Below are 517,090 nucleotides of genomic sequence, written 5' to 3'. Positions count from 1 at the left end.
CTCAACCTTTTTGACCCTAAGGTCTGTCTATCCTTATCAATAATCAAAGGCCCCTTGACTTTCCCAGTTGTTTTAACTGAATCAGGATTAAGGACATGGATTTTTTAAAATGTAATCTCTACCTGATAAAATATTTATATATCAAAACTAGAACAGATACATTCACTATAAAAAAAATTCCCATGGAGTTTAACAATTTCAATGCATTTATATGACTCTTCTAGGTTAAATACGCATAGAGTATATGCTTGTTTTTCAAAACAATGGGAACCCTGGTCCTTCAAAGAGAAAAAATGATGTTCAAACCTACTTTAATGTTTGTTTTATTATATTTTAAATAATCTCAAGTCATCTTGAAGTCCCCTGGTTGAGAATCACTGTGGTGGAGCCTGTAAATCCATTGCCTTTTCAGTGGGGTTAAATTAATGTATATTTGAAGGAAACTGACGATCTTTAGAAAGGTTTCGATGGCATTTTCTTAATCCTACCTCTGTTAAAGGAATAGTTCACACAAAAATGAGTTAATTACTCACCCGCCTGTCGTTCCAAACCTGTAAAACCTTTGTTCATCTTCGGAACACAAATTAAGATATATAAATTAAGATATAATCCGAGAGCTTTCTGACCCTCCACAGACATTAAGGGTCCTACCACGATCAAGGAACAGAAAGATACCAAGAATAGTTCATGAGACATCAGTGGTTCAATCGTAATTTTATGAAGCTACGAGGATATTTTGTGTGCAAAAAACTAAAATAACAACTGTATTCAACAATTCTTAGGTCTTACGGGTTTGGAACAACACAAGGGTGAGTAATTAATGACAGAAGTCTCATTTTTTGGTGAACTATCCCTTTAATAAAGCACTGTAACCTCTGTATTTGTTCATATTAATTACTTGTTTTTGTTCAGACTAATTATAACATCCTTAACATCCTATAACATTCTTGTAACATCCTGAACTGTAAAATGACCGTAAAAAAACTGAAAATACAGTTCACATAATAAAAGTTTTGACAACAATGAAAAACTTTACCTTTCAGATTAATAAATGATTATGTGTGACATACATAACCATTTATTCATCTCAAATGTGAGTTTTTTTCATTTAATACACTTTTTTGTTGTTGTCAAAACTTTTATTTTGTGAACCTTATTTTAATTTTTTACGGTCATTTTACAGTTCAGGGTGTTACAAGAAACATTGGTGTTGTTTCAAAAGAATGTTGCTACCCAAACAAAATTTACTTCTATTCTAATGTCAAAATTTTCAGAAACAAGTTTTTGAACTGAATAGTTTTTTTTGTTTTTTTTCCACAAGAATGAGTACAAGGCTTCGAGGGATAGTGTGTTCAGACTTACTGATGTTTAACAACATAGCAGTCTGCTCAGCTAACAAAACATTTTTCCAAAAGACTTTTAATGAAACAGTTTTGAAAGTTACGTGTAAGCTATGACCTTTATACAGCAAAACGCCATTGATAAGACTGTAAATCTATCCCTCACAGTATCATTTTCATCCATGTAAAAATCACTATGGTCCCACTGAAGATACTGATGTCAGTCAGATCTCTCGTATACACCTAATTACTCTGGTATCATAAATTTGCAGTAGCAGTAGACCTTCAGTCGAGTGATGGATGCAGTTACCAGAAACCACCAGCAGATGACAAGAGCGTGAGCAGGAGCGTTGCAGGAAGCCTTTAAGACAAGACAAGGTCACCTTAACATACAGTACATACGCCCTGCTAGTGAGGTCACTCAGCTAGAAAATATATAAATTCTCAACCCATACCTGCTCAATTGAGGCCTGGAGGAGAACCAAACGAAAGTGTTGCAGTAGTCATTTACTATGATGAGACATAAATTCATCATACGACTGACAACTCAGCAGTTTTGTGAGAAAGATATATAGCACATTGTTGTTTTGATTGCAGATGAACAAAATGGTTGTAGAAGTGTTTACTGTGATGCTGTATGCAAATCAGAACTGTCAATTACCAACTGACCTTTTGGAAAATGTATATAATACCTGCTGTCACATTCTGTCTTGTTAGTATTTAAACCCTATTTTCCCACAAACTTTCCAAGGAATTGCAGACAGATATTCCCAGAAGAGAAGTGCTTCAGTCAATAATTAGGCTTAGCTGAAAATTGGCAGGCTGCAACAGTAAATACTGCAACAACGCTACCTGGTAGGGGACTGATGTGTAGCGGTGTCCTTGACGGCAACGGATGTTCTATTATCTCTAAAATCATGCAGGAAATGTTGCTTAAACACATGCTAATACTGCTTGACTCAGCTTTACGGTATATACAAACCGCTTCTGTACACCACAAACCTCTCTATCTAAGAATCTGTCATGAAAACAGCTCTTGTGGGTGGACTGTACAAAGGTCATATATGAACGTCTGCTTTAAACTTAAACGCTTTTTTCTTTAGTACAGCTTTTTTTATATAATCTAAATAACATACAGTATTTCTATCATATAGACCATTTTGAGGGATGTAAATAATGACGATCAAATATGCAACGGTCCTGACTTTCCAGTTTTACAATTTATACCACTTCAGAGAATCCACATTTTAATAAAAAACAAGTTATGACAGCATGTTAACTTTAGTCACGACTGAATTGCCTCCTGTTACCGTTTTGACAACAAGCAGGAAATGTTCATGGGTCAATAACATCACTGACATCACATTGAAATGGTCTGTTGGTCATATCTACCGTTTTGTTTCAATCTGGAGGTCAAGGAAAAATTTGGCATTGAAAAAACAGCTTAAAGGAATAGTTCACCCAAAAAAAAGAAAATTTCCTGAAAATTTATTCACTCTCAGGCCATCCAAGATATAGGTGAGTTTGTTTCTTCATCAGAACAGATTTGGAGAAATTTAGCATTGCATCACTTGCTCACCAATGGATCCACTGCAGTGAATGGGTGCCGTCAGAATGAGAGTCCAAACAGCTGATAAATACATTACACTAATCCACAAATAACTGTCATGACCCAAGTCCATCGATTAATGTCTTATGAAGTGAAAAACTGCTTGTTTGTAATAAATCAATCATTATTTTTATCTTCAAGTCTTTTCTTCTGGCTAAAATACCAGTCCTCTATCAATAATATTGCTTTCTCCAGTGAAAAGTTGTCTTGTCTGAATTAGGAGAGAAAAATGCACAGATCAAGCAGTCCTAAACAGTTATAAACAAATATGTTGGTAGAATTTGATCAGCTCTTTGATCTCTCATTCTGACGGCACCCATTGACTGCAGAGGACAAATTGATGACGTAATGCTAAATTTCTCCAAATCAAACTCATCTACATCTTGGATGGCCTGAAGGTGGGTAAAGTTCCACAAATGTAACATTTTGGCTGAATTATTCCTTTAAAAAGGCCTTGCACATTCTGAAAAACTAAGAAATACAAAATAAGTATCCATTAGTGTGTCCTGTAAACCCAGATGGAGTTTAACAACCAAAAGACACCTTATTGTGCATGCATATCGTGCATTAGCAAAAATGCTATCTCCATATTGATCCACTAAGTATAACTCATTTCTATATTAAACTTTTAGCAACGACCACTGCTGCATTTAGACACAGCTTGAAACAATGAGGTCATGGAGTGGAATCCTGTTATATTTTGCCTATGGTGACTGACTGGATGGGAAAAGCGGCAAAAAGCATCTGTCTGAAGTGTTGCGATGAGTCTCTTGCACCTCTCTTGGTGCTCCTGTAAATTCCAAGCCCATCGTACATAGATACCGTTGAGCTAGTTGCCATGGCAACAGAGGCAGTGACTCAGCGAGTGTCTTCTGTGGTGACAGACGAGACTTATTATTTGATGGAGAGACAAACTTACTTCATGCTCTTAAAAAAGATGTTTATTCATGTTGAGGGTCCTTGAAGATGCTTCAAGGTGTTTGGAAGACAAAAACACCTTCAAGCACCTCCAGGACATGGCATTAGTGTGAAATAATGGAATAGAAGTGCACTCATCATGCTTTCAAATTCGGCGCAAGCACTAAAGGCCTTCCTTGTCAAGGCAAATATGCAAGAAAGGATGTGGTTGATTCCCCAGAGATATTATATAACAAAGATAATCTATGTAAGGGATCATTTACAGTCAAGTCGGTCATTATGGCAAAAAACAAAAAAAACAAAAACCCAGACAGGATGATCAGTAAATTATCTGAGATTGTATTCCAATAATGACCAGCTGACTGTACATTATCCCACTTATTATATGGAAACTTACAAATTAAATAAATAGATGGACATGACATATTTACTTTAGTAGAAATTATATTAAGTGAGAAGAAAGAGACCATAACATAAAATGATAGACACGAAACCGTTATTTATTTATTTATTGTATTTTATTATTATTTTGACCACATAATTCTGTACTTGACCAATCAGAATCAAGTATTCTGGAGTTTAATGGAATAGTTCATGCAAAAAAAAAAAGAAAAAGAAAATTTCTTGAAAATTTACTTATCCACAGGACATTCGATATGTAGATGAGTTTATTTCTTCAGTGGAACAGATTTGGAGAAATGTAACATTACATCACTTGCTCACCAATGTCTATCTATAATATTTCTTTCTCTGGTGAAAACGTTGTCTGGCCTGAATCAGGAGAGAAATATGCACAGATTAAGCACTGCTTATCAGTTTGGACTACAAGTGAACTCCAAAATAGTTCTAAACAAATATTTCTATGGATTTTTGATATGAGAGGACATCAGGGGAGGAAGCATATTTTTCATTGAAGGAACATTATAATGGTTATAATGGTTTAAATTTAAACTGCCCTTGATTTGTTTCGTGCTGCTTTTCACTTTACAAGACATTAATAGTTGGACTGGATTCGTGAGGATTACTTATGGATTATTGTGATTTTTATATCAACTGTTTGAAATCTCATTCTGACGACACCCATTCACTGCAGAGGATTCATTGGTGAGCAAGTGATGTACAGTAACGCTACATTTCTCCAAATCTGTTCCAGTGAAGAAACAAACTCATATACATCCTGAATTACAAATTTGAGCAAATTTTTATTTTTTGGTGAGCTGTTCCAAAGAAAAAAAAAGTGTCCCTAAAAATTTACCAACTGAATCCCTGTGCATCGTTTTTACTACATCTGAATAAGCTTGTGTCTTCCTCATTCATTTAAACATTACAGTGCTTAGGCTACTAATGAATCTGTACCATCCATATTAAATTTCACATTCCTCCAACATCTTTGCTGAGTAATCTAAAATAGTTATATCACCTGGAACATCAGCAGAGGAAGTCAGTGTTTGGTGTGACGATGTCTTATCTTCTGATCTACAACTCTTTGTTGGGACACCAGCCAGAAAAGACTTTCTGTCCTTTTTCTCTTTTTTTCATATACAACTCTTACAGTATTTCTATTTTTAATGAGATTATTTCAGGATATGAGTAAAGTAGATCAATGTCAGGCCTACATTGATGATCCATACTAGATGAAGGACAGAGAAAGTATGTGAGGTTAAAATGTAGGCCTATATATATGCCTACTAAACAAAAGCATATCTTATATTAATCATTATAATATTAATTCCTTTTCTTTATATATGACTCAGATTTAGAATGAGGACTTTTGGTGTCAACTGTAAATTGTAAAACTGTGTCTTAGGTGTTACACATTAGAGAGAACAAAGCCTGCATCTCTGTGTGTGTGTGGTCAGGAATATCAGCCATAAATTCTCATAATGTGGACTGTCAGAGAATGATTTAGTGCTTAGTGTCTCATTATGAACTCACCTTGAGTTTGACAAATGTGATCTTGAAAATTCCGTATTTGACATTTTTGACATTGACGGCTCTGCCTCTTTTGTATTTGTGATTCAGTCTACGCTCTGTATACATGTAAACACTGTTCCAAGGTGGCTCAGTGCTTGGTCAAGGGTGCATGTGTGGGTGGGTGGGTGTGTGTTCATGCACCTCTGTGCACTCGTACGGGTGTAGCAATCAATATCACTTCCCTTCTAGAAACTTCTATGCCCTTTCTTCCTATTTTCTTATCTTTTCAAATCATCCTTCATTTCACATTCCTACACTTCTGTATGCACGTGTGTTTTTATGGAGTTGTTGCAGTGCTCTAACCATACAGCAGAGTTATAGTCATAGTTAAAAACTAAAAATTAATGTGATCTGTGATGCCTGAAACTGTGCCTCTTTAAGATGAATCGATTGATGTATTCCACAATTGTAAGTCGCTTTGGATAAAAGTGTCTGCTAGACTAAATGAATAAATGTAAATCTCCAGAATTCCTTTGACATGTCTGTCTTTTGAATATTAGCTTGTGTAAAACTTTATTTGATTTTGTTTTCCAGCATGATTTGAGAATGATACAAAGATCAACTTGTGTTTCAGTGAAACTAAAAACATCTGACCTTTCTTACAAAGGAATTCATTGTGATGGTCAACGACATTCAAATGTTCTCATACTAGCTCAAATATAGTGCCTATTCATAAGTGAAGTGAAGTGACCCATACTCAGAATTTGTGCTCTGTATTTCACCCATCCAAGTGCACGCACACCCAGAATAGCTCAGGGTTTGGTGCCTTGCTCAAGGGTCTCACCTCAGTCGTGGTATTAAAGGTGGAGAGAGCACTGGTTATTCACTCCCCCCACAATCCCTGACAGACCTGAGACTCAAACCCACGACCTTTGGGTTACAAGTCCAACTCTCTATCCATTAGGCTATGACTGCCCCCATCTTATATCATTTTCCACTCCACTTTTTTCCTCAAACTTTTGGTCCACGTAGTTTACCTTTGTCTGCATACTTATTATTTTTTATTGTTCATTCCAGATACTTTACAAGTAGAATCAAAGAGGTGTTTAAGTAAAAGCACTTTGCAAATTGCACTTTTTGTACCATTTTGAAATGAATGAGCATAGAAGAAAACCGTGCTGCAACTTAAAACGCAAGTAGAAATGACAGAAACTGGTATTATGGCAAGTTTAATAGACAGAAGGAAACAGACTGTTATGACATAATAATGAAAACATTTTCCAGTGTAAAGAGGCATATGTTCATCCATCTGCATGCACTGTCTAAATATAACTGACTGAAAAGCCTAAAAACAGCGCCGTCGGGCATCCTAGCTCCGTTCCCCCACTTCTTGCGTCATGCGTTTTTACATCACTCCCTTCAACCTGTCCCGTTCTTACAGCGGCTTCTACGTCTTTCTACGCAACGCTATTGTAAAGTGATTCCCACCCCAATTTCGTGAGCTGCACGACCGTGTTACGTGATTGGAGGCTCGGGCTCTGATTTGCTCTGGGTGGCGGTGGGCGGGACTTAGGCGCTCCGCTGGATATATTACGCGGGGCACCTTGGAGAGAGCCGGGTACGGCTCCATGTCACGGTGGGCATAGTGCTCCAGGAAGGGGTGTAGTGTTCTAAAGGAGGCAAGAAAGGAGACACGAGGGGAATTCGCTGCCCAAGGGGATAAACAAAACCTTACAGTACACCATGCCTGCTCAAAATAAAGATGATGGAGGATGGAAGAAGTTTATATGGGATTCGGAGAAGAAGGAATTTCTGGGACGCACCGGTGGTAGTTGGTGTAAGTATAACCTATAGATGTCATACTGACAGTATAGCTCGATTTCAGCACGTTGGACAGCGCTGTGATACCTGTCATCGCCGTTTCTATAGCAGCAGGTACAGATAGACTGACTGCCAGTCTGGTCACGATGCAACCTGTGTGATTTGACTTTGCAGCAAATGTCTCGCGGACTTTCATACATCCATATACATGCCCAACTCACGATTTGCCGTGTTAATGGATGCATTTTGGCAGTTCAAAGCATTTTTAAACAAGTAGGCTTATTTGTCGCTGTTCTCCGTATCCCACCTGTTTCGTTGAGACCACTCGGTCTTTAGGCACGCTGTATGTGTTTTCGATTTTCTTCCTAAATATAAATATATATGAATGTATAACGAACGCTGTGCGTGAAAGCGATGCTAATAGAGGAGCAAAGGTCAACAAAGGACAGCTTCAGATTATTGATCAGTTCGATTTTTTGCTGCTCGCTGCTAAAATGAAATTTAATAAAATGATTTTCCTCAGAAATAATTAAATAAATAAACAAATAACGAGAAGGTAAAAGGTTAGGTGTTTGTTAAAAAGCTGCTTGTTTCATGTCTGTGCTTGCCATGAAATCAATCAGCATGTCATTTAATTAGCATACTTGTCATTATTAACGTGATACACGTGGAAAGGGTTAAAAATGCATCATTGTTCAAGGTGACTCAAGGTGAAAGGCCTAGTCTTTTGGGTCTGACTGATTCATCTAAGGTTGCACTGAATCTTGACGTCATGTTTTTGAGGTAGCAACAGTTTCTAATTGATGCCTTCGATTTTACAAAAGTAGCCTGCCTAATGTCAAAAGTTAACTGTGTTGTCTTGCTAAAGAACAGAATCTGCTTTCCAGTTCATATAATTTCATCTCAGAGTATCTATTGAATGTGTCTAGCCAGTCGAGTGTGGACATAAAATCCATGCAAGAGCTATTAAGTGTAAAGTTCCTGACGATGGGTGTCCAAAATGAGTCGTCGTGCGCTTGCAAAGCAATGCATAATTAGCTTCTACATGAGCAAGGACACATATAAACCCAGAAGTCAGTCCATCTCCTGAGATTTCTGATGGCCATTGCATCATCTAATACGTTGACATTCGCTCCGGTGACCCTCTGACATTGCTTTATGCACCACTGGAAACAACACAGACCTTGTGCCCTTGCCTAACTGCGCATGGGTAACTGAAATATAGTTTAGCACTGTAATGATTTCATTGGAACTAATTTGAACGTGCATCATCTCAACAGGGTGTCTGTGAATTATTATGGGATAAAGTGAACAGACTGGTTTGACTGGTTGGGAAAGAACGTAAGATATGACCTTACTGGTTCCATTGCACTGCGATGCCCATACACATTGTTTATGTTTGAGACATTGAGATTACTCATCATGTCCTGTCATGCTGGCACCTCTATATTTTCTGGGGACAGACTGTGAGGACATTTGTATTGCTGGTATGGTGTCAGCAGATTCACATGTTTGATGTAGCATCAGTGGGCTTCCTGGGATCAGATTGCTCCATTTCCAATAAAACTCTTTCTTTTATGCATCTATTCTAGAAATATAGGTTGTATACGTATAAATAAGACTATAGTTCCAATAAACATTTTGTGTTTATTTGAATTGTCTTTTCTCCAAGGAAAGAACACACTTGCTATACAGCATAAAACTTTCAACCATCAGTTCAAATATGAAATGATCAAAAACAAAAAGAATGAATCATTAAATGCAATTACAGCATCACAAAATGTCTCCACATACTGAAATATATCCTGTCTCTCTCTTTCTCTCTCTCTCCACAGCAAAAATCTTCCTCTTCTATCTCATCTTTTATGGCTGCCTGGCTGGGATCTTTATCGGCACCATCCAGATTCTCCTCCTCACCCTGAGCGATTACAAACCCACCTGGCAGGACAGAGTAGCCCCTCCAGGTAACAGCTCTATTGCAGCGGCTGTCCTGTCTTTTATATCTTTCGTATAATTCATTGCGAGTGTAAGCTGAAGTAATATCGTAGGGTTTGTGAAGTCTTAGGGATTTATGATAGAACTGCAGGGGTGAAATTATATACAAAGTCTATCATTTCAAAAATAATTAATAATTTATCAAATAAAAAATATTATGACTAAAATTTAAATTTAAAAAACATCAAAATATGGCACTTTTCTAATTTTGTATTATAAAAAAAATAGGTTGTCTTTTTAGTTTCAATTTATTACACCTTTTAAAAACTTCATGAAATAATTTGAAGGGCTTTATTTCTTTCCTACAGTGTAAAAATACATTTTTGAAATTGTTACTAAAACAAAGATTATTGGAATATGTAAAGTCTATCATTTAAAAAATAATAATAAAATAAATAAATAATAAAGGACTAAAATTACAACCAGAAATGTTGTAATAGAGAATTGGTCTTTATACTTTTTTTGAAGACTTCATGAAATAATTTGACGGACTTTATTTAAAAATAATTTGTGGAGTATGTTTTACAAGGAAATACTATTTTAGTATTTCTACTTCAAAATGTCATGTTTAATTCAACACATTACTTGCTGTTTCTTAGTAAGTAATTGAAATTTACTAGCAAATTCAGAGTGAAAATTGTATCTACACCTTTTTTTTTCTAAAGTGTTTTCTGTTGAATCAGAGAGTTTTGAGTCATTTTAAACGGATTTAAAAGGTCAGTTTTTTTTTTTTTAGTTAAAGCCTAGCAAAACTCTAACATGCTACTTGCTATTGCTAGTCAATGGCAGTGGTATTTGGCAAAATGGACATTTTTATGCAAGAGAACATTTTATTGAACAAAAATATGTATATGTGTACACATGAGTCAATATGTTGATTCATTTTCCTGGTAGAGAATTTTTTTAAAAGCCACAAAAAAAACTAGTTTTGTTTTCAAAATATGTATATGCACACATGAGTCAATATTTTGATTAATTTTCCTGGTAGAGAATTTGTTAAAAGCCACAAAAAATAATTTAGTTTTCACGGGGTTTGAAAGGTTAGCACATCATCCTACTTAAGGTCATCGATTTCGGTAACCAATCTGGTACCATGATGAGGGCTTGGACTCGCTGTTCCTGTCAGAGTCGCTGTTCCTCTTGCAGTTTAAAATGAGGCTTGAAGGATTGGATCAATCTGACAAACATTTGGTGGGTTCAGAGACCAGATCAAGGGCTAAGAGAGTGCTGGGCTCGTGGGAATTGATAATCTGGCCATTTTACGTCACAGCTGATATATTTCACATGTTTTCTTGGTAGAACAGAAGGCATGTGAGGTTAGGGGAAACAGACTGACTGTGTCAGACACCTTTCAGACACATACAAAACTGACACCTCTTTTCTTAGCAAGGCTTATTTAGGGAAATTGATCATGAATGATCCAAAACATGCATTGCAAAGATTTGAGCATTTATTCTCTTTCTTGCTCTATGAATCACAGCATGTTCCTTTATGATTTATTTACATCTCTGAGTCATTGCGAGACCAGGAGCGTTCAAGCTTTGTGGACTAAAAACTGTTTTCAGGATGCTTTCTTTCACATGTGATTCTGCTACAAAAGATGCAATTTGATTTTGTTTGCAATGCAGAACCACTTCAGTAATCAAACAGATTCTTCAGATAAGCATTGTCCTTTTGTCAGGTGCATTTGAATCTCACCAGCTTTTAACTGCTAATATTTTGTGCAGTTATTTTGAGAAGATTCATGCAATTCTAAAGTGAAATAATGGTTGCACTATTTTGCTTATTCCTTCAAATAAAGTAAAAAAAAAAATGTATTTGTACATTTTTATCTCTAAATATGATCATTAAAAGCTTATTAGATGTAGAGTCAAGCATGAAATTGGTTTTAGACTTGAAGGAATAATGTAAAGGTGTTTGCCAAACAAATTCTTGTAAGAATCATCCAACGTTTTGGAGAGTCTAAACAGCTGAGGTTAAGCAATATTAGATGTGAAATTATGAAAACTTTATCAAAACTTGACAAAATTCCCCTGAATTGCACAGTGATTGCTGATATTCCAAAGAACAATTAGGGACAGACTGAGACATTTAAAGACTTAATACATATGAGTCAAATGAAAGTCCAAAGATTTACTGTCTGACAAATGTGTCTTTCCAAAAATGCAAAGAAATGAATTCCTTGTATTTGTGTTTTTTTTTTTGTTTTGTTTTTTAAATCTGTGCACAGGGCTCACTCACTACCCACGTTCAGACAAGGGTGAGCTGATCGTCAGTCCGGATGATGATGATACCTTCAGGACATACACCAAAGCCATGAAAGAATTCCTAGACTCCTATGACACAGAAAAACAGGCGGACATGATGACGTTTGAGGACTGTGGAGGTACCAGATTACACATTTGTTTTCTGTTACTTGAGTCCCAAATGAATATGGATGTGCTCTCATGTGATCTTTTTCACATCCCTTTGAGAACATATTTCTTTAAATATGTAGAATTTCACACACACACACACACACACACACACACACACACACACACAAATATTTATATATATATATATATATATATATATAATTTGTTTTTGACAGATCAACCCGGGGAATACAAGAATAGAGGTGATCTAGAGAGTGACATGGGTGTCAGAAAGGCATGCCAGTTTTCGAGGTCGTGGCTAGGACCCTGTTCTGGCATTGAGGATCGTAATTTTGGATTCTCAGATGGAAAACCCTGCTTGATTATCAAGCTCAACAGGATTGTGAACTTTAGACCCAAGGTTTGTTAAATCCATACAACAATATTCACAAAATGATATTTTGCCTCATACATTTCTGTAGACAATGAATTAACTGACTAAAGGTTAATTTTTATAATGCATAATTTCACAATAATTTCTTGTATTACAGTATTTACAGTATTATGTACATATACACATACTATTTTGCTATTCCATATCAACTGACTTGTTTTATTTTTTGTGGTTACTTCAAGAATTACATTAATTATTTAATTCATTCATTCAATTTATTATTTTTCTTACGAAATATTTTATTATTGAGTATTGATATTTGTATTTAATAATAATAATAATAATAATAATTAAATATTCTGCGATAACAAAACAATGATACAAATTATTATTATTATTATTGTTCATTATTTACAAAATTTGACCAATTATTTTATTATTATTGATTTATTGATCATTCTATTTAATAATAATAATAAATTAATAATAATAACATTTTATGCAATAACAGCAAAAATAATAATACAAATTATTATTATTGTATTTGTTTATTGTTCATTATTTACATTTACATGTAGTCAATTAGCAGATGCTTTTATCCAAAGCGACTTACAAATGAGGACAATGGAAGCAATCAAAATCAACAAAAGAGCAATGATATGCAAGTGCTATAACAAGTCTCAGTTAGCTTAACGTAGAACACGTAGCAAGGCTTTTGTTTTTATTATATAATAAATAAAAAGAAAACAGACAGAATAGAAAAAGAATAGAGCAGGCTAGTGTTAGAGGCCTTTTTTGCTTTTGCTAATTGTATAATAAATAAAAAGAAAACAGATAGAATACAAAACGATTCTTACAGAGAAGCTAGTGTTAGTTAGTTTTTGTTTTGTTTTTTAAAGAAAACAAGCAGTTAGTAAATGAATAGAGTGCAAGTCTAAAAGGGATAAGATTTTTTATTTTATTAATAATTTTTTTTTAAAGAATAGAATTAGAATAGAGAGTGCTAGAGTTAGAGGGTCAAATAAAGATGGAAGAGATGTGTTTTTAGCCGATTCTTGAAGATGGCTAAGGACTCAGCTGCTCGGATTGAGTTGGGCAGGTCATTCCACCAGGAGGGAACATTTAATTTAAAAGTCCGTGAAAGTGATTTTGTGGCTCTTTGGGATGAACAATGAGGCGATGTTCACTTGCGTAACGCAAGCTTCTAGAGGGAACATAAGTCTGAAGTAATGAATTTAGGGAAAGCGGTACAGAGCCAGAGGTGGTTTTGTGGGAAAACAACAATGCCTTGAATTTTATGTAAGCGGATATTGGTAGCCAGTGCAAATTGCTAAATGTTTATTATTTACAATATATTACAAATTATTTTATTATTAATCATTTATTGATCATTTTATTTAACAATAGCAATGATGATGATAATAATAGTAGTAGTAGTATTAGTTGTTGTTGTTGTTTATTATTTTAACATTTTTCTAACAAAGTATATATATATATATATATTAGTGTTGTCAAATGATTAATCATGATTAATTGCATCCAAAATAAAAGTTTTTGTTTACATAATATATGTGTGTGTACTGTGTATATTATATATATATATATATATATATATATAAATACACACACATGCATGTATATATAGGTAAGAAAAATATATTACGTTTATATATTAAATATATTTATATATGATATAATTTATATGAATATAAATATATACATGTAAATATTTTCAAAATATATGCTGTATGTCTGTGTCTTTATATATGCATAATAAATATACACAGAACGCACACATATATTATGCAAACAAAAACTTTTATTTTGGATGTGATTAATCGCAATTAATTGTTTGACAGCACTAATATATATATATATATATATATATATGGGTAGTTGACAAATAAAAATTGGACTGTGTCCTATGGTGTGACATAGCAAAAATGTAGAAAAAAATCCTTATCATACAAATAACATGAGAAAAATGTATCTTCATTCTTAGAGTTACAAATAGCATGAGAGTGGTTTATCTTCAATGTTAGAGGTCACACCATAGGACACATCGATACGTCAACTACCCATATCATGTTGCATGCAAGTCTAATTTGTTTTTATTAAATTATTTATTATTTTTCTTTTAGCCACCATCGTCAAATGAAAGCATTCCAGAGGAGGCAAAGCACAAAGTCCAGCCCAACGTGATTCCTCTCCACTGCACAAACAAGGTGAGCGATCAGTTCGCTGCTTCACTGAATACTCTTATTTGCTCTGTAAGATGTTGCTAACTGGCAGTGCATATTCTCTGGTCTCCTCTGAAACACCTGCAGAAAGAAGAGGATGCAGGTAAGCTCGGCGAAGTGAAGTACTACGGTATCGGCGAAGGCTTTCCCCTTCAGTATTACCCCTACTACGGGAAGCGCCTGCACTCTCACTACCTGCAGCCCCTGGTGGCCATCCAGTTCGTCAACATCACCCTGAACACGGAGATCCGCGTGGAGTGCAAAGTGTTTGGGGAAAACATTTATTACAGCGACAAGGATCGCTACCAGGGACGATTCGATGTTAAAATTGGTGTCATGACCAAATCATCATGACCTCTGAACAGAGTACCTCCACTCTCTCCCTATTTAAAGGCTAACTAAGGCCCCTCTTCTGACCTGAGATACAAAGGCACCACAGAGAAGTTTCTCACCGGTCTTCCACAGTGTTTAACCGAGGGGATGTTTTTTGAATGTACAAGTGTCTCATGTCAGAAAGAGGCCAGTTTAGTTTAGGAGAGATTCATTTAAAACAAAAAAAAGAAAAGCAAAGCGAAGAAAAGATTATTTAAAAACACTAGTCTAAAACAACATACCATCTTACACATGTGGGACCTAACATTGTCTGTACTCTTTACTTCAAGCTTTCTGCTTTCAGTCTAGGGTTAGAATGTAAACGCCTGGAGGATTAGCCATAGCATAAAATATTTATTCTATTACCGAATGAGAAGTGTCCACGATCAAAGGGGCATGTTGTTTTACTGTAAATTACATTTCCTCTACCGATGTAGCCAGCACTGTTTTGTCCCTCTTGTATTGTATTGCTGCCTCGTGTGATTTCCCTATATTTAGAAAGTGCACAGTAGTTGCATATGTAGGTTGTTTCGAGCCACGCCATGTGTGTGATTCAGCTTCATTTGTCAAACGTGCCTACATATATGTATAGTTACTTAATGGAAATACACTGGCCTCTTAACATTGCCTTTCGGGGGTATTGATGTTCTATCTTTGCATCTTTTAGGTGTATTAGGTGGGTGATGAACTTTTTTTTCCCTAAAATCACTACAATGTAGGGAGAAGATTGTACTTCTCTTTTAATGATTCGTTTTCACAGAATGTAGATGTTGCCTTTGGTTTTATGGTGTCATTCACGTGTGGAGGGAACCGCTAGCTTTGACGTTTTTTTTTCACATCTTTGTTTTCTTCCTTGCCTTGTCGTTCTTCTTCTTCTTGAAGACGTCACACGGCATGGTCGAATGTTCCAAATTCCCATATTTATTAAGTGGTGATCTTAAATATTCTGTTCTTGCACATGCTCATGTTCTGCAGAAACTCGTCATGAATGTTAATAATGCCAAAGCCATTAAGATTATTCTAGATTTGATCAGAAGTAATACCCTGTCCATCGGGATGTTTTGTAGGTGTGCGCAATCAGTGTCAAACATCAGAAATGTCAAATTTCACGAGTCCCACAAGCTCTCATGTTGAAACTGAACTGGAAAAGACTTACCAAAATAAAGCTGAGACTCTAAAGTTGTGCTGTTTTTATTCCATACAAGTATTTTTTGAGATGTTAAAATATCTAATTGAACTGGCAAACTAGATGATCTTTTACGATCTCTTTCACTCTGTTTAATCAACACTTATTAGTTAATTAAACATTCTGCATGTACATTACCATTCGAAAGTGAATGCTCATTAAGATTATTATTATTAGTAGTAGTACATTATATTATAAGCATGTATCTGGTGCTAGTAGTATCTAGTATATATTAGTATATATGATTATTATTACTACTACTATTACTGTAATATTACTGCTATTTATTTATTTATTCATTTCTATTTGAAAGAAATTAATACTTTTAATCAGCAATGACGGCAAGGATAAATGGATCAAATTGAAGTAAAGACATTTACAAAAGAAATGTTACAAAAGTAAATAATTATTTAGAAATTTCTGTTCATCAAAGAATCTGAAAATGTATCACAGCTTCTGAAAAGAATCTGAAATAAATGCATCAGTTTCCACAAAAAAAAAAAGATTTTTGAAGGATCAAATTTAGTTTTGCCATCACAGGAGTAAATTACATTTGAATATATATTTTTAAAAATCTGTTTTTACTGTATTTTTTGCAGCCTTGGTGAGCATAAAACACTTCTTTCTATACATATACACATATAACTCACAGGATATACAATAAAAAAACACAATATTGTTAATTGTTTATTGATTACAAAAATGTCTTTGCATATTTGCAATAAGATTTGCACAGGAGGATTGTAAGTCTATTTATCCACACTGTGGATAATCATTTTAATCACGATATGTATTTGGCAGACACTCCAGCTGATGACATTAAAAGTTAAAGTGCAGACAGAAAAGAGCAAAAGAGAGAATCCAAATGAGACTGAAGACGGCTCTCATCAGGCGCCTTCTGGGATGAGATACTGAACAGACTCCTGGCAAGATATTCTCAAACTTTCTTTTTTATTAGAATTTTAGGTGTTAGAACACCTAGGAATTGGAAGCGATTCTACCTGCTCTGTCATCGTATCACTGGCTGATCTTTGATGGTGATTAACTAATGAGGTCCTTGATGAATTAAAAATGTGCTTTTGCACCCAAGAGGATCTGTGTGCGCCAAGCAGAGCCACCTGATCTCCTCAGACGTGTGATGTCAACGTGAGTCTCACAGTGAGAAAATACTTCAGAATAGGATGCATTTGTGTGTGAGAGAGGAATATGAATGGTAATTACACAGATTTGAAGTGATGCAAAGTGCTTTTCATTACTTAAATGGCCCTTAAGGACCACATATCAATCATCATCACAAAGATATGTCACAGTCGATTCACATGCATGAATGAAGCACTTCTTTGAGTGGCAATCCAGCATGCCAGAAATAATGCTTCAATCATTTATTTTGCATTAATAAAACACTTTCTAAAAGCTGCATTGTATTGACAGGAACTATGTACTGTAATTTCTCAAAATAATGCATAAATAATATAAGGATGGAATTTTAAACATTTCGCAAGATATCACAACAATCTACTTGAGATATCTCACAGATTTGATCTTTGTTCTTCGTGAACTGTGTGTTCTGATTTTAGTTGGACCATCACTGCTAGAGGAAATAACAGTAGTGTTGCATTTCCTCCCATTGTACGGATGTGCTTGACAGCACAACGCTTTTTGTGTCCTTCTCCAGCCTCAGTACTGGGACTTTACTCTACAAATAGAGTATGGTATACTTTGGTGTCATCTTTTCTTTCTTTCTTTTTATTAATTTAATTTAATAAATTATTAATTTAATACATTTGTAATTAGTTTTTGTTTTTTTAAAATAAACTCTTCAAAAAATAATACTAAATAAAAAAGCTCATTTAATTTTAGTTTGAAGTTGCCAGTCCTTTTACTGATTAAAAAATACAGTACATACAAAAACAATGCATAGTTTGTAGTCAAATATAATCATACATTTGGGAAGCAGATCTGAAGGCACCTGTAAGGCCTGCCTGCGTTACCACAACATGCCCATAAAGAAACATCTCTGTGTGGGAGAGATGCAATTGTTGATTTATGATGGCAGTTATAAGGCTGAATAAGCACCAGGTGCACCTCTTTACTGTTATTTTTGCACACTTCTTCACCCTTTGAAATAATACACACACACACACACACACACACACACACACACACACATGCTATTAATTCTAAAGTATAGCCTATAGATACTATGCATTTCAAACAGTTTACTATGCAAACAGTCAGGAATAAACAGTTTACTTTACATAGATAATTTAATAATGGATAACACACACACACACACACACACACACACACACACACACACACACACATGTCTGGTTTGCTATCCTTGTGGGGACTCTCCATAGGCATAATGCTTTTTCTACTGTACAGACCGTATATTCTATTGCCCTACACCTAAACCTACCCCTTACAGGAAACTTTCTGCATTTTTTCAAAAAAACTTCATTCTGTGTGATTTATTAGCTTGTTTACCCGTGGGGACCTCAATTTAGGTGACACGAGTCCCCATGAGTCTGTGTATATTCAGGTTTAAGTCCCCACCTGAATAGAAAAACAGGCACAAACACACACACACACACACAAATCTAAATAAAACATAATTATCTTTGTGCAATATGGTTGCATTCATATCCATTCTAGATATAGTTAATTCCTTGCAAAAATAATTTACTGGATATAACTCTAAACCAAAGTTTGCCCACTAATAACTGTGAATCAAGCCTTTTGATGGGTGAAAAATCAACAACAGTGCTTATCTGAGGGCAGGTAGCAACATTGATTTTTAAATGACTGCCAGCACATAATGTAGTGACTAAAAGAAGCTTTTTACTTGTTTATACAAAGTCATTCTTTCATTATTAACTCACTTTATGTGCATCATGTGCGTGCATGAAATTGGTTTGTTACTCAGAGGAAACATTGTGAAATAGAGGGCTAAACAGTCATGATGACCAGATCACATTACAGAAACATAAGATCATTATCTCCCTGGTTAGAAACCATTCCAATTGATTTGGACATTATTACAATAAAATTCTGGGCGGATAGAATCATTTTGGGATTTGCTTTTCTCCAAAGTCAACACTGGTGAAGTGATACTGTCATTGTACTGACACAGCTTTTGTTGCATTAAGTCTATATTAGATTATTCAGATATTATCAGTTCTAACGACAAAGAATAAACAGACAATGGAGTGGCAATATTGAATCTTTCTGTGGGTGGAATATGATATTAAGCTCGAGTAAGCAGTAATGTTCACTTCCTGTGTGTGTGGATGGTTTAGCAGCGATGGGGGAGAACAGACTCAGCAAACAATACATGCTGCACTGTCCAATGAATAAAAGAATAAACGCAAATCCTCTTGTATCTTCTTCTTCTGCTTCGATAAAGATGTTGTTTTTTTATTTCTATTGATGTGTTTTCTAGGACATTCCCCCTGGTAAAACAAATCAATGGCACTCATGATTGACCCTGATCTTTAACAGCCCAATAAAATTTGCCTGGGCAGAGTGTTGTTCCCTCTCACGTGCATCAGCTCTGAACAAGAGCATTAATAGAATATGAAATATACAGGCGGCTATATAAACCATGCTGAGCATGCACCTGAGCTATTTATAAAACCTTGTCTTTTCTGGGAAGGTCTAGTGCTTACATCATGAATATAATCCATCTTGGGTTACAACTTAACTGGAACTGTTACCTTCAAATGCCCTCTAGTTCCTTCACACTCAGGCATGCTACGTCGCCTGTCTTTTGTCCCTTTACACACACACACACACACACACACACACACACACACACACACAGTTTGTTTTTGTGAAAAGTGGGGGCATCCCATAGGTGTAATGGTTTTTATACTGTACAAACTGTATGTGCTATTGCCCTACACCAACCTACACCTAACCTAACCCTTACAGGAGACTTTGTGCTATTTCAGATTTTCAAAACACTCCATTCTGTGTGATTTATAAGCGTTTTGAAAAGTAATGTCCTGAAATGGGGTAATGTCCTGAAAAGTCACCTTCTCCTTTGTAATACCTGTCATACCCTTGTCATTATACAAATTTATGTCCTCATTTGTCACAAAAACGTGCGTGCACACACACACACACACACACACAAATTTACTTTGCTATCTAAATAAGGGCATAGTTTAGTGTTTTGTTTTATATACAGTGGTGGCCAAAATGATCAGAACACTATTTTCACCAGCTAAAGTCAGTTATTTCTATCTTTTGCTGAAGTTTGTCAGTAGGAAATATCATTTACATTTCCAAACGTTCATTTTTGTCATTAATTGTAATAATCCAGTGAGATTTTTGTTTGTACAAGGAGTCTGACAACAGCCAGTGCTCCACACAGAGATCTGATCTGATCATCATCAGTCTGTCCAGAATCACATGAAGAAACAGAACAAACTGAGACAGACTAAATCCAGAAGAACTGTGGCAACAGTGGCACCACTGTACAGCTAACTGGATCAAATTTTTAAAACACACACATCTTATTTATTTAAGGACATCCGCTTTTGGATTAAAAAAAGAAAAAGTTGTCACTGTATATCTCCCGCTAATATGTCTAGTAAGATGATATTACAATGTGAATGTAGATGGATGTCCTTGGGGAAAAAAATAAAAATAAATTATAAATAAATTTTAAATTGAAATAATTTGGTTTGAATCCAAGTGAGGGAGGATGTCCTTGAATGACCCAGTGGGAAGTTTTGTTAGATTTTTATTGACTTTCACTGTTTTAGAATAAAACCATTCCCAAAGTGAGGTTTTATCTACACACTCTCAAAAATAAGACAAAACAAAAGCTGTCACTGGGGCGGTACCTTTTCAAAAGGCACACTTTTGTACCCATTAGGTTCAAATATGTACACTTTAAGTACTAATATGTACCTTTAAGGTACCAAAACGGACCCTTTAGGTACAAACATGTACCTTTTGAAAAGGTACTGCCCCAGTGACAGCTTTTGTACCTTTATTTCTGAGAGTGTATAAATCCACACACATAACTGTACTGCTTAATATAATACAAACTGTAGTCTACAACTAGGTTGCTTTGTTGTTCAGTTATTGTTACCTTTCATTTTGGTCCTGTGGATTTACTTAGTTAAACAAGAGCTGTTTATCTTCCTGGCATTACTGAAGAAGTCAGTCGCCCCTCTCCTCCCCGTCTCGTGCTGTAATTTGATGACATGATGACATTTGTTGTAAAGCTAAACATATGCTGATCGTGGCAGAACTTTATCAGTAGCTTCCACAGAGGGATGAATATCACTGACTGAACCGCAGTCTGGAACTGAAAAAAGGAACAAACTGTTCCAGTCTAAGGCTGCAATTTCCCCCTAACTTGCAAGCTGACCAGGCCAAAGGATCGATGAAGCATGAAAGTTTTAATCTCTTACACAGACATAAACACACATCTGCGAAAGCTACTCTCTGCTGAAGAAACTCTTACATTACACTACACTTTCAGAAAGGTACCTTTGAATTTGTGTACCACTCCAGTGACAGCTTTGTACTTTTGTTGTTGTTGTTTCGTTTTGTTGGAACAGTTTATTGAAACTTTAGCCAAAATGTAAAAATACACATCAGGCTTTTATGACTCATATAGTATATACTGCAGTAAGAATATGAAGGAGAGAAAAAAAACAAATAAAAAAAACACCTACATTTTATTTAGATGCAAATAAATAAATAAATAAATACAATTCTTGCCTTTGCTGATATTTATATCCCCAAACAGAAAGATGACATTTTAATAGCTTGTAAATCAATGGGAACTCAAAAGTCTGATTTATTATATTTAATATGATAATTTTCGCATTATTTTTTTTTTTTATTAAAAAGGATGTATGAATAAGGTATAATGTGGTTCAGTCCAGTAAGTGTTTGTCTTGTAATATAACTAACAGTATAAAAGGTATTTATATGTTTACTTCATAAAAATCAATAACAATGATAAAAACATCTGTTATATAGTACATGCCTTCTGTCGTTTGATTAATAATTCCGCAAATTCAATAACACTGACTGTTAACTATTATCCTTTTTACAGAGCTGCTTTACAACAAAATTGAATACATTTTGTATCACTAAAACATTATTTTCCAGTTAACACTGTAAAGCTGCTTTGACACAATCTGTATTGTATAAAGCGCTGTATAAATAAAGGTGATTTGACTTGTATATACAATAATTTTAAACATGTCCTTTCAGGTCATGGTACTGTACATGTGTCTATACTTTTATATTGAAATATTACTTTTATATTGTTACTAATATTTCAGGATGAACACTAACTGGACTGAAGCACGTTATACCTAGATCATTCATACATTTGAAAAATCACATTCAAATCTAAGTATTAAATATATTTGACCCTGGACCACAAAACCAGTCATAAGTGTCAATTTTTGGAAATTGAGATTTATACATAATCTGAAAGTTGAATAAATAAGCTGTCCATTGATGTATGGTTTGTTAGGATCGGACAATATTTGGCCGAGATACAGCTATTTGAAAATCTGGAATCTGAGGGTGCAAAAAAATGACGTTTTGATATATTCACAGTAGGAAATATACAAAATATCTCCATGGAACATAATCTTTACTTAATGTCCTAATGATTTTTGGCATAAAAGAAAAATCAATAATTTTGACCCATACAATGTATTTTTGGCTATTGCTACAAATATACCCCAGCGACTTAAGACTGGTTTTGTGGTCCAGGCTCACATATAAGATTTCCAGGAGTGTTTATTTGTTTATTTGTATCTCTCAATTATCATTGTATTGCACTGCCTTATGTTTTGCTAATAAAAACTACAGAGCTTTAATATGGACGGTATATATCAATCCCACAACCAAGAATGCTGTTCTCCCTAAATTTTAGACACTACTGGCTATTATTATTTGTATTATTATTGGGCTATTTCACGGTTATTTACTCAAGATTTTTGAGGAGGCGCTGTCTGCATTTCCTCCTCAGAGAAAACCACTGGCAACAAAATTGAAAAAGCATGCATACATCATCATGGGAGCATGAATCATCTCTTCCAGTGCACCGAAAGCAGAAATAATATATTCACACATGCTATGAATCCTGATGTTAGTCTTTATCGCATTCATGTACCCAGAGCACTGTGTTTGTTTTTATTTTTATTTTTTGCCATGTAACACCATAAGCTATCGGCACAGACTCATTCTAAAGAGTGGACACATGACCCAGGTTTGGAGCACTAAATGAGACAGTTTTGCTCTCTCACTCTGCTTCATCGGTTCAATAACATGCTGCTGCAAAGTCAGAGCAATGTCAGAGGAACCCTAAAATAGCTGTTCTGCTCGTGCGAGCAGCGTCACAGAGACATTACGGCTGTTTATTAATAACAACAGCAGCAGCAGCAGCAGCAACACACTCAGGAAAATGAGTAATGTCAAAACAGCTTGACATTCACATTAGCATGACTGAGGCCAGGTCTGTTCATTTACTCAGAGGCTGTGATGCTGCACAGGGGTGTTCATGACATGTGTGTGTAATGAGATGTCGTGATGGGCTAGAGGAGAAGACAACAGGGGCTTTTCTCCTCCGTGTGGTCCGGAAGTGAACTGAGGAAAAATGGACAGCTGTGTGAACAGGGTGGATTTATTTTCAGGCAACGCTGAGCAATATTTTTGATCTCCTTAGGAAGATTTTGCTTTATGTTGCAAATTTTAATCAATAATCAGTGTGCATTTCAAAAAATGCCATTCATTTGAGCCTGGCTTCTTTATGGATATGAGCATGGCAAAGAGAAAAAAACGGGTCTTAAAATTAGGACTGCAAAAGTGGATCGTGATGTACAGTAATTGCGGCTGCTTATGCAGGACAATACTTGCACTATGCATATAATTGTGGTGAGTGTAGCCTGTCGACCAGCAGGGGGCCTCCATGCTATCTATTTGTGTGTGTGATGTGAAAATATTTTCATTTAGACTTGGAAAAAAAAGGCTTGAGTACAAGCCAGCTTGATGTATGATATAATGCATATGCTATATATAGGCTACATTATGTTTGTTGGTCAGTGATATATATATTTTTTTGTTAAATACTTAAATATTCAGGAAGGAAACCATTTCTATTTCAAATGAATGCTATTCTTATAAATCTTATGAATTCATCAAATAATACCTTTAAAATGTATATCAGGGTACTCACACAAATATTAAGCAGCACAACTGTTTTTTTTAACATTGATAATAATAACAAATGAGCACCAAATCAGCATATTAGAATGATTTCTGAATGATCATGTGACACTGAACACTAGAGTAATTTCTGCTGAAAATTCAGATTTTCCATCACAGGAGTAAACTACATTTTAAAATATATTCAAATAGAAAACTACTTTAAATTGTAATTTCAAAATATTACTGTTTTACTGTATTTTGATCAAATAAATTAAGTATAAGAGATTTTCAAATGCACCAAAAATCATACTGACCTCAAACTTTCAAACAGTAGCCTATATGGGATGTATCTTTAATTAAAAATACAGAAAAATATAGACTTCAAACCAGGGTTATTATAGTTAACTGAAACTAAAACCATAAAACAAATAAATAAATAAATAAATAAACAAAACATTAACTGAAAACATTTTATTTTAACTTAAAGCTGCAGTCCGTAACTTTTTTTGGTTAAAAATGATCTGAAGTCAGTGAAGCCAGTCAGTGTTCAAAACTATCGCCTTACTTTAGCCCAATTCACAACGGTTAGCTTATAATAATGTTTTATAATTTGAGTGGTACGGGTAGGTTTTCGCGGGAAATTCGAGCATGGCACTGCGTCATTATGTCACGTCTGTAAACATAAAGAAATTGTCCCGGCTACTAGGCTATCGCATGTGAGGATCCTGCAGGTGGCGGATCACCTTTTCTCACAGCAACAATTAAATGTATCATTTTGATGGCGGATTGTGATCCAGAAAGGATTATGTGTTTATGAAATACATGTGAATGAAATTAAATTATATTCCAGTTTTAAATGTGGTTCTGATTACAGATAGCCTGGGATTACACAAGATTTGTATTTTAAAGAAAACCAGTTCGAAGGGAGCATAATTTGCTTTTGGGGTTAAAAGAATTTCTTAATATGAAATTTGAATGGCATGACAATTAGATTAGACTGTACAGAAATTGAAATCTACACACTAATGCACACTATACTCATAGTCACGCAATGCTGATGTTGTTAACATTAATAATTTGAGAATAAAGTATAACAATAATAATAATTTGCACGGTTTGATATGATATGAGCTAAACGATCTTTAGATTAAATCACCATTGGTAGCACGATTTATGGTAATGCTTTTTTCCTCAGTTGGTCAGAACAAATGTGACTTGTTACTTACATGTTCAGATGGCAATATACAGGGAAAATTCTTATTTGGGTCATATATTCCAAGACGTAGGTGTGGTGATTGACTGCCACACATACTCTTCAAAACGTCTCGGGTTACTCGTGTTACCCATGTTCTCTGAATAGGGAACGAGACGCTTCGTAGCTATGACGCATTGGGAACGCTGTCTGGGTGTGCCGATTGTCTGAAGCCTTTATAGAATTACGCCAGTTCATTGGCTGATGGCGCGGATGCCGTCTTCCACGTTCCTACATTGCCTCCTTATACTGGTGAACGCGCCATCTGCTCCTCAGATTTCTCTGCCGAAAAAAACGCTTGTCGGCAGCGTGAGGAGCTAGGCAGCAAATGCAGCGTCTCGTTCCCTATTCAGAGAACATGGGTTACACAAGTAACCTGAGACGTTCTCTTTCATAGGTTCACTCAACACTGCGTAGCTATGATGCATTGGGAACAATATACCAAACATGGCAAGCTAAAAACGCTGCCTTATCTGGCCCGATTACGAACCAGATAGCATACACGGCTGGTTCAAGTGGATAAAACCCGGGAACACGGAGCCGTGTCAAGATCCAAGTTATAGAACCTGATAAAAGTGTATGGAGAGGACCATCCTGCCGCTACACAAATATCCTCTAGGGGGACCCATCTAAAAAGAGCTTGAGAGGAAGCCACACTCCTAGTAGAATGCGCCGAACGCTGAGAGGTGAAGAAAGACCACGTACCTCATAAGCCAGCGAAATAGCATCCCTCACCCAGTGACAAATTCTGTGCTTCGATGCGGCAAGCCCATGGCGGCCACCACCAAAGCATACCAACAACTGGGGAGATTTTCTCCAATGGCTGGAGCGGTCCACATAGAGCTTCAAAGCTCGGACAGGGCAGAGCATGTGAAGAATCTCATCCTCACCTGAAGCAAAAGGAGGATGGAAAGAGTGAAGTGTGACCACCTGAGAGCGAAATGATGTGGATAAAACCTTGGGAACATAGCCAGGCCTAGGCTGTAAGGTTACTTTGACCAGACCCGGGGCGAAGTCCATACACATTTTGCTGACAGAGAGAGCTTGCAAATCCCCAACTCTTTTCAAAAGACGTTAGTGCCAACAAAAGAGTAATCTTGAGAGTCAGAATCCGTTCTGGAGCTGACTCCAGGGGCTCAAAAGGGGCTTCCATTAAGCTCTCCAGGACGACTGATAAGTCCCAAGAAGGAACTCCAAGGGGCGTACTGGTCTGAGACGCCGGACTCCACGCATAAACGCAGAGACCAACCGATGTCTCCCCAGGGGAACCTCATCCAGCTCTCTCCGAGCGGTGATGGCTGCAACATAAACCCTTAAGGTGGTAGCGGCTGCCCCAGCTTGACGAGCAGAAACACATACAGCCTCAGGTCCGGCCACAGGTGAGCGAACGCATCTATGCCCAGAGGTGCTGGGGAACTCAGAGAGAACCAAAGTGGACATTGGGAAGACTCCTGTGACGCAAAGAGGTCCAACATGGCCGTGTTGTCCATCCTGACAATCACATGACACCCCTTGAGTGAGGGGAGAGAGTGAATCAGTGCCAGGAAGACGGCTCTCAGCTCCAGGCTGCTTCTAGGATCTGGAGATCTCGTGATGCAGATCACTGAAAAATGGTAGTTTCCTCCATTCGGGCCTTGAATTTGGACCACTAAGGAACCGCTCGAGTTTAGACGACCGAAATTCGCGGGGCTCGTCGGGCCAATCAACAGAGAGCTTCTCAGTGGTGTGCGAAAGCACGTCCATGAGCTCCTAGTAGGCCGCAGAAGGCCATGCTTCAGAGTTGGAAAAAAATCCTCAAACTCTCTCTCCATCGTCTCGAGCTTCACATCTGAGCCCCAGGTCACGGATTCGTGGAGGGCCTCAGCGGCCTCTGGGGCGCAATGGGGAAAAACAGATAACTCCCTCTCAAATACCACGAGCCTAGGGTTTTGAGACGGAAGTTTTCACAGACTTTACATTTCGAAAAGCCATAAACTGCCGTTCGCGTGTGCAAAAAACCAATACACTTAACACACTTGTGAGGGTCGTCGCTCGCGATGAAGCGAGGACACGACGGTTGACAGCGACAATACTCCATGGCACTTCACCACAAAGAGAACAGAGTTCCACTACTGCAATCGCTGAAGTGCAAATGAAGAATCCCAAGAAAAATGATCCGAAATCAGGCCAGAAAAATCGCAACAGAAGGGCTAATATGGCCGCTTCGTGAAGGCAGAGAAATCTGAGGAGCAGATGGCATATTCGCAAGTATAAGGAGGCGATGTAAGAACGTCGAAGACGGCATCCGCGCCATCAGCCAATGAATTGGTGTGATTCTATAAGGGCTTCAGACAATCGGCACACCCAGAGGACGTTCCCAATGCGTCATAACTATGTAGCGTTGAGTGAACCTATGGAAGAGAACATTAGATTCATCCCCTGGAGCCGTTCTGACTCACAACCCACACCAGGAAGATAATTCCGCAAAAAAAATGCAATTCCAGGTTTTCAAACAGAGATGGCAACAAAGAGACAAAACTTACGGACTGCAGCTTAATATACTAAAATAAGTAATTAAAATAAAAATTAAAATGAATAAAAACTAGACAGACACATTAAAAACAACATGATTAAAACTTTAAATAATATTAAAATGAAAACAGAAAATCTAAACTTAAATAAAACAACTACAATTAAAAATAAAAAATGTAGAAAATGACAAAAACACAACATTACTAAAACTTGATCTAAAGTTAAAATGAAAATAAAAAATGTAAATGTAAATAAAAACTAATGCAAAATATTTAAAATAAAATGGTATAGTATCTCAGTGATTGTAAAATAACCATGCCTTTCTGAACAGATTTATAAGTATATATTTTTATACCCATTTAGATGTATTATACATTTTAATGACAATAAATTCTAATTATTTTTTTAAAAGTTATTATTTTTTAGTTTTTAGGAGGCATTCAGTAATTATAAAGGTGTGAACTTACGTAAGGAGTCATGGGACTTAAACAATTATAACCACACAGCAGTACAGCAATTAGACCAGGACTATCAACAGCACCTGTAAACAAGAGCCATCTCTGGAGATGTTTGATGTTAACATGCTCAACGGCTTTGCGTTATAGCAGTCATTAGAAAACCAAGAACCTTAACTGGACTTAAACAACACCTTAGTATAGTTCTAATACAGTATTTACAAGACATGTAAATTGAATATGTACTTGTTATTTTTTTCACATCTGTTGTTTTTATGAGGACACTTGTGTTGCAAAAGCTAAATAAACTTCAGGTAAGTCTACACACCTGGAGTTTTTTTGGGCAGATTTTAATTTCAGTGGATGTAAAACTAGAGAAAAATATGTGTAATTATTCCCAATACAACTAACATAATTTATTGTACTACAGTGACAGTATGAACTAGTCTGATTAGCTGAACAAAGTAGTTGGGATGGAATATACCTGACTGAAACATCAAAGTGATGCTTTGAACATCATTATAAGCTAATTATTTAAAAATGAAACTAAAACAATGAGCAGAGAATGGCAATCAACATTTAACTCAAATAAGAAAAATGTCTCTATAATTGTACAAATGTTGGACTAGTTCTCTTCTCATTTTGAATTCTCCAATGGAATTGCTTCATTATCATTTCAGAGTGATTAGAGACTAGCGTTTGCTCTGCCGCTCTTGTTTGAAGTCTGACATCAAAAGATTAAACATAATCTCATTGATGATGGTTTATCCTCTCTCAAAGACGGCTGTGCTGTCTGAGAATGACTGCTTGTAATCAGCAGCAAAAATCACACTGGGGGTCACAACAAATGAGACATTTTCATGAGCAAAGATCTGAAATATTGATATTCACGACATTCAACAAGACAGATAGTAGCTATAACAGATTTACTTGGAGGCATTAGCTGCAATAGACTGAAACATTGTTGATTAATTCAGTTTTTATGGGACAGTTCAATTCTGAGTGATAATGGGCATCACAAAACTGCATATAAAATTCAAATGAAACTAAAACTTGCATAATTTACAAAATTATCTGGTTGAGTTAATTAACAAATGAATAGCTTTGCAAAACAAACTGATAACCATAGTGCTGACTGTTTATTATATAGATTTATAATTTGACCGTAATGTGATTTGATATTTATGTTTTCACAGTAATATGATGAACAATTTATCACAGAGAAACATTTTCGTTCTCTGTCTATGCGTTTACTGTCTTTGTTGAAGGAAATGCGATGAGTTAGACAGAAAGATTTATAGACTGAAATACTGATAGATAGATACACCTGACAGATTCTTAAGACTCAGTCCAAGAAAGCGCATTAGTGGGTAAACCCAGATTACGACTTCTGTTCAAAAGGCTTCCTAAACCCAGCAGATTCAGAGGATTGGTCAGGACTTGATCTTTCTGTGGCAAAGCAGCAGTGTGCAAGGTTCCTAGAGGAATGCTTACAGGTGTATTGCACAAGCCATAAAGACTCAGTTTGAGGCTGGAGGACAGTGTAGAATGCGTTAACAAAGGTTAAAGGAGCACAAACTGTAGAGCATAAACTTGGTAGTAATATTAGTTGCCATAGTACGATGAAAAAAGATAACAGTTTATTAAATGCACAAACAGAAAATTTCATTTATTAAAGTGCCCCTATAATGGATTTTTGAAAATGACCTTTCATGCAGTGTGTAACACAGCTCTAAGTAAATGAAAACATCCTGCAAAGTTATAAATCTGAAAGTGCACCGTGTATAAAGTTATTGTCTCTCAAAAGAAAGAGTCGTGTCTGAATCATTGAAACGAGTCGTTTTTAAAACGAATCTCAAGCCGTTTCACGTTGACGTCGACATGAATCATTAGCATATTGCCCGCCCACTTGTTGGTCTTTTCGCATTGGTCTGAATGAAAATGCTAATTCATTCTTTGCCACTAGTGCCGCTTTTGGAGCGGTAAAATAGCGGTTTCCATGGTAACGCTGTAGGCAAAGCAGCATTGCACACAAACGCTGCTTTATCAGGCATTACAGGCATGTAATCACCTTCACCGCGTCACGCAAAGGAGGGGTTTGGAAAAAACGAATTGTTAAACGAATCATTTGGGAGTCGTTGAGCAAGTAAGGTAAAAAATAAATGCATATTATATGACAATGAAAGTGTTTTTTGACCTTGCATGCATGTCAACCTGTTGTTGGGGACTCCCAAAACCAAAATATGAACCTTTCATTATCCATAATACTTTAACTTAAATCATAAGTGAGACAACATGGAAAACTTGCTACAACTTCTATGAGAAATGAAGCCATACATTTTCATGGGCTGCTGACCCTACAGCACCAAATCCATTAACTGAAGCTGAGTTAGCATAATAAACTCTACTCAAACTATTTAACACATGCAACTAACTGGTTTACGTTTACTGGGCCCAACACAGGTTACCTAAGAAGACAAGTATGTAGATTCATAATGACTAGCATTAAGGCCAAGGATGATATAGACTACTATAATGAAAGATATAGTTTTAAAAATCGTTCTAAATGTAAAATGACACAGCGGAATTATATTGTTGGAATCACCTTTAGAATGATCCCCCAGCTAATGGAAGATAAAAACATTCACAGCCAATCAGAATCCATCCTGCTTCAACGCATTTAAGCGATAGATGTCACACAACAGAACGTTATCATCCGTTGGTGTGGACGCTATCGTTCATGGTGTGAACGGTAACCTGAGAAAAAAAAGAAAAAAAAAGTAGAATTGAAACAATTTAGATACATAGGCTACACATACAAATTTAGGAATTAATACACTTATATATATATATATATATATATATATATATATATATATATATATATATATATATATATATTAGTGGTGGGCATAGATTAATTTTTAATCTAGATTAATCTAGATTAATCTTGGAATTAATCTAGATTAATCTAGATTAAAATGGCTCATTTGAATTCTGCCAAGTAGATCAGAATAAGTTCACTACTAGTAGTAAACAACTAGCAGTCATCAAGAATTTAATATTGATAATAACATTGAAGACATTGTATGATTATTCCTTAAAGATAAGGTTATAATAGTTTTAATAGTAGTAGCCTATTATGTTCTGCCCAATGTCTTCAAGTGAAACCGAACTTTTTTTTCTGACGGGTTGCCGTGAATACCTTTACGTTTCTGTGTATATGATATGAGGATAGTTTTTCTCAAATGAAACGCTCGAGTGCTCGTGAAGTGACTCTCAGAGCAGTTCTGGAGATGTTGTTCATGTATTTATGTCCTCATTTTGTGAGACGGCAGACGTTAATATCACCGCAAGCCTCCCGCGCTTCTGTATGAGTGAACAAACCCGCGCGTCTTGCGCCATACATTAACACAGAGACACGCAGAAGTCATATTTAAATAGACGTTTTGCGGCTTAATATTTACAAATAGGAGTGGGAGTGTGCTTACTTGTGTGTGCGCTTACGTGTGTGTGTGTGTGTGTGCGAACCGGGGCGGAACTCCGCTGTGCGCGCGATACAGAGAGCGTGACCATGTAACGTAGAGACAGAAATGACTTGCCGATCTTCATTGGGAAGCTTCTTAAAAATACATTTTCCCTGAAGCAAACCCGGCTGCTTCATAGCTGCATCCATGTTAGCACGCATACACACAGGTTCGAAGACTCGTTCTCGCCCCTACAGTGCAATTCTGCTAGGTATACATCCGCGCTAAAATATCAGGTGAAAGTCATCATAGCTTGCGTAGTATAGACCCAGCTCCCAACCCAACTTTGAGAATAGATTAACGGCGATATTTTTTTTATCGCCCGATAAGAGTCTCGCGTTAACGCAGCACGTTAACGCCGATAACGGCCCACCACTAATATATATATATATTGATCGTGCATGGTATGTAAGAGTAGCTATATAACCTGAACTCATAAACTAACAGATCTAGGCTTAACTAGGCTAATAGCTTCATTATAGAAGTCAGAGTAATCATAATCATCTAGCAAAAAATCCTAAAAGATTCCTGTTGGAATTAACTGGAACAAATCCTAATTGATCCTGATGGGATTTTTCTTCTTATAGGATTTCAGCACTGCACAAAAACAAATGTAAATCTTTTAGAAGTTCCAAAACAGCATGGTTATATGGTCATAATAATAATAATAATAATAATAATAATGAATATGACTCTTAAGTATCAAAGAGTATTCAGTTTATCCAGTAGGATCTCATCTGACTCAGAGGGGATTCTATTATGATCACAGCATCCTGTAAACACAGCATTTTATTTATTTTATGTGCTGTGTTGTAAGACTCAAATGTTTCGGACTCTAAAGTCTTTTAAATTGAGCATACTCTCAGTGCCAGAGTGTTATTAGTGGACAGGTGGGGTGTGGGGAGGAGTAGCTGGATGTTCTCCGCCAGCGCAGCCTAACACTGTCACCTTTCTTGGCAGGTGCGCGTGGGGACAGGGAAAGAGACGTGCCATCAGCTACTCGACAACTACTAACACTTCGTTTGGGTTCCACAGCATACAGTTTTGTTTGTTTGTTTGTTTCTGCAACAATGCTCAAATCATGTGAATACTTCTGAACCTGAACAGTTTTGTGGAATATGATTTCTCTGATGTGAAGAACAAAGTCCTGTGGAATAATTTGCCGGAGTTTATGCAGATCCTCACTAAACGCTACAGGTAAATCAGCTCAGGCAAAGTGAGTGTGATCTATCAAAGTATTTTCTCATTTCTTTTTTGTGGCAGTTATTTAATTGTTTGTTGAATTCCCAGACATATTGTTTTAACTCTTATTTATTTGTTGTTTGTCTGTTGTAGTATTAGTTTTGGTCCTCAATTTTGATTTGGTCAAGCGGAGCTCCACGAGCCCAGATGTAATATAATAGTAGCCTGTAACAGGACGGTTCACTTTCTGAATCACTTCGCTTGTCTGTTTTCAGAGTAAAGCTAGATGGGGAGCAGAGTTTGTCGGGGGTAAAGAGCGGGTTTTATAAAAGTCAAAGTGTCAGTGTTTTCTCTCGCGGAGATGTCGGATTTTGCCTGCAGTTCGATGCCTTTTTGAAAATCTGAGCGTCGACGTTTTCTTTGGTGTTTAGCGGTAGGCTAGTATTAGTAGTAGTAGTGGTAGTAGTAGTAGTAGTAGTAGTAGTAGTAATAACTTTATTCATCCCCATGGGGAAATTTTGTTTCAGTGTCTTGTTTCCATATGCGGTTTCTCACAAAAGACAAATACAATATAAATTACACAGTAGGACAATACAAGTCCGCAACACTTTGTAAAAAAATAAAAATAAAATACCACCACTGAATGAGACCTGCTCGTTTAAAAAAGGGAAAAAAGGAAATAATTAAAAAAAAAAACAGTAGGCTACTGCTCAAGACGGGGTTTCTCTCTTTAATGCAAGTGCATAGGGGAAATGGAACAACCCGATCTCATGAAAGTGCGTATAAATAGTACGCCAAATAAAAATGAAAACTCGTGGTATTGATATGCAAAAATGGACTTGGCGTGTATATGCTACGCGATGGGTAGGATTAGGGTTGTGGGGTAAATGCATATCATATGTACGCAAAAACTGCGTATCATATGCACGCCAACAAATTTCGTATCATATGCACGCGAAAACTGCGTTTTATATGCAGGCCAAACACGTTCGTATCATATATACGCCAAAGTCCATTTTTGCGTATCAATACCACGAGTTTTCGTTTTTATTACTTTTTTTTCGTACTATTTATACGCATTTTCATGAGACCAGGCTCAATGGAAAATCCGGAGTGGAGCTACAGTTGATTGATCACAGAACGCTTTGAGCAGGGAAGGAAAATCTATGTCGCCCCGTTCCACAAATGTACTTTATCCCAAACCGGCGTTTAGTCTCTCAGACTTACGTAGCGACACAATTTTAACCTCTTTTGGAGCTATTTTCGTTGGCAGATGAGAAATATAGTCTACAAATTAGACAATTTTGGTAGATTCCCCAGTGTTAAATCAACACTGCTTGGTGTACAGATGGGAACCAGTTATATATATATATATATATATATATATATATATATATATACAGTTACATATATATATATATATATATATATATATATATATATATATATATATATATACACTTTCTTGAAAAGTTATGGCTATGGATCCGCACAGAATATAAACTCAAAGGTAAAGGTAAACTGGATTTAACAGTAAGTCTGTCCAGCTTTGATGTCTCAGGCAGATCTGTGATTAAGCTCAATAACCTTTTTCTGTCCAAAACTAAACTGTAGAATGTAAATTGTATTAGACATTATGTGAGATCTAAAGGAATTTTTAATTTTGTTGGTTTGTAAGTTTTCATCTCTAAAAGAGATCTCTCAGGCGGCCTTTTAGCAGGGCTTCAAATTAAGACATGCATGGGACTTTGAAAAAACAGCAACTGTTTGGTTAGAGGCATTGTCAGAATTGCTATATAGTGCGAACAAATATTCAGTGAGATTGAAGCTTTTTATGAGATGCTTCTCAAGTTCAAGCACTTGCAAGATTGCTTAGCATGTTTGGCTAAGGGAATCCCCAGTTATAGCATGCAGGAGGGAGAGAAGAACCATGTTAACCTCCCTGTCTCAATCAGAAATGTCCTGTGCAAAACCACAGGCTCTTTTTGTCTTAAAACAGCTCATCTTCCTGGAAGACACCACTGATTCCACGTGGAATTTAAGCTACAGTGGCTATTTATAGAGCAAACACTTGCATCTATTTGGCATGGGTCCATTATCCTTCTATCCTTTCTTAAAATAGAACAAGGATTTATTTTTAATCTTTGTGAGACAAAAACGGTCAAAGTGCAGCAGTGTGAAAATGCACCACTTTAATACTGTAATACTGTTTATTCACAGATTTGAACATTGTTTGTGTCAGAATGGATAATAACCACTTTGCAAGTGGAAGTACATTTGTCCACTAATGAAAATGCATTTCAGTTTACAGGAGTGATTACACAAAGGCTCCAGATGTGATCTAATTGCAGTGAATGGCCTAACAGGAAATACAATGGCTAAAATCTGCACAGAACAATCATACCCCTCACAAAGATCCGCCTTCACTCCTGAACCAGCTATTGAATGGATCGAGAGAGGGGAAAGGTCAGAGGAGATGCCACAAACATATGCCATCTAGTTTGAACAATTCTCACATTCAATGCATGTCAAATATTTTATTTGGTATATTTGTCTCATTTGCAGTGATCAGCCTCCCTGTGGACTAATGAGCAGGTGATTTGATCTTTTGCTTTTTTGGAAATTTGAGGATTGTTTATGAATTAAAGTGATTTTAATAAATTATTGTACCTTCACTTTCAGGATGTCCCATTTCATCCTGAGGTCTGGAGGAAGATCCACCAAATGTAAAGCTTCAGAATGCAGTGATTCAGTTATGATAACAGAGGAGTCTGAAGACATGGCAGAGCAAATGGATGCATCATGCGACGACACAGGACAGGACCAACTGCGCAAGAGGAAGTGAGTGAAAATGCAAGCATGTACACAGTAACCCCCCCCAAAAAAAACCCCACATGAATGCACAATTTCATTAAACTAAATGTGCAGCTAATTATCAGAAATACTTGGAGAGGAAACGTAATCAGCCCTAATGAAATGCCCCGTGATCTGTTGTGAGATTAAGTGTGTTTCTCAAGACAACAACAGAGGATGTGCTGACAGTGACCTTATAATCCCCAGCTGTCTGCCGCACACTCATTTCTTCGTCCTGTGACTTACCTGCTTGAATTTAACACACAGAAATGCATTATATAAAGTCCCACATTGTGCGGGCCCACAGAATAATAGCTCCACAGAATTTGAAAATACATAATTCACAAGTTCTTCCTTGTTCATTTATTAAAAATTTTGGTTAATTTGATAATGCTTTCAGCTACCAGTAAGAATGTAGTACTGTCAGCTCCATTTGACACTGTTTAACACATTTGAATCCATTTAGCAGATCCATTTAAATCCAATTGATAATCCAATATACATTTCCTCCTAAATTTAGAGCAGAAAATGTGGGGAAAAAATCCCATATTTCATCTGGGCCTGATATTAAACATTTATTTTAGTATTTCATATTTTAACTCTAATCAAATTACAGGAATAAAACAATATCATTGTCTTCACAGTTTCAACAACAATGCAAATCACTGGCCTCTTGCAACACTGAATATGAACAACTGCAACAATACAGATGAGTATGTGAAAAAGTTAAATATTATTACGTTATAAGTACATTCTGCTATTTGCTACCTCCTAAATAACAATTATCATTTTAATGCAGCAAAAAGGATGACAGGGAGATAAAGAAAGATGATAAGAAAGAAGAACCAAAAAAGGATGAGAAGAAAGATGAAAAGAAAGAGGAGAAAAAAGACGAGAAGAAAGACGAAAAAAAGGATGAGAAAAAAGATGAGAAAAAAGACGAGAAAAAGGATGAGAAAAAAGATGATAAAAAGAAGGAAGAGGAGAAACCGTGAGTATTTTTACTCAATTTAAATGCAATTAAATGTAGTTATGTGTTCAGTCCAGAACTTAGTAAATTTGTGTCCTTTTTTATTTTATTTTATTTTAGAAAACACGTTTGGATTATGGATCCAGCGACAGATATGTACTATCACTGGTTGACCATTGTAGCAATACCTGTCTTCTACAACCTAATGATGCTTGTTACCAGGTAAATTTATATATTATATTTTTTACATTTAAATTTAAAATAATATATTATTATATCCATTATATTATATGCATGCTAATTATTACATTATATTAATGCTTTGGAGATATTTTAATTTTAAAATATTAGTATTAAAACTATTATTAATTAATTAGCAATTATATTTAATTATTAATTCTAAATATTACTTACTATTTAAAATAATATGAATATTACAGCTAATTATCAAACAAACAAGAAAACTATATGTAGCAATATGTATCATCATATTTTGTACTTAAAATAAATGATCTGGTGTTATTTTTTGGTGACAGTGCTAATTTTTTTATTTTTAAACTTTTTTTAAAAAAACAGATCCTGTTTTAATGAACTGCAAGACGATTACACCATCTTATGGATAGTTTTGGACTATTCATCCGATGTCATCTACTATATTGACACATTTGTGAGATCAAGAACAGGTGAGATTATTATTAGTCACTGTTTGTGTTCACTTTAGTCATATTTAACTATAACAGTAAATGAACTACATTCCCTCTAAAGCAGAGGTTCTCAACTACGGGGCCTCAGCAAATTTCCATGGGGTGATTTAAAAGAATTTAAATGAATAAGTCATGAATATTATATTAAACAATTTCTAAATTAAACTGTTACAGTTAATGTATAAAATCAAAATGTAAATTATTTTATTCTTTTATTGAAGAACGTGCATTACTAGAACTACTTAACTTCTGAAATCACTGCTATACAGGGGGGAAAAAATGTTGTAAACACTGTACATGACAATGAAATTGTCTTGACAGGTTTCTTGGAGCAAGGCTTGCTAGTGAGAGAATCTAAGAAGCTGTGGGAACACTACAAAAAGTCACCGCAATTCAGATTTGATGTGGTCTCCATGATACCAACAGACATATTGATGCTGAAAGTGGGTTACAACAATCCCGAACTGAGATTCAACCGGCTTTTCAAAATGGCTCGTCTTTTTGAGTTCTTTGACCGCACTGAAACCAGAACCAACTTCCCCAACATCTTCCGAATCAGCAATCTCGTCCTGTACATCCTTATCATCATCCACTGGAATGGCTGCATCTTTTTCGCCATCTCAAAAACAATCGGCTTTGGGACGGACACTTGGGTTTACCCCAACATCAGCGACCCTGAGTTTGGCCGCCTTGCCAGGAAGTACATCTACTGCTTGTACTGGTCCACTCTCACACTCACCACCATCGGAGAAACGCCACCGCCTGTCCGAGACATTGAGTATTTATTTGTCGTTTCTGATTTTCTCATCGGCGTGCTCATTTTTGCCACCATTGTTGGTAACGTCGGTGCCATGATTTCCAACATGAATGCATCCCGCGCAGAGTTCCAGGCCAAGATTGACTCTATCAAGCAGTACATGCAGTTCCGAAAGGTCACCAAAGATCTGGAGGCCCGTGTCGTGAAGTGGTTCGACTACCTTTGGACTGAACAGAAGACCTGCGATGAAAAGGAAGTGCTCAAGAACCTCCCAGACAAGCTCAAGGCGGAGATCGCCATCAACGTGCATCTGGAAACCCTTCGGAAGGTGCGTATCTTCCAGGACTGCGAAGCGGGTCTTCTTGTTGAGCTGGTGCTTAAACTTCAACCACAGGTTTTCAGTCCAGGTGACTACATTTGCAAGAAGGGAGACATTGGGCGGGAAATGTACATTATCAAAGAAGGCAAACTAGCTGTGGTGGCGGATGATGGTGTCACGCAGTTTGTGGTGCTCAGCGATGGTGCTTACTTTGGTGAGATCAGCATCCTTGGCATCAAAGGAAGTAAAGCCGGTAACCGCAGGACTGCTAACATACGTAGCGTGGGATACTCTGATCTGTTTGCGCTCTCGAAAGATGACTTAATGGAGGCGTTAACTGAGTACCCAGAAGCCAAAAAGGCGTTAGAGGAGAAAGGTAGGGCTATTCTGATGAAAGACAATCTCATTGACGAGGCTGCGGCTAATGCTGGTGCAGACCCGAAGGATCTGGAGGAAAAGGTCACTGTCCTGGAGACCAATCTAGATGTGATGCAAACCAAATTCGCTCGTCTTTTGGCAGATTGGACATCCAGCCAGAACAAGATCAAACAGAGGATCACCAACATGGAGGCCAGAGTGAAGACTCTTAGGGAGGAGGATTTGTCCGAGGTCGTGGAGGATAAGAAGGACAAATAGTTCTACGCCAAAATAGACTGACTTTACACTATGTCTCAGGATTACTGATACACATTTACCCATATAGAGGAATCTGGCATCATTTGAGAGGAATTGCTTGATCTCAAAGTAGTACAGCAGCAACGTGTACTATTTATAGATGATTCAGTCAGAGACTTGGCATTTCACAAGACCTAATCTAATTTGTGAAGGCATGTAAACAATGACAGATCAGACAGTTTCAGCCTCACTAATGCAGGGTCGTCTTCAAGTAATTTCGGACAACAATGCGCCAAGAACATGCTTATGTTTTTGGGCATTTTGGGTCCTGATGCTGTTGCTATTAAGTATTGCAGTGTCTGAATTTCAGGTAGTGTGATTCCTAAACTTAATTTTAGGAGGGTTATTGTGCAGCTATACTCTCTGTGAGATGTCATGCTGCAAGTGATTTTGAACCAGCTTTGGTAAATACACACAATATCCTTCAGTTTTGTTGCAATTTTCGAAGAAGTTCTCAGCAATTGCTCTTAAGCTTTGTCTGTAATATCAAAAGTCAATATTATCTGCGATATCAAATCTTTGCTTTCATTGAGCGAGCATGAATACCAAAGCAGAACATCTTGTAAGTTTATTTTTAACTTGAGAATAAAATGGAGGCCCCCATTTTAGTCCATCATGTTCGGTTCTTGTATGTATATTTTATTTTCATTCAGCTAATGAAAAATTGTATATGTGCTGGATTAAATAAAAAAATATTTTAGAAATTTTCCTAACATCGTGTCCACTGTGGACTGATTTGTGGGTAAAAAGATCTACAAATCATCCATACTGTACAGTCGTTGTGGGCAAGATCCTGTTCAGACTTGCCCCTAATGTGACTCTATGACTTCAGTGTGGGTTCTCCACGGGGGCCGGTAGCCCAACAATTAGACCTACCAAGCATTAAATGCTAGTTAAGGAGCTGTGTTGGAAATGCAAACGTTGCAGGGTTGACTCCTGAGAGGAACACAGAGAGACTGACACGTAACAAGAAATTAGATATCAGCATCTAAGTATAGTTTCACATCTATAAGCATTTTTACTTTTATTAAGTTATATTCAGTTTAGTTTTGAACTACTCACTGATTAAGAAAATACTGGTCACATATTGAGTCATTCAATCAGGCTTATTTAAAATATTTTCATGGATTTAATTATAGATTTGTAATGTAATATAATCTAGATGTTTGTTTTTCCAGGTCCAGAGATTTGAGTGTCGATTATGGAAAGCAGCTGAGAATTATCACCGTTATTATTACAAAAACAGCTTGTAATGCAAACGGCATGACAGCTGTCAGGTGTCAACCTACCATGAACTTTGTGCAACACAGGGTGCTAATTGGGCTGCCTTTTCTCCCTCTTTCCCCAGGGACAGGATTCAAGCAGCGGTTTGCTATTGTGAGGTAAATGTGGAGGTGAGAGCAGTGCATCAAAACTGTTGTGGATGAGAAACTGTCAGAAAGAATAGACTTGGGCTGGCATTTGCTTGAGTGCACAGCAGACTGTGTAAAATGAAAGCTTGTATGCTTCCTTTGCCTCTGTTTTTGAAGCCACATCACTGTCTTCCTTATAATCAGCCTCTCACTGAATCTAATGACACAAGGAAATGCTGGATTATGTTGTCATGTTGGTGAAAATATCTGCAAGAAACATACAGTGAGGTCTGTAAGTAAAAGTTTTTTTTTTTTTTTTTTTAGGAGCATAAAATGTATTACAATATACATATATATATATATATATATATATATATATTGAACAAACTTGGAATTCATGCCCAATTGAGGACTGCTGTTATTAAAGCAAAAGTATAATTTTTCCAAATTAATGTTTCACTTGGTATTGTGCTCGTCTAATTTGTAATGAATATATATTGAATTTATATATTGAATGAATTTAAATATATATATAAATTAAATAAACAATATTTTAGGATTTAAAAATAACATTTTGATGTAAATTTGATTAAAAATATTTGCACAAACTTGGAATATAATTGGATTATTATATTACTATTATTAAAGTAAAAAAAAAAAAAAAAAAAATTTCCAAAATGAATGTTTTATCCCCATTAGTATCAAATAATTTGTAATGTATATTTATATATCTATACATTGCATTTTTTAAAAGGGCTGTGTATTAAACCAAGGCAGGTGATTTGACAAAAATATAAATTATATGTTAATTATACACATATAAAAATAATAATAAGGGAAATGTGTTTAGAAACAAAATATTTAATAGAACTCATGAAAAAAAGGAAGATCCCATATAAATATTGACCAGAAGGTACAGTTGCTGAGTTTCATGTGTCAGACATTTAATGCCATCTGGTGGCTTGTCACTGTATTTTGCTAAAGTCTGCAGGTTTACCTGAGCTGGCACTGCATTTCACTGTCCATTGCATTGTTCTAGTTGTGCTTATTAACAGAATATGAATATACAACACTTAGTTATGAAAGAATTACTAAAGCATAAAGGCACACATAAACCTAGCAGATTAAAAGTGCTATTTACTGTCACATGATGAAGCACAGCTGACTCTGCCTGTGGATTTCAATTCTTTTAATCTACCCAGCACTTTTGGTCCCAGTCTGTTGCTCTGTGTTGATGCCAACGGCTGCTCACGTGTGTCTCTGAGATCAAAAGAGAGGAAGAAACTTTATCTCACCTCACAACCTGAACAACAAGGCAAATAATGTGCTGGAGTCAACTTCCCCTACATGCCAAAACTGCAGAACAGACATAAAACTGCCCATTTGCTTTATAGCTTACACTTCAGCAATCGCCTTATCTATATGAGGATTATGTGCTACAACATGTAAAATTCGAAGTGATGGTTCTCACCTCATGGCTGTTTCTGCAGGGGCGACTGTTGCTACTGGAGTTCTGAGGTTTGCAGACAAAAAGATTAAGTTTATGTTTCTATTCATTCATACATGAACCTCAACATGACCATGATAAACGCAAGTCAATTAGCAAGTCTCAATGATTTGATAACCCATTGTACCGACCCGTTGTCTTCATCTCCATCCTCTTTTATAGATGTAGCTGAAGATCTCTCAGACAGGCCGAACTCTGCCTCAACCATCTCAGGAGTGAGACGAAGATCTGAGCTCTCGGACCTGCCAGAGAGATCAAACCATCATGAATCTGTAAATGCTGTGACAAACAATCAAAGGCAAGGGGTTATTGAAGCTGGTGGCTAATCTGTATTTACACTCCAGCTTGAATCTCGTCTCTGATGCTGTCGGGCAGATCCCGAAGAGCTGGAGGAGCCTCCAAAGGCAGCAGGACGATCCCGAAGGGGTCAGACCTAGATAGAAAAGAGTTTTGCAAGACTTGGACTTGTTTGATTGCATGTGTAAATAAACCCTAGTGTGTAATTGAGAGGTAAATGAGAGAGTGTGTGTGTGTGTGTGCAGTACTTACACATGTGGGGCGCAGTCGCTTCTTATAGTCAAGATATTGGATAAAGTGCTCAAGGCCACAGAGGGAAACTTCTTCCATGTCATAATCCCTTTTATTATATCCTGCAATTGATATTTTTAAGTAAATGCGTACAGGGTTTACAAATAATTTTTTCATTATGGAATATTCGGTAACACTTTATTTTAAGGTGTCCTTGTCACATGTACTTACTATTATAATAACAATAAATTATGCATAATTACATGAGAGTAACCCTAAGCCAAACCTTAATCCTAACTCTAACCATATAGTAAGTACATGTAGTTAATAAATATTACTCAGAACTTAAAAATATAATTACACTGTAACAAGGACACCGAATAGTGTAACCGAATATTATAAAACAAATAATTTCAGGCCTGGATGTTAATGGTTTCAGATGGTAATAGTGCCAGCTATAAAACTTCATTTTAAAGACACACTTATAGACACTTTGTTTTTGTGAAAGTGTTTCAAATTGCGATGTGCAAAAATGTCTCTTTCTATAAAAATTCTCAACAAACCTTTCTATCTAGCAATTTCTTCTGTGTTGGAGGGAGATGCACACCCACGGCATCGCCTTTAGGGATGGTGTATCGTGGCAGTGGACACAAATGAAAGTCGAGGTCACACTCCAGGTAAAGCGGAGCTGCTTTGAAGGCATAAACATGTGGTGCAGGATTCTAAATTAAAATAAAAAGATAACATTAATTCATTAAGACTGGGCAATTTTCAAACATGTCTTGAATTAAATAATAATTCAACACTTTTAACATGAAGAAAAAAAATACTACAGAACTGACAGGCTATATATACCTATATATGTTATTTTAGGATCATTAACACATTATTATCATTTTTTATTAAAATTTTTAATAATTTTGTATCTTTCTATTTTTATTTTAACTTTAAAGTTTTAGAAATTTTGTTGTGTTTTTGTTATTTTATTAAGTTTTTTTATTTTTATTTTTATTTAATTTTTTAGTTTTAGTTTAGTTTTAGGTAGTTTAGTTTAGTTATTTTAGTACTTCAAGGTAAACTAAATGAGGATTGAGAAAATGAGAACATTGAGAAATGTTGATATATATATATATATATATATATATAATATAATTTCCATTAATGTTTATTTATTTCAAGTAACATGTTTTTTTTATTGTTTTTTTATATTTAATTTTATTTAACAACAATAACCCTGTTTTATTCATAGTATGGGCACGATCATGATAAGTGACTCAAAAAACATACAAAGATCCGGAGAGGGTGGGCGTTGGGTGGTCTGAGGAGTGCTTCAGGTGCACTGAAACTAAGTGTGGGACCTAAATCTTGATCTGATCCATCATCTTCCTCTTGTTTCTTATCTTCCTCATCTTCACTGAGATCTACAGCTGTACATGTCACCACAGGCAACAACTCATCCTATAAAAATACAATAATTAGATTTGCTCTCAGACTTATTTTTGATACAGACTTTGAATTCCAAAAAAAAAAACTTTAATGGCTGAAAGTAACACATATGCATGTTTACCTGTGCGCCGGTGCGTAATGTCCTACTCGGGTCGGGAGGAATGAATGTTGCTGCTGCATCATATACAGATAATGGCTGATAACCCATCAGTTTGTAACGCTGGGGGACCTTCAGAAAAGATGTGCAATTCTCATTCCAATTAATATTTGTTTCTGTTAAAGGGGCAATTTCATGTTTTTGAATGGATCTCAAAAAAATTTATGAAATGTAGAATTAAAAGTGATAGTTCACCTAAAAAGTAAAAAAATATATATTTTTAAGATTTTTTAAAGATATTAGTTTGTTTGTTTTGCCCATACAATGGAAGTCAATGGCAACCAAAACTGTTTGGTTACCAGCATTCTTCAAAATATCTTCTTTTGTGTTCCACAGAAAAAATAAAGTCACTCACATGAGTGAGTATGTGACAGAATTGTAATTTTTGAGTGAACTATGCTTTTAAATATTATTTAAACAATACTATTATACTATACTCAGCACCATTTTGGATAAATAACTGGATTTCATGTGGCACTTCCTGTTTTTTCTTTGTGGCTTGCCACTCAACCTTACACACACGTAAGAACATCTCTTACGTATATTCCGCAAATTAAGACATTTTACAATACCACATTTGACATTTCAAGCCAAAGGCTGCCTCTTACAGTAATTCAGGAATTTTTGGAAATAAATTATAAGACAAAAAATTCCCTATCAGAAGGTGAAGGAGTGGGAAAAAGCATTTTCTTCCCGTACCTTTAGACTGAATAATGGAATTGTGAGTTTCATATCCGCTTCAGGCATTCTGACAGGAACATGCCCCAATACATTCACAGCCTGAAAACCACAACACAACTTCATCCTCAACGCCACGAAATATGCCGACATTACCCTTCTCAAACGTTGAACTGAAACTTTTTGGCAATGTTTAAACAAAATTAACCTCTTTAAGAGACTTAGATTTTGTTGTAAAACCACAATTATAAAGTGTATCAGAGTTACAGTATACATAAGCAATAACCATAAGCAGTCTCTCACAAGTTCATCGGGTTGGTCATCAGGTGTAAATGTATTGAAGGTGAAGGGCAAAAGTTTTTCTGGTGTCAGCGTAAAAACACATGGCTTCTCATCCCCATCTACAACAAAACAACAGAAGAATATCAATATATATATATATATATATATATATATATTTAGATGATATGGCTAGTTCGACAATGTAATAACAATATAAACTACTTCTGAAAAGTCTGGGGTAAGGCTTTCTATTTTAATATATTTTAAAACGTAATTTATTCCTGTGATGGCAAAGCTAAATTTCATCAGTCGTTACTCCCGTCTTCAGAAATATTTCTAAGGTGCTGATTTGGTGCTAAAGAAAAATTTAATATATTATCAATGTTGAAAATATTTTTTGTGGAAGCCATGATTTTTCAAGACATTTTGTAAGGATTGTTTGATGAATAGAAACTTCAAAAGAACAGCATTTATTTGAAATGGATTGTTTTTGTAAACATGTAAAAGTCAATACTCTCACTTTTGAATCTAATGAGTCCTTACTGAATACAAGTATTAGTTTCTTAAAAGAAAAATCCTGACTCGCCTGATTCTTTGTCTCCCTGCAAACTCCTGGTTTTGCGAACAAGCTCTCTTAGTGACACCAGTCTCTTGTTCATACGACATTGAAGAACAACCTCAATTAAACAAAACACAGTGTAACATTATTATACTTATTAGTACAGTCAAGCATTTTATTTACAAGCGCTGATAATCAGCACAGTGAGTGGTAAACAAGCATCATAGTAATGTGTTAAATAATAGTTTAATGACATTCAAATTAAATTAACAAGGCAAAGGCAGAGGTATGAGTTATGCTACCTTTCGAGCAGCCTGCTGGAAGACTCTGAGCGCTCTCTGTCTGACCTCCAGTCGGCCAGTGCCATAGCTGCTGAAAACAGCAGTGCATTCTGGGAGCTATAACATAGAGCTGTTAAATACGTCTAAAAGATATGAATTTTAAAGATAACGACTGGAGCTAGATGATAATGCTTACATGCAAACAGTACTGTAGTATCAAGTTGCAATTTCATGATATAAGCTTATCATACTTTCTTGCCATCAGTACATACTTGCAATAAGTATGCAAACTGGGACACAAACTACGTCAAAGTTACAGGCTAGAAACATGACTTCAATAAGAAAAATGCTAATTTATTCAAATATTTCAATGTCACACTTTCATGTACCTGTCCAACATGTCGCAAAACTCGCCGTGAGGAAAGTTTAGTTGAAGATCTCGAAAAGGCCACCGACTCACCACAGTATTTTAGCTGAAATTCACGTAAAAAGCATGAGCATTCAGTGGAAAGTGGCACAGAATATTCAATATGAATTAAACCAATACATTGGCTTACTTTGTATGCAGCAAGAGCCTCATCTTGCTCCTTCAAAATTGTAAGTTTCTGGTCTGTTGAACATGGGTCATCACCCAGATCAACTTGCCTAAGGATAAAACACACTAGTCTTAAGGGTTTCTAGTTTACCATATAATATTGTTTGTAAACTCAGAATATCTATGTCATATGTTATATAAATCACATGGAGCAACACACCAGCAGATATGTTTGGCTTTCTGTTCTTTTTGTTGGACCTTCTTTAAAAATGTGGCTTCTTTCATCTCTCTTGTCTGGTCTGCAACCTTGGTATAAGACATGGCTTCAACAAATAAAACACACAGGTATCTTGCATTAAATAACTCTGATTTGTGGTCAAATCGATTTATATTTGAGTACAAATCCAATCCAAATGTGTTCATGTATGGTTTAAAATCTGATTCAATTGTTAAAATTGGATTTCTGTGTTTTTGTTATTCAGGATATATAACATATTTGACATCATACACACCACATTGGGTACGAAATGTTGCTGAGAGTTGGGTAAAAAGGTTATTTTAACTCCACTGCTGTCACTGCTGGTTTTACTAGAATTACATACAGTGTGATGACTCTGGTGAGGGCAGCACAAAATAAAGTGGTACATGTGAGCTAAAGAATGGCCTCGGAAGTCAAGAAAAGCACGACTGCAAAAGGCCATTTTCAGGTTGGGTAACTTGCAAAAGGGGCATGTAATTGGGAGACTATAAAATGGAGCACTATTTATTATTATCTAAGCTCCAATCTTCTGAAAGGACCAGATTAGATAAGCATCAATTTCCATGCTGGTCCGAGCAAGTTTTTGCTTTTAGGTGCAGGTTTGATGCTGGTGGACCACCATAACTCTTTGTCTTTTGTAGGAGCAAAAACATTGTTCGTTGAAGCTGGCTGTCCAATGCCAGTTTAAAAAAACCTGGAGAAGATATCAGCATTCCAACACGCAGACACCGAGCCTTTGCCAAACTTTAATTTCCTGGGTTTTAGCTCTTAACTTGCACCTCAGAGGCCCACTGAATGAGAAATGGTGTTCTTACCCTCCCGGAGGTCCTTGTATCTCATTTTGTCTTGTGGCTGGAGAAGCATTTTAACCAGTCCTGCACGAGTGGTGATATCTGTGATGGAAACCTGCAGCTGAGGATCAGGTTTGGTCTTCTTCTTGCTGCCCTGTAAGAGTAAAAACAGAAAAATGTGACTGTATGCATGATGAATTGCTGCATGATAGTTCAACCAGAACAAATGCTTGAATTTTTCTATGTACAAACATTATTATTATTATTATTGTTATTATTACCAACACTCATCATTTCATTATATATTTTTGGTAACGCTTTATTTTAAGGTGTCAATAATACAGTGTAATTACCTAATTAAGTACTTAGTAGTAGCCGTTGTACTTACATGAAACAAAATGTACTTACCATGTAACTAAGTTATGGAACAGCCTGTACTTACAGTTTGTAATTATGTAGATGTAATAGGCAGCTACTGTTACGCATATGTAACAGACCGAGTCTGTTACACAGCTACTTATGTAACCAAAAGATTGTTACATATGTGTTCTGTTGCAGACTTTATACAATGTAATTATAAATGTAAGTACACATACATTTATAATTACATTGTATAAATTATAAATGTAAGTACACATACATAAGCTACTTAAAATAAAGTGTATCAAGATTGTACTTAAGTGTACTTCATATCCAGCTGCACCTTAGTTTGATTTAACCCACCACTGCACAGCTTAAATACATGTAACACCTTTCTAATTACATTATATTTACAGAATATTACACAGGCATAAGCTACTTAAAATAAAGTGTATCAAGATTGTACTTAAGTGTACAAGTAGCTGTGTAACAGACTCGGTCTGTTACATATGTGTAACAGTAGCTGCCTATTACATCTACATAATTACAAACTGTAAGTACAGGCTGTTCCATAACTTAGTTACATGGTAAGTTCATTTTATTTCATATAAGTACAATGAATACTACTAAGTACTTAATCAGGTAATTACTCTGTATTATGAAACCTTAAAATAAAGTGTTACCATATATTTTAATATGATATATTATAACTGTATTATAGAAATTATAATATAGAAATTACTTTTAAACAATACCACAGCTAAAAGCTTTGCTGGTTTATAAGTGTAATTCTGTGTATGTGTTTTCCACATTTGATGGATGGCAGGGTATCAATTCAAATTCAATTCAGGAAGCTCAGTGTGCAAACAATAAAATTTAATTTGTAATTCAGTCTCACATAAACCTCTCAGCTACTGCTTTTTAACGGGCAAAAATGAAATTGACCTCAGCTAATTCAAATTCCTGTATCTGTACAGCTTAAAACTTTTCAGACCCTGTTGAAAAAAAACAGCACGACTGTGTTTTCTGTTCTGGGTGCAGGTTGTCTTGCTCAGCTAGAAAGACCAATATTTTTGATGGTAAACAGTATGGCTTGGCTTGTCCTCCAGCTAGAGCAGCACCAACCCATCACAAAAATATACTGTGATTGAACCTGATCTTTTCAAAATTGAAGTAATAGAAGCTTCAGATTACCTTCTGCAAGGAGGGAGCCATTTTAAGCTTATGATGGGATGTAACAGCTGGAGATTTTCCATCAGAAGTCTTCCACTCTTCACCAAAATTATCATCATCCTCGACATTTCCATCAGGTTTACTGAGGCACAGAGAGAGCAAATGTCATTATTGTTTGTGCAATAGCATCTAAACTCAGATATTTACATTACATTTTACATTAAGGATGATGCTATGTGGTTGTTAAAGTGCTATGAGTATTTTAGCATATTGTTTTTAGTATATTACATTGCTATTGCACTACAAACTTTGACTTTTTTTTTCTGTGTATTACCTGAGCAGCAGGTATGGAGATGAGGAACCCGTCACTGTGAAGATGACAGGTTTAGAGTTGAACTGAGAGATGACCAGCTGCAGTGTGATATCAGCCGTACCGTATCGCAGAGGTGTAAATGTCACTTTTAACGCAGTCTTTCCATTTGCTGGAATAATACCTGTTTAGCATATGGATAACAGTATGTAAAATCTACTGTTCTAGTATATATTTGCTCACCAACTAGAGTTATATCAATATTTATGCCTTTATACTGGTTCACATTGCTTTCTGACAGCAGATATGTCAAATGTGAAAGAATCTAGTTACCTGACAGTGGTTTTACAGTGAAGGCCTTATGGGGCTGAAGGCAGTGCACTTGGAACTCGAAGTCTATTGGACAACTGCAGCTAAGTGGAATCACATGACTGGCACTATAAAAGCAAAAGAAAATCATATATTTTCACAATTTCATTTACATATCAACAGAGGGAAAAATAACTAAACATGTCTTTCTTTATCATATCATTGCCATCTTATTTATTATATTTACTGCCATTTAAAAATTGAGGTGAGTGATTTTTTGAATGTCCCTTAAGCTCACCAAGGCTGCATTTATTGGATCAAAATACAGTAAAAACAGAAATATAGTGAAATAATATTAGAAATATAAAAATACCTGTTTTCTGTTTTCATATATTTTAAAACATAATTTATTCATGTGATGGCAAAGCTGAATTTTCTGCAGCCATTACCGCAGCCTTAAGTTCAAAAGAAAATCATTGATTTTAAAAATATTTTTTTGTAACATTGTAAGTTTTATTGGTCACTTTTGATCAATGTAAGGCATCCTTGCAAACTAAAAGTATTAATTTCTTTAAAAAACTAATTACTGACCCCAAACTCATGAACAGTAGTGTGTATATACACTCATATATCATAGATAGTTTTATAACAAAAATGTTAACATACAGTTATTTTACACATGTTATTTGTGTAATATGTTAATCATTGCATACCTCTGCCCAAGTGGCACTGGGGGAAGGCTAATGTGAGATGGGATGTGAAGATCATTGATAACAGGATATGCATGAACAGGAACCAGTAAGTTCTCCTCACCCTGAAAACAACACAAACGCACACACACACACACACGTTACAGCTGTTCTAAGTCCTGTCAGAATTTGCATGTGCAAACATCAGACGAAAACATGTTTCTGTACCTTGCAGTGAATCCTGATGTTATCAGAAAAGTAACGCCACTCATCTGGCTGGAAGTACACTGTAACAGTGTAAGCCAGACCCGGAACCAGACGGCACTGCATTTAAAACAAGACTACCATCTTAATAGTCCTAAAATTAGCTTTATTTTCTTTATGATAAATATAATGAATTTATTAAAAAAATAAATAAATAAAATACATTGCCCAAACATTTTTGACAGGTTTTATTCAATTCACCTTTGCTGTTTGAGTTCCGAAACTAAACTAATCAGGAATATTATAAACAATTTTTAAAGCCCATCTGTAAAAGTAATATTTGGTTACCTTTTTGGTGTAATTAATTTGGAAATGCTTTGTCAAAGGGGGTAAAATGTGGACACTGAGCACCTCCGAGGAGACATTGACAAGTTTCTTGGGAAAAAAAAACAAACAACAACAGCTTTTGTCATTACATCATACTTCCTCCCATTTTCTTCCCCTTCTGTAATCTTTCTGTCAGTTACAACCCATGAGATGTTTCCCTCCGACCGCAGAGTACTATCAGCGGAAATTTGGCCAAGTGTTTCAGAAAATGGAGTCTCCAGTGAAATCTTTAGCAATAAAAATGATTTTTTTGTTTTGGGTCACATTGACCGTGACATGAGCCCTGTAAACATTCCACAAAACTTTTCACACCAAATATGAATTCTATTTCTTTTTAGCAAGAAGTGAAAAACCAACCAGATTCTTCCTGTAATCCTTTCCTACTTCAAAACCACTGAAATGCAGTTCCAATGGTTCGGCCTGAACTACACCATTACTCCTCAGTTTGGCAAACACCCCTAAAAGATAAACATGCAAAGACAGTGTGAAATAACAAAAGTCTATCAGTTTCATAAGCCTGATAGAAAGCTACAGGTCTAATGTTTAAGAAACAAACATTAGAAAAAGTGGTCTCACTAGTTTCCAGAAGGTGATGGGGGACATTTCCACTCTCTCTGGTGTCCTCCAGCAGCTGGCTGAGAGGAAGCAGGTTTTTCTTCTTTACGCTCCTGGAGAAGGTCTCGGGGCAGAATGAACCACCTCCATGCCAGCTGGACTTCACAGAGATTCTTGATCATAACAAATAATCCACACCTATGAGCGGATAGTTGACATGCCATTCATATCCTTCAGTGTGGCATTCAATACTTTGTCTTGTACTCTGGTAAACAACATTTTTCAAATTCCTTGTAGAATTATTATAGAATATTGTATTTTTCATCTGGCATTCACATACACTTTAACCTTAAGCCATGTTAGACATAATGTCGGCTCCATGTTATTTTTATTAACTTGCCTCTCAAATGCACTTTTTATCATTTTATAGTTTTGTGGATATGTGTTATATGATTAAAATTCCCATCTCTCCTCCTTAACTTTACAGTTTTAACATATATAACTTAAATGAAATTATTCTTATTAGAGCAAATAACTGGCGAAATTTCCCATGTTTCCCAACAGCTTGTTTTCAAAACGTAAAGGACGTCAAAGGGTGATATTACTGTAAACAGCGCAACGTCGCCATTATACGAAGAGTTGTATTTGAAATCCTTTGGATTAAGTGTCTTTTTATTTGTTTATTAAACTCTACCTGAATCAAACTCACTAGAAACTCAAAGAACGTACCTATTGATTCTCCATTGAGGTCAAGTCAACAATCCCGTCACCATGACAACAAAAGACGCTGAGGTTACAAAGAGCAAAAAGGTCCAACAATTTTTTTTTAACTTCTGTATATGCATTTGAAAATAAAATAAAATAATTAACTTGTGTGTGTGTGTGTGTGTAACCAAAATATTAGCACAAATTTATACTTAATTAATAACTGTATTCAGTTATACACCTCTTTGTTGTTTGAGTTACAAAAACAGAATAATGGGAAATGCTATTTAATATTTTTGAGGTATATCTTTGAAATCTGGTTGAGGTTTTGTACCTTCTTAATATAAAATAAAATAATATAAAATAAAAACATCATACAACACTGTTATAATTAAATTAATTGGACCAACTGAGAAGTGTAATTCAACTCAATCATTCAAATCAGAGAAACTCAACTCAGTTTTATTTATGAAAAATTCACTATTTTACAACAACGATGTAACCATTTATAGACATACAAAGATATAAGTTTCTTAGAAAGTGCATTCAGTTATTAGCATGAGAAAACAATGTGAGAAATTATATACATTCAACAGACAGCCACGCATTGCACCACTGCATAGTCGTATAAAATTATTTTGTATATTTACTGCAGAAAATCATAAGATCATCTCAGCTTGTTGGGGACTTCAGCAAACACAGTCAGTGTGGCTCAGCTCGGAGCTTGCGTCTGCTAGGTTGTAGTAACTAGGCTGAATGCTAGTGAAGCAGGGTTGGTTTAAATGAGCGAATAGAGAGTTTTTAAAGCATAATGGATAGAGATGGTTTGGGTAAAAAGCAGGTGCAGGTGCAGGTTTCAGGTGCATCAGGAGTTTGTAGTCCTCTTCCACCTCTTGAATTGGGGCGAGAACAGACGTCAACCCAGAGTCATTGTCCTCTGAAATCTTGGCTTTCTCGCTGAGCTCTTCATGTAGACTTTCCTCAGATATGGCACTGATTTTATCATGCTGTTCTTTCTGGTGTGCAGAATGTTGGGTCGCCTCAGCATTCCAAAATGTTGGTACAAATAAATTCTAGAAAGAAACATATGATAAATATATGGTTTATAAACAATGAAGTTTTTGCAACTAATACACTGAATTAAACGTGAAATTTTGAAGTAAAAGACATATTCTTGTATCTGAAAGTATTTTCTTATAAAATGTACTCCAATAAACTTTATTTACAGCTTCAAAACTATTTTTACAGTCATTGTTTAAATTGAAGTACTTATATTATTAAAACGGAAATAAAATAAAATTAAAGCTAAACAGAAATATATATATATATATATATATATATATATATATATATATATATATATATATAAAGCACATAAAAATTACTAAAACAAGCCAGAATAAAAACGATGAAAATGAAAATATACAAATAAATGCTAATTCAAAATAAAAATAAATCTCATTTAATACTAAAATAACATTCTATATAAATAGCACATTTTTATGGTCAGATAAAGAAAAGTTGTGTATATTACACATATAAAGCATAGTGGAACCACATGAGACACATACCTTGAGAAGTTCTGGTAGTTTGGTTTTAGGGTACAGGAATCTGTACACTTTATAGATCAGCCAGGCGGCCAGGATTGACAGAGGAAGAAGGATGGCAGCAGCAATCACACAGCTGATGAGCACTAATGCAAACACACACAGAGAGGAAGATTGGCACCTGAAAGTCACCTTGAAGCTTCTTTTAAAAACAGTCCTTTTAAATCACTTTGTTGATAAAAAAAAAAAAAAAACCTTGCTTATCAGTTTAACAAAAGACTCGAATGAGATCTGTATTCTTTAACTCTGCTGTCTTGAATGAATGCATATTTTATAAATTTGACCGAATACATTTGACCGAGGGCATCATTTGTTGACAGAAATCATATTAAATCACAATATTTCCTATACTTTTATATAGTATACTATACTGTTAACTACTTCATTATTCCATTTTTTTTTGTTGTTGTTGTTGTTGAACAGATAATTATGTGATAATTGCTTAGTTGATTAATTGCAGGGCTGTCTGAAATACTCTGAGTCACAGGTAAAGGCACACTTACCAGGTGTGTTGTTCACACACACGGTAGCACTGAACTGTTTGCCGTTTTTGTAGCCTTTGGGAACCACCATTGCCTGAGCACAGTATCTGCTCCAGGATTGCAGTCCTTTAATATTCAGTTGTACAACTGAAGTTTCAGTAACCATCTTCTCTATTGCCTACAGGGACAAAGGTCATCTTATGATTATTTTGAAGATGAGTATGAAATATTTATTTATTTGTTTGTGGTTCACACCAGGAGCCTGTTTCATAAAACAAGTTTACCAAATAAGCCAGGTTTATTTCAGTTAGTCACTTATTGTCAGTTGATTTGGTTCAAAATAAGACAGACTAACTGAAATAAGCCTGGCTTATTTGGTAAACTTGTTTTATTAAACCGGGCCCCAGATCTTTTTGACATTTTGACTTCACAACATGGTATTTATTTTAATTTATTCTCGCGTTTAAAACACTAACTTTGAATTTGTGAATAAAACCTGCAAACATTTTTCCCCCCAGTTATATGTAATGATTATTTTTATTTTCAGTAGGGCAGCTCTTAATAAAATAAAATAAATAATTAAAATGGTCTTTGGTAACACTTTATTTCGATAGTCCACTTTAGACATTTTACTAACAGTAAGTAACTTTGCAACTACATGTCAACTAGCAGTAATTAGAGTATTAGTAATCTGTCTGCTTAATATCTTCTAACACTTTATTTTGATGGGTCCACAACATAAAACATACCAACTATGAGAAACTTTGCAAGTATATGTCAACTTATTCTATTAGCCCTAAACCTACCCTACTGAGAGTTAGTAGACATGTAGTTGCAAATGAATGAAAATTAGTTCACATGTAGTTGACATGTAGTTACAAAGTTAATTATAGTTAGTAGAATGTCTAAAGTGGACTATTAAAATACAGTGTAACCGTGTCTTTTTATCAATCCAGCATAAGCCATTCACTAAATTGTCCAAAAAAAAAAAAAAAAAAAATGATTTATTTTATATTATATAAAAACAAAAATGTTATTGAAAATAGCATTTAAAAATAACATTTCTATATTTAATAATAATAATAATATTTTTATTTCAGTTTTAGTTTTAGTACATCAACTAGCTGAAATAAGTTATTTATATTTCGCTATATTACAGTTAATTTTTCTTTCAAGAAACATTTTTTTTTTTAGTTTTAGTTTATGACTCTGCTGGAATTAAGATATATAAGCATAATCATATATCTTAACTTGCACATGAACAGAAGTGTATAACAGCTGTCTGGGGATTCAAACTTCCTAAAGTTGTGAAGCATTTTATACCTCCTCTTCAAAGCCTTCGGTCCAATATCTGATGACGTAGGACACTTGTGAAAAAAGGTCCGCAAGTTTGCCCACTTTCAGCACTGGAGCTTGGACGTACACATCCAAGGTATTATTTTGGATGGCAAGATGCACAGTAGGGGGTCCTATGATTGCTACATTGGAGCAAAGTAGTTTGTATAATTATTATTTATGAATATTATATTGACTGAAATACACAACAGTGTCTATAGTGTAAACTAAGAGCTGATTCACACTTACTGTGCTTATTTGGTAAAAATTCGCTTGCATTAACCCACTCAGAGAACAGCCCCTGATACTCTGCCCGCACTTGAAAAATGTAGCATCCAAATACAGATGGCAGATTTTCTACATCACATTTCAGCTCTTTGGTGTTCACACAGATGGAAGCGTTTTCTTTTCTCAGGCTACATGGACACGATGACAAACACAACAGGACACACTATTTATGTAAGTACGTAAGGCAAATATTTTGTTCGCACAATAGGCCTATTCTTTTCAACTTCTGCAAAAACTCAGAAGTATCAGATTCTAGCAGAACAATAGTTCAGTGCATTTATTTTTTTTTTCATAGCTGAATAAACACACTGAGATGGGAATATTTCAAAATGCATGCAGTTTCATTTTTTTTTCTTCCGTATTGGATTATTTCAGATGTATTTTGAGTGTACTCACATATATCTTGTTGTGTATGTCACGTTACTCTTAGGATTGTGTGGAGAAATCCATTCGACAACCGTAGCCATATTGATGGCGGTCACCTTCACATTTTGGGGTGCAGCCAGTTTTGTTTCTAAAGTAAAACAACATGACACTGTCAATAATACATTACATAGCTTTTATCATCTGATAAAGTGTCTCCATAAAGTATTGGGATTACGAATGATAAAGTATTATGAGAGTCAAAACAACTGATAAAAAACATCACGGTAATCCATAAGTAATCCACACAACTCCAGTCCATCATCTAACATCTTGTGAAGTGAAAAGCTGCATGTTGAATCAAATCCATCATTAAGATGTTTTAAACTTCAGACTGGTGCTGTAATATTGCTGTTTCCAGAGAAAAAGTCATCTTGTCTGAATCAGGAGAGAAATATGCACAAATGAAGCACCGTTCACCGTGAGAAGAGAACAGAGGATGGACTTTTTCACTAGAGGAAATGTTTTTATGGATTATGGAAATCATGGTTTAAAAGTTAATGATGCATTTGTTTCTAACAAACATGCAGCTCTTCGCTTGCTTGGATTATTGTGATGTTTTTATCAGCTGTTTGGACTCTCATTCTGACGGCACCCATTCACTGCAGGGGAAGCAAGTGAGCAAGTGAAGTAATGCTAAATATCTCCAGAGTTGTTCTGATCAAGAGACAAACTCATCTACATCTTGGATAGCGTGAAGGTGTCAGATATATGCAAATACATAAATCTTTTGAAACATATTTACACTTTGTGCGGCATATACATTTCCTGTCTGCTTCCCACCAGTGGGTCGTGACCCAGTTTGAAAGCCGCTGCACTAAATAACATTTCTGAAGAACTGACATTTGCAAACAAATGATCCTATAAAAAAATTTACTGTAAAATGTACTTTTAATCATTTGAAGTCAGGTCGGTGTTTAATAGATGTGTGAAGACAGTTCTTCTGAATTTCACACAAGTGTCCTATAGCAGAGGAACCACAGGCGCAGTTCATCACATTATATGGTAATGTTCCACAAACCTTTGACAACCAGACAACCACTTAACAGCTTATCTGTGGTTTATCATTTAAAATTTATGAATTGTATGTTTTGCTTGGAAAGTGTAATTTGTCATATATGTAGGTATGTGTGTGTGTGTGTGTGTGTGTGTGTGTATATATATATATATATATATATATATATATATATATATATATATGCACACAAACTTACTTTTAGGGCCCTTTGATACTGCATGATTACGGAGAAATTAATAAAACACACTATAGTATAATAAAATATTTTGTCATTCTTAAGAATACTTTTAAATGAATAGAAGTAATAAAAGCAAACAGCAACAAAAATAATTTAGTCTATTAATATAAAATAAACATACAATAAATATATGCCATATTTCATTTTAAATGGTTACCTAAATCAATAATCATAATCATAAATAAGCAAGCAATACTGACCAGCGTAGGTGGGGTGAACATCCTTGGTCACCAAGAATATGAGAGCCAACACTCTGAGCTTCACAAACATGACTGACAACATCACTGATGGGGCAAGCAGTGGCTGGAAGCTTTTAAGCTTCAGTGTCTGTTTGTCATGTGCTTAAGAGGAACCAGGAGCAATATGACTCAACAGCTTCCTCTTTGAGATGGGGTTATTAAAAAAAACAAAACAAAAAAAACATCAAAATCGTGATACATGGGATGAAAGTCAAAATGATAAAAATGCAGATAATTAATAAAACAATATTTAATTTGGTAATATTTTAGTTTTATTTGTCAAATGTCAATATTGATAGAAATTTTAATTTACATGTAGAACGACAAACACAATTTTTCATTAAAACATTATTTTTCTTTTTTTTTTTACCACTCATTTGCGTGTATATATAGACATTTCTTCTTGGAAAGTAAAATTCGTGACCACCAGGGGAAAAACAGGGAAACTACTGTGGTTGGAAATAAACAGGTCCAGCACTGCCCAAAATGGTTACAGTGTAACTTACCTCACCATTAAATTACAGAAGTGTGAAGCATTCATGTAATCCAAAATGCAGCTCTTAGAGCTCTAAGAAAATCTGATCATCTGTTGTTTTGTTTTCTCCGTTTCATCTCTTACTTTCACTTTTGTAGTGGCATACGTCACCTGGGGTGTATTCCAAAAAGCAGGTTATGTAACATACCTGGATATGTTTGAGGATAAGTGAGGTTCCAAAATCGGAGGTTACTTTCAGGGTATGTAAATAACCATAGTAACTTGCTCTCTGAAGATAACCTGCTCCGGAGCAGGTTATGTTCCAGGGTTAGTTCACTTCAGTGCTATCAGAGCATGTATGATCTACTGACGAGCCTTCAGTGGGTGTGACAGATAGCGCACAATATTATATATTATTACAATACAGTTATGCATATAGCCTACTATATATAGAGAGAGAGAGAGAGAGAGAGAGTTGTATGCTATTTTAATGATAAAGCGCTAATATAAGTTATAAATAAGGTCAGCCTATATATTGCTCTAATATGGTTATTATATTTTATTGGCATATAAAACAGTTCCCTTTCAGTCGGTCACTCCGAGTCACGTCGGATGACCGACGAATTGGGATCTCGCCAGAGAGACCAATCCACTTCGAGTGTAACTAAACGAGCCAATGGACATTGGCATGCGATCATTGCATCCAGCTGCCGCTGATCACAGCGTGAGTATAAGATGCAGCGGGTGCACCGCATTAATTCATCCTTTCGCTTCGGAGCCGAGCGGCGGTGAATTATTGCTGCTCTCCTTTCCTGCGAGTGGGTGTTACAGCGCAGCAGCGGTGGTCGCGGTCTCACGGGAGAAAGAGATCGATTCCCGTGAAGGCAGTCACACTAGGAGTGTGTGGTGGCCAGCTCCCCTGCGTGCTTCAGCACTAATAAAGAGCAAATTTTCTCTAAAAGAGTAACACGGGTGATCGCGTCTTTTTAAAGATGTCTTATCACCCGTGCGTTTCTGGGTGTGGTCGTTTCCTGGCGCCTCAGGACGGTCACGATCGCTGCCTCACGTGTCTGGGCATTCAGCACGCTGAGAAAGCTTTCGTGGATGGTTCATGTTCTTCTTGTGGGGACATGACCATCTCGGAGTTGCACAATAGACTCTGTTATGTCAAACATGGCGGAGTCCCTCTGCCTCTACCGCGATCCAGTGTTCGTTCCCGGGGTGGCGCTGGATCCGGTGGAGTCAGAGGTAATCTGAGGGTTATGGTGAGGGCTTCCCCAAGAGGAGTTCCTCACCCCTCAAGCACTCCGCAGCCGGTGGAGCTGCCGAAGGAGGTTCTAGTGTCCCGCTGGTACGGTCTCTTGGAGCCTGGCTAGCACTCCCCAGTCCGTCTCGGTGGCTCCTGTGGACCATCAGACTCGGCTACGCGATTCAGTTCGCCCGGCGTCCCCCCAAGTTCGGGGGCATCCGGTTCACTTCAGTCAAGGCCGTCGATGCCCCTGTCTTGCGTGCGGAAATTGCAGTCCTGCTGGCGAAGGATGCGATAGAGCCGGTCCCTCCAGCCAATATGAGGTCGGGGTTTTACAGCCCTTACTTCATTGTGCCCAAGAAAGGCGGTGGGTTACGACCGATCTTGGATCTGTGAGTTTTGAACCGTGCACTTCACAAGATGCCGTTCAATTGATGCAGAAACGCATTTTTGGGTGCGTCCGTCCCCTAGATTGGTTTGCAGCGATCGACCTGAAGGATGCGTACTTTCATGTCTCGATTCTCCCGCGACACAGGCCATTCCTGCGATCCGCGTTCGAGGGTCAGGCATATCAGTACAAGGTCCTGCCCTTCGGGCTGTCCCTTTCGCCTTGCGTCTTCACCAAAGTCACAGAGGCGTCCCTTGTTCCCTTGAGAGAACGGGGTGTGCGCATCCTCAACTACCTCGACGACTGGCTCATACTTGCACAGTCTCAACAGCAGTTGTGCGCACACAGGGACCTGGTGCTGAGGCACCTCAGCCAGTTGGGTCTTCGGGTCAACTGGGAAAAGAACAAACTCGTGCCAACGCAGAGGATCTCTTTTCTCGGCATGGAGTTGGATTCGGTCAACCAGACAGCACGCCTCACCCAGGAACGTGCTCAGTCGGTGCTGAACTGCCTCAAGACTTTATCAGGCAGGACGGCGGTCCCATTGAAACTCTTTCAGAGGCTCCTGGGGCATATGGCTGCAGCTGCGGCGATAGTTCCGCTCGGTCTGCTCCATATGAGACCGCTTCAGCATTGGCTCCATGGCCGAGTCCCGAGGTGGGCGTGGAAACGCGGTACTCACCAGGTTCAGATTACACCGGCCTGCCGCAAAACCTTCAGCCCGTGGACAGATCCCTCGTTCCTTTGGGCAGGAGTGCCCTTGGAGCAGGTATCCAGGCATGCTGTGGTATTTACAGATGCCTCGGCCACCGGCTGGGGAGCCACGTACAACGGGCACGCAGTGTCAGGGGTGTGGACGGGTCCCCAACTGCGTTGGCATATCAATTGCCTCGAGTTGCTGGCAGTACGCCTTGCCTTGAACCGCCTCTGAGGGCGCCTTTGGGGCAAGGACGTTCTGGTCCGTACGGACAACACTGCGACCGTTGCATATATCAACCGGCAAGGCGGTTTACGCTCCCGTCGCATGTCGCAACTCGCCCGCCACCTCCTCCTCTGGAGTCAGAAGCATCTGAGGTCCCTTCGTGCCATTCACATCCCAGGAGTGTTCAATCAGGTGGCCGACGAGCTGTCTCGGCGGCACTCCTGGGAGTGGAGACTCCATCCCAGGCGGTCCAGCTGATTTGGAGTCGGTTCAGAGTTGCTCAGGTAGACCTGTTTGCGTCTCTAGAAACCACCCACTGCCAGTGGTTCTATTCCCTGTCCGAGGCAACGCCGCACGGATGCACTGGCACACAGCTGGCCCCTGGGCCTGCGCAAATATCGTTCCCCAGTGAGCCTGCTAGCACAGACACTGTGCAAGATCAGGAGGACGAGGAGCAGGTCTTGTTAGTGGCTCCATGTTGGCCCAACAGGACCTGGTTCCCGGAACTCATGCTCTCGCGACAGCCCCTCCCTGGCCGATTCCTCTGAGGAAGGATCTGCTTTCTCAGAGACGGGCACCCTCTGGCACCCGCGTCCAGACTTGTGGAAACTCCATGTGTGGTCCCTGGACGGGACGCGGAGGTTCTAGGTGATCTGCCCCAGGAGGTAGCTCTCACTATCGCTTCAGCACGAGCACCGTCCACAAGATGGGCCTATGCGCTGAAGTGGAACCTGTTCGTCGAATGGTGTTCCTCTCACCGTGAGGACCCCCGGAGATGTTCAATCAGAGCTGTGCTTTCCTGTCCCCCTCCACCCTTAAGGTTTATGTTGCTGCTATTTCCGCTCACCACGACCCCGTAGAGGGGAGGTCGGTGGGGAAGCACGATCTGGTTGTCAGGTTTCTTAGGGGGGCCAGGAGGTTAAACCCTCCTAGGCCTCCCTCCCTACCCTCTTGGGATTTGGCATTGGTGCTAAGAGTCCTACAAATTGCCCCCTTCGAGCCTTTGCAGTCAGTTGAGTTGAAATTTCTCTCTATGAAAACCCTACTCCTGACTGCGTTGGCCTCGATCAAGAGGGTGGGGGACCTGCAGGCATTTTCGGTTGACGAATCATGCCTTGAGTTTGGGCCGGCTGACTCCAGTGCAACACTGAGGCCCCGGCCCGGCTATGTGCCCAAGGTTTCTACCACTCCCTTCAGGGACCAGGTAGTGAACCTGCAAGCGCTGCCCCTGGAGGAGGCAGACTCAGCCCTAGCTTTGCTCTGTCCTGTACGTGCACTGCGACAGTATGTGGATAGAACTCAGAGCTTCAGGACCTCAGAACAGCTCTTTGTCTGTTACGGAGGACAGCAGAAGGGGAAGGCTGTCTCCAAGCAGAGGATGGCCCACTGGATAGTGGATGCCATCACCTTGGCCTATGAAGCACAAGGTGTGCCCTGCCCGCTCAGGTTGTGTGCTCACTCCACTAGGGGTGTCGCATCGTCCTGGGCGCTGGCTCGTGGTGCCTCGCTAGCAGACATCTGTAGAGCTGTGGGTTGGGCGACTCCTAACAAGTTCGCTAGGTTTTATAGCCTACGTGTCGAACCGGTTTCCTCCTGTGTTCTCACCTCAAACGGGTAGTGGCACTGAGAGGCCCGGCTCAGAGTCGGCTTGCGGCGTTCTTTCGCCTAATTCTCCAGAGAGTTCCTTAACCAGGCAAACCCTGTCGAGTCCTCCAGCACTCCGGCGTCCAGCCAATGAATTCTTGAAATCTGATGTGAGGCTAGTGCCCATATGAGAGACTCTGCTGGGATCCCATATGTGTATTCCACGGTATGCTTATTAGAGCCGTGTTTCCTCTGGCAGACCACTTTCTGCCATCTCTAATGATGCAGCCTAAGCCATCTCAGAGACTTCCATGTGCAATAGGGCCCTACGGGGTCACTTCACATGTCTAAATGCCACTTAACCCCCTCTGGGAGGAGGTGACTCCGCAGTGTGCCTCTTCCAAATGGAAGGGCACGCTTCCCAGTGTTATCCAAGTCCTACTGTCTGGGTTGCCCAAGGAACAACAGTAGTTGATCCTCTCTGTGTAGAGCCCGGTCCTATCGTCTGCCTTATAGGAAGGGTCAGGAGGCCTACACAGGGCACTGGAAGGGGCAGCTCCTGTGGCGCTTTGGTAGGGATCCCAATTCGTCGGTCATCCGACATGACTCGGAGTGACCGACTGAAAGGGAACGTCTCGGTTACGTATGTAACCCTCATTCCCTGAAGAAGGGAATGGAGACGTCACGTCCCGTCGCCACAGTTGCTGTACCACCGCTGGGCGGCCGGGCCACCGGCTCGGCTCCTCAGCGAAAGCATGAATTAATGCGGTGCACCCGCTGCCTCTTATACTCACGCTGTGATCAGCGGCAGCTGGATGCAATGATCACATGCCAATGTCCATTGGCTCGTTTAGTTACACTCGAAGTGGATTGGTCTCTCTGGCGAGATCCCAATTCGTCGGTCATCCGACGTGACGTCTCCGTTCCCTTCTTCAGGGAACGAGGGTTACATACGTAACCGAGACGTTATCTGTATAAATTATAAAACACTATTATGACAAGGTAATGTTTAATTTATTATAGCTTTAGCACCTGCACTTTAGACTTTAGCACCTGCACACAGTGCCAAAACCACTTCCAAGTGGTTTGCTGACCATGCTATTACTGTGCTTGATCAGCCAGCCAACATGCCTGACCTGACCCCCATGTGGAATCTATGGGATATTTTCAAGAGGAAGATGAGAAACAATTGATCCAACAATACAGATAAGCTGAAGCTCAATAGTGCCTCAGCAGAGCCACAGGCTGATCGCCCCGACCAAGTGTTGAGTGAAAAATCCTTTTTTTTTTTTTTGGATTGATCTTAGGAAATATTCAAATATTTTGAGATACTGGATTTTTGACTTTCATGAGCTGTGAGCTCTAATCATCAAAATTTAAACTAGAATATATGAAAATTCCTTTTTGAAAGAAGTTAAAAAAAAAAAAAAAAAAGAGAACTTTTCCCACAATATTCTAATTTTTTGAGATGCACCTGTACAATGCATCTACATTCCTGACAGATGTTAAATCATGGGTGCCCAATCCTCTTCCTGGAGATACACTTACCTGCAGAGTACAGAACCAACCCCGATCAAATCAAGTGCTTTTGAGGATATTAATTAGCTGCTTCAGTTCATTTATTTTATTTTCTATTACCCATTTCACATATTTACACCAAGCCATCAGGTTGGTTTTAAAGCCACATGGTAGCTTGACATTCTTTTTAATATCTAAAATTGAATTCCATCAACATATTTTCAGTTGAAATATTGCTGAGTATGTCAGATGATAATGCCATCGTTTACCTGCACTGTGGCACAGTGAATCCATAATAAAACAAACAAACAAACGGTGGCAAAAATGTATTTCCATTTTTATCAACTAATGCAGCGGCAAGTTAAGAAAACCACAATTACATTTCATTGTCTGGTAAAATAGTCCTTTTGCAATTACAAATAAAATGTATGATTCCAGAACAAGAGTTAGAATCAAATAGCACATCTCAGAAATAAATATGCAGTACTCTGGACATGCTCATCTCCACGGTTGTGCATACATATACATTATGATCATTTATTTCTATATATTTGTTCACACAAAGCATAAAGGTCTAATAAAATGATAAACATCTCAATCACACAGAAACAAACTCGGATGCGTTAAAGAACAATGCAAAGCGGAATTGTCTCGTTTCATCATCTCAGGTGTATTTCTGTAAATTTGCACATTTCCGTAAAAAGTGGATTTTCCGTGCTATTGTTTGCTAGCATGTATAGATGTCAATGACAATAAATAACCCCAGATTAAATTTTCAATTAGACATCTCATTTATGATTATTAGAGCTCAATCATTAAAAATGGCAAATATTCTTACTCCTTAGTTTTAAACTTAACCCCAATTCTGTAACATTTCTGTAAAGTGGATTGGATGTACTTTTCTCTTTTTTATTTGTTACTTGGAAATGGAAATTCAACTAACACCATATGATTTAAACACTAGATCAATTCTCATTCTGTAAGGAACGCAAGCCCATTTCTAACATTTCCATCTCACAATTTAGACTTTTTTCCTCACAATTCTGAGAAAAAAGGTCAGAAATGCGAGATACGAACTCAGTTCAGACTTTTTTCCTCGCAATTCAGTGTTTACATCTCACAATTCAATTTCTTTTTTTTTCCACCATGTAATAAAAACGGGAATTGCGACTTTTTAATCTCACAACTCAATTGCAATTATGAGTTTATGTTACAATTCTGAGAAAAAAAAAGTCAGAATTCAGACAAAAAGTAATTCTTTTTTATTCCGTGGTGGAAACAAGCTTCCAAAAAAAAAATCTCTAACATGAGAGTTGTCAATATTATTTAAATACTATGATCATGATTCTTATTGCTCCATTAATAAGCACAGACAGAGCATGAAGAAAGGGAATATCTGTGAGGTAGACAGTATTTAACCTTAATCATTACGTCTTTAATAACAATAAAAAAAAATCATGACAAATGTCTTTTCTTTGCATGATAGTTGCAGTAGTTGAACGGGATGGGTTACATACAGAAAAACATGTACAGACACACACAGACATGTTTCAAACACACACTCTTTCGCACACGCAAACACACGCACAAGTATAACGGGCTTGCCTTTTAATATGCATTTGTTTTTTTTTGTTACAAACAAAATTAGTCGATAAAGCACCCCTGCGTATACTCAGTCACCCATTTAGATAAAACACTTTTTTTTTTAAAAATGCGCTCCACTCTGTACAAAGACATGGCACGCAATGTTACATGTTATCACATACCTGTCGTTCTATTTTTGTACAATTGCATAGAAGTTTAAAAACCTTTTTTGAATTAATAAACAATTCTAGACTCGCTGTAAGAAACTACTGAAACTACTAAAGATCAAATCTACAATGTGGAACCGCGATCCTTCAGAAAAATAGATTTTTATTTATATTCCCATTGTAAACATATCCTGTCCAGTTGTTGACACTACAAAAGCATGCAACTAGGAGAAGACATCTTCAGTCTAAATCCTGCTCCTCAGTTATTACATTAACCAGCGACTCCATGGCATGTCCAATGTTATCAACCATGTGGAAAAGACTTCCCACATTAGGACCTGCGGGAGATGAAAAACAAAATCTGACATCAGTGTCTGAAAATGCAATCTAACACTAAATGCACTATGCAGCGCTGCTACCAATACATCTCTATAGAGGAACAGAGTATGTTTGTCCTTGTGAGTCTATTTTTTAAATGAGACTGATTAAAAGCGACAGAAGACCATTTATAATGCTACAAAATGAATAAATGCTTTGTATTCATCCAAAAAAAAAAAAAAAAACTGGATAAATTCATCAAAAAAAAAAAAAAACATCAGTTGTTTAAAAAAAAAATCAGCACAACTATTTATCAAAATGTTTCTTGAGCAGCAAGTGCAGAATGATTTCTGAAGGATCATGTGACACTGAAGACTGGAGTGATGCTGCTGAAAATTCAGCTTTGCATCACAGGAATGAATTACATTTTAAAATATATTCAAATAGAAAAAGAAAGTTACTTTAAACAGTAATTTTACAATGTTACTTTTTATTCTGTATTTTTGACTAAATAAACACAGCTTTGGCGAACTTAAGAAACTTCTTTAAACCATAGTGTAAAGTGAATAAGTAAGGCTGGAAAAGAGTGAAAAGAGTAAAGGGTTAGTAAGGATACTAACCTCTCATGGGTTTAGCCGTCCACCTCCTTAGACACAGAGGAAAACAGGAAATAAGAAAAATCAGTAAAGTTGGAATAGGGATAGGCAGTTGGACTGAATCTAAACAGGATTTGTACTGCAAGCACAATGGATGCAACACGATGGTGTTTAATGCTTTAATTTAGTGCTGTCAAATGATTAATCGTGATTAATCGAATCCAAAATAAAAGTTTTTGTTTACATTATATATGTGTGTGTACTGTGTATATTCATTATGTATATATAGATACACTCACATACAGCATATATTTTGGAAATATTTACATGCATATACATTTATATTATATATAAATATATTTAATATATAAACAAAAATAGTTTTCTTAACTATATACATGCATATGTTTGTATTTATATATACATAATAAATCACAGCACACACACACATATGCAAACAAAATTTTTTTATTTTGGATGCGATTAATCGTTTGACAGCTACTACTTTAATTACATAAACGTAAAGTTTTTTTTATTGTTATGCATTTGTAATTCTGTGCTTCTCACAATACATATCCTGTTAAAAAGAGAAACAGCTTAAGAAGAATGTACATCAATGTTAATAATTTCTTTGTTTTAGCATTTGATTAATTACGGTTGAAGACTTATTCTGTAATTTAAAAGTCGTTTTTTAATATTTTACTATACTGAAAAAAGTCCCCCATCATCCATTTATAGCAGGAAGTAGAAACAGTGTTATTTAGCAATTTAATCATGCAAAGAGTAGAAAAGCAGTGGGTCAGAGAAATTTACAGGTGGTGTTCGTCGCAAAATAATATTTTTCTCCATATTGCTTAAAAAGGAATCCAAAATAGTATTAGATCTTAAAATAACTGTTAATTTGCAGTTACTGGCACCTTGCATGCAATGCATTCACAGACTGTGATAACCTGTTTTTGGCACTTTTCTCTGTTCTGACCAACATAAATCAATCAATGGAAAGTCAGAAGCACTATTGTGGATTTTTTTTCTTTTGGTGTTGAAGCAAATAAGAATGCAAAAACAACAAAAAAAACATACTTTTTGGTCCAATTTGAGACTATCTGCATCAGTTTGCTGGATTAACAGAAGTGTTTATAGCAGACAGTGTAGCTGGATTCTCACCTTGGCTGTGCGGGAAGGAATTGTTGAGCTGCTCGATGACGTCCTCTAATCCAGTGCTTGCATCCTGGGAGGGACTGGACAGCTCATCATCACCTGAAACACACAGCAGTGAACCAATTACAACTGAGAACTGACCTTAAAAACCCTGGATGTTGTCCTGCCGCCCATGACATTTCATATTCAAACAGAGACGGTGTTTGCTGCCTGTATTATTGACTCAGAGGATAATACTGAAGGTGATGTTGAGGAATCTCATATACAGTATAATACGGTCCAATGTCTGAGAGCATTATAAAAAATGTTTCCATTTAAAACTTCATTCATTTATCTACAACGTTGTCATTCTAACAACTGAAATTCAGAAACAACCAGTGTACTTCAAATGGAAGTACAGAGTTCAAATAGTCAATGTTACAAATTAAAGATTTAAAAATTATGGATAATCTCATTCAACATCATAACACATGCCAAATGTATGAGAAATGAGAAGAAATAAGCATTGAAGCAGTCAAGTTTGGCTCAATAAAAGTCAATTTTACATTCAAGCAGAACCGACCAAAGTAAAATATCCAAAAGGAAAAACACATACTTGTAAACCATCTTGTTTTGTGATCTTGACAAAAGTTATCTTGAGTTGTTGTCTTTTTGTCAAGAAAACGATGGAAATATAAAAGTAAGATCTCTTTATGTATTATGTCACATAATCATATATATTTCACAACTTACTATAAATCTATAGCCTTTCATTTAACTTTGTAATAAATTAAGCAACAATAAAATCAGCAATAACAAAACAGAGATAGGTCCAACTGAGGTCATTTTGGTAAATATTACAAATTACAAAAAAAGCTATTTTTTTCAGAACTAGCGTGTCACAAGAAAATAACTACCAAAAAAAAAAAAAAAAATTGACTAAAAGTGTTATGTTAGGCTCATGCAATACATCAAAGAAAGCCATTATAAAACAAAAGTCTTCCAAAATGTAAAGAAAACGTAACATTTTTTAAATGTGTATCAGAATCATAGTTGTCACAGCAAGAATGATTCTAAAAATAAATTGACACTGGTTTTAGTTCCACACAAACAAGAACTGTACAAAATAATTAACAGTTACACAGATAAAACAGTAACTAAGAGGTTATAATGTGTAAGAAGAAACATATTAAGCTATTGGGCCATTGACATAACAATAGAAAGGATTTGAAAAAAATGAGGTAAAAAAAAAAAAGAGTATTTTTTAAGGTGCTGAAATTGGCTTTATTTTTAATTTTTTTGCACCTTTTGCTAGCAGTTTGTTTCAAATGGTCTTGTGGTATGATGAATATGTTTTTGAGCAGAAATGACCCATATAGCATAAGAATCATTAAAATGTATACTAATCGAACAAGGATTAGAAAATGTTGTGAGAATTAGTAAACACATCACACTGCACAACACCGATGACACTTTTCATGCCAACTACTCAAGTCCTCTATAATCTCAATATATTAAAAACATAAGTACTGTTTCCCTACTTGTATTCTCCCCAGATACTCTCTCTCTATATCTGGGGTGAAATAAATAAAGGCAGTAAGTACACTATAGGAAGGCATTATAGATGACCTGAATTGCAAATGTCAAACTGCACTTATAAAATGATTGGTGTTTTTTCTTCAAATACTTTTTGTTGGAACCTTGTTGGACCGTGTTTTCTTCAAAAGACAACAAATAAAATGTTGGCTAGCAGTTAAGGGCAAAAACACTTATTTTGTGTCCATACGTGAATAAAAGCTCCCTGTGTTCCTTTTTGTTTGGCACAGATAAGAACATTGCCTCTTTTTATCCGTTCTGAAAATCTTTTGCTGAAACCAGCCTGGGCTTCAAGCCAAGTCATACAATGACAGCTTCACAAGTACAGCTATTAAACATAATAATTACTATGCATGTCAGTAAACTAGTCAAATTAAGAAATGAATTAATACATTTTTAACCGTGGGCAGATAGAAGAGATTGCATTAATGACTAGCATTTACTTGTACACAGAAAAATTCAAGATACACCAAAATGGAAGACAATGCGCTGCCTATTATTTGAATTAATAATAAAAAATATTGTGTTTACACAACATATATTCCATTTCTATGGAAGTTTCTGCCATGGAATAAATATAAAAATAAAATAGAAAAGGTAATTGCAACTTTTTGTCTCACAGTCTGGACTTTTTTGTGTCATAATTGTGAGATATAAAATTCAGACTTTTTTCTCTTGCCGTTTATACTTCGGACTTCTGTTTATGTCTTAGTTCTGACTTGTTTCTCAAAATTCTGAGAAAGAGTTTGCGTCTTGGAACAAACTTGTTACAAACTCGCCACTGAGTTCTTTTTTCTTAACATTGCGAGATATAAACTCAGAATTGCAAGAAAAGTCCGAATTGTGAGATAAAAAGTCGCAATTACTTTATTTTTTATTCTGTGGCTAAAACAGGCTAAGGATCAATATGCAATGTACTAATATACTTCATTGACTATTATTATTTAGCCTGCTTAAAAATTTCAAAACAAGTTAAATCTATTTAATGAGTTAGGTTTAAACTGGTTAAACTGAAGTTGTTAGGGACATTTACCCATCGTCTCTGTGGTTTGGCTTGCGGCCACACGCAGTGAGGCCAGGCTGGTGTCAGATCTCGGAGAGGCAGTGGAGGGGGAGGACAGGGCAGTGCCATTCACCTTGGACTCAGTCTGTGGCTAGGACATAGGTAGAAAGGAACCATATAGATTAGGCAGGGGACTGGACTCAAACATCAGCACTGGGTTGTACTTCTGTATTTCCAGATTCATTTGAAAACATTCAAGACTTCACATTCTTTTACTGCCTAGTTTTTAAAACCTCACAAAACCCTCTCCAAACATTTATTGACGAGTTACTGAATTTTTCCCCAAGGACTTTCTCTAAACATTAACAATTGCAGTATAAAACAAGAGCAAGGGCTCTTAGAGTTGCTGTGTTTTTGCATCATTCAGTTTTTCAGAAACGAGACAGTCAAGACAAAAGAATATCACAAGGATGCACACAAAAGAGTGGATTTGATGCCGCTAAAATATAGAAATAAAATAACCCAGACAGTTAAAGTGTTCAAAAAACACTTTAGCAAACTAACTGTCATTCATATGTACAACAATATTCAGGGCGGAATATTGTGAACATACTATATTATTACAACAATGTTAACACATTATATAATATAACCTTTTAATGTCTGTTTCATATACATCCATTAATATAATAATATTTATTTATTTATTTCAAGTACTACCGTTAATTACTTTACTGTTTAAAAGTTTGGGACTGTAACTCTCTTATGTTCACCAAGGCATTTATTTCATAAAAATATTACAATTTAAAATAACTATTCCTATTTTAATATATTTGACAGGTTTTCTATATTTTTTTCAGGATTCTTTGATGAACATTTGATTAACAGAAAGACCATACTACATTTTTGATCAATTTAATGCATCCTTGATTATTATTTACTCACGTATCTTATAATTGATACACATTTACAATTACAGTACCTAAAAATAATCTGCTTTGATGATAAACTGGTTTGTCACTGCACAACTATTTAAAGTGTGCTTTAATGAGTGTGTTTAAAACTTCCACCATTAAAAATTCATAACACAAGACCAAACAGCCCTCTTGAATAAAGAGTGCGCATATGTTAAACATAAGAACATGTTTATTAGCATATAACAGAGATAAAAAGTGAAGTAACTGATGCTACTAAAACAAGAAAATACACTGGTAGGTAAAGGCTTGATTGTAAATGTAAAGAAAACTGAAGCTGAGGGTCATAAAAAAAAAAAAAAAAAAAAATCATCAATGAAGTGAAGCCAAAATCCATTGGCTCTGGACAAAGTGAGAGCTAATTTATCTCCGTGTTTATTGAGTCTGGTTCTTCTAGCTCCAAGTCGGCCACTGGAAGGAGCTGGAGTCTAGTGAGATTTTAGTTCAAAGGGTCCACAGAGAACACATGAAGCCATTTCTTCAAGAACAAATCTGATATAAATCCATTTGGCAGAGACCCCCAGTCGACTAATGTTTTTTTAGAAGTAAGCATCGAGACATTACGCTTCATTCATCAAGACATGATGCAGACAGAATATCTGATTTCCCCTCTATTCAAGCAGAAGGAGACTGCTGAAGAAGTTGACATCAAACAAACTCCACAAACAAATTACAGAGAGAAATGGGTTGCTGGAGGAAGAATGACAGGTCGCTCAAAATGTTCTTTTGGCCACCTAAAAGATCTGGCATCCCTCCTCAGCTTTAATAAGGACAGGATAAACAATGCATGTTGTGTGGCAAGTATGATTCAACCTTCTTTTAAATATTTGGTATAAAGTATACTGCCAATAAGGACAGAAAAACACTGTCATCTGACGAAAAAAAATAAAAAGTACATTAGCACACTATAGACCTTTTCAAACAAGACTAAATAATTCTTTAAAAAAAAAAGAAAAGAAAAAAAGACAAATTCTAACTATTCCAACCATGTCTGATCAAATACACTGATTGAACAACACAACAAAACCAAACCCTTGAATGATTAGAGTACAACATTTTGGTATGAATGAGTCCATACAGATGCATTTAATTTAAAATCTTGTCCATGTATTTCATGCTAAAAATGATTAGCCGTGAATATGGCTGTATACTTAACACAATCAATATAATTTTGGCTTGCACAGTGCTGTGGACTAAACTGAAATAATTCTAAGTAGTAGTTATTATACAGAACAGTGAATGCCAACAAATGTCCTGCTAGGACAATTAACAGAGATGTCTGCATTCAAACAAAACAACATGAACTAACAATATTCCATACTATAGTTCCAAGTCTTTGGTTTAAACATCTATGAAAAAAACACTGCAATTTTCAAACTCAAAAGAAAGAAAAAATCTTTGATGACCAATTTTAAATTTAAAACAACGTCTTCAAACCACACAGTTGCAGAAAAATAACATCTTTAAACAGATGAAACATTTCAGGAAGATTGTGTCAAAATAAATCTTAGACTCTTTAACAAATTCCTGGAACTTGCAACTGTACAAAATGCATATGCAGATGCAAATCCCAGCTCTTATACAAAACATTTTCTATATTCATCCTGACAGCATCTAAATTTAGCATAAATGTTTCCTTTAACAATTTGTTAAACTGATAAAACCTATTAAAACGCCTCATTTTGACCAAATTTTTAGGAAACATTACATGTGTCCTTCATAGACCATATATAAAGAAGTGCCAGAATGCATTGCAATGAGTCAAGAGAAATATCAACTATAAATATACTTAAGATATATTAATATACTGAAAAATATCGACCTTTCCCAACAAAGTTAATTATTTATAGAACTACAAATATGACAAACATTAAAAGCCAAAAATTGACATTAAAATTTACCAATGCTCTGGCCATTTCATTTCTTCTGTCAACAATCAAAAGGAAGCACATGAACAGTGTTACATTCCACAGCTATGATTTGAAATACGCCTTGTGAATTATCAGTGTGCGATCCGAAGACATTTCCTCGTAGCCAAGTTTAGACTTAAGACAGCAGCTGACACAACTGCTCGGGTTCCTTCAACAACACTTCCAAAAGTTGTTTTTCACTGGCAGAGAGTATAAACATTGATAAAATCTTAAGGATATGCGCCACCCACCTGCTCAAGTAACTGTCTAAGGCGTTTGAGCTGTGATTCCAGCTGTTTGTTGTGATCCTCCAGGATTTGCATTCTTGCTTCCAAACGTCCCTTGTGCTGTCGCAGTAGTTTAGCTTCAGCGATCAGTTCAGCGTCGCGTGGACTCTGGGGTGAGACGGGCAGCATCTGTGGGGGTGAGGGCAACGGCGACAGACCCTTGTGGTCATGCGCCTTCTTCAGACGATCGTACTCTGCCTGCAGCTTCCTGCACAACAGGGAAGACAACTTCAGAAAGAAGCCCAGAAAACAGCGACTTAACAAAAAGGCAGAGTCTGACAAATAAACAAGCATGTGCTGTTAGCATAGACTGCTGGTTTTCTATGGCATGGTTGGCAGACCATGCAGCAAAATACCATACTGTTTAAGTCTTGATGCATTAAATCGAACAAAAATAAGTAGTAAGTAGTCTATTTATCAAATAATCCTAAAAGAAGCATCACCGTTTCCACAAAAATATTAAGCAGCACAACTGCTTTCAACATTGATAACAATAATAAATGCAAGCAAATCAGCATTTTAGAATGATTTCTGAAGGATCATGTGATTCAGATTGCCATCACAGAAATATTTCTGCAAACAGTTATTTTAAATTATAATCATTTGTACACAATATTAGTTTTTATTGAATTTTTAATTGAATAAATGCAGCCTTATGAGCATGAGAGACCTTATAAACCCCAAACTTGTGAAGGGTACTGTATATTTTTTGAAATGCTGCTCATATATTTTAGGGTTCGAAAATACATATTTGAAACAATATTAAATCTGTTTGATTATTTCTGCTTTCTCATCTACTCACAGTATTAATATAGCTCACTGTGTGTAATATTAGACTCGAATGTGTAGCCCACTTGTAGCGTACATGACTCAGCAGCGTGGGAAGGTTTGTGTGTGCTAGGTAGTACTTGATGTTTTTGAGCATATTTGAGAACAACTTATTGAAAGCACAATCAAACACTTAAATCTTAAAGATTAATATTACAAAATACAGATGAGCTAATATAGAAAAAGATATAGGGGCATTTTTATCTGTGAAAGCTGATAAGCCTGTTTATTAACTATGCCCAATTATGGTTAGCTGCATTTTATTATTATCATCATGGTAACACTTTAGAATAGGGACCAATTCTCGCTATTGCTAGTTGCCTATTATTAACATATTAGCTGTTTATTAGTACTTATAAAGCACATATTCTGCATGACCTAATCTTAACAGCTACCAACTATTAATAAGCAGCAAATTATGAGTTTATTGAGGCAAGAGTCGTATTTAATGGTTTGTTAATAGTAAGAATTGGACCTTAAAATTAAGTGTGACCATTTTCATTAAGCATTTTGCTGGAAACATTTACGGTTGGTGACCAACTTTGAGAATCACTAACTTAATGCATGATACTTAAGTGATTTACAAAAATCGCTGTGCAAGTAAATAAGAGGAGAGAGCCGTTTTATTATCAATTTCTGAAAATGTAGTGTGTCATCCCAGACATATGCTGATGAAATACAATCCAGTGTACACCCATCCTATTTAATTTAAAAAACCAATCATTTGAATTGTAAAGGAAATGGAGATGCAATCAAACCTGTTTTCCTGCTCCAGATCGTTGAGCACTCTCTCAAGCTCTCCCTTCTCTTCAGTCTCCATTGAGATGAGGATCTGAGCGGGGCTCTGCGGCTGGCTGAGAGGAGAGCCTTGATTCAGACTCTGGCAGTAGTGCTGGATCAGCAGATGCTCATCATCCCTACAATAACAACAACAACAACAACAACAGCACTCCATTTCCAGTTCACTACATCACATCCATTGCTCAAGATTTCAATTATCATTTGCTGCCTTAAACTCCTAATAACTGAAAAATACAAGAGCTCAATCGGCTTGTGAGCAGTAAGCTGGTCTAAAAACAATCCTATTGTTTTAATACCACAAAAACTGCAGTATAAGAGCATTTACATGTAATCGTTTTATAATAATTCAATCTGAGCGTGCTGGGAAAATGATATGGGTTCATTACCGATCTCCACTGCTTTGTGTACGGGTGGAAAGAGCTTATATGAGAAATGTATTTTATTTATTATAAAACGAAAGTTAATCTGAAATGACATGATTTTTAGAGAAACTCTTCCTATGATATGCACTTTCATAGACACATTTGCACATTTTTAAGTTCAAAAGGAGATGCTTTTAGGCAACTGCAAGCGGTTAAAAGTATGCAAAGTGTAAGATCAGTTTTAGGTTCTACACACACTATTAGATTTATTTATGTACAGTAGAGTGTAAAAGAGTTGCAAGCTCACATGCTTTCATTGGGTGATACATTGTCATTCACATACGAGCCATTTTGGTTCTCCATTTCAGCTAGCCTGTGAAAACACAATATCATTCTGTATTCATTCATGAACAGCTCATGCAGTTGCATTCGTTCACATCAGTAAGGCACCAACTAACATGCTCAACATTAACGCAAATGCATTTTGTGTGTTACTAAACACAGCAAGCAACGGTCATATTCAGAAATGCGTATTCATTCTGTTACCATTCATCAGGTTAAAATATAAAATTTCAAACCTTGAAAATATATCAATCATGGAATAAGTGGTAAATTTCTACTGTGTGACACATTTGTACCATTGTACGGTATACACCATCACATTACCCAGCCCTAATGCGATGCAAGTCTGGTCTCTTAAATATACAGTTACACGGTAACACCAAAATAACCATGCTTAAAAAAGACCGACCTGCTAGCGTAATGCTCGATGCGTGAGTGGGTGTCGTCATGGGAGAGTTGGGGGGAAGATGCCGGCCTACCAGTGACAGAAGAGCAAAGGTCAGAAAACACGGATGAACTAAATATATCAATATTATGTTATGGAGAAAGAACGTTTTATTTAACTCTGAGCATTACTATACAAATTAAACAGGGTTGCTATACATTCAACAGAATCAAATATAAGGACATAAAACAATAACATTAATCAGGAAATACTATCCCACTATTATTTTAGTGACATACTATCATGATTCAGCTCAATTTGGTCAAATGAGCAAACCTTTTCCCCAATATTTGGAGCTAAATGCAAATACTCAATATAATGATTAACCGTTTGGGGTCTTTAATAATTAATATTTCTGAAAGAAGTCTCTAATGCTCACAAGGTGCGCATTTATTTGATGATAAATACAGTACATACAGTACAGACAATTTAATAACTCTATTTGAATAATTCAGTAAAAACAGTAGAATTGTGAATTAAAATAACGATTTTCCTATTTTAACATATTTTAAAATGTAATTTATTCCTGCGATGACAACACTGAATTTTTAGCATCATTACTCCAGTCTTCTGTGTCACATGATCCTTCAGAATCAGAAATCATTCTAATATGCCGATTTGTTGCTCAATTATTAATAATGGCTTCACTAAAAAAAAAAAAAAAGCAGTGATACATTTTTTTCAGAACTCTTTGATTAATAGAAAGTCTTTACTGTTATTAAAATTTTTAATTACCGGTAAATATCTTTTTTTCAATACTTATAAAAATGGTGTATCATGAAATGTTTCTTGAGCATCAAATTTGCAGAATAACTTAATGCTCAGGATATGTTTCTTCTTATCTTCTTTGCTAAATAAAGTATTAGTTTCTTATTTAAAAAAAAAAAAAAAAAAAAAAAAAAAAAAGACGCCAAACTTTTGAACTGTAGTGTATGTTACAGTGTAGCTCACACCCAGTGATTTAACATAATGATAACCCTTTTTAAAAGAGTACCTACACCACAGTAACATGTTAGTCTAGCAGATGAATGGTGGAAGCCATGGGATGGATACATTCCAAAATATCTCAGTTTTGACAATGAGATGAGTGTTTCATGGAGAACAGCAGAAGACTTTTTTTGGAGTGATAAAACAGCTATATCACTATAGGATTTGCTTAAATTTGCTGACCAATAGAACAATGGACGCTGCACTGAACTGAAGAAATTGTAGAAACTCCATTCTGATTTACTCTTTCAAATTTGAGTTTCAATAAAATTTTGACATTCAAATGCACTTAATATCAAATTAGGACTACGGGTCACATTGAGAGTGTGATGTGAAAATCCTGAATGTTCTTCAGTGGCACTGTTTGCATTACGTGATCCAGTAAGCAGCTTGTTGTGGATGTGCGTGAGCGTGTTGGTGTGTGGATGTACTCACGGATGGTCAACAGGCCAGAAGTTGATCAGTGTAACAGGACTGCAAGACAAAAAAAGATGTAATGATGGACAGGACAAGTAGATGCATTGAAAGCATGATAATGACATGATTGTTAAGAAGCACCAAACACACAAACCCACTGATATGACAACACAGTTAAATCCTAACAGCATTTGTAGGGGCCAATAACATACACATATCAATCAATTCTCTTGCAAAATCTGTTTGTTGAGAAATAGTTTGAGCCAAAATTGCTGGTTGTGTGTTAGGATTGAAATGAAAAAAAAAAAAAAAAAAAAAAGTTAATGCTGTAAGAATAATGTGTGTATGCATTTAGCACAGCTTTACAATTACTTTGACAGACTGCACACATTTGCAGCTGCTCCTCTACAGGAGGAAAGATAATTCCACAGCATAAATACTCCTACTGTGAACACGAGTAATGATCAATGCACACGGTAAAGCAGAAAAAACATCCAAGCAAAACTCTTGCAGCTGCAATTTAAGGTTAGCAAGTGTTCAGAATCATCTTTATTTGTCTTGTTTGCTACTGTTTGACCAGGTTAAATTGTTTTATTTAAAGTGTGTCAGATGAAATGTGGCTTTTTCTTCATGTCAGCATTCAAAATTTAAAGAAACAGTTCAAATTTTCCACTAAGAATTTAACATTTTATGGCATTTTTGGCTAAAGAGTTCATTCTTCTCTTTTTTCTTTTAATTTTGAGTGGATTTAAACAGGATAAGACAACCCTTTTCAACTATGAGCCAGCTATGAGCCATGTTTCTTACTATGCGTAAAACGTAGGTCTTTTCTTATAATAGTTCTTGTTGTAAATATAAGTGTGTCAGTGTCATTATTAATGAAAACAAAAACTATTAAAAATATTTTTTAATTGAAAAAGCTAAAATAAAGTTAAATATAAATATTAGATGAATATTTTTACAATTAAAATAAACTGAAAATATAAAAAGAAAAATAAATTATATAAAACAGTATATAAATAATGCTAAAATAGTTGGCCAGTATGATCCTAAATCAGTCTAATCAGTCCATTGATCAAAATATGGTCGACACATTAATTCAGCTCTCTTGATAGCATCTGGAGTTGCAGTGCGATGTGCACTGTGTTTTTAATAATAATAATAATAATAATAATAATAGACAAAAAAAGTAGCCCTATCAGCTGTCTCGTGTCTAATTAATCAGTAGCTGATGGTAACAAACGATGAAGTGAACACAAAAAAGCACGAGTCTCACGTCTCCATATTGTCTCCCTCAAGGATGGTCTGGACGGGAAGGTAACCCATGCGAGGGTGCTTGGCAAAATAGCGCTTTGTCCTGAACTTGTTCTTCAGCACCTTGGCAAAGTCTCTCACGTCCTCTCCTGACGTCGTCTGAAGTAAAAGGAACACAGAGACACAAAGTCATAACTTGCACTTTAATCTTAAAACACATTGACTTTGACATCAGCCAGATACTAAACTTCCGATGCAGTGTGATAAAGGCAAATTGCAAAAAACCTACCGGTGTGCAATATTCAACCATAGGGTACTGCATCTTGTGACCTTTAGCCACTCTGCCAGAAAAGAAGCAGCTTTGGCAGATATCATAGTTAAAGTGCTTTAAACTCCGGTACCTGTAGAGACCAGACACAAACAGTGAGATACGTGTTAAAGTCATTGCCAAAACATTCAAAACATCCTGGATCTGAAGGGACATGCACACCAGATTATTTCCCAGAAAACATTATTAGATCTTGATCCTCCAGGTGGAGCTGTTCCCTGTTCTCACATACTCTCAATAGAGAGCATATTACAGTCATTTTACTGTATTATAATAGTATAATAGTCATTCTAATATGAGGAAAAATTCTGAAGAAAATTCTTTCATGATTTACCTACACAATACATACACTACTGATCAAAAGTTTGGGATCAGTGAGTTTTTTTTAAATTTGTTTCCTTTAAGAAATTATTACTTTTATTCAGCAAGGAGGCATTACGTGCATTAAATGTACGTTACAAAATAGTTTTATACAAAAGATTACTTCAAATAAATGCTGCTCTTTTGAACTTTATATTTATAAAAGAATCTCATTTTCACGGTCTCCAGAAAAATATTAAGCAGCACAACTGTTTTCAAAACGGATAATAAGAAAAACTGCAAATACCAAATCAGCATATAAGAATGATTTCTGAAGGATCATGTTACAAAGAAGACTGGAGAAATTCAGCTTTGATTCACAGTAATACATAACAGATTAAAATAAAATACAATTATTTTAAGTTGTAATAATATATAATACTACTGTTCTACTGTACTTTTGACCAAAGAAATGTAACCCTGGTTAGCTTTGTTAGACTATTTATTTATTTATATTTTTAAATCTTACTGACCCCAAACTTTAGCTTTAGAATAAGCTATTATTGACAGTTTTCTTTTAGTGAGTGAACTGTATTCCTTTGACGACACGGCATTAAAAATGAATGTTATTCCGGAGTGAAAAGTCATAATTTTTAATCGAATAAATCTCTCTTAATCTCCCCTACAACTTTCCTATTCTACTTATATAACCAGAGGCACAGGGGAAAAATATTATGTCACAAACTAAAATCCCTATTTCAATGAAATCCTAATGGATAAAACATACAGTCATGTCCCACATTATTTCTCACTGTAAATCAATAGGTTATGCCAAGTGAAAATATCTTTTAGACATTTTTTGCACATGCACAAGACCCAGATTTTGCCCTTGTTGTTGACCCAACACAGATATGTATAAATACTATCATTAACCTATGTAGAGACTAACATGATAAGTTGATATATTGAACAATTTGTGCATAACAACAGAAGTGCAACTTCTCAGCCTAACATGTAGGGGTGTGAACCTACACTGGTCTCATGGTTCAGTTCGATTACGACTATCATGTCATCAATTCAGTTCAATTCGATATCACGATGCATCATGATGCATTGACGATGCACTGCATCCTCAGTTTTCAGTTTTACTTCACATGTATACAATTTTGTCAATAAATACAATTAGTCAGATATATGAACTGAACCTTTAATTTTACCTGCTCAAACAAAACCCACAGAAGACAACAGGAGCATTTAGAACAAATACCCAAAAGTAAATACTAAAAGTGCATAATGTAAGGAGTGTACTTAAGTACTTAAGTAGTGCAGTGTACTTTCTTGTAAAACATTTAAATATTAAATAGTTTTATTAATTAGTGGTATTACCCCCTGCATATTTTATTTGTGCGTGACACGATTTACACACAGCGTGTCTTGTCCAGGTCGTGCTTACCAGGTTGTTCATAAAAGCGGAAATGTGCCCAGATGTGGGCTTTTAAAGTAGTTGGAGCATTTTTAATTACTCGCACTCGTGGCTCGTCTCCCTCCGCCATTGTATGCTACACAACAAAGCACGTATGCGACAAATGACATCAGAAAAGCGTCAGCACGTTATAATTGGTTATGGTCTATAGAGTGGTGGAACTATGATGTCATTTTGTAGGCAAAAACCCGGAAGCGAGTGCATTTTAGCGCTTCTGGTTCCATCGTCCCAGAGCCAATGGGTTTTTGAATGGGATTTTGGTTAAAACTCTTTAAATAAGGTCCGTGGTTCACACAGGCTCAAGATACTTTCATGTTTTATTCTACGACATAAAACACACCAGTTACACCCCACTCCCGATTTTTTTTAAACTGTTATGTTTCTTAAAAAAGACGGTTGCTAACAAGTTGCTAAATGGGACTACAGGCGCTGTTGAAGACATTTAATGTCATCACGCCAAACAATTTATCAATTTACAGTATTTTCCAATTGTGGTATAATTTGTAATTTAATTAATTATAGAATAACCAATGAATAGTTTCCCGCATTTTATATTGTTGTTCGACAATATTTTTTTGCTTTGCCCTGAAATGTGACATTTCTTTGGATGGAAGATGCTCGTTTTATCGCTTACTGACACGGAGACTCTGGGTTCGGACCATAAGGTAAACTCATATTATGATTATTACATGTAAACACCACATTTTGTTAGTGTACTTTGTTCACTAAAATAAGTTTAATCTCACCATATACAAAAACTCGCTCACTCTGCTGTTTTTTAATAGATTAGATGCAATAGAATTTTACTGAATAGTACGTGGAGACATGTTTTTAATTAAAATATTCATATTAATCAAGGATTTATTGACTTTTAATGCACCTTATTTGTAAATGTACAGCAATACGTGCTTTCATGTCCTTCAGTTATGATTATTTCATTTATTAACTATATTATTTATTACTAATGTCTCATTTCAGTTTTAGTTTGGCTCTAGTTTTGTATTTATATGAAAAGCTTCATGTAGCGTGGATTAAAATTCATATACAGAGTAAATACGTTTCACTAAACATGTTTAAAATAAGTTTGAAACAGTTGTCGGGAGCGCGGTGGTGGTGACGTTGAAGGTGAGCGACCGTGGTGCTGTAGTTCGTTTATAGCCTAAGTTTAGCTTTTAAGTTCTGGCGCTTGTATTTAGGCTTCAAAATTCGTCAAAGTTATATTATTTTGTGAAGATTATCTTGATGGACAAAACGTGTAAGTTTCATGAACTATGATTGAACACAGAGCTTATTTTTGGCGATAATCCAAAAGCCTATGAAAAAATCCTATTGGCTTTTTGTCGAGGAACCAGTTTCATGCTAACAGCTGATCCACCTACAAAGTGTCGTCATAGTTCCCCCACTCTATTACTGAACCAATACCGAATCGTCCTCGTCTGCATCGCGATTCATCGTAGAAACGATTCATTTCGACACCCCTACTAACATGCAACAAACAAGACAAAACAGTGCATTAATGTTAGTTAAAATATCATGCAACATAAATTTGCTGTAGCAAAACTATGGAAGCATTTTGAGCAACCTAATAAACCCATTTGATTTCTATTCTAACAATACAAAACAATGCATAGTTGCATTTAATAATTTTTAGCATTGTTTTTCCATGCTATGCATGATCTTATTCACTGGAAATAAAAAGGATTGAAAAATTAAAGGGTTGGTTCACCCAAAAATGAAAATGATCCTGTTATTTACTCACCCTCAAGCCATCCTAGGTGTATATGACTTTCTTCTTTCGGATGAATACAATCAGAGTTATATTAAAAATGGTCCTGGCTCTTCTAAGCTCTATTATTGCAGTCAGTGGGTGTTTCTGTTCAAACAGTCCAAAACACGTAAAATAAAGTGTGCAAATCCATAAAAAAAAAAAAACGTGCCTCACATGTCTCCGGGGGATGAATAAAGGCCTCCTGTTGCGAATCCATGTGTTTTTGTAAGAAAAATATCCATATTTCAAACGTAATAAACACATCTCTCTCACTTCATCTAACTGTCATAAGCGGAAGCCCTTCCAGCGGATGACGCAGGACGTCGGCGTTGCGTGATTAGTGATGAGCACGGAGAGAGAACAAAACAAAACGCCGGTCACGAATTAGAAGCACAAAAACAAGGATTCGTAAAGAAAAATGTTGGGAGGATTTCGATATAAGCCAAGCGGAGACTGGTTTTCCTTTGGTAAAGTAAGGAAACTTTACTTACTTTGCTCCTATAAACAAACGTTGGTTTTTGCGAGACTCGCAGCATGTGCTGCGCCGGCATCCTACGTCATCTACCGGAAAGGCAGTCTCTCGTGATGGCGTGTACGACAGATAGCAGAAGTTACACAAAACTGTTTATATCGTTTTAAATATGGATATTTTTTTTACAAAAACGCATCAGTTCACTACAGGAGGACTTTATTCACCCCTCCGGAGCCATGTGACGCACGTTTTTTTATGGATTCTCGCACTTTATTTTACGTGTCTTGGACTGTGTAACAGAAACACCCGCTGAATGCAATGATAGATCTTAGAAGAGCCAGGACAGTTTTGAATATTACTCCGATTGGATTCATCTGAAAGAAGAAAGTCATATATACCTAGGATGCCTTGAGGATGGCAAAAATGGATTAATTTTCATTTTTGGGAGAACTAAACCTTTAAGTGTTAAACAGCCAAAAAAATCTCATGAAAAAACAAATGATTCATAAGACAAGGAAGAAAGTAAATAGGGTCACGCTGATACCATGTTGAATTCAAAGTGAAATATACGAAAATACTTTATGCAAAGTACAAGCAGTAATGTGTTCTCCCACCAATAAAAGTAGAAAATATACACTGCAGGTTTCCAAGCCTCAAAACAGACAAAGTTATTCTTTTTCAAAGTCTGCCTTGAAGTTTGGTGCAATGCTTAATAATGCACAAAAAAAAAACTGCTGATACTTTTAAAGCACCTGAGGCCGAATCAGTCATTCTGAATAATAGCACTAAAGAAAAGGTCCATACCTGAAGCCAATAATAGGACATTCCTTACAAATGTTGCATTTAGCCTGGTGCTTTGCTGTCTCAGCGGCCGCCACACGGTGAAGGACAGGAAGCCAAACCATCGACTGAGGTTCTAAACGCATCCAGTCCAGGAAGACTGAAGCCTCTAGCTCTGGTTTGTTATTGGCCTTCATATCAGAGCAAAAGAAAATAAACGCAGGAAACGTAGAAAAAGTGCATATTGGCCGCTTTAACTTAATCTGTTCGTGAATGAAGACGATGGTTACTTACAAACTGAAAGCAACTGCGCACACTGGGCTCGATATTGCTCCCTCCGAAAGACGCCACCTCACCCAGCTGCCTGGGGATCTGAATGGCGTCGTGCAGAAGGAGGCCGAGGCGCCGCTGGTCACAGAAGCCTGTGGCACTGGCCACCTCTCTGAATAAAACTAGAGAGTACAGGAAGAAATTATGAGGGAGACAGGAGAGTCCAAACCATCATATTTTGATTCACAGAAAAAAAAAATCCTTTGATCTATACTCAAGCACCTAATTGAATTTTTCAACGTTCAGTGCCATGCATCAATTAAACGTATTAGCAAAACATAATATGTAGTGTCACACTTATATTAAACATTTACAAAAATGTTATTGATCCATTTATATATGGCTGCTAAAAATCAGTTTTACCTTCACAGCAATAAATTACACTTTTAAATATATTCAAATAGAAAAGTTATTTTAATTTATAATAATATTTGACAATATTACTGTTTTTACTGTATTTTTGATCAAATAAATGCAGCCTTGGTGAGCATAAGAGTATTCTTTCAAAAACATTAAAAACACTTTTAAATGGTTGTGTGTGTGTGTGTTTTCTTTATTATTATTCAGTTTTTCGCCATCATCACTCTGAAGTGTATTAAAACACTTGTAATTAATGTAAATGCCATCAATTGCTGTGCAGTTGCTAGGTGGGTAAACATTTATTTCTGAGCAGCTGTTGCACTATACTGTGTGCTATATACCGTATTGAACCGAATATAAGACGACTCCCCTTTTTCCAGATGTACCTTTTAGAAAAAGGCTTTTTGAAAACCAAATCTTGTTTTTTTTTTTTTTTTCTCTCTCTCTCTATAAAACACTTTTTTTTAAATTAAATTATTTTCATATTGTATATTTTTCCCATTTAAATTTTTGTTTTGAAAGTATGGTAAATACTGGTAAAACGTACCAACGATGACATTGAAAAATATACACTTTTTTATATACCATAAAATAACAGGTAGCCCATCTGAATTATATAACATTTAGGCTATCCATCTCATAGTAGCCTACCAAAATTTAATAACAGTAGAAGTGAAATCTTATTGTAGTCTTCAAATCTGGGTACTTTTAAAATGACTCACAGAGGAAGTTTGGTCCCATCAGGCTAACATGACAGTCACGACTCATGCCGCTGTAAGCTTTTCTTTTTCTTTTGTTTTCACTCGCGATCTTTACAACACACATTACATTACATATTTCATGGCACACTCGTTTTATGCGTTTTTGGCGCCACCTATTGTTGTGGGTATATTATTGACATGTCAAAGTCTAGACCAGGGTTCCTCAAATCTTACCCTGGAGGTCCAATCCACTGCAGAGTTTAGCTCCAACCCTGATCAAACTCACCTGTCTGTGATTTTCTAATGATCCTGAAGACATTGATTAGCATGTTCAGGTGTGTTTGATTAGGGTTACAGCTAAACTCTGTAGGAAAGTGGATCTCGACGTTCAGATTTGAGGAGCCCTGGTCTAGACCCTGAATATAGATGCATTTCCAAGAAAAAAAAAAACATTGTCTTATATTCGGGTCAATACGGTACTCTAAACGAGCAAACTCCAAAGCTTTTACAACTGTGTTTACAGCAGTGCTATTAACAAGCAAACAATGACAACATACTACAAGACACTAAAAACACCGGAGAGAGCTGTAAACTGCTAGCAGTACAGTTCCATAAACTGAGTTAATATCTTGGCTCTTATTATGGCTTAGAGACAGTATAGAAAGGAGGAAGCACATAAGATAAGCAGAAAAACTTACATCTGTACTTATCTTCAAGGTGAGCTTTGCACAAACAGATTATTCCTGTTTTGAAGGATAGGGTACGAATCTTTCCGGCTCGTCCTCTGCAACAAAAAAAATAAATAAATAAATAAGGTGACAAATGACTAAAGCGAGACCGTCAATTGCTATTTTTTTTTTTTGCAGATAGAGTCAAGATCAGAAACAAAATACTCAATGTTTTTGCACCATAAGTTGGTAAAATATACAGTACTGCTGTTGCTTTTAAAAACAAAGACATTCTTTAGAATTTGTTTTGTGCAACCAGGGTATAGAAAGGGTTTTAAAATCAAATTTAAGACATTTTAAGACCTATTTCGCACACAAAAAAATACAATTAATACCGTATGTCCACACACAGAACCCATGATTTCAAAAAAAGTGTCTCTCTTTTATATAATTAATCAGGCTGGGACACTTATTTAATGAGGACTCAACGCTATTTATATAAGCAACAAGTTTAAAATACTCAAAACAAGCTTTATTCAGTCTGTATTGAAAATTGTTTATGTACTAATATATCAATACTTACAAATTAGAGGTTGATTTAAATTGGATTTTGCAGATATGATAAAAATGTGCTTAAAAAAAGGAGATAAATAGATTATTGTTAGACACTAGTAAAATCAATATACTAAATATGTTAAATATTGTTTTAGTCTTTCCTTTCTGTGATGGGGTGGCCCAGAGGGAAGCACTCCTACAACCATCTACAACATCTTTCAATTTCAACACAAAAGAGTAAACAGTCATAATTCATCAACAGTAGCATAAATTCACCATATTTATTGATGGAAAACTACTCTGAAACCATGAGCCTGCAGAATAGCGCCACATTTTGACTCTGAAACATTAAATCATGGCTTTTTGATACTGAACAATCACAGTTTTGTCCCCAAAGTTAAGACCTCTTAAAAATACTATGTTATACCATTTAAGGTGTTTAAGACTTTTTAAGGCTTTAAATTCAATCAAACTGTATTTACGAGTTTTTAACGACCCACAGATACCATGTCAACAGCCCATCTTCTTTAAATAACAGTGCTTTGCAAGACAATCTAGGTAAAAAGCAGAGATAGAATGAAAAGACCTCCAATGTTTTTTCTCTCACTTTAATCTGGGGGACAGACGGGGGTCTTCTGTGGAATCTACCACCTCCATGTACAAACACTGCATGATTTATGGCTCAGTGTGATCCTACTAAGAAACATGCTGAGAGCTGACTTCAACTCCAACTGATACTCTCTGACTCATATGTTCAAAGAATTAATGGATTAGTTCACCCCAAATTTAAAATTCTGTCATCATTTGCTCACCCTCATGTTGTTACAAACCCACATGACCTTCTTTCAATCATGGAACACAAATACGATTTTTCTGAAGCAGTGCAGCAAGGACATTCTTCAGAATTTCTCTGTTTACTTTCCACAGAAGACAGCATGTCATGATTTGGAATTACATGAGTGAGAGTAAATGATGACAAAATTTTAATTTTAACATGTTAAACACACGAACAATAAAAAATGGTTGAACGTACGTATCGTAAACGTTGAGCAGCCAGTTGAGACACATGTCCACACACAGAGGCACGTTAACCAGGCTGCTGTGCTGCTGCTCTAGACGGTCGTAGATGCTGGTCAGACAGTTGATCACTTGCATGATGTCCATAAATTGCTCGTTCTGTTTCAGATTGTGCTGCTCAAAGGCCTCACAGGCTGCAGACATGCCCAGAAGATCCACTGTGCACAGAAAAAAAAGCAAAAGTTGCGAAGGTGTTCTGAGTGGCTACAGTGTTGCAAGGCTAATATTCTAGTAATATGCATACTAATAAGCAACTAGTTAAGAGACCCTCAAATAAAGTGTTACCGAATGTTCAAACTGAAAAAAAAAAAAAAAAAAAAACCTTAACAGTGTTGTGTGATTGCACAGAGGAAATTTTGTGGACTTACAGCAGAGAGCTTTCTGCATTCTTCTGAGCTTCATTGCCGTCCTGTATGCCGAGAACCGTACGTTGTTGAGATCCGCTGTTTAGTGACAAATGTTAATTTTAGCAAACTGATCATGCAACATTTCATTACTGTCACAGTCAAACCTCTCATCTCTGCATTTGACAATTTCTAATTTTGATCTTATTTCTTGGGTTCTGAAATACAGGCAGCAGAAACATCAAGCTAGTTTCATCCAATTAGTTTCTCCATTTTAAATCCACTGATCAAAAATGTTTTGTCTAACAATCTGACATTTTATTCAAGGGCAATTACACTACCACAGATTCAAATACTGCAAATGTGGGTGACTTCATATTAGAGCTGGGAAATATGGTTCAGCCTTTCAATTTTATATTTAAATACCAATATATTTATATATAAACGTGATTTTACATTTACATAATATGATTTACATATTATATCCTTGCTGAGTAATTACTAAAACATTTTAATATACAATAAAATGCCACATGAAGATCTCCATTAACAGTTTTGTGTGACAACAGTAATAAAAAATAATGATGAATTTATATTTAGCCATGTTCAGCCGTACTACATGCATATCAGATCTGAATCAGGCCTACCTAAAGACTGGTACAGTTCTGCCATTTTTGGGTGGTCCCAACATGTTGTTTGGGTTTGGTGACTGAAAGCAAAAACATCATGAAATACAATAAACAGTCCCTCTGCCTGAAAAAAAAAAAAAACTTCATAATAAATACCAAAAGGCTATAAAGGCTACACAACGTCCATAAATGTGTATGACTCATATTTAGTGCTAGAGACAGTGTCATCCATTTAGGGTAATACAGATTAAGACAAGGCCTTGAGTCATTTTACATCAAACAATAAATCTGTGTAGTCTTCAAACTCAAGAATAGCTAAGTTATATTCTTCATCTTCAACTGACACTAGAACACATTTAATAAATCCATTAATGCAGGATTATCATGACATTGGCTAAAAACATACCAACTATAGTTCAGACATGCTGTCTATGATAACATCTCTCCTTTAAAGGAATAGTGCACTTAAAAGTGAACAGTCAGCCATTTACTCATCCTCATGTTGCTACTTGCGTTATTTTGTGGAAGACAGAATGTGAATTTAAAAGAATACCCTTGCCTGGCCATTATTTTCAGTACAATGGAAGTAAATGAGAAATGGGGTCTTTACGCGAAAAAAGGCAGCATAAACGTATCATAAAATTGGTCCATATACACAAAACAACTGTACCACAATTATGCTGTTTAGTGACTTTAGAGCCTCCATTTCTATTTCACTTTCATTATAATTGAATATAACGACCAGAATGTTCTTCTAAAATATCCCTTTTATGTTCCATGGAAAAAAAGTTCCACAGGTTTGGAACAACATGAGGGTGAGAAATGACAGATCTTTCATTTTTGAGTGAATGGTGCCTATAAGAAAAAAAAACAAGGGATGAAAGGGACTTTTACAAGATGTTGTAATGTGCTTTCCCAGTTATGTAATGCATAGGATTTAAAAAAAACAAAAACAAACATTGTCACCATTATGCCAGAAGTTTAAGGTCTCTTGAGTAAAGATGACTGAATAGGCAACGTGCCAAAACTAAACAAGTTACGCAAAGAATTGTGGGCATGTTTATGACTGGAACTCACTAAACTGCAACTTATCCCAATTAATAGCGGTCCTGTTGCATGTGCATTTAGCAGTGACTGAAAACATTTAAAAACTGATGGAACTTAAAGAGTCAAAAGCTCATCTCTGCCAAAAACTTGTCTTGCAACTCATAATCACTTTATCTGATATTTCCCATGAATAAATAGTTTGAAGTTCATTGTTTAGATCCTACTTCTGACCATGGGAGTATTTTTGAGTTATTGTACTGGGTCGTCTTTGTTTGAATCGTAAAAGAAGAGAGTTTAGATTTCTACATTCACAACAATGCCTGTTTTGTTCCAAGGGCTCTAAATGAATCCATTAGTGGAAATGCAATTTACACTACTGAGATGCCTTGTTTTGAAGTGTTGCTATGGGCCGGGATGTTTTTGTGATTTTGGGTTTAAGCCAGCCAAGCAGCTCTGCAGAATTCTAATAAGGTTGAGAAACTTCAAAACTAATAAATTATACCCAGACCCTACAGTGTTTTTAGTAGGAAGAAACACAGGCTGGGGTTCCAACCATAAACAAAAATGAGATGAAAGTGAACTTCCAAGCATTGTTTTTCAGAAGCAATTTTTTTTTTTTTAAAGTCAAAGAGGTCAAAATGAAAGGATTTTTTTTTAAAAAAAGGTTGCAGAAAACATCAGTGTCTCTGAAATGCAAACATTATGGCATGGAATCACTTTCACAATTGGACCACTGAAAAATACCATAGTAATACCAATCTCATGGGACTGTGACAGGATTTTTGTTAGGGATACTGCTGACCTGGAACACCTGTGAAACATTTATCTGAAGCAACAATATAAATGATATTTTTAAAACCTGGTAAACTTGTATTTTTTGAGTAATACACTGTAGATGTTTACTATCCATTATAGACTAATGTAAGCCTTCTAGTCTCTTAAACTCAATCATGGAATCATGTCAGCAGACTTTAAGGAAACGCATGAAATGTGAATGCTGTCAGACTGAACTCATGTGTGAATGGCCTTCTGAAAGCATCACAAATGTCCTGCATTGTTTGATGCCATGCATATCACAATTATTTTGTTCAACGCACAGCCTCAAAACCACTAGAAGCTATTCAGATTTCTTAATTGAAGTATTAATAATAATAAAAACAAAACTTACTGACCCCAAACTTTTAAATGGTAGTGTATATATAATTACAAAACAACAACAACAACAACAACATGTAGTACAATGACTCAACAAAAGGCAATTAATTAATTACAATGCATTTAGGAAACATGTTGTCTTTATCATGCTTAATATTTCTTCCAAAGAAGTACAAGGTTCTGTACACATCACAATATATAGGCCTATCCGTCTTCGTATTTTAAGAAGGGGTAATCTTTGACATCAAAAAGTTTGAAACCCCCTAACATACACAATTTGTGGGCACCACAGGCAGCTTTCTATGCTTTGATACCCAGTGAGTATCTGGCAGCGCCCTCTAGGTTCAGGTAGTCTCGGTAGAGCATGCCAATGGCCTGATGGCAATTTTCCCACTGAGATCTCCATACCTGCACATCTCAAGGCGGTGCATGAGCGGAAGTACAGCAGTAATGTGGGTTTGGACAAGAAGGAGGAATGCCCACCTACATGCATGCATCTAACAGCACAGGGTACCCACACACACGCATCACCCAGACACCTCTAATTGTGGCTCTTGGTTATGGTTGAATGCAAACGCAGCCGTAAGTATGTGGTTAAAACCAAAACAGTGATCTTCTGTGTGGCATAACGTTAACTTATGGGAAGCGCTCGAATATGGAGGAGTCTGTAAGGCCAAGCCTCGTTATCAACATAAGGATTTCCAATCAAATACAGCTCAAAAACATGCATGACAATATGAACGCCGCGTTAGGTTTATCAGCCTGCATGCTGCAAGAAGGGCACAGCAGGAACATCAGGAACTATCGATGTGTTTGGCATTGGAAAAATAAACAAATCAAGCGCTGAACGGGCATGTCGCTAAAAAGACGAGGACATCCCCGGCTGCGCTGGCTCCACGGAAAAACAGAACAAGCACCTGCTTAGCTGTAAAGAAAACTAGAACGGAAAAGAAGCAGCAGCTATACGGCAGATGGACGAATGCAAAACTCCTCGGCGTCCTCTACTCGCACGAGCCGACATTTATTCGGGTTTGCATTGCACTTACTTTCTCAAGTTCTCCCTCATATCGCCTCTCGGTAATCGGCTAATCCAAAGTGTGTATTTTTTAAATCCCGATGGTTCGACGTTGTTTGGGGCGAATCACCTCCGCGGTGTTCCCTCTCTACAGGGGAAAAAGCATCCGACTTCCCTGCGATCTCCCTCAGCCAGAGCAGCTCAGACGAGGCGGAGCTTTTCCTCCAGCTCCCTTCCCCCTCTATAACTCCTCTCGCTTGCTCTCTCTCTCTCGCTCACTTACAGGCTGTGCCTCAAAACCTAGCATGCCGCCTACCTAGACCACATTTTATGGTATCGCTGTGGAAACCGTTTAAATATCGGAATCCGAGGAAATACAGAGTCCTAAAAATGCTGGAATGTAACGCGCCTATAATCGACTCCACGTTCAAACTCGCCTGTTTGATTCGATTAATTGTTCGTGCAATGTTGGAACGCTCTTGTAATGCTCAAAGTGAACGTCTGAACTTTTAAATGGTGCTCAAAAAATGCTCAATTAACTGCTTAAACTCGCGACTGACGCTGAAAATGCTCGAATAAAACATCCGAACGTTCCGATGATTTCCATAAATGCAATCAAACGTTTGAGTGCATATGAAGCCAAAAAATAAATAAATAAAAAATTCGAACCAATAAAACGGAAAAAAGCTCAAATCAAATGGTCGAAAAAAATTAAAACGCTCGCCTATGATAGTCAAAATGCTCGATTAACAGTCTACGATGCAAAATAAATAAATCAATAAAGTGAGTGAATGGAATGTTGGCGCGTTTGTTGCAGGAGTGTTAAACACTGCATTGAATAATCTGGCGAATCACACTGTCGAACGTTCGCAACAAAAATGAATCCTAAAATGCTTTAATGGAATGTTCTAACGCTCCTATAAAACAGTAAATTTCGCGTTCGAACGCAACTGTGATTTGCCAAATTGTTCAATGCAACGTTTGAACACTCCTCCTGCAATAAAATGCCTTCTTCCTAATCAACTGCTTAATCTCGCCATTAATCTTGAAAAATGCTTGAATTAAAGATTTGAACGTTCTGATGATTTCCATAATGCTCAGATCAGAACGTAAAAACGAACGTAAAAAAATCGCTCCAATAATACGAAAAAAAAAAAACAATCAAATGGCAAAAAAACAAACAAACAAACAAAAAAAAAAACAACAACAGTTGGCCTATGGTCAAAATTCTTGAATTAAATGGTCTTTGTGAAATAAATAAACAAAGTCTGGATCCTATAGTCAAACATATCTATGATTTAAAAATTCATTTCTAAGGCAGGCAGCTCACTGGGATTTGAGACACAACCACTCAGAGTGTGGAAATGATCAGTATTTACTTTCTTGTCGGGGAAGCCTAGATGGGTTATTTATTCTCTGACAAAAGCTGGTGCTACAATGCCATAATCTCATTTTATTAGGCTTACATTTTGCATAAATTCTAAATAAATTGTGATCCAGATAATATGCAATACTTTGCTTAGTTTGCTTAATTTATTGGATGGGATGGAGTTCATGAAGTTTATGAGTAAAAAGCCTATAAAAAGTTTATGGGTAAAATATTTCATTGGATAACACTTTTATAATAACTTTCATTACTGGCATTAACGAACATTAGATCACTACTGTACATATATAAATGTCATGAAACTTGGATTCATATGTATATTTCATATAAATGAGTGAATGAACTACTGATCTGTTAAGCATTAATGTTTGTTGATGACTTATTAATGAAAGTTATTATAAAGCGATCCCCTTTATTGTCCTGCAGCTTCTCATATGCAATTGGCTGGAAAGAACAAATTCTAGTGCCATCTGACTGCAAGTACTGCTCCGCTTGACCAGCATTAATAACATTCATAATCTATGACAGCATCATTAAGAGTCAGTTCTCTCCTACTTGAAGTTAGATTCATGCACTGCCATGAGCATAAATGTTGCTATGAATTTATATGAAGGTTGTATACATACATTAAAGATTAAACGAAATACTGTATGCCAAGCAAGTGAGTAATAACATGCATTACATGCTGGGGGGTTTCAGCTTGGTTGTTTCGAATTGATCTGTTATAGAGAAAGCCTGGCATAACTGGCTCAGGAAAATGAAGACACAGTTAACCACATATTCACATGACCATTTCTGAGGATGATATAGATTTTAAGCCACGCAAGTGATGAAATCACTATACTGGAATGACTCTTATTATAAGCCTATGCACACTAATGTTTAGAAGTATGGGGTCAATAATTGTTTTGTTTTTTTTATTAAGAATTTTTTGAAAGAAGTCTCTTATGCTTACCAAGACTGCATTTATATTATCAAAAATACAGTAATATTGTGAAATATTTGTATAATTTAGAATAACTTTTATATTTTGATATATTTTAAAATGAAAATTATCCCTGTAAGACAAAGCTGAAATGTACATTTCTTATTATTATCAATATTCTTACAACATTTCTCATTATTATCAATGTTGAAAACAGTTGTGCTGCCTAATATTTTTGTGAAAACAGTGATAGATTTTTTTTTTCAATATTCTTTTATGAGTGGAAAGTTCAAAAGAACAGCATTTATTTGAATCAGAAATCTTTTGCAACATTATTAATCACTTTATTGTCGCTTTTGATCAATTTAATGCAACTTTGATGAATAAAACTATTAATTTCTTTAAAATATCTTACTGATCCTAAACTTTTGAACATTACTCTATGTATATATGAGGTTATTGCAACTTGTAAGCAAGACAAGTGGGATGAGCTGTGCCGCTTTACGTTTTCCTCTAGGCAAAGAAAAATCAGATAGAAGGGAAAGTAATACTCATAATTATATTGCAGGATGTCTGCTATAGTATCTACTGAAACAAGAAGCGTCTATATCATATAGCTATGGAACATAACTTCTAAAAATGTACTAAGCTCTGCATGTCAGGGGGTATGTAAAATCCAGAATATTTTAACATTCTGTAATATCTCCTGCATTTTGATGTAAAACTTGCTATCACCATTTGTTAGCCACTAGCACAAATTTTCTCACGGGTACTATTTTAGGGAAAAAGTGCTTCATTTAATAACTCACGACTGACCTAGGGTCAAATAATATACATGGTTTTATACATTGGCAATTTAACATGTATGAATAAAGGTACTGTGTATTTTTGACCTTGGATAAGATTGCTTTGACATGAAATTCATTATAGAAACTTTAAAAAGCATTTCTACATTGCAGGAATAAAAAAAAAAGTAATATTAAAATAAAATCCTAATAGCAAAATATTACAGTCACCAGGGTTGACATTTTACTCGTATACTGTTTAGTTTTGTAACGACACATTTATGTATCACTTGTTACAAAGAGCAAAAATATATGATTGGTTATCTGTATGAATGCAACATTTGGTTTAATATGAAGAACAGTATTTGTGAAAGTCGCTCACTCAGTCATCTGTGCGCAGAAGTTCTCAGCTATATGTGATGCATGCTGCTACATGCATTGGCAGAGCCTAATTTATCATCTCAGATTATTCTGCACAAATTTTCCAGGGTGATATCTCTGTTCGGAAAAAAGGTCATGGAAAATCACTTTTCTTTGGTAGTCTGCCGCCAGCTGTGATATATTTCTTAGTCTGGGAGCTTTCATAGTGTTGAAATTCAATTTGTTAATTCAGTGTGGACCTTGAATGTGCCTGACATCAACATGTGGGCTGAGTTTGGGAAGACTTACTTGATATAGTAGGGCACATTGTTGGGCGAAGTAGAGCGTTCAAGAGGGCTTTCAACAGATGCTGTGTGCAGAAAAGAAAACCTATTTGTGTTACCTTAATTTCAAAGCCCTTTCTATGCAAACATTTCTTCATTTGGTACATGACACATTTTATGTACAGTAACTGACTTGACAACTAAGTACACAGGATTAGTATATAAGTACAATGTTATGACATTTCAATAATCATAATATTGCAAAACAGAACAACAAAAACACACTCACCATGTAAGAAATTCTGAGACTGGGGCCCCAAGTCCTTATAGGCTGTGGTCAGCTGGGTCAGATGTTCCTCGATGGAGATCTAAAAACCACAGAACAGACAGAAAAGAGGGACTAGAATTAATAGCTGTAAATAGTCAGTTTTAGTTATGTTTTTAATCACTATTTTAATTTTATTTCAGCATTTCAATTAACAAAAATGATTTTTAAATGTTTTAGTTGACAATAACAACACAAAGGAAACAATGACAGCAATGAACAATAAAACAATTTTAAAAGAAACCTATTATACAAAACATTTTTTCTTTAGAATATTTCATCATGATTGTTTTTATGTTTCTGTCCTACTACCTTTTATTAAATAATGCCTTTCTGTTTCCTTTGTCAAATCTCTGAAGGACATATTATTTTTGTGATCTGCTTGTTGCATCTATTGCTGACATGTACACTTTTCTACAACTTCTCAAAGATTGAACTGCATTTTTTGACACGTTTTGTTTCAGAAACTTAATCTGTGTCCTGACTAGATTTATAAATAGTTGGTCCGTTGGAATGAGTGTTATTTTAAATTTAACATGAAATCAAAACTAATTTGTTTGTATTAATTGGTGCATGTTAATCTAGTTTGTCTTTGTAATCTTTAATCAAAATGTAATGCCTTGCTTTTTGTCTGAAACAACTGTCCTTTTTGCTGATGTCCCGAAGCCCATGTTGGCTACTGGATAATGTTAACCAATAGCCAAATAGCTATTTAGGCATTGTTTTGGTGTAATCGCTCCATTCAGGTATGGGACAGTCAATCAGTTCCCAATGGATCAAATAAAGTCCCTCAGTTCTCGTTAAACATGGTCTTTTGCTTGAAAACACATAAGATTACGTTCCAAAACAGCAATTTATATTGACTTTAAATTAGAAGAACAAGGATGGATACCTGCAGGAGCCTCCATCTCATGTTGAGGTCATCGATTCTGCTCAGGTTGTCTGGAGAAAGTTGAATGTCAGGTGGTCCAAATGTGGAAGCCAGCTGGTTCACCTGATTTACATTATCCTGGATGGGAGCTATCTCCTCCTGGAACACCTGGAAAAATACATAGAATATTGATGCCTTTTGGCAAAAATGCTAAATATATATAATAAATATATATACACCATGGTATAAACATGTTACTACCATGGTATCGCCACGGAACATGTCCAAAACATCTCATCCCTTATAACATGTACCATGAGAGGACACCAACCTTTACTCTATCTATGTGGTTTTGCAAATCATCTATGAGCAGGTCACCAACAGGCTTCCAAGAATTCTTCACGGTCTCAGCCTGCCGTAGCTTGAAGTCCAGCTGATCCTGGGCATCCTGGAGCTCCATCAGCCTTTCCATGGCCAGTTCCAGCTGTTGCTGCCAGTCAACGGCAGCTGTACCCAGATTCTTCCATCGCACCGTTACATCCTCCACTTCTTTACGCAATATGCGGCCCACATTTTGAACCCTCTCTTCAGGACTTACATCTGGGCAGCACATAATGCAGGTTGTAGCATCTGGAATTTCTTGTATTGGGTATATGTGTAAGGAGAAATTTCATACCCTTTTGTCCAGGCCTCTGTTTCAGACCCTCACGAGGCATCTCAGCGAGGAAGGTTTTAGCATTGTCGAGTGTTCCATTAATTACTGGTTCTTTGGCACCCAATTCTCTTCTGAAGCCCTGTTAAAGCATGGAGATTTGCTATCAACAGTGTCTATGTATGTCTAGGTGAATATTTCTGCAACTTTAGCACATATGCATCTTATTCAGATACTGTACACCCCCTACAGTCACACTTAACCAGGTGCTATTTGTGCTGGTATAGTGACGCCTCATGCATATTTAAATTAATCCATTGTCATTCCTTCCTGGGCAAACATGCCTACTTCCTATGCAAATAGGAGCTCATTATAGAATGCACTGGATTCACAAATATCAATTTAGCAGGATGCAATTAACACAGTACTGTTACCAATGTTTGTGTACATTTTCTAGTGATCCTTGTGTGAAAATTTTACTGCTTAGATCTTTCAGCCATTTTTCTGGGCACATTTCCATGCAATACAAACTGTCATCAACTGTTTCTACATCATTACATGATATGCATTCCTTCAAAGAGCCAGGTGCTAAAATAATGCAGACATTGCATGCCAGTGTTGTGACCTAAAACGACAAAAATATTTGTTTTGGTAATTAAAAATAAAATAAAATAAGGATGAAAAAGTTCAAAAAAAAAAAAAAAAAAAATTACAATTAAATGTTTAAATACTAACATTACTAAAACTGAAATCAAAATAAAGCTAAATAGAAATAGCAACAAAATAACATTAAAATGAAACCTGAAAATCTAAAAAAGTAAAATCAAAATGCTTAATGAATACTATAATATTATATAAATAATACTAAAATAACAAAAATCCCATGTGACACTATTAGTGGGCACGTTTCATTCATTATTGTTTTTATGAGCAAACAAACTCTAAAAATTACGTTATCTCAACGTGTCTCAACATCTGTAAGATATAAAAGGAAGTTGATCATTATTTATTTATGAAAATGTTTAGCATTTTTCTAATTGTAATAAAAAAATGTATTCTTAATTATATTATCAGCATAGAAATTTGAGTGAAAGGTTGGATTGATATTGTGTTGCATGAAGTCCACAAGTTTAGGTAATGATGATGATCATAATAATAATAATACATTTGATTTATTATGCGCTTTTCTCATACACAAAGCTCTACAACAGTAAATACAAGTGAAAATACAAAATTGAATACAATATAAAACCTCATAACCAAGTTATCTAGTATGATTTTAGAATGATCCGAAGACCGTCCTGTTTCTCAATGAACGCAAAGTAATCCAACCTTTTGTGAAACTTAGTTCACATGTTCAACACATTATATTTAATACAAAAAATGTATATCATAACTATTGTTTTCAAACTTTATTTCCAAGTTAGAATGGAAAAATACATTCTAGGGTTTCATTGCGGTCTCAGATGTTTGCTCAGACACACAGCACAGCAATGCCAATTTATTTAATAGTCTGCAAAACTTTTGTTCAATTAAATTTCTGCTGAGACTTTCTTTGCAGCTCCTACACACATGCCAGTTTACTTCCCAGTTAACTGCACCTGTAGAGTGTGACAGTGACTCACGCTCACTGAGCTCCCTATACTAACTACTTCACGACCGCATCCTGTTTACAGCGGCCCCTGACAGCTGATGGCCATCAGCAGATGTTAATTGGTCCGCACAACCATGCAAAGAGACAAGGGACTTTGCACCTCTCCTACGCAAGATATCATCTCCATCTGTTTAAATATTTAACAAGAACAGACTCCGATAATGATCACACTTGGGCGCAACAAAAGACAGAAAGCATAAATCACGTCTCGAACGTCATTCCTCATGCTTTCAGTGAGGGGCGAAGAGGATGCGTCCTGGACTCACCTTGTGCGTAAGTAGTTGTTGGTGCACGGTTGGCACATCGCCCCCTACTGGCTTCTGCTTTTCTAGCTCCTCCCTCTTCAGCTGCAGCCAGTTGAGCAGCTCTTGTAAGGACATGTGCAAGTGTTTCCACTGATCCACACCTGCATCCAGATAGGGCCTGAGGAGTCGAATGGATGGTGAGATGCGACGCTGCCAAGTATCGAGTGTTAAATTACAAACACCACTAGAGAGCACCATACTGTCAGACCGCAACTGAATTTTACAAAGAAAGTGCTGGATAAAGGAGGAGATTAGAGAAATCTTTGAATCTTGTATTTGAATATGCATGAACATTAGAAAAGCTTTTACCAGCTCTTTCTTCTACCAAGGCAAATATGGTTCTAGAAGTTGCTTTTTAGCACTAATGGAACTCAAATTTGCATTCAAACATCATGAATTCAGACCTTATGTGAAAGTATTACAGATTCTGCCAGGAGAAAAATTGTAGACTCGAAAGCAAAACTAAAAGATTTTTACATTTGCTGGAAATATGAGTGGTGCAAAACACACCAACGTGATGCTAAGTTGTTGACACAGTGTTATATACAAAATAGCTATTAAATTATTAAATAATTATAAAAACAAGACAGAAATATATTACTGTTGTAAATAATAATTTAATGACACTTTTGAAAGTTTATGGGTCTTTGTGAATGGCTAAAATGAATTAAAACAAATAAATATCAAATAATAAATGATAATTAAGACAAATATAATATAGTTGTAAATTACAATAATTTTACATTTGAAAATATTACAGTAGACAAAAAGTTATTTTAAATTGTAATACTATTTCACAATATTAGTTTTTATTGTATTTTTGAGCGCATAAATACAGCCAAAGAGACTTCATTAAAAATATTTCAAAATCAAACTAATTTCAAACTATATACACACACACACATACACACACAAATATTCATTCATCATTCATTTCTGTAATGCAAATGATCCAGGCAAATAACACATTAAAAGTGTAATATTTAATGTTAGGGAACCCTAAGTGTTAGCAATGCCTTGCAAGCAGGACTAAAAATATGCCGGCTTATACTTTATATTTAAAGTCAAATAAATGCAATGGTTTGCACATATTATTACACAGGCCTAGGGCTTATATATGATCACATTATTTTTCAAAGCCTGTTTCTGCTCAGCGTGAATTCTTCCCAGGTTAAATATAGATGATTAATTTGTCTTACCTTATACTCATAACTTTGTTACACAACTCATGCCACCGATGCCCCATGTCATCAAGCCGTTTTTGTAGCACCACGGCATTGTCTGTTCCCTCCAGAGATGACACGATACGCTGTCCGTTTTCATCTAATGAATGGTACATCTCCCGGTGGGCATCAATCTCTGCCTGGAGATCCTGCGAGGATTAAAAGAGATCACAGACATCCAAGTTACAGTTCACCATGTGATTAGGGATAAAGAAAGTGTTTCTTTTACTTCTCCTGATACTTGTGTACATGCTAACAAGAGGAACATGTTTTGCTCTAATCGAATACAACATGCCACAGTAATAGTAATGTTTATTTTAACCGGGAACACTTGGATTGCATTTTCATTGAATAAAATCAAATAAAATACAATAAAAATGAGTGTTATTTTAGTATCATTGAGGTACTATAGTTTTTTAAATATTTTAATTAGTTTTAATTTTTGTATTTTCCATTGCTTTAATTTTAGTTGAAGTTTTAGTAATTTTGTTGTTTTATCATTTGTATTAGATACCTTTTTTTTTAAACGTCTATATAGCTTTTATGAATTTGTATTCCTGTTTTAGTCATTTAGAACATCAAGTTGAACTAAATGTAAATGAGAAATGTTGCTTTATTTTATTTTTATAAGTAAAAAAAATATTTTTATTGTTTTAGTTTTAGTCAATTACAATAACCCTGAATATAATAATATAATATATACCTTAAAATCTTGATATTGATTTAAAGACAAAATCAAGAGTCAATAATAGTTTCAAATGTTATCACTGCTCTCATTAATTAAAAATTGCATTTTTAGACATTTTAGTATTTCATAAGGTAACGTAAATCAGCAGCATTTCAAAATTCATGTGCTTTAAATGGAAATCTATTTTATCACCATATTTCACAAATCACTATGAATGTATTGATACATTCAAATAAAAAAAGTTTTTTTTTTGCTTTATTTTAGAATAGATTAACCGTTAACAAACCAACCATTTTCATGCATTTTCACTGACAACATTTGAAGTGTTTGTTCTCATAGTTTGAGATTGCACAGACCAATTTCATTCAATGTCATGATGCAAGCCAAACAAATCCAAAGTCACGAAGCAACCGCGAAGCTGACAGTGAAGATCAAACCTTAACATGATACGTCTTCCTGTGCAACATATCCAATGAACGAGTGACATCAAATGAATGGAAAACAGCCCGTCTGACTGTCTGCAGCGACAATCCTTTAATTCCCCACCATGTGGACGTGTCTGACGCGAGGCGAAAACGAGGGAGAAAGGGACACCGTGAGGATGAGAGCGAGGAAATGTATTCTGCGACCATGTGTCTACATGCGATGTGAAACGAGCTGCAGAATGCCAGTCGCGGAGGCACACTGGCCCTGTTGTTTGAGGCGCGAGTGGGCACTGCGAGCGAGGAATGGGTCAGAGCTGGTTTTCTGGGAGAACAGAGGCTTCTCTTTATAGCCCACGTCTTTGTCTGCCTCTTCATATTTAACTGCGTCTCTGCACCGTTGCCAAATGCACATATCTCCCATACCAGTGAGCAGCGGGCGACCTGGACAATGGACCCGTCAGTTTACTCTGCCTTCCTAATAAATAACACTTAAACTCCTGAGAGCTGATAATGGGAATGGAGTTTAACATTATTTACTCTTCAGTAATACTGTTATAGTGTTTATGTCCTAAAACCCCAGAAAACCAGAACCGCATCAAACACTACTCTGTACAACTGTTTAAATCTAAAGAGGAGTGCTGTCCTATCTGTATTTTAATGCAGAAAAGCTGCAGGTGGATAACGGTATAGAATGATCTATAAAAGTGTATATGTATACTTATTATTTTTTTATTTAATTTATATTGTTCACAGATGTTTGTGATATTAAAACCAAAGCGGATAAGCAATTTAGGGCAAATTTTCTATAAGGAGTGAACACTGAGTAGTTTTCCCAAATGGGGGTCATGAGGAAACTGCAGGGTGTTTGTGAGTTGATGAAAAGCTGATTAATTATATTGAATGTAAAATTTAAATATATAAATAAATAAATAAATAAATGGGGCTGCATGATGCAATTATCAAATCACAGGCTTCAATTTAATGAAATAACTGTATAGTCTGATTCACTGCATGTTTTAGAGTGAAGCATGCAGCACATTTCATTATTATAATTATCAAAGTTTTATTTTACAGTACATTTGTGATTTACAATAGTAATACATTTCTGTCTTTATTTTTTATCATTATTTTATCATTTATTTTATAGGTGTTGAAACGGTTACTAATTATACACATTTTAAAAAACTACTAATAACAACAATTAAAATCATTATTAATATTTCTATTATTATCATTATCATCATCATCATCATCAGAGAAACTCCAAATATATTGTGAAATTATTGTAAATTACAACTATAATATATTTGTATTTTTATAATTTTTATAATTATTTTTAGAATAGTTAAAATATTCTACTATTACTAATAACAATCACAATTAAAATTATAATAATTATTATTATTGTTACTAATAATACAGTTAAAATACTACTAATAATAACAACAACAGCTATTATTATTATTATTACACATCAGAGAACTCCTAAATGTATTAAATTACTGTAATTTACAACTATAATATATTTATATTATAATTTGTTTATTATTTTATAATTATTTTTAGAATACATAAAATATTCTACTAATAATAATAATCACAATTAAAACTTATTATTATTATTATTATTATTATTAACATCACAGAACCATGATCATTCAAATGTGTTATTAAATTATTATAATTTACAGCGGTAATATATTTCTGTCTTTATTTTTGGAATTATTTTACAAATAATAGTTAAAACATACTACAACTTTTAATGAAAAAAAAAATTAAAATGATTAAACTTTTTTTATTATTATTATTATTATTATCAACATCAGAGAACCATGAATATTCAAATGTGTTGTTAAATTACTGAAATAATAACTTAAAATCTCAGAGGGTACTTCAACTAAATATTTGATGTCTAAGAGGTTCGACTGACAAAAACAAACAAACAACAACAAACTGAAAACCCTGAAGTAGGGTTTCTCTCATCAATGCGTGTGGGTGCAGGAAATGGAAAACCTGGACTGGAGCTGGAAATGCTCTAAACAAGTGCTTTGGGGGATTTCATGCATTCTGAGTTATCTACACTGGTAAAGAGTTGGATTCTCTTGCTAAAAATACAGTTTCAAAAAATGATTTGAATGTATGACAGAGTAATTCTGTGTCAAATACACTCCTTCCGGGTTCGTATGAGTGTCGAGAAAATATTTTCGAGCACGGCCCTTCATGACGTCATGGAGAGAGGAATTCCTGTGCACACCCTTCAACATCATCGGCAGCGCTGCACAGGACTCTAAAGCAGTGTGTTTTTAGATGTGAGCTAAAGATAACCATGTTCAGCTTCCCAGCATTACGTGAACTGTGGATGCAGTTTGTTTTTCCAGGGCAGCAACGGAGTTTCGCAAGTGTTTGTTCCCGTCATTTCAGTGACAAATGTTTTATAAACAAGGCCCAGTTTGGCGCTGGCTTTGTACATTGTTTGATACTGAAAGATGGAATGGTCCCAGCTATAAAAGATCCCGGTCATGATTCAGAACCGGAGGCGGTAAGTGTTTTGTTGGCAATCGGCGCTCACGTGCACGTGACTCTTTAGCTCTGCCCAAGGCACGCTCTCTCTAGAGAATCCTAAAGCTATATCTTTCTTTTATAAATATGATGAAACTAAATACTCTTTGGAGATATGAAGGATGCAATACTACTCTATAGCTACTCAAGATTAACATGAGATTGGGCAAAACTGTGTGTGTTACATCCCTTTTAACCAAAGAGGGAAAATTGCTGTGACATGCAATTTGGAAATACTGCTTACCTGCCATTGCTCAAGTAAATGCTGCACTGTGGCAGGGTTTTCCAGAAGTCCCTCCTTAAACGTGGCGTCTTGTAAGACATTGGCTGTGGTTTCTGCTTCAGTTAGCCAATTAAGGAATTTCTCCAGGTCCAAGTAGAAATGCTGCAACTGTCGCAGTCCAGCTTCCAGATCTGCCTCCTTGTCCCCTGCACTGAAAGGGAAATGACTTCATTATTATATAGAAACGAGGTTAAATTAAGTAGCACCTTAACATCCTTCTTTAACATTTTATATATGTTATTATTAGATTGTTAAATCTGTTGGTAACACATGCTTTAAACATCAAACCACAGAATCTCGAATGGCACACAATTCTCCTGAAAGCAATTGCACCTTTGAAAGAACCTCTTATGTACCCTCACTGTTGTCAGCAGTGCATTATTTTCAGACTCAACAATACCACAAATACTTCCTTTCAGGTAGAATGTTATTATATGCCACTCCACTGGTTGGTGATACTGACAAATCAAAGATTTGAACAGAAGCTCACCGCTTTTTGATGTTGGCCCAAGCTAGATTCATGCTCTCAGTCATTTGTTTAACTTTGCTTGTGTCATCGTCTGCATAAAGGGTCAGTAGTTTGTTTGCCAGCTCATTGGTGACATTCATCTGAGCTTGCCACTGCTGCATATCCTTAGAAAGTTGCTGCAATAGAATAATACAGCATTTATTTGTAGTAATCAAATCACATGCATTCATCTGCAGTTCATTCAAGGAACACAAGCACACTGACTCGCTTATGTTCTGTCATGAAATAGATATTGTGTTCATTCTACATTACCTTGAGATCTGCATTTTGGCCTTTTAAATCATCAGCACTGTGAGGAACTTTTTTCCAGCTCTCCAGTTTTTCATTGGCTTTCTTAATGAGAGGCTCCACCCGTTTTCTGGCCTCCAGCCAATCGCTGGAGTCCTTATACATGTTCTGCAGCTGAAGGACCCTGCTCGTCAGCTTGATGTGGGAATCTTCCCAGTGTGCTTGTAATTTTTCAACTTGAAATAAAAGACAGAAAGTTTCTAAAGAACAAGTCTGAAAATCATAGTCATAATTCATATAATGGTCTATAAAATGGTCTAATTATTTTTGAATGAATAAATAAATAAATTGATTGATTGATTGATTGGTTGGTTGAAAAACTGATTGTTTCTCACAACCAAATACAATGCCATTGTTTAACAACAATTTTACCTTTTTTTTATTTCAGAAAAAATAATAATAATAATTTTGTATGAGCAACAAGATATTGCACCAGATATTATTATTATTTTTTTTTTTTAAATCCAAACGCTTAAACTCTTTTGTCTTATAGTATATTTTAGTTTGTGTTCAATAGTGTTGTCTTATAACACTATACGACCTTGAGATGCCTGTAAAGACACAATCCTTGCCAACACTCATTGTTTACTTTCTGCATTATTTCTGAGATTTAGTTTTCCATCAAGCCGTTACAATGTTAGAACCTTCATATCACCACAAATACAGTGTATCACTGAGAGAGAATATGGAAATGGATGAGGCAAAGCTGACTTACTGCGGTCTGTAATGGTTGCCCGTGTCTCAGGGTTATTGGTTTTGTTCTTCAGGTTCTGAGCCGCAGTGATTTGTTTGTTCAGCTGTGGGCATCTTTGCTCCATGTCTTGCAATGTTGACTGTTCAATCACAGCAGAAAATTCTTTTACTACAGAGTTGTGTGGGATCTTGTGGTCTCATGAGGCCACTATATGAGGTAAAAGAGTCCTACTGTATATTTTTTGTATTATGTTAGTACACCAAATATATTTTGGTGATATTGATTATATTGGTTTAATAGTTTTATATTATATTGGTGATTATAATAATAATATTACTAGGGCTGTCAATTTAACATGTTAATTTGGTTTGATTAAATAGAGGAAAATGTTTGATTAACATTAACATTTGTAAGTAATCGATCTCACATTGCATGCAGTTGCTGATGATCATGATGCAGATCGACTGACTGTGTGATGTAACCTATTAGAATACAGTTATGTGAGCTTAAAATTCAAGACATGGGGCAAAAAAAAAAATCAATATTAAAAAAATAAATAAATAAATAATAATAATTTCCTTTAAACCCTATAAATCTCATAGCATTATTTATGCAATTCTAAATACTTAACAGTCTGTGTAAATATACCTAAATGATTCTGGCAACATATATATATATATATATATATATATATATATATAAAATACTGTTCAATTAAAAAAATTTAATAAATATTATTGAATAATTTAATTATTTTGGATGCGATTAATCGTTTGACAGAATATTATTGAAATATTATTGAATAATATAATTATTTAAATTAACACACACACAAACACAATATGTACCACAATTACATTTTTAAACACCATTTTCTGACCATTTTCAGTTTAATTAACAGCCTATTTTTTAATTCTGTGCCTTTAAGACTTGAGTATTTAAATGCCATCTTCAAGGTTCTTCATCTTCATGATTTTTGCAGCTCAACTGAACAGTATTTTCCTTGAATGAATACTTTACCTAATAATAATAAGGTTTTGTCTGCTGCTAATTTCAAATGTGAAAAGGCTAGCCAATCAAAACAGAGCTCATTAACAGTTACTGTACAGCCTGCGTAATTCTAAGGGTCAGAGAAAGGGTGGAAATTGGTTACATTTTTGGTTAAACTAAATTCTCTTTGCTGCTTTAGGGAGCATGGAGAAAAGATGAAATGTTGCCCCTGCAGGACAGTAAACAAAGTATTTTACTGTGGAAATGGAATAAGAGCTGCAAGCTGACGTCACAATCTGACCTTGAGTTTCACCGTCATTTCGTTGATCTCGTCAAGATCTCCGACCATTACTCTCTGAGTCTGGACCATGTGATCCAAAAGAGTGAGCCAATCATCAAGCTCCGACCAGGATTTATTGAATTTATCAAGGGCTGCATCTCCTGCTGCACTACCGGTCAAAGTTACGGCTGGAAAGTAACAAATTATCTTTTGTTCAGACTTTCAGACATCTAACATCACATCAGCAACATGAGATGTGCGTGAATTTTAATAGCATATTATTGTAGCTTCAATCATCACACATTATGCGATTTCATACCTGCGAGCTGGCATTTGTCTCGCCAGTCTTTAAGGAGAACTTGAATAGATGTCCAATCTGCACTGAGGCCATCAAACTGCCCCTGGAATACATCAATCCAGGAGAATTACATTAAATTAAGTTTCATGCCATGAAACTGATAGACTGATATAGTCTGATATATTACATTACAGTACAGCAATGGTAGATACTACTGGGAAGTGTGCGGAGTAATCTAATATCATAGTCATAGTGTTTCTGAGATCATATTTAATAATATCATGGTCGATTACACACCTTCGCCGGTTGGCATGGTGGTCTCTCTTTTGCCAAAACGGCTTCCACTGCTGGTTTCTTTTCCTTTACATTCTCCTCAATCTACACAAAGTAAAAATAAAAGATATTAACAACAACCCTCGTTAAACGAGCAAACTAGTCCAGGTCACGTCACTCCAAAATCAAAGGGAAAAAAAATATATATATATATATATTTAATTGATTTTGGGGGTGAAATACCCTTAACTATGAAAAGGAGCTTTGGTTTTTGGTTTTGAAAAAGAAGAAGAAAAAAAAGGTTAAAGAAACAGCATGCAGCAATGTGCAAATCATAATAAACTGAGTACAGCCAAATCAGAGTAAACCAGCCACAAACAATTCAACACCACATAAGTACAGACGTACTGATTTTTTCATAAGTTCAGTAACTGAAAGAACAAATGATTTCCTGAACCCATTAGTTCCATGTCTAGGGAAGCGAAACCCGTGTCTTGATGGGAGCAGCTCTGTATGAAGATGATGCTGGGAGTCTAATTAAATAGACAGTCTATGTCGTCTAAAAACCCTCTTGGTACAAATTTGAGAGATTGTGTAAAATAAGACCAGTGGGTTGGTGACAGTTAAATAATATTATTTTCTTTTCCCTAAAGACTCTGACCGGCAAAGCAATGGGTCATTAAAAACGTTAAATCAGTCTTTTTTAATAGAGTACAACATTAAACTTTCCTTAATCTTTGAAAACACCTTGTCGCTGAATGAAGGGATCAAATAAGCAATGTGATGGTTGCCAGCCATGAGCCTCTACCACTACACCACACCAGGCTAATATTACTGCTTGAAATAAGACAGACAGCAATATTATGAAACAGCAAGACTGTGGGTAGTGTGTTCTACATATGTGCTTGATCACGTCTGTGAGATTACCTTTGGGTCCACTGCAGCAGGGGACTGCTCAAGCTGATTCTTTGTAGTGGAGGCCCAAATTGAGAGCTTGGAGAGCTGTTCCTGGTACAAAGACAAATCCCTCAGGAGATCCTCGATTTGTCGCTGCTTCTCAGGAAGATCAGTGGACACCTTTGGAATAGAGAAAGAAACATTTAAAGTTCTTTGCAGTAAATCACTGCAGGAGGGAATCTTTCTAGAACATGTCCAGGTAATATTTTACACCAAAATCTTGAAATATTAAAAATATCAGTGTTAAAATTAAGAGAATTAAAAATAAATATTATTTTTCATTAAGAACATAAAGCTTATTTTTAGGACCATTATCACTTTTTGCATTATTTTCATGACATTTTCAATTTTTTATAATAAAAAAAAGGGGGGAAACCATTTGAACCCCAACAATATTTGGAAGTCACTAAAGTCACATTTTAAAATATATGAAATTCACTGTCTTAACAACATAACCGCTTGAACAAAACAACAAAAAAAGGGAAACAGTATCATAGTATTACACTGTAAAAACGCTGTAACGGAAGATTTTTGGAGTAAGTTTTTCAGTCTTTCCACTTAAAAATTTCAATGTGTTACTTGCTGTTTTTGTAATTAATTGTGAAATTTACTAGCAATTTCTGAGAGGATAATTTTTTTTTAAGTGTAGTCACACTTTAAAATGTATTAATTTCACTGTATCAACAAAATAGTACATTTACAAAACATAAAAAAACATTTACAAAATAGTACAAAACATTTATGAAGTATTTATATAACATATTTGTAAAAATGCATTTAACTTATGCTAACATAAAAAATATATATACAGTATCAATGCATTACAGTAGCCTGAGGACAATTAAACAAGAATCACCAGTTTTGAGGAATTAATGAGAATTTAGGGGGAAATATGCTTAATTGTCATGAAAATAATGTAAGAATGCAAATAAAATAAAAATGAATTATTATGGGGTAAAATACAAAATGTTTTCTTGAGATGAATCTTAATGTATTAGATGTACGCTATTATGCAACTACAATTACTTGAATCCAACTATTCAATGATAATGCCCTCATTAGACTGTAATCACGCCAAGGTCACAAAATCATTGAATTTAATGGGCCAGAAAGATCAAACAGTAGAGAAGGAAAGAAACGATTTAGATTACCTTGGCCCATCGCATGTTGATAACCTTTAGATGTTTCTCCAGAGGTTTGACTTTATCAGCTGGGAGAGATGAGCCTTTGCTGTTGATCTGATGAAGCGCTTGTTTCCTGCTCGGCAGTTCCACCACCCGGGCCTGAAGATTTCCACACACACACAATGCACACACACACATATTAATTATCTGCTCGTCTTTGTGACTCATTTTTGGTGATTTGCCTCATGGGAGAATTAGAATTTTAATATGGAGCTAAAAGCTATGTTTTTGTTTTCCCCATGTGTGGTATCTTTTTAAGCAAGTGATTTTTACCTTCACTTTTTCTAATGTTGCACTGAGCTGTTCCTTGTGACCTGCTTCCACAGGAAGTGCAACCACAGCTTCTGCATCATCCAGCCAGGACTGAAACTCCCCCATGTCTTCATTTAACTCGGCAAGAACCATTTTTGCCCCTGCAGACCTAAAACACACAGCAGCCATATTTATGCATTCCTTCAAAATAAGGACAAAAGAGGTCAATTACGTAGGTGTTTGCTGCTCAAATTGAATTATGCTAAGATATTCAAACGTGTGCGGCTCTCTCACAAGCTGCCTGCATTAATGCGTCCTGAATTTTTACTAACCGTCTCTTGATCTCAGTGAGCTGGTTGGACACTTTGGCCCAGCGGGAGTTGATAGAGGCGAGCTGCTGTTTAATGTGGTCCCTGTCGTCCTTACTGCACTGTGGAGTCAGATCTGTCCCAAGAGCATTGAGCACCTTCACTGCTGCTTCCTGTTTCTCCAAAGCCCCCTGGAGCTCCTGGGAAAGTAGAATGTCGCATTATGGATGCTCTGAAAACTATTCTAACATGACTTACTGCCTGGTATCACTTTCTATGAAAGCTTTATATAATGCTTTATTACTGATAATAGTTATTAGAAATAATCCACTCAAATATGAAAATTATGTCATTATTGTTCCAAACCGGTATGACTTTCTTTGTTTTGTGGAACATAAAAATGATATTTTGAAGAATGTTGGTAACCAAACTGTTTGATTTCCATTAGATGGATAAAAAATAGGAGTCAATGGGAACCGAGACTCTTTGGTTATCAACATTCTTCAAAATATCTTCTTTTGTTTTCTGCCTAAGAAAGAAATGCATACATGTTTGGTAACACATGAGGGTGCATAAATCATGACAGAATTTTCATTTTTTGTTTAACCATTCCTTTAGTAGTGGTCTTAATATATTATACAGAATACAATTTGTTATATATTATATTTAAATAATAAGATTGTAGCCACAGATTAAATTTATGATTACCTTGAGGTGGTTTCTATTATTCATGGGGTCTTGCTCATACTTCACTATCGTCCTCTCAGCATCTGTGAGCCAATTGTCAAGCGTTTTATGCTCCTCGCTGAATTTCTTGGCTTTTTCAAGGCGCCTGGACAGCAACACAAGTGGACAAAGAGAACATTTTGAGTCAGAGAGTAAAGAGAGAGAATGTAGCGAACATAAAAATCAATATTCTTATTTCAAATGTAAAATTTATTGGAATCAAAAGTTAATGTGAACATTATTTAATTATAAAGCATTAAAAAACATTTTTGTGGCTTACTAACTGACAGCTCATTTAGAATCACTCCTTTACTTATGACTAGAAGATTGTATAGATTTTCTGAGGCATTCTAAATACTTCATCTGTTAGCAAATTCTTTTAATTAAAACTATCAAATTTTGTTTCTGTTAACTGAAATAAAGCTGAAATAAAATATCTATATTAAAAATGTAAAAACTCAAATTCAACATGTTGCCTTTGCAACAGGAGTTAAAGTATATAAATTACTAAAACTGAAATAAAAGCTTAATATAAACATGACAGATTACTAAAACTTAAACTAAAATTTAAAAATAAAAGCACATTTAAAATATTAATAAATACTATAAGAAGATAACGTTCACAAACACCTCGCCTATTTAATAACACATTCTATTGACTCATTTAAGTGACAAGGCAAATTTCAACAGTGTAATGTCATTCATCCTCACGTGAGTCGGTCATGATAGAGCTTTTTAAGGTTTTCCCAGTTGGTTCTGAGCAGCTGGACCAGTAAACTCTCCTCCGGATAAGAGGCACCTCTTCCCAGAGCTTCCGTCACTGGACTCTCCAGTTTATCCAGATTAACTTTAACCTCCTAAATCACATGCAACACAACTGATTAAAGCATTTATATTAGTTTTACTGCTGTTTCAATGGTGGGCTTAAAACAAATTGTGTTAATGTTCAGCTCATGAGCAAATCTATAATAGACTGAATCAGCTCTTGGATACAAAAATGCATTGACTAATAAAATCATTTGTAGAAATGAGACATGGTTTATAATATAACCTTAAGGCACTTCTCTTGTTGGGGAACGTTGATGAATGCTGCAGACCAGCGCTCAGGAGAGTTCAGCAGAGCTTCGTTTTCAGCGATACACTGCAGCAAAAACTGCAGCTCCTGAACATACAAGGATGGAGAACAAATGTGTCTCATTCAATTTTACTTAGATGAAAAAAAAAACAGATCACTGTTCAATGAAGCGCAATAAACAGATGGAAAAATGAATGTTCAGGAAATAAAAACAAAACAAAACAAAAAACATTTCATACAACTCAATTGTTTTTTAATCCCTGATTAAATCAGTAAACCATAAGATGCAGCACATTACAGTGATTTTAACACAGGAAAATTTTCCCAAATACTATAGTATTTAAAAAAAAAAATTTATGTGACCCTGGACCACAAAACCAGCCATAAGGATACATTTTTTGAAATTGCGATTTATACATCATATGAAAACTGAATAAATATGCTTTCCATTGATATATGGTTTGTTAGGATACGACAATATTTAAACACCTGGAATCTGAGGGTGCAAAAAAATCTAAATATTGAGAAAATCACCTGTAAAGTTGTCCAAATGAAGTCCTTAGCCATGCATATTACTTAACAAAAATTAAGTTTTGATCTATTTACGGTAGGAAATTGACAAAATATCTCCATGGAACATGATCTTTCCTTAATATCCTAATGATTTTTGGCATAAAAGAAAAATCAATAATTTTGACCCATACAATGTATTATTGTTGGCTATTGCTACAAATATACCCATGCGACTTAAGACTGGTTTTGTGGTCCAGGGTCACATATAAAATACACATTTTCAATATTTACTTTCTTTTGAAATGTTCAAAATCTTGAAAAATTATAAATATTAGTGCTGTCAAACGATTAATCGCGACCAAAATAAAAGTTTTTGTTTACATAATATATGTATTTGTGCTGTGTATATTTATTATGCATATATAAATACACACACATGCATGTATATATTTCAGAAAAATATGTTTTTATATATTAAATATATTTATTTATAATATAAATTATATGAATATAAATATAGACGTAAATAAATGTAAATATTTTCAAAATATATACATTATAAACATACACAGAACGCACACATATATTATGCAAACAAAAACTTTTATTTTGGATGAGATTAATCGTTTGACAGTACATAATATGAAGGTACTGGATGCATTCAATCCATCTGCCTTTTTACTTCTTACTAATTTCACAATAAATTTGTTAAGCCAACATCTATTGACTTTTTTACCACCAAGAGCACACTTACACTTTTGTGGCGCACTTGAGTGAAATTAACATCCAGCTCTGCCCAGCGTTTATTGACCGGGAGGAGGCGGGGCTCCACCAGCTTGGCAGCTCCACCCTCTGAAAGCATGCGACCCAGTCCGCGCAAGTCCTCCAACTTCGGATGCTGCTGTTCAATCTCAGAACCAACTGCCTGATGGAAAACATACATCAATTAATTTGGTGCAAAGTCTTGAAATACCCTTCAACTTTTTAAGAAGGAAGCAAAGGGACTTAAAAGACACAGTAAGTTCCTTTATACTTTTAAAAAAGAACATCCCTGGTGGGAAGAACTTTGGAAAGGCTACTTTGAAGAAGCTAAAATATAAGAATATAAATAATAATTAAGACTGGTAGTGTACACAGAAACTTTCACTCTCACTTTCACTCGGGGCTCCTCGGGGGGATCTGGAAGCTCTGCTAAGGTCTTCTCAATTTTGTCCAGCCACTCTATCATGTCATCCGTTTTCTTACAGAACTGGTACCACTGCGGGGCAAGAGCAAGGGCCTTCTTCTTTCTCAGGGCTCTCAGATTCTATAAATGCAGAATGAATATATTAAGACTCTTTACATATGGTACATTCATACATAAAAAACAATGAACAGTAAGTCTATGATTATATAACCCAGCAAAACATGATTTACCCAAGTTTAACATACCAACTCGAGCCCAAACCCTACATCTAAAATGACTGGCTGCTGATAGTATGATAGTAACTACTCTAGAAACTAACCCCATCCCTGACCTTTGTTTTGACCATGTTTCTAACCTACCATAACCAAAGTGTGACCTTTCTTATTCCAGTTTTGACCTTGTCTCTGACCTGAATAACAAAACAGGAGTTCAACCTAACACTGACCTCACTGACTGATTGTCCAGAATATAATTCTTAAATATAACAAGCCATTGTCAATTTAAGCATAAACCTCACTAAATTGTTAGATTTATGCATAAAACAAAACAAAAAATAAATAAATACATATATACTGTATATGAAGAGTTCAGATGCAAAAGCCTCTAAGTGCCATTTGAAATGTTCTTCTAAAATGAGCATTTTTCTCAGGCTCCTATGTTTATGTTCAGTTTTTTCACTTTAATGGCAATGCAAAGAACCTATTCTTTGCCATTAAAGTGAAATTACTGAACCTACATACGAGAGCCAGAGAAAAATGCTCATTTTAGAAGAAAATTTCAAATGGCACTTAGAGGCTTTTGCATCTGAACTCTTCATATATATATATATATATATATATATATACAGTCAGGTCCATAAATATTGGGACAACGACACAATTCTAACATTTTTGGCTCTATACACCACCACAATGGATTTCAAATGAAACGAACAAGATGTGCTTTAACTGCAGACTGTCAGCTTTAATTTGAGGGTATTTACATCCCAATCAGGTGAACGGTGTAGGAATTACAACAGTTTGCATATGTGCCTCCCACTTGTTAAGGGACCAAAAGTAATGGGACAATTGGCTTCTCAGCTGTTCCATGGCCAGGTGTGTGTTATTCCCTCATTATCCCAATTACAATGAGCAGATAAAAGGTCCAGACTTCATTTCACGTGTGCTATTTGCATTTGGAATCTGTTGCTGTCAACTGTCAAGATGAGATCCAAAGAGCGGTCACTATCAGTGAAGCAAGCCATCATTAGGCTGAAAAAACAAAACAAACCTATCAGAGAGATAGCAAAAACATTAGGCGTGGCCAAAACAACTGTTTGGAGGTAGTGTCATGGCGTGGGCATGTATGGCTGCCAGTGGAACTGGTTCTCTTGTATTTATTGATGATGTGACTGCTGACAAAAGCAGCAGGATGAATTCTGAAGTGTTTCGGGCAATATTATCTGCTCATATTCAGCCAAATGCTTCAGAACTCATCGGACGGCGCTTCACAGTGCAGATGGACAATGACCCAAAGCATACTGCAGAAGCAACCAAAGAGTTTTTGAAGGGAAAGAAGTGGACTGTTATGCAGTGGCCAAGTCAATCACCTGACCTGAATCCGACTGAGCATGCATTTCACTTGCTGAAGACAAAACTGAACGGAAAATGCCCCAAGAACAAGCAGGAACTGAAGACGGTTGCAGTAGAAGCCTGGCAGAGCATCACCAGGGATGAAACCCAGCGTCTGGTGATGTCAATGCGTTCCAGACTTCAGGCTGTAACTGACTGCAAAGGATTTGCAAGTATTAAAAAGTGAAAGTTTGATTTATGATTTATTATTCTGTCCCATTACTTTTGGTCCCTTAACAAGTGGGAGGCACATATGCAAACTGTTGTAATTCCTACACCGGTCACCTGATTTGGATGTAAATACTCAAATTAAAGCTGACAGTCTGCAGTTAAAGCACATCTTGTTCGTTTCATTTGAAATTCATTGTGGTGGTGTATAGAGACAGAAATTTTAGAATTGTGTCGATGTCCCAATATTTAGGGACCTGACTTTATATATATATATATATATATATATGTATGTATTGGAACAGTAAAGACAAAATTGTTCTGTTGGCTGTGGAGTCAAGACATTTGCAAATATGATTAAAAGATGAATATGAGACAAAACTACAGCATGTCACATTTTGTTATTAGCCGTTTCAACACATAGATGTTTTACCAAATAAAAAGAACAGCACTTTTAGAGCTCATCCCACTCATTGATGTGAGCATAAGTATTGGGACAGTTGAACATAAGGCAGATATAAAAGATTAAAAGCTATTATTTAGTTGCAGATCCCTTGCGCACAATCACAGCAGTGAGTCTGTGACCCATAGACATCACCAGACTCTTGGTCTCATCCTTTGAAATACTTTTCCCAGCCTTTAATGCTGCCAATTCCAATTGCTGCTTGTTTTGGGGAGTTTCTGCCTTTACTCTCCTCTTCAGCTGGTGAAATTCATGTTCAATCGGATTAAAATCTGGAGATTGACTTGGGCAATCTAAGACTTTCCATTTCTTTGCCCTTATAAACTCCTTGACTGAACTGGCAGGGTGTTTTGGGTCATTGTCCTGATGCAATATGAAGCACTTCCCAATGAATCTGGTGGCATTTTCTTGAATATTGGTAGGTAGGATGGTTTTGTACCTTCCAAATTCATTCTGCTACTGTCATCATACATTAAGTCATCAGTAAAGTTGAGAGGGCCTGTTCCAGAGGCAGCCATGCATACCCATGCCATGACACCACCTCCACCATGCTTTACAGATGAGGTTGTATCCTTGGGATCATTGCAGTTCCCTTTTTTTCTCCACATTTTTGCTTTCCCATCACTTCGATAAAGGTTCATATCTTTGTCTCATCCATAAACACAGTTCCAAAACTCTTCTGGCTCACCTTTGTGCTTTTCTGCGAACTCTAATCTTGCCTTTCTATTTTTGGAACTGGTCAGAGGTTTTTATCTTGCTGTGTAGCATCTGTAATTCTGTGTCAAAGTCTCCTGAGGACAGTAGATTGTCAGAGCATCACCCCAGCTTTCTGGAAGTTGTTGGTGATTTTACAGACACGTCTTTTAGGGTTCAATTTCACAGCTTTTATGATTTGTCTGTCATCAACTACTGTTGTTTTCTCAGCCGATCAGGTAGTTGTAGGTTGCTGGTGTCGCTGGTGGTTTCCAAACTCTTGATTTCTCCATGCCCTTTGTTTTTGCTATAGCTATAATTGACTTCCTCTTTTCTTTTAGCATCCAAATTGCTTGCTTTTCTCTCAAAGTCAGCTCCCTCATCTTCATCCTGGTTTGTGTGTGTCGTCATTGAATGCAAGATTAAGAATACAGAAGTAATGGATATAACATACAACACATTCCCTGCTTTTAATATATGAATAATTAATGCGACAGGACACAGCTGATCACTTAGAAAGACCTGTGAGGCAACTGTTCCAATACTTATGCTCACATCAGATAGAGGGATGAAACTCTAAAAGTGCTGATCTTCTTAGCTGGTAAAACATCTGTGTTGAATCACCCAATAATAAAATGTGACATTCTGTAGTTTTGTCTCATATTCATCTTTTAATCATATTTGTAAATGTCTTGACTCCACAGCCAACAGAGCAATTTTGTCTTTACTGTTCCAATACTTTTGGAGGGCACTTTTTTTTTCTTTTTCTTCTTTGCTTTACATGCTTTACAGAAAAAAACAATAAAAATACTGATGAAGAAATTATTTCTGTAATGTTTAATCAAATTAACAACTAACTGCTTTTGCATTACCGCAAAATTACATACTATGGACAGTTAGATGTTTGATGCATTTGTCCTTGGTTTGTATGTAAAGCAAACATTCAAAATCAGTGATGTGTTATGAGCCTAATGTCATGAGCTTGTAAATGCATCAAATATGTACCTGACATGTGGCAGCATGCAAAATAATTACCTTCAGAGTGTCATATTTGTCATGAAGAAGATTGTGTTTTTCACGGACAGCCTCTCTTTTCTCCCCGCTAGGAGTTCTCTTGAGGAGATTTTCTCCTTTTAAGAACAGTTCATTTAGGGCATCCTCATCTATGCCCTGTGAATGAAATAGCAGACAAAATTAGCAAATTATGTCAGAAGTGCTGTCAAATCTATCTATTAGACCATTTTCAGCCGTTAAAACCCATAAGCAATGCAATGACGTACTGTGCCAGCATTTGTTACTCATGAACCAGATCCATTCCCTGAAACTCATTATGTTTCTTGTCATGAGATTTTTACGATAAGCTCGGAGGCTGTTTCAGCCTTTCGCTGCCCGTGCGGTTCCAGTGACTGAAATTAATTTTAGCCAAAGAAACAGCTGAGAGTATTTTCTTACCGCATCCTCCAGGAAATCTTCCTCTTTTAGACTTTCACCTAATTTAATCTCCTCGTCCAGCACCTGGAGCCATATATTAGCCTGTCTGTGGTACTCATCTAACTCTTGAGAGGAGGCCTGGAAGAAAATATGATAAAATATATAAAAAATCCAATTACATGCACACAAAAAATATATAGTTCCTAAGTGGGATAATAAGACAATGTCTCTGATGAATTTAAGGATCAACAAAGGAAGAGAAATCAGATGGCTCACCATGGCTTTACATATGTGCTCTATGTATTTGTATACATATATCAGACATACAGCTTTTCATAACACTACCTGTCCCATTAAAATCCTCTTTGCAACAATGTCAAATCGTTGATTGAGCTGTTCTAGCTTCGGTTTCACTTGAGCTTTACAGTGTTCCCCTCTGTTCTTTATAAGGTCCTCTGCCAGAACCTGCACCGCTTCAACTTTCCCCTTCATCTCCTCCAGCTCCATCCGCAAACCCTAGACATTCAAACAATAACAACACATCAATTTCGTGTGCTACATTTGGGGGGGTATATAGTTATTTATTTACATATTAAAACAAACAAACCTGAAACTTCTGAAACTTCAAAATGACTATATCATATCATTTGTAAATGATAACAGAAATGATGATCAATAAAACAACAAAACTTTTTTTTTTTCTGTCTGTCTGTTTTGTTCTCCCTAATGGCCTAATCTAGAGTTTTATTTGCTGCAAATTGCTTCCAATTAATGAGCCATCAAAACATTATTGTCATAGAAGAGATGGATAACTGTTTATTTAATTTGAAGGGAAAGTATGGCTGCATAAAACAATCTCTAGTCCTCAGTAATGGAGAACAGTTGGTTATCAAGTGGAATAGCTCATTGTGAGTGTGTGCTATGTGCTAGAGATGACCTTTATAACGTGCTCAACACAGCCCTGGCTGTTCATCTGGTCCAGCGTTTCTTCAGCACGATCCATCCAGGTGTTGATCTGAGAAATGTTCTGCTCAAGTGTTTTCATTTGACTCTGATAATCCTGGATGACAGACGAAGAGTTATGTTTACATTTGGCTGGTTAGCACAAAGGAAATTTGTAGCGCAAGTAAATTTCATGTCACATTAAAGAAATAGTTCACCCAGAAAATGAGCATTCTGTCATTATTCACTCACTGTCGTGTTGTTCCAAATCTGTATGACTTTATTTCTGATGCTGAACACAAAAAATACAACATTTGAAAATTGTCTTCCACGCCATTTTCAATAATAACTACAGTGAAATATAGTGGAAGGTCGCATGGGGCACTTTCACGATTCATTAATGAGGCTTTTGCGTCCTTTTTTGACATAAATTTAATTTTATGACTTCAGAAGACAGATCAGTTTTTTATAATACTCTTATGTCCATTATGAAGCATCAAAAAGTCTCTCTTCAACAGCATGGAAAAGAGTGAAAAGTGAAATCCTTTTGCATAACATGATAGAAAGTAAGTCATACAGGTTCAGAATTTTCAAGTTTGGGTGAAATATTTCTTTAATCGTTTCATTATGCCTTAGAGGCCAAGCCTTATCTCTTGACATATTGTCCCTCAGATATTTATAGTTATTTACAAAGTAGAGCAAGGAGAAAATATAGTCAAAGAGATAAAAGATGAGAAAAATGATGGAGGAAACAGCAAGTAGTAGAAAGGTAATAAAGAAGAGCGGGAGATAAATGTGCTTAACAGTTTCATAACATTATTGCCGCCTCCAGAAATCGCTGTCTGGATTTAAAGGAACAATATGGAGATGTGAAATTGAAAGGAAATGAATTTAGCCTTGTAGGGCATATTTAGCATAAGAAATATTTTGCCTAGAATAAAATGATTCAGAAAAGGGTCAGACGGTTGCTATGAATGGTTGCTCACCAGCAGGAGTTTCAGCCACTGCTCGCTCCGTGACGTCACTGCGATCCAGTTGCAGTTGAGCAGACTGACCTTGTCATCAATCAGGTTCTCTTGGCTTCGAAGTAAACCCTTCAGGGTCTCTGCCAACTCCCTCACCAGTTTCAGCTGTGGCTTATGACGCTCAGTGTCCTCCTGCGTCGCCTGAGTGGGAAAGATAATGATTTAATAGGTTGTTTTTGACCTTTTCTTGTCAAAAATGAAGTAACTTTAAGTAAAAAAAAAAAAAACACACACACCCACCTTCTTGGAAGCAAAACAGCATTGCTAATAAATTAACAATTCACCATTTCAAAAAGAATAGTTCACCAAGAAATACAACAAACATGTTTCAAAACACCTAATTTTGTGTTCTACTGGAAGGCATTTTAGGTGTGGAAAAACATGGAGGTGAGTAAATGATAACAGAACTGTAATTTTTTGGAAGAACTATTCCTTTAATGACTAGCAAACTGTTTCAGATATAAACAATGCCGCAGAAATGAAACCAGTTGAGTATTCATTTACCTTTGCCCAAGCCAACTCTGCATCCAAATCACTTGGCATGCCTTCCACTGAAGAGCGGCGCGTCAGTTCCTCATCAGTAGTTGCCAACCATTCTGTCAGACTGTTTACCTCCTTCCTAAACTTCCTTAATAACTTTAAAAGCTTCTCCAGTTCCTGCTTTCCTTCTGTTACCTGCACACAGACAAATGTTTTGTAAATCAGCCAACAAGTGTTCAACATAAATGGAAACTCCTTCAATACTATTTCAAAGATAGTTACTAAAATATATATTGTGTTCAAAAGTTTGGGTACTGTGTATACTGTAAAAACAATGTTATTACAATTTAAAATAACTGCTGATGAATAGAAAGTTTAAAAGAACAGCATTTATTTGAAATATAAATTCTAAATGTTTTTACTGCTACTTTTCATGTTACTGTTACTGGTAATTTAACGTATCCTTGCTGAATAAAAGTATTAATTTCTTCAAAAACAAAACAAAAACAAAAAAACCACTTACTGACCCCAAACTTTTGAATGGTAGTGAGAATAATCTGCCAGTAACAATACACAATGAGTAGCTGTGTCAAACTAGAACTGCACATGTCTTACATATAGCCTTGCATTCCCTTACCTGTGAACCCAAATCATTGTATGTGAGTTTGAGTGCCGTCAGCCTATCGTCCAGCTCTTTGGGTTGCTCTGTCTGCTGCTTCTGCACAATCTGTCTTCCTGTCTTTATCACCGTCTCCACCTCCATTTTCACCTCACTCAGATTCTTATAGAACTTCTACATTGGGGAAATAGAGAATGTGATTAAACTTGCTGCCTGACAAGAACCAAATAGCAACGTATGATTAAACAAAAACTACAATTAAACAGTTAGAAATTAGTAAAATTAGAACTTTAACAAAACACAGAATAAATATCATACCGTATGAAGTAATCGGTTCAATCTCCACAATTATTCATGCATTAACAATTGATACATTTATAAAATAAGGTTAAAGGCTATTAAAACACCAAGCACCCTACATTACCCACCATGCACTGCTCCAACTGTGACTGTACCACCTCCTGCTCCACACTCCGAATACTCAGCACTCCCAGCTTCCCTTTCACCTCCTCTAACACTCGCTCACATTCCTTCAACCGTTGATCAAAGTTAGCCGGCTTTTGGAAAATCCGGAACTTGCCTTTAACTTCCAATAGTTTATCCTAAACAGACACAAAAAACAAGCATTTATTAACAGGTATTTGATTACTTGTTTATTATTTGATGAATGTATTTAAGCAGGAAGTACGGTGGCCCAGTAGTGCACGACACAACGAAATCTCCACAACAAAACAAAATTGCCACAACACAATGCATAGAACTAATTTCGTTGTGTTGTGGCTTGTTTCCGTTGGGTTATGCTAATTTCGTTGTGTTGTGGCTTGTTTCCTTTGTATTGTGCTAATTTCAGTGTGTTGTGGCTTGTTTCCGTTGTGCTAATTTCATTGTGTTGCGGCTTGTGTCCGTTGTCTTGTGCTAATTCTGTTGTGTTGCGTTGGGTTGTGCTAATTCCGTTGTGTTGCGGCTTGTTTCCGTTTTGTTATGCTAATTTCGTTGTGTTGTGGCTTGTTTCCGTTGTGTTATGCTAATTTCGTTGTGTTATGCTAATTTCGCTGTGTTGCAGCTTGTTTCCGTTGGGTTGTGCTAATTCCGTTGTGTTGCGGCTTGTTTCCGTTGTGTTATGCTAATTTCGTTGTGTTGTGGCTTGTTTCCGTTCTGTTATGCTAATTTCGTTGTGTTGTGCTAATTTCGTTGTGTTGTGGCTTGTTTCCGTTGTGTAGTGGCTTGTTTCCTTTGTATTGTGCTAATTTCGTTGTGTTGTGGCTTGTTTCCTTTGTATTGTGCTAATTTCGTTGTGTTGTGGCTTGTTTCCTTTGTATTGTGCTAATTTCAGTTTTGCGTCTTGTTTCCGTTGTGTTGTGCTAATTTCGATGTGTTGTTGCTTGTTTCTGTTGTGTTGTGCTAATTTCAGTGTGTTGTGCTAATTTCAGCGTGTTGCGCTAATGTTGTTGTGTTGTGGCTTGTTTCCGTTGTATTGTGGCATGTTTCTGTTGTGTTAATTTCGTTGTGTTGTGGCATGTTTCCGTTGTATTGTGCTAATTTCAGTGTGTTGTGGCTTGTTTCTGTTGTGTTGTGGCTTGCTTCTGTTGTGCTAATTTCGTTGTGTTGTGGCTTGTTTCTGTTGTGTTGTGCTAATTTCAGTGTGTTGTGGCTTGTTTCCGTTGTGTTGTACCACAAAAAAACTAAAAAAATCAGCTATTCAAAATTATAATGATCTGTGACTCTTACATATGTTGCATCAATCTCTTCAATCACTTTCTCTGATGCGTCAACCTCGACAGCCTTTTTCTTCATGTCATCGAGAGTCACCTCATGACCATTCAACTCAGTCTGAATTTTCTGTTTAATGAGATAATAATAAGGCAATAATAATTATCTTTAAATAAAAATATATACAAAATAAATAAAAATCCCTGAGACCCGGTTTCGAAGAAACCTGCTAAATAAAATAAAATAATAAAAAATAAAAAATAAAATAATGTTTATTTGGCCCATACATATGACATAATATGAATACCTGTGCCTCCTGCGGTATCTGTGCAGCGTCTATGCCATCTGCTATGTAAGCAGTCAAATGTCGGTCAGTGGTGTTCAGAGAGTCCTGAATGAGGCGCAGGGTTTTGTCGTTCTCCTGGGCCCACTGCAAGCTCTTCTCCAGCTGCTGTCGCCTTTGTAGAGCCTGTTTTTGACATCAGAATGCAGAAGAGAATCAAAACATGAGAAAATCCAATGAATATACTTACAGTTTCAGCTGCAGCAATACAACAAGTTCCTACCCTTTGCATTAGTTCATCCCAGCGTGTGTTGTAGTCCTCCACTTTTTTGTGTATGAGCTCATCAAGGACTCTGCCATCCATAAGGGTCTGGGCTAATTCACGGATCTGGTTGCGGTTATATTCAGGATGCTCTCTAATCATGGTGTCTAAGGACTGGAAGGGAATGGGAAACCACTTTAATACCTATGATTTAGATGTCATTTGAAAACATAAAACTTAATAAATGATGCTTTCCATGGTGATGGTGCAAGATTGAATTTTTGGTATTTTATCATCATAAGTGCAAGTATTAGCTTATAGGAAAGAAAAAAACACAAATTAGATCTATTTAATATCTCACATTTTCTCCTAGGCAACAAACTGAGTTTGTTCTGGTAGCATTCCTCATTTTTAAAGAAGTTTTGGATAAAAGGGTCTGCTAAATCCATAAATGTTTTGCTAAAGTCTCCTAATTCTCAATTTGGAAAATGTGTGTAACCTCTAGAGCAGGGGTTCCCAAAGTTTTTTGTCAGTTGAACCACTTAGATGTAAAATATTTACTCGAAATACCCGCAAAGAAGTTAATAGTTCAATAATTTAACAACACATTCACATATTTGTGGTTCTCTGATGTCACATCACATGCAACTAAACAAATAAAATATTTAATAATTTTTAGTAAGTGTTTCATTTTTTAAATTTTTTTATTATTATATACAGGTCTGCACAGCTTGGACAAAAAAAATTGCAATTGAAATTTGAGCTGTGATTTGCAAAATAACTGATTTTGAACAATATTGTGATTCAGTTTTTTTATTTATTTTTTTATTTATTTATTTATTGTAAGTTTCCATTTAAATTATAATTTTCAAACATTTTCTTTTCGACAACTCACAAACCCCTGTTTGGAAAACACTGCTCTACAGTTTCAGAAAAGATCATCAATAATCATCTGAGAAACGTCTGAGACAAAGTGGAAACTCCAATAAGAATGGCATTTATGTCAGTGTCCCGCAATATGAAAGAGTAACCTCTAAACAATAAAATGTTCCTCTGGGACAGAGTCACCTTTACAAGTCAAACTCTTACCTAAAATGAAAACTGTGTCATCATTTACTCACACTCATGTCATTCCAAACCTCTCTGCTCTTATTTTTCCAGTAGAACGCAAAAAGAAATTTATTTATACAGCTCTTTTAACATCAACAGGTCATGGTGACCACAGGCTGTCAAGCTATAAAAAGGAGGAACAGAGCATACGACTTGTACACAATATTTGTTTCTAAAACCACATAATATCCTTATGTGAAAACCAGACCAAAAACTATTCTTTTAAAACAACCTATATTTAACCTTCCTTTAAAACAACCTAAAGTAACCTATTTTTTATACGACTGGCTTTCAAGAGGCTTCCTCTGCTAAACAGTCTCATAATATCTCTGGAGTTCATCTCAAAGATTTTTAGCACTCACAGTCAAAGCTTCTTCTATTTCCTCTACACCTCCCTGAAGGCTTTCGGTTTCATCAAGTTTCTTCTCCAGTAGGTCCATCCAGGCATTCTCCAACTCCAAATAAGACAGCAGCTCACACCAGCATGCCCACACCTCCTACAACAGCCAACAGAAATGGGCATGTGGTTAGTCAAACATATCACATTGGGCCTGGGTCCTGAGAATTTGATCAAAGGTTAGAAGAACCACATTAGTGGTTTGAACTGAAAGAGCCTGGCGCTAGCAACATCAAAGTCGTGGATTTGATTCCCAGGGAACACACACACACACTGATAAAGTGTAAATCTAAAAAGGACTTTAAGTTGCTTTGGATGAAAGCGTCTGCCAAATAAATAAATGTCAATGAACGAGACACTATCTGACTCCTGAGCACAACCCCATCACTGGCACAATATCAAGCTCACCTCTAAAGTCTTGCATTTTCCATCGAGCCGGCTGCACAGTCGCTGGTAGTTAGAAGTCAAACCATCCAGTTCTGCCTTTAGGGCATCATGGGCCGCAGGAGGAGCCTTTGAAATGAAATTGGTGACTTTATCCGTCAGTAGCTTCACCTTTGTTTCCTTTTGATGGACTTCCTCTTGAGCCCGCTGAGTGGGAGAGAGGAGAGGAGATTACGTGAGCATTCAGATGTTTTCACCAAGGTTAGTGAACATCAGGATTCTCTTAAGCCTCTGCTTGCAAAGTTAAGCTAAGTTTGGCACTGGGACAGAGAGAATACAAGATCCCCGCTGTTGACTGTTGAACTTGGGAAGTTAAACAAAAATGTGACCCATTTACTTCATAAAAAGCACAAGGCAACAGGATCACATAGAGGTGAAAAGCTTCTGCGCATCGAGACGGAACCTGTTAGGAAATGAATATATTTCAGTTGTCTAGGTGTCAGTCTTCTGCTATCATGACAACTGTCTGGGGAGCTTCTCAGACACTTTGTTCTCAGCACAACATGTTCGTTTTTCTTTTCTTTAAAGTTTGGTGTCTTGGCATTTTCAATGAATGGGGTACAAATTGGTGTCCCCTGACTGTTGTTAAAAGTAATGAAGACACAAATCCCATGTTCTCAAGTGAGATTAGATGTGTTAGATAAGCTATTATCGAACATAAAACTAACACAGCACGAAAAGTAGTCAAACAATGTCTGTCTCCCTCTTAAAATGTGGATTTTGGCTTGTTCCACCTCCTGTTAGATCCTGTTCTTTTTGAGGTATCCAACATTAGAAATGTCATAATTTTGACACAATTGATATTCAATTCTTTGCAGAAATAAAATATTTTAATACATTTAATTATTGATAGTTAGTCAGTCCAAAAACATTTAGCTGTGTCCTACATTTTGCATGCAACCCTGTAACCACATGATTTATATATATATATGTAATATAATATGCAATATAATTTATTACATTTAGTATTTATTTAATGCTTAGGTAGAAAGAAATAACTAAATTACAAAAACTAGCATTTAAAATTCTAAACATGTCCTACATTTTGGTAGCAGGGTTGCCAAATGTGCAAATTTCCAATACAAAAATAAATAAATACATTTTTTAATTTGACTCTCTTTTTTAGTGACTATTTTTTGCCGAAAAAGAATAAAAATGAATATCTTTATTCAAGTTTTAACCTTTGTTTTTTTAGCGCCTCAAGATACTCCCACAGAAAAGAAACATTATCAGTGTGAACGCTTTCATAAACCACAACATGAATAAATGAAGAACAAATAGAGACATTTGCTTGTTTACCCAACAACAACAACAAAAAAATCACATTAAAGTTATCTACCTATTTAATAATGTCTCAAATTATGTTAGGTTGAATGATTTTTGTATGTTTTAACCAAATTCTTTCAAGACCAAATTATCTAAGTTATGATATACATATTATGTCTTAAAGGGGTCATCGGATGCCCATTTTGCATTCTTTAGGGTCTTAATTAAAAGTCTATAATGTACTTTGGTTAAAATTTCTCAATGGTAGTGTAAAAAACACCTTTTTTACCCTGTCAAAATCAGCTCTGTTTTCATCAAGCTGTTTTTTAGTCTATGTTGCTTTAAATGCTAATGAGCTCTGCTGACCCCACCCCTCTCTTCCGTGGGTTGACGAGCAGACTGTTTACAAATTTATAAAAAAACCCTTATACTCCTTCTGTAGGTGAGGCTGGATTATGAATGATTCGCGCGAACATAGACGCATTTAGGCAGATTGGGGATCGGCGCATTCACTTCAAAGCAAAAGTAACGTTAATCCTCTGCGTCTTCAGCAGCTCAGATGTCGGGAGTAAATGATGACTGCTATATTCATTATTACATCCAACAACAAAGCACCTCAATCGCTTAATCTGAGACATCTTGTCTTCCCCTGCACCGGAGTCTCGGCTCTCGGCTCACTCAGGGCGAGTCTAAGGTAAGACAGCCTTGTCAATCAACTATCGGGGGACCGGCCTGTACAGAACTACATCATTCTGACAGGAATCTCAGAACAGCCTGATTTGAGAAAAGGAATTTTAAAATAAGGATTTTAAAAAACCCACTGGGTGGATTTTTATAATTATAGGATGGATGTGTACATACACTTCCAACACACATTTATGTTCAAACAACTTGAAAAGTGAATTTTGCATCCGATGACCCCTTTAAATGAATAATTTTAACTCTATACTCTTACTATATGTCTACAATTATTTTTAATTTTCCAGAGAAACATCTACGATGCTATAATTAAGAGACGCCAATGACAACTCCATTAAGTTTTCTAAACAATGACATCTTCCTCTGAAGAAACATGTTTAAAAAGAACAAACCTTCAGTTCCTCCACTGCCTTATGAAGCTCCTCAGGTGTCTTGTACTGGAAGTCTCGTTCCAGATACTCTTCCTCTGCCTGAGTGATCCACTCCTGCATTTCTTGCATCTCCTTCCTCAAACTCACCGTCATGTCCAGCCCTCCTTTCAGGGCTGATTTCTTTGCATATGCCTGAGGACCAACAAAAACACATTTTTGTTTTAATGACTACCTGAAAACTGCAGAAAAATGCTGTAATAACATCAAAGTTTGGCTTAGATATCGCCTAGGTGCGAAAATGGTATGCGTGGGCTTTTAAAGATGACTAAATTGTACCTCACCTCGTAATTAATTAGTATAATGCACCGTAAGCCCATGTGGCCCGTTAATTACCTGTTTGCAAATGAGCTCCCACTGAGCATTGAGCTCATCAAGCATCTTCTGTATTTTGATGGCAAACGGTGTCTCAGCTTCCCTCTTCAAGGCCAGTCCCACCTCATTGATGCCATTCAGACTTGGTTGGACGGTGTGGATGTCGTTCACCAGAGCCTGGCAAATCAAAGGAGAATGTTTGAAATAGATGGTCTTGGCCATCCTGAAAACCAGGTCATGCCAATGCATTGACCCAATTCTACTAGATAGAAGCGAAGCTATTGCCATTATTGTAGCTAACTTACCATGGGGCACGAAAATACTGAGATACCATTTGAAAAATGTAATTTCGTGTTAAGCTACAGTTCATGACTAATAATATGAAAAATCATTTCCTGCCATTGCCTGAAAAGAGAAGGCAGGGTCTTTACTGAGTCAGGTCCCAACGGGTTTACGGCTTATTCATCCACCGCTGCGGCTATATTAGCAGGTCTCCCAACATATTTTTGCAGATTTCATCTTAATGAGAAACAGCTCTTCCTCTTCCAGACCAATGCTTTAATTTAGGCTATGCTTCGCCTCTGCATAAAAAGCACTCTCTTCTGAATTTTAATTTTTGGGCCATGTTTGTGAAACACAATGGTGAGTTTCTGGATCACGGTTGTTATTTTAGCACATCTTGCTCTAGGTCAGTATAGCATCAAGAGCTCTATTCGAGTTTGAACCACAAACTTAAGTTTTTATTGCTAAATAAATAAAGACTGTCCTCACCGTGCACTGTTCCAACTGTTTCTCCAAAGCCTCTGCATCTCCCAGAGCTGGCCATTCCTCATTCAGGAAAACATCCACTTCTGCCATCCACTTCTGCAGAGTCTTTGTGTCATTCTACCATGGAATGAAATAATGGGTTATCTGAAGATGCAGTCACACTTTCTGCTGCAGCAACCCATAGAAATTTAACAAAAATATAAATAATATTAACATAAAACTAACAAATCACACATATTCCTTATGTAATATTCCTTATCACTAACAATAGTATATGTGGTGTTTTTGGTAAACATGTTTTATATTAATACTAAGTCTATTAAGTGAGGCAATCGATCCTTTTGCAGTTTTATGCACTTTTGTATTTTTAAAAAATATATGTTTTGGCTACCACCTTTATTTTATCTTATTTTGGAAGTGTATGAGACGAAACAATCAAATACGTTCATACACAAGGCATACACTAAGTACGTGCTAACATGATTTTAGTTAAAAAATTACTTCGTAACCTTTTCTGTGTAAAGTTACAGTGTAACCATGTTTATAAGTTTGTTGCCACATTTTTCAAATGACCTTAAAAGTAATGAGAACAACTTTACAGCTCAAATAATACACGTTTTAACAAAAGAATGAATGTGAAGTGTTTTATAAAATTACAAGCTTCATATTTAAAAGTCTAAATCACTTGCAATGTAAGTGCCTCAGTGTAAACTTGATTTTTGCTCTTTTTAAAGAGAACAAGTTACAAGTTATTACAAGTGACAAATGCTGTTGACTGAGCTTAATTTCTACTGAACCGAGAATCGTCACCTGAGATATAAAACAGCAACCTTTAAGCAATAAATTTCTCTTCTCGGAGTTCAAAACCTTATAGGCTCTCTGGATAGGCAGCTGACTAGGTGTTGAGACACAGCCAACATCTTCAGGTGCCTGCATTCCAGTACATTTTACTTGGAAAGCACCCAGCGTGGTGTAGGTGAAGTGTGTCTGCTTCAGAGAAACTAGAGCCAGTGTAATTTGAGGAAAAGCCTCATCAGCATATTGTTTCAGCACGTGCCTGGAACTGCTGTAATTTGGTCATGTGATCCTGCAGCTTCTGGATGTTGTCCTCCAGCTGCTCAGACACACGCCTCCAGCGCACCATCACATTGTCCAGCTCGGTCCGGTACTTCTGACAGATCTCTGGAGGTGCTTTCTGGAACACCTGCTCAGCCATTTTATTGAGGTCATCCACGTCACCCTGATGCTCCTTCTGTGCTGCTTGAATTGACTGAAAAATAGTTTGGCTCTCATTCAATGTGCATAAAAAAAAAAAAAAAATTTAAAATTAAAAAGTACATTAAGCAAAAATACTAATAATAGATAGATAAATCTATGAATATTGATTGATAAAAAATAAAATAAAAATAAAAATAAAAAATCACAAATTACATGTTCCTCATGATCTACCATAGTAAATGTTGCATTTTGGTAAATATGTTTATAATAATTAATAATCATATTATGTGGTACAATCTACTTCAAATCTCCTAGAAACCAAACCAACCTACTAGAAACCAAAATAACATTGATTTCTGTTGATTTATATTTATTTCATTCATACTAAATATTACCATAAATGTTTAAGTGTGTAATTGTTTGAATTTACTTTCTCATATGCCAGGTTAATGTGCATATCACACTTGGAATCTTGTACAATTTAATAATGCTTTCAGCCCCATTTAACACATTCACTAATAAAATAAACATATTTTAAAATGAATGGAATGGTTTGAATTAATTTGGCATAATTCTGGAGATTTTATTTAAAAATAAGAACACAAACTGCAAATAAGGTCAGTAGATTCTGTCAGTAGTGTCTGGATAGAAGTATACTATTTGTATTTGTAAACACTACTATTCAAATATTTGGGGTCTTTAATATTTGAAAATGCTTTTTTTATTATGTTCACAAAAAAATTCATTTATTTAATCAAAAATACAGTAAAAGTATTACAATTTAAAATAACTGTTTTCTATCAAGTTAAATAGAGTTATTGTCTCCCAAAAGAAAGAACTGACTCTGAACAGCGTAAATGAGTCATTAGAAATTTAAATTTAATTTAAATTAAAAAATTTACAGAAATATGGCAATGGGCGTATCATTTCTGTTTGCGGTAGACCAATCACAACAGACTGGGCCATCTGACCAATCAGAGCAGAGTAGGCTTACAGAAAGAAGGGTTTTAGAGAGACTGAATCTTAGAACTGCTTCAAACAAATCTTTTGAGAATCGTTAGAAAATTAGGTTATATTAAATGCATATTTTGAGAAAAGGAAAGCGTTGTTTGACATTGCATGCATGTAAGCCTATTGTAGGAGACTCCCAAAACAATATTATGCACCTTTAATATAATATTTTAAATAGTGCTGTCAAACGATTAATCACATCCAAAATAAAAGTTTTTGTTTACATAATATATGTATGTGTACTGTGTATATTTATTATGTACATATAAATACACACACATATGGTATATATTTAGAAAATATTTACATGTGTTTATATTATATATTTATATTCATATAATTTAATTTATATGTAAATATATTTAATATATAAACATAACATATTTTTCTTAAATATATACATGCATGTGTGTGTATTTATATATACTGTACGTAATAAATATATACAGTACACACAAATATATTATGTAAACAAAATGTTTTATTTTGGTTGCGATTAATCGCGATTAATCATTTGACAGCACTAATTTTAAACAATTTATTAAATAAATGTATTCCTGTGATAGCAAAGCTGTATTTCAGTAGCCACTATTACTGTCTTCAGTGTCAAATGATCCTTCATAAACGATAATAATTATTCTAAATGTGTAAATATATTCAACAGAGATGTCATATATATAATAATAATCATTGTTTTTAAATGAGTCTTAAGCGCTTCAGTAAAATCTCATACCTTGATGTCTTTGAGCCTCTGCTCCATGACAGGGTACTCAGTCACTGCTGTGGAGGGGATGGCTAGTTTATTCTCACACTGCTGCAGCCAGGCCAGCAGCGCTGCCATCACATCCTTATAACGTGCTGGTGGAAGACTAGACTGGACTAATACAAGAGAAAAAAAAAAAAAACATGTCTCTTACACAACATCTGCCAGCAGTCCTGCAGTTTTACACAGATGCCGAATGTCCATCATTCACAAAATTCAACAAATGCCCCACTTCCTATATGTTTGTTTTTCACAAATGATCAAATCATTATCAAATCATCTGATTATGTTTCAGCAACTATTCAGAGTGAAGTACTGTCAGAGTCATTTTTAATCACATTTTAGCATTCTGCATAATTCTGAAGATTTTCTCACACAATCAGCATTGAAAATAGTTTAAGAATCTTTCTAAATTGTGTAGAAACTTACTAGACATGAATAACCTTTCAGCCAGAGAGTACTTAAAAATTAGAACAATTCCATGAATGTTTCAGACACTTTTGTAGCATAATAGGATAGAGATGCTCGTTGATTTGAAAGATTTATGAAAATGCTGCCAGCTCAGAGGCTAACGTAATCAAACCAGACCACACTGCAGTCTGAATCCTACGTAAGTGCTGCGTTAGTACAGTATGTGAGTGATCCACTTTTAAACTCCCTCAACGTTAACCCAAATAGCATAGCACTAGACACCCCTCACCCAGAACAAGCTGTCTTTCTCTGGCCCTCAGGTCCTCGAGGACATGGTGGTAGTGCTCTTGGAAGGCAGAGATGTCAGCATCAAAGAGAACAGGCGTCTCTTCTTTCTGCTGCAGCTCCTGAAGTTGTTCATGCAGCTTGTCCACTTGTGGTTGTAGAGAAGAGAGGCGAGCGATCTCATCCTGTGAAAGGTAATAAAGCATTAGCTAAGTCATATAATGGCTCAAATACTGGCAGGAAAATGGCCCCATCTTTTTGCAGTCGGCCCTCGTCACCTGAAGTGCGAATAAACATGAATATTTAGCACTTATAACTTGACTCCAAGTTATAACTCCAAAATGTCTATACTGATTAAAATACAAAGAATATTGTTTTGTTGCGAGGCAAATGTTTTTACAGACTTCAAAAATTCAATAAAAACTTCATAAAATCTCATCTTTAGCTTTGAGTTTTCTCTTCACAACTCTTTCATTGCATCTTCCGTCCTTTAGTAAAGCTTATATAGAGATTATTTATGATATGCTGTATATAAATTACAATAGCAATAAAATAGCTATAATAAAACTGTATTTTTATTGATCCAATAAAAATAGTAACGTTGTAACTTAAATTACATTATTGCTGTCTGCTACCATATGAGATTCTCCGTTTCCTTTTTTTTTCAAGATAGGTTGATGTGAAATATCAAAAATTTTACCATTTTTTATAATTGATATATATTATTTTTGTAATTGAGAGAGAGAGATGTAAGATATTATTGTATATCAATATTTGAAGAGAAAAGAGATATATACATATATATCATATATACACATCATACATATATACACAGTATATGGTATATATTGACTATTATATACTGTACTATAATCACTCTTTTGTCTGCAAATATTGATATTCAATAATGTTTTAATTGATAACTATTAATATAACTATATTCATTAATATGCTTATGTGGGTATATGGATGGTTAGAGTCAGTGTTCATATATGTGTATGTGATACATTAAATGAATAAACCTGGGGCTTAGTAAGATAAGGAATGGGTTAATCACATCAAATGATAAAATTATCACAGACACTCAAGGTCTTTAGGGAGACATGTCTCTTCTGGAAGACATATTACAGAAACATGGATCTGGTAAAGAGACAGAAGCGAGAAAGACATTCATATAGGAAGCTGTCAGGTACAGATATACTCAAGGATAAACGAGGTAAGAACAGATGAGCAAAGAAAGACTTTAAACCTGCAGAGCTTTGATCACTCAAAACTTTTTTTAATCACACAACTTGTCTCTGTGCCTGTTATATCATATTCATTAATCTAACAGGCCACATCTACCCCACTGAACATAGTCCACAGCCATCAGACAGTGGAAATGTGTTCCTTTTTCAATTAAATCACCCAAAATAAGTACCATCATCAGAGCTAAATCACATAAAAATCCAACTGCAGTTAAAATTCACCAGCCAGGCCAGCCAGAGTCCCCGTCAAAGGGGTCATTTTAAGAGAAATTGATTTTCCTTGATCTTTTGACATGAAAGATAGAATTATTGCAGACTGTTTTGTGAACCTGTCAAAATGTAATGAAAAAAGAAAAGAGGCAACTATATTGGACCCGTCAGCAGAACCCAGAACCCATAACTAAGCGTTTTAACATCTCATGCACTTTTTTTTTTTTAATAAAAACAATTTATTTAATTACCCCTTTGAATAAAATTCAGAAAAAAACTTTCAGAATAAACTATAAGAATTACTCCTTAAAACAGAAGAATGTAGTCCAATATTTTTCAAAGAAATAGTTCACTCAAAAATGAAAAATCTGCTGAAAGATTACTCACCCTTAGGCCATCCAAGATGTAGATGAGTTTTATTTAGAAGAAATTTACATCACTTGCTCACCAATGGATCCTCTGCAGTGAATGGGTGCCGTCAGAATGAGAAAAAGCTGATAAAAACATCACAATAATCCACAAGTAATCCACACGACTCCAGTCTATCAATTAACATCTTGTGAAGTGAAAAGCTTGTAGAGGACAAATCAATCATTAGGTGTTTTTAACTTCAAACTGTTGCTTCCAGCTAAAATACGAGTCCTCAATCCATAAAATTGTGTTCTCCAAAAAATAGACTTTTGTGATTCAAGAGAGAAATATGCACAGATTAAGCACCGTTTACAAGTGAAATCAGTTCTAAACAAATACAAAGAACAACAGGGGATGGACTTTTTTTTTTAATGGAGGAAGCATTACAATGGATTTTGGACAGAAGCAAAGGTTTTTTCTAACAAACACACAGCTTTTCACTTCACAAAATGTGAACTGATAGACTGATGTGGATTAGATGTACATTATTGTAATGTTTTTTGTTTGTTTCACCTGTTTAAGCTCTTATTCTGACGGTACCCATTCACTGCAGTGGATCCATTGGTGAGCAAGTGATGTAATGCTAAATTTCTCCAAATCTGTTTTGATGAAGAAACAAACTTTTCTACATCTTAGATGGTCTGAGGGTGAGTAGATTTTCACCAAATGTACATTTTTGGGTGAACCATTCTTTAAATGGTGGTCATATACATTATTTATTATTTATAATTTCATTTTTTAATGTTTTCTTTTTTGTGTGCCAAAAACTTCAGGGACCTTGTTAAAAATAAACTCATTTCTAATCTTGGAAACCTTTGGAAAGATATGCATATAGGGTTGTGGATATGGTTCTGAAAGTTATAGCATGTTTTCAAAGTAAATCAAGCTCTTTTATCTCAAAAGATCAAGAAAAAAAATAATCGAAGGTTATTTCTCTTGTCGGGCATGATAAAATATCCTGCATGAATGCATCTTTGCATTTTTTTTTTTTTTCTTGCATGAGATCAGATGAACACATGCAGTGGGGAAAGGGCATTACCTGGCCAGACACAGGAAAAGACAGACTTTGCCCTGTATATGGACACAGAACAGACACACATTGAAACACAAATCCACAAAGGAGCAAGACCCCATGCACGAGGACAGACACTGGTGGTTACCCTGCAACGCTCCAGCTGAATCCTCAGAGGCTCTGGCTCGCACGCGGGCGGCGACTGCACCTTCAGCCAGTTCTCAGCGGTTGCCGCAGCCTGCTCCAGTTGCTGGAAGAGATTGTAGAAGGCCAGGACTTTGGTCTGGTAGGCCAACCATGCCAGCCTTTCAGCCAGGAGAGCGCAGAAGTCGACCCATCGAGCACGTAACTGCTGAGCCGCCTGCTGGATGTCCTCGGAATTCTGACCATCTTTAGAGAAAGATCCATTAGGACAAATGAGACTCATGCATATTGAAACAGCATTTGAGGCAATTAAGCTGGCAAAGGCTTTAGACTTTCAAAATAGCTGGGAAACGTCCCATCGATGTACATGTCTATCTATTATTAATAGAGCTGATATTATGCAGGATTTTATTACTTTAATTACCAGCAAAATGCAGATTATTACTTTCCAAAATGGGGGATATTTGTGTGTGTCTTTTACAAGACAACAAGGGCAAGTTTTGAATTATGCAAGACTGATTGAAAATCAAGGGGCGTTTACAAGACATTTGAACTGAAATGAATGTGCATATGAAAATAATCACTTAGAATTCATGCATACCGCTAGTGAGCTGATCCACCAAAGCCTGGGCTGAGCGAGTGGCTTCTTGTAACTTCCTGAACTTTTCAGTTTTTTCCCTGTCAATTGCCTCAAAAATGGTTGAAAGAATCACACAGTAAACACCAATGAAACACATTTTTTTAAAGCATTAACGTGTTTTAAGTATTGAGTTTATATGTAACTACTACACTTTGCATAATTGAAATATAGTAATTAAATTATATTACATTATTAAAGTTCAAAGCTTTCTCAAGCAATAATATAATACATTTTACGATCTAATATATTTTCACTACACATGAATTTGTTGTATGAAACAGACAAATCACTACAGAACATGTTAATGTAGCCCTACCAGCACTTTCTCATAGAGGTCTGCCACACTGCCTTCCTTACGGGAGATTGAGAACTCTGGATTCTGCAAAACAGCCTCTGACCGAGTCATAAAACTGTGAATTTCAGTGAAGTCCACATCAAATCTGCAGGGAAATTGATGAGAGAACAGCAAAACAAATTAGTTATTCTTGTTTGTTTGTTTGTTTGTTAGTCATTTGAATATTGCTGGAACTCAGGCATTGATTAGCATTTTCCCCTCACTGCAGGCTTTGTTTCAGCATCATTTCTAAACTCAAAAGCACAATTTAACTCATGCAGCCAAAAATCTAAAGAGCTTATTTAGACGAAAATGCCTACACTGCAATAAAAATAAAAAATAAAATCAGTATCTCTGTCCCATTTTATAGCAAAAATATGTAAAATATCTTGTATGTAATACAGCAAAAATATTCCCTTGAGAAATAAAGAATACATTTCACTTCAAATATGAAGTGTCTGTGTCGTTCAGGTGTTTCATTCAGGAAATGTGTACAAATGGGTCCATTTTATTACACAACGATCGTACTGAGTGACCAATAGATTGCATTGTGCAAATCATGCTTTAAAAACTGTTATATGTCAATAAACGTATGTAGTAAGATCTGTTTGTAAGTTTGATTATTTAACCTTAAATCTAGTCCTATAAAATTATTATATAAAAAAGTATTACATTAATTAAAAATTTGGATATTGGACGGATAGATGGATGGATAAAATGTACTTCTGGAGTTTTATGCTTTATAGTTGTTGTTCATTGGCTTTGACACCATCTACAAATTAGCTAGTGTACTGATAAAATTGGACAAAATTTAGTTTTAGCAGACATATACATTTAAATTTTACAAAAAAAAAAAAAAAAAATGTAAATTGATGACATACTCCACTCACTCATTATGTCCAATCAATTACTCTACAGAATGAGAATATCCCTCCCCCTAATAACAGGTAGCAAATAATGTTCACTATGATATTATTAAATCTTAATGGCTATTTAAAAAGAATAGACAAGCCCTTCAATGTTGTAGTTGGAAATATATCAACACAGGAAAAAAGTCTTTAAGCAAAAACATCACAAAATTGATTACCTTTTTATTTTCTAACAATTAGTTTTATAATATATTTCGAACGGTCTTGAAATAGTGTTAAAGATAAAACATACAGAACTATCTGTGTCGTTAATAAAAAAAATAAAAAAATTAAAAATCCCAAAGCAAAGCTTTTGTTGTCATAAATGGGTCTTCCACATTTAGTGACCTGTGACAAAACTGAGGTACATAAGCTCACCTTTTCCGCAGTTCTGAATCAGCAACAATCTGTCGCTTCTTCTGAGGTGGAGGGGTAGATATGCCCTCCTTAGTATGCTTCACCATCTTTTTCTGGTTCGTGGTCACCTTGGTGACAGTTGCCATGGTTGTATGCGTGAGCTCCGACTGGGATGTGGTGACAATAGTTGAAAACTAAGAGGGACAAAAGTTGTAAGACACGCATGTGTAAATGTATAGAAGTCTGATTCTTGAGTGCATATGAAAGAAAGAGTGCGATACAGTGAGAGCGCTTTATTTATTCTGAGTGATGGCATGGCCATGCAGGAAGCCATATCAAATTTTGAGAGAAATGGAAATAGATGGAACAGTATTGCGGAAAAGATGAGACACAGTAAATGGAATTGCATTAGCATAACCACCTTGGTGCTGGTGAGCTGAAGCGACTGTACCAATTTGTCCCAGCGCTGAGCAAACCTCTCCAGCTTTGCCTCTAGTTTCCCAGCGGCCTCTTTGCTCTTAATGTTGGTCAGCAGATCTTGAACAAGGGAGCAAAGCTTGTCCAGGGTTTGCCTTTTCAACTCCAGGTCTGCTTTTAAAATCTGAGGAACGAAATTCAACCGACAGTCTTTAAGTTCTGAAATTTATTCTTAAAGGAATAGTCCAGGCCAAAATTAAATTCTGTTATCATTTACTCGCCCTCGTCATTCCGAACAACATAAAAGAAGATATTTTGAAGAATTTTGACATGTTGACCCTTCACAGGGAGTTTGATTGACAGGCGATATTTCCGCGGTTGAAACAAGATACCTTCGGATATTCATTCAGGTTTTTTTTGTGCTATAACTAGTAAAGAGGAAGAGATAATCGGTTCATGCGGCGCTACAGTGACACATTAAAGAACCACAAAACGGTATTTATAGTTTGAATTTCTTAAAAAATTACAAAATTTGAAAGCTGAGACTTTTTTTCATACCAAAAGTAACCTGCTCTGTCTTGTCTGTCGGCGTGTTTCCTCTTTGCTCTACAATGTATTTTTCATTGCGTGAGAACATAATGTGCGGCGTGAGAGCACAGAGAAAAATAGTAGAAAGAATAGTAATGAAGGGGCCTCCGTTTTATTTTTTGTCTATACTATGGAAGTCAGTGTGACCTAAAACCAACATTTTTCAAAATATCTTGTTCCACAGAAAAAAGAAAGTCGTACAAGTTTGAAACGACATGAAGGGGAGCAAGTTATGACAAAATTTAAATTTATCGTTAGACTATACCTTCAAAGTTAGCCAACCAATGAGAACTTTGAAAAACAGAACTACATAATATCTGGGAATTGTGTTGCATCACTAAAAAGGCCTGATTTCAAAGCCATTACAAAGGATTTCAACATAAAACGTCATTCGAAACCCATTTTACTTCTGTAACATGAAAATTTTACGTCATGCAGAATATTCAACGAGGGAAAAAAAAAAATTCAAAATACTCGATTTTATCCACCAGGACTTGATTGTTAAGCATGCAAAATAGGGTTGACTTCAATGCTTCAGTGAGTTTGGATTATGTGTGGCCACTTACGGCAAGCTTCCTTAGGTTGGCGGCCACTTCATTTGGGTCATTTGTGCCGCTGCTTTGGATAGTCTGAACTAACTCCTCCTTCTGAGTCAGCCAAGAATCAAACAGCAGCTATAAAACAAGCACAGCGGATTAAAGGGAGATTGTGAGATGTGTTCTGCACTGCTGCTTTTCCTGTTTCTTTTGAGTACTGGTGATGTTATCATGCTGACTCTCTTGAGAAAAGAGGTCTTCAAAACCTTTATGTTTCCCCAGACATGCTCTCATTATAGTCATTTAACAGGCAGGACTCAAAAGGCATTTTGAAAGCTGCTAAATGCATTGTAAAAGCTTTTTCAGCATGGTCTGGAAGGATTCGGTACCTGCTCCTCAGAGAAATGCTGCCAGCACAGCAGGATCTTTTGAAGAAGGATCCAACGCTCTTCAGTCCATTTGCAGATCGCTGCCCATCGTTCCCCAAGGTTCTGTGTAAGTAAAGTGGGGGTGTTATGGAAAACCGATTCAAGTAAACAAAATATTATACCACAGTTATTTGGTCCAAACCACCGGTCAGACCTTAGGGCTGTGGTTATGGCTACAAAGGTCACATTACACAGTAGCAGATTATGGTTGTCAGGCCTGTATTTGAGTAATTAATGCAGTTCCATTCACACACATTTTGGTTATTTACAAGAGTGGCAACCGCATTCTATAACCACACTTGGTTGTCTGTTACATTATGCAGTGTGAAAGAGCCTCTCTATGGTATAAAAGCTGTTGTTGCTTCATTGTGACCCTGGACCACAAAACCAATCACAAGTAGCACTGGTATAGTTGTAGCAATAGCAAACAATATGGGTCATGGGTCAAAATTATAGATTTTTCTTTTATGCCAAAAATCATTAGGATGTTAAGTAAATGTTCCATGAAGATATTTTGTAAAATTCCTATTGTAAATATATAAAAACTTAATTTTTGATTAGTAATATGCATTGCTAAGAACTTAATTTGGACAACTTTAAAGGCGATTTTCTCAATATTTTGATTTTTTTGCACCCTCAGATTCCAGATTTTCAAATATAGAAGTCAACACTTGAAGTGGATCAAAAAAGTTCAAAGTTCATCAATGACAAAATTTACCTGTAGTTTTTCCTCCAAGGCTGCGGTGGCGCCATCACCGCTGTTCTCATCTACTACCACCACCATATGAGTCAGAGAGTTCACCCGCACTTGCTCTAGCTCCAGATCTTCCTGTAAGAGCTGTAGGGACAATTATGTCTTTACTTATTTGTTTTTTTCTTATCAATAAACCACCAAAAATTGCAGTACATACTTTTTGCTCTTCAATTTGTCGCTTTATGTCATCAAGTTCGGGTCCTAAAGGCTGTGCTCCCATTCTTTTAATTCGATTTTCAGTTGTGTCCAGCCAATCAGAGAGCTGCTTCAGCTGCTGGTGCTGCAGGTCCATCAAAACCTCATGAAGCCTAGAAATGTTCCAAAACATCAGTTATATGAATGTTGTAAATAGCAAAGGTCTGTCTGTAAAGAGTGACAGGTTTATATTCCTGGCTAAAGGCTTATCATGCAAACATGTGACCACCTGCTCTGTCTCTCCATACTGGCCACACGCAGATGTTCCCAGCGAGAGTTGAGCAGATTCATCTGTTCCCGCACCTCCCTCTCTTCATCATCAGTCAGCTGCCCTCCAGACAATAACACACTTCCTGCTTTGAGAACCCGGCCCACGCTGCCCTGATGAGACGTTAACTCCACCATGTAGCCCTGGACAGACAACAGACACTTATATGATAAACATCAGTAAGATTTTTTTTTTTTTGAAAGAAAACAATTCAGCAAGAATGCAACAAATTGATCCAAAGTGACAGTAAAGACTTTTATATGATTACAAAATACTTCAATTTCAAATAAATGCTGTTCTTTTAAACTTTCTATTCATCAAAGAAATAATGCATCACTGTTTCTACAAAAATATTATTCAGCACTATTTTTAACATTGATAATATGAAATGTTTCTTCAGCACCTAATCAGCATTTTAGAATGACTTCTGAAGGATCATGTGACACTGAAGTAATGATGCTAAAAATTCAGCTTTGCCATCACAGGAATAAATTACATTTTAAAGTATACTGAATTAGAAAACTGATATTAAAAATTATATATGTTCTGTATATGTATACAGTATCTCACAGAAGTGAGTACACCCTTCACATTTTTGCAAATATTTTATTATATCTTTTCATGTGACAACACTGAAGAAATGACACTTTGTTACAATGTAAAGTAGTGAGTGTACAGCTTGTATAACAGTGTAAATTTGCTGTCCCCTCAAAATAACTCAACACACAGCCATTAATGTCTAAACCGCTGGCCACAAAAGTGAGTACACCCCTAAGTGAAAATGTCCAAATTGGGCCCAAAGTGTCAATATTTTGTGTGGCCACCATAATTTTCCAGCACTGCCTTAACCTTCTTGGGCATGGAGTTCACCAGAGCTTCACAGGTTGCCACTGGAGTCCTCTTCCACTCCTCCATGACGACATCACGGAGCTGGTGGATGTTAGAGACCTTGCGCTCCTCCACCTTCCGTTTGAGGATGTCCCACAGATGCTCAATAGGGTTTAGGTCTGGAGACATGCTTGGCCAGTCCATCACCTTTACCCTCAGCTTCTTTAGCAAGGCAGTGGTCATCTTGGTGGTGTGTTTGGGGTCGTTATCATGTTGGAATACTGCCCTGCGGCCCAGTCTCTGAAGGGAGGGGATCATGCTCTGCTTCAGTATGTCACAGCACATGTTGGCATTCATGGTTCCCTCAATGAACTGTAGCTCCCCAGTGCCGGCAGCACTTATGCTGCCCCAGACCATGACACTCCCACCACCATGCTTGACTGTAGGCAAGACACACTTGTCTTTGGTCTCTTGGTCTCATCAGACCACAGGACATGGTTCCAGTAATCCGTGTCCTTAGTCTGCTTGTCTTCAGCAAACTGTTTGCAGGCTTTTTTGTGCATCATCTTTAGAAGAGGCTTCCTTCTGGGATGACAGACATGCAGACCAATTTGATGTAGTGTGCGGCGTATGGTCTGAGCACTGACAGGCTGACCCCCACCCCTTCAACCTCTGCAGCAATGCTGGCAGCACTCATACGTCTATTTCCCAAACACAACCTCTGGATATGACGCTGAGCACGTGCACTCGACTTCTTTGGTCAACCATGGTGAGGCCTGTTCGGAGTGGAACCTGTCCTGTTAAACCGCTGTATGGTCTTGGCCACCGTGGTGCAGCTCAGTTTCAGGGTCTTGGCAATCTTCTTATAGCCTACGCCATCTTTATGTAGAGCAATAATTCTTTTTTTTTCAGATCCTCAGAGAGTTCTTTGCCATGAGGAGCCATGTTGAACTTCCAGTGACGAGTATGAGAGAGTGAGAGCGATAACACCAAATTTAACACACCTGCTCCCCATTCACACCTGAGACCTTGTAACACTAACGAGTCACATGACACCTGGGAGAGAAAATGGCTAATTGGGCCCAATTTGGACATTTTCACTTAGTGTACTCACTTTTGTGGCCAGCGGTTTATACATTAATGGCTGTGTGTTGAGTTATTTTGAGGGGACAGCAAATTTATACTGTTATACAAGCTGTACACTCACTACTTTACATTGTAGCAAAGTGTCATTTCTTCAGTGTTGTCACATGAAAAGATATAATAAAAGATTTACAAAAATGTGAGGGGTGTACTCACTTCTGTGAGATACTGTATATGTTATAATATTTACAACCCGAATTCCGGAAACGTTTTTTAAATTTGAATAAAATGAAAACTAAAATAATTTTAAATCACATGAGCCAATATTTTATTCATAATAGAACATAGATAACATAACAAATGTTTAAACTGAGAAATTTTACAATTTTATTCACTGTTTTCAAAACAGTTTGAAGACATCTGGGTATCGAGGTTATGAGTTTCTGGAGTTTTGGTGTTGGAATTTGGTCCCATTCTTTCCTGATATAGGTTTCCAGCTACTGTAGAGTTCGTGGTCATCTTTGATGTATTTTTCATTTAATGATGCGCCAAATGTTCTCTATAGGTGAAAGATCTGGACTGCAGGCAGGCCAATTCAGCACCCAGACTCTTCTACTACGAAGCCATGCTGTTATAATAGCTGCAGTATGTGGTTTTGTATTGTCCTATTGAAATACACAAGCCCTTCCCTGAAATAGACGTTGTCTGGAGTGAAGCATATGTTGCTCTAAAACCTTTATATACCTTTCAGCATTCATGGTGCCTTCCAAAACATGCAAGCTGCCCATACCGTATGCACTTATGCTCCCCCATACCATCAGAGATGCTGGCTTTTGAACTGAATGCTGATAACACGCTGGAAGGTCTCCCTCCTCTTTAGCCCAGAGGACACGGCGTCCATGATTTCCAACAAGAATGTTAAATTTGGACTCGTCTGACCATAGAACACTTTTCCACTTTGAAACAATCCATTTTAAACGAGCCTTGGCCCACAGGAAACGACGGCGCTTCTAGACCATGTTGACATATGGCTTCCTTTTTGCATGATAGAGCTTTAGTTGGCATCTGCAGATGGCACAGCGGATTGTATTTACCAACAGTGGTTTCTGGAAGTATTCCTGGGCCCATTTAGTAATGTCAATGACAGAATCATGCCGATGAGTGATGCAGTGTTGTCTGAGGGCCCGAAGACCACGGCATCCAACAAAGGTCTTCGGCTTTGTCCCTTACACACAGAGATTTCTCCAGTTTCTCTGAATCTTTTGATGATGTTATGCACTGTAGATGATGAGATTTGCAAAGCCTTTGCAATTTGACATTGAGGAACGTTGTTTTTAAAGTATTCTACAATCTTTTTATGCACTCTTTCACAGATTGGAGAGCCTCTGCCCATCTTTACTCCTGAGAGCCTCTGCCTAAGACATCCCTTTTATAGCTAATCTTGTTATAGACCTGATGTCAATTAACTTAATTAGTTGCTAGATGTTCTCCCAGCTGAATCTTTTTAAACTCTTGCTTTTTCAGCCCTTTGTTGCCCCCATGCCAATTTTTTTGAGACCTGTAGCAGGCATCAAATTTGAAATGAGCTCATTGGATAAAAGTGTAAAATTTCTCTGTTTAAACATTTGTTATGTTATCTATGTTCTATTGTGAATACAATATTGGCTCATGTGTTTTGAAAGTCTTTTCATTTTCATTTTCAAATTTAAAAACGTCCCAACACTTCCAGAATTCAGGTTGTAAAAGCATTTATAGACTTCTTTTAAAGATATAAAAAATAAAAATAAAATTAAAATTAATTAATTAATTAAAATAAAATTTTAATGACCCCAAACACTGGAACAGTAGTTTAAAATCTTATATTTAAAAATGTATTAAACACAGTCTAAGTACACTGTAAATGGTGTTAAACATTGACTACATAACACAAAATTCTTAAAATCTTCAAAAAACTGCATGATTCATCACAGCACCTCTATCAACAAACAAAAATGTGCAAATAAATAATACGCTTATTATAATAATAATAATAAGCTAAAGAGTTTAAGAGCTCTTAACTTCTCTGTTTCTTTGCTATCATCTAAAAAATCTCACTGTACATCTGTTTCCATCCTTAACACTTCCCTCAATGAGTTTTTTCACTCATTATATCATGCCATTCTCTCAGTCATTTAATATCCCCAGATAACTTTTCAATTCACACCCACGCAAGGCACAGTTTGATCCTTTGACTCCCAGACCAACCATTCTAAAAGATGTTGGAATATGAAACTGAGGGGAAACACTTATAATTACCATCTGTTACGAACAGAGAAATCAGATTTATTCAGAGACTGTAAACACGGGGGGCATACGAATATCTATGTTAATAATAACAGCCCATAACTTCTTGAACAATATATCTTAGTTCCAAAACTTCCAGACAGCATTAGGGTTCAAAGTTATTTTGAAGAAATGAATCACCTGTCCAGATTTAGAGCCGTTCCTATACTTCTTACAAAAATGTAAAACGTCTTATATTGACCAGATGTCAGATACTGAATAAACGTATACAGATGTGTCAACTGAAGAGTATTTCTGGGACAATACAGATGTCAATTTAACTTTATACACAAAATCTAAAGTGTATGGGTAGTCATGAGTCATTTTTAGAGCAACATGCAAAATGTATGAAGAAGAACATTGTAGTTTGCACCAAAATAGTAGGCTATTTTTTTAGACAAAACCAATCTGTAACTGTTGCTTAGAATAACTAATTGCTCAACAAAAGCTGTAAAAGGACAGTCTGGATATATGCTTTTCTGTATGGCCTTCAACTTTGGGCAAAGGTCATATCATAAGACTCTGAGCTTATGTAGGAATCCGAAATTGTCATATGGCAGTTAAAGCTCATGAAATCACAACAAATACAGCTAGCTTTAATAGCAATTCCTGGATCACCTCTAAAGGGAATCTGTATTGTCTGCTAAAAAGACATAAATGACAGCACTGTCTTTGAGCATTAAATTTTTTTTTGCTCTGAATCAGTAACCTAACATGACAGCTGTGCACTAGTCCTTCTGAAAACTTATGAGTTCTGACATCATAATTGAGAAACGATGAGGATTCAAGTGATTTTTGGAGGTACTTCAGAACAAAAGTGGGCAACACTTTAGATTACAACCCGCAACGTACTGCGTAAGTAAACAGAATTTACAGTGTAACTTTTTTGTAATTATAGTGTACCTATTCAGTATCTCCGTGTAAGTATAAGGGAATAATATGTGAAGTTTAGGGAATAAAGGGGTAATAACCTGTAAAATTACAAATTATTTTTACTGTAAGTATTTTTAAACTAAGTGGTACCTATTCTAATATTACGTGGTATGTAGGCTATATAACAATCTTATATTTGCAAGCGATTTAACAAAAACGTACACTGTGTAGGCCTACTTTTTAAACACACTAGGTTATTGTTTCAATCCAAATGCTTGGTTGAGACTGTTGTGTTAGGAAGCTGACTTGATTTGACCCAATTTGGGTTGATATCAGTAATAAAAGTAACCCGACGGCCAAGTCCGCGGTTTTCCTGGGGAATTTTTCTTCCTGGTATTGTAGTACTTTTACTATCTGTACTATAAAGTTTTCTCACGGGTGAATGACACATGATGTAGCCAAGCTGTTCCCAATTCCAGTCCTCGCGCCCCCCGCTCTGCATATTTTGCATGTCTCACTTAGTTAACACACCCGATTCAGATAACCAGCTCGTTAGAAGTGAGCTATGTGCATGAACTGTGTTCCGATTGACATGCTCCCTACACAGTGTTCATTGCTCCCTAACGTTACTCCCTGAGCAGGGGAAATCCTTTGAAATTTATTTCACTTCGGAACATTCATTCACGGATTTGCGCTGCGCAGCGTCTTCACACACAGACTAAACTTACTAAAGAAGTGTTAAGTGTGACATAATATACCTGTAAATAAATACTATTTAAATTTACGTCTCGCACACTTTAATGCACTTTGTATGGAACATATACGCTCACTTCAAACTGGAATCATGGCGGAGTATCTGGTGATGTCCACTTCGCAGGGCACTTACGGTCGAATAGAACAAACGTCGCATGAAATGTGCAGAGTGGGGGGCGCGAGAACCATTGATGTAGCCTATTGTAGTGAATTTTTCTCTTGTATTCTGGTCTGTGAGCGTATATGTGTGCAGGGGGCGTGGCTTTAGACGGCGATTGCAGGGAGGGTGGGGCGTTCGCTTTCAGTGCTATCAGGCTAAAGTTAGCATTTTCCAAGATCTCCTACTGCACCTTTAAGATGGAAAATTGTGCTCATTTAAAACTAGAGCAGTGAATGTGCTGATCGGGAACTGGAAACTGGAATGCAACATCTTGAATGGCACTTTAGACGAGTCTATCCGTGTTTGCGGTGCTCATGACAGGAATGTGTGTCGAAAATACAAGAAAACTAATCGAAGCGAGGAGGAGAGTGATTTTTGAGACTGACTGGAATGTGTTCTTTTAAAACTGGAGAGTTTTGTCCGAGTATGTTCTCACAACATTAAGCAGTAAAGCCGGGAACTGAAGTAGTCAAAATGGTGCTTGAGGATGTGGACCACAATGGTAAAATCAAAGACGGTAAAATCCTGTCAGATCGCTATAATACATAGTTTAATATTGAATTTCGGTGTTTATTACTGTGTGTTTATTGACATGATGGTTTGGCCATAATAGTTTAAGTTCGTCAGTGGGTGAAAAACATGAATCTTAATTTTGTTCTTAAACTTTTCAAAAGAATTTGGTTTAACTGTATAAATATGGAGTTGCTTTGCTTTTTCTGAACTGGTGTAATACATTTTTATCTTTTATTATCTGTTGCCTGTGTTGTTACTGTTGTCATATGGTGTATGATTTTAATTTAAAAACCCAAATTTCAAATAATATTTGAATTAAATAAAACAGAAGAAGCTTTCATGAGGTAAGCTGACTTGTAAATTATAAATCATAGCAGAAAGTCATTAACTCGTTCAGTAGATGTCCAGTTTTGTTGTTCAGAAATCATCATGTTTCCTTTAATAACAGAATGGTTAAAAATACCTATAGGCCTATAATAAAATACCAGTATAAAATTATACAAAGAATATTGTCTTTCTAAATCACCCCTAAACGTAAGATTATTGTTTAGGCCATACCACGTAATATTAGAATAGGTACCCCTTAGTTTCAAAATACTTACAGTATAAATGATTAGTAATTTCACAGGTTGTTACCCCTTTATTCCCCAAACGTTGCATATTATTCCCCCTATACCTACACTATAATTACAAAAACGCTACGCTGCAACTTCAGTTTACTTATGCAGTTCTTTGCAGGTTGCATATCTGGTTGTTACCCCCTTATTACCCAAACGTAACATATTGTTCCCTTATACCTACACGTACGTTCTTTATAGGTACACTATAATTACAGAAACGTACACCGTAAATTCAGTATACTTGCGTAGTTCTTTGCGCGTTGTAATCTAAAGTGTTACCCAAAAGTGCCAATTTCATGTTTCTTTCTCTCTTTTACACCTACCAATAAAGACAGGGAACTTGTTTAATGCAGGAACAAAACTACTTTATCACTTGTGCTTATTATTTATCAATTCAGCAGAAGCACTGCATTATTATATCAGTTTAAATAAACTAAACTGTACAGTCAACATTAGCAATTAATTACAGCTAGTTTAGCCATAGCGTCCTAGCACATGATTCACAATTAGAATTTTGGAAGCCTAGTTAAGATGGTCCAACGAGTTTTCAAAATTGTGCAAAATTGTGTTAACTGTTCTAAAAAGGAACCTTCCAACATCTGAAGGCAGTATTAATGACATTAAAGCTTGAATTTAACAAAATTAGCAACAGATCTTTGCTTCCTTATTATGGCATTCATCAGAATAAAAACGAATTATTGAAAAAGTAATAAATGAAGGATCCTATCCATTGGTTGTTGATTAAATGAAACTTGAAGTTGATTTTAAGAAAGGGGAGGGGTTTTAGCAGTCTAAATGTTTGGAGGAGTCAGACATATGTCACCAGAAAGACGTTTTTTAACAGGAAGATCAAAAAATGACATCTTCAGCGCAAAAAAAAAAAAAAAAGTAAACAATCTTGGATGAATCGTTTACAATAAGATCAATAACTAATTAGAAAACAGTGAACTTTCATTTCATGCCAACTTTTCAACACTCAACTTTTCAACTAAAATCCAGTTACGTATTCTAATGAGTACATAAATCAAACTTTAATCATTGTTCTAGTGGTACATTAAAAAATGGAAATTAATGCCAATTTTTTCAAACAATACATCACCAACTAAGAAAAATATGACCTGAGGCCAGCAGAATCATTAACACGCTCATCTGCTTTCACCTCAAAAGCTTTAAAACAAAAACTAGCAAATTACCTCATGGGTGTGAAACTGCTCTTTGACTTCTTCGACAAAAGAGGAGATGGGTGGCTGTGCTTGCAAGCCGTCCTCCGCGGAGAGCAGCCAGGTCAGGACCTCCTCCAGGGCACTCTGGTAGCTTTCCAGCTCATTTAGCCCCTGTGGCAGGGGACTGGGGGACGGTCGCAGTTCATCGAGCTTGTCTGGAGACTACAGGCAGATAGATGGGAGACAAATGGGCTAGATGATGTATGGATTTCAAAATAATAAAAATATCGAGTTTTTTGTCATTAAATCAAGACTTGCCTAAAGAGCATATTGGCAATGAGGCGGTAGGAGTGGTTGGCTAATCATGGGTACACACACACACGCTCGCGCACGTCACTTAAAGCCCCTAGAGTTCTGGCTGTTTCATCCTCAAAAGCTGGGTGATCTTTAAAGTTAGCCTTCTAATTTTCTTTTCCTGCTTTGGGAAATACCCTCTGTCCTCCTATGAGCTTGAGTGAAATGCACTGGCTGACTGATAATATCAGGGTGTTTTCAGATTGGATTTAAAGATTGTGAGGGGCCTCTTGGTGTTGAGTTATGATTTAGCACAAGGTTTATTAGTGGTGCTTATGGTATTGCTCATATTTCTACAAATTCCTAACCATAAGTATTCAAATTTGGTGTACAACTTGTCATACCACTTGCGCCGTGGACAATAAAACCTCAAATCACACAGCTAGTCGAGAAGAGGTTTTTCTAAGCAACCTTTAGCCTACAATTTTCATCTGACTGACCAGGCAAAAAAAAAACCATAGACTGAAGGTAAAGAAGAGACCTCAGTCATCATCTTGGGGACCAAAATATCTTTAGGGTGACTAACCATCCAGAAACTACCCACAACAATATGTTAAAAAACACTCAGAATACTTTTGCAACCACATAGCAAGGCTTGGCAGCCACCCACAACACCCTATAATTTTACACCAGTGTTATTTTAGTATTATTTATATACTATTTATTAATATTTTGAATGACCTTTTACCATCATATTTTCAGTTTTCAAATATATATATATATATATATATACACAGTATATGATTTTTATTTCATTTTTTGTAATTTAAGTCCTTCAAATTAAACAGATTTATTTCAGTTAAGTTTTTTTTTTTTTTTAACAATTAAGTTTTTATTTACATGTATTTTTTTTTCAGCTTTATTTCAATCTCCAAATGTAAATTCAATCAAGACCACTTTTGTCAAATGTATATTTATTATAATAATGATGCATACAATTAGTGTTGGCGGTATGGTTCTGCTCTGGGCAAAGTCCACGCGCCTGTCCATGCAGCCAAGCCTGGACAGAGTGGGGAGAGCAGCAAGTCAAACCCCCCTGGGGTAACAGAACAGATCCAGTAATCATGCATACATATTACAGTTCACAGCTTAACATGAGTTTGTTGTAAACAGGGCAAAATGCAAATGTACTTTACAACAAAACTGAAAAAAAAAAAAATCACAAACAGATATCAGATTATAATACAGGTTCAAGCTGAGTTGGGGATGGAGGGGGGAGTTAGATGTGGTGTGCAGTCATGCATTAGAAGACGGGCTGAATGGGGATTTAAATAGACCGCTGTGATAGGTGCCAGAACTGGATTGGTACAGGTCAGAAACAGCTGATTGTCAGCTGATGTAAGCTTGAATGATGTGGCCTGCCTGAACTAAAGCGATGCTAGATTTTTAATGGTTTTAGTTTAAGTTAAAAATAACAACACTGTTTTCAGCAGCACCACTCACATTTTCTTCTAAAAATGTAAAAATGTGGCAGTGTTCCATCAGCTAGACTGGTTGTTAAAACAGAAATGCCTTATGTAGATAAAAGTATCTCAGGAACACACAACGTCACATATTCAATGATTGTATTTTTAAATACTACACAATAAACTAGATTATTACATTTTCCAAAGAAAATGTGAGTGGTGCTCACAATGCTAGTTTTTGTGTGTTGCTGTGCAGTTGATAGGGTGTTCTGGATGGTTCCATCCTTAAAGTCTCTGAAATATCCCTCAGGTCCCTTCCTCGTTGCAAATCTATGGCATTTTTTGTCAATTTTGTTGTCTGCCAGGCCAATATATTACATTTGGAACAAGCTTTTTTGAAGCGTTACAACACTGATATCAGTCTGAGGTTGTTGTACACTAAAAACAAACTAATGCCTGGCAATGATATGGAAAACCAGCAGTCAACAATGACCAACCTGTGTGGTGAGGAACTTCCTCTGCTGTTCAGGCGTCTTGACGTAGGCAGCTTGAGTGAAGGCATAGCTTTTGAATCGAGGCTTATAGGAGGGAGACGGGCTGCGGACATGACTCTGGGCCACACTGACTGTGATCTAAGAGAGGTACAGAAGACAAGAAAGACTGAAATAAGCAAACAAAAGCCACAGAGATGGTTGGAAATATTGAGGAGAGTTGAGTGATGGAGCAATGAGCTGGATATGGCAGTGAGAAGGACGACGAGGACGTTGGAATGCAGAGAGTCAAAATTAGATCACAAATTACAAAACATAATTCAATGTCAGCTGGCAAAGTGTGTTGACGAGATAGAGGTGCATTCGACATCCTGAGAACGTCTGAAAACCTTTTTGAAACCAGAGAAGTCTCAGGCTTTCATATTAGACGTATGTGGCGCCAGAGATAATGGGTCCATGCATTACGATTACTGCACACTGTTCAAAACTGTGCGTGTCCATGAGTGTGTGTTCCTCTGACCTGCTGGGAGTAACGTTGTTGGGTTTGAAAGAGGAAGTGCTCCTCCTTGGTTACTGTAGCTCGAGGGAGGGTCTCCACCTCTTGGATGGCCTCCATGCTCACGCCATGGGGCAGCACTTGGAACAGGGAGGTGACGTACATAATGATGGATTTCTTATCTGGATGAGCTGTAGCAACATCTGCGATGGCGAAAAGATATGCCCATGAGTTAAGCAATGACTTAATTGACTTAATTAATCTAACTCCTAGAGGAGACATATGTGAGATTATTAGAGTCTTAGATGAATGTGAGAAGCAGAAGATCCTTGCAAACATTGCTTTGTATTTAAAAGAGTGTTGTATGTGTACTACTAAGTTTAGGATTGATTCAGTTTTTTTTTTATGTTTTGAAAGAAGTCTCTTAGGCTCACCATGTCTGCATTTATTTGAAAAATACAGTAAAAACAGCAATATTGTAAAACATTCTTACAATTTAAAATAACTGCTTTCAAAGCTCAATTTTCAGCATCATTACACCAGTCTTCAGTGTCACATGATCCTTCAGAAATCATTCTAATATGCTAATAAACATTTATCTACATGAAAAATCCCAAAGTTTTGAACAGCAGTGTTCATATAACTGTCATTTAAAGGGATAGTTCACCCAAAAATTAAAATTTGATGTTTATCTGCTTACCCCCAGGGCATCCAAGATGTAGGTGACTTTGTTTCTTCAGTAGAACACAAACAAAGGTTTTTAACTCAAACCGTTGCAGTCTGTCAGTCATTTAATGGCAGTCAATGGGCTCCACGGCTTTCTGAGTCAAAAAAACATACACAGACAAAACCAAATTAAACCCGGCGGCTCATGACGATACATTGAGGTCTTTAGACACTAAACGATCGGTCTGTGCAAGAAACTGAACAGTATTTATATCATTTTTTACACTCTATCTACAATCTCAATTAGGAGTGTCAATTCTCCATTTGAGAGATAGGTGGCGGTAATGCACTTATAAGTCTGTAATCCGCCGTAAAGCAAGAAGAAGAAGATGTGTCACGCGTCGGCTGATGTGAACGCGCTCAGGACAGTTGGACATTGCGGTGGATCAGAGGTAAAAAATGATATAAATACTGTTCAGTTTCTTGCACAGACCGATCGTTTAGTGTCTAAAGACCTCAATGTATCGTCATGAGCCGCCGGGTTTAATTTGGTTTTGTCTGTGTATGTTTTTTTGACTCAGAAAGCCGTGGAGCCCATTGACTGCCATTAAATGACTGACAGACTGCAACGGTTTGAGTTAAAAACCTTTGTTTGTGTTCTACTGAAGAAACAAAGTCACCTACATCTTGGATGCCCTGGGGGTAAGCAGATAAACATCAAATTTTAATTTTTGGGTGAACTATCCCTTTAAATTATATATCTATACATGTGCTTTATGGACTTATCCGTAGGAAAGAAACATCATGCATATACTGTACATTAGATCGCTTTTCTTTGGATCTGTCCATAGAGAACCAGTCATAAGTGGTACAAGCTCCTCTATGAGTTAAACCCCCATGGCATAAATTATGTGATGAAATTCTGTTTTAGATGTTGATGTAACAAGACGTTTCCTCCCATCCAAAAAACTAAACTAAAAAAGCCCTGTCTGTATTAGTCAGAAAAACTTCAAAGGCTAATGTGAGCGGGAGGAAGAAAGGAGGAGGTCATACCCTCAGGGTCCAACAGTCGGTCAATGCCTAAACTCTTCTCCGCAACATTGAATGCATGATCCAGTCTCTCAATGGCATTATCCTGTTGCTCCACCACACTCCAGTTAAACAGCTCCGGCCTGGCAAAAAAAGACAAAGCAGATGATGTAATTAATATAGGATAGTTAATAACTTAAATTATTTTTCTGTGCACATGCTTGAAATAGCTAAAAGCAGATCGAAACAGCTGGTTCATTACCCAAATGAACTACACAGAAAAATAGAAAAACAATAAGCCATAATCAGCTTCAAAAATTGCTTTAGGCCAAGCCAGTATTCAACCATGCAGTTTATGACCAATGAATATAAGACATTCATTTTCAATTTCATTAGTCGTGAAACCAACGATTTCTGTGATTTTCAAAAAAGCACCTAAAAATAACAACCCCACACACCTGTGGCTGTGAATGAGAGCATTGAAGGCAAAACCATCTGCCCAGCTGCTGGAGAAGTTGACCACATTGAGGTCTTTGTAGTTTTTAGTGGACTGCCTGACCCAACTTAACAGAATCTTTTCACTGTTTGTCTGCTGTAGGTCTGCCATGACATCTTTCATCACATCCTTAACCTGTACAGCAAAGGGCAGGATATATACACATTTATCAGAACAGTGACAAATATAGCAACATGGCCTCATAAAGCTAATATTTACAGACAGATTTTAAGATTGCAATTTTATAAACAGGATAAGCACAGCAAAAATATGCGATAACACTTAGTACATGGTACATATATGTACAAGGGTAATATCCTGGTTGGATAACCATGGTAATACAATTTGATTCTCTGAGACGCCTAGGTCGGAGTAAATACCAGGCACAAGAATACCGTTCAAACTTAGGGGCTGTACGATTTTTGAAAGAAGCCTCTTTATTTGATCAGAAATACAATAAAAGCATTATTAGTAGAAATATTATTACAATTTAAAATAACTGTTTTCTAATTTTGAAATATATTTTATAATGTAATTCATTCCTGTAACTGCAAAGCTGAATTTTTAGCAGCTATTATTCTAGTTTTCAGTGTCACATGATCCTTTAGAAATCATTTGAATATGTTGATTTGGTACTCAAGAAACATTTCTTATCATAAACAATGTTTAAAACATTTTTGCAGCTTAATATTTCTTTTCAGGATTCTTTGATAAATAGAACGTTCAAAAGAACAGAATTTATATAATATAGAAATACTTGCAACGTTATAACTGTCTTCACTGTCACTTTTGTTGAATAAAAGTATTTTTACAGTGTATAAAGTTTTCCATTATTTAACATCGTAACACCATGGCAAACTTTGAAATATCTAGGAGTATGATGTAAATTCCATGGTAAATGAATATGATAATCACTAATCAGTCATTAATCTCAATGCTGAATGTTACTGAGTCTTAAATTCCCTTATTGCTTTAACCACCGCCAACATAAGCTGAAAGAAGATGACATCAGTAGCTCTGAACATAAACCACAGTAGGACCACCTTATCAGATGAGCAGAAAAAACACAGAGGAAACGAGTTCCTGTACAGATAAGCACATGACAGTCCACTGCAAATGTGCTACATATAAAACCTTTGATAGAACAACATAATGGATGATAAAGGTCCTTTAGTGCGCTACTGTCCTTGAAGGCAAACCAGAAAGATTGTGGGTCTGATTTCACTGTATTGAACTCTCATACCTGCCAGTGGAGAATGATGCTCCAGATGAGCCCCAGGGTCAGTTTATGATTCCCATCTACAATGTCAGCTCCTCCAATGTTTACCAGCTCAACCTAGAAATGGAGCGGATGGGAACACAAGATCCTTCATTGCACATAATACGACCAGGAATACTGTATGCATTAAGACTGTAAACAGGGTCAGTTTTTATTATATGTTGACTTTAAACAACATAAAGTTTAGATACTTCAGCCACATCGGTTTTAGATATCAGCAGTTTGATATTTGCAGGAAAATGACTTCAACGAGACTGTATAATTTGTGATCTTACTTGGCTTTTATTTGGTTCTTCCAACACATATTCAAGCTGTCTGCTTGTTTCACTACATTTTATGAAGCAGAAAAAGCTTTTATGTCTGTGAAATGGATAAGTACCATTACCTTATCAAACTGGAAATTTTGCTTCTGCATAATTCTGTCTTGCATTTATTAAAAAAAGCTCAACCGAAACATTGAAATTCCAAAAGCTGTGAACGGTAAAACAGCCAGTTGAACCAATTAACTCACATTGTTCTTCTGAAGGATCTGCAGGGCCCTGTTAACATTGTTGAGGGAGTGCACTCGAGTGAAACCACGTTCTTTAACCTGCAAATGGGGAATATACTGTATCAGAACTGAACTCTGAGCATCCATTGCAAATGAATTCAACCATTTATGCACTCAGCCTTGTCCAAACGCTTTGAAACCAGGAGTATTTTTTCCTTGATAAAAATAGAACAATGAAAAGTGTCTCAGAATATCACCCCTCAGAGCCAATTAAAGGGATAGGTCACCCAAATATGAAAATTCTGTCACCCTAATGAAAGGGTGGCCGTTATGACCAAAAACAACCATTATTTTGGTAACAGTACATAACACGCACATGTACATAAACTGACTGTTAATTTAACCCCAAAATGTTATATATATATTTTTTATTTTATTTTATTTTTTTTTTTTCAATGACATGTAGTAAATAATCACATAGTCACAAATTCTAAATACTTTAATAAAATAAAGTTTTGTTTTTCTTTCAAAAGAGAATGATATTATTAATATGACTATATGGGCTACATGATGTAATCTATACATCTATAGATTGAAATGTAAAGATCTATACAATCTATAATCTATACATCTATAAAGATTCCTCTTGTGAACATGCCAAGGAATAATACAGGAGTGCAAATGTTAAAATTCATTCAGTAATAAAATAAAATAAATTTTGGGTTGTGAAATAGACCAAAGTGAAATATATACAACATTTCGGGGGTTAAACTAACAGCCAGTTTATGTACATGTGCATACATTTTTCTTTTCTTATTCAAAACTATCATTTGACTTCAGAAGATTTGAAATATATTGCATGAGATGCATTTACCAATTTTTGATATTTTTCTAATGATTTTTAATCCATTATGAAATCCTTATTCAGCATTGTATTGAAAAGAGTAACTACCATGACTATCCTCAAATTTGACTTTTGTATTCATAAGTATATGATGATGAAAAGTGTCATTTTGGGGTGATCTATTCCTTTAAGGGCTTATTTTGTAATACGCATATTTGAAATTTAAAGATGGACCTACTATTTCATGGCCAACCAGACCCTCCAGGAGTTCAAGAAGACGTCGGCCATCACACAGATCAGTGAAGAGGTCATCGATAGGCGGTCTTCTTGTCTGGAGAATAAACAGAAGTTATAAAGGCTGCGGGTCTTTATTCAGTCCTTCATACACAGCATTGTACTGTATGTGAAGTCTTCCCAGTATGTAAAAGTGGAGTATTTGAGGGTGTATATTATCAAAAATAAATACGAATGACAGGAAAAAAAAATATATACATTCTCTAAGCTTGTTTTCCCCACAGCTCTGCCTTGAAGCAGCCACTTCTCTCTCAGTTTGAAGGACAAAAAACTGATGTCCTTCCTCTGTTAACATACTGTAAAAGGGCGCTAACAGAGTTACAAAGAGAACGCAAAAACCTCTGTTTTGAAACGCCTTACCTGGAAGCGCAAACATTCAAGCATTCACACTCACATCCTGACATAGATAAAGGTTAGTGACAAGAATTTGTGTGAGTGTCAATCTTAACTTTTAACCTCAAGATCAAGACTATGTGCAAGTGTGAATCTTAACTTTTAACCTTGATATCAAGCCTGTCTACCTTACATCTCCTCATCCGCCCACCATGTAGTAGGTGGATGAATAGCAACATTTCAGTTTGTATACCTATACCATGCAATTCCAGGATGCAGCAACAGAAATGCATGAAGATTTCTCTGAAAATCGCAATTTAAAGATGGGCTTAACTGGTTAATCAAAACAGATTTTGCATGATTCAAAGGATAGTTCATCCAAAAATGACAATTCTGTCATCATGTTTGGTTACCAACTTTCTTCAAAATAATTTTTTTTGTGTTCAGCAGAAGAAAGAAGGTTTGGAACAACTTTAGGGGGCGAGTAAATGATGGCAGACTTTTCATTTTTGGGTGATTCAGTGTTACCTCAACACACGATAAAAAAAAAAAAATAGTCAAGTCACATTACCTTAGCAAACTGTGAGTTTATCCATTTCGTGAAGGTTTTCTTTTGAACATCTTCTCTTTCATCTGAAAATAAGAGAGAACACTGTCAATACTGTCCAGTTAAAACTATTAAAATTTCATTCCAAACAAAAAAAAAATATAAAAAAAATCGTAGTCATTTAATACCTTAAGAAAGGTAAAGCTTTACAGCTACATAACAGCATATATCAAATAAACTATAAGTGATTAAAGTAGCTACTGGCAAATAAGAATAAAGTCCATCGTGATCAATAGGACGTATTCACTCTGTTGTGGCATTTGATATAAGGAAGGTTAAATACAAAGAGACTATGAGCAAAAAGCCCCTGAAAGACCTGAGAATGGTTTGAGGGTATATACAGATCAATGGTCAGCTGGCATTCAAAAGAAGATTACTTCTGAGAGACCGAGGGTGTAGATCAGGCAAGCTTTACAAACACAATGACTGAGTGGGGTGAAAAATTGATCAGAAAAGCCAAAGAACCTGCTCAGAAATTCCTCTATTATTCCTATTCATTTCTAAAACACAGGATACTAAATTGCAAGATCAAGAATCCAGCAACTTTTGTTTGTAAAAGTCCTCTTTTTGGTTGACTCACTCAGAGCCGCCAATAAAAACTACCGTTGATAAAATGCCAAAAAGCCACTCTTGTATTCGTAAAGAGAGTCAAAGAAATGTCGGGTGTTGGGAACATTAAAAATCAATCAGTACAAAGAACATTTAGCTTTCATATCACATTAAAAGCTTGTGTTGTTCCCCGCTCTAATATTCTCCAATTGCTTTGATTCGGATCTCTGTGCGCTACCCTCTCAGCTTGCTTGAGTTTGAGATTGATTACAAAAGCGTAATTCTTATCTAGGGGCCCTGATGATATTAAAGCGAGAGTTCACGCCTATAATGAAAACTCTGTCATCTCTTCTCATCTTCACATGGAGCACAAAAGGAGTTATCTAGCAAAGGCGGTCCTTGCTCTCCATCCACTTTCACTGGAAAAGAGCAGCTTGGATGTTCTGCAAAATATCTCCTTTTTTTGTGCTCCTTGCAAGATTTGGCAGCAGTGTCATGTTTGGGCAAACTATCTCTTTAAAACCTTTCAGAACGGCCATGGAATCGTTAAGAAAGAGTAAGTATTGTTTTGATATTTCCTTGTGCACAAAAAGCACTGGGTGGTGAATCACAAGCTTTCCAGAGTCAGCGTGGATGACAGCATTTTCATGCATAATTGATTTTAAGCTTCCAGTTGTTTTTGCCACCATTGCAATAATCATCATGAAATGGGTAGTTTCAGTTCATTGTTCCCATTGGTCAGCCTACACTTCAGCTGACTGCATAATCACAGTAGCATGGCTCAGATTTGTTTCAAGCCTGACTGCACCATGTCATGCTTATAATCGCAATAACACACACTCTCACACGCTTTTGCTGTAATAATATGACAGAAGAGTAGACAGCACTGAAAAAGATTGAATCAGTTCTAAAGAACTAAAAATAGTAATAAAAATATTTGTAACAAAAAGCAAACAATGTTGATTAACAATACGTTTTCACATTTTCTTTATACAAATTTGATCTATCTATCAATCAATTTTATTTTATTTTTTATGCCACAGGATAAAACAGGTAATTGTGACTTTTTATCTGACAAATCAGACATTTTCTCACTATTCTGAGCATTTTTCTTAGAATTGTGAGAACAGAATTGCAACATATAAACCAGGTAAACCTGACCCCTCCCCCCCCCAAATCCGACTTATTTTCTCAGAATTCTGAGTTTACATCTTGCAATCCCATTTTTTATTGTTTCCACCACAGAATAGAAAATAAAGGTAATTTCATTTTATCGGACTTATTTTTTTCCTCACAATTGCCAGATTTTATCTCACACTTTTGACTTTCCTTCTCAGAATTACACGTTTGCATCTCAATTCTCAGAATTACTAGAAAAAGTCCAAATTGTTAGATAAAAAGGTCAATAGTTTCTGCTATCCAATGCAGATCACATTTTCGGATCCTGAAAGCCATTCCATTTCCATTTATCATGTCCGAGGCTCATTTGAGTTCTTTACTGTAGAGAATGGTGACTTGTAAAGGCATCTCAACACTGCAAAAAGCACCAATTATGAACTATTCTTATCGTGGATCAATAATTTCTGGAGCAAATCAGATATCTCTTAATGTTCCATAATGCCAAAAGTCATTCCTTTACTTGATTACCACAATCCCCTTCAATTAGACTGTCAACCCCCTTGACAAAATGTGCAGAATACAGCAGCTCCGCACAAAGGAAAAGCTGATTACTCTAAGTCTTTTGCTGCAAAGGGACCTTCACATTATCTTACAGTATTACTGATATTGATCTACAAAGCTCTAAATTAGCTGGTTTTAAAAGTTCAGGATTTGACAGGGAAATTATATTTCTGCCTTCTTCAGGTTTGAAAACACAACAGGGTAGACGACATCCCGCATTGTTCCTTCACAAACTGAATATCGAATGCCTAAACTTTAAGACATAATTCATTACCACATTAATATGCCGTAATTCTACTTGGTCGGGATGGCTCATTTGCTATTAAACAAAAACGAATCTGCACCATAAAAGTGAAAACACCTCAAAATTAAAATTCTGTCATTATGTACTCACCCTTTCAAAACTGCATGTCTTTTTTTTTTTTTAACACTAAAGCAAAACTTGAATGGTGATCAGGTGCTGTCAAGCACCAAAAATCATCACCATAAAATGATCATAAAAGAAGTTCATATGACATGCATGCTTCTTCTGAAGCCATACGATAACTTTGTGTAAGAAACAGCTGTGGCCAACATTTACTTTCATTATATGGAAGAGAGCAGAAGGACATTCTGCTATAAATAACTCCTTTTGTGTTCCAGGGAAGAAAGAAATGGGTTTCAAAAGACTTGAGGGCGAGTAAATGATGACAGAATTTTTAAGTTCACTTAGATGGAACCAAATTAAACACATTGTAGGTTACTTGACATAACATCTTTCGCAGAGTGCTCTCAATGCATTACACATTCATGCAAAAGAGTGCAAAGTCTACAAAGCTGAAGGTCGATGTTTTGCAAAAGCAGAGGTGTTAAACTCCTTGCGTGACGTCCTCCTGTCACAATATGCAATTCTAATCAACAGCCTATAATAGTTGTTTTTGCCCAGTTGTGACAATTATCATTTCTGAAACACCCTGATAATAATGTTCTGGAATGAAAAGGAATTTAGCCTTGGCTCTGTAGGTGATAATAGCAAGTGTGTTTTAATAAAAAGAACCCAAATGGGTTAAGTGTTATTCAAAACAAAACAAAGTTAATAAAACTCACACATTTGAAAACGTAATTGGACAAATTGATAAAACTGCTGGAAATTAATGGTGCAAATTTGCATTTAAAAAAGTGGGAGAACTGGAGACAAATATAACCAGGATCTGGCAAATATTATACACCCTAACGCGTGTCCCATATTCACATGCTTAATGAAAATAATTTATAAGTCTGTAACATTTTATTTTGATAGTCCACTTTAGACATTCTACTAACAGTAAGTAACTTTGCAAATACATGTAAACTAGCAGTCATTAGAGTATTAGTAGACTGTCTGCTTCTAACACTATATGTTGGGTCCACAATATACAACATACTGACTATAAGAAACGTTGAAAGTATATGTCAACTTATTCTACTAACCCTAAACCTACCCTAACAGTCTACTCTGAGAGTTAGTAGACACGTAGTTGCAAATGAATGAGAATTAGTTGACATGTAGTCACAAAGTTACTTCTAGTAGAATGTCTAAAGTGGACTATCAAAATAAAGTGTAACCTATAAGTCCATTCAGGGAAAAACAAGATGCGCAATGCTAGAGCTTTTAAACGGGTCACGTGCTGCATTTGTCCAACCAATGACACTTATGCCCTATTTAAAATGTAATAAGTAGTGCAATTATTGCAGTTACTTTATTAATGTAACTGATTACATTTGATTACCACAGCATTTCCATACATTTAAACCATGCAGAGTTAACACTACAGTGGTACTGTTGTACAACACTGACTAATGCCAGGACTCAAAATCCTTCATCACTACACAAACTATACAAAATCAAACTTTAGCACCTCTTTTAACTCTGAGATCGTTCTGAGGTTAAATACAGATTTAAAATCAGAACAAGAAATAGTTTAATTTCTATGATACTGTTTTTGAAATCAAATCTTTGCATAGCTATGACAGGAAACACTGGCATAACAATGCCTTGAAGAAAAAAGAAAAAAAACAGTTAACAGTTAATTTTAAATAATAAAGCATACATAAACCCAAATAAAATAGTTATCGAATAAGCATGTGTCCTAAACTCCTGAAACATTGGTGTCTATATACATTTAGTCATTTTGCAGACGCTTTTATCAATATTTTAGGCAATCAGACAGAGGAAGTGCTCGCAACACCAAGTCTCAGACATTGTTCAAATAAGTACAAGCTAGCAAGGGAAAGAATAAATAAAGAGAAAGAGAAAGTTTTTAGCACAGTCAGTGCAATTTGGGAAAGATGTTAATTAAATCTCTGTGAGAAAATATTCTGATGAAACCCCCTTAATGTTAACATTTTCATAAGTAACTGTTATTTATTAACATGTGTTTTCTCAGTAACCGTAACAGATTACAGTTGCATGTATTTTGTAATTAAATAAGCCTATGTATGTTACATGTAACTAGTTACTCCCCAACACTGACAATGTGTAAGCCAGTTTATGAAAATGTATGGGAAGTGAAACAAGATAACCCAGGATTCCTTTACTCAGGATTTGACCCAAGGTTAACCATTTCAAGTGTGACAAGCACTAAACAGTTAAAGGTCCCAGGACTCTTCAATCTAGCACTCTTGCAAGGCAGATCATTTAATGAAATTATAAAACCATAATAATGTAGCCTATAAATGCATGCATGCATATTTTTGTTATTTATTTATCAGCTTTTAATTTATCTGTAGATGTTGAGAGATAAAAAAATAGCATCAAATGGCTGTGTATATGGGAGTGATTGGAAGACTGGGACTAGAAGGAATGATAAAGTATAAAATAAATAAATAAATAAACCTATAGAGCCCGGTCTGGCAGACAGAATAATGTGTGCAGACAGACAGGAGAATGAAAGCATTGCTTGCCATTGATCGGAGGCGTGACTCCAGGCAGGTGGCAGCTGCTGCTGGATTATATCCGCCCTTGTGCAAATAGGATGATGGGGTGACGGGTTTGAGCCGAAGCTAACGGGCAAATACAAAGACGCTGGACGCACACACCTGCTTTTAGCCGCCTAATCTCGGCACACACATCTGAGGCAAGACGGTATTCACAGATTACAGCCATATGTTTTCCACCACAGCCACCTCTCAATTTACAAGCGCAAACCCAAATGTTTCGATGAGCCTGGAAATACTCCGTGTCTATATGACAACAGCGCATGTGATTGAACTGCGTGTAGTTTAAGCAGCAGGGACTACCACCAAACTTTCTCTCGCATTCGTCTATAAAATCACGACTGATTACAAAGTGCGCACATTTAGCCATCCACCAGTAACGCGTACGAGAAACAACAATGAAAGACACCCGTGCACGCGTAATTAACAATAAAACAACATTTTCCGCGCGTGAGAACAGATCGCGTTCTAGATAAGACGCACCCGGCTGGAGGATCTATTGTTAAATCTGGTTAAATCTTACGTGACACGCCGTAATAAAAGCCGTCAACAGCCGAACAATCACCTCACACTGGAAGAATATTTCAGCATGATGATTCAATCTTACCTAAATGAGCATTTTACACCATAACAAACGCAACTATTTCCTCCGTAATGGGTTTTGGAGTCGTAGGCAGCCGCGTTTGTGGTGTGTGTCCGTTACCTGTGTATATAAACACAGCGAGCGCAGTTTGATTATCCGGTTTCCTTGCTGTTAAACAGACTCGTCCATGCCTAAAGCCGAAGATGATTTGGTGAAGGAACTGTGGGTGGACACTTTGCCGCTTTATTTTCTCGTACTCCCTCACTTGGGTGCAGTTATAGCTCTGCTGTGATCCGCTGATACCGGCAGGTGTAACGGTGTTCTGGCATGCGGGCTGATTGACTACAGCTCTATCTAACGGAGAACGATAGTAGCCACCAGAGAGGGATCGATATCACAAAGATACAATGAACAACTTTATTCAACTTGTTTGTGCTAGATAGAATGTAGGCTAATTACTTACGTTAGCAGGGTGCCGATAATAATGAATACGTTTCGATTTGAGATCCTTACATTTCAGCAAACATGAAAGTTTAATTACAGCGCACAAAGTCGGTAAATAGACGCTCGCGAACAGAAATCGCGGTAACCATAGCAACAGTACGGCGTTCCATCACTTTTGGTTTGGAACGCGCAGAGAACGCATAACATCAACATAAAACACTGTCATTATTTTTCATATTTATTTAGCCTGTTCTAAGTATTACAAATATAGGCCTACCTCAAAACATTAGGAGTTTGTTTCAAAAGCCTTTAAAATATCTTTTTTTTTTTTTTTTTTTTGCTGAGGACGAACCTCAAATGATAGCTGGCTCAAATTTTCTTTTTAAAATCCTTGAAAAAGAACCGTGAAAGTCATTGTACCCAATTACCACACTGAATAATGCGTAATTAGTATGAAATTATTTTCTGGAGCCTTTAATTACAATTTAGAAAATAAACTACACTGTTAAAAGAGACACCGTTTACTTGTGTCCGTTCTCATCTCCTGTAATATGCCTGGGGTCTATTAAAAATGGATGAATTCAATACAGTGGTCTGAAATGGGCCATTTCATGTTTTTGTGCAGCTGGGGCCACATCTCACATGAAATCATGAGACTCAGAACATCACCATGCCATCTGTACATCTGCCAGAGAAATCCTAAATAAATAACAGTCCGTGCTTGTAATCCATTCTTGTGAGATTAAAAAAAAAAGAAAACTGAAATGATCCCACTGCCCAATGGAGATAATTATTTTTTATGTCTCTTCGAAAGGCATTGTGTAAAGTATTGTGGTACTAAAAGCAAATCCTGCAGAACATATAATCATATTTGCTCCAGAAAATATCTATATTATTATCTCATCAGTAGGGTCTTTCTCCTAATGTAATAAGTTTGCACTGTATATTGCTCTGCCAAATTTTGTACTTGCTATTGAGGTAAACAGAAGCAGATAGAAGTTGCAGCAAACTTGAATCAGATGAGGAAAATAATAACATTCAAAATACAGGTTGCTGTCTTTAAAAAGATAGACTTTTCATCATACTGTCATTCAATATTGAGAAGATCTCAGTTAAACATTTATTCACACATCAAAACATGTCTGCTATGCTTCTCATTTAGAGACTGTATATGTGCAGTATTTACATTTAATGTATAGGCTAGTTGTTATTTGAATTTTTAAAATGCCAACCAGGGATGGAGAGCTCATTTCAATATCATTTTTCTTCACCCCTGATGCCAACCACTGCTTATTTGATGAATAACTGAAGAAAAGAGTGAACGGCAAATGTCACAAAAGCCTCTAGGGCTTTAAAACACAACCTGATAGAGAGCAGTAAACACCTAAAGTTCAAAAAGTATTTTAGTTCAAAACTTCAGCATTCATATCTGTTCACTCCACATTGTAAAATGAGAAGATGCTGGAGACACCCTTGAGGATTCCTCAGAATGCCACCTATGGTGGCAGTCAAACATGTAACTTAAAAAATTAGTACTTGTTTGGTATAATCCTCAAGTTTCTAAGTCATTTATTCATAGCTGTAATTGCCAACAGTTTCTCAGTAATCCCATCATATAGGAAAACACTTTTGAGGCATTTAAAATGTAGACATTTCTTGAGAATACAATACTTGAGGCATCTTTTTTCAGTGTATGCTTCTATGGTTATGTAATGAAAAAATGATCAGAGGTCTCCAGTGACTGAGTTTGCTAAGAGAGCTTTTCAAGAGATCTGAATGATGTTTTCAGCAGAACTTGCTCAATACTGCCTTACAGTGGCTGCTCATACAGAATTATATCTTCTACAGTATATATATATATATATATATTCCCATTAAAGCCAAAAATAGAAACACCAGTACTATTGACTGTCCCTAGGAAAGGCCCAAGCAAAAAAGACAGACAACAAACCCTGCCCCTCTTCCCACAAGATAAAAACAAGCTTTTTATTATTATAATTTCCCAGTAATATTTGATTATGTAAAAGGCTTAAATATGAACATTTTGACAGCTGGCATAAAACATTTTATATTCTTTGATAAAATGTGCTCTCTGGAGTACGTGAAGCAGAAAGAATAGTTATTTTGAGAATTTCTTAAAGTCAGAAGATTTTATGGCAGATGTCAACATGTCAGTCACTCCTGCAGGCCTCATGCAGTGGTATTTACCACAAAAACAGAATGGATACTATAAGCAGAAGATAGAGTTGCAACCTCAAATTGTCCCAGGAGTCAAACTGTCTCGTCCAACTGTAAAAATGCCACTGAATACCAGGAGGGTTCAGTAACACATTTAAAATAAGATATTTCCATAAACAACATAAATAAATAAATAAGTGCTCCAATCAGGACCAAATAGGACTTCAGAGCCAGGAATAACTTCAAGTTCCACAAAAAATGTTTTGGGTGAAAAAAAAAAAAAGAAATTCAGGTAATTTCCCCCAAAATCAAAAGACTAATAATAATATTAATAAGTGAATAAATAACTGTATTTTTGGTATAAAAAGCAAATGATATAAACATTTTTTGCATTGACATTATTTTCATGAAGATAATTAATAAAGAAAAATACTTACATACATAAAAAGTCTTCCAAACATATTTCTCTCTGAGATTGTATATTAAAGAATAGTTATCCCTAAATTTCTCTTTATCACAAGCATGCATGCATGCATAAATAAATAAAGTCATTTTTCATCATACAAAATATAGGATCTGATTTATGTCTTTTAATTTTGGGGTGAAGTATGACTTTTGTGAAATTCACCCTTCTACTGTCTAGAAAACCATTTATATACTGGTGCTTTAGAGAAATCGTAAGTTTTGAAGAAGCCATCAGAAGAACCAAAAATGTAACAAAAAAGATTTTCAGTTTCCAAAGAACCATACAGCCAACCCATGAACGAAAGTGAAAATTGGTTTTTGATAAAAGGTTTTTTTGCTAAACCCCAAAGCCATTAAATTACTAGTGTATGGCGCGATTTAGGACAGATAACAGATGTCCTCTATTAAAGCTCTGCTCTCAGAGGTTTACTGTACTGTTTGTGTCCTCTGGCTGATCGTCAGGCTGTTGACTCATTTGCCTACTTTCTCCTAACTTTCACTGCTGATCATAAACACACTTGCACGGAAAACACAAGAGAAAGAGTCCTCTGCCAGCAAAACAACACACAGCCAACAACAACATGGTTAAATCTCCAACAAGGAACTCTGAAACCCAACACCAGGCAGCTGCAACTATTTCAAGCTCTTTAAGACCTGTCCTATTTCCACCAGAGAGCATTTATAGATCACTCATGATCCCTACTGAATACAGCATGACAGTGATGAAAAAAAAATAGATGTGAACTCATTCAGGGTGGAGCATAGGCCAGAAATTAGATTTCAAGTCGGATTGTTCAACATGTAATAGTAAATGTCTGATTTGAGCAACAAAATGAACAGACACACAATGAAACGCGAAAATATGACACAGTAAATATAAATTCATTAACACATACTGTATGTTGCTGTAAAATTTAAAGTTTTTATATTACTTTGAATATGGCTAGAAGTGCAATAAAAGTCATGCTGCGTATAAATATGATTATGAAATATAATTAAATAAGATCTCATTTAAAGCTGAATTATGTTTACATAAAAAAATAACTAAGGCATACTATTTTAGCACTCAGTGAACATATTGAAATTCATGTACAACATGTAAGGCTTCCAAATAACTTAAGTAAATCATAATTTCTCTTACCTGATCGAGTTTTGATAATTTCTCCGAATTCATCCTCAAAACCTTCCTCCAATTGGTCCTGCTGGCTCCCTGCTTCGGCCATGACACAAGATCCAAACTGCCGTCGAATCCTTTAATCCTGTAGTTTTATAAACAGAAAAAGGAAGGAGACACCAAGACCCCACCAATGACGGGAATCGCTGCCCTGCGAAATAACTGAACCTCAAATACAGTACTGAATTTTTGTGAATGACACAGGGACGGGACTGTCTGTGGACTGTTATGATAGGGGGAAACGAGCTGTCAAGGCATCCAGAGAAGCAGAGACAGGTGGCAAATTCTACTCGCCTTAAAATAGAGAGCCGTTATGAAGGCCTGCTTCATTTCACTCTCACACACAAAAACTGGTTTTTCTAACAGCAAAGGATCGGTCACCATGCCATTTGACAACAAATGACCAATAAATGGTCTTGGAGAAAAACTCAAGTTCACAATTTTATCAAGCGTGACTTACAGTACACTTATTATAGCGACGGTCCCTCTGGAGCAATCTGGGGTTAAGTGTCTTGCCCAAAGGCTCAATGGTTATAGTTCATAGATTGCTCCCTGTGGGTTTCGAATCTCTTTATCTTTAGTTACCGGTCCAGACTTTTAACCCCATGTTACTCCACCTTCCAAAACCTTAAAATTATAATGTCTATTCAGTCCAAAACAACAACAATATAGTAAAAACAGTAATACTGTGTAATAATATTACATAAAAAAATAAAAAAAAGACCAAGATTTTTGGTTTAATTAATTAATTCCTGTGATGGCAAAGCTGATTTTTCAGCATCATTACTCCAGTCTTCGGTGTCACATGAACCTTCAGAAATCATTCTAGTAGGCTGATTTGTTGCTCAATTATTAATATTGGCTTCATTATTATAATTTGAAAAAAAAAAAAAAAGAAGTGATACATATTTTTCAGAATTCTTTGATGAATAGAAAGTCTTTACTGTTATTTTCATCAATTTAATGCATCATTGCTGAATAAAAAATATTAATTAAATATTTTTCTTTAAAAAAAAAAAACTTGTTTCTTGAGCATCAAATTAGCAGAATAACTACTGAAGAATCATGTGACACTGAAGACTGGAGCAATGTAATTCCATCAAAGTAATAAATTACATTTTACTTTAAAAAAAAAAATAGAAAACAGTTATTTATTAAATTGTAATCATATTTTAAATCATATATATATACACATACGTGTGTGTGTGTGTGTATATATATATATATATATATATATATACACATATATGTGTGTATGTATATATGTATGTGTTTTAAATCATATATATATATACATACATATGTGTGTGTGTGTGTGTGTGTGTATATATATATATATATATGTGTGTATGTATGTATGTGTGTGTGTGTGTGTGTTTTGACATTGTAAAAATGCAGAAAGTCTCCTGTAAGGGGTAGGTTTAGGTGTAAAGAAAATCACATTGTAGGATTTTTAAAGAATTTATTTGCAAATTATGGTGGAAAATAAGTATTTGGTCAATAACAAAATTTCATCTCAATACTTTGTTATATACCCTTTGTTGGCAATGACAGAGGTCAAACGTTTTCTGTAAGTCTTCACAAGGTTTTCACACACTGTTGCTGGTATTTTGGCCCATTCCTCCATGCAGATCTCCTCTAGAGCAGTAATGTTTTGGGGCTGTCGCTGGGCAACACGGACTTTCAACTCCCTCCAAGGATTTTCGATGGGGTTGAGATCTGGAGACTGGCTAGGCCACTCCAGGACCTTGAAATGCTTCTTACGAAGCCACTCCTTCGTTGCCAGGCGGTGTGTTTGGGATCATTGTCATGCTGAAAGACCCAGCCACGTTTCATCTTCAATGCCCTTGCTGATGGAAGGAGGTTTTCACTCAAAATCTTACGATACATGGCCTTTACACGGATCAGTCGTCCTGGTCCCTTTGCAGAAAAACAGCCCCAAAGCATGATGTTTCCACCCCCATGCTTCACAGTAGGTATGGTGTTCTTTGGATGCAACTCAGCATTCTTTGAGTTTTTACCAAAAAGTTCTATTTTGGTTTCATCTGACCATATGACATTCTCCCAATCCTCTTCTGGATCATCCAAATACTCTCTAGCAAACTTCAGACGGGCCCAGACATGTACTGGCTTAAGCAGGGGGACATGTCTGGCACTGCAGGATTTGAGGCCTTTGTTACTTTGGTCCCAGCTCTCTGCAGGTCATTCACTAGGTCCCCCCGTGTGGTTCTGGGATTTTTGCTCACAGTTCTTGTGATCATTTTGACCCCACAGGGTGAGATCTTGCGTGGAGCCCCAGATCGAGGGAGATTATCAGTGGTCTTGTATGTCTTCCATTTTCTAATAATTGCTCCCACAGTTGATTTCTTCACACCAAGCTGCTTACCTATTGCAGATGTAACAGAGTAAAGAAAGGAAAAACAGAAACTAAATGTGAAGTGTGTCAAAATGCTTGTTTTAGTTATAAAATATTTGTTCTTGTTAAATTAACCTTGTTCATAGGTTATTTAAATAATGCATCTTGGAAAAAGGGAGACACCTACAGGCAAGAAGGGTGTACTAAGGGTTGAATCAGCCACCTTCTCAGTTCATGTGAGCTGTTGAGAAGGATGGTAGGTAAAAGAAAGTCTCTGGTCGATCGGTCAAGAAAATATTGGAAGATATTGTTTTAGAAAAAAATAAAGTCAATTGCATTTGTCTAGAAATGTATTTGAGAGAACTTTATTCCGTATTTCCTGTTTAGAATAGTAAATCAGTGTGTAGCAGGGTCTTACGTGCCTTACAGGTGGTTGTGCACGCCACGTGCTAATGGCGTCTGCTTTTTATCTCATTTGGTATATTTGTTTGATTATTTTATTATTTTCTGACAGTTTTATGACCGGACCAGCAGTATTTATTGTCTGTTTGGTGCTCTTCGTGTCTTTTCCAGGTACGATGTATTACTTTTCTTCTGTGCAAGTTTTGTTCTATATTCATGAAAGAAAGAGAAGAGACTGAGTCATATTCGTATGTAACAAAAAGTGTTTAAGTATTCAGTTCATGTGAGCTGTTGAGAAGGATGTTTTATGACCGGACCAGCAGTATTTATTGTCTGTTTGGTGCTCTTCGTGTCTTTTCCAGATTTCCTCAGTTGCAGTAAACACTAAAGTGAATGTGCTCAGCAAAACTGCTTTCGCGTGGTCATTATTGAAATAAAAGAACACACGAAACAAGAGGGGTTACACAGATTCAGTCTTCCCAGCCTGGTGCAGGTCTACAATTTTGTTTCTGGTGTCCTTTGACAGCTCTTTGGTCTTGGCCATGGTGGAGTTTGGAGTTGGACTGTTTGAGGTTGTGGACAGGTGTCTTTTATACTGATAACGAGTTCAAACAGATGCCATTAATACAGGTAACGAGTGGAGGACAGAGAAGCCTCTTAAAGAAGAAGTTACAGGTCTGTGAGAGCCAGAAATCTTGCTTGTTTGTAGGTGACCAAATACTTATTTTACCGAGGAATTTACCAATTAATTCTTTAAAAATCCTACAATGTGATTTTCTGGATTTTTTTTTCTCATTTTGTCTCTCATAGTTGAGGTATACCTATGATGAAAATTACAGGCCTCTCTCATCTTTTTAAGTGGGAGAACTTGCACAATTGGTGGCTGACTAAATACTTTTTTGCCCCACTGTATATATATATAAACTACATGTTCAAAACAACAAGCTGACAACAAACCTTAAGTTTACATTATTTTTCCTGTTCGTGATGGATTTTTTTTGCTGAGCAATTTATTACATTTTCACAAAACATTAAGACAACCTTTTTCCTTTGAAATAACATACACAGATACAATTATGCATAATAAGACCAGGAGCCTGCATCAAGCTTTAATGCTGCATAAAAACACTCCGGATGCATTTTTCAATATACAAGGTGTAGTAGACTCATCAATATGTGCATCCATATGGGATCTGTCTCAGCTAAAACACCACTCTGGGTTCCATCTAGTGAGATGGCAAGAGCATTTGAGAAATGTAAATAAAATTCAATTCTGCTTGATCATTGTAATGGCATGGGGAGTGTAAACAAGTAAATAGAATTCACTGGCATGATATCAGTAAAATATTTGATCAAGGAGGAATAAGGCTTTATACCAGTGTACTTTGTGATTCAGTTAATGGAAATTCGAAAAAAGCCTGTCCGGCTCTTATGTCTTTGGGATTGTTTGTCTTTTGAAGGTCTTTTCAGAGAATGAATAAATGAAATAAACAAAAACAATCTGTTGCCTGCTCACAAAAGCAGCAAACACAGATTCATTAACATAAGAGCAATATAGCTCTAAGTCGGTAAACATGTTTTGACATCCACAAGATATGTTTTAAGTAACCCAGTCAAACTGATGAGAAGAGGAAAACAAAAATATCCACAAATTGGATTAATAAGCCGGATACCTGCAACAGCACATCTTTCAATAAACCCAGCCTGTGGGCATTGCATCAAAATCAAAATATCAGTATTTGGGCTTAAAAACAAGTAGATGTAAGCACATGCCAAACAAGTAGAGTGCATGCATGCATATAAATGCCTAATACTAAAACCATTCTTAAAGATCTCTGCTTTTAGAATGCATTGCTGTGGTTGCAAACAGTCTAAAAGCACATTCATTATCCAAAAAAAAAAAAAAAAAAAAACATCGAGTATTAGATGCATTTGGAGGTGAATCAAAGTTTAGCAGTCTTTCTAAAAGACCCAAAGCACCATAAAAGTAGTCCATTCACTCAGAAATATGTAACATTACAACAGCAAAGCTGTTTGCTAATAGCTTTTCATCTAAATACAAGCCTTTAAATACAGTCTACTGTGCCCTGTTAGGTCAAGTGCTTTTATTAACATCTCTGTAATTGCAGGGGACATTCTTTTATGATGTAAATCACAGAATGATGTCAGCTGTGACGTGGTAATAAGCACCGTCCCTGTCAACCATAGCCAACTAGATTCCTCTTCATTCTCAATTTCCTGGACTGTGTCCAGATAGCATCATGATCAGAGGGCTGATAGTTTCTGCTATAAAATCACACTAATGCTGTGGGACAAATGACATGAACTGAGTAATTAAAGATCACTGAAGCATGGCTTGCATTTTCAGTTTTTAAACATGCCCACTGCTTTAGAGCCTCAACCTGATATGTGAATGGACTATTTCATTCTTTCATAGATTGGTTTCTGTTCTATATGATTTTAATGCACTCTACACGGCTTAACCTTGGTTGCATCAAATAGTGAAGACAAAAATAGACAGAGTAATATATAAAGTTACCTTCACAAGGAGTCAGCGATCCATCATTCTCACTTGTACCCAAGCGAATGATGTGGAACAACTGCCAGTCAAAGTCTGTATTTTGGTTTTCAATGCTGAAAAGCCTTGCTTCAGAAGGAGGATTCTGCAAACATGGTGAAGTAATAATGGTAGTAATATTGCACGTGCATCCAAAATGAGTTTGTTTCTTTATCGGAACAGATTTGGAAAAATAGCATTACATCACTTGCTCACTAATGGGTACTCTGCAGTGAATGGGTGCCGTCAGAATGAGTCCAAACAGCTGATAAAAACATCACAATAATCCACAGATAACCCACACAACTGTGAAAAGCTATGTTTATATATAAGTCAATATACAGGTGCATCTCAATAAATTAGAATGTCGTGGAAAAATTCATTTATTTCAGTAATTCAACTCAAATTGTGAAACTTGTGTATTAAATAAATTCAATGCACACAGACTGAAGTAGTTTAAGTCTTTGGTTCTTTTAATTGTGATGATTTTAGCTCACATTTAACAAAATCCCACCAATTCACTATCTCAACAAATTAGAATATGGTGACATGCCAATCAGCTAATCAACTCAAAACACCTGCAAAGGTTTCCTGAGCCTTCAAAATGGCCTCTCAGTTTGGTTCACTAGGCTACACAATCATGAGGAAGACTGCTGATCTGACAGTCGTCCAGAAGACAATCATTGACACCCTTCACAAGGAGGGTAAGCCACAAACATTCATTGCCAAAGAAGCTGGCTGTTCACAGAGTGCTGTATCCAAGCATGTTAACAGAAAGTTGAGTGGAAGGAAAAAGTGTGGAAGAAAAAGATGCACAACCAACCGAGAGAACCACAGCCTTATGAGGATTGTCAAGCTAAATTGATTCAAGAATTTTGGTGAACTTCACAAGGAACGGACTAAGGCTGGGGTCAAGGCATCAAGAGCCACCACACACAGACGTGTCAAGGAATTTGGCTACAGTTGTCGTATTCCTCTTGTTAAGCCACTCCTGAACCACAGACAACGTCAGAGGCGTCTTACCTGGGCTAAGGAGAAGAAGAACTGGACTGTTGCCCAGTGGACCAAAGTCCTCTTTTCAGATGAGAGCAAGTTTTGTATTTAATTTGGAAACCAAGGTCCTAGAGTCTGGACGAAGGTTGGAGAAGCTCATAGCCCAAGTTGCTTGAAGTCCAGTGTTAAGTTTCCACAGTCTGTGATGATTTGGGGTGCAATGTCATCTGCTGGTGTTGGTCCATTGTGTTTTTTGAAAACCAAAGTCACTGCACCCATTTACCAAGAAATTTTGGAGCACTTCATGCTTCCTTCTGCTGACCAGCTTTTTAAAGATGCTGATTTCATTTTCTAGCAGGATTTGGCACCTGCCCACACTGTCAAAAGCACCAAAAGTTGGTTAAATGACCATGGTGTTGGTGTGCTTGACTGGCCAGCAAACTTACTAAACCTGAATTGTATTGTCAAGAGGAAAATGAGAAACAAGAGACCAAAAAATGCAGATGAGCTGAAGGGCACTATCAAAGAAACCTGGGCTTCCATACCACCTCAGTAGTGCCACAAACTGATCATCTCCATGCCACGCCGAATTGAGGCAGTAATTAAAGCAAAAGGAGCCCCTACCAAGTATTGAGTACATATACAGTAAATGAACATACTTTCCAGAAGGCCAACAATCACTAAAAATGTTTTTTATTTTTTTTTATTGGTCTTATGAAGTATTATAATTTGTTGAGTGGGTTTTTGTTAATTGTGAGCCAAAATCATCACAATTAAAACAACCAAAGACTTAAACTACTTCAGTCTGTGTGCATTGAATTTATTTAAAACATGAGTTTCACAATTTGCGTTTTATTATTTTAGCTGTTGACCAAAACAAATTCAAGTTACAGTTGTATAATGAATATGGGCCTAAAGTAAACACTCTGAGCTTTAATTTAAGGGTATTCTCATCAAAATTGGAGGAAAGGTTAAGGAATTACATCTCTTTAATATGTACCTCCTTCCTTTTCAAGGGACCATAAGTAATTGGACAATTGACACAAAAGCTGTTTCATATATTTATGATAATATTTATTTGTCCAATTACATTTGAGCCCCTGAAAATGGGGGGACTGTATAAAAATGGTTACACATTAAGGCATTTTAACGTCAAACCATTGATTCTAGCTGAAATACGAGTCCATTATCTATAACATTGCTTGAATTAGGAGAGAAATATGCTTAGAGGGTCTTTCTTTTACTGGAGGAAGCATTGTTATGGATTATGGACTCACATTTATCTAAAAACAGTTTAACAACTTTACTGCAGTAATGGCCTGGCAAAGCATTAAGGAGGAAACCCAGTCTCTGGTGATGTCCATGAGTTTCAGACTTAAGGCAGTCATTGCCTGCACAGGATTCTCAACAAACTATATGTATATGTATATAATTATATATATATACAGTGGGGCAAAAAAGTATTTAGTCAGCCACCAATTGTGCAAGTTCTCCCACTTAAAAAGATGAGAGAGGCCTGTAATTTTCATCATAGGTATACCTCAACTATGAGAGACAAAATGAGAAAAAATAAAATAAAATCCAGAAAATCACATTGTAGGATTTTTAAAGAATTTATTTGCAAATTATGGTGGAAAATAAGTATTTGGTCAATAACAAAATTTCATCTCAATACTTTGTTATATACCCTTTGTTGGCAATGACAGAGGTCAAACGTTTTCTGTAAGTCTTCACACACTGTTGCTGGTATTTTGGCCCATTCCTCCATGCAGATCTCCTCTAGAGCAGTAATGTTTTGGGGCTGTCGCTGGGCAACACGGACTTTCAACTCCCTCCAAAGATTTTCGATGGGGTTGAGATCTGGAGACTGGCTAGGCCACTCCAGGACCTTGAAATGCTTCTTACGAAGCCACTCCTTCCTTGCCCGGGCGGTGTGTTTGGGATCATTGTCATACTGAAAGACCCAGCCACGTTTCATCTTCAATGCCCTTGCTGATGGAAGGAGGTTTTCACTCAAAATCTCACGATACATGGCCCCATTCATTCTTTTGTTTACACGGATCAGTCGTCCTGGTCCCTTTGCAGAAAAACAGCCCCAAAGCATGATGTTTCCACCCCCATGCTTCACAGTAGGTATGGTGTTCTTTGGATGCAACTCAGCATTCTTTCTCCTCCAAACACGACAAGTTGAGTTTTTAACAAAAAGTTCTATTTTGGTTTCATCTGACCATATGACATTCTCCCAATCCTCTTCTGGATCATCCAAATGCTCTCTAGCAAACTTCAGACGGGCCCGGACATGTACTGGCTTAAGCAGGGGGACACGTAATTAATTATAAATATAATTTATGTTATATTTGTGTTCAACCCCTTGAATTAAAGCTTAAAGTCTCCACTTCAATTTCATCTTCATTGTTTCATTCTTTCTTTCACTGGAGGAAACATTGTTATGGATTATGGACTCACGTTTTAGCTAAAAACAGTTTAAAGTTAAAAAGCTGTAATGATGGATTGTTTCTTTAGACATTAACTGAACCATTCACTGGAGAGGATCTATTAGTGAGCAGGTGATGTAGTGCTGTTTCAAAAAATTGTTCCTATGAAGAATCAAACTCATCCACATTTTCAATGGCCTGAAGTGGAGTCAATTTTCAGTTTTGGGTGAACTATTGGTTCGAAGTCGTATTGCACTTTTTTTTTTTTTTTTTAAATCAGGCTGCACTACAATAATTCATGCATACACTGTACAGGAACATTCCTTCAGTGTCACAGTTTTTGCGCATTCTATGTTGCACAAAATTTCCTCTCTGAGATGAACAGAGCCCATCCATTTATCTCCATGCAGTACAAGTCTTGTCAAAGGTCAGGATCATTCCTAAAATCTTCTCCTGTGGTGTCATGGCACTAAATCTTGATTACCTGACAGCTAGCTGACAGTAACAAATTATTAGCTCTACGCAATACAAATCATTCTTCTGTTCACGTCTATGTAGGAGATTGCTGGTTGGGCTTGAGGCCAAACTAGCCTTTTGAAAGATGACATTCAATAAAGAGTTGCAGTTTATTGCCACCGGCGTTGGGAATAACGTTACAGTGATTTAATTATCTTAAATTCTTGTAGGTTAGTTTCTGGCTTAATTTACGTTAAGAGAATGATTTTCAGGGTGAGGACTTGGTTTTATCCATTGGTTGTCTGATGTTTAATCATTAAATCTGTAATTATAAATGGAGGAACTTTCTCAACACCGATTGCCACTATTTGCAAATTTCTATATATTTCCGAACTCAAACCATAATAAACACCCACACAAAGCCGAGTACAAATAGACACATAAGAGCATCACTCCTATCATTCACTCCAAAAACCAAGATTACCTGCATTCTTCATATATAATTATCATCAGCAGTAGCATCTGAGGCTCCTTTACATCATATCCCATTAGTTGGATTCATGAAGCAAATATCCAGTCGTAACAGGCCAAGAAAAGTAAAGAATGCCGCCAAACTTGATGTGGTTTTTGGCTACATTTTTAATTATTATTTATTTGATTATACAAACATCAATATGTACAAACATTTAAAAGACAGAAAAGAACAGATTAAACAACAAGGCTGAGATTCTAGTACAGGAGGTCATCATGAATCTTCTTGAGGACTTTTGTCAGATAGTTCTTGGCTGGTTTGACTGATGATATGATGTCTTCAATTTGACTCAACCTACAGAAGACAGCAAGCATAAAACAGACACAATATTAACACAAAATGCACATGTAGTGTGAATACTTTTATCAAATGAACATCACTGTAGCTGTTGGTAATATTTCCATTTCAATGTACCATGGACCACATGTTGATGAATGATTTTGATTTATTCTAAATTTTGCCACTCTCAGCACCAATGTGAACTGCATTTCATCTACAGTACATAAGTGAAAATGAGTCTGTGGTATATAGGAAACTGTGCTATAAAGCACTCTAGTCATAAACAATGTTTCTGTCCAACAGACTGAGTTACAATTAATATTTTGTTCTTTTCTTTGAACAGTTAGATGTGAAAAGCTGTTGTGTTTCACTAAACGCTGCCTAGGGACTTCATAATATTTCTTTCTAATAACAATCCTGTCTAATGGAGGTGATGTTATCTCCACTCAAAATGCCAGATAACAACATTTCAACTTGTTGTGATCTAAAAATGTTAATTGCTTTCAAACCTTGTATCCCCAAAATGTTTTTTGAAGTCCTGTATGTGAAGTGGCCCAAAGGGATAGTCTGGAGTGACCATCAGACTTAACTCAAACTTTTCAAATGCTTTCAGACTTGAGAAGATGACATGAACTCTGAAAGAGGAAAAACAAAAACAGATGCTTACAGTTTCATTAATCTATCATTATGGTTACAAACTTTTCTAAAAGAAAGTCTGCATCAGAAATTCAAGTTGACACATGCTTCTGTTGTTTTTAAGAGGTTAAGACAATGTAAAAACTTGAATCTGTGTCATCCATATAAGTAACATGGCTCAACATGCCAAGGAAAAGTGCATGAATAAAAACTAGTAAAAGGTGTAACATACCGTGTGTCTGTACAGGTGATCTTAAGGATGCGGAGCTTCAATCCACCCCACTTCTTCAGCCGGTGAATCTCCTCGCCCAAGAGCCTGACACGACCCACCACCAAACTAATGTCATGAAGCAGCTGTTGAGAAATTATCCAAAAGCATTTAGACTTCTTCTTGTCATATATTATTCAGACTTGATCTTGCACAGTGCACACCTTTGTAGCAAAACAATGTCTCTGACTGAAACTTTGTACTTTGTAGTGTTAGTGTTTACCTCTGGTATATGTCGGGTTGTTGGGTACCTCTGTGTCCATTGAGTTTGAGAATGATAGTATAGTGCAAGTAACTTGTGGACCATGCTTGCATGACACTCAGATTTATCCACTTAAAAAAAAAAATGTCAGGGGAGATGCATACAAAGTGGATTTTAAATATTTAAATGTAAAATATATAAATAAAATGGAAACATCATAAAAAAAGTAATTTAATTTATTGTTCACTTACCATCCAGGTGCAACTGGAAGCTTACATCTATATTTCGCTCCACATCCTCAGTCATCCAGTCCTTTCCTAATAGACAAGAGAATATTTTATGCTACTATGTGACAATAATGACGAAAAAAATTAGGAGTAATTATAAAGTGATAATCAACTCACCAGCAGGTGTTTGCAGGTTCACCTGCAAATGCACAGTTTTGTGAAGGAAGGTAAACAAAGCCCCCCTTTCATCTGTTGCATCAAGACGCCACTCGTTCAAACTGAAAGACAATCATCACACCTTCAGCACAATACATATACATACATACATATATATATATATATATACACACACACACACACACACACACACACACACACAGAGCTGGGTAGATTACTTACAAATTGTAATCCGTTACTGATTCCAGATTACATGACAAAAATTGTAGTCAGTAATGTAATCCGTTACATTACACATTTTAGGTAATATTATCAGATTACCTTTAGATTAATTTTGATTTAACTCGTTTATCACATTGATTTAAATAGTATTATCTTGTACCATAATGATGTAAAAAAATGCAAGGAGTAAGAAAACTTGTTCCATTCATTGTGATTTACAACATGAAGTACATTAAACATTATATTATATCAAGGTTTCCCAAACTAGGGTTTGTAAAGGAACTGCAGGGGGGTTGTAAAATAAATCATTTTAAAACAAACTCCCTTTCTTTTTTTTTTTTTAATTTAAATTTTTTTATTTGAACTCACTTTCGAGGAAAGTCTCTTCACTTGGCGGCCATATTTAATTTGTAACGCCTCCGGGCAGCTCGTACAAGACCTATCTTAATGAATGGGGGAATCCTGAAATCTCAAAAACTGCTCGCTGAACTCACAATTAAATAATATATGTCAAATCAGCAACAAAAATCTGAAATGAATTGCCCCATGAATGTTGTTTCTTATGCTCAAATAGCGTTTAAAAAGCGTATTTTTGAGGCTAGACCAGGCAATGCACATGCGGAGTCATAACGTGCTTTTGACTGCACATATACATTCGCTGGTCTAGTCAGGTTTCTATGGGAAATTTGAAAGAACCGTCTTTGCATTTCTATAGTCTTTGTTTTAAATAAAACACTTTCTAAAAAAACATGAAATATTTTTATTTACCTGCATGAAATGTGATCATTAATCAAAATCAAAGAAACCGTGAGCATGCAAATGTCTTGCTTAATTATTGAAATATTTATTTTAAAATCTAAGGGGTACTTAAAGCAAATATATTTGGTGAATAAGGTTTAGATGACAAAAAGTTTTGGAATGCCTGCATTACATGCAACTAAGAAATAACATGAAAATGTGCATTTTAATTAGTTATAATTAACAATTAATAATAAATTATATAATTAATAATACATTAAATAATAATAATACATACATACATACATATATATATACACACACACACACACACAGTATATAAACATTTATAGACACACACACACACACACATACTGTATATATATATATATATATATATATATATATATATATATATATATATATACTGTATATATGTGCTAGGCACAGCAGTCAAATAACAACAATAATATAAAACATACTGTACGCAACACCTAGTATTTAGCAAAATTAAAATTTGCAAACCATATGGGTTAAGCATGGAAGTGTCATGTCTGTGAGCTTGTATGCTGGTGTGGTAGAAAAGCTAGCAAGCGATTATAATCAACAAAGCTGTCCTCACAGCAAGTGAGCGATGCATTGTTTGCTGCTTTTTAACAGCTAAATTGATTAGAATAGGGGAGTTCTACAATTGTTATTGTCACTCGTGTGCTGCGCTTGCAGTGTAGACTGGGTGCCAAAGTGCTGTTACAATCGGTTTTAAATTGAAGGAAAAACAAATACCTGTTCAAGGTTGCAAGATGATTCTTAAGGCTACTGGATTCCCCTTGCAACTTCTCCTGTTGGCTCTCCAAAGTTCTCAGCTGAATCTCCAACTCACCAATTTCCCTAAAAAGTTCAGAATTTTTGTATTCAGCAAAAAAAAAAAAAAAAAAATCGATATCTTAAATCATTTCCTATGGTGCTGATAGAAGAATATACAGTACCTCTCCTTTTCCATGACAGCTGAATTAAGCCTATGTAAATCTATCAGTAGAGAGAGGAAAAACACAGACAAATCATTACATCTTCCTTACTAGATTCATAAAATTCCATAATATAGAAGCACACTTACCCTCTTCCTTGGCTTTTAAGGCTGGTCTGGTTTGAGGAGCATCAAGATGATCTCCCATAATCATGGCCTCTACAGATGCAAGTTCTAGTATAGAAGAAGGAGTGAATTATTTACCTGCAGGTATTAGTATATGATTATGTAGTACTTTATGCTCTACATATTCAAAACAGAGCCAAGAAGGAAATCCATACCAGTTTCTAAATCATTAATGCATCCATCCAAGTCTTCAATCATTTCATCTGTCTCTTTGATTTTAGATATCAGACTCTGTTTTGCATCCTAAATGTATTGGGGGAAAATACAGATGCACAGTGGTTAAGGCTTTTGGTCAGTGTCGGTTAGCACTAGTGTATTACTTTAACAAAATTAAAAGTTAATAAAAAGTTATCTGCAAAAACAACATTTAACAGTTAAACACTACCCAAACTTACAACCTTTTCATCTGGGAAAACAGAAGATAATACTGAAGACTGATAATCTTGCACTTACTCATTACATCCAATTAAATTCTAGCAGCAGTAAATCAAGTTCATGGCTGTGATGTAACTGAAGAATAAGGGCTATTTCATTACATTTATTTTTTATCATTTAAAAAGGTTGTGTTCTTAATTTTCCCTACTTAATTCCTGTTTTAAAAGTAAATGCACACAAAAGAAATACAAGTGTGGTCCAATCAATTTCCTAGGGTAGGGTCTATGTATCAGACTTTTTCAAATCAGGACATTTAGAATAGAAACTAAGAATATTCAGATTAAAGAATAATTTGGCTTTTTGAGAAATCAAAATAATAAAAGAATCAAAAATGCTCTTACCCGTTTTGTTTTGATGAGCTCTGAGTACAAGGCTCCTTTCATTTCATGAGAAAGTGCTTTGCTTCTCTTTCCAAAGTAAACTCTTCGTTCTTTCAACTTGGAGCCAAAGCTTTTTAACTGAGGAAAACAAACATACATGAAGATTTAATCTCAAAGATGAACAATAAAAGCTGTAATTTTAATGATTTAACTTAAGATGACCCAGGATTGGCTATAAAAACGACATACTTGCTCTTCAGAGAGAGTACACAACTCTTGCTGAAGGGCTCCATTAATGCATCCAAGGGATTTCTCTTGTTCAGGCATCTGTTCTTTAAGTCTATGAAGAAATTAGTTTAAATAAAATATAATGTATTTTTTTTTTATATATAAATGTACAATTTATGTCAGTTAAACACGTGCACACACACAGATATGCAGTGGTAGTGTTTTTAGTATCAGCATTATCAAATCCAGACTGGTACATACCTCTCTACTATCTCTGTGAGATTCTTACAGTCTTGCTCATATACTCTCTGCTTGGGGTGGTATATGTATTTCTCTTTGAGCAAATCCTCCATGGTGCGTGTCTCTCCAGCTCTACACTGAAAAAGGAAAGATGTGTTACAACCATCACATTTGTCCACAAAGAGAACAAGAGAAAGCCAGACCACTTACACTGTCAGGAAGAGCACTTGGTCTAGATCTGTGGATAACAAAGTTGATACCAAAGTGGCTTAGGAACTCATTTACTGTGATGCTTCCATCCTCAAGTTTCTGTAAATAAAAGAATGAGATAAACAACTACACTTTTATATTGTCATAAGTAGTGCTTTCCCATGCAAAACATGTTGGTGTGTCAAAGCCCACTTTCCATAAACAATTCACATATTTAAAAGTATTATTCATGTCTGTTGCAATTACAATATGGGACGAGTTAGAGGGCAAAGAGTAACATTTATGGTTGTTCAAATCCCTTAAGTATGAGCAACAGTGATAAGCAGTACACAAAAGAATCCTTTTAAATATGGGGAATAATGAGAGTGTGTTAATAATGCTACCTTGCTGAAATCAAATACGTGATCCAGCGTCCCATCCATATGAGAGTCAAACTGTGAGTATTTGAGAGCTGTAAAGCAGATCACATTGTCTTTTATAAATATACCACATCGAAACCTTCTTAATGGTTTTGCAAAGTGCATTTTATTGTGTCTGAGAACTGACACAAGTAACTCACTGGATTCAGACACTCCTGTATCTTCAATAGTCTTTGCCTTGGGATTCTGAGCGGCATGCCTTGTAAAATTACCTTCCCACTGTACGGAAGCTTCATGACAGTCAGGCCCCTGAGGAGACAGAATCTTAGGCATTAGCATAATAATGCACAACAATGGAGCCCACGCTTAACACTTTATTACAGAACATCCTCTAAGCGTGTAGCAGGAAATACCAAGCAAACAAAGTATTAAAGTGAGAATTATTAACATTTTGTGCCTACCATGTCAGAAACGCAGACTTTCTTGGTTCGTTCTGCTGTAATAGGGTCTTCCTCTGGATGCAGCCTTTTAAAACAAGGACTCGTGCTTGTGTCTGACTCAAAGACTTCATTCTCCAAAGGCTCTTCATATTTAGTTACAACCAAAGAACCATCCAGTTCATCTTGCTTTTTAATTGGCCAATTTTCAAGACTCCCTGACAAGTCTTCTTCGCTGCTCATTTCAGGGAACTCTTCATCATTAATATTGACTGTTTCGCAGTTGCTATTTTGTTCAGCAACATCAAAATGTTTCTCTAGTTGAAGACTCTGTAAATCATTAGTACTTATGGTCACAGTTTTGTTAGGAGTTACAGCTGTAGCTCGTTTCGGTAGTTTTGGTACGATACCACACAATGACAGCCTTGATGAGAACGCCTTTTTTTTAAGACTAAAAGGTGTGGTCTTCTCATTTTGAACAGAATTATTTATTTGCTTGACTTTAGGGGTGACATTTGAAGTTGGCTCATTGGAAATTTCCATTTCACACTGCTCTTTAAGAGAATTCTCAGGGAGGGAACAAGAAGGCAGAGGCGCAGTTGTGCTTCCTGTTATCGCTTTTTGCTCTTCCTGGATACGCCTTGACATGTTGCGAAGCTCCATTTGAAAGTCAGCTAGACTTCTCCGTCTTGCTTTTGCATGTTGCAGCTCTTCTATAATGAAGGAATCAACTACAGACTCATTTGAGGAGGAACCTTCAAGTTGGACCGAGCTTATACTTTGTTCCTTGTTAGGCCAAAGTGCTTGACCCTCTTCATTTTTAGAGCCACAAAAAGTCTTTATCTGTGCTTCTTCTTTCTCATTAAAAGAAACACTTTGCTGTGTTTCAATGGGCATTGTAAGCACCTTTGTAACCTGCATATCACTGTCTTCATCAGTCGTCATCACATTGCTTGGATGTGCCATTTCACAATTTTTGTCCACTTGCATGTCAGCTGGGTCATAGGATATTGTCTCTGTGCTGTTGCATTTAATGTTTTTGCCATCAAGATCAAAATCATGTTTTGAGGGGAAGACATGGTTAATAGCACACTTGGCAGGTTCACTCACTTCATTTTGTTCTTCACTTAACACGGTGCATCTAGAAACAGATGTTGATGCCCAAAGTGCACTGTCATGCACTTTGATCTCTGTAGCACTTGCTGCCAATGTGCTTTTTGAGTCAATTGCAATCGTGTTGCATCCTGTTAGTTCCATTTCATCATCAACACAGGGAATAGCTAGATTTGATGCACTGGCTTGACTTGTCATTTCCATGCAGTCAGACTCATCCAGTGTTTGACAACTTTCTGCTACAGGCAACAGATTTCTCTCATGCTTACTTTCCTCACTGGATACAAAGCTCTTTAACATGATATTGCTGGTGAGTGCCTGGGTTATCTCCATACTGTCAACATCAGGACTGGAGGACGTAGATATAAGGTTCAAACTCCTCCTGGATTCACTGAATGGTTTGGCCCTCTTGCAGTTTTCAGCCTCAAGCACAACAGTCTGACATTGTGTCATGTCCATGTCATCAGGGTTGGAGAAATCAGTCTTATGGTTATCAGCTTCAGTATTTTCAGGATCACACATCAAGGGCATCATTCTTGCTCCTGACTTTCTTTTAGTCATAAAAGCTTTATACTTTTGCTCACTGACTGGTGCCATGTGTACCTTAGTCATCTCCATAGGTTCAACCACAGTGATGGTTTGATTAGCAGAGAATGGTGCTCTTCTTGTACCTGTGATATCCACAGCACTCCCTAACCAGGTACGGTTTGAGTCAGTGTTAATAGTGGTGCATCTGGTCAATTCCATTTCATCAGGACTTGGGGTAGAAATCCTATCAAAAATACTTGATTGGCATGTCAAGTCTATACAGTCACTATCATTATGTTGATCTGATGTAGTTGTGGCAGGCATCGGTATGCTTTCATCTCTTTTCTTCTTGGAGGCCAGAAAAGCATTTAGCATTATACGCCCTGTGAATGCTTGAGTCATGTCCATCCCATCACTGCCTTCAGGTCCAGATACTGATGTATTAGGCCAATTGTTCCTTGAGTTGTTTAAAGGTTTGTCTCCACTGACCTGCTTGGCCTCGAGAAAAATAGTTTGACACTGTGTCATCTCCATCTCATCAGAATTTGCAGTTTGGGCTATTAGGAGGTGGCCTGATTTGTTGTGATTCATTATCACTCCATCTCCAACTAAATCAAAGCTGGGCATCTTACTTACCCTGGGAACTGGACGCAGAGCTTCCTCATTCATATTGCCTGTATGCTCATCTTCTCGAACAGATCTGGATAAAGGTACAAGAGGCAAACTCTTCCTTGTGTTGTTGAATGGTTTGTTTCCACTTGATTGTTTGTCATTGAGAACAATAGTATGACACTGTGTCATCTCCATATCGTCAGGATTAGCAGTTGGAGCTACAAAGTTGTTGCTAGATTTGTTGCAATCCACTGTTTCTCCGTTTCCAAAAGAATCAAAAGTGGACATCTTGCTTTCTTTGGTAATTGGAGGGTGAGCTGGCTCCTTCATACTCATTGTGAGGTCTTTTTCTTTAACAGATACATCAAATGTTCCCGTCATTTCCATGTCATCAGAATAAGTAGTCTGGGCTATTGAGAGATTGCTCTGTAAATAACCATCTTTATTTCGATCTGTTGTCTCTCCATTTCCAATCATATTAAAGGAGGACATCCTTCTTGCTGTGGGAACTGAAGGCTGAACTTGCTCCTTCATACTCATTGTGTGGTCTTTTTCGTGAGCAGATACATCAAATACCCTCGTCATCTCCATTACATCATCATCCTCAGAGAAATGATGGGACCTATTGTGCTCCAGAGCAGCCGGGACATTGCAAATTATATTTCCTGTAACTTTAACATTGATTGCAGCAGTCTGGTTCAAAGTTAGCTCCATGTCATCTGGGATGTTCGAAAAGGCAGGTGTCATGAATGCAACACCTCTTTGATTTACAGAAACAGAGGGTGTAAAAGGCTTATCTTTGTTTTCAGTTACAACAGTGTGACTCTTGGTTACCTCTATATCAGCGTCTTCAACAATTCCAACACAAGAACGCCTTCGTTGAAGTCCCAGAGGTTGTTGTGGGTTACCCTTGGCACCTGGATGTTGCTTCATTAAAAAAGATGGCAAGTGATTCTCCTTATCAATATCCAATGTGCTTGTATTGGCTGAACTGCAGATATTACCAAGCTGATTTTCTGCATAGTGGGGCTTAATGGTATTTACAGTGGGTAAGCTCATACTGGCGAGAAAAGCACTGAAGTCAGAGTCATTAGCTGCATTTTTCCTCTCTGCTTTTGCTTCTTGTGGCAAACCCTTCAGACTCGCGATATTCAGATCACCACGGATCGTCTGAGCCATGTTGACGCTAAAATCTGGTTTTGTCTCTTCTTCAATTTCATAATCCTTATCAATTGTGATTGTGTGACTCTGAGTAATATCCATGTATCCAGTATCCTCTCCGAGCAGCATTGTTCTATCCACACAGTCATCTTGCAAGACTGGATCAGAGAAAAATTTTTCCTATAAATTGAGAGAGAAAGGTCAATATAATCAGTGTATGTCAAAACAAGGTGTGTATCAATGCCAAATAAATACAAAAATGCAGAAGTAGTTATTGACAATCAGGCTTTGTACATTCTCACACTCCAACTTAAATGTCTATTGCAGCATACATATACTTTAATCAAAGATGTCAAATTGCAGAAGCCCGAAATTCATAATATGTTTGCCTTACTGGTCTTAGATTAGTACTTACCTTATGCTGGGACAGATAAAGAGGAGTGTTCAACAAAGTATCCAGGCCTGAAAGAAATGGAAAGGTTTAGTGGTTCACTGTCTGACTATGAAAATAATTTGCAGGATGCATCAAATCAGTAGATTGTGGTACAGTGATCATCACTTACTCGAATTATGTCAACAAATTCCCATTTTAAATAAAACCACTTGCACTGTGAACAAGATTGGAGAACAACGTCTCAATTGGTCAGCAAAATTTGTCATATTTTCATTTTAAAAAATACCTTTGATTTGGTGACTTCCCTCATCCACAAAATGCAGAATCCTGTCATTAGAGAGAGAGAAAAAAAGAAAGTTACAGCTTTACATATATGATGTGGATCACATGGATACACAAAATCATAAAATACCGCTTTTACACAGCTGGGCCATATCTGTGTTGGATGCGTCAGATTGGAAAGATTAAGCAGGGAAAGCATTTTGGCCTAACGGTAAAAAAGAAGCTAAACATGTCCAACTTGAACAAGTTGGAAAACAAATGAAAAAAACATAAGCCACTACTTACTTTTCATTTGGTCTATCTCCTGCTGAATTGAACAAAACACAATGAAGTAAATTAGCAGCGTGCAAATGTTTCATATATGCAACAGAAATATTTAATGCTTTTCATTTGAGAGAACTGGTACACATAATCCTTAACCATTAACCACAAATTAACTAACATGTCAAAAACAAATAAACTGCTTACCAACTTGAGTGTTTTGAATGGATGCTAGAACAGGAGATTCACTCTTTGCATCACTGTGAAATTTTAAATATCATAAATGAATTATCTACACATGTAATTTATGTTTGTATCTTCCAATCAGTGGGTCGACATAATTGCACTTACTTTGTAAAGACTCGAACATTATTTGTAGTGGCAAAACTCACTCTTCGTGAATTTCTCTTCTTCTCAACAGGCTTGACAATTTCCTCCTGCATAAATATACACATAAAAAATACTTTTTTTTTAAAACAACAACAACAACAAAAATGATATTCAAAACACTCAGTGACTTAATCACCTTTTCTTCTTCTTGCTCAGCTCCATGTATTTTCATAGATGTTCGTGTAGCTTTTAAAATCTGTCAGGGGACAATCAAGGGGCACTATATTATGTCCCAAGACATTTAGAAATGTAAGAAAATTAAGAGGAAAAGGCTCAACATTTCTCGCAGGCTGTAAAAGAGTGAATATAGGTAAAGTGGGACACCTATCGAGTTATCATTTGTGTGCACATTCTTCCATTACTAAAAAAATTAAATATATTCATCCTAAACTAGAATGCAAAGATACAGAAGGATCATATTTATATATATTTTAAAAAACAAACAAACAAAACAAAACAATGGAAAGCATAAATCTTCAAAAAGTTCATAATGAATACATACTGAAGACAGTCTCCTTCTTGAGGATTTCACTGCCTCATTGCTGGAAAATAAATAAATAAATAAAAAAAGATTAGTTATACAAGTTGTTTTTTAATAACATATTGTGGAATTTACCTGGAAAGAAAACCACTCACGTATAAAACATGGACATTTATTACATTAAGTGTATTTATTTATCAAATGTTTTTTATCTAATGCATTGAAATCAATTTTACAAGCCCAAAAAGGGGTGTGTTTTTTTTTGCATTGCGTCAATACATGACAGTAACTAAATGATCAACTTCAAAAAATCTTCTTATGTATGCTTATTTACACAGATGCATTTAAACAGTCATTATAAAAGCAAGCAACGACAAGCGATCTGAGCTTATTTCCAGGCTACTAAAGCCTAAACGATTAATATTATATGGCAAAATATTAGTTTTGTTTAAGAGGTGAGGTCATAATTACAAATACAATAGTTCTGACATTTGCGTAAAAGGAAAACGTTATCAAAACATTAACGGAGTTCTGTCTGCAGTTTAAATACGCTCAGTAAAGTTACAGTAAAATACATAAAAGAACATTCGAACATTTTGAAAATGCGCAGACCGACTCAATCATTTATACACAATCAATAAGTGCAAGACTGCATTATTCATCCAAAGCTGCTTGTCGACTCGGTCTACGTGACTCCTAACGTTACCTGCAAAAATTGGATAACATTATAAGAGATCAACTTACCCCAAATTCAGCTGCTCCATCTTCAATTCAGTTGAGTGATACAGCTCACAAAATCCAATAAATAAAAGTGAGGAACACTATATTTGAAATAAAAATAAATAAACAAAACGTTTAAGGTGGTTTGTTAAAATCACTCTAAACGTTATCTACATTGTAGTAACACTTCTGCATTTCCTCACGCGTGTTTTGTTTTAGTCGGTGTGTGCTGTGACTGTCAGACTAGACATACGTTAGCTCATAGCAACAACAACAACAGCATTATACTGAAGAAAACAAACAGCTCTCGGCATTAAAATGACTTTAAACGTGTCTTACTTTCATAAAAGCCAGATTTTCAGTTGTTTAAAAAAATTAATAAAGCGCAATACCTAAACTTAATTTCCCTCCATTCGCCGCTTGTCTTTTTTTCTTCGTAAAATTTGAACTCAACCGCCACGTCTCTTCCTCGCGAACCGCTCTGTGACTTTACACGTAACGTGTTCCTCTCGCGCCCTCTAGTGGCGCGGAGAATTATTATAACTATTTAAATAAAATATAACAAAAAACATTCTTTAGCGAACTTTGGTTGGATGTATGATCGATTTAAGAATCTTACAACCATATATATATATATATATGATATATATATATATAAGATATATATATTAAATACAGACATTTAGTTTCAACGTTACATAACAATTTCAGTCTAAAACACTGGTCTGGATTTGCAAATGAGGCGGAAGTGACGTTATTTATTTTGAAAATTCATGGCGCTGCATTAAATCGGGACTTTTAAAACATTTATCTACTGATCCGTATTAGCTTGGTGTGGTAAGTTCATTATACACTCATACTTTATTTTAAAGTCATTTCAGTCACCGTTGATTTTCGATGTGAGATCTTTTAGTAAAAAAAATCGCATTGCATTTATGGAAAGACAAATGGTCAGTTGACTTGAGGCACATAAGCGAAGTATGATATGAACATGATGCGATCTTATTCTATTAACTTATATAAAAAATGTATAAGGCAATGTTTTGGTACCTAATTTTCTCACATCTGCGCTATCAGTATTTTGCTTAAATATGATCGGAGTAAATGTGATTGTTTCTCCAGAAAGCTGCATTCAGACATGAAGAGAGTTCAGATAAAAGACACAGCAATTCCTGCACAGCCCAGTGTGGCATCCAGAGCTGCACATGTCAAGAACGACACAGAAAATAAGTGGGTATCTTTGTTAAAATTTCTGCAAATATTTTATTTACTGTAAACACCAATTTATATATATATATATATAATGTTTTTTTATTTATTTATTTAGGAAGAACCAGTACAGATCTCTGAAAGTGTAAGTACCAATGTATGTGTGAAATTCTTGAATATGATGAAATAAAAATGTAGTTTAGCTCCAGTCCTAATCAAACACACCTGAACCAGCTAATCGAGGTCTTAGGTATACTTGAAACTTCCGGGCAGGTATGTTGAGGCAAGTTGGAGCTAAACTCTGCAAGACACTGGCCCTCCAGGACCAAGTTTGGTGACCCCTGGTCTACCCTGCTAAAAAAAAAAAAAAAAAAAAATAGAAGCCCAATAGAAACCATCACAGAAATTCCAATGGTTTCCATTAAAATACCATTATAAACCATTAGCTTTTTCCAGTAAAACCATTACAAAATTACTTTTTGTAGTGTTTTGGGCATTTTTCCAATACAATTTAACATCCCACCAACAGAATCCATCACATACCAGTAGACACCATTATAGTTTCCATTAAAACCAATACAATTCCCATTAAAACCATTACATTTTCTATTGTGTTTTGGGCAGGGTTCTATTGTTTTTTTCAGCAGGGTAGTCTGTTTGAAACTGTAAATGCATCCTACTTCGATTTTCTCAGGCCATCTACAAGATATGGGCAACAGAATGACATAAGGGAGCAGAATAGAGTCCTGACTTCAACAAATGAAGACCTGCAGAGACAGCTTGAGGAAATGAAGGTGATTACACCTTAATCACTGATCTAGTGTTTTACTTAAATACAGTAATTGTTTTATGGTGTACAGTGATATTTTAGAACAGATGTTGTAGTCAGTAGAGTCAAAAAGATTTGTTTTTTAAGGGAACTGTGACTGACCTGGAGCAGCGATACACAGACATCCAAGGAGAAAATCGAGAAATTCAAAAACAGCTGCGAGACTGTCATGTCCTCCTTGTTGCAGAAAGCCTTGACCCAGGTTATAATTTATTTTAACTCTGTTGGACTGACATATGAAGAAGTTGTTGTAGTCTAAACCACCTCAAATTCAGTTTCAGGGGATAAGTTGGGCCAGACAGCTCAACAGAAGGAAGAACAAAGGAAAGAAGTTATGGTAACTATTTTTTTTCTGTATTTGTATACTTTCATATGTTGTATTCATTTTGTTTGGTTTATATAATATAAGTGACTTTTTAATAAAAATACATTTTATATGCCTTTTTACACACACACGATTGTGAATGCGAAAAGCCTGTATAATCTTAGTAACTAAACAAGTCAAGGAAAAAAAATGTAAATTCGTATTTTTCAAAAAGGAAACAATAGTAATCATTTATTCTTAAAATTCTTTAACTCTTGGAAACATGAGATGCTAATAAATGGACCCATGGTCACTGCAGGGACATATAATAGGGATTGATTATATAATCAACCATATTGTACAGTCATATGTAGTGCTGTCACACCAATTTATTTGCTTTTATGGTCTGATTACTATTGTTACTATGTAGAAGAAATGTATAAGACTGCATTCTGAAACACAAACGAAGCCTAATTCTGGTCTATAGCATGTTTCACATGGAGAATCCGTCCTGACAATGTTGTTTATTGCAGGGCTAATGTTAATCTCAGACTATGGAAAATTGCCTCTCTATTAATTATACATTTTCTGTCCATTTCGTTTCTTCTAATGGTAGACTGTTTCTCAAAATCTCCTGACTGAGCTGAAACTGTTTGGTGAGACGGCAGAAGAGCATGCAGCAAATTTACTGGTGTGTATGAGTGTTTTTTTTTTTTTTTTTTTTTTTTTAATATTCCAAAATACTGGGTTATTTATCCTGATTTGAATGTCCTGCGGCACTGACCAGACATTAATACAAATGTTTCACTAAGACTGATTTATATGAGGATGAAATTACACACATTCTGCTCTGCTGGGCTAGAGGCTGTATAATTAATCATAACGCCAGGTCCACAGCTGATAAAATATTAATTTGAAATGTTCTAATCCTTCTAAATGTTATTGAGTGTGCCTCTCCAAAACTACTGGAATATGGCATGACCTAAAACGGGTTCAGTGAGGATTTTGTCAGTCTCTGTTTGCTCCTCTGTGAATGCTTGTAGGAAGTGCAGTACATCATGAGGGACCTGACGGAAGCACATGAAAAGCTCCAGCAGGAGAGGGCATTGTTCACTTTGGACGTGGAGGAAATGGAGAGAGCTATGGGGGAGGCAGAGAGACTCTTGATGGAATAAATGAAAGAAACTCTTTCACTGGTCATAAATACTGCAGTGCCATATGGTGTTGTTAGGAGATCTGTCAGTCTGAGAACGAGAAGCATTTGGGCAAAACCGTAACATACTGTTGCATTTAAAGGAACATACAGCTCATACCATTTTAAGAAACACATTTTTGAGAATGCATTATGATTTCTGTTTTTGTCTGCTTACAAGTAAAGATATTAATATAAAAATTTTCATGCACCTCTAGAACTGCAAGGCACTTCTTAAATGATGCTTACTGTATATTGTTTTCATTTGAATTCTTTGTGCAAACATGACCTTTGATTAAGTATCTGAGACCTACAACATGATGGCAATAAGTAATAGTTAAACTGAGTATACTTAATAAGCATTGTCCCATTTGACATGGAGATTTAAAGCACAACGCCCTTGTAATGTGTGAGGTAAGACAAGCCAATAAAATGTATCTTTCTTCATTCAAGCACTTGTTCCTCATGATGCATTTTTCACACATTTATCACAACCCATCAAGACTGAAATGGCCACTTAATTGAATTCACTGCCATTCAAATGAAATAGTCTCGAACCAGGTAAAGTTTTTTTTATTGTTATCTTTTTGCATTTTTCAAAATGAAAATTTGCTGAAAATGTACTCGCTCTCAGGCCATCCAAGTTGTTCTTCATCAGGGGTGCGTTTCCCAAAAGCAACTATGGTCGCAAGTACCGTCATTGCCAATAGAGTTCAATGGGACTTACCACCATAGTTAGCTAATGATGCTTTTGGGAAACTCGCCCCAGAACAGATTTTGAGAAATGTAGCATTTCATCACTTGCTCGCCAATGGATCCCCTGCAGTGAATGGGTGCCATCAGAATAAGAGTTCAAACAGCTGATAAAAACATCACAGTAATCCACACAACTCCAGTCCATCAATTAACATCTTGTGAAGCAAAAAGCTGCGTGTTATAAGACACAAATCCATCAAGACATTGCTTCTGGCTAAGTCCTGTTTCCCTAGAACTGCTTTCTCCAGTGAAAAAGTCATCTTGTCTGAATCAGCAGAGAAATCTGAACAGATCAAACACTGTTTACATGCAAAAACAGCTCAAAAATATGTTGGTGGATTTTGATGTGAGAGCAGGAGGAGGAAGCATTACTGAGGAATAAGTGTTATTATGGACTATGGAGTTGTATTTTGGCTAGAAGCAACGGTTTAAAATGAAAACTGCTTAATTATGGATTTGTTTCTTATACAAACATGCAGCTACAAGACATTAATTGATGGAATGGAGTCATTTGGATTACTTATAGATTATGTTGTTTTTATCAGCTGTTTGGACTCTCATTCTGACGGCACCCATTCACTGCAGAGGATCCATTGGTGAGCAAGTGATGTAATAAGAAATTTCTCCAAATCTGTTCTGATGAAGAAACAAACTCCTCTACATCTTGGATGGCCTGAGGGTGAATTAATTTTCATTTTTGAGGAAACCAGTCCTTTGTGTGCACAGTATTTTATTCACTACATAAGTATATATACAGTACATCCGTATGTATACTGTATGTATATAGCAACACCAAATAAACACCATATACCATCTATTGCTTGCACTGCCTCTACACTACTATGATGTTCATAACAGAGGATAGATTTCCAGTGTGACAGTTCTCTTCATACTGCCAGCTTGCATTCACTTGTTACAGAAAAAACATTGTTTTCACTTGAAACAATGTCAAATGTGTTGAATCCTGCATTACTATAGCAACCAGTGCAAACGTCAAAAAATGACACCCATCGCCTCAACACATACCTCATTTGATCACGTCCAAAAAACAGTTCGGACAGTCTGTTCTACAGATCCGATCTGAAAAACAAAAACTCCTGGACAGCATGAGCATGATGTAACGAATAGTGTGGTTGAGCCAAAGAAAAAAATTTTTTTTCTGTGAAATATGTACCTCATCCATTTAATCATAGTAATCAAAACAAGTGCATTACAATGATGACGCCTCAATATCAGCAAATTACAGTGATACAGTGTTCCTACAATAAGCAAAAAAATAAAAATAAATTTGGACATTTACGCCACACTTAAAATTGTCAATGTATTATATAAACAAAATTCAAACCAAAACATCACTTGTTTTAAAGAAAGGCAGCACAACATAAACTGAGAAAAGCTTTAGTGCCATTTGTTTGCAGATGCCAGTTTTTTTTTATGATTTGTTATCTAACGCAAAAACATTCATACATTTTTAAGTGTAGCTTAAGTGTCCAAATATGTTTGGGGCCACTGCGCATCTGATCAGTGAATGTGTCGTGATGACATTTCTGCAGTCTGCATCATTTACACACAGTACACACTGTGACTTTTTTTGGCTTTTAGTCAACAATAGGTTATATATATATATATATATATATATATATATATATAAAACTGACAGGTAATTTGCTTTGGGAATAATGGCAGGAAAATATGAACACAATATTACTTGTCATTTGTTTATAATAAATACGATTTTTAGTTGGATGTGAGTGGTACTTTCCTGTGCAAAAGATCCAGAAATGTCGATGACATAAATACGTTGTATAATAATAATAATAAATATTCTTAAAAGGGCAACATTTTTTTTTCTTTCCTTTTGAGACTGGGGTAAGTTTAGGGCCATGCTGCGTTAATAGACTACTGTACGTCACACTGCGCACGCTGCAGATTTTGTACAATATTTGAATTTTGAGTAATCCAGTTTAATGCATTATAATGCATTGTGAGTAATACAGCTGTAGGAGTCATCAAGTTTCAGTAACATTTCAGTAACAACTTCTCAAAGCAATTCAAAGTGTTAACAACTTGCTTTGAAGTGCATATTCTTCTCTCTGGCTCATTCCGGTCAATAACACTTTGCATAGCACTTTCTGTCTTTGGAAGTAATGTAATGTGTTTTCCATTTGAATTTTCAACACAGCAAGAAGTCTGTCCATGTCTTTTTCGCTGTTTTAAATGACAATTAATGCATAGAAAAGAATAAAACTCTTAAGGCACCAAAACATACTCTACAGAAGCATGCAGATGCTCATACATCTCAGTGCTGAAGGGGGCGCTGTTACTCCCCTAAATGTTTTTTAAATGTTGGTCATGTACTTGTAGAGTAAGTTTCAGGCCATATGTTGAGTTCATGTTAAGTGAGTTAAGTGAGCATGAATGCCACCTTGAAGTTGAAAGTACTAATGAGAAACTTAATTTCTTTAAGCTCGTTTCCTAAATCATAAATGTGACATAAAATGTCATAATTATGACATAAAAAAAAATCTAAATTATGAGACATCATACTCAGGTCATAATTATTAAATAAAAAGTCAAAATTTGAACCCATAATTATGATGAAAACCAAAATCCTAATCCTTTTTATCTCAATTTTGACTTATCGAGTCTCTCATATTTTTGATTTGTTATATTTATAATTATGACTTTTTGTGTCATGATTTCAACTTTTTTCTCTATTTTGACTTATTTCATCATTTTGACATTTTATATCATAACTGTTATCTCATAATGTTGGCCTTGTCAAAAGTTTTTTATCTCATAACTATGACTTAGTATCATAATTATGGGCCTCCATAATTTACCAACTTAAGAGCATGTCAACTACAATATTGCTCTTTTAAGAATTTTTCAATCAATCATAAGTTGTCATTGACTGTTGATGGTGCAGTTTAGTTGAGACTTTTTTATTCTATCTAAAATGACCTGAATGTGCATCATAACATAATTAGAATTTCTGATTCATTCTTACACTGTAAAAAGTGATGACTTAACTTAAAAAAATCGAGGAAACCCGTTGCCTTAAAATTCTTAAGTACATAATCATTTTTTTAAAAAAGTTAAGTGAACTTGACAATTCAATTAACTTATTTTTTAAATTATCATATACTTAAAAATTTTAAGGCAACGGGTTTCCTCAATTTTTTTAAGATAAGTCAACTTATCACTTTTTACAGTGTAGGAGTGCTTGAATGTATCACTATAGCATTATAACCTTTTAGTTACCAGCCCAGATCTTTAACCACCCATCTTTTTCCATCTCATGTACTGTATTTAATTTAGCACTGATGTTCTTTCAAACTGAAATAAACATTTGTTCAGCATTGAAGGAGATGAGAAATCTGTGTATATTTGGGATAGAGAGACAATTCTTATCATCTCTCTGGGTGACTGGATTGTACATACACTGCAAGCCAGTCAAACAAACAGTGTGGATGTGACTTGCTGAAATGATCCGCTGTGGGCATCACTAAAGAACTACATTGACTTGGCACAAATCTACTCTACAGTAAAAATGTTTCCTTTTTGTACAAAATTGATCCTAAAAATATACACACTTACAGCATATTTTACATACAGTATTGCTAACCTAAGAAAACGGTCTGTTGCGAGCACACATTTTCTTTTCCCGCTTAAAGCATCACTCTTTTGGTTTAAGAGAGCAATACGTGTGCAAAGGCAGTATTTTCAGTGCTGCTTTTTGTCCAGAACGAAGCCGCCTGTCCCCAACATGAAAATAAACCACACACAAAACACATTGTTGTTCCAGTCTACCACACACTGTACAAGTTTCCGCTGATGTTTCAACTTCAATTAGAGTTTTGGAGATCAGAGCGAGATTCAGTGAATCACTCAAGCGTGTGTTTGCCCACACATCACGACTAATCCCGGAAGGTTGCTATGGAACGGGAATTCATAACAAAGGAATTTCCTTCATCCGTCTTAGAGGGTCTTTGAGTCTTTAAAATTAATACCACCTCTTACTAAAGAGTCTCACAGTGCAAAGTCTCCGTTTCTTCTGGGTCACGGTTAATCTGGCAAAATCCACCCAAAAATCATTAACACGTTAACAATAAGATACTTCAATGCTCTCCTCCCTTCCTTGAAGAGAGAAGGCCTAAAATACACATTTCAGGGGAAATGAGAAACTTGTACGGCATTATTTGCCGTAATAACCAGCACAACAGTTTGATTCGTCCCGTTTTAGGGCTCAACTTCCAGTCTCCAGCCTCCTCGTTTGTTTCAAGTCATCAGTTCATTAGACAAATGAGGAAAAGCCAGTAACTGGAGTGCGTGTTCCTGGTGCGGGCTGCCCCGTGGGGGTGTAGACGCCCCCTACGCTGTGCTGGGTCACCACAGTCTGATAATACCCCCCTTCTGCATCCGTCATGGCACATTCCTCATACCCTCCTCCGGTCTTCACGCTTTTGGGCTGCCGCTTCCATGAGTTGTAATAGGTGGGGTCGCTCATGTAGTGATTTACGAATGAGTGCTTGGGCTGCTCGTCTTCGTAGTCGCTGTCGCTGACCTTTACACAAGGGGTGACGGGACGGGTCGAGACCAGAGAGAAAAAGAGCAGACAGTAAAGTTACAGTGTGGACGTGACTGTGACCTGAGTGTTTACAGGTGTGCAAAGTAAGTTTCTGTTGGCTGATCAATACAATGGTGGTCCTAGGTTCTATAGTGACACCTACTGGCAAGGATGAAGCATTATGCAATGTTGTTTTCAGTTTCGGATGCCACTGCAGAAATGCAACTGAGCCTCGTGCAGTGGAGAAAAGACATTGACTTATTAATTTGTGGCCACGTTTTATTAATTTGTACCCTTACTTTAGTTACTTACTTACTTTAGAATGTCTTTGTATACCAAACTAATTTCAAGCATTTAGGAACACCTTTATATCAAAAGGGTTTCGAACTGGAACAATTAAAAAATATATATTTTAGTGAAGGGTGCCCAAACCTTTGACTAGTAGTCCAGAATAAAACAGCCTCAGATATTACATTACATTTACATTTAATCATTTACAAATGCAACTTACAAATGAGGACAACAGAAGCAATCAAACCAACAAAAGAGCAACAGTAGTTCGATATTGCGGCAGTATTCATCTCATGTGATTGTAGGCCTACTACGTGTCGAATAATTATTTTAAAAAAAATAAATTTATTTTTCTTTTTCATATGTTTAACATTTTAAAGTTCTGGTTAACACTTTATTTTAAGGTCCAATTCTCACTATTAACTAGTTGCTTATTAGCATGCATATTTGCTGTTTATTAGTACTTAATAAGCACATATTAATGCCTTACTCTGCATTATCATATTTTAGATCCCTTAATCTTACCTAAACTTAACAACTACCTTATTAACTATTAATAAGCAGCAAATTAGGAGTTTACTGAGGGAAAACTCTTAATTAATAGTGAATATGTGTTCCCTATTCTGAAGTGTTACCAAGTTCTGTTTTAGAGTAAGTAAATTTGCCTTAAGAAACTCACACTTGACTGAAGTTCAAAAGATGTAATGATGATTAAGACATAAGGTGTCTCTAAAACTCCATCGTGTACCCATGGAAGTTGTTTATGTGTGTGTAGTCATGCGTTATTGGTGTAGTGTGTTCACCTCTGACTCTGACAGCTCAGTGGGTTTCTCTGTGAGGGTGGTGCTCTCTGTTAAAACAGCCCCGTTGTAGTTGTTGCATATGTCTTCATCAGAGTAGTGGAGACCACCTGGACTGGGCCGTGGAGGAGACCTGGAGAAAGCATACCATTTTTACAAGCTACTCGCACATATTCACAGAGGAGTTATTTCACTGAATCTTAAAAATCACTTAAAATCGACAAATATCATTAAATTCAATAGAAAAATAGACTTTTCTGATATATTAATAGCAGTTCAGAGGAAACCCCACCTTGTTCCATTCTTCTTTAGGAAAGAGCTCTTCACGTTCAGATGTCTGCTGTTCAGCTCTAGAGCCGTGAAGCCACCGTTGTCAAGAGTTACAGACTCCTCTACTGTAGTAATGTGTTTTCCTGTGGGAGGAATTGCATCCAAGTAATGACAACAAACACTGGGATGTGTTGACTGATTAACTATGAGCTAATACATTTTTTAGTATTTCATAGCATTACATTTTCCCCCAACAGTTACACAAGTGACTCAGATGGACCAACTACAAATACTTAAAGGAAAACATCACCGTTTTTCCACATTACAATATGTTCTTCCCTCAACTTAGACAAGTTGATACATTCAGATTCATCCCTGTTTGGATCCTAAGGAATGAATGGTGCTAAGCTAAATGCTAGCATAGTGGCGCCGCACGGTAGAGCGAATGAGTGCACGCACTGAGACGGGAGAGGTACGTGTCAACTCGTCTAAGTTGAGGGAAGAACATATTGTAATATGGAAAAACGATTTTCCTTTAAAATCTTTAAAGCAAGACTTACAGAAACTGTGTAGGAAGCAGAAGTATCATAAAGTACAGTGATTGTATCAGGTGACAGTACTTTGATCTATTCCACAATGTTCTATTTGGTACCTCAAAAATACCACATTAAAACCATCGTAGTAGTGTGTAAAACCCTCTTGTGTCTCAATTACCAAAAACATGTTTTAGTATCCCTTTAGATAGTTTTAGTTTTAATATCCATTATTTTGCCTATGGCGGTTTTAACAATTAATTTAGCCCAAATTCATACAGGTTTAGAACGACATGAGAGTCAGTAAATGAAAACAGAATATTCAGTGCTCAAAGCAGTTTCAGTGCAATACAAGTATATTACCAATACAAGTTTATATTATTGTTTAGTCTCACCTGTTCCACAGCTCCTGTACTTCTTATTCTGCCCCAGCAGGAGCAAACCAAACACAACCATCAGAATGAAAATGAGACTGATCAAAGCCATGACGATTAGGAACCACCACTCCTCATAGAAAGGTGTTTCAGACAGAGCTACAACAACAGACAACAATTCTGCATTACAATACAACATATGGCAATTTTACAGTTGACATTTCATACATCATGGGAAAAATGTATTATTATATTATATACAGGGATGGGCAGTATTTCAAATACAAATATTTAAATACATTTAATCTTAGTATTTTTGCATTTTTCATAATACATAAAATACTTTTTGCCAATCAACCTCTTCATTAGACTGCTGATTTCCTGTACCAACAAGTATACAAAAATACTAAATACAAAATAGTATTTCAAATACTACTGCCCATCCCTGCAGGAAATCAGCAGTCTAATAAGAAGGTTGATTGGCAGAGTACCTTATGTATTTTGAAAATACAAAAATAAATGTATTTAAATGCAAAATACATTAGATTTTTTTTTTTTTTTTTTTTTTATCGAAAGGTATTTAAATACAAAATAGTATTTTGTGTTTCAAATACATGTATTTGAAACACTGCCCATCCCTGATTATATACACAGTTTAAAAGTTTGAGGTCATTGTATTTATTTTTTAAAGAAATGAACACTTTTAGTCAGCAAAAATGCATTAAGTTAATGTTACAAAAGATGTGTTTCAAATAAATGCAGTTTTTTTTTTTAATTCAGCAAGAAATCCTAAAAAGTGTATTTTTATTTTTACATGTATTTTTAAGTGTAATAATATTTCACAGTATCACAGTTTTTACTGCATTTTGCTGTGTGTATAAGAGACTTCTTTCAGAAATACACACATTGTAATATAATATAATATAATATTTTAAGTCTTCAGTTTTTTCATTTATTTATGGATGAGTGAATGTTCAGCTGTTTGACACTAGATGGCAGTAGAGGCCACAAAGTGAGTCTACAGTGCTCCACAGTTCAAAAATCCTCACTGAAGTAGAATGCCTCCCAGATGCTTGAAAATAAAGTGGAATACTAACATCCATACTCTAAACAGCAAAATTATGAAAAATGAATTGTGATGTATGCAATTGTCATTAGTTATGGTAAATACTGTATCTAATGTGATGTAGCCTAAACAAAAGCAAAGCTGTGGGACAGACATGGAGTCTGTTGAGTGGGTTGTCATTCGCATCACTGTTGAATATAATGCAGTGGTGTGATAAAATGAGGAAGATTACCAGACATCGCAGTGGAAGGCGGACTGGGATCACCGTAACCAAAGCGATTGACTGCGATGACACGGAATTCATAGGCCACACCTGAGCGTAGGCGGTCCAGACTGATGGTGTACGAGAAGCTGCCAGGTGGGAGATGCTTGACAAACGTATCCCATAATCCTTCATCTGGAAATGTAGGATTTCAAAAACGGGAGGGGGAGTAATTGGTTGCCACAGAGGAGAAAAAAGATGGAAGAGGTGGAAGTGAAAAGAGGAAGGTTAATTGAGAATAAGCCTAGTATTACAACACCATGTAATGCACGAGATGAAGAACTTATAATGAGGAAGTCAAGGGTAGATGTGAAGTAAGCAGATGGACTAGGAAGTGCTGCTTACCTGATGGACGAGCCTCAATGACATATCCTGTGACAGGTCCCGCCCCTTCTGCACCCTCTGACCAATGAAGTGTCAAAGCTGATGCAGACTTTGTGACTGAGGTCTGCAAGGGCGAACCGGGGGAGCCTATGAAATATAAGGCATATTATTCCTTTCTGAATAATCAATAACAGCACAAACTGCAGTTCCTAAAATGGATCTGGCCATTTTTATCAATCATAAAAGTTCAGACTGCAGCACAGGCTTCAAACTTTAGGCTGATGGAAGGAAAATGATGAATTTTTTATAACTGAATAACTACTTTAGCAACTAAGGATCGTAAGACAGGCTGCACTGCTGTTCTAAAGTGGTTTAGATTGCATAAAGGTCACACTGAAGCTGTAGGGATATATCTTCTTCAAAACATGTTCTTTATTGCCTACTGTGACCTGACAACACTCACATTCAGTATAATGTTAACACACTTTATTTCCCACAAATCCTTTCACCTTTTAAATAAACTAGCTGATCGTAAATGTCGTTTCAATTTACTTGTTCTCTGTAACACAGATACAGAATGTTTTCTTTCTCGATTTATTTTTCCAGTGTCAATGACTAATCACCAACCAAAATACTCATATCACTAGGACAAATTACCATAGTATTACCATAGTATTTAGATATGGTTATACGGATATGTACCATGGTAAAATCATGTTTTTTAAAGTACTTTTCTGAAGTCAAAAGTTTACTTATCTACGTAATTCTTCCATCAACATTATGAAATTTACACAATCAATCAAAACAATTATTACACACACACACACACACACACACACACACACTGCTGTCTGGTTTTCTATCCTTGTGGGGACTCTCCATAGGCGTAATGGTTTTTATACTGTACAAACTGTATGTGCTATTGTCCTACACCAACCCTACACACTAAACCTACCGTTTACAGGAGACTTTCTGCATTTTTAGATTTTCAAAAAAACACCATTTAGTATGTTTTTTAAGCATTTGGAATTACGGGGACATAGGCAGTGTCCTCATAAACCACCTTCAAATTGTAATACCTCTGTCATACCCATGTCATTATACAAATTTTGTCCCTGTAAACCACAAAAACCAGTACACACACACACACACACACACACACACTTTGTGGTTTACAGGGGAATCTCCATAGGCTTAATGGTTTTTATACTGTAAAAACTGTATATTCTATTGCCCTACACCAACCTTATACCTAAACCTACCCCTTACAGGAAACTTTGTGCATTTTTAGATTTTCAAAAAAACACCATTTAAAAAAAACACCAGATGACAAAAAGTCTGAGAATATCTACAAATAAGAAATAACAAGAATTTGTGCATTTGAATGAGTTTGAAAGACAAAAGCCTTTCAATAATACATAATAATGCATGGCTAAATAACCTACTGAGTGATAATTAAAAAAATAAATTAATAAAAATGAATGTGTTCATCAGTAGTTGATGCAATGTTGAAACATTTCTTAAACCTGAAATTATTTTTGTAAATCCATTGATCAAATGCTGTATTACACCTGACTAATTACTAGTCTATGTGTGGATGTCCACAAAACTGGACTTTCTGAGTGTATATAAGCGGTAGACTATTTTAGAAAGGAAAATTTAAAAGATAAAAAAGAGGAATTAGAGAGAATCAATAAATGATGAACAATTTATTGCTATTGTGTGAATAATATGTAATCATGTAAGCAATCAAAAGTAACTGTAGTCTGATTACGAGTATTTTAAAATGTAATTTACTCTAATTACTTAATTTTGGGAATCTGATTATGTAATCCAGATTACATGTAATCAGTTACTACCCAGCTCTGTATACATAAATTACATACATATATACAGTACATAAATACTGTACAAACATTTGAAATTACATTTTGTTCTGTAAAGAAATATGTTTTATGTACACTTGCTAGCTCACTTGCATTTTCAGGGAATGAGTGTATATATATATATATATATATATATATATATATATATATATATATATATATATATATGTAAGTAAGCCAGCAAGTCAGTCAATCAGTAATTTTTAAACTTTATTTAATTTTAAAAATCTACATTTTTATACTGCAAACTTGTTGGCTGCATTTGCCTTGCTACATGGTCTTACTCATCAACAAACAAACAAACAAACAAATATAGTACAGAAATTTATAAGTACAAAATTAACCTATATTTTTATATTGGATACTCATTGGCTACATTTGCTTTGCTGTTTGGTCCTACTCATCTACTAATTAATTAAGTAAATATTTTGTTTATTATTTATTTACTTTTTTTGTGCAAAGACATTCTGTGGAGACATGTCTTTATCTACAAAGCTACATTCAACCACTTAAGGTCTTTAAGGTTACCAGAAACATACTGTACATTTACTCCAGTATGTTCACATTTTAGACCGGTAGTGTACCCTGGAGTACCATGTTAATACCATGGTATATGAATGAAATATTAAGTACCATGGAATATATGCTCAAAATTCTGGCTAATTACACTAGAGCTCATGCTCCTTCATAATCCATTCTGACCACTCAAGAGTCCACCATTCCTACACGAATCAACTGCATCTCATCCGAAGAACATTTTAAACTGAAGGCTGTCTGTGTGAGGCCCAGCGTCCCACCACAATGAAGGCGCTGTGTCTTGAGAATGAACAATTGCTCAAAGGCTACACGAAATCACAATCCTATTACAGTGCACTAATCAAACCATGAAGTTCACACAGCCCTATTTTAATTCCATCTTCAACTAATTCTAAGAATTAAAATAATGAAATGCCATCTTCCTGGCAGGTCCAAGGTTTTAGGAAAGTGTTTTTTAGAAAAGCACTAGTTACATGCAGTCATTTCATATTCAACAATTAATTTAATCCAAAGAAAGCCTCCAGCGTTGGTGTCTGTGACTGCAGGGGATGTTTCTTTCTTCCCCAATTATTGTGGGATTTATTATGGAAGTATTATTATGCATTATTATTCATATTTACGCATACCTTCCACTGCTCCTGCGGTGATATTGGCTTCCAGTTGGGGTCCGTAACTAATAGTTCTGGCCTGAACCTTGAAGCGATAGATCACACCCCTCATCAGGTCACGAACCTTCAGCCAGCGCTGCCAGTTCCCCTTGATCTCCACTGTAACTGTCTTACTGACACCTGTCAAACGAAGGGACTTTATGAATACCGAATAACATATACCTGTACTCAAAACTAAAAACATTTCATTCAAGACTTTTTTTTTGTTCATTTCAATTTGAATAATGATTTTACTGCATGTTCTCTCTTACTCTTCCTCATATCCTGCTCACCATGAACTGGTGCGGTGGGCTCATAGACCACTCTGTAGCCTTCCACCACTCCATTGGGCTGCAGAGGAGCTCCCCATGACACATTCAGGGAGCTTCCCGTCACCTCTGAAAACGCCACGTGACTGGGTGCTCCAGGAGCTTCAGAGAGAAAGACAGAGAGAAGTTAGTAAAACCACATCTCAAAAACACTAAATAAAGTATATAAATAACAAAAAAATTGGGGTCAGTAAGATTTTTTTTTTAAAGAAATGAATACTTTTATTCAATAAGGATGCATTAAATTGATCAGGAAATGTCAATAAAGACATTAATAATGTTACAAAAGAGTTGTTTCAAATAAATGTTGCTCTTTTAAAATTGTATTCATTAAAGAATCCTGAAATCCAAAAATGTATTACAGTTTCTACAAAAATATTAAGCAGCATGTTTTTAACTTTGATAATAATACCAAATGTTACTTTATATAGGGATAAGCCAAGGCTCACTTTCTAGACTTCAAATGGTTCAGAATTCAGCTGCCAGACTCCTGACCGGGGTTAAAAATACAATATAAACACATAACCGACGTTAATGTCTTTACACTGGTTGCCGGTCCGCTACAGAATTGACTTTAAGGTCCTTTTAATGGTTTTTAAAGCTCTAAACAGCTTGGCACCTTCTTATCTTACTGATCTTTTGACGGAATATGACCCAGGGAAGTCCTTGAGATCATCAAATCAGGGAATATTAGTGGTGCCAAGAACAAAACTAAAACTCAGAGGAGACCGGGCATTTGCAGTAGCCGCGCCAAAATTGTGGAACAGCCTGCCGGCTAGTATTAGAACTGCCAGAACTGCCAGAACCAGTAATTTTAAATCAAAACTTAAGTCTCATTAAGGATCATGTGATACTGAAGACTGGAGTAATGGCTGCTGAAAATTCAACTTTGCCATAACAAGAATTTTACAAAATATTACTGTTTTACTGTATTTTTTGATCAAATAAATGCAGACTTGGTAAGCATAAGAGACTTCTTTCAAAACCGTTAAAAAATCCTACAACCTCAAAATTGTGAAACTATGTACACAAAGAGGGATAAAAATATGCTTCTGTTTTTTAAACACTTTTTGTCTGTACAAACGATATTATCAGAATTACAATTTAAATGAAAAGTTGAGTTGAGAAATAAAAGTGAGCTGTGCATTTCTGCTTTTAAACTGCAATGTCTTGCACCTTAGGCTTTCCTTTGTCAGTACATTACAGTAAACATTTTTTGTTAAAAAATGTCACTAACATTATCAACAAAACTTGAACCTGGAACATTAAAGGGATAGTTCACCCCCAAAAATGTCAATTTTGTCATCATTTCCTCACCCTCAAGTTGCTCCAAACTTGAGTTCTTTCTTCTGTTAAACACAAAAGAAGATATTTTGAAGAATGCTAGTAAACAGCTGCTGGTAGCCATTGATTTCCACAGTACACTATATAAGTCCATGGCTACCAGCAATTGTTTACTTGCATTCTTCAAAATACTGTATCTTTTTTTGTGTTTAACAGAAGAAAGAACTCAAGTTTGGGGTGAGGAAATGATGACAGAATTTTTGGAAGAACTATCCCTTTAATTAAAATGGTCAAAGTATGCCTCTATACATTTCATCTGCGTTACAGCATTTTTTATATCAAAGGCTTAGTCAGACTTGGACTTGTTTCTATTGTTTCTAATAGTCAGACTATTTCTTGTTTCTTGTTTCTATTGGACTTGTTTCCATTTCTATTCTTATTTTCTATTTAAAGACTCTTAACTGGGGTTATAGCAACAACCTCCACATTTAGTTTCTTAATGGAAGCAATAATAGTAGGAGAATGACATGGTCTGATAATGTTTTGCACGTCTCGGATGGTTGCCTGGTGCTCATGCGTCTGGATGAGCATAACAGGATCTCAGTGGGACTCACCAGCCTGCAGGGTGCGTCCTTCACGGGCTGCACTGAGCGGCCCGTCCCCCGCCGTGTTAAATGCAGACAGTTGCACAAGGTAGTTGGTGTAGGATGTCAGGTTCTTCAGGTGCACGGATGTATCTGGAACAAACAAAACTAGCTCCTTCTCAGACTCATTCTGCCTGTTCTTTTCCCAGTAATGGATCTGAGGGAAGAAGTGAATGACACATTGATATACTTAAAAGAAGAGTTCACCCAAAAATGAAAATACAGTATATTTTGAAGATTTCAAGCAATTTCAGTCATCAAAAAAGTAGAAGTAGTCTCTTATGCTCACCAAGGCTGCATTTTTTTGATCAAATAAGACATGTGAAATATTATTACAATTTAAAATAAATACCTTCTATCGGAATATATTTTAAAATGTAATGTATTCCTATGATGGCAAAGCTCTATTTACTGCAGTCGTCAATGTCACATAATCACATAAAAAAGAAAAGAAAAAAAAAGTCATATGAATTCGGAACAACATGAGGTTGAATAAAAGATGACAAAATGTTCATTTCTGGGAAACTAATCCTTTAAATACACATACAAACACTACAATTAGACTTGAATGAAATATGTATATCCATGAATTGATACTTTGTGTGTTTGTGGACAGAACAGAAGGATTCATAACCAGTTCCTGTTCAAATCTCTATGAGAGACAGATGTACAGATGGTGTAAATAGGAACACAACGGTGGAAGCTAATGCGGTGAAATCAACAGATGACAGCGAGATAAGGGAAGACAGACTGCAGATGAACGACAGTTTATTTATGCCGGTAAACAGATGGACTGCCTGACTGATTTTGGAAATACTTTTCATAAAATTCAGGGCTCACAACTGATTAAACAACTGAGCATTATGTATTCATGCATTAAAATGATCAACCCATAGTGTACAATGTAACAAACACAATGAGTGCATGGGAATTATGGGTCATTTCTATTGGTGTAAATATGCATTTGACAATTAAAAACATGGAATTTAATAAACAATTATAATTATTAATACCTAATGTCTTATGGCCATTCACACAGGATGCCTTCTTGCAGCTGTCTGCACTATTTACGTAAACATAAATCTTCGATCTTTGTAATGCATTTTACTGTTTTTTTCTTTCTTTTCAGCATCTTATTCCTTCCTAAAATATTTGTGAATTGTACAGATCATATTTTGTGCATGTGGGTAAAAAATGATCATCACCTTGTATCCTTGAATATTTCCGTTTTGTGTTTCAACAGGTGGAGGTTGCCACTCTACATCCAGCTGACTGGAGGACACAGATTTCACCTGTATGTTCTGAGGAGCCACTGAAGGAGCTGTGAACACACACACACACACACACACACACACACACACACACACACACACACACACACACACACACACACACACACACACACACACACAATTTATGATTTTAAATAGAGCAACAAACAAATCAAACATGCATGTGTCAACAGTGGACGGGATGAGTCAACCTCAGTGGGAAAACCATTTACTTCATAGACTATTTGTCTCATATAAAGGCCAAATGTCAGATGACATTTCTATGTGGCATAATGGACAGTGACTAAACTGAAAGGAAAGAGGTTTAGTGATTTATTGACACTCTGAAATGGTAAAATATAATGTCTCTGTAAACAGGCCAGCTGCTAAACTTCAGCTTTTCATTCAAGAACAAGTTTTTGGTGTTCTCTTTTTTTTCTTTCTCATGTAGCCACTATTGTGGCGCTAAACTATTCAACAGAGTATGTGATTTACGCAGTATATTTTGTTTGTTTTATTCAGTAAGGATACATTAATCAAAAGTGACATTTATAATAATACAAAGAATTTCTATTTCAAATAAATGCTGTTCTTTTGAACTTTATATTCATCGATGAATCCAGAAAAAATGTCTCATAGTTTCCACAAAAATATTAAACAGAACAACACTGATAATGTTTCTTGAGCAGCCAATCAGCATATTAGAATGATCGTGTGACACAAAAGACTGAAGAAATGATGCTGAGAATTCAGAAAGGAATAGATTACATTTTAAAATATATTGAAATAGGAAATATTATTTCAGATTTTAATGATATTTCATAATATTACTGTTTTTACTGTATTTTTGGACATATATTAATAAAAATATTAAATTCTATTAAATAGTTAAATATTTATTTATTATACCATTTTCATAATACATTATATTAATGTAGCAATAATATTAATTATTTATGAATTAATATAGTACATATTTCAATACATAAATTGCAACTTTCATTTCAAATGTATAAACACACTCCTCCCCAAGCCCGTAAACACATATATTATAGTTCATAGATCTGTTACTTCATGTCATGGTCAGTGTGCGTGACTTTGGGCTGTATGTGTCAAATTCTCATTTCAGCTCATTATACACTCCTATAATGAAAGATATGTAATTAAGATGGCCTTGTTGTCTTTATGTGTTAAAGTCATGCCAGAGGGACGCTATATTTAATGATGTGCTGTCCCTTATTCAGACCTTTGGGAGAGGTCAGATGGCAAACTAATCTGATTTGTGCACATGGCTCATTTTTTTTTCAAATTAGCTTAGGTAATGGGCTTTCATAATGCTCTACATATCAGATGAGTTTACAATCAAATTAGGTTTGACATGTACTGCGACACATGTTCACATACAGCCATATAAACTGAACAGAGGTCATATAGTCTTTTATACAGCATTCGGGAAAGCTTTTGTATATACAGTAGGGAGTATATAATTACAGCAATTCCTATCTATATTTACACAATGAGGTAAAGCATAGATCTGATATTTTGACACATTTTTGATGTCTGTTTACTTTCACTTAAGACATAACCGATTGTTTTTATATTAAAACCACGCCAGACAGCACATCGCTGGTGAAATTGATCTGCGCTGCATAGTGGAAACTGGTCTGTGACACATTATCAATAGGTCATGCAAATGGATCCATTGCACGTTGTCTAATGGGTTGTGCAGACAATTGGTCTATATTGCACGGTCCAAGTCTCACTTTTCTTTTCCATACAGCTCATAACTAGATAAAACAGGTTGTGTGACTTTGAGGAAGTATTGCATATAACATTCAATTATCACTTGTGTGCAAATGCACTCCTCGTTAACATTACCAAAGCGCTAAGTGCTCAGACCAGACCAAGTAGGTCCGATGATCAGATATAAGATTTAAAATCAATCAACTAAACTTCAAAAAAGCACTCTGGGTTTCCCAAAGTTTGTGGTCCAAGTTTTAAAGCCGAGTCATAGCAGTGGTCTTACAGTTTTTCTCAGTCGCTTTGGTGCACTTCTTGAATCATCCTTAATATTTGCAAAGAAGTATATTCATTTCTCAAAATAATTCATACAAACAGCACCGCACAATGGATTTCCTGTAAAAGCCTGTAACTTACTCAAAATCGTTAGTTCATCTCTCAAAAGCAAGTATTTATGTCAATGAACATATCAGTGCCATCAGAATGAAAAGTCCTTGTGTCATTGTTCACAAACAAGATGGTCAAAATGCTTAGTCATGTTGTCAATATAAAAGTGTACTCTGTTAAACTATGGAAACAGTTTGGATGACAGTTTCTGTATTGAAATGCAGAAGGTTGCGCTTCTTATGTATGCTATATCCTTTCAAATGTACAAATTTACACATTACTGTATGTGGGATACTGATTGAAAGAGACTGTTTCAAAATGTTTGAATAATTGAGGATATGGTCGATCTCCCAATATTTAGTTGCACCCTTCAGCCATTGTAAGGCCATGATTGACAACATAGTCCACAACAGTGGCCCTTATTTCATCTGACATGCGCCTATGTCCTTGGCCTCTTCTGCCTCTTCCTCTGTTTTGCCTCTGTATCCTTCCACCATGCATCTTTACTCCTCTTCTTCCTCTCGGCTGTTGACCCTGATCATTTCCTGGATGTTCATCCAACGTCAGAATTTGTAACTCTTGTGTTGTCCTCTGTCTATATGCTTTCCAATTGAAGGTCCATGAGATGCATCTTTGAGCTATTTCAGAAAACTGGTTTATAATTGGTTGATCTATATTCTCCTCATTACTGAAAGTCAAGATTCACTTGCACAATTCATGGCAAATTTACAAAAAGTCTAACAGAAATGTGTAGAAAATATGCTTGACAGTTTATGACAACTAGATCAACCATTTCGTATTTAATAACTTATACGATGAACTAATAACTAGATGTTTTGAGGGGTAAGACTATAGCACAGAGAACTGTATAATACATTTTGAGCAACATGATATTAGCAACTGAAAATGTAGGAAACCGCAGACAAATGTACATAATCAGTTGCATGAATGTACCAAAGCAATCGCAATTTGTTCAAAAGAATGAGAAACTGCTTTTATGATGTGCACAAGTGACTAGATGATGTGGAGGTTGAACAAGTAGTGTTTGAGAATTTCATTTCTGATCTGAGAAATGCACCAAAGTGACTGAGAAAAACTGTAATAAAGCATAAAAACATACCTGCTTCTCCCACAAACACTTCAACAGGTGCACTTGAAGGGCTCTCTCCAACAACATTAAATGCTGTCATGACAATCGTGTATCGTCTGTACTTGCTGAGCTCTGAAAAACACCAATAAAGATGAAGAAAAATAAGTTGGAAGGTGCAGTCAAAGAGTGTTGAGGTACTAGTTTAGAGAAATGCAGAGAAACCCCCCCCCCCAAAAAAATGTAAAACTAGGCGACGGAAGAGGGACGTGGATATGAGATAAAGGGTGTGGAAATGAGGCGGAGAACAAAATAGATTTAAATTTTTCCCCTTCCTCACAGCAGATCGTGACAGGACCAGAGGCTAAACAACAAAGCGCAAAGACTAGGGGAAGTGTTTGTTATAGAGGTAGAGGAGATCAGAGGATAGAAAGCCTTCGGGCTTGAATGTGACTCTGTTAACACTTCAAAGATTACAACTATTGAAACAACTCAGCAATTAAAATAATATCAAAATATACTTACGCGTTAATTCAAATTCTGTTAATGAAGGGCTGCTCACTGTCTTAAAAGTGCTCTTAGCTGTTTGAGTTGTGAAATAAACCCAGAGAAAGAGAGGAAAAGAGAAAAAGAGAGAAATTACACAAGGGACATTGTTTAATATGCACTGAAGACAAAACAGTCAGCTGAAACAGAAAGTAGCGCAACTTGGACAAAATATATTTATAACTGTAAAAAAAACAAATATATTAGCAATATGGTACCATTATGAAAACAACACATTTCACCTAGTAACAAAAAAACTATTTCAGTTATAAACAAAAATTCTGACTGTGAAGGGAAAAGCAGACAGACAGACAGACAGACAGATAGACAGATAGACGGATAGATGGATCAATAGATAGAATAACAGACAGACAGAACTATAGACAATCAGACAGACAGACTAACCTCTGAACTCAGGACTGATTGTTGATTGGTTGGTTGCTGTCTTTGGCTCGTCTGGACTGTTTTCACGTGGAAGTTCTCGGTAATACACGCGGTATCCCACAAGAATCCCATTGACAGTTCCCTCTGCAGGTGGCTGCAGACACAGACATATCGAGTTTCAGTCAGTCTCCAAGTAGCAAACTGCCTTTTAATTACTCCATTTAACTCAGGCTAGGAAATAGTCACCTGACTTTTCAGCATATGACCTGTGATGCTACTTAATGAAAGAATGTTAAAGACAGTGCCTATGCTGTCTGCTGCCGGCTAATTAGCAGTTCGAGACGGTGACAGAAAGTAATTACCGCACAATACACGTCAGCCCAGGAGATAGCACAGATCAACAGAGGACAAGTTAGCCGAGACCACAGGTCAGTAAAGGCCTGATCTGGTTGTTCTTACTCTGACTCACTCTAACATGCATTCTCACTCTCCTATTCTGTTATGGACGTGTCTTATTTAGTATGTGATCAGTGTTATAGGCAAAGTTAATTAAGATGGGGTCAAAACAGGCCAGCTTTGTAAATGTATCCGTATGTGTGTGAATAGATAGAGGAGGTACGTGAAACGACTGCTAACTAATTAGAGGGTAAAGAGTAAGGCTAAGAACCTGCTTGCCAAACATAATTAACATTGAGAGGGCAGCTGAATACTTCGCACACAAGTCTGCTATTAAACGTTGTTGGACAATTTGAACCCCTGAACCTTCAGTTAAATGGAAAGACAGGAAAAGTTCCTGTGACACCTATGCCAAAGCTGTTTCAAAACTTAGTGGTCACTGTAAGCATCACAGGCGTGCTCTCCACATGAGGAGTCTTCCAACATTATGCTGCCTTCTAAGATGCCTTGTTTAGACAATGTTTTGATGATAAGGCAATCTCATAACACACGGCAACAAGGTTTACTGTTCAAAAATTCGGGCTGGTTTGTTTTTGGAAAAAAAAAACACCTCTTGTTAAATCTTTGTTTTACAATGTTTTACCTGCCACTGGACAATCACAGATGTTGTGGTTGAAGGTTTGATGTTCAAAATGACAGGCGCTTCATCTGGCACTAAACACACAGACAAAAACATTCAATCAATTAATGACTCAATCAAACTATATATCCACAGTCAAAAACATTCAATCAATTTATGCCTCAATCAAACTATCTATCTATCTGTCTATCTATCTATCTGTCTATCTGTCTATCTGTCTGTCTGTCTGTCTATAGTGGTGTGAAAAAGTTTTTGCCCCCTTCCTGTTTTTTTTTTAATTTGTTTGCATATTTGTCACACTTGAATGATTCAGATCATCAAACAAGTTTTAATAGTACACAAAGATAACCCGAGTAAATACAAAATGCAGTTTTGAAATAATGATTTCATTTATTAAGGGGAAAAAAGCTGTCCAAACCTGCCTGGCCCTACGTGAAAAAGTAATTGCCCCCTAAATCTAATAACTGGTTGTGCCACCCTTTGCAGCACCCTTTGTTGGTATGATGTTCTTTTTATGAAATGCTGTGTTGGTTTTACGCCAGATGTAACAGGACATGCACCTTCCAAAAAGTTCAACTTTTATCTCATCAGTCCACAGAATATTTGCCCAAAAGTCTTGGGGATAATCAAGATATTTTTTGGCAAATGTGAGACGAGCCTTTGTGTTCTTTTTGGTCAGCAGTGGCTTTTGCCTTGGAACTCTCCCATGGATGCCGTTGGATGCAGTCTCTTTCTTATTGTTGAATAATGAACACTGACCTTAATTGAGGCAAGTGAGGCCTGCAGTTCTTTAGATGTTGTTCTGGGTTATTTTATGACCTCCTGGATGAATCGTCTTTGTGCTCTTGGAGTAATTTTGGTAGGCTGGCCACTCCTGGGAAGGTTCAAAACTGATCCAAGTTTTCTCCGTTTGTGGATAATGGCTCTGACCGTGGTTCGCTGGAGTCCCAAAGCCTTAGAAATGGCTTTATAACCCTTTCCAGACTGATACATGTCAACATTTTGTATTTACTTGCATTATCTGTGTGTAATATTACAATTTGTTTGATGATTTGAATCTTTTAAGTGTGACAAATATGCAAAAAAAAAAAAACAGGAAGGGGGCAAAAACCTTTTCACGGCACTCTATCTATCTATCTATCTATCTATCTATCTATCTATCTATCTATCTATCTATCTATCTATCTATCTATCTATCTATCTATCTATCTATCAAATTACGACTGAGATGATTGATAACTATAATGTCATAACTTAAAAGTTAGTTATCAAGCATCGCTGTCATAATTTATGCGAAGTGTAGAACTAAATCTTAAGTGTCAGCCTTAGAGATGATTCACAACACTTTGCTGTGCCACAAACGGGATTTTGGATGACGACATACACAATCACTGAAAAGTTTTCCTTATTTAAGAATATTTTCAGATAAATTCACATTGAATGGTTAAATTCCTAATAGAAGTTTACATTCAACACACATTTGACAATAAAGAATTTTGAAGAGAATACATTATGGCAAGGAAACGAAGTGTCATCACAGCTCAGTTTAGGGTTGTGCTGCTGATAGACGACAGTATAGTGTATCGACGATAGTTAGAGATAACACCTGTTGCTGATGCCTTTGACGACAGCAAGATGATTATTATTATTATCCATAAAAAATATAGGTGCCTATCTTTACTGATGCAGTGCGGAGAGCTGCTTCAGAAACTTGCCGCAGTACGGCTGGTGAGTGGCCGCAATCAGCTCTGGTGGCCGTGTCGGAGCCGTAACGCGCCACAGACATGTGCAGTGTAAGAGATTTATTCAATCATACGGTGTAGGTAGCTTCACTGATTATAACGGGAGTGTTTTTTTTAGAAATCATATAATACTCGTGCTAGACTGAAGCCAGTTATGATGTTCTTTGTTAATGTAAATGTTCTTTGCTCATTTTGAATAACTGAGGAAATGTAACCGTTTGATTAACTGCTCGTCGTCATACATTTCAAGAACATTATTCCTCTTCTGAAAGATTTGTGCATGTCTCTGTCTCCTCAGCGCCATCACAAGCCCCTACTGGCAACAAGCCACTTGTGAGACCTCTCGAGCTGTCTTAAATAACTGGGAGAGTAAGAGTGATTCTTAGCTTTAAGAAATGTGATAACTTGCTTTTATACTTAAGTTTGGAAGTAGGAGTAAATATCATGAATTCTCAGCACTTAAGACTAAAATGGCACTTTGAGAAGCTTGATAAATACGGGCCCAGATGTCATTTAACTTAATTAGTTGCTAGATGTTCTCCCAGTTGAATCTTTTCAAAATATCTTGCTTTTTCAGCCCTTTGTTGCCCCCGTGCCAACTTTTTTGAGACCTGTAGCAGGCATCAAATTTGAAATGAGCTCATTTAGTGGATAAAAGTGTAAAATTTCTCTGTTTAAATATTTGTTATATTCTCTATGTTCTATTGTGAATAAAATATTGACTCATGTGATTTGAAAGACTTTTAGTTTTCATTTTATTCAAATCTATCTGAGAAAATGTAGAATGACATGCTTCCATCTATCTATCAACATTATTTTGATAATTTCTTTATAAGAAAATGTAGAATGACAAGCTTCCATTCATGTACCCCAATATTCTATCCACATTTTCTCCCCCAAACACTATCAAAAAAAATAAAAATAAAATTACTATCTACTCAGATGCTTTCACAAATACTCAGATCCAAAAAGCACTCTAAAAAATTATAATTCACTTTGCACAACACACAGAATCTAGTATTACCATCCTGCAGAGTGGTAACTGGCTCAGTTTCTTTGCTGAAGGCACTGTCTCCCACATCATTTGTGGCCATCATTCTAAATTTGAAAGAGGTGTATGGCTTCAGCCTACAAGAAAAGAGATGAATTTCAACTCACACACTAGATCATTCTCAAGTACCAACAGGAACCATAAGTGATGCATTTTTAGACTTCTTTTGAGAAAATCAGAGACAGAAGCTCTTGCTACAAAAGGTAAGCTATCATACAAATGCATTTATAAATATAGTCATAAGAACACATCCCAATCTGTTGAGTAGACATGTCTGCTCAACCCACAATGTCTTGCTCAAGTGCTTGAACAGATACCAAACTCTTGAATATTTCTTGAGATTTTCATGTTTATAAGAATGGCTCATTATTCATTTATAATTAGTTAATATTAGTCAACTGCACAAATTTGTTATTGCTTTTCAAACTTTGAGGGGACGTGGGAAGGGGACACAGGGTTGTGGGTAATGTATATCAAAGTGGGCCATCAGGGAAACTTTGAGTCTGTGTGTGTGCATGTGTGTGAAGTGAGCAATTAGGGATTTGAGAATCAGGACTGTGAGGGTGCTTGTGTCGTTGTGAGTGTTTACGTGTGTATGTGTGTGTGTGTGTTCATAATTAGGGCGTTGAAGACGAGGACTGTTAGTGGCATTTCTGTTTTAATAGCTGGAGGCATTTACTCCTCTGGGAATCAAGATGGTTTGAACACAAACATCCTCTTGGTTCAAAACACTTGGTTCATGCAATTATGAAAAATGCGTGTGTGACAGAGAAAGAAATCGAGACAAACTGAAGCAAAGCACTGTAACAGCATATGCACACAAACTATACAGGAAATAACTGGTTGAATAGGCAAATATTAGTAGGGACATTTACATTGCTGCATAAAGTATGGAAAAATGTAATAGTGTGTCCTTCAAGGTGGTCCATAAAATAAAAGTTGATTTATTAAATGTGATGAAATATATTGTTCAAAATGTTTGGGATCAGTGAGATTCAGTAAAATGTATATTTTAAATGAATACTGTTCTTTTAATATTTCTATTAAATTCATTTCAACTCCAAATTAGCATCATAAATTGATTTCTGAAGGATCATGTGACACTGAGGACTGTAAAATTCAGCTTTGCCATGCCAAGAATATTTGAAAGGCTTCTTTCAAATATCCTACAGGCTCCGAACTTTTGTAATGTACAATATAACGGTAATGTGCATAAATTCAATTACATTAAATTGAAATTCATATATAACAGTCAATTCAGCCATTGTCTGCATTCTCAAATCAGCATACAGTGTATAGTAGCAGTGCAAACTACTGTATATATTGCAGAAATAGTAAGGGTAGTACAGTTGTACTCCAAGCATAGTGATTGTTTTTCACAATCGTGATTCCGGTATAAATAAATTTACAGTTATTTCAGCTCTGTGCCACATTAAATAGTCTGTGCAAATGCACTTTTGCGTGTTATCCATGCCACTTCAGACTCATCTTCTGTGCCTCCTTTGCAGTCAGAAGATGGCTTACGATGAGTCACTGAATGTCAGTGAAAGGCATATGTGGGTAATTAAAAGGACAGGAATGTGGGTTGTGGGTAATCGAGTGGTACTGAATGCAGAAATGCTCCCATGGTTCCATTACAAAACAGGTTGAGAAAGATGGTGTTACGGGGAGGCAAGTCCTTTAGCTCGATATATTTTCCCCCTTAATGCAAGTGGACATTTAGAGACGTAAACGAAGATGACAGCATGAATCAGACAGGTGATGATGAGAAGAACGAACAGGCAGGGTGAAAGTATATGAGCTAGTGCTGCAGTGCTGGAGGATGGAGAGCAGAAAACAGGTTAGTGAATGCTGAATGGATGTGTGATTATACATCAGGCCACCCGATGGTCAGTCTGATTATGATTGCACTCTCTCTCTCTCTCTCACTCTCGCTCTGACGATTTCATTCTCTTTTTTTATTCTTAATGATGTCTCATCAGTGTCACTGCATGTCTATAATATAAAATGCCCTACATGTTTTGTGTAATTTCACTCTTTTAGACTGAAGAGCTTTGTTTGATTCAGTCCAATAGAGGTTGTTTCAATTTTAACCCTTTTCATTCTCACCCTGACTCTTTCACCAGTAGCCGTACTGTGGGATAAAGTGATGGAATCAATACCATGGGACTAAATCATTATTATAATTGTGTTATTTACATAGCTCAGAGAATAGCATTGTGCATATCCCAAAAAAAATTCAATAACATTTTGAAAAAGGTATTCCAATGGCACCATGTCACAAAGAAAAATAAAATAAAAATGTCCAGAAAAATATGTTGCAACATGGCACCCCAAAAAACCTATAGTTATAATGTGATACAAAAAACCAATGCCATGCTACTGTTATGGTGTACGTAAAAACAAAACAAAACAAACAAAACAAAAAAAAAATAGCATGGAAAAAAGGCCAAAAAACAAGGTATTACCATGGTACATGTCCTAAAAAAAAAAACATAATGTCTGTATGTAAACAAAAAACAAAATATGCCATTACCTTTGCACCCATGTTCAAAAAAAAAGCATGGTGCTAATATGGTCCAAAAACATGGCATCACCCTTTCAATCATGTCCAAAAAATGATTTTGTTACTACAAAAAATTTCCTTGTTGAATTATAGCAATTATTTCCACGTCTGCATATCCCAAACTTACAACAAGCTCAAGTGTACCTCCATCCTGTGTATTTTAATGTCTTCTGTCTGTCAGAGCAAAAGCACATTATGCTATAAATAGTGACTGTTCTTGTACCAGCCGTTGGCCACACAGGCAGTTATGACTAATCAGAGAGAGATATGTGTGCGTGTGTTACCTATCCACCTCCCAGGAGGTGTTATTATGACCGATGGAGGATGTGTGGGTCTTCCACTCGCCGTCTGGCAGCTCTAATGTCTGTAGGGTGAAGTAGCGCACTGGGGAAGAGCCGTCTCCCCCCGCCGTCCAATGAAGTCGCAGCTTATGAGACTCCACCCCTTTCTGAGGCATGGTGAGTCGTCGAGGGGGCTGTGGCCGCTCTGTGGGACATGTGTAATGAGGCACTGCTGGGCATATGCATGTTTCACAGACCCGGCTCGTGGCTAATTTTGAGCTCGGGTTTAAACGCAGTCAGCTCCGAAGGGCCACATGCTGTTTTGACAGTATGCTTTATCAGCTGACATTCGACTCCACGAAGTACAAGCGTTTCAGCGAAGTTTTAGCCTTACTCACATCCAATTTGTCATTCTTAATGTAAATAATTCTATAGTAGCCTAAGTAGTGAATAATTTGATAACAACAATCGAACATTAACCCTTCAAACATACCTCTTTTTTCTGTCGTTATGACAATGGCCTCCTCCGGGGGTCCCCAGCCCTTTTGAGTGCGTGCTGTGATTTGGAAAACATACGCCGATTCTGGAATAAGTCCTGTCACTGTGAATTGACGCGCGTTGGATCCCACCTCAACCGTGGTGAACTTGTTGGGGTCGTTGATATCCAAACGGTAAGAAATTTGATAACCTGCAGTAACAAAGTCATAAATACATCAGAACTGCTGGAGTACATTGTTTAACTGTTGTTTAATTTTTTGTTTTGTTTTGTTTTTTTGTTATTAACAATAATACTAATTAATATATTAACAAAATTAAATAAATTTGAATGTATTACTATTATTGTCAATTATACATATTAGTATTAGGATGTAAGGATGTAGGATGTACATATTAGTATTAGATAATTATCTATAATAATGAATACTTATTAATATTATTATTTTATAATAATAATAATAATAATAATCAGCATCACTAATAATATTAATAAATTAATAATAATATTGCAATGTTAATAATAAATATTGTTAATATTATTAAGCATGCATTAGTATTACTACTAATAAAAATAATTCATATATTAATAAATCAAATAAATTATTATTTTCATTATTATTATCCATTATACATACTAGTTGTATTAGGGAATACTTAATAATTAATATTGATTAATATTAATATTAATAATAATAATAATAATAATAACAACAACAAACATCACTAATAATATTAATACATTAATAATAATATTATTGAAATGTTAATCATGCATATTGTTATTATTATTAAATTATGCATGCATTAATATTAAAATTAATAACAATAATCCTCATCATCGTCATTATCATCATCATTAATAATAGTAATTGAATTATTTCTATAAATAATTATTTATAGATATAATTCAATTATTATTATTAATGATTACAATCATTAATAATTCTGACTCCACGATGATAATAATACTGACTATATGACGATAATAAAATCAATAATTATATATTAATTATAAATTATTTATAATTAATATATAATTGTTATAATTATTGATTTTATTTAAATGATGATAATACAATCAATAATAATTATATATTAATTATAAATAATTATTTATAATTAATATATAATTGTTAAATTATTGATTTTATTATCATCATTTAAATATGCAGAAACACAAAAGAGAATTGATGGGAAATGCTTTATGATGTTTTTGTGTTTTTGGAGCTTGATAGCAACCATTCTCACTGACTTTCAATGTATGGGAAAGAACCGTATTAATATTCCATACAGCCATTTCATGCAAACCACACAACTCATTTCAAATCAGCTTACAACAATCCATCTGGTGTGTATCATTACAACGGTCTAAACATATGAGGCGTCACATTTTTAAATACGTAAGGTCATTATACAAGTTCGCAACAGCAGCCTTCCTTCATAAGAGTTAATAATCCTCTTCTAACTGCAGACAAGGCTCATTTAATTTTAATGCAGATGCAAAGACCAAAGTGTCCCATGAAAGATCTCCACAGTCTGAGAGCATGCTTTAACCTGGAAGCATTTATTACAGCTGCAAGGGTGCTTTTGACATGAGGTGCTGGAGAGATTGAGAGAGTTAAGTGCCTTGTAAACGGGGGAATCTACAGAATGGCCGAGAGACACGTTCTTATCTCTGTCACATGGGGTGTTTGGTGTTAGCGTGCTCCGTTTGGAGGATTAGTATGGCGCTACAGAGCTGAGGCTGGTTTTAATTCAATGTTTTTTTCCCCTTTGCCTTGTCTTCTCAGATTCTTATTCACCCTTTCTTTCCTTTTCTCTCTACCCCTCTCCGAACGCACAGCTCGCTAAGATCCTCCTTTATTAAGAGGCCATCGCTAACCCAACCCAAAAAGCCCAGAGGGGCCTATGCAAAATCCTCTGCATTTCCCGCTTGTTCCTGAGCTCTCTCTTTTGATGGTTTTTCTTTTTCCTTTTTTTTTTCTTCTTTTTTTGTGTGCTACGCTAGAGGCAGAAATCAACTTGAACACTTTTTTTCTTCCTTTTCTTTGCCGTTTCAGAGTAGCTTTTGCCCTGGAAATGGAGAGAAGGAGGCAAAAGGACAAAAAATGGCCAACAATTAACTGTTCAGGTTTTGTATTTTCCCTCATCTATCATGGTAGAGCTGTGACCCATGCCAGGTGGTTCGGTACTCATTTTTTAATGTCTGGGTTGCCGTGGTGAGAGCAGTAAGCCGTGTAATTGGTCGGATCGTCGCCCCCTCGGTCAGGCGCATTTTATTTGTGCGCCCTGTTACCACAGCAATCACTGATCCCTAACCACAGGACACATTACAGCAGACACTCAACGCTATAAGAGAAGGAGAGCAGGAGAGACCATTACAAAAAGAAGCATGGTGCTACCATAAACACCATGTTTTTGGGACACTTTCATGGTGGTACAGTCATATTCTATGTGGTAAATTAAGGTACCATTTAAATATAATGGTACATTAGTATACATTTGATATTAAGATGTTGTTTGTTTGTCATTAATACAGAATGATTTTTTTGTTTGTGTGTGTGTGTGTGTGTGTGTGTGTAAATAAAATAAATACACACTACTTTTCAAAAGTTTAGGGTAGGGATGATTTTTTTAATGTTTCTGAAAACAAGGCCAAGGCTCCATTTATTTGATGAAAAATACAGTAAAAACTGTAATACTGTGAAATATTATTACAATTTAAAATAGCTGTTTTCAATTTTTGAAAGAGTTTAAAATGTAATTTATTCCTGTGATGCAAAGCTAAATTTTCAGCATCATTACTCTAGTCACATGATCCTTCAGAAATAATTCTAATATGCTGATTTGGTGCCCAAGAAACGTTTCTTATTATCATCAATGAAAACAGTTGTGCTTCTTAGGATTTTTGTGGAAACTGTGACAAATTTGTTTTCAAGATTTATTGATGTTGAAAAGTTGAAAAGAACAGCATTTATTTGAAATGCATTTATTTTGTAACATTATCTTTACTGTCACTTTTAACCAATATAATACATTCTTGCTGAATAATAGTATTAATTTCTATCAAAAAGCTTACTTTTTATGTATACTGTATAAGCACATACTGTAAATGAGTTTCTGCACAGCATTTTGTCTTCTTTTTTTGAAGTTACAGAAATTATCAATATCTCATTAATCCACATGGAGTTGCGTACACAGCTACTGCTTAAGCTGTATCTGTTTTTACAAAGCAACAATGAGAATAAAGGTATGCATTTTTTTCAAATGTTAAAATACTTTCTCCTATCCCAGCTTAAGGGATTAGCTCATCATTTACTCATCCTCATATCACTCCAAACTTTTATGAGTTTCTTTCTGTGGAACGTGAACAACTTTTAAATAACGTACCTGTCACTTTTTCCAAGCAATTTCTGTACAATGTATGGAGAGCTTGCGGTGGCAAAATGGACGTTGTGCACTAAAAAAGTATCATAAAAGCAATCCAAACCAGCCTGACACACAATTATATTTGTAACTCCATATACGAATCCATATACAAATCAAGGCAAGGATAAGACAATGAGAAATAGACATGAGAGAGATAGAGAGAAGCCTTACAGAGAACAAGAGAGATGAATAGAAGAGAATGATAATGTGTGAGAAAGATACTGACAAAGAGAGAAAGAGGGAAATTAAATGCCAGAGCAAAAAGAGACACCAGAGGGACCTCAATCCACCGATCAATATTCACCAACAGGCTCTTGCTTTCAATACATTACCACTGAAACTCAATTAAGAGCTAGAATAAAATCTACACTGCAGTAAAGCAACAGTAGCATATCCAGATTACTCCAGTGCTGTATGACATGTTTGGCATACTAATATATAAATATATATATATATATACACACACACATATATATATATATATATATAAACTGTTTACAGATAATCTTCATCACAATATTACACAATTTTACACATTTCTGGGTAACACTTTATTTTAAGGTGTCTTTGTTACACGTCACATGTACTTACTATTATGATAACAGTACATTATGCATAATTACATGCAAGTAATCCTAAACCAATCCATAATCTTTACCCTAACCATATAGTACATGTAGTTAATAAATATTACTCAGTACTCAGATGCATAATTACACTGTAACAAGAACACAAAATAAAGTGTAACCCATTTTTGTCCTTAAAATGTCCTATTTTTATATTGCACGATGGCAGAAGTATGGGATATAGTGCACAAGTCATATGGATCACATTTATGATGCTTTGTTGTTGTTTTAGTGGCTGTCAGTCCCAAAAAATGTTTTCATTATTTTAAAAAGGTGTCCAGGATATTTATTAAAAATTAAAAATAAACTGAGAAAATGTTCCACAGAAGAAAGAAAGAAGACTTCTTATTTCTGGGTGAACTGCTCCATTAAGAAAAAGATTTTATTTTTTTATTTTTTTGCAGTATAATGATGATGATCTGATCTAATGATCTGTTCTTAATCGGTTTATAGATTTGCTATCTGAAATCCCTCCAAGGTCACTTAACAAATACTGCATCGATGCCTCATTCACACTGTACAGTCAGACGTTCAATAATTGCGAGAGTAACTGACTGCTGTTGAGGAAAATCAACACAGAAGAATGATATTCCCCTCGTGAAAGTCACATTATCTGCGTATCCTCATGTATGAAATATATTACAAAGATCTGAGAGGATAAAATGAGCGCTGGAACACTGACAGCTCCTCTCTGATTGAAGATCTTTGGTTTATAACGTTCAATCCTACAGGGAGCGATTGATCCAATCAGCAGAGAGCTCTGTGTGCGAGTGTGTGTAGAAAAGAGACAGAAGGCAAGAGATCATCCGAGGTAAAGAGGCTTCACATTTCTATCACTATTAAGGGATTATATGATCCATCACGGGTGGTTAAGTGTCCATAATCCAGTCATCTATAGCTGCGCGTCAGTGTCTGTACGGCCCGTAATCTTGATAACGGCAAAACTGAGGCGGTTTAATCTCAATACACGGTTGAAATCCCAATACAGAAAATCTCATAACACACACACACACACGTACATACTGACTCCAATGCAATACACAGCATGTCCTTGCAATAATAACATTTCAAATGGCCCAGGGCGCAATGGGAACAAACACACCTTCTTTAAGGCCTCAAATTGCATTTTTACTGCAGATGAAGATTACATTCTTGAGGCATTTACAAGGATATGAGTTATAAAATTTGTAAATATAAATACAAGAGAGTTAATTTGATTCATGTAATTATAATTTAGCTAAATACCTATATTTTAGGAAAAATGTACACTGAAATACGTAGTGCTTTCATGAAACTCTAGATGGCGCTGGCTGATGGGTCTTAACGTAACTGATGATATTCACAGCGTTAAACAACTTGGCGCAAGCTGATTGGTTCATGTTGCATTCGCAGCCAATAAGCTTGCTGCTTTACATTTAAATGGCTGGTTAGCATCCACTTGAACATTTTGCACTGTGCTTTCCACCTTCCCCAGCTCCACCTGTATAGATCTGCTACGGGTTATTTTATATGCTATTTGTGCAACAGCAGTAGGTCTTAAATACTCACAGCACCGTATTGCCATATGCACTGGCAGTAGCAAGTTCCCGTACCTGCTTGCAGCAGAAATAATCTACAACTACAGCAATAATCAACAGCAGCAGCAATTCAGCAGCATAGCAGATTAATTCCGCCAAGACCAAATACATTAACATTGTCATATTCATTACCATGCTAAAATCTTCCGAGAGTTGTCATGATAGAAATAAGCTAAATCTCCCCAAATGTCCCTTTGGAATGTTTCTGTTTCTGTTTATTTCTTTACTGATATATCAATTATTTGTATTTACTTTGCATAATTAGGCTGGATCTAGCCACACTATCATCAAAAGTTTAGGGTCAGAATACTGTAATTCAGCAAGGATGCATTAAAAGTCATTTGATTGAAAGTCACATTTATAATGTTACAAAAGATTTCCATTTTAAATTAAAGAATAAAAAAATAATGCTGTTTTTCTATATAAACTTTCTATTTATAAGAATCCTTTTCTAAAAAAAAAAAAATAAAATAAAATTAAGCAACACAGCTGTTTTCAGCATTGATGATGCAAATGTTTCTTGAGCACCAAATCAATCAAATCAATATTATATATATATATATATATATATATATATATATTAGGGCTGGGCAAGTTAACGCGTTTTTATCGCGTTAACGCATTAATTAATTAACGCCGACAATTAGTTTATCGCGCGTTAACGTACTTTTTATTTTGAAAGTCCGTTGCTCACTGCGTTTGAATACACATAGATAGACTGTAATAATACAACCGAATACAACACAAACCATGGGCCACAGGAGGGGTGGGATGTTTATCAGTAGGCTACTGGCTGCTTGGGATGAGCGTCATCACGCGTCTCAACCAATGAAAGCATTTGTTGTGTGCCTAAGAGAGCTACAGCGCGAAACAGAAAATATCTGGTGCGGACAGAACAATGGAAAAAGGTACCGAAATCTTAAATGGAACATCCGTACCCTGTGAAAGGTTGTTTTCTCTTGCTGGTCATATTGTACAGAAGAAGAGAGTTTCTTTATCATCTGAAAGTGTGAATGACCTTGTATGTCTTAGCAACTGGCTTGGTGCAGATGAGTAAGTAAATGTAAAGTTGGAAGAATGGATAAATGCAGTTAATTTTGTCCACTCAACCTGCATCACTGAAAGGTGTTTTTTTTTTTGGACTGAGATTCTCAGTCTCTTAAAGGAGATTGATGTTGTTGCTCGGAAGGGGCCAGTTATAATGTCTATGATGGAGGTTCTGGACATAATTTCTTTTTTTTACAATCTAAACAAAACGTTAATGTTATATTTAAGTTAAGATTTACAAGAAATGTTAACTGCTACTAACTTTTAACTGCTGTAAAAAAGCACTTTATTTGTTTAAAGTTTTGACAAACCAAATGTTATTGCACTTTTGTTCATACAGCAGTACTTTGAAAGAATAAAATTATGCAATACACTACTTTTGATTTCATTATTGAATTTTGCGCATGGTGCGATTAATCGCAGAAAATCATGCGATTAATCGCGATTAAAATATTTAATCGTTGCCCAGCACTAATATATATATACACATATATACAGTATATATGTATATATATATATATATATATATATATATATATATATATATATTTTTTTTTTTTTTTTTTTCAAATATATAAATTACATTTTAAGATATATTAAATTGTAAAATATTTTACAATATTACGGTTTACTGTATTTTTGATTATATATTTTGAACAAAAAAATGATAAAATAAAATAAAAATAAAATACCAATCCCAAACGTTTGAACTGTAGTGTATAAATGGAAGAAATAAAAAAAGAAAGAATATACAATTATTACTAAGTAAAATAAATTACAGATTAAAATGATTAATAAATAAAATAAACTAAAAGATTACCTCTTATAAGGTAAAAATCTATTAAATTATTTTACATTTGCATTTTATCATTAAAATACTATATTAAATCCATTAATTATTACATTTCCTATGCAGAAAGGTTTTCTTTTAGGGTTAGTGCAAAATTATTATAATTAACTTTATTTAAAAACAACAGAAATCTGTGATATGTCCTCATTAATATGGCTTGGTAAATGTGTCTGTGGCTGGTTGTGTAGCGTTTATGTTCTCTCTTACCCATAATGATGCCGTTTGGCTCCGAGGGAGGTTGCCAGACAACTCTGACAGACGTGAGACGCACCTCTGGAAACACCAACCTGACAGGTGGACCGGGAACTGAAGAGAAACGAGGGAGGGAGAGAGAGAGAGGATACATGCATTTAAAACAGATTACTATAGCATACATTCAGATTTCTTGTAATGTAGCACATATTTCAAACACTTCAAAACATCTGTTTGTGGGGCCAAGCTTTTATCTCAGCCACGATAAATATGACATTTTAATCTCTTCTCACACACACACACACACACACACACACAAAGTCTCCCTGTAAACTAATTCCTTAAATCCATAAATATAAATATTAGTGTTTCATAATCCCTCATCAAACACATTTAACTCTGCCAGTGGACACTAGGCCAACAGCGCTGGTAATCCACTAGTTCTGATATGTGTGTGTGTGTGTGTGTGTGTGTGTAAGTGTGAGTCAGTGTGTGTAGAGAAGAATCACATAGACATTCCAGTATCTGGTATCCCTGGTATCCCTGTACATTTTCCGAATGAATGTTGCTCCATTGAGCCGATTAAGAAAAATGACAGAAAGAGGGCATTTGTCATTCCGCTGGCAAGACTCCACAGTCCACATATGAACACACTCGCTCATTTCAAAGGGAAAGATGGCAGCTTACTTCCCCTTGCCGTGGAAATATATTGCATACATGCGAGTACATATTTCTGAGAGAAACTTTCCAAAAGAAATTGTATTGCTCAGAGGATGCTCTTTCATAGCTCAGGAGACTTAATGAGGTTCCCACTTGGTTGAGTCACATGAAAACTGTCAGATAATGCCTATGTCATATTTCACTTCAGATTTAAAAGAAGTCTTTTTTTTTTTCATTATGACATATAGTTTCATGATAACTAAGCACATTTTCCCTCCAAATTCTCATTACCATAATCTGAAAAACATCTCATTTTTATTACTGCAATGAGAAAAATAATGGCATTTAAATTTAATCTATATTTGTTTAAATATAGAAATGCTTGGTAAATATACAAAATAATATTTAATTCATAGTAATGAACATTCGTTGAACATTTAATAATTACAAAAAATTTAAATAAAATAAAATAAATTATAAATAATTACAAAACATAATTTGTTTATATAATTATAAATAAAATGATTATAAATACAATAATTAATTATTTTATTAATGAATAATTTAAGATATGCTTAATTAAATTTTTAAATAAAAATGGGTGATTGATTTATTGTATTACAACGGCATTTTATTATTGCCTATCACGGTACTGAGAATATAATATAGTAATTGCATGTTGAAAAATTTACGTTATGCTAATTATTTTGTAATTAAAAATGTGTGATTACTGTATTCAAAGTTTTTTTTTTTTTTTTTATTATTGCTCATTCCAACACTGAGAATATAATTATAAAAAAATATAGACATATAAGATATACAATAATTTAATTATAAATATAATATTTAAAATAATAATCATTTTAGTTATTGAATATTGAATAATTTAGGTTAAGTTGACAAACAGGAGACACACATGAGATACTGGAGATTTGCTCTCAGGAAAAACAAATATCTGAAAAGTGTAAGGATTTCACAAGTCACCCTTTAATGCCATTTCAGAACAGATTGAGATCTCATTAGTGATTTTTGAGTGAGCTGGGATAAGAAAATCGAGCGAGTGAGAGGTGGTTCAGACAGGTGACTCAAGTGAATGCAGTGATGCAGGATGAGGTTTCATGCAGTGGGGGCACCAGGAGGCCAGGCGAGTGTGTGAGCGAGTATGCGTGTGTGTTTGTCTGTGTCTGGAGCCACATGGGAGGTAATGCCAGTCTGAATGTCGGGCACAGCTGGAAACCACCAGAGCATGAAGCAAGGCATAACTATGAGCTACCATTATGAATGTGTGTGTGTGTGTGTGTTTACCGGTGTGTGTGTGTGAAGGAACATCTGCTAAATGGGTAGCTTTCACTCAAAGTCTAATTTTGACCTAGTGTGTGTGCGAACATTTATTTTTGCTTTTATTATGCGCGTATGATTTGTCATAACCAGTGGGAGCGTGTGAAGAATTAGATGATGTGTTTTGTTCAGTGGGCGATGCATTGATTTTATTGGTTGCTTACCATCATCCTTGGTTCTCTCAGCTGCAGGGGGGAGGCTGGGTGGTCCATCTCCGACACGTGTAAATGCGAGCACCTGAGCCTCATACAAGATGAACTTGCTAAGGTTTTTTAAAAGCAGCAAGTGAGTCTGGTTCCCGTTCACCAGCTGGACCTGGGGAACCCGCTCTGAATCTTTTTCTTTGTACAATACCTAGAGATGAAAGGAAACGAGGAAATATAGGTCACGTAGAAACAGTTTTGATGTGATATTGAGTGTTGGAATGTCCTAAATTCAACAACAACAACCGAACAGTGTGTAGCAGTGCTTGCTAATTGATAATTGCTATTCAATAGACACTATTCATACTTAAGGTTAGGGATTTAAACAAACCCCTGGCGGATGATAAAACAGATCAGAATATCATGGCCACAAACACAGTACAGTTAAATCCGGTATTCAGTTCGCCTTTTAGTGCCGTTTTCTACAATGAAATGAACTCCTGAAAAATTCAGATAGTGATAACTGCATTTACAAAACCTTTATGCAACATGCAGGGAACCAAACTGAATAACTAGTTGTTAATGACTTATTTAAACACAGATCAGAGTTGTATCTCTTTCCTGTTTGCGCAGTGAAAGAAATCACAGCGAATGTGGTACATTTGAACTCAGTAGTGTTGCCAGATCTTGCTATAAACATGAGGAAATAAAAGCAAGTCCATAATAAACTTTAATCCAAATGTATTATCTGGGCACATATGATATGTATTATAAGGCACATACCAATATATCACAACCTCCACCTGCCTACTTTATTAACTCCATTAACCGGATCAATTTATGAGCCGAGCCTAAAGATGGTTAATAAGTGTGTCTCTTATAATATGTGGACCTTCCAAACATACATAAAACACAGCGGCTCTGTCGACGATGGTTTAGTTAAAATTGTCAAACACAGTGAGTCTTTGGTAATATTACTTTGGCTAAAAATAGCAGATGCCAAATGTCATAACATTTCATGCACAACATGTCAAAACCTTCTTATAGTACCCATAGTGTCAATCATCACAATTTTAAGTGCGAGTTAATGATAATTTAGGGAATTTGCTCCCATATTTAAATGTGGTTGTCACTCCTGAAACTTTACAGTGTATGTGGCAATAAAGACGTTGAGATGAGCTCTTTAGACTTGGGGAAGTATGCAACCATACAGCAACCGCTCACAACACTTGAGCATCTTTTGCACATACAAACATCCTTGTTTCTACAGATAAAAACTACGAAAAAATCAAGTTCAAGTTTTGCCTCAACTTAGGTCCTGACTTCAGAAGAGATCAATAATTAATTGTGTTATTTCATTTCCCCCCCACTTTTTACAGTCTAAGCATTTTATCAATTGGCTTCTTCCGACAGTGTGTAAAAGGAAAAACTGTTTCAGCAGTTTCATGATCTTGCATCATGTCACTCTACACAGCCTAAGCAGAAAATGGAGAAAGCCTTACACAAGCAACAGTGCACATGGGTTTCGATATCTTCACACAGATTATAGATGTGTTCAAAATGAACTCAATACGAACTATGTTCAGCTGAATGTATGTGCATTAAAGCATGGGGAAGAACTTTTGTAGATGTGCATATCAACAGCTCTTTGTGGTATAAAGTGCCTTTGGCGGATGATTCAAGCATTACATTAGATGTGTAGAAGTGTACTGCATACACTTTTTTGCTGCGGTGCTTAAGAATGGTTTTGCTATGTGGTTGTTAGGCTGTTCTGGATGGTTTCTTACTTTCCCACATCAAAAGAGTCCACCTCCAAATATCTGCATATTGGGGGATATGGCTCAAGTTTCTCCTCCTTCTTTTTTTTACACTTGTAAAATGTAGGATGGGGACTTGGCACTATCCATCGATTGCTCATTGGATGAGGGCAAATCTGAATGCAAGCTTGCTGTTGATTTTGGATGAGTGGGGTTTAAGCTGACTAAATTATTGGAGAAGTCTGGCATATGTCACAAAAAAGATGTCTGACGTTTTGCCGGATGATCAGGTTTTGACATTTTGATGAAACATTACAATTCATTGTGGAAAAAAATGAAATCATCCATGAAATATGCATGGATGAATCATTTACAAAGTTAATTTTCACTTCATACCGGCTTTAAACATACCTGCAAACTTTGTACTGGCAGTTGAAATTGTTTCAGAAAATTGTGATATTAAACTACTAGAACTACATGTTGTTTAGGTAACAACGGTCTTTAGAAACAACACCAGTAACATATTAAACTGTACATTTACCATACAAACTATGATTTAAACAACTTTACAGTTCAAATAATAAAAGATTTGAGGAAAAAAGAGATAGACCTGCAATTTCAGCTCAATAAATGATGTTGTATGGTTTATATAATTGGTCTGAACAAAAATGTCTGATCAAAAATGACAAGTTTGCAGGTATGTTAAAAGGAATACTTCACCCAAAAATGAAAATTCTGTCATCATTAAGATGAAGTTGTCATGTTTTAAAAATACTAGGCCCCACTGACCTTCACTGTATATACAAAACAACAACAACAACAACAACAACAACAAAACTGAGCAAGTAAATAGCTTTGTTTGATAAAACATTCATTAAAATATCTTCCTAAGCACTGCCATTCCAGTCAGACATCTCCATATACAGTAGAAATTCACCCATTGCAGTGGTTTGGCAAGCAGGACTCTCCAGTCAAAGCTGTGGGGGATTTTAAGGGTCTTAAAGCATTCTCTTTGATATAGTAACCGTACCTTGTAACCAAGGATGTGTCCATTCTTCTGGTGTTCAGGGACCGAACCCCAGGTGACCAATATACTGGTGGAGCTCATTGCTTCTGCGCTCACATTTTCTGGGGCACCAGAGGGAACTGAAAACACACCCATATAAATAGCCATTTTATACTAAAGCAAAAACCCACTCAAGGCCATGTGTTAAGAGTGATTTTACAACACTTAAAGGTTTGTTTTTCATCCTATTGGAACAATAATAAGATAAAAGACTCCAATTATCATTAATAATAATATGAACAAACAATTCCACCCAGTAATACAGCTCATTAGCCTAAGGCTGATGTCTTACCAGCCGACTCTGAACAATTTATTTCGGTCAGGGTTTCACATCTACTCAGTATTTTTGCTGAAATCTCACTCCTTTCTATTGGAGTCTGTCACATGCACTGATTAAAAACGGAAGAGGGCTGACAGCTTAAACAACAGCCTCTGACATTCCTCTCTGATTCGCTGTCATGTGAAGCTCGCCGAAATAAGAACCGCGTGAGCATAAACACTTGTAATGGACTGATTTAAGATACAATTTGAAGGGGTAACTTTACCCCGTGAATGTGTGTGATGTGTATTTGTTCCTTCAGGGCTTGCCGGCATATGTTCATGCGCAGCTTCAGTGAGAAAAAGATTTTCATTTGCTAAACGAAGCGACAACGGCACTCTCTTATTCTTTTAGCTATTTAGGTGTAGGAGAATGGCAGAAAAATTGTTTTAGCATTTGCTATGAAAAATGATCCAAGCAAGTTTGTCGGTTCTTCAGTTTGATAAAAAGTTAAAAGGATTGTTCACCCAAAAAATGAAAATTCTGTCATTATTATTCTGTCATGTTGTCATGTTGTTCCAGAAACCTTCATTCATCTTCAGATCACAAAGTGAGGTATTTTTGATTAAATCTGAGAGCTTTCTGACAGCAACGCAAGGCCCAGAAAGGTAGTAAGGACATCGTTAAAATAGTTCATGTGACATCAATGGTTCAACTGTAATTTTATGAATTACAATGAAGCTACAAGAATAAAGAAAACAAAAATAATGACTTGAATGTGGTAGTTGTGTTGCTGTCTGGGTCAGAAAGCTCTTGGATTTCATCAAAAATATCTTAATTTGTGTCCCGAAGATGAACAAAGGACTTACAGGTTTGAAACCTCATAGGCTTTCAAAAGTGTAATTTCCAGAACTGGAAAAGTTTAGAAAACATATTAAATCCATAGGTCACGATAAAGTTGTGGAAATTTTTATAGTCAATGTAATTTTCTCTAAGTACACTGCTGTTCAAATGTTTGAGGTTAGTACAAAATTTAATATTTAAAAAAATAAAAATAAAAATCTTATGCTCAGTGAGACTGCATTTATTTGATTAAAAATACAGCAAAAACAGCAACATTGTAAAAAAAAAAAAAAAATTTCGGTTTCAATATAATTTGAAAAAATGTAATCCGTTCATGTGATGCTGAATTTTCAGCATCATTACTTCAGTCTTCAGCGTCACATGATCCTTCAGAAATCATTTTAATACGCTGATTTGTTGCTCAACTAACTTTATATATATATATATATATATATATATATATATATATATATATTAAAAAAATTTAAAAAACAAAAACTATTATATATATATATATATATATATATATATATATATAAACATTTTTCCTAACAATGTAAACTTTTGATCAGTTTAATGCAAATGAATTCATAAATAGTATCAATTTCTTTCAAAAAAATTTTAATAAATACTGACCCCTAACTTCTGAACAGTAGTGTAAGCTCAGTTCTAGTTTATGAGTGTGATCTCTGCAATTAAACCACAATCAACAGGAAAATACACGGAGGATTGGATGTTTGAAACCTGTAAGTGGTCACCGGCAAGGCCACAAGTGTCCGCCCCACCAGCTGCCAAACTTTCTAGATGTTGTCTAGGGGTCAGCAGGATCATTAACTCAGCAGGGAGTCGCTGGAGCTGCTAACACCCACCCGCTGTTAGATGTGGCCTCGGGCACAGACTCCATCTGAGTCTCCAACGGCTATGTAAATGATGCCTATGACTAAAAATCGGCTACTAGGGCGCTGGCTAAACTGTGTCTGTTTAGAGTTGCTAAGGAATGTAGCCACTTGTGGCATTGATCTAAAAATGAACTGACATATCTTTATAAGACTTTAATGCAAATATCTGTCCAATATTTTAAGTTATCTGTCTTATAAAACACAAATAAAATGAAAAATGATCAAAATGGAAATGTGACTGTAACACATCAACACAATGATGCTTAAATTAACATAACTCATTTGGTTACATACAAAACAGCAACTAAATTTTATTTATTTTCCTCACATGCATGACATTAAACTTTGAAACAAACTTAACTGATCATTTATTTCAAATGCTACTTTTTTAAAAATCAAGCATGTTTTATGGAATATGTTGTCACCTGACTCTTTAGTTTTGCCCAGCACAGGACTGCTCCAGGGTCCAAGCCCGATGCCATTAAAGGCCTGAATGCTGAGCTCGTACTCCGTCCACTCCTCAAGTCCCTCCACCGTCGCTTCCCGAGACAAGCGCTCAGAAACCGCCTCCATCCGGAGCTGCCCAAGCCCGTCTGCTCTCTGTGCACGTACACGGTAACCCACACTTTCAGGATTTCCGTTATAAGCTGCCTCTGGAAGCGGCTAAAAAACACGAAGAGGAAAAACACTGGAGCAGGACAGACTTTGATAAACCTACATCAATAAGACGAGCAAAAACTGAACTGGAATTTCATTGCATTAGATAGCAAAAAATAGAAATAGATCTCCAGCACATATTTTAAACGAAACATATTCTTTTTCTAAAGAAGGAAATAAACAATTATTTTATTTGGCAATAAGCCATGAAATTGATAACATGTCAATAAAAATGTTTACATTTCTTTTTAGATTTCTATTTCAAATGAATGCTGCTCTTTTAAACTTTCTATTTACCAAAGAATGCATCATGGATTCCACAAAACATTAAGTAGCACAACAATTCAATTCAAAAATCATAATAATAAGAGATGTTTCTCGAGCACCAAATCAGCATATTAGAATGATTTCTGAAGGATCAAGTGAAACTGAAAACTGGAGTAATTTTGCTGAAAATTCAGCTTTGCCATCACAGAAATAAATGACATTTTAAAGTACATTCAAATAGAAAACAGTTGTAACAATATTTTACGATTTAACTGTATGTCCTGTATTTTCCTGTATAAATGCAGCCTTGTTGAGCATAAAATACCTCTTTAAAAAACATCCTACCGACCCCAAATTTTTTAACAGCAGTGTATTAAAAATAACAAAACAAAACAAAACAAAACAAAACAATACAATACAATACAATACAATACAATACAATACAATAGAGAGAAACTTTAGTTGTCCAAACACATTTTGGCCAATTATAATGGAATGATACTGAAATTTAAGGGCTGAAAAAGTTTAACTAATTTTCTGCACGCTAATCTTACTCAACAGGAATTAGAAATAAATGTTTCATGACTCATCCCGGTGGCTAAGTTCTACGATGATCTGGATGAATGAAAACCTTCACAAGCATTAAATTGTGTGCAGCAAACAGAAAGGAAGTTCCTTAATCTCCTCATAAACATAAATTAAATGACATTTCAAATTGGCTGTAATGCAGCTCAGTCCCTTGCCTGCTTCAGCTGTGCGTTGCACATTGGCACACGGCTCGGAGACATTTTCCAGCGTCAGATGCCAAGAGTTCGCACATGGTTGCTCGCCTAGTACTTTAATGCACACTCGAAACCTTACGATGTTCACAGCTTCAGTACGTTGACTGCTTGAAAGCGTTTCTATTAAAATGCTTTTGGCGAGTTGACGGATGCTGATGTAAGTTTCTTCACAGGCATGGGCCAAATCAATGTTTCAGTCTTTGTGCTCTCCATAATAGGCTGCTAATCTTTAGTTGCTTGTAATATCATGTTTTGATATATGATTGATATATATAAAAAAAAATCTAAAAGCTATTTTGTCTATATTCATTTGAGTTTTTGTCCACCTGCAACATGTGACAAGCTTGTTTCACTTTGGTTTATTTTCAATTTGGTTACTAGTGGCTAGTGAATAAAACTCAGGATTTTGTGCTTAAACACTATTTAGTTATTTTATGTCTTTTTTATTCAATTAAACTAATAAGTGTTGCTTTCTAAATACTTCTGAACCTCAAAGCATTTCCACAGAAACTCCTCATAAAATACATCTTACAGTGTAAATTCTCCTCATTAAAGATATTAACACTTAAGAAACTTGGGTTGCTTGGTAAATGACAGAAAAGCGGTAAAATTATAATCTTTTCTTCAATGACGGCTACATAGAAGTTTTAGTACGAGCATAATAAATGACTATCCATAAAACCGGGTTAGAGGTCACTGTTTTCATTTTCAGTGCTTGAGAAGTACTGCATTAAGCACTATTATGTCCTGAGGGTCATTGTTTTTCAGCACCAGCACCCCACAAATGTGTTACTACGACCAGCGGAGGCTTTGCAGAAGCTGTTTTTTAGATTAAATGGAGTCCAGTCTTATGAAATGACAGCCTTCATGTTATGTGCCTCTACAACTCAAATTCTTCGATCGCTCTTCAGGCTTTGAAAAGGTGAGAGGGGAAAAAAGGAGAACTGAAGGAGAAAATAACAGCAATTACATCTGATACTGACAGACACTATGGCTCCTGATAGCAAAAAACAGACAGGAAAAATAAGCTGTCAACCTCTTCCAGTATCCTCTATCCCTCACCTATAAAGTGTGCGCACAGAAGCGCAACAGACAGTATTTGTGCCCATCTCTGCATGTTTTTGAGTGCGTGTAAATCGCTGGATTTTTATGAGGGCTACAGTTTTTATAATAATGTTCACACCAAATCCAGAACCATCCCCTTTTGATGCAAAAAAAGAAACTTTTAAGTGCTTTTGTTCTTATAAATGGCCTATGTTTGGGGGAACGTATAGCGGAAAAATACTACAATTTAATAATATAATTTAAATTAATAAATCAAAACTTTTATGAAATTGATACAAATTAATATTAATATATAGTATATATTAATATTTATAATCAATGTTATTTTCTGATGATAATCATATACGGTTTTATCAATTTTATAGAAAATTCAAAAACTCTTGTCTATAACAAAACTCTTTAAAAATTCTTAATGCCAAATGTCTAATGTGTACTTCATCAAAAAATGCCATTAGAGCTGTTCATTACAAATTGTTCATTTTAATAAACTGATTCAAAACTCAGTTTTAATGATTTGTTTGTGTCAAAGAAATCCTGCATGGCATTTTAAATGTATTAAAATGTTTTCATTAAAAACTCAATGTGGATATTTTGCTACATTTTTGCAACGTTATGTAGCAATGTGCATATAAATGAAAATAATTTAATATTGTGAAAAATTTTAAAATATTCCTTTAGTGAAAAGTATGGAAAACAGGCCTTTTTTATTATTTTTAATTGATGATGTCAAACGATTAATTGCGATTAATCACATCCAACATAAAAGTTGGATGTAAAAGTGTGTGTGTACTGTGTATATTTATTATGTATATAGAAATACAAACACATGCATGAAAACACATATTGAATATATTTATATATAATATAAATTATATGAATATAAATATATACATGTAAATATACATTGTATGTGTGTGCTTTTATATTATGTAAATAAAAACTTTTATTTTGGAAGCGATTAATCATTTGACAACACTATTTTTAATTAGAGTATATATATATATATAATTTTGACCAAACGTTCTAAAAAAAAAAAAAAAAATATATATATATATATATATATATATATATATATATATATATATATATATATATATATATATATATATATATATATATATTTATTTATTTTTCTGAGAATTGTTAAAAATGGAGTTATCTGTTTTTGCAAATGAACTCTTCATATATATATGTATATATATATATATATTTGTTTGTTTTGATGTTTGGTCAAAATAATGGTTCACTCTGTTTGGGGTGTATAAAATTTATATTTTTGTATTATAAATATAAATATAAATATAAATATAAATTTTATTTTTAAAATGTTATTTATACCTAAATAAGAAAGCATTAATTTCTTTCTTTCAAAAAAAAAGTACTGACCCAAACTTTTTAACAGTATAGTGTAGAACACAAATTCACATTTACATGTAGAAAACCTTTATTTGGTGTGGACTGTGTGTGTGTCCGTTCCTCACCTCCCAGCGAATCCTCAGGCTGGTTTCACTAGCAGAAAACACTATGAGATTGGTCGGGGCCACATCTGGACTGGACTGCAGGGTCTGCATCATACGAGAAGGCTGACTGAAGGGACTCGAACCCACAATGTTCATCTGCTTCATCCTGAACCTGAAAGGAATATAAATGGAGAGAGACAAAAACAGCATTTTTAATTCTCCGATCTTGCTCTTGAGTAGCGGGAGGACGGGGGATTTTGGACAGGATAACAGATCTCTACAGCCTCTGATCATCTGTAATCCCTTTAGGACAAGATAGTGTGCCGAGAATCAGAAGACAATCTTTCCACAGGACCTTCGGAAAATCAATTGAGGAGAGAAATAGAAAAGGGGAATGAGAGAAAGAGAGAGACTGAAGAACAAATGAGACAAAGAAAAAAATACAGAAAAAAGATAGCTGGAGATACATAACGCAGGGAGAGCTGGCAGTATGAGTGTTTAGTCAACAATGAAAGGTCGTAAACAGCTGAAATTACTCAGAAACCCTGCTGAACACACCAACACCAAAACACTCAACAGGTTTGTGAAGGTACTTTCACATTATTGGGTTCGTTTGTTACCAGGTTTTAGTTCATTAGGTTGATGGGAAAGTGGTTTTTCGTTCAGGAAAGGAGTGAAAAGCTCACCTGTACTGAGTAAATGGGATGAGATTGGGAATCTCCAGAGTGTCTGACGCTGGAGGACTGTCCATCTCGTACAGAACCTTCCATTCCTCGTCCTCACCCACAGTCCCCACCTGTGGACACACAGGATGATTTTCATTTAAAAAGCTATCTAAAAACACACACATGAAAAACAATATCTAGTATGACAAACATTTCAAACTGTAGTATGCTTCACTGCAGTCGAAGCACCTCACTGTGTTGTATGTTTATATCAGCAAGAAACATAAATAGGGTGCATTGTTTTGACTTTTTCCAATAGTACAGATATGACAAAGAAACTTCAAACAGTAATAAATGTTTCTGCATCAATCCTCATCAATGTTGCAAGTCATTAAGTTGGAAAAAAAGGTTGTTTCAAACTTTGAATGCAATTTTTTTCTACAAATGCCCAATCAAATAAATAGCAAAACATTTTTAAATCAAGTGCACTGGAAAGGGAAGTATTGTAATTTTAATGTATTATTATTATTATTATTATTATTATTATTTAACATTAAAACTACAATAGTAATATAGTAAATGTATTCATTGTTTGTCTAAAATTTAGAATGTAATTATAACAACAACAACAAGAACAATAATAATAATAATGGTTATTTTGCACTTTTAATCAAATTTTATCTAAGAATGCAGATCAAAAAATGAGCTAAGAAACTTGTATGCTAACAATGACTAAGGTAGGATAATCACACATCACACTTGAAATGGAAGATAGTAATTTCACTGCATTATTATTATTAATAATAATATAATTAATATAATATAATATAATATAATATAATATAATATAATATAATATAATATAATATAATATAATATAATATAATATAATATATAATATAATATAATATAATATAATATAATATAATATAATATAATATAATATAATATAATATCAATTATTATTATTATAGAGTTCCATAAGAACAATGTTAATGTGGCCTTAGTAGAGTGATTTTTTAAAAACTTTTTTTAAAGAAAAACTACACAGAATCTTGGGTGAGTTCTTCCTTGTGTCCTCACCAACTAAAAAAAAACAAACAAAAAAAAACCTATAAATCCACATTTTAAAGCAGAAATTTTACTAAATACTCTTCCTGGGGCGAAGTTGTCTCCCCTAGGGAAAGTTGCATCTTTATCCCCCTTTTCACCCCACAAGGGTTTACATCCCTGTTTTCTATGCAAAAATGTAACAGTAAAAGCAGTATAGTAGTACGCATAACCAATGGGGAGATTAAACCGGGCATCAAGATATGTCAAAGCATAGAAATAATTTTACCTTTATAATCCAGTTTTGAGGAAAAATGCCCAAATTCGGGTAGTCAACTGGCATCAACATGACAATCAACAGTCACAAATTAGATGTTAAGATTACAGTTGAGATAGCTTATGCTTCATATCAGATTTCACTTGATTTTACTGCAAAATATGGGCAAATCTAGGTCCACCACACTGTGTATAGTACACATCCTGCATCCCTCATTCCTATTATGGCAGAGTGTCATTCCAAATATACAGAGAGTCAGATTCAGCAGTCAGAGCTGATGATAGAGACGCTTCTGACTGACAGTGAAAAGCAACAGAAAACCCAACCAAGCTGCCCGCAGTGCAGACACCATATCAGGGCTGTTGCCTTTGTTTTCTCTGCTTTGTGTTTTTTGTTTTTCACTAATCAAAAGCAAGATGCTATAGATTCTCAACAATGACATGTGAGAGCCGGAAAGGGCTCGTTTTTTTTAACCACCTTGATCTTAATAAGGCCGTAATGAGGTAATGAGCTAATTAAAAAGTGGATCCACAACATGAAAAAAAATCTACAAAGAGACACTGGGTAATGCAGCCAGTCATTATCTGCAAACAAAAACTGCTTATCATTTCAAACATGTCACAATCAAGTGAGTCACATTTCCTCTAGGACCTCATTGAGAGCTGCTTCCATTTATTCATAGCGCAACCTGTGATTAATTTCATGCGGTTAGCTCTTTCCTATCATTACCATGTATAAACTGTCAAAATACTTAAAAGGGGCCACATTCTACACTTCTAAAGTATTGCTATTTCCCACTGAAGTTCACTTATAATGTTAGTCAAGGTTTCTTACACAGAAAACAGTCATCATTTTACATTTTCCAGCCTCTCTCTGACCCTCTGACTGTTTTTGGCTACCACGCTTTTCAAATTTCCATATGTAAATGACCTTTGGTGTGATTGGCCAACCTCATGGTTCACACTATCATTCATCAGAACGGGCTGGGGAATTTAAAGGGAAAGTTCACCCAAAAATGTTAATTCTGTCACTCACCCTCATGCCATTCCCAACCTGTATGAATTTCTGTCTTCTGTGGAACACAACAGTAGATAATTTGAAGAAGGATTCTGTCCATATAATGAAAGTCAATGGAGTCCGCAGCATCACTGGACCCATTTGAATTTCATTGCATTGAAAAAATTTTTTCCAAACCTATAGGCATATATGGAAATCATAATGAGCTTTTATTGCCAAGGAACTTGTTTTGGCGGCATACTTAAATAACTTAATGAATAAATGAATAATGGGACTTATCTCACTGTTTTGACTTTATTTCTTGCAATTCTGAGAAAAACGTCACAATTGTGAGAACACAATTCTGTGAAGAAAATTTGAAATTGCGAGATAAAAGTCGTAATTACCTTTAAAAAATGATTCCATGACAGAAAAAAATAAATAAATAAAATGTCTTGCAATTCTTATTTCTTTCCCGCCAAATTTGTAGACTGTAAGATATAAATTCAGAAAAAGGTCAAAACAGTGAGATAAAAAGTTGCAAAACAGAGAGATAAAACGTTTTTATTATTATATTTTTTATTTAAAAAGCTTTAAGACTGAACAGGTGTTGTCCGTATATAAATAAGCTTTGTTGGTGGTCATATGTTAATGAGCTCCTGTTAGTGACACTGTTTTTGCAGCTTAACAACCATAAATAATCTGGTTGGACCGGGGAGAGAGGAAGAAAAATGCGGTTTTCCATGATATGTCCCTTTCAATATTACAAACCATATGTTGAAACAACTAGTTCTTGGTTTCCATGTAAACTCTGCATCCACACAGCATGTTTTGTGCAGCACTGTTCGAGCACAGGAAAGGTGAAAAGATTACAAAGGGAATCGGAATCGGCAACCGACCTGGTCCAGGATACAGCTGTGAAGAAGTCAGCTGTAAAAAAAACACCCCAACACAAGCTGATTTCTAACCCATAGACTTAAGACCCCATTAGTGCCACCTCAGTACCTCTAATCTTCTTCTCTCTCTTCTCTCATCCCTCCCTCTGACTCCCTCCTTCCTGCTCTCCCTCGATTAAACAGTATTAAAGACAGGAGCGAAGAAAACGAAGGGGAAAAGAGAGGGATCTCATTAGGAGGAGTTTTTCTCTTCACGCTGCACAGCGCTGGACGCCATCCAAGAGGGGTTTAACACATATGCGCACACACAAACACACACCACACCTAAAGGGCTGGGAGACACGGTGCATGACATCTCCTTAGCCTCCTCATACTATGTCAAATACAGAGTGTGAGCTTGCATGTGTGTTTGTGTGTGTGCGTTTTCTCCAGGGGAAGATGTTTTAGTGCAAGAGCAAGCCTGTTTTTCCCTGGAGATGAAGTACCTGCCAGACAACAGCATCTTCACTGGAGCACAGCCTGCCAGACAAGGGCATAACACACACCCACAAATACACAAATACTTATGAGCACATACACTGAAAAGTCATATTCCATAGAGCAGTCTTGGCAGAGAGAAAATTGTAGTTTGTGCAAAAGTTAACCATTCGGCAGAAGGAAAATTGCCATTCGTCACAAAGTTACATATTTTGCAGAGAGAAAACAGCAATTTGTGGAAAAGGTAAGAGTTTGCCCTTCAAGGCAATATTAATAATTTTGCAGAGATAAAATTGCCATTCGTGGCAAATTTAACCATTCGACTGGCAGATTATTGACATTTGTGGAAAAGTGAAACGACATATTTAATTTTATATATATTTGCAGAGTGAATACTACCATTAATTTAAAAAAATACAGACAGAAAAGTCTAATTTGTGGCAAAGTTCACCAATTTTGAGGAAAAAAAGTAATCTACAGAAAAGTTGCATTAACCATAGCATACCATTCAAGAAAAATACAACACTTTTCAAAACCAAAACTATACCATTTGTGAAAAAGGTAACCATGTTTCTGAGCACAATTTGTGGAAAAGCTAACAATTTGGCAGCCAGAATAGTAACATTCATGGCAAAGTTAGCCATTTTGCATATAGAAAAGTATCATTTGTGGAAAAGTTAACCATTTTGGAGAGAGAAAATTGCAAAGTGACAAAGTTAAAGTTTTCATGAAATTAACCTTTTTTATAAGAGAAAATTGCAATTTGTGGCAAAGTTAACCACTCTGTCCAGAGCAAATTAAGCATTAGGCAGACAGAGTATTCATATCTGCGGAAAAGTTAACCATTTTGTCCAGAGCAAATTAACCATTAGGCAGACAGAATATTAATATCTGTGGCAAAGTTTACCACTTTGTCCAGAGCAAATGAACCATTCGGAAGACAGAATATTAATATCTGTGGCAAAATTAACCATTTTGTCCAGAGCAAATTGCTACTGATGGCAAAATTACTACTTTGTTAACCCTTTAGCCATTGTGGTAAAGCTTGGCACTATCCAAAAACAATTTGGCAATACAAGCTTTGCTAAATTTCACACACACACACACACACACACACACACACACACACACACACACGCCTACACACCTGTCCTTCTACGATCCATTTGGAGATGGCGGTTTTTCCGTCACTGCCGGGGTGGAACTTTATGGTGGCAGAGCGAGGACTGATGTTGGAGATGACCAGATTGGAGGGTGCACCAGGAAGCTCTGTTCAGCAACACAACAAAACATATTTATGTAACTCACAAGCTGCTCTAATTGAAACATTTCCTGCATTTTTTGTTCTGCTCTCTGTCTGTTTTCACCATCCTGTGTCTTCATTATCCTTCAAAGAAAACTCCTGTAAATGGGCCCATAACTCACTTCAGAGTCAATTAGGTTTTGTGTACAGCAGTGCACATTGTGTTTGGGTATATGATTAATTGGTAATTAAATGGATTGATAATGATATTTGGGTGGTTCACGGTAGCTCATTCAACAGTAGATAAAGCTCGTTCTCTCCTGACTCCATAGCATATCAGTGGGAGATAATGAGTGTAGCTTGGCTTTTGGTCATCATCATTTATTTCATGTTCTCTCTAACACACGCGCACACACTCAGCAGCCCCAAGAGCTTCATACTGACTCCGTGTGATGTATTACAGTCTTACTGACTGTGTCTCGGATTGCTGGTCTATGTGAAATATGCGCCCCACTGCGGCATCCTGTTTCATGTGCTGAATTTCCTTTAGAGTTCGAACACGGTGACTATCACCGATCCCCAAGGGAGAATTTGATGCATTAAAGTGATGCTAGCATTGAAGTGTGTATTTGTTTGAGAGTGTGGAGACCTGGCGGCAGTCCTGTCGAGATGGTCGACGAGGTGGCAGCACCGGTGCCGGCCTGTGTCAACGCCGCCACCTGCAGTGTGTATGTGGTGAGCGAAGTGAGCCCGGTCACTTTGTATGTCAGCGTAGAATTGGACAGAGCCTGAGATACACGGGTTTTGTTCTGACCGGCCTCCTCCCAAGACAAGATGTAACCTATGGAGAGGTGGAAATGAGATGAGAAGAAAGAGAATATTAAGCTTTGTTCCACAAGTTGAAGCGCCTCGCTGATTTTTGTCTACATAGGCAGCAACCATCTCTTATAAGTGGCTGAATTGAAACTCTCTTTATGGTTCCTTGCATGCATTCGAAGAATGAAATTACACAAAAGATGAAGAGAGAATCAACAACCGTAGCTCACAGTTAATCACTACAGAGCGGTGTTAGGAAGCAATTGACTCGAAGCAGTAAAGCTACTAACTTAACTATGCTTCCTAGTAACATGACAGGGTAACAGTTTAGAATAGGGTCCAATTCCCACTATTAACTAGTTGCTAATTAGCATGACTATTATTAACATATTGGCTGTTAATTAGTACTTATATTCTGCATGACCATATTCTACATCCCTAATCCTACCCAATACCTAAACTTAACAACTACCTTACTAACTTTTAATAAGCAGCAAATTAGGAGTTTATTGAGACAAAAGTTGTAGTTAATGGTTTGTTAATAGCGAAAATTTGACCTTAAAATAAAGTGGACCAATGACAGCAATTCATCAGTTTTCATAATCATGTAATCAGAAGCAACCACTAATTTTTAAGAAAACCTTTTTACACCTTTGTGCAATAATAATGTGCTTAGATATAAATTATGTCGTTTTTTTTTGTCTTAAGGTGTTCAATAGCATTCTATGGAAATGAGATTTTACACAAATTATGTTTTAAGCTATTTTCACACTTAATTTGACAAAATAACAGCTTGATTGTAAATGACACAATAAAAACATTATATTCTCAAGTGATATTTACCTTGATTTTTCATACGTCAACCATTTTCACAGAATAAATGCTTTAAATGTTTAAAATTTATATTATTTTCATATTTTAATAGTGAAAATCTGGGTCTAAGACAAGGGTACAATAATTAAATCATTACATAAAAGGCATCTTGAAACTAAAATAAATTAAGACAAGCTAAACATTCTCCAAGTTTTAATGTGATCTGCTAGTTTTAACAAAAGAGCCTGTTCACCTGTGATAATGCCGTTCTTGTCTTCCGGTTCCTGCCAGCCGATCCTCAGAGATGTGTCCAAGATCTCAGTAAAGCTCAGTTGAGTCACTGGGCCCGGTTCTACAACACATACACATGAATTTACTGCACTCAGCAATGTTACTACAGCTTTCTTTGGAAAAAGAAAATATAATATAATATAATATAATATAATATAATATAATATAATATAATATAATATAATATAATATAATATAATATAATATAATATAATATAATATAATATAATATATAATATAATATAATATAATATAATATAATATAATATAATATAATATAATATAATATAACTACGCTTTGATGTAAAGTCTTTATGCTTTAGGCCCTTAAGAAGATCTCAAATATGTTTTATGGATGCTAGTACACTTTTGAGTACCTAAGAATACAAAATGTGCATTTTTGTTATAAGTAGAAGGTCAACTACAGAGACAGACATGCAGAGACTGAATTCTTTAAACAACAGCTTCATGATTTTATTATCTGAGGGGATATAAACCCGTGAATACACAGCAGGTTTGTCGATGCTCTTACCACAAGCATGTGTGTGTGTATGCGTGAGTGGAACAAAGCTTGTTATTTACTGGGCAGCACTTTATGGAAGCTTTCAAACCCGCTCATGGTAAAGGATTACCTCGCACCCTCAGTACGCAAGATCATAATACTCCCAACAAAGAGCTTGCTGCCGTGGAACCGTTGTATCACAAATGCAAATAGGCAAAAGCAAATTATGTGTTTGTTGGCAATTACCCTCATGAGTTAGCAGTCATTTAGTAGTTAATCAATCATGCATACACACCCTGCAAGACAATACATCTGACAGGCGAACATGACAGTTGCCTGAAAAGCGCAGTGGTTAATGTGTGCGGATAAAGCTTCAATCTCATTAGATCTAACATGCGCGTGGCAAACCCTCATGCCCCGGACTGTCAAGCAGACCTTATCAGTGTGAGTCGTCACGCTAGACTGACAGGTTAATCAATCACGTGCTTATGAGAACGTATGACTGCATGCAACTCATTGCACTGCAGTTCAATTAATTTTCAATTCAATTTTTTTTTTCGCTTGTTCTGAACAAGAGGTCAAGGTTTAGCTGGTTAGCATGGTCACTGCTGGTAGATGCCGTAAATACACCATAAGGATTCATTTTTCTCTATAAATAGATTTTAAAAATAGCCTTTTATTTTGTTATTGCTAACTTAAACTAAATCTGTTACAAATACTTTGTTATTTTAAATAAAGTTAAATAAAATGAAAAAAAAAATTAGAATAAAACTTAAAAATAAAACTTAATCTTGAAAAACTGAATAAAAATAACTATGTTGTGTAAATAAAATGTTTTATGTAAACACAAAATAAATAAATTGAGCTAGAAATGGAAATATATGAAGTAATAAAAGTGACAAAAGCTTATAACTAACAAAATGACTAATACTCAAATTCAAATAAAAACTGAAAATATAAAAAGATAATATCAATATTAATTAAAAAACTTCAAAAAAATTCATGAATACCATAAGAGAGTGTGTGTGTGTGTGTGTGTGTATATATATATATATATTACATAATAAAGAATTAAAAAAAAAAGATTTATTGCAAGCAACATGCAATAAATTTATTTATTTTTATTTTTTGCTGTATTTTGGATCAAAAAAATGCAGCTTTGGTCAGCAAAAGAGACTTCAAGTATTTAAAATGAAATGGAACACACTTATCCCCAAGAGGAAATTTGAAATATTGACAATATGATGGATTCATAAACAATACATACAAAAGTACATAATAATATTCCCTACAAACACAAGTTCCTACACATTACCAATCCTTGCATTAATTAGGTAATTCATAATAATATTATTCATAATAATTTCATTATATTGTAGCAGATGTTTTACCAGTGGCCAATTACTTTTTGAGGTGTGAAACAGACTTATAAGATCTATCAAAAATGGCACATTTGATGTTTATTTGCTGTACACTAATGCTAACAGATATTTTGGCAGGTATTTTAGAGACTAACAATGTTTATTCACTGTGTTTCCATTCCATTCTTTGGAAAATTAAACCTTAAAGGTACGAAACAACCAGGGATTCGCAATCAAAAGTTCCAGTTAAACGACCAAACGAAGCGAATTTCCCACATAATGCTTGCATGCGCACAGTATTTTTGGAACAAATAAAAGGCTGAGAGATGAGAGTGCGCATACGTGCACAACGGTTTTTCGTGTCTAACCTGTTTGTGTGATTGAGCTATTCATGGGAAACAAGCTCCTGTGGCTCAACATTGCAGAGAAGACCACATGCTGTTATCATCTGATGAAAATTACATTGTCTGTTAACAGCTGTACGCGCATTCGCACACATATCCAAGCGCACGCACACACGGTGGGACAATCAATAGCGAGCACATGTGCATTGACTAACAGGAGTGATCCTGCTTCAATAATTGCAGGTTAGTCATGGCTGATTCTCCGTGCCTGTGGCGTGACGTGAAAACAGTGCTTGGGTGGCCAATATATATTCAGCGAAAAGACTAATCAATGGCGATGTAAAAAGCACAATTACGTGGCAAATTGTGGCATGCATAGTGAAAGGGCCAAATTTCTCCTCCGTATCGATTCTGCTGGCTAGAATGTCAAACAAACAGGCTTGTTTTTGCAGAGAGATCTCTTTCTCAAAGCCTGCTGGACAGTTTTCAAGTAAAGAGCATACTGTTAGTCGATTGTCTCCAATTAAATACAGACAGACTGTCTGTAAGAGTGTGTGGGTATCTGCAAGAGTGTGAAATATGATTTTACATGTCAGTAGTGCAAGCAAAACATATCCCAGAGGACGCAGTTATTGCTTAGAGGTTGCTCTTTCATTGCTCAGGAGACTTAATGGATCTCCCTGTTGCTTTTTATTGTAGCATCAACTGTTTTCACTCCTAAAATAGATAGAAACATATGACACTATTTCTGATAAACAGTAAGAGAACTATAACTTTAAAAGAATAGTTCATCCAAAAATGAACATTTGTTGACAATTTACTTACCCTCCGGCCACCCAAGATGTAGATGAGATTGTTTCTTCATCGAGAAAAGATTTGGAGAAATTTATCATTACATCACTTGTTTAGCAGTGGATCCTCTGCAGTGAATGGGTGCCGTCAGAATGAGAGTTCAAACAGCTGATAAAAACATCACAACAATCCACAAGTAATCCACACAACTTCAGTCCATTAGTTAACATCTTGTGAAGTGAAAAGCTGCGTGTTTGTAAGAAACAAATAAATCGTTAAGAAGATTTAAATTTAAACCGTCACTTCTGGCCAAAGCAAGAGTCTATAATCCATAATAATGCTTCCTCCGGTAAAAAAAGTTGATCTTCTGTTGTCCTCTCACATCAAAATCCACCGTCATATTTGTTTAGAACTTGTTTTGGACTGTTTTCTCTTATAAACGGTGATTGATCTGTGCATATTTCTCTCTTGATTCAGACGAGACTACTTTTTCCTCTACAGAAAACAATATTATATTATTAGAGGACTCATATTCTATCTGAAAGAAATAGTTAAAAATGTCTTAATAATGGATTTTTTTTATTACAAACAATTAGCTGATGGACTGGAGTGGTGTGGATTACTTGTGGATTTTCCTCAGCAATTTGTACACTCATTCTGACGGCACCCATTCACTGCCGAGGATCCATTGGTGAGCAAGTGATGTAATGCTAAATTTCTCCAAATCTGTTCCAACGAAGAAATAAACTCATCTACATTGCCTGAGGGTGAGCAAATTTTCCTTGAATGTGGATGTGATTCCTGTAACGCGTTCATATGTTTGTATGAGGACTCACTGTCAGCATGCGTCTGGATCAGCTGTGGTGTGCTAGCTGGTCCATCGCCAGGCGTGGTAAAGCACAGTACTGCCGTCTCATACCATGTGAACTTTCTTAAATTGCTAACGTAACCATAGTGACGTGACCCGTGGAACTCAGGGGCAATGGTCATCATGGTAATGCATTCCGGACAGTGTTCGGGCCACACCAGCAGCTGTGACAGAGATACAGAATAACAATAAGACATACACAAAACGTGATTAAAATACACTGCTAGGATTTAATTATGCAAATTCAAATTTATAGTTGCTGTTTTTGTCAGGCATTTAGCCAATCAATCATGCATACACACCCCAGAAGACAATAAACCTGCCAGGCAAATTTAATTGATTTTTTTTTTTTACCTCCAACAGAACATGTGTCTCTCTTTCTCTCGCACAATCAAACACTCATTCTCACATCTGGCTTTCTCTACCTTGTATCCCTGGTTGATGCCGTTGATGAACTGCTGAGGTGGTGGTGTCCAGGTAAATTTGATGGTGGTGGAGTTGAGAGCAACAGCATCCACATCTTGAGGGGGCGCTGTGGGGACTGCAGAGTGGAAGACAATTTAGCAATGAAATATTCTGGTAGTGTACAAACATATTTTTGCAAAGTGTGCTGTTACATTTAACCTAAAAGTTCAAAATGATTAGAATTTTTAATGTGTATACCATGTGGTTTAGAATGGCACATTCATTCATTCATTCGTCTGATTGTTTGTAGAACTTTATCCCCAAAATATTTTATCTTAAATTAAATTTATTAAATGCATTTTAATAAGCATGTGATTATAAAATTGTTAATAATACTAAAATAATACTATAAAATATTGCTACAATACTGCTATAAAATTAAAACTAAAACTATTATTTTCATGTTAGAAAATATTTTTGTTAATAGGAATAAAGCTGATATAAAATAAGATGTAAATATTGCATTATAAATTTAAACTTAAAAACCTTTAGCAAAAATTAGAAGTGCTGCTTTAGCAACAAATTGAAATAAAATAAGTTGAAGTACAAAAATTACTTAAAAATAAAGGTAACACTTTAGTATAGGGACCAATTCTCACTATTAACTAGTTGCTTATTAGCATGCCTATTATTAATATGTTGGCTGTTTTTATTAGTACTTACAGAGCACATGTTCTGCATGATCATATTCTACATCCCTAATCCTACTTAAACTTAACAACTACCTTACTAACTTTTAATAAGCAGCAAATTAGTAGTTTACTGAGGCAAAATTTGTAGTTAATGGTTTGTTAATGATGAGAATTGGACCTCAAAATAAAGTGTGACCAAAATAAATTAAGGCTAAAGAGAGAGAGAGAGATAAAAAAAGACAAAAACACAATTTACTAAACAAACAAAATTTAAAACGAAAACTGAAAATATAAAAATAAATAAATCAAATTCAAAATATTAATAAATACTGTAATAGTATATAAATAATAATAAAATAACACTGCTCTGGATTTGTCAAAGTTTACAGTGTTAGTGCTTAGATACTCTATAAGGCACTTAGTAGGAATTAAACTAAATACTAATGACTAGAACTGAATATTTGGGCATTGTTTCTTTGTACTAATCTGCTTTTGGACCCGACAAAAAAATAATACAACAGTCAAAAGTCTGGCTCAGTGAGACTATATCCATTGTGACTACCTGGATTTTGGAATTAAACACGTACCCAAACCCCGTTTCCACACATACATACTCTATTTTTCAAATGATTGTTCGCAGCGGCACCGATAATCACATACAAATACACATGAACAGTTTGTATTCAAAGCCTTTCTTGTAGCCTATCGGTGCTATGCAGCAGGCCTGAGCGGGAAGTGGAAAGAACGAGATCATATTTCCATAAAGACTCAATGCCGCTTACACTTAATGTGCTTAAGATGCCCCCTTTAAGGTCAGGCCTGGCGAGTTGAGTACAGATTAGCTATCGCTCAATTGGATTGGGCACTCCGATTCGTCCTGCTGCCCTTTTCATTTCAAACACAATCACACAATGGCACAAGGTTACATTAGTGTGTCTGGAAATCTGAACTGGGACATAAAAACCGCCTCTAACCATGTGTACAAAAGCATTTGTTCCAGTCTCTACGAGAAGAAGGCTCTGCAGACACTGGGTCTCTATTAATCTCTGCAGGAGTATCATTACACTGACGTTAAATAATATGAATAATCATGTCAGAAGGATCTCAGAACACCCCCACACTTCCTTGCTTGCGCACACAAATTCACGCACATGAAGCAAATTAGATTAATTAATGGGCTACGGTCACTGTTTGCCCAGAGTCCATAAATTTACTCTTCTTAGAAATAATCTTTCAGATGGCCGATCTGTGCAGTAAAGCCGGCTAATGGATTTTACGGTTCCCATGGTTACTCTAGATCTTTTATGATATCGGTAGCTTAATGAGAAAGACGGTGTTTTGGACCCAAACCTCAAAGATTTGAAACATCAAGGGTTCGCTCCGACTGATGAGGCATTGTGTTTGTGTTTATTTCTGTGTGTGTGTGTGTGTGTGTGATGATTGTCTAACCTCCTTGCAGCGTGTACTCAGTAACAGACTGGCTGTACACCCCCAGGCCCGCTCCAGTGTAGGCAGCCACTTGGATCTCATACTGCGTCCAGATGATGAGCTCTCCAATCAGACAGTAATTAATCTCTGCACTGGTGATGTTCTTCAGCTGAAACTCACCAGGCAGACCTGCCAATCTGTACCTAAGTGGGAGGGGGAGAGAAAGAGAATCATGTGTTTTTTTTGGAAGTTGATTGTGAACCTTTAACACAAACACACTCACTCGTAATTTCAACTAGATGCTTTTGTAGGAAATGAAAGTGGCGCTTACCCATGCACAACTCGTATCTACGGTGCTGGAATATTGTGGGTGGTTTTCAGTACATTGCTATATGGTTGCTAGCAGAGCTGGGTACATGTAACTGACTACATGTAATCAGGATTACGTAATCAGATTCCAAAAATTAGGTACTTGTAATTAGATTAAATTACATTTTAAAATTAGACAACAGTTATTGATAACATGACTACATATTATTCACACAGTAGCAATAAATTATTCATAATTTATTGATTTTGCCTAATTCCTTTTTTTTCATCTTTTTAATGTCCCTTTCTTAAATAGCCTACCACTTATGTACATTCAGAAAATCTTCAGTTTTGTGGACATTCACACACACACACACACAGTACCGCTGCTCCCTATAGGCAGAGTACGCAGTTTGCGTATGCACCAACTCCCAGGGGCACCATCCCAGTTGCTCAAAAAAAAAAAAAAAACTTTCGTTCTATATTAATATTAAAATTAACATATACATATATATATATATATATATATATATATATATATATATATATATATATATATATATGTATATTTAGATTGTATATATATATATATATATATATATATATATATATATATATATATATATATATGTTCATGTTTAGATTTTTGTTTATGCATATCATTACAAAAAATGCATTTTACTGTGAACACAGGCAGCAGACTAAGCACACGTGACGCGCCATTCCCGCATCCGCGCTCGCGACCGCTCACCTCACACCTGATGTTTGCGGCTGACTGCAAATGATCATAATTGATGGACAACTACAGCTGGGAAAATACATCAGCAATCCAGCGCCAAGAAAAGAAAAATAACAAAAGATGAAGCCCGTGCATTACTTCCAAGTACTTTCTTAATCTTGTGAAACTTTTTTTTGGCTGTTAACGTTAATAACGTGTTTTAATGTCGGCAATAATTTAACCACCAACAACGCATCTAATATTCTCTCTTGAGTTTCCACATTCCCTTACAAAACTTAGCCATGGTTTTACTACGAATAAAACCAAAAATCATGGTTCTTGTAGCCATGGTAACCACAAATTAACCATGGTTTTGTTACTTCAAATAATAGTTTACTATTAGGACAATATATATATATATATATATATATATATATATATATATATATATATATATATTTTTTTTTTTTTTTTTTTAGTGGTTATAAAACAGACCTAAGCCAACAACAGCCTTTAAAATTACTTAAACATGCATTATATAAAAACAATGAGGCAACTGATTGATTGATTAATAATTATATGGTGGTGGTGAAAGAAGGTTCTTCAGGTTATAAAAAGTGGTAAAAAAAAAAATCAAAAAGTAGTCAAAATGTAATCGATTATGTTACTAACTACACTGTAAAAAGTGATCTCAAAAAAATTGAGGAAACCCGTTGCCTTAAAATTATTACATTAATAATAATAATAATTAAAAAAAAGTTAAGTGAACTTGACAATTCACTTAACTTATTTTTTTTTAAATTATCATTTACTTAAAAATTTTAAGGCAACAGGTTTGCTCAATTTTTTTTAAGTTAAGTCAACTTATCAATTTTACAGTGTACAATTTTTATCATGTAATTTGGAATCAGTAATGGGCTACAAGTAAGTAATCTACCCAGCTCTGAACAAAGGTAGTAGTGACACTTGCTTACAACTCATATCATCTACTATTGAATACATGTAATTTGAAAACCTGGTGGAAAAACCAGATCATGCCACCTTAAAGGGATAGTCCACACAAAAACTTTTGTCCATACAATGGTCATCAATGGGAACTGAAAATGTTTGGTTACCAGCATTCTTCAAAATAGTTTTTTTTTGTGTTCCACAGAAGAAAGTAAGTTGTGCAAGTTTGGAATGAAATGAGGGTGAGAAGACAGAAAATTCATTTTGTGTGGACTTTTCCTTTAAAGTCGTAATATAATGGAAGTAACAACATCTTTTCTTCCAAATTGTGATGTACATATGAGTGTAATAGATTATCAAAAATAAAAAAAAGTAGGGTGGGGTCTTGGTTCAATTCCTCAGTTGTTGACAGTATGCACAGATGAATCATTCAGAGTAAGATCAATAGCATGCATTTAGAAAATAGATGAATTTTTCTGAATGTTCATTCAATGCCGACTTTATGGGAGTTAAGGTTTTTTGCAAACCTCTAAGAGATTTAACCAGCTAAAAAGTAAACCTTAGCTCCAGCAGCTGGTAGTCTATCTGATAAAGTATCTAGAACGGATAGTATCTAGTATCTTGGATGACAAGCTAGGCACTATGTAAAACCAGAATTTAGAGATAGAGTTATATAACACTGGTTGGATGGTAACATTATTGAGCATAAAAAGTGCAGTCAATTTTGTAAATTTCATAAAAAAAAAAAACAATTATATAGTCTACTGTCAATAATGTAACTTTTGTATGAAGCACAACTCAAACAAAAGTCACTTTCAAACCAATAAGTTTTCTGTTAGTCGACGTGGCAAATTTACATGTCCAAATGTTATGTAATCTGCGTGGGGAAATCTTTTGCGGGGTTCCTATTGTACTGTAAATGTACTGTAAATGCGGTAAATGTGACCACACCCTAAAGCTGTGCTGTTGCGTTACCACTGTTCCAAAATTTAAAGACATTTGTATTGCATTAAAATTCAATATTGTTTACAAAAGAGTGTGTGTGTGTGTCTATTTTACACAAATTCTACATTTTTGAAGCCATACATGAAGCCATACCTGAGCACATAGCCCTTCAGGACTCCATTGAGCTGTGGTTCAGGGGGTGGCTGCCATTGGACCATGATGCTCTGGTTAGTACGACCACTAGCCACAATGTTTTTTGGAGGTGCGCTGGGTGGTTCCTCACGCAGCATCAGCCTGAGAGATAACATCATGAGAATCACATCATAAAAGAGAAATATTTAGACCCCTAGATCTGGGAGTTTCTCCCAGAGGCATCGATAGTTACTAAAAGTTTCCTAGGGAGCTTATCCAGTAGTCCTGGAGAGACTGAAATTGATCTTTCTGGTTTGTACGAAAGGTCTTTTATAGTGCAGGAGTAACTGAGAATTGACCCTGCTGGGGTAAACAGCGTTTGCTGGAATAACCTGAACTTGACTTGGCTCTTTAAAATTCGAAAACAACACTGGAAAAACAACTTACTGACCAAACTGAGGAGAATCCTCACCAAGTACATTTTCACCTTGAGCCTGTTTAATAAACTGCTTTTCAAAAGTTCATCTTTGAAATAAATGAATACTTTTATTCAACAAGGATGCATTAAATTGATCAAAAGTGATAGTAATGTTAATTTTACTAAATAAATCAATTTCAAATAAATTATGTTCTTTTTAACTTTCTTTTCATTAAAAATACTGTTTCGGCATATTAAAATGATTTCTGAAGGATCATGTGACACTGAAGTCTGGAGTAATGGTTGCTGAAAAGTAGGCTTTGCCATGTTAGGAATAAGTTACATTTTAAAATGTATTACAATTGAAAAAAATAAAAAATAAATTATATATAGACAGGTGCTGGTCATATAATTAGAATATCATCAAAAAGTTGATTTATTTCACTAATTCCATTCAAAAAGTGAAACTTATATATTATATTCATTCATTACACACAGACTGATATATTTCAAATGTTTATTTCTTTTAATTTTGATGATTAGAGCTTACAGCTCATGAAAGTCAAAAATCAGTATCTCAAAATATTAGAATATTACTTAAGACCAATACAAAGAAAGGATTTTTAGAAATCTTGGCCAACTGAAAAGTATGAAAATGAAAAGTATGAGCATGTACAGCACTCAATACTTAGTTGGGGCTCCTTTTGCCTGAATTACTGCAGCAATGCGGCGTGGCATGGAGTCGATCAGTCTGTGGCACTGCTCAGGTGTTATGAGAGCCCAGGTTGCTCTGATAGTGGCCTTCAGCTCATCTGCATTTTTGGGTCTGGTGTCTCTCATCTTCCTCTTGACAATACCCCACAGATTCTCTATGGGGTTCAGGTCAGGCGAGTTTTCTGGCCAATTAAGCTCAGTAACTCTATGGTCATTGAACCAGCTTTTGGTACCTTTGGCAGTGTGGGCAGGTGCCAAGTCCTGCTGGAAAATGAAATCAGCATCTCCATAAAGCTTGTCAACAGAAGGAAGCGTGAAGTGCTCTAAAATTTCCTGGTAGATGGCTGCGTTGACTGTGGACTTCAGAAAACACAGTGGACCAACACCAGCAGATGACATGGCAGCCCAAATCATCACTGACTGTGGAAACTTCACACTGGACTTCAAGCAACATGGATTCTGTGCCTCTCCACTCTTCCTTCAGACTCTGGGACCTTGATTTCCAAATGAAATGTAAAATTTACTTTCATCTGAAAAGAGGACTTTGGACCACTGAGCAACAGTCCAGTTCTTTTCTCCACAGCCCAGTTAAGATGCTTCTGACGTTGTCTCTGGTTCAGAAGTGGCTTGGTAGCCCTTTTCCTGAAGACGCCTGAGCGTGGTGACTCTTGATGCACTGACTCCAGCTTCAGTTCTCTCCTTGTGAAGCTCTCACAAGTGTTTGAATCGCTTTGCTTGACTGTATTCTCAAGCTTGCGGTCATCCCTGTTGCTTGTGCACCTTTTCCTACCCAAATTCTTCCTTCCAGTCAACTTTGCATTTAATATGCTTTGATACAGCACTCTGTAAACAGCCACACCTTTCAGTAATGACCTTCTGTGACTTACCCTCTTTGTGGAGGGTGTCAATGTTCGTCTTCTGGATCATTGCCAAGTCAGCAGTCTTCCCCATTATTGTGGTTTCAAAGAACAAGAGATACCCAGAATTTATACTGTAGGGATGGTCATTTATTCAAACTCAAATGTAAATATTCTAATATTTTGAGATACTGATTTTTGACTTTCATGAGCTGTAAGCTCTAATCATCAAAATTAAAAGAAATAAACATTTGAAATATATCAGTCTGTGTGTAATGAATGAATATAATTTACAAGTTTCACTTTTTGAATGGAATTAGTGAAATAAATCAACTTTTTGATGATATTCTAATTATATGACCAGCACCTGTATACACACACACACAGTATATATATAATATTTAAAAATATTACTGTTTAAAGACTATTTTTATTAAATAACTGCAGCCTTGGTGAGCAAAAGAGACTTCTTTCAAAAACATTAAACAATCTTACTGACTCCAAACCTTTGAACAGTACTGATTGTTTGCTGTTTAATTAAAATTACTGGCATCTGGTCACATGTACTTAACAAAGCCTGGAAAGGCTATTTTTTGGTCCCCAAATCTGGTTACGAAATAAATTAAATAGGCGAAACTGTGAACCCTTGTGGCATTTTTAGTTGACAGACAACAATGAATAGAGAAACCATGGCTAGTGCTGACAACCCCCTAATTCAACTCCTCTTGTTTCCTGTAAGGTATAGAATTATTTTACAAAACCAACCGGAAACAAATTAAGCATTAAAATATAAACAAGTGAGAATATTAGTATTTCAGCACATACCATATCCAAACAATATCAAAAATGATACATCAGCAATTTGATGCAACAGAAAACAGACAAATCTGTTAGTTTGACCCCATTAGTGTAAATCAGTGAACTCTTTATTTTCTCAGTTTGATCAATACCATAGGCTTTAGCTCTCAAAGTCTGTCTGCAGGATTCTGGAGACTGTAGATCCCCAGAGCAGGCGATAAACAATCCTTCGCTCTAATCTGCGGTTTAAAGGTTATTAGCTTGATTAAGTGAGCAAGGCCTAAAGTGCCTCAAGCAAGCAATCTCGTAGGAAAGTTGCTAAGTCTGATTGATGTTTTGTCAAATAAACAATAATCATCCTAAACCAATTTAAAAGGCTTAGAAGCAGTTATTTTAGTCTATCACTTTGTTTCTTTTGCCATACGGAAGGGGTGGGTTGGATTGGATATTGAGGGGATTTCTATTGTATTGTTTTTGTCATCACTGTGCATAGCATTAACTGTTGTTTATTAATTAAATGCAAATAAAAATGATAAGTGCTGAGTTGCACATTGAGTTTGCTTTTGTTAAATTGAACACAAATCAGTAAAAAAGTTAGTTGACACTGACTTTGTTTGAGGTGTGCCAAATAAGGGTATACTTCTAGACATGAAACAGTCCTGATTGGAGCATGTATTCTGTGAGTTATTATACCCTTCCTTTGATGGTACTTTGCCAAAAAATGAATAAGAAGAATAAAAGAAATAGAGATTTAAATTTTTCATATAACTGATGATGATCCTGACATTAATTGGAAACGAGGCCAAAGCAGATAGGTGCTCAAATTTTAATAAGTGCCCTCTCCATCAATATTTGATTTTTTGTGTTTCTGTTCGTCTTCATCTTCTCCGTCTCACTCTCCACAGTCTTTTCCTCTAGTTTTAACTGAGCGTTTTAAATTAAACATTCAGTTGGAAAGATACGTGGTTATACACATAAAGCTAGTGATTTTAATTACATTTAAACACTACTTTTGAATCAGCTAAAATATGTAAAACATATACAGGAAATTTTGTTTGTGTAAATTAAAACTGAGTTTTGTCTGCTAAGTTAAAAGTAAAATAACAATGAAATTGTTTGTTTTTATACCAGACATGAGTCCAAATTACTGTTTTACACATCAAGGCTAAGAGTGAATAGGTTGAGAAAATCAATGGTCCCGCTTTATATTAGGTGGACGTAACTACTATACTTACATCAAAAAATAAGCACAATGTATTGATTGTGTTCATACTGTATTGTAAAACACTTTTGCTGCTATTGAGGTGGGATTACGGTAAGGTTATTGACAGGTTTGGTGGTATGGGTAAGTTTAAGTGTGGGTTAAGATGTAAGGGATGGGTCAACAGTGTAGTTATAAATGTAATTAATTACAGATATAATTACATGCAGATATTTTTTAAATATAAGCACAATGTAAAAACATGTATGTACACAATAAGTGCCTTGTATCAAATGATTAATTTAAATGTAAATACAGTAGTTAAGGCCACCTAATATAAAGAAGGACTAATTAAATTGTATAATACCTGTTTTTTCATGAGGTCAGTTAAGCTGTTATCAAGCTCAAATTAGTTATTGTATAACTGTTGTCTTTGGCAGAGTTTCTATAATTGCACCAGTAATTTTGCTTAATGGATTTTGCATGTTGCAAATCTGTTTAAAACGTTGTTAACAAGCCCAGACATGGTTGACTTACTTGCTGGGATATTGCATATTGAGCTGATGTCAATAGTATAGTTGCAGATAAATTAGTGCACATTGCATCCATCCAAAAGAGCAAAATAAAGTGTGTGAACAAGAATGAACAAGAACGAATAATACAGTCATCAGCTCTCACTGCGTGACAACTGACAAAGTGTCAAAGTTGAGCCTAAAGTACTCTAATTAGGGCTGACAATTAATAAAATGTGATAAATTGACTGATTACATAAAATGCTGACTAAATAATCAAATCACATAATCATATGTACAGACTCTCCAGTCTGCAGTGTCACATCACGTATATGAATATATATATATATATATATATATATATATAAGGTTCTAATTCAGCACCAATTAAACCTGAGCAGCTGAGCATTTCACAAAGTCATTATGAGAGAAAAGGGAGTCTCTGGCTCAACTGGTACTGTTGAATATAAACTGGCAATGTTGGTATAATGGAGACTTGCTTCAAATGAAAGCTAAGCTGAGAACTAGGAAACAGCATGACAAGCCTTTTTAACATGTCCTTGATGATTGAGCAGGCCCTTCTTCCTGCCGTTTAGCAAAGAGTGCTTGGCATGTGCATTAGCTTTATGCCTGTGGCTTGAAAAATAGCCATTTGAACTTTTCAGGACTTTTAAGTTCTTTAAGCGATTTGATATGATTTGGAAAGCAGTCATTGTGATGTGTGCCAATTTATGCGCGAATAAAAATTCACAAAACAAAATAGAGGGCACAAAATGCAATAGCCTCTGCATGTGTTAAAGTGTCCTTCCCTCCAGCCAAGTTTCTATTTGACATTCTTTCACCATGTGAAATTGGCTTTGAGAAATGCTATTTCTCACACCTTCATAGTGTTCCTGGATATGGGAGTTTTTTTCGGCCCATGTGTCATAATGGCTCACAATTAGAGCCAGTGATGAAAGCTCTCATGTAATTCAATTGCAGTCAGCCTTTCTTTTGATAGGGTTCAAATCTTGTCCTCACATTTAATAACATTCTCTCTAACTGACTGAGGTTGTGTGTGTGTGTGTGTGTGTGTGTGTGTGTGCAAGTGTGTGTTGAACACACAAAAATGGCAAGAGTTGGCGAAAATTACCAGTTCCAATCTGTTTGACTGGCTATGTAACTTACTACAGTCGGAATTCAAAGGACTTTGAGTTTGTTGGAAACAAAGTTTAGCTTGTTAGCATGGCCCAGTTAGTGCAACTTCCTCAGTTACATGACATTGTCTGACAAGATCCGTTCCCTTCCTCAATGCCCGATCAAAATCATTTATTGTGATAACTTGTTCTAGCTTATCAATAAAGCTTTTCTTAAATATTTTCCAATATGCTAACAGGCTATGATGCTTGTGACTGTTTACCTGTTGGTCTCAGAGCTGTACTGTCCACGTCCCACCTGATTGACAGCACACACTCTGAACTGGTACGTTCTCGCTGGCGTTAGACCAATTACTAGCAAACTAGTTAGTGCTGGACTAACATCATCCATGTAGACCTTCCATGGAGAATCTGTCAAGAACAACAATCAGACAAAACTAAGTTTCTTAACATCTAAACATACTATAGAAAAGGCCACACATAATTTACAGTACATTACAATGTTCATATGGAAAACAACATAATTTGTGTTAATGATGTGCAGTGTTGGGGAATGTTACTTTTAAAAGTAATGCATTACAATATTGCCTTACTCCATAAAAAGTAACTACTTGCATTACTATGATCACTACAAAAGCTGAACATTTCTTCTTATTATAAGAATTTAATTCAGTATACATTCTATCAATACAAACAGAAGATGTCTTAACTGTAAATATTAAGAATTGTGAATTGTAAATTGATATAGTGTATACATTGGCTGATGTTAATGATCATTTTTCTGGACAATATATATGTCTGCCACTGAAATCACATTCAACAGGCTTGCTATAATGTAAAACATTACTCATAAATGTAATGAGAAAGAATAAAGACAACATGGCTGCTTTTACCTCATTTATTTATTCTGACTAGATTATTTCACAATCCCTAAAACAACAGGTACAATAGAGTGTCAAAGGGGAGTATTGTTTTTATTTTTCTTATTTTACTTGATTTATTATGAGTTGTTTGAATCATCTCTTTCTTTACAGCAATTGGGTAAATGATGAATCTGACCGTGCTGTTGTTTATTCTGGAGGCGTTACTACCCACAATACCCAATATATGAGAGTGTGCATTTGTGTGTGCGTTTGCAGTACATTAAAAATGATGGGAAGCAGATCAATGAACAATTTAGATGGTGAAACCACTCAAGCAGACCCAAGAGAAGAGAAGACAGAAACTATGAGCAACTGCGAAAAATAAATCACAAATTCAACAGGAACAGTAAATATTAAGCCGCAGGGACGCGCAAGAATACCAATACAGACACACACTCACGCACAAAACCATCAAAAAAAGAGTGTGTGATCATTTGGATTTACTGAAAATCAGCTATGTGTGTTTGTACGTTTGTGTATATGAGGAGAGAGAGATCTTGGTGTTTATTAGACATTCAGCACCTCCTCCCCACCCACATTTTTCATTGTCTTTCCTTTGACGATACACAAATCAATCTCTTTCTCTGCGTTTCCTGTCACTATCTCTTCCAGCATTCATCTTCCACCAATAACAGAGTCTTGGCTTAATACAGTGAAAACAAACCTCCTCCCACTACCCTCCATTACAATCAACTTCCATTTCTCTTCTCTTCTCACTCACTTCAGCCTGTCTGTCTGAGCTTAAGGAGGAAGACAGCAAGAGGTAAATGAGAAAGACCTTCTTCGGTAGAATCCACTGGCTGCAAACCAGCTTAATTGAAAGCTGCGGCTAAGGTGCATTAAGTTTAATAAACCATATGCCAAAGCTCATATAAATAGCACACATACTTACTGTTCTCAGAGAGCTCAATGATGTAACGCAGGAGAGGACTGTTCCCGTCAAAGGGCCGAACCCATGACAGAAGAACTGTTCTGCTGTCTGTCTCATTCAGAGCCACCTGAAGGTTACGTGGAGAATGGGGAAGTTCTCTGAAAAAGAGAGAGAGAAAGCCAAATTATGAATCAAAATATGCTTTATGTATTTTGCAGTGTGGTACATTTAAACACAATTCAAATTTGAATTCAATTCAGGGAACAGTCATCTAAATATAGACCTTATGCATCAGATAATTTTGCCTTTGAACTTCAGTTTTTGCAGTAGTTTTATAGCATCACTGTTGAAGAGTAATTACTGTAGCTGGTGAAGTGCATTTACTTATTGTAGAATTAACGAAAGTTATCATGAGCATTGTAATGTTCAAAGAGGATGTCAAAAATGTCAGTAGACTGGGAAGTTTTTAACACTTCATTCATAAATTTGTACGACCTTACCTTAATGCTGTGGAAATATAAACAGAAGACAGAAGACAAGGAGCACAGTGCTGAGAAGGGGCGGAGCTACGTAAGGTCTATATTTTAAGAAACAGTCCAATTTCGATCAAATTGTTTTTTTCTCACAATTATAGTGTGTAGTTGTAATTGTTCACTAAAGTTCTGTATCCAATTTTTTTTTTTTTTTTATCCTGCATCCATAATGAGGGCACCCATTCACTGCAGTGTATCTATTGGTGAGTAACTGATGTAATGTTAAATTTCTCCAAAACTGTTTAGATGAAGAAACAAACTTATCTACATCTTGGATGGCACCTAAACTTGTCATTTTGTCCCTTCTCATGTAAACTATGGTATTTATTATTGTATTGCTTTTTTTTTTTTGTTTTTTCCCCCTATTTGGTAAGTCAGTTTTGAGGTATCATTCATGTCTGTTGCACATACGGTGCAGGATGAGTCAAGTTTATTAGGGTTATGAGATCAAATCCCTCACCTAAACTATGAGCAATACTAATAGAGACACTCAACTCAAATACCATAAATAGCCCTTAGGCTTATATGTTCAAATACATGTAAGTCACTTTGTAGATTTGTGTCTTTGTTGCAGCGTGCACTTTCAAATCGGTGCTTCTGGGGTTCTGTGGAGGACAAACGTTGGGTAGATAGAAATATCACTCAAAAAAAAAAAAAAAAACCTTCTGCAAGCAAAAAAGTGTTCTTCATGTCTGCAAGGGGTTTGTGGTGTCTCAATAAGATCCTGAGCAGCTTAGGTACAAGAAAGATTCTTTCACAAAAATAATTTTATATAACTATATTTTTGAGTTACTGGGTAGAATTTTTTATTTCTAACCTTTGTGCTTAAGTTAAAACCGTCAATGTGTCACAAAAACAATAAGAAAAACATGTTGGTTTAAAAAATAACTTAAAATATAATGTTTACTTATGAATAATAAAGCATGAAATTAATAGTTCAAACAAAATCCAAATTTTTGCTTTCATTTACTCCCCTTAATGTTGTTGACTTTATATCATGCATGGAACACAAAGGAAGATATTTTGAAAAGTGTAAGAGCCGCAAAGACTCATGACATTTTACTTTATTGTGCATTTATGGAGCTTTTTAGTCATTTTTGAGCTTGAGAAAGCAGCACATACTGTTAAAGTGCAGCATGAACATTTAACCTAGTACCTCTTGTTTTTCTACAGATGAAAGTCATCAGGATTTTGAACAATATGAGGTTGAGTAAAATGACAGAAGTTTAATTTCTCTGAACCGTCCCTTTAAAATCACTTTCCACTGTTGCAAGATAAAAAGTTCCACTGTTTCGTCAACAACATTACATTTATGAAAACTACATTACAATATCACGTAACACAATAATGTCCTTTGCAGATGCTTGTAATATGTGTGTGAGAATTTATGCCCATCTGTCACAACAGCCTAAATATGCAATAACAGCTAATATTGTTTTAAGCAAGGAACTGCTCTGCAGTTGTCTAACATGTGGTAATAAGAGGACCTGTCCACTGCATGAGATTAACTTGAAAGTCTGTGAAATCACATTAGCATGTGAAGCATTGCCTCTCCTTCAACCGTCTGATGAGTTTTTTTTCGAAAGAGTTTGCAGGCTGTAATATTAAAGGCAGGAGTATATTGTGGTGCTCTGTTATCTTAATGTGACTGTCAAAGGTATTATTGTTATTATTCAAATCGCATGTGTTTTCAATTTGTATCTCATAATTTAAATGTCAGCTGTTAGGAGTCTTTTTCTAAAGCCAGCCAAAACCTGTTTTTTCTCACAGAATAACGTGTCTTAAATTAAATATTGCTTTATTATGCATTCCGTTAAGTAGTACTAAAAGAATTGTGCAACAATGCGGTCCTGTAAGCACATTTGCGAATCATACAGTTTATTACAGTTATGTTTTGTATGATTTATGGTTTGTAATATTTTTACATTTTTCTCACAGTTGAGCTGTGATGCGAAGAGCTACACTCACAATTTTTTTAGGTAAGTTTTTTTTTTTTATATAAGAATAATATTCAAGCTTGTAATGTAGGTTGATTTCCAACAAAAACTAGCAACACAGCAGCATTTGGCTCAACCAATGACATGAGTTTGGGGCGGGACTATCTGTTTGGCTGACCAATGGTGGATGGGGGAGTGTTTGAGAACCCCGATACTTCATAAATCATTTCTTGTTATTATTAATATTGAAAATAGTTGTGCTGCTTAATATTTGGGGGGATCCAACGGTGATCCATTTTTTTTTCAGGTTTCTTGATGAACAGAGTTCAAAAGAACAGCATAAAGATTTTTGACACATTTTTAGGCCTTTAGGTCGATCTGGTATGTTTACATCTTTCTGATTGTGAATAATATTTTCAAACGCATCCAATTAAACAAGCACTGCACTCCGCCTGTCATTTGTATTTTTCTGTGTATTTCATCTACTAAGATCAATGATATTTCCTCTACATCCATCCATACGACAATCCATGGGAGAACAACATTCAGCCATCTAGAAGCAGTAATTAATATCTAAGCTTGTGCATGTGTGTGTGTGTTTAATTAGTTCCTGATGCCACAGAAGTGTAGCAACATTGGCTAGTCGTCAAAGGAGCTGATCTTGGCCTTGGGCATCAGGCCTATCTTATTCCACTCTTGCTTTATCTTCCTCCTGCCACACACACACATGCACAATCACAGCTGCTCCATCCTCTGTCCTATCATTACAGCCCATTTTTGGATGGTTCTCTTGGCTTCAGAACTGCAGCTGAGATCCAAGCATCTTCCTCCTACAATAGCACTCCAATACGCAGCGAGCACACGTGAACCGTACAAGTGTATTCGCTTCTGAGCGCTTCGTATTGAGTGTGCATGTTGGCAAGGAACTGTGTGTGTCTATTTCCGCTTACATGACTTCCAGTCGGGCGGTTTTCGAGTCGTTTCCAGCAGGTGAGATGACCCTGCAGGTGTAGTCTCCGATGTCTCCGGACCACGTCTGGCTGATGTGGAGCGAACCTTCCTTCATTGACACTCGCCCACCAGTCGACACGCTCAGAGGCTTGGTTCCTTTCTTCCATGCATATCTGAGGAGAATAAGACTCTTTATGATGACTCATAATCCACCAAAAATATCACACTCCAAAGACCTGCAGAAAATGCACTTAGCCTCCTGAGACAGAACAACATCAAATGCCATATGACGGCTTATTTCCCTTATACGCTTCATAATGACCTAACCAAGGAGGTAAGCTGTCTCTAATGTAAACTATCCCTAATAAAAAAAAACATGTTTGTGTTTTGTGGTTGCCAGAATGGTTTAATGGTTCAACTATCATAGCTGGTTAGCAGTAAATATTGTGTTTTATCAGATAAACTGGCACTAAACACCATAAACCTGACATTCATGCAGGCCTTTTCAGCAGGGACAAGCTTAAAAATAAACAGTTTTGGCAGCAGCAACAGTATATGACAAATTAGACTTAAGAAAAATCATTATATTCTTTTTATTATCTTTTTTTCCATTAAAAATATCAATCTACACTATTTTTCAAATGTTCAATGTTGGTAAGTTTTTTTTTTAATTATTATTATTTTAGATGTTTTGTAATGAAATCTCTTATATTCACCAAGGTTGCATTTATTTGATTAAGAATTCTTTGATACAAGAATTCCTGTGATGCAAAGCTGAATTTTCAGCAGCCATTGCTCTAGTCATGATCCTTATATGATTTAATATGTTGGTTTAATGAATAAAAAGACCAGAATTTATTTGAAAAATATATTTTTTTTGTAACAATCTGATAGTCTTGACTGTCACTTTTGATCAATTTATTCAGCAATTTATTGAGTAATATTTTAACATAAATATTGCAAAGACAACTTGTAAATAATCAATGCTCCCATTCCACATTCCTCGGTAATTGGCACACAATAAAAATGTTATGCGCAAATTATTCAGTCACATGACTTGTTTTTGATGTGCATCTACTGTGGCAATTTATTCAGCATTTACATCATAGCTCATCCACCTCAAGTCTACCTTCAAATAGCTTAGAAGAGAACTCAAGTGGCACGATTTAAGGAATCATTCATGTCTGTAGCACAAGTGGTGCGGGGCGAGTTATGTCAGAGTTTTGAGTAATAGCAACAGCGATGCTTGACTTACTGTAGCATCGCTAATTAGCAAAAAGCAATGCAGAACTTGCAGAGACAATATTATTAAGTTTGAGAAATTTAAATGTCAAAATGCGTTCCACAACATGCATCTCAGCTCAAGCTCTGACCTGACAGTGACTCTGGGGTCGTGGGTTGCGGCGCAGTTCAGCACAGCGGTAGTTCCCTTGATGACACGCTGATCCTCAGGGGGTGTTGAAATGAAGGTTCGACCTGATTAATAAAATGCAGTTTAGGACAAAATCACGCCACAGTTTAATCATTACCAACATCATTATTCACAGTTCTTTTAACCCTATTAGGTAATTCCCACTGACAGCTTCATTAGCAAAACAGAATGAAATTTACAAAGCATGAACGTTCGAATATTCACACTGCGTCTCAATAAACATATATATGGCTAAGCAAATGAACAAATTCTCTCTCACACACAACCCACTGGGTCCAACTGACTTGATTAAAGCTAATGCGTGTAATATTTTCAACATTTAAACGCTTTCTCCCAGTTTAATGCACAGAAGGTATTATATTCAGAATGTAGAGTTATTTTAGTATCACTGAGATACTATTCTAGTTTTTATTAATATTTTGAATCAGTTTTTATTTTTAGATTTTCCATTTTAATTTTAGCTAGCATTTTAGTAACTTTTTTATTTCAATTCAGTTAATGTTTATTTCAAGCAACAACAAAAAAAAAAATGTTTATTTACTTATTTTTTATAGATTTAATTTTATTTTTGGTTTTAGTTAAAGTTAACTATAATAGCCCTAACACAGTTGCTATGCGGCTCGACATGTCAATTCCCAGCTCAACCAATGCATGAGTTTGGGCCGGGACTATCTTTTTTGTCTGAAAAGTGGTGGATGGTAGTAGTTTTTCGAAATTCCATTTTGGCAGTGCCAATAGTGCATAAATTACACGCTGCAGTTTTAATCTGACAGACTTCTTGCTTTTCCTTTTAAGTGGCCAATCCACAAACAGCATTATTTAGGCTGGATGTCAAAAATGCTCTTAGACACTTCCACGCACCCACGCTTGAGCGTAAACCTACATCAGTATCATTAAGCGTGCAGAGCAAGATAAACCGAGGCCTTGGGATTTAAGGATGACACTATTCCGGTGTGAAATTACTGCAAAAGACTTAACATTTCACAAATACTGTGTTTTGCTATGCCTTTACAATCAGCCTAGCTAATGAATGCTGCTATTAAGCCGAACAATGACTGCTGATAAAAGGCATGTTTGGAAATTGTCTGCAATCCTGCCTCCGCTGAATTTCAAATACACTGCATTTGTTTGTACTTCCAAGTCATTAAAAACAACATATTTTTTCAAAATGTTACACTTTCGTACTCAAGACTGTCAGGGCCACGGTTGCATTGACCAGTCCCTCAGCGTTAGATGCCAAGCACGTATAGTTTCCAGCATCACTCGGCATTATGGGGAGTATCTGTAAGCCTCCGGACTCCAGCAGAGTGAAACGAGGCATCTGCACCGATCCGCTCGCTAACACCTGAGAACCTGCAAGATTCACAAGGTTTTAGTCACTGCTTAGAAGTTTAACGTGTAACCGTGTAAATGATGTGCCAAGGAGTGTGAATATAATCTAACGTACCTTTCCTCCAAACAATGGCAGGTTTGGGTGCACCGGATGTCTCACAGGTAAAGACAGCTGACGTTCCATCAGTCACAGTGATGTCAGAAGGGGGCGTGGTGAAAGATGGCGATACGCCTACCATGAAAACAAGTGAGTCAAATAACTGAAAATCTAAGAAATATAGAGGTGATAAGGGTGAATATGCATCCTCTTTTTCTGGAAATTGTCTGGCCAGGATTTCTAAATTGCCTAAAATGGGAGGATGAATCAGGACTGAAAAGTAGTTCAGTTGCATGCAGGCATTGAACATAATCAACCAATTGTGGTGTGCGAGAAGATAACTAAGATTACTATAACGAGCATGTCATTAGGAATAAATAATGTAAAGTCACCCTAGCCAATAAGAATTTTGACACTTTAAAAATTAAGAATGTCATTGCATTAGACAAAATACCAAACTTTTCAAGCAAAACTTAGGATTTAATTAAAACAACAGATAGGCCTATACTGTTTAAACTTGTCCTTAAGTGTGGCAAATATACTTTTTAAAACAAATATTCCATAGCATCTCAATTAATATGACCCCCAAAAAGTTGTATGCATAAATATTATTAAATTTATAAATCATTTATTTCATGTAACCTACTCTAACACATAGTAGCTTATAATGGCGGAATACAATTTATTAGCACATTATTTTTGTGGCAATGATTAAAATCTCAGGGAAACTCTTAAAAATCATTTTGAAATGTAATGACTTCCATTTGTGTTTACTTCAGGAGTAAATGAATTCTAAGAAACCAAAAAAATAGGTGCACTAGAAGTCTGAGGTTAGTAAGATTATATGATATTAATAATAATCCCAAGGCGTTTACATTACACTGAGATCCAATCACAATGCGTCCTCGACTACCTCTGGACCAGGACACGCTGATCAGATAACATTCTGATCAGAAGTGCATTTATGCTTGTCTTTTCAATGTGTATGTGGACAATATCTGGAAACAGGTCTCTTGTTAATGCCAAGTGTTTCAGAACTTTTGAATGGTAATATAGCTCTAGCATTACTTGTTTGCTAATGCTATTTGGTTTGATATTTTGATATCGAATGCAATGAAATTAATACATTTTATGTAAGACTTGAGCGTTCAATTATTTGGGGTCACTGCATATATATATACATACTGTATATACATACATGTACTGTACATGCAGTATTTAGAGTAAACAAACTGCTGCTTTAAATATCACATCAGTATTATAACATTCAGTTATTCAAGTTATTCACTTGCTAATTAATTTCATAAACATGATGAATTTGCCTAACTTTAAAACTCTCAAACTTAAATAAAAAATGGTGTGAAGTGAAATGAAAAAAAAGATGAGGATGACTAAGCGAGAAAGAGCTGGAGGTGTTGATTAAGTGCTGTGTGTGTGTGTGTGTGTGTGTGTGTGTTAAAGGTTGATCTCTCAGTAGACACTGATTAATTACACAGATCAATGAGGGGTCTCTGAACTCCCTGATCAATTCACAACCGAGAGGGAAAGAGAGCAAGATCACTGACTTTTATAACATTCATGGCTGTATTTATGCATCATCCTCCCATTAGCTTGAAGCAATAGTTTTCCAGTGGAATGAAAAAAAAAGTTTTTTTAGGAAGAGTTCTGTGTCCATATAATGAAAACATATGGTAGCTAGCACCAAAAAGCACCAAAATAAATTCATAATGTCTTTGTGCTACTCAAGGCCTCTCAGTCATACAGATTTGGAACAACATGTGGGTGCGTAAATGATGGCAGTATTGCATATTTTGGTGAAATGTTCCTACAGCTGTTCATCTTACTTGTGACGACCAAGTTGGTATATGCCTGGATTTCTCCGGCTGTGTTTTCAGCGAAGCACTGGAAAATTCCAGCATCCTCCAGCTGAATTCTCCGTACTTGCAGAACCATTGAGGAGGTGAGCTTATATCGAGGGTTGTTCAGTGTGGAGAGGGGGATGGCATCTTTGAACCATTCCAGCTTTGGTGTGGGAACCCCTGAATAATAAATGAAGCATGACAATGTGTTTAAATAAATATCACTATTATATATATATATATATATATATATATATATATATATATATAGTATATATAAGTGTGCGTGTGTATATATATATAAGGTTTTTTTTTGTAACATTTCAAAAAGTGAAATTTTCATATATTCTAGATTCATTACATGTAAAGTAAAACATTTAAAAAAAAAATTAGTTTTTGTTTTAATTTTGATGATTAGAGCTTACAGCTCATAAAAAATATATATAAAGTATCTCAAAATATTAGAATATTTCCTAAGATCAATCAAAAAAAAAAAAAAAAAAAAACCATTTGCAAAACAGAAAAGTTCAAGTTCTTTAAAGTATGTTCATTTTTGCACTAAACACATGGTCGGGGTTCCTTTAGCACAAATGACAGCATTAGTGAGGCGTGGCATGGAAGCGATCAGCCTGTGGCACTGCTGAGGCACTATTGAGCTTCAGCTTGTCTATATTGTTGGATCGATTGTTTCTCATCTTCCTCTTGAAAATATTCCATAGATTCCATATGGGGTTCAGGTCAGGCATGTTGGCTGGCCAATCAAGCACAGTAATATCATGGTCAGCAAACCACTTGGAAGTAGTTTTGGCATTGTGTGCAGGTGCTAAAGTCCTGCTGGAAAAGGAAATCAGCATCTCCATAAAGCTTGTCAGCAGATGGAAGCATAAAGTGCTCCAAAATCTCCTGGTAGACGGCTGCATTGACTCTGGACTTGATAAAACACAATGGACCAACACCAGCAGACGTCATCACTCGATGACTCGACGAAATCATCACTGACTTTGGAAACTTCACACTGGACTTCAAGCAGCTTGGATTCTGTGCCTCTCCAGTCTTCCTTCAGACTCCAGACCTTGATTTGCAAATGAAATGCAAAATTTACTTTTATCTGAAAAGAGGACTTTGGACCACTGAGCAACAGTCCAGCTCTTTTTCTCCACAGCCCGGTTAAGATGCTTCTGACGTTGTTTCTGTTTCAGAAGTGGGTTGGTAGCCCTTTTCCTGAAGACGTCTGAGTGTGGTGACTCTTGATGCACTGACTCCAGCTTCAGTCCACTCCTTGTGAAGCTCTCCCAAGTGTTTAAAACTGCTTTGCTTGACAGTATTCTCAAGCTTGCGGTCATCACTGTTGCTTGTACACCTTTTCCTACCCAATTTCTTCCTTCCAGTCAATTTTGCATTTAATATGCTTTGATACAGCACTCTGTGATCAGCCAAACCCTTTCAGTAATGACCTTCTGTGACTTACGCTCTTTGTGGAGGGTGTCTATGATTGTCTTCTGGACCATTGCCAAATCAGCAGTCTTCCCCATTATTATGGTTTCAAAGAACAAGAGATACCCAGAATTTATACTGTAGGGATGGTCATTTGATGAAACTCAAATGTAAATATTCAAATATTTTGAGATATGGAATTTTGACTTTCATGAGCTGTAAGCTCTAATCATCAAAATTAAAACAAAACAAACTTTTGAAATGTTTTACTTTACATGTAATGAATCTAGAATATATGAAAGTTTCACTTTTTGAAACAAGTAAAAAACTTTTTACAATATTGAAATTTTTGAGATACACCTGTATGTATGCATGTGTATATATATATATATATATATATATATATATATATATCAAACTTATATATATATATACACACACACACTTATATATACTATATATATATATATATATATATATATATTGTGACGAGTTGGTTGCCCTCCCTTTATTGTCATCACCCGTCCCTTATTCGCCGCCCTTCACTAGGCTCCCGACGGGAGTGGGTGTGCGAGAGAGGAGGGGCATGGAAACAGCAAGGGCTGGTGGCGTGTGATGAGGCACACCTGAACTGAATGAAGCCTCATCACCGCTGCTGTTTAAATGCCAAGCGCGCCTCTCCTCGAGAGACCGGTCTCTTATATATATATAGCGGGTAAAATGAATATTGAACACGTCACCATTTGTCCTAGTAAATATATTTCTAAAGGTGCTGTTGACTTGAAATTTTCACCAGATGTCGGAAACAACCCAAGTAAACCATACATACAAAGAAAACAAAAGATATAAATTCAGAAATTGAGTTATGTGTAATGAAATGGAATGATACAGGGAATAAGTATTGAACACATGAAGAAAGGGAGGTTCGAAAAGGCATGGAAAGCCAAGACACCAGCTGAAATCTATCAGTAATTAGAAAGCAATCCTGCCCCTAGTCAGTGGAAATTATTTAGCTGGTTATTAGCTGGATCAGTCCCAACACCTACCAGGATTAAAAAGATGAAACAAGGGTGGACATTTCAGCAAGACAATGATCCCAAATACAGCCAAGGAACTCTCAATTGGTTTCAGAGAAATAAAATAAAGCTATAGAATGGCCCAGCCAATTACCTGACTTGAATCCAATAGAAAATAAGAACTAAAGATCAGTTCATAGAAGAGGCTCACAGAGCCTTCACGATTTGAAGACTGTGTGGAAGAATGGGCCAAAATCACACCTGAGCAATGTATGTGACTAGTTTCTCCATACAGGAGGCATCTTAAAGCTGTCATTACCAACAAAGGCTTTTGTACAAAGTATTAAATACATTTAGGTAGTTCAATACTTTTTCCCTGTGCCATTCCATTTTATTACACATACCTTAATTTTGGAATTTATTTGTTTTGTTTTTTATTTGTATGCATGGATTACTTGGGTTGTTACCGACATCTGGCGAAAATTCCAAGTCAACAGCACCTTTAGAAATAATGGATAATAAGAATTTAAAATGGGGGGAAATATTATTACGAAATAAATGTTTTTCTCTAATACACATTGGCCACAATTAACGGCACCCTTTTATTCAATACTTTATGAAACCTCCAATTGCCAGTTTAACAGCTCTAAATTTTCTCCTATAATGCCTGATGAGGTTACAGAACATCTGACAAGAGATCAGAGACCATTCCTTCATCCAGAATCACTCCAGACCCTTTAGATTCCCAGCTCCATACTGGTGCTTCTTCTCTTCAGTTCACTCCATTCATTTTCTATAGGGTTCAGGTCAGAAGACTGGAATGGCCAGCAGAAGCTTGGTTTTGTGCCCAGTGACCCATTTCTGTGTTGTTTTTGAGGTTTGTGTTTGGATTATTGTACGGTTGGAAGATCCAAACATGGCCCATTATAAGATTTCTAACAGAGTCAGTCACTTATTGATTTTTTATCTGTTGGTATTTGATAGAATCCATGATGCCATGTGTCTAAACAAGATGTCCAGGACCTCCAGAAGAAAAATAGGCCCACAGCATCAAAAATACAGCAGTATATTTCATTGTACACATGGGGTACTTTTTATCCCTGTGTTCACCAAACCCATCTTGAGTGTTTGCTGCTAAAAAGCTCATTTTTTAGTTTCATCTGACCATAGAAGCCAGTCCCATTTGAAGTTCCAGTCGTGTCTGATAACTGAATATGCTGGAGTGAAAAACAGTATGCTGTTTTTGGATGAGCTAGGAGAATTTTTCTTGAAACCCTCCCAAACAACACGTGGTGAGTAGGTGCTGTTTGACAATTTTTTTTTTTCAAGGTTTTGTGACCTCGAGACTCAACTATTTTCTGCAGTTCTCCAGCTGTGGTCCTTGGAGAGTCTTTAGCCACTCAAACTCTCCTCCTCACTGTGCATTAGGACGATATAAACACACGTTCTCTTCCAGGCAGTTTCGTAACATTTTATGTTGATTGGAAATTCTTCATTATTGCCCTGATGGTGGAAATGGGAATTTTCACTGCTCCAGCTCTTTTCTTAAAGCCACTTCATTAATTTGTGAAGCTCAATTATCTTTTGGTGCACATCAGAAATATATTCTTTGGTTTTTCTCATTGTAATGGATGATTAAGGGAATCTGGGCTTTGTTTTCCCTCCTATTTATATTTCTGTGAAACAGGAAGCCATGGCTGGATAATTTCATGTTCATAATTGTGAATATGAATGGGAATATACTTCAGATATATTTTACTCTTATATAATTTCTAGGGGTGCCAATAATTGTATCCAATGTGTATTTGAGAAAAACATTTATTTCATAATGATATTTCCCCCCATTTTAAATTCTTATTATCCAATGAAAGGTTAGATTTTTATGAATTTTTTAAATAAAAGATAAAAAGGATTATCAATGCAGATTCATTTTCACAGCCTTCTTTGATCATATTTACCAAGGGTGCTGATATTTTTGGCAATGACTGTATTTATATATATATATATATATACACACACACACATACACATACACACATACATATAAGTATGATATAAGTATATATAAGTAATATACATTATAAAACATATACAGAAAAAAACATTAAAATTGAAAAATATTATTCCAAATTGAAATAATTTTTTAAATAATTTTTTTATTGTAATATCCTTTAAAATAGAATTTATTTCTGCGATGCAAAGCTGAATTTTTCAGTCATCACCCTCTGACCCTCTAACTCTAGTGTTCTCTATTCTTTTTCTATTCTATCTACTTGTTTTCTTTTTATTTACTATAAAAAATTACCCTCAAACTCTCTATTAATAAAATGTATAAATAAAATAAAAATGTATCATGCTTTCCACAAAAATATTAAGCAGCAAATTCTGATTTCAACACAACCATTATTAATAATTGTGAACCACTAATAATTTAGAATAATTAAGCACCAAATCAGCATTTTACAATGTCTGAAGTATTATGTGAACAAAAAGACTGCAGTAATAGCTACATTTTGTTATCATATGAATACATTACATTTAAAAATATATTAAAATAGAAATAGTTAGTATCTGATATAGCTGTAATAATTTTTCACTATATCAATGTACTTTTTAATGTAATTTGGTCTCATTAATGCAGCCTTGGTGAACATGAACGACTTCTTTCAAAAACATTAAAATCTTAATTACTCCAAACTTTAACCAGTGTATGCACCCCAAATTTGTAAGGGCTAGATTTACACAAATGCCTCATGACATTTGATAGAAGAGAGAATTATTATCATAGCAGACACACACACACACACACACACACACACACACTGCTTGATTTATCACAAGTTAACGTTTTCATCAATAGACCTTCAACAGGGCACACTTTGGTTTAATTAATGAAAATTTAATCTAATAAATTGGCTTTGATTGATTAAACTTCCAATAAAATTTTGACATGCTTCACAGACAAAAAAGCAGAAGATTTGGAGAGGATAAGAGAGGGAGATCAAAAGAGAGTGAGCCAGAAATCAAGAAGCGAGCACGAAAACTAATAAAACGACAATTATATGTATTAGCAATAATTGTAAATTAAGTTCATCTGAAGGAACTCATGATATGCTCATCACGATATGCGAATTAAAGTATATATCATGGATAAATCCTGCAGCTCAACACTTTAAAAGGTCAAATAGCGTGAATCCGCTCCACCCGCCTCCCATCGTTGATAGTCGTGTCACACCCACGGGGATGCAAGACAAGGATGTTAAAATAAGACTGTCAAAAACAAGCTCGCTGTAATTAAATTTCTGACAGTTTATGACAAAGTGCGCACAAACTCAGCTTCACACCCTTACAAAAGTGCAAAAAGAACGAGACGAGATTCACAGCAAGTGTAAATTGCAGAGGTACAATCTCTGCCACAAAAAAGGAAAAGTCTCAGTAGTTTTCAAAAGTTTCATGAAAGTGAAACTGTCCAGATTTCTGTTAAATAAAGGGGAAAAATATTACAATAGAAAGAAGGGGAGAAGAAAGAACCGTTTGAGGCCTCTCTTTACGAATTTTCCTTGTTAGAAGTCATGAAAAGTTTAACTTTTAGACACTTGGCACTTTGTTGCTGAAATGTAGGTCAGATTTACGCAGCTTGTTAAAAGGATTTTCTAGTTGGATTCTATTCCTCTGTTGCCCTGTGCACCAATGATATACCTAATGTCTTTTAACTAGATCCTAACGTAATATGAACACTGATGCCAATTAGCGGCTAATTCCATTAAAGCCTCGCTCTGCTTTTCTAATGTACTTGACCGCTTATTCTAGATCACTCATTTAGTCGATTAAATAAAGATTAATTCAAATAAGGACGCGTGGAGGAAATGAGTGGGGGGTCGATGCGGCGCGCTTGTCGAAAAGGTCAAATTTGTGAGGCGACAAACGGCTACGATAAAAGTCTTCCGGTTGACTCAGCACATAAAAAGAATGATGTTCTTATAGCAAATAGTCATCTGAAAGCACACCGGCCACAGTAAAATGAACATGCTATAACATTGTGCAGAAATGGGAACATTATGCTTTTAAAAGATGCATTTAGAGGTTCAGGATTGACAGGTATTGCGCTAGAAGTTAAGTGACTTTTTTTGTGCAAGTGCTGGCAGTTTTTATACTCCTGACAATATAAAGATTATAGTTTCCTGCGGGGGAATGGTTATACAACTGCAGACAATGTAGGACATGTATTATATGACTCTAAAGTGGTCAAACTAAGAGGTGCTGCAGTAATTTGATAGGTGCAACAAAGCCGCCTGTCTCCAGGAGGGGCGGGGCAGTGGGTGGGGCTTACCTTTGGCCTGACAGTGAAGCTCCACGGTTTTCTCAACTTCTGTTATCACAGACCTTTTTGGTTTTGACGTGAAGTATGGAGGCTCTGTGTTCATACAAACACATAAACATACTTGTCAGTACAAACAAGATTTTAACATTTTCTGAAGAACATAATTTGTTCGTTCTGGTTGTATTTGTGGAAGACACTTGTGTGGTGTCCCTTGTACCAGTGGGCCTGCGTTTATATTTTTACCATTTAATACCAATATGAGAGTGTTCCAGAGTTTGCTGACTTAACAGGCAGATATTCAAGAAGTGTATTTTGAAGTCATGATGAAAGAGTAAAAGAATGGATGAGTGCTTTCACATGTAAAAAGCAAAAAGTGAGCCCAGACTTTGGTCTTTGGTGCCCCACTTAGCTCATTATAATAGTAAAAAGGTTTTATATAAATGTATACATAAAAACCCTTTCATCCACTGCACTTTTATTTTCACCTTTATTTTCAGATTTCATGACAGCAAGAGCAAGAATCCTGTTACTTTTTCACACACCTGGCATTTGTTTTTTTTTCACTCTCGCCTTGTCTAACTCACTTCAAATGAAAAAAGACAAAGGACCCGTTAAGCATGATGCTGATAACAGCTTTTCACTTACCAAAGAATATCGAGAGAGAAAAGGAGCAACAGCAACAAAACACGAACGCCATAACAATGCTACAGTTTTTCTAATTCGTCCTCATCCTTTCTTCTCTCTTTGCTCTCCACCTTTTGGTTCTTCCCTAACAAATCAACACTTATTCAGTCTCATTGTACGTTTATGCAGATCAGGATATACATATTCAGATTGGCGCCTGAATCGGATTCAATGGCAGAAACAATAAATACCTCCTCCATCTCAACCTCTTTTCCACTGCTGGCTGCTCTGACATGTTCACTTTATCTTTCTATAAAAGTCTCTCTGAGCCTCCAACAGCCCCAATTTATTCATCACTCCATTGGCTGCCTCATGCATATGCATGTCCCCCTTTCGCCCAATCATGTAAGGTGCACACCTGTCAGATAAGCTCATTGAAAGAATATTCGTAGCTGTTTCTAATAAGAGTGCGAGTTGAGGTATAAATATTCATAGCACATCTTTTGGTGAAAAAGATCTCAGGGCAGAGATTAATATTTGTTTTTGGATCAAAGAGCAGGGATGTTAAGGAGGCTGAAGATGTTTAAGCCCACTGACCTTCTGGAAACATTGGAAACAAAGAGTCATGATGCTCAGATAAAACGCCAATGATTTGCCAAAAAAAACAAAACGAAAAAAACCCTGAAAGCCAACTTGCTACTGTGTGAATAAATGTGTACTATTAGAATTCAATTTCTAAATTTGTCTGCCCACTTACTGAGAGATACAAAGAAAAAATTTAACTAAATAGGCAAAAAGACAGGGCTGATGTGTCACTAAAGGCTGCATTTAAACTTCTGCCGTGACTCTAGAATCGAGTCTTATGTAGTCTTATGTTCTCCTCAACCACCACCAGTGTGCAGCATCCACCTGAAATATTGGGACATTTTTAAAATTTGAATAAAATGAAAGCTAAAAGATTTTCAAATCACATGAGCCAATATTTTATTCACAATAGAACATAGAAAACATAACAAATGTTTAAACTGAGAAATTGTACAATTTTATTCACAAAATGAGCTCATTTCAAATTTGATGCCTGCTACAGGTCTCAAAATAGTTGAGACAGGGGCATGTTTACCATGGTGTAGCATCTCCTCTTCTTTTCAAAACAGTTTGAAGACGTCTGGGCATCGAGGTTATGAGTTTCTGGAGTTTTGGTGTTGAAATTTGGTCCCATTCTTGCCTGATATTGGTTTCCAGTTGCTGAAGAGTTTTTGGTCGTCTCTGACGTATTTTTTGTTTAATGATGCGTCAAATGTTCTCTATAGGTGAAAGATCTGGACTGCAGGCAGACCAATTCAGCACCCGGAATCTTCTACTACGAAGCCATGCTGTTGTAATAGCTGCAGTATGTGGTTTTGCATTGTCCTGCTGAAATACACATCATCTGGAGGGGAGCATATGTTGCTCTAAAACCTTTATATACCTTTCAGCATTCATGGTGCCTTCCAAAACATGCAAGCTGCCCATACCGTGTGCACTTATGCACCCCCATACCATCAGAGATGCTGGCTTTTGAACTGAACGCTGATGACACGCTGGAAGGTCTCCCTCCTCTTTAGCCTGGAGGACACGACGTTCGTGATTTCCAACAGCAATATTAAATTTGGACTCGTCTGACCATAGAACACTTTTTCACTTTGAAACAGTCCATTTTAAATGAGCCTTGGCCCACAGGACACGACGGCGCTTCTGGACCATGTTCACATATGGCTTCCTTTTGCATGATAGAGCTTTAGTTGGCATCTGCAGATGGCACGGCGCATTGCGTTTAACTACAGTGGTTTCTGGAAGTATTCCTGGGCCCATTTACTTGCCAATGACAGAATCATCCCGAGGAGTGATGCAGTGTTGTCTGAGGGCCCGAAGACCACGGACATCCAACAAAGGTCTTCAGCCTTGTCCCATATGCACAGAGATTTCTCCAATTTCTCTGAATGTTTTGATGATGTTATGCACTGTAGATGATGAGATTTGCAAAGCCTTTGCAATTTGACATTGAGAAACGTTGTTTTTAAAGTATTCCACAATCTTTTTACGCACTCATTCACAGATTGGAGAGCCTCTGCCCATCTTTACTTCTGAGAGACTCTGCCTCTCTAGACATCCCTTTTATAGATAATCATGTTACAGACCTGATGTCAGTTAACTTAATAAGTTTCTAGATGTTCTCCTGAATCTTTTCAAAATTTCTTGCTTTTTCAGCCCTTTATTGCCCCCGTGCCAACTTTTTTGAGACCTGTAGCAGGCATCAAATTTGAAATGAGCTAATTTAGTGGATAAAAGTATCAAATTTCTCTGTTTAAACATTTGTACATATCTCTTTAATTTTAGCTTGACTGATATTTAAAAGTTAAGTTTAATTATTGTGTAGGGTGAGTGTGTGCATAGCTAACTAATTGAAAAATGAATAGAAAAAAAATGCAATGATAAGCGCCAATCATTGGTAAAGACGTCGTCTGATCTTTACAACAGCCTTGAAAGCCTAACTATAAACTTAAATATATAAATAATATAAAGTTAAAGTAACCAAAAAGTAACTAATAATTACTCTAACTCTAGATAATGCCAAAGTATAGCAATAATGATACAGAGGAACAATAGGTCTATGACTGGAACTTTCAGAGTGATCTTTTCTAGTTGATGAGCAATAAAAACATTGGGTCTCATTCACTAACCAGGCGTACATACAGGTTTGTGTGTGAAAGCTGCATGTGAAAATTTTTACAAACAAATCATGATTCATTCAATAACTTTCATACTAAAATTTGTTCAAAATCTATGATTCATTTTCAGAATGACAACCAATGATAGCTGTAAACATACAGTTTTATAAAAAACTCTAAGAGAATAACGAAGTTAATAAACAACTATAATGATAACAACACAGTACTGTGTATGAACATTTTCACAAAAGAAAATCATGATTCATTCACTTCAACTTTTAATTCTGAAATTTGTTCTAAATTTGAAAAAAATGTGAACAGCTGAAACACATTACATATTATTGCTGTGCATGCTTTCAGGCAAGTGTGTTAGTTTAGGCTATATATGGAGATAGTTTTGACTGTGCATTGATGTGGATGCTAATATAGTTATCATTGAACAATATAGTTTTCACTTTTGGTTTCTAAAATTTGATGAACTTTTTAAATCTTATTGCTGAATTGGCATATGTACAGTAATTCATACATAAGCTTGTAGCTGTACTTGACTAGACATAACTGCCCAGAGGCATTGAAAAAATGGCATGGAAGTGGACTGACTTGCTTTAAAAAAGATCTGGTATTACACAAGACAAAAATGAGCTGACTGCAGTATTTAAATTCAACGATATGCCTGAATTCAAATCTGTCAAACTCTTTCTCTTTAGGGCATTTCAGTAAAACAATACTTAAAAATCTGTCCGAACCTGCATGTATAGTAACACCAATCATCTTACCCAGCACGGAGAGGTACGCTTTGGCCTCTGTGCTCTTTTGACTGCTGTTTCTGAGCGCAGCCTCACACACGTACAGACCCACGTCCGCTGAGGTGGGGTTACTGATGACCAGCCTGCGTCCGAACGAGTCCATTCCTGCTGTTAGTCTCACCCCATTACGCTTCCAGAACACCTGCAGCCTGTCAAGAGATCTGCTCCGCAGACACACACAAAACACAGCACGTTAACTGCCATACTGAAATTAATACTCAAGCCAAGAATTATGAAGAGCACAGCAACTATGTGTTGTGTTAAATATGCAAGACAAATACATACACTACATGGTCAAAAGTATGTGGACACCCTGAATTAACAGGTTGACTAGGCCCCAAATTCAAGCCGAGACAAATTGCAATGTTTAAAGCCAACGTTTGTGGGTTTTAGCCAATGTTTGTTGGCTTTGATGTCATATACATTACCAAAAAGATTTGGGGTCCGTAAGATTGATTGACTGACTGATTCATTGATTAATCGATCAATTGTTTAATTATTTATTTATTTATTTATTGAGTCTTTTACTTGGCCTGGCCACATTTATTTGAATAAAAAACAGCAATATTTTGAAATATAAAAACAACTGAAAATAACTGCTTTCTGATCTAATAAATTATAAAATTTACTTTATTCCTGTGATGGCAAGGCTGCCATAAAATGGCAAAAAATGGCAGTAAAAACATTACATTTTTTATTTTATTTTTTATTTTTATTTCAAATAAATGCTGTTCTTTTTTATTCACCAAATAGTCCAGGAAAAAATATATGTATCACAGTTTCTATAGAAATATTAAGCAGCACAACTGTTTTTAACATTGATATTAATCAGAAATGTTTCTTGAGCACCAAATCAGCAAATTAAGAATTTTTTTAAGATTCATGTGACACTGGAGACTGCAATAATGGAAGATTTTGCTTAGATATAAATTACATTAAATATATTAAAATTTAAATTATTTTAAGTTTTTTTTAATATATATATATATTTTACAGTGTAATAATATTTCACAATGCTCCTGTTATTTTTTTTTTGTATCAAATAAATAAAAAACATTTTGAAATGTTAGTTTATATGCTGTACTCTATAAATATTAACAAAATTTACTATTATCAGATATACATATTTAAAACTGACAGTCTCTTGCAGGAAAACAAATAAAAAAATATTGATGACTCATCCAGCACCAGAGCATGTGAGTGGAGCGGAGCATGCAAAATATTGTCGGAGCGCAGAGCGGGTTTTTATCCAAAGACTGGAGCGATCGCTCTGGTTCCACTTCGATACCGCTCACACCACAAGACTAGGGCATGCACAAATCCACCCAGAATTCACCTGTGCCTTCAACAATTAACAAAAATGTCAGCCTACACTTCAAAAATCGTTCGTTGTGAAGGAGAGATGGAGTTCGTGAAATATTTCCAAAAGCAAACCGACAGGTCATACAGGTGCACAATTTCTGTCAAAAACTAGATGATAACGATGCTGAACGGGATTGTGGTGATACGATTTCAGTAAGTAAGGATTCGTATTTTAATCTAAAAAGACACATCATGCGGAAACATGCTTTCTGTGCCTATGTTAACAGATTAGAGCAGCCACATTGTCTGCGGAATATGCGCATATCAGGTGCGGTCCAACCACACCGCAACCGCGGCCCCGCGACAGAATAGAAGTGAAGCTGATTTTTTCCGCAGCATTCACGCAACAAACCCACTCCACGTCCGCCACGCAGGCAGTGTGTCCCAGGTGTAAGTCTTCGGTTGAAAACGGCAGGTGTTAGGCATGCAGACAAATTTTACATTTGAGCGAGCGTGGAGCGATTTCACCGGAGCGGGATGAAATTGTAGGTGAGCGGGGAGCGGGAATTGAGCGGAGCGGTCTGGCGCGACTTTGAGCGGTGGAGCCCGGGGAGCGAACACCCACGTGAGCGGGGAGCGGAAATTCTCACCACTCAGCTCCGCTCACACGCTCTGTCCAGCACTACACAATTTTTGCCCAATCAAATTCTCTCTAGAATAAGAACCATCTAGTAAGTGGCAAATTAAGATCATGGCTGTGATATAGGCTGAAGTATATAGGCTAATTTAAAAAAGAAGAGTCCTTTAATATTAAAATTAAGTTTACACCTAAATTTCAACAGGAAATATGTCAACTCATGAAAGAAAACTTACTTGGTTACTGTCGTAAATTCGGTTCCCTGAGATACGGAACGAGTACTGCGTCTTGTTAAAGACGCTACGGGAAAAAGCCAGTTCTCCTGAACTGAAGCCTTATTTAATCACGCAGTGAAACTGCATGGCCATTGATTCGTGCAGTGTGTTAAAAACGAACCAATGGCTCGGCAGTGGAGCTGTAGGATCTCAGGTTTCTTCGACTGAAGAGACGACTGAGTCGTGCAGCTACCCATCACAGCAAAGTACGCAGTACTCGTTACGTATCTCAGAGAACCGAGGTTACGACATTAACCGAGTATGTTACCTGTCGGTACTCCACTCGTACTGCGTCTGGTTAAAGACACTTCGGGAACCCAGTACAATCACGCCGTGCTGGTAGAGGAACGACTCCAATTTATACCTCCTCAAGCATTCAATGACCAAAGGGAAGCATAAAAATATACTCCAAGGCTAAAACGGGCTAAACTCAAAGAGTTTACCCGGCCTGGGTAATCGTTCCAGAAGACTCTTGGATTTCCGGCAATCCTCGGTCCGAAACCTGAAAGCAACCAATCAGAGTGTTTGAGCGCCGTGCGGTCAAGGATTCTCCGTCAGAATGGTTCCCATGCGTAAAATGTGCCATTAAGCAGAGAGGACTCTGGCCTGTAAGGCCGGTATGTCCAGGTTAGAAAACCTAGCAAATGTGGACGCCGAGGCCCAGCTGGCCGCCGCACAGATCTTTGTAATAGACACACCGCTAGACTACACCCACGATGAGGCGATGCCTCTTGTGGAATGGGCTCGTACTCCGATGGGGCATTGTAGGCCCAAGGAAGAGTACGCTAGCGTAACGGCATCCACTATCCACATGGAGAGCCTCTGCTTCGTAACCGGATGCCCTCTGGCGCGGTTACCGAAGCTAACAAAGAGTTGTTCCGACCTCCTAAAGGGGGCAGAATGCTCAAAGTAAATCCTCAAAGCTCCGACAGGGCAGAGCAAGGATAACTCCCGGTCCTCATCTGAGGGAGAAAGTACGGAGAGCATGATGACCTGAGCTCTGAATGGAGTGGAAAGCACTTTGGGCACATAACCCTGCCTTGGTTTCAGGATGACCTTGGAGTTGTTGGGCCCGAATTCCAGGCAGGCAGGGCTAATGGAGAGCGCCAGCGTCTCAGAGGAATGGGCCACGGGGCTGCTATGAGCAGCTGAGTTATCTCTGACAACCAAGGTTGGTTCCTTCACAGGGGGGACACCAAGAGAACCTTGTGTCCCCATTCCTTGATTCGACTGATAACCTGTGGGATCAGTGCGATCGGGGGGAACACATAAAGGAGGAGGTTGGGCCATTTGTGGGCCAACGCATTCTTGACCTTCGAATAATAAATTGGGCAGTGAGAGTTGTCTTCTGAGGCGAAGAGGTCTACCTCTGCCTTGCCAAAGATCTCCCAGATCCTCTGAAACGTCTGCAGATGGAGCATCCACTCCTCTGAGGGGACATTGCTCCGAGATAACTTGTCCGCTCCCTGATTCAATTTGCCCGGTGTATGCGCTACTCTTAGCTGGGTTGAGCCCATTCCAAAAGGCGTTCTGCCAGTAGGCAGAGGCGCTTCGAGGAGAGGCCTCCTTGGTGATTTATGTAGGACACTATAGACATGCTGTCCGAGTGATTAGAACATGATGTCCCCTTAGGTCTGGCAAGAAGAACTGGCAGGCTCGACATACTGTTAGCATTTCCAAGCAGTTGATGTGGAGCCTTTTCTCCGCTTTCGACCAATGGCCGAAAGTCGGTTTGCCTTCGCACAGCGCCTCCCAACCTGTGTTGGAGGCATCTGTCGTGACAACCTTTCTCCTGCAAACCATTCCCATGGCCACGCCCTCTTCCATCCAGTGAGGGTCCTTCCAGGGGACTAGGGCTGTTACACAGGCCTGGCTCACACTGATACGCAGGCGTCCATGACACCATGCATGGGATGGAACCTATGGTTTCAGCCAGCGCTGAAGGGGTCGAATGCGAAGCAGGCGCAACTGTAGTGCTGGCGATGCTGCGGCCATGAGACCCAGCATCTTCTGAAACGTTTTGAGAGGGCGAGCGGCACCGATCTCGAAGGAGGCCGCGAGTTCTCGCATGGCCAGAGCATGTTCTGGCATGACTATGGCTCTCATTTGAGCCGAGTCGAGAACTGTTCCCAGGAACGATATCCGTTGGCTGCGGGACAGCGTGGTCTTGGCGAAGTTGACCCTGAGTCCCAGGCGCTCTAGGTGGCTGAGGAGGAGGGTTCTGTGCGATAACAGCTCCACCTCTGACTGGCCCAGAACGAGCCAGTCATCGAGGTAGTTAAGAATGCGGATTCCCATCTGTCTTAGAGTGCGGGGGGCCAGAGACAGTCCAAAGGGAAGGACTGTGTACTGATAAGCCACTCCCTCGAAGGTGAATCTCAAGAATCGTTTGTGATGGGGGGGCTGTCTGGACATGAAAGTATGCTTCTTTCAGGTCTAGAGAAAAGAACCAGTCTCCCTGGGCGAATCTTCGAGAGGAGTTTCAATGTGATCAACCTGAACGACCTCTTCATGACGGCGCAATTCAGGCATCTGAGATCGAGGATGGCCCGTAGGCCGCCATCCTTTTTGGGGACGAGGAAGTAACGGCTGTAGAAGTCTGATTCGCTCTGAGCTGGAGGAACTCTTTCTATAGCTCCTTTTCCCAGTAGATTCATCACCTCTGAGCGCAGAACGTGGGCGTTATCACTTTGCACTGAGGTGGAGACCACGCCCCTGAAGCGCGGGGATCTTCGAACGAATTGGAGTGAATAACCTCGTTTTAATTATCCCCATAACCAACTCTGACACTCCGGGGATGGCCTGCCAGGCCTCGGCCTGCGTGGCGAGGGGTTGGATAAACTCGAATGACCGGCTGCACTGGGGCAGGGTACTCGTGAGACATGGAAAAGGAAATTTGCTCTCTTTTTGAGAATATTTGTGTTTTATTTTTCACACTATAACAGTGGGCGGTTGCTTGGGCGCTTGTATGGGACCTACATTCGCAACAAACACATCTCCCTCTGCACCGGAGGTTGAACGGGATGATAAGAGGCTCAAGAGAGGCTGTTTGGGGGGTGGGCTGGCCGTGGCGGGACTTGGCCCCCTCCTCTTCCTGTTCTGCAGATCAGGAAGACGCCGGAGGTGCTGGGTCCAATGTTATCCTAGGTCGGGGGCCCTGGCGCTTAGGAAAGTGGTAGCGGCAGGTGCGGGCTTCGCTGGCTGCTGAATCGGCATAGGCTTAGGGCGACTAGAAGCAGCTACGGAGCTGGAGCGCTTGGGCAGGAAGTGGCGCATGGCCTGGGATGACTTCTGTGCCTCCGTGAAGCATTCAGCAAACCCTTCGACCACCGGTCCAAAGAGGCCGCTGGGGGAAATTGGGGCATCAAGGAAGGGGACCTTGTCTGCGTCCTTGATCTCTAGCGTGAGCCACAGGTGGCGCTCGAGCACCACTAGGCTGGCCATGGACCTCCCTATCACTTGGGCGGGAGTCTTGGTGGCTCGCAGTGCCAGGTCTGTTGCACTTCTCAGCTCCCTGAGAGTTGCAGGATCAGGCTCAGACTCGTCCATGGAAGAGAGGAGTTTGGCCTGGAAGACCTGGAGGACCACCATAGAGTGGAGCGCCGAAGCGTAGGAGCATCCAGCGAGCGCTGAAGTGGTCCTGCATGGCTTAGATGGGTGGCCGGCCTTTGCCTTCCAGCCGATAGCAGTGGGTGGGCAGAGATGCGCGGCCACTGACTCGTCCAGAGGAGGCATCTTCTCGTATCCCTTTTCTTCAGCGCCATCGACTGTAGTGAGGGCGGATGAAGCGGAAGTACGGAGGCGAGCGGAGTAGGGGGAGCGCCATGATCTCGTGAGCTCGTCGTGAACTTCTGGGAAGAAAGGCGAGGATCGCTGACGAGGGGCTTGACGGCGCCCCGGCAGGAATCACTCGTCCAGACGGCTGCAAAAGGGCTCTTCCGGTGGAGACCACTCCAAGCCCAGCTCTGCTTTCGAGAGGACACGGAGAAGTTCAGCATCCATCCCGACTGCGTCCGAAGCTGCTAATGACATGCAGTCATTGATCAGCTCTTCTTCCCTCCCCCCAAATGAGACCAGATCGCTCGCGCTGGCAGAGGGATGCTAGTCAGGCTGGGAAAAGAGGACGGGAGAAACCTCTCTGTGTGGCGAGAGCGAGGCACGCAGGGTCTGAGCCGACGTGAGCTCGCTCTCAGCCATGCGCTGAGATCCTCTGCCCTGCTGTTTTTTCCTCACAGGTCCCTGAGAGGAAGAAAACGGGAGGGCGCGAGGGGTGGAGTCGCTCTCTGAAAAGAAAGCTACCTGCGAGTGCAGAGAGGCGAGACTGATGTTCTCGCAGTGAGAACAATCAGAACCAGTGAGCGCGGCATCTGCCAAGCAGGAAACGCACTCGCTGTGGCCGTCATCGGCGTGCAGGGGAGACCTGTATGAACCGCAGTAATGGCGCAGCATTTGCAACAATACCGTTTGCTCTTTTAGATGTTGCGTAAGCTTCGCTGGATGGCTGCAGGGGAGCCCGCTGCCGAGCCATTGGTTCGTTTTTTAACACACTGCACGAACCAATGGCCGTGCAGTTTCACTGCGTGATTGAATAAGGCTTCAGTTCAGGAGAAAAAAGGCTTTTTCCCGTAGCGTCTTTAACAAGACGCAGTACGAGTGGAGTATCGACAGGTAACTGCAGTTTTATGGAGTCAACGGTTTTGAAATTAAATTCTCAGCCAGCTTTACTGTATCTACAACTACATACTTTTGTCCACATAGTGTATTTGACAAAACTGAAAAGAAGAATCTGATTTAATTAAGTTGAAACAAGTGCATAAGTGAATTTTACAGCAAGAAAATGTGAAATGACAGATATAATCACAATTCAAAATGACTGACACTAAATGACATCAACAATGTGATTGATAATAAAAACAATGTAATGATGACAAACATCTGTGAAATTATACAGAAAGCCTGTTATTAATGGAACCCTGGCAGTGAGTCACTGCCGTCGAGGGCAACCCACCTCGCATTAGCAACGCACTCAAGAGTAGCCTCACTCGCCCCGGCAACCACTGATGTGTTCTTAGGTGCAATCACTATCACCGAGGCAACCAATTCAGCCGGGGCAATAACGTCTGAGATGGAGAAAGGGAAAAGAATGGTAAAAAAGAGAGAGACTGCTGATTATTGGCACAATCAATCAGGTTAATAGACTGAACATCATGGGGGAGATAAGGTTTTGTGATGAGGTGCTGAGTTTTTTTTCTTTTTCTTTTTATCCTCTCTGAATCATTTTGTTCTCTGAAAAATAATGCATGCAGAAGAAAGTCAAATGACTATCCATAGTTGACAGATGATAGAGGAGGGAAAGAAAGAGCGGGAGATGGGGAAAGATAGGTGAGTGGCGAAAATGGCATGTGATTGCATCTTTAAAGAAATAGTTCACCCCAAAATGAAAATTATGTCATTTACTCGTCCTCATGTCATTCTGTGCAATTACAATAAATGGGAACTGGAGCTTTCAATCGCAAAAAGGATGCAAAAGCAACAAAAAAATATCACAAGAGTTGCACATGTGACTTCTGTGATGTATAAAATCATTCTATATGACTCATGCGTTACATTACTTGGCAAATTTATTAGAGAGGTAGTGATGTCTGATTCATAAACGACTCGTTCTTTTGAGTCAGATCGTTTCAATGAATCAGTTCTTGATTTAAACTCTTTGAAATTCAGTCACATTGATTCTTGCATTAACTAAATGAGGGAAAAATTATCTATGAACAACAACATGCAAATATATTATGCATTTTAAATTATTCCAATGATGGCAAGGCTGCATTCATTTGATTAAAAAGTGATTAACAAAAAAGGCCGTTTAAACTTTCCATTCATCAAAGGTTCCTGAAAAAAATATTAAGAACCACAACTGTATACAGTAGAACCAGTGAAGTCTGATTCTTTTGAGTCAGATCTTTTCAATGAATCAGTTTGTTCAGTTCACAAAACCAGGCTGAATTCATGCACAAATCAGTTCTTGAGTTCAAATCACTGATTCGTTGATTCGGTCACATTGATTCTTGCATTAACAACTAAACGGATGATAAAATTATCTATGAAGCATGAACAACTAAATTTGGATCTTTTTGACCTGTTTGTCACTCGCATGGCTTCATAAGCCTTGGAATAAAACATGAGTCACAGAATTGAATTCATTATTAGTATAACTATTACAGTTACACTTATGATACTTATACAAAATGGTGTAGAAAACATTTTCACTCAGAAATGGCTAGTATATTTCACAAACAGTCACAAAGAAATACCAAGTTAACACATTAAAAGTGAAATTTAGAAGCATTTATATCTTCTAAATATCCTTTTTTTTTATATACTTTTGCTTTTACTGTTTAAAACTCCACTCGTTGTATTATGCGTTATCTTTAAATGCCATGAAATAAAAGATGGAACAAGTAAATAATTATATAATTTTCCTTTTATGAGAATGATTCCTTTAAGAATCAGGGAGAATGGCGAGAACATACACCTCAGATGAAAACCAGCCTACCATGATAGATAAACTGGCACACAGATGCAAACACACACACTCACACACACACACAAGCTTTGATCTGATCTTTGATCAGTGACTGGAAAGGTGTAATGCATTCTCACTTTCTCCAAACACAGAAGTGATAGATGCACTAACTTTTGTAATCTCAGTGGGAATGTATGTAATTTATGCATTCATCTGGCTGTATCTCATCATTCAAAAAGATGACAAACAAAGCACAAAAAAACCTAGCAGAAAACTGTGAGTGAAAATGAAATACAGAAGAGCGGAGTGAGCGAATGGAATTGGACAGGAAAAGTCAATAAGAAGAGGAACAAGATATATACCGTAGAAGTGCTATTTCTGAAAGTCTAAATATGAAGTGCTATTTCAAAAGTAGTTGTGTATGTGCACTCTAAATGTAGCCAGTATGTGTTAAACGGTGGCACCTTAGGTTTGGATCTTATTACCCGGCATGAAACCTGATTTGCATAGACTGGCACATTTTAAATTTATGTCTAGTGCCAATTACACTAAGCAAACCTTGGATACATCTGGTGTTAAATAGCTTCCAGATTTCAACTACTGATGTTCGCAGAATATAAGAGCTATAGCGTGATTTACACATCTTATATTGTTCTTGGAACAACAATCCTTTCAACCAGTTTTTTCATGTTATGTTAATATTTGATAAACGGGTGACATTAAAATTGTTCTTTTGTCTAAATAAATAAATAATAAAACACTTAAATCTGCTTTAAAATGGCACAAAATTAACTTAGGCATCACAACATTATAATGTAATATTCATTTTGAAGTTTGAGAAAGATTTACATTATTAAATACATTTATTTATTTATTGTATTTCACTGACCACGTGGTTTTTGGTTACATTTATTTGAATACATAACAATTGAAATAAATAAATAACACATTAGCACATTAGCTAAAAATTGTTAAACTATGCAACATGATAAATCATGCTAGCAACTTACTAACCCTTACGAAAATGAAGAGGATACAATTTATGAAGTATGAACAACAACATTTGGATCTTTTGGGTGTTAAATCATGCTAGAAATATGCTAGCAATGTGCTAAAATGTTAAAATGTTTTGTTAAATCATGCCAACAACATGCTAAATCATGCTAGAAATGTGCTAAAGATGTTAGCAACATGTTAAAACACGCTATAAACATGCCTGCAAGATGCTAAATCATGTTTAATCATGTTAGCAACCTTTAATTCTCTGACTTCTCTGAGTAGCTATACCTTCAAACTTCAAGATTTTCAAGGTTATTTTGAACTAAGTCAAGCCATCATCAATATCATCAAACATTATCTGCCTAGTTATTAATATAAGCTAATACGCATATATATGAAAAAAAAACTAAATTCAACCAGTCAGTGCTCTCTGGTTTCAGGGGTTGAAATGGCTGTGATCGATCGATAGGAACATTGTTCCAGAACCAACAAACAACTGTACACGTCTAAATCAGACTGTGTGAAATGCAATATCATGCTGAACGGCAAACAATTAACATAAATACATTAAATATGATCCAACAGAAATAAAGAATCCCACTCTAGCTCACATCCCTCACCTCTGCTGACAGAATAATTGTGCAAGTCTATCTATTCTCATATTGTGCTTCGGGAAATGCTGATTATAGCTGCGTGTTATTTTTCAGAGTGAGCTCAGAAGTACAGTAGCCTGAAGAACGCTGCAAATGAAAAGGAGGATTTGCACTAAGGGGAAAAGACAGTGTGTCGTGCTTCTGAGGTAATGTTGTTGTCAGCCGCTTATACAGCCTCATGCACTCAAGTCAGAATGGTGTTTGACATGGTGTTGACACGGCGTTGTCTTCCACGGGTTGGTTTTCATCAGGAGCAGAGATTAGCTGCTTTGAGCATATCGAGATGGCCGTAAAACGATGTAGAACACAGCTACAGGGACATACAGAGTCCACACATGAGGAAAGGGGTCGTTCGGTGAGATCGGATGTAATAATCTTAATCCAGTGTCTGTCTACATGAGTAGTGAGTGAGATTACGACATGTGGAGATATTAAATTTGTCTCTGAGGAGAATCCATTATCTTAAGCCTCTAACAAATCCATCTAAACACACAGTACAAGAGAGATTACACACACACACACACACACACACACACAGAGAGGAAGACAGCATGGGTGAGAGCAGACAAGAAAGGAAGAGCACAGAAATTATTTTTTTCTCAGGACTCTCAGCTGTGATTGGCCAATGTGTGCACATATTAATCAGTGTGAAACTACATATCATGCTGTGTGTGTGGGTTTAGATTTAGGATGATCAGATGATGAAATGATCAGATAAGAACTTTATGCATGCATAATATGTAATGTACAGAATGCAAAATAATTGGAGAAAAATAAGGAGATCCGATAAACAGAAAAGATAAACAACAGTAGTTGTTATTTTTGGAATGAAATACATGCATTCTGCAAACTGGGTATACACTGAATATCATGTATTAAAAAAAACAAAAAAAACACTACATTACATACTAAATTATGAAATCATTTACTTTTCTTATGATAGTTCGCTACACTGTACTCATAATATTAGTACATTAATTTCATTAAAAAATCTACTAACTCTTGGATGTCATAAAATAAAATAAAATTAAAATTAAAATTAATTCTGAATAATTGAAACAAAATCGGCATTAAGGAAATTAAAGTATTTTAAATATACACGATTTTGTGACAATTACTTGATTTATATTAATTATAGGGCTGCAGCTAACAATTTTTTTGCTAATTAATAAATTTGATTAAAACATTACGTTAAAAAAATAAAATTACAAATTAATCCTTTATTTACAAAAATGCTACTCCACATCCTGCCCAATGATGTCCTCCAAACAATGTGCAATTTGAAGTTTATGAAAACATATATAATCAATGCATTTACTCATCTGAACATAGGTATTATATTACATTTATACTCAATTACAAAAAAACCCGTTACAGTTACTCCTCTCATAAAACTACAATTACTTTTGTCATATGTAGAATCCAAAACTAGAAATATTTTATTAAAAATGCATATTTTTGTGTTCCTATTCTGTTGTGCTCAGTGGATTTGTCTTTTAGTGAGCTGCAGTATTTGTGCTGGCTTACACCATTTCTCCTAAAACTAAGACCTATTATTGCTTCTGTTCTCATCATTGTTCTCCATCTAACCCTGTTCAAAATGCTTCCCGCAGCCTATAAATCTGAACATAGCCCATGTCTCATCTTCTGGGCAATCAGAAAGGGAAATGCCAAGAGGACGAATGTTCACTTCATAATTCAAAATCTCAAAGCAGATGATCATCTGATGTCATCAGAGGAAGGAGACAGGAGAAGAGGGCAAGTGAACGAGAGAGAAAGCAAGAGGAAGAGTGAAGATTACAAGCTTTAAGAGTTCATTAGAGTGTCTTACCAAGGGAACCACGATTCCTCTTGTTTACTGCTCATCAGGTCACAGAGAGTAGAGAAAGGGAAAAAAATTAATAAATAAATCAGAAAAAAAAATCATTCCTCTCACCAAAATACCTCATATATCTTCAAACTTTAAGGCCCAAAAAACATTAGCTCCACTGTTCTTGGTCCCTCTGTCACACCTGCCATGATTTTATCATCCTGCAACATGTAATTATGGGAATTTGCTGCCCCTTGACCTGCCCTTAATGGAAACACCACACTTATTGGCTTCCTATTTTCACTTAAACCTAGAAAATGAAGTGCAGACTGACAGTAAACACTCACAGAGATAAACAAAGAGATGCATTTTGATCAGTATCACGCAGAAAATGAGTTTCAGGATTTATTAAATGCAAATAGATTTCATCTATTTCAGCTACCTACAAATGAATGCATTTATCAATTTTGTTCTATAATTTGAGTATTGGTGGGTTAGCTCAGATAATTTGGAATTTGATGAGAAATATGAAATATTTCAGTTCATATTGAGATGCCAGACTTTTGCTCTACATATACACTTTAAAATTTAAAAATGTATGTAACTTTTAAAACTGAATTTCCAGCATCATTACTCCAGTCTTCAGTGTCACGTTATTCTAATATGCTGATTCAGTGCTCAAGAAACATTTTTTTGTGTGTGTTTTTTTTTTTTCTCAGGATTCTTTAATAAATAGAAAGTTCAAAAGAACAGCATTTATTTGAAATAGTTTTTGGAGGGTTTTTTTTGGAAAAAAATATAAAAAGTCTTGTCACATTTGATCAAATTAATGCATCCTATTCATAAAAATAGTACTGCCAGTAGGTATTGTGTATATGCAGTGCATATATAAAGTGTAACATAAAAGAGAGTTATTATTCAGAAGGTAGCTTTATCATTAGCTCATCATCCTGTCATACTGCACGCTAGTATTAACATTTAAGTGAACGTCTCTCCCTCTCACTGTCTCTGTTGCTCTCTGTCTCAAACGACAACCTCAGCAACTGCTGTGTTTTAATTGGTTTTACATTAGACGGGTGTCGTAGGAGCAGTCACACTGCCAAAATGCCAGACACTGCCAAAACTCAAGAAATTGCAAGTGAAACAGTACACATTATGAAATAATAAACATTCTAAACTAAACAAGCCATGCTGCATTGTCACACGGCTTCATTACATGCATTTTTCATCTAGTTTTGTATAAAAATATCTTAACAGTAGTCTCTAGCCTAGTGGCAGCACACATGCTTCGACACAATGTGGGTTTTCCAATCCTGTCCTCTGGAGTAACACAAGTGTCTTGCTCAAGGACAAAACAGTGATTAGGAAGGGAATTGAATGATTCTGGTTTTGATTCTGATTGCAATTAATGATTCTGTTACCTTAATGATTCTTTTAGTACATCTGAGGCAAGGTTATTATAGTTAAATAAAACTAAAACCATAAAAAAACGTACTTTTATTTTATTTAGGCAAGCTGCCAAGGCAACATTTCTCATTTTCATTTAGTTTAATTTTATGTACTAAAATAACTAAACCTGAAATAAAAACTAATAAAAGTAACACTGTAAAAATGATTTTTGAAGTTCAAAGATTGTTGGAGAAAAAAATTATTTAGAGTACAATTGTAATAATATTCTTTCAGTATTTCTAATTCAAAATTTCATGTTTAATACAATATTTCTTTGTAATTGTAAAAAATTTTTCAGTGCATATAGACTGTATTATAAAATACTATAAATACTAAAAAGAAAAAAAATATTTTTTTACAGATTTTTTTTAGAGTGTAGTCCGAGGAACTACATATGGGTTTGAAATTTTAAGACATATATATATATATATATATTTACAAAAATGTTTCTGAAAAAGAATGCAGCTGTTTGGACACATAAAAGTGTTCAATTTCACCTCCGAATAACTTTTCACACTGGAAATCGGTTCTCTGTATTATGGGAAACATTATTGCCAGCAGTCTGCTGTTTTACACTGCACATTTTTGTCGAGTGAATGAAATCATTCAGGTATCCAGTGCATACAAAAATGTGCACATTGTGTTTGTGATTACACACAGACGATCAATTTCTGTGCTCCAATTGGTTATTCATTAGAAGGGTGTCGTAGGAGGAATGCGAACCAAAATCTGTGACATTGCCAGCTAAGATTCATTGCAAAGGCAATTTATCAGCCAATTATGCGATCCAAGACAACAGATTTTGCCTTATGACAAAATAAATCTTTTACAACCTGCAAATTTTGTCTTGGGCAATGAAATAGTGTGGAAAATTGAACTCTGCTTTAAGCAAAAGTTTGCTCTCATTAATGCACAGGAGGAACAACTGAGATATTAAAGAAATCTCATTTGCGATATTCCTCTCGCTTCTTCTCCCACCCATTTTCTCCTGAAAACTTTACAAACACGAACAAGGGCGAAGCACAAAGTGAGTGATGAAGTTTCAGGGAGGAAGATGATGTGCCAGGGTAAATGAAGAGCAGAGGAGAGCGGGGAGAGAAGAAAGGACACGAGAAACAGCGGATGAAAGGAAAAGAACAGGATGAGCGTGAGGGAGGAAGTGAGAATGAGAGACAAGTCATGAAAGATTTACATCATCAGGAACTGACAGAGGAACCCCAGCAGCATCAGATACATGAGAGAGAGAGAGAGAGAGAGATAGATAGATAGATAGAGAGAGAGAGAGAGATAGAGAGAGAGAGAGAGGAATTGATCATTCAAAAACAAGCCCATGTTCATGCATGAGCAGAAGCCACACACATGCATATGACTACATATAATATTTGGATTGGAGGCACATGTTATTCTGATCATCTGTCACTCTTAATCTCTGAATCTGTAATTGAACAGGAGATGATAAGACATCAGGAAATAAACAGATGAACCCCAGTAGTCTCTCTCTTCATCTTTCAGTGTCTCTTTCCATTCCTCCCTCCTTTATTTGTTGCAAGAACTCAGACATCACTTCATGAATATCTAAATAAATATGGAGCAGCAAGGGTAAACATGTTTATCTAGTCATCCAGAATGGAGGGGTTAAAACATCAGTGTCTGATTGTTGTTTGTTTCAGATTTAGAACTCACTTAAATGCATAGTTCATAGGGGGGATTCCTTTTATGATTCAGAAAAAAACAACAACAAAAAACATTCCTTTATTGCTAACCTTCGTAGCTAATGGACCCACATTGAACTGGAACCTACACGACCAAAAGTCTATTGTCAGTATTTTTTTTATAAATCCCCAAAAAAGTCACAAAATTCATCTCTACCATCACAGGTACAAATAGTTTTTTCAATGTATTAAAATACAAAACCTATTTTCTATTCTAAATTTGAATTATTTCACAATATTACTACTTCTTAATGTATTTTTGATAGTATAAATGCAGCCTTGGTGGGCATAAGAGACTTTCAAAAACATTTAAAAATCTTACCAACCCTGAATTTTTGAACGGTTTTGATTTTAGTTACAAACCCAGACATTTTACCACTAGGCTACACCAAAAAAGCACACGTTTGGTGGGATTACACCGATACATTCCTCACTTCATCTGGAACATTCTTTAAAAACATACAGCTATAACAGAATTTTTATAGTGGTCGTGATGTACTGCTTTGTGTTCGATCGACTTAAGTATTGAGAAAGAGAACGATGCTGCGATTGTGCTTTGAAGACAGAGATAAAGAGAGCGAAAATGGGACAAAACAGAAATTGCAAAGAGATCTCTTTCCTTTCTCTTTTGCACACCAGCACCTATTGACCCTCTCCAGTTCCAGTGTCAATCACCTTAATGAACAAGAAAGCGAGGTAAAAAGAGGCCAAGTGAGAAAGAGAGGGATGTCCACTCGCTAGGTGTAATTCCTGGCAATTTTTCCACTTACATTCAACAGACCAAATAGCAGAGCTGCCTTTCGCTTTTGTCAGGTAATTCGCACACTTAGAGTCAATCCAGTTTATTCTTCCAGGCCACAGCAGGCAAGGGTGAGGAAAATAAGTCTAAAAGCCAGAGACTTATTTTTGTAGTCTTCCTGGTGTCTGGATGAATTCATAAGAGCTGGATCTCAGCAGTTCCCTTGAGAGTGCTAACAGACTTAGCTATTAATATACTTTCAGGGCTCATTTTAATCGAACGTATCTTCCTGTTCTGCCGGCAGAGATCTTTTGATCATGCCAAGAATGCAGGAGGAATGGTGCTTAATTAAGAAGTACGACCCAAAAGAACTTCACAGATCACCTTTGAACACTGTCAGTGAATGGCAAATTGCTCGATCAGAAAAACTTGAAACATCTTCACCTAGAACTTTTGGTCCTTTCGGGTTAGTTTCAGCTTGAGTGTCTAGTGTAAAAAAAGGATGACTTTCTAGTTTAGTTTTGAGTTTTGCAACCATTTTGTACAATGAGTCTCATTCAAATAGCTCGAGAAACTATTGCATTTTTCGTAGAAACACAAAATCAGAGTAAAGTTTTATAGTTTTGCAAATGACTCGCACTGAAATTCATTCTGCTTGTTTTTCATGAATCAGGCCAAAATGTAAGTAATTACTGTGTCCTAACCAGCTGCAAATGTCAACTGAACATTTGCGCAAAATGAGACATTCTGTCGTTGGCTTGCTTTTTTTCATCATAAAAACAGATTTCATGGACTGTCATTTTCTGTGATCTAAAAAGTGCCTTTTATGTTATTTTCAGTTTCAGAAAAGTCAAAACGTTTTCGCACAATCAGCCTAATTCACATTGTTTGTAAAACCCTTCATAAAAATTGTTAATATAACCATAAGGAAAATGAAAAAAAAAAAGTCTTGTTTCAGGATGCTATTGACAGTCACAGATGGTTAAGGGGGAAAAAAATCTCTAAACTCAAATATTGTAAAAATTATTATTACGTGTTGTGACTTTCAGTGTTATTGTATATAAATATATATATTTTTATTATATTATAAATATATCATATAATATAATATAAAAATAAAAGCAAATTCAAAATATGAAAAATACCATAGATATAATACTAAAGCAAATAAGACTTGTTATTTTTAGTCTCATTGGACCAAAGTCCTGCTCTGATAGGCTGTGATTTTGTCATTTCATGCAGCATGTTTGCATTCAGTGAGGACAGAATAATTACTTGACACATCTGTTTAGGACACAGAGAGAGTTTTTTCAAGATAAGTACTCTACAATCCATCATAAAAAGGGTCTAAACAACAAGCAGGTCTTGAATCACAACTACTATACGCTACATGGTTCTGGATTGGCATGGACATGATTTTAAGTCCCATGTGTCTGAGTGTGTGATCTGGTTAGCTGTCTTTAGAGAATAATTTGGTAAAAGAGCAGCTAGCAGTATCTATTGGCTAGTTATTTTAGTCACAGCATGTCCGGTCATGTTTAATGGTCTTTGTCTTAGTCCCAAAATATGGTTTAACCCTGCATCTGAGTTCAGAGTTTCATCACTGATAAGATGTGATTTTTCCTCAGGTCACTAAATGCATAAATATATTAATGTATAATAGCTCATTTAACATAAAGGTCCTTTTTGAGTGAACCAGCTCTGCACACAAAATATTTGAAACTTATACAGTATGAGCAGCGCTTCCATATCTGACCTCTTAACGTGCATGTTAAGTGATGTGTAACGGCATTAATTAATTAAAAGTGTCAAACTCATCCAGCCACAGCGGACCAAATTAAAGAGGTGAGTCTCTGAGGGCTCTCAATATGACTGAGTGATACCACAGATCTACCTTCAGCAACTGCATGTGTTCAAACAGTCCTCCAGTCAAACTCATTACAGCTGTATATCCGTGAAGGGTATGTGTGATCTGAGATCCGAAGATATCTCAGTATCTCCGAGCTGTTTAAAGTTGTGTGGTTAAACTCGGGTAATTGGGTCATGAGGTCTGTAACTTAGAGTCATGCCAAGCGAGTAAACAACAGTTGAGAGCTTTTAAAGTTATAAACAACAGCAGGCAATTTAAGAGGCATGCTCATTTGTGGATTAATTTAATCGTTCACTCATTTATTTATTCATTCATTTATTCACTTTTTGTACCCTTATTTACAGTGAATTTCTTACTCTCTTACTTCTTAACACACTCATTCACTCACTTGACTTTAATTGCTTATTAAAGGAATAGTTTACCCAGATATGATATTTCTGCCATCATCTACTCACCCTCAAGTTGTTACAAACCAGTAGGAGCTCTTTCAGCTTTTGAAGAACGCTGTTAACCAAACAGTTGACGGTAGCCATTGACTTCCATGGTATTTTTTCTCCAAATTTGAAATTCAACGGATACCGTCAACTGTTTGGTTGCCAACATTCTTCAAAATATCTTCATTTGGGGTCAGCAGAAGAAAGAAACTCAAAACTCAGATTTGGAACAACCAAAAGGATGACAAAATTGTTTTATTTTTTGGGTGCACTATTCCTTTAACTTATTCATTCACTCATTCATGCACTCCAATTCATTCAGCCATTGTTATAAATAACAGCAGGCAATTAAGAGTCTCACTCATTTATGGACTCATTTTATCATTAGCTCACTTATTTATTCCTTTGTTCATTCATTCACTTCAAACTTTCTCTATTTACTGGCAACTCAAGTTGCCAGCCAGCGTCAGCATTATAGATCATTTTCACAAAAACTGCATGGCCCCCAGAATCTAAACATACAATATATCAAAGAAGAGAGGCTCTGCTTTTAAACAAAACAAACCATTTTATTCTAGCTTCATGCATTCTTTTTTTATTAACAATTGTGAATGTGGGTAAGTTTCATTAAAAAAGCAATATTTTGAACAAAAAGTTGGGAAAATTGGCTATTTGTCAAAGACTAAATCCGGATTGGATTCAGAACGATGATCAAAACACAGATTTGCACAGCTTGCACAGTCCTATACCTCTTCATGAGTTCAACATTTCGTTCAGTAATTTATGCTTCTATCGCTTGTTTCTTCTTCTTCTTCTTCGCTTGGTTTTGGATCTGGAGTTTCTGTACTATTTCAGATGATGCATAATAGCGCCCCCTACCATGTAACAGTGAAAACATGGATTGCTGGGAAATTTCTTCAATGGCGGGGAAAAAAGTTAACTCGCTCATTTACTCACTTCACATCAACTGCTTTACTTACTCACTCACTCATTTGCTCACTCACTCCATTCATTCAGCCCTCACTTATATACACTACTGATTTATTTTTTTTTTTTAAGGAATTTGTTCTTTTATTAAAGGAACACTCCACTTTTTTTGGAAATAGGCTCATTCTCCAACTCCCCCAGAGTTAATAAGTTGAGTTTTACCGTTTTGGAATCCAATCAGCCGATCTCCGGGTCTGGTGATAGCACTTTTAGCATAGCTTAGCATAGATCATTGAATCCGATTAGACCAGTAGCATCGCGTTCAAAAATGACCAAAGAGTTTCGATATTTGTCCTATTTAAAACTTGACTCTTCTGTAGTTATATCGTGTACTAAGACCGGCGGAAAATGAAAAGTTGCGATTTTTCACCTGAAAGTAGTCCCCAGCTAGGTAACTAGTTATAATATAGCTGGGGACTACTTTCAGGCGCTGCGTAATATCACTGCGCCTGCTGCGGCCATGGTACGGCAGCAAAGTTCCTTGATTATTACGCCGGAATGAGAGTATAGTTCCTAGCCAAATCGGCCTAGAAAATCGCAACTTTTCATTTTCCGCCGGTCTTACTACACGATATAACTACAGAAGAGTCAAGTTTTAAATAGGACAAATATCGAAACTCTTTGGTCATTTTTGAACGCGATGCTACTGGTCTAATCGGATTCAATGATCTATGCTAAGCTATGCTAAAAGTGCTATCGGAGAATGAGCCTATTTCCAAAAAAAGTGGAGTGTTCCTTTAAGGAAGGATTCATTAAATTGATCAAAAGTGACAGTAACAGACTTTTATAATGTTACAAAGATACTGTTTCAAATAAATGCTGTTATATATGATCCTGTACAACAAAACCAGTCTTAAGTGTTAATTTTTCGAAATTGAGATTTATACACCATATGAAAGCTGAATAAATAAGCTTTCCATTGTTGTATGGTTTGTTAGGATAGGACGGTATTTGGCCGGGATACAGCTATTTGAAAATCTGGAATCTGAGGGTGCAAAAAAATCTAAATATTGAGAAAATCACCTTTAAAGTTGTCCAAATGAATTCTTAGCAATGCATATTACTAATCAAAAATGACGTTTTGATATATTTACAGTAGTAAATTTACAAAATATCTTCATGGAATATGATCTTTACTTAATATACTAATGATTTTTGGCATAAAAGAAAAATCTATAATTTTGACCCGTACAGTGTATTTTTGGCTATTGCTACAAATATACCCCAGCGACTTAAGACTGGTTTTGTGGTCCAGGGTCACATATGAACTTTCTATTCACCAAAGAATCCTGAAAAAACGCATCACTGTTTCCACAGAAATGTTAAGCAGCACAGCTGTTTTCAATGCTGATAATAAGAAGAAATGTTTCTTGAGCACCAAATCAGCTTATTAGAATGAAGGATCGTGTAACACTGAAGACTGTAGTAATGGCTGCTAAAAACATTCAAAACTGACCCCAAACTTTTGAACGGTAGTGTATGTGTCCTCATGTAGACCGCTGAATGTGGATTACGGAGGCTCAGGCCGCCGCCGCTATGAAGCACACTGACAAACATGAATTAATCCAGTTTACTGTCTAGCTGCAGGAGTGACTCATAGGCAGCTTGACTCAGGGACACGTCAAATTAGACACATTCAAATAAAAGCGTTCTAGTGTAAAAGCACATTGTAAAGGGAGGACGAGTAAATGCAAATAAACAATGTGATCCAAATACTTCAACAAACACTCTCATGCACACACATATTGAAGACCTTCAAGGCTGAGGCCCAATGGAGTTTAATATGGGAGAAAAATTGCCTCAGACTTGACGCTCAATGCGAGGTAAGAATAAATCCTGATAACAGTTAAAAGTTAATTTTGTCAACTTCTAGGCGTAGGCTATGCTAGCATACAGATGGCATCAAAGCTAAAAGGCATGGACTAAAAGCCACAAAAGTCCAATTTGAAATTCCATGGGGTCTTTAAAAGCCTTCCTAAAGCAAGAAATAAGACTTTCTCTCCCACGTATAACTGCGGTATACCTCATTTTTTGTAGTCACTTGTTATTTAACAGACACTTTTTTATAGAAGAGTTCAGACTAACTGCATGAGTTGCCCTGGAGCAATGGATTTAAATGACACACTCAAACGCACAACGATAACAGAAAAGGATTGTGATTTCAGTAGGTTTCTTTGAAATCCATTCTGACCTTTAAGTCAGAAGTCCAGATCCTTAAACAACACTATCATGAAGAAGATCCTGAACACAACACATCCTTATATAACACTGTGGTAGGGTATTAGTGTATTTTTAAAGGGAAAATCTAATGGAAAATAGGAGTTCTCTTGCACTTTGGAAATAAAAAAAGATGTGAACTTCACCAGAAAGAAAAGGTTAGCCAATCATGAGAGAATTCACAAATAAAACCCATAAAAACAAAAAGGTATGACTGTTTTTAGTGCAAGAAATACAGTGCACAGCATAAATGAGTACACCCCCTCTGAATAAATATAAAAGATGTATTTTCTTAATGATCACTAATATAATTCATGGAAAGATGGTAAAGTTGATATGTATTAAACATATACTTAATAAAAACAACAAAATATATGCCAATATTTTCTGTAATATAAGTAAATAAGCCAATTTTGTTTAAATGAAGGATCGCTGAAATGAGTACACCCTAGATTTAATTCAGCAAATGTATAATATTCTAGTACTTAGTATGTCCTCCAGAACTTTAAGTATACTGCTCTGACCCTTCTTGGCACTGAGTGTACAAGTTCATGACAAAATTTCACATCTGTCCTGTTTAACTCCTGAAGGACAACCTCCTTGAATGCTCTGGTCTTTAATGGGGAGTTTTGCAGAATCCCCCACAGCTGATCAAGAGTGTTAAGATTGAGTGAAATACATGTCCACTGAAGGATTTTCACCTTGGGAGAATGAATATCTTCATTGTTAGGCTGAAAAAATGCCCAATAACGCAGGGAATGAGGGGAGGGTATATCTTCTGTTTCTTCTGGGGAAGTCGTGGCCTAATGGTTAAGAGAGGCCGGCAGGAATTGTAGGTGGGGGGAGTGAATATACAGCACTTTCTCCACCCTCAATACCAAGACCGAGGTAAGGCACTGAACCCCCAACTGCTCCCCGGGCATAAATGGCTGCCCACTGCTCCGTGTGTGTGTTCACTGCTGTGTGTGTGCACTTTGGATGGGTTAAATGCAGAGCACGAATTCTGAGTATGGGTCACAATACTTGGCTGTATGTCACTTTCACTTTCAAGTTTTTGTATTACACCACACAGTAGTGTGTGAATTCATGACAGCATTAATAAAGCACAGCTCCCACACACCTTCAGCACTCATTCATCCCGTTATAAAAGCTTTACTACCACTGAACGTCCCCCCCAAAGTATATGGTGGTTACGCCCATGTTTAGATTATACCAAACAGATGTGTGTGATATGTATGGATTTATACTTGTTAAAGCATTATTATAGCATTGCTTAATAATGATTATTGAAGCACTGAGATTAGAAAGATGCTAAAATCAAACTGTTCTGGAATCTGTCTTGAGTTGAGCGCTATGTGTGAGGCATGAAGAGCTGCTGTTTTTGTATAGCATCCAAAATCAGTCACTTATATCAGGTTCCTTTTCGGTTCCCTTAGAAGGCAGCTGCCTATGTAGACAGTACACACCAAAGCAGCTCAGTAGATTTACAGCAGAGCTAGTATGTCTACAGTGGAAATTATAACAATTGTATCGCTCAGGCCCAAAAACACACACTTACAACCTCCACAATATGAACAGAGAAAAAGACCCAAACATCTTTAGTGGACGGTACAGAGGGAGGAAGAGACCTTTCAGTAAACTACTCAGACATTAATGAGTCTGTCTCTCTCTCCCTCCCCACTCTCTCGTTCTTTCTTTATCTCTAATGATTTGGTTAATTCTCTTGAAGGAGACTTTGGCTCATGTTGTGCGAGTCGGCTGCCATTGCGAGATAAAATTTTGGCCTGCGTGTTCTAACTGGCAAAGACAAGACCCCGCAGAGGTCACACACAAACAGACGGACGGACGGACACACACCGAATCAACACAGCCTTGTGCCTGTAATTGAAAATGACAGGAAGAAACCTTCACGTTGAAACGAGGTGAGTAAATGTCTTCAAGGATGGACTTTATTACATGACAACACATGTAGACGAGGAGGAGAGGAGAGGGAGGACGATGCAAAAATGAACACACACAATAGCATTAATTCTCAAGGTGCTTGTAGGATTGGCCTATTATAGCCTGTCAAATATACAAAATAATTAACAGCTCACTGGTGTGAAACAAGAATATGTCCAACTGCTAATTGCGTAACCTATGATTGGGCATCTGAGTGAACTAGAGATGAAGAAATATTCGAAACTCAGTACAGATATAGCAAGTATACAAGCAAAAAAACGTATAGCCGCTCCAAAAATATACAGTAGTTTGAGTATAAAGCAATTTTATGCTGTCGAAATAGAGTCATTTGCTTAAGGGGGAATATTCGGTTATGCATATTCGGAGGTTGCTTGGTTTGAAAGTGACTTTTGTGTGAGCTGTGATTCATACATCACTACACTAATGACAATAGACCTTTTAGCCAGCCAAATTTCACTGAAATGTCAAAGTTTCTCCAACCGTTTGCTAATGTGACTTATATTTTCCATAAAGCTTAAGGGAACAGTTCACCCAAAAATAAAAATGTACTCACTCTAATATCATTCCAAACTATTTTTGTCCATCAAATGAAAACGATTTGGGTCCAAAACACCATTGGATTCCAATGACTTTCACTTACTGACTGGATGTTTATATGATAATGTGTATTACAGATACACAAAACAGGAAAGCGTTTTGTTGTAGTTATTATTTCATCACTACATAAATGCAGCTCTTGTCAAATTAACAACGAGCAGGAATTTCAAAAGGTGTGTATGTTTATCAAAACATTTAGTAGATTTGATTTTTTTTTAATATAAAAAGCAAATGGCTCTGACCAAAAGTAACAGTAACAGAGTTATTGCTTATCATAATTATTATTATTATTTCCATGCCAATTTGCAAGCAGATTCTAAACGTACCTCAGAATCAAATCGACTAAAGTCAGTATTGCCATCCTCTTATCCTACAAGGAATTCAGAACAATATTTTGAAAGCTGCATAGCAAGCTGTAATGTAATGAACCTTGTTATAATTTGGAAAACAAATAACAATCTACAACAGACAAATTGGGAGGAAACTTTCCAGTGGTGAATTTTTTTGAGGAGGGAGGTTGTTTAAAATTGAATGTGATAGATACTGACATACAGTAGATCTCCAGAAGAGAAACGACAGAATGAATGTCTTTTAAACTTCACCTTCTAAAGCAACAGCAAAGTCAACTCCTTTTATTGAGAACATCCTGACAAACACTCGAAGGCAGGCAGACATAAAGATGCAATACGCTGAAATAGCTAACAAAATACTTGCAGGGAACCAACAATATACAGTAAATAAAACATCATTTTTTACCACTATCAATAAGGCCTGCATAAAGACTATTAACATATTAATAGTGCATATTATAATCCATTATATGCCTGCTGTCACATGAAAATTGGTGCTAATCATGTATTTAATGCATATTCATTAAAGTATGAATATGAAAGCACTATTTAAAAATCCATATTGTGACATACAACAGATTAAAAGATGTAAAAGACATCGCAAAAGCAAAATAATCCATAAAGGATGCGATTTTTTATATAAATATGTAACGGTGGGGACCAAGGGTCTAAATTGAAAATCTGGGATTTATTTTGATTTAAAGATGGATATAAACAAAGAACTGGGAGTTTGAAAATGTACAACGTACTGTAAATGAAGAAATGTTTAAAATTTTGCAATATTATAGGTCACTGATCAAATTTGGGACATTGACCATGCTTTAACTTCTTTGTAAAGGTCAGATGTTTTAATGGATCATCAGGTTTTGCAGAAATTGAGTCCCTGACATTTTCTTCACAAAGTGTTTAATTTCAGATTAGATCATTAGCAGCATAATAATTTGTCAATTTGAAAAGAATGCAAAATGGAATTATTTTTTACTTTCAGATCACACTGTGCTGTACATAACCAATTAGATGATTAATTACATATACTTTATGGTTTTGATCGTGGAATCAGTGAAAATAAAGAACATATTGCTTATGTTGCACATATTGTTTATGTGCCCAGATTTGATTTGAGCATTCATGCATGATCAGCAACAACATATGAGCTTCGCTGCCTGCTTCTGATGTTAGTATACTTTATCATAACACCTCCTGTTCCATAACACCATCATGACCCATCACTCACCATCATAGCAGGCCTGCGTTTCATCAAATCGTTCCATTTGATTTGATTTGATTGAAACAGAAAAGCAGGGCTGTATAATACTCACAGCTTAATCAAAAATATTAAAAAAAGATCCCTTTAAAAACACTGTGGCTGAAGCAATATATCAAACACCAGATCCAGAGATGGCTGTAAATAACGTTGGCCATAAATCTCATCTAAAGATTAATGAGTATGTAATTTTCCAGATGTGTTAATCCTGATCTGGATATGTTTTAATCTTGAGGATTAGATGTTTAGGACAATAATAAACTCGAATGGATTACAGTATTCACAGTTAGTGGCAGCTTTTGAAAGGTTTTGCTGATTAAGAATGAAATCTGCTATATATATATGTTCTCAGAGAAATGACAAGGGCACTAACATAACACACTGCAGAAAATTCAGTCCGCCAGTGAGGTAAGAAAAAATAAACTCGATTCAAAATACATTATCATATTTAAAGAAATTAATTCCATTTTTTTTTCAGCAAGAACACATGAAATTAATCAGAAGTGACAGTAATGTTAAAATAAGGTTTCTATTTCAAATAAACGAAATTTCTATTCATCAAGAAATCTTGAAAAAATTTGTTGTATTACCGTTTCTACAAAAATATTAAGCGGCACAACTGTTTTCAACATTGATAAGAAAATATTTTTTTCTTGTGCAACAAATCAGCATATTAGAATGATTTCTGAAGGATCACGTGAGACTGAAGACTGGAGTAATGATGCTGAAAACTCAGCTTTGCATCACAGAAATAAATTACATTTTAACATATATTCAAACATGTCACAGTGCGTAGGAGGGAACGAGGGGATAATCTTCACAATAAGCAGACTTTAATAATAAACCAAAGAGAATCGCACACTGAAACAAGACGACAAACAAAGAACTCTGAACAAAACACTCTATAAGTACACAACTTAATAAAGGGGAAGACGAGACACACCTGTAATCAAATTGAACACAATCAGGGAACAGGAAGACCATATATGGGCATGGGAAAACATGAGGGAAAACTAGATCAAAAGGCACATGGGACACTTAGGAAACTAAACAAAACACACAGAATAGTCCATGGCGTGACAAAATAGAATACAGTTATTTTAAATTGTAATAATATTTCACTGTTTTACTGTATTTTTGATCAAATAATTGCAGACTTTGTGAGCATAAGAGACTTTCAAAATCATTAAAACACTTTTCTGACACTAGTAAATTCCTTTAGGTATGAAAAACTAAAACTGAAAAATATTGCTTGATTAATTAATTTTGTAGTGTACACACACACGCAAATAATAACGATCACGCTCACTCTTAATGATTTGTGCACTCTGCATAGTGTATGTGGCCATGTTGTGGTTATATTCAGAGAGATGAAGGAGGCCTTGAATAAAGAGAAGGAGAGCTAGAAAGGTACTAGTGGTATCTCTAGAGATACAGAGAGGCAGGAACAGAGATTCTGTGAGACAATTAAAAATGCATATGACACCAGGGACAAGTGTCTGATGAATTTAGTTTTAAACCGTGCATAATCAACATCTGGCACGCAAGCACTAACAAACAATGTAAACAGAAAGAACAAGAGGCAAGAAAGAGACACAGACTGTCAAAATACTTCTAAATGTTTGTTTAAGTGGGTGCACACATCATAGACAAGAATCTCATATTAATGATTTAGCCGCCCACAGACCACCCAAATCCAGATCAACCTGCTGCTCAAAACAAAAACTACAGTTAGGCACTTTTTCTATCTGTGGGTGGTTCTTGTTCAGAATAAGCCGCAGTATGAACTAGATTTTATGACCTGTCTGGTCTGCTGACTCAGCATTGTCCCTTTTCTAGTAAATTCTCTCAAGTGATCTCATGTCTATTTTTTTGGATTCCATCTGTTGGTTAAACTAGATTTTAGTAATCAAAAAGCATTGAACCCATAAAACGGTATTTAATAAAATAATTTTAATTGAATAATTTAATTGAATTAATGTAATAATTTATTGATTTTTTAAAACAATAATATGCCCCTGATTGTATTTATTTAATTATTTATTCATTCATTCAGTAATTCAGAAATTCTGTGATTCCATGTTTAAATTGTTGTGCATTTATGATTTAATGCAATTTTATTGTCAAAAATGGTGGCGATAAAGGTATACAACAAACAAAGAAAAATTATATATTTTTAAAAAGTTATTAAAATAAAAAATAATCACTTGTTTTATTTTTTGGCAAACAAAGTGCTGGACAACAGAGGTTTACTGTTAAAATGAAAACATTTCTTATAAATTCCTTATAAATAAAGATTTCATAATTTTAGTACTACTAATATTATTATTAATTTAAGAAGTACATTCTTCTACAGTAATATATTTGTCACAATTTCTTCAAGTTATACCAAATGTTTATTTTGACTGGTTGTCGTGAGGACCTTTGCGTTTCTGTGTGTATTTATATTTAAACAGCTAGTCTTTTGTGCTTTACTATTCAAAGCCACCAGTTCATATTGCATTTGATTAACTGCACAGCCCTACTTTTGAATTTTTTTTTTTTTAACTTCCCAATTTGCCTGACGTGAGTTTGGTATACTTTTGGATCTGAATGACGGTACTGTTGGAATTTTTGGAAGATTTTCAAGGGTCTCATCATTGGTGACCAAGTTACAGGAAATGCTTAGACAATACCAGAGAGTGCCATTCAGTGTTTCATTTATCAACAAATGATGGAGAAACTTTGTCTGAGAAAAAATTTAAATGGCAAGTTTATAAATTAAATCCAAATGGGACTAATAAAAAATAAAGTAATTTGCACTCTTTATATGAGTTAATTGTAACCAAAGCTAAAGATGTATCAAATATATAATTACACAGAATAGAATGAAATGTTATAACATCAAATTAGGCAAACCCCTTAGCTGTGTTAAACTTATTTAAATAAATTTCTTATAAATACAATGAAATCATCCCTTAAATTGCATGAATTCAAAATTCCTCAAACTTCTAAGGATTTATAAACAATTGAACACCTCTAACGTTCATACATACTAAACTACTAATAGTTCTTTATTTAAACTATTTAAATATATGCCTGCTAAAACCACAATTTACGTGTGAACACCTACAAATATTCATGAGATGCTACTCGCTCTCTGTCTGTCTCTCTCCAGATGTCATCGTCTGGTTTCCATCCTCTGGTCCAGATGGATGCCTACCCTCTCTTCCTGCTCAGCCTCACTTCCCAACACAGACAACATGTCGAGAGATGAGTCACAGACGAAACCACACACTTATACTCACAGAAGACAGCATGAGATGCTAAAAAAGTCAAATAAAGTGACATGCTAGCCTTTATTTCCATGGTTACATCGATTCGGTTGTGCTTACTCACAGTGACACTATGAAAGGTGTGCGTGCGAGTTATATGAGAGGCTCATCTTCAAGGTTTGGTGTTCTAACATCCTGACTTTATGACGCCACCTGTCTCTTATCCAGTCGAGTAGGTTTCAACTGAACACTGTGGGGACATGCCTCAAAATATTAATATTAATGTTGATATAGGCTTGCAAGTGACTATGTCCCTGTTGAAAAAAACAGCATATGCTGGTTAGGTATGTTTTGAAACATGGCAGCTGGTTTGAGCTGGTTTAAGCTGGTCCTTAGTTGGTCCTGAGCTGGTTATATGCTGGTTATGAGCTTGTCCTAAGCAGGAGCTAGTTGCTTAGGACCAGCTTAGGACCAGCATATGACCAGCTTAAACCAGCTGATTCCTGATTCCATTCCTGATATGGAAATTATATAATTTATGGAAATTAATTATATAATTTAATATTGAGAACAGTTGTGATGCTTGATATATTTGAGGAAACCGGGATACACTTTTTAAAAAAGATTCTTTGATAAATATAAAAGGTCAAAGCATTATACAGTATCTCACAGAAGTGAGTACACCCCTCACATTTTTGTAAATATTTTATTATATCTTTTCATGTGACAACACTGAAGAAATTACACTTTGCTACAATGTAAAGTAGTGAGTGTACAGCTTGTATAACAGTGTAAATTTGCTGTCCCCTCAAAATAACTCAACACACAGCCATTAATGTCTAAACCGCTGGCCACAAAAGTGAGTACACCCCTAAGTGAAAATGTCCAAATTGGGCCCAAAGTGTCAATATTTTGTGTGGCCACCATTATTTTCCAGCACGGCCTTAAACCTCTTGGGCATGGAGTTCACTAGAGCTTCACAGGTTGCCACTGGAGTCCTCTTCCACTCCTCCATGACGACATCACGGAGCTGGTGGATGTTAGAGACCTTGCGCTCCTCCACCTTCCGTTTGAGGATGCCCCACAGATGCTCAATAGGGTTTAGGTCTGGAGACACGCTTGGCCAGTCCATCACCTTTACCCTCAGCTTCTTTAGCAAGGCAGTGGTCGTCTTGGTGGTGTGTTTGTGGTCGTTACCATGTTGGAATACTGCCCTGCGGCCCAGTCTCCGAAGGGAGGGGATCATGCTCTGCTTCAGTATGTCACAGTACATGTTGGCATTCATGGTTGCCTCAATGAACTGTAGCTCCCCAGTGCCGGCAGCACTCATGCAGCCCCAGACCATGACACTCCCACCACCATGCTTGACTGTAGGCAAGACACACTTGTCTTTGTACTCCTCACCTGGTTGCCGCCACACACGCTTGACACCATCTGAACCAAATAAGTTTATCTTGGTCTCATCAGACCACAGGACATGGTTCCAGTAATCCGTGTCCTTAGTCTGCTTGTCTTCAGCAAACTGTTTGCAGGCTTTCTTGTGCATCATCTTTAGAAGAGGCTTCCTTCTGGGACGACAGACATGCAGACCAATTTGATGTAGTGTGCGGCGTATGGTCTGAGCACTGACAGGCTGACCCCCCACCCCTTCAACCTCTGCAGCAATGCTGGCAGCACTCATACGTCTATTTCCCAAACACAACCTCTGGATATGACGCTGAGCATGTGCACTCAACTTCTTTGGTCGACCATGGCGAGGCCTGTTCTGAGTGGAACCTGTCCTGTTAAACCGCTGTATGGTCTTGGCCACCATGCTGCAGCTCAGTTTCAGGGTCTTGGCAATCTTCTTATAGCCTACGCCATCTTTATGTAGAGCAACAATTCTTTTTTTCAGATCCTCAGAGAGTTCTTTGCCATGAGGAGCCATGTTGAACTTCCAGTGACCAGTATGAGAGAGTGAGAGCGATAACACCAAATTTAACACACTTGCTCCCCATTCACACCTGAGACCTTGTAACACTAACGAGTCACATGACACCGGGGAGAGAAAATGGCTAATTGGGCCCAATTTGAACATTTTCACTTAGGGATGTACTCACTTTTGTGGCCAGCAGTTTAGACATTAATGGCTGTGTGTTGAGTTATTTTGAGGGGACAGCAAATTTACACTGTTATACAAGCTGTACACTCACTACTTTACATTGTAGCAAAGTGTCACTTCTTCAGTGTTGTCACATGAAAAGATATAATAAAATATTTACAAAAATGTGAGGGGTGTACTCATTTCTGTGAGATACTGTATATAACGATATGTTTTGCTTTAAATTAAAGGTCTTTATGATACCAAAATTTTTGATACCATAGACATTTCATAATTCATTCTTGTCACCATTGTCAATATCTCGCACACACACACACACAGCAAAATACTAGCCTAAATTTAAATAATAAATAAAAAATCTAAGTAATCAAATGTATAAAAACACTGCATATTATTCAAAGTGTAAATTAAATATATATTTCTTCTTATTAAAGTTACAGAATTGATTTAGTCAAGAGCAGTGAGAGTTTTTCTCTCTTTTGTTGTTTGATTAACATGAATGACAGAATAGTCATGTTAATAATACAGGAATATTAGACTGCTGTCACTTTAAGAGCTGCTCAGATCCAATATACTGTTACACGTGTGTTTTCTTTCTCAGCTGTTTGCTTTTACTTAAGACTTATGAGGATAATTGCAGTGACAGGCATTTTGACGCATACAAGTCTGTGTATTTAACCATTCAAGGCCTATAACGGTCTCTCAGACAGCGAGCGGATATAGCGAAATGAGTTCTCTTGCATGTCATTTCTTCAGTGTTGTCACATGAAAAGATATAATAAAATATTTACAAAAATGTGAGGGGTGTACTCACTTCTGTGAGATACTGTACATGTTTTTACTGTTACTTTTGATCAAGTTAATGTGTCCTTCCATACTGATAAAATAAAATAATTAATGTCCCTACTTTTTGACAATTTTTAAATGGCAGTGTACTATGCATTTTTTTAATTATTATTATGCATCAATCCACTATTACTGCAACAAATGATCTCAAGAGATTCAATGCTTCATTTACTAAATTAAGTTTAATTCTGTTTCTGTTAGAATTCATTCCCTTCCAAACATCTATTCCTATGCTGTCCTATATCTATCTCCACCGAAATTTTAATATACCAGCAACCGAGAGTCGCCCCCTCCAAAAAGCTCCCATGTAGTATGGACATGCAATACGAACAAAAAAACCTTAAAAGCTCATAAACTTCTTAAAGGTCAATACAAAGGGACATAAAAATAATTCTAATGAATCAATTTAAAAAAAAAAAAAAAAAAGTGTTTTTTTTTTTTTTAATACCATCCTGCTGTCAGCTCTCTACTCATCATTTCTTTGTTCTTTCTCCTTCTTATGTCCTTGTCATATTCATTCAACTCAACACTCTGTTTGTGGAGTTTCAGATCCTTTAAACTACTTTCAACATCTCCTTTCCTCTAAATTTTTGATTAGAAAAAATGACATTTCTCCAAATGGTGGGTTTGACTGACAGTCGTAAACCTCCTGTCCCCTAAAACATTGCGGAGAAACTAATGACTTAAAGAGATGATTTTCACATGGAACACTTTCCTTACCCCTTTGTTCCTTTCGTTTTACATTCATTTGAAATCAGTTTTATAAAGGTCTTCTGCATGGTACTTTTATGTCATTGCACTTTAAAAAGTAGCTGGTTGTTTCAACAGAAAGGTATGAAAAAAATTCTGGCTTTAATTAAGAGCAAAAACAACTTTCTCCTTCGCTCCCAGTGGAAAGACGAAATTAACGTCCTTTAAAAAGCAAACTACAAAATGTGCCACACAACACGCACTAGTGTTTCTACAGCATACTGACAATACAGAGAAATGAGATGGTTGAAAATGTGAAAGGTGAAATGGAGGGTCAATATGTTTAATTTAAAATCACATCCACTTGAAAAAAAGTCAATAGTTTATCCCAGAGAGCCGATCTGAATAAAAAAAATATTACCATTTCACATTACAATCACACAACAAATAAATCCAAAATAATATATCTAATCTAATATCTAATAATTTTGCTTTATACAGCCACTGACAACCTGCATAACATTTACCATCGTACAGTCTCTGATAGGCCTGTTTCGCACATCAGCTGTGACATTTAACTGATAACGTTCTTAATATCACAAATGTTTTCATGCGACAGAGATGATAAGTTAACCTACAACATATCCGCATTCATTCTAAGCAACATTTTACTCATTAGCAGATTAAATAACTTTCATTATCAAGTCATTAACAAACCTATGATGCCTAACGATCAGTAGTTGATTAAAATATGAATATATATTTATATACATACATGCAAATATGTGAATTGTGGAGTTTAGTGACTATTTGACTGTACTTGAAATACCCAAAGATCTGTTGAACTACATATCAAAGTTTGTTAATCTTAATAATGAAAGTTTTAATACAGCGATTCCTAATTTTTCAATAGCTTTTAAACTATTTGAATCTAAGATCTAAGTTCTATTGAAATTACATACATTTCCAGTAGACATCATATATTGGAAAGCATATATATGTATAGTAAATGCTGCATAAACTTACTTGCTATACTCAGGTAAATGGAAGGGCTGGTTTTGTTTTCCCCATTACGTTCGTTAACAGCCTGTACATAATACCGACCCGCGTCTGCTGCCGCCGTCCCCAAAACCACAAGCTGATTGTCCAATGTTATTGCTCTGAAAGCAAAAGAGAAACACACAAAACACTTGTAAGAATGGTCAACAAGACTGTCCACTTATGATTTCATTTCCTTTCTAATCTCAGGGTGACCTGTGCCAAGTCAATTGACTTATTTGTAAAATTGTGCAAGGCAAAGTACTAATGAAAGCACATGAGCATTTTATTATTTTAGTTCTGGATGGTCTCATCGGCAAGAGGGCAACATGATAATTACTCCTTTCAGCACACGTTCACAAATCAATACATCACTGGACACAATGAAAAATGAACATGCACAAACATGTGCACACGTCCACTTACATTATGTGAGGTTTTTGCCACTTTTTGAACCGATATTTTTAGGGCAGGAAAAAATAACTCACTAAAGAAAAACACAACAAAATGAATAAGGAAAGAAGGGAGAGTGGGCTTTCATGTTCCTCTATGGTCTGTGTTCAATAGTGCTCTTGTGAGAAACGTCAATAGCGCTTTCAAATTTTCACACACACATGACACAATCACACCTTTGTATGAGGCAAGTTTTTAAAAGCACTAAGAGCTCCACACTTTAGTCACCATAACAGAAGTGTCACCGCCACAACTAGATGTGCCACACCCAGAGAACCTGCAGAAAGCCCGAGCAAAATTACAATCCTGTCTGTCAGAACTCCCCAGAGAAACAGACGGTTACTGAAAGGCCTTTTCTAAAAGTAAAGCACAAGGAAAAAGAAGAACAAATGCAGACAGCTGCTTATACATATCAACTTATCAACATTCAAATAATATAAAAAAAATATATACATAAACTTAAGCAAGCCATGTTGTCACACTATAAGGAGTGAGCTGCCACAATGAGACCTTTGACAGAGGTTTGAAAAATATATTCCTCAAAACGTGTATTTAAAATGTAAAATACTGTAAACTATGTAAAGGCTTCTCAGCAAAATTTGAAAACAAATATAAAATGCGATGAAACTGCAAAATTTGAAAGGGTAACACAAAATGACCATTACTTAGACTCAAAACATATACATTGTAAATAAAAAGACAATTTAGTGTGGTTTTATTGTTGTACCAACAGCTATAGCAAAATATGATAGACATTTTAGTTTGGAAGACCAAATTAAAAACAAACAAAAAATCTAATATTTAAAAAAAAAAGCATCTGAAACCAATAAACAAGCAGGATGCAATTATAGTTAAAGTGATACAGCCCTACAGCCTTAATAACATAAAATCAACATTTATTTATTGTTGTTTTCATCTAAGAAGGACATTATGCAACCCATTTAGTTGTCTGCAAGTTGTAAGAACTACTTTAATGACACTTTTATGGCCCTTTCATTGAAATTACATTGAAAAGAGTAACAAGCACTTTTCCTATCTTCAAAATTTCTTTATGGAAGAACATTCGGGAACATTCGGAAGTCATTCGGGTTTGGAACGACATGAGGATGAGTAAATGAGAAAATTCATTTTTGAGTGAACTATCCCTTTAACTACACAGTACAGGAGTCTCTGCTTACAGTACTTTTATGGTGAAGTTATAATTTCCATTATATAACCATAAAACGTAGTGAAAACTCCAGGTGGAATGACACCATTGGGATCGCACACTGTAGGGCTGCTGTTAGCCGACTCTTTCAGCACTACTTCAACTCAACCTCAATAATTTAAATGACATCTGAAAATAGAAGTGGTGTTGTAACAGCTCAAATAATGACAAAGATGATGAAGTGGAAAAAAAAAAAAACATTTGTCGTGACTTTGACATTATTCGTTTATGTAAGTGCACAGTTTCTCCACACCAAATCCTGACGCAATGGCAGACCTCCGAAACGCTGGCCAAAGCCTACAGTAATCTTCAAACAGAGGAGCTCAGTGTTTTAATGCATGAGCCACCATGTAATGTCAATAAAGTCCAGTCATGGGTGACTGTCCACATTTAAATATATAGAGCTCTTTCGTCGACATTTCAACGAGTGGGTTCATTTTGATTACTGGACACTTTCACACGCTAATGCATGTACGCATACACAGTCTCAAGGTGAAAGAGGAGGAACCATTAGGAACTAAGTAGCCTATACTCTGACTTCAATATAGAAGAGCTTTTAGGGCAGGAAATGCGAATCAGACAAGCAAACAAGCGGTAAGACAAGGGAGATAGAGAAAAGGATAAGCCCTGAGATATTTAATGGGCACTAGATGTTGTTCATATGGAGTTCAAGGTGAAATAAAGTCAGACGGTGAGCGAGAGACAGCGACAGGACAGACAGGGAAAGAGAAAGAGAAAAACCACATGAAAACGTCAAGAATAAGCGTTTTAATCTATCTCCTGTAAGGAAAAAAAATTCCCTTTGAACTCAGAGTCTTTAATTCCAGCCTCTCCATCCAGGGGAAAAAACGAGGGAAGGGAAGGGAAAATGAAAAAAGAGAAGTCTCACACTCAGTCCAAAATAAATCCACAGTGGAAAAATCTCAGCATGGGATGTTTTCACACTTTCAGCTTCAACTTTAAAATATAAAATATTCCAGGCCTTTAACTAACACTTTCAGGCTGGATTTAAGGGTGTGAGGTGAAGTTTGTTATGTTCTAGATTCATAGTTAATTTTACACATTGAAATAGATAGTTTATCCAAAATGAAAATTAGGTTATCATTTACTCATCCTCATGTTATTCCAAACCTGTATGAAATTCATTAGATCCCACTGACATACAAAAACAAACAAAATATCTTTTTTTAGTGTTTCACAGGCAGACAAACGGGCATTTTTGGATGAACTATCCCTTTTGGAGCCTTGTAAAAACATCCACTGTACTACGATGAAACATTTCTAATTTATAAGTTGCTTGCAATTTTGTCACAACAGACAGCCTAATTTGAATGGAAGACTACACTTTTCCACTACCAAATGGTTTAGTTACAGCGTTAACCAGCAGAAGATATCTGGACAATGCTAACTAGCCAAACCTTGGACCCTTGTCTCTTTTCCAGCAATTCTGAACATTAGTTTGTTTGTTGGAACAGCCCAGCATGTCAACATTTGGCTCAACCAATGGCGTGATTTGGGGGCTAGACCAGATGGCTTAGGGGCCATTCACACAGAAAACATTTTTGCTTTTCAAAATGCAAGAAGCAGGATAGCGGAATAAAAATAAAGCATTTTTAGAATGCTGCTTTATGTACAAGATGCTGCAAAAGACTAGACAGCAGCAGTTAAACACGTCCATCTAACGAATACCATGGGAGAATGAAAAAATGCATTCTGAGTTAACGGCCCCTTAGACATGCCAGATGTGGACAGTAAGAGCATTTGGAAAACCTGTTTGGAAAGAATAATTACTTTCCTGATTCTGATTTGTCCTGCTAGCGGAGCAGAAAAAAGCAAATTTTGATTTTCTTTAGAAATATACCAGCTGTAGCTTTGGCAGTGAATGAGTTAAACCATACACAGTCAGTGCAGATAACCAGTGGTGAAATTATTACAAGGTGGTGACAATAGGGGAAAATAGAAGAATAGAAAGCACCATGGGAAAGACAGACAGAGAAATGTTACATTTTAGTTTACAAGCCAGGAAACTGTACTTAGATGAAATTTGACTTGTCAAATTGCTCCCAAGATCACAATAAACATACCTGTACACACAAAAAGAATACAAAAATTTGAAATATAAAGATAGATAGAAGAAAAGCATATTGAATATTGTTTAGTCATGGAAATTATTACATCAAAAATGCTGTAAATTGGTCAAATATGCAACTGTATAGCTTTGGAGGACCTTCATGTGCCCTGGATAAATGCAGAAGGTGCTGAATTTCAGCAGTAAATGCTAGCCTACAATAACAACAACAGCAAGCATTTAGCAGGGATGTTGTTCAGTTCTTAATGAGGGTTACTGTTCTTGTGCATGGTTATTTTTGTGTTTATGGTTACAAAAATATTTAAAAGAGATGATGACTCGTGTGTGAAGGCGTATTGTTGGACCTTGTAGATGTCCTGGAGGCAAGGTAGGCTGCATTCATTGTATTTGTTTGTCTTCTTAAGGGGGTGTATGTTCCATCTGTGCCATTTTTTTAATTGTTGGTATATATACATAAGAAGCAGACATTTTTAGCCTGTGCATTGTCTTGCTGGTTCTTTACATCATGAATATGATGATTAACGTCAGGATGAAAAAATGGTATCACTTTACAGTAAGGTTCAGTTTGTTAATATTAGGTAATCTGTTTTTTAATATAGGTTAATGTTAATGTTTTAATATACTTTTGTCTATTCTTAATACATTTTATTTGTATAATACATGTTCTGGTGCTAATTTAATACAAACTAAATCTAAAAAAAAATTATTGGTATAAACACAAATTAACTAAAAGTCTATGGTCAGTATTTATTTATTTATTGAATGAATGAATGAATGAATGAATGAATGAACGAGCAAGCGAACCAACCAACCAACCAACCAACCAACCAACCAACAGAATTATTACTTATTCAGCAAGGATGCATTAAATTGATCAAAGGTGAAGGTAAATACATTTATAATGTACAAAAATTTCCATTTCAAATAAATGCTGTTTTGAACTTTCCAGTTATGAATGTCCCGGAAAAAAAAATGCATCACAGTTTAAACAAAAATATTAGGCAGAACATCTATTGTCAACTTTGATAATAAGAAGAAATGTTACTTAAGCACCATATCAGCATATCAAAATTACTTCTGAGCACTGAAGACACTGACAATATAATAAAATAAAAATACATTAAAATAGGAAACATTTTTAAATTGTAATATTTTACAATATTACTGTTTTTACTATCTATATATGAAATAAATGCAGCCTTTTTGAGTATACGAGACATTCTCCAAAGAGTATTTTATAGCTTTTCAAAACTTTTGAAAGGTAATGTAAATTGTTAAAGATATTGTAACTGTGCTGTTTGCGGTTGCCTTTTGCATTAACAAATGAATTAATTAGAAGGGAGAAAGGAAAAGCATCTTTATAGTGCCTACTTTGAACTGAAGTGCAACTGAACTGTCAGTGCAGTGTATTCCTGTGCAGCGCCCGACCTACACCAAACTGTTATGAAGGAAGTGCACCTTAAGATTATTGTGTAGAAGCTTATGACAGACTGAATTTCTCCAGGTTTCACTTAAAATACATCCTCTGTTGATCCTTCTTTATAACAGTATCACTGTTTGCTTCCCTCTTAAGGGCGCACTTAAGGACTCAATGGTGTTGACAGCTGAGCCACTGATGTTCAGGGTTGTGGGGGTTTGTGTGTCCTTCTTCCACAATCTTCACTGCAAGCTTCAGAGCAGTCAGCTTCAGGTTATTGTGTCACCACCAGGACACCAGCTGCTCAACATCCTGTCCACAGGCAGATCTGTTGCTGCTGCTTATGAGGCCACACTCTTAAAAATAAATTACAATTAGAGCCCAGCCTGATGCCACTGGAGAAACTTAAGTTGCACAAATAACTTTTTAGTTCTTTTTAGTTGTTGACTTCATCGTTCAAAAGTTTGGGTTAATTTTCAGTGGTGCAATTTTCAGAAGGATGCTTTTTGAAAATTTCCCCCTTCAGCTTATCAGCTTATTGCTTAATTTTTGACTTGTCCTGAAAGATTATCATACGCACATTTTAAAGTCTTGCCAGTTTAAGCATTCAAACAATTTTAAAACATTAAAGCATGAGAAGACACAAAAGGAAACCCAAAGCGTGCACACTGGTTCAGACTGCACACCATTATCGAACTGAGTTCTTTTTTGTATCTTACCACGCTTAAATGGACAAATGCAGACAATATTAAGTCAAAATGCTTTGGCTAGTACCCTCATAAGCACAGTCTTAACTGGGTTAAAATAAAAAGCCTTTGGGCATGAACAGATTCATGCGTTAGGTCTTAAAGTGACAGTAGCTTAATATACCTGTTTGTGTCATTCATGTTAACCAAAGAACAACAAATAGAAAAGAAAAAAATCACTCTGCTCAAATCTGATCTCAACTGAATAACTTCTTTAGCTTCAATAAATTTTAACTTGATAGTATTTTGTACCTGACTACTACTGTTAGACCTACCTAAGAACTTAAAGCACTTTTTTCTATTGTATTTATTTGTGCTATTGCTTGTAATTTGTTAATTTATTCTTATTTTATTACTGACTATTTACTTGTCTTTTTTACTTTTTTTTATTGACATTTTTTATTAAAATACAAGGTTACATAGGTTAAAAAAAAACAAAAAAACAAACAAACAATGAAAACAATAACTTTTTTTATTGTCATGTGACACTGAAGACTGGAGTCATGGCTGCTGAAAATTCAGCTTTGCCAATACAAGAATAAATCAAATTTTAACAGAGATTAAACTAGAAAACCGTTATTTTAAATTGTAATAATAATTCACAATTTTACTTTTTTTTACTGTACTTTTAATCAAATAAATGCAGCCTTGAAAGAATGAAAATGGGCTCCATGTTGCAACACTTTTTCCAGTGCATTTAACGCTTGGTTAAACTGGATTGTGGGTGATTAGCGTATATAATGCCAAAGTGTGCAATAAAAACATTGACAGCCAATCAGAATCCTCCCTAACTTTGAAGAATGTGAGCATTTTAAGCAGCACACAACATAATAAACAGAATGTTTTTGTGCATTGGAGTGGATGCCAATATACAGTAGTTATCATGAAATTATTTTTCTTGGTGTGAACGAGACTAGTTGCAGCAAGCCAAACTTGGTCAGTATGTTTTACTCAATTGTTTTCATAAACATGAATGTCTGAGAACGTTTGTGACAAATGGCATGTATGTGTGTGCATGTTTGGTTGGAAAGCCTAATGACACAGTGGTCCAATCTATGATGTTCTGCTATGCTAGGGAACCAAAGAGCCAATTCAATTATCACAATCAGGCAAAGTAGGAAGAGAAAACAGCAGCAAAAAACGTTCAAGTGAGGGAGGAATGGAGAGAGAGAGAGCTAGATGAAGGGAAGAGGAGTGTGTCTGCAGATCTGAAGTTCAAAGAGTAATCAAGAGGAAAGAGTGAACATGGAAATGAAATTTCATGCAGATAAGAGCAACAAGAAGACTGATTTCAACACTATTTTAGAAATCACATGCTTCAATTTATAGTCCAAACACAAGCCAAACTACCAAACTAGATACAAATTATACCTGCACGTACACTCTTAAAAATAAAGGTGCTTCAAAAGGTACTTCAAGCTATGCCATAGAAGAACAATTTATGGTTCCACAAAGAACCATTCAGTCAAAGGTTCTTTAAAGAACCATCTCTTCCTTACCTTTTTATAATCTGAAGAACCTTCTTTCACCACAAATAACCTTTTGTGAAACAGAAAGATTCTTCAGATGTTAAAGGTTCTTTATGGAACCATTCAGACAAAAAGGTTCTTCTATGGCATCGTGAAGCACCTTTATTTTTAAGAGTGTAATCTCTGTAGGGAGACTTGTAGTCTTTTAGGAAGTCTCTCCAAACTGTTCATTGACATGAAGAAAAGGAGCTAATCCCAGATTTGTTAGCAATGCAAATACAGCATGTTCAAGCACAAAGAGGGATCTGAAAGCTGACAGGAAGGGAAAAAATGATCTACAAATCTAGCAGAAAAGTAAGAAACAGTTTGCACTGCGATTCAAAATGCATTTAGGACTTCGTTAGGACTTCAGATGTCCATTTCTTTAAAAGACCTAAAAAAAACCTTCCCTTTAAACAATATAAATTTGGGCAGTGTAAATAGCAGGATTTTCTTAGTGATTTGCTTTTTACACTAAGGCCCCGTTTACACTAGTGTGTTTTTGTTTTAAAACGCATAACTTTTGCTATGGTTACACCTATCGAAGGCGCTGCAGACCCTGTTTTAGTTTGAAAACTCCGGGGTAGCGTTTCAGTGTAAACGGACCAAAACAGAGACTTTTGAAAACGATGGCGTAGCTGCTCACATTCGCTCTGCGTATCCTTGACGACCGGGTAAACAATAACATCATGCTCGTTGTTGTACCCATCGAAATGTATGGGTAGATTCCCCATTCGACTGCTCGAAGCACGCAGACACGTCCGCCATCTAAATAATAGGGCATCTACATATACATATCTATGGTAGTACCTACATGAATGGTCACGTGACTTGCGTTTTCGGTTGTGTAGTTTAAACGTTTCTAAAACGCAATGGAAACGCCAGTGTAAACGGGGGTTAATTTTCATTCTAAAACGCCATTTTAAAACGAAAACGCACTAGTGTAAATGGGGCCTAAGTGCAAATAGCTATAGATTATATTTACTCTATGTTAAAATAGCAGGATTTTCATCTATTTATACTATTTATTTCATATATACTACAATTATCTGCACCTCAGTATTGTAGTACATTATAAAACATGCAAAAATAACGTATTGAGTGCAAATTACAATTTTCATTCAAAATTATTAAATGGATGCCACCTTATTGGGCCAATAAAGCCCTCCCTACACCTACCCTAACCCTATACCGATACTTTATTTTCAACTTTTCGATTATTTCCTTAATTTTTTTTATTGAAAATAAATCCCTTTTCGACAAGAAATGACATTTAAAAAGGGAGGGGAAAAAAGTTTGGCAAAAGGCAGATTCAAACGATCGCGTCAAAAAGACAAGGGCAGGCACTTTACCATCTACACCACTAGAGCTGTTGTTTGACAGTTGTCTTTTGTAGTGTTGATTAGCCCTCTGCCAGCAAGGCGGGCTATTTGCAATTAGTGTAAATAGACACTCCGATAAATTTACCTGAGAAACACAACTGTGTAAGATATTCAGATATGTTTTCAGAAAACATATGCTGAATTTAGTTTATTTTTCTAGTTTTAAGTCTAAATCCCTCTACATTATGCTAAATTTATGCTTAACCAATTTGCACTCTCCTCACAACCCCTGTGCTAGTCGTGGGTGGGTGTATTTTCGTTGGACACACATGAGTATTTATCTCTCTGCTCTAGATCTCGTTTCTTTGATAGAGTAACACATTTCACGTAAGAGTGGCCTTTGAAATGAAGACCGTCTCATAGGTACCATGACAACCGTTTGACTGACAGCCAGCGAGGTGAGCTATCCTCAGATGCTGCTGTGACACTGACAGTAAAGCTTGATGAGCAGACATGTCGACCCTGCTACTAACAATCCAAGAATGTGTAGCGTGGTGTCAACAACTGCAGGACGTGCCGGTTTCATTTAGAGAATCAATGAATGTCATAAAGCACATCACTGCCGCGGGGACCAACTGATGCAATCGGTCTAAAGACACTGTAGACAGTGATTGATGTAACACTATTCTCAATGCAAGCATGTGTGTGTGTGTTCTAAAGTGTACAGACGAGGTTTGCCTGACTTTTGACAGATTATAATGTTAGGAATACATTTACATAATGAATTTAAACAAGTTGGTGTCAATAGATATTGATCTTTTACATGATTAATTCACCCAAAAATGAAAAATTCTATCATCTTTTAGTCACCATCATGTAGTTCCATACATGACTGACTTTCTTCTGTGAAAAACAAAAATAGATATTTTAAACAATGACTTTCAGAGAACAACAACTTAAATTTTGGTCTTTTCCTCACATGAGTGAGCTTTTTTCTTATTTTGGAGCTAGCTTGGCAGCTCCAGTTCTCATTCACTCTAAATCTGTTGAAAAGTGCCGGCAGAATTTTCATCAACAGACAAATATTTTATAGAAGAAAGTCATACAGGTTTGAAAAACAAATGATAGAGGTCAGTAAATGATGACATAAGTGGCCTTTTTTAGACAAAACCGTTTACATAATAAATTAGAGCAGGTTTATGTCAATATCTGTTGATCTTTTTACAGAACAAGTCTCATAGATGTCAAAACGGCCACTTACACTCGATGGTTAGGAATGATCTTGAAGCCGTCTCTGAACCATGTGACCTGAGGGCGAGGGTAACTGGTCACAGCGGGAGGATTCAGGACAGCAGCTCTTCCCTGAGAGACCGTTTTCCTCTGTTCCAGTTCAGCAAAGTGATCCATGTCTAAGAGAGAGAAAGAAATGGATAAAGAGAGAAAGAGATGGAGAGGTGCAATTTAGTAAAAATGGCTACTGCTTAGGGTTGTGCCGATAGACAATAGTATGGTGTAGCGACGATAGTGAGAGATATCTCCTGTGGCTGATGACTTTGACAATATCAAAACGATTATTATTATTATAAGGCTAGAATTATTATCTAATTAATATTAGGGCTTAAGTAATATGTCCCATCATATTTCCTTTTACGGGTTTTTACAGTGTTGCGCATTATAACCAATCACACACGATTCTGTTGTGCTTATGAATGCAATGGCCAATCAGAAGTGTTCAGATGAGTCATTGGTGAAAAACTGGAGTTTTGTAGTTCAGTGCGTGCTCGCTGACTGAATTCTGCTCTGTCGCAAATTCTCTCATCATAAACAACAAAGTGCAGATGTGTGTGCGATGTAAGTTTAAGAGATGGCATCACTGATTATAATGGGAGTGTTTTTAAGTGCATAAACTCGCGCTAGACTGAAGTCAGTGATGATGTTCTTTGATGATGTAAATGTTCTTTGCTCATTTTCTGTAGCTGCTGTTTGTATAACTGAGGAAATGTAAGCATTATAATTAGTAACTTAGAATGCTTTTATTAAATTGTGATAATGTTAAATATAAAATTCAGTCTACAACTCGAATTCCAGAAATGTTGGGACGTTTTTTAAATTTGAATAAAATTAAAACTAAAAGACTTTCAAATCACATAAGCCAATATTTTATTCACAATAGAACATAGACAACAGAACAAATGTTTAAACAGAGAAATTTTACACTTTTATCCACTAAATTAGCTCATTTCAAATTTGATGCCTGCTACAGGTCTCAAAAAAGTTAGCACGGGGCAACAAAGGGTTGAAAGAGCAAGAAATTTTGAAAAGATTCAGCTGGGAGAACATCTAGCAACTAATTAAGTTAATTGACATCAGGTCTGTAACATGATTAGTTATAAAAGGGATGTCTTAGAGAGGCAGAGTCTCTCAGAAGTAAAGATGGGCAGAGGCTCTCCAATCTGTGAAAGAGTGCGTAAAAAGATTGTGGAATACTTTAAAAACAACATTACTCAACGTCAAATTGCAAAGGCTTTGCAAATCTCATCATCTACAGTGCATAACATCATCAAAAGATTCAGAGAAACTGGAGAAATCTCTGTGCGTAAGGGACAAGGTCGAAGACCTTTGTTGGATGCCCGTGGTCTTCGGGCCCTCAGACGACACTTCATCACTTATCGGCATGATTCTGTCATTGACATTACTAAATGGGCCCAGGAATACTTCCAGAAACCACTGTCGGTAAATACAACCATCTGCCATCTGCAGATGCCCACTAAAGCTCTATCATGCAAAAAGGAAGCCATATGTGAACATGGTCCAGAAGTGCCTTCGTGTCCTGTCGGCCAAGGCTCATTTAAAATGGACTGTTTCAAAGTGGAAAAGTGTTCTATGGTCAGACGAGTCCAAATTTGACATACTTGTTGGAAATCATGCACGCCGTGCCCTCCGGGCTAAAGAGGAGGGAGACCTTCCAGCGTGTCATCAGCGTTCAGTTCAAAGGCCAGCATCTCTGATGGTATGGGGTGCATACAGTGGGGCAAAAAAGTATTTAGTCAGCCACCAATTGTGCAAGTTCTCCCACTTAAAAAGATGAGAGAGGCCTGTAATTTTCATCATAGGTATACCTCAACTATGAGAGACAAAATGAGAAAAAAAATCCAGAAAATAACATTGTAGGATTTTTAAAGAATTTATTTGCAAATTATGTTGGAAAATAAGTATTTGGTCAATAACAAAATTTCATCTCAATACTTTGTTATATACCCTTTGTTGGCAATGACAGAGGTCAAACGTTTTCTGTAAGTCTTCACAAGGTTTTCACACACTGTTGCTGGTATTTTGGCCCATTCCTCCATGCAGATCTCCTCTAGAGCAGTAATGTTTTGGGGCTGTCGCTGGGCAACACGGACTTTCAACTTTCGATGGGGTTGAGATCTGGAGACTGCCTAGGCCACTCCAGGACCTTGAAATGCTTCTTACGAAGCCACTCCTTCGTTGCCAGGCGGTGTGTTTGGGATCATTGTCATGCTGAAAGACCCAGCCACGCTTTCATCTTCAATGCCCTTGCTGATGGAAGGAGGTTTTCACTCAAAATCTCACGATACATGGCCCTATTCATTCTTTCATTTACATGGATCAGTCGTCCTGGTCCCTTTGCAGAAAAACAGCCCCATAGCATGATGTTTCCACCCCCATGCTTCACAGTAGGTATGGTGTTCTTTGGATGCAACTCAGCATTCTTTCTCCTCCAAACACGACAAGTTGAGTTTTTACCAAAAAGTTATATTTTGGTTTCATCTGACCATATGACATTCTCCCAATCCTCTTCTGGATCATCCAAATGCTCTCTAGCAAACTTCAGACGGGCCCAGACATTTACTGGCTTAAGCAGGGGGACATGTCTGGCACTGCAGGATTTGAGTCCCTGATGGTGCAGTGTGTTACTGATGGTAGCCTTTGTTACTTTGGTCCCCGCTCTCTGCAGGTCATTCACTAGGTCCCCCCGTGTGGTTCTGGGATTTTTGCTCACAGTACTTGCGATCATTTTGACCCCACAGGGTGAGATCTTGCGTGGAGCCCCAGATCGAGGGAGATTATCAGTGGTCTTGTATGTCTTCCATTTTCTAATAATTGCTCCCACAGTTGATTTCTTCACACCAAGCTGCTTACCTATTGCAGATTCAGTCTTCCTAGCCTGGTGCAGGTCTACAATTTTGTTTCTGGTGTCCTTTGACAGCTCTTTGGTCTTGGCCATGGTGGAGTTTGGAGTTGGACTGTTTGAGGTTGTGGACAGGTGTCTTTTATACTGATAACGAGTTCAAACAGATGCCATTGATACAGGTAACAAGTGGAGGACAGAGGAGCCTCTTAAAGAAGAAGTTACAGGTCTGTGAGAGACAGAAATCTTGCTTGTTTGTAGGTATCAAATACTTATTTTACCGAGGAATTTACCAATTAATTCTTTAAAAATCCTACAATGTGATTTTCTGGATTTTTTTTTCTCATTTTGTCTCTCATAGTTGAGGTATACCTATGATGAAAATTACAGGCCTCTCTCATCTTTTTAAGTGGGAGAACTTGCACAATTGGTGGCTGACTAAATACTTTTTTTGCCCCACAGTAAGTGCATACGGTATGGGCAGCTTGCATGATTTGTAAGGCACCATGAATGCTGAAAGGTATATAAAGGTTTTAGAGCAACATATGCTCTCCTCCAGATGAGGTGTATTTCAGCAGGACAATGCAACACTACACACTGCAGCTATTACAACAGCATGGCTTCATAGTAGAAGAGTCCAGGTGCTGAATTGGCCTGCCTGCAGTCCAGATCTTTCATATATAGAGAACATTTGGCGCATCATTAAACGAAAAATACATCAAAGACGACCACGAACTCTTCAGCAGCTGGAAACCTATATCAAGCAAGAATGCGACCAAATTCCAACACCAAAACTCCAGTAACTCATAACCTTGATGCCCAGACTTCTTCAAACTGTTTCGAAAAGAAGAGGAGATGCTACACCATGGTAAACATGTCCCCGTCCCAACTATTTTGAGACCTGTAGCAGGCATCAAATTTGAAATGAGCTCATTTTGTCCATAAAATTGTAAAATGTCTCAGTTTAAACATTTGTTATATTATCTATGTTCTATTGTGAATAAAATATTGGCTCATGTGATTTGAAAGTCTTTTAGTTTGTAATTAAGTCTGTAATTAAAGATTTGACATGACATGAATATGCTACTTGATATGCTTTTAATGAAATTTGAAAGCTCTCTGATCCTCCATAGACAGCAAGGACACTATCATGACCAACACACAGAAACGTATCAAGGACATCGGTAAAATTGTCCATAATTTTACAAAACTACAAGAATACATTTTGTGCGCAAAGAAAACAATAATAACATAATTTATTCAGCAATTCTTCTCCCCGAGTTACCGTCTTCTGCCATTTTGGAGAGTACCCCAGAACGTAATCAAAGTAATCAGCGTTGTTTACGTTCACCATGCACGTGCTATCTACTGAATGTAAACAACGCTGATTACAGATCAGAGAGCTCTCAGATTTCATCAAAAATATTTACGGATTTGGAACAACATGAGGGTGAGTAATTAATGACAGAATTTTCATTTTTGGGTGATCTAACCCTTTAATAGATGACACTCACGTTAGGCTGCTTTTAGCCGTACCCTGGAGTTGGTTCACTCTCTGGCTATGAAACTAAATAAGTAAGTAATGAATAAATTTGCATGATGATATCATGTATCGGCGATCTCACAGGTTGACGATACGACGATATGTCTATGGAGCATATCACCCAACACTACTACATGGCTTTTTGTGGCTTTTGCTGTAATACACTTGTATATGTGTCCAATACGCCTACTGTACTTCAAACAGTAAATAAAGTGTACTGGAGTGACAGCATATTTAGAAATTACTGGAGTGTTTCTTGAATGTCACTTTTAGTTCATCCCCTATGGGACTCCTGTGCTACATGCATATGTGAGTGTTCTAGGTGAGTGTGGTGATGTGTGAAATCCATTTGTGCTTTAGCCTCCCGGACTCCCTTTCTAACAACATACACATGTACTTACAAGCCACACGAACATCGGCCCTCGTCTGGATCAGCGCTCCCATCCTGTTCCTCACTGCGCACTGATATACACCCGCGTCCTCACGCTTTAACGACGTAATCGTGTACCTGGAAGAGAGAAAGAGATTTGGGATTTACATGGTGCTTACTTGAAGTTCTTGCTGTGCAGTACACACTATACTGCAGACATGTCCTTTTGAGTGTGAAACAGCACATTATACAATGATAAATGTTTTAAACAGCAGTGTACTACACTGTTGTCTCATTATAACCTCATACACTGCATGTTTAATTCAGTGAGTCACTTCAAGTTATCAAACTTCTTTAATCCACTTTTGCATAAAAATGTCTTCACTGCTGGCAGTTTGATCCAATAAAGAGGCAAGGAGGAAATATAAAAAAATTGGGGTAGTGCAGTTTATTCGTCGCACTTTAATTAATAGTTCAAATCAAGTGCACTGCATTGTGGAATAAAAAGTATACCACACTATATGATTTTGCATACCGTTCACCATGTTATAGAATATACAGTACCACAGAAATAGCACGAGTAGTATGATACTGTTATTTTGAATGAATTCCAAGACTTGGCTCTTATATGACAGTCAAACATGTGTTATCAGTACCTGCAACATGATTTCTTCTACCTGTACAATAAACAGACAAGAAGTTTGAAAGTGAACACTAATAAGTGCTTGGATTTATGAGCAGATGGATGTGAGTGTGTGCTGTTTAATGAGAAAGATTACAAGCCCACAGGGTCAGAGCTGCTCAAATCTGTGTTGATTCGGTTTTAACAGATGACTGTGTTTAATCCAGAAGTGATGGTTCACATGGATTGAATGTGGAATAAGCTGCACTGATAAAAACTCAACGCTCTGTCATTTTTTATAGACATCTCAACCATAAGGAAAAGATTCAGAGGAACACTAAAAAACATTACATTTTAATGATACTGTCAGGATGAAATAGAAAGAGAAGAGAGATAAATCATACAGGTTTTAATTTTAATATTATTTATATACTATTACAGTTTTATTTGATAGTTTTGGAATTTGTATTTTTCTAGTATTCATAGTATTAATCAGTTTTCAAATGCATTTTAAATATTTTAGTAAGTTTGTTATGTGTTTTTGTATATTTAGTTTAAGTATATTTAGTTTTAATTTATTTTTATTTCAGTTTTTTTTTTTACTTAGAATTCAACTTTAGTATTTCTACTTCTAGTATTTTAACTTCAGTTCCATTGACTGCCAAGTAAATTACACTGTCAAGGCACAGAAAACAATAAAAAAAACATTGTCAAAATAGTCCATCTTCCATCAGTGGTTCAATCTGAATTTTATGAAGCGACGAGAATACTTTTTGTACGCAAAGAAAATAAAAATAACGACATTTATTCGACAATTTATCTCCTCTCTGTCTCTCTGTGTCATTTAGGAGAGCATCCGATGGATGCAAAGTGCGTAAGCTATTCTCTGGACTATTTTGACAATGTTTTATATACTTTTCTGTGCCTTGAAAGTGTAATTTAGTTGGCAGTCAATGGGACAGTCACAAGCCACCCGGTTTTCATCCAAAATATCTTAAATTGTGTTCCAAGGACGAACGAAGCTTTTACGGGTTTGGAACAACATGGGGGTAAGTGATTAATGACAAAATTTTCATTTTGGGATGGAGTATCCCTTTAACTAATATATATACTGTATTTTATTTTACTTCAGCTTCTTTTTAATTAACAAAATTGGTTTTAATAGTATTGATTTTAGTTAACAATAATGACAAATCTGTTTAGAACAATGTGAGGCAATTATTAAAGTTTTCATAGCAACATTATAACCAAACAATTGTTGGTAGCTATTGACTTCCATAATAAGGCAAAATATACTATGAAAGTCAATGGCTACCATCAACTGTTTGGTTACACATGTTTTCCAAAATATCTTCTCATGTGTTGTTGAGCATTAAAAAGATAATTCATACCTGTTTGGAACAATGTAAATGATGACAGAATTTTCATTTTTGGGTGAACTACCCCTATAAAGTCAAATTTCATTGCTTTAAAAAAGATGAAAATAGACCTCATCGCTCATCTTGCTAACACTGTTCTTATTATACATCATTTCTTTATTATACACAACTCTGAGGTCACTGTAATAATAATGTCTCCAAAACACGAGGGGTCAAAGATGGATGACCAGACAAGAGAAAGAGGCCAAAGAAGGGAACAGGACAAATGAGATCCCAAAGGACTTGGCACCGTCTATTATTTTATACTGTAGCACTATTTTGTGCAGTACAATCCAGAATCCAATGACCTCGGTATATGGGTGCCAGTTAAGATAATGGTTACTTATACTAAAATAGTGCGACAAACTACTTTAAAAAATGAAATGAAAATTTGAGATTTGTGTATTGGGGGGTTTTATGTTTTGCTGTTTTATTCAGACTTCATGATCTGGAATAGCACCTCAAAGATCAGACGTTAAAGCCCATTTTAGTGTGATTAATGATCTTGTTTCAGAAGGATTGTTCCTGTTGCATGATTTTGGATAAGAGATATAAACAACTAAATCAATTAAATATATATGTCTAAACGTGCAGACAGCAGAGTGTACAGTATGTGTTGATTATTACCTGTACTCTGGTGTGTATTCAGTGATATCTGTGCTGTTTCTCATCCATTTGAACTCCAGCGGCCAGCTGCCCTCAGCCAGACAGGTGAGCACGAGTCTGTTCCCCTCCAGGTGTGTCTGTGCACCCCCTGCCTCTGTTTTAAAGTACGGAGCCGTGTCTGTGAAGAGAACATCAATAACAGAATGAAAACCCATGCTTAATTTTGATATAATGAACAATTAAACTTCCCCAAATGTGCAAAGATGGTTAATTATGATGCATGAATAAAAGCACACTGAGCATAAGAATAAAGTGCTGACCATGATATTTCAAACGGTCAAGGCCCACATACTGGCCAAATATTACTCTGATTAATGACCGATATATCACCCAGGCTGATTCACCAGCCAATATTTGGCCATTTCGAGACTGATAACTGTGCCCGAGTACACATTTAGAGTACATCTATAATGTATATATATATATATATATATATATATACATTAGATTTTCCTGTTATTTTTGAAAGACGTTTTCTCATTACGATTTAAAATAGCTGTTTTCTATTTCAATATATTTCAGAATGTCATTTATTCCTGTGATGCAATGCTGTCTTCAGTGTCACATGATCCTTCAGAAATGATTCTAATACGCTGACTTGCTGCTCAAGAAACTTTTATTTTATAACATTTATTATTACTGTTAAAAACAGTTGTGCTGCTTAATATTTTTGTGGGAACTGCGATACTTTTTTAGGACTCTTTGATGAAAAGGAAGTTCAAACAGCACTTTCTTTCTTTCATTTATTTATTTAGGCGACAATGTAAGAGTCTTTACTGTCACTTTATCAATTTAATGCATCCTTGCTGAATAAAAGTATATCATTTTCCTCCAAAAAATCTTACTGACCCCAACATTTTAAACCATATACTATATAAAGTAAGGATGCTCAGACAAAGAGGAATACGTTTTAATAGTGACTTTGTGCTGTGTTTAACCAACAAATAGCTTTACACTTAAATATGAAAAAGTAAAAAATACACACTTCACCTTTAAGTCATCAACTGAAATGGCTGGCGCTTTCTATATTAGGCTTTCTGGTGCCCTCTCTTGCAGAACCTGATTTTACCAAGTGTGACATGTTCCTGGATCAACATCTTTGTTGACCGTGGAACAACATTGTGATTAACCAATCAGATTTGAAGAACCAGTTTATAGTTTTTGTGAAGTTTTGACTTACAATCAGTATTTGGTGCTTGTACATCAGTGTCATTCATCTATCATTTCCTCTGATTTTCAGGATTACTCATGGTTAAGGTTAGTTTTAGGTGTAGGGATATGATCAAGACTAAATTTTTGGATTAAAATGTTGTTCCCGGGGCAACAAAATATGTTGATCTAGGAACACATCTAACTCTCTAACGTGTGCCCTCTCTTAACACAGTTTTACGTACTGTATGAGTCCTTGGGCTGTAGCAAAAATATTTAGACCATAATAAAAATGAAATATACTTCTGAGAAAATCTGCAAATACACACTTGCCCCTAGACACCCAGTTAATGTGGTATTTGTCAAAAGAATAAGTCACCTTCATGTCAGTATTGCACTGTCAAATTCAGACCAATTTACATAATACACATTCACCCAATAAACGCAGAAAAAGATCTCAAAGGGACTTTCACTCAAGTGCTTTGTGGGAAACTTGTTTCAAAGCCTTTGTATTGTGAATCTAATCTCTCCATCTATAGTCAGAATGGCTTCAGATGACATCACTAATACTGAAGAACATCCAGCCAGTAGAAAACAGTAGGAAAGGCATGTGACCTGAGATGAGACTGATAAAAGGAGCTCTCCTGCTCTCTCTAAATGTGTGGAAGCTGGTATGCAGTTCACACTACATGAATACAGTAAGTTAAAAAAAGACAAAAACATTCCATTCGGTCTTTAGTCATACTAAACTGAATGTATATTCACTAGACATACTGTAAGCTCTGTTCCATAAAACAGCGATCGATTTGGAAAGCTTTTCAAGAAGCAGCAAAAGAGCAGGACTGACTTGAAGCGCACACAAAAGACAACTTACAATTGATTCTTGATGAATTCTTGAGCATTTCAAGTTAACAACATGGCACTTTTTGATTCCAGCATGTGGCTAAGCTAGCAATACTTGAGGAAAACAATCAATAGTTCAATTTCATTTGAAATAATTTTGTTGATACATTTTAGAAATTCTGGCAAATATCATAAACAAAATTTTCATTTACGAATTTCATGTGGCAGTCAATAACCAATACATAGCTGATATTATAAATCCATACTGCTTTGTTAAGAAAAATATCTTTTTACTCCACTTTATTCACAGTTTGTTTGATTGAGTTCTGTAATTGCATTGTATATTTTGTATGTACACATGATGCTGCCTAAGGATTTGGGCAAAACAAAGTATCTTAGAAGGCAGCAAGATGCTGCTGCATAGCTTTGGCACAGTCTTCTCGTCTGGTGTGTTGCCCAGGTCAAAATTCAAATGAAACATTCTTACTGTCTCTGCTGGATAAAATGACTTCAGTTTTTTTATTGTGAAGCTAAAGGCCAATGCCTCAGTGGCTCCCATCACACTTGTTAGTAAATTACTCGCCATTTAGCAAATGCTTTCATCCAAAAAAAAGACTAATTGCAGAAACAGCCCTCCTGGAGCCACTAAGTGCTTTGCTTAAACGCACAAAGGTGAGAGAATAGAAATGTGAAGCATTAACTCTTAACAAGATCTTATAATTTTCTGAAGAAAACGTGAGTGATTTTTGCCTATGTCAGTAAATGATGCAGGGTGAGTTTTTAAATGCAATTTTTTTTACAATTTTACTACCCCAGATAATTCAGATCAAAATTAATTTGAATATTTTGGGGGACAAAGTAATATACAGTGGTGGCCAAAATTGTTAGAACACCTGACAGATCTGAAAATATTGACCTTTTTTGCCTCCAAAACATGATTTCGTTTCATAATGTTCAAGAAACATGCAGATGGTTGCTCTGAGCACAACAAATATCAGATGAAGTGAGTTGTACCGCTTTTATCCACTTTTAACTTGAATATTTGGTATGTCCACCTTTTGCGGCAATTACAGAAGCAAATCTTTCTGGCATAGTGTCAGTATATTTCCTGAGAACTTCAACACTAATGTTATCCCATGCCTTCTGCAACTCAAGCAAAAGGCTTTCCTATGAATGTACAAAAGATCTGTCCAGTTTATTTTCCAAATTGGCTCAATGTGGTCGAGGTCCGGACTTTGAGGGGGCCAGTCCATCATTTTAAATGATCCAGCAGATTCAAAACAAAAACAAATGACTAAAATTTTAAATTAAAATGAAAACAGAAAATATACAAATAAAATCAATTTAAAAATATTGACAAAAACTACAATATTATATAAATGATAGTAAAATAACTGTTGCAAAAATTTGCAGGGGGAAGACCAGATGGTGGTCGACCAATATACTGCCAAGGCCGATATATCGGCCGATATTTGGTATTTTTCAAATGTCGGGATCGTCCGATAAGTTTTTCCAAGATATCAGCATCAGCTGTCAAAAAACAACTAGTACCAGATAATTACACCTTTTTATGAGACAAAGTTAATTTAGGATGCAGATTCAGATCTTTACAGAAGTTAGATTTTTAAAATATTTTCCTTTTTTACTGTGAACACTCTTATTTGTCAAAGACAGATGAGCAAGAATAACATTAATAGCTACAAAGCACCACTAAATGATAACTAATAGCTCTCCAGTTACTATCATTGTTTGGGACTGAAACTTGGCGCTAACGCATTTAATCCTTAACCGATGAACGATTACTGTGTTCATCTCACAGGAAAGGAGCTTGATGTTGAACTTAATGAGGCAAATCTGTATTTCTTCTAGTGCCAAATACACCATGCGAGGATCATAGCACCCTGTGAGCTGACCTTTTTTGTGGTTCCAGTATAATGAGACGGTGTGACATCCGCATGCACTCACAGCACAATCGTACAGTTTTGGGGAGTACCAAAACTGGTATTTTCCTATGGCCTCAGGATACAGTTACCCACAGAGAAGATCTGAGCGCACAGCCAGGTAGAAGCAAGCATGGGTAATCAGGTGGAAGAAATGGGGTGATCAGTGACATTTACACATCAAACACCCACACAAACATTACAGTGAACTCCGGCACAAGCTGTCCACACACACTTGTACGCGCATACACACATCACACAGACTCACGCAGCGGAAGAGACAGGGTGATCAGTGACATTTCCATAAAGTGGAGGCAGAAGATTCTCAAGGGAACAGGAAACAACAGTATGCACACACATACACCCTTTTAAAAGTGCCTTGCAACCAGGAAATCTCTCTGTGAAGGACTATAGCTCGCTCAAAAGAACATAAAGCAGGAAGAGTACAATCTGTGAAATGGAAAGGACAAACATTATTGAAAGAATCATCAGTCTGTGTTACCTGAAGCATGAAAACTCAAGGACTTATATCAGACATGAAAAACTTTAAGACTAAAAATATACTAATACACGAGTTGGAAAATGCAGTTTAATTTAGTTTTATTGCATTTTTAAATGAAATGTATTGAAAATAATAACTGAATAAACTACTTTAAACAAAAATCTGCATTTTCAGAATCTTAATATTATTAATTAATTAATAATTTAATATATTACTTTAAACAAAACAATAAATGAAACCATGTTTTCAAACTCCAGAGTTTTTAATCAAATATTATTTTTAAATGTAGAAAATTATTAGGCTATTAATAATTATTATTATCTTTCTCTTATATATTATATATTATCTATTTTTAATAAAAGTATTTTTTTCTTGCATATGCAACAAGCATTTTTAGATTAAAATTTTTATAATATATATACCAATAATATATTAATATATTACCATCTGTCTACAATAATACGGTTTGATATTTTAGCATGAAGCTGAGATATAGCTTCAGTATATCAGATTTGATCGGTTTCACATTCAAGCGTCAGTGCCAAAAAATGACATATTACAATAGAAAACAAATTGAAGAAGACGGATGTGTATCTCTAATACTGGGTGTTATGTTACAAAAGAAAAGAAAGGAAAGGAAAAGAACAGACTGAGCTTTTTTGCACCTTCATGCTTTTTGCACTTTTAGTTATAGGCCCACTGTTCATCACAATGTTTGTGTGCTTAAATTCTGAAACATAAAGACAGTTCATCTACTTTCAATCGGTTCCTTGTGTAGTTCACGGATGCACATTTTTCACTGGATTCGTTGGATTCAAAGTTAATTAAAATATATAAAATGCACCTAAAATAAACAGAAACCTTATTTATCCAGTGTTATAAATTGAGTAAAGAGAAAAGCTTAAATTGATGGTGTATGATAATATAGCATAGTATAGTTTTAAAATCAATATTAAATTAAAATTAAAGCACAGTGATTGCATCTCCAATGCATTTTAGCACATATTTCAGTCAATTTCAGATTTAGGATATCTTTTTATACACATGCATAGCTGCAGGCACACGCTGTGACTCTGCAGGATTTCATTTTTGTTTACAAAGTGGCCAATAGTCACCTGCCACCAACAGTTTTCTTCAATCTCAAATGGCATGTGGTTTAAAGGAACACAAAGTGTCCCTTATTTTTCCCTGCTGAACTTTACAATTATACCTTTAGAGAAAATGCGAAAGCAAAAACGTTATATTTCACTAGAAACTGTTTACACTGAAGGAGGGACTTTGGCTCTTAAACAACCTCACAGTCAAAACGCCACCTCGCTGGACACACGCTTGTATTGGCTCGTTCGGAGAACAAAGACATAAAAAGCAGTATAGAAACAGATTCAATTGTTTTAAATATCCCATCACCCTTTTGTGCTCAGGTAGACATGTACAGCTGAGAGAATTAGTTATTCTTCAGAGGGCAAATAGAACAAATGCACAATAATTACTGTTTGCCGCCAGATAAGGGGGTTAGCGAAGCATTCAGCACGTCTTTGTTTGCTTATAATCAAATTAAAGTTCAAAAGCATGCAAAATCTGACAGCTCTGAAAATGAAGTACTAAACTAACACTGAATGAAGAGAGAGAGCAAACAAAAATAAATAGAAAGCTGAAAGAAAAGGACATACACAATCGCTCACTCATACAAACACAGGCAGGCATTTCTAAATGTCTACACCACAGGCTGTATAATGGATGATCGTCATTCTATTGCCTCACTAATGGTTTCATACAGTCTTTACTGTAGATTCCCAGAAAAAAATATTTTATGGCTATATAGCGTTCATATTGAAATGTCTGATTTGCAGTTAAACTTTGGTACCTTAACAAATCTAAGGACATGTTTGAGATCTATTCTGAAAAAGGAGAGACGATTGTATATTTAACTGCTTGTATGCAAGCTCATTTTCATTATCTCTTAATACCACTGCCATTATCCAACACTCACTTTCTCTTAAAAAATAATAGCTTAATTACACTGTTAAATGGTCTCTAAAATCTAAAAAGAATATTCATTTTTATATTGTACATCATAATACCTAAATTCACTTGTAGCTTTTAAAATTGCTTTTAAAAATAGTATATTTTTGCATCGAGATATGGTTTTTATTAATATTTTGAATTTAAATTTTATGTTTTGTTTAGTTGTAGTTTCAGTAATTTTCTTGTCTGTTTTTATAGTTTCTATTAATTTTCATTTCAGCTTTAGTTATTTTAGTACATCAAGTTAAACTAAATGAAAATGACAAATGTTGCCTTGGAAACTAGCTGAAAAATGTGTCTCTATATACAGAATTTCCAGCAAAAAGCCATTGCTCTCCAATTCCTCCAATGTTGTCTTGGAGAAACAGCTGAGATATTGACAGCATTTGTGATATTTCTTTCCTGCAGTTTTTCTTCAACAAAATCCAAATACAGGCTTAAACACGGCTCGACATAAGATTAAGTTATCAGAGAGCCTCGCAAACACAGACACATACCCTCAAAAGCAGAAAAGTTCTCTTGACAGTCCTGCTGTTTCACAAGGATAACATACCCCAGAAATGTCTCGATGTGCTCTAGAAACACTCTTTCAAGTAAAACGGGTGATGAGCCCCATCTAAAAGAGTTACCATTCTCCAAAAGAGAAATCTCTTGACATGCTGTATTAAGAGTATAGCCGTTATATATTCCCTTGGCACCGATCTCAAGCAAAGCTTTCACCTGGTAAAGAAGGGGTGATTTTATTGAAAGGGTGAGAAGTTCTTTCTTTTAACCTTTTCTCAAGAGCATGTCAAAGACTTGATTCTCGCTGATTCTTTCAAGACATTCACCAGAGTAACCTTGTTGTGAATGTCTTGTCTTGACGTGATGGGCAGATGGATCTCTTTTCATTCATTATTCAGATCGGTTTGGATCAAAAAGCATTCATACCAAATTTATCCTGACGATCAAAACCTCACGGAAGGGAATCTACAGACAGGGAGCATATGGCAGGTAATCTTTGATATGAAACTGTAATTGCAAAAAGGTTTTATAAGATTATGATTTTCTCAAGAACTCGATATTAGAAATATTAAATCACTGAATTCTGCAACTGACCAATCAGAACAAAGTATTCCAGAGGCCTGTGTAATAAATAACCATATATACCAGATTTTTATTGAATGAATACAGTTATATGCAGCTGCTACAAAAGAACATTAAGAACATCAAGCACAGAGCAGGTGCGGAAGGTTTTGTGTGTGTGTGTGAACATTCACAAAAATATTAAGCAGCTTTAAAATATTAAGCAACCGTTTATTGGAAATGTTTATTGAGCACCAAATCAGCATAATAGAATGATTTCTGCTTTCTAAATTCAGCTTTGCCGTTACAGTATTAAATGACGTTTTTAAATATGCTAGAATAGTCATTTCAAATTGTAATAATATTTCACGATATTATGTTTTTAGTGTATTTTTGGATTATAAGAGATGATGATCATAAGAGATTTGTGATCGAAACCATTTTTTTTTCAGTCCCAAATCCTTAATATAAGCTTATCTGGTGTGGCAGGAACACTTACTGTATGAAAACAAAAATCTTGAATTAAGATCTCATTTTAATATTGAAAGTAACACTCAAGTGAAAACACAAGATATATATCAGATCAACAATGAAACTCAAACCACTTTAAACCAGAGACAGACCTGCGCAAGTGTAACAAAATGGAAAAAGTCTGTGAAAAAACAACCTTGACAGAATTTCATATCTAAGATGGACAAAAGACAAGTGTTAAATGTCAACGCTTTTACATTTTTCAGGGAGGTTGAAAGCCACTTTGTAAGCCGCTTTCAAAACACTCAGTGTTCAGTTAACTATAAAGAAATGTCTTTTTGTTTTCAGAAATATTGTATTAATGTGAACAGAACGTCAGACGCATGACTGTTCAGAGATTTCTGGCCTTTATATGTCCAGTCCTTTTCTCCTCTAACTTATTACATTTCCCCTCCCTCCTCTCATATTTTTCCACTGTTTGCAATGAAAGCTTGCTCTGTTTGAAAGCTTGATCTTGCTCTATTTGCAGCTTGCAAGTTGTAATATCTCTTTGGTTGCAATTACAAATTAAACAGCCAAAACCTTTAAAAAAATGACTGTGAGCAGATTACCTTTATACCTAGAATTATTTGTCCACTAAGACAAAAAAAGTCTGTATTTAAAACACAAAGTCAGTCAAAAGAGCCTTTTTTCCCAATGTACTAACAATCCCACAACCCTCAGAATTATTAGAGCTGAGATGAAAGAGAAGTACACATGGGAAGTGCTAATTATTACAGAGACAAAAAGTCGGAGTGGTTTTTTCCTGAATTTTCTGACAGCTTGCCAGCTCTCCAGCCCAAATTCAATTATTATTTCCTACTGTTACGCCAGTAACTGAAATTTGTAGTTTTTTTACATTTGTTTTAGGGAACTAAAGAGTCTTTTTCTGACTTTTATATAAACATCCTGCAGAAATGAGTGAGTACGTGGACACTTTTGTGAGAAAACAGCATGAAAAAGTTTAAGTTGCGTCAAATTACTTCTCATCATTCAGCATGTTAACAGGAAATGACATATTTTGCAACTAAGCCTTTTCTTGACCTATGAAGGCAAGTATTACAAGGCGGCACACAGGTGGATTGTCCCTGTAGTAACTGAAACGTGATCTTGGATAAGCTGAAACACTATTCAAAAGGGATTTGTTTTCTAAACAACATCTGATTTGCAATTATTAACATTGGACAGCTGTAATTTTTTTAAGTACCGATTTGGACAGAAAGTCTAAATCCATAATAAATGTGCACCAGGAATTTGCATGCAATGAGAAAATTAAATTTGGTCAACATAAATGAGTAGCTTTGTGAAAATACAATATCTGCAATCACCGACATCCCTATGTGGATGGGATTTCATTTCTCCAGGGACCGACAAGTTGGATGAAAAATAGTAGGTAATTTGCTCTAATTTTTACCCAGGATGTGCAAGAAAAGCACAGATGTGTTTAATTCAGATGCCACTGAAATCCCAAAGTATGCTTGCGAAACAAATTTTCTAAACCTCCTCAGGGAAAACAAGTTACATCTTTAAATGACTACTTGCACAGATACACAAATCTGGCCAACTAAGTTCTTCAACAAATGCAACTTTTATTAAAACGTAAAAGTCCCTCCTGCATAATTTCTCGGATTGCTTCTTCTAAACAAGAAAACCTTCGGAAAGAAAATTCCATCATATCTAATATTATTTGTTTTTAGATGGAAATGTAAAGAAAAAAATGCAATAGCAAGGAGAATTCCTCAGAGATAAACTTCATGGGTGGGACATGGCTACTTGGATTAAGTCAAAGAAAGCAGGATTTGATTTGCAATTTTAAAAAGACTACAACTTAGTGTGTGTGTATGTGGGTGCCAACGCAGAGCCTCTCCCACAGGACACAGCACGGTAGGTGACCTCATTAAAGGGAGACAATTTAATATTTGACAACATCCCCTAGAGGACTTTGGGCAAAGCATGACTTCCTGTTTCCCCAGATTGGCTCTGCTGTGGATGAGGGTGTATGTGTGTACCTGCATATGCGACAAGTACAATTATATCTGCACTGCAGGAAGCAGAGCACTTTCCCACAAGTACAGACAAAAACATTCCTATCCACTATAGTGCTGCTTTGATCAGACAGAAAACTTCATTCTCTCTGCACACTACTTGGAAAACATCTTAAGATGATCAAGATACATGTGTCCATTCCCTGTTGTCCTTTCCCAATAAAATCCACCCACATATTTGTTTAGAACTGTTATGGACTGTTTTGCTTGCAAATGGTGCTTGATCTGTGCATATTTCTCTCCTGATTCAGACAAGATGACTTTTTCACATTATGGATAGAGGACTATTAAAATATCTTCATGGATTTGTTTCTTACAAACACACAATTACTTAAAATAACCTTAACTGATGGACTGGAGTCGTGTGGTTTACTTCGTGTGGATTATTGCGATGTTTTTATCAGCTGTTTGAACTCTCATTCTGACGGCACCCATTCACTGCAGAGGATCCATTAGTAAGTAAGTGATATAATGTTAAAATTCTCCAAATCTGTTCTGATGAAGAAACAAACTCATCTACATCTTGGATGGCCTTAGGGTGAAGCATATTTTCACCAAATTTTCAATTTTGGGGTGAACTATTTCTTTAAAACAGGAAGAAACTATGTGCTAATGGGATAAGAAAAATTATTCTAGATGCATTCTCTAAAAACAGGTCATAATATTTTATGCAGTTTTGCTAAAAAGTGAGATATACTCTCTGAAATCAAGACTTGTCTTACAATATTTTTCTTCATAAACTAATTGATGTTGATTTAAGATGTTTCAATGTTTTATTGGAAGACAAGACAAAAAAAAAAAAAAAAAGATTAAGAAAAACTATTGTTGCAGTGTAATTATTCATTACTAAGCAAAAATTATTGTTGCAGTGTAATTATTCAATACTAAGCACAAACTCCAGCATCTGAATATAATTAATTGTGCAACAAATTATGATGAACTGTTTTCATTAAGCAAAAGATTTAAAATACTAGACCTGAAAATACTGTACGTTTTGACTACTTATTGCATATGTAGGGGTCATCACTGGATCTGTGTGCTTGTATGTGTGTTTGCTGTACATGTGTAGTAGATGTGCCTGTTACAGGTCATGTCATCCCAGGAGACATTCCCGCTCCTGACTGACACTGCTTGAGCTTCCTTTTAAAAACCGTCTCAAGCTCCAACACAGACCATTGCTTAGGCAAAAATTGCTTTTTTGTAACTTGTTGGTGTGCTGTTCTGATTGATTTAAGTGTGCTTGACTTGAAAAGCTATAAACATCTCATAATGCTCTCATATCTATGAAAAAAGTGATGTCATTCGTCTCCAAATTAAGTCGTTTTGCCACGCTCTGCTGCCAGTGGAACAGAGCGTGGCAAACCCAGACTGCTTTCAGCAGACACAATATCGAACTGAGCAAATGCAAAAAGTTCTCTTTGCACTCACATCACACAAACAAGTGGATGTTATACATATTTATTTATACATATTTACACCATTTAAGCTGAGTGTTATTGTATTGAATAAAATATACTTGTAAATATTTATAATTTTTTATTATTAATAATAACTTTTTGTCAATCATTTGTAATAATAACAACACTAATATATCATGGTTAGAATATATATTCAGAAATATTTCTGTTAGCGCTATCAGTAGATTAAAAATAACTGAACTAATCAATCAGACGTTTTGGTAAGTCATCACGATTAACTGCACCTAACATTAAAATGTGTAATTCTAAATATATTTTAAAACTGAATCTCCAAGTGAATGTAGAAACAACATAAGGATGCTATCTTTTAAATATGTATTAGATTGTATATTATTTGTTTAATGGAATCTTTTTACTAAATACTTTGAAAGAAGAGCAAATAGCCCACCTTGTTGGCAGAGGCTATTTACAGTATAGCTCCGCCCACCAATGTCTGGTTGATGTAGATAACATTACAAAAGACGTGGATTGTACAAAAGGCTCAGTGGTGTAGACCAGGGCATAAAGCGCACAGTGGTATCTTTTCACACGATCGACTTGAGCTCGAATCCACTTTATACCAAACTTATTCTTCTCTGTTTTCCCATCACATATCAGATTGGAAAGATATTTATTTTCAATAAAAATGAAAAAAAAAAAAGGAAATAAAGTGCCAGGTATTTAATAATAAAGTGGTTAACAGGTAGGTTAGGTGTAGGGTAGGCTTTATTGTCCCAATATAAGGCAGCATCCATTTAGTAATTTTAAGAAATATGATCATTTACACTCAATACGTTTTTACTGCTGTTTTATAATGTACAACAATAATGAGGTGCAAATATCTGCCTCATTTAAACAGCATTTACACTTATTGCAAAGAAAATGCTGCTATTTTTATATAGCAAATATAAATTTTATATAATCTATCGTAGTTTGCACTTAGTGTAAATAGCCTATCACTAATAAAATACAGCTATTTTCACTTAGTGTAAATAAAATCCATTTCTGTTTGAACGGTTTGAACTGCTGCCTTGAAAGAAGGAAAATATTGCAGATATCTCAGATACGGTACACGTATTCATACCAAAAATGTTTGGAATGGGACTTTTGGTTCGGTATGCATGTGTACCAAACAAATACAGTAATGTTTTAACCACTGAACTTGAAATAAATCTGTTATGAAACAAGTTATGACAGCCACTGTGTAAATGAATATATTTCAACAACAAATAGACATTTTATAATTTAGAAGTTAATTTAAAAACTGCATTATGAGCAATTTACATGTTTGCATACATTTTCTTTTTTTTTAAGTTGAGTGTTGATTATTATATTTAAAAAATAAGTTTGGGCTCTGTTGTAAATTGTAACCTAGTAATTTAAAAAGGTTCATTATATAGTTTTAGAGCCTAAAATGAGGTAGATTTAAAAAAATGTAATTAAAATTTTTTTCCCCCTGCTGTACCGAAACCATACCGAACGGTGACATCAAAACCGAGGTACGTACCGAACAATCATGTTTGTGTACCATCACACCCCTAATACACACACATATGGGTATTTATAATAATGAAAAATACTATTAATGCATTATAAGAAAAACATACAAATTTGTATGTCTTTTACAATTGCAAATATAGTTGTCGTACATACCCCAGATGTGCAATTAGCATTAAAGCCAAAATAAATAAATAATTATCAACAACAAAAACAAAATCCAATAAGCATGAGGCGTTTTATTTTCTCATTTTTAGATTCCTCGAACCGAGCGCACCAGCACACTTCAAAGTGAACAGAAGAACATCCAGCCAAGGTCAAAGAGGATGCGGCTCTCCCCTTCCGCAGGCTCCCTCTGGCATACAAACCTTGGTGTTAACCCCTCGCACGGAGACCGAGAGAGATTTCAAAGTCTCTGATGGGTTATGGGTTCGCCTTAGCCAAAGGTTTCTCTCATTTGCAGTTCATTTTTTCCTGCAGTTCTGTTCATTTGTATTCCGAGTCACAGGCGGCATTCTTATAAGACCTCAAACACACGCCCTACACACACACACACACACACACACACACAGGTAAACCAATATCATTTCATCAACACTCCTTTTTTCTACCACTATTTTTCTTTCTCTCACCTCCCTTCCTGCCTCCCTGTCAGTTTCACTGCTTATGATGAGGTGCTCCATCATGCACTGCCTTTTCATTTTTATTCTGTATTTCTAAACTTATTATGATCCCCCACACATATGCACACCCATCCGTCCATAGCTGACTCATTATCACTTATATCACGCTTATATGTCAACACAGCCAGTAACGTCGAGTGTTAAGATGCCCGAACGTCTGTGTGTGTGCGCGCATGTGTATTATATGCTCACGTTTGGCATCTCATGAATAACTGATGGGCAAAAACAGAGGGAGTTCTGATTTGGTGAGAATGAATTTTGGCTTCCAAAAACTGCCCAACCATGAAACGAGTGCATGATGAAATGTTTTGCTTTGAAATAGCAAATCTGTATCACCCATATGAAATAGGACTAAAGTGAGGCAGCGAAAAGTAGCCTTTAGAAACACAAAGACGTTGAAAGAGACGGGGGAAGAAAGTGAAAGAGATTTCCCCCATTGACCCGCGTTGTGCAAGATGCATGAAATAAGTTTTATTTTGTTTCCTTGGGGCATTTTAATCTAATCTGGTAGGGATGGGACTATATTGATATGTTAAGGCAGAAGGTATTACTGAAGCTTAGGAGCATCATATTAAAAAGAGCCACGAATAGTGCAGAGCCAAATATTATAAAGTCGAAAAGTTTCATAGCTGGGTTTCTACTTACTAACTTTAGACTGGGTGGGGGAAAGAATTGGTTTCATTCAAATGGAGATTGGACATTTTCATATGAGTGTAACAAGCAGCATTATATGAACTAAATGCTGGTTTATCACTGAATTTTACTTCTGAAGTTATTCCTGAGTGAAACAATTTTGACTTGTTTGGAATTTTCACACTGAATTAAAAAGAATAAAATAAATAAAATATTTAAATAATAATAATAATAAACTTCTTATTCATTGGAAATTTATTGACTCATTGGAGTTGAATACTTCATTTACTTTTATTATTTACTTCTGTAAAGAGAAGTATTTCCAAGTGAAACATTTAAACAGACAAAAAGGATGAAACCTGATTTTGTTAACTGGAAATTGACAGGATTATGAAATGGGAATTTGGACTTGTTTTTATTAATTTTATGTTGATTTTAAAAAGAATAAATAATCATATTAATAACACTTTACTGCTGTAAAGACATATTTCTGAACAATATTTGCTAATAGGCAAAAAGGATAGAACTTGATTTTATTCATTATAAATTGATAGTATTGTGAAAAGTGACTTTTTAAATAAATAAATAATTCATTCATTTTAATGATTCATTTTTAATGAAAATAATAAACTGCTTATTAAACAAAGCAGTCTCACATAAAAGAGGCACATAAAACGCTGTTCATAGGATGTGATATACGGCGTGGCTATTACCGTCCACTCTGAATGTGATGAGAGGTGATAAAAATATGTAGGATTTGTGGTCAAGGTCATCCCGCCTCATTTACAGTCCGTCCAATCACACGCCTGGGCACCTGCGGAGCCGTGACAAGCCTCAAGATATGTATACGGAGAGACAGTTCAAACAGACGCACACACATTCTCATGCCCTCACTGAGTAGTAAAACTCAGAGTTATCATTCTCCTCATCAAGTCTTTGGCAAAACAAATAGTGACAGATACGCCCCGGAACGCATCGAGCATCGGTTTGACTGGCAGGCGTTCAGGGATGACAGCTCTGTCGGGTCCTGTCAGAGTTGGATGGTGACTGGCAGACTCCGGACAGCTGAACATCTGGGGCCTTTCTGAATCAGAGACCATCACTCACAGTCAAGCACACACACACCCACCCACGCACAAACACAAACAGAATCTGTACCGCCTTAAATACAGTAACCATCTGTTACTTACAACATTGTCAAATATGTACTTTGATTTCTTGCGCACAATGAGAAATTATTGTGTTTATCATGTTTAAAAATGTGTGTGTGTCACTTTTTAATTATTGGTGATATTATTATACACAATTATGCATAATTTGCATATGCATAACACACACCTATACCTGTGTGTACTGTTTTTATATCCCGGTGGGGACTTAAACCTGAATACGCACAGATTCATGGGGACTCGTGTCATGGTGGGGACCTTAACTGAGGTCCCCACGGGTAAACAAGCTTATAAATCACACAGAATTAAGTTTTTTGAAAATCTAAAAATGCAGAAAGTTTTCTGTGAGGGGTAGGTTTAGGTGTAGGGTTGGAGTAGAGCGATAGAAAATATAGTTTGCACAGTAGAAAAACCATTACGCCTATAGAGAGTCCCCACAAGGATAGCAAACCAGACATGTGTGCACAGGTACACACACACACACACACACACACATATATATATATATATATATTAGTGCTGTCAAGCGATTAATCACAATTAATCACATCCAAAATAAAAGTTTTTGTTTACATCATATATGTATTAAGTATATATAAATACACACACATGCATGTATATATTTCAGAAAAATAGGTTATGTTTATAACTAATTATGTTATTAAATCTATTTAAATACATGTAAATATTTTCTAAATATATACTGTATGTGTGTGAAAACTGTGTTTAATAAATATACACAGAACACACATATTATGCAAAAAATAATTTAAAAAAATGTATGCGATTAATCGCAATTAATCGTTTGACAGCACTAATATATATGTGTATATGTGTATATATGTTACTATTTTATTTCATTTTATTTATAAAATTATTTTTCTAAAAATCTTTTTCTATTTTATTCTTCATGCTTACGCATTGTTAGAAATCATTTATATGATTATGCTTATAATTATTGCTAGCTATACAAGCTTAAAGCTCAAGGGGGTATTTTTTTTCCTATGTTTAAAAAATGTATCTGTTTCATTTAACATTCGAGCAGCCTGACAAAGCAACACTGACTCAAACAATAGTCTAAGTTTGGGGCGGAACCATAAAAAAACCAATGGCAGATGGGCAGAGTGTTCGGTCAAACCTGAAAATAGTTCATATAATATAATAGTTATTTAAATAACATTCTTTTTTTTCATTGTTATTTTCCATTCGTTTTTTTCATTATTATTAAATGTAATAATTTTCCCTCAATATTATTGTTCTAATTAAATGTTATTATTATTAGAAAATAATTTATCATTATTGTTAAGCATGTCATTTTGTTTAAAAATTAACATTAAATACATTTTTTATACTGTATATTTGCATTCATATCCATTTTATTTATGTTTTTCATTTCTATTTTTAAAACTATTTTGGCATTATTGTTTTCCATTGTTTTTCAACTATTATTTTTTTTTTTTTTAATATTTGGCTTATTGGCTTAATAATATTACTGTTATTATTAAAAATATTTATTATTAGAAAATTAATTAAACCATTTTTTGTTCAGCATGTTATTTTTTTAACCATAAAGGTTATATTTTATGCATATTTCTATACATATCCATTTTTATTTCTAATTTTATTAATTAATTTATTTTTAAAGAAAAAAAGAGATGCAGAGTGAAAGAAGGGAGGAGCTACATGGAGAAAGACAGGAAGGGAGGTAGAGAATGAGAGAGAAAGAGAGATGGAAAGAGTTTTATTTAAATGTTTTACTGACAGGCCTAATGAATAGCTGCCGGATTAGAAATAGGAAATAAACACGCCAAGCCAAACTAATCAATCAAAGCTCAGGGCTGAAACACCGCCTATGTTCATTATATTAAAAACACACATACAAACTCTCTCACACACACAAATACACTTAGAACACCCACTTTTAACAACAAGCATTTCTGTACCTCTCCAACAAACAGAAATGTGTAATTACTGCAATCTTCTCAAACAAAAATAAACGTATTAAAAGATACTGATGAGTTTCGGGATAAAATAGCAACTGTATGCTGTATTCTGAATTTAAACGTCTAGTGATCTCTTCTAGGTCTAGAACTCGACCAATATATTATCACCGTCATCCTGGATGCTGTGCTAAAAAGAAAATTGATGTTTTTTTTTTTTTTAAATGGCATTGAAATTCAGAGCACTCAAAAGCTGTTGCTGTGCAACTGTCTTCCTTCAGATGTTAATTTCAACTGTACTTCTGCTCTGACGATCTTCCTCTGAACCTTCATCAGTTGAATTTGATTGATTGGTGCAAACAGAATGATTGTTTGGAATCGAGAGGAACACTGCAGCTAGACGGAAACCATAAAGCAAAAGGAAATGGAGCCGAGTCTGGTTTAGTATGGTACTTCACTTAACTATTTTTTTTGTGACATCAACATGAATTCAACATGAAAATTATCATCTTATATTTAAGACATATTCCTGGTCTTATTTTTAAGATGTATATATGCATGGTTTTAATGTGAACTGCATGTTTCTTTTAAACATTATCACATTTATTATATATAATTAGAGCTGATATTGTAATTATAGAATTATTGTTAGAATTTGTTGTTATAATTATTGTTGAGCATGCATTTCAATAAACACATGTAAAACAAACAGATTTATTGCAAATTATTTTTGCAAATTTTTATTGAGAATAAAGAGAAAAAGAATATTAAACCATCTTATATTTTCTTTTTATTCCAAGTTTTACAGCTGGAGTAATACGTAAATGTAAAAAAAAAAAAAAAAAGCCTATATTTTTATGCTCTGTAGACTATTTTTCACAATCCAATCTTTTCCTAAAGGTTAAAAAATTTAAGAAAAAAAAAAAAAGTTATTCCCTTATTGGATATATATATATATATATATTTTTTTTTTTTTATTTATTTTTTTTTATAAAACTGAAAATTCATAAATTCCTGTTTTCATGTGAAATATGTTTACTAAGTAAAATTAATTATGAGTGCTGTATCATGTTGACAAATTTAAAAGGATGATTCGTCCAAAAAATTAAAACTCTGTCATCATTTTACTTACCCTTATATCATTCCAAACCTGTATGACTTTTTTTTTTTTTCCAACAGCATTGGACCTCACTTTTGTTGTATGTTTTTTTTTTTTTTACTTTACACATTTAAAATGACGATGCAGAACTTTAATTTTAGGGAGAACTTCATACTTTGCACTTTAAATATTGTTGAAAATGACAATTAATGGCACATTTGTCAAAACCACTTTTAAGTTCATCCTCAAAAGCACTCATTGCATCAGACCAGTACTTTGAAAACGCAACTTCAAGATGATGATGATGACAGAATTTTCATTTTTTGGTGAACATTCCCTTATGCGACACAAATATTCAGAGAACTGTTATACGGACAGCTTTCACGGCAACAAACGCATAAATCTTTGATTATTTTTCCCTTAGATGTGTGAAACGTGGACTCAAGTTTGAGCTGGACGCTCGAAAGCTTCAATCCACTTGAACTCGACAACAGCCTTTGTCCAAGCTTCATTCTTTATTATCAAAGAGATATTTCATCATCTTTGAAGCATTTAATCCCAACAGTCCTCCTACGTTCCATAACCTAGTCAAATGCCGTCCACATTGGAGACTGACAGTAGAAAGAGCTCAGATCAGAGATGTGACTGAGTCTGGTCTCATGTGAGAGCTGGCACTTTGTTTCTTTGTATTAAGAGTGGTTGATGAAGTCAGAGACCCTGTCCCAATGCTGGAGGTCTGAAACCCAATTTTCATGCATAGCAGGGTTTTTTTTTCACCTATATACTCTACCACTCTGGAATAATGATACTTTCAACAAGGCTGCATTTATCCCATCAAAAATACAGTAAAATGGTAACACTGTGAAATGATATTATAATTACAAAATAACTTTTTTTTTTTTTAAAGGTAATTTATTCCTGTGATGCAAAGCTGAATTGATTACTCCACGTGATCCTTCAGAAATCATTCTGATATGCTGGCTTGCTTATCATGAAACAAAACTAAAAATGAATGGTAGTGTATCATGTTTCTACTAAAATATTAAGTAGCAAAGACTGTTTCCAACGATGATAATAATGTTTCCTGAGGACCAAATCAGCATATTAGAATGATTTCTGAAGGATCATGTGACACTGAAGACTGGAGTAATGATGCTGAAAATTCAGCTTTGCATCACAGGAATAAATTACTTTTTAAAATATATTCAAATTAAAACAATTGTTTAAAATTGTAATAACATTTGACAATATTACTGTTTTTACTGTATTTTTGATCAAATAAATGCAGCCTTGGTGATTATAAGCAAGGTCTTTCAAAAACATGAATTACCTTTCCAAACTTTTGAAAGGTATATAGAAATCAAGAACCATCATGACAACTAAAAATAACAGAAAAACAAATAAACTGCAAAAACTTCATTTTACAGAAACCTTTTCGGCAGTATTAGGCCAGTGGGTACATACTATTATGTCGTAAGTACATACCTCAGCAGCACATTTTGCACTTCTGCTTCATAGGAGAAAGCAAATTGACATTCAGCCTGCTGTTTTGCCGTTACATCCAGTTCAAGACAGTAGTAATCAAGCCCCGCAGGAAGAGTGTTTCCTACATGTGTGAGAGACATGCTGACAGACATTAGCAAACGAGCAGAGAGCTCCCAGGCTGCACTGATCCAGCAGAGCCTCCTTAATTAGCTCCAGAGCCTCTTACTGACTACAGACACAGCAGGGACTGAGCACTGTGTGTGTGTGTGTGTGTGTGTGTGTGTGTGTGTGTGAGTGTGGTAAATGCATGATAAATCAGAATGAGACTTGCACAAGAGGGAGAAAATGATCAGATTATTTGCTGTGATCACAACATGAGATATTTTTATTAATAAATGATATTGTCTGATGTGAATTCACTTAAAGCCTCTAAACTGAATTATTCTAAGAAACTGCTCTGTTGCTTTTTTTTTTTATAGCAAAATACAACATTATCACAATAGATATGCCCATCTCTATGGGTCTTCTCAGATTAGCTGATACAATGTGAATTTACAGTACTTACTAAAAATGTTTTATATTTCAAAATATATTTGTTAAAAATTTATTATTTGCATATTTAAATAAACAAAATCTGTATTTGAAAACAAAGTTTTTTTTTATAATGTAGTTTTATTAAATAATTTTATAAAAAAATAAAAAAATAAAAAAAATACTGATCTGAATTAATATAAATAATTAACTCAACTGTTGGGTAACTTTTAACCCAACTGGATTTTAACCCAATTCATTGGGTCAAAATAACCCATAGATGGGAAGGTGCTATACCAACCCATAGTTGGGTTACTAGTTGGGTTATTTTTAACCCAACATTTTTTAGTGAGTAGAACATTATCTTAATGCGAACAGACATGTTTTATTTGATCATCACAGTGATGGAAAGATAGAAAAGTGATGGAAATGCGACCAAAATCCAGAAAAAAAGTGCTTTCGCAAGCACTATATGAAGTTTGGAAGGCATTTAAATTTATTATTATTTTTTTTTTTTTATGTAAATGTTAAAAACAAATCACCATGTGCCTTAATTTTCTAGCAGAAGTGTATAAATGAATTTGTAGCTATCATGGAGCTACAGGGGTAATTTCCAGTTATTACTGCAATTTAAAACCTAATAATTATTTCTTAAGAAAAGAAAAAAACTCTTTCTGAATTACATAAAAATAAAATATATTATATTAGTTGTTGTTGTTGTTATTTATTGCATTCTTAGCTGCAAAGGCAAACTGGGAGGATTTGAGACACAGGCACTGTTTTCATCAAATATCACTTAAAATGCACTTTGAGATTACAAAATGTATATATTTGCACTATAATTTTTACCCATTTTATAATATAATCTAACTAATGCTTTCAAAACTGAAAGTTGTGATACTTAAATTGGTAGAATTTGACTAAATATATTTGTTGATCAATTAACAACAGAAAGCCAAATATTTCTATTTAAAGTCCCGGTACTGTATATAATCAGCAATGACAATTTGTCCTGTTAACAACAACTGGTCTGATGGGGCATGAGATCTGTTAACTTGCACAAAAACTCTCTCACACTGGTCTCAGGCCATCAGGTCATCCCTATTGTTGAACCATGCAATGTTTGTGTAACATCTTGTCTTCTGAGATGACTTCATCTGGACAATTTCTGAAGGCTGACATTCAATAATCCAGAGTTTTGACAGTTATTGGAGAAAAATAAAAATTGCATCTGATAGAGAAGTTGAAAAAAAAAAAAAAAAAGTCAAATTAGTTTTAAAAATCTATATATTTTTTAAATGTATGATTCTATTTCTACCAAGACTATAGGCTATTGTAGTCATTAAATATTTGCTTTATTAGATGTGATGTTGCCTTGGAAGCCTGTCTGAAACCTTTTCTTTGGAGGTACCTTCATACTAAAATGCTATCTGTTAAGTCATTGACTGATTGAGCAGCGTGGCACAAAGGCAGCCGCAGCTGCCTTCGGTTTCGGACGCAGCCAGCATTTGTGTGTGTGTGAGAAATAGAGGCAGGCAGTCAGGTACGGATAAGCAGGTCTTATCTACAAGCCCAACAGCATTTACTTCTAATGCATCATGCACACAAAAGGACAACCAAAGGAATACATGCACAAACAGAGTTTTATCGCAAATAGGGTTGCGGATAACATTTATGACAGAGCTCTCAACTAGCGGCCCAGGTGCCAAATCTGGCCTGTCAGTCAATTTAATATGGCTGTCTGATTGGCCCACTTGACACACAACAGTGCAAAACTCAGTGGCGAGTTCAACAGCGCTTAGCAGACATCAATTTATGGGCTGCGGTTCAAATCCGGACATTAAATCTTTTTCTGGCCATAGTTCAGCTCCACAGTTTTAGGTGGAAATATTTGATTGAAAAATGATTCGATTTCATCTGGATAATCTGGCGTTTAAAACAAAACAGCTCATTTATTATTAATTATATGCAAACATTACTAATTATATGCAGCTATATACTAATGTTTGCATATACATTTCATTTCTTAACTAGTAAAAGAAAACTTTTGAACGTTCTATTATAGAAATATTCTCTCACAGAATCGCCCAAAAATGTATCATGCTTTCCACAAAAATATTAAGCACTGTTTTCAACATTAGGAAATGTTTCTTGACCAGCAAATCAGCATATTAGAATGATTTCTGAAGGATCATGTGACACTGAAGACTGGAGTGATGATGCTGAAAATTCAGCTTTGCCATCACAGGAATAAATTACATTTTTAAATATATTCAAATAGAAAATAGTTTTTAAATTGTAATAATATTTCACAAATATACTCTGTAATCTGGCCCCCAAAAGAAAGTAGCTTATCTATTATTAATTATATGAAACAAATTCATTTCTTAACTAATAAAATAAAAATAAAAATATTGCATTACAGCTGTGCAACCTGTTTCAACAGGAAATACGTCAACAAAGAAAACAAACTTTGCCCTTCCATTATAGATGTTAAGTAGCTAAGATACAAAATTAGGGCTAATACTTAATTAAAATTGGGATGAATTATAAATAAAGACGTTAAGGTAAATTTATATGAATGTCACATATCAAGGAGAATTTACAGGCAAATGGCTATTTGAATGCTAAAATAAACATGAAGGCATGATGGATTTTAGCTGTCAACTAACCTGACTAATCGTTCCAGCCGTAATCACAGCACGCAATTATCAGAGCAAATACTATAGCCTTAGTCCTTCACATCGATCCTAGCATTGATCAGCCTCATGATGATAAAGAGACATTATTTCAATCAAAAACATCACCTGAAAGCTGGGGGCTATCTGTCTGTGTGTGTGTGTGTGTGTGTGTGTGTGTGTGTGTTTGACATCTATTCTGCTATCCTTTATTAAACATGACCTTAGCTGACCCCTACAGAAACATCAGGAATGGAAAAAGAGAAATGACTTAGGCAATATGTCTGAAGCTGATTAAACGTAATATTTTACAAATCTAATAAAAACAGAGACAGCTTAAAATTCTTATCCAGCATTCATGCCTGCTAATAATTCTTATGATTCTCTATTGATTCAAGTATTTGATTAAGGGCCACAAGTAGATTATATTTAATATTCTTCAGGAAAATTGAAAACATTTTGACAGAGTGAATAATGAAATCTTATTCTTTGCGTACAAAATACACTTTCCAACTAGTTAAACATGCTGGAAACAAACTCACTGTCAAGTCAAAGTTTGTTAAAGGAAGAATTCACCCAACTTACATTTTCTCATTTTCATGTGGTTTCCAAACCCATATGACTTACAATAGTGTTTGGGATCAGTAATTTTTTTTTAAAGAAATTAATACTTTTAATCAGCAAGGACACATTAATCAAAAGGTGGAGTAAAGACTTTGACATTGTTACAAAACACTTATATTTCAGATAAATGCTGATCTTTTTACTTTACATTCATTAAATAATCTTAAAAATGTTTCCGTATGTGTTCTTGAGCAGTAGATCAGTGTATATATATATATATATATATATATATATATATATATATATATATTAGTGGTGGGCATAGATTAATTTTTTAATCTAGATTAATCTCACTGTAATCTTGGAATTAATCTAGATTAATCTAGATTAAAATGGCTCATTTGAATTCTGCCAAGTAGATCAGAATAAGTTCACTACTAGTAGTAAACAACTAGCAGTCATCAAGAAGCAAACATAATATGGTGGTAATTTGTGGTGTCGTGGTAATTAATAGGCTAATTAATTAAATTAAATTATGTAATTTAAAATTACATAAGGTAGCCTACCTAAAGGCTTTTATGCTTTTTCCGACATAAAAATAAAGGGGATTTAATATTGATAATAACATTGAAGACATTGTATGATTGTTCCTTAAAGATAAGGTTTTAATAGTTTTAGTAGTAGTAGTCTATTACGTTCTCCCCAATGTCTTCAAGTGAAACCGAACTTTTATTTTGACGGGTTGCCTTGAATACCTTTACATTTCTGTGTATATGATATGAGGATAGTTTTCTCAAATGAAACGCTCGAATGCTCATGAAGTGACTCTCAGAGCAGTTCTGGAGATGTTGTTCATGTATTTATGTCCTCATTTAGTGAGACGACAGACCTTAATATGGCTGCAAGCCTCGCGCGCTTCTGTATGAGTGAACAAACCCGCGCGTCTGCGCCATACATTAACACAGAGACACGCAGAAGTCATATTTAAATAGACGTTTTGCGGCTTAATATTTACAAATAGGAGTGGGAGTGTGCTCACTTGTGCGTGCGCTTACGTTTGTTTGTGTGTGTGTATGTGTGCGCGAACCGGGGCAGAACTCCGCTGTGCGCGCGATACAGAGAGCGCTACCATGTAAAGTCACATAAATGACACGCCGTCGTGTAAATAAGATAAATAACATAAGGCTATTTAGTTTGTTTAATAAAAGAACAAGGTATACACCTGTTCTATAGGGAAGGTAACATTGAATGACTTCTTTTGTGGTCTGGCGCTATAGAGAAAATAAAATTAAATAAAATCAACTTGACCTTCAAGGGGGGCGGGGGGTGCCGTTGGGGGGGCGGGCCGCCCCCTAAAATAATGGTAGGGGAAACACTGAGATTTCCATTGGTAAGCTTCTTAAAAATAAATTTTCCCTGAAGCAAACCCGGCGGCTTCATAGCTGCATCCATGTTAGCACGCATACACAGTACACACAGGTTCAAGACTCGTTCTCGCCCCCTACAGTGCAATTCTGCTAGGTATACATCCGCGCTAAAATATCAAGGTGAAAGTCATCATAGCTTGCGTAGTATAGACCCAGCTCCCAACCCAACTTTGAGAATAGATTAACGGCGATATTTTTTTTATCGCCCGATAAGAGTCTCACGTTAACGCAGCACGTTAACGCCGATAACGGCCCACCACTAATATATATACATACTGTATATATATATATATTAATATATGAATTATATATGTCCATGAATTACTGTATATGACATATTCAAGGCCTGTGAATGAAATTGGTCAATTTAAAATGCTTTTATTTTGCTAAGCAGCATAAAGTTGATACTAGACATTCATAGCAACAAAACACATGAGATTTTCATTCACATGATTTAACAAATAACTTTGGCTCTTGACCCAAAATTGGTTTGACATCCCTTTATATACATTAATCAGATTTGAGATCTGCAATGGAAGGCAAGGTATACAGCTACCAGAGGAAAGGCCTCGTTCCTCTCACACCGCCTGCACACAAACACACACACACACACACACACCAGCCATGTCACTGGCCATCTGTCATGTCTGACGGTCAATCATCAGTGCCATTAATATTTCATGTCTCTTCCAGACGATCAGAATTGCACTCATAATTCCCCTGCCCTGAGACAGCACAGTTACACACTTTGCACGGCAGCACAACACGTGCCCACACACTCTTCAACGTGTCACACTGCCAAATCGCTCACTCATACACATATGCATTGTGACACTTTACAAATTAATTCACACATTAACGCTCCATTATCCAAAGACAATATAAACACATGCACTCAAAACTACATTATGGCATGAGAATAGACAGCTCAACAGTGCATATTTAATCCACGTGAAAGAAACTTTGTGAATTCATCTGACCTACACAATCTTCTCTTGGCCATCTTAACATTGACATCCATAGTTTATGAAAAGAACATCTCAATAATACATCTCAATGTAATGTTCATCTTTAATAATACAACACTACAGCAACCTTTAAAAGAACAGTTCATCCAAAAATGAAACTTCTGTCATCATTTACTCAAAGAGTCATTCCAACGACTTTCTTTCATTGAAATCAAAAGAAGAAAATCTGAAAACTGATTCTTAACACTCTTTTACATTACAATGAATTTGACCTGAAGCCTTCAAACTTCAAAAAGACACAAAAGCAGCATAAAGTACAACCCATTCTCACACCCAACTCGTCACATATTGAAGCTTGGTCAGGACCATTTGGCGTCGCTTTTTGACGCTCAAGGTATCCCTTAGCGTCATTTTTCGACTTGCAGGGTCCTCCATTGCTTTAAATAGGAAACCCTTGGCGTCAATATGCCGACGCCATACTGGGAATTGTATCGTCATAATTAAATTATATATTGGATAATAACATTGCCATTATTGCATATATGTTGGGGTGTGATTTTTCAATGTAAACAGCCACAACAGTTTTATTTATATTACATTATTTACACATTTATGAGCACATAACCCAACCCCTGCCCCTAAACCTACCATTTGTCAATAAAACACAAGATATAACAGGCAGATACAACTACCATCATAATTTATTCAAAAAATATTCCAAGTCTTCCGAGGCAAAACATTTGATTTGTGAGAGGAATAGATGCGATCGCTGTCTCCGTCCGCCGTTAAGCTCATCCTGTGCTGCAGTCTGTGTGCGCGAATTCAAAAAATACCGCCAGAAGAAACCTTACGTCAGCCTTGGTTGTGAAATGCTGTTGGCTCTTGTGTGTCTCGTGACTGATTGTGTTATGCTGTTCTGACAGGCTATTGGCTCTTGTGTGTCTCGTGACCATGCTAGGGACGGGAGTAACTTTTTGAATGAGATGTGAGCGCGTTAAGGGAGCGGGATCATTTTTTGCTCTCTTCTTCTCATAAAGACTTCGTATGGCTTCAGAAGACTTGGAATGCAACATGACTTGTTTGTAATGCTTTTATACTGCTTGTTTATGGTCAGTTTTTGCAATAAATACTGCACTTATATTTGCCTGTTACGTGTTTTATGTTGTTCAGAAGTGGGTAGGTTTAGGGTAGGGGTGGGTTAGGTGCTCCAATAAAAGTATAAATGTATATAAAATTATTTATATTTTTACAAATGCATGCAAACCATTAAACTAAGACAAACAACGGAGGAGAACATATTGTCATTTTCCATAAGCGTCTTGACCTGACGCATAAAGCAAGCAATTGAAAGCAATGGAGATCCTATTTTGTCATATACTGATGCCTAGGGGCACCTTTGGCGTCTTCATAGTGACGCAAAAGGCGTTTGACCATGCTTCAGTTTTTGACGCCTTGGGAGTGAGAATGGGTTGTAAAGTACCATACAAGTAGTAAATCTTACAACCACAGCATATTTTGCAAGATGTAGAATGACACTAATGTTCAAAATTTAAATGTTTTTGAAAGTCTCTTATGTTCACCAAGGCTGCATTTATTTTGAAACATTATTACAATTTAAAATAACTTTTTTCTATCTGAATATATTTAAAATGTTTTTTTTTTTCTTTCTGTGATGGCAAAGCTGAATTTCAGTCTTTAGCTTCATATAATCCTTCAGAATTAATTCTAATATACTTTTTTGACTGTACTAAAACATAAAAATATATGTTTGCCAATATTTACCTAATATTTAGCATGTTAATAAACAAAAGTTTACATTTTTGTTTCTTAGAAAAACAATGCTACAGTCAGTTTTATTTTATTATTATTTTTTTTAAATGTGCATTCCGTGTCGGACTGTGTGATTCTTCCCACTGGAAATTTACTGAATAGTATTTTGACAGGTTGCCAGTTGGCAGAACACATGTACTGTAGTCATGGAAGCTTTCAAATAAACTGGGTCAGATATCACAGATTCTACCTGACCTTTAAAATGCCTCGGCATCCATGTAAAAATCTCTATGACCAGAGGCATGTTAAAATGTAGATAAATCAACTCAATTTAGGGTTATCGGCTTCCATTACCAATCTGGCAACCTACGTTAGCATCGAGTCTGAGAAATATTTTGAATTTGGACTGCAGTTCCAATTTTAACTGCAAGCTGTCAATATTACATACTGCACATTTAGGAAACATTTCTTATTATCAATCTTGAAAACAGTGGAAATTGTGATTTTCATCATGATACTTTGATGAACAGAACCCATTTTTGCAAATCATGCCATATTTTTTTTTAGGAAGTTTACCATAGTAATTCAATGGTGTATATTTAATATATCACAAGTGCAGTTCAGGCTGTCTGAAGTAGACTTGATTGTCATCTTTAAACCATCACTGTACTGCCACACTACCTTTTTGTAATGAAGGCAGTATTAGTGATTTGCTTAGCAGAGCCAATGAAACGCAATTAGTTGTGCATCAAACATTTTCACTGCTTCTGTCCATCTATCCTGTCTGTGAAAACACTCCTAGGGGAATAGGCCTGTATAAAACAATAAATCACTTACCTTATGCAAAACCAGTTATGGCTCATAACAGAAGCTAACACTGTGAATGAGCAACTACACTGTAAAAAATTATTCTGCGTTTTAGTCAGGTGGACAAGTAAAATCATGTCCTGTCAACTTGCAGTGTCTCGCTACACAATAGGATGAGTTATAACAACCTCAACTTGAAGGGAAATGGAAAACTTTAAATAACATGTTCATATAACAACAAAACGTAAGTTCTATCAATTTTCTGTGACGTACTACACTGTAAAAAAAAAAAAAAAAAATTGTTGAGTGAACTTAAAAAAATTAGTAGATTTTTGAGTTTGCTCAACTTATTTTTGTGGGAGATTCTCACATTTTTGTTGTATAAACTTAAAACGACAAGTTGAGAAAACTCAAAAATCTGCTGAAGCTGGTTGCCTTAAAATTTTAAGTTGGCTCAACTTTTCTTTTTACAGTGTATTTTAACGAAGTTGAGACGCGCCGTCCGCCATTTTCTGCACGAGAAGTTGCTGATCATGCAAGAAAAGATGAAGGAGCCCGCGTTTGAACGATTACAGACTACTGTAGATAATGAAATGTGTAAGTATACCCTGATTTGTGCTTTCTTTAATGTTAATTTAGGCTTGTTTCGTTAGCGCTCACCATCCACGTTTTGATTTCAGGCAATCTCATTTTGCCATTTTGACTAATCGGGAGCCATATGCACTGCCAGGCAAATTCGTGTTTATTCACTTTCAGACGTTCCTGAGAGTCCCTCAGACTTGTCGTTACGCCGTTAACTCCAAACGTTCACTGAATTGCGACACGCTGTGCTGAGGGAACTGATGAATATGAACAGCTGATACCGAACTGTTACACCCGCGGTTCTCGGATCTCCAGTACACTGTGAATTTGGCGAAATGTAAGTTAATTAAAAAAATTAAACGGACGTCTAAAGTTACTGGAAAATTCAAATGCTATTAGTTATATCAAACAGCATTTTTAACATGATGGACATGCAACAACTGTTCAGTGTAAATGAAATTTGTTATTTACTATTGAATGCACGTTATAGTTTAAGCTTTATGAGCTGAATCCTCGTTTCTGTGAAAAGCTAATGAAGACTAGTTCAATTTATATCTATAAGACTTGTAAAACATCTGTTTGCACATCAGCCTTATGGTGCTTTTGCAAAACGCTAATGTAAGAAACTTTTCCAAGACGACGATGATGATGATGATTATTATTTAACTTAAGTCATGATTACAAATTACTTTATTTGAATGTGTTTGAGCGTATTTTCATTTGCTGGGACGATAGAAATGACGTCATTAGGTGAGGACGTAAAAGTGGTTGGGACCAAAACTGGTGAACCGGTACTTTGAAACAAACTGTCCGAAAGAACCGGTTCGCGGAAAAGAACCGGACTTCCCATTACTATTAAAATTGTGGATCAAGTTAATGTTGATAAAAACATAAAACAGTGTACATATAAGTGACTTTTTAGCGTGTTCTTAATCTGATCTCATTATCGTTAGTTTTAAGTAAGATGTTCAGTGAATATTTCTGTATGTAACGTGTAGCCTATGTGTACTTGGCTGGAGTTTGACTATTTAGTTTTTTATTTGCAGGATCAGTACAGTGCAAGCAGAGTGGAAGCACAACTCCATATCGATGAGGTGGTGTTGCAAAATTTGTAGATTTTCCTCGCCCCAACCAGCGTGCCCTAATCACACACTACAAGCTGAAACACTGCCATCAGGCAAGTCACTGTCCACTCCCATGCATCTATAAAGATTGTGTTTGCACATTTAGGACTGAACTGTCTCTGAAGTAGCATTTAACTTGTGACTGTAGTCACAGTGTGTTCAAGCCTCCTCAAAATTGCTTAAAGCAACATCAAATGTGAACTGTGACCTGTGTCATTTTTATTTTTACAGTTAATCAGGTCAAAGCGTTATGAGGACATTCCAGAAATCACTTTGTTACTGGAGAGCCTTGACAAGGATGTGAGTGAATTTATTTTAAAGCAGTCTTTCTTTCCCCAAAATGACAATTCTGTGAACATTTACTCACTTTCATGTTTGTCCAAACCTCTGAACTTTTCTTCTTCTATGGATCATAAAACTTGTGATAGTGACATCTTTTCATTCAATGACTTCAGAGTAAGTGTCTAAAAAGTAACCTATACGATTTGTATGTCATATTCGAAGTCTTCTGACATCATACAATCTCTTTGTATGAGGAAAGCATAAAAATGTCAGTCTTGGTTTACAAAAATGTTTGATTGTATTAGCTTCTACATAAATATCAAACCTCATTGGTTCTTGCAAGTCTTCTAATGAGGTTTGATATTGTTGTTGTATTATGTCGTAAATGTAAATGACAATTATCATCTTTGGTAACCTATCCTATTAAATCCTTTAAAGTGTTGTTACAACCCAGTGAATTTAAGGCAGGGGTGCCCCATCCTGCTCCTGGTGGGGCAAGATCCTGCAGAGTTTAGCTTCAACCCCAATTAAACACACCTAACCCAGCTAATGTGTTCAGGATCACTACAATCTTCCAGACAGGTGTGTTGAACCAGGTTGGAGTTAAAGTCTGCAATACATTATTGGCCCTCCAGGAGCAGGATTAGACACCCCTGATTTAAGTGGCATGAGCGTGTTACATCCACTATTAAATCTTATTTTGGTGCTGAACAAAAAGGCAACAAACAACTGTTGTTGCACCACATCACTGGTGATTTATTTACAACAAAAGTATACAAGTGTAAATGTGCAAATTTGAAATTAATGTTTGTGTTTTTATTTTTTACTAAAAAGCATCAAAGACGGAGGGAGGGGGAGAAAGGAGAAACGAATAACGAAAAACAAAAGGATTGAATGAATAAAGCTGGTACTTTAACCATCCTATATTTTACAGACAACAAACCAAAGGATGAGGACAGCAGCATTGCTGGACCTGCCGTGGTACATGCGAGAGACTACTTCAAAATTCATGAAGATATGTGAGGTAAGCTGAAACATGTAAGGCAAAACAATGGAAAATTGAACATTAAATCACTTAATTTGCAGGGGTCCGGGGACTGTATTTGTGTAATTGCTTTTAAGTAATAGTACCTTGTTTTGTTTACATTCTATAGAGCCTAGTGACCGTGAAGAAGATGTGATCAAGGGTGTGGTGATTGGAATCCTAGTGGTTGTGGACCTCTGCCAGCGTTCTACAATGATGTTGCCCTGATGATTGAGGAAGAAGTGATAATGCGTCACCTGAGTGATGTACCTAATACTTTTCTGAAGCTGATGGGTCTGGTGTACGCATTAAACCTCAATTACCCAAAGGAATTAAAATTCACATATGAAGTGATACAGCACCTGTTTATTGGAGTCGGGTCAGACTCTAACACCACAAGAGTTCACTCTTTGAAGATCAAGTGGCTGCGATAAGACTGAAAACAAACCAAAATATATATATTTTGCTACTGTTTAATCGATGGACTGGTTTAAAGTGTAAGAGCATTGTTGTTTTATATCTCATTGTTTTAAGTGGAACATTGGTATTCTTGAAATTTTCAAACTGACTTTTGTTGTTACCTTGTACTGCTTCCTCTTTCCTTGTCATGTTTCTACGATTGGGAATTGAAGACAGTTTTTGAACAGTTTAATGTGAAGTTTTTAACACCGCTGATTGTGATTTCTTCTTGTATACTTGTTCCTACAATGAAAATATCCGATAATGACAAGGAGTTATTTGTACTATTTTGGCTCTAAGATGGGTCTGTGCATTTATATTATGAATACTTTGTCTGTGTTTTTGGATGCAATGTATGTATTTAAAAAATAAATGCTGGGAGTTTCAATTTTGCAGTTGTTGATTTCATCAAAAATCTGGTTCCAGAGAGACATCCATAACTTCTTGTCAAAGCAATGAAGTCCAGTAAACTCAAATAGTTAAGTTATGTTGAGGAAAAATTACTATTTTATGTCAATTAGACTTAGTTCATGGTTGTGAAAATCGTGAAAAATTAAGTTCAACCAATATGTTTTTCAGTCGACTCAACTAAAAACTTTAAATGCTCATTAATTGATACAGTACGTTGGCTCAATTTACTGCAAGTTATTTCAACAACTACATATAAGTTGAGTGAACTTAACACCTAATGTTTGCTAAACTTAACTAAGTCAATGCAACAAGATGACTTGACTAAGTCAAGTTGTGCCAACAAATAATTTTTTACAGCTACATCTGAAATCACATGCCGTCAGAATATGTTGCATTACACGTTGACCGCTAATAAAGTGTGTAGTTTGAATGCAATCCAGACATACTACATCCTCCACTGACATCAATCCGAATCACTATTCTCTACTATTTACAAATATCCTCTCCCATTGCTTCATGACATAGTAAAGTGTACTGTACTCCTTTTTGAATACTATAATCTCTAATCTATCCTATTCTATTTTGTGACAAAGAGACTGTATGATAGATAAACAAAACATCATAATAGTTTTATTCTGAAAAGAAACACAATACAGTATGCAGAAGCCTCTTTTGTGAATGCAAAGTCAATGTGCTGTGAACCTCCTTCAAGAGTTCTTCATGGAGCACAGACAGACTGCCAATTGGGCAAAACCCATGAAGTTGAAGTCTGTCTCTATCCTTCTTTGTTTCTCTCTCTCTCTTGCTGTGTATCTGTCTATCTATTGATCTGCCGGTTCTGCCACCCTCCTACACAAAACAAACACACAAATTAGCCAAACACACTGAAATGACCCCCTGGGACAAGTTGTTAAATTTGATCCCTGTCTTTCTCTTCAAAAAGTTTTCCGATACCTTTTAGCTTATCTATCTAAACTGTAGTAATGAGTTTCTGTAACTGATGCAGTACACATTAAATTAGCAATTAGTACTACAGCAACATCCACAAAATAGGTGTGCCCCTAGAGATGAGAGGAGCAAAAGAAAAGAAAAGAAGTTTGAGAAGTTCAAGGTTTCTCAAAAGCTTCCAAATGGAATTTTAATATGCTGTACATTTCACTGATGAGAAAGCACAAATTTTTGAGTATGTACAAAGCTGATGTATCAGTTCTAGGCTAACAAATGAAAAAATAGTTTTCGGGGCTCGCAAAATTTCAAAATCCCTGGTATGAATTTAATGAATTTGAAAATGAATTTAACAAGCCCGAATAAAAGAGACAATGTCTTAAGGTCACTGTGGACAAATTAGCATGATCAAAAACCTCTGTGATTGTATTTTTCCTTCAAATAACAAGTTAAGAGTGTAGGGGTGCAACAGACCACACAACTCATGGTTCAGATCATATTATAGATTTTCTTTGTTATTTAAAGAACACATATTTAAAGAACAATTAATTAGTTTAATTAATTAATTAGTTTAATTTAAATAAAAGTAATTAGTTGCTGACAATTTCACACCTGGCTCATTTGTAGTGTTCATATATGCCTACACAAACTGAACTAAGGGAGAAAACAAGCCAGACGTGAAAACACCCTAAGTGAATTATACATATTAACAAGCTAATAAATTTAGCTAGTTGCTAACTTCAGCTAGATGCTTACTATTTAACTTTAAATGAACTCTGGGGAGAAAACAATGCAACCCAGTAGACCAATAACCAAGCTGTCTCATGTCTGATTCCATGCTCTGAAATGCTGCAGTATGAAAGTGAACTGATTCTAAGAAGAAAATGCAACACTGTAACAATTTAAGTCCCTGTTTCGAAAAAAAATAAATTTTGGATTCACTAAACTTAATCTTGTACATTATACAGTACATTATGCATATCTACAGGAAGTTCCACAACAGACTAATGGTATAAGGATTTTCCCTGAGCAAATGCATCAAAAATTGCATCTGGATTAAATAAAACGAATAAAAAAAATAGCATAAGAAATGTAACACACAGACTTGTAGGTAATATTACTGCAAACTTAGCTTTCATGGATCAACAATTTTGAAAAATAGTATATAATAAGCACCTTTTCAATACTACGCTCTGATTGTGCATGCACTAATCCTAATTTTGCATACTACATACAAATAGTACACAAATTGTGATGCAGCCCATGTCCACAGGAAGTCTCATTCCATGATGGACAGATGGTAAAGGGTTGTGCCCTGAGTCTGATCAGGTCCCCCACTATGAGGTCATCACACCTGCCACTGCGATAATGTCATCAGCAGGGGACAAACCCCACCGGAGCCATTATACCAACCTCTCTCCATCTGCTTTGTTAGAATGAGCTGTGATACACAAACCACACACACAAAGACAAAGAAATATCAGAAAGCCACGCCAAACAACATGCTCCCACTTGTTTTTCTTCCGTGAGATGCAACGTGATTCCCTCTTGGGATGCAAGCTGTCGTCTTTGTTAGTTTAGATGGTGTTTTACAACGTTTGGAGTAAGCACATACACACACACACACACATACACACCTGTGGAGCCTGTGATTGCGCTGTCATTCCCTGTATGCATGTAAATATAAACAGTCATGAAATTTGCTTAGTTTAAACTGAACATCTCACAGATGCACGCAATATGATATTAATTATAGTCATGTCTGACAGAATTGACCGAACTTCTAAACTCCAGTCTTCAACAATAATCCTCAAATATTGGCATATAAAAACACAAAAACACAATTTGTACATCCATGCTACTTTTTAACTGTTCAATAAATACTGTAAAAAAAAAATATTCTGCCATCATTTCCTCCCCATCATGTCATTACAAACACAAAATGTAAATGTTGCATTTTTCATGCAGTTTCTTTCCATTCTTTCAATTTAGACAATATTATACTACTTATTTGTTATGCTACAAAAATGACTGCACATGTGCACAAGTTACTTGTGTTTATTTTTTCCCTGTTGATTATTTCAGGTCTACACCATTCATTTCAAGCCGATTGATATTTCATTGAGATCGACCTCAATTAGATCAGCTGAGATGTTTACATGTAGGTTTTTCAGTCAGATTGAGCCATCAATCCAATTCTAAATGGATTATCTGGGTGCATGCAAATGTTTTTGTCTCTTGACACGTAATCAAGAACCAAATTTGTAAGTATAAATATACCTACATATGTTTTTCATCAACACTGCAAATCCCTGGATAATTTGGAAGTTAACAGTGGTTCACAGCCTTTTTTACAGAAATGACTAGCATATGTTGCAACAGTATAAAGTATGTTTTCAACAGACAATTTGGTGGTAAAATGGTCCATGCTCAGATAACAGGTTTCTGAAAGACATCAGAAGGCCTAACCGTTTCATAAAACTGCCCTTTTTCAGAGTGAAAAAAAAGGTGAAAAAAGGTTTCAATTATATTACAAAAATACTCTTTCATTTTTTTGTCACCGGTATTGTGAAGCCTAAAGCAGACTATAAAATCTCAACTTCATACAGATGAAGACTTTGTAAATTACTGTTTTGGTTCTCTGTTGTCTTGTTCACACTATGGTGCACAATTTACATTTAAAGTAATCGCAGATTTGTTGTGTCAATGAAATGAAACATAAAATGCTGTCAAACTTTTGTCTGTGTAGTGCACTAAGCTTTAAGCATTGTCGTCATATGTTTGTTACAAGAATGTAGAATTCAGTCAAGAAACAGACTGACCTTAAAATGTGAAATATTTATAGACAGGTATTTTAAAAGGGACATACAAATATTTTGCTTGCTCGTTCGAAATAAAGAGTTCTATGCCCTATGTAGACATACTCTCAAATGGTTAGCTAATCATAATAAAGATCAAAACAAGTCAGGTAAACAAGGTACAATAAAATAACAAGGTACAGTATAAACACAGAGACTGTGAAAAATGTTGGTAACACTTTATTTTAAGGTTCAATTCTCGACATTAACTATATGACTTTTATCTCAATAAACTCCTAATTTGCTGCTTATTAATAATTAGTAAGGTAGTTGTTAAGTTTAGGTTTTGGAATTAGGGATGTAGAATATGGTCATGCAGAATATGTGCTTTAAAAGCATTAATAAACAGCCAATATGTTAATAATAGGCAAGCTTCATTTACATTTAGTCATTTTAGCAGACACTTTTATCCAAAGCGACTTACAAATGAGGAATGCAATGGAAGCAATCAAAATCAACAAAAGAGCAATTATATGCAAATGCTATAACAAGTCTCAGTTAGCTTAACGCAGTACATGTAGCTGTCACAAGTATGTTCCCGTTTAGTTCCTGTTTGTCCTTATTTGGTCAGTTTCCTGTTCCTGTCCTGATTATGTTGATTTGTCTCCAGCTGTGTTAATTTAGTCTTGTCAGTTGTGCTCCTTTATAAGCCTGTCTCCTGCATTCATTTGGTGTCCGGTCTCAGTTTTGTTTAGTGTGTGTATTCGCCAAGTTTCCTAAGTTTGGCTATTAAATGGTCCTTATTATGAAGTTTCCTGAGTCTCCTGTGTTCTCCTGCCTGACACACCGTGACAGTAGCAAGGTTTTTTATTTTATTATAATATAATAAATAAAAAGAAAACAGATAGAATAGAAGAAGAATAGAGCAGGCTGGTGTTAGAGGCCTTTTTTGCTTTTGTTAATTGTATAATAAATAAAAAGAAAACAAATAGATAGAATAGGGTAACATACTTATTAAGCTCACGTACCCATTAAGCACACTTCCATTTTTGAGATCAGATTATAAAAAGAAAAAAATAATTTATTATCCTACTTGATGTCTTAACCAATTGATGTGTTTGTTACTATATACCTCCTGTAATTTCAAGTCAATCAGATCCTTGCACACTGAGATATGAGTCTCCATGTGTTCACACGGTCTGGCGGCCATTTTGAAAGCTGTCTAAAAACTTTCACCAAAAGTGGAGCCCCTTAAATGTGCGTTTTTAGATGTTTAAGCCTTTATTTTGGGTAAATTTCACTACTTATTGTAAAATTAAGAGATTAAAGTTCAGAATTTTTCATATTATAACCTGGAACTTGGATGTGGGAAATAATTACATTGGATCCAAAAGATAGTTTTAGCAACACAGCGCAGATGCTACAGAACACAGTTAGCTGACTAGCTGTATAAGATTGTGTGCTACGCTAACATGTTACTTCACAGGCATTACTTGTACTTTTACATCCGTAATATTATAAATTGACAGTTTATTGCTGGTCTGTGGTTTTACAATGCTGTAATTTTTAAAGATTTCATATTATTTTAAGGTGAGCTTAAAGGGTACACTAGCCTACTATGAAAATCACACAGCTTCAGTATGACACGAATAAGAAAAAGTATAATTTCATAGATATTGTTAATAATAGTTGTTCATATTAAAATATTTATGAACTTAATACATGACCTAGACTATTTATTTAGCAAAATCCTGTCATTTTAATAAATGTTTCATGAAATTTATTAAAAATTGTTGCTGCTCCAACTAAGCTGAGTGTGCTCTCTTTAAGCTCTTCCACATTCAATGTCTATGTAAATACTTCATAAACAGACTTTAAATATTAACTGATGGTTGTCACTAAGTTAAGTTAATGGATTCTGTCAGCTCAAATCTACAGACTGGCTCTGATTTTTGGCAACTATCATCAACTTTTCCAGACTGTAAATCAGTGGAAAATCGGGGCAAAAATCATGTAGTGTATTCCAGCCTTAAGAGACTATAGATAAGTTGACATCCATTTAAAAAGAGGTTTCATAATGAGGCTAGTTTCTGTGTTGATCCCCATGAATGAAATGTTTTATTGGTTTGTTTTATTTGATTTTTGAATGTTACTTAGATGAATGTGGACTAGCCTAGATGTTGCAATGTGCTTAAATGACACTTCACTATGAATATATAACTGATCAAATTGAATGCCTTTTTGCTTGATTTTAGTGTTCTGTTTTTTTGTGATGACTTTGTACCTTCAAAAATATATATTTTTACAATTATTCTTTAACTTTTCTTTAAAATAAAACAAGAATTATTTAATAAAACATTATGTGAGCTTAATGGGAATAGGGGTGTGCTTAAAGGGTACAAAAAATGTACCCATTTAGCACAGCCAGACTTTTTTAATTTAATGATGTACAGTATATCTTAATTAAAATGCTTTTGTCATTTAAAATAAAATTAAATATTTTTTTGTGTGAGAGATTAATATTTTATTTTAATATAACTTTTTGTATTGAAACCAATATCTTGTGCACTAAAAATGTCTCAATGTATATTTTGGTGAGCTTAATAGGTACATTTACCCTACAAAAAGATTAGAAAAGCTAGTGTTATTTATTTATTTATTTTTTAAGAATAGACTTAGAATAGAGAGTGCTAGAGTTAGAGGGTCAAATAAAGATGGAAGAGATGTGTTTTTAGCCGATTCTTGAGGATGGCTAAGGACTCAGCTGCTCAGATTGAGTTGGGCAGGTCATTCCACCAGGAGGGAACATTTAATGTAAAAGTGATTTTGTGCCTCTTTGGGATGGCACAATAAAGCGATGTTCACTTGCAGAACGCAAACCTCTAGAGGGCACATAAGTCTGAAGTAATGAATTTAGGTAAAGGGGTGCAGAGTCAGTGGTGGGTTTGTAGGCAAACATTAATGCCTTGAATTTTATGCGAGCAGCTATTGATAGCCAGTACAAATTGATAAACAGAGGTGTGACGTGCATTCTTTTTGGCTCATTAAAAATTTATCTTGCTGCCGCATTCTGGATTAATTGTAAAGGTTTGATAGAACTGGCTGGAAGACCTGCCAAGAGAGCATTGCAATAGTCCAGCCTGGACAGAACAAGAGCTTGAACAAGGAGTTGTGAAGCATGTTCTGAAAGAAAGGGCCTGATCTTCTTGATGTTGAATGAAGCAAATCTGCAGGACCGGGCAGTTTTAGCAATGCGGTCTGAGAAAGTCAGCTGATCATCAATCATAACTCCAAGGTTTCTGTCTGTTTTTGAAGGAGTTATGGTTGATGTGCCTAACTGGATGGTAAGCTAATAAGCAATATGAAGCTAATAAGCAACTAGTTAATAGAGAGAACTGGTCCCTGTACTAAAGTGTAACTAAAATGTCTTCACAATTACCACAAAACGAAATAGCTTTTATTGTGATGAAGTGTGATGAATTATGCAGAAACCTTGATTAAAATTATAGGTATAAAATGGTATAAAATTATAAAATGTGGCCCCATTAAAGGTTAAAGGAATGATTCACCCAAACAATGAACATTTTGTTCTGCTATTACCAACTTAAATTTTGGTCATTTCCTCACAAAAAGCTAAACACATTTTTCATACTTCCATGGTGCCTCAGTGTTATTTTTGAAGCTTAAAGTTTGCACAAAAGAAAGTCAAATGAGTTTGGAACAACATGAGGGTGGGTAAATTATTATTATTTTTTTAGGTGAACTATCCCTTTAAGAAGGAGTTGCAGCACATGGAATGAGTTGTTGAACGGTAAACTGAGAAGAGGATCTAATCCAGGATTTGCCTTTCCCCACACTCCTTATTTTGCCATATTTTTCCTTTCCTTCAGCTTGCCCCTCACTCCCACTTTAAGATAAATGAATCAGATGAATGATTAACACATACACACACACCACAAATGAAGCCGCTGATTGTGGTAAATCATGATTACACTGAGAGGCAAGTCCCCCTGATTCAAGCAAGCACTTCTAATGTGGAAAAAACGTGAGCGAGGGGAGAGAGAGCAAGACAGAGAGAGACATAAACACCGTGAATACCGGTATAGGACCTGACAGGCTTACACCTCGCACCAATTATCCGTTTCTCCCAGTATCTCTCGCAGCAGTCACACCATGCTGCCCTTTCTCCTTTCCAAGTGGTTATGTCTTTTCCTCCATCTTTTACATTCCGCTTCAGCTTGCAGGAAAATAAAACTGCTAATCCGACTGACGTTAAACTACTGACATAACACAGCTGGTCGTTCTGCTATATATTTACCCTCATCTTTTCCTTCAGATCCCTTTCCCCCCCTCATCATCCTTTCTTTTTCTAGAGGGAAAATCTACACCAAGCACGTGGCACATATCCAGTTCCATAACCTCATTTTCCTGGATTTCTGGATTGTGAACCATGAATAGAGAAATGTTCTTTTTTTCTTCCTAATTTTGGAAAAGGGAGGGTTGGAGTCTGCTGAAGACAACACAGTCAGTGCCTGAGTGCAGTAATAGTTTCATTAAATGTGGAAAGTGGAGGCAGGGTCAGACAGTGGCTTTGCCTACGTCTGTGTGGGACTCGTTCATTTACTCTTTTACTGCAACAAAATCCAGCAAAATTTAACCCATTTCTAGACAGGGATGTCAAAGGTTCATTCTACAAAAGGGTTGGCATTTAAAGGGATAGTTCATGCAAAAATGAAAATTCTGTCATCATTTACTTGTTTCAAACCTGTATGACTGACTTTCTTCTGTGGAACACAAAAGAAGATATTTAGAAGAATGTTGGTAACCAAACAGTTTGGATTCCATTGACTTTATATTCTTTGACCATACAATGGAAATCAATGAAAGTCAACCACAACCAAAACTGTTTGGTTACTGACAATACTGACATATTGTCCTCTTTTGTAAGTTATTTTGGATAAAAGAATGACATGACATGAAATGACATGAGGGGGAGCAAATGATGACAAATTTATTTTTGATTGGACCAACAATTTAAGTGTGTGTCAATAAATCATTGATGCCTTTTGCTGTGTTAATAAAGGTATATTTCACAATCTGAACAAAATACATAAACAAAAACCAGAACATTTTTATTAGTTATTTTAGTGATTTTATGCCCTTTCTGCATCCAAGCTGTCATAACAGGACCATTACCATTAAAGTCTCTTATAATAAATGAATGAATAAATAAATAAATAAAGTATCAACTCTATACAGTACCTGCTGTCTGAATGAAAGGTTGTTGCTGTTGAAAGCTCACATATGCATTTGTGCGAATGGACAAATGCACTTGTCGGTCAAACTTCCCATCTTTGCTAGTTAATAATGTTTGTCTAAGCGGTTATAAACAAGTGGGACAGAAAATCAGATATGTCTCAAAATATCATATCTGTCGATTAGGCTTTGCCGTGAATGCAGCCTAGACCTGTCACTGTCAATCATGTTGTTATTATTATTAATCTGACACCAGAATTGACTAGGGATGTGCATCTCATAACTGATGCACAGCCAACGATACAATACATTAAAGATACATATGAAGCAGCTACCGATGCGATACGGTATGCAGTGCGATACAATTTCCATTCGATTCAATTCAACACAATGCGATTTTATGCAATACGATGCAATGAAAAATATGATCACTTTTATTTCTTTGGTTCAGACAGACAGCAAATCATAAATTAACTTAAATGTCTTTTGACTTCTAATGCCTCGATGGCTGTTTCATAAAACAGGTTTACCAAATAAACCAGGCTTATTTCTGTTAGTCTGACTTTATTGTCCATAAAGCAAATTTAACATAGATCAAGCTAACCTGGTCTGAGGCAGGCTAACTGTCAGGCTAAGCTCCTCTGACACTGACCAATAGGAACACAATCATATTATCGCTGACTCTCTCACATCATCGTTACTTTTATCTTCCCATAAAAGTAGAAAACTACACTCTTGACCGGATGCCTTCTGTATCTTTAATTTAAACCACAATATGGAGAGTCTATTATATATTACTATTATATACTATATATAGTATTCCTTCATATTTCATATGAACAAACAGTCAGTGCAGAAGTACCTACGATGCCAAACCCAATATGGCATAGAGGATGAAGTATAATATAGTATAGCTCTCCACAAATATTAGAATGTCTTTAAAATGCATGACTCACAGATCTCATCGAAACAACTTATAATAAATGAGCTGCATTAACAGCAAAATGCAACTGAAAGAGCAATCTCCTGCCTATGTGTGACCATCTACTGAGATCCTAGACTAGCTTCCATTCATGCAGGTCTCTCAAATCACATTAGATTTGTCAGTTTCACACAAAGGTTTAGGTGCAGACAGGTTTGATTGATCATAACATTGCTCAAAAAGTTCCAATTCAAGTTTGCATCCAAGTGAACACATACAATCCATTTTGAAAGAATAAAAGCCTTTGGAGAACACACAAATACTTTTCCGTTTCAATATTTGAATAACGTTTTCAAAATGGACAACTAGGTGTATTCTAAGTATTACAGAGAGCTGAGAAATAAAAGATGATATTTAACTGCTTTCAACTCATTATCACTTAGTTTCAGACAGCAATGCCATATCATTTAGCATAAGAGCCAAGTTCAGTTTTTAATAAATTAAAACGCACATTGAAATTCTGAAAAGTCAAATGTTCAAACGCTTTCACTGTGTTGATTAATTCAAAAGCCTCTGAAAGCTCTGAATACTCACTGAGGTCTTGTGTCCAAAAACATCTCAGTAGCATTTCCTGTGTAAGCTCAAATATACAGCATTCTTTCCAGTTCTCTGCTCTAATGGAAAAGTCAGAGAAAATGGACATCTAGAGCCACTGCCAATGTGTTATCTCTTTCAACAAATGAATAAAGGATTATGGATTTGACATACATAAATATAAATATCTTGACTTGTATTGACAATGATCAAAGTACAAACCAACAGTGCAAAGTGCCTTCCAAAGATAACTGAGTCTTTGTGGTCATTTACTGCATGCATATAGCTAGACATCCTGACCTGTAAGTGTGTATCTTGAGTGCTGCGTGGGAGGAAAAGTGTGAAAAGTCTAGGAAGACTTGTTCCACAAAGAAATAATTTTCTTTAGTGACTATGCCAAATAAGGGTGGGCGATATACCGGTAGAGGTTTTGGACTATCCTCTCTATCGTGGTTACACGTTCACGTGACTTTGCTGTGCTACGTGGTCACAAAAACTTACTGTTTGCACGCATTTGTAAGCATTGCTGTTTAAAAACAAGTGATTTTATGCCATTGAAATGCAATCAGCAGAGAAAGAGTACTCATTTCGCTCGCTGTCTGAGAGACTGCTATAGGCCTTGAATGGTTAAACACACAGACTTGTATGTGTCAAAATGCCCGTCTTTGCAATTACCCTCATAAGTCTTAAGTAAAAGCAAACAGCTGAGAAAGAAAACACACGTGTAACAGTATATTGGAACCGAGCAGCTCTTAAAGTGACAGCAGTCTAATATTCCTGTATTATTAACATGAATATTCAGTCATTCATGTTAATCAAACAACAAAAGAGAGAAAATCTCTCACTGCTCTTGACTAAATCAATTCTGTAACTTTAATAAGAAGAAATATATATTTAATTTATACTTTGAATAATATGCAGTGTTTTAATACATTTGATTACTTTGATTTTTTATTTATTATTTAAATTTAGGCTAGTATTTTGGTGTGTGTGTGTGTGTGTGTGTGTGTGTGTGTGCGTGAGATATTGACATTGGTGACAAGAATGAATTATGAAATGTCTATGGTATCAAACATTTTGATATCATAAAGACCTTTAATTTAAAGCAAAAATATCGTTATATATATCGTTACCATGAAAGAAAATTACTCATATCGTGATATTAGATTTTGGTCATATTGCCCACCCCTAGTACCAGAAATGACCCATGACAGGGAGTGAAGACTGGACAAAACTTTTGAAACTAATTTTTAATATATTAACGCTCAATGGTTTAACTCTTATTCTGGTTTAAAAGTCTGACCAGCCAGCCAGTCTGTGTCTCATAACAAACCCTGGAAGGGGGATGAGGATCCCAACGTGAAGCAAATGGGCCTTTTAACAACCTGAAGGGGTTTACTTACTAAATAAAGTGAAAGTGACATGACATGGTGACCCATACTCAGAATTTGTGCTCTGCATTTAACCCATCCAAAGTGCACACACACAGCAGTGAACACACACACCGTGAACACACACCCAGAGCAGTGGGCAGCCATTTATGCTGGGGTTCGGTGCCTTGCTCAAGGGCACCTCAGTCGTGGTATTGAGGTATATTGAATGTATTAATGTACTGAAGGTGGAGAGAGCGCTGTACATTTACTCCCCCCACCTACAATTCCTGCTGGACCTGAGACTCGAACTCGCAACCTTTAGATTACGAGTCCAACTCTCTAACCATTAGGCCCCTAAATGAATAAATACATTACATGAATATTATATTATTATTTAATTAAATATCATTAATGACAGCTCAATGCTACTGTAAGTGAGGTACTTCAGTGCGCTGTGTAATAAATTGATAGATAAATGCATATTTTCCATGTTTCTTAATTCAGAATTACACTAAAAATACTTAACTGATAATTAGTCAACATCAGTTTTAATCTAAATTGAGTGTGACACTGTGACATATCACACTCAATGTGTTAACATGGTGATGATCAGATGCATGTTTCAAATTGCACAATAAATATTAATGATTTTGTGAGGTTGCACATCTAAAATAGCTGGAATAATGATAACTGACAAGTTATTTGAAGAAAGCTGACATAACCAGAAATTAGCATCAAGGTAAGAGCACCTCCTTTAAAGCAGACCTTTAAAGAAAACCTCATGCCAAGTCAACACGCATGATGCTAAACTACAGGCAGACTTGAATTCAATTGAAAACCTGTGACATGACATGAAAATTGCTGTCCAATCCAAGATGCGCTGACCAATCTAATTTGGCAAAAAAATAAAAAATAAATAAAAGATACATAAAGGATTTGACAAATATTCCATAATCTAAATGTGCAAAGCTCGGACATACCCATCATTTCATGAATAATCTTGTAAACACATTAGTGGTAAATCATATCTAGATAAATGAATGTTCTTGGGTGAAAAGAATGTGTTGGGTTCATTGAGCTATTGAATCCAAAGAAAAAGAATATGGGATGGATGTTGTTCTTGAAAGCAGCACATATTTTAATTATGCAGTTACTCATTTCATGCAGTCGGTTGTTTCATGAGCTCACTAGTCATTTACTTGGAGATTAGATTTTATGTTTTTAATTACCTTGTTGGCCACTCTTGATATTGAGGGTCAGCTTCTGAAAATGAATCTTTGCATTGGTGAAGATTTTTCAATGAACTGCTCTAATAAGAGAGATTAGAACACATCAGCAGCCTAGCTTGTTAGATAATTTAAATAACACTGAAAAAGCCACTTGGGTAAAAAAGACTGGCACACTACATTTTATGAATATGAGTAACAGGATATGATACAACAGGAATTTTAATTTATTATGTACTATCATGGACGTCATGCTACTTGAACTGTTTACAAGACGGCCATGAAAGAAACTGGAAAGAGAAGACTTTTTTCCCCCTTTGCTATACTTTATTAAACTGATTTCGTTTTTTCACAACTAACTAAAGTCTTATGATTTCTTTATTGACATGAATCCTCAGATAGTGATAAATGTCTTTTATAACTTTAAAAAGCTAACAAGATTGCAGTCGCAGAGGCTATGAACACATCAAATGCATAAGTAAAAATATTCAGAAGCCACAAATATCTCTATTGCACTCAAGAAAATTAAAAATATGCAGAAATGACGCACAGAACCTGGCACTGTTTAATTCATGTAAAATCTGGTGCTATTCAGCAACATAATCCTTTAATTGCTTTGATTTATGTGAAAGCTCCTTTTTGGAGTACCAACAAAAAGGGTCTTTGCTAATCTACCATTTAACACACACACACACACACGCGCGCACGCCATACAGACCTTACAGACACCATGACGGGTTTTGATGTCAGCATGTTTTACAAAATTACCTGAATGCAGGATAGATCCATAGAGACAACTTTAACTTAGACCTAAACCACAGGAAAACATATCACAGAAAAGAGTTCCAGGTTTGGCCTATAGTGAGTAAAATACGCTACAGTAATTTAAAGCCTTAAACTCGATTAATAAAAACTGGATGGTGACCAAAGTGATATTTTAACTGTGCTGCATAACTCTGGAGAAAACAAATATCTATACATAGTACAACAGATTGGCCAAATTGATTTAAAAAAACAGAATTCATTAGCATACTTTTTCATTAGCATACATAAGTGTGGAAATGGAGACGGTGGGCAGTGGATAAAGCAGGCCGCATCTAGAGCTTAACTTCAGTTTAAGGAATTCTGAGTGTGTGTGTGTGTGTGTGTGAGAGAGAGAGAAAAATCAGCCCATGAGAAGTTTAGGAGTAAAGAGGATTAGTTCTGAGTTGGAGACGAATTGGGAATTGGTGGGAGAGGAACTGGGAATTTAATAAAGAAAGGAATCTAAGAAGTGCTGCTTCATGACAATAGAGATTACACATGCAGTCGCAGGCGTACACATTCATTGGTGGTGTTTGGTGCAAAACTCTCATTGGTTGTTTTTAGTTTGATGTAAATTCATGTCCCAGTTTCACTTGATGTTTACATGATTTATGGTTATAGTTACTGTATATGCAACACCATTTTCTTTACACTGTCAACAGGCAAGCAATACTGTAATGTTTTTGATGTGACTAAAAGTGGTCGGTTGTTTACTCTTAATTATTCCATCAATTTTCAGGGTGGTTCTGAACATGATAGGTGGGCATTATTCAATTGGCATGATTTACACTATGAACCAACTAAAGCACAATGGAACTAAAGCACTTCATCTTAACATAATGGAAAAACACAGACAAAAAGTCAGGTGCCTCCAAATTTGCCATAGTTAGGACATAATAATAATAATAATAATAATAATAATAATAAAAAGATGATGTAGATAAAAATTGCTGTTTAGTACTATGTATTGTATGCGTGCTTGTAATTTAATATGAGTGGTGATTAGAAATTAATATGATTAAATATTCAGCCTTATATTCATTTTAGTAAAAACTTGTTTAATTTTATTTCACTGAATTGAATTTTATTTTTATTTAATATTATTTAATTACTTTATTAATTTTAATGAAAACCAGTTGATCAAATTAAATGAACTACTTAATGAAAATATGAATCCCTGACTGAAAAAAATAAAAAATAAAATAAAATTTCATACCAAATGCATAAATATCAACAAAGGGCTATTAAATAGGTGTACTTTTTTGCTATAACCTATTACCCAGGACTACTTTTTACTGATTAAATTTTCATCTGGATTCTTCAAGCGGACAAATAAAAATTGTATTATAGTATTGTTGAAAAAATTACTGCCAAAAAAAAAAAAAAAATCTAAAGTAAAAGGTGTGAATGCATTATGGTAATGGAAATTTTGTAGTAAAACATAATTACAATTAAAATAATGTTGCAATTAAAAAAAAAAACTTCATGGCCATTAAAATAGGCCTCATTTTTGTCAGGCAAATCTTTATTTATTTGTTCGTTATTATATATTTATTTATTTTCCAGATATATGACACACAATGAAACACATTTTTAAATCTTTAACTTTGCAACAGAGAACTGTTGAAACATTTTTTTTCTACATTAACTTGAAATAATTGCACATTCCAATATATCAATACATCATACAAATGTATAAATATTAATAAAAGGCTAGTAAACTGAGATACTTTTTTGCAATATCACACAGGGCTACTTTTTAATGATTAACTTCTCCTCTGTGTTCTTCAATCAGGCCCTGTCTCACTTGCCTCCTATGGGAAACCACCCCCCTGACACATATATACTCACATAAAGAGCTGCCACCTGCTCCAGTTGTTACCGCTCATGTTAAAATCAAGTTATAGAAAGTATCCCATTTCTCCCTGGGTAAATCTGAAAAAGCTGAGTTATCTGAAGGGTGTGTTCGAGGGCATTCACTCAGCGTGTCAATCTGTGAGAGTGTTTGTGTGGCTTGCTGACCACAGACAGATACATGATACCCATCCAGACGCTTCCAGTGAGAACTCAAGCAGACAACTGCTGACACTTGACACGTCCACATCCACGCCCACATACATTAGAGGCATATGATACCACAGGACTCATGCCAACCTGATTAACAGAGATCCATTTCCCCCACAGCTGTGGCCACCTGTAAACTAGCAACTGTCGACACTATCATTGAATAGACTGATGAGTTTCTATGTGTGAGCGAGAGAGGGTTGTTATGCAACAGTTTTCCAGTTTCATTTTTCTTGGCAAGTCACCCACAGCTTCTTTTAAACATTAGCAGAAGCCTATTATTAAATTCCCATTTCACAAACCATATAATATCAACAGAGGTACTAAATATAAAAGTGGCCGGTGCTTTATATAAAATAGTGTGATATAATCACAATGTGAAAGTTATTTATTCTTAAAATTAAGAAAAATGGGCAGAATCTGCCAAAATCTACCAAGAATACATTCAGGTTATATTAAACCACAAGAACAAAAGAAAAGTTTTTTATTTTATTTTTTCACATTTCAAATGCTATTTTATAAATAAAATTAAGCCAATTTTTAGAACTATTAAGATATATATATAATATAATATATATATATAATTATGTTTGTTGTCCTGCATTTCATTTATGCTGATTTGAACTTAAAATTGTATTACAGAATGAGAACCACTGACAACACTAAAAAATAAAAAATAAAAGATTGAAAATAAATCAAGAAGTAAAATGTGTATTGAATCCATTATGGTTATGGTAAAATTATTATGGAAAAAAACAAACAAAAAAAACATACTGACCTTTATAACAGGCCTCAAAATAAGCAAAATAAGCAAACTTACCAGATAGATTATATGTCAAATATGCTAACCTGACTACTGCTTAAATTACTGTAGTACGTACTCAAAGGAAATAGTATCCAGCTTCACATGGTTTCCAGTAAGAGCAAACAGTAATTGCTCACACCACTTTCTCTACAAGAATACTGAATCAGAGCACTTAAAGGTTCATAAAATGGAAAACAGGATTTTCTGTGCTCCATAAACCATTTATGGAAATTACGTTGCATGAGCAAAATCACAACAGAACTGACATCACAAAACCATGAGCATTTGACAACCCACCTTTACATAAACACTCATTCAACAATTAGCAGCTTGGTGTAAATCATTTAATTTGCAAACAGCTTAGCCAATCATAACAACTGTAATTTACATAGAGTGTAGAAAATAGTCATAATCAACTTTTTTAAAAGAAACCTTGAGAAACATTATAAGAGAACTTCAAGGTGAAAAATGGTACTGTTAAATTGTAAAATATGGTCCTTGTTTTATGTTTCTAAATTGAAAAATAGTTATAATTTTGTTACAATTTCTCATTTAGGGTTTAGATTTTGACAATCTGAGGTGTTGTGGTATGTGCTTATATTCAAATTTATATTATGATATACTGTAAATCTATTATGATATTAGTGGGTCAATTTGACATACAATTTCACGGTTAATAGCAGATGAACAGACCATCACAAAAAAAATGTATTTTGTTATGTCAGGTCCTCAGCTATTTTTACATTTTATTTATTTACATTTATGCATTTGGCAGACGCTTTTATCTGAATAAATGTACACTGTATTCAAGGTGAAACTTTTATTAATTAAAGCATGGTAATCTCACCAGGAATGAATGCTACCGCCATGCCCTACTGCTTGATCTTCACAAAAGCACAAAAAATTATATTTATTAAAAAATAGTTGCAATAATGATTATAAAATGGTTAAAACAGTCTAAAAATCTGTTATCATGTTTATTTTTGTTGTAATGTGTGATAAAGTTTAACATGAAAGTTTTTTACTTTATTTATATATTTTGCTTGTTTTCATCATATGATGTTTGGTGAACTGTTCTGAATCCAATTAGGGACAATCTGACCTGCAACCTAAAAAAATAAAATAAAATAAAAAAAATCACAGAATTCAAACATAATACAAGTTTTAAAGAAACTCACTAAATATGTTAAAAGGACTATGCTGTAATCTCAGATGACTGAGGTTCACCCCAAATGCGTTTTTCCATTCCACTGTGATACTTTTCCACTGTTTATATGTAAACACACACTAGATGGACTTTTGCAACGTCTCGTGCATGACACAGCGTGCTACAAACACAGCATTCAAGTTAAAAGAAGTTCAACTTTTAAAAAATGTGTTTCGAGACCTTGCGTTTTTTCCCCCATCCCACTGCCCGTGTCTTTGCTTTGAAAAACGTGTTTTGTGTGAACCAGCCCTTAAGCATGTGGTAACTGCATATCAGTTATATCAGCATGATATCTCTTTTTGAGCACTGCAACTGCTAAAGGACACAAACACACACTCACTCTCACACACACACACACACACACACACACAAATAGCTACACTTTTTATTTGTGAGCACTACTGTAAGTCTGACCAACCAGTGTTGTTGTTGTTGTCTCGGTTCACCCTCTGTTTACCCTCAACGTTCACGTCCTTCTCCTTTCTTGCTCTCTCTTGTAGATAACCCTGTGTCCGTCCATTCTCCTTCGCTTGTAAACCGCAGCCTAAGTACACTGATAGTGTCTAACAAAAACTCACACACGTACGCTCTATCTCTCTCCCTCTGCCGAACTCATACAGGCGGCTCATTTATCTCAATGAAGACTGATAACAAGTCTCTCTCCTATCATACCAATACTCTCTCTCGCTCCTTTTTCCTTTGCTCCTTCTTCCATATCTCATTCAGGTTAAGTGGTGGGAGGCTGGATGCTGAGAATACGCCTCTCTTCTGCACTTCTCTTACTTTCTTTTTTATCTCTCTCCTTTATTTCTCTGAATCAATGACTCTCTTCAGTTGGATTGTGAAGGTCTTAAAGCGATAGTTCATTCACAAATGACAATTCTGTCCTCATGTTGTTCCAAACGCATACAAATTTCTTTCTTCGCTGAAGAATAATATGAAATATTTTGAAAAATGGGTAACATTTTACAATAAGGTCCCATTAGTTAACATTAGTTAACACATTAACTAACATTACAACTGTTCATTGGTGGTTCATGTTAGCTTAGGTCCATTAAATAAAATTGATGGCTGATCAATAATATTGATGGCAATACTGATGGGTTTTCTATGCAATTACAATGAATATATTTTGAATAATGACTTTCAGTCTGTTTATTATGCTAAAGCAAGACAATTCAGAAGACAAGTCATATCAACCACGTTTATTATACTTATATGGTGCTTTAACAGCACCAGGCCTCATTCACTTTCATTATATTCAGAAAAGATATTCTTTATAAATTCATCTTCTGTGTTTCATGGAATAAAGTGATGATGCAGAGGAGAAAATGTGACTGTCATACAGTGGGGCAAAAAAGTATTTAGTCAGCCACCAATTGTGCAAGTTCTCCCACTTAAAAAGATGAGAGAGGCCTGTAATTTTCATCATAGGTATACCTCAACTATGAGAGACAAAATGAGAAAAAATCACAGAATTAATTGGTAAATTCCTCGGTAAAATAAGTATTTGGTCACCTACAACAAGCAAGATTTCTGGCTCTCACAGACCTGTAACTTCTTCTTTAAGAGGCTCCTCTGTCCTCCACTTGTTACCTGTATTAATGGCATCTGTTTGAACTCGTTATCAGTATAAAAGACACCTGTCCACAACCTCAAACAGTCCAACTCCAAACTCCACCATGGCCAAGACCAAAGAGCTGTCAAAGGACACCAGAAACAAAATTGTAGACCTGCACCAGGCTGGGAAGACTGAATCTGCAATAGGTAAGCAGCTTGGTGTGAAGAAATCAACTGTGGGAGCAATTATTAGAAAATGGAAGACATACAAGACCACTGATAATCTCCCTCGATCTGGGGCTCCACGCAAGATCTCACCCCGTGGGGTCAAAATGATCACAAGAACTGTGAGCAAAAATCCCAGAACCACACGGGGGGACCTAGTGAACGACCTGCAGAGAGCTGGGACCAAAGTAACAAAGGCTACCATCAGTAATGCACTGCGCCGCCAGGGACTCAAATCCTGCAGTGCCAGACGAGTGCCCCTGCTTAAGCCAGTACATGTCCGGGGCCGTCTGAAGTTTGCTAGAGAGCATTTGTATGTCATATGGTCAGATGAAACCAAAATAGAACTTTTTGGTAAATACTCAACTTGTTGTGTTTGGAGGAGAAAGAATGCTGAGTTGCATCCAAAGAACACCATACCTACTGTGAAGCATGGGGGTGGAAACATGTAAAACGAAAGAATGAATGGGGCCATGTATCGTGAGATTTTGAGTGAAAACCTCCTTCCATCAGCAAGGGCATTGAAGATGAAATGTGGCTGGGTCTTTCAGCATGACAATGATCCCAAACACACAGCCCGGCAACGAAGGAGTGGCTTCAAGAAGCATTTCAAGGTCCTGGAGTGGCCTAGCCAGTCTCCAGATCTCAACCCCATCGAAAATCTTTGGAGGGAAAGTCCGTGTTGCCCAGCAACAGCCCCAAAACATTACTGCTCTAGAGGAGATCTGCATGGAGGAATGGGCCAAAATACCAGCAACAGTGTGTGAAAACCTTGTGAAGACTTACAGAAAATGTTTGACCTCTGTCATTGCCAACAAAGGGTATATAACAAAGTATTGAGATGAAATTTTGTTATTGACCAAATACTTATTTTCCACCATAATTTGCAAATAAATTCTTTAAAAATCCTACAATGTGATTTTCTGGATTTTTTTTTTTTCTCATTTTGTCTCTCATAGTTGAGGTATACCTATGATGAAAATTACAGGCCTCTCTCATCTTTTTAAGTGGGAGAACTTGCACAATTGGTGGCTGACTAAATACTTTTTTGCCCCACTGTACATCTTCCTTGGGGTGATCCATTCACGTAAAAGGTTCCTACCTAACAAACACACACACACATTGAACACTCACTACGACATTCAGCCAAGCCAAAAATGACAGAAACCAACATGAAATGTGTAAACAGTAAAAAAACAAACAAACAAAAAAAATGTTAGTTGCCACAGTTTTCCTTGTTGCAATTCTCTCCCATGTAAGAGAACATCATCAACCATCCAAATAAAAATGCTAAAATGGCATTAAACGAACACACTTTTATGCAAAAGTACAAGCAGGAATCTAAACGATTCAACTCAGACTGAAAAAAAGAAAGAAAATCAATCAATTACAGCACAAAAATTCAACCATACCACTGTGCCCTTATCCTGTGGCCTGAGGCAACCAATTACTGTAGGATACAGGGGCAACAAATGCCAAATATACCAATCTATACACTAAATATGTCCAGAAATACCTTAAAAATATCCATGGTGAAACAGTGAGGTTATTTAAGCAGGAAAGTTCCAGAAGTTATCTTATACTGTGAACAAAGTCATGTCTAAAGAGCTCTTTTAGGAACAATAATTACAATGTAATACTGATCATTCATGAAGTGCCATCTTTTTGATACAAAGTGTGCCTGGCAAGTAATCAACAGAAGGTTTTTATTTATTTTTTATTTCATTTTTTTTTTTTTTTTACATTATAACAATGCAGGGAAGGTGCATTGACTTCAGTAGACACTTTATTTACCATTATTTATCTTTTCCATTCTTGTATTTCATATCATCACTTCTACTTTTGGCACTCAAAAGCTTTGGGAGTGCGTAAATAGGCTACAATCCACCACTTTCCCAAAAACCTACTTTGGCACACACAACCAGACACAAACATATAAACCCACACTCAGACACCTGTCTGCAAGTGTACTAATACTCTTAGAAATAAGTCTACCATCACAGCATCTAATTTAGCATTAGCAAAGATTAGCCCTCAACTCCAAGCTAAAAGTGTGTCATGTATCTTGTAAACTTGAGAGAACCCAAAACACATTATAAAATGTGTTTGCCTGAAGATTATCCACTATAGGAGTGCTAAAATTACCCTCTGAGTATATGCTCTTTAAGAAAAACTCACTTATAGCTTGCTTTTACTCACTTCGCAAATCACACATCTTGCTTCTAAGCAGGAATCTGCTAATACAAACCTTATTTTCTGATAGCATCCCAATTTTAAAATAGAAACTATACACATGTATTCGTTAAGATTTTGTTTTTGAAAGAAGTCTTTTATGCTCATCAAGGCTGCATCTATTTGATCAAAAATATAGTAAAAACAGCAACATTCTGAAATTGTATTACAATTTAAAATAACTGTTCTATTTTAATATACTTTAAAATGTTATTCATTCCTGTGATTTTCAGCAGCCATTACTCCAGTCACATGATCCTTCAGAAATTATGCTGATTTGATGCTCAAGAAACATTTCTTATTATTATTATCTATATTGAAAACAGTTTTGTAATTACACTGAACAAAATTATAAACGCAAAACTTTTGTTTTTGTCCCCATTTTTCATGAGCTGAACTCAAAGATCTAAGACTTTTTCTATGTACATAAAAGGCCTATTTCTCTCAAATATTGTTCACAAATCTGTCTAAATCTGTGTTAGTGAGCACTTATCCTTTGCCGAGATACTCCACCCACCTCACAGGTGTGGCATATCAAGATGCTGATTAGACATCATGATTATTGCACAGGTGTGCCTTAGGCTGGCCACAATAAAAGGCCACTCTAAAATGTGCAGTTTTACTGTATTGGGGGGGTCCGGGGGGGTCCGAAAACCAGTCAGTATCTGGTGTGACCACCATTTGCTTCACGCAGTGCAACACATCTCCTTCGCATAGAGTTGATCAGGTTGTTGATTGTGGCCTGTGGAATGTTGGTCCATTCCTCTTCAATGGCTGTGCGAAGTTGCTGGATATTGGCAGGAACTGGAACACGCTGTCGTATACGCCGATCCAGAGCATCCCAAACATGCTCAATGGGTGACATGTCCGGTGACTATGCTGGCCATGCAAGAACTGGGATGTTTTCAGCTTCCAGGAATTGTGTACAGATCCTTGCAACATGGAGCCGTGCATTATCATGTTGCAACATGAGGTGATGGTCGTGGATGAATGGCACAACAATGGGCCTTAGGATCTCGTCACGGTATCTCTGTGCATTCAAAATGCCATCAATAAAATGCACCTGTGTTCGTTGTCCATAACATACGCCTGCCCCACCGCCACCATGGGTCACTCGATCCACAACGTTGACATCAGCAAACCGCTCACCCACACGACGCCATACATGCTGTCTGCCATCTGCCCTGTACAATGAAAACCGGGATTCATCCGTGAAGAGAACACCTCTCCAAAGTGCCAGACGCCATCGAATGTGAGCATTTGCCCACTCAAGTCGGTTACGACGACGAGTATGCAGATGAGCTTCCCTGAGACGGTTTCTGACAGTTTGTGCAGAAATTCTTTGGTTATGCAAACAGATTGTTGCAGCAGCTGTCCGGGTGGCTGGTCTCAGACGATCTTGGAGGTGAAGATGCTGGATGTGGAGGTCCTGGCTGGTGTGGTTACACGTGGTCTGCGGTTGTGAGGCCGGTTGGATGTACTGCCAAATTCTCTGAAACGCCTTTGGAGACGGCTTATGGTAGAGAAATGAACATTCAATTCACGGGCAACATCTCTGGTGGACATTCCTGCAGTCAGCATGCCAATTGCACGCTCCCTCAAAACTTGCGACATCTGTGGCATTGTGCTGTGTGATAAAACTGCACATTTTAGAGTGGCCTTTTATTGTGGCCAGCCTAAGGCACACCTGTGCAATAATCATGCTGTCTAATCAGCATCTTGAGGTGGATGGATTATCTTGGCAAAGGAGAAGTGCTCACTAACACAGATTTAGACAGATTTGTGAATAATATTTGAGAGAAATAGGCCTTTTGTGTACATAGAAAAAGTCTTAGTTCAGTTCAGCTCATGAAAAATGGAGGCAAAAACAAAAGTGTTGCGTTTATAATTTTGTTCAGTGTATATTACATTATATTTTTAGTACTGTCAAACTATTAATCGCGATTAATCACCCACAAAATAAATGTTTTTGTTTTCATAATATATGTGTATGTACTGTGCATATTTATTATGTATATAATACACACATACAGCATATATTTTGAAAATACTTACATGTATTTACATATATTTATATTCATATAATTTATATTATATATAAATATATTAAATATATAAACATAGCATATTTTTCTAAAATATATTAGTGCTGTCAAATGATTAATCATGATTAATCGCATCCAAAATAAAACATTTTGTTTGCATAATACAGGTGCATCTCAATAAATTAGAATGTCATGGAAAAGTTCATTTATTTCAGTAATTCAACTCAAATTGTGAAACTCGTGTATTAAATAAATTTAATGCACACAGACTGAAGTAGTTTAAGTCTTTGGTTCTTTTAATTGTGATGATTTTGGCTCACATTTAATAAAAACCCTCCAATTCACTATCTCCACAAATTAGAATATGGTGACAAGCCAATCAGCTAATCAACTCAAAACACCTGCAAAGGTTTCCTGAGCCTTCAAAATGGTTTCTCAGTTTGGTTCACTAGGCTACACAATCATGGGGAAGACTGCTGATCTGACAGTTGTCCAGAAGACAATCATTGACACCCTTCACAAGGAGGGTAAGCCACAAACATTCATTGCCAAAGAAGCTGGCTGTTCACAGAGTGCTGTATCCAAGCATGTTAACAGAAAGTTGAGTGGAAAGAAAAAGTGTGGAAGAAAAAGATGCACAACCAACCGAGAGAACCGCAGCCTTATGAGGATTGTCAAGCAAAACCGATTCAAGAATTTGGGTGAACTTCACAAGGAATGGACTGAGGCTGGGGTCAAGGCATCAAGAGCCACCACACACAGACATGTCAAGGAAATTTGGCTACAGTTGTCGTATTCCTCTTGTTAAGCCACTCCTGAACAACAGACAACGTCAGAGGCATCTTACCTGAGCAAAGGAGAAGAAGAACTGGACTGTTGCCCAGTAGTCCAAAGTCCTCTTTTCAGATGAGAGCAAGTTTTGTATTTCATTTGGAAACCAAGGTCCTAGAGTCTGGAGGAAGGGTGGAGAAGCTCATAGCACAAGTTGCTTGAAGTCCAGTGTTTCCACAGTCTGTGATGATTTGGGGTGCAATGTCATCTGCTGGTGTTGGTCCATTGTGTTTTTTGAAAACCAAAGTCACTGCACCCATTTACCAAGAAATTTTGGAGCACTTCATGCTTCCTTCTGCTGACCAGCTTTTTGCAGATGCTGATTTCATTTTCCAGCAGGATTTGGCACCTGCCCACACTGCCAAAAGCTACATTGGTTAAATGGTTGGTAAATGGTATTGGTTAAATGACCATGGTGTTGGTGTGCTTGACTGACCAGCAAACTCACCAGACCTGAACCCCAGAGAGAATCTATGGGGTATTGTCAAGAGGAAAATGAGAAACAAGAGACCAAAAAATGCAGATGAGCTGAAGGCCACTGTCAAAGAAACCTGGGCTTCAATAGCACCTCAGCAGTGCCACAAACAGATCACCTCCATGCCACACCGAATTGAGGCAGTAATTAAAGCAAAAGGAGCCCCTACCAAGTATTGAGTAAATAGACAGTAAATGAACATAATTTCCAGAAGGCCAACAATTCACTAAAAATGTTTTTATGTTTCTTATGAAGTATTCTAATTTGTTGAGATAGTGAATTGGTGGGTTTTTTATTATATGTGAGCCAAAATCATCACAATTAAAATAACCAAAGACTGAATTTATTTAATACACAAGTTTCACAATTTGAGTTGAATTACTGAAATAAATGAACTTTTCCACGACATTCTAATTCATTGAGATGCACCTGTATATGTCTGTGTGCTGTGTATATTTATTATGTATATATAAATACACACACACATCCATGTATATATTTAAGAAAAACATGTTATGTTTATATATTAGATTTATATATAATATAAATTATATTAATATAAATATATACATGTAAATATTTTCAAAATACATACTGTATATATGTGTATTTATATGTACATAATAAATATACACAGTACACACATATATATTATGTAAACAAAAACTTTTATTTTGGATGCGATTAATCACAATTAATCGTTTGACAGCACTAAAATATATGCATGTGTGTGCATTTATATATACATCATAAATATACACAGTACACACACATATTTTATGTAAACAAAAACTTTTATTTTGGATGCAATTAATCACGATTAATCGTTTGACAGCATTTTATGTCTGTTTAAAATATTCTAAGTTTGATTAATAAAAAGTTTAAAAGGCCATCATTTAAAATCTTTTGTTACACTATCAATATTTATTATCACGTTTAATCAATTTAATGTATCTTTTGCTGAATAAAAGTATTAATGCTAAAAAAATTTAAAAAATCTTACTGACCCCAAATATTTAAATATAGTGTATAAAAAATGTATATGCATGTGTGTGTGTACTTGCATACATAGTTCAATACTGTATATACAACATTTTCCCAGCTAAAAGCTCATACTTCTGGTTAGGGATTGGCTTTAAACCAGACTTCACAATTTTCACCTGGCAAAGTAGGCAAGAAAAATATTCAGCAAAAAAAGCTTAGCAAAGCTATGACTTCCTACTCACTAATCAATATTTTTGCAAAATTTTCCAAGCAGAAAGGGACTATAATTTTTCTGTGACCGCAAGGCTAACAAAAGCAAAACAACTCATTATCATTATTGATCATTATTAAATCATTATTGATTTAATGGGGAGTGTTTTTGTAAAACTAAGGACAGTCACTGAAATAAACAGATATTGTTCTCATGAGAGTAGCACTGATCTGAAACTAGTCCTGTTTAACGTAGAATGTAGTAAGCATACATACTTAAAATAATCACTTTAACAAGCACTTGTGTGAATTTTGTGGGACATGATCATCCTTCAGTCAATGAAGATATTTAGACATTCATGTAGATTCAGACAGGTCTCCATCTGATAACAGTTCCTAGGTAGATTGGGCCAACCGTGAATGTAAACAAGGGCAAGATCCCACCTTTCTAAAAGAAAAGAGGGGGAAAACATTGCCCTGAACAAGCTGAGTGTAGCATGAGGGGAATCACGGATGAGTGAAATTGATTCATATCTGCATCTTAAGCAGGTAAACGGTCTACTCGTTCTCATCTTTTTATTGCCTCCATCTTTTGTTCTGTCCAGTATGTGTGTGTGCTTTTGTGAGCATGTGTTAGTTTATGTGTAAGGTCTGACAAGATAACTAGAGGAGGAGACACCTGGAGCCATGAACTGATGCATGAAGAGAAGCACGTTTCACACCAACACACAATAACAACGCAAACCAACCGTACTGTGATAGCGCATGCTCAAACATGCATTTCCATGTCGCCATTGAGATAAGATTAGAATGAAATGGACTTGTGTGAGAGAGGCACAGAATCAATGAGCTCATCAGACCAAAATGGATTTCAAACTTAAATAAACTCAGTGAGACCAATTCTGTGCCACCTTTCCTATTCCTTTCTGTTCTCAAGTCTTGATTTTTCAATGTATTCAATTCACTGTCAATTCTTATTTTCAGGGATCACTGAGTTGAAAATTCTTGGCAAAAAAAGTAATGAATACAGAAAATTCATGGATTTTAATCATTCAAATTTAAATCAATCTCATAAGTGGATTGTAGTCATAAAATTAAAAAGCAGTCATCTAGCAATTTTTAACAATCCTGGCATCAACCAGTTTAGTTTGCTATGGGTACAAAGAAAAGGGACTGATCATGGCAGAGGCTCCTTCATGCAACAATTATTTTATTAACTTCGTTCACTCGCCATATTAATAATTAAAGTGCATGTTGGTTTGGGATTTTTGGATTCCAACTGAGATTTCCGCATCAAACTGTGGAAATTAATTCAGAAATGTTTTTTTTTTTTTTTTTTTTTATAGTTAAATATTAAATAAATCAAATGTTAAAATTAAATATTAAAACAAACTAAATTCATATATGTCCCTCCTGATATATATTTACATACATTAAGTATTTGGCAGAATTTTTTTTTTTAATGAGAGAACTGAACCCCATGACTTCAACGCCGCTTACACCAAGATCCACCAGTTCAGCTACAATATCAAACATATGCTTAAAAATAAATGTAATACTTTTTTATATAGTTTTTTTCCAGCCATTTCTTGCCTCTCTAGCCATTCTATATTGTTGTTTCTCGATCACACTACTTTAATATACCAGCAAGAGCATAAAACTTATTTTCAAAAACTAACACTGTCACAAACATTAAGGCAAATCACCAACATTAACCATAAAAAGAAAATGTTAAACTTACATATGAACTGCTGTATGAGAAAACTGAATTAATCTTGAATATTTTTCAAAAGGGTCTATAAACATAAATTTGCATCCACACACACAAATTTGCAAACAAAATACAAAATTTCCACAATGGAATACAAACTAAACAACTATAAATCTCCACAATCTTTTTTTTTTTTCTCTCTTTGTTTGTTTGTTTTGTTTTGCTTTTTTGTCGCATGAGGAACAAAGAAATAAATCTGGGAACGCCTAACTTGGTAATGTATAGACAAAGGTACAAAATATTGTTGTAAGTAACATGGATAATTAAAGTGAATACATTTAAATACAAATTGAAGGCAATTAATATGTCATCTTGATTGCAAAGATGCCCACTGTAATGCATCATACATCATACAGTGATGAGAAAAAAAGAACATCACAAAACAAATCTACAAAGTCTATTATAAAATGTATTAAGTGGTGCAAGATTCTAATTTTGAAGCAGACTGATAAACATCACAACATGTATGTTTACAAATATATATGTTTATAAACCAATTTATTATGAATACTCTATGAATACCAATTTCAAGATTGATGTAAAACACTAATTCCAAAGTTAACTTTATATAAAACATGATGAATATGTGATTTAAAAGAAAGTTCAGAATCGAGCCATACACCAAGATAGTTAATAGTGTCAACTTTATGTAAAGGAGTACCGTCTTTATATGATATATACAGCCTACAAACCAGTTTTGGATTTAAGTTTCTGTCTAGAACCAAAAATCATAATATAGGACTTTATTAAGCACTGGTTTATTATCCAAAAGCCAATCTGGCAAAATATTAAAATCCAACTGAAGAGATAAATTAATTTGTAAATAATCAGATTTTGATACATAAATGACAGTGACATTCAGCATAAAGTTAGATATGGCATGAATGTTTTGAAAATTAATGGTAAATTATTTACAAAAATATAAAAAATGCAATGGTCCCAATATTGATCCTTGGGACACCTCTTTGTTGAATCAAGATGTATTCCCATTTAAGACAGCACACTGTTTTATATTATGCAAGTATGAACTCAACCACAAAACTGCATTTTCAGTAAGACCAATATCATGGAGTTTAACTAACAATATTCTATTTTCTTACAAATGTTTTCAATTGTTTCAATGTTTTTCTATTTACACTACATAAAAGTAACAGTATTTTCTTTGCAGTAAGTGTAAATAGTAGTTAGTAGCCAAATAGTGGCAGATACTATTTGCACCTCAGTATTGTTGTAGATTAATGTAGTGTGAATGATTATATTTATTAAAATTATTAAGTGGATGCCACCTTATTGGGACAATAAATCCCTCCCAACACCTACTCCTGACCCCAGTATACTTCATTGTTAAACTCTTAAGCACATTATTTTCACTTTTCAAATATTTTCTTCATTGAAAGTAAATTCCTTTCCGATCTGATATGTGATGGGTAAAGGGAGAAGAGCGAGTTCAGCAAAAGATGGATTCGAACTCAGGTTGATCATGTCAAAAGCTACTTCTATGTGGCTTACTCCCTATGCCACTATAGCTGGTACATGGCGGCCATCATTTGCACTTAGTGTAGGCAAGGCTATTTGCACTTAGTGTAAATAGACTCTCTGTTATATACATGGCACCGTGAAATGGGCTGATATATAATGTATTGCTCCATAGAAACTTCAAGGGTTCATAAAAATACATTGGATATCAAAATTTAGATTTCGTTAGATCAATAGACACTGCATTAAATCCCTTGGCTCATTCAACTCTAACAGCACTTAAAAAGACAAAGTGCCGCATTTACTAAAGATGAGCTTGACGCGTCAATATTATATATATACAGTATATGCCCCAATTTGTGTGCAAGCATATGACCATTTCAGTTTTGTTGTGGCTTGTTTCTGTTGTGTTGTGCCAATTTTGTTGTGTTGTGGAGATTTTGTTGTGTTGTGCACTATTGAGCCACCGTACAAAACCACCTGGTGGAGAACAGTTTTAATCTACTTGAACATCTGTTCAATGAGCATCATGTCAAAAGAACAAATAAGCATGTGGACCCAAAGACCCCTTCATACCTTGCTCAAACATACTCTCTCTCAAGACTCATATTTGGATAACACACACTCCCAGTTGTTTGTGTGCTGACTGCAGAAGTGTTACCCCAACAGATGATGATTACAGGAAGCATCATTCCCAAGACAAATGCTTGCTGTGGGTTTTATTACAGTTATAATGTGTTTTCTCCTCTTATGGTTTTTTTTCAGTCCCTTTTCTTTTTTGTCAGACATCAAGCCCTTCTCCTCCCACTCTTCAACAGCACTATACATAAGAGCTAAAAGTACAGAGCAGGAATTGTGCTAAACCAGTCAAGAAGACTAGGAAGATTCTGCTTTGAATATATGTGTTTAAAAATATATGAAAAAAGTAAATGAATAATCAATCAATCAATTAATAATCCATTTAATGAATATTGTCAATAATGTCATGAATATTAATGAAACACTGATGTCGCATTCATGTCATTAATGTTAACAGTTGCAATCGCTTATATGACTTGTATGCTGAAAGAACGATAACATTTTTATCAGTTTGAACATATTTTACTGATAATCAACAATTCATTCAAATGGGTCGTTCTGTTGCTTGCCTAATCAAACAGCGACTTAACCAAGGATCAACAGATGTACAGTCACCAGTGTGTATTTATCCAAACAGAATCTCACCCAAACAGAATTTATAGCTTTAAAAAGTTATAATACATTTTTTAAAGATTTGATATTATATAATGTGAAGCTCTTTTAACACAAATGACAAATTAATTGTTCATTTATTATAAATTATCTCCTCTTTTGGTTGTTCATCAAGTTAATAAGAGAAAATTATCAAACTACCTTTTACTTGTAAATAATTTAATTCAATTTTAAAAAGGGCATTAGTTACTGAACATAGAAATCACACAAATCAAAACCATAATAAGAAATACCTGGATATAAAATTACTGTCATACCACCCACCCAAAACTTAACAATTGTTTGTTCATTTATCATATTTTGTATTCTGTTATAAATACTTAAAAATACACATGTGACAAGCTTAAGTTAGAGCAATTAAACTTGATGGATGTTCCCTCTCTCTTATTTGTGTGTGTGTGTATGTGTGTGTGTGTGCTGGGGATGAAAGAGGTCATTAGTGAAATTCTCGGATTCTTAAGAGGATCTCAGGCTTACGCTGAGGCTTTAATATTGGTGTGTACCTCAACCAAAAGTTGCACAATCAACCTCTCAATTCATTTTCTAATTTTTATCTGTTTGTAATTCTCCTGCATACATAAATGGATCACATCCAGAAGTGCAGCACTGTAAACCTCAATCTACCTTATAATCACAAATACTTGCACAAGCGTGAATGCACAACAAATTTGAACATGTCCCATACGGAAAGAAAATATATTTTATTATATATGAATGGTCAATATATTGAAGAATTTTCAGTATATTGGTAATTATATAGAATATGGTAATATATTACAATATACTGAATAGTACATAAGGAATTGCCGCTTTCCATATATTGGGGAAAATATGTCAACATATATGGTGCTCATATAGTCACATTTATATGGGAATATATATTAGAATATATGAACACAATTCAAGGTAAATATTTACTTCAATATATTTTCATATATGGAATTATATATTCGTAAATATATAAACATTGGCTACACATATAATTTAAAGGGGTGGTTTACTGCTTTTTTTCTTTGCTTGATTGTGTTTATGGGGTGCAATATAACATGTCTTCGTGTTTCGTTTGTTAAAAAACTCCTTATTTTTCATATATTTCACCTTTATTGTAAGCCGCTTTCTCCTCTGTCATTTGAACGACCGGTTGACTTCCTGATTCTCTGAAACCACTCCCTCAGAAACAGGCGATGGGCTCTGATTGGTTAGTTGGGCCGGTGTGTTGTGATTGGCTAAACTGCGTACTGCACATTGTCCGGAAACGTCACGCCCATTACCTTCACGGGCGACAGGTGCATGTGCTCCAGTCAAATGTAAATAATGGTGTCAATATTGCCGTATCAGTTTGAGCCAGAATCAGACCCAGAAAGCGGTAATGAAGAGAGTCAAGCAGAACTTCCGCAAGCACGGCTCTTACAAACGTTTCTGAATGGAAGTTTGCTGTTGTGATTACATATCAATTTTTGAAGTTTGTACACGTTTGTCTTATACACACAAAATAGCATCGAACTAACTGGCTACTATAACCAAACAGCGTTGGCTTGTGTTTACGTTCTTGATCAAATCGAAAAATTACGTCATAAAGTATACATGGAAAATACATTTACAAAATTAGTACATAATTACAAATTCGGGTCCAAAATGTTTGTACGCGTTTGTCAAAGACACACGAAATAGCATTTAACTAACTGGCTACTAAAGCCAGCGTTGGCATTTGTTTACGTCCTTGATAAAACTAAAACATTACGTCTGAAATTATACATGCAAATACATTTAAAATTATGAAATCTTACTTACAGGCTGTGGCCCAACAACTGCTGCCTCTGGTTTTAAAGTTGTAACTGCTCCATGTTTTAGTAATAGTTTCTGTGTGAATCCGGCATTGAACTCGTGTAGATTCTGGAAGCTGTCTTCCGTAAAATGCGCAGCACAGAGAGCTGAATGAATTACGATTGTAATTGTCAGGAACATAATCAAACATAAATTTTAACCATTGCTGACGAACTACAGCGTCCGTAGGAAGCCCGAACACAGAAGACCTGACAGCTGGGTGAAAATAACACTGTTTCGACGGCATGGCTACAACTCTCCACTATAACTCTTCCTCTTCGACAAAGCCGCAGAACATGGCCTTGCCCCCTCTTTTGCATGTTCCGGAGGGAGGGGTTTGATGGGTTTTTTACGTATGCAACCCGGGAAGTATCTCGTTGTAGTCCCATAGGAGTCGTTTTTGTAGGCATTAAACTTCCTGATTTTTAAAAGACGATATCTCCACTTACGTTCAGCTTTCAGCGCCTCAACTTTGCAGATACTGTTCATGCACCAACAGCAACATTACACACTATTTATAATGAAAAAAGTGAAATCGCAGTAAACCACCCCTTTAACATATATGCAGTATAATGTCACATATACTGTATATGTGAACATGTATGCAAAATACAGTACATGTGTTAGGCTAACCGAAACTTATCACAGCACTTACATATTATTGTTCTTTTGTTGGTTTGATTGCTATTGTCCTCATTTAAGTCGCTTTGGACAAAAGTGTCTGCTGAATGATTAAATGTGGATGTTAATTTGCCTGAATTTGTATAGAATTGGGGACCTTTGTAGGCATATTGGGAATGTATTTTTGGGAATGTATACATTTAATTTTGTATGTAAACCCATGTGTTAATAAAAAGGAATGAGTATTTCAATAAAGCTATGTAGTAGGCTACTGTATTGTTTCTGTCTTATTGCTAAATATATATTTTATATGTATCAATATATGGCTATACATGGTTCATGCATATATTGCAGAATATTGAAAAAAATATAAGAACTAGAGTCCCATATCTCAAAATATATTATTTCATATATCACCTTATATTTTCCAATATATTCACATATATTTTTGTTTCGTAAGGGGTAAAACCAAACCAAACATGACAAGCAAAAATCATCTTGTATGTACTGCAAGTGAGCTCTTACAATGAAAGAAGGACAGAGATGTGGCATAAACAAATTAAAGCTATTGTAATTAGTGCAACACTGTAAACACTGTGATTACAATTAGATGCTCTGTAAACAAAGCACTTGCCTAATTACTTTACCGAGTCTGCAGGCTATGTAGCTCTGCGTGTGTTTTGTGTTCAAGTACACAAGCACAGACCAGGAAGGCAAGCAGAGGGTAAGCTGTAAAACAGCTGATCTTGGTGACTCTTGGATTAGCTGTCAAATTGTGAATGGAATTTTGCCAGATTGAAATTTGTGAATAATTCATTGTACAGTTTGTGCTAGGAACGTGAATGAGACCTGTGCAACTTGTTGAGGCGAGGTGTGTAATTACCTTTCAGAATGATCAGGTTTTAGAATTCCAGAACCACATTGAATTGCACTGACACTCTGTGTCTGTATCATCCAATCTCAATTTGTTTCTTACAAACACAACTGATGGACTGAAGTTGTGTGGATTACTTGTAGATTATCGTGATGTTTTTATCAGCTGTTTGGACCCTCATTCTGACGGCACCCATTCACTGCAGAGGATCCATTGGTGAACAAGTGCTGTAATGCTAAATTTCTCCAAATATGGTTACATGAAAAATTATGGCCTCTGGGTGAGTTCATTTTCAGCAAACTGTCATTTTTGGGTGAACTTTTCCTTTAAGTATATGTAGTTACCACGTTCTAAAAGCAAAAATAAGAGGACTGATAACACTGCATAGCTGACACACCAAGTTCATCTGGTGAAGGGTTTTCAAAATGCATCAACTACTAAAAATGCTCATTACTAAGGTGCTAATTGGCTAGTTTTGATATCAAGGGATTCTACATCCCAAATGAATCTAGCTGACTCCTTTGGGCCACTTTCACAGCACCTGTGTGCATTTCCAGATAGCAAATTAATTAGCAGCAAGATCAAAGATATTAAATTTTTAGGTTTTGGTAGACGGCAGCACTGTGTTCATAGACCTTTTATCGAAATTGCCAAAAAATTACAATTCAATTAACAAATGCAACTATTGCCTTTGATGCCTCCGAATATTTGTCTACATTTGTCATTTAAACATACATTTACCAAAAAAGAGAATCCTGGTGACAAATTTTCATCACTTAAAATAATCAACCCCAGACCAAGTCCAAAGAAAATGAGAATGCAGAATTTTTTCAGGAAAACCATTGACTTCCAATATTGAGTGAAATTGACATGTTTAACATTCTCTGGAAGCTCTCCGGAGAGCTGAACTAGAAGCACAGAGATGTCCTAGTTTGGAAGTTCTCAAAAACAAACACTTGGAGCGTCTCTGAAAGTTTCCCCCTCCCTCTCTCCCCATCAGGCTTTGCATGCAGGTCCCTGGTTCCAAAGCTACCATCAAAGCCCATCACAAATTAAGACTTCTAAGTTGATGGATAACACAAGAAATATTCAATCCAAACCAGGAGGAGGAAAACTGATACATAATATTATAACTAAAAGAAGAAAATGATATTTTCTTATACCAACAATCCAGGTAACTTAAAAATATGTTGTAACTTAAGTCAAAATCAACTTGATTATATTGGTTTGTTCTATTTATTTATTATTGCCAATTAAAAAAGGTTTACACAAAATTTGTCAAAACTGAATTACACTAAAAAGATTGTTTTTTAAAATCGACAAAAAGCATGAAACTGGCTTAAAATTTCTCTCCCCGTCACGCTTTGCTTGCAGGTCCCTGGTTCCACAACTATCATCAAATCCCTCAATCGCAAATTAAGTCTTTTGCGTTTATGGATAGCACAGGAAATATCCAATCCAAACCAGCAGAAGGAAAACTGACAGATAATATTTTATCATATAATAATCACATAAAAATGGTCATACTTGATATTAAAACTAAAAAAATAAACCAAATTTGTCTTTGACTTATTATGCAATTAAAAACAAAAATTCTAAAAGTCAAGTCAGGTAACTTAAAAATATGTTGGACATCTTGAGTCAACTTGACTATATGTGATTTTTATTTATTTATTTTTAAATGTTTTACACAAAAGTCAAAAAAGGTTTACACAAAAATCATCAAAATGTGATTTACACTAACAAGATTATATTTTAAAATCTATAAAAAGCATGAAACTGGCATTATACGCTCACATGTACAAGAGCAAAAATATGAACAAAAATCTACTGGCATGATTCTACTTCATATCCGCAGAAATACAGGTACTGTACTTAAAATTATTTTATTCATACCACACGCAGAAGGCATATGAAGCAAATAAAATGGCTGACTGGACATGTACGTGTGCATCAGTGCAAGCAAACTGCACAATAAATACAATTCATACATTTCATTATCAGTCAGTCGCACGCCTCATTTAACAAAAATGCTCTTTGTGTCTAAAGAAACTTGCTTCTGTTGCTCACAGTGAAGGGACAGGAAAACAATAGTTTATGCATGCGCTGGGACGCTGGGACTCTAGACTGAAGTCTCAATGAATTAATTGCATATGATACATCATATAATGCAGCTGCCAATTAATTTAAAGCATAATCATGGAATCAATGTTCAAAATTGAACACACGTGTATATATGTGTATAAACCATCAAACACCACAAATCATCACGAGTGCTCCCAGCTTGAGCATATGGTTAATTCATGAGGTGAAGCATGGTGAAAATGAATTCTGATTATCATTATTAGAGCAACACATGCTTATTTAATTGCATTTGTGAATAATAAGGCTGTTCACAAATTGGTCTGCATATAACTATATGCTAATTACTAGAGAGGTAATATGAATAAACAGGTGCTTGAAAGACTTAATAGGAAGTGTCTGTATATATGTGTGTGTGTGTGTGTGTGTGTGTGTGTGTGAGACACATTGAACAGCCATAAATATTAGGCTATGAAGGCACAAACACAGAGAATAGGGGAGGAAGAGTGTGAGGAATCAAAACAATTTGTTTTATGAAAGCACAGGTGTGCAAAGCTTCTAATATCTATTTAATATAATATTTTCGTAGGATATCAAATTCTAGCTGTATTTAATTCTACTCAGAGGTCTTTTTGCATACTGTCTACATAACATCATGGAATCTCATACACGACTGATTTGGGAAACTAGCTCACACATAATGGGGGTCCTTATGTGAAGAACACAGACTCGCAATTAATTCCAATAGAGTCTCTTATTAGCGTGTTGCTAAGCTAACAAGTTAACATGTTAGCGATTATTTTCAGTACTTTATTCATGTGTAATTTTATTCAAAATTTTGCTCATTTCGGTCCACTATCGTCACAATGCATTCCAGAAATGGAGTATCTTTCTCATTACCTTAAAATGTTGTTTAGGTAGGCAACCTCACTAGTTTTTGGAACACAGCAATATTTAAAGAGTCAATCTAATTTAACTGCTGACCTAAACTGAATTTTGTCGACAGAGTGTCAATAAATGCCTCGCTCTAAAGCCAAAAAGAGCATTTTGCACCAGATGACATTTATCTGGTTGTACTCTAATTTATTTGAGAAGACTTTTCTTAAATCTTTAAAATTCATAGTTATTAGCCATCAAAAACAAGTGCTTCTATGTTTTGCTGTCTTTGGTTGACAGCCTTCATTACATTAGCTTTCAATTCATATTCTGACAGGCTGACAGAGGTAAACAAAAAACAGAAAAAGTAAATTAATGAGTGACAGATGAAACACATTTCAGTGGCATGCGCGAGTATAGCAAGCAAGGACAAAAAAATCATTGGTGGCGTTATGGGTATTTCCTATCTGACACCTTTCTGAAATAGAGTGTTTGTGTGGGTGCATTCTAATGCTGTTAGCGCCTCTGTTGTTTCTTTATGCAAGCGAGGGCAAAAGGTTTAATTAACACACGATCAAATGTCACTGGTCTGACACAGTAATTATAACCATGGATCCACAATAATTGATTTAATGAAGAAAGAGACGGTGGGGTGTGTGAAGTGATCCAAGTTCAATTCATCTTTTTTTCAGGAAATTGACTAATTATTGGATTTTTAGTCAGTATTTACTGTAGAAGTTGATTATAACAAACAGTGTGTGTGTATGCATCAGGAGCATTGCCTCCTAAAAAAAACTGAATCAGAAAATAATAGTGCAAAAATAAAAATGCATATATTACAACATATGACATTACTATATGTATAAATCTCTCATTTCTCAAAAGTAACACTGTCCAACAGCAGTGGTTAATGATAGAACGATAAAACAATAGATAGAACGATAGATAGAACGATAGATAGATAGATAGATAGATAGATAGATAGATAGATAGATAGATAGATAGATAGATAGATAGATAGATAGATAGATAGATAGTAGGGATGTAACGGTATGAAAATTTCTTATCACGATTATAGTGACCAAAATTATCACAGTTGTCAGTATTATCACGGTATTGTTAAAATGTGCTGGAGATGTTCAAAAAGTACCGACACATAAATCAATTCACCAAGTTTTATATTTAAAAATCAACAAACAACAAATAAAATGACTATTTGTTTGCATAATCACTAAAACAATAACATTACCAATGATGTTCAGATTTTAAATGACAACTTGACTGACAACAGTTTAATAGCATGTTCAAATATCTAATGTAAAATAAAGCTCTGAAAAAGTTTCATAAAAAGGTAAACCTCACATATAAGCCTTTAAATAAAGAAAAGTGTTATGTCAAAATGATAACTGATTAATAAATGATTATATGTATTTTATCTGTTCCATAAATAATTCTAGATAACTTATCTGAATTGTTTAAATGAATCCACATAAGCTTGTTTTCATCAACCGGTCAATATTTACAGCAGGGCATGCAAATTCGGTCTGTATTTGTCCAGACAGAAACTGCACACAGGCTGAATGTAAATATAAGTCTCTGTAAATCCACTCTCTGACAGCAGGTGGCGCTTATGGAAAAGCTGAATTACAGCTGTTTCCCGTAAACTCTGTGGACAAAGCAGTATTGCAAAGCATTATGCTGGACAGTATTTATTTATCGTGAGTTGTTCAAATCGTGGTAATCGAATACGGTTTTAATGATAATTAAAATATGAAGCGGTAATACTAACCATGGGGAATTTTATCATGATTTATCGTCAAACCGGTAATCGTTACATCCCTAATAGATAGATAGCAGGGGTGAGCGATATAGCCTCAAAATTATATCACGATATTTCAAGAATATTTGCGATATTGATATTTATGATGAAATTCAAAAAAATATGGAACAACGTTTTATTGGTAATTGCAGCTGGCAGGCAGAAGCATTTATTAGTGCAAACACAATGAAAGGCATTTTCCATCCTTTTCCAATGAGCTATTGTCATTGATGACAGACTACCTAATTCGAAGTGTAAATCTATTGTCATAAGGTAGCAGAAGCAGCATTATAGTGCAATAGTAGTGACCAGTGTTGGGCAAGTAATTAATTATAGTTAATAGTTACTTCTCACAAATAGTAACTGAGTTACATCATTATAAAAGTAACCAATTACCAGGGAAAGTAAGTATTGTGTTACTTTAAAAAAAAAATAATAATAAAATAAATTGTCAAATAACTTAAATGTTAAATGAATGAAATGGACACTACATGGTTTAAACATGCTACACAATGTTTAAACATTGTACACAAATACAAAACAACAATTTAAAAATACTTATTTAACATTGATAATTTTTTAACATTCTAGCAGACATTATACCAACAAAGCACAAATTAACTTAAAATGAATAAGTTAGTAAAATAATATGTTGTGGCCATTTTCGAGACCCCCTTCTTGAATCAGGCTTGCAAATAAATGCAGCCTTGCTGAGCAGAAGGGAATTCTTTTAAACATTGGAAAATATTACAGATCCCAATTTGAACACTATGTGTGAACGTTTCAATAAATGTATTAATAGAGCTGTTGTAATTATTATCATTATTATTGTCTTACTTTTTAATTTTATTTAACAGAACATACACTCTCAGAAATAAAGGTACAAAAGCTGTCACTGGGGCGGTACCTTTTCAAAAGGTACGTGTTTGTACCTAAAGGGTCCATTCTGGTACCTTAAAGGCACATATTAGTACTTAAATATATCTATTTGAACCTAATAGGTACAAAAGTGTACCTTTTGAAAAGGTACTGCCCCAGTGACAGCTTTTGTACCTTTATTTCTGAGAATGCAGTAATATTAAAATACTAACATTTATGAACGTTGATGCAGCTTTTATATTGATGGAGACCCGCAGGAAGTCCTCAGTGCTTCTTTTTGTTGACAACAGCAGATTTATAAATTATTCTCATTATTAATTTGGGAGGATTGTCGCATGCCTAATAAAAAGTGCGCGCCTCATTTGATCGCGTCACGTCATTGTTCGGTACAATTTATTCGGTCTTTTTGCTTATTCAGCCGACCACCAAAATAACTTTATTTATTTTATTTTTTATAATAATATGTTAATGTATGAATAATTTCAGCTGCCGAACAATCGGTGCATCCCTAGTAAATACCTCATCAAGTCGCTATATCACTGATATCACGATATGACACTATTTTTATTATGTAACAATTTATACAGGTATTATCGTGGACGTTATGATATGGCACACCCCTAATAGATAGATAGAATCAAAAACAACCAACATTACATGATGCTTATCTTCATACATGTGCTGGATGGAGGGGTGGGCGAGTGTGTGGTTGTCTATAAGCCAAAGAGGCACTCGCACCTGGTGCTGGGTCTAGTGGGTCTCTCTTTCTCTCTCTGCATTTTACACACACACAATAAAAAGATGTTCTGAAATGGAACCAATGGACTGATTATAGCCATCTGAGACATCATCAAGATTTCAAAAACATGAATAAACATGCATGAGCTCCCACACATTAAAGAGAGACTCCAAATGTACCTGTTTGGGCAAGACTGACATTGAAATGTCTGGCACATCACATGGAGAAGACCTGGATGCTGAATTCAGCATGAAACTGTGTGTGCAACTCATTGACTTTCATAATGCAATATATTTCTTTAATATTTTTATTTAAAACATGATCTTCAACTCGAAAAACAGACTACCACAATTGCCCAAAATAATGTATAAATAGATGATATTTGGCTACATAATAACCTTTTTACAGTCTAGGTAAAAATAAAACTTTTAAAAACAAATAATAATAACAACCCCAAAAGGAAAGTCATTTCTTAGGCGGCACAAGTTATTATATTTTGCTGAAATATTATGAAGCTTTTTTTGGAAAACAATCCACTGATGAATCATGCATAATACAACTAGAAACATGCATTTAGAAAGTAACATGGCTCAATTTTGTTTTCATGATGACTTTATGCATAAATTCTGCTGACTAACAATTAAATGACAAATATTGTAAATATATAGTCTTTTCTTCATTCCGTGTCCTATACCCTTGAGAATATTACTCAAGTTATTAATTTAATTCATTTACTGAGTCTGTAGTATTAAAGCAATAAACTAAGCAATAAATCAATAAATTAAAAACAACTGATTACGAAGGCTTGCGGCTTTTGAGAGACTGTGTCTGAAAACTATAATGAGAGCAATAAGTTTGTGTGTGTTTTCTTCCATTTTAGGAGGTCAGTTACAATCAAGGTGACCTATTTCTAACGGTTATCTGAACAATTAAGCCATGAAGCAACTAAGAAACAAGGTGATATCTGTAGTGCAATCTAAAGAAAACAGCATACTGAATACGTGACCAATATATTTATGAGCACAGGCACAAATTGTTCAATTTAAATGTAACCTGTTCAATAAAATGACAAGTTTATAGCTGTATGTTTATAGCATTTCTCACAGCGTAAGTGCATTACATAATTCTTTGTATGACACATTTAAACATGCTGTTGATTGAATTCCAAGCTATATGCGTTTCCCCCGCCAGAGTTGTCCATGTATCATATGGGTGTTCATTGATGAGGAAGGCTTGCTGTCATATGAGCCATTTTACAGGCTGTTACAAGCTATCATTTCTTGGAAGAGCCAACAATATACGGATTAAACATATTTAAAGAGCTTTCTTCTTGTCTACCTTACTAATAAAAAAAATAAAACGCCTTAGACCAGCAAGAATTTCCATGTTGGGCAGGCTAGTTTAAGGTGGTTACATCTGGTTGGGTGCTGATCATTGCAAAAAGGACATTTCTAACTGAATTGATCTGGTTAAGTTAGTTAAAGGGTTAGGCTAGTTCACCCAGAAGCAAAATCCTGTCTTTTTTGTCCACCCATTGAAAGTACATGCAATCAAAACTTTCATGCATTAAAGTACAAAAAGATAAAGCCTAGTGGACATAATCTATACTCTTAAAAATAAAGGTTCTTTATTGGCATTGGTTCCATGAAGAACCTTTAAAATCCATGGAACCTTTTCATTGGATGAAGGTTCTTTATAGTGAAAAATTGGTTCTTAGATGACTAAAATGTTCTTCATAGTAAGAAAATAAATGGTTCTTTTAAGCGCTGTTAACTTCTATGACATCACTGTGAAGACCCACATTTGGAACTTTTATTTTTAAGAGTGTACATGAATTGAGAAGCTTAATCCAAGATGAACAAAAGTCTTAAAAGGTTTGCAATGACATGAGAGTGAGTAAATTCTGGGGTTTTTTTCTTTTTTCGGGTTCAACTAACCATTTAAAATCCAGTTGCTGTAGCATCCAAAATACATCATTAGCTAGTGACCTGACTGATAACTATTTTGAGAAATAGCAGAGGTAAGAGTCATTGCTTGTTAGCACTAACACATTAATTCACGATGTGAGTTTGAATTTGTCTGCATATATTTACAAGTATTCATTAGAAGTATCTTTTATCCATAGCAACTTCCAAATTGTACTATCATCTCTCTAATGTCACTGTCACACTGGCAAAAACCCCAAAACAGTGAATTATTACTAGTTTTAACTACAGTTTGAGCCTCAGCATGTGGTATTTGTTACTTTCATAACAACCCACCACTTTTCATTCAAGCAACATTTTGCTGTTCAAAATGGACCTGTCTTTATTGAAGGACATTTCAATGAGGTTGAATTTAGTCAATGTATTGTACAGAGAATGTTTCACAGCATATAGCAAAAGCAAGAGTGTTTATCTACAGGTCAGTCAGTTCATTTTTTTAAGATCGATTTTCTGCTTTAAACCAACTAGTGACAATGGGAATCCAAACCAAGAATAGCAAAAACAAAAATAACAAAACCCTCAAAAACAACTTTCTATCACTCTCAATCAATGTTTTAGAATTTGAACAAATTTAATTCGGTAAATGTCCTAAAAAATTTATTTAAAAACTAAACTCACAGCAATACAAAGCGATTAAACAGCTGAATTAATTACTTTATAACGACCCGACCCAGAAAACTCATTTTCGGAGGAATAATTTGTTTTCAGCAGATACCAATTAAGCATTGATTGTGCATATTAAGGTCTACGCTTCATCCATTATGCCAGTATCAGTCACCAGCAGACACACACACACACACACACACACAGAGCACTCAACTTTATCCCTTCTCATATAGTTTACTAAAAAAGCAAGCCTGTATTGAACCTACACAATGTGCTACTGTTCAGAATGAGTGTCCACAATGTTTGAGCTGCTCATTTTTTCATAGAAAAGCATTTCCAAAAAGCACCATGAAATTGGTCCATACATTTCTAAGACTTCTGAAGTCGAATAATAGCTTTGTTTGATGAACAGACCAAATTGAAAATCTTTTCTCAAATCTAATACTTCCATATATTCCATTTAAAACAAACACTTTCACACATTAAAGGGGTCATATGATGCGATTTCAAGTTTTCCTTTCTCTTTGGAGTGTTACAAGCTGGTTGTGCATAGATAAGATCCCTGAAGTTGCAAAGACTAAAGTCTCAAAACCAAAGAGATATTCTTTATAAAAGTTAAAACGGCTCATTCAAACACGCCCCCACATGTCTACGTCACGGTGTTGGGAGATTTGCAAAACACCGCCCAAATGTATACGCAATGAAAGAGGGCGGGACTTTTATTCCCACTGTAGCATTGTTGCTGCCGCCGGCGCCATGTCGTGGAGATGCTGTGTTTCGTTGTGAAAGCGAAACTACTTTGTTTGGAATTCCAAAAGAGGACACAACTAGAAATCAGTGGTTAAGTTGTATTTACAACAGTTCAACCCAAATATTTGAGTGTGTGTGCAGCGTATTTTACAGAGGACTATTTCCTGAACCTAGGAGTATCCTGCCAGCTGTGCTCAAAGACTGTTTCTATAAAGTTGGGCAATTCCAACTTTGCAAGGACAGTCTGGCACTTCTGACTCACAGCCTGTAAGTATGTTTTCATATTTAAAGAATTTGCCACTGACTATTCAAACGCGAGTTTTGAGCCGTGTAGAGTAGTGCTTGTTGTTTGAAGTTTCTCCGATCACAAATGCAGACATGGTAATGTTTACGCGGGGCGATACAACGCGACACGTAAAAAGACAGTATAAGTCATTATAATCAGTAATTATGTCCCCACTGGATGCAACAAATGCCTCGTTTGTAATGGGTTTTATTGTTTTTGTGTCGTCGCACCGGGACACGGCATCACAATATGGTAAGGGGCATAACATTTAGGTCTCACGTTTGAGGTATTCGGCCAATCACAATGCACTGGATAGCTGGCCAATCAGAGCACGCCTTCTCAGAATTATGAGCTTTGTAAAAATCGGCACGTTTTAAGAAAGGCGGGGCATAGAGGAGCAACAATAATGTACAGTATGTGGAAAATAATGTGTTTTTGAACCTTAAACTGCATAAACACATTGCATTACACCAAATACACAAAATAATGTTCTTTTTAGCAACGTCATATGACCCCTTTAAATAATTTAATAACTTAAGTCAGCATTTGTAAACAGATTTTCTAATCAATTTCTTCTATGATTTGAACAAATAATCCTCATGCCACTAGTTAAGCCAAAAGTTGACATGTCGGGTCAAACAGAGCAATATTGAAAGTAGACACAAAAATCCACCTACGAATGGCTTACATATAGTTACACATTAAACTGGGTTATGAAAAAGCAGTTTACTGCTGAAAAAATGACACACAATGGCCCTCATTCATGAAATATTCATCTGTAAACTGTCATATTTAATTCAGCGCAACAATTTACGTAAGAATGGTTTCGCTCTGCTTGTGTTTCAAGAGGCCAAGTGAAGTCAAAGTTTACTTCTCAAAGTTTATTCATCAAAACAAACTCCTGTAGCAGGGTTTTTTTTATCTAATCCTTTAATGTGGTGGAGGTTTGTTAGATTTAAGTCTAAGCTATACAGTAAATAATATTACATTTCCATTCCAGTGACATACTGTTTACAGCGGTATTGTGTTCAGCCCTGGTGCTTAGAATAAAGTGTGACTCATTGCTGAATATATTCACCATAGAGTAACTGTGCTGATTTGTGGCTCCACTGCTTGAACCTTCTCACTTCTGCTAGCCGAAAAGTGGGCCAGCTTCCTCATAGACAACAGGCACAGTGTTCAATCAAACCACCATAAACATCTATGAAAAATCTGCTATTAAAGCGAGAGATAACTGAGATTGATTGCCTTTGGAGTCATTCTCTTACCGACTAACTCCAAAGCACGTTGCCCACAGCAGATCTTTGGCTGCAAGGTCATTTGTAAAAGATGCCGCTCTCTCCCATTTGCTCCAGAAAATGTTCAAATGACATCAAGATGCCAAAATAGACCACATCAGAAGTTCTGAAGCAACTTGTGTAGAGACTCAATTTTCAAAACCATTTTTCCACTGCAAACAAACCTGATCTTCAGCTGTTAGATGACAGGCTGATCAATGCTAAGCAAACAGATCCAAATGAACTTTTTGATAAAACGGATGAAAAGGTAAACAAACCAGGGAAAATAAATTAATCTGTGCACACTAAACTTTCAAATAAAACAGAATAAATAAACACTACGAAAACACTGTGGCAGTCTTTTATGTGAAAACTCAAAGCTGCTAAGGTGACAGATTGAAACGGTGTAACTTTAAATAGTTATGAATATGATAGCTACCGTACTTTGTTGATTTGATTAAATGAGCAATGTTTGAATCCCTTTTAAAATAACAGACATATGCACGGCATTAAGACAGCATTTAATGTGTCTAATACAAACTATAATTATGGTTATGTTTCATATTACTAGGTAAAAGAGTTATTTATTGGTTCTACTTTGTGTCGTGCCTAGCAAGACCCTTTCTTCATGCTTAATCTTACTATTTAAACAAACCTAGCAGGTTGACTGGAAACATCTGTGATTTTTACTAAAGACATCTTAAAACGCTTCTTTCAAATTCTAGCTGTCCCGCAAGAAATCCCAAAGAGAATAGGGATTCATTATCACAATCTAGCCATATTCTCTTTTTATTAGACATTTTTTTAAGTTACTTCTTCAGAAACCAATTCAGGAGATGGGAAATCTTCACATTTTAATGTTAACAATCATGGAAATGTATTGCACAGGACAGCAAGGCCTGATTGTAAGCTACCGTATGCTATCCTCAACCCGTGTTGTTTCATAAAGGTGTGCATGAGCGTATCCAATGAAACGTGTAAAACAATATTTCAGTCCAGTAAATTGGAGCTCACCAAGACAGAGGAACCATCCTCCCTCCTCCTCGCCCTCATTTTCTGTCTTTCTTTATTTGTGTCATTTACACGGATGTAACTTGACACAGCACACCCAAGTGCTTCATTCATTGCTGTACCCAGGTGACTGTCTTACAGATTGTAGAGTTTGCTGTAACTACACGATCTAACATCCTTGACAGGAATTTACCAAGACTGTGGATCTGTTCCAACACATAGCAAGCTGCCTACTTACAGCATTTGAAGGCACCATATGCACTGTTCCAAAATTCCAAAAATGTGGCCAAATTCATTCAAAGTGTCCATAAATGACTTTAAGGATACTCACATTTTATTTACAAAAGTGGACTTTTTATGTCCAAATTCCATTTTTGATATGCTTTTTAAACCTATTACATTGCATGTTTGCCAAGTCCTCAGTTTTCCTGTTTATTTTTGTTATGCGGTTTGAAGGTTTGACATATTGCACAATTTTGATCTGAATGTAAGGATTTTGACAAAGCAACAGCCAAACTTGCTAGTCAAAAGTAGTAATATAGTAGTAATAATAAGACAGATTGTAATATTTATGTAAACAGACAAGCTAGTAGTTGAAATATGTCAGTAAAATGACTGTATGACACCAAGCTACTGTTATTTCATTTGTAGGCCTATTATTCATAGTAACAAAATGCAATACATTTCGGCTAAGACAGGACAGGCTTTACGGGGGTTGCTTGGATAATATAAATGCATGTACTCTGTATGCATTTATATCACCCAAGCAACCCCCTAAAGTCTTATATGTCTCCGCTGAAATGTATTGCAGTTTGCTGCTTTGTAAATATTAGAATATATTTTAATGATATTAGTCAAATAAAGTAAATATTACAATATATATTTCAATGATGTTGACTTCCTCTAGCTTATTTGTTTCATTGGTTATGAAATTAAACTTTACATGTTCAATGCTGCTATTTCCATTATACAACAGACCTACAGTGCAAATGAAAATAATAATAATAATAATAAGATAAGAATAAATAATAAATAAGCATAATATAAGTTTTGGCTCTGAACTGGTTTTTAGGCTAGCTAATTGGGTTTTCTTTGTCATGAAGACCTGGCAACCAGGCAACATGCTAACTATTAAACTCAGTCTTTTGTATTTTCTCGTTAGTACAAAATACAATGTTAATTTTTACAACATTACAAAATCAACTATATAGTTTAACTATATACTATACAACTATATAAATAAACTTGTGTAAGTCTTGAGTGACCTATCCTATGTAGGCAGTGAGGCGGCCTACTGCTTTAACACCTTATATTTGTGTCTAAACTCTAGCAGTAAGTAAAAGACATGGGTGTTTGAGTTCAATTCTTCATTAAATTAACATAACTATCAGTGGACTGCCATGCAGAGATGTTAAAACACTGCAGTCAGATGTTCACAAGTGACTTTCTTAGTTCTGACTGCTGGGGGGAGATTATAATTGAGGGGAAGGTAGTTATTGTTGTCAGACAAACTAGTGGTTGTCTATTGTTTGTTCTGAGGTTGTAAGTGCATTTCTCTGGGTGAAAGCACCCGCTAAATGACTTAATGTAAATATAAATTTCACTTGAATGAGAGACGGGGAGTGTGGAAGTGGTGGGGTGTTTATTGTAATGCTTTTAGTCCCATGCTAGCAATGTTGGCCGTAGCGCATGTTCAATGGAGCAAAATGAAGATAAACAGCCTCCATTTCGAAGCTTTCTCTAAACCACCGGGGCCTCTAATGCATCCCTAATGTGTGTAATGTGTGCTTGTGTTTTTGTGTGTTTTTGGGTGAGAGAAAATCTGTGTCTTGCTACTTAAAATGTAAAAAACATGTTGAAAAATATGTTTGTCACTCATTCTTCTGCTTTGGACTAATATTTGGAGAAAACTCAACCATGAGACTATGATATTTCCAAAAACATTTGGCAGTTGAATGCGCAAATGTTCTTGTCCTCCTATTCTTGATCGCCAGATGGTTTTCTGTAAGTTAAACAGTAACAGTTTTCTCTCCCTCACATGCACACAAAAATCCACATCCACAATCCACAAAATCTATGTGCTAAATCAGCTGATTTTAATCAAATTAGACCATTTATTTCTAAAAACAAAACTGCTTTACAGACACAATGCAGCAAGTCTAACTCTGGATTGTGTACAAATTTTCTGTTGGAAGTGTAGAGATGAACTTATTACACAATTAAATATCCTTCTCCTGCCCTCTACAACCATCATGCAATAAAGCATTAATAAGCTTCATAACGTATTTATGGTTTGTTTGTACCCAATAAATGCTTACAATTATGACTAAATTCATTCTTGAATACAAATACTCCCCAGCGTCACATGATACAGAGGCTGGCTTTCAGTTCTAGGACAATCAAGTGATGAGTTCAGTAGGCCAGACAAAATCTCGAAATTAAAACAAGTTCATTCACCAACACCGCCATCTGTCTAATCTAATGTTAAAACAAAAGAAAGAAAAGGAAAAATGAGTGCAGTTTTCAAAGAACTAAACTCTTTCCAAACAAAGAAATAGTTCATTCAAAACTGACACTTCTATCACCCTACTTTCACCCTCACGTCACTGTCCTATCATATAACACAAATTTCCAAAGCACATTAACACTGCTCCTTTCTACAATGAAAGCATACAGTGGCTTGTTCCACTTTTTGTTTCAGACTTTAACATCATAAAATATCATAAAAGTGCTAAATAATTGTATATGTTAAAGGAACAGAAATGTAAGTTATTCATCTTGCCATCCACTGTGATGAAAAAAAAAAAAGTGCATTCTTATATTAAAAATTGGTGCACCACAGTCAGTTACAGGAAGCACACTGATCTTTTCCGTTTGGCGTCACTAAAGTCAAACCTGGCAGGACCTGGCATTTGGTATGTGGAGATGTTTGTGTCTGCTTCATTCAGTCCAACCCTGCATGGAATCTCTTGGTCAGAAATGCCTTGCCCCTGACAACTGCTAAGAGGACAAGCAAAGAAGACAGCTACAGTATGCACATACAACCCTTAATGAAGTAATAACCAGGAGATGTTATAAGAAACTGATACCATGGCACAACAATACCAGTGACAGAGCAAAATGTAACAGATGAATAGATGTCTGTTCCAAAACTATTCATATGCCTTCATAGAAAAGACAACCCCACAATATAATCATGTTGATTAAGATTTAATTAATATTTTGAACAGCATTTGAATACCAATATTCTGAATAGCAGAAATATAAATCTTTTGTAACATAATATGTAATAACATAATCAATTTAATCCAACTTATTAAATAAATAGTATCTTTATTGAAACATACATTAGTTTTCTAGTATGTAAATGAAATGGATTATTTTGCCCATTATATGAGCATACGGTACCATGTATTTTTAGGCACATTAAAGCATCATACCGTTAGCTTAGCAGCTTGCTAATGTCAAACTCTTGTGAAATCAATTCATTCAATCACGTCAAGTCAATTTGTGTAAGTGTACAGCTTTTTAAATCAGTCACTTTTGAGGTTTCATGACATGATGCTGACTGAAGTCAGCAGCCTAAGAAGGCAGTAAGAAGTAAGTTATGGATCATAGCTCTGGCTTCCACATGCCCAATTACTCTAAAAAAAAAAAACTGGTTTACTGTCCACAATGTGGATGAAACCTCTGACGCCTGTAATAAGAATTGTAACCACTGAAATATTGATCAGAATCACACTGACTTCTTTTTAATCATAAAAGGATGTGTTTATCTTTGGATATTTTGTTATTGGCTGTGTCGGTCGTGTCGTGTGGTGGCACTGTAAACACTTTCATCTGTGAGCAACTGTGAAATCACGCATCTCTTTCAATTAAGTGAGTAAACTTTGATGCTGGTTATAGCATCATAGGTCCTCGGCTTTAAAAAGCCCGAGCAAAACTCATCTTTTAGGAACGAGCACAGGTCACATTTCATCATAGTCAAATAAGTGTTTCATTTCTTCATATTTGGAGCAAATATTTACAGGCCTCTCCAATCCCAATCATCAGAGGCCTTGACTCTGAGAGAAGAGACAATAAAACACTTAATTTGCTCATCAGCGTTTTAGCTGACTGTGTAAAGCGACATGTCAGTTTGCCCTAAATTTCTTTTTAATTAATTTTTAATTAATGAGCTTCCAGTTCAAGTAGTGCGTGGCACTGAAATAATTCCAATTCAGATAATAAACTACAGTAGTTCTCGCGGACTAATCCTGCATAACTGATAAACTCGCTTGATGACAAGCAGAAATTGAAAAGATGTTAATATGGCACTTGTACAATCCTGCATAATATGAAATGTGGCCTTCTGGGCTTCGAGAGGCCAATGAATGGTACTATGCGCACATTACTGAGGTACCACTCAAATTCAAAGGCAAAGTAGGCACTTGAACATGTAATACTCAATAACAAAGATGTGCTAATCTCATCATTTATGAATGCCGAAGAAAAAATCTATTGGTGTGAAAGCTGATTAGTAAAGATGGAAAGGCCTCCGTCCAAAAGCCAGTGCTTTGACTCAAAGTCAATGCTACAGGCATCAACAAGAGAAAAAGAAAGAAAGAAACAGAGAAAGAAAGAAAAAAACAGCTGAAACCGATTTCAGAGGGGAGGACTGAAACAATGAAGGAATTAAAAAAAGGGTTTCAAATGTAAATTCAAATCAAAATTGCTCTGTGTGAAAACGTTCTTATGTTGTCTGCCTTTGATCTCATTCTAAATAAGATTCATTACTGTCATGCTGATAAACGTGCTAACTTTCGGGTTGAAGAGAGAAAGTGGGGGTGGAAAGACAGGACATCGAGCATGTCTTCTGCATGTAATGATCGCCTGATAATACTTAAATGCGGAAGGCAGATGTGTTCAGACAGGCAGAGCGAATTAAATCCAAGTGTATATTGCCAAGCATTTCCTCAAAGCTCTTTAATTCTTCGCAGTGAATACGAGCAGTTATATTGTTGTTCATAATAGACCACCTGTCGGCAAACTATCAAAGTTATTTTATCCTAATCATTCAAGATGATTATAATGAAATGTGGTTAGCAATAAACCAATTAAATCACTTCGTTTACTACTGAAATTAAGAGGTCTATACTCATTTGGCCACTTTAGAATAAAAGAGACATAAAGGCTTTGGTTAATGACACAGTCTGGGTCACGACTGGGGGAGGGACGGGTCTACAGGCAGACAATACAAGCGAACAATAAAGGCACAACGGCTTTTGGGGCCTAATACTAACGTTGCACTCATGCATAAACACACACGCAGTCACACAACAAGCCACTTCGAAATTCTTTAAGGGTGTCAGTGTGAGAAATGTTGGGCAACACATGGTAAAAGAAGGTAAATGAGCAGAGGAACAATGCAGAGAAGAGGGCCAAGACAGGCTAGATGTAAATTAGAACCAAAACATGTGCACTCATTTAGTTTACTCTCAAATACCCTTTCCAATACAGAAAACCCCAAAAGACTCCCATGGAAGGAAAGTCATTCATTTGGGCATTGTATGAGAAAATGCACAAAATCAGAACATGCTGATATTTGTACATATGGTTAAAGGTGCACTAAAATAGCGATGCACAAAAATGTATTTTTTTAACAAAAAATAAATGAAAGTCTGAGTGAAGGTGGCAGTAGAGAGTCTAATGCCATCTCTGTTCAGGAAAACAAATTAAATCATTGAAAAATAAATATTTAATTACAATGTAATTCCGCTTTAAGCATCTGAGCCATTTTATAAAGCTCAACCTAGAAAGATTTTTACACTTTCTTAAGAAAATGCTCTTCCTTCAGTAAGTCTTTGGGAATTTTGCGCCAACAATGTCTAATCGTTAATCTTATTCGCCAACTTGTCGAGACTTCACTCATATCTGTAGCACGAACTGTGCAGGATGAGCTGTGTTTGTTTGAATAATAATAATAGTATTCTTTAATAAACACTACTAATGAGTCTTGATTTACTCTGACTTGATAAACAACCAGCTTGGCCATAGAGTCAAGCGTAGAGGATTTGTTTATATTTATGGCAACTGTGTTTCATTAAGAGTTGGAAGGCAGTATGGTGTTTGAGTGTGCCAGTGGGAGCATGGCAGGGGATTGTGGGAAGGGTGCAGTACGTACTGGAGTGTGGCACTGGGTGTAATTCTGAGCAGTTCTTATTCAGACCCTGCAGGAGTTTGTCATGCGGGATCAAAAGCCCATCTGACCAGAGCGGCACAGAGAGAGGCTTCAGACACAAGGAGCAGTTTTCATGCCGCGCCGACCCTGCCAGGGCCTGCGCACACGGACACGCGCTCACACAGACAAGCAATCACATCAATCTCGATTTCATCCTATCAAGCCTACACTCTTTCTCTCTCTCTCGGTTTCTCTGCGTTTTGCCTCCCTCCATCATTATGTTCTCCTCCACTCCACTTTCCCCCCTCTCTTCCTCTGCTTTAGCTAACGCACAGGCTTTTCTTTCCTTTTTGATTTGATAGACATCCCAGTGACCCTAAAACTGTCTCTTGTGATGGATGTGAAGGAAGAGCATGGTAAAGAGATGCCAGTGCTCTCCTCCGTAGAGATCTACCCATCCAAAACTACCATCCCATTCCATTCCTTCCTCTTTCTTCTTTCTGCACTGCTTCCTCCTTTTCACGCTCCACTCCTCTTTAACATCTGCACCCTCTCTGCTTGTTTCAGCCCACATCTCTTCTTTCATCCCATCTCTCTCGCACCTCTCTTCTTCATCTGATTCTCTGAGGGACCTCGGTGGCGCATCAAGATGTCAGAGCGTTCGAATGCAAACATTCATCACTGACGTGCATTGAGAGCGTACACACAGAAAGCCACTCAGCGACTGACATGCCTGGCAAGAGTCATAAATACAGAGAGTGCAGCCAAACAACTTGGGATGGTGTGTGACAGTTCTCAAAGTTTCAGCTTTTGGGACTGAAGTATTTTAAAAATCTGTTTAGGAATAAAGGAAAACCCACAAAGACACCTGTTGATGCATGCTGTATAGCGGCACCATTCATTCACTATGCATTTAACATTCCCCTTTTTTAGAGAGAAAAGGGAAGGAAATACCATGACCTACCTTGTATTATTAACAGCTTCATGACAGGAAGAAACTGGCTCTAATTGCATTGCATGGAAGAGCAAGAGTCTCACAGTGTTCCTACAACTTCTGACCAATGAATTTCCAAAACTGTAAGTCTCCTATTAGTCAATACTTGGGATTACTGCATAATTTACTGGGCAAAAGAGTACTTTCTTGCATATTAAATGCTTCAGATTTTCAGTGATATTTAATAATATGAAATGTATAATTATTTTAAAATTTCTTAGTATTCCCAGGTTTTCCATTACTGTCAAAATTCTGGTCTCAAAGGCAATGCTCATAAAAAAACTAAATGTTAACTTCCAAATTTGTGTTATTTCATGTAAGATATCATATTAATGGTTTCCACCTTCATCTATAATAGGCTCCCAATTCATTCCATGAGCAGACCTTGACAGTGATTTAGAAGTTGAGCTTACGTCGAACTTTTTCTTGCAAGTGGCCTGCTTCTAAATATAACTTTTGAATAACAAATGTTCAATTTCTTCAAAAGTGAAGCTTTGAATGATGAGAGACACAAATCCTTGAGGGATTTCAGGTTTAAAAAGAATAAACTTGATTAGGGAAAACTGATGGCTGCACTGCATGGAATCAAACTAGTATGATGCTTCATGAAGCAGGATGACTCCGTTTCTGCCATTTGCCTGACGGGATGTGATCAATAACCTTCTGACCTCCTTAAGGTTGGGGTTTGGGCCACATCCAAAGCCATAGCAAGACCTTGACATTAACACGGGGAGAAAGCTGAGTCTGCAAGCACGCAGAGAAAGTGAGAGAGGGAAAAAGTGCCAGCCACCAATGCTAAAGAAAAGTCACAGGAGTGGGTGTTCTTGTAAACTGTTTTGAGTCAAATGCATTCATGCGTCTGCATTAATGCAACCACCAAAAGAAAGAGAGATGGATTTCACAGCCCCAACACTGAAAAGCCCACAACATCTCCATGCAAAATGCGTTTAACACGGTGAGGCATTGCTTGCAATACAATCGTACTTTTGAATCTTTTAATCTTGCTGCCATTTTAAAGACTGAGATGCTCCCACGCGTGGCACGCAAAATCTGAGCTCTGCTTTAAAACATCCTAATTCAATCAGTAACACACCGCCCCCCTTGAAAAACAGCCTGCCGGGTACCAGAGCGACCCAGCTGGCACCGTATGCAGTCTACAGCCTGATGAAGCCGATTCCAGTCAAGGCTTAACTGAATTCTGATCTGAATCATAATTCTGAATCTCAGAGTGTGCCAGCGTCCTTTCCTTCACACCCTTTCTCTTTCACACGCATGCACTTCGTAAATTCATGCATCCTGCTCCCTCTACTTGTCAGTTTGACGCTCAGTCAATACGACGTGTGTGTGACCTGAGAAAATGTGCATGTTGACAGCATATGACCTTTACCGCTTTTGTTGAGACACACACAGGCACGATCACCCACCCCTCTCTCTCCATGACCCTCATTCTGTCTGTTCATCTCTCTTTCCTTGTCCTCCCTTTGCTTCTCTCTCTATATGTCTCTCTTTTCATTTCAATCCATCCCAGTCCCCTTGTGTCTAGCTTATGTTCCTCCTTTCCTCTCTGCCCCTTATTCTTTTCTATTTCAGGTTCTCTGATACCCTTAAGAGCACCAAATCTTACCTCATCTTTAAAAATCATGTTACAACAATACAGTTTTATACATGCATTATATGCATGCAATAGAATCATTATATTCCACTTTATCAAAATTGGAACTTGGTAAAATATTTACTTGTCAAAATATTGTTTTGAACCCTGGATAAAATTAAAAGTCACACAAACTCGTTTTATGATACACAACTCTAAACTTACCTTGAGCGCGCAACATGTGGGTATTCCAGAGGAACACAAGGGCAAAAATCCAACCCCACATCCCGCACTTCGCTTTCCCGGTCATCACCTTCTGTGTATTTCCTTGGCGGTGAATAATCCCTTTAACTTTGCCCTTGGTAAATGGGCTCTGACCCCCGCTAAAACTGGAATCTATAACCTTGGCAGATGTGGAGGTTTGTGAGAAAAGCCTAAAGTGCGCGCTCCGCTTCGCCGCATTTACGAGGCGATTCTCATTCATCCCACACGCGGGAGAGTTGAGCTCCGAATCCGCGACTTTCCCGGTCGCTTTACTTTCATGTCTCACGGCTTTTGGGAAGCTCTCACCCTCGTCCGCGCATTTAGCACTGAAAAAAACGAGACCTTCAAACCTAAAGGACCAAGTCTCCGTACGCTGCTCCAAAATTAACGACATGCTCCGCGAACATCCCTTCACTAATCGCGAGCCGCTCTTCTGTGTCCCGAGACGGCTCATGATGTTTCAGTATTGATTCCAGTTAAGTATTAATACGTTTGAGTGTACCGGATTTAATTGATCCGCTTAGAGCGCCAATATCTCCTGTAAAGCCACGTTGTTTTGACGTATTTGCAGTCGGATTATCTACCCGATCATTTCGAGCATTTCCACGGCATTCAGCGACTCTTGAAGAATCCCTTACAATCCATATCGGTGCTCATTAGATGTGCCTTTATCCGTTTGGAGCAGTCCGCGGGAAATATTGCTTTATTATTCTAGTTAAGTGTAAGGTTACACATAAGACTTCTTGTATCCAACAGGTTAACCAAGACGCAAAAAGAACCAAGAACGTCCCGTATAAATTCCTCGTAAACGAAAAAACACCTGTGAACAGAAAAAGCAGACGTCATAAGTATGCAAATTATGAACGGTGTAATATGACTTAATTCATAAACTTTCTGAGGAGATAAAAAAAAATCAGATATAGCTTAGCCTACATTTAATACATTTGTTTGAAAAGGTGTGTTTTGGGAGTAATAGCCTAGGTATAGCCAACCTCCAAGATCTTTAAATAACAAAACAAACCTAAAATGTTGTAGGTTATCACAGTTTTTTTTTTTTTTCACAACCAGTCAGCTACTTTGTTTAAGTCGAAAATAATAACTTGCAAATCAGTAAATTAGTCAAATGAATTCAGAACCTGAAAGATTCATAAGGGTTTTGATTCACTAAGAACTGGCATAAAATCATTTGCCCACAGTAGCGCTGCATGTCTTTGATTAATTAAAAAGAGCCGACTCTTAAGAGTCGCTCCTTTGGGAATCGGATTACGCTGGATGCGCTCTGTGTTTTTGATTCATTGAAAAGAACCGACTCATAAGAGTCATCCGTTCGAGGTCTAACTAGAGTCGCGTTGTAGCTTCAGGAGTGGGGTGTTTGTAAATTGTGAGACAGGAACACTGTCAAGAGTATTTTAGTGCGGTGTACTATCGGACAAATACAAGTTCTAGAACCGTCAATGCAAATGAACGTCGTGTTAATTATTTCGTGCTTGCATTTATTTAAAAAAATTATGAATAAGAACAGGTTCTCAATTCCAAACCCTAATTGTAAACATAGACCAACGCTCACCTTCATCAACGGTTAAGCTCTGTTCCAGCAGTTAATCCTTAAAGTTCGGTTTTGCAGTGAATCTATGTAAATATTATCTTCGTAAAGTTAAATGAAAGTCCTCACCTAACGTTCTTGCAGTGTGGTTTGGCTGAATGAATTCATCAAACGAAGAGAACTGAGCTCTGTGGCGGTCACCGAACACCTGCTGCCCGGACCGAAGATTAAAAGAAACTTACAACAAAGCTCCTATCAGGCAATTCAAAGTTTAGTCGGACACAAGTAAAACTGCCACTTCTTTAAAAGGCTTTGAATGAGCGACTCGAGTTTCTCTTCTCTGAAATAATCATTTGTACTGGGCTGAATTTGAAGTTGAAGACAGCGTCCCACCCGCTCCGCCCTGCTGAGCGCTGATTGGTTCCCTCTTCTGCACACTACAGCCTGTATTATTTTTCATGGAGAGCATGTGGGAAAGGAGCTTCTGAAACACGGTGCCATGCGCCCCCAATCAGACAGAGACATTTATGCTGGAAAGTCACACATGAAAAGTTTTCAGATCTCTTTTTAGAAGGTTTAAGTCTCAGAAAGGTTTTTTGTTATTACGTAGCCTAATAAATACTGCTGCAGAGTTTTATAAAGGGTACAAAAGTAGGCTGTTTATTTTACACACAAACCTGAATGATTTTCTTTCACGTGTGGATTTTTTGTTTGTTTTGTTTTGTTTTTGTTTTTTTTCAAAATGTCTTAACAGATCATAAAAACATGTACAACCCATATACATATAACTTGCACTAAGACTTCTGAATAATAGGCTACACTTCTGCGTGGGAACATAATGAAATTTAAGTGGTTATTTATTGAAGTACTTACATTCAAATATGAAAGACGCATCAGGTGTTGATAGAGAATACTTGCATCTGCTGATTTGAGAGATGTGATTTAAATTTAGTCATGTTCCTCAAACAGAGCAATCAAATGGCTTTAGGATTTTAGGCTGGGAGCAACATTAAGGGGACTTAACAAGAACAAAATCGTCATTTATAGATGAACTTTTCCTCTAATTCCTGCAGAAAAAAAAATGCTTGGTAAACAGTCAATTAAAAAGTAAATATGAATATCGACATGAAAAATCAGAGAGGTTAGAGTGTCAAGATCAATGTGTATTGAGCCAGCATAATGATTCTTATTAAGAAAATGTTGTTTTCCTTAAATGAGACAGATAATTAAAACTATCTAAAATGGTCTTAGATTATAAATCATGTCAGAGTCTATTTAGGATTGCATTTATGGTAATAACAGGATGACACTGGATGAAATTAATATTTGAATTGTGGCATTGATATTTTTTCAAATGAATTTACTTTAAGACAGGTTAACTGTATTCAGAGTTGTTTAATGGCATTTGCAATGACATCTTTTTACCTGGAAAGCCACTAGGGTGCACAGAGAAGTTATTAAATGTAATTTTTAATCAATAATACTACAATTTTGTTCAATGTTAGTCAACACAACTCCATTAAGCACTCAAAAAGGCATCAAGATGTTTATTAGCTTCTAAAAACTATGCAATTTCTGTTCACAGTGATATTTCAAAGGACAGCAGCTCTCTGAAATCATTCTCTTCCGAACATAAGGCCATAAACTGTACAGAAGTAGCTCCTGTTGAAAAGCTAATGAAAGTCAGGTGGCCATGGCAATTGACCATGGTCCTGAGGGGGGTGGGGGGCTGCGCTTGCTCCTGTCACTGAGAGCAGTTCCTTCATTTCTCAGTGGCAAAATGTGTTAATACTCTGGCCTCTGCCTGTGCTGGTCATTCCTTGGTTTCTATTAAGTATGTAATTGGAACAACTAATTCCAAAACCAATTTGATTTGCAATTACGTCCATCCCCATTCCAGGGCACTATTCATTTAAAGCCTGTCTTACTCAGACAGCGATAGTGGACTGACATGAGGACACAGGTGTCCACGCACACACACAGATACCAGTCTTCTGCTCTGCCTTGAATTAAATGTTCCTCAAGCCACATCTCTTAATGTGTTTTTTTTTTTTTTTTCAATACGTAAATGGTTTTCACTCACTCCATGGCAGAGGTACTTGTTAAATCCAGAAAAAAAAAATTAGTTCAAGCAACCACAACCTGTTAAAGGAACAGTTCACACACAATTGAAAATACTGCCAGAGATCACATGACCCTTCGACAGCAATGCACGCGTAGTCCTTCGCTCTGCTCACTCTGTCAAATATTGTATAATCCTGTCAGTAAATTTTCGAACCACTCTGTATTTGACTCATCATGAGTACTTCAACAGTCAAAGACAATCGGAAAAGAGAGATTGAGCAATTGCCAATAAAGAAAGAATTCAAAGATTCCACCATCTCCAGAGAGGATCTCGATGGTGCTATCGCAAACAGTATCAAGCTAGCGCTTAAAGAGCAGCAAAGTACTGTGGATTCGGTTGTGGCCTCGACAGTAAGAGGTGCGGTAGACTCTGTATTGACCCCAGCATTGCGTGACCTGCGTGCGGACATACAAGTGACCAACAATTCTGTTAAAGAGCTAAGAGCAGAATTTGAGGGACTAGCTAGAGCAGCGAAGCCGACACGTGACCAGGTCGATTCCGTTCAAGCAGCTGCACGTGAGGATAGGAGAACAGTCACAAACTGAAGAAATCAGCTGGAGCAACTCACTAAGATGACGACGGACATTGAAGATAGGAGCAGGAGAAATAACGTGCAACTGGTGGGGTTGCCGGAGGGGCGGAAGGCTCCAATGCAGCTGGCTTCCTCAGAGCTAATCTTTCCAAGTGGATCCCTTCACTCAAAGACCGTGACATCGCGTGTATTACGGAAGGAAAAACTCCGATCGGCCGCACACTCTCATCTTCCGTGTACTAAGATGGCATGACAGATCGGCGATCCTAAAGGGTGCTTGGCAGGCATATCCGGTGAAATATACGCAGGACAATGTCACGCTACAATATTTTCCTGACTTTAGTCCAGCCACAACTACCAAGAGAAAGAGCTTTAATCCAGTTTTGAAGAAGATGACAGCATTTCTCACCTATCCAGCGGTAATTAAACTACGACACAAAGGTGAGCAGATGATGTTCGACTCTCCTCAGAAAGTGGAGGACTTTATCAGCTCACTGTGACAGAAGAAGATATATGCTGCAGCTCTACAAAGCAACGGTAAAACAGCGGCCACCATCTCCATCTCTTCGGCCCAGCGAGAAGAACTTAATGAACAGGATAGAGGCGATTCCAGCTGCCCAGGAGAGGATAATAACAAAGTGGACATGGACACTTGTTAAATCTCTCTCTCTCTCTCTCCTCCTGGGATATTGTTCCTATTTATCCGGCACAACTGTCTTTTTTTTTGGAGGGGTCTAATGGAGAGTAGGTTTAATTACAATAATATTTGACTATGTGGGCCTTTTGGGGACATGTCCTGCGTTGAAGTGGACTGGTCACGTATCATCACCATTTTTTTGTTGCTCAATCAGACCTACGTTCTCGGTAATGTGCGGTCTGAGTTGTTTCTTGTTTATAGTTGTTTGTTGTTCCTGTTTCTGACATTCATACTTTTATTTAAAAAGATTCTAAAAGGATTTTTCATCTAGGTGGTTTGGTATCTAGAAAGCACACCAGCGTTTACAAGTTACTTACAGAATGGGAGTGCTTTTGATTTTCTTCATGTACTGAATACAATTTTGGGATTATGAATACTCAATGCATACTCTAAATATTTTATTATTGAATGTGAATGGCCTAAATTCTGCTGTTAAACATACTCATGTATTAGAATACTTACACTGTAAATCGATTTCCTGTGCACTGATACAAGAGACACATTTAAAGCAATCTGACATGGCACGTTTCCAGAATAAATATTATAAATTGGCAGCCTTCTCCTGCACTCTTAATAAAACTAAGGGGGTGCTTATCCTTGTTAACAGGAAGTTACATTTAACAATTGAACACCTCGGAAGTGATGAGGAGGATAGATTTATTGGAAAATATATTGTGTATTTCATAGAGATCAAAAAACATCATTGATATCATTACTTCTTAAAAAAGGGAAAGATCCATTAGATTGTTCCAGCTACAGACCGATATCACTTATCCCATGTGATCTAAAAATCTATGCTAACGTTTTTGATTCTCGTATGGAGAAGGTAATTCATAGTTTGATCAAGGAGGACCAAACCGGTTTTATCAAGGGTTGCAATGCATCTGACAATATGCGTCGACTCTTTAATATTCTTGACTTTGCAGACTGTCATCTGAGCCCTTGTGCGGTTTTTTCACTTGATACAGAAAAGGCCTTTGACAGGCTAGAGTGGAACTATATGTGGGCAGTTCTGCAATATTTTGGCTTCAGTGAACATTTCATTTCTATGATTAAGACATTATACCACTCACCTGCAGTATCAATCTTGACTGGTAATATTATTTCCCCTCCCCCCCGTTCCCTTTACAGTGAGGAACGAGGCAGGGATGTCAACTTTCCCCCTTATTGTTTTGTTTATCTCTTGAACCCTTAGCACAAGCCATCAGGCAATCTGAAGTATCGATTAAGATTCATGATCATAATCATAGTATTTAATTGTACGCTGATGATATTATTCTATATTTAGACCACTTTGATGTTTCAGTCTCTAATATAATTAAGGAATTTGATCATTTTTGTAGCTTATCAGGATACAAAATAAATTGGAGCAAATCTACTTTAATGCCAATTAACAATGTTAAGGTTAATTCTTCTATTCCCTCATTTATCCCTATTAAGGAATATTTTATCTATTTGGGCATTACCATATATAAAAACATCCATAAGATTGCCAGAGACAATTTAATAGTATTCTAGTTATGGTCAAAAATGACATTCAAAGATGGAAGAATCTCCACAGTTAAGATGAATTTGTTACCTCGGTTTAACTTTCTTTTCTCTATGCTACCATTTTCTTCCCCTCCAGGTTACTTTAAGGAGATCAAATCCATACTTTTTCAATTTATCTGGAATGATAAATGCCCCAGAATCATACTTACCACAATACAACATCCTAATCGCGCAGGAGGACTGGCTGTACCAAATTTTCAATTGTATTATTGGTCATTCCAACTTAAGGCTCTTTATAACTGGGTTGATCCTCAATCGAAAGTTTCATGGAGAGTGATTGAAGCTGACAAGGTTAAACCAAATAGACTCAAATAGACTAACCAAAAAGATATTTTATTTACTGGCGCAGGGAAAAAAGGTGATAATTATAAATTTGGTCCAGTTGTGGCTAATTCTATTAACGTCTGATAGGAGGACCCTTCAAATTTTGTACAAGTTTATGGCACAATTTTAATATTGTATGCGGAAATTGTCCATTTGTCCAACCCTCTTGGTCTTCTTTAGGCGTAAACACGTGTGGTGATATATATGATAACCAGGGCCTCTGTTCATTTCAGACATTAAGAACTAAACTTTGTTTATCAGCATCCGCATATTTTGTCTTTCTTCAATTACGTTCTGCTCTCAAAGCGTATGGAATTCCTTGGGCATCTCCCATTTCTTTTCATCCTATATGCGGGATTGGATCGCACCATCTTCTGATCGGCCATCTGTTTCCTTAATATATAATAAAATTATTGATTGCATTAAAAATCCTCTTTCTATTAAATCTATTTGGAATAGGGACTTATCTGACCTTAATTTATCTGTCGACTGGGAGAAAGTGTGGTCTAACCTCAGCTTAACATCTAAAAACTTGGCTCATCGTCTTATTCACTTGAGTCATTCATAGAGCATAACTCCTTACAAAAGATTCAAAATGAAACTACAACCAAATTTTAACTGCCATATATGTAATAATGCATCATCAGGTACTTTTCTTTATATGTTTTGGGAGTGTCCTATCGTCATTAATATATGGACACATGTAAACCTGCTTTTATCCTCCTTACTACAAATTGATTGCTTTGCTAACCCAAGTTTGTGTCTTCTTAATGATGATTATGGTCTCTGTATAAGCTTAATACAAAAGAGAATGTTGTTTGCTGGTTTTACAGCGGTGAAGAAGACAATAATACAGAACTGGTTTACACCGCACGTGTGGAAAAACATATTGGATCCATAGCCTCCTGAAAATAGTGACTTGTGAATGTACAACAGCACAAATTAATAGGGCCAAGCCTTCTACTATTGATGCTTGGCAGGGTTTTTTCTTTAACATACTCGATAATATAAAAGAATAACGTTGTTTTTTTCTCCCTCTCTCTCTCCTTTTTGACTGGACTTTTAAAGTATCGATTTTATGTCTGTTGTTTTGTTTTGTTTGTTTTGAATGGATGTTATGATGAAAATAAATTTTAAAAGTTGATAACGAAAATACTGCCATCATTCACCCTCTTGTCAGTCCAACTTTCTTGATTCTAGGGAACACAAAAAAAATTTAAGTCAAGTTGAGCTCTTTAAAATGTACTAACAATGAATGAGACTAAAGCATTAAACATTCAAAATGTATGCAATAGTACATATGCTATATTCCGAGAAGATGAACAGACTCTATAGCATAATTTAAAGGGATAGTTCACCCAAAATGAAAATTCTGTCATTAATTACTCACCCTTATGTCCTTCCAAACCCATAAGAGCTTCATTCATCTTTGGAACACAAATTAAGACATTTTTGATGAAATAATTTCTGACCCAGCATTAGACAGCAATGCAACTGACATGTTCAAGGCCCAGAAAGGTAGTAAGGACATTGTTAAAATAGTCCATGTGAAATCAGTGGTTCAACCACAATGTTGTAAAGTTACAAGAATACTTTTTGTGTGAAAAGAAAACAAAAATAAGACTTTATTCAATAATTTCTTCTTTTCTGTCGCCACACGTTCAGGAGAGAACCATAACGCATGCGAGTGGTGCTGCTGACGCAGGAGCTGCTCAAGCATATCTGGTCATCTTCTCGTCTAGGAGTTATGTTGCCCACTACAGTTCAGTACAGGTGTCAGAATCTCCTTAGCAGATCTTTGTCTGCGTGTGCAATAGAGCAATTCTGAAATTCGTTTGATCATTTGCAGATTTTATAATCTCTTCATGTGTTATAAGCTGGTAAAAATACCAGCATACACAATGAGCGTATTTAGCCAAGCACACAACATTGTTTTGAATGTTCAGTAAGTTTGCAAAATATACGTCATGAAAGCCGTCCAATAGGGATGTGCCCGTATCCTTATGCCTTTTGTTTTGTATCTTTTAAGTTCTTAAGTATTACACTGTGTGAACGCTAAGCAAATCAGCACCATTAGACTTGTTTTGTGAACTGGATTTAACTCAAAAGAATGGTTTATTCATTCATAATTGAGGCTCATTTACTAATTCTCTTATAGCCAAGGAGAGCTATAGGGAGAAAAAAGAAATAGGAAAATACATAATTATTAAAAAAGAATTTATTTCCTAAATGTAAATTTTAATTAATGATTATTAACAATGTAACTAATAAAAACTAATTAAAAATTAATTAATGGTATTTTATGGCTTCAGAAGACTTGGAATATAGTGCACAAGTCATTTGTAGTATTTCTATGATACTTTCATGTTTTTGTGTTCAAATTTTCTCCTCTTTTGTGTTCAACAGAAATGTCAGCTATGCTCAGATTCAGACAAAGTGGGGTGTGAAAACTGACATCAAAGCAATCAAAATTCAATCAAAACACTTTTCCCAGTTTCAGTCCTGGCATATTTACTGTGTTTTTCTTTTGTAGGGCAATATTCCTTATATTAGCTCATCTGATGAAGGTTTACAGATTATTACATTTGATATGAATGTTCATCTATAAGAAAAAAAAGCTGTTGTTCAAGGAACACATACTACTGGATAAAATCATGACTACCGACAAACAGATACTTAGTCTACAAATAGCACCACCTAATATAACATCTAATGAAACTCAAGCTGGAATGTATTCAGTTGCTGGTCTTTGAACTCTCATGCTTCTGTCAATCATATTTACGAGCATGCATGAAGATGCTCTATTCAAGACATTCTTAAGTCAACACGCTCTTTGAGACACCGACCAGTTTTTTGTTTCAAGGGATTTTGTGAAGGGTGAGAGTTTTCCAGATGGAGTAAGCACATGTTTGTGTGTGTGTGTGTGTGTGTGTAAGGTATGCCTGCATATCCATCAGCAATTCCATGTTGTCAATCAAACCTGAGAACTCATAGGAAATGCTTTACCAAACAGGCTAAATCAATAACTGGTTAGAATAAGGTCAAACACTCAGCGACTGATTCTGATAAGCTCTGATTTAAGTAAAAGCCCACCGGCTGATGCATTAGGGCAGTTTTTACAACCTGAAATGCATAAATGTTCCCTGCAGAACACATTTCCCAAAGGGAAGATGATATATATGAAGCATACAAATTAAATATTGTATTCAAAAGCCGTAATGGTATTAGTATATCTATATTTTTCCACAGTTGTTCCGTTAGCATCCAATGTCTGTGAATAATAGTTCAGAGGGGGCAAAAACATCCAGGACGTTTGATTCTCAGCCTGTGTTTCTCATGCCTGGAGGCGAAGTCTCTATTGCATTACAACAGAGAAATCTGATCCTTCACCACCACCCATTAGCAAAAGAGAGAAATGTTCTCATTCTTCCATTTCTATCACTGGAGTAAAGGAAAACGAAAGGAGGGAAAAGGGTGTGTGTATGTGTGTAGCAAACCAATACAGTGGGCAACTCCTGAAAGAGAACAGGAGAATGAGAGATGGCCGTAGATACAGGCCACAGACAGACTGTCAGTGACAAAATGGAGGAGAGCCAAAGTAGGAGGGTGAGAGAGAAGACACTTGCAGGGGGAGAAGACACTGAAAGTAGAAAAGAGAGTGATGGATAGGCGGAAGATAAGAGAGGTCTGTAGGAGGTACAGGTATATAATATCCATGCATTACCTCCCGTGAGCTTTCCTATGGGGTGTCTGTAGCCTCAGGATAACACAGATATAGTGTGTCGGACTAACGGATGGAGAAAGTTTGAGAGTGCTAGTGTTATGCACGTGAACCTGTGTTAAGGCAAGCAATTTAATTTAAACTAACCCCTATCCCAAAGTATTTAATTTTGACATTTAACTTATATTACAGTACAAACATGAATCAAACCTTAAATCATGTGTTCCGCTAAAAAATTATACAAAAATATAAATATAGGCCTAATTAGTTTATTAAAATGCACATCATAATAATGTATTGTTTCTAAAAGGTGCAGTTTGTTCTGAAAAGTGCAATAAATAAATACTAATACAGCAAACAAAAAAAAAACTTCTTTTTTTATTGAACAAAATTATTATTTTCAAAACAAAGTTACTATAAAGACATTTGTGTTGTTTTAAAAAAAAATCTATTTATTTTTAAATAAATTCTATTCGCTTTCATTTTTATTCACCAAAGAATCCTGAAAGAAAATGTATCATGGTTTTCACAAAAACATTAAGCACCACAACTGTTTTCAACATTGGTAATGATAAGAAAGGCTTCTTGAGCATCAAAACAGCTCAGATTGACACTGAAGACTGAAACAATTGCTGCTGAAAAAAAAATCAATCACAGGAATCAATTACAGTTTCAAATATTAAAATAAAAAAAAATATTATTTTATTATATATTTATTATATATGTAATTATATATGTGTGTTTTTATTTAATAAATACAGCTACTCTGTGAGCATAAAAAACCTCAAAAACATTTTTATAAATCTTATTGACTCTCAACTTTTGAATAGTATAGTGTATTTGTTTGTTTGTTTCTTTCTTTCTGCCCATTTATGCTAAAAAAGGCTAAGTTTTAACTTACTCATGGTGTAACCAGCCCCTGAATAGGGACTTGAATGGACTTTAAGTTGCTTTTGGTTATAAGTGTCAGCCAAATGTGTAATTGAAACCACATAGCAACATGATAAAAATAACTCAGCTATGCTCAACATTTTTTTCAACAGATTTCTTTAGAAAATGTAAAAATCTAGCTTTTGCATGGGTTTATGTGTTCTCATGTGATTGGCTTCATATCACTGCATATGTTTTGTGTGCATGAGTATAAACGATAGCCTTGGGTAATATGAAAAGCCATGCGGTTGATATCCATGATCACAGGATTTTAAAGCTCCAATGCTCATGGCCACAGGTTAGTGTGTTTGTACCCAAACCCAGAGGCTCAGTGCTGGGGTAAGATCAGGTGAGCTGCCGTTTCCTGAAACCTTATCTGAAGCGTTCATGCTCCCTCACTATAAATCACCAAATACTGTAGACACACCCTGAAATTAACACAAAGAGGAGAAGAAAAGAGTGAAATGACACAAAGAGAGAATAAAAGGAGGAAACAGGTAAATTAGCTTTGAAGAATAGATTCTTATTGTATGAGAACATATGAATGAGATGTGTGATTACATAACAGTTAAAGGTAAATTAAAACATTAAAACATTAGTCAAAGGCAATGTAGGCATGAAAGGTGTTCAAAATGTAATACTTTTCAAAAGTTTGGGGTTAGTAAGATTTTTAAAATGTTTTTGAAATACATCTCTTAGTCAAGGCTGCATTTATTTGATCAAAAATGCAGAAAACTTGCAGAAATATTATTTTTATAATATTATTTAAACAACCATCTTCTATTTTAATATACATATAAAATGTATTTTATTCCTGTGATGACAAAGCTGAATTTTCAGCATCATTACTCCAGTCTTCAGAGTCACACAATCTTTTAATAGAAAGGATTTTAAGAGAAAGTTCAAAAGAACAGCATTTCTTTGAAATAGAAATCTTTTGTAACATATTATAAATGTCTTCACTGTCTTTGCTGAATAAAAGTATTAATTTCTTTGTATATATTGATATGTAATATCAGTCAATTATCAGCATAAATATTATTGGTATTAGCCAACATCTTCATATCAATGCATCCCTGCAAAATACAGCAAAATAGCACTTTACCCGATGAATATTAAAATACAAGCCCTATTATTATTGTTCAAACTTTAGTCACACTACTATTAAACATTGCCACATAGCTTATACTGCTGTGCCACAGACAAGAATGATGCCTCAAATCATGTGCTTTGTTGACGAGAAGCTTGCCATTACTTTTCTAAGCAAATGGACTTACAATTGTCATTTGGTAGATAATTGCATTGCATTGAATTTTGCAGGCATTTGGAGGTAAGTTCTGTTGATATGGGCCCGGAACCACTCACACAATTAAACACAATTAAAAATAAAGGTTGTTTATTTACTCTGGTGTTTCCATGAAGAATCTACGGTGGCCGAGAGAGCTGAATGTGCTGCAAATGAAAAAGCACATGCAAATAGAAAAAACACCTGCCACCGTAAGAACCTTTAAAATCATGGAACCTGTTATATGCACAAAAGATTCTTATAGTGGAAAACGGTTCTTCAGATTATAACAATTTTGACACACCAAAAAAAAAAAAAAAAGCGGTTCTTTTAAGAACTGTTCACTGAAATCCAAAATGGTTCTTTTATGGCATCGCTGTGATTACCCCTATTTTAAAGAATGTATCATTATGTTGGTAAGTTGCTCACAGGCAAGCTGCATTCATATTATCTTGAGTAAATGTCTAGTTGACACCACCTGGACGCAGTTCCACACCAGGTGGTAGAGTGATTCAATGTCCATTGTTTGACTGGACAGCATAGACACCTGGACCCTAAAAACCCCTAAAGTGCATGAAAAATGGCCAAGGCTATGAAATCTGTTGTATGTTCTCCTCACTAACAAACACCTACGAGTACACATTTACTTCAGAGTGGCGAATAGCCTCATGTATCTCAACTTGCCCTGTTTAAACCCTCTCATCCCCCACAGTAGAGGTGCTTAGGTAATGTAATCCTGTCTCACTCCATCTCCCGTAATAGATGAACTCTGTTCACGTCAGCTCCTAGTGTGACCAATACATCACAGGTGTCTAGCGTTCTCTCCCTAACACACACACACTCTCTGAGGGAAATAAATTTGAGCAATAAATAATGAAACGTCCCGCTGTCTCAAACAGATGTATCAAAGAGACCGTCCCTTGCCGAACGCACAAGAGAGTGGCAACGAGAACGCGGCAGAAAGAATCAGGCGTGGTAAGATTCAAATGAGGTTTTGTTGATAATACATTTACATAACAGAGAAAAGCTCATGTTTAATTGATTTAGTCTGAATTTATTCGGCAAAGCCCTAAGCCTCAAAGAACAGCGCTGGGTAGATGCGACCCAGCAAAGCGCCCTCAGACTGCACATCGCAACCGCGAGATTAGGGCATTAGTCTTCCGCTGCTTTTTTCTCTTTTTCAAATGAATGTCGCTCACTGAAATATGCATTTAGAATCTTAACAGGTAGGCTGTCATGTTATTATGCTTTGCTTTTTAGCTTGGGGCAAGTCCTCTGAGAGGCTCAAACAAAGGGTGGATAGAACACTGCAGATATTTTAAGAATCTGATCCAAGATGTCCAAAGAAAAATCCAGCCCAGTTATATTTATGCATTTGGTAGATGATTTTATCAAAAAGCACTGCAATGCAGGTACACAGTTTATCTATTCATGAATTCCATGAAAATCAAACCCATGACCTTGGCATTGTTAGTGCCATGCAATACATGAAAAAAAATTCAATATCAAAGTCAACCGAGGACCACGTTTCACAATGTATATTGTAAAGTCATTGTAAAATGGAACACCTCCCATTCAATTTTTATAACGAAATCAAAGGTTTTTTTTTACCAGCATGACAGCTCATAATTGAAATATATTTTAGAACTTATATAGTGTCACGGTGTGGTCCAGGAGAAATGCACGAAGACGAAGAGGATAACGAAAAACAGTCTTTAATAATCCACATAAAGATAATCCATATCAGCAAGGCAGCATGCATACACACACACACACCAGGGTAATACAGACGAGACCGGACGAAGAAACACTGAACTGAATGCAACTTATATGGGGAATGTAAATGAGGATAATAGATGAGACACACCTGAACATAATGACACAATCAAACATGAAGGAAAACTAGGTCACACAGAGCACATGGGGAATGAAAACACAACAAAACTTCCATGAGTGTGACATATAGAACATATAGTTCTAATTAGTTATAGTATATATATATATATATATATATATATAATTAATTAATTATTTTTAATGTAGGCCGAGTGCCATAGGTAATCACAGCGTGCTGATATACAGCCATATCGCATGGCTATGCGTGTGATATTGCTTTTATACAACAGTTTGACAGCAAGAGTGTGTAAATACATAAGAAACAACAACGGAGTGTCTTTAAAAACTCTTTTTTGTGCAGAAAAATTTCCTTCCATCACAAATTCAAATCTAAGTCTGACTAGTTAACAGCTGAGCCCAAGCTGAAAATATCACTTTAGAACTAGTAACGAAGAAATGTTGAGTTGCTTCATTGAAAACTTTTTGTATTATCGTATTAAAATCTCACTGTATTATGTAAAGTATAATGAGAGATGGACTAAGCGAGAGTGATTACCTGCATCTGATACAGCATTCATTCTTCAGCTCAATCTCATATTCACAATAAAACATTAGTTTGAATGTCCGCTGAGGAAAGTGATATCTTTGTTGTACTATCCTTTCATCTGTTAAGGGTGATTTCCATTCAAAGCATTGCTCAGTGCATTTGTTGGCTGCTTCTTACAAAGTGTCTTGAAAGTAAAAAAATAATGTCCTTGTTTCCAACCACGTTTCAGTCTCTTTCAATATAAAAGTCTTAATATAAAAGTCTCACTCATAAAAACAGTCCCTTGTTTCCATCTAATGGCAGAACAATGTAACTAAAATCACCATCACGAACACACACACACACACCATTTCCATTACAAAATACTATAATTAAATTGTTTATATAAAATATTAGTTATGTAAAATATTGTTTATTAAATATTAAACACACTTAATAAACAACAACAGCCATAATTAAAGGTGCTAAATTCAGTCAAAAGTACAAAGGCAGCACTCTGATATACAGCATTAATGTTACATAAAAAATAATGTCATGAAATTTTGCCCTTAGCTAAAACTATTTGCTCTGGAACAAATAATAGATTAATAAGACCAAAGACTGTTAGATTTACCCAAAACGAATTATAGCTCATGTTTAACCACTATAGAGACATCAGAGCCAGCAGCAAGGTAAGACTGCCCTTGGCGTGTTCAAGTGGTTGGGGTTGTTATCACTAGAATATCACGCTATCATCAGCCTTATGGCAACATATTTTTTCATGTATTTTTGTATTATTATCTATATATTACATGGTATTAAATTACTCTGTAAGATTACTGGCAAGATTTTTGTAAAGATGCATTATTTTAACAGTTGACTAAAACAATGGCTAAATACAGTTATTTAGCTATTTTCCCCCTCTCCACGAAGCCTGTGATGTCAGTAAACATTTTTTTTTTAAATTATATGCAGTAATGAATTATTCATAAGACCAAAACCGTGTATTAAAAAAGTAAAAAGGGTCAATTTTGATATTAAGTTTAAAATTAAATTTCACTACAGCACAAATGTTCTATATACTTCATATTCTCTTTGTGAAACGACCTATTTAACCACTTTTCAGAAACTAATTTATATATACCTAATTGCCTCCAGTGTAAAATTCAATCACTGACAGTTAATTCGGCGAGAATGTGCTGGTGTGTGTCGACAGAGAGAGCGAGAAAGAGGATGAGAGCATGGCTTCCCTTAAGAGCAATAATTCTGATAAAGAAAAAGAGTTCAGTAAGGGTAGCAGTTTGCTGGAGTAGCGCTTAACAAAAAGTCTCCTCTGTGTGAGTGTGAGTGTGCACAACACGTAACTTTATTTCTTCTAAATAATTGGTTTCAGTCAGTCTAAGCTGCTCCAGCATTAATATGTCAAACTGACAGTAAGCGTCAGGACCGGAGGTTAACCGCTGCCATCGACCAACAAAAGCTTTATACCCTTTAACCCTCTGGCCAGTGTTGCCATGTCCATATATAAGCATCTTTTGTGTTGTTTGTTTATAAAGTAGCCCCAGGCTAAATTTTTTTTGGGCTCATTTCCAAAATACAATGGATTGGTCTGCAAAATCCTAAATCCCCCCACCTGCTGTTCAAGCCACATTTTATATTTGTCATTATTAAAGGAATAGTTCACCCCAAAATGAAAATTTGCTGAAATGTACTCACCCTCAGGCCATCCCAGATTAGTTTTTTCATTGAAACAGATTTGGAGAAATTTAGCATTACATCACTTGCTCACTAGTGGACCATGTGCAGTGAATGGGTGCCGTCAGAATGAGAGTTCAAATAGAAGAATAAAAACAAACAATAATCCACAAGTAATCCAAACAACGTTGGTCCATTCCCTGTTGTCCTCTCACATCAAAATCCACCTATTCATTTAGAACTGCTTTTGCTTGTAAACAGTGATTGATCTGTACATAATTCTCTCCTGATTTAGATGAGACATCTTTTCACTGGAAAAATCAATATTAGTGTTGTTGGTGTTCATGGAATTCACACATAAACCATCAATGTACAAAAATTTTAAATCATATCCATCACCAATAAAATCCATCAGTGAGCCCAGTTCAGGTTTATTGTTGCTTATGTTGCCCTTTTTTGTCAGACCTGGTTGCCTGTTTTTCTTGTGGGATCTGGCAACACCGCCCTGGTCAGTATACCGTTCTCTCTCCATTCTCAAATTTTTGTCATTTTCATCATTCTGTTCTCTAAACCCAAACAACAAAAATATTTCTTGCTAAATCTTGTTGTAAAACAACAGGAAGTTTAAAATGTCAAACTACTCATTCCTGTCACATCATGCAAATGTTCTAATTTGTGGACCTGCAGTTCTGTGCTCTCTTTATGCAGAACACATACAAGCTTCATGTCGGCACCTTCACAACCATCATAATAAGAAAAGAAAATTAATTATTTTTCACCTTGAAAGAGGCACTGAGGTGTGTTTTGAATTACAACTGTTTTATCAGTTTCTTCTCGGTCAAATTCTGTTTTTTCTTTAAAACTTTTTATTTGATCTCTGATGATCTCACTTTTGCTATGCTTAAATACACTCAAAAATAGATTTTTGCTGCTTGTTTAATTTGATTAAAATTAGCTAATTTATTATCCATTATTTTATCCATTTAAATTTATAAAATAAGTTTATTTAATGCATGTGGGATGAATAGTTTCATTGGTTATAACCTAGACGAGGCATTCTTGTAAGCATTATATTCTAAACCTAACATCACCTTTCCAAGTAGTGTATTTAATACTATATAAAATACGGTTATTTTCTTATATATATATATATATATATATATATATATAATACATATACACTCGTGTGTGTGTGTGTGTGTGTGTGTGTATGTGTGTGTGTGTATATATATATATATATATATATATATATATATATATATATATGCCGAACATATAAACAATTCTTTAAAAACACTTTACAAATTTCTACCAACCCCAAATTTAGAATGGTATCAAATTCTTTAAAATCTCTCTACAATTTGCATGATGGTTGTACATGAACAAGGACAACATTCAAATGGCTTTGCCTCAGTAATATGTCAAAGGTTTGGAGTCATTATTTTCAAATGCAAATTCTTAATATGCAAGTTTGTGAATCACCCATTTACAGACGCTGTACTAGAGTAACTAGAGTTTGCATGTGCTTGTTCCCTCTGAATTAAATTATACATTTTCATTCAGGGCCTCTTATTCAAATATGGATTAATATGAGCATTACAGTACATACAATTTTGTGCCCTGGCATGAATGAACGTCTGTGTTCACTAATTTTGCAACACAATGCATTGAAATTTCTGGACTAATGTGTCTGTGAATAGTGAGTTGATCAGGCTGCAGCAGGTAAGCAGGTCGCAGCTGTTTGTTCCGAATCTAATGCGATCTAATCATGTCAGCTACACTCAGACACACACTCTCATCCTCTCTCTCTCTCTTTTTCTTGCTCACCCACCCTCTTCTCTCTCTCACCCTCTTTCTCTCTGGTGAACAAGCTACTCACTCATTCTGAGATGGAGAGATACACCTTTATTCTATCCCAGGGGTGGCGAACGTCGGTCCTGGAGAGCCGCAGCCCTGCAGAGTTTTGCTTCAACCCTAATCAAACACACCTGGACAAGCTAATGAAGGTCTGAAGGGTTACTAGAAAGCTACATGCAGGTGAGTTTTAGTGAAGTTATTAACGTAATTTCGGGAGGAGTACGCCCATCTAATCTTCCAAACAATATCCAAGTATAAAAGACAGCCTCTTACCACTTCAGTCGTTAGCTCTTTCGGCATCCCTCCTCCTCCCCATCTCCTCCTTTATGCATATTTATTTCATTTATCCTTCTGTCTATAGTGGAGTTATCAGCGCTCGAGTAGAATAGTCTCTCTGAGCCCTCCATTGCAAACATCAAGCCAAATCTGTTTACCATTAATGCTAAGATTATATGGGCACACAAACTCGTGAAATTAGGGTTGGAGCTGAACTCTGCAGGGCTGCAGCTCTCCAGGACCGACGTTCGCCACCCCTGTTCTGTCCAATACAATGTACTGTTTATAATCTGTCAATGTTTAAAGCCCAGAATTAATATTTCAATACAAGAATTTCAAGAATTATTTCATTAAGTTTTTTTGTTGTTTTATTCAAAGCATCTTGCAAATGATGAACATTGCAAGCAATTTATCATAAAAGCAACAATTAATACAAATTAAAGGAATAGTTCACAAAAAAATTACAATTTGCTCACCCTCAGGCCATCCAAGATTTAGATGAGTTTGTTTCTTTAGGGCAACAGGTTTGGAGAAATTTAGCATTACATCATTTACTCACCAATGGATCCTCTGCAGTGAATGGGTGCCGTCAGAATGAGAGTCCAAACAGCTGATAAAAACATCACAATAATCTACACTCCAGTCCATCAAATAACATCTTATGTATGTCTGTAAGAAACAAATCTACCATTAAGACTTTTTATCTTTAAAACTTTGCTTCTGGCCAAAATAAAAAAAAAAAACCCTATTGTCCTCTAACATCAGAATCCACCAAAATATTTGTTTAGAACTGATTTGGACTGTTTTTGCTTCCAAACAATGCTTGATCTGTGTATATTTCTCTCCTGATTCAGACAAAATTACTTTCACTGGAGAAAGCAATATTATGGTCAGAGAATTCACATTTTCCATTTTAATGATATATTTGTTTCTTACAGCTTTTCACTTCACTAGTTGTTAATTGACAGACTGGAGTCATATGGATTACTTGTGGAATATTGTGATGTTTTATCAGTTTGTACTCTCATACCTGACGGCACCCATTCACTGTAGATGATTAATTGGTGAGCAAGTGATATAATGCAAAATTTCTCCAAATCTCTACATGTTGGATGACCTTTGGATGAGTACATATTCAACACATTTTCATACTTGGGTAACCTATTCCATTAATACAAATTAATAGTAAAAATGAAAAAACATGACATGGCATTCTCCAAGGTCGGTCAGTGATCACAGAGAACAAAGGTCATATTTTAAAAGATGAAATCTCATACAATCAGTTAAAGTGTATAATTCTAGCAGACTGTATTGATGAGTTTGAATATAAGAGATTTTAGAATAGCATTCTTAAAAATAAAGGTGCTTAAAAGGTTCTTCACAGTGATGCCATAGAAGAACCATTTTTGGTTCTACATTGAACCATTCAGTCAAAGGTTCTTTAAAGAACCATCTCTTTCTTACTTTTTTATAATCTGAAGAACCTTCTTTCACCACGAAGAACCTTTTGTGAAACAGAAAGGTTCTTCAGATGTTAAAGGGTCTTTATGGAACCATTTAGACCAAAAAAAGGTTCTTCTATGGCATCGTGAAGCACCTTTATTTTTAAGAGTGAATGACAGACAGAATTCTGAAATGAGGTGAATTATTATTGTATTGTTTAAGAAATATTTATATTGAATTATTATTTTTATTGCATCACAAAAAGACCATAATCTATAAATTCTTAAGCATTTTAATAAAACATACTTTTTGCAATATAACATTATATTAAATATGTTATATTAAATATTATAATTGTATAATATTGTACATATTAAATTTTTTTATTATTATTATAATACGATAAAGAAGGTATTCTTTTTGGTTTTGGTATGATTCATTACCCAGGCCAGACATTTATTTGTGAAATTTGTCAAATAATATATTTGACACTTCAGATCAGTCTTATTGAGATATTTTCAGAGCTTTGTAAATTTTTATTTCTAACCAAACTGCCTACATGATGCTCTGGGGTCTTCCACGTTTCATTTAGCTGAAACTAATTAGAAGATTACTGGAATTTCCTACTACAAGAGTCTTTTCATTCTTATTTTATACTAAAAATATATTCATATAAAAAACTGGACTGCTGCTCGCTTCTAGGCGGGCAGTTCACAAAATTTTGTAAACAAGCAGAGGAATAATTCAACCCCAAACATAATAGTAAACCACACAGGACACATATGATTCTTACAGCTATTTCATTAACATTGCGATTCCCTACAATTCACTTCTAACAGCAGCATGATTTCATAAAAAAATATTTATATCCTTATACAAGGATTCTTAAATAGCAATAATATTACATGCGCTCTATTTTTTTTTGCACTGAATTTTCCACAGCTCTCCCGCTAATGGCAGGCTACTGCTGCTGCTTTTCCTAGATATGTGCTTTTCTTCCTCACATTGTTCTGTACAGTTTGTATTTTCGAGGTTCTCTTGTACATATATTCACAGAGGCCTCCGAGTTTCTCTTTTTTTATTCCCTTTCTTCATTTATATTCCACCCAGCCTCGGTTCTTCAGACAGAACCACTTTCTTTTTTTACCAAACACACGGGTGTGTGTCCCACCTTTCTCTTCTAGAGCAGAACTACTCTGAATTTTTCCCTCTGAACATGAAAAACCTACCACAAGATGTTATAAAAGAAACAAGTAGTTACCAAGTCAAGTATAAGCCCCGTCTGGGAGCTTGTTAGTAAATCCGAAACAAATGAGTCTCACTGTAGACTTGCGTGTTTTGTGAAATTCTCACCATTTGCTTATTCCAGCTCAATCTAATGATTCCTCGGTGGCTCCCTCGTGTGCTGTAGCGGAGGAAAAAGACTTGTTGCTCTCATTTGTGAGCGTGCAGATGCACGGCTTGTGTTGTTTTATCTGCAGGGAGAGGAACACTTCTCATAATTGAAGAAGCGGTGAATTCATTTTCAAAGACGTGTTAAGAATTGCTCGAGATCAAAGCAGTTCTGCTATCTGTCTTCCCCACCTGCTCTCTGTGATTTCTTTCTTGCAGTTTTTCCATAAAAGGAATGCGTGAATTGGAGAGCAAAGGATTAGCAATTTTGGGGCGATCTTTAAGCTTCTTTCCCATACGTGACTCTATATAGTTTCCAAGCAGCAGCAAGTTTAGATACTGTAATGGATTCACACCGACAACATGACACATGGCAAAATATTGAGTTTTAACTACATTTTATTACAGATGTCTGGAATACTTGAATCAGATTGTGTAGTCGGAAATTTGTGTATGATGAGTGTACATACCTAGTCATATCACTTTGCTCTCTTTTCCTTTTTATATAATAAAATAAGTTAAACTCAAATCAATACTCCATGACTATTTGTTAAGTAGCCCTGTAAAAAGCAGAATAATGTGGTCAGATCCGACAGTGGAAATTTTTCCCCCAATTCAGCTCCAACGGGTGAACATACACTACCAGTCAAAAGTTTTTGAACAGTAAGATTTTTAATGTTTTTTTTGTTTTTTGTTTTTTTTAAGAATCTCTTCTGCTCACCAAGCTTGCATTTATTTGATCCAAAGTACAACAAATTTTAAATATTTTTAAATATATATTTAAAAATATTTAAATATTTTGAAATATTTGGTGAGTAGAAGAAAAACCTTTAAACTTTAAAAAAAAACAGACCTTACTGTTACTTACTTTAGTATTCTGTATGGACGCAACTAAACTAAATTGCTTGTTATTTGTTAATTGTTATCCACTGTATGATAAGTGAGGTTTCTTTATTTTCTTAATTTTTATACAAACGCACTGTGTCTGTGAATTGATTTGCATTAGTTTTAATTGAATGCAGCCTATGAGTGTTCATTTTGTTAAGCAGTCTAAATGATGTCTAAATGAGACTGTGGTTATCCCTATAAGATGTTGAAAATACATCCACAAGGACTATATCTGAAATAAATTCTAACCTTCTAGAGAAGGCATGTGGACGTCAATGTAAGACGTTCAGAAGATGTCATAAAATGACGTCCTCAGGGGAGGTCATTTCAAAGATTTTGAAAAGAAGTCTTTTGGATGTACTTTTGCTCATTGGGTATGTTGTGATAAAGACCAACTGGATGTATATTATGCCACAGACTGACTGAATATTTACAAAATATACTATATTACAAGGGTGTGATGGGATCAGGACATGTGATTTAGCTAGTTAACAATTTTGTGTTAATGGCTATCATTTCAGGCATATGCTAAGAATACGCTTAAGCAGAAGTGTCAGCACGGGACTATTTAATGGATTATGCATTTTTCTTTCTTGTGGTTGAATTGTGGTAAGTTATTCACTTTGACAGTCTTGAAATATGTAAAGAAAAGGTAGTGTAATAGTAATGTTTGCAGTGTCTGTTAAATTAGTCCCAAAAAGGCCACGTCTCATTCTGAAGGTGTTCACTAACGATAACAATGTCAATAACATCTGATGTACTTGTTACATCGTAAGAAGTATGGCATCTATGCTAATATTAGTCTGTTTCATTCTTATTCCGAGGTCAGATCTAGATCAGATGCTCACTGCAGTCACCCGGATCCAGTCCGTATCCAGATCAGATGGTGAAGACAACTCTACAGCTCTGAATGTCAGCAGAGACCATGTCAACTAGATTAGGCCCAAAGACAGATCCCCAGTGAAGGCCTCATCAACTATACGGCCATTGGCACAAAACCTCAGCAAAGACCACGATGAAAAACACCACGTTGGTTCGTCTGGCCAGAGGAGAACTGGCACCTCGACTGAGCCTGCTTTCTACCAAGGTTTTTTCTCTGTTTCTGTCAACTTTGGCTTGCTTATTTGGGGACACTTAATTTTTGGGAATATTAACGACCTGATTGCAGAGACACTATTTGAAGGGAACTGAACTGAGCTGGATGGTGACTTTAACTGAAATATTGACTGTTTACTTTTGTCCTCTTTTTAGAGCTGCTTTACTGCATAACTTAATTTTGTTTGCATTATTGACACTATTTTCCTGTTTAACAATATAAAGCTGCTTTGACACAATCTGAATTGTATGAAGTGCTATTTATAAATAAGGGTGAGTTGACTTGCTTTTGACAATCCTTCATAGAAATGTGTGAAATACAATTTTGTATTTTTGAGAATTGTATTAGTAGCCTTCAATTTGAAAGAAATCAGTAAAATAAGATTACATCAAATCAGTCACAAGTGAATTGTAATTACACAGATACAATAAGTTGTGGTTACTTATTTTTTTTTTCAAAGCAAGATGTTTCCTCAATTTAAGTAAGTAGACACAACTCAGATTAACTTGATAGTTTTTTTAAATTAAGTAGATTCACACTTTAATGAATTTAAGTTAGTCCAACTTAAAATAAAAAGTGACCACAACACATTTTCTTTTGTTTATATGTTAATGTAACTCAGAATTGTCAAGTTCACTTAACTTTTTTTCTTTATGCATGAATTTCATTTACTTACTAATTTTAAGGCAACGGGTTTCCTCAATTTCTTAAGTAAAGTCAACTGATCGCTTTCTACAGTGCTACTTATATATATATATATATATATATATATGTGTGTGTGTGTGTGTGTGTGTGTGTGTGTCCTGTGTGGTTTACATAATATATATTATTGCAGATAAATATACTGAATCTGCAATGATAATAATACTAATATAATTTATATGCAATAATAATATGTGTCTTTTTCCATGGGCTTGTTCGTGAATGTCCTCCTCTTGTTCCTCTTCCATCGGCTAAAGTTCAGTCTCTGACTCCAAGTTCATATACAAACAGACAAGACAGACAGACGGACGGACAGATAGATATAGATCTGACAGATAGAAACATCCAATAATCGTCCAATCAGTTTTGAGTATTCCAGACAGCCATGCAATAAAAAGTCAATTAAAGGTGCAATTCTTTGTACAGCTTTTGATAAATTTTAGAGAAATGATTTCTTCCAAGACAAAATGCTGACTTGTAAATGTACAAACCATCTTACAAATGGACTTTTGGGGGGCATGTTTCACAGCGGGATAACCACTGCTGCTCATCAAAAGGACTCGGCCACATTTGACATTGCAAAGGTTCATATTCTAGCCGTCTCCTAACCAAAGATCAGCACACACCCACAGATACACTCGCACAAACAATCTGTTCTGAAGGAGGACAGAGAATGAACTTAAGTTCAGATCATTAGTGTGCGTGCCACGACATAAACCATTGTAATTCTGTTTGATAAATCAATTGTCCTCTGGGTAATGTGATAGTCCCGCAGCACGTCCTTCCCGTCGACCGGCTGTTCATCAGGAAATTAGGTGATGCTCAAATGAAAAGATGGCCTCATATCAGAAACAGGTCCGGGTTGCAGGAGAGAAGCTGAAGGACAAGCACATATTAGGCTTTAATTGATTAATATGCAAATGCAATTTCGGGTTAGTTGTACTTCCTAGAGCCACATATGATCTTTTTTGAACGATGTCCTGGCTGTGGTATTAAAACAAATGGTTTCATTAGAAAATCCCTACGCTATACAACCTATTTAACAATAAAGGTAATTACGCCGCTATCACCCGACTACGGGAATAAGAACTCAGGCGGGAAGATTACAGTACTTAATTAACATTAAGTGTTTTCAATCCAATCAATCCTCATTGTGGCGTGAGTTTCACAACTTCATAAAACTGCAGTCAAAAGGCAATCTTGCGCAACTAATGTTGAATAAACCACTTTCGGCCTGTAAAATGATTTGTTGCAGAGCTTTAAATTCAAACCCAATTTCATATTAGGGTAACACTTTATTTCGATAGTCCACTTTAGACATTATACTAACAGTAAGTAACTTTGCAACTACATGTCAACTAGCAGTCATTAGAGTATTAGTAGTCTGTCTACTTAATATCTTCTAACATTTTATTTTGATGGGTCCACAACATACAACATACTTACTATCAGAAACTTTGCAAGTATATGTCAACTTATTCTACTAACCTAAACCTACCCTACTGAGAGTTAGTGGACATGTAGTTACAAATTAATGATAATTAGTTGACATGTAGTTGACATGTAGTTACAAATTAATGATAATTAGTTGACATGTAGTTACAAATTAATGATAATTAGTTGACATGTAGTTACAAATTAATGATAATTAGTTGACATGTAGTTGACATGTAGTTACAAAGTTACTTATAGTTAGTAGAATGTCTAAAATGGACTATCGAAATAAAGTGTAACCCATATTAAAACTGCAGGGGACCTTTTCTGCGAAACTGTGACAACGCCACTGCTATCCTGCTAATGTAACGATGACATTAGCTGGACTACTAAAGGACAGGAGTCTCCTAAGGCACACTACACATTGCTCTTTAGTGGATCGTCTAATAATAACACTAAAAATAATCAGTCACAAAACAATAGTTAAAATATAAAAGACCAATAATTCAGTGGCCTCATAAGGTGTATGGGCACTTATGACACATTTAAAAATACATTTTTAGCTACGAATTCTATAAAATATACTGTTCAAAATTAAGGCTAAATGTATTGTATTTAGACACTTGGTTGTCACATTGTAGTGTTGTCTATCTGGTGAACTCTGACTTCAATTCTTTAAAAAGATGTTATGCAATTATGTAGAAAATACAAAAAGTAAAAGGAATCCACATATTATGTCGTGCATTATATAAGTTGTAAATAGAGCCATACTGCAGCAGTAAAGACACATACACACATAAAAGACAAAATAAAATAATTAAATTAAATTATATAGAATAAAATTAAACAACAAGCTCATAAAGTAAAAAAAAAAAAAAAAAACCATCAAAATAAAATAATTAAATTAAATTATATAGAATAAAATTAAACAACAAGCTCATAAAGTAAAAAAAAAAAAACCATCAAAATAAAATAAAAAGCCAATAAAAGCCCATAATATGGAAAACATGTTTAAAAAACAAAACAAAAAACAACAATAAAAAGGTAATTACGCCGCTATCACCCGACTACGGGAATAAGAACTCAGGCGGAAGATTACAGTACTTAATTAACATTAAGTGTTTTCAATCCAATCAATCCTCATTGTGGCGTGAGTTTCACAACTTCATAAAACTGCAGTCAAAAGGCAATCTTGCGCAACTAATGTTGAATAAACCACTTTCGGCCTGTAAAATGATTTGTTGCAGAGCTTTAAATTCAAACCCAATTTCATATTAGGGTAACACTTTATTTCGATAGTCCACTTTAGACATTATACTAACAGTAAGTAACTTTGCAACTACATGTCAACTAGCAGTCATTAGAGTATTAGTAGTCTGTCTACTTAATATCTTCTAACATTTTATTTTGATGGGTCCACAACATACAACATACTTACTATCAGAAACTTTGCAAGTATATGTCAACTTATTCTACTAACCCTAAACCTACCCTACTGAGAGTTAGTGGACATGTAGTTACAAATTAATGATAATTAGTTGACATGTAGTTGACATGTAGTTACAAAGTTACTTATAGTTAGTAGAATGTCTAAAATGGACTATCGAAATAAAGTGTAACCCATATTAAAACTGCAGGGGACCTTTTCTGCGAAACTGTGACAACGCCACTGCTATCCTGCTAATGTAACGATGACATTAGCTGGACTACTAAAGGACAGGAGTCTCCTAAGGCACACTACACATTGCTCTTTAGTGGATCGTCTAATAATAACATGCCATGACTAAAAATAATCAGTCACAAAACAATAGTTAAAATATAAAAAGACCAATAATTCAGTGGCCTCATAAGGTGTATGGGCACTTATGACACATTTAAAAATACATTTTTAGCTACGAATTCTATAAAATATACTGTTCAAAATTAAGGCTAAATGTATTGTATTTAGACACTTGGTTGTCACATTGTAGTGTTGTCTATCTGGTGAACTCTGACTTCAATTCTTTAAAAAGATGTTATGCAATTATGTAGAAAATACAAAAAGTAAAAAGGAATCCACATATTATGTCGTGCATTATATAAGTTGTAAATAGAGCCATACTGCAGCAGTAAAGACACATACACACATAAAAGACAAAATAAAATAATTAAATTAAATTATATAGAATAAAATTAAACAACAAGCTCATAAAGTAAAAAAAAAAAAAAAAAAAAAAAAAACCATCAAAATAAAATAAAATAAAAAGCCAATAAAAGCCCATAATATGGAAAACATGTTTAAAAAAACAAAACAAAAAAACAACAATAAAAGGCCATGAAATAAAATAACTCATAAAATAAAGGAAAATAAAAATTGAGGGAAAAAAAAGTAAATATTAAAAGAATAATGCAGATACACTTTTTCATCTTGAAATGTGGGCAATTCTAATAATATTCCGTTAACATTCAAATAATATTTAAAATAAATACATAAAAGTATATATATAGAGAGAGAGTAAAATGCATTACTGTTCCAAAGTTTGGGGTTAGTAAGAAATGTTTTTATCATTACAAAAGATTTTTATTTCAAATTATTGTTTTTTTGTTGTTGTTGTTGTTGTTGTTGTTGTTTGTTTTTTACTTTCTATCCATCAAAGAATGCTATGCAAAAATTAAAAAAAAATGCAAATACAAAACAGCACAAGTTTTTTTTTTTTTTTTACATTTCTAAAGGATCATGTGACATTAAATCTTGGATTAATGATTGCTGATAATTCAGCTTTCCCATCATGAAAATATATTAAAATAGAAACAGTTATTTTAATTAATAATATTTCACAATATTACTGTTTTAATGTATTTTGATCAAATAAATGCACCCTTGTTTAGTATAAGACACATCTTTCGAAAACGTTTAAAAATCTTACCGACTTGTAGTGTATATATTAAAAGGTTTTTGTACATTATTCTCAAGGAACTCTTTTGACATATTCTTACAGACAGCACAGAAAATGACAGACTTCAAGACTGCCCTCTTCCAACACGTGGCTAATGAAGTTTCAGTTTAATGAATTTCATTGCTTAAAACTGTTTTCACGGTCATGACAATACTATGAAATAATCCTCTCTGCTATAATTCCTGGCTAAAACAATGAGCGGTATAGTGTAATTCATGCTGAGGGATTAGCGATTACTATTATTATTGTTAATAATAATCTATGTGTGACAGGTTGAGTTCGGTTCCAGTCATCTCTGACCCTAATCCATTTGTTTTTTTGTTGTTTTTTTTTTTTCTTTCATCACACTGTGAAAAATCCCACACAATCTCCCCATACCCAATCTAACAGTCTTGCATGCCACTGTCTCTCTCTCTCACACACACACACAATGCCCCTCTCTCTCGTTATATCCCACTTTACCTCCCTCCCGTGCTGCCGACTTGTATCTTATCCGCTAACTCTGCTCTAGGCAGTGACTATGATGTTCAAACACTTCCCCTCTGTGTTGTTGAATTAGCAAAATGTCAAAGGTCCCCCTCGCTCCCTCCCTCCGTGGATTCTCCTAGTATCTCTTTTCCACTCATCCCTCAGGTGCAATAAGAACAAAACAAAAGCTGATGACAAATGATGCTGAGGACTGTGATGTAAAAGATGAAAGAAATGTCACACGCACACACATACAATAACATACTGCACATATACAGCCTGCAGGTAAACATTGCTCTTGTTTTAGAAGGCATATTATGCTGAAGAAGAGGGGTTCTCCAACTAAATGGTCTCTTTTTTAACTTCTCATCCTCTTATCATCAAAAGGAAAGTTTTTTTCCCTGCTATTTCATGTTACACAGCTCTGAGTGTGCATGAATATACAGTCTCTTGGGGACTGCTGTTAGGTGTCTAAGATGGAAAATCGTGGAAGTATTCAATTTGCACATGGTCTCCAGAAGCAAAGGCCCGGAGAGAGCAACTTATAATGCTTTACATGAAGTCTTAATTTTCAGATTTTTGGAACTTCTGGCTTCACAAGAGGGCGCTAAGAGTGTAAACACATAATGACTTCCAATTACAGAGCAGAGGGGGGATATTTAAATAGCTGCAATGAAAAACAAAGCAACATTTCAATTAAACAATTAAAACTAAAACAACAAATAAAAAATATATAAAAGGTACTCACAATAAAATACCATACATTTAAAAATGAAAGTGAAGCAAGAAAATACTGTATTAAAATAAAAACGAATTCAAAATATTAGCAAACACAACAAACTATAAAAGTATAGTGATACTAAAATAAAGCTGATAGAGAGACATAAATATAATAATAAGTTAAATAATTAATAAATTGATTACACTGAGTGAATTAAAATACCCTTCCACCCCCCGAAAAGGATTTGTTAAAAAATTTAAATTTAAAAAAACTACAAAATGCATTAATAAATTGACTTATATATATATATATATTTGAAGTTACAAACACAGGGTAAAAATAGCATCTTCTGCTCAGACCAAAGTAATGAAATTATTAGAAATTCACCTTTTGTGTTCTAATATAATTAGCATCTTTAAAACGGTTTAATATTATAGAAATAAATATGATCGAAATTAAAATTCAAGTCTAAATGTGTGTGCTTGTATATTTGTGTGTGTTTGTGTTTACATGGGTTGGTATGTGTGAAGGGAAGGTGAGAGAAGAAGGACAAACAGGACATTACAACATACTTCTTTTATATGAAAGTCCTTGACGAGATGTATGTCCCGTCCAGCAATGACAAGAAGCCCCTGTCAAGCTTTTAGTGGTTCCATTTAAGAAGAGCTCAATGACTTCACTTCTACTGTGCGCTTCCACCTTAATAAAAAGTATTATGGCGAGATCTTTTACTTTCTAACCAAATCAATCCTGAAAGCTGAGAAATGTTCTGTCTTTCAAAAGTATTGAAATTCAAAAAGCATTGTCTTACTTTGAGCATTCAGAATATGTCCTTTCAAGGTTGGATATCTCTTACTGCAATGAAGTTAAAGGGATAAAGCAGAGGAGTTAACAATAATCTCAGCCTCAGACGGTACGCCCATGTACCACCCTGAGTCCGTTTACTGAGCCTCTGATGCATACTGCATACAAAACCAGAAAAAAAACAAAACCATTTAGACTAATTAAATGGAAGGTTCAACCAAAAAACTAAATGTTTGTAATAATTTACTCAATCTCATGTTGTTCCAACCCTTTAATTAAAATAAACAGCCACACAAGGTATTTCTTTAGTCCTACAATTTGTCATGACAAAATATAAATAACACAGCCCTGCATAATATTTGCCGAATGAAATCAATGCTTTTTAATAATTTTAGGGTGCTGTTTTCAAAAATAGCACCTGCTTTGCTCCAGCATCAACACATTTCATTTAATTTTTCATTCTGATAAGTATTTGTAAGGTAAAGAATTGCCACAGAAACAAGATTCATATCTTCCTCTGAGATGGGTTACTACTTTTGTTTAGTTCTCAGCTGATTTTTGCATGTATGAATGATTCTGAAGGCACAATTTTATGCCAAATCTTGATACAAATAATAAATTAAATGATATATTTTGAATACTTATTTTTGTCATATCAGAACTTTTGACATTTTTCTAAGTGCATTGAAACTATATATATATATATATATATATACTCTGTCTGTGTGTGTGTGTGTGTGTGTGTGTGTGTGTGTATTAGTTGTGCGCAAAATTATTCATACCCTGGGTAAATATGATCAAAGGTGGCTGTGAAAGTAAATCTGTATCATTAATCCTTTTGATCTTTATTTTAAAAAATTTACAAAAATCTAACCTTTCATTGGATAATAAGAATTTAAAATGGGAGAAAAATCTCATTATGAAATAAATGTTTTTCTCTAATACACATTGGCCACAATTAATCATACCCTTTTATTCAATACTTTTTGCAACCTCCTTTTGTCAAGATAACAGCTCTGAATCTTCACCTATAATGCCTGATAAGTTTGGAGAACACCTGACAAGAGATCAGAGACCATTCCTTAATCCAGAATCACTCCAGACCCTTTATATTCCCAGCTCCATGTTGGTGCTTCTTCTCCTCAGTTCACCCCATTCATTTTCTATAGGGAAAATAGGACTGGAATAGCCATAGCAGAAGCTTGGTTTTGTTGTCAGTGACCCATTTTTGTTTTGGTTTTGATGTTTGTTTGTATATCATTGTCCTGTTGGAAGACCCAATCACAGCCCATTATACGATTTCTAGCATGGACAGTCAGTTTTTCATTTTTTATATGTTGGTATTTAATTGAATCCATGATGCCATGTATCTAAAAAAGATGTCCAGGACCTCCACAGAAAAATAGGCCCACAACATTAAAGATACAGCAGTATATTTCATTGTACACATGGGGCACTTTTTTATCTCTGTGTTCACCAAATCCATCTTGAGTGTTCATCTGACCATTGAAGCCAGTCCCATTTGAAGTTCCAGTCGTGTCTGACAACTGAATATGCTGGAGTTTGTTTTTGGATAAGCGAGGATAATTTTATATATATTTATTTTTTTATTTTGTAATATGTAATATTTTGAAGATGTAGGGCTACGTAATGACATTAATTTTGTCACCACAATTAATTTATAAAAGTATATTAAAAGTGCATAATAAAAATATATTAAATGTTATGAAAATTAATTTCTAAAATAAATTAAATGAATGTGTAATCAATAAAAAATAAACATGAGTTTGAGGTAAATTTGGGGGAAATTAAATTAAAAAAATGAAATTTAATTTAAGTTATGAACTATAATTAAATATAGATTAAATCAATACAAATGTTTATAGGATACATTTCAAACACTGATTACTAATATAATGTTTCTTAAATTGTATGATGTGTGTATGATATTAGAAATGAGAATTCTTAAATTAAAAAAAAAAAAAAAACTGAAAATTGATTGTTAATTGATTGTAATTCTGTATTCCGTTATCTATCTTTATTTACTGGCATTTAATTGGAATTTAAAGGTATTCTGAATCCATTTCTGAATAGTGCACAAACCTACATACACACACAAAAATTACACACTCACCCCACGGGCGACAGTTACAGGGAGTCACAGTGGACAGCATCCATCTCTGGGTTGATGAGGTGTTTGGAGGACACTGTTGTGCGGTGAGGTGACAGTGACACACACCTTCAGCCAGCAATGACTCAACCAGATCCTGTCCACTCAGCTGAAGAAATCATTTTCCACCCTCACACGCACGCACACACACACACACATAGACACACACATATTTTCATCATGTCATCTAGAGAGGTGACTGAGGAGATTACTATTAACGGAGTGGCAGGAATGAAATTTGTCCCAGGAATATAACTACTTTTGTCCCTCGAGACAGATCCGGCATTTCATTTGAAATCACATCCTTATCTGATGTGGGGAAGACACGATCATGTTGTTCATACACAAAAGTAGCAGCCACACTGAAAAGGCAATGTCATCACACAATGACCAGTGAAGCAACACTTTTCAAACAGGTAATACCTCCATCACTGAAGAAAAAGCCCTGTAATAGAACTGTCAGTGAGTAATAGGACTTCACTCAAGGGCCCTTTAGAATGCGGTTCTTTCTAACCTTATCAGTCAATCAGTGAACTTATAAAGAAACGTGTGGAAATTCAAGCATGGTTTCAGAGACACCTTTTCAGTAGATGCGCAAATCCCTATTTATTTACACCACTACAATGTGAATTGCTGGTAAAAAAAAAAATCACAAACAACACCATGGAAATACATGAAAAGCTTTCCTGAAACAAAACCCAAAAACAATACAACCCTGATAATACAGATTATTATTTGTTTATTTATTTATTTTTTTTACATATAACTTGCAATTGTGTCTTTCTTGGAATTCAATAAAGGTAAAATGTTATAACAATAATGCTCCGGTTACTCACGTAACCTCGGTTTCCTGAGATATGGGAACGAGCGTTGCATCGTCATTGACGACTGCTTTAGGGAAACTCCTGTTTACTCTGTTACTGAAGCCAGATTGGTTGCTATATAAGTCAGACCAGAGCGCAATTTCATCACAATCAACGACTGAAGCGACAGCCATCGATTTGCGTGCAGCTACAGCACGGCCAGTTACGCAACGCTCGTTCCCTTATCTCATCGAACCGAGGTTACGTGAGTAACCGGAGCGTTCCCTATCGAAAGGTAACTCCCGTTGCATCGTCATTGACGACTGCTTTGGGGGATGCATCCAGTAACACCGTGCTATTAACAGAAGCAGAACTAAGACTGCTCCGTAAGCTCAGCTCAGGCACACTCAGTGTGTGCCCCGTGAGTCCGAGCTATAAAGGGACCCGAGTGGGATCTGGCGTCTGCTTGTCATAAGCCTTTCTCGCCCGAAGGGGGAAAAAAATTAGCATTAAGCAGATAGTACCTGTGTCTGCAGGGCAGGGACGTCCAAACTGTAGAATCTAATAGAGGTAGACAGCGACGACCAGCCGGTGGCCGCACAAATCTTCCCAATAGAGATTCCGCTGGACCAGGCCCAGGAGGAGGCCATTCTTCTTGTGGAGTGGGCCCTCACACCTATAGGGCACTGTACGCCCGCTGAGGCATAGGCTAGGGCGATAGCCTCTACTATCCAATGAGATAGCCTTTGCTTTGTGACCGGCAGACCTTTAGAGCGGCCTCCTAAGCACACAAAGAGCTGTTCTGTCTGTCTAAATGACTTAGAATGCTCAAAGTATACTCGCATTGCCCAAACTGGGCATAGCAAGTTAGGCCCCTGATCACCGTCCGTTGCAGGGAGGGCTAGAAGGGAGATAACCTGGGCTCTGGAAGGAGCTGTGAGTACCTTCGTTACATAGATGCTTCACGGCTGAAGAACGACCTTACAGTCATTGGGTCCGAACTCAAGAAAGGAAGCACTGACAGACAGAGCTTGCAAGTCACCCACTCGCCTTGACAGAGGCTAGGGCCAAAAGCAGAGCGGTTTTGAGCGTCATGACCCTTAAGCCAGCTGTTTGAAGCGGCTCAAAGGGAGGGCCCTTGAGGGCCCCGAGGACTATAGCTAAGTCCCAGATCGGTACAGTCTTAGGGCAAGGAGGATTTAACCGCCGAGCACCTCTAAGAAACTTAACAACCAACTAATTTCTGCCAATAGTCCGGCCAGCCTCGGAAGAGTGATTCGCCACGATGGCTGCCATATAGACATTGAGTGTGGAAGGGGTGCGCCCCTTCTCCAGCAGCTCTTATAGAAATCGGAAATATAGAGTCACATGAAATCGGATTCTGATTACGTGCTGAACACCAGTCGCTGAAGACTGACCACTTAAGGGCATAGAGGCGCCGTGTGGACAGAGCTCTAGCCTCTAAAATGGTATTAGTGACTCTCATTGGGAGTCGATCAGACTCGTCCAAGTCACGGAGAAGTTTGGCCTGAAACACTTGGAGCATGGACATACTCCGCTGCATAGGCTCTGTTGGCGAGCGCTGACGTCATCCTGCAGGGCTTTGAAGGATGTGTTGCCATCTTCAGTCCATGGCTTGTCGGTGGAAGCAGGTGTGCAACCACCGCCTCCTCGAGAGGAGGGAGCTTGTAATTGGGAGCTTTTTCCTCAGCGCCGTCAACAGTGGTGAGAGCTGCTGCAGTAGAGGGGTCCAAACGCGCCAAGTAAGGAGCTCGCCAGGTTCGCAGGTCGCTGTCGTGAGGAAGGCTGACGATGATTCTTGAGGAACCACTCGTCGAGGAGGCCGGGGGCGGGCTTTTCCGGGGCCGACCACACCAGGCCTAGTTCCTCCACAGCACGCGCAGACTGAGATAGAGGGGGAGCTTCGGGCTCTTTGCCGGAACACACCCACTCGTCAGCGTCAGATGCCATCAAAGACATGGTCTCCTCCTCAGACGTGCCGAAGGAAACCAGGCCACTTGCGTCCAACAAGGGGCGCTGATCCTCGCATGTGAAGCACACCGGCGGCGTGATGCGCTGCGGGGAGAGCAGAGTGCGCGGGCGCTGGGCCGACGCAGCACCGCTCATGCCCGAGACAGACCCCCCCGCTTTTCCGCTGCTTCTTCCTCCAAGGAGACGGGGGAACAGAGCGGGGAGGATCGCCTTTGTGAAAAAAGGCAATCCGTGAGCAAAAGCGAGCAAGGTTCATTTCCTCTCAGTGGGACAAGCCCCAGCGAGTGCAGCCTCTGCGTGGGCGACGCCCCAGACATGCGACCCATCCGACTACACTCGCGAAGTGACATTTGAAACAACGCGCTTGGAAATTTGCTCTTTTTTCCTAGCCGGATGGCCGCAGGGGAAATCGTCCACTGCCGGGGCTGGATTTGACGGCGGGAGCAGTGAAGAGCAGCGTAGAGCAGGTAAGCTTCTTTTCTTCGGCTTCTTGCAGAGTCAGCGACGAGACCATCTCATCAGGAGAAGATTCTGATGAAATGGCGCTCTGGGACAACTTATATAGCAAGCTGTCCCAAACTTTTGTCATTTGGTGAGTTTTTCCTCCAAACAAAACAGAAAATACCTACACTGAGAAATCAATGATTGGTGGGCCATAGCAGCACAACACAATGAAATGTACAAAGCAAACAAAAGGCCACAACACAATGGAAATACTCCCAAGCAGAAGAAATAGTTGCTCCTAGACATCTCGCAGAGCCACACACATATTATTATTATACAAAACCTCATAAAAATACTGACACAATGCACATCCAAAAATATTTCATTAGCATATAATCACTTCACTTACATCGAGAGTCTGTTGTCTTCTTGAGTTCATAGGATTTTGATGCATTACTGCCACCAGCTGAACTGGAGAGTTAAAAAAAATATTAAAAATACAGTAATATTGTGTAATATTATTACAATATAAATAAGCAGTTTTTTAAGCAGTAATCTGAAATGTACACAAATCTGAATTTTCATGAAAATTCTTGAAAAAGTAGAATGATTCTTCAGAAATCATTCTAATATACTGATTCAGTGCTCAAAAAAATGAAGTTTTGAGATTTTTCAAACAAATAAAATAACTAATTTATAAATAATAATAATTTATAAATAAAGTCTTTACTCTCACTTTTGATCAATTTAATGCATCCTTGCTTAATAAAAGTATTAATAACTGTAATGCTTGTCTTTCAAAGTTATATGTAGGATGATATGTATCATAGTGAGTGTATAGCCCAGTGTTTATTTTATGTAAATTTTCATATTATTGTTTCTTTGTTTGTTTGTGTGTGTGTGTGTGTGTGTGTGTGTGTGTTGTGTTGTGAGGGGCCACAATATTATAGGAATTAAGTATATTTCCTAGCAAAAAATATACTTTTGTAGCAAAAATTGCCAAAGTTCTTCAAGAGCACAGTCTGGAGCTTTCTGTCATAGACTTTTAGATCATGTACATGTTGCATTTCCTGGGAACTGAAACCATTACTTTGACATTTATAGTGCCATAATCTACCAGTTGAGCTACAGGAATGCTAGAATTGCTAGTCTAATATACTTGATTTTAAGCAAACAGTTAAGAAATGCATTGATTCTGCCTCAGTGACAAACAGCAAAACAAAACTATTTTCTTTAGATATTATAAAAAACAGACACTTATTTATCTTAAAGTTTGCCATAATATACATATTATCAGTAAGTGTTTGCTGAAACTGGCCTACATACATTTAATCAGAGGGCACAGGCCAGTCACAACAAAAACAACAGGTGAGCAATGAACAGCACCAGCTGCATACTGAGCTTGGATCCACGGCAAAACATTTCCATGCAAATCATCCCATTCATCACTCTCCGTGTCACATGCATTCACATGCACACGCATGCAAACACATAATACACATACAGCCTCACGAAAACACACTCGCCTTTCTGTTTACTGAACTGAAGCATACTGCCTGTATGATGAATGGGGTTTTTTAAGAAAGCTCTCCAGCAGCCTCTCCTCCGCCCTGTTCTTCCCTGTCTTTCCCATTCGCCCCTCCAGCTCAAGTCTGTCTGCCTCTGCTTTTGTATTTTGAAAGTCTCCCTGCTCATTAGTATTTCACAAGTCTCTCCAGGGGTCTTCGTTCTACCCTCTCGACAGACTGTCTGAGAAGCACACTGCCGTCCACTCATTTATCACAAACCTGTGAAATATCAGAGTATGACTTTGACTTGATCATGGGGCTGAAGTGTGAAAAGTGCTCATTTAAAAAGTGCTCATACAGAGGTAGGACAACAGAAACCTAGTTTTAAGAACTGAAAGGGGTCTGAATAATCAAATAAACAGAAAAGTTAAATGTATTAAGGCCGTCAATCGATTCAAAACTTTAACTGCACGTGACTGAGGTGAATTAATTTAATAATTTGCAATTAATCATATATCAATATCTGCTGAGAATAAACCTCAAATGGAGACAAGTCATCACGTTATTTTGGCAGACTAGTAAATCATGTAGTAAAAAGTGGGTTTAGAAGCCGATATATTTATAATAGAATTGAAGGCAGTCAGTACACAGAAATCTATTTTGCATTCAAGTTTGACAAACTGTCTCAAGTAGACTTCATTATAACTAAACCATTCATAATAATAAATTACATTAAAGGAATAGTTCAATCAAAAGTGAAAATTTACTGTAGATCAGTTGTTTTTTTCATCAGAATAGATTTGGAGAAATCTAGCATTACCTCACTTCACCAATGCATCCTCTGCAGTGAATGGGTGCCGTCAGAATGAGAGTCCAAACAGCTCATAAAAATATCACAATAATCCATACAACTCCAGTCAATCAGTTAACATCTTGAAGCAAATTTTGTAATAAATTAATCTATCAAGATGTTTTTAACTTCAAAACATTGCTTCTGGCTAAAAATATGAATTGCCTATCCAAAAGTTGTCTTATCTAAATCGGAAGAAAAATATGCACAGATTAAGCACCGTTTACATGTGATAACATTTCTAAACAAATATTTTGATGTTTTTAGCAGATGTTAAAGCGCTCCCAGAGTGCATCTCGCCGTGCTGGGGTAGAAACTGGCTGAAGGTGCGGAGTCGGGTGGCGGAGGGATGCTGAAAGTCAAGAGATAACGAAGGTAGGATGTACTTGATAATTTATAGGAGTTTCCTCTTGTGCTGATTGGATAAATGGTGTGATCACTAATGATGAACTGGCCGTGTTAATTATCTGTGCGTGCTCCTCCCGAAATTTGTTTATAAAACATCACAAAAAAAATTTTTAGACTCTCATTCTGACGGCACCCATTCACTGTAGAGAATCCATCGGTAACAAGTTATGTAACGCTAAATTTCTCCAAATCTATTCAGAAACAAGAAACAAAGTCATCTACATTGTGGATGACCTGAGGTTAAGTAATTTTTCATCAAATTTTCATTTTTGGGTGAACTACTGCTTTAAAGTAAAATATTAAAATGACACCTCTAAAAAGTTTATAAACCATTTCCTGATCGGCTCAATGAAAGGGACAGTTTGAGAAAGTTAAAACAATGGCCCTTTCCCAAATTATGCACTTAATGTGAACTTTACTCTTCTGCTCTAGTCCACAAAACCGTAGGGTCTCATTTGTCATTTTATGATTCAGCAACTGCTCATAAAAGCCACCTTTACTGCTATGATTCGCCCTTGATGCCTCTTTTTGTGAAGAGTGTGCAAAGTGGACCATGATCCAACAGCCCATGTGGCCAAGAGTGGACTTAAAGCAGGACCGCAAGGGCTAAGGGCACCATTTGGAAATCAGAAATGGACACAAACGTTTCCATTCCAAGGATCTTGCCATTCATACAAGAGGTATGTTAGCAAAGCAGCAGTGTAACACTGACACTGTAGCTTTATACAGAAACACTGCTTTCTGGGTTAATTTAGTACTTTGACTGTTCCTTTTAATAATTACCATAAATTATACAATAGTGAAATGTAACCTACAGCGAGATCACATTTAGATTGAAATGGAAATTAATTTACACAGAAGTGTAGCTCAAATCATCAGGATTTAGAATGTGGATATGGACAACAGAGAATGGATAAATAGAATGTGTTGTTTGAATAACTATTGCTGCATTTTTCTTCAAAAAAAGGGTGAAAAGTTTGCTACAGTACATAAATTGGTTTATAAAAGCCAATGTTCCTATAATACAATGTCTGTAGTTCTGTTGAGTTCTATATATATATATATATATATATATATAAAATCTAAGCTACACTATTTAAAAATACATTTCCAAAGGAGGTTTTTGCAGCAATGCCACAAGAACCATCTTGAGTTCCCCAAAAAACCTTTCAGTAAACAATTATTATTTTTCTTTGTGTAAAGAACATTTAAAAAATCTGAAGAACTTTTTCCACTACAAAGAAACTGCTATGTATTGGAAAGGTTCCATGCACTCTTAAGAATTAATTCTTCTGTGGCATTGCTGATATACAGTATGCTCTGTTTAGCAACTAAAATCACTCCAAACCTGTTGTACTACGACACAAACACTCAAATGCATTAACTAATTAAATGTTCATTTTAGCATATATAACTAAGTGGATGTTTAAAAATGAACCTCATTCCAACCGCAAAATATGCTGCAAGCATCATAGTTTGCAGAAATAATGAATGGTACACTGTAGAAGCCAATTACACAGGAGAATGTCAGTGCATCTCTATGAACTAAAGCCTAACAAAATGTGGGTCAGGCCAAATAGCAACGATCCCGAACGCACAGATATTTCAATAAAGAAAGTGAGTATGGCATTAATATACCAACTTCACAAGAAGGTCAACTCACTGTTTTTTTGTTTAACATAAAGCAGGATGTATAATTCCAGAAGGTCATCAACTCAATTTTCAGTTTCTGACAAAGGCCACATTATTGGAGAAGTTTCTTACATTGCAAATCACATAATAGCTTACACAAATCTCAACATTTTCCTGCAACCTAATTTTTTCCCCAAATTGTTTCCTGCCCCCCTACTGGGTTGCTTTCCTTTTTTAAAAGATTCAAAGGAGCAGAGACTGGCAAAATTATTTGTCTTTGAATGAAGGCATAAATCCGAACTGCACTCATCAGCAGCATCTCAAGCACTTTAAATATTCTTTTGATTTTTGACATAGTTCCAAAATCTTGTGCCTGTGTGAATCCAGATGAGGCTCCGTGTGTGGGTGTGCCATAGCATGCTACAGATGATCAAACGACAGAGGGAGATGTATAGAACACTGTCCAGGATCCATACACAACTAACTTGTCTTGGCTGGCCGTGTTTTTCAAAGACGGAAGGAAGGCTTCAAGGCATGTTCGATTGCAATATTTGCCTAAGGTCATATTTATAAGATGTATCCTTTACTGCTGATGAAATTCCACAATCCTGCATGTGTGGCTCAGCAGTTGGTTAAAAAAAAAGAAAAATCTTTTCCATTCCATTTCTGCCAAGAAGTAAGCATTGTAGTCATTAAATATTTGCTGTCTTCTTAAGCCTTGGAATGCCTTTGGGTTTGGACACACTCATTTTATTGTATTTTTGATTAAAACTCCCTATTTTCAAATTAAGTATTTTAAGAAGATAAATCTTTTTTTAATTGATTTTATACTTTAAATCAGCTAATCTCTGACCTTCCCAGAAGCACAGTAAAGGGGAAGTTATTTTTTCTTTTTCGTTCAAGAGTAAACACATTTAAAATAACAGAGCAACAACAGCATTAATTTTTCCAGAATGTTTGCACTGGCAAGTCATTTTGAACCACTGAGATGAACACCAAATTTTCATTTTGGGAAGATTTTGTTCAAAATATCACAGATGGTCATTCCTCAGTTTGTTTGAAGTATATCAAGGCCTAACTTTGAGGACTTTTATTTTATAAGTTCATTATAGAATTTTCTTAAAGGCTGGCTGATGGCCCAATTTTATGTAACAATCTTCTTTTCTGTCAGAATTCAAAAGATATAAAATATCAGTTGATCAATGGTACGGCAACAACGCACACATGCTGTCAAACATAACACTGCCTGTGTTTCCATTTCACTTTGGTCTTTACAACATTCCAGAGAATACTGGATCGTATTCTTCTAAATATTTACACTTCACTCCGAAAAGAGGAGGTTAACGTTCCCTGTTGAATGCATCGTATCACATCTATAATTCAGAATGCTATCACAGCAGAAAGCCTGAATAAAGAGTTTTCTATAAATATGCATTCACGACTTGACGGGGTTTTCAACTAGGAAGGAAAAGTTGTGGTGGGGCTCTTGTTTTCCCATTCTCTCCTCTGCTGCAGCTGATCAGCGATTCTCTAAGAAGCTGTTTTGAAGATGCTTACTCAGGCCATTTTGTTGTCCTGTGCTCATTGAAGTAATCTTCAGCACTCATTGCAGGAATTTGGTGATTGACATGTTTGCAAAAGCGCTTTGCAAATATACAGTGACAGTTACAGTGTCAAATACATTGATATGAAATATTTGGAGTTGGAGTTCACTGTAACAAAATGTAAAAAAAAAAAATGTAAAACTGATTTCATAAAAATAAGGATTGTTGATTGCAACATGTGTATTCTACACTGAAAAAAATTTACTTAATTTTTATTTGGCAAGTTTTTGCACAAATAAATTTTAAGTAAAATGTAAGTACTGAATTAAGTAAAATCTACTTGGCTAAGTTAGGTAAAATTAGCAAAGGAAATAAGTAAATTTAACATGGCCAGTTAGAGTTTGAGTAATTTTTACTTGATTATTTTAAGTTAAATCTGCAATAACTAATTACATTTCACTCAGTCATGGCTTCTAAACTTTACTCAAACAATGTAGTACTGGGAAACAACCATGCTATTAAAGCATGTGATTCACTTACAAACATGTACATAAGCAAGTAGACAGCTTATTATCCTTTTAAGATAATATATCCACTCAAAAGAATTGTTACCCAAATGAACACAGAGACCTCAATACTTGGTACACCATACACCATACACAATGACGGTGACAATCAGTGGATAGTGTTTGAGTAAGAATGGGTCATTTTGAGTAGAAAATCAACTCCAGATGTCACAAAACAGTAAATTACTAAACCTAACAACAAAAGCAACCATAAAACAGTGTAAATATAACTAAAAAACAGTGACAAATTTAACCTTTTAAATTATTCATGCCCCAGTGCATGATGGGAAAAATGGGATCATAACTTTGACATTTACTTAAAGAATCCTTGTAAACATAACAAACAATTCCAAGTAAAATATACTTATAAGTTCAAACTTTAATTTCTACAAGCTTAAATGAGTACTAATATAGAATTTACTTTAATTTTTTAATTCTTGCCTGAACTAAATTATTTAATGTAGAAATTACATTTGTTTTTATGTAGTGTTTACTTCACCAAAAAATCATTTTTATCAGTGTATGAAATCATTCCGCAAAATGAAACAGGCTTAACTGCTGTAAAAATACATAAACGTACGCCATCCCAAACCTTTCAATAAACAATAAATACTACATTTATATGTATAGTAGCCTTCTCCAAGGTACATGTCCAAAAAATCATGCAATGACACAGTATCTGTACTGTCTTGTTGATACTAGAAAAATATTTTGTACCTGCAGTACAACACCAGCAGAGGTGTTGAGAATGGTCTTCATCGCTGGCGAACGCTAGAACTCGTTTCAGTTGATCGTAGATAAACCTCCACTTCATCCAGCGATCTTCTAGTTAACAAGTAAACAGACTACAAACACGTGACATGAGTGCTAAAATATCATTAGAGAAATTTACATACATAACCCTGATAGCACATATACATCACGGAGATGTCTATTTGACGTTTTTTAGAGTGTTTGCTCATCTGCAAGACCTCTATAGGACGTTTCCTGTCAGATGTCAAATAGACATTTATCAGATGTTTTACAATGTTTATGATTTAGAATGTATGTAAAATTGACATCTTAAAGACGTCTGTCAGATGTTTCACACGTGATACATCTGACAGAAAAATAAGGTGTGAATGCCATTTCATGTTAACTTTAAAGGTATAGTTCACCAAAAAAATGACAGTTCTGTCACTATTTACTGACCCTCGTATAAGTTTCTTTCTTCTGTTGAACACAAAAGAAGATATTTTGATAATGTTGTTAACCAAACATTTGCTAGTTGCCATTGACTTTCATAGTATGGAGAAAAAAAAAAAAAAAAAACACAGAAGTCAGTGGCTAATGTTTGGTTACATGCATTGTTCAAAATATATTTCTTTTGCAATCAGCAGAGAAAATATATTCTTACAGGTATGGAAGAACATGAGGGCAAATGTTTAATTGGAATAAACTATTCCTTTAAGTATTTTTGGCAATTTATAGTATACAGCCAAACTCCAAGCCAAGTCTAAGTGAAACTGTAAATAAAATCAATCATTTTAGACGACTGAATCAAGCTCTGTGGAATGAGCATCTCAGAAATGTCTCTTCAAGAAAGATCATGAAGAACTATTCATTTCAATTTTCTATTGGTTCTATATCTATTTCTTTTGGTATTCTTGAAGCATAATGGAATGCCTGTCTGAAGGGAAAAGCACGCTGATGGATCTGGTAAAGGATTTAGTTTGGAGATGAAACTGATTACATTCGTGATGGTGAATGTTCTCTTTTATCTTAAGAATGATGTAAGAGTACCTGGTCTGTTTATCACAAGTGCAAATACAAGCATATAGTGACAGATCATTGCCCTAGACATTTATGAGTTGTCGTGTTTAAAATGTTTCCCTTAAATTCAACAGCTGCATCCCAATCTTCCTGCAGCTGCTGTTTGGGAGCTGTTGTCATGGTGATGCTCACATGGTTCCTCCTCACCTGGGAGAACCAAGTATGAAATCAGATATTTAAGATTCTGGATGGAAAACCATTCTTCGGAAAAACCACCTCATTTTTTTCCAGAGTTCACAGTGTTGAGCCTCTACTAATTTTTTGCATCCTTTATCCTAAATGTATTATGTTGTCTGGGATGTATTAAGTCCCATGTGGCCACATGCATTCACAAGAGCACTGCACAAATCAGATCAGATCACTCAAAGCACATTCAGAGGTAGTCAAAAACATCCATTCATGTAGCATTTGGTGTGTAAAAAAATGAACGCTTCCTGATGTGTGCAGGACAGCAGCAAAGAACCGCCTACAGACCTGTCAATCATCCACAGTACTAAAACAAGATTTTTCTGGTTAAATTCAACATGCAATAACATAGACTTTACATCTGAAGTAAGTTTAACAGTAGTCAACTACAACAAAAATTATGTTCACAGCATTTAGAATGTAAAAGTATCTTTAGAACAATAGGATGGATGAGCAAAAATAAAGAGTCGCATTTGAGATGCATGTTAATTGGATCACTTGAGACATATTTAATACTATGTTTAAAAAAAACTTTTCTAGTTTGTCTACGCTGTTCTTTCTTTATATCTCTTGCTTTTTTGTGCTAATTAGATGAAAACATAAAATCGTTTCTTTCTCCTCCTCTTTGAGCCACACTTACCTTTGATGCATATTCAGCATGTGTTTGACATAAGCACATATATCTGTGTGGGTTGCTGCATTCCTCATAAGCAAAAAGTTAGATCAAAGAAAGTGGGTTGCTGCGACTGATCAGAACAGGCAAATCAATGTGAAATTTCCTTCCAGAACACTGTAAATTGTGGGTTAACAATCCCTCTGTCTCACAAAAAAACTAAATGAAAGCTAACCTAGTCACCACTGGCAGGAATTATTCTTCTTGTGCTCATTTAAAATACGGACACACGTTGCACAATTATAATAATAACTCCGATATTCATCACACACTTATCCTACATTTAAGTCCTCTTGGGAAGTTCCTATTACAAGCTTGTAAATCATGAAGTGTGTTCAAGTGATTTTGGTTGGAATAAAATGCACTCTGGACAGACTAGTTGTGAATTTTCAAACATAATTTGTTAATTCACATAGTATTTTCCATGGGTATTTATGGCATTTTGGTGCTATTCATGTGTGTTCATCCCATAAATGTGATCATTCCAACATGACCGGAAGGCAGCATTAGTTCTTGACTAACGAGTAAATAATGACTGCTCTCCTGTTGGATATTGAGATTGATTGTTTTTGCATATCAAATGAAAGTGAAAAGCTCTTCAGTGCCTCTCAATAGCATGATTTATGTTAAAATATCATAATATTGTTTTTCACATTAAATAGTATAATGTCTGGGGCAATTTTAAGAAATATTTCAATTAAAATCTGTCAAACAAATACACACAGGCACCCTGTTCATATTGTTATTTGTCATATCATGAAAATATCTATTTTTGCCCTGCTTGATGTAATAGCCAAGGCTTTATATTTCAATATTTCCTATTAGGTTTTATTATTAGTATTTGCTAAGGGGACAGATGGACAGCAAGGACTGCAGGCAATTCGAGGAGAGACTGAAAGAGATTGAGCGAGACACAAACAGAGGGAAAGAGGGAGCATAAATAAATGCTGAAATATAGGTCAGAGACTGGTGGCAGCCGAGCCTTTGTCATCAGGGAAGACCAAAGCAATCTTCATGTGAATGTGTGTGTGTGCGTGTGTGTGCAGTCATGCAGAAGGATAAACAGCATGCGTTGTGTGTTGTCATGCAGAAAACAACTGAATATAAAGAATGAAGCCAGTGATGAAGGCATGTGGACACTGAAAAGTGCAGCTCAATCGATATGTACATATCAAAGCAAAGTTTCTGTTTTAAACTTTGAGCAGAAAAGGAACAATCAGAGCAGGAGTGAGACTGCTTGGAGGTTTCTCCTTTAGAGCGAGAGGTTTGATAGTCTGATATGTTTCTCTTAAATTCTGAAGATTCTACGTCAAACTTATGAGTTAAAGACATACTTATGACATAAAAAGTCAACTTTTGGTCATAACATTTTATCTGACAAGTAATTTTCATGTTACTTAATGTCATAATTTCGAATTTGTATCTCATAATTATGACTTTGAATGTCATAATTCAGATCTTTTTTAGTCTCATAATTATGACTTATTACAAACTTTTCTCTCATAATTATGACTTAGTATGTGAATTTTGACTTTTCTCATAATTTAAACTTTTTATGTAATAAATTTGACCTTTCATGTCATAATTATTGTAGATTGTCTCAAGAATTGATACAATGCAGAATAGGATTATCAACAGAACATGTTGCTTATTTACTGTATCTCTACCTGTACTTCTACCACCGTCTGCCTGTTCCTGCATCCCAATGTTCATACTATCAATCCTAAATAGTATGTGAGATTAGAATAAGTGTGTCCCAAAGCATAGTATGTTGAAAAAAAGTAAGCCAAAAGTCCCCGGATGGTCTGCTATTTCAGGTACAATAGATTTTTGAAGTTTGGATCTGTGCACACTTTAATGGCTAATTTTGCCCACAATCCATTGCGCTTTGGCGAAGTATTCGGTTCAAAACTACAAACATGAATAAAAAGCATTTTTAAAAAACTACAAACATGGCGGATTTTTCTGAGTTTTCTATATAAAGACCTAGAGCTGGCAGATCAACGTGCTACTACTTTTCTCTCTGATGCAGTAGGAAGTTAAATTAGGATGTTAACTGTGACAAGATAATTGACAGGCCAGTTTACAGTGGCAGGATGCATGTAACTATGCAACAGAGTGCTCTCTTAAAGACGCAATAGTATGACATGATAGTATGTCCCAAACTTGCCTACTCTTCTACTACACACTCAAAAGTGTGTACTTTTTCCTCACCAAAAGAGTAGCCTACATATTTTAAGGGCGTAGTAGAAGTAGGCACATTTCTCTAACCCCTGATGACCCACCTTAAAGGCAACATATAACAACTCTACATCCCTTCCCTTAAGTAACACTCACTAACTGAACATACAAAACATAATATTCAATACTAACTAGGGAATAAGTAACATATAGCATTGTGAATTACTAAAGGAAGTGTCCTTAACTAGTTAAATGGTCCTGATACTTGGGACCGCTAACTCTTCCTGAATGAGTCACTATAGGCTGGGACATTGCAGCAGCAACATCAATGGCAGGTGCTTCAATCTGAGATGGCAACACTGCAGATCACAGGGGGGTTGTAGGAGGTGAAGCTGGTGAAAGGTCCCTATAATCGTCCCCTACACCTTCAGTTGGTGCAGGCTCTTGAACATGGAAAAGGAGACGTCGATTTCTTGTGTACTGTCTGCCCTGAGAGGTTACCACATAGTTATTAGGCCCTGTATGACCGCCAGTTTATCAAAACCACCAACTGTCTGCATCCTTCCTGTCAGTTGTAAGGGTGGAAGGGTGTTGGGCATCACAGTCATAGTATAAGCCACGCAAGAATCTGTACCTGCCAAAGGGCATCATAAATATGGTCACCTTAGATGATGCCTCATCTAAAGGGATTTGCCAAAATCCGCATTTTGCATCAAGGATGCTGAAAATCTTGGCAGCTGGCATGTCAGCTATGACCTGTTTAATAGTTTTTAATGGATTATGTGGTCTCAGGTGCACCTTGTTGAGATGCACTGGATCGATGCATATCCTTACAGAGCCGTCTTTCTTTTTGGCAGCGACCATAGCAGTCAATTGGTAATGATGCCCAATTTAGTCATTCTCTCGAGCTCTACCATGACTTTCTCCTTCGTCACAATGGGCACTTTTTTGGGTGAACATACAGTGGGCGCTACTGACTCATCTAATTGCATGTGATAAACAACAGGCAGTTTGCCAAAGCACTCTGGTGTCAAACAGATCACTGAATTCCCATACCTGTGGTTCTTGCAATGCAAGCAGTGGTCTAACATTACGATCTACAACATGGAATCTGAGTTGACCTTCTTCACAGACTAATAATGTGGTGCCCTCAGTGTTGATAGTTTGCCCACCATATGCAATAAGATTCACTTTTTCAGCAGTGTTTATGTGAGCTTAGGGCACAATGATGTAGCTGTTGGGCAGGTGTAACGATAAATTTGGCACCTGTGTCCACTATCAGTTTTAATTGGTCAGACCCATGTTCCAGATGTAGTGTTGTGAATATTTTACCTTTCTGAGAAACATCACCCACTGTCTCACAATAGAAAGTATCCTCAGGGGCCTCCAGAGTTGTGTCCAATTCATTCACTCGGTTAGAATTAGTTTCTGAATTGTGCTGCAGTTCGCTTAGGATGATAATCACGACTTTGAGACTGGTGATGTTTTGTGTGATCTGTGACACTTTGCAAAGAGGTTCCATTTACCACAGTTGTTGCATTGTTTATTGAAAGCAAAGCACTTGAGTTATGGCACATACTTCAGCCTCATGTTTAAGTTCTTCTGCGACCTTTTCAGATTGCACATAACAAGCATATATTAACTGCGGAGTCCAGCATGAGATTTTTCTCATGGAGCAGATGTTTCCACACACTGTCACTTTCAATCCCGCAAACGATGCATTCACATATCAGTTTGTCATTTAAAGGTCCAAAGCTGCATTTTATTTTTTTTGAGTATTTTGAGTGTGAAAACATACAACTCACCAGGCTTTTGATTAGTTTTGCTAAAGACATGTCTGACGTATAACACCAACCTTAAAGGACTATGGCAACATTTACACTACAATTCCCTTACCAAAAAGTAGTATATTTCAAGTTTATTTTATTAAGTATACTTAAGTAAAGTTCAAGTATATTTTTAAGTATAATTTATGTAGTAAGTATACAAATATCAGTGTACTAGTAGTATATTTGTAAGTGTACTATTTCAGTACTCCTTGGGACTAAATTGGCCTACTTTTAAGTATACTTTAAGTATAACAGTAGTAAACTTTGAGTACACAACTAGTTTACATCAAAGTTTTTAGCTTGTACTGCAACTAAACAAAAAGTGAACTTATAGGTATACTGATAGTTTACTGATTAAATACTTGTAGTTGCAGTTTTGTACACTTTGAAGTATAGTCTCAGTAAACTACTAGTTTAGTAGTTTATTCTGCAAGTATACTCGTAAGTTTTCTTTAAGTGAACTTTACATCATACTTTAAGTATACTACTATGTCCCTATTTATTAATTTGTATATATTTTGTTATATGAATATCTGAACATACAAAACATCAAAAGGAAGAGCAGGGTATCTGCTTGTAAACAAAAACAATTTATTCTACCTTCATGCATTCTTTTTTAAACACTAAAAAATAAAGAAATATAAACAACATTTTGAACAAAAAGCTGAAAAAAGACTATGAATTGGATTCAGAACGATAATCAAAATGTAGTCGATCAACACCCCAAAGCTTGACAGTCATTATTACCTCTTCATTGGTGACATTTTATTCCATAACGTTACACAGTTTGATGCTGTTTTATGTCTGATGATCACGTGGAAGCATCTGTTGTTTCGGTTTCTTCTTCACTTGTGTTTTTTGGACATTCTGTACAGAAGATGTGTACTAGCGCCCCCTACCATATTACAATGAAAACATAGATTCTAGGAGTATAGCTCAAATATATTTAGACTTTTTCTAAGTATAACTCAAGTATACTTAAATGTAATTTTAAGTATATTTCTGAGAAGTACATAAAAGTAGACTGAAAGTATACTTTCCTGTTTATAGTTTAAAAGAAGTATACTAATAGCACACTTGATTAAACTTCTTTTTCGTAAGGGTTATGAATTAATATCTCATAATTCTGATTATCCAAAGCATTATGTGGAAGAAAAGGCTTCTATAGGCTTCTCTGGTCAACAGCTCACTAATATAATGATTTAGGGCAGGTAACAACTCACAGAATTTCTTATGGCCAACACAAAGCAAGCAAAGATAAGGAGTATTTAGAGCTTGAGTGTGTGGACGATTTGATGGCATAAAAAGTTAATATGCCAAACTTAAGTATTGTTGCTATAACCTCAAACCTATATAAATTATAAATACTGGGCAACTGAATAGCGCATATCAAATTCAGAGTCGTTAGGAGAAATCTTGAGGTATTATAGGCTTATTTAACAACTAGATTATAGAGCTCAACTCACTAGCTAATCATGGTAAACATAAAAATTGGATGTTATTCAAGTATACATGCAACCAGAGACTCTCAAATACTCAAGACTCACACAATTTGCTATCAAGTTTGGGCCTGGATCATCAGTGGCTTGCACAAAAACATCAATTAACTTCCTGTCTGTTTGTTTGCACACACCAGAATGTTAATGAAATGATGATGAAAATTATTCCAAAATCTGCTTTACAACCAAGGTGTGATTTGCTAGACATCAGGTTAAAAAACTAATCAGAACGGGAAAGGTAGAATCCTGTGTAAGTATGCAAGGCAGCGTGCATGCAAATACAGATATAAACACACACGCACATACATATCAATTTCGCAACCTTCCACTAACCCCCAAGCATAGTAAACTGAATATAATTAGTCTTTAATGCAAAGTGGAATTCTTGATTTCTTATTTTTCACCCAAAATCTGCTTCCTATTGGGTTTATCGCAGACAAACAGAGCGAGTGGTAATTATGGGGGTAGGGAGCAACGGGGTTCCCTCGGGTGTGTGTATCTTCGTGTCTAGGTGTGTGTGTCCCAACCTCCAGTCTCATTTTTAGAGTAAACTCACATGTGATCTTGGGAAGTTATTTACTTTCTGTAATTGCGTTTCTTAATCAGCCCATTCGCTTTTTCCAAGTGTGTAGAATGAGATCTTTGGTGATACACAGAGACAGAGATGGGCAAATGAACGCTGAAACCCCTGAATACACTGATGCTTTAATGTTTATTAGAGGTTCATCGTAGTCTGTAATTATTCATTTTAAAATGGAGGACAGGATGTCTTGCTGAAAACATGTTTAAATACAATTATGTGGACAAACGAGCAACAAAATTAAAAGTCTGTTTGAATGTTTCAAGCACCAATTACCATTGTGCCCTTGAGCAACACATTTACAATGCAAAAATAAATAAAACTAATTCTTAACATCAACAATTATAATAAATGTTATTATTTTACAAAATGGCACAACAAAAGAGAAGCTAATTATATAAAACAAGATAAATATTAAAAACAGTAACAAGAAATTTTTCGATAATATTGGTGGAAAACAAGAAAAATACTGCCTGACTTTATTTATTTACTTGCTTACTTATTGCAGTATAGTTGCTCCAGCTATTGTGTCACTGTAATAAGCTTATGCCATGGATAAATTATCTAACACATGTATCACAACAATGCCTGATAATACTGATACATTTCTGTAATCTCAATTGTGTGCATGCATACATAAGCAGTCGAGCACAAACAGGTGTGTGACAGAGTTCACAGAAGCAGAAAGAAAGAAAGAAAGAAAGATAGAAAGGGTGACTGTAAATGAAACAGCACCTTGCTGTGATTTGAGCTCAAGCACCCACCTAGAGCGCAAATATCTCGCCTGCATGAGTCCTCCGAGCTGCCTGAACATCACCTAACATTATGCTCTTAAACTACATGCAGCACTGCATAAAAAAGACATATATGCTTGCATGAACAATGCATCTTTGAAAACAAGCAGATCTTGTGTTTCCTAAAATATTTATTTCCCTCTACATCATAATGCATTAGTGAAATTTCCATGGTGATTCACAGTACTACAGCACAGGTTTTGTTTAAAGGAACAGTTCACCCCAAAATTTAAATTTGCTGACATTTACTCATCCTCAGGCCACAAGACCACGTTTGTTTCTTCATCTGAACAGATTTGGAGAAATTTAGCATTACATCACTTACAATGGGTCAATGAATGGGTGCTGTCAGAATGATAAAAACATCACAATAATCAGCAAATAATCCACATGACTCCAGTCAATCAATTAACATCTTGTGAAGAGAAAAGCTGCATGTTTGTAATAAATAATACCATCAAGACATTTTTATTCTGAAAACCACTGCTAAAATACATGTCTTCTATCCTTAATATTGGTTTCTCCAGTGAAAAGGTCATTTTGTCAGAATTAGGAGAGAAATGTGCACAGATCAAGCACCATTTAGAAGTAAACACTGTCCAAAACAGCTTTAAAGAAATAGGTCTCTTAATCTTGATGTGAGAAGATAACATGGATGAACTTTTTTCTCTAGAGAAAACATTATTATGTATTATGGACTTGTATTATGGCCAGAAGTGATGGTTTGAAATACAATTTAAAAATAATAATAATAAAAAAAAAAAATTTAATGATGGATTTTAATTTTTATTTGCATTTAGCATCATTACTCCCCTTTTAAAACAGACTTTTGACCCATTTTGTTTAACATCCTTCTAGTTTGTCCTACCTTTGTCTTGCACAACACTTATCAAAAAGTCTTGTTTTGTGTTCCACAGAAGAAAGTAAGTTATTTGAAAAGCCAGGAGGAGTAAACAATGACAGAATTTTAATGTTGAGGTGATTTATCCCTTTAAATGGAGAGCAAATGGTGGATTTTGTTTGCCACAGTATAGATCTATTGAAAAGTCCTTGAAAGTCCTTAATAAACATTTTGATATGAATTTGAATAAAAATGACAATCAATCTTTATTTATTTCTAGCTTTCATTGCTCTGCTTGTCTAGTTGCATTGCAATGTGCAAATGATCAGATTCAGGAAAGAGCTGTTTTTTAACACTGTCTTTCTAGAAAGTTGTTACAAACTGATGCACTTTGCACCTTCACATTGCAAGAGCTATAATCATGCCATGCTGTAGGTTACCCTTGGGTCACACCAAGCTGTGATTTGACCTGCAAATCATAAGTGAAAGCGTGTTTGTGCAGTCATCAGTCATACAGTACAGTGATGGGAAGAACATGATGAAAATGTCGTTAAGGCTTGACAACAAGAGAGGAGCACATTAATATGAAAGGCATTTTTTAAAAATGTATTTGTTGTGGTCACTGGAGTTGTGTGTGACCAGGAGCTGTTAAAAAGCATATTTACGTGGTGCATTTCACACATGTGTTCACATGAGCGCACACTAACTCACAGACGGAGTGAGAGAATCACATGCAGAATGGTTCATAAAAAGGTTCATAAAAAGCACTCATACATGCTAATTAGCCTGAAAGCATTTTCATTAGCCAAGCTCTTGTCTAAAATGTAATAAAGCAGTGAACGAACAGATAAAATACTCCATTCCACTCTAATGTACCTCTGACTGTATTGATATTCTAATCATTTTATTGAGCCACAGACTTATAGAAAAATATTAACAGTTTGTTTGTTATTTAACATCTGGTGATAATTAGAAACACCTGGCATGAAATTAAGTTGCATCAATATAATTTTAATTTAAATGTATATAAATAAATAGTTACTTAAAATAAATGTTAACTAAAATTAAATATATAAAAGTTTAACTTTTTATTTCAGATATTTCTTATTTTAATTTAGTTTACCTTGATGTTGTAAAATAAAAAATGAATGAATAAATCAAATGAATACATAAAATAAATTATAAAATTAAAACAGAATAAAAACTGTAATAAAACTATAATAATATCTCAATGAACCTAAATAACATTTCTGGATAGGTAAGACCTCATGGGTGGGTGAATGGGAGTTTAATGACTGTTTTCCACTGTGCTCAGATTGGTGGGCATGAAGCTCCATCCACTGGATAAACAGTGATACTACGGCACCTCAGCAGTGGGGTTGGTTGTGTTGCATCGTAATGTGAAAAATTGCTTCAATCCAAGCCTACCTTAAGCGCTAAGACATAAGGCGTGCAGGATAGCATGTTGTGCTTGAGAGATTTTTATATATTTTTTATTTCCCCCAAATAATACACAGGTATAGCCCAGGGGCGTCATGCACACATTATTTTTGAGGGGGGGTTGTTATTCAAAACATTCTCAAACGCATTAACTATATCATGAAATATCTAGATTGTCACCTAGATTATGATGGTCAAAGTAGCCTAATAATGTATTATTAACTATGCATAAAAACATTTTTTATGCATAAAAATTTTTTTTTCTTATGTCTGCCCCTCATTATACTGCTCTCTGTGGCTAAGATCAGTGGTTCCCAACTAAGTGCATGGATCCACTTCTAACTGTGATGTTCTATGATGTCTTATATCTGCATAAACCTGTAATAGTGATTCACCAAGTTAAATGTAGTCTTATGATTACTTCAGTTATGAGATTATTATTTTTAGACTGACTGTCTAGACTTGTCATATTCCAATGTTAACTCAGAACACAAGAATTAATGTTAAACCTGGAAAGGAAGAAATGTTAGTCGTGATTTAAGTTATTTAAAAAGAATTAATATTAAAGTTTTTTCACAACATGGTTAGCACAAACTATTAAAATGTTTTATTACTTTGTTCTCTTTAATTAGGTGCTCTTCATGAGGCTTTGGAAAAAATAAAGCAGCTGGAAGAACTGGTGTGAAGCCTCAACATCTCTCAAGCTTTGCTGGATAGCCAGTTAGTAACATCATCCTCATCTACATACCTGCTGTAACATCCTCCTCCTCATCCAGTTACATCATCCTCCTCCTCTTTATTACCCAGCAACATCAACCACATTTTCTTAACACTCAGTAACATCAGACAACTCCTAAACTTGCTATGCAAACAAGAGAAGGTAGTGCCTTTTAGAGAAGTTTCATATAGTCACCCTTAGCCTATTTCATAAGAGAATCCCCATGCTATATGCCAGTGACCATCAGCAGACCCTGGGCATGCCAGTGGTAGGTGTGTATTATTATTATTATTATTATTATTATTATTAATTTTTTTTTTTTTTTTTTTTTCGCTTGGCCCCCAACAAACACAATTTGTGATGCCTAACCAATGGCTTTCACATTAGGGCATTTCTACCAGGCCATAGGGAGGTTTTTCATTTGGGTCCACTTTTCCATCTGGACTTGCACCAAGATGTGAAGCATCGGGGTGGATGAAGACACCTCAAGGAAGAACATTAACATCAAAGTTCTCAGCACTGCAGTGAAAAACCTCTGCTGAGCTGCTTTTTCGAACTTGCTTGCAGATGTCATGACAAAACATGTATATCTCTTGCACTACGTTGTAATTTGATTTGCACATCATGCACTTTAAATTGATTGATTATTATTATTATTAACTGTTGTCAAAATAAAATTGATTTGAAGAATTCGTTTTTTTTAACTGTGTGCAGAGCCTATACCAGGCCTGTGCATTTTTGATTCTTAGTGTTATTTTGTAACCACATTATAAACAATTTTAAACATTTAATAATATCTACCAAATGTCCCTCTACCAAATCTGCCAAAAGTGGACAAAACAGAAAAATTTTAGCAAGAAGCAGATGCTTATGCTTATGACTGAAGGGTAGTACGCATAGGCCTAATATTTAATAGCAAACAGAAACTTTGAAAGAAACGAGTCGTTGGTATGACAAGTAAAATGTGAATATCTTCATCAGCCATCTTGAACAAGAGGTCTAAATCTAGTGCTTAAAGAAAAAAGTCATTTATAATTCAACGTGTACAAAAATATACACAAATGCCCACGAGCGGAATTGTCTGTATTCATATGGCAATTTTCTTAGTGGTTTGGTCTCTTGAGATACATAAGGTTTTTGTTCTCACAAAATTCCTTTATATTTTATGTCTGTAACCTTTTCAAGAGCGTGTACAACCTCTGACTTTACTGAATGTGCAGCTTTGAGCTTGATGGTGAGATATGTTTGAGTTGTATGTGTAAATCAGCAAGACTTATCATCCTACGGATATGGAGATGGATAATTGTCCTAAAAAGTAATGCCGACTTAGTCAAACGCTCTCAAGTCAAATTTTTCTTAATTTCATTTATTTCTATAAACACTGAATGCTGACTGCTCTTAGAGAGAGAGAAGGCCTCACCTAAAGGCATATACAGTCCAACAAACAAAATGTGAACAGCGTCATCCATAACACTAACCCTAAGTAAAATGAGAGTCACAGTAGATCGAGAGGAGGTTTTCTGTATTCTGTATGCATTATGACCCTTTTCTTAAATCATGTGTACACTTTCTGAGAAACTAGACCTCTAGGAATTTACAGCTGTGCCCCCATAGAACTTGTTTGGATATTATCTTTGGGGTCTGTATAGGGGGAAAGAATGGACAATGAGGTTTCCATAATTATTCTACATGTGAGTCAAAAATAATAATAACCTAAGAAATGGTAATAAACAGGTGAAACAAGCTGATACAACTCTTTAAATTCGTGTTGGATGGTGAAAAATCCACATTCTGTGCATCTAAAGTATTAGACAAGCCCTTAAAAAAAGAACATGAAGCCACGATACTCGTGCAAAAATATTGAATAAAATATGATGAATGAATGTAAAATATGTTTTTTTTGTTCGGTTAAGAAGGTTCATCTATTGGACCTTAGAAAATAGGAGTAAATAATTTTAAGATCAAACACTTTTAAATGTAGTTTTTAAAAAAGAATAATCTTTTATCTGGTTTAGTTGTATTTTAAAAAGTACAACTATAAAAGTATCGTGAACCTTCATAGAAGTAATAAAAGTAAATCGTATAAAACAAAGAGAACCGATTAATGACTTTGTTAGAACACAACGGGTATGAAACTATATTTGGTAACCTTTTATTCAAGCTTTAAAGGAAGTTTATGCTTTAAAACAGTCTTATACAAATGCACAATACTTGATTTTGGGGTGAAATAAACCTGAACTGCTGACCTTCCAGAATGGTGTGTGTGTGTGTGTGTGTGTGTGGATCTGTTTGGAGTTGGCATTCCCTATTTTTAAAAACCTTTGTCAACATGATTTATTTTGTAATATCATGTTTGGCCTTGTATTTACTAGGAATTGAATCTTTGTAAAAATAAGAAAAGTAATAAATAAATAAATAAATGATATAGATTTAAGAGACTTGTGAACCATTAAAACTTAACAGTATTACCACTATTAATATGCAGTCTTAACAACAAAAGCATATGTTGTATTAGCGGTCTTTTGCCCTGTTGTTTAAACAAATGGTTTAAATGACCAGAACGTTATGGGGTAGATTCCTGGTGAAGTCATAAACTCACACTTCAAAGACCAGCAGACAGCGGTTACATCAACATGTGGTCTGTCTACATCTATTATATTTTCAACAAAGGCTATGTTTCACCCAGATATGTATCACGCTGATAGAGGTCGGTTCAGAAAAGTACAATCATATACAACAATAAGCACCAAAATAGAGCTTAGCTCCCACAGGATGTCAGATATTCAGTGATATGTCAGAGAGGAATATGCTTTGAAATAAAATAAATATAAAATTTTACTTAAATGAGGAATTACCAGCTCCGCGACTGACGTGAGACTTACACTGAATATCTGAATCTACCCCATAACAAACACAAGCACCTTCGCATTCATTTAAAACAAATGAGATATTTTCTAGTTTTATTTTTAAACATACATAAAGACTTTGACAACATGTTTTATTAAGTGTGTGAGGGGATTAAACTTTGAAGATTATGTTTAAAATAAGAAACTTTAAGAAACTAAAGTGATTGATGAGAAATAAATTATTTTTTAGTTGAGATAAGAATCACCGGACATCAGCTGAAGTAGGGAAACTCTCTATTAGAAAAAAAGGTTAGCAGACTAACATCTCAGATCATTTGGTCTGTAACTCGGCCCTCACCCTCCCTTGTCTGTCAGGGTCTGAAGCAGACCCTCGGTTTCACATTGGAGATTCCCCAAAGAGGAGCTGGGAGTTTAGTTTATATTTAATATTGTTTACAACTTTTTTATTTTATTTTGGAAATCTTTAATTCACAGAATGGACATCATTGTTCACAGAAAAAATGTAAGACATTTTATTATCGCCTAAGACTTGTAAATGTTTATTTTTATATAGTATGTTACATATAATCAGACTTATTTATTAACATCTTTAAATGAAGATAATGTGTTTTATAAGTTTCAATAAACTTACATAAATGCTGAATATGTGTTTTAAAAGTATAATGAATAAATTGCCTTTGTAACATGCTGTCATATATAATTATATATGTATTACCATTGGTGTTTTTCAGAATCTTAAAAGCATATTAATGGCTAAAGTCTGATTATACTGTATTCAGCACAAACTGGTCTATAATAGTATGCCAGCAGCATGAACGTACATGTTTGTGTTTTTAAGAAAAACAGCATTTATGTGTGGTTACTGAAAAAACTAAAATACTTGTTTAAAATGTGTGATAAATGGTTTGCTTTGCTGAAACATGATTGTTACTTAATAATAAAAAAAAAAAACAAGTTTGTTACCCGAGTCTCTTTTTAGCTTGAAATGTTTATTTTTATACTGTATGCTACATATAATCGCTGGAGCACCGAAGAAGTTTTGACATTTGTGTTTTTCAGTATCTTAAAAATATATTAATGGTTAAAGTCTGATTATAGTGTATTCAGCACAAACTGAGTTTCAATAATATGTTAGCATCATGAATGTACATGCTTGTGTTTTGCAAATTTATGATGAAATTTCATAATTAAGATAGCATAAAAAAATAATCAAGTCTATGGAGTTTCCCCACAAACCAAATGCGTAGTAATCCTTCAAATGTTTGAACTGTGCATAACAGCTTTTTGAATTATACTAAATGATGTTTAGTATAATATTATATAAAATATTAAAAACAAAAGAAATGTAGACAGTTTACTGTGATGGGCAGGTTTAGGGGACACAAACCCGATGTGCAGTAATACTCCAAATATTTGTCCCCACGATCATAGCAGCTTTTTACATTATATTAAATTATGTCTATGAAAATATAAAATGCAGAAAGTTCACTGTGATGGGGAGGTTTAGGGGGGTGATGCAGTATAAAATTCATTAATATAATGTAAATATGAATATAAAAGTTTGTAAATATGATGTAGATATTGATGTATACTTTTCTGTGAAACTGCTTTGCAACAATTTGTTTTGTGAAAAAGTTATACAAACAACCGTGAATTGAATTTAAATATGTCTATGGAAATAAAACATTGAAAAATAATGTTTATGGTCTTCAAACATGACACGTCCGGACATGTCGAGGACCCCAATAGCCCTTACCGTTTGCCTGTTAAAATATTTATTTTTTCACCCTTTACTTATTTCGACGTTGCTGGTTCCTCATTACAAAATTTTTGTTACATAAAACTAGTGTCGATGTTTTGCTTTGTTTTATATCGTGTGTGATTGCATAATTTATTCATTTATTTTCATTTCAAAGAAGAGTATAGACTCGAGACGACTGAATGTGTGTCTGTGTACTTGTGTGGGGCCAAGCATCCTCTCAGAGAGGAGCATGAACATTTTGACTTTGCATGGGGCATTTTATTGAAAACCATGAGTAAATTACTTATAAAACACATTAATTATTTATTTATTTTGTAAGATGTAAAGTTTTCTTTGATGGGTTAGTGTTGTATAATTGTATAATATACATATAAAAATGTATAATTATCTGTAGATAAAAACAATAGGAACCTGTGTAATGTACCATTAAGATAGCTAAGCAAACGTGTGTCTGTGTCTGTGTGTGTGAGAGTGTGTGTGAGAGAGAGAGAGAGAGAGAGAGAGAGATGGTAAAGGAGAGATGTTTTTTTTTTTTTAAATCATTCTAATGGTCCGCTGAGGTAAATGGCTTGTGTTTCTTTCCCATGCTTTCCCCAAACGTCTGTTCAGGCCTTCTCAGAGTACAAGTGGGTTGGGTGCAAAGGTACAAAATACCACGAAAAAGGCGGACTGCTTTACGGCGACAACAAATGCACATGTACAGCCAGATATAGGTAGAAGTTGCTATGATAATCTGGGGTGGGTGGTGCATTATATTCTTTAAAAAAAACAGCAATGCAGATTCATCATCCATGTGAATAAGCTATACAGTAGGTGGCGGTAATACTCCTAAAGCCCGAGACACATCGCACAATTTTCGGCTGTCCCAGATGAAAGATTGGCATTCTGAAACAATTGTGGGGATTTCTGTGATCGTGGCTCCTAATCAGTGGTTCTGTGTCGTACAATGAAAGAGGTTCAAAGACGGCTGTTGTCACAGTCTTGCGACTAATGATAAACGATAGTTTTCTGACAGTGTCAGAAATTCAGCATGATCATTGCATAGTAAACAACCCACATTTACTGACCAGCCAATAAAAATGCAACATGAAATCAACGTGATGGCGCTAAAACATAAAACTGCTTACCTCAAGCTCTTATCCCTTCCACTTTTTTTTCAGCACACATAAAAACTCCAATTGCTAAAAGTGTGATTCATCATGCTGTTTTTGTGATGTTTTATTCTTCCATAGAAACATGCATCGTAGTGTACGAGTCAATAGGTGTCATCATCAGACAGTCTACAAGCATGTTGTACCCAAGTTTATTAGATCCATGTTGCACAGTGTGATCTGCAGTGTGCAGTGTGTAGAAGGCTTTAGGAGTGAACAGTCTTTGAACAAGAAGAAGATGCAACAACATTGTCCAGCATCTGGTTGTAAAAGCTGCCTAAATTTAAATTCCTGAGCAAACTGGATAAACTTGAACGTGTTGGTTTGTGTTTTCAATATGTATACTCAAAAGACCTTTTTCACATTTCCAGGTTTCTCAGCAGCAGAAGTCGTCATAGTTGGATAAACTTCGAGAGCAGTAATGGGAGAGTACCACAAATATATTTTTTGCATTCCCATTTGCAAATATCAGAAGAAAAACTCCACTATAGTGTTTTCACGACTTTCAAAAAAAGGAAAAAAAAAATTTGAGAGAGACTGCTAACGGCAATCAGAAGAGAGAATGATGTCAAATTTTCCATCCCTCCCATAGACGCCGCATTAGAAAGCAAGCATTAACAAATTACTTTCAACATACCATGAATAACTCCTAAATATCCTCTTTCTATCCGCAGCAATAATATGAACATGTTCAGTTATCATATCATTATAGCAGGGTCGTAGCTGACGTTTACGTTTGTGCAGGTTGTACCCGTGGGCCTCGTTTGAAATTGTGTTAATATAAATAAATAAATAGAACAAAGATACAAATTAAACAATGTTTAAGTTATTTCAAGTTTGTAGGTGTCCAGGTACAGAAACCGAATGATCAAATGTAAAACATAATTCCATAGTCTTCACTGTATAAATTAAATACAGATTAATTCTTGTTAAAACAAGAACATAATTCAGTAAAAAGCATTGAGTAATTTTTTCTCATTTAATTTCTTCGATTAACATTAAGGACAACGACAGCAGCTAGTAAATTTGGCACGGTCACTTTAAGAGACAATACATCCATGATACACATTCGTTCCCTATAAATATAAATAAATATGAATAAAATTTGTTATCTGAATGACTAATTTGCTGTTTTAAACTCCTCGTTTGAATCTCTGCATGTAATTCAGTTTAGACAGCAAGAATCATGTTTAGCGTCCGCTGGCGGAGTGAACGAGTCTTGAGAGAGTTGTGAGTGAGGGCGCGGGTGCAGCATCCCTGTTGCCAGAACACTGTAAAAAGTGATGTTGAATTAACTTAAATAAATTGAGGAAACCCGTTGCCTTAAAGTTATTAAGTAAATAATAATTTAGAAAAATAAGTTAAGTGAATTGTCAAGTTTTTTTTTTTTTTTTTTTTTATTACTTAATAATTTTAAGGCAACGGGTTTCCTAAAAAATTTAAGTTAAGTCAACTTATCACTTTTTACAGTGAACCAGCTATTATAATCTTTTTTGGACTTGCAGTTTAGTGTCAACAATATCTTTATCTTATCTTATTTGCAAAAGATGTGAAAGAATTTCAGTTTATATTTTAATTTATTTTTCGGTTTTAATCTGTTTTTATAGCAATATCTGGCAATATTGCATCGTCTGCACTTGAACTGATAGTAATCAAAAAAACTCATGGACAGGATATTGCTGACAGGATAGCACATTCGGTAAGGGAAATGCAAATATATATATATATATATATATATATACTGTATATATCATGATATTATCTGTCAGAAACGTTATCAACGCTGCCAAAACAATTCACAGATCTGTATAACAACTAGGTTACAGAATGAAAGTACTAGACAAAGTTATCAACTATATAGCAATGATTATTAATGAAAACTATCACAGTAATATCTATTGTTGCATGATTACATTACATTAACATTTAGTCATTTAGCAGAGTTTTTATCCAAAGCGACTTACAAATGAAGATATTAATGAACAACTGATAAAATTATCCACCCCAAACATAGTAAAATATTAACAAATTATGATGCAATAAATACGGTATAATTTAACAGTGTTCATCCCTCCAAAACAGAAAAAAAAACATCTTTCACAAACATGTACATCTCTGTCTCTTTTGAAGTGTTAGTGTATGTAACCTCACTAATTTTCAAACCCTGGCTACGGCCATGCTAGCTACATTATAATTGCAAGTAAATTGTCCTTTGACAGCTGATATCATAAATCATCACATCTCACACATTTTACGTACAAAAATGATCATGAGTTGCTTGATAGGTTGATAGATGGACAAATAGCCTACAGTATATTAAGATTTAGCCTATACCATAATGTTTTGGATTGTATTAGACAAGACATTATCACAAGTAATAAAATATACAATCAGACAACAAGCCTGTCATTTTACTCATCAAAAAAATTAAGATGTTCTAAACCATGTATTCGAGAAATGTTCAAGAACTGCAAAATAATTTATGTTTGTAGTTTTTTTAAAAGATTTACTTATGTATTTATTTATTTTTATTTATTTTGCTTTATTATGATAGGGCAGTTATTAGACAGAAAGCGAAGTCAAGTCACCTTTATTTATATAGCGCTTTTAACAATACAGATAGTGTCAAAGCAACTTTCCAATATCAAAATAGTGTCAATAATGTAAAATGACAAGATTAAACACTCAATTTTCAGTTAAAGGCATTTCATTATTGAATTCAATGATGTCATCGTCCAGCTCAGTTCAGTTTAAATAGTATCTGTGCAATCAAGTCGACGATATTGCTGATAATTAAGTGTCCCCAACTAAGCAAGCCAGAGGCAACAGCGGCAAGGAACCAAAACTGCATCGGTGACAGAATGGAGAAAAAAACCTTGGGAGAAACCAGGCTCAGTCGAGGGGCAGTTCTCCTCTGGCCAGACGAAACCAGCAGTTCAATTCCAACTGCAGCAAAGCCAGATTGTGGGAAAGTGGGAGAGAGCGGGGGATGGGATTGGGAAAGGTCCACGAGCCGGGCTCGAACTCGGGAAGCACAATGGCTCTATATGTTGGCGCACTGCCCATTATTGGCGCTGACAAAAATTTATGTAAGAATTTCATGAATCTGGCCCCAGGAGGAAGACTGTATGTAGCTTTAGGGTGTGACACGTACAAATCTTTGTTTACCTATCGACAACATTGTATTTGCTACCTTGAGAACAGTACTGAATGCTTTCTGAATGCACATATATACGACTAGCTCTTAAACTCATCATTTACAACCCATTCTCACTCCCAAGGCGTCAAAAACTGAAGCATGGTCAAACTCCTTTCGCGTCACTATGAAGACGCCAAAGGTGCCCCTAGGCGTCATGACAAAATAGGATCTCCATTGCTTTCAGTTACTTGCTTTATGCGTCAGGTCAAGACGCTTATGGAAAATGACAACACGTTATCCTCCGTTGTTTTCAGTTGTTTGTCTTAGTTTAATGGTTTGCATGCATTTGTAAAAAAATTATAAATCATTTTATATACATTTATACTTTTATTGGAGCACCTAACCCCACCCCTACCCTAAACCTACCCACTTCTGAACAACATAAAACACGTAACAGGCAAATATAAGTGCAGTCACAGGTATTTATTGCAAAAACTGACCATAAACAAGCAGTATAAAAGCATTACAAACAAGTCATGTTGCATTCCAAGTCTTCTGAAGCCATACGAAGTCTTTGTGAGAAGAAGAGAGCAAAACAAGGTTTTAATCGCTGAAAATGATCCCGCTCTTGTTAACGCGCTCGCATCTCATTCAAAAGATACTCCAGTCCCGTAGCATGACGCAATTGGTCACGAGAGAAGAGCCAATAGCCTGTCAGAACAGCATGACGCAATCGGTCACGAGACACACAAGGACCAATAGTATTTCACAACCAAGGCTGACGTAAGGCTTCTTCTGGCGGCATTTTTTGAATTCGCTCACAGACTGCAGCACACAGGCTGAGCTTAACGGCGGACGGAGACGGCAATCGCGTTTATTTCTCTCACAAATCAAATGTTTTGCCTCGGAAGACTTGGAATATTCATATTTTTTAAATAAATTATGACGGTAGTTGTATCTGCCTGTTATATCTTGTGTTTTATTGACAAATGGTAGGTTTAGGGGCAGGGGTTGGGTTATGTGCTCACAAATGTGTAAATATTGTAATATAAATAAAACTGTTGTGGCTGTTTACATTGAAAAATCACACCCCAACATATATGCAATAATGGCAATGTTATTACCCAATATATAATTTAATTATGACGATAAAATTCCCATTTTGGCGTCGGCATATTGACGCTAAGGGTTTCCTGTTTAAAGCAACGGAGGACCCTGCAATTCGAAAAATGACGCTAAGGGATACCTTGAGCGTCAAAAAGCGACGCCAAGTGCTCCTGACCAAGCTTCAATATGTGACGAGTTGGGTGTGAGAATGGGTTGTCATTTAACATGTTTTATAAACCTGAATTGGCCTTTGACTCCATTGATTATTTCCTATAGTTCATTTGTAATTTGTGATTATCAACAGGAAATTGTAGACACTGGGAGTTATTTGGTATTCATGAAAGCCCTGGGATCTTAGAGGAAAAGTCTTAGAGCATTTCACACCTTTTTCATCAAACCAGCTTTTGAAAGAAAAAGAACATTAAACATTGAAAAGCTTTAATTGCATTTAATTAATTATGAACTATGGGGGAAGTAATAAGTATAAGTCCATTTGACTTGAAATGTAAAGAAAAAAAAAATCATAAAATGTATCATTAATGCTTTAAAAATCAGCAAACAGGCTTTAAGCCTAATCCATATACCCAATATCTAATAACTGTACATCAGTTCATATACAGAGGGGGAAAAATGTTACAACATTGTGAGTTTTTAACAGTTGTTTGACTTGATCAACTAGAAAAAGGAAAAGTGAACCAAAAAACAATTATGTAAAAAAAAGGGTTAAAAGGGTCAGGAATAGGTTAGGATCGCAAAAAAAAGGAGTCTGAAATTAAAATACAATAAAATTAAGTAAGTATGTAAACAAACTGCTTTTGTAGCATTGCAGAATGACAGAACCTACAAAGTTTTAATAACTGACACAAACATTGTAAGACACCTCAACCTGCCTGTTTGGTCGAAGCTTGTGAATTTGAAGAATCCCTATCTTAGTCAGGTGTGGTCTGAAGATTATCTGTTAAAAATGTAGGTTAAGATTAGACCAACTTTACTGGATAAACAGCAACACACACACACCTACAGTATATTTGCACGTGGCCTTGAGGTAATCCAAAAGCAGAAAAACATTAAGACAGTAATATGTAATCACTCATCCAGAAGTGTCTCAGGTTTGTCATATTCAAATAATTTAAAGTCTGTTTCATAAAGATGGTACAGTTTTCTCCTGTCAGCTACTGAAATGTTTGCAAACCACTCACGCTCCCAGTCTACTGCTGTCCGGTTCTCGTACCCTGGGGGAAAGTGAATGTAATTATCCAGCCCAAGAATCTTCAACAAATGTTCTGTATCCTCATCAAGTGTTTCCAGTTTGCCTACAAAGTCATACTCAATTTGGCACGGATGGCAGAGTCTGTACATCTGCCGCCAATGCTCATTAAATGGCTTCTCCTCCTCAGTTTGTGGATCTAACAGGTACTTAATAAAGTGAGTAAAGGAAAATCTGATACCTGCGGCGAAGGCTTCTTGAACAGAGTCAGGGGGCTTTGAGATATTAGCATAACGTTGAAGCATTGTGGAGCCATACAGGCTGTAGAAATACTCATTTGGCTTAACAAACTTGTCCCGAAAAGCAGAAATAAGTCGTACAAAAGGATCACGTACAAAAAGGAACTTTGTGTAATTCTTCAGTTTGTGATGCATCAAAGGACGTGAGTAACGTCCAAAACGCATCCAAAACTTGTTAAACGTCTTATGCACAGTAGAATTATGGACTATCTTGTATGGTATGTCAAGAGGATCCAGATACGGTGCTCTATCAGGTGCCTTCAGGTTCTGGCTGAGCACAATCATGACTCGTTTCCAGTTGGTACAGGCTACCTTTGGTACAAAACAGTAAATAACACCATGGCGATCATCCACAATGAGGTGGTCCAGGGCTTTGTTTGGAATCTGGTCAAATGTGATTAATTTCTCCGTAAAATTCAGGCTGCTGCTGGCTGAGCAAAGTTCTCTTAAAATATGCCTTCGATGTTCTTGGCGCATTTTGAGATGTGTGAGATCTGGTGATGAAGCCGTTTGCAGGTAAAAAGTCCTCTCTGTCCTGTAATCCCAGCAAATTATGAAGAATGTAATCAATACTGTTCCCAAAAGAAAGAAACACTTGAGCTGCCGCTGCATTTTCGCCAGGAGTCTATACCAGTTCCTTAAAATAAACCGAATACTAAACATTGTTGTCTTAGGAATCAATCAAGTTGAGAATTCTGGGCGAAAACACAAAAATAAAGACATGTATGATTGAGTCAGAATTCACAATCTACCACCACAAAATATGATCCATCATTCACCCACTTTCTCGTTCGCCGTACTGTCCATTTCAGAATGTTCCACATGAAAAGTCTGGATTTATGTCTTCCATTAGAAGTGCGGGACTACTTTAAGTTACATATCTAAACTCACACACTACATGAACGTAACACTCTGCCTTGCCAGACTACCTTTTTTTTAAATTATATGACTATAAACTTGTTGGATTGGTTTGAAAGCAACTTATGTTAAGTATTTCTTGCTTTGCTAAAACGCTTATTAAATAGTATCATCGTATTATCAAAGCCTAAAACATTGCATAAGACATTGTAATATTGTTGAACAGATATCTTCAAAGTGATATAAGCATAAATTATCGCTGTTACAGCATAAACAACACACCATAGCGTGCGTGTTAGATGTTACTAATTAAAATTTTTAAAATTAACCATATTCACTCACCCTCAATAGTAGCCTGTCTCCTTACCCTGGTGTTGTATGCACTTCTTCCTTTTTCGGACCACAAAAGTAGAAGGCGACGTGTTCGTGGCGCGTTTTTATTTGATTGATGGAATGCTGCACTTGTGTGAGTTTTCTGTGCGAGCCAGAGGCTGTTTCTCAATTCCAAGAACGCAGAGAAAGGACTTGTGTTCTCGTGGAGACTTGCCAAGCTTCCTTTGAAGAACGAATTTTTTTTCAGTGAGTGACATTCCTGCTCCACCACCTGAGTATGATGGTCGAGTCAATATGAAAGACTTCTGGGCATCCGTAACTGCCGAAATAGTTTGCCAGGGCCTGTTGGACAGTAAGGAGTTATTTTGTTTATGTCAGTTAGACAAGTTGCATAATGCATACTACAATTACAATTATTTTACAATAATTGCATTACACTAAATTGAGAAAATGAAGGTACTAACCAAATGTGTATGTATTTTGAAGGTTTCACTGTTTTACTTATTGACAATGTACTTTTTTTCAGGTGCTTGTCAAAATCCTTTTCTGGTGTCACCATCATACAACTACTGGGCTCCTTGGATAGGTCCCAACACCAGAAAAGAAGATACAGTTTTAAACACGGAGTATGCCAAGATGCACGCCCCAAGACCAGCTACTGAAGATGCTGAACTTGAAGTTACTGAAGAGAGGCTAGAAGAAGTGCTTACCAATCTTAAGGTTATTTTGTTGTTTTGTTTTTACACAAACAAATCAATCTTTTGGATTTTTTTTTTTTATTGCAACCTTGTATGTGCAGGTGGATGTGGTGCGAAGCCTTTGCAAGCAGTGTGGTCTAGACCCATCAGGCTCCAAAATGGATCTTGTTTTAAGACTTAGACAGGAGATGAGAAACCGGTCATCTTATGACAAGGTCTTCCAGAAGGTGTGGGGGGCTTCAGGTAGGATTAATTTTGAGAAATATTTTACTCCATGTCATGTGAATGGTGTTGTTCAACGCAGTATGAAACTGATTTGATTTTTCAAGAGTACTGCTTTCAGTATAGTTTTGTTAAAGACAGCTTAGAATGATATATATTTATTACCATAACATACATATTTATTTTCTCTTTAGGGGGCTGGGCAGTCATCACATGCCCCTGTGGAGTTGTGTATTCGCTGAAGTTCCTTATTCGGGCAGAGTCTCCACGTGACTATGCAGATTGTCTTTTGTCTTTTAAACATTTCCCAAATATCAATATCTATGACTTTGCAAGGGGCTTAGCCACACACACTAACCTAAGGGAGCCAGAACGTGTCCCTTTCAGACCTTATGAGGGACGACTAAAAGAGCCCACTCCAGAAAATATCAAGCTGGCCGTTGAGGGTAAGCTGAAAGTAAACCACCTTTGGTTGAAGGAAAAGAAGGACAACGTGGACCCAGACTGTCACCCTGTTACAGGTTCAGCTGAACATTATGCACTTTATGATCTGTTTCATGAAAAGAACACAAAAGACGCTCGAGATGCACTGCGTAAAATTCAGATAGTCCCAGAATTGGCAGGCTGGGTGAACAGTCAATGTGCTGAACAGCTTTTTTCTGACATGAGAAAAAACAATTACTTCCTCAACACACTCACTCCATCTGGACACATTTTCTTGATGCGAAATATACTGCAGCATTATAACACAAAACGAAATAAGAAGATGGAAGATGGCATCAGAAAGATTGTACCACAGAATGCCCAGTTGCATTTAGATGAAAATGGCCAAATAATAATGGGTAACTCAAGTTCATTTTCATCTACAATTTCTTTATACATCTTTATGCCAGTCATGCCATGTTGGTTATATTACATTTTTATATTACAGAAGCCACAGCTTCAGATGGGACACCAGCAGCCACAGCTTCAGATGGGACACTAGCACCGACCGCTTCAGATGGGACACCAGCATCCGTGGCTAGGCTGATGTGTGCAGAAAGGGAAATAAAAGACTTCAGGCGCTGGGAATGCCCGAAGACTTTGGTAAATGCCCTTTTGACAGTATTCAATGGACCTATTGATTGTCATGATTTCACAACACTTGTTTTTGCTCCACGACATTACTATCAATTGGGGGGTTTGGGGGAGTTGTGGAGAGTGCTGATATGCATTTTTCATTTTCCAGCATGACTATGTGTTGGATTGCACAAAGCCACAGGATGAAGTCATTGGTTCTGTTGGCACAACAGTCTTAAGAAGAGCAGACTGTGTTGGCTTGGGAACCAGCTGCCAACTAGAGGCAACAGTAAGTATCATTTATATGGTGCCATTACTGTTTAAGATTTGTAAGATTAATGTTGTTCTTTTGCTAGGTTGCAAACTGCTGTCTTTCATTGATATGCCACCTAGCTGGACAGAAGGTATATTATGTTTTTGTTTACATGTAAAACCTTATGTGAATGCATAGGTTGTTCTGAAAGTCATGCTTTTGATATAGATATACTTAATCATTTTCATCTAATATTAGGGATCAGATGTCCTTGCTGTGGATTCCTATGTATTGGCATGTTGGAGTCCACCTCATTGCGTAGACCCTTTTGAATCGCTACCAGTAAGTGATTGTTCCTCAAAATGCAATCATATGAAGTAATAGAGATGTTTGTACTCTTCACACATCAACTTTGATCTGTGTAATTTGCTCACCAACAGGCAGATGCAGCACTTAAAGACTGCATATTATTTCCGATATGGACACCTGGACACTGGCACCTGTGTGTAAGTTTTGACTGTCAGTTGTGTCATCTTTTAGCATTTTAAATAGGTGTTGAAAACAGACGTGGTGCAGGTTTTTTTTTTTTTTTTTTTTGGGTCCTCTCAGAGGAGTGAATAAGCCGTAGGTTTGTATATTCCAATGTGGAATATACAAGACCAATGCACTGGTTTGTCAACATGTGATTGATTTACATATATTCACAGGTCATGAAGCCCAATCTTAAAAGGATGTACATCCTTGATTCATCTGACCCTTGTGGTTTTGGGCAGGCATATTATGTGTCCATGTTCAGGTTTTCTTCTAATATTTAGGGACTGTTCTTTGTCCTCTGTTCAGTACAAGGTTTGGGACTGTTCTTTGTCCCCTGTTCTTTGTGAGGTTTAGGACTGTTCTTTGTCGTCCATTGTTAAATGCTAAATTTTTGGAGGTATTAACTGCTGTTTGTGTACTTTTAATGTTTGCTGATGTGATGGTCATTGCTTAAAAGATCCAACACTATCTCTATCATAAAGACTGAGACTGGTTTATTTAGAAATGTGGCCATTCTCACATTCCATTTTGAAATTCCTTCTACACCCAAATCTGTTGAAAATCAGTAGTTCGCACTAGGCAGGTTATATAAAGATTGGGTGTAGGCCTAGTCAGCCAATGAAAGAATGGCATGTAGAAGATGAATCAGGATGTATGTGGAAGTGAAGACCATCTCTGAGCTTTTTTCTTTTCATTTTTATTGTTTGCTTTCTGCATGTGTATGTTTTCCCTCTGTGATGGTAGACAACACACAGTACATGTCAAACTTGCTACTGAAATCCAATTAGTAGGTTGTCAGAACCAGACCTATAGAGGTGGATTGTACGTTTAAAACTGTTTTCAACTTTTAAGAAGTTTTACAAGGTTAAATAAAGAACTGTTTTTTTTCAATAAGTTTTGCATAATATTTTCTTTACTTTTTACAAAAACTGTCTAAAAACGGTAATATTTTATGTATTTGAGGTCGGAGATGTGGGAATGGTGAGGGAGAGGGCAAATTTTGCATTTTAGCTCATCATTGCCATGTAGTCAGCCAATATCGTCTTAAATAGCCTGTATAGCACTTCATCTTTTTATAACATGGGATTTTGACCAAATATATTAAATCTTGATTTTTGTAAAATATATTTATTTTATTTTTTTTTGGTGATAAATTAGAGTTTTGGACATACAAATTATAACCATAATATAAACCTTAAAGTAACTACAAATGAGCATGTAAAGCAAATGTTTTTAAAATAAATTTCATGTCTGTTTTAAGTTATATAATTAAGTTATTTTTATTTTTATTTTTTCTATTTCATTGTGTTGGTAATGCATTTTGCATGCATTTAAGTGAGATTATGTAAAATGTCAGATGCCCTTGTGAAGTAATTTATAAATACAAAATTTCAGAAGACAACCTGACAGTGCTGCTATACTTTAGTCACATGCAGTTTTATATTAATGTGCATAATCAGTGGTGGAAAGCACACATTTTCTACTTCAAGTAGACAATTTAATATCACTCCAATAAAAGCAGATGTGCCTACTTATTAATTTGAAGTCGAAGTGGACTACTGAGAGGGTTATAGAATCACCCAATCAAAGAATACACTTATTTTTATTCTGACATGTAACAAGAAACTACATTTGTATTTAGGTAGTTATAATGTTTTGAAATGAATACAAACGTTTCTCTAAATGAAAGTATTAAAATACTTGATTACTGCCCATTTCCACATTGTGCAAACTACAGTGTTTGTAACTAAGCATTTAAAGAGTTAGATTTATTTTTATTGTTTTTAGCAAGTTTGTTTTTCGTCACAAGAATAACTTTATTTACGACTCAATGCTGAAACGATAGTTTCCGCATACGCAACGCGAGTAAGTATGACGTGATCTGCCGTGTGTCCAATCAAAATGCTGTGGGAAGAGATCCAGCTCCACCCCTGGACCTGGATCCAACTCCGCCCCCTGGATCTAGAATAAGCTCCGCCCCTGGATCTTGTGTTCTGCAGTGAGGGGCTACTGAACTCGGAAGGACGCGAGAACACAGAACGCATCTTTGTGAGAATTTCGATGTGCTGCGTTCTTGCTTAACTGACCGCATAGTCTCAGCATAAGCAGCGGCCAATGAACAATAAATATAACATTACAAACAAATGTCATAACTTATTAAAACATTTCATACTATTACAGATATTATTTTCATATAGCCTAATTGTATATCGTTTTATTTTACAGCGTTATAGTTACACTATGACTATTTTAAGATTCATTTTAATATGCCAATAAAAATGCAGACTTTCTCCGGGTCTTATCCCAGATAACAAAATCCCAGCAAACAATGGCGGTCCACCAGCGTTTTTTGGGCGGCACAAATTCAGCGGCTTAATACGGTCGGACCACCGTCGGCACACCATCGGCGAGCCGACCAATCTAAAAACGCTGCCGCTGCCGCGTTTTTTGGGTGGCACGCCACCAGTGGTTTGCCGCGGCTGGGCCTCCGTCGGTGCACCAGTGGCAAGCGGAGGGTCTGTCCTGTTCTACTGAGCTCTTACATGACGCTTTGTTTTATAAATTATATATATATATATATATATATATATATATATATATATATATATATATATAACATTTATGTTTTACATTACATTTTTACAGTTAGAAGGAATCTGAAGCACTGAATAAAAATAGTGAGTTATAATTATTAACAAAAGTTTAGTATAAAAACTGCAAGCACATTTTTAAATGAAATAAACAGTTTGAATGATCGCAAAAACAACAATACAATACAAAAAAAAAAAATCTATAAAAATTAAATTAAAATAAAAGTGCTACTTTGTCCCACTATCAAGAGCGGGTTGCAGTTTACACCTATGTATGAATGGGTCATATAACTACAATGCTGCACTTGCCGGCAGAGCAGGAAGCCAGGGCGGAGCAGGCGGGACTTGAGCCCACCAGGGCGGAGCAGGCGGGACTTGAGCCCACCAGGGTGGACCCAAAGATCTCCACGGCGGTGCAGAAGACCACCAGAGCCCGACAGCAGACCACCACGGCGGCACAGATAGAGCACGAGCCCACCAGGGCGGCGCAGAAGACCACCAGAGCCAGATAGTGGACCACCACAGCGGAGCGGGTGGAACAGGTGGAGCAGAAGACCAGAGCGGAGCAGACGGACCCGAAGACCACCACGACGGATCAGGAACCCACAGCAGAGCCTGGGAACTAGGGAGAATGGAGACACAAGGAGGAGACAGAACATGCACAGACACAAGGACTGAGGTAGGGAACATAGGAAGTTTATAATTAGTCTCCATAGCAGTGACAGGATAGAACGAGAGTTCATTGACGGCCTCCTTAGCCGTGACAGGACAGAACGAGAGTTCACTGACGGCCTCCATAGCCGTGACAGGACAGAACGTGAGTTCAGGGACAGCCCTTCTGGCTGCGACAGGACAGGCAGAGGATTCACAGACGGCCTCCACAGCCGTGACAGGGCAGGACGAGAGTTCAGGGACGGCCTCCTTGGCCGAAACAGGACAGGACGAGGAATCAAGGACGGCCTCTGTGGCCGTGGCAGGGCAAGATGAGAGTTGGTGAGTGGATACCACTGACACCTCCGGAGGTTCTGCAGCGGTTGCCGCCACCTCTGGAGGTGCTGCTGTGACTCTGGACGAGCAGCTGAGACGTGCTGCTATGACTCTGGACGAGCAGCTGAGACGTGCTGCTGTGACTCTGGACGAGCAGCTGAGACGTGCTGCTGTGACTCTGGACGAGCAGCTGTGACGTGCTGCTGTGACTCTGGATGAGCAGCTGAGACATGACTCGATTGATGACGACCAACTGTGACTTGATTTGATTCTCTGACATCAACTTTGACTTGACTTGGCTCATGAATAGCAGCAATGACATGACGGGGTGTTGTTGTGGCCGCCATTTTGTGCTCATGCTCTGAACCAACAGACCACAGAGCATAATCCAAGAAACAACTCAGTGATGAACGCGGGCCCTCGCGTCTGAGCTGAGATCGCAGAGGCGGATTAATGCCATCACAAAAAATCTCAATTAAGACTATGTCTGGTAAATCGGAATAATGAGCGAAAACTAAAAATTCCCTAATATGGGTCTCCAATGAACGTGGGCCTTGTTTAAGGGCAAACAATTGTCTATTTGTGTCCATATCTGACCAATGTCCGTCTGAGAAGTTGCTGGATCCTTGTGAGGCCGAGTATTCTGTAACGGGCCTGACGAGACGTGAGACGTGCGGATCCATGTGCAAGTTTTTATTAGGCAGAGACGTGGTCGTACAGGCAGGGTCGAAACAATGGCAAACAGGTATGGCAGAGACAAGACAAAGAGTAATCCTAGGGCAAGCAAAGGTCGACGATCGGCAACAGTATCCAGTGGGCAAGGCAGAGAGATAATCCAGGGAACACGGGCTAGAATCCAATGGGGTGCAATCAGAGTCCAAACGGCAAGGCAAATGTTATAACATTGTTTACAATTAATTATGGAGACAAGTTCTTCAAACAGAGGATGTGGTGGTGGTCCCTCAAGAGCCAGTCTCAACCTATGTTTATAAAGCCTTTTAAAAATCGGTCTTAATGTGTTTTACAACACTTCAGCTTGTGTTTCATCTTATTTAGGGGTCATTTTTTAGGACTTTACCTTAGCAAAGACTGACACATTGTACTTGTGCTGGCACTGGAGGCTAAAGCTCCTGATGGCTTCAAACTTAATCCTTCACCTTAATTACTAAAGTCTTATGCAGTTAATATCTTTTCTTCTCAACCTGTTTTTTGTGACCCTGCTACACTAATGAGTATTTCTTGTCCAATGGTCACACCTCAATTTTGCAATTGCTATAGTGTTGCATCCTTCTCCTGGGCATTTAATTTATTTTTTTTTTACTTTCATTTGTGATTTAAATCTCTTTTTTGGCCAATTTTACCCGTAAAAGAAAAAATGCTTATTTTTGCACACCTGAATACAAAACGTTTTTTACTTCCAGTGCTCTTAACAATTATAGAACACTTACTGTATAAATTATTAGTAGTTTTTTTGATTGTTATTTGGAATTGGTAAAATGTATTTGGAATAAAAATATGATCAGAATATCAACTTGCATAATTGTGCACAAACTGCATGTCAGCGGTGTCTGTTCGGCGATCAGAAACTTGACCCACCCTGTCATGGAGTCAGCCTTTTGAGTTGTCATAAATGCTGTGAATTTACAACTTTTACATTGTGTTTACAGTACTCATGTAGAGCACGTTACCTTGACAGCTGAGGAAAGTCTCAGAACAGGCCTGCTGTGGCTTTTCCATGGCCCTTTGGTGGCGATTAACAAATGCTGTTGAAAGAATTGGTATGTAGATGTGTTACGTTTGCCTCACAAAACAAGATTTTGTACTGCACAATGCCTTACTAAAGCTTGAGAGTGCTATTGCTTCTAATTAGCAATCAAATGTTTATTATTAAATCATGCTTAGTATGTAAATCCTCAAGTTATGAATGTAATGATAGTATTTATGTCCAAAGTGTTAAAATAGCAATAGAATTGGGAAAAGAAAAGAATGATGTAAACCGGCAAGTCATAAGAGACTGTGCAATACATTGATTTTACCATGGTTAAGGAACATTCATGAGCATGGCACAAAGTGCTTAAAACATCCATAAATATCAGTTTTCAAAATTTAAAACTTACAATTGCTGAAATAGTTCACTGCTTTGCTTGATGTAAGCAGAGGTCGTACAACAGGACCTGAAAAAAAGAACACTCAGCAGTCACACACTTATGTCCAGCAGCCATTTGACTGGTTTTATTGTATTTTTACCTTTTGTCTTGATGTGTTTTAGGGGTGTTGGGACTTTTGGTGCAGGCGGGACTTTTGGTGTTGGTGGAGCTTTCTCTCTATTAATTTTCTTTTTTTTGTGGGGGGTATCATGAGGCTCATCATCTGATGAGTATATTTTCTTTCTAAAAGCAAAATAAGGGAATTAGATTATTTTACAAAACTGGATTATATAGATATAACACTGGCATGTTTGTCAATTGAAAGAAAAGAAAAAAACCTTTAAAAAACAATAAGAACAATGTAATTTCCTCTCGCAATTCAAATTACAAAAAGGGTGCATACTACTGTATTTTCTGTGGTATATATACAAGTCTTCTGACACAGTACAGTAACTTAGGAAGGTTAGGAAAAGGCCAAAATATAGTGTAAAAAAAAAAATTTCTGAATCTGAAAATTCTTTCTTTGCATGTGGCACAAAATTGGCACAATTGACCTTTCGCAGGAAGTTTGATTGACAGGCGATCTGACCAATCATAAGGTAAAATCTGCAATTTTAGTCCGACAAACATATTCACTTAATTTTACCGCAGATTTGTTTACAAACAAGGCACAATTCGACACAGGATTTTTTAGAAAGATTGAAACTAAGAGACGATGCTGTCTTTTTTTTAAGCTTTTCTGAAGCTTATTTTTTGCAATAATCCAAAAGACTATTGGGTCATTCTGTGTCAACTCAACCAGAGGTCCCTGCCTCAATTTTTTACATTTACATTTACATTTTTTCTGAAGAGAGATAAATTTAAGTTTATTTATTGAATAATCCACATTTTTGTAGGGGGGTGAAAATGGCAATTTTCACGTAATATTTGGAGCCAAATTACAGGAGGGTAAAAATGACTTTAGAAAGATAGCTGCATCTTTATATTATTTTTACACAGAAATTGTATGTATTAGTAAAATCTGTTGATTTTAGCTATTTTTGTTCCATTATAGGCCAACAGTGACCGTTCAAAAATGTTGGTTCCTCAGTTCCTTATGTTGTTGGTTTGTTGCAGTTCAGCATAGCAAACTTTGGCTGATATGAGTGTTTGTTTGTTTTTTCAATTTCTGTACCTGAAAACTACTGTTAATACCTACTGGAAAAGCGCTGTTTATTTTATTTGTTTGTTTGCTTTGTATTTATTTGTGCTACTGATTGTAGTTTGATTATTTGTACTTGTTTGACAATAGCCCTTTTTTTCTCTGTACATAGCACATACCGAACCCTATCGAAGCTGGGCTCTTAATACCGTGATGCAAACCAAAATGTGAGTAATTTGAACCATTACACCCCTAGTACATATGTAAATATATAAATATTTTTGCTTCAGCTCAAAACTGAAGTCCCAATGTAATAATCAAGATGCAAAAGATTGGGTTGCACGAATAATCAAAATAAAACTGAAGTCGTGATGTGGTGTATAATTAAATATCGCTGCATGTTTCAGAATGAATCTCAAAACTGTGATCATCTACACACATCTAGCTTATGATACAGTGTTTTCTGTACTACATAAGCTTTACCTCTTTAAGTGCTGTATTAACTTCAATTCAGATATGTATTCTCATCCATGCATTGTTTTTAAATTGCTCTAACGTGTTAATAGATTTAAGTAGTCCTGTGCTGCATTGAATATATTTACATACCACTATAAAAACAATACAGCAATAAAATATTGAGTAGACACTCTTATTGTCACCACAATATATATTTTCATACCACCCAACCCTAAAATAACTTTGTGTCAATCTTTATCAGGGTCCGGAGACAACTAGGGGGTGTCGACAAACTTCCAATGAGGACCATTAGACCACTTGAGAAGAATGACCTCATATGACCAAGCTCTAATGTTGTAAAGCAGATTTTGAGCTGATCTCATCACAACCCCTGGGTGCACCAGCTGTGGAAATTACGGGCCAAACTTTGGGTGAGGACTTTTCTCCCACTTTCCTCCACCAAACCTCTTCCTACATGTAATCAGTTTTATAGCGCACTGTTGTCTATATTTGAATGTTTTTTTTTTTTTTAGGCTGTAACCATTGATTATTTTAAAAATCAAATAATGTTTTAGATTAATTGGATTAAATGACACATTTTCTATAAATTTATTTTATAATTCTAAATTATAAAATAAAGTTTGTCCAGAGTTGAAAAGCAGAAGACAGTTTAACCCAATTAATTATAAAAGTAAAGAAAAACAAAAGGACAAACTGTTATGACTCATAGGTAGGCTATGTTTACACTGTCACTGTTTGGGAGTAACATCTGCATTTACTTACAGATGTGAGTCTCTATGTTTTCTACACACAACTGCTTACAATAGTGTTTCGGATGCTGTCTGTATGCACAAGTAACTGAAGTCCAGCAGTATTATTACCTCTAATTATAGCAATAGTGAGTAAAGAGTTATCAAAGATGGCGACAGCCATACTACTAAAAATCTTAAGACAACTGGCACAACAAGAGTCCAGACAAGGCATGACTTCATCTGTTAAATCTGAACCAGCAGCATCTTTTATAACTGGAGTAGATGGGATTGAGTCAAACACAGAGCACAAAACTTGAAAGGAGCAGAGAAAGTGCTTCAATAAACAAATATTATTCGTGGTTTGCCCCGTCAGACGCTTCAACAGATGCGTGTGGACTTGAGTCATGTTTCTCCAGTGAATAACTTACATTTGATGGTTGTGTCCTTGTCTAATTTTGAAATAATTGAAGCAAATAGGAGCATAATAATTCTGACTAAAATTGACATTTTTCTAAAATATTTACTTTAAATGTAGGTTTAATATTCTGTTTAGTACCCATACATGTAATTACTTCAGTTGTTACATGTAAAACAATTGCTTAGCAGCTATGTTAATTTACTATATTCAGAATATACGTGTATATACATGTGAATGTGTTCCCCATACCAGTTAACCAGTCTGTGTTTTGTTTTTAGCATTTTAAATACGTTTTGTTTTTTGTGAATGTGTAGCACAGCCTACGAAAATACATTCACTATATTTGTTTTCTTTAACTTCAGTTTTCATGTTATTTGGAGGACAAAATTGGGCAAGATATAGGGGCCCACTGAAATTCTTAATCTTTAATTTTTAAGCAGGATTTGCTGATTGCTCATTACAGGAATAAGTCCCTTAAGTCAAGTCAAGTCACCTTTATTTATATAGCGCTTTTACAATACAGATTGTGTCAAAGCACTTAACAGTATCAAATTAGAGGACAGAGTGTCAGTAATGTATAATGATAAGATTAAACACTCAATTTTCAGTTAAAGGCATTTCATTATTGAATTCAGAGATGTCATTGTCTAGCTCAGTTTAGTTTAAATAGTATCTGTGCAATCAAATCGGCGATAATCGCTAGAAATTAAGTGTCCCCAACTGAGCAAGCCAGAGGCGACAGCGGCAAGGAACCAAAACTCCTCTGAGACATAATGGAGAAAAAAACCTTGGGAGAAACCAGGCTCAGTCGGGGGGCCAGTTCTCCTCTGACCAGACGAAACCCGCAGTTCAAAAGTTTCTATTTCTATTTTAATTTTGTTGCAATTTCTAACAATAGTAGTATTATGTAGTTAGGTATTTTATTATATTTTAGTTATTTTGTTATTTTTGGTTGATATATCTGGGGATATATCTCTGGGGTCATCCGGGCGTCCTGGTCTCCGCCGACGATCAGGGCCGCAGACGTCACCTCCGGCGCCGACCCACCATCTGATCGGACACGGACCGAGAAACAGACTAGGAAAAAACAGACAAACATTAGCGCAGATGCCATTCAACTTACGATGTAACGAGTACATCGTGTGTTATGGGGAGTGTTCCCGGTTCCGGTTGATCTAATTAATGCAGCCTAACAATCCTTTAACGGATTTGAATAATAGAAGCGTATTAATGTGTTATGTGTAAGCCAGGCTAAAGAGATGGGTCTTTAATCTAGATTTAAACTGACAGAGTGTGTCTGCCTCCCGAACAGTGTTAGGTAGACTGTTCCAGAGTTTGGGTGCTAAATAGGAAAAGGATCTGCCGCCCGCAGTCGATTTTGATATTCTAGGTATTATCAAACGGCCAGAGTTTTGAGAACGCAGCGGACGTGGAGGACTATAATGCGATAATACCTGCATTAGTCTAGCAGTTGTAACAATCCTTCTTTAATGGTCGCATAACATTTTTTATTCAGTTATGATGAGCTAAATGTGAAAGCCAAAATCTGTCAGCAACTTCTACAAATTATTTCTGCTTTCTGCTTGTCTCAGATCATTTTGGGCACGCATGCACAGGGCAGCTTTGGGTTTGTTGCTCTGTGCGGTTTAATGTATAGTAGTTGGATTGTTGTTCAGTTTTATTCATTACTGTCAGCTTTCACGGCAATACTGTTAAATGAGCAATTATCACTATCAAACCATCAAACATGGACCTTAAAGGGATGGCTCACCCAAAAACTTTATTTAAATAAATGAATATTGTGACAATCATGTTAATCAGTCTGATTTCAGTGGCACAGCTTAGTGTAGTATCTAGCACAGAGGTTGTTGATAGTATTGTGTGCATGTTGCTGCATTGTACATGGTGTTCACTGCCTGATATTGTATTATTGTTTACACCTTCAGTAACTTGTACATTGTTTCCTTATAAAATGCTCTAACATCTTTTTCTATTTCTTTTCTCCACCAGACACACTAGGAATGACACACTGGTTCATCTTAAGATGCACAGATCTACCTATAGCCCACCATCAATCCCACACTCAACTTGCAACGAAGTTTCATTAAGTGCAGTCTATAACCCGTGTCTGCCATGCACGGTCTGCACCTTGTTTTATTGCAGATGTTATGGATTATTCTATTAGAGCTCTTTATATTCTTTATTTGAGACTGTTATGTTGTGAATAAAGTCAACTCAACTCGATGCTTTCAGCAGTTAATACATTAAAGTGTGTCCTTAATGTTTTATTATTTAAAGATATTATTTAAAGTTTATTACAGGCTCAGTGAATTTTCTTTCACTAGAATAAGTGTGCTGAAAACGGGTTTGTCAGCATTAATTTTGTGAGGCATTAAATCAAATAGACATTTGTATAGTGTTTCATCCAAAGGCTTCTTCCTCATTCATCAAGGGTTTTCTTTGCCTTTGTCACCTTTAACATTATTTGGAACAAAATATGAATATGTACACTATATTTCAATGCATGGAATGGAGTCAAAGAATCACCTGACACAAACCGTTCACCTTCATAGAACATGGTATAAATTAAGGTGTTACTCAAATTTTCAAGCTTGTAATGTTAACAATTGAAATTCTAAGCAGCAGTCAAGCGTGGCATAAGAAGGGTCTAATTTATGCTTTCTGCAAGATGACATACAAGGAATGTAAACCAGTAAAGTAGGTAAAATTACAGTTTGCTTGAAACGAGGGTCACTTCAAATAAGAAACTGGGCTGGCATTTTTCTGCATGTATTTTTGTCTACAGAGGATCAAACAAACAGATTTAAAGGCTGGTTGTGCATGGTGGGTTTCAAAGAGTGTTCCTGTGTGTGTTTGTTGTTGTATTTGTATTTTATTAAAGTGTCTTCGGACGCGAGTGGTGCGATGCACGCAACAATAATCACTATCGCCTGGATGCAGCGCGACTCGACAAATCTCCCGTCAGTAAAATGATTCCTCGTTCTATTTCTGGCGTAATCATGCAACAACGGTTGCAAAAACCCGGGTTCTACTGATTCGTCTGCTTGCTCCGATCCGGCGCTGCGTGCATGGCAGCAGGTAGCCTACTTTCAAATGCTGAAGATTCGTCGTATAGACGTCGTATAGAGGTAAAGAAGACGACTCATTAACAACAAAAAACGTTCGATCGAATGCGATGTTTATCAGATGCTACGATCTTTCACAGACGTCTCCGCGACGTACCTGTGCTATCTGGGTATAAAACATTGTGTGTCATAATTCAGTTCGGTTCTTATCAAATGGTGTCAGTGCAGACAAGTCAATAATATTGCTGAATATTAGGTGTCTTCAACCAAACAAGACAAAAGGCAACAGTGACAAGGAACCCAAACAAGACCCGGCTCAGTCAGGAAACCAGTTCTTGTCTAGCAAAACGAATGAACGTGGTGTAATTATTCCAGACTGCATCACAAGTCAGACTGTGGATTGATATCATTCAGAATATTTCATCCAACTTCTTCTGCATGAAGTAATATCACGCCAGCAGGTGAAGCTGGTAAAAAGGGTCTGCGCAGACGGCTTGTCTGGTTCTCGTAGTCTTTGCTGAGGATCTGTGCTGGGGCCATCAATGAGGTCTTCACAGGGATCTGTCATAGTTGGCATGGTCACCGCTGACAGTCAGGGATGTGTTGTGGTCGTTCCTGGGTGCAGGTCCACCGTCTGGTCTGGATACGGCTGGATCAGCTGATTACTGTAACCTAGGGATGAGGGTGAGACAGTATATAAGCAACTAATATAAGCAATGATGTCATTCTTCTTACAAATTAACATGTACATTAGATATTATAAGAAGTGTTGCTGCTTACCCTAATTGGTGCAGCATAAAAATCCTTTAAGAGATTTGAATTATAGAAATGTGAGTGTGTCATGTGTATGGAAGGTTAAAGAGATGGGTCTTTTAAACTCACAGAGTGTGTCTGCCTCCTGAAGTCCACCCTTTTGATCAGAGGTGTCAAGTAACGAAGTACAAATACCTTACTTAAGTAGAAATTTTGGGTATCTATACTTTACTGGAGTAATTATTTTTCAGGCGACTTTTTACTTCTACTCCTTACATTTTCACGCAATTATCTGTACTTTCTACTCCTTACATTTTAAAAATAGCCTCGTTACTCCTGTTTCATTTCGGCTTGATTTCATTCCGGTCATCGTTCAAAAAAAATTAATAAAAAATATATAAAAACCTATCCAGATAAATCGCGCCATCCGGATAAAGTGAATTTGATTGTGGTTGGATGAGAAGTACAAACATATACCATTCCGACACCCTATTGGTTTGTACGCGATCCACCTGCACATGACACAAATCACGTCACACTCCAGCAAGGACATAGCCAGTGTTTGGGTCGTTACTCAGATTATTTCTTAAAAGTGATTATTTCTCCACTACTGGCTCATTTATCAAACGGGTGCTTTCTCTTCGTCCTCCGCAAATTAAGCTACAGTAAGTAGTTCGGTAGAGAGACGTTTGAATAAATTAGCGTTTGCGATTGACAATGTTGTGATAAGTAGGCTATACTAACTTTGTAACTCCCCAGCTAACACAGTTACGTCGTGACGACGTAACTGGACCGGACCATATACGTCGCAGCGACGTACCAAATAACGTTCCAGCGACGTAACTTTGTGATTCCCATATTCGTCGTGGCGACGTTATTTGTTACGTCGCTGGAACGTGCTGAGAACGTCCTAACAACCAAACCGGCACGTCGTGAGGACGTCACTCTACCGTACCATATTGGTCGCAGCGACGTACCAAATAACGTACCAGCGACGTAACTTTGTGATTCCCATATTCGTCGTGGCGACGTTATAGTGGTACATCGCTGGAACGTGCTGAGAACGTCCTAACGACCAAACCGGCACGTTGTGAGGACGTGACAGTACCGGATCATATTGGTCGCAGCAACGTACCAAGTATGTCCTAAGGACTAAAATACCACGTTAATTTTTAATTTTAATATTTACACCTCGCCTTTAGTCTGGGTCCTGAGAATGTGTTCCGACTATTACCTTGAAATAACCTTGAAAACTCATCTTTGGTGCAAAAAAGAAAACTTATAAAATCTAACAGTAATTTAATTATAGGGGATTTATAGTAAATACATTCATTACATACATGCAGTGCAAACCAATTCAAAAACATTAAATTCTAATAGAAAATAGACAAAAACACAATGCATTCATTCATGAATCAACATTTATTCAGTGTTACTTTCTACAAATACTAAACCAAAACATTACACCTGTTCTTTAACCATGCAAAGTGTTACCAATCAACTGAAAAAGTTTGTGTCTCATTAAGGTTGGGCATAGTTAAATAATGCTGTTATCAGTGAAAATTATCAATAATTATCAGTACTCTTATTGATACAACTCCCTTAATTTGGTGCAAAAAAATAAAGACATGATAAAAAAGATATGAAACAATTCAGTAGATACTTCATTAATATCTGGTGCTGATGTGCTTTAATACAGCTTCACTATCAGAAGATAAACCTAAACAATGTTACAATTACCAAAGAACCATAGTTCTTGGGCTTCTCAGAAGATAAAATAAATAAAGAAAATAACATTCATAAAGAGTAAAGATATGTAAAATGAACAATATAAAGATTTCTAGCATCACTCCTGTATAATTTGGCCCACCCACAAAACATAAACAGTTTTTGTTTAGGAAAATGAGCGTGTTGACTTTCTCTGGAGAATGTGTGATCTCTGATTACTGACTGTGGAGAAGACTCTTTCAGACAGTGCTGAGGAGGCAGAGTTAGGTGCTGGACGGCTGTGAGAGACGAGGAAGAGTGTCGTTCTTACCCCAGCAGCAGAAGACAGGCTCTTCTGAGGGAAGGACAGGAGGAGACTCTTCACTCTTCATCTTGTCATGGAGGGTTGATGCAGTGTTTTGCTGTAGAACAAGGCTCCTCCTCAGCACTTGGTCTTCCTCAGCAAAGAGTTCCTTTAGGGCAGAGTCAGAGACTCCAGATTCCTTGCAAACTGGAATCTTTTAATAAAATTTACCATATTATTGTAGTCAGGTTTATTGTTTTTATTATAACACATGACAAAGGTATGAGAAAATTATGTTAAAGGTGTTCTTCCTCCTCTTCGCCGTCCTGAGCCTGCATCGTCAATATCCTTCTCCGGCAGCTGAAAGGGAGGATATCATCATGTTAATGTTGCTAATGTATGAACACAACCAGTCAAAAATCTGCAATCTTTTTTTCTTTTTTTTTAATGTTTTTCAAAAGAAATCTCTTCTGCTATATTAATTTGACCAAATTTACAGTACAAAACATTAATATTGTAAAATATATATATTTTTTTAATTTAAAATAACAGTTTTCATACCCTTTTTCTAATACACTTTAAAATGTATTTCATTCCTGTGAGGCAAAGCTGAATTTTTCAGTAGCCTTTACTCCAGTCTTCAGTGTCACATGATCATTCTCACATACTGATTTGCTGCTTAAGAAACATTTCTGATTATTATCAATCAGTGCATTTACATGCACCTAATCACATTTTTGCCTCTCTGACCAGTGTGCATGTGCTCGTGACGTACGTGAATGACGTGACACGCACCTGCAGGGGTGCGTTTCCCAAAAGCATCGATAGCTAACTATGGTCGTTAGTTCCACTGAACTCTATTGGTAAGTATGGAACTTGTGACCATAGTTGCTTTTGGGAAACGCACCTCAGATTAGAAATGATGGGGAAGAAAGCTTTGCATTTCTGGAGAGCCGAATCACTAAACTCTGTCAGCACACCAGTCTCTGCTCCTTACCCTCATCCAGTGCAGGCAAACCCAGCTGAAGTGACACTGCCATCACTTTGCTATGGTGGCGAAAATGTATGGAATACAAACATACAAACATGTTTTGCATTAGACAAATTAAAACAGCGGCTAGTAACACACCTATTTGTGCTGAGCAGTGGGGTTATGTTATGTGAATAATGGCGGTAAAAAAATAACCACAACTCAAATAATACGAATAATGGAAATTGCATATAAACGGGAGTGAAGAGCTTTGCTCTTGACATGTAAACATCATAATGTGATTAAGTCCTTACTCTGATTATTGGAAATAAATCACATTATTTGTGCACATGTAAACGTAGTCTAGAAACAGTTGTGCTCCTTAATATTTGTGTAAATCGTGATATTTTTCTTCATGATTATTTTATAATATAAGTAAGTTCAAAACATTAAAAAAAAAAAAAAACAAAGTAAAAAAAAATTAAATCAAATCTTTTGTAATATACCGTATTGACCCGAATATAAGACGATGTTTTTTTCTTGGAAATACATCTGAAAAAACGCGGTCGTCTTATATTCGGGGTCTAGACTTTGACATGTCAGTAATACACCCACAACAATAGGTGGCGCCAAAAACGCATAAAACGAGTGTGCCATGAAATATGTAATGTAATGTGTGATGTAAAGATCGCGAGTGAAAACAAAAGAAAAAGAAACGCTTACAGCGGCACGAGTCGTGACTGTCATGTTAGTCTGATGGGAACAAACTTGCTCTGTAAGTGATTTAAAAACATAACACAGTACCCAGATTTGAAGACTACAATAAGATTTCACTTCTACTGATAATAAAATTTTGGTAGGCTACTCTGAGATGGATAGACTAAATGTTATATAATTCAGATGGGCTACCTGTTATTTCAATGGTGTATCAAAAGTGTATATTTTTCAATGTCATTGTTGGTACATTTTACCAGTATTTACCATACTTTCAAAACAAAAATTAAATAATTTAAGAAAAAATGTGTTTTACTGAGAGAAAAACAAAAACAAGATTTGGTTTTCAAAAGCCTTTTTCCAAAAGGTACATCTGGAAAAAGGGGGTCGTCTTATAATCAGGGTCGTCTTATATTCGGGGTCTAGACTTTGACATGTCAGTAATACACCCACAACAATAGGTGGCGCCAAAAACGCATAAAACGAGTGTGCCATGAAATATGTAATGTAATGTGTGATGTAAAGATCGCGAGTGAAAACAAAAGAAAAAGAAACGCTTACAGCGGCACGAGTCGTGACTGTCATGTTAGTCTGATGGGAACAAACTTGCTCTGTAAGTGATTTAAAAACATAACACAGTACCCAGATTTGAAGACTACAATAAGATTTCACTTCTACTGATAATAAAATTTTGGTAGGCTACTCTGAGATGGATAGACTAAATGTTATATAATTCAGATGGGCTACCTGTTATTTCAATGGTGTATCAAAAAGTGTATATTTTTCAATGTCATTGTTGGTACATTTTACCAGTATTTACCATACTTTCAAAACAAAAATTAAATAATTTAAGAAAAAATGTGTTTTACTGAGAGAAAAACAAAAACAAGATTTGGTTTTCAAAAAGCCTTTTTCCAAAAGGTACATCTGGAAAAAGGGGGGTCGTCTTATAATCAGGGTCGTCTTATATTCGGGACAATACGGTAATAAGTATTTTCTATCACTTTAATTCAATTTTATGCATCCTTGCTATTAATGTCTTCCCAAAGAAAAAAAAAGAAAAAAATCTTAGTCACTCCAACCTTTTGAACCGTCGTGTAGACCAGTGTTTCCCAACCAGTGTGCCGTGACAGGTCAGGTGTGCCATGGAAGATTATCAAAAGCTTCCTTCTCTATTATATTTCGTTGTTATTATTTTAAATCAGTGCAGTTGGTCATTGTTATCATTAACAACAAGAGAAACTGAGTGCCCATATAGCTACAATAAACTTTATAACCTGCAAACTGATGAAAACGCTAAGCTATTAATTTACTGTCTCAGATGCGGCCGTTCTAATGATGGAGAAAACACAGATCTCTGTCAATCGTCAAAAACCTTGTTAACTCCATTTGAGTATGATTGTCAGAAATTAAGTGCAAGTGTCTGATCATAGATAAAGCCAAAATACCAACTCTGATGACGCAATGTTTAATTATTGAGAAAAAAAACAACCTTTTCCCCTTGGTTTTTTATTTTTTATTTTTATAATACTTAGTGGTGTGCAGCGGGATTTTTTTACAGGTCAAAACTGTGCAGTGGCAGAAATAAGGTTACACTTGATTTAATGTTTAATGAAATAATGTTTCTTGATTTCTGAAGGATCATGTGACACTGAAGACTGGAGTAATGATGCTAGAAATCCAGCTTTGATCACAGAAATAAATTATATTTTAGAATATATTTCAATCTTTTGACCAGCTGTGTACATTGCTACATTTAAATGAAAACACAACTTGTAATAAACAATGCACACATTCTCAAAGAACTTACATTGTGATGATTACTTCCTTCCTCGCTGCGGTCTTCTTATTTTTCATCTTTCCTTGAATCTACACAAAAATAAACAAATAAAAATAATTAAACAAATAATTTTATAGACAATTTGGATAAGTCACCCGAGACTTTTTGATGGTGGCCACAAACTGTGAATCTTCCTTTTGAAATCTTAAGTGGTTCTCCAGCTTCTCAAGGAAAGGCAGATTCTGGGGCCATTTTCACAGAGAATTTTATCTTACTACTAGGTGTCCTAGCTAGAAGATTTAGCTTAAAACCTATTAACAAAACTCTTAAGGGTCTACAGTAACTAAAAAGAGGGTTGAGTCATTGCATTGACTTTTTTCTTTGTTAAGTTTCCACGCTGAGCATGCATTGAAGCTCTTAATATTGAACTCTCAAAGTGAACCAGATAGACAAATGTAACTTTAAAATGTACATAATTTCTTAAATGAGACCATGCCCCCAGATCCCCCAGACAGAACAAGCAAAGTGATGTGGTTGTGTAAGGTTTAGGAATAGGGGAGAGTCTTTACATTGGTCAAATTTAGGCCAACTCCAATATTTTTAAACATTTAAAATGACTAGGAGCTCGGGAGGTGCTCATAAAGGCAGTGGTTTACAATTGTGGTCCTGGGGACCCATAGCACTGCACATTTTGTATGACTCTCTTGTTAAACACACTTGATTCAGATAATCAGCTCCTTAGGAAAGAGCTCCATGAACTAAACTAAGCTTGTGTCAGTAAGAGAGATGTATAAAATGTGCAGTGCTGTGTGTCCCCAGGTTCAGAATTGAAAACCACTATCATAAGGTACTCTGCTCAGTTAGTAATTTTTCTCATAACAAGACCATATGAACATCAACGATTTAAGCAAAATTCCACCTGACTGGGGAAAAACAAAATCTCTCAAAGGCTCTGGAATTAGACTATTAATTGATATCTATCTAGCTATGAGTAACTGAATTGTGAAATCCAACTAGAGATGCATCCATCCGATACTCAGGATCGGTATCGTCTCTGATACTGGCATTTTTTGCCAGATCGGGTATCGGTCAGAGGAGACCAATCCAAATCCGTTATTGTGCGTGTACTATTCCGTGTTATTTTTAAGCCCCACTAAAGGCACAAAACATTATAAAGCACCATAAAGTTTTGTGCGCTATATTCCAAGTGTTCTGAAGCTGTTCCATAGTTCAGTGTGAGGTACAGATGAATATTTAAATCACTAAATTCAAGTTCATGTAAACTCTTCTCTGCGCTATGCGGCTGTCTGTCATCCTCCATTCAGCATTCAAACTGCGTGTCACGTTCGGTTACTACAGTCAAAACAATGAAACTCTCTTTAAGAGCGCACATAAACTGAGATTTAAAACTGTTAAAAGAAAAGGCTCAAACTATCACGCAGATTTAATACACTACACACCAATATCTCTTTCCTTTGTGCTTTGAACATTTCTCTGCGTAACGCTGCGCTGTGACTCCATGTTGCTTCAAGCGCATCATTCTGCACACGGGTTGTACATTTGTGCCGCTACACATGACATATGAAAGCAAATAGACATATGATTATAACGATATATTTTCTGTATGTGTTTTGTATACAGCTCGTGGTATTTTTATAACAATGAAGGATGTTGATGACATACAACTGCCTATTATAATCAAAATCAACTATAGATCACAATCGGAAGTTATTAGAAGCACTCGATGATGGTTTTAAGTGACTTATAAACAAACACATTAATAATTACATAAATTTTCAAGTGTAGCTTGATTCTAATTGTACCTCTAATTATATTATAGGATATTCTTGTAAGTATTAAAGATATTTGTGTTTCTGGTGTAGAACCAAACTTTACTTATCAAAATTTAATGCTGTATATTGAGCAGCAGACGATGTTAAATCCATATACGAGATACACATCTGAGGAAAAATACATTGTTGGTCGGCGCCACCTAGCGTGCATGCGTGAATTAGCACAAGGTGAACAATCGTTTCGCACTCGGTGTGAAAGCACCGTCGTCGGCGATTCACATTGCGCTCAGTGTGGAACGGCCTTTATTTCACTAAAATGTTTCACTAAATGTTTAGATTTTATCAAATTATTGTGCACCCATGATTTTTCTAGAGTATCTTTTGCTGCTGAATTATCCAATAATCTAGTTTATAATAGTATTTTTGTCATAGATTATGATTACCGTATTGACCGAATATAAGACAATGTTTTTTTTCTTGTAAATACATCTGAAAAAATGCGGTCGTCTTATATTCAGGGTCTAGACTTTGACATGTCAATAATACACCCACAACAATAGGTGGTGCCAAAAACGCATAAAACGAGTGTGCCATGAAATATGTAATGTAATGTGTGATGTAAAGATCGCGGTGAAAACAAAAGAAAAGAAAAGCTTACAGCGGCATGAGTCGTGACTGTCATGTTAGCCTGATGGGACCAAACTTGCTCTAAGTGATTTTTAAACATGACAGTACCCAGATTTGAAGACTACAATAATATTTCACTTCTACTGTTAATACAATTTTGGTAGGCTACTATGAGATGGATAGACTAAATGTTATATAATTCAGATGGGCTACCTGTTATTTTTATGGTATAACAAAAAGTGTATATTTTTAAATGTCATTGTTGGTAGGGCTGCACAATTTGGAGAAAAAAATCTAATTGTGATTTTTCTGATCAAAATTGCGATTTAAAATGCGATTTATTACTATTTCATAAAAAGAGCTACAGGTTTGTTGTGGTGGTTTTAACAGCACCAAAGAAAGACCAAGCATAACCACAAACTATGCTACACTGTGCTACTGTTTATTTAAAACCTCTTAAACATTGTGTCCATTTTTTTTTAAAGTTGTCAGGATGCAAACATCTGTCATGACATTAAGAACTACAGTATCTTAATTAAAGTTAAATTAACAATCATATATAAAATTTTAAACTTTTAAGAACCCAAACACACTGTACTTTCGGCAGGTTTTACGCCCGTTTCACACATGCTCCGTTTGCAGTGCGTATTTTTATCCCTAAATCCAACCCTGTGGATTACCTGTCTCTCCTCCAGAGCCTTTAGTGGTGTGGGTCCAGGAAGGGTGCTTATATGTCTGGATACCGCTGCACAAATCTTTCAGCCACGAGAAATACAGTTCCAGCATGTCTTCAAATCCAGGACAACAGAATGGTCAGGATGATCTGAAACATATAACCTACTGAAATCAATTTAAATGTATTTTGCCTTGCCTGAGTGATGCTGAAACAACCAGGTTTAGTTTTTCACCCAGGATTCGCTGCTTCCTATTGAACAGTCTTCATGATGAATGATCTCTTGATCCTGGATCCTTGCATCTTATTGCACCTTGCACCTGGATCTTGAAACCCATCTCTACTCGTAATAGTTGTCTTGTTGCTGCTGCCCAGATTGTCTCTCCACCTGATGATTAAAAAAAAAAAACTTAGTTTTACAGCAATGAATAAAACATTTATAATACTATGTTGTAACAAATGAGCATCTTTTCTAATAAGCAACTCACTGAATCATTGACTCGACTGGTGGCAGTCAGGACCTAAAAAAAGTGAACCATTTGTTTATTAAAGATTTGTTGAAACTAAAGTATCAGATCTATTTGAGAATGAAACTAGCATAAAAAGCATGCATGTAAAAAAAACACCATTAACACCATTAACGAGCAGATGACACAATTTACAGGCCTGTCACTTGAGGGGGAAAGGTGTAATTATTAATCCCACACACTGAACATGATTTCGGCAGCCTCGGTCTAATTAAACTTTATACAGCAGTTTATATTCAAGTTTACAGTATGGCTAGCATGAGCATCATCGACTAGCGCGAAAGGCAGGCAGTCAAACAAACTAATTAACTTTACTACGGTTAAAGTTTAAAGTATTTGAAAGTGAATACTGTATAGTTTATCGTGTTAAATTTCAAATAACTAAAAGAAAGGTATAACATTTTATCTCAAGGTTTCAACAGTTAACGTTACCTCAGACCACCTCATGAGACTGCTCCTGAGCTAATTAACCAAACAGGGCATTTATTTATTAAATTAAATTGGAAAACCTACAAAAATACAAAACACTACTCATCTTTGGTGACATCTAACGTTATAAATCAGTAAAAACGATGAATACAAGTAGATTTATTAGCGCTTACCTTTTCCTCCGTGTCCGTCTGCTGGAAGTTGACCGTTAATGACGGGCACGCGCACTCTCGCGCAGCAGTACAGACAGTGACGCGCCGCGCGCTGCTGGTTTAAATGTTAATTTGTCCCGAGCCCTCTTTCAATAAACCTCATTCTCAGTCATTCACAAACATGTAATTAACAATGATCACCATTTGCTAAGCAAGCTATTTGGTTTTTGTTTTGTCCTTAATTTGATGACACATACGTACCTACAAATATAATAATTCATGCCATCTTTTAAAATTTTCCAAAATATAGGCTATCCAAATGGTATCTTAACATAATAATACATGTAGTGCAATAATATGAAAAGTTATCATGAGACCAGCTGACCACGTCGCTACAACGTTCTTCACGGACTAACAAGCGACGTCTTTTGAGGATGTGCCCACGACGTTTCTGGAACGTTAGCCAAGATTCTAAAAAATGGAACTTTACCACGACGTCCTCACAACGTCGCCATAAAGTAATGTCGCGCTGACCAAAGGACGACGAACTGGCGACGTCGTCACAACGTTCTGTGTTTGCTGGGTCGTTACCCCCAACACTGGACACAGCAGACGTATGTAGCCAAGTACGCAGATGTCCGTGGCAGAGACTCAAGAAGAGAACTCGAGCGAAATGTAACTGATGTAGATTACCCTGTTGTTGTACATACAGGATTGAGTCCAAAGTGTTTGTTACATCTTCTAGTTAAATGTGACATTGTTGCCATTAGCTATAGAATTGAGCATAGTACAAACCAGGAAGGTATCAGGATTGAGTTTATTAATCACTTGGATTAATA

General features: G+C 36.0%; 10 protein-coding genes and 3 long non-coding RNA genes across 35 annotated transcripts; 5 read left to right on the top strand and 8 right to left on the bottom strand.

Moving 5' to 3' along the window:
* The first annotated feature begins 7,382 nt into the window (after positions 1-7,382).
* Positions 7,383-16,139, top strand: atp1b1b (ATPase Na+/K+ transporting subunit beta 1b). The gene is made up of 6 exons (XM_058792613.1): positions 7,383-7,618; positions 9,438-9,566; positions 11,828-11,983; positions 12,191-12,375; positions 14,490-14,573; positions 14,676-16,139. The coding sequence occupies exons 1-6, from the start codon at positions 7,525-7,527 to the stop codon at positions 14,940-14,942; spliced, it is 915 nt and encodes a 304-aa protein (XP_058648596.1). The 5' UTR covers positions 7,383-7,524; the 3' UTR covers positions 14,943-16,139.
* Positions 16,140-30,541: 14,402 nt separating this feature from the next.
* LOC131540964 (cyclic nucleotide-gated channel cone photoreceptor subunit alpha) lies at positions 30,542-40,006 on the top strand. 2 transcript variants are annotated; one of them, XM_058776412.1, is made up of 10 exons: positions 30,542-30,711; positions 33,048-33,284; positions 35,574-35,735; positions 35,835-35,864; positions 35,952-36,110; positions 36,767-36,835; positions 36,922-37,113; positions 37,213-37,314; positions 37,669-37,775; positions 38,118-40,006. In XM_058776412.1, the coding sequence occupies exons 3-10, from the start codon at positions 35,644-35,646 to the stop codon at positions 39,506-39,508; spliced, it is 2,142 nt and encodes a 713-aa protein (XP_058632395.1). In that variant the 5' UTR covers positions 30,542-30,711; positions 33,048-33,284; positions 35,574-35,643; the 3' UTR covers positions 39,509-40,006. The 2 variants fall into 2 exon arrangements, with proteins under 2 accessions (XP_058632395.1, XP_058632387.1); XM_058776404.1 differs by lacking the exon at positions 30,542-30,711 and having other exon boundaries at positions 32,994-33,284.
* A 1,734-nt stretch (positions 40,007-41,740) lies between these two features.
* Positions 41,741-52,059, bottom strand: cfap221 (cilia and flagella associated protein 221). The gene is given in 25 exon segments (XM_058772052.1): positions 41,741-42,159; positions 42,371-42,412; positions 42,538-42,648; positions 42,744-42,839; positions 42,956-43,056; positions 43,498-43,656; positions 44,222-44,392; positions 44,502-44,609; positions 45,237-45,317; positions 45,519-45,616; positions 46,084-46,174; positions 46,359-46,454; positions 46,727-46,810; positions 46,895-46,982; positions 47,093-47,195; positions 47,947-48,076; positions 49,477-49,597; positions 49,790-49,949; positions 50,099-50,202; positions 50,788-50,888; positions 50,992-51,087; positions 51,316-51,402; positions 51,712-51,812; positions 51,931-52,041; positions 52,044-52,059. Coding segments are annotated over 25 exon segments (2,583 nt in total). The 3' UTR covers positions 41,741-42,032.
* A 1,001-nt stretch (positions 52,060-53,060) lies between these two features.
* crfb15 (cytokine receptor family member B15) lies at positions 53,061-59,133 on the bottom strand. 3 transcript variants are annotated; one of them, XM_058772143.1, is made up of 8 exons: positions 58,928-59,133; positions 58,206-58,386; positions 56,723-56,840; positions 56,288-56,454; positions 56,027-56,181; positions 54,725-54,881; positions 54,186-54,307; positions 53,061-53,687 (listed from the first exon to the last, which is right to left on the bottom strand). In XM_058772143.1, exons 2-8 carry the CDS (start codon positions 58,285-58,287, stop codon positions 53,304-53,306), a joined length of 1,185 nt encoding a protein of 394 aa, XP_058628126.1. In that variant the 5' UTR covers positions 58,288-58,386; positions 58,928-59,133; the 3' UTR covers positions 53,061-53,303. The 3 variants fall into 3 exon arrangements, with proteins under 3 accessions (XP_058628126.1, XP_058628195.1, XP_058628265.1); XM_058772212.1 differs by lacking the exon at positions 58,928-59,133 and having other exon boundaries at positions 58,206-58,879; XM_058772282.1 differs by lacking the exon at positions 58,928-59,133 and having other exon boundaries at positions 56,723-57,127; positions 58,206-58,244.
* A 5,572-nt stretch (positions 59,134-64,705) lies between these two features.
* On the bottom strand, positions 64,706-169,564 carry dmd (dystrophin). 8 transcript variants are annotated; one of them, XM_058769897.1, is made up of 78 exons: positions 169,025-169,564; positions 158,994-159,055; positions 158,034-158,126; positions 156,973-157,050; positions 156,426-156,518; positions 155,145-155,317; positions 154,711-154,829; positions 153,016-153,194; positions 152,502-152,636; positions 150,275-150,466; positions 141,891-142,072; positions 141,624-141,774; positions 141,431-141,550; positions 140,674-140,775; positions 140,315-140,422; positions 139,165-139,344; positions 138,765-138,937; positions 137,461-137,584; positions 137,106-137,193; positions 136,509-136,750; positions 133,485-133,665; positions 132,755-132,900; positions 130,850-131,062; positions 129,796-129,909; positions 129,046-129,201; positions 128,674-128,844; positions 126,281-126,463; positions 125,838-125,972; positions 124,387-124,539; positions 124,128-124,289; positions 123,839-123,949; positions 122,539-122,712; positions 122,129-122,284; positions 121,516-121,686; positions 120,973-121,152; positions 119,982-120,104; positions 119,390-119,560; positions 119,066-119,182; positions 118,649-118,783; positions 114,647-114,799; positions 114,248-114,418; positions 112,957-113,067; positions 112,617-112,762; positions 111,888-112,011; positions 111,204-111,379; positions 110,893-111,040; positions 110,587-110,718; positions 109,406-109,555; positions 108,503-108,583; positions 108,227-108,308; positions 107,929-108,095; positions 106,659-106,776; positions 105,908-106,119; positions 105,617-105,771; positions 105,088-105,277; positions 101,148-101,320; positions 99,910-100,066; positions 98,014-98,131; positions 97,669-97,937; positions 97,359-97,505; positions 96,431-96,509; positions 96,167-96,227; positions 89,202-89,263; positions 88,579-88,653; positions 88,167-88,368; positions 86,609-86,694; positions 84,814-84,971; positions 84,544-84,710; positions 79,678-79,789; positions 79,411-79,547; positions 78,153-78,191; positions 76,695-76,760; positions 76,251-76,316; positions 75,539-75,697; positions 73,917-74,160; positions 70,812-70,932; positions 68,210-68,302; positions 64,706-66,469 (listed from the first exon to the last, which is right to left on the bottom strand). In XM_058769897.1, exons 1-78 carry the CDS (start codon positions 169,104-169,106, stop codon positions 66,372-66,374), a joined length of 10,833 nt encoding a protein of 3,610 aa, XP_058625880.1. In that variant the 5' UTR covers positions 169,107-169,564; the 3' UTR covers positions 64,706-66,371. The 8 variants fall into 8 exon arrangements, with proteins under 8 accessions (XP_058625880.1, XP_058625917.1, XP_058625888.1 ...); XM_058769934.1 differs by having other exon boundaries at positions 70,812-70,926; positions 169,025-169,562; XM_058769905.1 differs by lacking the exon at positions 169,025-169,564 and adding an exon at positions 164,917-165,084.
* Positions 169,565-178,882: 9,318 nt separating this feature from the next.
* knl1 (kinetochore scaffold 1) lies at positions 178,883-191,416 on the bottom strand. 3 transcript variants are annotated; one of them, XM_058780782.1, is made up of 26 exons: positions 191,251-191,416; positions 190,883-190,959; positions 190,160-190,199; positions 189,794-189,853; positions 189,619-189,704; positions 189,475-189,527; positions 189,292-189,313; positions 189,011-189,051; positions 188,746-188,792; positions 184,941-188,510; positions 184,680-184,788; positions 184,504-184,571; positions 184,121-184,219; positions 183,932-184,047; positions 183,692-183,782; positions 183,464-183,580; positions 182,843-182,930; positions 182,652-182,735; positions 182,524-182,563; positions 182,321-182,425; positions 180,578-180,678; positions 180,425-180,490; positions 180,195-180,304; positions 179,936-180,057; positions 179,577-179,702; positions 178,883-179,082 (listed from the first exon to the last, which is right to left on the bottom strand). In XM_058780782.1, exons 2-26 carry the CDS (start codon positions 190,900-190,902, stop codon positions 178,986-178,988), a joined length of 5,478 nt encoding a protein of 1,825 aa, XP_058636765.1. In that variant the 5' UTR covers positions 190,903-190,959; positions 191,251-191,416; the 3' UTR covers positions 178,883-178,985. The 3 variants fall into 3 exon arrangements, with proteins under 3 accessions (XP_058636765.1, XP_058636759.1, XP_058636749.1); XM_058780776.1 differs by having other exon boundaries at positions 189,292-189,310; positions 191,198-191,321; XM_058780766.1 differs by having other exon boundaries at positions 191,198-191,320.
* A 141-nt stretch (positions 191,417-191,557) lies between these two features.
* On the top strand, positions 191,558-195,010 carry knstrn (kinetochore localized astrin (SPAG5) binding protein). Of its 2 annotated transcripts, none has more exons than XM_058780789.1 (8): positions 191,558-191,695; positions 191,981-192,088; positions 192,186-192,212; positions 192,762-192,861; positions 192,984-193,098; positions 193,172-193,233; positions 193,817-193,891; positions 194,244-195,007. In XM_058780789.1, exons 2-8 carry the CDS (start codon positions 191,997-191,999, stop codon positions 194,373-194,375), a joined length of 603 nt encoding a protein of 200 aa, XP_058636772.1. In that variant the 5' UTR covers positions 191,558-191,695; positions 191,981-191,996; the 3' UTR covers positions 194,376-195,007. The 2 variants fall into 2 exon arrangements, with proteins under 2 accessions (XP_058636772.1, XP_058636783.1); XM_058780800.1 differs by lacking the exon at positions 191,558-191,695 and adding an exon at positions 191,700-191,808 and having other exon boundaries at positions 194,244-195,010.
* Positions 195,011-198,350: 3,340 nt separating this feature from the next.
* On the bottom strand, positions 198,351-425,448 carry sdk1b (sidekick cell adhesion molecule 1b). 7 transcript variants are annotated; one of them, XM_058789555.1, is made up of 47 exons: positions 425,071-425,448; positions 423,465-424,323; positions 335,104-335,260; positions 332,468-332,574; positions 327,632-327,779; positions 317,617-317,750; positions 296,140-296,166; positions 291,142-291,253; positions 283,890-284,080; positions 279,791-279,874; positions 272,996-273,190; positions 271,170-271,286; positions 270,908-271,075; positions 269,664-269,766; positions 268,290-268,463; positions 264,891-265,027; positions 263,339-263,486; positions 257,461-257,601; positions 254,409-254,590; positions 252,288-252,403; positions 251,831-252,026; positions 247,958-248,056; positions 246,725-246,916; positions 245,980-246,101; positions 241,158-241,267; positions 240,493-240,643; positions 236,666-236,903; positions 234,204-234,319; positions 231,438-231,627; positions 229,291-229,389; positions 221,550-221,744; positions 221,060-221,261; positions 218,183-218,286; positions 215,420-215,490; positions 214,402-214,534; positions 213,976-214,032; positions 213,484-213,585; positions 210,171-210,286; positions 208,936-209,122; positions 206,981-207,139; positions 206,688-206,849; positions 203,660-203,785; positions 203,285-203,449; positions 202,008-202,145; positions 201,102-201,222; positions 200,813-200,942; positions 198,351-199,715 (listed from the first exon to the last, which is right to left on the bottom strand). In XM_058789555.1, exons 2-47 carry the CDS (start codon positions 423,955-423,957, stop codon positions 199,446-199,448), a joined length of 6,885 nt encoding a protein of 2,294 aa, XP_058645538.1. In that variant the 5' UTR covers positions 423,958-424,323; positions 425,071-425,448; the 3' UTR covers positions 198,351-199,445. The 7 variants fall into 7 exon arrangements, with proteins under 7 accessions (XP_058645538.1, XP_058645531.1, XP_058645547.1 ...); XM_058789548.1 differs by having other exon boundaries at positions 425,176-425,448; XM_058789564.1 differs by having other exon boundaries at positions 207,002-207,139; positions 425,176-425,448.
* Positions 425,449-448,445: 22,997 nt separating this feature from the next.
* On the bottom strand, positions 448,446-462,385 carry LOC131548508 (uncharacterized). 2 transcript variants are annotated; one of them, XR_009273177.1, is made up of 5 exons: positions 462,023-462,385; positions 460,104-460,165; positions 456,420-456,585; positions 454,293-454,336; positions 454,075-454,180 (listed from the first exon to the last, which is right to left on the bottom strand). It is a non-coding gene; the product is annotated as an uncharacterized LOC131548508 (long non-coding RNA). The 2 variants fall into 2 exon arrangements; XR_009273178.1 differs by lacking the exons at positions 454,075-454,180; positions 454,293-454,336 and adding an exon at positions 448,446-448,798.
* Positions 462,386-489,867: 27,482 nt separating this feature from the next.
* Positions 489,868-491,530, bottom strand: LOC131544768 (carbohydrate sulfotransferase 12-like). Its single transcript, XM_058783198.1, has 2 exons — positions 491,513-491,530; positions 489,868-490,822 (listed from the first exon to the last, which is right to left on the bottom strand). The coding sequence occupies exon 2, from the start codon at positions 490,762-490,764 to the stop codon at positions 489,868-489,870; it is 897 nt and encodes a 298-aa protein (XP_058639181.1). The 5' UTR covers positions 490,765-490,822; positions 491,513-491,530.
* On the top strand, positions 491,499-499,602 carry LOC131544754 (uncharacterized). Of its 3 annotated transcripts, XM_058783187.1 has the most exons (10): positions 491,499-491,830; positions 492,005-492,198; positions 492,278-492,419; positions 492,593-493,240; positions 493,330-493,484; positions 493,627-493,746; positions 493,814-493,861; positions 493,969-494,052; positions 494,151-494,216; positions 499,490-499,602. In XM_058783187.1, exons 1-10 carry the CDS (start codon positions 491,773-491,775, stop codon positions 499,520-499,522), a joined length of 1,548 nt encoding a protein of 515 aa, XP_058639170.1. In that variant the 5' UTR covers positions 491,499-491,772; the 3' UTR covers positions 499,523-499,602. The 3 variants fall into 3 exon arrangements, with proteins under 3 accessions (XP_058639170.1, XP_058639161.1, XP_058639155.1); XM_058783178.1 differs by lacking the exon at positions 499,490-499,602 and having other exon boundaries at positions 493,333-493,484; positions 494,151-494,275; XM_058783172.1 differs by lacking the exon at positions 499,490-499,602 and having other exon boundaries at positions 494,151-494,275.
* Positions 499,603-501,230: 1,628 nt separating this feature from the next.
* LOC131546468 (uncharacterized) lies at positions 501,231-504,939 on the top strand. The gene is made up of 3 exons (XR_009272714.1): positions 501,231-501,337; positions 501,829-501,997; positions 504,747-504,939. It is a non-coding gene; the product is annotated as an uncharacterized LOC131546468 (long non-coding RNA).
* Positions 504,940-507,355: 2,416 nt separating this feature from the next.
* LOC131550149 (uncharacterized) lies at positions 507,356-516,862 on the bottom strand. The gene is made up of 4 exons (XR_009273542.1): positions 516,273-516,862; positions 515,632-515,664; positions 515,151-515,531; positions 507,356-508,946 (listed from the first exon to the last, which is right to left on the bottom strand). It is a non-coding gene; the product is annotated as an uncharacterized LOC131550149 (long non-coding RNA).
* Positions 516,863-517,090: the final 228 nt, after the last annotated feature.

Source organism: Onychostoma macrolepis, chromosome 01, assembly GCF_012432095.1.
Source record: "Onychostoma macrolepis isolate SWU-2019 chromosome 01, ASM1243209v1, whole genome shotgun sequence".
Lineage (NCBI taxonomy): Eukaryota > Metazoa > Chordata > Actinopteri > Cypriniformes > Cyprinidae > Onychostoma > Onychostoma macrolepis.
This window is presented reverse-complemented; position numbering and strand designations above follow the sequence as displayed.

Bases quoted from the DNA above. Each gene is read 5' to 3' on its own strand.
- dmd (XM_058769897.1), bottom strand. From the start codon at position 169,106: ATGGCCGAAGCAGGGAGCCAGCAGGACCAATTGGAGGAAGGTTTTGAG. The intron at 76,761-78,152 runs GTGAGTACATCC...TGTCACTGGTAG, and splicing joins TTCTGGCCTGTTGACCATCC to GCCGGCATCTTCCCCCCAAC. The intron at 76,317-76,694 runs GTCGGTCTTTTT...GTGTTTTCACAG, and splicing joins ATCGAGCATTACGCTAGCAG to GCTAGCTGAAATGGAGAACC.
- LOC131544754 (XM_058783172.1), top strand. From the start codon at position 491,773: ATGAAAGACTTCTGGGCATCCGTAACTGCCGAAATAGTTTGCCAGGGC. The intron at 492,199-492,277 runs GTTATTTTGTTG...TTGTATGTGCAG, and splicing joins AAGTGCTTACCAATCTTAAG to GTGGATGTGGTGCGAAGCCT. The intron at 493,747-493,813 runs GTAAGTATCATT...TTCTTTTGCTAG, and splicing joins GCTGCCAACTAGAGGCAACA to GTTGCAAACTGCTGTCTTTC.
- knl1 (XM_058780766.1), bottom strand. The intron at 190,200-190,882 runs GTAAGTTGATCT...TTTATTTTCCAG, and splicing joins ATGGAGCAGCTGAATTTGGG to CAATGAGGCAGTGAAATCCT. The intron at 180,058-180,194 runs GTAAACACTAAC...ATTTCTCAACAG, and splicing joins CAACCCGACATATACCAGAG to CTGCTTCATGACATTAGTTT.
- knstrn (XM_058780800.1), top strand. From the start codon at position 191,997: ATGAAGAGAGTTCAGATAAAAGACACAGCAATTCCTGCACAGCCCAGT. The intron at 192,213-192,761 runs GTAAGTACCAAT...CGATTTTCTCAG, and splicing joins CAGTACAGATCTCTGAAAGT to GCCATCTACAAGATATGGGC. The intron at 192,862-192,983 runs GTGATTACACCT...TTGTTTTTTAAG, and splicing joins GACAGCTTGAGGAAATGAAG to GGAACTGTGACTGACCTGGA.
- LOC131544768 (XM_058783198.1), bottom strand. From the start codon at position 490,764: ATGCGCCAAGAACATCGAAGGCATATTTTAAGAGAACTTTGCTCAGCC.
- atp1b1b (XM_058792613.1), top strand. From the start codon at position 7,525: ATGCCTGCTCAAAATAAAGATGATGGAGGATGGAAGAAGTTTATATGG. The intron at 9,567-11,827 runs GTAACAGCTCTA...ATCTGTGCACAG, and splicing joins GGACAGAGTAGCCCCTCCAG to GGCTCACTCACTACCCACGT. The intron at 11,984-12,190 runs GTACCAGATTAC...TGTTTTTGACAG, and splicing joins GACGTTTGAGGACTGTGGAG to ATCAACCCGGGGAATACAAG.
- sdk1b (XM_058789555.1), bottom strand. From the start codon at position 423,957: ATGAGCCGTCTCGGGACACAGAAGAGCGGCTCGCGATTAGTGAAGGGA. The intron at 221,262-221,549 runs GTATGTTTGAAG...CATGTCCCACAG, and splicing joins CATAACGACAGAAAAAAGAG to AGCGGCCACAGCCCCCTCGA. The intron at 203,786-206,687 runs GTATGCGTAAAT...TATATTTCATAG, and splicing joins CACCGCAGGAGCAGTGGAAG to GCTCCCCCGGTTCGCCCTTG.
- LOC131540964 (XM_058776412.1), top strand. From the start codon at position 35,644: ATGGCTAAAATCTGCACAGAACAATCATACCCCTCACAAAGATCCGCC. The intron at 35,736-35,834 runs GTCAGAGGAGAT...TCTCATTTGCAG, and splicing joins TGGATCGAGAGAGGGGAAAG to TGATCAGCCTCCCTGTGGAC. The intron at 36,836-36,921 runs GTATGTGAAAAA...ATTTTAATGCAG, and splicing joins AACTGCAACAATACAGATGA to CAAAAAGGATGACAGGGAGA.
- crfb15 (XM_058772143.1), bottom strand. From the start codon at position 58,287: ATGTTGTCAGTCATGTTTGTGAAGCTCAGAGTGTTGGCTCTCATATTC. The intron at 56,841-58,205 runs GTCAGTATTGCT...GTTTTACTTTAG, and splicing joins TGTTCACCCCACCTACGCTG to AAACAAAACTGGCTGCACCC. The intron at 56,455-56,722 runs GTGAGTACACTC...GTGTCCATGTAG, and splicing joins ACATACACAACAAGATATAT to CCTGAGAAAAGAAAACGCTT.